Source organism: Balaenoptera borealis (assembly GCF_965194805.1).
Source record: "Balaenoptera borealis genome assembly, chromosome: 15".
Taxonomy (NCBI): domain Eukaryota; kingdom Metazoa; phylum Chordata; class Mammalia; order Artiodactyla; family Balaenopteridae; genus Balaenoptera; species Balaenoptera borealis.
This window is the reverse complement of record NC_138871.1, coordinates 52,575,530-53,085,663: the sequence shown is the minus strand read 5'-3', so window position 1 is coordinate 53,085,663 and position 510,134 is coordinate 52,575,530. Positions and strand designations below refer to the sequence as shown.

Below are 510,134 nucleotides of genomic sequence, written 5' to 3'. Positions count from 1 at the left end.
CACTTTCTCAGCACTGCCTGGTGTAAGCCTTAGTTTTGACACCTCTATTTAGTAGCACACTCTGTCCTTTAGCCTCGTGTGCAGTGCAGAGGACCAGGGTCTGACTGAACTGGATCTGTTTGCAGGAAACTCAAGCAAGGTCAAGCCTTTTCTGAAGGACCTTCCATCAAAGGAGTTGGACTAGAGGATCCCTAAGGTTGTTCTTTTTCTAACATCCCAGGTCCCAAGTTCTGTGTTATGTTGACACATGGGTTATTTTGAGTCCTGAGAAGTAGATTAAACTATGATTTAAAATGTTTATTTTAGGCAAGGCTTTTTATATAAAACAACAACAAGCAAATGTGACACCCCTAAAATTCGTCATGAGAAATAGGTGTTCCTTTTGTGAAGCCCAGGTGGGAGGGCAGCCCTGGGCTGGACCGGAAGCCCAGCAGAGGCATCTTCAGCGTTCTTCCCACGTCTCCTCTCTGTGCCCTGCCTGGTGACTCCGGCCTGCTTCTCACCATCCTGCCCCTCTCACCACAGCTCCTGAATAGCACTTCCACAGTTGCTGTTCCACTGACTCCCCAGGGCCACAGAATGCAATCCAGACCCCACAGGCTGGCACACAGGACCTCTGTGGTCTGACCACTGGCCCCCTTTCTAACTGCGCTTGAGCCTCTCTCCCACCCATGCACTCTGTCTCTAGCTGCTCTGGAATCCTCACAGCCCACGAACACACCACTCACTCTCTCGGCTCTGCCTTGGTGCCCGCTGTTCCTCTGTCCTCACACCGCCCTTCCCTCTGTCCACCCACCCCCATCCGCCTGGCAAAGCCCTGCTTAACCCCCTGCCCCATTACCTCCCTCTGTTTTTTTCCTCTGACTCCTCCCACCTGCTCTGGATTTCCTTTCTACTCTGTTCATAACTCCATTACAACCAGGTATTTTGCATTAGAGACAATTAAGTTTTCACACCAGACACCTCGCTTGAATGTGAATGCCTGAGGAGCAAGAGCAGGATCTGGTTCACCTGTGCATCACCGGCGCTGTCACAGTGCCTGATACACAGCGGGCCTCAGTCACTGCTGCATGTAGAAAACTGAATTAATGGCCTCCTGCTGCCACACCCCCCGCCCACCTCTGCTGAGAGAACTGTTTTTGTCTTGTTTGCTTATTTTAATTCTTTCCTTCTGGCCAAAGCATCTCCAACAAATGGGAGAAGTCTAGAGAGTGACTTTCAGACAAATCGTATGCCAACTCCAATGCCCAGCATCTAATAAGCAAGTACTAAAACTTCACTAAATTAATGACTAGAGCCCCCATCAATAGGCAACGCTATGCCTTTCTTTTCTAACCCAGTGGTAACTCAATTTCAGGCTAGTGGGAAGAGACATGGCGGAGGGAGAAGTAGGCCTCTCAATGCCCTCAAGTCATGGCATATGAGGGTTACTGTAGTCTAAATGTTTTGTGTCCCCCCCTTTCCCCGGCAAATTCCTACGTTGAGATCTAACCCGCAAGTTGATGGTATTAGGAGGTGGGGCCTTTAGGATGTGCTTAAGTGATGAGAGTGGAATCCTCATGAATGGGATTCATGCCCTTATAAAAGAGACTCCAGAGAGAGCCCTGGCACCTTCCACCAGGTGAGGATACAATGATAAGTCTGCAACCCAAAAGAGGGCCCTGGCTGTGCTGGCACCCTGATTTCAGACTTCCAGCCTCCAGAGCAGAGAGCAATGCATTTCTGCTGTTTTAAAGCTACCCAGTCTCAGGCACCTTGTTAGAGCAGCCTGAATGAACTAAGGCAGGGGGCCACCTGCTCATACACCTGGTTAAATATGGTTCCCAGAGGGTGAAAAAGGGATTACTTCAACCCTTTTCCTGGGCTCTGAGGGTATTAGTATTAGTTTAGTAAACTGAAGCAAAAAGGTATAGTAAGCCTTGGGAAACTGGGGTTGAGTACTGGTGTGAAGCTGAAGTTGGTAGTCTCCCTCATCTACAGGTTTCATGGATATGATTGATGTTTGACTCTTGTCAAGTGGGGCTGCAGGGAGGTTCCAAGGCAGGCCTTTCACTAGGACTAGGAAACAGAGAAGGTGTGGGAAAATGTGTCTGAGAAGCTCATCCAGCACAAACATATTTGCTGCCGAACTATGAAATTGTTAAATCCAAGCCACTAGCCTGTTATTTAAAACATCGTGGTAAAATTGCCTGCTGAAGCAGAAAAGAGAGCTTTGTGCACCTCTTGAGGGAGCGTTATGTGCTCAGGTGTGAGTCCTTGCCTCCTCCTCTCCTCAGTACTCAGTATCTGTGTTTCTAAGACCCTGTGCTGCTCTCTGCTCCGTGAGTTTCAACTAGGATGTGAGCTCCTTGAGAACAAGGTCTTTACTATCATCTTCCTCTCTTATGCTGGGCACACAGCAGCTGCTCGATAGATGAGCATCTAATTAGACTGGAAGATGTTAACATTGCCAAGGCTGAATTGCCACCATGTGGCAGCATGGAGAGTCCAAAAATAGCTCCCTTTATTGCTCTGTACCAGATATGCATGTTATCCCTTTTAATCCTCATAAACTACCCTGTATGGTAAGTGCTCTTATTATCCCAGTTTACAGATGTGTACACTGAGGCTTGGAGAAGTTAATCAGCTAGTCTGAGGTCACAAAGCTAGAGATTAGTGAGGGTAAATTTTAACTCAAGAACTTTCACATCTGGTATTGCCTGAGAAAGATCCTACCAGACCAGCCCTCCTGCAGATAATAACTATAAACTCTGAACAGAATGCAGATGATAACTAAAGTAGAACACAGCTACCTGAAGGCACTGGTGAGTGAACAAAAGCAGGCAGATTCTGGTGAGGACTCCATGCTTGAAGGAGGGGAGTTGTATGGAATGAGTTGCCATTTCCACAGCTTTTAGTCTAGAGCCAGACAGTCAGTGTGGCACATGGGACAGTGGGAGTGCTGGTGGAACACCTGCTGTCTTTCTGGGGAACCAGAAGACTAAACATGGGGGAACCACAGCTGCTGGAAGGGACTCCCAGAAGAGAGAGAGCTGGAGAAGGGATCCCCAAATTTTGCCTGCCCTGAATCACACTTATGCAGAACAAACTCAAAGCAGCTCTGTTGAGGACAAAAGATCTGAACTGAGATTGGAGGTAGTGGGCAAAAAAAGGATTTGCTGAAGTTTGAGTCCAACAAAGATAATTGTCTGCTTTAAAAAGAAAAGAAAGAAAGAAATAAAGAAAAAAATTTTAAGAAAGGAAAAGAAAAGAAAGAGTGCTTATCAGGGTAAAATAACATAATCCATAATCCAGAGTCTCCATAAATTGATGTTCATAATGCCTGGGATACAGTCCAAAATTACTCAAAATAAAAAGATACAAAAAATGGAACACATTCTCAAGAGAAAAGAATATCAACTGAGGAAAAAACCTGAGGTGAATAGGATATGGAATTAGCTGACAAATTTTAAAGCAGCTATCATAACTATCCTCAGTGAAGTAAAAGAAAATATGCTCACAATGAAGACAGAAAATTTCAGCAGAAAAATAGAAAAAATGATATTCTTAAAAAATTATATGTAAATATATAATATACATAAAATATATAATGGCTGAATTTTTAGAAAATTACTGGATAAATTTAAAAGCAGAATGGAGATAACAGAGGAATAAGTAAGTGAACTTGAAGATAGAGCAATAGAAACTATCCAATATGAAGAACAGAATTTTTTTTGTGTGTTTTTTTTTTAAAGACTGAAAATAAATAAATAAATAAAAGCCTCAGACATCTCTTAGATAATATTAGTCGAAAATGTTTGTAATTGAAATTCCAGAAGGGGAAAAAAAAGAAAATAGGGCAGAAAAAAAAATACTTGAAGAAATAATGACTGGAAATTTCCTCTATTTGTTGAAAACATAAAGCTATAGATTCAAAGTATTCAAAGAACACCAAGCAGGCTGTGCTAAAGCACATTATAGTCAAAATATTGAAAGTTGAATACAAAGGGCAAACGTTGCTGAGGTAGCAAGAAAAGAATAGCATATTGTGTTCAAGGAAAAACAATTCAATAAATGGCTGACTTCTTATCGGAAATTATGAAGGCCAGGAGAGAGTGGAACAATATTTCCAAAGTGCTGAAAGGAAATCTGTCAGCCCCGAATTCTATATCTAGCAAAAAAAATCCTTTAACAATGAAGGTAAAATAAGGACATTTTCAGATAAAAGAAAACTAAGAGAATTTGACACCAGCAGACCGACCTTCACAAAGAAATGCTAATGGAAGCTTTTCAGGCAAAAGGAAATGATATCAGAGTGAAATTCAAATCATCAGAAAGGAATGAAGCAAAAGGAGTGACTAGGCAGCATTAGAACCTGCTTCCTCTCCTTTGGCCCAAACCCCTCTGCCAGCCCAAAAGTCAGAGACAAGATTGCCAGGTTTCCAAACAATCCGTGTCATTTTGTTAAAACTATTGATAAATACCATTTACGACATTGTACCATTTACAACAGGATAAAAAACATCAAGTACCTAGGAATAAATCTAACAAAAAATGTTCAAGGAAAATTGAAAACTACAAAACATTGCTGGGGGGAATAAAAGAGAAGAGAAGACTATGCTGGTGGAGCACATTTGGTCCACCCCCTCTGCAGGTTCTGCCTTGGTGGTCTAATGCCCCAATTTAGAATGGGGAGCAGATGGAAAACATGGGCCTCTGGCTGCTCTCCAGCTCTTGAGTTTATGTTACACATCCAACTACTTAGAAAGTCTGACTTCCCTCTTGCTAAGTCCATATTCTAAATTTCTAGCCAATTGGCCCACTCCTGGAACAATTAACCATAACCATGCATTATTGCATAAAAGAGCTACCAGTATCAACTGCTTTTACCAAATGAGTTGGTAGGAGGCCGTTTCTACAAAGTGAGCAGGATGGCAGCTCATTTGGTGTCTAGTACAGTAAGAAAAGAAAGAAGAAAACTCTCTTGATGTTCCAGCAGGCAAATGCTAGGGTGAAACTACATCTTAGGAAAGTCTCCTTATTGGGAGGGTGCAGGATGTGCTAGCAAGGGGGAAAAGAGAAGGAACAGGAGGAGCTGGAGACCAGGAAAACATTTGGAATCAGGCATGTAAGGTGTTGGCGGGGATAATCAGCAGGAATATGCAGGTGTAGCCACACCAGTTCTTGTTAATATTGAAACTTCCATAATGGTTGGTCACGAGTGTAATAGTAACTGCATCATGTGGTAAATGAATGATATACATTTTGGCATGTGGCATTTATCTCAAAAACCACACAGCAATGCCATTTCAGAATATTTGTCTGGTTTGGGCAGTGGAGTTTAGAGCTGAGGGGAGGAGTACAGCTTGGAGGGTGGCAGACATCCTGCTGTTTATTTCAGGTGTTGGGGACTTGCTTATTCTCCATGATCATTTATTTTCTAGAGCCCTCTCCAGTATTCTCATCCACTTCCTCCTTCAGGACTCACAACGTTCTTGAGCGGGACTTTGAGTACCTCCATTTCAACTGAAGCGGAGGGCGAGGCTTAGAGGTAGGGGTAGCTGTTCAGGGTTGGCTCTGGGGGCAGAGCCAGCTTTCAAGTCACCAGCGATGACATCAGTGCCTGCTGTGAGAGCCTGCCTGGGGGCCTTGGTCACGGTGGCACTGTGCCCCCGCCTTGGCCCACTGGGAAGTCCTCTGCGGGCTCAGAGGACAGTATGTGCAGATGACTTCCTGCCTCAAGCACCTGAGACTCTGCCCAAGGGCTTTGTCTGGGCCCGAGCACACTTTGCCTGTGGGCAGGTCAGACTGAAGGTTTGGGGGAGTTAATTCTTTCCAGGGGCACCCCTCAAACCACAAAGGACCAGAGTGGGTGGAGATACGCCAGCTTCCTCGCTGTTCCAGCCTCCTCATCCCCAGTGGGGTGACTCCGAGGTGAGTTGTACACTGACCCTCTGTGGGTCCTCGGCAGCACTGCCTCTCAGTTGCCCGGGCTCGGGCCCAGAGCTCAGTGACGTAACCCTGAGTGGCCTCCTCCCTTCCCTCTTTCCCTCAGGTCTTTTCCATGCTTCTGGGAATCATCTCCCAAATAAACGACTTGTACCCAAATCCTTGTCTAGAGCCTGCTTTGTGGGGCACCCACACTGGGACAGATAGCAATCCTGTCCAAAGGCACCCGGTGTCTGAGCCAGTGGACCCCTCTGCCCAGACAAGTTGGGAGACCCTTGGGGTGGGGGGGCTCGAGGAGGGACAGGGTGGGGCTGTGAGGTCAGAGGATGGCATTTCAGGCAGGGGGCCTGGCATGAGCCTAGTCTGGAGGATGTGTGGGATGAAGTGGGAGGGTAGGGGGCAGTGGGAGCCTGCAGGGTGGTGGGGAGGGAATCGGAGGTGAGACACTGCCTCTGCTAGCAAAGGGGACTGTGTTGACAGGCCTCGGAGCAGATGCCAGAGAGGCCACAGTCACCCTCTCAGCTCAGTCAAGGCTTTTAAGGGCTGGAATTGGAAATGCCATTTTCTGGCTTGCTGTTGGCCCAGTATTTCTTGTTATACATTTTTCCTGTGGAATTTCCATTGTCCTTACTCCTTAGAGGAGACTAGACTTTTGTGGGTAGTAAAATATGTCCTCCAGGTTAAATGTCATTTCAACAAATGCCATCATTACATTTTTCAGTTCCTGGCCATTTACGTAGCCTTTCATTTTGTGCTGACAAAATAGCCCTTTGCAGTCAGAAAGGCAGGGGCTAGAATTTCCATTTCTGAGATGCTGGCTAATGTGCCCAAGGTGACCCGGCTATAAGTGGCAACACCAACAAAGGCGAGAGGGGGCTCCCAGAGCCTGGCATGTGGCTTCACTCCTGCAGCAAGACAGAGTGGGGAGTTCAGCAGGACCCCTGGGGGTGCGGCCCCTCCACGGGGCCAGTCAGCACTATGACAATAGTGGGCAGGGCTGGCCTCCGGGGGGCAGAGAACCAGCGCCTGGATGCAGATATCTGAGGCCCAGGAAGTGTTGTTCACCCTGATTCCATGACACCTGTCCTCTCTGGCCCCCACTGCAGCTAGCTGGACTTTCTAAAAGAAAGCTCTCTTTACCAAGAAGATCTCCAAGTCCTAGTTCTTGCAAGTGGTTCTGGAGATGGCAGCATTTGGACAGAACATTAGCACTTGGCCAGTGTCTGGCCTTGCCAAGGGCGGGCAACCTGGTGACTTGGGGCCCAGCTCAGGATCAAGTGTGACCGGTCTCAGGTCCATCTGAACCTCCCAAAGCACAGACAAGTGGCCAACTCTTTGTAGGTTTTGTATTTTTATGGCCTGCTGCAGCTTCCAAATATATGTGTAGGATGTTGAAAATGCTTGTTATTCCTTGTGTTAATATGATGAAAGCAATAATAATAAAGTGTGCTCGGTCTCTCAGAGGCTCTGTGAACAGGACTGGGCTTCCTGCTCTCCTGACCTTGGGTGAGGTGGGCTGCTCTGTGGCCAAGTCAACTTCAGCTCTGGCAGAATACTGTGACCCTTCCAGCAGTTCTGATGCCCCGGCTCAGAGCCCTTAGCCTCTTGCTTCCCAGGGTTGGTCCCAGGCCAGGAAGCATCTCTAAGGCTTCCTGACAGGGCTGGCTGTGGAGCTGGAAGCAGGGGCCCTGCCCCATCCCCACTGACTCCAAATCCTTCCGGGCCTGGCCATGTGGAGTGGGGCCTGCCTCATGGACGGGAGAACTCAGAATCCCAGAGGTGCCCTGAGGACTCCCGCTTTAGGGGGCAAAGGTCAGGGGGTAGGGGTTGACCAATGCCCTTTTTTTTTTTTTTTCATTTTTTGGCCATGCTGCGCGGCATGTGGGAACTTATTTCCCCGACCAGGGATAGAACCTGCGCCCCCTGCAGTGGAAGCGTGGAGTCCTAACCACTGGGCCTCCAGGGAAGTCCCCCAGTGCCCTGTCTGCTCGAACTCCTGTCTCTTTCTCATGCCCACCACCTTCAGGGAATTACAGCCTGTCTTGACGAGCATTTCACTCTAACCTTCTCAGTTTCCTCCCAGGAAAGTGAGGATTTAACGAAGCAGATTATGAAACTCCTCTGCTGGAATCAGACAAAAAGGAAGATCTTTAATAAGAGAACCAATTATGATTGTTACACTGTTAGGCCTAGTTCTCCAAGATGGCAAAGATGACAATGAGAACTAATGTTCTCTTAGCTCCTTTTCAAACCTTCTAGTTCTGAGTCTAGCTGTTGCCTCACGGAAACTTTTTCTCTGTGAATTCTATAACGTTCCAATTGCCATGAAATTAACCTGGATTTTAGAGATGACATTTTTCTTCTCTTTGGAGAGTACTGTAAGAAGCCCATCTCTGGATGCAAAAGAATGGCTTTTGTCTCCTCCTTTCTTCCACTAAGGAAAAAGATGTCAGCTGGCCAATCTCGTTTCGTCCTTCACAGCCTCACCCCCATGAGAAGCTGACGCTCTGCCCATCTCAGGTACAACTGCCTACACCAGGTGGACCTCTGACCTAGGGTACCTCTCCCAAGCCTGTTGAGTTGTGGCCTGGTGAAAAAGATGATCTGAGCCACTAAGATTCCTCCTTCAGGCCATAAGTAGGGGAGACTGAGAGGCTGCTGACATTTTGGAAATGGAAACCAAACCAGAAGGTTGTGGTACAGAAAGGGGAGAGAAGCAGGTGATCGTCATTATGGTCACACACGAGATGAGGGCACGGAGGAGACCCTGACAATAGCAACAACTAGAGGCCACGGGTTCTTGGAAAGATAGGGAATGTGGCCTTAGCTTGGGATGGCTTTCCCATCTCAGTCCCAGCTCCCTTGAGAGCTAGCTGAGTCAAGGCTCCCGTTCTAGGGGTCACCATCCCTTCCTCACAGATCCTTGCAGTAAACCCCTCTTCCCTGGGCCAGTTCAAGGAGTGTGGGGAGGTCTATTTCTGAAACACATCTGCTCATCAAGGGAAGGCGTTCAGATCTTTTACACTTAATGTAATTATTGATAGAGTCAGGTTTATATCTACCATCTTGCTACTTATTTTCTACTTGCCCCTTTTCCCTTTTTATTCTTTTTGTCTTCTTTTACATTAATTGTGCATTTTTTAGTATTCCATTTTATCTCCACTATTGGCTAACTATATCACCTTGTCTTATTTTTTAGTAGTTGCTCTAGGATTTAAAATATGCATAGGGACTTCCCTGGCGGTCCAGACTCTGAGCTTCTACTGCAGGGGGCACCAGTTTGATCCCTGTTTGGGGAACTAAGATCCCACATGCTGCACTGCACAACCAAAAAAAAAGAGTTGCCAATATAATAAATAAATAAAATATGCAGTTAACGTATCACAGTGTACCTTCAAATATAATACTGCTTCACATATAATATAAAAACTTTCCAACAGTATGCTCCCATGTTTCCATTCTGTACTTTGTGCTATTGCTGTCATATATTTTACTCTTGTATATGCTATTAACACCACAATGCATTCTTTTGATTTAAATCATTATTCTTTTTAAATTTTTTTATAAGGGGGAAAAAAAAGGTCTTTTATTTTTACCTACATTATTTACCATTTCCCAATCTCTCCAGGCCTTTGTGTTGATCCAAGTTTCCATCTGGCATCATTTTCCTACTGCCCGAAGAACTTTAATATTTTTTAAGTTCAAGCCTGTAAATGCTCTCATCTTTTGTCTGTCTGAAAAAGTCATCATTTCACCTTCATTTTTAAGTTACTTTTTTGCTAGATTTAAAATTCTGGGCTGACTTCTTTTTCTTTCTTTCAACACTTTAAGATGCATTCCACTGTCTTCTGGGTTGCACTGTTTTTTATAATAAATCTGTGATAAGTTTTATCTTTATTCATCAGTACAAAATGTATCTTTTTCTCTGGACGCTTTAAAAATATTCTCTTTGTCACTTTTTCAGAAACATGATCATACTGTGTCATGGTGTAAGACATTTTGACCTGTAGATTTATAGTGCTCATTAATTTTGGCAAAAAATTTTGGCCATAATTTCTTCAAACATTTTTTGTTTCCTCCTCTCTTCCATCTTTCTGGAAGTCCAATTTCATGGACACTAGACTGCTTGCTATTATTGCATGGGTGATTGGGACAGTGCTGTGCACTTAAAACGCGTACATTTTTATATGTAAATTAAAACTAAATATAGTTGATTTAAATCAATGAGATAATATATAAAAGCCCCCCAGCACCATTCATGGCACACAATAGGTGCTTAATAAATATTATTTTTCATCTCCCCAACCTCACCTCTTTAATTTCCCTCCATGCTCCTGGTCTTTTTACCCTCTTTACACACTCAGCCTCTTTCACTTCTCACACCCCTCTGCCTCTCCAAATTCCTCTCATCCTTCAAGGTGCAGCTTGAATCCCTCCATCCTGAACATTTTCCAGGTTACTCCAGGTCACAGTTCAGATCTAAGCTCTCACTGTTTGTTTCCCCAGAATTAAGCATTGTCATATATTGACACGTGTCCTTCATAATGTGTGGATGCATCTGTGTCTTGCCTCCCCTTTGGTTTTGAATTCCTCAGGGATGAGTACGACTTTATCCCCCTGCAACCTCATCACTACCTGCTCCAACACCGCCAAGAGGCATTTCCCATTGTCCATCACCTGGGATAGAGCCTCCCAGGCATCCTGGAGCCCCAGAGGTCTCCTGCCCCTGGTCAGCCAGCTCCCGGGGGGAAAGAAACTGCACTAGAGTGACAACGTGGTGGTCTGAAGGAAAAGGGACTTTGGAGCCCAACCATCCTGGTCCGAATCTCAGCCCTGTCTGCTTCCTACCTGTATGACTCCGGCCAAGTTACTTAGCTAAACTGAGCCTCAGCTTCCTCCTCAGTTTCATGCTTGGGATTGTTGGAGCAAGAGAATTGTGTCAGCACCTGGTTGCTATCTGCTGTTATGAGAGCTGGGTTAATGAATGCAGCGCAGGGCCCCAGCCTGGCAGGCAGTACATGGAGCTGGTACTCTTATTCAGAGAACACCTAGCCTCGTGGAGTTTTTGCCAGTTATGAACTCATTTCCCCAGGCTGTGTCTAAGGGCTCTGCATCCCTCTCAAAGGCTTATTGTGTTTCTTCAGCCCCATCCACACATCTGGTTGCACTTACTGATCTAAAAATGTATCCATCCTGCTTGCCATTTTCACATTTCAGAACACAGTGCAGCCCCAGGGGGAAAGAAAACTCATAAATACCATGCATTAAAAAAATTAATGCCGTGCATTTACATCCGTCCAAAAAAGGAAGGTCTAGGACAAGGAACATAGCCCTCTGTAAGCAGCAGGCACCTGGACAGCTCTGTACAACAGAGGTTGACACACCAGGGTCCCCAGGACTTGAACCTAGTGGTCCAAGGCTAGGAAAACCCTTCCAAAGCAGTGAGGAAGACTTCCAGGGCAAGGCATCCAGAAAATAAGAGGTTCTTTTGACTGCCTAGTAAAGGTTTACTTCCAAAGATAGGAAGAACAGCAAGGAGAGGTCAAGAGACCGGACACCTGGTTCTGCCTTTAGATTTCTTGAGTGACCAAGAGCATGCCTCTCAGTGTCTATGGGCCTCTCCTACCCATCTGTACGTAGCTGCTTATGTCTCCACTGCAGCTGTGATTCTGTGAATGTCTCTGAAATGAATGTGTGGGTGTGTGTGGCAGGGTGTGTCTGTACGAATGAGTCTGTGTGTTTGTATTTGTCCATGTTCTCAGTGCCTATTACAGTGCCTGGCATGTAGCAGATACTCCACAAATGTTTTTTGAATAGATGAATGTTATAAGGTTGAAATTGTAAGCCTCTATTTAGATATGCACTTTGCCCTCGACTACTATGACATTAAGTAACTTCATCCCTGAGCTCCAGTTTCCTCATTTGTAGAATAGACAATAGGCCTACACGTGATGATTGTGAAAATTAATAAAGGAAAGCCTCATTTTAAATGGAATTGAGAAGCCCTGAAGGGGGGAGCTTTCACGTACACACCACCCGTTGCATTTTATTTTACAATTCTGGGCAGGAAGAAGCTTATCTTACTAACCCAGTAAGAGGAAGGAAGATTTTCTCTTCAACCAGCAAAAGCCCAGCCAATGAGTAAGTACCACAACTTACCACCCAGAACCCTCACTTTACTCCGATGGACTTTCATTCAAAGAAGCCCCTCCCAACTTCCTCCTTTTTCTCTATAAAGTTACATTCCTCTCCTTTGTTCTCCAGACCTGCCCATGATTTGCCACAGCTTGCGTGTCCCGCATTGCAATTCCTCTGCTATTCCCAAATAAACCCATTTTGCTAGTAAAATAAGTGGCTGTTTTATTTTCAAGGTAGAAATGGTCAAATGAAATGTTCGTAAAACCCATAAAGAGTGCCTAGGGACTTCCCTGGTGGTGCAGTGGTTAAGACTCTACACTCCCAATGCAGGGGGCCCGGGTTTGATCCCTGGCCAGGGAACTAGATCACACATGCATGCTGCAACTAAGAGTTCACATACCACAACTAAGGAGCCTGCGAGCCACAACTAAGGAGCCAGCAAGCCGCAACTAAGGAACCCACCTGCCACAACTAAGACCCAGTGCAACCAAATAAATAAATAAATAAATAGTGCCTAATACAGAGAGGGTGCTGACTAAATGATAGCGATCATGGTTATTGTTGCATCTACCACAGTTCTGCTTGTTAGTTTTTTGAAATGGCTGTAGGAATTTCCTCTGTTGTCTCTTTTTCCCCCACCCTCCCACGCCCAGTATAATGGCGCAGAGCCTGAATTTTCTCACTAAATGGTCCGTGTCTGAGGACCTGACCAAAAGAACTGACTTGTGTTATAGTAAGAGATTAGATTCAAGTTAGAGCTGAACAAGGGGTGTCAGATATTGAGAGAAGTCATGAAAAGAGGTGGGGAAACTTTCCCCAGGAAATCTGTTGGAATATATAGATGTTTTCATCAGTGACTGGCTCTCGTGTTGACCCACGAGGAGCCATGTGGGACTGTATGACCTTTCACTTGATGGCCTCTACAAGCCATGAACAGCTCAAGGACACTGTGATGAGACCAGTGGGCTCAGCCAGAGATGCTCTGTGTGTGATCTGCTCCACAGCAACCCACAGGTCTATGAGTTTACAGAGCTGCTGAGATGCATTAGTGCTACCCACGACAGAATGAAAAGAAGTAGAGCCCTGCCTGGCACCCAACCAGCCCTGATGCCTGACTCTGAAAGAGGGAATCGAGAAGGGCCTCACTAGACCTGCTTTCTCATGAAACTCACATGTGCTGGGTCTTTCAAGAACCTCCTCGCAACTTTTAAAGCCAATCTAGGGTACTTTGGAGCCTCGCTGGGATTCTAGCACAACCTCAATGGCCAGGTCAGGCAGGGTCATGGGCCTACAGTGACCCCTTCTCTCCTCCTGCCCATTTCCCTGTGGGCTCGGTTTGTACGGGGAGAAGAGGAGTCACGCTCTAGGCTGAGCTCAGTGTCCTCCAGGGGCTCTTCCATCAGTGCTGGAGACTGCCAACCATCACCCAGGGCCACCTCACTAAAGGAGCTGGGCCCTTGGTCTTGGTAGGAGAGACTGGGATGGGGGCAGCTGAAGTGCAGGGGAAGGGCTTGTTGTGAGTGAGGTTGGGGCAGAGAAGAGACAGAAAACTTCTCTGCTTGTGCGTCTTACCTACTTCACTAGCTCTGTTCGTGGCAGCTGAAGATCGGGAGGGCTGACCTAAGACTGGCAGGTAGTGTGAGGAGCAAGTTAAACTGGGCTGAGCTGAGCTAAGTGGAGTTGGAAAGACAGATCCTGCCCTCCTAGGCTCCCCTGGGCTGAGGCATCCATTCTGTGCAGAGATTGGGTTTGTTTTCCTCAGAACTGCTTCTGGCAAATGAAGAAGAGAAATGCTTTACTTATGGACGAGACACCGGGAAAACCATCTTAAGTCCCCAGAAGCAAGTCTCCGGCAGGTATTCCCACAAACCTCCTGGGCTGCCTCCATTCCCACTGTGCCTTCCCTTCCCTCTGCTCTCACTCCTCTTCTCCCATGGGCCTGGATTCTTCCCCACAGGCCTTTCTGGAATAACCCTGTGCCAGCCAGACTTCTGCACTTACCTGGCTGTATCCTACCTTACACTGACCCCCATTCTCCATTTGTTTTGTCTCTCTGGGTCCTTCCCCTGAATAACTGACTGCTACAGAGGAGAAACTTGTAATTCTTTGGTGTCTCCTAGAATACAGAGCTCAGTATACAGTAGGTGCTCAATAAATGCTTCTTGAATGGATGACTGAAAGGTTGTATTACCTCATAACATAAGATGCAATTCTAAAAAGTTTGGGTCATAACAGGTGTGTACACTCAACTTACACCTTAAGGCTTACTCCTGAGAAACTTGGGGTTTCTCGGGCTCCAGCTCTGAGTTCCCTGAGGCTGGTGAGGCGGACTGGATTAGGGGTAAGGGCATTAGGCCGGTGTGCCAGGCCTGCCACCAATTTGTGTGTGATTGAGAGTAAGTCATATAACCTTTCTCCACATCCCTACCTGTGCAGTGGGTCACCACCACTTGTATAGAGTGTTGTGGGCAGAAAATGGGGCAGAGTTTTGAAAGAGCTTTGCTAAATGCTGTATAAATGAGGGAGATTATTATTCTCAGGGACTCGTGAGGGATTCATTCAACACACCTTAGTGAGAATCTACTCTGCATCAGATACTAGGAATGCAAATATAAAGGTGCTTCAGACCTTGCCCGTGGGAAGCTGGGGAGAGAGACTCAAATACTAACAATAGGATAAGCATTACAGGAAAGGGGGAAGGAAAGCATATGGGGGTGCGGACAGAGTGGCATTTGAAGAGGCCTTGGAGAGTCATCAGATGTCACCAGGAAGAAGGAGGGAGAGGCAGTAGCTCGAGCCTGACCGTGGGCTGAAGGTTGAAGGCGTGGATGGGAGCAGTGAATGGTGCCTTGTGGCTACAGCAGAGAAAAGCAGGGTGAGACAGCTGCAGGGGAGGTGAGCAGAGACGCTGGGAAGGCGGCAGGGCTGGTGAGCTCTGAGACTCTGGCGGAGTGGGGGTAGAGCAGGGTAGTAGTGTCGGGGGAGGAGGTTTCAGAACCCCTCTGCGATTCTGGGCAGGTGCAGGCACAGGTAGGGCCTGGAACTACTGGGTGGGCAGGGAGGCCAGGCCTCCGGGGAGCTCAGAGCGGATGGGCAGAAGCATAGTGTCTGGTCCTTCCTTCTCTTAAGAGCTCCAAGGGCAGGCAGGCCAGATTACTCTCCTGCTCCTCAAATGTGTAAAACTCTTCTCACCTCTGTGCCTCTGCACAGGCTCTCCCTTTGCATGGAGTGTTGTTAATGGCTCTCACCCTCCAAGTCCCAGCTTCCATGTCACTCCCCCAGGGCCCTTCTGTCTCTATCACGGTGCCACCATTGTTCCTTTCATGACACTTAACACAATTGGTCCTTGGCTTTCTCGTAGGTCTCTCCCCACTAAAGTGTCAGCTCTGTGAGGTTGGGGACTTTGTGTCTCATCCAGAGCTGTTGCTGGAACCTGGCACACAGTGTCTGGTGCATAGTAGGTGCTGAATAACTGAATCAATGGCCTGACGGTAAAGCGTGACTTGAAAGGCATTATATTTAAACCTGCAGTATCGTCCATGGGTTACAGTGGGGATCAGTATCCTCCATAGTAGAGATCAAGAAACCAGGGTCGTATTCTTAGTCTTAAATATGTGTCACGTTAAATTTCATAGTAGGTGACAAGGAGAACCGACCACCAAGCCCCAAGGCTGAAATCTGACTTTCCACCCCCAACTCCCCACTCAAGTACTGAGCATCATGTCCTAAATCCTAAATCCTAAATCCAGCCTGGTCAAAGGAACCATGCTGGCACAGGAGGGTCTCCCCTGGGGCCACGGCCAGCTACAGAGAATGGAAAGAACATTGCTTCAATGGGCAAAAGCTGCCATTGCCTTACTTAGCAACATACATGTCTTTTTAAAGAACAGATTTAAATAAGTAACGCAAACTGTGAAAATCTATGGCTAAAAATGAAAGAGGAGGAGTGGGAATAAAGACTCTAACAGATGGTTGCCGGGCCTCCCTTTGTGACAGGTGGGACGGAATCATCTGCACCAACACATCTCGAAAAGTCTTCTAGCGGCACGTTTTTTGGCATCCTGCAGAATGAGCCCTGTATGTTCACACTGCATCGTCAGCCCAGCCTAGAGCAGCTCTGGGAAGGAGGACCTCAGCCTTGGCTGGGCCTCACCTGTGGCCACAGAGTTGCTGGTGGGCAACGAGAGAGATCCAACCACAGGTGGGGAGGAAAGACCCGATGCTAGCCCTTGGGGTTTCTGAGTCAGCATCTCACACACACACACACAAACACAAACACACACATACACACACACACACACACGTGTGCGCGCGCCTCCTGCGGCCCCAGGGCCTTCTTCCCGTCTGTTCCACCCACTCTCTAATGGCCAGGACTGTGGGGTCCTTGGAAAGATGCCACCTGGTCCACTAACTGGTTCACGTCGGAGAGTTGTGAGCCCCCAGCCAGACTGTGCCCCACTGGGAGGTGGAGACCAGCCCAGGTCCTTCAGCAGCCCCGTGGCCAGGCACAGGCCTCTCATGTCCCACGTCCGAGGGGGCTCAGGTGCAGCCATCCTCATTTCCCAGCATGGCCATCAGTTTGGGGCCAGGCTCTTCTCCGTGGTCACCACTGTGTGTCTTGGGCGGGCCTCCTCCCCATGTCCTCCAGCCCCTGCGTGTGTGAGCGCTGAAGGCCGGAGGCTGATGCTGAGTCCACAGGGAGTCCCGCGAGGGGCTGGCAGGGAGCTCTCCTAGGAAGCATACCCTCATCTTGGAGACGCCTGCCACGATCAAGCACTTGTCAGGCCAGCCACTGTGCTGAAATCTTTACGTGCAGAATCGCTTTAAATCTTTACAACACCCTATGAGGTGTGTCAGCATCACCATCATCATCATCTTCATTTCCTATAAGAGGAACCTGAGACACAAAGAGGGCAAGGAACTGGTCCATGGCCACAGAGGCAGTCATGGCGAGCAGGATGCAGACCCCACGGTCACGCCCAACCCCAGTGAGGCTGTAGCAGTGCTGCACCACCACCCCGACCTCGCCTGTCTCGCAGCACAGGCACCTGTGCAGAGGCCACAGAACCCACAGGACCGTGCACGCTCAGGGGCTAGTTCTCCGGGTCAAGTCATCGCCCCTCCCTGAGCCTCCACTTTCTCATCAGTAATACAGGGTTGTGAGAAAAGCTACCTCACAGGGTAACTAGAGGAAAAATGTGCTAATACATGTAACAGACTTAGAACAGACACACTCAGTAAATGTGAGCCTCTGTCACTATCATGAATAATATGAGTGTTCCAATGGAACATTCCAAGTCCCTGCCTGATCTGTAGTCCCTTCTCCAGGGGGTCCATGTACTGACTTCCAATATCTGCTGTCTTTTTGACATCTCCCTCCAGCTCATTCTTCCACCTTCCGCTTTTCTCCTCCTTCTACTCCCGACTTGCCATTGGATCTGTTTAATTCATTTTAATGCTCAGAGCTGCAGATCCCTGACTGTGACAGATTGAGGGGGTGGGGTGGAGGTGGAGAATGGAGGCGCTTGTGTAATAGGACATAAATAAACTTGCATATGCTTCTCTGTTTTACTTGCAGATTTTATCCCATCACGGGGCAATCTTTGCTTTGTCTTCTCTTGAATCGGTGGGAGGATGTTTTATTCATGCCCATCTCCCCAGCACGCAGCACAGGAGGTGCCCAGCGCGTTATGCACTTGGTTCTGTGAGGGCCAATGTTTATGTCAGGTGCTGTTTGTTCTCAGGACCTCACACACTCACTCACGGACGTTCTGATACCATCTTCATGTCCCCACGCCTGGCAGATAATAAGCACTTTGACATCTGGCTAGCAAGGAATGGTGTTCAGTCTCTACCCTCCTAATGGGCACACCATTTTAAACTCCAACTCGGTCTTGGTGACTCATTACTGTCCCCCCTTACTTCTGGCTCACTCCTCTCTAACATTTAGGGAGGGGGTTTCAGTGCAAACTTTCAACTTGATGAATGGCCCAGGTGAGAGTGACAGGTGAGCACACACCTAAAGGGACAGATGCTTCCCTACAGGGTTTGATTTGAGCAGCATCAAGAAAACCCCTTAAATCATCAAAAAACATCTCCCTCAGCAATGGAAAGACATTCCCTTGCATTACTTTTCCAAGTAACTCTCTAGAAACTGCAAATCATGGAGGCTTAACACATCACGCCAAGTCACGGTCAGATAGGCTTGGATTCACATCCTTGTCCTGTCATTTTTTGAGCAAATTCCTGATGCTCTCTGAGCCACAGCTTCCTCAGTGAAGAAACACAACTTGCGGGCTACCCCTTGGGGCTGTGGGGAGATCACCCAGTTCAAAGATCTGCCGTTTAGTGGGTGCCTTCCTCACTCTAAGAGCCCACCTAGTGCAGGCTACTATGGAAAGAATTTCGAGGGAGAGAGAGGAGGGAGAAGAAAGGAAAGAAGGATGCTTTGAGGGTCTGTCAGGCCTGGGGTGGGACAGGGTGGTGGGTGGAGGCTGGGAAAGGAACGAGCTGTTTACCGGCACAGTCAACAAACAAGGATTGAGACTATAAAGCAAGGCATTGTGCTAAGTGCTGAGGAAGTAAAAAGGAATTTTTATTTATAAGTTATACTCCACCTACTTCCCAAAAGAATCTGAAGGTGACTCATAGTGAAAACCACATATGCAACACGATCACTAAAATTGAAAATCAAATCCATGGAAATGAAGAAAGGAAACCAACACTGATGATCACCATGTGCCAAATTCTTGAGTGCCATCAGTCATTTAACCCAACGCCCCCATTTTACAGATGAGAAAGGCAAGAGTAAAGAGGCGGGTCCAGGCCAAGTGCAAGTACAAGCACGATGGGCTCGGGGCCATGATACTTTAGGAGCCTGTGAAAATGTATAAAAGGTTCTTTCAAAATCAGAATAAGAAAAAAAAAGTTTAGGTCGAAGAAAATGTTTTAATATATAATGTTAATATATACCAACATAATCATAAAATATAATTTTTATTATTTTTTAATGGAGGAAGGGGCCTACAAATGTAAAAGTGCCCCAAAAGTCATCATGCAGCCCCAAACTTTGACCTGCCTAGCTCCAAACATGTGAGTGAGAATATTTGTTGTTATTGAGTATCACGTGCAAGTCAGCTCTGAAACTAAAGAGAGAGCATGATGAGATAAATAATTCTCAGTTTCATAAGAAGGATGTGTAGTGGGGCACGTGTCCTTACTTTACAATGTGATTGTGGAAAAAAAAATGTACTTTTCTCATTTTCTTTATAACTAATCAACAATTTCTTATCAGTTCCACCAGGGAGCTGACCCCTACTTGGCTGGGGGGGTTGACTAAATTTTGTCCAATTTGATAAACCTCCAATCTGATTCAGTACTAAAATTGTCTTTCTAAGTAATGGATGACTCCGTTGAATCTCAACCTTTGGGAGACTGTTTTCTCTGCCTCCTGAACCCAGTGTGGCAAACAGTTCTGACAAGATCCTTGTGGCAGCCCAGGTGAAGGTCTTTGGATTCCTGGGTCATGCCCGGATCCCCACTGCTCTCCACTGCCAGAGGCTGGACCAGGCTTCTCCCTGAACTGATGGACCACTGCGGTGGGACAGGCCCCATCTTGCTCTCCAGGGTGCTGTGTTGGGATGCATCAGTGAAGTCTGTGGTCCCCACCAGCTGCCCAAATGACCACTTGGTCCTGTTGCCAGGCCTGTCCTCTGCCATCCTGCTGGCTCTCCCAGCACCTCCTCGGGTGCTGTCTCACGCTTCCCCACCTACCACTCCTGCTGAACATCCATGCCATCCTGTGGGTGCTTCTGGACTTGTCGTCTTCCCCGTGTGCCTGGGGGCAGATAGAATACTAGCCCAGACACTCACTGTCTCCTTCATACTTTTCTGGATGCCTCAAAAACTCCAATAGGTTGTGCCCTGACATACTGGTAGGGAAAGAGGAGGAGGCAGTAAAGAAAGTGGCAGAGAAAAACCCTGGTGCCTGATCTACCTGTTCTCTCTCCATCCTCCTTTTCCTTCCCACTATCTATCAGAGGAGAAGAAACAGGATTTCCTCTCTTCATTTTCTAAGAACTAGTCAGGCAGGCCTAACTCTTGATACGTTCAATGAGAGTCAAAGGAATTCAGAAAACCTTTTCTCTTAACAATGAGAAATTGTTAAGATTCGTACATTCGTACATTCCATCCACGAATCTTGCTACAGACCCAGAAAAAATCTAATCGGATCATACTGATCTAATATTCTATCTGCCTTCCCCTCACCTCCTGCTCCAAACATTGCTTCAGTGGACAAGAAACCCCAGAACGATAAGATTTATAGGATGTGAAAATTCATTTAAAAATAATTTCAAAGAGTGTTAACCCTGTTGCAGAAACATGTTAGTTCAACAGGAGAAACCAACTATGCTGTATTAAATCCCAAAAGAAACGTATTCTCTGGGTCCTTATACAAGGAATATTGAACAACATAGTGAACACCATCTTCAATGCTTTTTTTTTAACCTACTACATCACAGGTTTATTATAAAAGGATATAACTCAAAACAGCCAGATGGAAGAGATGCGTAGGGTAAGGTATGCGTAAAGGACACAGAGCTTCCATGCCCTCTCCAGGCACACCACGCTCCCCACATCGGCCTGTGCTTACCAACCCAGAAGCTCTCTGAACCCTGTCCCAAAAGGGTGTTTATGGAGGCTTCATCACACAGATGCGATCAATTAAATCATTGGTCATAGGCAACTGATTCAACCTCCAGCCCTCTCTCCTCCACAGGGGACAGGGGTGGGACCTTCAATGCTTGTTTTGCAAACCTTCTTCCAATAGATATTTGTTATATCAACTGTAAAAAAAAAAAGTAGACTAGAACCTTAGGCATTTCTCTATAAAAGGGAGCTCATTAGGTGAGTTCAGTTGTGCTATACCTGGTGTTCTTACAGCTGGATGCAGCTTAAACACCCAGAGAAGACGGCACAGCACAGCACGCCTAGGTCTTTCAGGCAGGGTTTAGATGTGGGAGCAAAGTCACTGTCCTTCTCTCCCAACTTGAAGGAGACCAGGGAGAGTTTCAAAAAACCAACCTCTCAGCCATGACAGTATTTTTTTTTTTTTTTTAAAATATAGGCTCCGTAGTTTTTCCGTTTTTGTTTTTTTTTTAAAGGAATTCCTTTATTTTTATTTATTTTTATTTATTTATTTATTTATTTTTGGCTGTGTTGGGTCTTCATTTCTGTGCGAGGGCTTTCTCTAGTTGTGGCAAGTGGGGGCCACTCTTCATCGCCGCGCGCGGGCCTCTCACTATCGCGGCCTCTCCCGTTGCGCAGCACGGGCTCCAGACGCGCAGGCTCAGTAGTTGTGGCTCACGGGCCTAGTTGCTCCGCGGCATGTGGGATCTTCCCAGACCAGGGCTTGAACCCGTGTCCCCTGCATTCGCAGGCAGAGTCTCAACCACTGCGCCACCAGGGAAGCCCCCATGACAGTATTTTTAAGATTAGTCATGATTCAAAATGTGAGCCAGAAGTGGTTTGAGAGTTTTGATAGGAACTGAGTTTGGGGAGGAAATGACCCTACAAGTATGAAATGTTGGAGAATAAGAGATCAGACTCCAGGATCTTTTAGATTCAGGCTAGAGATATGCAACTACTAAAGGTCACCCAATACAAATATGACTCTTATTCTGGATCAGGAGAAAGACTCTAGAACAGTGGTCCCCAACCTTTTCGGACCAGGGACTGGTTTCATGGAAGACAATTTTTCCATGGACCAGGGAGGCGGGGGGATGGTTTTGGAATGATTCAAGCACATTACATTTATTGTGCACTTTATTTCTATTATTATTACTGGGTGGGCCAAAAAGTGCCTGAGGGCTTCCTCTAGTTGTGGCGAGCAGGGGCTACACTTCTTGGCGGTGCACGGGCTTCTCATTGCGGTGGCTTCTCTTGTTGCTGAGGACGAGCTCTAGGCGCGTGGGCTTCAGTAGTTGCAGCACGCGGGCTCATTAGTTGCGGCATGAGGGCCCTAGAGCATGGGGTTCAGTAGTTGTGGCGCGTGGGCTTAGTTGTCCATGGCATGTAGGATCTTCCTGGACCAGGGATCGACCCTGTGCCCCCTGCACTGGCAGGTGGATTCTTGACCACTGCGCCACCAGGGAAGTCCTGGTGTTTTAAGTAAAAATAAAAGACACATTTTTCATTTTCAGCAAGAACTTTATTGAACAACGTATTCACCCTTTTGTTCCTCTACCTTCTGCCATTTTTCAGGCAACTTCATAATTCCATCTTCCCAAAACTTTTTATCTTCTTGAGCAAAGACCTGTACCAGGTGCCTTTTACAGTCTTCCAGGGAATTGAAATTTTTTCCATTAAGAGAATTTTGTAAAGACCGAAATAAATGGAAATCCAAAGGTGCAGTGTCTGGTGAATACAGCGGGTGAATCAGAACTTCCCAGCCAAGCTGTAACAGTTTTTGCCTGGTCATCAAAGAAACATGTGGTCTTGCGTTATCCTGATGGAAGACTATGCATTTTCTGTTGACTAATTCTGAACGCTTTTCGTCGAGTTGGTCTAATTGGGAGCAGTACCTGTTGGAATTAATCATTTGGTTTTCCGGAAGGAGCTCATAATAGAGGACTCCCTTCCAATCCCACCATATACACAACATCACCATCTTTGGATGAAGACCGGCTTGCCCCACAATCTCTTCCATCACGTTGTTGTACAGTACCCACTGTTCATCGCCCGTCACAATTTGTTTTAAAAACGAAATGTTTTCATTATGTTTCAGTAGAGAATCGCATGTGGAAATATGGCCAAGAAGGTTTTTTTCACTTAACTTATGTGGAACCCAAACATCAAAGCGATACACATAACCAAGCTGGTGCAAATGATTTTCAGCACTTGATTTGGATATTTTCAGTATGTCAGCTATCTCCCGCATGGTATAACGTTGATTGTTCTCAATTATTGTTTTGATTTGATTTCTATCAACTTCAACTGGTCTACCCAACTGTGGAGCATCGTCCAGCAAGAAATCTCTAGCACGAAACTTCGCAAACCACTCTTGACACGTTCAACGGCACCTTCTCCATACACTGCACAAATCTTTTTGTGCATTTCAGTTGTGTTTTTACCTTTCTCGAAGTAATAAAGCATAATATGCAGAAAATGTTGCTTTTTTCTTCCATCTTCAATATTAAAATGGCCACACAAAAATTCACCAATTTTGATAAGTCTTGTTTTAAATGCACACGGATATGACAGCTGTCACATGCAATTTAACAAAATTGTTTCAAATGAAGTTAAAGACAACTAAGTGCTACTAGAGCCATCTTACAGAAAACACCAAAAGAACCTTTTGGCCCACCCAATACATAGTAATATATAATGAAATAATTATACAACTCACCATAATGCAGAATCGGTGGGAGCCCTGAACTTGTTTTCCTGCAACTAGATGGTCCCATCTGGGGGGGATGCGAGACAGTGACAGCCAAAGTGTGTGGCTTATGTCCAGTCTACTCTGTAATCTCGTTTTGGTTGCTGTCACTGCAGAAAACCCTGCCTCACAAAGATAGGATGCTGGAAATGGAAGCAGGCTTTACAGTGCTTTTGTGGCAATCTCAGGATATTCCGCCTTGACTTTAATCCAGAACGTATGGAGATTTGAAGTTGTCTCAAACATAGTTTTAAGGCCACCATCATTTGCGATCTCAAGCAGTTGATCCTCTTCTAGCACGGACAAAGTTGATTCACCTGGCTTATTCACAAACAGGTCGCGGATCCATTCCTTCCCCATCTGGGGGTCTTTTGTGGTTGGGAAGTAATGCTCAAACTCTTTTGAAAGCTGAGATAGGTGATCATGCACCAGCTGGGAGAAAGAAGGCCCTGGCTCAGTCTCTTTCAAAATCTCTGCTAATGTTTGAAACATGTCAAAAATCCCAATGTTCACTCATCACCCCCATAATTCGTTTGGCTTTGAATGCAGCCACTTTATTTGCCGACTTAAACACTGTTGTCGTTCTCCCCTGAAGTGACAGATTGAGTTCGCTGAGCAGGTTGAATATATTACAAAAGTAAGGAAGTTTTGCAACCCATTCTGAGTCGCTGAAATGTGCTGCCAGTGGTAACTGTTTTTCTAAAAGTAATCTCTGGAGCAGCTCTCATAACGCAGAAACGCTGGGCAGTGATCTACCTTTAGAAACCATCTCACTTCTGTGTATAAGAGAAGACATGTGTGCTCTGAATCCTCACAGAGCTGCGCAAACAGATGTGAGTTAAGGGCATGTACTTTAATGTGGTTGATAATTTTAATCACATCCTGCAAAACATTGTTAAGTTCAGGTGACACTTTTTGGCTAGCCAGCATTTCTCTATGGATGACACAGTGCGTAGACACACATTCAGAAGCAACCTCTTTGACCAGAGTAGTAAAACCAGAAAGCCATCCAATCATGGCAGCCACTCCATCCGTGCATATACCAACACAAAATGACCAATTCAGTTTTCTTGATATGTAATCATACAAAGACTTGAATAGTTCTGCAGCTGTGGCGTTGACTGGCAACAGAAGTGCACATAACATATCCTCATGCACATCCTCCTGAAAAATACATCACACAAAAACAAGCATTGTTGCCTTGTTGTCAACATCAGTAGACTTGTCAACCTGGATTGCATACCACGGTGCCTCATTAATCCTCTCTAACAATTATGCCTCAATATCCTCTGCTACTTCATCAATTTGTCTAGTTATGGTGCTAGCCAAAAGAGGAACGCGTGCCACTTTTTGAACTGCAGCCTCTCCTAAAAGTTCATGACAAATGTCTTTAGCAGCAGGCAGGATCAACTCTTCACCAACAGTAAAGGGCTTCTTAGCTTTAGCAATGCGGTTAGCCACTAAGAATGATACTCTCAGTGCAGACACATCTGATGAAGTGGTGGCCTTCAATAATTGCTTCTGTTCTTCGTGTTCACGTTTTTTTCTTTTGAAAAACTCCAAAGGCTTGTCTTTTAATGCAGGGTGCTTCATCTCCATGTGATGAAGAAGTTTTGAAGGTTTCATGGCTTCACTGGATAGTTGGTTGCCACATGTTATACAAAGTGGGCTTGAAGAACGTGAATCACCTGTTGCAATGAACCCATAATTTAAGTACGACTCTTGGAAGTTTCTTTTAAATGCAGCTTTCTTTTTGTTGGCAGTCTTAGAGTCTTCTGCTGTCTCATCATTGGGTCTTTCCCTCTTTTCAAAGAAGCTCCAGTCATGTTTGTTTTTTACTCATTTTGGTTAGGGTTAGCTTGTGGGCTTACCAAAACTGTGACTGAGACAAGTGAGCAGTGAGGGAAAGAGGCGCAGACAGAAGTGGTAAATAAAATAATGAGCAGGACACGCACGGACTGAAATAAGTGTCGGATTCTGACTTAAAGCCTGCCACCAGATGCAGCTGTACAACTGAAGTACATCAATTCACTTGCCACTATAAAGCCTGCCACCAGATGCAGTTTAATTGTCACTTGCCACTCACTGATAGGGTTTTGATATGAGTCTGCAAGCAATTGATTTATTATGGTCTCTGTGCAGTCAAACCTCTCTGCTAATGATAATCTGTATTTGCAGCCGCTCCCCAGCGCTAGCATCACCGCCTCAGCTCCACCTCAGATTATCAGGCATTAGATTCTCATAAGAAGCCTGCAGCCTAGATCCCTTGCATGCGCAGTTCACAGTAAGGTTCATGCTCCTATGAGAATCTAATGCCGCTGCTGATCTGACAGGAAGCAGAGCTCAGGCAGTAATGCAAGCAATGGGGAGCGGCTGTAAAAACAGAGGAGGCTTCGCTTGCTCACCCACTGCTCACCTCCTGCTGTGAGGCCTGGTTCCTAACAGGCCACGGACTGGCACAGGTCCATGGCCCAGGGGTTGGGGACCCCTGCTCTAGAAGACTGTGAGTACCTGCCTTAGTCAGAAAGAATATATCATGAGGAAAATCAAGATCTTTGCACTGGAAGGGACTCAAGAGATCAACTTGCCCAATCACTGCCTTCAAGATGGAGAACAAGACAAGGATGGTCACTATCACTACTTCTATCAACATAGTACTGAAGTCCTACTCATTTCAATAAAGAAAGAAAAAAATGTAACAGCTAAAATTGAGAAAAAAAGAGATAAAACTTTAAATATGTACAGATAATATTATTGCGTAAATAGAAAATCCAAGAGTCTACAAATAGTATTAGGCCTAGTAAGAAAGTTTAGCAAGATTGCTGCGTATAAAATTAACACACAAAAAATGATTCTATTTCAATACATAACAATAAACATGAAAAAATGAAAAATTTTAAAAGTGATCACTTACATTTACCACCAAAATGAAGTATTTATGAATGAGTCTAACAAACTTTATGCTGAACTTCTATAAAACATTATTAAACTTTATTAAGAGACATTTTAAAGGATGTGCTACGAAATGCAGAGGTATACTATATTCATGGATGGATGAGTTGGTATTGTAAAGATGTCATTTTTCCCAAATTTATATATAGATTCAATACATCTCAATCAAAATCCCAACATATTATTACATGTGGAATCTGGCAAGCTTACTGTAAAATTCATATGAAAGTGTAATAAGAAGAAAAACAAGGTGAAGGTATTGTCCTATCAGGTATCATGACTTACTACAAAGCCATAGTAATTAAGACAGTGTGGCATTGGCACAGACATAGAGAAATAGATCAATGAAACAGAATAAAGAGCCCATGAACAGATCCAAACATATATGGATACTTGATACATGATAGAGGTAGGATTACAGAGCAGTGGGAAAGAAAAGACTTAAAAAATGATACTGAAAAATGAGTTATGGGGAAATGTGTTGTAAGGGAGGAGTAAGTCCCTGTAGGGTCTTTAAGGATCACTCCAACATAAATTACACTTAGAGAGGCATATGAAATGAAAGGATTTATTATACTCACAGGCCCTAGAAGAGGGAGGCATGGCAGGCTACGCAAGGTCAGTTATATCTCAATTAAAAAAAAAGAATGCAGAGACTTCCCTGGTGGCACGGTGGTTAACAATCCGCCTGCCAATGCCGGGGACATGGATTCGATCCCTGGTCCAGAAAGATCCCACATGCTGTGGAGCAACTAAGCCCGTGCACCACAACTACCAAGCCTGTGCTCTAGAGCCCGCGAGCCACAACTACTGAGCCCACACGCCACAACTACTGAAGCCCAAGCACTCTAGGGCCCACATGTAGCAACTACTGAGCCCGCGTGCTGCAACTACTGAAGCCCACACACCTAGAGCCTGTGCTCCGCAACAAGAGAAGCCACCGCAATGAGAAGCCCGCGCACTGCAATGAAGAGTAGCCCCCACTCACCACAGCTAGAGAAAGCCTGCGCACAGCAACGAAGACCCAATGCAGCCAAAGGAAAAAAAAAAAAAGAATGCATATAGTATATTCCTTATTTACCAAGCCTAAAAATAGACTAAACTACTACCTTAAACTACAGTTGGCCCTCTGTATCCATATGTTCTGCATCCGTGGATTCAACCAATTGGATATCAAAACTATTCAGGGAAAAAAATTCCAGAAAGTTCTAAAAAGCAAAACTTGAATTGGCTGTGCTTCAGCAACTATTTACATGGCATTTACATTGTATTAGGTATTATAAGTAATCTAGAGATGATTTAAAGTATAATAGAAGGATTGCATAAGTTATTTGCAAATATTACACTATTTTATATGAGGAAGTTGAGCATCCTAGGATTTTGGTATCTGTGGGGGTCCTGAAACCAATCAATACTGAGGGATGAGTGTATATGAGATGCTGTTATTCAACCATTTTTGTTAACACAAAATGGCAATTTCCTACAGTTTACCCTAGTATTGTTCAGGGTGCATACACAGATGGTAAAATCATAAGGAAAGCAAGGTAATGATGAACTGAAAGGTCAGGATAGCGTTACCCCTCTGGGGAGGAGGGAGGGGGATTTGACTGAAAGAGGTGGAGGCGGGGGAGGGGGGACTTCACAGGTACTGGAGAAATTCTACTCTATTTCTTGACCTCATGGGTATTTACAAAGATATTTGCTTTATAGTCCTTCCTTAAGCTATAAATAAGTTTTATGCATTTTTTAAAAGGAAAATAAGAAAAATATAGATGCCGATTCTGAACTCAGGGCACACTAGCCAAACAAGTCTTCTACAGTTGAGTGGCAGAGAGAGCAGGGTACCTCCTGCTGGAAGCCAGGGGGCCCACATTGCAGATTACCTGTAACAGTTGCCTGGCACTGTTGATTTGTCTTGTTTTGTTTATCCCAGATAACAATTGGTAATACTTTTATTATCCCACTTACAATGTATATTGATATATACTAAATTAGTTATGTGTGTTTCCCCAATAAAGGGTGAGCCCATTGAGGGCAAGGACTGAGAAGTTTCCATGGATGGCCCAGTGAAGCTGAGTGCCTGGCACACTGTAGATACTCGATGAAAAATTGGCTGAGAGGATAAATTCCAGAGGAATGGATGGATGGACAGATGGATGGATAGAGAGCTTAATGGTTGCAGGTCTTTATTGAATAGGGGATTTTATTTTCAGAACTAGTGAAGAGAGTTTTACAGCCAAACACGATGAATAGAGTGGCTTTATATGTGTAAAAGTATAGTATAAACAGAGTATAGTATAAACTATATTTAATGATTTAGTGACTGGGACAACACACGCTATGTTTTGAATACTCAGCGATGCCCCCGTCTAATTATGCCGCTAAGACTTGCTTCTAGGACTTGCCAGCCACACAGGGCCTGCTATTTCCTTGCACAGCTGCAGGGCACCTACTCACTTCGTGTTTATGTAAATAGCCCTCCCTGAGTTGTGCAATGAGGAGGTTCTCAAAACCTGCCTTTGTTGGGGGGAACTGTAGAGCGAGGGGCACAGGGATGACCCAGGAGGGGGGTTGTCAGAAAGTCACCCCATGTGCAGGCTGGTTCCTTGATGCATCCTCAGTCTTGGCGGCTGCACTCATAAGACACAGTGCAGGGAGACAGCTTCCTTCTTCACTCTCTCCCCTTCCTGTTCCCTTCCTTCTTGCCTGCTTTCCTCCGTCTCTCTCCTCCTCCTGTCCTTCTCGCTTTTCTCTCTTCCTCTCTTTTTCTCTCTTCCCTTTCCCTTCCTTGATTCCCTTTGTCCCCTCTGCCTCTCTCCGTCCTTGCCCTTGTCCCTGTCTCTCTCTCTCACTCCCCCTTTCCTTCCCCACCCCTGCACGCGGCACTCTTTCCAGTCCCCTATTTATCTCTCCTACCGTCAGTCAGCTGGACCCAGTGTAAAGAAACCCAAACATTTTACCTATCCTTCCTTCCCCTCCCCGAGGGACAACACTGCCTGTGGTTTTCAGGAGGCTGAATTCCCTCTGGGCCCTTCACCCCATCTACTCTCCATCCATGCCCACAGTCCATTGACCCCTCTGGGTGGCCTGGAATCTGCTCCACCAGGTGGCCAGGAAGCCCCCTTGGGCTGGCCTGGGACCCCTTCCCAACCACAGCCAGAGAAGGGGCCATTTGTTACTTCTAAATGTATCCATCCTCAGCTCCATGAGCAAATGCCCCCGTTTCTGGACCCTATAATAGAAACAGATTTTGGCTGTCCTTCTCTTCACCCTAAAGAAGAGCTGCTTTTGCAATAAGGGGCATTAGAAAATTGTTGTCTGCCAGGAACACATAGATGTTTTTTCTCCACAATCTCTGCCCTGGGCTGATCTGGCCTGATTGACAGGAGAGAGAGAGATCATGGATGAGGGGGAGAAGGAGGCTGGGAAGGGGGCTGGAGAGAGTACAGAGAAGCAGAGAGAAAGAAAGATCAAATTCCAGAATTTTAGAACTGGAGGAGGAGAAGGATGGTCATCCAGTAGGACTGTCCCAACACACACACCAGCCATTCTGCAGAGGAGGAAACCGAGGCCACAGAGACAAGAAGCAGTCTGCTTCCACCCTTTCCCACATCGATAATTGGCAGAGTCTGGACCAGCCGGCAGGTCTCCTGACTCTAATCCCAGCCCAGCATCGCCTGACTCAGGCAGAGAAAGCTGACTGTCTTGGCAGCAAAATGAAACCTTTTGATTTACAAGGAATTCTGAGATATCTTCCAGTTGACAGTCTGGAGAATTGCATAAGCCCACACTTCTGCGGGGCAGCATTTAATGAAATGAACACATGAGTTATTCATTTTTCATTAAGGATGACATGCAGAGAGTCCATATCTAAGGATGAAAAATAGGTCCCATGGTCCCACGGAGCACTTGTCTCAAAACACAAACATTGACTGTCATATTCATTATCTCTTGTAACTCTCACAGAGACACGGAAAGCTAGGTAATATTGCTCTAGTGTTAGAAGGGAGAAAACTGAGGCTCAGAGAGAGCAGGTAACAAGCCCAAGTCACCCAGCTAGGGAGTGACAGAGTCAGATTTACATCCCAGGAGGCTTTGGCTCAGCTTCAATAGGCTGTCCAGGCAGGAATGGGAGGCTGACCGGGCAGGGCCTGGGGTCTAATTGTGCAGATGCCGCTCAGAGCAGGGCCCAAGTTGCAGACACTCACTCCAGATGGATGCTTCAAAGACAAAGGGGCCCTGGGTCCTGGCGAGGGGATCCTGGGCTTTAGTGTTCAGCCAGGCCCAGCTGGACAGTGGCCAAGCCTATGAAGTCCAGGGGACAGTGGGGCTGTGAAAAGGTTGCCTGATGGGCTCTGATTTCACTGCTTGCCCATTCCCCAGCCTTGGAGCAGCTTGGCATCTGCATCAAGAAACCCAGCCAGGGCCCCATCTCAGATGCAGGTACAAGTGTGGGCCTTAGAGCCAGGCAGACCCGAATCTGAATCCTAAGCCCGCCACTCAGTAACTGTCAGACCCTGAAAAAGTGCTTCAATAGTTACATAACAATACCTGCCTCTGCACACTGTACTGAAAATTATTATTAACAGCAACTATTTAATAGTAATGACAACTGATACGTATTGAGGGCATTTTATGTGCCACGCACTAGACTAAGCATTTTACTATGCTCCCTGAGTTAATCTTCAATACAACCCTCTGAAGTGTACTATTATTAGCTCCATTTTACCTATGAGGAAACAAAAGCGCAGAGAAGTTACTTGCTTGCCCAGACCATAGAGTTAGCAAGTGACAGATCAGCCTTTGAACCAAGGTCTGTGTGCACCCCCCGCCCACTGACATGTCTATAAGCAAAGTACTGAGCACGTAGAAGACACTCAAGAAATGGGAGTTCCAGTCCCTTCTTTTTCCCCTAAAAGCCCAGATTCCCACAGTGCCCTCCGGGACTTGCTTTTGGGCTTGCCTACACAGAGTTCTCTGGAAGTGAGGAGAAAGCTGGAGGTGGGGGGACGAGGGGGGATCTCTCATTCCAGGCTACCCTCCCCTCCCCTCCCACACCCCCCCCCCCCCCGCTTCCTGATAGGGTTTGGCAAAAGCTGCTTCACTCAAGGCCTCTTGTGTTGCTGGAAACAATGCAAGTTTATTTTGGCACCGCAAGGAGAGCCCGATTCTCCCGCTCTGGATGACTGTGTGGGAAGAGGACCCAGAGAATGTGGCCCAGACCCCGTCAGTTCCCGTTATCCTCCCAGCCGTCCATGGCACAGGCACAGCCATCACATGCAGCTTGGAGAAGGAAATGAGATAAGAGCTTTATTTCCACTTCATACAGATAAGATTTGCCCGCCCCTTCCATGTTCCCCCTCCAAAAAGAAGTCAAGCTGAGGGCATGGTGCTGCGGTTAAACGCCCACTCTTCTCCTATCCCGCTCTTATCTCAACCCTGTGGGCACTTCATCTGGCAGCGTCCTCACTGGGGCATCTGGCTACCTGTGCTGATTAAAGTCATCGACACTCAGAGTTGCAGGGGATCGCCTGCTCCAAACCCCTAGCTGGCTTAGATTCACAGTCAGCCAGCACTTATCTGATGCCAATCCTGGGCCAAGCAAGGAGTACTTTTGCATCTGTGCGTTCATATTTCAGAATCCTTATACTGCCCTTTTTCAGAAAAGCCTTCTTTCCCCGTTTTCACAAAAGCGGAGCCTGTGGCTCAGGGAGGTGAAGCAGCTGGCTGAAGGCCATGGAGCGAGTAGGTCAGAGGTCGAACCAGGATGGGGTCTTCCAACTCTGACACCAGCCTCATCTGTCCCAGCCCAGGAGGCGTCCCTTCTGCAACCCCCTCAATGGAAGCTTCACCCAGGCTTTGCCTGAGCTCCTCTGGTGTTCCCTGAGAAAGCCTCATCTAAACGGTCTTTCAGGTGAGCTAAAATCTGCCTCCTTGTCACTTTCTCTCACGGGTCCCCAAAGTCCTAAATCTGACGCCAGGAAAAAAGGGGAAATCCAGATCTCTGCCCATGGCCATACCCATTCTTCAGAGATGGGAAAATGGCTCCAGATGGTCCCTCATCCTGAACCAGGACTGGGCGTGGGTGGGGCTGGGAACACTCCCAAGGAGACTGGCCGTCGGAACACTGGCTCTGTGGGCCTTCTCTGGCTTTCTCTTCTGACTGCCCCACCTGGCTCTGGGTGGGAGTTAGGGGAAGCTTGAAGTGAAAGGTGTAAGCAGGTGAGCCTGCCAGGCAGGTCCCAGGTGAGAGGAATGGATGGGGACTCCTGCCCTGGCCCAGAGAATCGGAAATGTTCAGCAACACCGAGGAAGGCACCGCCGAGTGGGCTGTGACCCATGGTGGGGGGAGAGCCCTCGGGCCCTAGAGGGCACACACTCCACACCCCACACGCCCAGCTTGGCCCAGGGCCAGGGAGGGGAGGTGCTGATCTGCCAGCAGTAATGGCCCGGCTGACAGCTTTCAGAGCTCGTTGAAGGAGGCTGGTAGGGCAAGCTTCATCTTGGTTTACAGATGTGGAAGACGAGCCCCAGAGAACTCAGATGCCTTCCCAAGGCCACACAGCCAGTGAGGGGCAGAGTGAGGCCCGAATGCAGGACCTCGAGGTCCTTTTCTGCTCTGCTGTGCCCCCCTCTTCCTCTGTCGACTCTAGGAAGACGGGTCCAGGCACAGCCGCAAAGACGCAGGTGGGAATAAGTAAGCTCGATCAAAGGACAGTGAGGAAAGGGACAGATGGATTGATTTGGTTGATTGAATCAGTAAGACCTCATCTTCCTGAGCGCCCCCAGCCCAGGCCAGCCCCACTCGGTCCACCCTCTCTACTGCCTCTCCACTCTGAATAGGAGACCAGATCTGTGCTTGCAGTTTCTGCCAGGGCGAGGCTGAAACACTTATGGTTCCTATTTAAAGCCATACCTCATTCCTCATTTCAGCACCAACCAACAATTAAACCTGATTCAATCAATTTAAACCGGGCCTCACAATTGGCCTGTCCCTGGCTATTTAAAACCCTCTCCTGGCCTCTGAGGCCCTGAGGAACCGGGACTGTTTGTCCTGCCAAGAGCAAAGCTCTGCCTGCCTCGTTCCGGATATGTATCCAGATCTGGACGCATGTAGCGTGCATGACCTGCTCTAGTGGCTGGGGCCCCTGTGGCCCTGTGCCCCCTATGGCCTTCTGTTGGGGCTGTCTTTGCCAGCCCAGGCCTGGACTGGCTCTCTGGTGGGGCTCAGGGATGGCTTCTGGGAGGGGTCAGAGATACCGGGGAAGGCAGGAGGGGGAAGCCAAGAAAAGGCAAGAGCCCACTAAAGAGGTCATATGAGCCCCAAGTGCACACACTTTTGGTTCTTTGTTGGTTTTATTCAGGCCCTGAGCAAATGTGGCCACCTGGGGAGTGATGAGAACATCATAACCTGGATTTGAATCCTGACCTGGCAATCTACTACCCAGTCCTGTGACCTTGGCTGGGTCTCTTGGGCATTCTCAGCATCACCATCCTCACCAGTGTAATGGGAATTCCAAAAATCTCTCCCAAACCATCTGCCTGGGTTGCTAAGAGATCCCCCACATCTGACCATCCTGGTAAAAGCACTTGGAAAATGAGAAGTTCTATGGCATGGAAGTTACGAGTAAAGCAAGCTTGAGCTTGTACTGGGTCTGGTGATGTGAGGGCAGCATGGTGGATTCCAGCACATGGTCATAAGAGTGATGCCTGGTGTTCACATTGCGCTCTGGGGCTGTAGGAACACACAACGGATCACCAAGTGCGGATGATGACCCTTCCAGGCTGAGGACTCAGTCCAGAATGGTGTAGTCAAGGAGGTCTTCTGGGAGGCAGTGGGCTGGAGCTGAGTTTTGAAGGCTGAGCAAGACTGGAATAAACTGAGGGTGGGAGGGAAGCTAAACTAGGTAGAGAGCCACTGAGAGCTGGCAAAGAACTTCCCCGGCCATTTCCCATTTAATCTTCATGATCACCCCCATTTTAAATGACTGGCCACTGAGAGATTTGGGCAGCCAGATACTGGCTTGGAACTCCTGACACCAACTGCCTGGTGCACTCTGCCCCACTCTGCCCCATCCGGAGAGCAGAGAACACCAGAGATAAGACAGGGGAAATCCAGGAGAGTGGGAAGGCGGAAGGTCTCCCAGCAGGGCTCTTCCCTCTGGGATTCCTAATGCATATCCTTCTCAAAGGAAGAAAATGCACGGAAGACGCCATTTGGAGGCTGAGAGATCATGGGAGAAATTGAGGAGGTGGAGCTCTGTCAGGGGAGGAGAATGGGGTAGTGACAGCCTGCCGTCCCCGTCAGTGTGGGGAGCCTGAGCTGCCCTGACAGGGGAGAAGGGTCTTTCAGGTCCCCAAGTGCTGGTGTGTGGGAGGAAACAATAGCCTCTTCTCTGAGGCCCCCGGGACAAGGAGGAGTGAGATCACATCTGGGGAGGGAGGGGGCAGGGACACAGGATGTGAACGAGCTCCGGGGGGAGGCGGGCCTTGAGAGCGGCAGCCTCCCTCCCTGAAGTCCTCCACAGCCTCTGTCCCAGTCTTCCTCCCTCCTCCAGGTTCCTGGGCCATAGTCAGGACTATCTGACCCTTCTAGGATTCTTCAAGGGTCTCGCAGACCCAACTAGACTGTCAGTCCCTCAATGGCAGCTCCACAGCCGCACACATGTTAAGAGCTCAGGGCCTGGCACAGGGCAGCGCCTTCGTGGGCGGGTGAGGCTCAGTCCTGCCACTTATCAGCTGTGTGATTTTAAGCCTGTCCCTTAACCTCCTTGAGATTCTCTTGTGCAATGAAGGTAAAAATAGGACCTATCTCACAAGGTCACAGTGAAAATTAAATGAGCTAATCAGAGTACGCGCTTACCAAAAATATCTTCATTTGGTGTACCCCAGGGCAGCTAGCACAGACTCAGTATTTAGTAGTATATAACTTGACAATTAGTTGATTAGCTACAGCACTGAGGACTGGGATCGGATAGGAGGGAAAGCTCTCTGACATGGACCCATGATTCCAAATGCAGGATGGAGGTTATCTGGGGAATTTCCTTCCTTTGAGGCCTCAGGAACATGGCAGGCCCCAAGTCAGTCTGCCCTGAGCGTCTCACACCCCCATATCCTGGGCAAATCAGGAGCCCCTAGACTCTCCCTGGGATCTTCCCGGGGAGTCTTGGCCCCTGCCTCATGATTGGGGTGGGACAGGAGACTCAGGGACAGAGCCGCCCTCCTCTGGTTGAAGCTTAGCAGGCAAGCACGGGGATGCTGGCTTCCTGGGATGGGGGACAAGGGGAAGAGAAAGGAACCCCTAATCCAAGATTGTGCAGAGGCTGTGTGAAGATTAAGTAAGAGGTCATACATCAGTCTCTAAACCAAGGCCTCTGAAATTTTCTGTAAATGACCAATTTTGAAAAACTCCAATCAGTCACAGACCAGTGCTTTTATAAAGTACAACAAACATGAATTACTAGAAAAAAATGATCACACAGTTGAATACTGTGGCAATATCAAATGGCTCTAAAAATGTGTGTTTAATCTCAATTTCCGGACTTAGCAGCAGCTGGTGACAAATGGTTTATACCAGACAACCACCACACTACACTTGGTACAGACACTCCATGAACGGTCATTTCCCTCTTTTCCTTCATGCAGTCTTACCACCTCCTTGACTGGATGGGCAAAGGGGTCTGAGAGCCGCTCACCATGTGTTCAGAAACCACCCTCTCCCCCGGCTTCCCCTGGTCCTCAGCTATGGCCATATAGCCTCTGTTTTTCTGGGACAGTCCTAACTATATATATCCTGTCTCGTGGAAATGTGTTCTGACTTTTTTTGATGTCTGCCATACAATAGACATGTTCCTGAAAGGATGAGCATAAATTCTGTATTTATGCAAAGAAGGATGTGGAGAACTGGGTCCCAAGGTAGAAAGCCCTTCCCAGGGGTGAGTGTAGAAACAGAGTGTCCGTCTGTCAGGATATAGTGCAAAGGCTTCCCCTGGGAACTAGAAGAACAGCAGTTACTATTTTTTGAGCACCTAAAATATGCCAGACCCTGAGCTCCACCAGCAATCTATCTGTCTTTCCCAGAGATTCTACAAGGTAGACATTATTTTGTCTGACTTAACAGGTGACATCTCAACTCTGTGAGTTCCTAGAAGGAGCTATGTAGGTGCTTTACGGCAGCCCAGAGGGTTTCAAAACAGCCCCTCCCAGATGCTGATCCTGAAGGGGCTTCTTAAAAATGCAGATTCTCCAGCCCCACACCCTAGGTTCTGACGCCAGAAGCCTGGGTGGCACCCACGATGTCCAAGTGATTCTGAGGATGGGCCGGCTCTGGCATCACTGTTCTCACTGCTGCTCAGGCCTGGAGGCAACCCGAGAGAGCCCATACGATGCAGTCCTCAAAAGTGAAGACTTTTTGGGCCAAGATGGCAGAGTAGAAAGACCCTGAGCTCACCTCCTCTCACAAGCACACCGAAATCACAACTATCTGCAGAACAACCATCGATGAAAAAGACTGGAACCTACCAGAAAAGATCTTCTACAACTAAAGACATAAAGAAGGAACCACAATGAGACGGGTAGGAGGAGGGGTGGACTCGAAATACAGTCAAATCCCATACTCTCTCCCCCACTCCGATGGGCAAACCACAAGCTGGGGAATATATTGCAGAGATTCTGAGACTGGAGGGAAAGTGGCAGGACACAAACGCTAGATAAATGAAGAGGGGGAGCAGCTGCTGGGATGCAATAAAGACTGGCTGGAACCAGCTGAGACAAAGGTGGCTTCAAGAACAGCCGGGTCATTGACTGTTAGCTCATTATACCTTCATTGTAATACTAAAAATCACTTCCCCTTATGCCATGACAGTTCTGAGACAGACCATAAAAGGCCAAAAAGTGGGCAGTGGCCCAATTCCTGGAAAATCCTCACACTTCAGACCCCTGTCTCATTGTGACATGCAAACCAAAAATGGGGGTGACTACAAGCATCCCAAAGGACTCCCTGTTAGGATGCATGTTAGCTAACTGGGGTAAATTTAGACAGGATGGCTTAAGAAAAAAGAAATTTTCTTTTGCAACACTGCATGGCCCCAACACAAACTAGGGGACCAAGAGATCTGGCCAGAAAATGGGTTATTGAATTAAAATACCATCTTGCAGCTGGACCTATTTTGCAAAAGGGAAGGTAAATGAGGGGAAGTCCCATATGTCCAAACGTTCATGACCCTATTCCAAGATCCAGATCTAAAAAACTCTTGCTGAATGTGCCTGGCTCACACCCCTTCAAAGTGCCTTCTTCCCCCACAGGAGCCCAGTGTTTTAGATGATCCCCTTATGAGTTCACCTCCTTGAGGTCCACAACCAGGAACTCCTACCACCCCCCCAATGCTGAGGAAGGACAGTCTTCTGGAGTCTACCCCTAGCGCCGCATCTGGGCTGCCGGAAACCCCACCACCTTATCCAGCCCTGTCCTATAACCTCTGTTACCAGTGCCATACTACACGAAACAGGGTTACCTACCGGCCTCCTACTATCAAACTCTGTCCCTTAAGGGAAGTGCCAGGAACAATCAGAGTCCACGTCCCTTTTCCTACGGGTGACCTAACTACTTGCAAAGAGAGACCTGGACATTTTTCTGAGGACCCCAGTCGGTTTGTGGAAGAATTCACCAAGCTGACAATGTCTTAAGAACTTACTTGGGGGACCTACAGGTCCTCCTATTTACCTGATGCACCTTTGAAGAGAAAAGCCAGATCGCTGTTGCAGCCCAGGCACATGCTGATGAACTGGCAGCCCCAAATCAAGGACATATAACCTACCTTACAGGAGGGGATGCAATCCCCAACCAGGACCCCCACTGGGACTACCAACAGGAAGGGAGAGGGCTTGAACACAAGAACCACATGATAAATTGCCTCACAGAAGGGATGAAAAGGTGTGTTGTTAAGCCTGTTCATTATGATGAAGTCAGAGAATTAACACAGAGAAAAGCTGAGAATCCAGCCCTCTTCCAGGGCCGTCTGATGGAAGCCTTTGGAGAGTATACCAATATTAATCCTGACCGAAGGGCAAATCCTAGTAAATACCCATTTTATCACTCAATCTGCCCCAGACATAAGGAGAAAATTACAGAAGGCAGCTAGGGGACCCTAAACCCCCATGAATCAGCTCATGAACTTCGCCTTTGGAGTACTTAACAATAGAGATAGGGTTGAGGAAGCAAAAAGGATTCAGGGACAACAACAAAAGCACAATTATTGGTGGCGGGATTGCCCCTGCACCGCCAGGGTTACCCTCCCTTGTAAAAGCCCATGGCAGGGGCAGGATCTGGAAAATCTGGATCAGAGCCACTGCCTCACCAAGAAGGGTCCTGTTTTAAATGCAGCCAGGAGGGCCACTGGAAGGACGAATGCCCTCTGTATGGGAAAAGTCCACCGAGACCCTGCCTGATAGGCAAACGAGAGGACCACTGGAAGCGGGACCACCCCCAGTCCTGAAGAGGAATTGGGGCTCCCAAACCGATGACGGCCAAGAGGACTGAAGAGTTATGGGGCCTGGGACCCTCCTTGGCTCCCAAAGGACACCCGGTCATTTCCCTGAAGGAGCCTCAGGTAACCCTTGATGTGGCAGGTAGGAAAGTTACTTCCTCCCCATCCTGTATAGTAATGGGGATCGATGGACAGCCCAAAGCCAAACAATTCACAACCCACCCTCAGCTGCTTACTAGGAAGTTTTACCTTTGCACATCAGTTCCTGCTCATGCCTGAGTGCCCCATCCCCTTGTTGGGAAGGGATCTGCTCACTAAATTCCATACAATAGTTCAACTCAGAGACCCCTCAGAGAAGACACCCACCAGGAGAAACAATTGCTCTTGGCCATGGAAGCCTGTCTCAGTCACAAGTCAGAGGAGGTCTCCCCTCTACCCCATATTGTTTCTCAAGTAAACCCCTCTGCCTGGGACACTGAAGTTCCTGGCAAAGCTACTAATGTGCCCCCAGTTCAGATTTCATTAAAACCCAATGCTGGGCTTCCCTGGTGGCGCAGTGGTTGAGAATCTGCCTGCTAACGCAGGGGACATGGGTTCGAGCCCTGGTCTGGGAGGATCCCACATGCCGCGGAGCAACTGGGCCCGTGAGCCACAACTACTGAGCCTGCGTGTCTGGAGCATGTGCTCCGTAACAAAAGAGGCCACAATAGTGAGAGGCCCGCGCACCGCGATGAAGAGTGGCCCCCACTTGCCGCAACTAGAGAAAGCCCTCACACAGAAACGAAGACCCAACACAGCCAAAAATAATAAATAAATAAATAATTAAATTAAAAAAAAAAACCTAATGCTGATGACCTGTGGAAAAAACAGTACCCCTTGAGGCCCAAGGCCCAGTGAGGTATCCAGCCTTTAATAACCAAGTTTTTAAAGCATGGGCTGTTACTACCCTGCCAATCTCTGTGTAATACCCCCATTCTGCCCATACAAAGGGAAAGTAGAGAATACAGGTTTGCTCAAGACCTGAGGGCAGTTAATGAGGCAGTGATCTCAGTTCACCCGATGGTCTCTAATCCATACACCATACTGACCTAGGTTCCAGAAAATGCAAACTGGTTCACAGTGCGAAACCTAAAGGACGCCTTCTTTTGCATTCTCCTGCAGCCAGACTCCCAATATCTCATTGCCTTTGAGTGGACAGATCCAGACACTCATAACACTTCCCAGCTAACCCAGACTGTGCTGCCCCAGGGTTTCAGGGGTAGCCGCCACCTGTTTGGAAATGCACTAGCAAAGGAATTAAGAGAATTACAGTTGGTGAACGGGTCTCTCCTACAGTATGTGGATGACCTCCTAATTTCCAGTCCCACTAGGGAAGACAGATAAAAACATCATTCAGGGACTTCTCTGGTGGCACAGTGGTTAAGAATCCGCCTGCCAGTGCAGGGGACACGGGTTCAAGCCCCGGTCCAGGAAGATCCCACATGCCGTGGAGCAACTAAGCCCGTGCACTACAACTACTGAGCCTGTGCTCTAGAGCCTGCAAGCCACAACTACTGAGCTCGTGTGCCACAACTACTGAAGCCTGCATGCCTAGAACCCATGCTCCACAACGAGAAGCCATTGCAATGAGAAGCCCGCGCACTGCAACGAAGAATAGCCCCTGCTCACCGCAACTAGAAAAAGCCCGTGCGCAGCAATGAAGACCCAATGCAGCCAAAAATAAATAAATAAAATATAAATACATTTATTAAAAAAAAACCATCATTCAGATCCTTAGCTTCCTAGGGGAACAAGAATACTGAGTCTCTCCTCACAAGGCCCAGATTCCACCCAACAAGTTAAGTACCTGGGATACATGCTCAACCCTGGGACAAGGACTCTAGCCCAGGACCAAAAGGAAGCCTTATGACCCCTCAACTCTCCCAGACTAAGAGGCACCTGAGGGCCTTTTTGGGGATGGCAGGATTTTGCAGGATCTGGATACCTGGATTTGGGCTCATAGCAAAGCCTCTCTATGAGGCCCTAAAAGGAGGTGAACACAAACCCCTCAACTGGGATGAAAACTGCCAACAGGTGTTCCTAGCTCTAAAATAAAAATTAGGGACTGCCCCTGTGTTAGGTCTCCCAAACTTAGAAAAACCCTTTACCCTCTATATAGCTGAGAGACAAGGGTAGCCCTAGGTGCTCTCACCCAAAAACTCGGGGACCTCCCTAGACCAATAGCTTATTTCTCAAAACAACTTGATCAGGTGGCCACTGGACGGCCAGGATGTCTTAGGGCAGTGGCTACCACTGCTCTGCTAGTAGAAGAAGCCAACAAGTTCACCCTGGGACAATCACTGGAAGTGCTACCTGACCAGGCACAAGGAGTCCTAGAAGCAAAAGGACACCAGTGGCTGGCAGATGGATGACTCCTTAAATACCAAGGCCTCCTGCGAATCAAAACTACAATGAGGTATCACCTCACACCAGTCAGAATGGCCATCATTAAAAAGCCTACAAATAATAAAAGCTGGAGAGAGTGTTGAGAAAAGGGAACCCTCCTACACTGTTGGTAGGAATGTAAATTGGTGCAGCCCCTATAGAGAACAGTATGGAGGTTCCTTAAAAAACTCAAAATAGAGTTGCCATATGATCCAGCAATCCCACTCCTGGGGCATATATCTGGAGAAAACTACAATTCAAAAAGATACATGCACCCCTATGTTCATAGCAGCACTATTTACAATAGCTAAGACTTGGAAGCAACCTACATGTCCATCAACAGATGAACAAATAAAGAAGATGTGGCATACATACACAATGGAATACTACTCAGCCATAAAAAAGAATGAAATAATGCCATTTTCAGCAACATGGATGGACCTAGAGATTATCATATTAAGTCAGACAAAGACAAATATGATATCCCTTATATGTGAAATCTAAAATACAATACATATGAACTTATTTATAAAACAGACTCACAGACATAGAAAACAAACTTATGGTTACCAAAGGGGAAAGGCAGGGGGCATGGGGGGGCATAAATTAGGAGTTTGGGATTAGCAGATACAAACTACTGTATATAAAATAGACAAACAACAAGGTCCTACTGTTGTTAGCACAGGGAACTATATTCAATATCTTATAATAGATCATAATGGAAAAGAATATGAAAAAGAATATACATGTATAAAATGACTATACATATGAATCACTTTGCTGTACACCAGAAACTAACACAACATTGTAAATCAACTATACTTCAATAAAAAATAAATAAACAAATAAACAAACCAAGCCCTCCTACTTGACACCCCATGCCTAACTTTTTTTAAAATTTATTTATTTATCTTTGGCTGCATTGGGTCTTCGTTGCTGCACGCGGGCTTTCTCTAGTTGCAGCGAGTGGGGGCTACTCTTCGTTGCAGTGCGCGGGCTTCTCATTGCAGTGGCTTCTCTTGTTGTGGAGCACAGGCTCTAGGTGCGCGGGCTTCAGTAGTTGCAGCATGCAGGCTTAGTAGCTGTAGCTCGTGGGCCCTAGAGCGCAGGCTCAGTAGTTGTGGCACACGGGCTTAGTTGCCCCGCGGCATATGGGATCTTCCCAGACCAAGGCTCGAACCCGTGTCCCCTGCACTGGATGGCGGATTCTTAACACTCTGCCACCAGGGAAGCCCCCCACGTATAACTCTTAAGGTATGCCAAGTCCTGAACCCAGCTACTCTAATGCCAAACCCCCTACCCCAAGGGTTCTTGTTCACTCCTGTGTGGAGACTACTGAACAAGTTTACTAAGTAGGCCCGACCTCAAGGATGAGCCCCTGACCAATCCCAACGCAGAATGGTTTACCAATGGAAGCAGTTTCATACATGAAAGGGTTAGAAAGGCCAGCAATGTCATAGTCAGCCTGTGGACAACTGTTGAGTCTGGAGATCTACCCTCTCACACTTGCATCCAAAAGATGGAGTTGAATGCCTTGACCAGAGCACTCCAACTAGGAAAGTGATTAAGAATCAATATAGGGGCTTCCCTGGTGGTGCAGTGGTTGAGAATCTGCCTGCCAATGCAGGGGACACGGGTTCGAGTCCTGGTCTGGGAAGATCCCACATGCCGCGGAGCAACTAGGCCCGTGAGCCACAACTACTGAGCCTGCGCGTCTGGAGCCTGTGCTCCACAACAAGAGAGGCTGCGATACTGAAAGGCCCACACACGGCGATGAAGAGCGGTCCCCGCTTGCCGCAACTAGAGAAAGCCCTCACACAGAAAGGAAGACCCAACACAGCCATAAATTAATTAATTAATTAATTAATTAAAAAAAAAGAATCAATATAAATACTGATTCCAAGTGTGGATTCCTAGTGCTATATGCCCATGCTGCCATATGGAAAGAAAGGGGACTACTAATAGCAAAAGGGTCTCCTATAAAACACCAGGCAGAAATTCTAGAACTCCTAAAAGAGGTCCAGCTTCCTAAGGAGGTTGCAGTCATTCACTGCAGGGGTCACCAAAGGAGCCACACCTCCCTGTTAAGGGGAAATGTCCTGGCCGGCAAGGCCACAAAGACTGCAGCCCAAGAACACCCAATCCTACAAGCTGTAGCTCTCAGACCCGACAGTCCACCCTTCCCAATGGTGCCATCTTATACACCTGAAGAAACTGAGTGGGCTAAATATAGGGGACTGAAAAGAGACCTCTCAGGGTGGCTGACAGAAGATAACAAGCTTCTCATTCCTGGGGCCAAGCAATGGAAAATAATTAAGCACTGCCATGAATCCTCCCACTTAGGATGGGACTTCATATTCAAACTAGTACTCAGGTGTTCCTGGGCAAGGGACTGTCCCTAACCGTTTAAAATGTCACCAGGGCTTGTGAGCTTTGTAAAAAGCCACTCCAGAAAGCCACTCCATACCTCGACCCCTAACTCAGCCCGTATAACATCAGGGAACCTATCCAGGGAAAGATTGGCAAGTGGGCTTGACCCATATTCCCTCATGTAGGGGATGGAAATACCTATTGGTATTCATAGACACTTTTACAGGATGGTTAGAAGCTTTCCCTGCTAGAACTGAAAAGACAATAGAAGTATCCAAATTTCTGCTTATAGAGATAATTTCAAGATTCGGGTTACTAAAAAGCCTACAGAGTGATAACGGACCTTCCTTCACTGCCAAAGTGATCCAACAGCTTTCCTCAGCTTTGGGTATTAACTACCGCCTCCACTCTTCCTGGAGGACCCAGTCCTCAGGCAAGGTAAAAAAAAGCAAGTCATGTTCTAAAAAGAACGCTTGCTAAGCTATGCCAAGAGTCTTCAGGAACCTGGATTTCCCTCCTGCCTGTAGCCCATCTATGGACCAGGATGTCCCCAAAGGGAATTTTGAAACTTAGCCCATTTGAAATGACCTATGGGAGGCCCTTTTTGACTTCAGATCTCTTGTTTGATGAGGACATCCCCGAATTGGTTGCCCACATTGTTTAGCTTAAGCCAAGTTCAAAGGGCTCAAGAATATGGAAACGAAGTCCTGTTCACCCCCACGAAAGAAAGGTCGAGGTCTCCATCCAGTCAGGGGACTTTGTCCTACTAAAATCTTGGAAGGAAGAGTCCCCTGAGGACCAGCTACAATCACAATGGAAGGGACCATATCAAGGGTTACTAAGTATTCCAACTGCTGGCAAGCTATGGGGAGTTACTAGCTGGGATACCTCTGTCTAGAATGAAACCTGTATCTTATAAGTCCCAACAGGAACCAGAAGAGACCTACTCCTGCGAGCCAGTGGAAGACCTCAGATATCTGTTCAAGATAACAGATAAGTGACTTCACGTGGCTGTCACGTGGCTTCACGTGGGTTGGCCTAGCCATCCTTGTGTTTCTGAATATCATGCTCTTATTCTGCTGCTTTTCAGAACCCCCTCCCCCTGGTAAACATCTTCTTTGCCCCTGCTGGGTCTGAAAGAAAAAATATAGTAATATAGTGTCAAAAGCCATAATATTCCTATTAGGACTTCTGACGATGGTCTCGGCTCACGGGGAATGGGAAAATAATGCTTTAGTAAACATATCTAAAATAGTCACCTGGGGAGAAAAACTAGTTAATTGTTGGGTCTGCCATAAAAATCCTGGCTTACAACAATTGTTACAGGTACAAACAGGTACATACCACAAGAGCTATACCACAGACTCACAGATTTCAAAAACAAACCTATGGTTACCAAAGGGGAAATGTAGGGGGGAGGGATAAATTAGGAGCTTGGGATGAACATACACACACTACTATATATAAACTAGATAACCAACATGGACCTACGGTATAGCACAGGGAACTCTACTCAATATTCTGTAATAACTTATATGGGTAAAGAATCTGAAAAAGAATGAATATACGTATAACAATCACTTTGCTGTATACCTGAAACTAACACAACATTGTAAATCAACTATACTCCAATAAAATTAAAAAATAAACAAACAAACAAAAACCAAGAGCTTTACCAATTCAAACACACGGAAACAACCCCCTCACACTCACTCACACACACACACACGCCCCAATACGAGCTCGATGGGCAATACCCCCATCAGGCCTGATACCTTGCCTATGTTTAACTCTTTTTAAAAATGTGACTTATAACTTTTCCATTAATCATGGCTACTTTTGTCATCCAGAAAACCAGTCATGCTTCCAATGACACTACACCTCTAATGGTTCTCTTGGCTATGGTGAGCCTCTTGGAATAATCCCTGGCCGCCAGATGGTAAGATCACCACAATGTTTTGGAACCCAGACCCAAACTGCATTCCCATGAATGCCTCCATTCTGTGTGCTTATAATGAAGCCCAGGTCCAAGGTGCCTATGGGATAGGGAGGGAACAGACTAAAAATTGGGCTAAAAATTGATGGGATCTATGGAAGTGTTGGGTAAAACCCTCTTACACCACCATCTCATCCAAGCCGAGGGCATGGAATACTCCCAGACTTAACTATTTTGAATACACTAATGGGCCCTTGACTCGCCATTGTTTTCATAACTTGTCCCTTCCATGGATCCGATGGCTGCTTCCTTGCTAAATTCTTCTGTTCCCAGATCTCTTATTGCACCCTCAGGATATGTCTGGATATGTGGCACTCCCCCAAATGTGGGCCCAAAGACAAGGGCACCCCAGATAAAATTTGGCCCCTGTGTAAATGCTTATGCTTATTTCGATAATGTGTGGCACGAGGGGGCCTATACATTAGGACATTTGGTCCCATTCACAGTCACAGTACAGAATAATACTCAATATCATCCCAGGAGGGTCACTGGATTAATAATGGTAGGAATAGGACTGCCATGGGATTGGCATCTCCATGGGGAGGCTTTGCCTACCATGAGGTAACCCTAGAAAATCTAACCAACACTTTTGAGAGCCTAGCCCTGACCACTGGAAATGCCCTAAATAGACTTTCAACTTCTTTAAAGTCACTGGCCAATGTGGTCATGGACAATAGATTGGCCTTGGATTACTTGCTGGCCGAGCAGGGTGGTGTTTGTGCGGTCATAAACAAAACCTGCTGTACCTATGTCAGTAATTCGGGCCAGATCGAGGTGGATATCAAAAAGATTCATGAACAAGCATCATGGTTACATTGCTACAACCAGGGGTCAGATCCTAATGCCGTCTGGTCCACCATTAAGGGCGCCCTCCCTAGCCTGACTTGGTTCCCGTCCCTCCTGGGCCTAGTAACGATCATATTCCTACTCCTCCTCTTTGGACGCTGCCTCTTTAACCTCTTGGTAAAGTTCATGTCTTCCAGGTTACAACAGTTCCACCTCAAAATGATAGCTGTGCAGGGATTCCAACCCATACCACCTTCTGACTTCAAACAAGAAGCTGTCCTGTCCCTGGGACCCCTAGACCAGGCATCCAGAGATTTTTACTCCCTGCCCAGCCCTGAAGCAGCTACAGAAGACGACCCATCGCCCTTCTGCTTCCCACAAGAATATGGGAGTAAAATCTCTGAGAGGGAAATGAGACAGGAGGGAAAGTGGCAGGACACAAACACTAGATAAATGAAGAGGGGCGCAGCTGTTGGGATTCAATAAAGACCGGTTGGAACCAGCTGAAACCAAGGTGGCTTTGAGAACACTCCGGTCATTGACCTTTAGCTCATTATACCTTTATTGTAATACTAAAATTCACTCCCCCTAATGCCACGACAGTTCTGAGATGAACCATAAAAGGCCAAAAAGTGGGCAGTGGCCCAATTCCTGGGAAATCTCCACCTTTCCCTGAAATAACAAGAATATTCCTCCCACTAGCGTGAAATTAGCCAGCCCATAAAAAAAAAAAACGACGACCCTATGCCCTGGGGCCACTCTCACTTTCTGAGCCAGTCCACATTCTGCCTATGGAATGTGTATCCCTCTAAATAAACTGGCTTTTGCTTTTCTCTGGCTCGCTCTTGACTTCTTTCCTTCGTGAAGCCAAGGACCGTCACTTGGCGGTCCATCCTAAGGACTCCTGCGGGTCCCAGGATGTGCCATTTCCCTCTCCTGCAACAGTTCTTCCACAGGAATGAGAGTTCTGAGCCCCATGTTGGGCTCCCCAGCCCGGGGGTCCAGCACCAGGAAGACAAGTCCCCAGAGCGTTTGGCTTTGAAGGCCAGTGGGGCTTGATCGCAGGAGCCCCACAGGACTGGGGAAAATGGAGACTTCACTTTTAAAAGGCGCACACCAAATGTCACATTCACCGGGACGGGGACAAAAGCAGTCATTTGATAGGAGCCCGAGCGAGACCTACCTGCTGGTGTTGGAGAGTCTCCTGGAGAGGCGGAGGACAGCTGCAGCACATACAGGGAAGCTCCTTCTACCGCAGGAAGCCCGTGCTGGCGGGCGCCATTGTGGAGGCTCCTCCTTCTCGCTCATTAGCGCCCTGACCTGGCCCCGCCCAGCAGCCTGCAGGTGCCCGTGATGGGAGCCTCAGGCCAAACAAGTAACGGGGCGGGGACACAGCCCCACCCATCAGCAGACAGGCTGCCTGAAGACTTAACCATACTAAGTGAAGTAATTCAGACAAAGACACATATCATATGATATCACTTATATGTGGAATCTAAAAAGTGATACAAATGAACTTATTTACGAAACAGGCTCACAGACTTAGAAAACAAACTTATGGTTACCAAACGGGAAAGGTCAGCGGGGGGAATAAATTAAGAGTTTGGGATTAGCAGATACATACTACTATGTATAAAATAGATAAACAACAAGGACCTACTGTACAGCACAGCGAACTCTACTCAATACTCTGTAATAGCCTATATGAAAAGAATCTGAAAAATAATAGACATATGTATATGTATAACTGAATCTCTTTGCTGTACACCTGAAACTAACACATTGTAAATCAACTATACTCCAATATAAAATAAAAACTTAAAAACAAAAGACTCCCTGAGCCCACAGCCACCCCTAGACACATCCCCTAGACATGGCCCTGTCCACCAGTGGGCCAAAACCCAGCTCCACCCACCAGTGGGCAGGCACTGGCCCCTCCCACAAGGAAGCCCACACAGCCCCTAGACCAGGCTCACCCCCCAGGGGGCAAGATACCAGAAGCAAGAGACCTATGATCCAGCAGCCTATGGAATGAGTCCACCAACACAGGCCAGACCCTGTCCTGGGATCAGCTGGGCCCCAACCTTGCCCACTATCAGGCCAACACGACCTTCAGGACACCCCAGATCCCATACCCAGTTGTGTCAGGAACCAGCCCCAGCACCATCAATCATCTGAAACAGGCTCTAGGATCCCTGGGCCCTGCAGCCAGGCTCCAGGAACCAGCTCTGCATGCCAGTAGTCTGGCATTAACCCCAGGATCTGACTTCACCTGCCAGTGGTGGGGCAACAGCCCCAGAATCTTAGGGACCCTGACTCCACCCACCAGTGGGCCAGCACTAGCCTCAGGCCCCCTAGGGTTCTGCGACCAGCTACCTTGTGACCAGGCCCCACTAAACAGCAGCCAGCAGCATCCACACAAGGCAGGGCCTGGCAACTAACCAGACTAGAGGGCAACCAAGCCTACCAGACCACCCACATGGTCAGCCCGCCACAAGAGAAGGACCCACGCAGCCTTCTTAGGGGGAATCCCAAGAGCATATACCTTGGGTGACAAGAGGGGAGTGCATTGCTGAGACGCATAGGATGTCTCCTACAGAGGGCCACTTCTCCAAGGTCGAGAAACATAACAAACCTACCACATACATAAAAATACAAATAGCAACTTAGACAAAATGAGGCAGCAGAGGAATATGTTCCAGATGAAGGAACAAGATGAAACCTCAGAAGATCTAAGTGAAGTGGAGATAGGCAATCTACCCAAGGAAGAGTTCAGAGTAATCATTGTAAAGATGATCAAAGAACTTGGGGGGGAAAGGGAGGCACAGAGCGAGACGTTAGAAGTTTTTACAAAGAGTTAGAAAACATAAAGAACAACCAAACAGGGATGAAGAATACAATAATCGAAATGAAAAACACACTAGAAGGAATCAATAGTAGACTAAATGATACAGAAGAATGGATCAGTGAACTGGAAGACAGAATAGTGGAAATCACTGTCAATGAACAGAAAAAAGAAAAAAGAATGAAAAGAAATGAGGACGGTTTAAGAGACCTTTGGGACAACATCAATCACACTAATATTCACATTATAGGGGTTCCAAAAGGAGAAGAGAGAGAGAGAAAGGGCATGAGAACATATCTGAAGACCTAATAGTTGAAAACTTCCCTAACCTGGGAAAGGAAACAGGAAGCACAGAGTCCCATATAGGATTAACCCAAAGAGGAACACACCAATACACACTGTAATCAAAATGACAAAAATTAAAGATAAACAGAGAATATTAAAGCAACAAAGGAAAAGCAACAAATAACATACAAGGGAACTCCCATAAGGCTATCAGCTGATTTTTCAGCAGAAACTCTGCAGGCCAGAAGGGAAGTGGCATGATATATTTAAAGTGATGAAAGGGAAAAACCTACAACCAAGAATACTCTACCCATCAAGGCTCTCGTTCAGATTTAATCTAAATGAAAACGGAAATCAAAAGCTTTACAGACAAGCAAAAGCTAAAAGAATTCAGCACCACCAAACCAGCTTTAAAACACATGCTTAAGAACTTCTCTAGGCAAAAAAGAAAAGGCCACAACTAGAAACAAGAAAATTACAAAGTAAAAAACTCACCAGTAAAGGCAAACATACAGTAAAGTTAGGAAGTCATTCACACGCAAAGTTAGTAGGGAGGTTAAAAATGAACTTTTAAACAATGTAGGAACATATTTATGTTAAGGGAACAAGGCAGGTAATAAAATTGTATGTATAGTTTTACCTCAACTATGTAACAACTAAAAGGAAGACAGAAGGACAAACACAAAATATTGGTGTCAATGAGCTCCACATGAAGGGATTATATGTGATTTCATTTTCTTCTTTATAGTTTTCTCTATTGAACACATATACCTTTATAAGTAGAAAAGCAATAAGCACTGTTTTTAAAAGAGAAAGTCATCCATCCTCTACACCATCACAACCAGAGGGGTCAACTTTGACATTCTGGGGTGAAGCAGAAACTACTGGGGTTTTGTTTTCTCCTCTCTAAGGGCAGGAAGTAACTATTTCCCACTGGGTTTCCTGCTGGAGTTGGACGCTGAGAAAAATTCTGGCTGAAGACTCAAGATAGGTATAAAAATAGAAGACATGCAGGCTTTTCGCAAGTGGCTTCTGCTTATCTCTGTGTCCCCCTACCTCTCCACCACCTGCTTGGGGAGTCTTTTCTAGAAAGCACCATCATTACTCTTGCCTCAAGGACTTAGGCCCCTGTTGCCTCCACAACCTGGAAGGTTCTTCCCTTAACTCACCCCCCCTCACTTAACTACCACCCTCCAGGCATCATCTTAGGTGTCCTTGTTCTCTGAAGGGCTTCCCTGACCCCAGTACTGAGTGAGGGCCCCCACGAGCACCCCAAACACCCTGTCCTCCCCTACTGACAGATGTGTCACTTTTGACTGTCATCATGGCTTACTTCTACTCTTTCCCAATGACCTTTAACTCCATGAGTGTTGGGACCCTGTATCCCCCAGGCTGCTCTAAGTATCTGCCTCTCCCGGAGCCCCTTGGAACAAAGTGGCCCCAGATAGTTCTTTCTGCATAAAGGTGTTATGTTTCATGCCATGCGCACAGCAAACGTACCTCCTTGACCTGCTCCAGTGGATTAGACCAGGGGGTGGGACCCCAGCCAAAGGCAACCACAGAGGCTGGTGGGAGGGAGGCTGGACTCCCCTCTGATGGTTTGCTCAGAGATTCTGCCCAGTATGTGACTCTACAGGGGATGGTGGCTAGCTGGCCAATCAGATAGCTTCCTGGGAAGAGGGTCGTTGGCACGGGAGCGTTTCCCTCCAAGCCACTGACTTTCATTCATGCTCTCCAGCCCAGTCTGGAACCCCTGGAGGCAGAGCCCGCTTCATCTTCCCACGCCTCAGAACTGAAGGGATCTCCATCTGTCTCTTCCACAAAAACTGGAGCCTGTGTCACAGGAGAGGGCAGCCAGCCATGCTGTCACTCTCTTTCCCTCTGGCTGCTCATGGGCCACCCTGTGGCCACTCCTCTGGGTGCCCCTCCTTCTTGAGCTGGGCAGGGATCCGGAGGTTGCTCCTTGTGCCAGGGGCCTGGCCCAGCTGGCCACGTGCAGGGAATGGCTGGCATGCGTGCTGGACCAAACCCAGACTGGCAGGTTAGCAATTGCTTGATGATTTCGGGGCTCTGCTGTCCTGTCTCCCCAGCCTCCACCCTGCCCAGGGCACTGGGGCCGAGGAAAATGTGACCCCCCCCCTTCCCTCCCACACACTCTCTCTTGACAGAGCGAGGGGAGGCATTTGGCACACAGGCTCACTCTGGTGCGGTGGAATGAGCTGCACCAGGGAGATGGGTAAAAAATAGAAACATGTTGCTGAGGCTGCAGGAAGTGTGCTGGGAGCAGGGGTCCCGAGAGGACAAGAAGGAGAGGCTTCCAGGGTCTAGGAGGGGTTGACCTGCTTGTCTGCAGGCAGCATCCTTCCCAGGCCAGCCTTTAGTAGGTTGGGCGTTGTGCTAGGTTGGTCTTGTCCCTCCACCCCGACCTCCCCATCCTTTCAACACTTTCTCCTCGCTTCCCCTCCCCCTCTTTGGGAAACCAGTGCCCTCCTGGTTCTGGAAACCACATGTTCCCGACTCTGAAGGATAACTCAGATTTAAAATATTCTTGTCCCACATCAGAGCGTGTGTCACTGTGCTGTGGATGCCCCAAAGCCTCATGCCCGGATTAGTGGCTGACACACTCACCCACACTGAGGAACTGGGGTGGCCGGGGCAGAGGGTGAGGAACACGGATGGATTAAAAAGAGAAGCCCCTGGGAAACAAGGCTCCATCAAAGAAATGAACCTCTTAGACTGGGATGGACCCATCTGGTCAGGGATGCAGAGTGTGGGCTTGCCTCCTCCACCAACACAGGACTTCCTTGCTCGAGGCAGGAAGGTGGGGAGGGAAGCCTAGTGGTCAGTGTGACGCAGGCTGCCCCCCACCCCCTGACCTTGGAAGATAAGCTGCCTTCTCACAACAGAGGGGGAAAGAGCACTGAGCTGGGAGTCCAGGGCACTCTCAGTTCTGATCCCTGAATGAGCCTTGGGACTTTGGACAAGCCACCCACCGGGCCTCAGTTTCCCTACTGGTAAAATGGGAATAATCTTACCTACATCTCAGGGCTGTTGTGTGTGCCGCTGAGATAAAAGACCCGAAAGATTCAGGCAAGTTAGACGCAGGACACCGTGAGGAGGTGGAAGAATAGTGAACAGGGCGTGTAAAGATGAGTCTGGCTGTGTGGCCTCGGGCAAGTTGCTGCCCCTCTCTGTGCACTGAGAGGGTTGACCAGCCAATCTCAACTGCAGTTTGGCTCCTCTCATCTTCATTTATGAAGAATAACACCTTTATCTTCACCCTTCTTAAGGGATCCTTTCCCAGGAGATGCTGCCAGCAGTTTCTGTGTTGTCCCTCATGACACCTCAGAGCCACTGTCCAGGGCCTTGTTCTGGACACCAACCTTTCTGAGGACGTTTTGTTGGGGGAGCCCAGGGCAGAGTGAGGGAGACAGGCCCTACCCTTCTCCTGCCTGGGAATGATCTGTTGCTTCCCTTCTCTCCACACCCTCTGGCTCCCTGGGTGGGTTTTCCTGCCTGGTCTCTGTGATCCCCTGACAGCCAGCTCTCCCCACACACACAGGCTGGCCCCTGCCCTGCAGGTCACTTCTGGCCAAGCCTGGTCTTGGGTCCTGAACCAAACTCCTATAGTCTGGGGCTCTCCAGTGGGTTCTGGGAGAAGCTACTAGAAGCTCAGTTCTAGGAAAGCTGCCTCCTCACCCCCAGCCCAGCTCAGACTGAGGCCTGGCCTGCGGGGATGTGTTGTCAGGGAAGGGTCTGGCCGTGGACCTGCTCTGGGGACAAGCATGACTCACAGCCATCCGGTTCAGGAAGACCACACTCTCCGGAAAGGAAGGCGACTCATAGCCGATGATGCAAATGTGTGATTTTCTCTCTCTTCACCTCCCCCGTCAGCGCTGGGTCTTGATTTCTTCTCGCTCCCAACAGCAACACAGTGACTGAGAAAGGAGTAACGTAAAGTGCTGGTGACGGCCCTCCGTTGTCCCGTGGGCCCTGGGGCTAAGAGGGGCTTCCCAGGTCACATCCCTACCCCCAGCCTCTAGGCCTGGCCACACGAGACCCATCAGAATGGCCATCCTGTCAGCTCAGACCCCAGGGTCCTAAAACCTCCCCCTCTAGGCCTGACCTCCTCATTTGGAGGTGAGGGCTTGGACCAGAGGAGAGAGGGCAGCCTGGTGAGACTGAGGGGGCACCCTGATGCCAGATGAGCTACACAGTGCTGGACGGGGGGATGGGGGGGCGCGAGGGCTGAGAAGGACCCCTCTGTCTGCCACCCCCCCCAGGCCCCTTCCTCCTTCAGGCCTTTCTCCCGCCCCAGCTCACCTGCCTTAGGTACTCTCTGTATCTGCTAACTGACCCCATCTCCCACGTGTGTGTCTCTGGACCTTTGTCACTTTGTCCCTGTTTTCTCTCTGTCTCTGGCTCCCCGTTCTCCTCTGTCTTTGCCTGTCCCGATCTCTTCCAATGGCTTCACAGTGTTCTCTACTGTCTCTCCCACAGTGTCTCTCTGTCCTGTTCTGTCTCCCTCTGACCATTTCTCTGACCCTCCTTCCCTTCCGCAGCCCTCCCATCTGCATTCATTGCTATGGGCTTTATAACCCACTTTGCAGCAATCCTATGAAAAAAAAGAAAAAGGAAAGAAGAGGCACCAGTTGGTTTTCTTCAGTGCAATGAAACCCTGATGGCCTTAGAATTTGGCTACAGGGCCTGCCCACCTCCCTGCTACGGCTTTCCCTCACTTCCTCCTGGACAACCTGTGCTGGAGGAACATCCTTGGGCACCAGCCCGAGACACCAGTTTCAGTGCAGCTCCTACCTGACTGCTCTTATCAGGCTGGAGCAGAAGCATGTCAGCCACGATACATACCCTGAAGGCACAGCCAAGTATAGGGACAGATCAGGACTCCACAGGAGCCAGGCCATGTTTCCAAGTTCCGAGTGGAGTTAGGTGTTCATTATAGACCGAATATTTGTGTTCCCTCCAAATTCATATACTGAAACCCTAACCCCATTGCCACAGTATTTGGAGTGGGTGCCTTTGGGAGGTTAGTAGGCCTAGGTGGGGTCATGTGGGTGGGCCCCCATGATGGGACTAGTGCCCTTACAAGAAGAGGAAGAGAGACCAGAACTCTTTCTCTCTGCCACGTGAGGATACAGCAAGAAGACAGCTGTCTGCAAGCCAGGGAGATAGCCCTCACCAGGAACGGAATCAGCCAGCATCTGGATCTTGGACTTCCCAGCCTCCAGAACTGTGAGAAATAAATGTCTGTTGTTTCTACTAGTCTACAGTATTTTGCTATGGCAGCCAGAGCCGACTAAGACACTTCTCTATCCTGTTGAGCCCTCTATCGGGAGGCAGCAGCCTGGTCAGATCTCCAGGACCTACCTGGACCAAGGCCGACCCCACCCTGCGTTCTTCACCCTCACCTCCGTGTTTGTAGCCTCTGGCTTCTGCCACAGGTGCTCCTTTAGGGATGTGAATGAGGCCCCTGACCCCAGGGCTGGCCTCCAACCCAGGAGCCTGGAAATCTCTCTGGCTTGACTACAGTGGGCATGGGAGGCAAGGACTAGCTCCTGGGTCAGCACGGGATATTGACCCACTCTGCTCCTTTTGTGAGGGAGAGAAAAGGGAAAAGGCCCTAGGGCAGGGCAGGGCCACCCCACCCCTGCCATTCACCCATCACTGCCTTGCCTCCTAGGAGCATCTGTGTGCCTTGTCCGTGCCCCACCAAAGGCTCCTGTCCTCCTGTCTGCCCACATGTCCCCACTCACCACCCACATCCCCCATCCACACAAGGGCATCACAAGTGGGGAGCCCCCTGGAGGGTGGAGTGCAGATTCCTCCCCCTCCCTATCCAAGCCTGGGCCCATGTCATGATGACAGCGGCTGTTGTTTTTTGAACATCTAAAGTGTTCAGGAACCTACAGTTTACAAAGGGCTTCCTCCTGCTGCATTTCACTGAGTCCTCACAACAGGATCGACTCTGTGTATGAATTACAGAGGAGGAAACCAGACTCTGGGGGTTAAGTGACCCCCTGCTGATTACACAGTCAACATAGGGTTGACCCCCCAGCTCCCAAGGCTGTGACCCAGCTAACTAGCCAGGCTCCTGACACAAAGCCCCTTCTGGCCAAGACAACTCTATTAACCCACAGGCACACCTAGTACGTTCCTGCCTTTGGGCCTATGTTTGATCATTCCTCTGCCGGAAATGCTCTTGCCCATCCTTTCTGATCATTTAATCATACTCACCTTTCACAGCCCAGCTCCTGCCCAACTCCACCTGAAAATCTTCCATTACCATCACAGAACAAGCCTTCCTGGAACCCTATGTTGCACTTGTAATCAGCACTACGGAGGTTAATAAGTGTGGCAGAGCCTGCTACTTGTCCCTCAACATTCATTTTCCCCTTCTTCCTCAGTAATGGAACCCCTGAACTTTAGTGGGGTACAGGGCTGCCTAGATGAAAGCCTGTATTTCCCAGTCTCCATACGGTTAGATGTAGTCAGATTCTAGCCAATGGATATAAGCAGGGTGTCCTTTACAACCTTGGGGAAGTATTCATAAAAGGAGAGATGCCCTTTTTCTTCCCTCCTTTCCTACCTCCTGCCTGCTGAAATGTGAACATGATGGCTGGAGCTTGAGCAGCCGTTTTGGGCCATAAGGTGGATGCCATGTTTGAGGATGGCAAAGCAACATGACCAAAGGAACCTAAGACCCTGATGATCATGGAGCTGCACTACAATCCTTGAGATATTTACTACCACACTGTTTATCTACAGGGTTAATCAACTTCCATCTTGTTTAAGCCATCATTATTTTAGGTGTTCTATCATTTTAGCCAAACACAGTCCTACTTGTTGGTACAAAACAACCACCAACAAGTTTTCTTATCGAGCACAGGACAAGACAGGATTTTTTTTTTAACTTTTAAATTTATATTGGAATATAGTTGATTAACAATGTTGTGTTAGTTTCAGGTATACAAAGTGATTCAGTTATACATATACATGTATCTATTCTTTTTCAAATTCTTTTCCCATTTAGGTTGTTACATAATATTGAGCAGAGTTCCCTGTGCTATACAGTAGGTCCTTGTTGGTTATCTATTTTAAAAATAGCAGTGTGTACATGTCAATCCCAACCTCCCTAACTATCCCTTCCCCCCACCCTTCCCCTCTGGTAAGCATAAGTTCATTCTCTAAGTCTGTGAGTCTGTTTCTGTTTTGTAAATAAGTTCATCTGTATCATTTTTTTCAGATTCCACATATAAGCGATATCATACGATATTTCTCTTTCTCTAAGACAGGATTTTTTAATGCTGTTTTTCTGTTTAATTTTCACAGCAACCATAAGCTGAGTATAAATACCAATTAATTAGAGTTTCATCTCCCAAATGAGCTTTGTTCATCCTATATCATTTGTTCATTCTTACTACATACCAGACACTGGGCAAGGCATTGAGGATTCAGTAGTAAGTAAGACAAACTCCTTTTCTTCAATACATTGACAGTCTAGTGGAGGAAACATACAAGTAAATGAAAATAACAATGCAATGTGATGATGATAATACTGTATCACCATTTTACGATGCCATCATTTGTAAGACACACTGCTTATACCATCAAGAAAAATAATACTGCCATTAAACTGAGAGAGGACGCCTTAATAATTGTCCCACGTGACACATGAACCAGTCACACCAATCTCCCATTACTTTGAAAATTTTTTATTATCTATGCCAAGGGATTTCATAACATCTTCAGCCTTCAGTTGCCTTGCTTCAAATGTGATAAGCCGTCTTTTTAGACATATCTCATTAACAAAATATAACACAGCTTCATCTATTTGTATCTGCCTTTCCTGTCTCATAAAGCACTTGGTTGTTGCTTTGGAAGAAGCACGGAATGGTGATTCCTCTGATGATGAATATTTGTTTCATTAATATCAAGTTTATGCCCTGCCACTCTGTTTTGTGTCTTTCCTCATACTTAACTTTTTATTCCTTTGCTGAATCATAGCATTCTTGAAGGCAGTTTGAATGGCAATTAAACTCAAGAAATAAAATTTTAAGAATGCACAAAACTCTACTGAAGAATGATGGCCAAGTCTATGCTCACGCAAGCAGTGACAATGATGTGGGGCTGCCACCTGAGAAACAGTGATCATAAGATGCTTTTGATTGTAAGCACAGCTCCAACTTAGAGATGTGAAGATGTAGGGGGGGAAATGTACATCTTCCAGAGGCTGGAAGAGGGAGAAATGAGGAATGCTGCTTACTCTGTATGGGGTTTCCTTTCAGGGTGATGAAAATGTTCTAGAAATAGATAATGATGACGGCTGCATACGTTGTGAATGGACTAAATGCCAGTGGATTGGTGCATTTTTAAATGATTAAAATGATAAGGTTTATGTTATGTGTATTTTACCACAATAAAAAAAAAGTATGTCTCAGATTTGATGAAAATGGTAGTTGCTTTTATTTAAAAATTACCAAGTTCCAAGCACTGTTCTCAGTAAATTACAGCCGTAAGCAACTGCAATCCTGGCAACAACCCTCTACCTTAGCTAATAATAATCACTAACATCGATTGACTATGGACCGGCCAGTGACTCAGGCCCTTACAGGCACCAGTTCACTTTCCCCTCACAACAACCCTATAAAGTTCAGTCACTTCTGCCATAATGTTTGTTTTGAAAATACAAATCTGTTCCCATACGACTGGCATATGAGGGAACAATGTGAGCGTAATGCAAGTTTCACTTTTGCTCATGTGCGATTTTGTCCATGAGAAACACTAGGTCCGGGGTTGGCAACCACAGCCCTCTGGCCAGTGGCTTGTTTTTGTAAATAAAGCTTTATTGGACCCAGGACACTCATCTGTTTACGTCTGGTCTATGGCTGCCTCCACACCGTAACAGTAGAGTTGGATCATTTCAGCAGAGACCATACGGCATTGCAGAGCTGACAGTATTTATCATCTGGATTTTTAAGACAAGTTTGCTGAGCCCTGTGTTCTGTGACCCCAGAAAACTGCCCCCAACTGAACCAAGCCGCAGAGACAAAGCACACCGGCTCTCCAGCAGGAAAGATGGTCAGTAATCAGATAGCCACAGCGCAGGGCCAGAGGGGAGTGTGTTGCACAGAGGAGGGCTGAGAGGATCAGGAAAGGCTTCCCGAGGCGCTCAACCACCCTAAATACCGGGGTTAGATTCCAGAGTCAGGCGAGGGGCAGAGGCCCATTGGCAGGAGAGCCTCCGAGTCCTTTGGGTCCCACCTCTGCCCACCCGGGGCTGCATTTCCCTGTGGCCCTGCCCCTGAATGGGGGGCACCAGTCATCACTCTGGGTCCTGGTTGATCCTCTGAGACCCCATGCCCGGCCTTCCTTGGAGTCAGGCCCGGGTCCCAGCAGAAAGCAGCCCAATGACAGATGAGACTATCTGGATTTGGAAAGCAAGAGTGTTCCAACCTCTCCTGGCTGCTTCCACCCTCGGCCAGGCTCTAATTTCCCCACATGAGGTAAGCCCCTTTTCTCCACCATTTCTCGTTTCATTTTAGACACCAGGAACTGAGACCAAAGAGAAAGACTGCTGTTAAAAGAGACGAGGAACGAGTACTAAGTTCCCTCGTGGTCTTAACTTTCTGTGATTCAACTAAGCTCATCCAGTGAGAAAGAAGGATCTCCTGAGCAGCAGCTGAGGGTCCAGCCCTGTGCTGGGCTCTGTGGGGGCACTTGGGGGACGCCTTGCAGCATCAGCGTGAGGAAACGTGCAGCAGGGGCAGGGCCCGAGCTGCGGAGTCAGGCAGACCTGGGTTCACGTCTTTCCTTTGCCACCTACTTTGTGATCTTGGGCAAGTCATTTGATCTCTCGGAACCTCAGTTCCCTCATCGGTAGAATGGGGATCCAGTGTTCCTCTGAGGATTAGGTGAGATGACCCTTGCCTGCCGGTGAGCCCTGGAAGCCACATCTTCGCCGGTAGCAGCCCCTCCTCTCCACTCCTGCTTCAGATGGAACTGTTACACTGAGCAGACGCAACTCAGGGCTGAAATGACAAAGCACCTGCATTTTTTTTGCCTTTATTCAATGGGAGAAGTTCTTCTTCTGTCCCATGACCTTTCTGTTCATTTCTAGACAACACAGACTCATAAAATGCTGTTTTAATGAAGATACTTACAATATCCTGTTCCCATGAAAGAGCCCATGAATTTAATTCAAAATTACAGTTCCTCTCCCCCAGCTAGCTACCTGCCAGCCATCTGAGGAGGGGATTGACTTCCTCTTTCTTCTTTACTTCCTCTCCAGCTCTTTGGCTATTATTTCTGACTCCACTGGGGATGGGCAGGGGATGAGCAAGGAAGAGAGGAAAGGGACCCGGTGGTCCTCTCCAGTTCTGTAGGCTGTGGCTGCCTTAGTTCTCTGGGCAGCCTTGTTAGACAGAGCATCATAGGACCCCACATGGACCCTGTATTTGTTTCCTGGGGACGCATAACAAATTACCACAAACTGGGTGGCTTAAAACAACAGGAATTTATTCTCTCAGTTCTGGAGGTTAGAAATCTGAAATCAGGTAATAGCAGCTCCCTTCGAAGGCTCTAGGCAAGAATCCTTCCTTGCCTCTTCCCAGCTTCTGCTGGTTGCCGGCATTCCTTGGCTTGTAGCTGCATCCCTCCAATCTCTGCCTCCATGAGGACATGGCCTTCTCCCCTGTCCCCTGTGTCCTTGTAGCTCTGTGTCTCAAAGTCTCACTCTCTTTATAAGGATCATAAGGTCATTGGATTTAGGACCTGCCCTACTCCATCATGACTTTGTCTTAACTTGATTACATCTCCAAAGACCCTGTTTCTAAATAAGGTCATATTCACAGGCACTGGGGTTTAGGTCTGGAATATATCTTTTTTTGGGGGGAAGGGGGGGTGCAATTCAACCCTCTCTGCCCTGTCCCATGGGATATATCCATGCATCCTTTCTTCCAGAAGACTCAGGAACTTTAGGTTAATCTCAACTCAGCCGCCTCTCCTTCAGCTCGTCTATTGACCGGCTGGCTAACCATCTCTAGCCCTTCAGGTTTCTCAGGTGCGAGTCAAGTGTCAGTCCGCTGGCCCCATCATGCAGGGATCCCATCCTCACCTCCCTGAGAAGCTCTGACGAAGCCCTCTTATCGGTTGATATGAGAGGCAGGCACCTTTCACTCCTCTTCCCTGAAAGGGGAGGAACATGGGATTCAATAAACAAATCATTTCCCCCAAATTCTCCTCGTTAATCTCCAAGAACCTGACCCTCAACCACAAGAAGAGCTGTAAGATTTGTAAAGTTTTAAAATATCTCTTTTTAATTTGCATTTTGCTGCAGTGACTCTGGGAACTGATACCTATCATCTTCAGATCTCAGCAGACACTTCCATTACAACATCCCATTTCACCCCCTCCCCAAGCCTGAGGAATTGGAGACCAGACAGCCCTTCACAGAAGACCTCTCCGACTGGCCAGTGAGACCTTCTGCAGGGGAGAGAGGTCTCTAGGCTTGGCCCCCAGCCAGGTCCTGCCTGCTCTGGGGTCACCCCTACTATTAGCAGAACCCTAACAGTGTGTCAGAAAAGAAGCCCGGTGGACCTGTTGTATTACCACTTCCTCCATCTGTGACCTTATACAAACTATTTACTTCACTGACCTGCATTTTCCTCAGCATAAAATGGAGAGAAAAATACTAATAATACAGTCCCAATTTCTCAGAGCCATTGTCGAAATTAAATATGTTGAGTGTGATCCAAGTGGATCCAGCAGATTCATTCAGCTCCTGACAACAAGTCGTAATTGAAGCCTCCTGAGCAGCACAGGACTCCAGGGAGGGAGAGTATGGGGGTCTTGCTTTCAGAGAGCTTACCGTCTAGTTGAGCAGCGAATAGGCACAGGACTGAAGACAGAAATAACAGCCCACATCATGTACCAGCCACAGGGAAGATTCAAGGCTGGCTATGGATCCCTAATCAAATCAGCGGCACAGTATGACGCCATAGGAATTTGGAGGAAATACAGAGTGCTGATTTGGGACAGCCTCTTAGAGGGGTAGGCCTTGGGCAGGACCCTGACAGGAAGTAAGATTGGACTGGGGGTGGCGATGGGGAAGAGGCGTGAAATCTCTCCCCATGGTCTCCCTGTGAAGAAGGCCCCACAAGCGTGCATGGTAAACAGAATTCCACATACGCCTCACGTGCTTATATACTTTAGATTCACAAATCAGCTGGCAAAGTAATTCAGGGGCTGGTGGTTTCCAACCTTGGCAACTCACTAGAATCACCTGGGGGGCTTTAAGAACTACTAATGCCCCGGCCCAACCCCAGAGACTCCCATATAATTGGTTTGGGGGTTGGTCTGGGCACTGGGATTTTAAAAATATCCCAGGAGATTCTAATTTGCAGCCAGGAATGAGAACCATTGCTTGCCTCTCAAATCTCAGTGGGAATGATATGGCTTCTGTTAAAAAAAAAAAATTGCTTCAAGAGAAAGCAACTTTATTTTTAAATGCCAAACTGCCAGTGTGGGGTGGTGGTGTCAGATTTCCGCACCACCTTTGCCTTCCTCCAGCCACTGCCCCCATATTCTTGCAGCTGCTCCAATAAAGCCAAGCTCCTGCTCAAAATGCTTCTTTCCCTTCCTGGAAAATTCTATTCCCAGGAAACTCCCTCCTGACTGTGGCGGCATCTTGTTCTCAGTACTGCACTGTGCGTGTCAAAGTGCTCGGATCCCCCAACATCATGCAGTTTTGTTCGGATGTCATCAGATAATACAGAATTTTCCAGAAGGGTTGGAGGAGCCCTTCCCGAGGAGGCCACTGCTGCAGCAGAGGACAAGTGCAAAGGGTGCTGGATTTGGGAGCCAGGATTCCCCCCAACCAAGTTCTGACACTGCCACTAACTGGCTCCTCCCTCTGAGCCTCAACTTCCACTTCTGTGAAATGGGGGTGGCCCCAGTGACCCTGAGGGTCCTCCTCACCCAGGCCCTCTGAGACCTCAGAAGCTGCTCCAAGCTGAATACAGCTGGGCCTGAGTGCAGCCACCTCCGGGCTCTGCTTCCTGGGGCCTCAGCCAAGCCCTGGGTTTCCTGCCTGGTGAGCCGCGGGCACAAGGGGCCTTCACAGAGTCTCCGCGTGGTTTTCCTGGGGAGCGGGGCGAGGAGGCGGGGAGCCTTGCAGAACTAACACAAGCCTTCGTCTGTGTGCAAGCCGAAGGAGGGTGGACTGAGCGGCCCACGGGGACTCTACCTTGCCTCTGGATTTTTCTGTGGCCTTTTTCAGGACCTTTCATTTCATCATCAAATAACCCTGCAGCAGTAGAAACCAATAAGGACAATTAGCTCCATTTCACACCTGAGCAAGCTGAGGAGCTGAGATGCAGTGAGGCAAAGTGATGCTGGAGGATGCGGTACATCGGAGCAGTCAAGACTATCTGCTACACTACCACTTGATCTTTCTAAGCCTCAATTTTCTCACCCAAGAAAGTAAATACTCTTAACTGCTCTGGTAGGCCTGCCCATGCTTTGTGGTGAGGAAAGCTCCAGGTCACCTTTGGGCAGGAGGTGGGGCCCAAGAGCCAAGTCAATGCAAAGGCAGGACCCAGAGATCTATGATGGGCCAGGTGGTGTTCTAGAACTTTCTCAACTTCATCTCCTATCATCCTCACAGCTGCCCTGTCGGTCAGGCATCCTTTGCCCCGTTTTGCAGAGAGAGGAGAGGCTGAGGGTCCACACACAGCCGGGGTCAAACTCAGGTGGCAAGTCCTGTTTTTCCACCACCCTGTGCTGCTCCCTTGGAGGTGGGTTTAGCTCAAGAGGCAAGGGCTGATTCTGATTTATCCCCTCCCTCCCTCCAGACAGATGGCCCCAGGCAGAGGCAGCCCAGGAAACCAGGAAATGAAACCTTCGGAGTCTGAGAAACTTGTGCTTTGAGATCATCCCTTTCTTCAGGCCAGCGGGAGTTTTTACAGAGAAATTTTACAGGATTAAAGAGTTACATACTTTTTAAAAAACCTAGAAAAACTAGAAGAGAAACAAACATTCAACAAACCTCTGGAGGGTGAGTCTTTTTTATACTTTGAATCATCGATGAAATCGCAAAGGAAAGATAAGCACGTTTGACAACAGAAAAAGTACATTTTCTGCACTTAAAAAAAAGACTGAGAAGGGGCAAGTGGGGAGAAATACAGCAAATAAGGGAGATAAAATGTTGTCTCTTTTTATTTATTTATACTCTGCCTCCTTCCTAAAGAGTTTTGAGGAGGGAATATTTCATAAAAAGCACATACAAACTGATAGTTTAAAAATAAACAAAGGGTCTTATATACAAATAGGCAAGGAGCATGAAGAAGCAATTTACATAAAACAAATTATGACTAGTAAACGGATGTGTAGAAAAATGTCCAACCTAGTTAACAGTCAAGGAAATGCAAAGTTAAATAGAAAAAAATTCCAACTAACATCCAGTGCTCTTGCATGGGTAATAACAATTACACCTTATAATTCTTAAAGAAAATATAGTGATAGATACTGAGAACTATAAAAATATTTGTTCTCTTCAACAGAGTAATCTTACTACTAGGGACTTATGCCAAAGATTCTAAAATGTTGAAAGAGGTACATGAAGATGCTCATTGCAGAATCAAAAAACTAACCCCAAAAAGCTGAAAATTGAAAATGACCTAAATGTCCCACAGGCGAGAAATGCTTAACTAAAGCTTGCCCCATCCACTCAATGAAATACAATGCAGCTTCTTTTTTAAAAAATTATTTATTTATTTATTTATCTATTTTTCGCGTGTCAGGTCTTAGTTGCAACACATGGCATCTTCATTTCAGCATGTGGGATCTTTCTCTGTGGCATGTGGGCTTCTCTCTAGTTGTGGCGCACGGGCTCCAGAGCGTGGGCTCTGTAGTTTGCGGCATGTGGCCTTTGTTGCCCCCACGGCGTGTGGGATCTCAGTTCCCCAACCAGGGATCGAAACTGTGTCCCCTGCATTTGTAGAAGGATTCTTTACCACTGGATCACCAGGGAAGTCCCACAATACAGCTTTTAGAAAAGAAGTTCACAGAGGCTTATGGTAAATAAAAACTCCTACACCAAAATGTTAAGTTTAAAAAGCAGGATATAGAATTGTAGCATTCATAATATATAATTCATAGTATGAATACAGTTATGTATGCGTACAGATATGAGACAGGTGTGCACCCAGCATGTGCGGGGCCTGGGGCAGGGATACAAATGGAGACCACATGCCAAATGCCTAAATATTAAATAATTATTATTTATTAAATATTCAATCAATTTAATAATTAATAACGTAATAATTATGTATTAAATAACTATTAAATTAATAATTAGTCATTTAAATTACTATACATTAAATATTAAAATATTAACTATTTAAATAAAATTACTTATTACATATTAAATAATTCATGCTGACAAATTGTCAAATAAAATGTCAAATATTCTGTTACCTTGTGATAAGCTAAGATGCCTGTGGTAATCCTTAAAGCAACCACTAAGAAAATAATTCAACAGCTCCAAACTAGAAATAACTCAAATGTCCATCAACTAATGAATGGATAAACAATGGAAAACTAGTCAGTAATTAAAAAGAAATGAGCTACTGACACACATTATAACATGAATAAACCTCAAAACCTTTATGCTAAGTGAAAGAAGCCAGACACAAAAGAACACATATTGCATGATTCCATTTATACTGACATATCCAAAACAGGCAAATCTACAGTGGCTAGTTAGGGTTGGCAGTTTAACAGCAATTAACTGCAAATGGCCCAAGAGCTTTTTGGGGGGTGATAGAAGTGTTCTAACACTAAATCATGATGATGGTTATGGAGATGCACAACTCTATAAATTTACTAAAAATCACTGAATTGCGCACTTAAAATGGGTGAAATTTATGGTACATAAACTATACCTCAATAAAGCTATTTTTTAAAATATGCTAAAATTTTAAAAATTGTGCTGCAAATGATACCACCAAGAAAATGAAAAGACCACCCACAGAATGGGATACAATATGTGCAAATCATATATCTGATAAGGGACTTGTATCCAGAATATATAAAGAACTCTTACAATTCAATAATAAAAAAGATAAATAACCCAACATAAAAATGGGCAGGGCTTCCCTGGTGGCGCAGTGGTTGAGAATCTGCCTGGCAATGCAGGGGACACGGGTTCGACCCCTGGTCTGGGAAGATCCCACATGCCGCGGAGCAACTGGGCCCGTGAGCCACAACTACTGAGCCTGCGCGTCTGGAGCCTGTGCTCCGCAACGAGAGAGGCCGCGATAGTGAGAGGCCCGCGCACCGCGATGAAGAGTGGCCCCCGCTCGCCGCAACTAGAGAAAGCGCTCGCACAGAAACGAAGACCCAACACAGCCAAAAATAAATAAATAAATAAATAAATTTATTTAAAAAAAAAAAAAATGGGCAAAGGATCAAAACAGACATTTCTCCAAAGAAGATATGCAAGTGGACAATGGTCACATGAAAAGATGCTCAGTATCATTAGGTATTAGGGAAATGCAAATCAAAACCACAAAACCGCATGAGCTACCACTTCATACCCACTAGGAAGGGTATAATCAAAAAGATGGATAAACAAGTGTTAGCAAAGATGTGGGACCCTCATATACAGCTGGAGGGAATGTAAAATGGTGCAGTCACTTTAGAAAACAGTTTGGCAGTTCCTCAAATTTTTAACATGAAGTTCCCTTATGACCCAGAAATTCCACTTCAGTATAATACTCAAGAGAAATGAAAACATATGTCCACATAAAAAGTTGTACATGAATGTTCATAACTGCAGTATTCATAACATCCCCCAAATGGAAACAACCCAAATGTCTGTCAATGGATAAATGAATAAATTAAATGTGGTACACCCATATAGTGGACTATCATTCATCAATAAAAAGGATTGAAGTAGACTCATGCTACAACATGGATGAACCTTGAATATATTGTGCTAACTGCAAGCAGCCAATCACCAAGGACCAAATATTGATTAGGCAAATCTATAGAGAGGGAAAGTAGCCTAGTAGTTGCCTAGGACTGCGGGGGTTTGGAGGAAAATGGGGAATGAGTACTAAGGGTAATAGTGTTTCTTTTGAGGGTGAGAAAAATGTTCTAAAATTGATTGTGGTGATGGTTGCAGAACTTTGTGGACATAGTGAAAACTGTTGAATTGTACACTTCAAGTGGATTATATGGTATGTGAATTATATCTCAATAGAGGTGTAAAAACAAAACAACACTGGTATGCTACTGTCGCTAATATCACTGCTATGTTCCCAGAATCCTCGTGTCATTGTTTCCTTGATGTCTCCACAGTTCTTCCCAGAACGGCCCTTTGGCCCTTTTTGCAGCCCTCCCCTCACGCAATGGCAAAGAGTCAGTAGACAGGTATGAGTCCCAACCCTAGTAGCCTGGCTTGGGAAACTCCCGTATCCTCTTTGGGGTCCAGTTTCCATGACTCTCTATATTGATTTGTTTTCTCATTCATTCAACAGACATTTCACTCATTCATCAGAGCAAACATTTGCTGAGAGCTCACTGTGTCCCAGGCACTGTTCTAGGTGCTAGGGATACAGCTGTGAACCAAGGTTGCTGCCCTCCTGGAGCAGGTGGGAGGAGGGAGTACAAACAAGTACATTAATTCTGCAAATACATTACAGAAAGCATGTGTGTCTGGCTCCTTGAGGACAGAAACATGCCTGGCTTCTCCTTCTGCTAAGGCTCTCTCAGCCTCATACAGGGAGGCACCTATAGATTGTAACTAGACTTGGTGCTTTAACTGGATAATTCCTTGAATAAATCTGCCCAAATAACATTGTGAGATTCGATTCCCAAAGGAGTATTCCTATAGTAGGAGGGGAGAGACCTTTAGTCACCAACTCATTCACTCATTCATTCATACAAGTGGTTTGAGCATCTTATAGTGGTTAAATCATTTTGTCTGCCACTAATAGAAACCAAATTTAAACTGGCTTAAGCATAAAAGGGAATTTGTTGGCTGAAGTAACTAAAAAAGTACAAGGGTGGCTTGATCCTGGTGTGCACACAGCATCATCAAGAACACCTCTCAGCCCAGTTTTCCTCCGACTGGCTCCATTCCTGAGCGAGTGCTCCCTTGGTGGAGGCAAAATGGCTGCAGATTGTCCCAGAATCTCACCTTCCAGTTCCAGACCCCAAGGATAGTGAGCTCTTCCTCTCCCGTCTTAACTTCCCTTTCTAAGGCTCCCTCTGCCCTTTTCCCCAAAAGTCCTGCCTGGGCCCCTGTTGAATTGAGTTCAGGCTTGAACTAATCACTGTAGTCAGAGAGTGAAATGAGCTAATTCCTAGCTCATCAGGGCCTGGGCATTTGCCAAGGGCAGGGGCAGTCAGCCCTGTCCGAAGCACAAGGGCTGAGAGCAGGGGAGGGGGTGGTTCCCAAAGGAAAACTGGGATGCTGTTACCAGAAACTGGAGAACAGATGCTTCATAAACAAGCAAAAATAACCCGTGACCCCACATACTTTGGTACCAGGCCCATCAATTACTGCCTTACATATGTAATGAATATAGGACATGAGAGAGAGGTGACAGGGGTTTAGATAAGATGCTGTGGAAATTCAGAAATCAAGGATCACCTCATGCAGGAGGTACCATATGAACTTGACTTTGAAGGATGAGTAGAATTTGTCATATGTATCCATGAGAGAGGGCACTCCAGGCTGGGAGAACTGTGTGACCTAAGGTATGGGGGATGCAGACTATAAATGGGGAAATTTAGTGATTCAGTGTGGCCAGAACACAAGCCCAGGAAGAGGTGGTGTAGCCTATGAGGGAGGAGGTGGAAGCAGGGATCAGATCTTAGGGGGCCTCAGGTGCCAGGATAAAGAGCTTAGAAGACAGTCTAGAGAAAGCAGGAAACCACTGAAGGTTGTGATCATGGCAGTGATATCACCTGGGACATTAACCTGCTCGGATAATTTAACTTAAAAAGGGGAAAACATGGAGAGCAACCAGTTAAGAAACTCCAGATATGGTTTAAGCAAAAAGCAAAGAGAATCTGAATGTCGCATTGGCACCTCCAACCCAGCATGTCTGAGACAGAAGCCAGCCAGCTTGGCTTCCCCATGCCACTTCTCTACCTGTGTTTTCTGTCCTGATGAATGGCCTCAGCATCTCCATGAGTCATCCCGGACTCCCACCTCTCCCATGTGCCCCACAATAAACTCATCCGCGAATCCGGTCCATTTTTCCTCCTGTTTCTTGAATGTGCTTGTCTTGTTCCTCTGCACCACCTTACTCCTCAGGCCATCATCATCTGTTGCTTGGATGGCTCCAACAGCCTCTTAACTGGCCTCCCGGCCTCCAGCCTTATCCCCTTTCAATCCTCCATACAGCAGCCAGAGTCATCTATTTAAATTACAGCCAGCTGGGGACTCCCCACTGACCAACCCCTTTCAGGATGTGGTTTCCAGCCTCACATCTTCCTGCAGCCCCAGCCAGTCTGAGCGGCGTTCAACTCACCAAATGTTGCTGATCTCTTTCCCCTCTGGACACCTGTATGTGCTGCTTCCTCTGCTCTCCCCCGCACTCCCCTCCCGCCTCCTTTGTTCCTAGTGTAGGAGCTGGAGAGCTGTTCCTGGTGGGAACGTGTTTAGGAGGCTGGGAAACAAGAGAAAAGAGTAGGGGGAGAGCTGGGAGCTCCCTGTGGTGGACACGTTCCTCGTCTGTCCGGCACTTGCCTTCTCCTGGGAACAGCAGTGCCTCTCCCCACATTTTGTGAGCTGCTCCCCACACTCAGGTGTGTGGTCCAATGGGAGCCGCCACCGTACGTGGTCTTGCCTCCCTGTCATAGGGATTCACTGTGAGGTGGATGACCCAGCCAGGCTGGTCCCCAAAAGTGTTCTAACCAGAGCTATGGAGAAATGGCCTCTTTCCTGTTTGGTTGAGGCTGAAAAGCTAGATTGTGGAGCTCCTTGCTGCCAGGTGCCCCGCCTTGTGGCAAAAGGTGACATTCAGAGAGAAATGAAAATGACAGGCTGAGGGGCGGGTCCTGACAGGGTTCTGGTCACTTCTAAGATCCAGAGCGACTTGTTAACTTGCCATCCTGTAGAGCAGTGCTTCTCAGACTCTCTGTGGGGAAGGGCCAGATTTTTTTTTCCCAATCTACTATAAATCAATACACAATAAAAAAAAACTTAAAAAAAAAATACCCTAAACACATTTTTTTAACACCTCATTTTTTTTACTGTATTCAACAGACCTAACATTAATTTGTCAATTTGTTATAAAAATTTGTCAACACTTGATCCTAATTTCTGTACTTACCTCGTCACGGGCTGTATCAAGCAGCCAGCCAGTGGCACACACTTTGAGTAGCCCTGCCCCAGAGGCCTTCGTCCACCCTTGCTGGCCCCAGCTCTGCATTCCAGCCTGAAGGACGGCGGAGGCAGAGGAAGTGTAGGGCAAGCAAGTTCTTTTTAAAGAAGTAATGCTGCCCAAGGGGGAGGTGGGGAGGGGGAGGGATGGAGTGGGAGTTTGGGATTAGCAGATGCAAACTATTATATATAGAATGGATAAACAACAAGGTCCTACTGTATAGCACAAGGAACTATATTCAATATCCTGTGATAACCCCTAATGAAAAAAATATAAAAAAGAATGCATATATATATATGTGTGTAACTGAATCATTTTGCTGTACAGCAGAAATTAACACAACATTGTAAATCAACTATACTTCAATTTAAAAAAAAGAGGTAACATATAAGTTTCATACATCCCTTTCATTCCATTCCACTGGTGAAAAACATGGTCACATTTAGTTGCAAGGAAGACGGGAGGGCTTCCCTGGTGGCGCAGTGGTTGAGAATCTGCCTGCCAATGCAGGGGACACGGGTTCGACCCCTGGTCTGGGAAGATCCCACATGCCGCGGAGCAACTAGGCCTGTGAGCCACAACTACTGAGCCTGCGCGTCTGGAGCCTGTGCTCCGCAACGAGAGGCCGCGATAGTGAGAGGCCCGTGCATCGCCAGGAAAGAGTGGCCCAAGCTTGCCGCAACTAGAGAAAGCCCTCGCACAGAAACGAAGACCCAACACAGCCAAAAATAAATAATAAATAAATAATAAATAAATAAATAAATAAAAATAAGGAAGACGGGAAAAGATAGCCGGTAGTTGAGTGGACTTGTGCCGTTACTAAAAAGTTCCATTACTAAACAGAAAAAGGGGAGGACGATTATGGGAGACCACAGCTTTTGCCACATGCTGCTGAGAGCGACTAGGGGGCTGCCCCCAGGGTCTGACTCTATGCTTGGGAGTGCGGGAGGCTTGGCTACCTGGGGACTATATTGGTATCTGCTGCTTTGCAGCAAACCACCCCAAATTTAGTGGCTTAAAATAACAACCATTTTCTTGGCTCACGGTTTTGTCGGTCAGCAACGTGGCTGGGTTCAGTTGGTGGTTCTGCCGGTGGTCTTGCCTGGGGTCGCTCATGCAGCTGTTGTCATCTGGTGGTTTGATTAGGGCTGGATGGGCTAAGATGTCCTCACACACGCATCCAGCAGTCAGCAATCTTAAGGCTGGGATGCCTCGGTTCTCCATGTGGCCTCTTCAGCAGGCTAAGCTCAGGCTCATTCACAGCCTGGTCTCTGTTCCAACCACAACCTCACGCACAGGTGTGCTTCAAGCCTCTGCTTGCATCACATTTGCAAACGGCCCGTCGGCCAAAATAAGCCATATTGCCAAGCTTGGATTCAAGGGGAAGAGAGAAAATCTCTTCTTGATGGGAAGAGCAGTAAAGTGACATTGCTGAGGAGCACAGGAGGAATGTTTCATACCATCTTCACAAAGAGCCTTCCACGGTGACCTCAGCTTCCACCTATAAGACAAGGAATGTCTGTCCTTGTTCAGGCGCTTGTGGCCCTAAGAAAAAAAATCCCCCAATGCCCCAAGGAATGAGTTCTCTTTTTCAGGGTACATACGGCCTTGCCCTGCATCTGAAGGGCTGCCAGGAACCAAAGCAGTCCCTGGAAGCAGAAGCTCTTCCTCTATCTCACCGCTGAGCTGCAAGGTCTTCCTCATGGCGCCTCTTCCCCCTCTGGCTGCTCCATTCTCCTCTCTGCTGATTGTTCTATTTCTATTTACTTCCGACACCTGCTCCCTCACAATTTCTGCTTGCCCTGGGCATCAACCTATGGCACCCTTTCACCTTCTGGCCCTGCGGCTAGCTGGCTCAGCCTCTCCAGGCTCAGCCTCCCCATTCCTGTTTCAGAAATCATCACCTTGACTGGCTGGCTCATATCCTCAATCTGGACCACTTGGTGGTGGGCAGGCCAGCCTACGGATAGGCTGTCTGGAGCTCAGGTGTCCACATTTCATCCAAACACCTGGGGAAGTGGAGGAGCACTATTGTAGGTTGAATGGTGGCCCCCAAAAGATATTCAATGTCCTAATCCTCAGAAGCTGTGAACATGGCTTTATTTGGAAAAAGGGTCTTTGTAGACGTGATTGAGATGAAATTATCCTGGATTATTCAAGTAGGCCCTAAATTTAAAAACAAGTGTCCTGGGGCTTCCCTGGTGGCTCAGTGGTTGAGAATCTGCCTGCCAATGCAGGGGACACGGGTTTGAGCCCTGGTCTGGGAAGATCCCACATGCCGCGGAGCAACTAGGCCCGTGAGCCACAACTACTGAGCCTGCGCGTCTGGAGCCTGTGCTCCGCAACAAGAGAGACCGCGACGGTGAGAGGCCCGCGCACCACGATGAAGAGCGGCCCCCGCTTGCCGCAACTAGAGAAAGCCCTCGCACGAAACGAGGCAAAAATGCAATACAGGCAAAAATAAATTAATTAATTAAAAAAATAAATAAATAAAATGAAAAAAATAAAAACAAGTGTCCTTCTAAGGAAAAGACAGACACAGAGGAGGCCGTGCAAAGATGGAGGCAGAGGTTGGCATTATTCAACCACAAGCCAGGAAATACCTGGCACCACCAGAAGCTAGAAGGCTCAAGGAAGTATTCTCCCGTAGAGCATCTGGAGGGAGTGTGGCCCTGACAACGCCTTTTCAGACTTCCAGCCTCCAGAGCTATGAGAAAATGAATTTCTGTTATTTTAAGCCACCAAGTTTGTGGTCATTTATTACAGCAGCTCTAGGAAACTAATATAGGCACACTGCTCAGAATAGAGCCTCCTGAGCAGAAGGACCCATTGGTAAGGCAGTTTCCCTGCACAGACATACAGGCCACATAAGCACATACCTCATTCCCCAACCAGTGAGCGAACACTTCTGCTCCTTCCTTCCAAGGCCTGAGACCTGCAAGTCAAGACAGCTCATACCCCAGTGTCCTACTCCTCAGCCTCCACAAACATGATGCTTTCAAGAGGTCTCAAGAATAAAAGGATGTGAGAGATATATATAGAGAGACATACAAATACATTGGAATATTACTATATACACACACACACACAACACATACATTGGAATGTTACTCAGCCATAAAAAAGAATGAAATCTTGCCATTTGTGACAACATGGGTGGACCTAGAGGGTATTATGCTAAGTGAAATAAGTCAAACAGAGAAAAACAAATACCGTATGACTTCACTTATGTGTGGAATCTAAAAAACAAATGAACAAATACAACAAAACAGAAACAGATTCATAGATACAGAGAAGAAACAGGGAAACAGGTGGTTGCCAGAGGGGAGAGGTACGGGGGAAATGAATGAAATAGGTGAGGGAGATTAAGAGGTACAAACTTCCAGTTACAAAATAAATGAGTCACAGGAATGAAATCTATAGCATGGGGAATATAGTCAATGATATTGTAATATCTTTGTATGTTGACAGATGGTAACTAGATTTATCATCATGATCATTTTGTGATGCATAGAAATATTGAATTACTACATTGTGCACCTGGGACTAACATAGTGTTGTAGGTCAACTTTACTTCAATTAAAAATTTTTTTCCATTCCCTCTGAAAAAAAGAGTGAAAGTAAAGCATAAGATGGAACAGTATTTTAAGAGAGAATTAATTATAAGATCATGGGAAGTGTTTTCTCTGGTTGTCTGTCTCTGAAGGACAGAGTCCTGAGCATCCTTTCAGAGGCGGAGGGAAGAATCCAGGGAAGCAGAAGAGGAGACAGGAAGAGTCACATCCGGATGCCAAGCACATCATATTTCTGTTCACACAAATCAGAGCATCATGGAGGTTAGGACAGAAAGGGACTTTCACATTTAGCCCTTTCACTTTATGGATGAAAAAGCAGAGGTCCGAGAGAAGAGTGACTTACCCAGGGCCCACAGCTGTTTGCTCCCAACATCCAATCCCTTCCTTTTCCTGTGCGGCCAGGACTTCACAGTGTGCCCTTGGCAAAGACGACTATTTTTTTAACTGACTTTATTCATGTCTCTACCCGTTGTAAAACGCCTCTTCTACTTCTCTATTCCTGTGCCCTTTCCCTGCTTCCCTGGACATAGTGGCTCATGAACCCCTTGCTCCTGCCAAGTGCAGCTGAGGAAATAGGAGCGGCCGCTTGGCTGAGCAGACAGGAAAGGATGCACCGAAGGGGTGCTGGTCCTCCAGCCTGGCCGGGACCGCAGCATCTCCACCTAACTCTGCACGTTCCTCTGCCTCCAGCGGAGAGCCCTGGGGTCTTCGGTTCCCGGCATTCCTTGCCAGCAGAGTTCTAAGTAAGATCCTGGCAATAGAGTCACTTGCACAGGATTCAATAAACCAAAGATAGGAGAGCCCACCTTCTCTGAATTGGCATGGACAGGCGTGAGGTTGACCATGGTCTCCAGGTGAGCTCCTGCAAGCTGCCCACATTGGTGCTGGGGCGATCCCGGCATCTTCTCTGCAGTCCTGGCTGGCACTTCCCGATTTTGTGCAGTCTGACGGTAGTTTCCCTGACCTGCCCTCATCCAGCCCTCCCATCAGTTATGTAAGCCTCTAAATCCCCGGTATTAAACCTTGTGTATTTGGGGTATATAGTGTGGCTTCTGTTTCTCTGACCAAACCCAACTGGCACAAGTAACGAAGCTGTGTAAAAGGATGTGTGTGTGGGGGGGGGGGGGATCCCTTTGGAATATAAAAGGTTCCTCCTAGAAAGTGAAATTTTTTATATAAAGTGACAAATCGGCTCCTAGGCTTGTTTTTGTTTGTTTGGTAGGAGCCATCGTGGGTGTGTGACCTTGGAACCACGAGGTTAACATCAAAGCTCTCCTTTGAGATGTGTTCCAGGCAGGAGAGCCCCTCTGTCCCACCCTCGCCCATCACAAGATCCAAGAGAATCGTGGTCAACAGGGCCAGCTCAAGGGCGAGTCTTCCTTCCCTCCAGGACTGATGACACATAGGGAAAAAACCAGAAGCCACAAGGAAGTCCAGAGCAATCTCTTTGAGTATGGCCATTCTATTTTATAAGAGCAAGGAGAAAAACAAGTTTACGTTACCTGATTTCCATGAAGAATGGGAACAAAAGTTAATCAAGTACAACTAATCTTTTAAGACACACTTCCATTGATATTTGGGGTGAATCATAGTATTTGCTGCCTTTTATTGACACTTTTCTGTGTACTGCCTGAAGCTGTTTTATATATTATCCTATTTAATCTTCCCAACAATGCCAAAGTAAGGACAGCATTTTCCCAGGTTCATAGAAGCCTGAGGCTCAACCAGGTCAAAACCGCCTGACTCTTGAGCCATCCTCTTTCCCCTGAGTCAGTCGGCTTCTTTTACTAGAAAGGAGGAAGGAAGAACAAGAGGGAAAGAGAAAGGCAGCAGGAAGAGGAAACGAGAGAGAAGGACAAAGGGAGAAGTGAGGGGAGACACGTGTATAAGAAGAAAGGGGAGAGAGGAGAGAGAAGGCCCAGAGGTTGTGCGAAGGTGGAGAAACTCGTCTCCTCACCACCTCTACTCAGACCGTGTGCTTCAGAATGTTACCTCTGCTCTCGGCTGTACTGATCAGCCAGGTAGCCACTGTTCACAGCCCTTCAACTGCTCCTTATTCTCAGGCTTTCTGAGCCTCCAGGGTGAATGGAAAAAGCCACAACAATCCGCTGGGTAAAGAATTCTTTGGGCTGCCCCATCAGGGCTCAGAATAACGTTACACCAGAGGGTAGATTAAATCAAGCAGAGCGACAGCCCCAGCTTCTGGGCTAATAGGGGATGGGAATCAGTTTTGCCCTTGTGCCATAGGGTGGCTCATGAAGACTGTCTTGGATACTCTTCTGCCTCTCCTTCCAGGCCCTTCTCTAAGCACCCTCAATCGCACCCTGGTATCCTATAGCCCCAGCTACCCCTGGGCTTAGCATCATGAGATAATGACATCCTCAACCCCCAATGACTCAGCGAGCCCGTCCTTGCTCTGTGTCCTGTGAGAAAGCATCTAGGCTGAGGAGGCAGGGCAGTGGCAGGTCTTCCTGGAGCCCTCCAGCCACACCCTGGCCGTGGTCCCTCTCTGTGTACATGTAAGGCCAGGCCAGGGCTGGGAAGACCAAAGAGGGTACTTGAGAGCTGGTCCATATCTCCTGAGATCCTAGAGTCTCAGAGGTCCTGTGAGCCAGTCCTTTCATTTTATCAATGTGCAAACTGAGGGTCAGAGAGGTAAGGGGAGGAGCCCAAGGCCACACGGTCTGCACACTGCTCACAGCCCCGACACCCAGCCCAGCGCCCTTCCCTCTGGCAGCTCCCAGGACCCCAGCGGCCAGTGAGCCAACAAGAGCCTCACATGTGATTACAATTACCGTGGGCTTGGCCTGAGCCCAGCCACACCACAAGCACATCCAGGCCTGGTCGCTGGCCAAGTTTCCATCTCAGTAGAAAAATGAATAGGTTCAAGGGATACATGTTAATCTCAAACACACGAGTGGGAAGGAGTGGGGTGAGAGGGAGAGGCCAGCCAGGATTTCTCGGGCAATGTCAGTCCACCAATAGCTCCTGAGTCCTCCCCAGGAGGCAGAATGCCCCTGGCCAACAGAGAAAAAATAGGCTGTGTGCCTGCTATGGGACCAGGACTGCCCACCTGTTGGGCATTATGGTTCAAGAGCCATCTCGGGATTGTTTGTGGTTATAAACCCTGCCAGCTCCCGGGCCCAAGATGGAACTCAGCTGGTAAGACTTGGCCGGAGGTCCCCATAGCAGTCACCCCTCCTCAATAGGCTCCTTTCTTGCAGTAAGCATTTTCCACGGCCTTTGTGTTTCTCTCTTTCCTTCAGCATCACCATCCCCTGCCACAGATAAAGAAACTGAGGTGCAAGGATGAAGGATGGCCCGAGGCCGGGCCATCCCGGAGTTGGGATGGGCTAGGACACAGGCCAGTCTGGCCCACAGCCTCCCACTGAGGGAGCTCTCAGCTCCCTCCTGAGCTGCCCCGGGGCAGCCTGGGCTGTGCCTAGGACTCTCCTGCTTTCTCCTGCCCAGCGCCATGCCCAGCATCTGAAGACTTACCTCATGAGCTATCGTCTTCATCTGCCCTACCTCAGGGGCATGGCCCTGGTGGGGTCCCGAATTCCACACTAGCTGCCAACTTTTGCCCCCCTAATAATGACGTCTCACATCCTTGAGGCTTCTACACTGTTTCTGCAGCCCTTCCACCCTCGAGACTAAAGTTCCTTCTTTCCCCCCAGACTTGAAGCAATCATGAGCAGCACACTGCTCCCAGTTTACCTCAACTCCCAGAACACCCATCTGCAAGCTGTGCTCGGTTCTGGCCTCAGAGAAGGCAGGACATTTGAATTTTTGACCTATGATATATGTGCATCTACCCTTTGGGGGGGGCTTATAACAGGTTCAATAGATATTAGGAGAACCACCACTCTCTGCCCTGGGGGCAAAGGAGTTAACACTTTGCTGGAACTGTACTAACACCATGTGATGTGCTAAAAACTCTATGGAGGACAGCAGCCATCAGTTCAATATCAACTGTCAGGTGGGGAAGAGCTGTGGCCCCCAAAGGGAACAATGGACTTTTTGATTAGTGAAGCCTCTGAGGGAATACGATTCCTCAGAAAATGAGGTCTGCCTCAGAGAAATGTGCTTATTTACACTGACTTCTAGACTGGCTGAGGACAGCCCAGGGCCTGCAGCCAGGCATCTGAGTGAAGGGGCGAGCAAGCTCGAGTGCGGCTTCTTGCCGACTGGGGGATTTACGGGCTTCCTGGATGGGCCAAGCAGCTTGGTTTTGAGGCCAGCAGCTGGGCCAGGAGGTTGGCCAAGGTTTTCTTAGAGGCTTTGCAAGCAGTTGGGCCCTTGGGGAAAATGTCTTGGACACATGGCGGGGCGGGGGGGGAGGTTACCTGGTCTTCCATCTCCTCCAGAGGCGAGGCCTCAGCCAGGGGCATTTTTTCCTGATGAGGCAGGGGTGGGAGCCATGGGGGTGGGATGGGGAAACGGAGCACAGAAATGAAGCATTATTCTCAAAAGGCCATCTATCTCTTTTTTTCTGCTTTCAAAAAGCCCCCGTGATCACTTTGTGTTTAAGCCAATCTTGCTTTTTCAAAGAAATGAAGAAAGAAAAAGAAGTTTTTCCAGGTCTAATTATAAAAACCGTTAAGTCTGGAAAGATATGGAGGAAACTTCTGTCTCCTGGTTCTGCCTCCACCAGGTACCAGCGAGGCCCACGGGGAGGTGCTGGTCTGTGAACACCTTGCCAGGGGTGGGGAGAGCTCCATCAGCAGCCCCAGGGCCCCCAGTCTCAAGACACCCCACCCCCATTCTAGTCGCATCCCCATTGCTGGAATTAAAGTCCATTTCTTTCCTTTCAGTTGTCGTGAGAGCTGCACAATGACCGAGAGACTAGAAGAGCTGGTGATTTGGGTCCTTCTAGGCTCTGTGGGAAAGCAGGCTGGGGGGTCTCTGTCACCCCAGGGCACCTAGTTCTTAAAATCTGTGCCATCCCATGAAAGGGCAAGCCGCAGATCCAGGGCTGCCCCAGTAGGACAAATGTCTGAAGCGCATGGCCAGGGCGGCATCCTCCTAAGCAGATGGCATCAGTCTCCTGGTCTTGCGCTGACCCAGAAAAACAGAGGGAGTGGCCCTTGATATCCTGTTTGAAAATGTGCTGGTGGGTGGAGGGAAGTTGGGGGAGAGAGAAAGCATCTCATTCTCTCCCTCATCTATCAAATCTACAAATCTCGACTTCCCCAAGGTGAGGTAGAGGTGGGCTGACGGGGCCCGGGGAGCAGGCGTCTGGCAGGAGCGGCCGGTCTCTGGCAGCTCCTCCAACTCTGACAAGCTTTGAGCTCTGAAACCAGGCCCTGGGGGACCCCCATCACCCCGCAGCAAACCTCTCCTTGCTCCCAGAGCCCCTCACAGCCCTGGCCACTCAAGATGACATTTTCTAAACACTGCAGAAAGAAGCAGACGGGAGGGGAGGCCTGGAAGCTGGAGACGGCCCCAGGAGGAAAGCAGGCTCCCTGCTGAGAAAGACCGAGGCACCCAGATCCCACAGGGGACTGGACGAGGCCGGAACACGGCTCTCACCCTGGCTCTGACACCACGCGGAGTGGGAGCCACACAGCGGCTGGAGCCAGAGCCCTTGGCCTGGCCGGTAGTTCTGTGGTCATAACTTGTGCTCCCCTGAGCAGCCCGAGCACAGGCACTGCCCCCCACCAGCACCCCGTGCCCCAAGAGCTCCTGCAGAGCTGCCCAGAGCGGGGATGGGAGAGCTAATCCTATCAGCGGGTTTTAACGAAGCACTGTTCCCTCTGTGCTTCAGTTACAGGACCAGGTCTGGCTCGTGGCCTTGGGGCGCTCAATATATACCTGGGGAAAGAATGACTTGCTGTATTACTCCACCTGGAGGGAGCTGGCGTTTTAGCTGGGACAAATTCCCCAGGGATGGAGTTTCAGAGGCAGAAAGGATAACCGGTGTCCCTTAAAGTAAACACGGAGGGGCTTGGCTAAATGTAGGTGGCCTGCATGGGGGAATCTGGATGACCTGAGCTCTTGACCCATCTGGGGTGTTTTTAGGTGTTTGTAGGAAAGTCATCCAACAATAATAACAATAAGAATAATGATGGGGGGCTTCCCTGGTGGCGCAGTGGTTGGGAGTCTGCCTGCTAATGCAGGGGACACGGGTTCGAGCCCTGGTCTGGGAGGATCCCACATGCCACGGAGCGGCTGGGCCCGTGAGCCACAACTACTGAGCCTGCGCATCTGGAGCCTGTGCCCCGCAACGGGAGGGGCCGCGATAGTGAAAGGCCCGCGCACCGCGATGAAGAGCGGTCCCCGCACCGCGATGAAGAGTGGCCCCCGCTTGCCGCAACTAGAGAAAGCCCTCGCACGAACTGAAGACCCAACACAGCCAAAAATAAATAAATAAATAAAGTAGCTATAAAATTAAAAAAAAAAAAAAGTACTAACCATGTGCCACAAACTCAGGAATGTCAACAGAACCACAGTGGTAGGGAGTTGATTTTCAAAAAAAAAAAAAAAAAAAAAGAATAATGATGGGTGCTACAGCACAGAGGTGGGTGGGGGGATCTTCTGATGGGCTCCAGAGTGTAGTTTCAAGGTCACTTCCGGCCCCCCTTGAAACCTTCAGAATAATTGGAGCAGCCCAGCCTGCTGCCCTGTAACCCGAGAACCCCTGAAAAGTGGGCTGTTTGGGGTTCTGGGCTGGCCACTCATCCCTACCCCCTTAAACTCTCACCTCCAAAGACAGTCATGCAGCCAACGCTTCAAGGGAGATCTGCACACCTCACACATCCCATGGGTGATCTTTGGTTCCCCTCCAGCCTGGACAGGGTGAAATATAGCCTCTCGCCACTACCCATCTCAGCGCGCTGCTGTCTCAGGGCAGAAACCTTGAGAGGAATCTCAGCTCCCGCCAAGGTAAACAGAGGAGTCAGGACTGGCTAAGCCAGGTGGCTTCTTTCTCCCCACCTTCCGTCCCCCTGACTACCAGCCTCTGGAGCCAGTGAGGTGTTTGGGTAACCCCAAGATCCCTCTCCACACTGTCTACAGCCAGCACCGGTGTTGCGGCAGCATTCCAGAACTGTGGACTGGCTTCGCTGCCTTTGAAAGGGTGAGAAGTATGGGGCTCTGGCTTCCAGGAGAGAGACCACCTCAACCGGCCTGCCTCCTGCCTGCTTGGCCTTCCCTGAGCAGGAACCCCTTTTGGGGAGGGGTGATTGTCCTCTGAGGAGGGGTCCACTCCCTGTCCCCTGCCAGGAGCAGCACAGAGTCCCTATTCTACAGGTAAAGGAAGAAATTTCCTGATCTCTCTTGCCATCCCATCCAAGGTCCTCCACGCTCCTCCAGGCCTAACCTCATGCTGAAATGCTGACACGTCCTCATCTTCTGGGCTTTGTGAAAAAACCTTTCCTACCCTTGTGACTTCGGGTTCCAAAGCTTCACCACTTTCTCTTCTCCAGATGAAGAACCCCAGCATCTGACACAGTGTTTCCTTCACTCTGGAACACCACTGTACAATAGAAATAAAATGCAAGCCATAAATGAGAATTGTATCTGTAATTTAATGTTTTCTAATAGCCACATTTTAAAAAAAGAAAGGTGACATTTGTTTGAATGATACGTTTTATTTAACCCAATATATTTATATTAACTCAAATGAAACTTATCATTTCAACCTTTAATTAACATAAAAAATTATCGATGAGATATTTTACATTCTTTTTTTTCATGCTAAGTGTATTCGTTTCCTAGGGCAGCTAGAAAAAAGTGCCACTAACAGGGTGGGTTCAAATAATAAAAATTTATTCTCTCATAATTCTGGAGGTTGGAAGTCTAAAATCAAGGTGTCGGCAGGGCTGTGCTCCCTCTGAAGGCCCTGGGGAAGAATCCTTCCTTGCCTCTTGTTAACTTCTGTTGGCTAGTCCTTGGCGTTCCTTGGTGTTCAGCTGTCTCTCTCCAGTCTCTGCTGCCCTCACCGCACCACCTTTCCTTTCTGTGTCTTGATCTTCACATGCCCTCCTTATAAGGATACCAGTCACTGGATTTAAGGCTCACCTTAATCCACTAAAATGTCATTTTAACTTAAACAATTACAAAGATTCTATTTCCAATTAGGGTCACATTCTGAAGTTCCAGGTGGACGTGAATTTTAGGGGGCGCACCATTCAACCCAGTGCAATGTCAGATTCAACTTTATCTGGTCAGTAAAGTCCATGTCTCCTTCCCCATCTGATATTTGGCTCCTAAGTTTCTGTCGCTGTTGTCTGTTCTGTTGTCTTTGTCCCTTTATTTTCACTCTGGTGGTGCTTGGGGCAGGAGCCCAGGTAAAAAGAAACAAGTGAGATTAATTTTAATAAGATTAATTTTAATTAACTTTAACCCAGTATCTCCAAAATATTATCTCGACATCTAATCAATATGGAAAATGATCAATGAGATATTTTACATCCTTTTTTTCATACTAAGTCTTCAAAATCATGTATGTGACGCTTACAGCACATCTCAATCCAGACGAGCCACGTTTCAAGTGCTCCACAGCCACAGGTGGCTAGTGGTACCTTGTTGGACAGCGCGGCTCAAGAAATTAGAAAAAAAGAGTGAGGCCTATGGTGATGCAGGGGACGCCCCTGGGGAGGTCGGGGTCGGGGGAGGGCCAGGAGTGGCATTTCCCCAATGGCTCCACCACCTCCAGGTTCTGGGTCTCTCCTGATCATCTTTCATCTGTGTCTCCTGGTGGTGGAGACGGGATGAGGAATCTCTGAAGTTAATTCAGAGTTACTGCCAGTCTCTTAAAGCTGCAAATGACATCTCTCTCCTCTCTCTCTCTCTCTTTCACACAAACTCACACACTCACGTATCTTGAGAGCCTTCCAATTTTCTTCTGCTATGCACGGACCTCACAAAAGTGACTCAACCTTACATAAGATCTGAGGGGGCCCAGGAGTGTGACTCACTGCCTTGAAATTTCCAGTGGGTTACACATGTCTTCTTAGACGATTTTTAAAATTTTATCTTTAATGGTTGTCAAAAAGAAACAATTTGGTGTGGGAGTCAGATTGGGAGGAGAATCCTGCCTCAGGGCGGGAAAGGATAGTTGTGATGGTCAGGAGGGGACTGGGCCTGCGGATAGGGCCCTTGAAGTGTCAGGATTCAGAAGGTTCTGGTGAGAAAGGAGGATGCTTCCTCTCAGGACCTCAGGGCATTTCAAGATACTTAGTGTTACAATCACCTCAAATAGCAAGAGTCAGGCCCTGGGGTCTCCAGGAAGTACTTTGATTTAGGGAGGTTTGAACAACTTCAGTGTCACTGCTGCCTAAAAAGCTGCAGAACACTGCAGGGCAGGGGTTCCCAGCTATCGCCACACACTAGAATCCTCTGGGGAGCTTTTTAAAATCCCTACGCCTGGTCACACCCCAGACCAACTCGATCAGTACCTCTGGAGATGGGGCCCAGGCATCAGTATTTTTTGTAGGTTTCCCAGGTGATTGCAACATGCAGCCCATGAGGAGACCCTGCTGGTGGGAGGGCCTGGGGCCCTTTTACACCAGGTGGATAATTCCAGTCCTTGATGCCTAATGAGGCCCTGATGCAGAAGGGGGAATTGTTAGTTTACAGGTGGTGGTAAATTCCCCCAGAGAACTAGAGTCTCTGTTTGGCCAGGACTAGGAGGTGTCTTTGGGTGTGAAATGTGCAGCCCCCAGGGAATGGCCTGCATGGGCTGAAAGTGTGGAGGAGGGTTACCGAATTGCATCATGTGAAAGAAATACCAGGGATTGGAGAGTTGGGGCTGGCAGCTGGAGGAGAGAGGCACTGCCAAGGAGAACATTCAGACATTCAGCTGGTATCTGTGTGAAGGAATAGCCATCGACAGTCTTAGGAAGTGTGTGACAGGGACTTCCCTGGTGGTCCAGTGGTTAAGACAAGGCGCTTCCACTGCAGGGGTTCGATCCCTGGTCAGGGAACTAAGATCCTGCATGTTGTGTGGCCAAAAAATAAATAAATAAATAAAGTGTGACATTCTGTTTTAAGGTCTTTGCTATGTCATGGCATGGGGTCACCTCCCTCTCCACCTTCGTGCCTTTAGTAAGTGACAGGACAGAGTATTCCAATGCCAAGGAGACAGGACAGCGGTTCCAGGCCGGTTCCCACCCCACCGCACAGGTGGCTTCAGAGCTGCCAGGAGTGCTGCTGGGTCTACCACCGTACCTGGTGTATCAGGCAGGGGTCCAGCAGGAAACAGATGACATGCTCAAAACGGATAATGTGAGAGAGTTGAAAGAAGGGACTGTTGACAGAGCTGTGGGAAGCTTTGTGTGTGTGTGGATACCACGGAGCTGGTAACAGCCCAGCACCATTAACTCCACTAGGCCTGCGGGGACGGGGACGGAACAGGCTGTGGGCCACATGACGAGAGTTGTGACCTTCTGTTTGAGGGGCACAGACAGCTCTCAGTGACCCCACAGGGAGGGAGTAGGGGGAATGATGTTATGGGTTGAATTTCGTTCCCCCAAATTCCTGTTGAAGCCATAACCCCCAGTGTCTCAGAATGTGACTGTATTTGGAGACAAGGCCTTCACAGAAGTGCTTAACTTTAGACCAAGTCGTTAGGATGGGCCTTAATCCAATCTGGCTGGGATCCTTATAAGAAGAGGAAGTTTGGTCACACAAAGTGACACCAGGAACAGAAGTACAGAGAGGAAAGACTGAGTGAGAAGACAGTGGAAAAAGTGGCCATCTGCAAGCGAAAGGGAGAGGCCTCAGAAGAAACCCAACCTGCTGAAACCTTGATCTTGGACTTCTAACCTCCAGAACTGGGAGAAATAAATTTCTGTTGTTTAAGCTACCCAGCCTATGGTACTCTGTTATGGCAGCCCTAGCAAAGGAATATAGATGAATACCCCAAATTTACCCTCCTCCCTCTTTACAAGCTCTGGCTGGTGCCTCACCCCCACTGGCCAAACCCCACCAAAAGCCGGGGGGCACGAGAGCAAGTGGGCATGGTCCATACAGGTCAGGCCCCAGGGAGGAGAAGGTGGAGCTTGGACCTGGAACTACAGACAGAGGGTGTCCCTCTACTTGGGAGGGGTGTTGAGCCAACTTAATGTATCAAAGGACGGGCGACCAGGCATCTGACACCAAGTTTACAGGTAGGACACAGGATGGTGTGGTGAAAGTAGGCCACCACTTGGACCAAGATTGGGAGAAAACAGAAAAAAATGACGATGTTTGGCAAGATGGTGGCTGACTTTTTTGTCAAACTTTTCTTTACCAATATGGTTAGGTTTTTTAGCCTAAAAAGAGAAAATCCAGAGGCAGACTTTTCAGAAGCAGCAGCTCAATCTAGCTTGGGGGACAGCTATTAGGGGGCAGGGAGGCTGCAGGGGCAGAGGTATAGTGGATGAGGGCAGGCAACTCCCTTGAAATATTACAAGCACCACTGGAAGAAAGGTGTCCAGGTACCTTGTGCACGAGAGCCCCCTTCTTGCATAGGAGAGGTGATTCCCCAGCCCTGGACTCCATCTCAACATGGGGCACACCCAGGGCACAGTTCAGAGAGGAGCTGCCCTAAATGCCCCTCACCCCTCACTTCTGCCCCCAGAGTCCCTGGGGAGCTGCCATTCTAGACTTGGTCCGGTGTCCCCACCTTAGGTCCCTGAGCACCATGCGTGTCCTCCCTACTGGGTGGGACAGGCCAGGCTGCCAGCTGCCCACCCCAGCCCTTCTCCCTCTCCATGCTGGAGTCCTCGTGTCAGTGTCCCAGGACTGCTTACCGGCCTGCCCTCCCTGCCAGCCCCTTCCCTGGCTCAGCCCCTGGCCCCGCAAGCCTGGGTTTTCCAGATTAGAAGATGCCAATTGTCCTCATGGGTTCTCCTCCTGGGGACCTCAGGCTGGGCCAGGTGGAGGGGTTCTGAGAATATACCTGTCTTTCTTACCCAGAGCTGACATGTACTCAGCTGCTCCCCGAGCCTCCTTAACTTATAGGAATCGATAAGAGGAAACCAATAACACAGGATCACCTACCTCAGCAAGCCAATGTGAGGGCTGCATGAAAATCAGGACTGGGGTTCAGAGTGTGTGGCATACAGATGTGTCCAACAAACGGGGAGATTACAACCAGATTACAGAGGCCTCTGGGAGGGAACACAGCTGGACAACTCCCTTTCTGGATGGCCAGAGTTCATGGTAAGAACTCCCATCTACAGGGCACCACCATGTGCTGATCTGAGAGCTCTCCACGTCCCACCTCTTATAACACTCCTGATCATTCCCTGGGGGTGGGTGAGGGGGAGAGGGAGGCTGTGATTCTCCCTGTTGTGAGCCTGAGGCAAGCGGGACAGGGAGGCTGTGATTCTCCCTGTTGTGAGCCTGAGGCAAGCGGGACAGGGTAGTCGTGTAACCAGCACGCAGTCAGGCATACAGTAATGACACAGCCAGGATTTGAACCCCGGTAGATTCAGGGGCTGCTCTCTGAGTCACTGGCTCAGTTTCCTTGTAGCTGAAGGTAGCCAGAAAGGCACTCACTGCTTCCAAAAGAATAAGAAGAAGCCCACCTGAAGACGACACGAATGGTCCTGTGAAGTCCAAAGGAGCTCCCTGCCTCCTACTGGCTGAGGTCCACCTCTGTCCCCAGGCTATGGAGGTTGTCCCTGGAGAGACCAGCTCTTTCTTACCTCACTGGGGCTCCGCTGGGCTCAGAGTTCCTGCAGCCTTGCCCCTCCCCCATTCCACATCCCCTCCCCCCACTCCCTAGCCCCTCCCCTCCTTAGTATCGAACCACAGATTCAACCAGGGATTTACAGATCTCCACAGGAGGGATGAACTATGGGTAAGAATAGGAACAGCTCCAGTCTTCTGAGTCCAACCTGGGGATTGCTTGACTTGAGCACTTGACCCCCAAGATATTAAGCAGAGGTCTACATGTTTAGGACGCATTAGTCAAATATGAGACACGGGCTGGGAGTCCTCTCGGGGGGAAGTGGACTCCTCCCTAACCACTGCCTGGTCCCCCCATCATCGGAATGGCCCCAGCTGTCTGGCTTAGAGGTGTTGGGGGAGGGGGAGATGTAGGCCTTTAATCTTCCTCTTCTTGACACCAGAAAGAATTGACGGTCCTACATTAATCAGCTTCTCCCTCCAGGCAAAGTGCTGAGCAGGGAGACGCAGGTGGGGCAGTTCTGACATTATCCCTTGTTAGAAAGCCAGAGATCTCCAACAGGCATCTGTGGAGTTTTCAGTCCTCATTTCATATACATTCAGAAAACGCAAGACATTCTGATACTAATACTAGACAGTGGGTGCTTAATAATCACCAAGATCACCCAACGCAAGCTTGCAATGTAAAATATCTCATAATTCTAATTAATAGCACATACTATGTGAGGGACGTTTATGGACAGGCACTTCCTAAGATCATTTTATGTCTGTCTAAGAGAATACACCTGCCGTAATGAGCACTGTCTAGCAAAATGGCTTGAGAGTTGCAGGGGCAAAGTGGTTGTTACTCGAAGCCACCCAACTTGACACCCTAGGGATATGTTTGCACCTGAGGGAGCAACTTGTCACATGAAAAGCTAAAAGAATGACACCACAGGGACCAAACAACACAGCTAGGGACCCTCCAACATGGGGAAGAGAACATACTTCTACCCATTTTTCAGTGAAGCAAGAAGTGGTAGGGACACATAACTACCTTTAGCAGGAAACCCAACTCAAAGTAGCTTAAACCATCTCACATAACAAGAAATCACAAGTTAGGCTGGCTCCAGCAAGGGTTAATTTAGCAGCTCAATGTCATCACAAAGAACCCAGGTTCTTTCCACATATCTGCTCGGCTATCCTTGGTGCTCTTGTCAGCCTCGGGCTGGTAACTACATGCTTACAGTGGTTCCAGGCACAATATCCAGAGGTGTAAGAGAGATCTCCTCCTATGAGAATGAGAAATCTTCTTCTGAAGCACCCCTAATAGACTTCCCCCTTATATCTCATTGGCCAGAATAGGGTCACATGTCCATGCCTAAGCCAATCACAGACAAGAGGAATGGAACCTTCATGATTGGCTTGAACCAATCAGGACCCAACTTGTGAAGCTAAAGATAGGCCCAGCCTGGGCTGAGGCACAAGGCTGGCTGGGGGAGAGTGGGTGCTTGGATTAAGTCGGGTTCTATTACTAAGAAGCTACACGCCAGCTGAGGCCAATTCCAGGAGTTGGCACATAGCAGGCACCAAATACTTATAGTCATTTCCCTTTAAGCATCTTGCCAAAGGGCACAGAGCTATAAGTGGCCTGGCCAGAACTCAAATCCACAGAGAGGAGAACAAGAAGGCTAAAGATAAGCTGGGCTTGTTCACAGTTGTCCCCCAGGACAGCTCCTATGATGAAAGGCCTCGTTCTCTGGGGAACTGGCTATTTTGTCATCCTGCAAGTGAGGGCTGCAGCAATAGCTTTATGGAGCAGGGGTCCCCCCTTCACTCCATGGTGACCCTGTGAGTCCCACCTCTGCCAATATCCAGCCAGCCCAGCTCTCACACCACAGCTGCATTTTTCCACCTCTTCTGTACAAAGTAACTCCCCAAAGTCTGACAGTTTTTCCTCTGTCTGCATTTGATTTATGGCTACAATTACAAGCTTTCCTTCACACAGTCCACACGCCAGCAGATATCTTTTGCAAGTCAGCAGCGTTGCCCTCCCAGCTCCTGGCTCAAATCCCCAGCATGAGTGCTGCAGAGGACCCTTCCCTCCACATTCTGAGATACCAGGCCCTGCTCTCCATCCCCAGTTGGCTGGGCTGCCTGGGATGCATCAGAGTTGGGCAAGAGGTTAGGTGATGTCTTTCAACAGAGACCCGAAAAGACAGGAAAGGCTGCTCTCCCCACCAAACAGCCACCTGGGATGGCTCAGAGACCAGCGTCTGCAGTCAAGGGGGGCTGGCTACCTCCCTAATGAGATCTTTACCATATGTTTCAGAGGGTTCCCATCTTTAAGAACAGAAAAAACCCTGGGCCATGTCTGATCAGTACCCCAGCCTCACTTCTGCCCCTTTTGCCGCCTCTTCCTAAAGTAACCACTCTGGAGTCCAGGTCTCTGGTTTGAATCCTGTCTCTGCTTCTTCAACAAGTTACCTCTCTGTATCCCAAGTTCCTTCTGTAAAATGGGAATAATGATAGTACCTACCCCATAGAGCTATTCTTGGATTAAACAGGATTAGATTTAAGTCCTTGGGATAGTATCTGGCATGTAGTAAGTGTCCTCTCAATGTTCTTTTTTTATCCTAACCATCATGGGTGTTTATTTGCTAATCCAGAGTGACTGTTGGGTACCACTCACTGAGCATCTCATCCCACCAGGCGCGATGCAGGTTGTCTCTGAGTGTGATCCCAGTGGTCCTCACAGCCACCCTGGAAGACAGCACCTCCATCCTGCAGTTGAGCAAACCCAGGTCCGAGGGGCTAGGAACTGGTCCAAGTTCTCACAGCCAGAAAGTGGGAAAACAGAGGTTGCATCCCAGATCTGGCTGGGTCCACTTTTTCACTACAGCAACTGCCTTGCAACTCCATTTTATCCGAGGGATGTTTTTGGAGGATTTGGGTGCAACTGGAGAAATCTGAGATGTGGGAAAGGGACGTCGCCCAATTAGGAAACAATGCCACAATCCCAGAGGTCACCAGGCATCCTGGGGCTCCTGAGAAAAGAAGGCAGGGTCTGCAAAACCCTCACAACCTCCCACGTCTGTGACTTTTGTTGTCTGCCACCCGATGCTCCACAGCGATCCTGGGAAACTTGATAAAAGGAGAATGGCCTCCAGGGTCACTGCACGGAAGCAGGCTGAAAAAAAAAAAAAAAGCCAGGCATGTCAGGGCAGGGAGATGCAGGTGTGGCCCTCAGCCTGGAGAGGAAAAAAGTTCTCTCTGTCCCTTCCCACCGCCCTTCTGGGCCAATTCAAGGACGTCGATGGGGCCCATGGGCTAGTGGGTGGGGTCACTGTGCACTAGGGTGTGGCCCCTTGCAGGCCAAGCCAGAGCTGTGCCCAGCTTGGGGCTGAGTCTAGAGACAAAAGGCCCAGGGGTCGCTTTCCCTTAGAAGAGATGTTTCTCCATGTGTCTCCCTCTCCCCAGTTGTTGCAAGTAGCCCTAGACGGCTCTTCCTGCCCCATCCCAAGCCTGTTCCATTCAGAAAATGTGAGCCTGAGTCTGATCTCAGGAAGGCCACCTGGGCCATGCAGGCCCACATGTCAGGCCCCTGCTGCTTCTGTGCTGGCCTCTGCTTCCCTGAGACCCGGGTGTGGCCTTGTGGGGTTAAGAGGCCCTTTGGTCCAAGGCTCTGGGCCCCGATTCTGAGGAAAAAGGTAGTCCTGTGTTGGTTCCTAGGTTTAGGGTCAAGGCCCCAGCTAGTAACAAAGTATCCTATTACTTTGCTTGACCTTTTTCGGAGAGGGGCTGGGAGGATGGGAAAGATCTGAGTACTTCTGAGTCCTCTGATCTGACATCCATCTTACGGCCACCTCAGTCTCACTGTGACATCGACAGTGGGAGGTGGCAGCTATACTGACAAAAGAAAACAAGAAAGAAAAAGGAAGGTGGGCTATGTCCTTGAGCCTCTGGAGATAAAAAGTTGTGTCTCTGGCTCCTGGGAGTTTGCAGCCTAAAAGCCCATGTACTTCCCTGACATGCGACCCACAACCCCAGTGGCATTTAACTTAGCAAGGGGGACAAGTGCAAGAAAAATGAAGACACTGGGGGTAGGGGAGTAGATTAGGGGGGAGATGGGGAGCAGCGGTGACCGAGAGCTGGGGAGGGAGCCTGTGTCTTGTGCCCTGTGGAGCTAACAAAGCACCTGGACTTAGATCAGACCCCTTCTGGTCCCATAATACAAGCTCTCACGACACCAAGGCAGCTCTGACAAACTGCCCTGTGTCACTCACACCAGAGCAGGTTTCAGGCCTTTGGGGTGAGGATGGGATAGCCAAGGCCAAGGTCCAGCTGGCCAGTGGGAAGGTGGGGGGGGGGGATCCTCAGGAGGGAGGCTGCAGGTTCGGAAGCAGAGGCTGAACCTGCAGTAATGGGCGACTGGGTGGGGTGGGGTGGAGTGGATAGGGCTCTGAAGGGAGCAGAGGGGAGGCCCCTGGGAACACAGTGTTCTCAGGAAACAGCAGTTCCTGTTGTAAACCCTGGCCCGTCGCCTCCGACAGACTTCCTGATTCTGAACTGCCTGGCCTCGGTGCTGGCACCTTCCCCACACGGAGCAGGAGGGGAGACTGGCCCCTGTGAAGGTCTGCCGTGTGGCACGGGCTGCAGGACGCCCACCCTGACTCCCTGGGGGGCAGGGGCCGTTCCCACTGTGCAGAGGCTGAGCCCCATCCCATAGCGAGTCACTCAGGGCTACTCAGAGCGGTCACAGTCGCCAAACTGGGACTGCAGGGACTGCATTCCCATCCCAGTTGATGTGCTACGGAAGGGCATGTCACTTCTTTGCGCCTCCTTTTCCTTGCCTGTAAATAAGAATGCTGGATCTCGGAGCCCCCTTTCAACTTCAAGGTTCTAGATTCCTCTTTTGGAACCAGTGGTGCCACATTAATGGCTTGCCGTGTATTCCTAAATTGGTTTATATTTGGGCATCCTCAAAGCTCCCACGGTAAGAAAGGCAGGCTTTCTCTCTTGGCATGTCTGGACCTTCTAGGGGAGAGGCTTCTGCCTTGCTAACAGGGGCTGAATCTCCCTCTGCCTCTGAATTAAATTCCACTCAACGAACATTGACTGGGCCATGCCATGTGCCTGTCTCAGGGCTGGGCATCACTGAGCTTAAGGAACTTCCCTCCAGGAGTTCTTAGTCTAGTAGGGGAGACAGTCAATAAAACCTCGCTGACATAGGGTAAGAGAGCAGGTCAGGGAAGAAAACAAATAGCTCAGTCAGGGAGGTCAGGGAAAGTTTCACAGAGGAGATGGTTCCTAAACTGGGTTTTAAAGGGTGAATAGGAGTTCAATAAACTAAAGCACAAAAATACTCTAAAAAAAAATACTCTAGGCAGAAGGAATAGAATGTGCAAAGGCACAGAGGTATGAAACAGCGTGGCATAGGGGAGAACTGCAAGGGTCTAAAATGGGATGAATGTGAAGAGGAGGGGAACACCAGGGATGAGGGTGAGGCTGTGAGTGAGGGCAAAGCGAAAGGCCTAGTGGGCAGCCTGAAGAGCTTGAGCTTTATCCTGAGGGCCGTAGGGAGCCATTGAAGGGTTTAGACAGGAGAAGATGATATGAAGATCTGTTTCTCAGAAAAAAACACTATAGTGTGGAGGGCAGATCATGGGCGAGGGTGGATAAGGGGAGAGTGGAGGCAGGGAAAGCTACTGGGAGCTATTGTAATAGCCCAGTAAGAGGCAAGGAGGACCGGACATGGTATGGTGGGCATGGAATCAACAGCCACCCAGCGCAGAGAGGCAGTGGGAGCAGAAACCATCAGAAGTGGCTGGGAGAAAGAAGGTCCAGAAACCAGTTAGGTGTGTTTCATGCTACAGGCAGGCATGATTTCTGCGCACCCAGTGAAGGTGTTCTCAAAGGAAACAAACCTGGGCTCCCAGCCACCTTCCCTGACCACGTGACGTGCCTCTCTCCTCGTGCTCTCCGGGTGGGGGTGGGGTGGAGGCTGTGACCCCAGCCTGGCCAGCCCAACTTAAAACACCTTTCTGGGTCCCAGACAACCTCCCACCTTCCTCTGTCTCAAGGCCCAGAGTTCTGGTTCCCATGACAAGAGGCAGAAATTCGAGGACTGGGGAGAGATGAAGGGACCCACCCAAAGTCCCACGAGGCCAGCAACTGCTGGTCCCAAGGCTCCTCCGGACCTGAGCCCTCCCCTTAGACCTGTGGTTTTCAATGGGGACAATTTGTCAAAGTCCTGAGACATTTTGGGTTGAAGGGACAGGGGGTGCTACTGGCATCTAAGGGGTAGAAGGTGGGTGTGCTACTACACAGCCTGAAATGCATAGGCTGGGCCCTCACAACAAAGAATCATCCAGCTCCCAAAGTCAGTAGTGCCGAGGCTGAGAAACCCCGTTTTAGACAGGGGTGTCAGGGGTGCCCCTGCTCACAGAAGCCAGCAAGAGCCTAGATGCTCAAGCAGGGCTCCCAGGAAGGTGTCCCAGTGGTAAGAATAATCCTGCCAAGAGCAAGAGTCTGTGTTCCCGGGGCACTGATGTGCTCAGAGGGGCTGCGACCAGCCCTATGTCCCCCAGGGGCAGGGGCAGGGGCAGGGCCGGGCCTGGAGCCCACCTCTGCGGCTTCCTCGGCCAAGTCCCAGAAGACCCCCCGTGTCCTCTCTGAAGGGCAGCACCTGCCTGAGTTTGAGGGGCTCCTCCCCTCCCCCTCCCAGCACCCTCACTCCAGCCGGCTAGGGGAAATTTTTCTTCTTTGGAGCTTACAGCGTGTTCAGCCGTCTCTGACACTGTGGGCTACAGGGGCCCGACTGGGCGTCCGTCAGGAGCAGCCCAGAGCCCACCCTCCACCAGCCTGGCTCAGTGTTTTGGCAACTCACTCAAAACACACACACGCCAGACGAAAGCAGGGCTGTCTCCAGGACATGTGTCTGCCCCACTGTGGCTCACTTTTATTTGTTTATAGACCGAACTGGGCTGCATTTGCTGTCGGTTTAACCCAGCGCCCCCCATTCCCCACCCCCCCACCTTGGGCCCATGCCCTGTCCACCCTTTGGACCCCCAAGGTCCCTCCGCCCGGCTGGCCCTCCCCTCCTGAGCCTGGGACACAGCTCCCAGAGGCCCCCACGGCACCCAGCCTGAGTTTGGCAGCATCTGCTGCAAGTCAGGACTCTCTAAGGGGAAGCGTGCCATCAGACCAGTTGGGGTTGAGGTTGGAGAACAGGCCCAAGAGAGTGGGACCGTCAGGCTTGGAGTCCGGCTGCTCCCCTTCGGCCCTGTGGCCTCGGGCAAGTCCCTTCACCTCTCTGTGCCTGCCTTCACATCTGTAAAATGGGGGCGGTAATAGCAGGGCTGTGGTGAGGACTCCCAGCTGCAAAGTATCAATACTTAGAGCAGAGCCAAGCGCTGGATAACGATGAAGAGCTATCATTATTATCATGTGCCTTGGTGCTCCTTTGTGAAGTCTGAGCACTAGAGTCCTGGTCTTTGGCCCACCAGGGGCTCTACACAGGGGGGAAGACCAGCCCCCTTCCTGGCCAGATCCAAGGCCAGGATGCTGATTGGGCGAGATAAGGTAGGGGACATTTTTTTGGGCGGAGGCTGTCATATTCCTTCTCCCTCAGTGGGCACGACTCTGAGGCAGAGTGTACGGTTCATTGGCGGCGGGGAGAGCAAAGCCTGGCCCTTGCGTCTGGTCTACGGAGAGACTGTGGACCTCACTTCCAAAGCCTGGATTCCCCCTCCCTGTTCCTCAGGCCAACCCCTCTCCCCATGCCAGCCCCGCCTTCCCAACTGCCACATCCACAGACCCCCATGACTTTTCTGAGCCTGTCTCTGGGCAGAGGGGCAGGGGTACCCCTGGTCCTGAGGCTGAGGAGGTCAGACTTCTGCCCCAGGCTTTCATGTCCTCCATTTCTTTTCTGTGTGTCCGTGTGTATCTGAAATGCACACATTTCTATACAAGTTCAGTCTCCTGCTACAGTCCTCATGGGTCAATATACAAGATTTCTACCCCCTGATACCATAACTTTGTTCCATCACTTCCCACCCTAGGACACGTACTGGGCCCCCTTCCATCAACTTCACCCCAGGAGGCACTGCACCCTTTTCTCTTTCCCAATTCCCAGGCTTCCTCTGCACCCCCTCCCAACCCTCCCTAACCCCAGCACAAGAGTCCCGCTGCCTTTTTTTTTAATTCCTCACCTCTTTATTCCTCTGCCCTGTGGTCCTGTTTCCTCCCCCAAGCTGGCCCTGCAGGAGACTGCCTGTTCCCGGGGCGACCCCTCTAGGGGGAGGGAAAGTTCCAGTCTTTAGAACACCTTTAGCGCCTTGACTTCCAGCTAACACATCTGTAGGCCCTGGTCTTCAAATGATCTGTAATTAATGTGGTTTTTGTTATTTAGCACTGTCTCATCAAAGGACTCATTTATTCCTTGCAACAATCTGACAGATAAGGCCTCGTTTAAGGCTTCTTGTGAGTAGCCCCAGTGAGATGAATGGAAGTCCCAGACTCCTCTGCCCACCTTGAGTTCCCGTTGCCAATGTTAATTAATTGCTATGAAGGATGGGAAACAGGAAGGGGAGAAATTCCATCTTCCCTTTCAGACCAGGGATGCCCTGAAAGCATTACCTATGGTTATCTCAAAGGTAAAGGTCCCGTCTCCTCCAAACGGGGACATCCCCAAGCTACTGACCTACTGACTTGGGTATCTGGTTGCCCAGAACTGTGGAAGCCTGCTCTAGAATGCAGCAACGTCTCCTCTGAACTGGCCCCCAAATGGCAGTCTTTCTGTACACCTCCACCCCAGGATAAGAATTTAAAGCCCCCCTTCTCTAAGCACACCACATGGGACTCTTGGCTCTTGGCTAAATAGCTGGCCTCTTGCATCTCCCCTCCCCCCCCTCCCCCATTACCCTAGAACGTGGGAGATCCACAGTGAATGCTTGATAAACACTGGTGGCAGGGGAAGGAATCTGATCCTCTGGCACAGTGTTCTCAGGAGCGGCTGAAGAGAATCAAGCTGCCATCAAGGACCAGGACAGCCTCTCCTCTCAGTCTCCAGCCCTGAGTGCAGGGCCAGATGATAGGGAGGGGGGACAGCCGGAGAGGGGTAAAGGTGATGACAGGGGATCAAGGTGGTGGGAGGAAGTGGCCCCAATGGTCCAAGGCCCCCTCTGACTTTTCAACTGGGAATTTCTGCTCCCCACCCCCCCCATATTCCTTGCTCCCAACACTCCAACCTCACTTTGCACAATCAGTGGATTCCTGAAAAGATGCCAGGAAATCGGTTTTTTTGGGAAATCATACCCTGTTCTGAATGCCCAGTGGGGAATGCTGTGTTGAAATACATCTTCCGCAAATCCTTTTGTAAAGTAACACCCCCCTCCCATGACCCCCATGACCCCCATTGCCCAGACCGGGTGAGTTTCTCTAGGATGCTCCCCCACTTCCTATGTTAATGAGCTGTTCCCCCCCTCCAGACTCACTGGGTCTGGAGGTGGAGGCCAGGCTGGGGGGACCCTCCATCTCAGAGGACAGAAAGGACAAATAATGAGATGTTTGCCCTGTGCCGGCGGGACCTTAGCCCCGGCAGCGCTGTGAGTCACAGGCGATGAGTCACCCCTGCATTGTTTGTGTGGATGATCCTTGGAAGGATCAGTCAGACTGCAGGGGAAGTTGACTTTTCTCATCCCCCTTTGGGCTTGTGAGTTTGAGTGTGTGCGTGCCTGTGTGTGCATATGTGTGTGTGTATGCGCACATGGGGCAGCATGTACCTCCTGGAAAATCACTATTTCCTAACACATCTGGGGTAAAAATGACTGCCCTTCAATCACAAGCTTGTGCCTTAAAGATAACAGGGTCAAGGCTGTACAGCATCAGCCTTTGGAAGCATCGCTTAGGGGTGCAGTGGGGAAGTACCACTCCCTGCTCCCCTAAGCAGGGCACCCCTTCCTCCTCTGGCTCACCTCTCCCCTCTCACCAGTCACATCGAGGTTGGTTTTTGTTTCCCCTCCCAGACTGAGCTCCTCAAGGGCAACAGCTGTGGCTCATTCATCTTTGCACACCTGGCACAGTGCGTTACACATAATGTATGCTCCTTAAATAATTTTGGGCCAATGTCCCAAGTGTTGACCTTGACCCCCGCTGTTCCCTACACAGTTAATGAACAGAGCCTCTCTTGCCTCTGTGGAAGCCTGAATTCACCTGGGCAGACAGGGCTGAGAGCAGCTGGTCTCTACACACCTCTCCGACCCCATCCTGGGGAAACCGAAGCAGGAGGTGTATGTTTTCTGATACAGGGAGCATTCTGAAGAACACGAACCCTGCAAAGAGAAGAGCTTGTTTCTGAATTGGTTGGGTTGTGTTTGGCTACCAGGAACTAACACCCCCTGGAGCTGGCCTCAGGGAACTCAGTTTAAGGAGTAGAGGGTGTCTTAAACCAAGGATGAGGGCCTTAGAAATCACCCCAAACATTGTCCATACAAATGTGGATACAAGTATAAGTTTTTACAAATATGAAATCAAACTATACATCCATTATTTTGTTATTTTCATTCAACAACATATCACAAATATTTTTTCATGTTAATAAACCTAGACTTAAAACTTCATTCATTACTGGTAGTATTTCCGTTGTAAGGACATGTCAGGGTTAGATGCATGTGCCTTGTTGTTTGATAGTTAGCTTGTCATTTTAACATGGAAAACACATTATGAAAGAATGCCATTGTACATGCATCTTGAGTGATCATCTCCATCAGATAGTTATTTAAGTAGCACCGCTGGACTACGGGGTAGGCATTGGGGTTTTCAAGTGTTTCGAGGCATATCACCTACCTCTCTCCAAGGAAAGATTGTATCAATGAAACCTCCCTCTCCAGCAGCCTGTGAGACTGTACATCCCCTCATGCCTCACCAGCACTGGGTCCTATGAGCCTGCAAATGATTATCAAAGCATCAATCAGTCATAAATAAATTTTCCCCTCCCTTGCTTAAAATACAGCTTCACAAGGGATGATCCAAACTCGCTGGGGAGGGACTGGCATTACTGAACAGCTTCTACCATGTGCCAGGCATGAGACAGGTTCACTCTCATTTAACCCAATGAGGTAGATACTATTGTTCCCATCTTACAGATGAGCAAGTAAAGGTTCAGAGAAGTTGAGTGACTTGTCCAAGGTCACACAACTAGGAAGTGGACAAAATTAGGCTTTGATCCCAGGTATGAGAACAAGGCCCATGACCTTTCTCCATATAGATCCTGGTGACACAAAATAATCTGGCCTTAATCCACACCTTCCAGCCTCATGCCTTCCAAGCCACACTTTAGCCACACTTCAAAGGGTATACACCCTGTGTTAGCACGGCCACTGCTAGGTGGTGGAATCGGAGATGATTTTTTTTTCTTGCTTATTTGTACTTTCTATCACAGCAATGTTTTACTTATTTAATAAAGAAACAGAAAGGGGTTTTAATTTTTTAAAAAAATCATTGTCAAGATTCTCTTGGAGAAAAGAGTCCCCTCCAGTGTTTCCCAATGTCCCCAGACACACACACACACACACACACACACACACACTATGACAACCTGGCTGTAGGCAGGAGGGAGCAGAGCATCTCAAAAACATCCTGCGACCTTCTAAGGCCATGAAGAAAGGCTGGGGCCAAGCTCACCCACAGTCAATTCTCCCACAACAGGCCACTGGCCTTTGAGGATGTCCTAGAGCTGCTGCTGGCCTCTTTCTCCCCCAGGAACCTGACCTCCCCCGACTCAGGCTGGCTGTCTCTGACATAGACCCTCCACCAGCCAGGCCCTGGGGAAACAGCTGGAACCAAATGACTCCAGCGGCTGTAGTTAAATGGCCAGATCTTCCAAAATAAGTAAAGGGAAGCTGAGGAAGACAGAACTGCCAGCATCAACGAGGGAGTCAGCTGAGGGCAGCGGAAGGGTGGGGTGGGGGTGGAGGGAGGCAGAGCCTGGGAACATATGGCTCAGGGGGAGCCAGGGCAGCAGCAGGGGCTGATCCAGGAAAAGGGTAGAAACTGGGGGACAAGACGGAGGGCAGGGCAGGGACTTCCCCCACTACACCCACATCCACACACATCTACCAGAATGCATGCTCGTTTGGGACTTCTGCAATATATTTAAGGCTTAGAGGACATGCAGTATACATTGGATGGATGGATGGATGGATGGATGGATGGATGGATGGATGGATGGATGGATGGACGGATGGATAGATGGATGGGTGGATAGGTGGATGGATGGATGGACGGATGGATAGATGGATGGGTGGATAGATGGATGGGTGGATGGATAACTGACTAAACAAAACAAAGAATGCATACATTGATGGATAACTAATAAATAGGCTTGGTTCCTTTAGAGGTCAATGATACCAAGGTGAATCAAGAGTCATAAAAATGTTCTTTCCATTAAATACCTTTCCACCTGATTTTTGACATAGCTCTACAGACTCACACATTTTAAATTCTTTTATTACTTAATATTATCTCAGAAATAGTGTTACCTTTTTTTACAGTCTCATTCTGATTATCATTTGAATGGCTGCATAATATAACATTTTACCATAATTTACTCATAATTTACTCAGCCCCAGGTCATCGCTCATTTAGGACATTCTGGTGTTGCTGCATTAGAAGTAATGCTACTACAACCTTTTGGGGCCAGAGCAATTTTCTGTCTCTGAATTATTTCTTTAGAGTGAATTCACAAGAATGGGATTAAGGACTCAATGAGTGTGAACATTTTTACGACTCTTGATTCACCTTGGTATCATTGACCTCTAAAGGAACCAAGCCTATTTATTAGTTATCCATCAATGTATGCATTCTTTGTTTTGTTTAGTCAGCTATCCATCCACCGATCCATCTATCCATCTATCCAATGTTTACTGCATGTCCTATAAGCCTTAAATATATTGCAGAAGTCCCAAACGAGCGTGCATTCTGGTAGGTGTGTGTGGATGTGGGTGTAGTGGGGGAAGTCCCTGCCCTGCCCTCCATCCTGTCCCCTGCTCCCTGGAAAAAGACCAATAAATTCAGATTCGCTGAGCTTGGAGTACCTGCTGTGTGTTGGTGCCTTCAAGGACGTTTTAGGTTGATAGCAGACATGAACATAGTGTTTGCTCTGGGCCGGGAACTTTATGAGAGCTTTCTTTGTGTTAACTCAATTAATCCTCGTAACAGCCCACTGAGATAGATACCATTATCCACACTTTAGAGAGTGGAACACTGAGGCCTGGAGAGTTTAGCTGGGCCCAAGACCACACGCTGGTGACCAGAGAACCAGGATTAGGAACCCTCAGCACCTCTCACACACTCTCCCTGACACGCCTGCTGCAGTCTCCTGAGATCACCATCCTAACAGTTTCAGACCTGGAGTCACAATGTAGGCGTCTCTAGCTCCACTGCAGGGCTCTTTCCCTTGGCCATTTTTTTTCCTGGTGAGCTGGTGCCTTTGCTGCACTGAAGCAGCAGACCCGGCCTGGACCAACCCCAGGTCCTCATGCCCCATCCTTCCTCTTCCCAGCCACTCTGCTTCCCCATCTCCAGTCCTTGGATTCCTCAGTTCAGTACCCTGACCCTGGGGAGGGGGCTCCCAATGCCAGAGTTCTCTCTCTCTGAGACTCCACTCCCAGGAGAACCCAGGGGGCGCCCTCACCCCCAAGTCCAGAGGGCAGGATCATCGCTGGGCACCAAGCCTGGGAAAATGATTGGAACAGAGGAACTAGCTCTGTGACCTGGACATGTAGCTTAGCTTCTCTGAGCCTGTTTCTTCCTCCGTCAGGAGGAAGAATGATAGCTGTTTTGTTCCTGTGTCTACTTACCACACAGCGTCCCAGGTGAGGTGAGAAGGCGGCCTGAGGAGTAACGAGGGCACTTCAGCCTGCCACTAGGGGGCTCCCGTCTCAAGGAGGGGGCGAGTCCTGCGTCTGGACTGTGGGCCCTGGAGAGAGGACGGGGTTTCTTGGCAGGTAAAGGGAACGGGCCTAAAATCCCCTAACAGTATTATCCTAACCTCCAGCTGCTTGGAATTCAGCTCACAAGTATTTCTCAGCTCCTGCTGCAGGTAAAATGGTGTCTGTGTGTTTGGGGCCCTGTGGGGAAACGGAGGATGATACAAATGGAAGCAGCAGTCGGGCGGCTTAAATGAACCGTTACCTGCTACGCACAGATTTTTCACATTCACTGCTTCCTTTAACCCTCACAGTTGCCCCAGGAAGTAAACACAGGCACCTCCTTTTACAGACGAGGAAGTGGAAGCCGTTCCAGATTTTTCCACCCACCTTGGTATAGTCTGAGCGAACTGAGGGACGGGGTCAGGAAGAGATGCTCTCCAGGGACTCGGGTTCCGGCTGAGTCACCTGCCTGCATGTCCATTTCATATGGCCTCTCTGTTACTCACTGACCAAGAATATGACTTAATTCCCCGTGGGCGATACCACCAGGCACATAAAGAAATGGATGATGTCTGTGACCCAGAAGCTAAAAGCCTCAATTACCCTCCATGACGGGAACATGGGACATTTTTATGAAGAGAGAAATTTTTGCCTCGTAAATTGCACTTGTGAGAAATCAGCCCATGCCGCTGGTGACCCTGTCACGTCTTCCACAGCCAGAGGCAGCCTCAAAGATGGCGGGGATCACCTCAGCCTCACCCCTGCTCATTAAGCCCCAGATATGTGTTTTGAGAGAGCGCTTAGGGGTCAGCCAGGGCCAGGATTAGGCCGGGATAGGCAGCCGGAATGCAGGTATATTCCCGACTCTCAACCTGGCTCTGCTGGTTGGTATCAATTGTGGGGGATGGGCATAAGGGAGGGTCTTTAAAAGGTCTTCTTGACGGTCCCACCCCGAGAGATTCTGATGTAATTGGTCTAGGGTGCAGCCTGGGCACTGGGAGCTGTAATAGCCACCCAGGTGATTCTGATATACAGCTAAGCTGAGAGCTAAATAGACCTTACCCCACCCTGCCAATCAATGAATCAAACAGCAAGCTTTTAGCAAGTGTGGGCTGGAAGGGGGACCAGAAATAGGACACCGTTTGTGCCCAGGCTCACTTACGTGAAGCGTACTGCTGACTCCCCACACCCCGTAGGCAACAGAGACCCTGGGAGGATGCCTGGGTGCAGGATGTGGTACCGTGGGGAGCAGCAGCTGCACCTGATCCAAGCCCAGAAGCTGAATCTGTCTGGGGGCTCCCAACAACGCACACAACCATTGCTCCCCGCCCCATACTGTCATGACACGTGCACGCGTCCTCTCGGCCCTGCTTTCTTGCTCCTCTGACCTTCACCAAATGTCCTGAGTGCAGCACCCCTAGCTGCCTGAGGATCCCCTTTCATTCCTCTTACCAACGTTTGCTGACCACCTCGGGCACCAGGACTGCGAGGGGCAGCGGGCTGGTAGAAACAGGGACACGGGCGGCAACAAGGCTCCTTCAAGGACACAGTAGTTCTTATCTCTAACAGGTGGAATCCATTCATTTGATGCGCTGCCTCGGGCGGGGCGGGAGGTGCAAGCGGAGGCTCAGAAGATTCTCTAGCAGCTCACGTTCCTCCAATGAAATCGCAGGTGGGTTCCATAGCTTTCCACTTACTTTTGGGTATAAATAAAGTCCTATTTTCTGTAATCAAAAGCCAGTTCACTTGAATATCAAAGCCCCAAACTCTCACCCAATTTCACCGTCTCCCCTTCCCTCGGCCAGGGGATCAGCCCTGAGGTGGCTAAGGGGTCTCAGGGTCCATGCTGACACTCTGGGGGAGACTATGTGCGCTCTTCAGAGACTTTCCAGGGCTGGGTGGGGGGGTGTCCCCCCGAAGCTGACACGACAGCAGAAGCCCTGTTCAGCAGGGCTGTTTACTTACCCAATATTCAAACTTCTGTGGGTTGTTGATGTTTCGTTGTTTGTTTTTTTTACTTTTTAAAATTATTTTTTAATTGAAGTATAGTTGATTTACAATGTTGTGTTAATTTCTGCTGTACAGCAAAGTGATTCAGTTATACATATATATACATTATTTTTTATATTCTTTTCCATTATGGTTTGTTGATGCTGTTGTTTGTTTTCTTTTTTTTTTTTTTTAAAGATTTATTTATGTATTGATTGATTGATTGATTGCTACGTTGGGTCTTCGTTTCTGTGCTAGGGCTTTCGCTAGTTGTGGCAAGTGGGGGCCACTCTTCATCGCGGTGCATGGGCCTCTCACTATCCACTATCGCGGCCTCTCTTGTTGCGGAGCACAGGCTCCAGACGCGCAGGCTCAGTAGTTGTGGCTCACAGGCCCAGTTGCTCCGCGGCATGTGGGATATTCCCAGACCAGGGCGCGAACCCGTGTCCCCTGCATTAGCAGGCAGATTCTCAACCACTGTGCCACCAGGGAAGCCCTGTTGTTTGTTTTCTAATGAAGATATTTAAGAATATGAAATTTCATCAGAGTACATCTTATTTTTGTTCATTAGCATTTATTGCTCCCCCTACCCTTCAATAATAAATAAAAGTATTTTACGTTCATTGTACTATTTCTATTGATACAACCCAGAAAAGCATTCATTAATTCATTCAACAAATATTCAGCCAGTGGCTCCTGTATCCCTAAAATCGTTCTTGCCACTATGGACACATCAAGAAATACATCAGCATGGACCCTGCATTCAGAGAGCTTACCATTCACCCAGAGCTCAGAAAGTAATAATTATGATATCATCTGCTGCAGAAAGATAAAAAGCACGTCACCCTTCATCTCAAAGCCCAGAGATTTCCAGAGTTCACATTTCAGTACATGATTTTCCAGTACCAGCATTATCATTTATACACAGCATTACATTGTGAATAATTTTTCCATATCAACAAATATTTTTCCACAAAATGATTTTAGTGTTTCAAGATGTGGATGACTCATGAATATCTTAATCATGGAATCTTTAAAGCTGAAAGAGTCCTTACCAGTCTCCTATCCTGTGGGTGTGTGAAGTGGGTATAAAAATCAGGAAAGAGTGAGAAGTATGAATCGTAGCGGCATTTCCCTCCTAATGGCACACACATTTTTGGAAGGGAAGGGAAGAAAAGTTAAAACTCTGCATTGGCCAAACACATCATGTGCAAGATTTAGCCCCAATCCCTAAAAAACCACCCCTTCACTGAGCCACAGATGAGGGCTGAGAGACCCAGAGGGCTGTGTGCCCAGGTGGCCCTGGGGTGATATGATCAGGACAGCTGATGGTCACCATCATGTTACACCATGTCCAGAAGCTAGATGGCCGGGTCCCCCCTGCTCTCTCTGGATTCCTGAATTATTTGAATAGTTGCCTCTATCTTCTCAGCAAAGCCCAAGGCTGAGGCAACCAACGTTGGAAGCAAACTATTTCCCTTTCTAAGGGAAGACATTGTGCCCCTTGCAGCCACAGGGCTGGACCCTTGAACACCTTCTGAACACGAAGGCTGAACTTGACTCAAATTCCCTTTCCTCAACCGCAGCCAAACTGCTGCTGAATTTCAACTTTATTTAAACTTTGGAAAGGTCTGGTGAGTGTCTTTAGTTGGAAGAGGTTTTTTTTCCCTTCCTTTTAATCAGCTCATAAGTCAATAAGGAGCTCGGGCCATAAAGTTCATACTTGGAGAAACCAAAGACTAAATCACCATCTGTATTCACACCCAGGGTGGAAAGCCTCAGCTTTCAAGAATTTAGTGTTTGTCTTGGAGAAAACCAAGAGCCTAACTGCAGCCAAGGGAAAGAGAAAGGCCGCCGCTCAGCCCCGAGCTCGGCTTCCCCCTGCAAACACCGGAGCAAAGGTAGTAGAACCACAACACAGTTGAGAGACACAGTCCAGGGGAGCATCTGTTCAGGTTTGTTCATCTGAAGGTTCTGAGATGGTCTTGCGTCGCCCTCCATGTGTTTGAGTATGTGAATTCACTAAACCATCCGCTGATGGCACCTTTTGCTGCTCTGCTTGGTCATCGTTCCCAAGTGATTCCCTTGTGGGTGTTTTAGGTTTTCCAACTAAACTTTCAGCTTTGGGCAGGAACCTTGTGGGGCTCGGGGGTTTGGTTTGTTTTACTGCCACCCACCTCCCTGTCCAGCCATGGCCCTTCACACAGGCTCTGTTGTAATGCGATGGGGAAGAAAAAAAGTACGTCAAAAGTCGTGGTTCCTGTTTCACTTGCAAGCCACCTGACACAGAATAAGTCACTTCTCGGAGGCTCGGTTTCCTCATCTGAAGAATGGGGAGAGCAGTGTCTGCCCTGGGAGGCTGTGCCACATTAAATACAGTTGGTTAAACTATAAAAAGTCATATAAAGTTGATTGCTATTATCCTTACTGTTAAATGCTAGTTACCCACATGGAGATTTGAATTGTCTCATGAAGAATGTTCGTTTCACTTCATTCTCTCCCTGGTATGTTCCCAAAGAGAAAACATTATAGGAAACTTCTGGAGCAAAAGAATAAACTGCAAATTGATGGAGCCTAGCCCTGGGCGTGATGCTTTCTCATGAACTCGTTTATTCCCCCACAACCCCATGAGGGGAGAAATATAATTATCCCCTTTCAGATGGAAAGACAGGCTCACTCAGAGTGGTTTTCCATGACCTCCTCCCTCAAGGTCACCCAGCTCAGGAGAAGTTACAGAGTGTGCTGGTAAACTGGCTCTCTGAAGGAAAAAAAAATTTAAAAAGCCTCGGCTGGTGGATTTGCCTATTGCTCTGGTGTAAATGCTCCCACCGTGGCTGATTCCACGCTAACCGGCATGCACCAGCGTCAGCACACTCCTGGACGAGCAGCATCTGGAAGCAAACTCAGGGTTCTCGGTAAAGAACCTTTCCTGAGCCCACAACTGAGACGCTCCCCTCCAGCAAAGAATCCCCTGGCACCACGGAGGGACCAGGGATGGCTGAACCACCTGGGGCTCCACTTCCAGATCCCCCAGGGCAGGGCCTAAGGGCCTGCGTTCTAAACACAGACCTGTATGTGCACTGGAGTTTGGGTATGGCCCAGCCCTCAGCTGCCCAGAGGTGATGAGTCCAGTCACCCAAAGGCCCCTCTCACTCCTGTGCTCTAAAGGCAGCAGGGGAGCTGACATATCAGAGGAGAGAGAGGACAGCATCCTGAGTCACCTGTACTGGGATTCTGGTTCTGAGTGTCGTTTAGAGGCTGGATCATGGTGGAGAGCTGATGACTCTGTCTTTATGATTATTACTGGTTTTCACCAACTCTAAGATTTCACTGATTGTAGTCACACCAATAAGTCACACCATTATTCCATTTTCATTTACCACCAAGAAAGAAGGGTTGCCAAATTCAAATATGTGAAAACACGAAGGTGTACATTTTAGAATCGATGTAATATATGTGGATGTATATACATTCATAGGGTCTCACTTATCTTTATTTATGGCCTCAGAGATCCATCAGATTTGGTTGAATGAATCCATGCCAAGGAGCATATTGATACATACAATTTATCCATCAGTTGTCAATAAATGCCGCAGGCACTTGACACTTAATTTCCACAACAATCTTATGAAATAGGCACTAGATTATCCACACTCTACAGAGGAGGTAATTGAGGCTCTGAGAGGCCACCTAACCCCTAGAATCCTGACCCCATTCAATCCTGGCTCCTGAGAGATGTTCAAAAATGCTGTCTGAACTGATCTGTAGAGCCCTGTTCCTCAAGGCCTGACAATAAATAAAGCAGTTTGAGTTCTCTTTGGTGCTTGTGTTGCTAAAGGATGAGTAACATTTCTAAAAGCAAAGTTTTCTCACCTCTGTTGGGGTTTCAGCTTTCTTAGACTTTTTAAAAATATATATATATATATTTATTTATTTATGGCTGCGTTGGGGCTTCGTTGCTGCGCGCGGGCTTTCTCTAGTTGCAGCGAGTGGGGGCTACTCTTCGTTGCGGTGCACGGGCTTCTCATTGCCGTGGCTTCTCTTGTTGCAGAGCAGAGGCTCTAGGCACGTGGGCTTCAGTAGTTGTGGCACGTGGGCTCAGTAGTTGTGGTGCATGGGCTTAGTTGCTCTGTGCCATGTGAGATCTTCCCGGACCAGGGCTCACACCTGTGTCCCCTGCATTGGCAGGCAGATTCTTAACCACTGCACCACCAGGGAAGTCCTTCTTAGACTTTTTGAAGAGAAGTGTGGCAGGAGGATTTTCTCAGCTTTGGTAACATCTGAGGAGCTTGCTGGAATCAAACCTTAAGGATTAAGGTTAGGATGTAAAGACCAGGGTGCCGGGCACTGACAGAGCTCCCCCCATCCCCGTCTCTCCCTCGGGGTTTGGCTCTTTCAATCTACCCCATTTTCCAAATCCAGGTTGCTTCCCATGAATCCCCATGCCTCTCCACCCTCATCCTCACAATTTGGCAACCTCTGGGGTGGCCTGGCTCCCCTGGAGAGCCATCCTGATTGGAGTGGAGGGGAAATTCCTTTTCTCCTTGGCCGAGCTGCCATAGGGTGGAGATTTTTCAGAAGACGTTTGTATTAGGAAAAGAAAGCACAGTGGCACAAAGGTTGATAAAGCCTAGATTTCATACACTGCTTTGGCCTGTTCAGAGTTCACTGGGTCCACAGCACCACCATCTCTTCTTCGCATCCAGGTCATCACTCCCATTGTTTGGGGAAAGGTTAATAATGCCTTTCCCCAAAGTAGTTCAATCTGAGCAGTTTCATTCTCTTCAAGTTCTTATTCATTTTTGAATGGATTTGTTGTTGTTTTTATAGTGTGTGTGTGTGTTGGTGGTGGTGGTGGTGGTGGTGGTGTGTGTGTGTGTGTGGTGGTGGTGGGGGGGTGTGTGTGTGTGTGTGGTGGTGGTGGGTGTGTGTGTGTGTGTGTGGTGGTGGTGGGGTGTGTGTGTGTGTGTGTTGGTGGTGGTGGTGGTGGTGTGTGTGCATGTGTGGTGGTGGTGGTGGTGGTGGTGTGTATGTGGGTGTGTGTGTGGTGGTGGTGGTGGTGGGGTGTGTGTGTGTGTTGGTGGTGGTGGTGTGTGTGTGGTGGTGGTGGTGGTGGTGGGGTGTGTGTGTGTGTTGGTGGTGGTGGTGGTGGTGTGTGTGCATGTGCGGTGGTGGTGGTGGTGGTGGTGTGTATGTAGGCGTGTGTGTGTGGTGGTGGTGGTGGTGGGGTGTGTGTGTGTGGTGGTGGTGGTGGTGTGTGTGTGTGGTGGTGGTGGTGGTGGTGTGTGTGTGTGTGGTGGTGGTGGTGGTGGGGTGTGTGTGTGTGTTGGTGGTGGTGGGGGTGTGTGTGTGTGTGTGTGGTGGTGGTGGGGTGTGTGTGTGTGTGTTGGTGGTGGTGGTGGTGGTGTGTGTGCATGTGTGGTGGTGGTGTGTATGTGGGTGTGTGTGTGGTGGTGGTGGTGGTGGGGTGTGTGTGTGTGTTGGTGGTGGTGGTGTGTGTGTGTGTGGTGGTGGTGGTGGTGTGTGTGTGTGTGGTGGTAGCGGTGGTGTGTGTGTGTGTGGTGGTGGTGGTGGTGGGGTGTGTGTGTGTGTTGGTGGTGGTGGTGGTGGTGTGTGTGCATGTGCGGTGGTGGTGGTGGTGGTGGTGTGTATGTAGGTGTGTGTGTGTGGTGGTGGTGGTGGTGGGGTGTGTGTGTGTGTTGGTGGTGGTGGTGGTGTGTGTGTGTGGTGGTGGTGGTGGTGTGTGTGTGTGTGGTGGTGGTGGTGGTGGGGTGTGTGTGTGTGTTGGTGGTGGTGGTGGGGTGTGTGTGTGTGGTGGTGGTGGTGGTGTGTGTGTGGTGGTGGTGGTGTGTGTGTGTGTGGTGGTGGTGGTGGTGTGTGTGTGTGTGGTGGTGGTGGTGGTGGGGTGTGTGTGTGGTGGTGGTGGTGGTGGTGTGTATGTGGGTGTGTGTGTGTGTGTGCGTGTATGTTTTAGAAGAAGGGTTCTAGTGGCCGTTTGATGTCGGGAGATTTGAAGAGGGGTCAGCTTATCTTTTTGCCCGTGTAAATGATCGTGTGGAAAGGAGGGCAAGTCACCTCCAATTAAAAAGACCCTGCGATTCGGCTCTGCTGCTCAGGAATACACATAAGCATTTGATGTCAGCCAGCCTGCTGCTTGGATTTGAAGATTAAAAGGCTTTTGTTCCACCTTGAAGCAAACAAAGCTGCCGACCCCACAAGGAAACGTTCTGTGTTCTTGTCAAGTTCAGTGACCCAAACACAATCTACTGTAAGGTTTCTCACCAAACCTGATTCATCTAAGAATAGCATGTGTAATAGGTTTGGGGCTAGCTTGAGGTCTACTTCTTACTAGGATCATCAATGATATGTTCTTTAATGTTTTTATTTTTTAAATTATATAATGGCAATGTGACAGAGTTGTTTGTATAGAGAATATTTCATATAGACCATCATCCTTCAACTGCATCCCAGCTACTGACTTCATGTTTGCATGTCACCTTCGAGGCTTCATCCACATACATATTTTAGCTTCGTTGCAATCAGAGTCTCTTGTAACTTACATTTCCCAAATGGAGTGAACAGCCCAGTGAGAGCAGTACCGCTCAGACCAGCACTGGTTCCCACTGCTACTCTAAACCGTTCTCCAACCTCCCCGCCCAAAGACCACAGCTACTCTTTTCCTTCATTCTCAGGACATGGCCACACATCTGTGACAGGGACAGTGTATCCTGTAAATGAAGCATAGCATTAGGTCTGACACATAATAGGTGCCCAGTAAATGCTGGTAGGAATTGAATTCCCCAAGCATACCAGTCAGGTCATTTTGTACTGACCTTAGACAGTCTACCTACCTACCCACACTCTTCCACTTTTCCCCACCGCGTTCCCACTGGAGGAGCAAAATAATGCAGTGACGACTCTGTCTGGGAAATCCACATGGGTCGGGGGAGGTGAGGAGGGTAGTGACCTTGGATTTTCCAGGAGAGAAATAGAACTGACTCAAAAAATAAATAGCCCTTGGATGGGCGTCTAAGGGCTGGGAAAGGAGATTCTGTGAGATGCTGCTGCCATCTAGTGGTGCACCTGCCAATGACAAATTTTGCATCAAGAGACCTGAGGCGATCAACAGGGTAGATAACAAAAATCTCAGAATCTTAAAATATAGACATTCAAAGAGTCATCACAGGCAGAGTCAACAAATGCTGATTGAGTGGTCCTTCTTGGCCCAGCCTCTGCTGTGCTTTCAAGTCGGCGTGGTGGTCCAGCAGACAAGAGAAGACAAACTTAGGTCCATCGAACACAGGACCCTGCCAAGACAATGCCACGTAGAAGAGAAGCAGACCCCAGTGAAGGGCAGGCAGGCAGACGGAGAAGTGATGGGGCCTGGAATCTTACTTTAATACACATCTCTCTGGCATTTTAAAAAATACATTATTTCAATGGCTATAATTAATTTATTACATGTTACTGACCAGGTACTTTCTAGGGCAAGGGTTCTTAACCTCAGGTCCACCAACCGTCCCTAGATATACTTCAGGGGATCCATGAACTTGGGCAGGAAAAAAAGTACATCTTTATTTTCACGAAACTCAAGCTGAAACTTAGCATTTTCTTCAATTATGCATTAGGCAACAAACCGCGCTGGTGTTAGCAGAAACCGTGACTTCGTCATTCAGAGGAAATTATAAAACGTTTTCCTATCACAGTGCAGTTGTTGCAAATGTCTCAAATCACTTACTCATCACAACTTTGAAATTACTTTGATCTTACTAATGTTAATTAAGAAGCGTATATATTAAGTCGCTCACCCTTTAAAATATTTTGATATCTGTATTTCAATATAATTGGCTTCTTTGAAATCCTTTGTCTTTTTTTTTTTAATTTTATTTATTTATTTATTTATGGCTGTGTTGGGTCTTCGTTTCTGTGCGAGGGCTTTTTCCAGTTGTGGCAAGCGGGGGCCACTCTTCATCGCGGTGTGCGGGCCTCTCACTGTCGCGGCCTCTCTTGTTGCGGAGCACAGGCTCCAGATGCGCAGGCTCAGTAATTGTGGCTCACGGGCCTAGTCGCTCCGTGGCATGTGGGATCTTCCCAGACCAGGGCCCAAACCCGTGTCCCCTGCATTAGCAGGCAGATTCTCAACCACTGCGCCACCAGGGAAGCCCCCTTTGTCTTTTATTTTATGCATTTGCAAACATTATTCTGTAAAGGGATCCATGGCACACAAAAGGTCAAGGTCTGCTGTTCTGGAGGCTCGGAGGAGGGACAGGTGACCACGGGCTGGACTAGTCAGCAGAGAAAGGATGAAGGTCTTCTTCAATACAAGCCTTTCCTGGGGAAGCAGAACCAGGCTTTGCCAAAATGTGAACATGGAAAAGTCTCTATGACTTCTCTTGTGTCCAGCCCAGCAAATGATCCCTTTGAAAAGAATCCAAGAAGATAACTTTGTCCTAAAGGATGAATGGCTAAAATCATTTTCATTTGGGGAGGATTTTCACTGAACGTGACTCAAAGCATCTATGAATACAGAGGACTGACTGTCTGTTGATGGAATTCAGTTGGTATGGCAAACTGGGTCAGCCTGTCCTTGAGGTACACTGTCCCCACCGACTTGTCCCTGTGCATTGGCAAGGTTCTCTTGGTCATAAACAATATAGAAACCAAGTTAGCCAGACAGAAAAAGGCAATTCAGTGGAGGCCACTGGAATCCAAGGGAGAGTGGAACCAAACTTCCCAGAGCAGCAGATACAGGGCAGCTCAGGCCTCCTGGCAAAAGGTGTCTGGGGACCTTCTCTCTAGAGCAGCTTCTCCAGTTTAAATGAGCACACGAGTCACGGGATCTGTTAAAGAGCAGACTCCGACTCAGCTGATGTGGGGTGGGCATTCATAGAGCGCCCAGGTGATGCTGCTGGCCCATGCCACACACTGAACAGCGAGGGCCCTACACATGCCTCCACCACTGTGCCTCCCTGCTGCTGTGTCCCTCGGTCCCAAGCATCAAGTCCCTGGGAGGGAGAATGCACTGGCCCAGCTTGAGTGGGTATCCAGGCCTAGCTCTGAAACTATGATCAGTATGGCCATACAACCTGGGTATGTCCGCCTTCTTGGAGGGGGCAAATGTGAGAACATTCCAGAGGGAGGCACACCTGCCCGAACTATTGGCTAGAGGTCCCACCTTGAGGCAGCCCTATGGCTTCATCATCTGCCTCTGCTCCTTGCCTGCTGCATCTACACCATCTTCTTCCCATCCAGTGACCTACTTCCATAACCCAAGGATGGGTTTTGATGAAGTTGCTGTTGATGGGGCCCTGGGCTCCCATAACCCACAGGCTACACGAATGGGTACTTTCAAAACCCTTATCCCTTCAGATATGGTCCCTCCCATTCTATCTCTCACCCCAGAGAGCTCATAGAATTTAGCTATGAATGCCAGACCCTGGCCTGTGGATGACCCCACACATGTGCGCGCGCACACACACACACACACACACACACACACACAACATTTCCCACACTCTGATTCCCTGACATCTGTGAAGCTCAAGGTCTTTCCCCAAGATCTCCTCCATTTGGACACCTGTTGCATCTCTCCTCTCAGGTTCACCCACTACAGCCACACCTCCCCCCACTCCACTCCTCTTTGGCTGTACCCACAGCCAGGGACAAGGGACACTCAGCTTCTTCGGTCCTGTGGGACTCCAGCCACTTAGGTCAGCCCCTCGTACCCCCCTCCACCGAGGTGCAATGACTTCCTCACCCTTCCTCTCCCCTCCCTGGGCCTCTTAGCCTTGGCAGGAGTGACCTGTACATGCAATTCGAAATTCATGGACAGAAAATGCCCAGCGCAATGTTTCTGGCAGAGCAAAGCGAATTCTCTGAAAGCCTCTGGAAAAAGGCTCTAATTGTGAGCACTGCCAGTACAGCCCCTGGGGCACTAACACCAAGTAACAGGCTTATTCTAACACTGTCTCAGAGCGCCCACGTTTAAAATTGCTCTGGTGGGGCTGAAAAGACTATGTCTTTCAACATTTTATTTTTTAATTAAACTTTTTATTTTGAGATAATTGTAGATAACTCACATGCAGTTGTAAGAAATCATAGGGAGATCCTGTGTACCCTTGACCCAGTTCCCCCCAACGGTAGCACCTTCCAAAACTATAAGGCAATATCCCAACCGGGATTTTGACACTGATACAGTCAAGATACAGAGCATTCCCATCACCACGAGGATCCCTCCGGCTGCCCTTTTATAGCCATGACCACTTCTCTCCTGCTCCCACCCCCTCCTTAATTCTTGGCAACCACAAATCTGTTCCCCATTTCTTTAATTTTGTCGTGTCAGGAATCCTATATAAATGGAGTCATGGAGTATATAACCTTTGGGGATTGGCTTTTTTTCACTCAGCGTAATGCTCTGGAGATTCATCCAGTTTGCTGCCCCTATCAATAGTTTGTTCCTTTTGGTTGCTGTGTAGGGTCCCATGTTATGGATGTGTTATAACTTGTCCCTGTTGAGAGACCTCTCAGTTGTTTCCAGTTTTGGGCTATTATAAACAAATCTGCTCTGAACATTCACAGGTGGGTTTTTTTGCAAACATAAATGCCCAAGAATTCCATTGCTGAGTCATGGTTGTTACAGGCTTAGTTTTTTAAGAAACTGCCAGATTATTTTTCAGGGAGGCTGTATCATTTTACTTTTATCATTTTACCCGCCTGAGTGAAGTACAGAAAACTCACCTTTACATTGTTTTGCCCTCCTGCATTTGCAATATAACAGTCTTAAATATTTTCTCTACATACATTTAGAACCACATCAGACTGTATTATAATCTCTGCTTCAACTATTAAACATAATTTAGAAAATTCGAGAACAGAAGGAAAGTCTATTGTATTTACCTATATTTTGCTTACCATGTTATTTCTTCCTGCCTGCTGCTCTAAGTTTCCTTCTTTTATCGTTCCCTTTGTGTTTAAAGAACTTCCTTTAGCTATTCTTTTAGAGTAGATCTGCTGGTGACAAAGTCTCTTTATTTTCCATTGTCTGAGGGTATCTTGGGACTTCTCCCGTGGTTCAGTGGTTAAGACTCTGTGCTCCCAATGCAGGGGGCCTGGGTTCGATCCCTGGTCAAGGAACTAGATCCTGCATGCCACAACTAAGAGCCCGCATGCTGCAACTAAAAGATCCCACGTGCCGCAATGAAGATCCCTCAAACAACAAAGATCCTGTGTGCTACAACTAAGACCAGTGCAGCCAAATAAATTTAAAAAATTTTTTTAATAAAAAATAAAAAAAGAATACCTTGATTTCCCCTACATTCCTAGGGGATATTCTCACTAGATGTAGGATTCTGGATTGAGGGGTGTTTTGTTTGTTTGTTTGTTTTTACGGTACTTGAAAACTGTGTGCCAGTTCCTTCTGGCTTCCATGGTTTCTGATGAGAAATGGGCTGTTATTCAAGCTGTTTTTCCCTTACAGGTAAGGTGTTGTTTCTGTCCCGCTACTTGTGAGATATTTTTTCTTTGCCTTTAGTTCTCACAAGTTTGACTATGATGAGTCTCAGTGTAGATTTCTTTGGGCTTATTATTCTCTTTGGTGTTTGCTCAGCTTCTTGAATCTGTAGAATCGTGTCTTTTGTCAAATCTACAAAGTTTCCAGCCACTATTTCTTTGAGTATTTTTTTAGCTTCAATCTTCTTTTCCTCTTCTTCTGGGACTCTGGTGACAGGAAGAATGTTAGATCTTTCATGACAGTCTCACAGGTCCCTGAGGCTCTGTACACTTTTTTTTTCAGTCTGTTTTCTTTCCATTGGTCAGACTGGGTAACATCAATTGTTCTGTTTTCCAGTTCACTGAGTCTTTCCTCTCTCCCCTCCATTCAGCTGCCAAGCCTAGCTACTGAGGTTTCTATTTCAATTATTATATTTTTCAGTTCTTAAATTTCTATTTGGTTCTTCTTTTTTAATTTTATTATTTTTTTATTTTTTAGAACTCTGGGCAATTTTATCAGCCAGCTAGTAGTTTGACAAGCAATTTTTTAAATTTTTATTTTACATTGGAGTATAGTTGATTAACAATGTTGTGTTAGTTTCAGGTGTACAACAAAGTGATTCAGTTATACATATACATGTGTCTATTCTTTTTCAAATTCTTTTCCCATTTAGGTTATTACAAAATATTGAGCAGAATTCCCTGTGCTATATAGTAGGTCCTGGTTGGTTATCTGTTTTAAATATAGCAGTGTGGACATGTCAGTCCCAAATTTCCAAGCTATCCCTTCCCTGCCTTCCCCTTTTGGTAACTATAAGTTCGTTCTCTAAGTCTGTGAGTCTGTTTCTGTTTTGTAAATAAGTTCATTTGTATCATTTTTTTAGATTCCGCATATAAGCAATATCATATGATATTTGTCTTTCTCTGTCTGACTTACTTCACTTAGTATGATAATCTGCAGGTCCATCCATGTTGCTGCAAATGGCGTTATTTCATTCTTTTTAATGGCTGAGTAATATTCCATTGTATATATGTGCCACATCTTCTTTATCCATTCATCTTTCAATGGACATTTAGGTTGCTTCCACGTCTTGGTGGTTGTAAACAGAGCTGCAATGAACATTGGGGTGCATGTATCCTTTTGACATTTGGTTCTTCTTTATAACTTCTGTTTCTTTGCAGAGACTTGTTTTTTCCATTTGTTTCATGCATGTTTGTGATTGTTTGTTGAAGTACTTTTTTTTTTGTATTAACATCTTTATTGGAGTATAATTGCTTTACAGTGTTGTGTTAGTTTCCGCTGTATAACAAAGTGAATCAGCTATATGCATACATATGAAGCACTTTTTAAAATCACAACTAGTTTAAAATCTTTGTCAGATAGTTCTATCCCATCTAATTACCTAACAGCTAATACAGATACCTAAGAGATAACATCTGTTACCTCAGTGTCAGCATCTTTTTTCCTTCAGTTTGACGTCTTCCTGGTTCTTGGTATGATGAGGGATTTTTTTAATTGACACCTGGATATTTTCCCATTGTAAATGAGACTGGATCTTATTTAAACCTTGTTATCTGGTTTCCTATGATATCACTCCAGCAGGGAGCTGGCAGGGTGCTGCCTCATTACTGACAGGAGGAGGGAGAAGTCCAGGCTCCCCACTTGGCCTCTGTTGATACCCAAGGCCAGGAGCTCCTCATTCCTGCTGGGAGGGGTGGGAATTTGGGCTCCCTGCATGGTCTGCACTGATACTGTGGTGGGGGTGACTTTGTTATCACTGCGCAGTGGTGAAACCCCGGCTCTTTACTAGGCCTCCTCTGATACGCCCAGCAGGAAGGCGGAGGGAACCCAGGTACGGGTGGAACTCCAGATCCTGGTTCCCTGTGTGTTCTCCACAGACCTAACGGGCAGGAGGAGGGCCTTGGTACTGCCTAGGGGGTGGGAGGAATGAAAGTCCCAGCTCCGTACTTGGGCTCCTCTGGCATCACCTCAAATACAGGAAGGAGGAGGGGCACCTCATTACAGCTGGCAAGGGAGGACATCTGGGCCCCACTCAGCCTTTGCTGGCAGGGCCACAGTTTTCCCTGGTGTTTGGCTGGAGTAGAGCAGTTACTTCTAAAAGTTTTCTGCTTTGTTAGGCTGCTCTTTTCTTCATCCTTGGCTAGAGAGAGCAGGTTTTCTTGGGGGCTTTTTTATGTCTGTGCTTTTTGGCATTTCTGGGTTGCCGGCTTCCTTAGCTACAAGTGTGGGATATATGAGGTAAAAAAATGAAAACAGAAAGACAGGGGGGCTTCCCTGGTGGCGCAGTGGTTGAGAATCTGCCTGCCAATGCAGGGGACACGGGTTCGAGCCCTGGTCTGGGAAGATCCCACATGCCACGGAGCAACTAGGCCCGTGAGCCGCAATTACTGAGCCTGCGCGTCTGGAGCCAGTGCTCCGCAACAAGAGAGGCCGCGATAATGAGAGGCCCGCGCACTGTGATGAAGAGTGGCCCCCACTTGCTGCAACTAGAGAGAGCCCTCGCACAGAAATGAAGACCCAACACAGCCATAAATAAATAAAATAAATACATAAATAATTTAAAAAAAAAAAAAGAAAGACAGGGAACTCACCACTACGTCGTTGCTGAGGCCCCAAGTCCCCTGGCCAGCCTGTCTCTTCTCTCCACCTTTCAGAGTCTTCCTATGTTTGTTTTGTGCTTAATGTCCCGATGTTTTGTTGTGCTTAGAAGAACAGGGAGAAATGCGTCTACTCCATCTTCCTGGAAGCAAAAGCCCTGTATTTTTTTTTTAACATCCAAAACGTACAGATATAATGCTCATGGTTTCTGCAACTAATTCCCTGTTGAAATGCTAGATGTTTGATTGGGTCCTTGATATAATGGGTTCCCTCTTGATGTTGAAATGTGATTTAGCTTTTGCTTTTATTGGAGGTGCTGTGCAAGAATATTTCTGTGTCCCCCCTCAGCACCTTTAAGGGAAGCCTGGCCAACGACAAAAAGCCTTTTATCTTTTTCTCTTCAGCAGGAGTTATTGAAATCCAGAAATGAAACCAGAGAGGTTACATGGTAAACACACAATACATATACAATGAGTGAATCAACAAATGAACAAATGGTAGATACATAGCATTGGTGTAGATTGTACTATTTTGAACAAAAATTAAAAAGCACTGATGTTTGGTCACTCTATGTTTAGGGAAACTCGTTGGGATATATTGATACTCTGGGTCTAGCTAAAGGAAATGGGCTCTTTATATACAATGGAGATTAGTATTAATTAACCCAACTCTTCTGGACCGCAATTTAGCAGTGCTTACCAAGGCTTAAAATTATTCAAACCACACTAATTCAATTTCCTCAAGAAATAATAGTAAAGATAGAAATGGCTTTAGGCACAAAGAGAGACATTGCAATGTAATTTTTAACAGCACAAATGAGAACATTCTCACTTGTTATCTAGTTCCTCAGTAGACAAATGGATTGACACCATGGTCTATCTGTTCAACGGAATAACCTGCAGCTGTTAAAAGTGAAGTTTACAAGGACCGTGTCATAAGACATGAACATGCCTTTGATAAAAACATATACAAATTGTATAAATACCATGATTAAAACTATGTAAAAAAAAACAAAAAAAATACTAAGAGGAAATACACCATTGTACTGTGGCTCTATTGAATGAGACCATTTTTTTCCTCCCTCCACTATTCTGGATTTTCACATTATTTTTAATGAAAATGTATTATATTCTTATAATAAAATCCCAGTATTTTATTCCTATAGCACCAAGAGGAAGAGAGTGAACTGTGGTTGGGTACATAGTCAAGCACAGAGTAGGAAAATGAAGCTGACACATTAATACATATTAAAGCACATTAATACATTTTAAAGCACATTATTGTGAAATCAATTACCTTTGACATCCAAACTCCCCACCCTTGAGTTCCCCCTGCTGAAGTCTTGTCCTCACAGACCATCCCTTGGACTCTCCCCACCCCGCATTGGTCCTCAATTTAGTTCCCTGGTCCCCCTGAGTCCTGACCACAGACTGGAGTGTTGCCGACCTTCCTATCGGCCCTCTCTCTAATTTCTCTAGTCTCTCTTTTGTGTCCTTGACATATTTCCATTCTCTCCTCCTGGCTGTGGGACTCGGTTACCTCACTTCTGTAGGCAGATCTGTCTTCTTGTTCAGGAAGCAGCCTCCGAGGCGCTCCGTCGACCTCCTGGCTGCAAGGCAAACACTCATGGTTCCTAGGGAACACCTTGGACAGGCGGAAATAACCCCACTGTAGATCCAGGTGTTGAGAGGTGTAAATTGGTTCAAAGAGCCCTACTGTGTGCCCTGCACAGCTGAAGATTTTTTTCCTAAAATGGTGTCAGACTGGACGATGTCTGAAAACGATTATTTGCTCTTGGGAGGTGAGTGTGAGTGATTCCAGGAAGTCAGGGTCCAAGTTGGATGATGAGGTGCTGACAGAAAGAATACAGAACACAGCTTCCCCTCATGCTGGTAATGGAGGCCCAGATGGGAACAGGCAGGGAGCTGTGCTTTCAAATAGAGAAGTATTTAACTGTCTCAGCAGACCATGAGGCTGGGCCCCTGGCTGGTGAGGAGTGGGGAGATTTCCTTGAAAGAAGGGACAGTTCCACTGCCAACCATCCTAGGGCATGCCGTGTAGAGCTATCCACCTTTCTCTTCTAGAAATTGTATCCTGATTTCCTTCGCAGAAACACTTCCTCCTCACTGTCAGTCGTTCTATGCTAGTAGGGCTCCAGCCCCTCCCCAGAAGTGCAGCTATAACCAAGGCCTGAGCCCAGCAGTCTGTCTGGCATGGGCTTGGCCTCAGTGACGGGTTCAGGGATGGGCTCAGGATAATAGTTCTGGCTGACACAGACAACGTGTGCAGGCTCCGTGCTTAGGGTTTTGCCTACGTTACCTATGTGTTACCTCAATTGCTCCCCACAAGAGCCTCATGAGCTAAAACCATCATCATCCCTGTTGTCAGATGAGGAAACGGAGGCACAGAAGCATTAAGTAACAAGCTCAAGTGACACAGCCATTAAGTGGCAAAACCAAGACTCACGGTTAGGTAGTCGGATGCCAGAGTTCACGCTCCTAACACCATGCCATAGGGTCTTCTAGGTCACCGTCAGGGCACAGGTGTGCTGCAACAGAGACAGGCTTTCTTCTCTGCTGAGCTTGAAGCCGAGGAGGAGGCGGATGCTCTGGGGCTGCCGCGTGGGACCCACAGGTGAAGCACACTCCGCAGGGGGCGGAGCTGAAGATGGGAGGAGAGCAGGTGCTGGTGGCCGGGGGAGCCCTGGGATTGGCCACATCTGAAGCCAGTTTAGTAATGTGACCAACACATCCTCACATTCCCCACATCCCTCGCCCATTTTTTTCCTCCTTATTCTAAATAGCTTGAGTTGGCTTTTGGTTACTTCCTCCCTGTCATATTTTCTGTTTTCTCTTTCTAAGAACTCCTATTAATTGGGTGTTGGATCTCCCCAGTAAATCCTCTTATTTTCTTATCTTTTCTCTGCTATCACCCATCTATTTGTTTTTTTGTTCTACTTCCTGGGAAATTTCCTTGACCTTAACTTTTAACCCTTTTAATGGAAAACATGGTGGGGGTGGGGGGGTGGGGCGTTTTTCACTTCTAGATTCTGTAGTATCATGTTTTTCACTTCTAGATTCCGTAGTATCACGTTTTTCACTTCTAGATTCTGTAGTATCACGTTTTTCACGTCTAGATTCCGTAGTATCACGTTTTTCACTTCTAGATGCTGTAGTATCACATTTTTCATTTCTAGATGCCGTAGTATCACATTTTTCATTTCTAGATTGTTTTTCCAATTTTTCCTTTTTCATGGCATCCTAATTATGTTTCATGGATGTGATCAAGTCTCACATCTCTGAGGACACCGATTATAATTTTTTTAATTGTCTGCTCATCCCTGCGTTAATTCGGTTTCCCCAATGTTCCTTTTCTCAGTTTGTTTTGGTTACTGTCTCTCTCTGGTGTTGAAGGTTTCCCTGAACTGACTTATGATCCTAAGTAAACCATTCATATTTAAGTGTGACACTAACAAGCTGATTGGCAGCCATAGGTGTGTGGACGGGCTCCACTTGGTGGTTGTCTGCTGGGGGAGCAGGTGGCCAGCCTGATTTTTCATTAGGAACCCCAAAATGTTAGTAATTGAAGGTCTTGGTGGGGGACAGCTCAGTTTCTCAAGAGAATGAACTTGTCATTCATAGGGAACGCAAGCCTGGCTCCTGGCTGTCTGGAGCTATGTAATCATGTGCAGAAGTGCATTTCACTTCTGTTTTTAGCGTGGTCCCTCATCCCCACTCTTCTCCACTTGGCATTCCCAAGACGAGAGCATCTCTGGCTCACCTCCTTCAGAGCCAGCCTGCAGTATTCTGGGGAGGCCAAATGGGGGATGCCCAGATGAGACAGACTGGGCCTGGCCGGGTCGATCCCCTCTTCTCACAGGGTTGGAATAATCCCTGCCTGTGGCTCCCCACTTCATGTCCACCTCCCATGGTACCTCGTTCCTCTAGCCCCTGAACCTTTCTAGAATTCTAGGGGACAAAGAAGCTGCCTCCTTCAGTGCCACCCCCATTCCTTTCCTGTCAGCCTACCTACTACTCTCCGCCTGCTTTCCACCCTTACATCTGGCAAACCCAGGTCACTGAAGATGGAATTTGGTTTTTTGTTCTTATTCTTGATTTGGGACAAATTACTTGAGATGGAGATATAGATGCTTTCATTCTATCAGCTTGTAGTTGCCATTTATTTTAAAAATCCTTCTCTAGTGCTTTCTTAAAACTACACACCTCCAAAACTCTCTTGGGGAACCGCAGGTGAAAAAGCAAGTTTGGAAGCAGCTGTCCTCTGGTGGTCTCTATCCCCACAGCCCTGCACACTTGCTGGTGCCTCTCTTCTCTTTTCCAGATCTTTCTAAGGAGGGAGGCATAGCTAATGGCTTGGTGCCTTCCGTGTGCCGACTAAGGAGCTGTGGGAGGTGGTCAGTTCTCCCCTTTCTCAGGGGGATTAACTGAGGCCCAGTGAAATCAACTGTCAGGAGGCCAGGTGAGAAGAAAACTCCTTTGGTCTGATTTCTATTTCAATGCTTTTGTGTCTTTCACCATTGCATTTAATATGACCCTTCATTTCTTCTCTTCTGAGAATTCATTCACTCATTCACTCACTCATTCATTCAGCACTTAGACTGAGGAATATAAGAAGCAGAGAAGAGGGAGTTCCCTGGTGGCCTAGTAGTTAGGATTTGGCGCTTTCACTGCCGTGGCCCGGGTTCAATCGCAGTCAGGGAACTGAGATCCCACAAGCTGCGCAGTGCGGCCAAAAAATAAAAAAAAAATTAAAAATTCAGATTTAAAAAAAGACAAGCAGAGAAGACCCTTTGATGCCAGCCCCTAGGGGTCTTACACTTCTGTCCAGCCCCTCCAGCCCCACTCTTCAGTGAGAAGGGGCCCTGACTCTTCAGCCAGGCTGAGGAACAAGGGACTGACCGTGTTTAGCTCCTACTCTGTGCCAGCCACTTGCTTGATGTTTTACGTATTTTCTCTCACTTTGTTAATACTCTTAACCACTCTGTGGGTTAAGCTTCATTATAGTTTTAGATGAGAAACTGCAGTGGAGAGAACTTCAGAGCATAGCTCTGCCTGAGTCCAAGGCTTGTGCTGTTATGAGGCGGCCTCTCTCAAGTATACTTATCTTCATTTTAGAGAGAAAGAAACTAAGGTGCAGAGATGTTTCTTATAAATTCTGAGAAATCCTTGAGGTGAGCTATGAGAAGGCCAACGCCTCACAAAAGGGAGAGGAGATAAAGGAGGTATGAGACGGAAGGGTAGACCATGCTCTGCCCCTGATGGTGCAGGCCCCTCTCCCACAGGGAAATTTCCTAAAAGGAAAAGTAGGCTAACAGGACCGCAGAGGCCAGCATGCAATAATTTCAAATAGCAGCCAGCTGTGGAGGAGGAAAGAGGTGTCTGGTCTGGGTGACCTTGTAAGAATTGGCTTCTTGCTCCCCAGCTGCCTCACTCCCTAGCTGCCAACAGTGTGAGGTCCTTTCAACTGCGAGCCTGCTCACTAGATCCATCCAGAAGGGCAGCTCTGGATGAAGAAGGGGTTTCAGGCAGGGGGTGGGGCAGGCAATGGTAACTTCTTCCCTTGCTCACTTTTCAACTGGCAGAACAAAGTGTCATTTCCAAAAAGCCAGGGAAGACTGTGCTTTTTGCTTGGGCCAGGGAGGCTTTCAATAACACTATCTAATTAAATTTTCTGGCAAAGAAAAACCAGTCAGTCACCAGACTCAAGGAGAAAAGCTTGTATTTTCCTAAGCTAGAGAATGCGGTCATAATCTGAACTCGGCCAGAGAAGGAAGGTCCAAAAAAGTGATTTCATTCAGAGGAAAAAATGCCTAAAAGGGGAAAGTGACTGTGAATCCTGGGAATCTACCCCTGCAGAAAGGAACAGGGTAGCGCCGGGGAGGGCCCCAGCACCTGGGATGGAGAAGGCACATGTAAACTTCTGCATTAAACCAACCGACCCTTCGTGTGGTAGGAGAAGCAGCCTATGTGGACAAAATCAACTGCTCTTTCTTTTGTTTCATCAGTTTTATTGGTCATATATCCAGAATTCATTATATAAATCTTTCAAAATAACTAGATATTACAAGAATAGTTTACAATTCAGCTCTGATTGCACAAATACTTGACACGAAACCATTTTTACAAATACTTATTTTTCTTATAAGAATACTTTGGTACAGAAAATAAGTCTCTATATATCTTACAGCAAATTTTATGCAGTTTTTTTCCCATTCAACCATCATTTCAGGTTTCCTATCACAGCACATGCGTCACATCCCATAAACCAAATTATAATCTGCTGCCGCTGCTTGTTTTCAATTACTATTGAAATTCATAATGTTAAGAGTTTTTAGGCTTCTTTTTCTAATCTTTCCTGATCCGAAAGAATTCATGTATTCAGGCTAGAAGAGGTAATTTAAACAACATTCCTTCTAAATCTAACTTGCATTGAGTTAATCACTGTGTTTGGTGAAGAATCTTTACACTTCTCACTTACGCTAGACCAGCTAGTAGTTCACCCCTGCTGTATCAAGCAGAAGGGATAAAGTCCTTATATTCCTAAGAGCTTCTAAACTGCAAAACAAAACCCTAGAAACAAGAGTTAAATACACATATTTAGAAAGCTGTAACATTTGCCAATGATGAGAAGTAGAGAATACTTTTAGACTCGAGGTCTCTCCTAGGTTGAAGAAGACATAAAAGAAAGTGTAAGGATGTGGCAGTAGTTTTATAAAATATTGAAAAACTGAAAAAGGTGAATCACTTAGGTCAGTGGTGTGTTGTTTCCAAAGTGCCAGGAGACACAGAATCTTAAGACTCTGTGGCTAGCTGAACTATTTGACATTCTTCGAAACAGATGCTGTGGCTTTGAAATAGCCTAATAAATACTCCCTTGGCCAGAACAAGTAATCGTTTAGGCCAGGGGAACTTTACAGAATACTGACCACGTTTCCTGAAGAGACAGGACCCACCAGGGGAAACATTTGGCATTCATTCCATTCCTTCAGTTGCTGAAAAGTGTGTCCAGTTAGCAAGAGCTTGTCTTACTCTTCAGGTAGCATGAATTAAAACCAAGAGCCTGGCAGCATTCTCCAGTCTAGTTCCTGAGTGCTCAGCTCCAATTATCCAATATTCTTAAAAGGATTCTTTAATCAAGCCCTTGTCCAATAAGAGATTTAATAGTACTTGGGGACTACAGTATGTCCCATTTCTCTGCTTTTTGATTTCTCTTGATTTCTCTTTCTCACCCCAGTGTAACAATTTGCTACAGGTTTGTACCAAAATACCGTAGCAGTATTTTGGAAATGAGTTATTTTGCATTACCAAAAGTGTTTGATCACATTATAATGATTCACATTTGCATCTAACTGGGAGGTGGCCACATCGTGTCTACTGCAGTGATTTTGCGAACTCGGCATAGTCAATGTATCCGTCATTGTTCTTGTCATCGTCTCTCAAAACACCATCTATTAAGTTGATCAGTTCATCTTCGTTCATTGGCGTCTGTTCATTCCCTTCCTACAAGGTACAAATTAGACAAGGATGAGTGGCATCTTTTACTGGAAGCGCTTGGTTAATGTCCAAAATAAAATGTCAGTAAACTCCTTCAGATGTAGTACTTCTACTTCCAGGAATCCACAAACCACATAACAGATCCAGAGTCAATTCATAATAATCCAATTTAGAAATGATTTTTGGCAGTTAAAGGACGATACAATCAAAGCAAGCCCTTACTTATTTGTTTTAAAAATTACTTCTCATTCTTTTCTCATTACAAAAGTCATACGTGTTCATTGTAGAAAGCTGGGTCCACACAGAATTCTGAGCTTCAGAGATTCCAGGACCCGCAGCCCCATGCTAGAGAAAAGCTCACAGCCCAGGCCCTCCTGAGGGTCAGCTCTGCTAAAGTGGAAACAGTCCACGCTAGACAGCATCTCGGGGTCAGAACAAGAGGAAGAAGGCCCTGCCGACCAGTAGACCCCGTCGCCATCTTTGAGGTGAAGGCGTTTCTGCTCCCAGTGCCGAGTGCTGAGTTACTGCTGTTCACGTCCTCGGCTGATTCTTCCCCTGCCTCCTCTCCCACGTCCCCCTTCCCTCTCCTGCCGCCACCAGCATCCTCCCCTGCCAGGGCTGCTGGACCCCAGTCCCTCTGCCCGGCGTCCGCCCGTATGCCTCCCATAGCAGACCCTGCGCTCGTCACGCCAGCCTCCTGTGCGAGCCCTAGCGCTCCCTGCAGCCTTCAACGCAAACCCCGCCCGGCTCAGCCGGCAGCCGTGCGAGCACACGCCCTCCCCAACTTTGCCTCTCCTGCTCTCTAGAGATTACAGTGTGGCACAGTGGGACAGACATTAGATCTGGAGACATAAGATCTGAACTTCAGCTTCCTCACCTCTCAAACTGGGGGCAATAACAAGGCCTGCCCCTTCCTGCTCCCAGGCTACTGCAGGGATCAAACGAGATCTCTAACCTGCCGGAAAGTGCTTTGTAAACTACGAGCACCGTACTGTATCACCCAAACCCTCAATTATCACCAAATCCCTCGAGCCCTTGGTCCCCTGACTCGCCATTCTTCCCAAATGAGATAACTTCTCCCCTGTTCTGCATTTGGAATGTGGTCTGTCTTTTAGCTGGTTCTCAGATGCTGGCATGCAGCAGAAATGCCAGCGGCACTTGCTAAAGATACAAGGAAAGCTCTGGGGCTTCTGCCTCAGCCCGTCACCCTGTGTGAGAAGGACCGCTGAACAGGAAAAGAGGCAGAACAGAGGGTGAGCAGAAAAAGGAGAAGCAGCAATAGTGTTGCACAAGGACGGGGGAGGTCATCAAGTTCGGGGACTGAGTTACCAGAGGGAGGCCTTTCCGAGATGCTGTCTACTGAGCCATTGCCTGACCTACCTCCTTATGGACATGAGTGATGGCTGTGGAGAGTTCTAGGCCGTCAAGCAAATTATTGCCGTCATAATCATGCATTTTGAAATAATGGAGCTGCAGTTCTTGTGGGGACATCTCTGCCTCTGGTTTGTTGACGACACCTTCTAGATGCTCCATGATATGCCTAAAGACCAACAGTGAGACTCAGACCACTTGGTGGTGATGCTGGGATCCTACCAAAATCTTAAGGACTCTGAAATGTTCAAGATCTTAAAGTTCATCCATCCCAGAAAAACAAACATCAACAGTGGCAGACCACACTCAAGGAAGATAGATACAGGCAAGGCCCTGAAAGGAGCAGGGGAAAACAAAAAATCAAATAGTTCATCTATTATGCTGGCAAGATTATGGGTGTTTTTCCTTTTTATTATTAGAATATTGTTATAGCACTTTGGGGAGCCATTAATTTTTTTTTCTTAAACCAATTTAAGGATAACAGAGTATAATGTGTGAGGCTAACTGGCCCAGGGCAAAAGTGGCAACAAATGAGTCAATGTTTGAACATGCCAATACAAAAGAAAAAGGTCTTGTCAGAAGCAAGAAACCTTAGCTCTATTTTGGACTCTGCAAGTACGTGTGTGTGTGTGTGTGTGTGTGTGTGTCTGTAGGTGGTGAAAGAGACAGACAATGAATGTGTGTGTGTGTGTGTGTGTGTGTGTGTGTGTGTGTGTCTGTATGTGGTGAAAGAGACAGACAATGAATTCAGGCAAGTCATTTATCCCTTTTGGGCCTCAAGATCCTCCATCTGTGATATGATGGTGAAAAAAGAATACCTGACTTACAGGTGGCTATAAGGAATAAATATCATCCTTAGAAAATGTTAAGGGGTCGTACAAATAGTAGAAGGAAAGCTGGACTGCGCGTGCCTTTGCAGCTGGCTGCAGCTGCAGATGGGGAGGCCCCTGGACCACAGCCCCGGCTGAATACGTACTCTTGGTCATGCACTGTGCTCTTATCCAGGCCCACGCTGCCAGGATGGGAGAAGCTGGCCCCGGGCTCCTCGGCCCTGGCACCCAGGGCACAAAAGGCCCAGAGCAGGGTGCACAGGAAGGGGGTTCTGAGCAGCTGCAGAGATCTCATGGTCACCGGTACCTGGGAGGTGGGGAACACAGAAGATGAAGGTAAGAACACCAGAACTGAGGTTCTTTCAAGACTTGACACAGCGCACTCCTGGGAACCTGGGTGAAGAAGCAAGGCTGGGAAAGAGGAGGACTGGGCCCAGGCCAGCAGACTGCAGGATGACCTTGCGTTCTCCAGGTCCTCATCACTCAAACGGGAAGGCAGGTCCATGACATTTCCTGAAGCCCCTTTGGAATGCCAAGCAACTTGATGAGAGTTTATAGGGATTTGGAGAGTACTCCTGCCTACAAGCAGCTTACAGTCTGGCGAGAGAAATACTTCTTACTGAGAGCACGAATCAAGGCACAAAGTGAGGTGTACTAAAGAAAGATTAAACCCTCTGAGAGTTCAGAGGAAGAAGTTTCCTTCTTCTCTGAAGCCAGAGAAGGTTAACAGACATGGGGATACTTCAGCAGGGCCCGGATGGATGGGCACGCAGTGGATGTGCAGGGACTGAAGGACGAAGGGAAGGTGGGAGCAGAGGGGCAGGTGCAGACAAGTGGGAGAGAAATTCCGTGTGGTTTAGTTAGGCTGGAGCTTAGAGGGTATGAAGTAGACGGAATGGGGGACAACAGGCTGCAGAGGTTGACCAGGCTGTGCTGGATGTGGCTTTGCCTGCTAGGCCAAGGGGGCTGAAGTTTCCTGGGGATAAATGGGAACCACTGAGGGTTCATGAATGGGAGACGAGATCAGAGCTTGGTTTCACATTGGCTCAGCTGGCAGCACAGTAGGGAAGGTATTAGGTGGAGTGAGTCCAGAGACGGGGGTTGAGGGAAGCAACGGGGCGGGTCAGATCAAGGCCCGCAGTGGTGGACACGGAAAAGAGGACGTTAACCCTTGCCTTGTCCACCTCCCAGGGCTGTGACAGAGGCAAGTAACTGAACCAGGTGAAAGAGCACTGGAGAGGAGGGTTCCATAGGAATTAGGTTCCATCAAGTACTTCTGGGGTTTGGCTAGACTTGGAATCGTGGTCAACAAGAAGACACAATTGGCTACACAGCAAGCTCCCCGAGGGCAGGAGTGCTTTGTTCCCACCCATATCCCCACCAAGGCTCAGGCCTTTACTAACTGCTGTTAAACAGAAAGTCCTGGTCCTTCCAGGGGCTTACAGACTGACCTCAAAAAGGAAGGTGAAGGACAGCCAGGAGACCTCCATACAACACAAAGGAAACACCTGACTCACACATTCACTTCCCTGGATAATAAAGGCCAGTGATTTCTAAGGAGCCAGCTGCAGCCAAAAAACCTAGAGCAGCGAAGAGAAAGCATAAGGTACTAGTCAGACCCTCGCACATGCCACACAGAGCTCAGCTCCGAAGCTGCCGCCATCTCCACTGAGGTGTTACAGCCCCTCTCACCCTCCCTGAAAGGCTCTGTAGGGTAGGACCCTGGGAGAATGCCATCCCCACAATGTTTAAGAAAATTTCCCAAACCCACTTTGCTGGATATCAGCAGTATCCTCTCTAAGGAGACAATGGTCACTGGGATGTATAACTTCTACAGTGTAAAAAGAAGCATCTAGTCTCATAACTGAATAGGGACATCATAATGCAATCATCATAATTCATAACAGAAACAGAAAAAAGATGCTCAATATATACCAAGAGAAAAAGAGCAGGCTACAAAAGTCTGTAAAGAATAATTCATTTTGGGGGAATTCCCTGGCAGTCCAGTGGTTAGGACTCAGTGCTTTCACGGCTGTGGCCCCGATTCAACCCCTGGATGGGGAACTACGATCCCACAAGCCGCGTGGTACAGTCAAAAAAAAAAAAAAAAAAGAAGAATTCATTTTTGTAAAAACCAAAACAATGTACGTATATTTCTCATACACAGAACAATGACTAAAAACTATTAACAAAGATTATTTTCTGAATTATGAGATTAGGAGTGTTTTTTTTTTTTTTTTTTGCCCATGCCATGTGGGATCTTAGTTCCCCGACCAGGGATCTAACCCACGCCCCCTGCAGTGGAAGCTCAGGGTCTTAACCACTGCACCACAGGGGAAGCCCCTAGGAGTGACTTTGATTTTTCTTCTCTTTACTTTTCTATTGCTTTCAAAATTTCTACTATAAACATGTTTTGTCTTTACAAATATGTATTTAATGCAATTCATCCCATAATTTTGTTCCAGACTATATGGATGGAATAAGAAGGGGGATTCCAGTTAAATCTCATCTCTACAAAATAATTCAGGAACAGCCAGAAACTACATCCCAATCTTACCAAATAAAAGTGTCCAGACCCTGATGAGGCCACTGCCACTGTACCTGGTTCCAGAAAACAAGGTCTCAAGTTACTCTCAGCAGACTGCCCCAACTAGAGCAGAACAACTTGTTCTGACCACGCACCACAGAGTTCTGGGACAAGAGGGACCAGAGAGGGAAGCCAGTTCCTCCCAAGCCTTTCAGATTCATATGTATTAGATGTCTCTTTCTCCAGCAAGCCTTCTTCAATTCCAAGTCTGGCTTAGGCGTTCCTCCCATATGCTCCTAAGTGATTCCCTTCAGAAGGGTCCTGTCCATCGCTGACAACAGCTGTGCACACGACCTTGAACATGCCTGATTACCTCTCAGTACCCCCTGTGGAACTGGGCTCTGTGAGGCCGGGGACTGCATCCACATCCCCAGCACTGGGCACAGTGCCTGCACAGAGGCTGGTGATTCTCAGCCTGTGTGCCATGGTCCTCAGGAGCTGGGGGGATTACCACCTTCACAGATAACGCTGCCAAGTTTTGATGTCAATGTAACTGAGGATGAAACTTTTTTTGGAGATATCTATCAGATAGAAGAGCTGAGTGGTCATCGGACCCATGGCACCATTTCCTATAACTATGTGGTTGGATACTTAGTATATCAGATAGGGATGGGGTAGGCGGGGGAGAGGTTCTATTCAAATAACACCAAAAAGCAACCAAGTGCTTGAGTCCAAATTACCCCCTCTTCATAGGAGACAGGATAAAGGTCAAGAACCATACATTTTGGACTTACCCCATTTTGGTCTGCCGTGGCAGGTTTCTAACCATTAGACCACAACAAGAGTCAAATCTACAAACACAGAAGAGAAACTCCCCCCTACAAGTGCTACAAGGAGCACAGGGAATCTGACTGCCACTTAACAAATTAAACTACTCACATTGAAAAGGAAATATTAGCAAGTCCCTTCCACCGAAAGAACAAGTTGCATCATCCACACTCCAACTACTTAGCTCAAGGCCATGAGCAAAGACCTTGGCAGATAAGCCCCAGGAGTTCCTGGGCTCACTGGCCTCTGAGAAATTCAAGGCTAGGCTGGAGAAAAATCCAGAGGAGAGATTTCTGAGAGAGTGGAGCACAACCATTGAGACACCCTTCACAAGGAGAAGCGTCATTCCTGGGAGGAAGCGCTAGACCACTGATGGTAGGGAGCTCCGCAGTGCCCTGACTGTAACAGGGCTTCCCTCACAGCTCCAGCAGCCTCTTCCAGTCCCAGAGCATTTGTTCCCACTGTTTCCACATGTCTGTCCTCCCTGTTCCTTCCAGGCCCAATTCAAATGTCACCTCTGTGTTCTCCCAGCCAAGACCAACTGTTCCCTCCTCTGACCTCAGTCTGCAGTCGCTCACACTCACTTGGCCTTAACATATGGTCACATATTGTGCTCCGTTTGTTTTTCTCTTTTCTCTCCCTCTCTGAGGATAGGGAACCTATTTTCTCTGTCTCTCCTTTACCCTAGTGAATTTATTTCAAAGTGCTGAGCTGACCTGGCATAGCACACCTTCACTCTGAATCAGGGCAGTGGATCCTGGAACTTAGGTGTGTTGTTCCCTATCACAGAGGATCTGACTACGCTAAAAAAAATAACTTCCCTTTGGAGCCATCCCACCAGTGGTTTGGCCTGGCCCACGATCATTGTGTCTTACCAAGACCTAAGAGTTTGCAGCGAGCCTTCCTCCCATAAAAACCACAGCAGCTGTTAGCCACTTTTCTCTCATGCTGGGGCCCTCAGCTGAGAATCAACCTCAAAGCAGCCACACATCCTGTAGCCAGAGGCGATGCCAAAGAAAAACCTGACTGGTATTTCCCCATCTAAAACTACCATGGTCCTGGAAAGCAAGAAAAGAACCAGGTTCCTAGGCAAAGAAACCTCTACATGGGTTGGGGATTGAGAACTGGTTCTGAAAAAGCAGGCATTTAATAACTTGATCTCTTTGTTCATTTGGGGAGCCCAGGGAGCTGCCATGCTTCATTTATACATTTAACTAACACTCTTTACTAACAGCTTGGTGCTGCACAAGGTTCTAAGGATAGGGCTGTGAACCAGACAGGCTCCTGTCACACGGATTACAGCCTGGTGGAAAAGAAAGACCAGTTAATGTGACAGCCCTGGGGTACCACAGAAGCCCCAACCACACCTGGGTTAATGCATGAAGGATGATTTTTTTTCAAGGTGCTAAAGGATAGCACCTCAGGTAGAGGGAACATAATGTAACAAACACCTAAGCCTAGAAGGAACTTGATCCAATCTGGGAATAAAAAGCGTTCAATATGGTTGAAGACACAGTATAGTGGAGATGGATGAGTTAAAGTAAGAAGAGGACAGGTCACGAAGGGCCTTGTAAGCCCTGTTCAAGAGCTTATAAGAGGAATGGGAATCCACGGAAGGGCAATAAGGGAATGGGGAGAAAGGTCTGGTGACGTGATCAGATTTCTGTTTTAAGACCATCACTCTGGCTTTCCACTACATAACAAACTACAGAGGATGGAGAAGGGATACAGGGGACCAGTCAGGAGGCTACTGAGTAGTCCAGGGGATAGATGAAGGTGGCCTGAACTAGCTAGAGCAGAGGAACTGGGCGTGGAGAAGTGGGTGTATCCCAGAGAGATTTGTGATGGATTCGATGTGGGTGGGTAAAGAGTGCAGGAGGTGAGAATGACGCCCAGGTTTCTGCTTGGGCAACTGGGTGGATGGCGGGTGCCATGCCCAGACAGGGAATACTAGACGGGAATACAAGCTTCCCCCACCTCCCCACTACCCTGGCACGGCCTGGCCAAGCTCGCCCGCCCGACAGGACCTGTTTATTGTCTCCCACAGAGGGAGATGGGATACAGGAGCAGATGGAGAGCTACGACTCAGGCCCGCGCGCAGGTCCTCCAAGAGGGCAGAGATCGGCCCTGGTCGAGCCCATCAGGCTTTAAAGCCTCTACGGGCATCTGCCCCGGGGAAGAGGCTCTGCTCCTAGTCGGCTAGCTTCCCGGGCCGACTCGGGGTCCGATACCCTCACCCAGGCCGCTCCTGCCTCCCAACCTGAGCCAGAAGCCCCGAGCCCACCGAAGGGACGCCGGGATCCCGCCCCGCTGCGGACCCCTGAATGCCGCCCCACGGACTTCCTCCTCCAAGGTCGGGTCACAGGCCTCACAGGCCGCAGCCGGATTGCGGCTGCTCCCTGGTTCACTCACCCTCGCAGCCAGCAGCAGCCAAACAGCTTTCACCGGACACGAAGCCCTACGGCGTGAGCCTCGCCAGCACCCGTCCTCAGAACGCTTTTTCTCGGCCCCGCCCCACCCCCCCCGTTCCGCTGTGCGCACGCGCGCCCCTTCCGCCCGCCCATTGGCGCCTCGGGCCCCGCCCCTGCCCGGCGCCTGGAAGTGTGGGCCGCTGGGGTGACTCCGCGTGTAACGGGCTCGGGCCCAGTAAGGGCTGGGCGGAGGCATTTCTTCTGCCTACCTTCCCGAGGGCGACACTCGGTTAGGCCACCTGAACCCCCAGAGTCCCCGAAGGTTGCTAGGCAACCCCGGAAGCCCCCAGGGACGTAGTAGGGCGAGGACCTAAGGTGGCGAAAGCGGATGCAGTGGGTGTCAAAACTGGCTTTCAGCTCCAACTCCACCTCCACCTCCACATTTACAGGTTCCTGGGCTCTTCTGACTGCAAGTTGGGAAGAAAGATAATAGCGTAAAGAAAAAAAATGTTGCGTGCCATTCCAGTTCTACAAGGATCAAGCCATTAGCCACTGCAATTGACCACCAACAGTGTGCCCCGAGGGGAATTCAGGATGGAGGAAAACAGGAAACTTTCTGTACTTCGGATATACCGATCCTTAGATAGGTAAGATGCATCTCTAAGGAAAAATTCCAAATAACCCCAGGAAATATGGAACTGCTGGGGGCTCAGCCAGGGACTGAAGAAGATGCAGGGACTTGGTTGAGAGGACCATGTTGGGTGTCTGGGAACTGGGAGAACAAGGCACCCGGGCTTCCTGTCTTTTTATGTGTTGGCAGAATGAAGAAAGAAACATGGATGGTGAAAACATGGTCTAGAATCAAGAACCACTTAATAGCTTAATAGCCCAGAGAAGGCACTGTTTTTCCATTGAAGTTCAGAAATCTTTATTTCCTCCCTTCCCTGACCATTGTGGCAAGAGAGCAGGGGCTTTGTAGGATAGAAGAAACCCTATTAATTCCAGGCTCCTTCCCCTTTCCTTACCCTGAAGTTTGAGTTAGTTAGATCTAGTTCATTTTTCAGCTCTCCCTCTGCCATCCATCCATTCTTCCATTTGCTCATTTATTCATTAATTCAGTAACATTTTTTGAGTACCTCCTAGGTACTAGGCACTGCGCTAGGAGTTACCAGAGGAACAAATACAAACAAGATATGGTCTCTTCCTTCAACAAGCTCAGTGTCTGATGGATAAAGCATTCTCATTCTATTTAACCAACGCTTACATTTTTCTATGGATCTTAGCCTATGTCCTCTCTCTCTCTCTCTCTCGAATCACCAGTTACTCCCCCTCTAATAGCCCATCCCCACAATCATATAATCTTGCTCTGGTTTCTTCCCCACTACACTGCTGAAACTACAATCTCCATGCAAATTCAGTGGTGCTTCTCCTTCTCTGTTTTTACTTGCCCTCTCAGTACTGTTCCTCACAGTCAGCCATCCCCACTTTGAAACACCTTCTTCTCTTGTTTTCTGATGCCATGTACTCTTGGTCCTCCTCCTACCTCATTGACTATTCTTTCTTGGGTTCTTATCACTGACTTCTCATCTTCTGCTCAACCTGTAAATATCAAAGTGCTTAGTGTTCTATCCTTAGTCTCTTTCTTTGTCTCCCTACCCACTCTCCTTCTGTGATTTCATCTAGTCATATAGTTTTAGCTGCCATTTGTAAGCAGATGACTCCAAAAGGTAGATCTCTAACAATGACCTCTGCCTGTAAGTCCTGACTCCTCTAAACAACTGGCTTACTTGACGTCTCCACACGAGTGTCTAACTGGCATCGCAAACTTAACTTGGCCCACCAAAATATTAATTTTCACCCCCAAACGTGTACCTCTCTGTTTTTCCCATTTTAGTGAATATCACTGCCATCCATTTGGTTGTTCAAGCCAAATTCGAGGAGCTATCCTTTTTGCCCCCTCAACTTTATTGAGGTATAATTGACATCCAGGAAACTATCATCTGCTACCTACCTTCATTCTTGCCCCATTTTAGTCCGTGAGTCAATTGTTTAAGCCATTTATAGGTGAGCGTTCTATAACTTGTAGCTGAACCCATTCCTAACAGGCAAATAACTTGGTACCAGAAGTAGGACACAAAAAAACAGATACTAAAACGTGAAATTGGCTAACAGAAGGTTAAGGTAGCCAGTGGTAAAGACTCTATTCCAAATGGAAAGTTGGTGACCAACATGTTAAACTGTTGAACTGCTGTCACTTGCTGGACCTTGGGAAAAACCCACATGCCAACCAAAGTTGTATTGCAGGAGAAATCTCAGGAACAATACAGAACATTCGTGACTGTTGGCTTTTTTTTTTTTTCCTTTATTAAGTAGCTTTCAGCAAAGTCCTTCAAGAGCGTGGCAAATCCAGATTAGAGATAACTGATTGGAAAGCAGAGATGAAAGAAAATAAGGCCTTGGTGGGAAAGGAACATCTTACCTGCAGTTTACAACCTAAATTAGCTGAGTCCCACAATTTGGAGACTTGCTGGGTTGAAATAAACAATTTTCTTTAAATACCCAAGCTGAAGCCAGCACAAATGGAGACAGGGAAGAGGCAGCTTTATCAGGAGAGAAGATGGAGGCCCAAGGTAGCAAAGATGGACTATAGGTGGCTTCTCTACCTGCTTTGTTTTGAATTGTCTCCACTGCAATTAAGCACACAGATACCAGCCCCTAGAAGACTTAAATATTCTAATAGTTGGTTTTGCTTGTTTTGCAGAAAGAAACATTTGAGGTATACACAAGAAACTAATAAAAGAGAACAGAGGTGAGAAAAAGACCTCATTTTATATCTTTTTGTTTGGCTTTAATTTTTAAAAAATCAAGTAAATATATTAATTATTTGGGGGAGAAATATAATCTTTCATTAGAAAACCATTTAAAGACTCCCTAGATAAGGTTTTTGATTGTGATTACTCATGTATGGAATTGACCAGAAGCCTAACAAATGATTGAGGGAATCATGTGTCCCTAAAATTTCAAGCCTGGTCAACATTGGTCTGTTCCTGTTTAAACAAGGGAAGGGCTGCCAGATTTCCCAACAAGAACTTAATACACTGCCACTGACTGGGGGATACTACGTATTTTCCATTCTTTTTTTCTGAAAGGAAGCATTTATTTATTTTTTCACATTGTGCATTGAATGTGTTTCCCTTATTTTTTGTTTGGTTTTGTTTTTTACATTTTATTGATACACGGTTGTTTAGAAAAAACACACTTCTGTTTCCCTTTACTCACACACACAATACTTCTGACAGCAGATGTGTGGTTTTTCCCCACACCAAGCAATTCCTTGCAACACCAGCTGAGTGTCCTACAATGCAATTCAATTCTGACACTAACTGAAGTTAGTACAGTCCCCACAGGTAAAGGGCTCAGACCCATAAGACTGCCGCTCACTTCAGATGCCAAGCACAATTAGTAGGTCCCCAGGTTACCCATGACTTTTGTCCAACTTTACAAATTGAAGGCTCCCATGACTCCCTCTGGGGATTTGATCACTTGCTAGAACAGCTCACAGAACTCAGGGAAACACTTACTTACATTTACCAGTTTATTATATAATACAGGATATCATAACGGGTACAGATGAACAGTCAGATGAAGAAATACATAGGGTGAGGTCTGGAAGGGTCCCAAGCACAGGAGCTTCTGTCCCTTTGGAGCTGGGGTGCCCCATCCTGCAGACACCTGGATGTGTTCCACCAACCCAGAAGCTCTCCGAACCCTGTACTATTGGGATTTTTATGGAGGCTTCCTCACATAGGCATAATTGATCATTAACTCAATCTCCAGTCCCTCTCCCCTCCTTGGAGGATAGTGGGTGGAGCTAAAAGCTCAAAGTGTCTAATCATGATTTGGTCTTTCTGGTGATCAGACCCATCCTGAAGCCATCCAGGGGCCCACCAAGGGTCGCCACATTAGAACAAAGGACACTCCTATCACCAAGGAAATTCCAAAGGATTTAAAAACTGTCAGGAACCAGGGTCAAAGGCCAAATATTAGAACAAAAGATGCTCCTAGTGTTCTTATCACTTATGAAATTACAAGGGTTTTAGAAGCTCTGTGCCAGGAACCAGGGGCATATATGTAAATATATGGGGTTTTTTCTATTATTTCAGAATAGTATACACAAAAGTACCCATACAGAAAAGCATACAGCTCAATAAATTTTCAGAAATTGAACACCCCCATATAACCAGCTCCCAGATCAAGAAACAGAACATTACCAACACCCTAGGAGACCCGCTTGTGCTCCCTTCCAAGCACCACCCTCTTCCTAAAAGGTAATTGCTATCCTGACTTCTAATACCACAGAGCAGTTTTACTTGTTTCTGTATTTTCTATAAATGGAATCACACAGTACATACTCTTTTATCTATGGCTTCTTTTACTCAACATTATTTTGAGATTCATTCATAGTGTGTAGATTTAGAGCATTCATTCTCATCTCTGTATGGTATTCTCTTTTCCCTTCTACTGTCAGTGGATATCTGGGTGGTTTCCAGTTTTAGGTTGTTATAAATTATGCTACTTCAACATTGTAGAACATGTCTTTTCTTGCACATCTGTTCAGGTCTCTGTCAGGTATTAACCTAGGAGTAGAACTGCTGGCTCCTGGGAACGCAGATGTTCAGCTATATTAGATAGTGCCAAAAGTTTTTCCAAGTGACTGTGTCAGTTTACACTCCAGCAAGAGTTCTATTGGTCCCCATTCTCTCCAACACTTGGTACGTCCCATCTTTCTCATTTTAGCGGAAAACGAACTTGTCTTAGCTTAAATCATCCAACCATGAGAAGCCACATCTGGACCTGAAAGGGGCCTGCACAGTACACAGAGTACCTGGACTCTCAGCTGTATGTAGGAGCTGGCTGGGACTTTAGGATTACCTCCTTTATGGAGTGAGCGCCCCGCATGTCAGATGTGTATGTGAGAAAGAGGGGTGCGCATGGGTTTCAGGTAACCAAAGAGCTACACCGGGCCAACGCTGATGAGTTTGAGTCGGTGGTAGCCCAGTTTCCATTTTCAACACCCTTCTCTCTTGTCTGTCTCCACAATGAAGGCTAAAAAACGTTAAACACTCACTTCCCCATCTTTTCAGCAGCTAGATGGCCAGGTAACATAGTTCTGGGCAATGAGACAGAAGGGGAACTTGGGAAATCTTGCTTTTCTGATAAAAGAGACAAGTGACGGGTGCAGATCTTTCCCCTTCCTCCAGCCCTGAATGGGGACGTACCGTCTCAGCAGTCATCCTCAATCATGGACGGAAGTGGGAGAGAATTTAGAAAGGCTGCCCTAACGCTGTGGGCCACTGAACCAGCACCAGCAGCTGCTTACTTCCAGATATCCTGTTATGTGCAGAGAACTCCTATTTGTTTAAGCCACTCTAAGACAGTTACTTGCAATCCAAAGCATTCTCAAGTGATACAGAGGTCAAGCAAGATGTGGACTCAGATGTGAACTGGATTTATCAGTGTGAGGTCACTGGGGGCTCAGAGAGCAGTTTACGTGGAGTGCTGGGCAGCAGCCAACGTACAGTGGGTCGTGAGTGGCTGGTGGGTAAGACTGGGTACGGCAAGTATGGGCAAGCCTTTCATGCTTGGCTGTGAGGGAAAGGAGAGTAGCTAGAGGGGGACACAGCATCCAGAAGTGTTGTCTTTAAGGTGGAGGGCCTTGTGCATGTTTAAATCCTTTTGGGAAGGAGCCAGCAAAAATGAGACTGAAAAGAGCAGAATGGACAAAACTGAAAGAACAAGGTTATTGAGGAGGCAGGAGAGAATGGATACAAAGCCCAGATGGGTGTTAGCCTGAAATTTGGGAGGCATGGCTATTTTCTGAGAGTGCCGTGATTGGGGGAAGGGCAGGTAGATTGAGTGGGTCAAAGTTTGAAATCATCATTGTGTAACTGGGAAAGCAAGCTGCCTAGAGGAGATAGAAGACTTCCCGGCCTGAGTTGAAGGCTCAGTTGAAATTGGAGATTGTTCATTTAGAGTGGTACGGTCTGCATAATTATTTGATTATATACAATGGTTAATGTACATTTCATGAATTTTAATTAAAAAATTTTTTGCATCTAAGTTACACATGGATGTGGCTAGAAAAAAGTAGAATAGAAAATTGTCTAATAAAAAACCAAGTTCCTCTCTCTCAATCACCAAATCTTCCCCATCTCGCTAGCTGCTGTTTATGACCACACGAGGGTTGAGTGGGGGGATGGACTGGAGAGTGGTAAGGGGGATAAGGATGTTGTTACTTAACTGGTACGGTAGGTAAGTCGGCTCTTCTTTCCCCACTCCATCTGGCTGATGTATAATGCTGAGTGCCTTTGTGTGGCTCCCCTGCTGGACCCCTCACTGCACTCCCCCTGACATGGGCAGCACCTCTCTTTTGGAAGGCTCCTGGTCCTCTCTCAATATCTGGTTTTCCCTAGCAGTCCAACAGATACTCTTTTGGGCAGAATCCCTTTAAAAATGATCCCAAGCTGGTTCAAGGGCTCGTGACTTGGGTTAGGTTTGAGAGGAGACCAGGGTAGAGTCCCCACTTTCCCTTGGGTGTTTTCCAGGAGATGGCAAGCCCCGTGGGGCCCAGTATGGAACCTGAACAATGGAGAAGCAATTCTGAGAGTGATGTCTAGGAAGATGGGCCTGAGAGCATCCTCAAGCCCTCAAACCCCAGCATGGTTCAGCCAAAGGAGGCAAGACTTCCAAAGCCCTCCAAGAGGGCTGGGTGTGAGAGCAAAGCATACCAGATGAGACCTGGGATGAGGAAAATGCAAAGTAGATCCACCTGACAGAGAGAGGCCATGGCAGGACTTTGGACATTAGTGGCACATGCAGAAAGCACAGGGGTGTCCTGTCCTGGGCGTATTTGCCTCCAGAGCCATTCCTCACTCTTCCCCTCTTGTGTTCTGCATCACAAGTGGGCTGACCCCAGTGGGTTGCATTTCCTAGCCTTCCCTGTCAGCTGGCTTCCTGCTGGCTCAGCTAATAGAGAGTACCAGCAAGGGATCAGAGGATGGAAGGAAGAAGCTGCCTCTCCTGGGAAGGGAGACCCAGTGAGTTTTAGGAATGCCAGGTACTCAGATTGAAATCCACCTAGATTCCCCCATTCTCATTCCCAAGGTCCCATATGTTCTTCATCAATGCCATAACTTTCTCAGACAGGATTTGTTTTGTAAACAAAAAGAACAAAGGGTGTCACTCATCATCCCCTTATACAAAGGGTTAAGTCGTAACCCACTATAATTGTCCACCAGTGGTGCGCCCTGAGCAGAATTCCCGACGGGAAAAACAGGATGAGACATTCTGTGCTTTGGATACACGGGACCCTAGATAATTAAGACGCACATATGAGGAAGAATTTCAGTGACCCCAGATTCCTGTATCTTCCCAGACATAGATATCCGTTCTTTGTCATTAGCAGTAATCTTTTACGAAAATGTATGCTTGACTATAGGTATTTCCCGGCTGAAAAATTAATATATATATATATATATATACCGGCTCTTCCCTCCCTCTTCAGGGTAGTCCCCTCAGAACTACTTAGAGGCCATTTCTCAGGGTATAGTCCTCAGTAAGTTCCCTGAATAAAACCTAACTCACAACTTTTTTACGTTGTGCATTTTTTAAGTTGACAGTTTGTAAATTCATCTTACGTTATAATATAGATTACCACAGTATCAGACACTGCATCTGGATTTTAGCTGCTTATGTTCAGCAGCTCTAAGACAAAAGAGATCTTTTAGGACATTTTTAGAGGCTCTGACTCGTTTGAGGCAAGATTTTTAAATTCTGGGTGGGTGATTTTTTAAATTAATTTTTAAAAGATTCTCCATTCATTCATAATGACCCATCACTGTTCATACAGAGCATGAGTACTAGAGGGTACGTGCAGATATTCCAAGGGTGCTCAGGCACAGGTAGTTTTAGAGATTACTTTCCAGCTTGTCCGTTTTTCTATGCTCTCCACTAAAACTGACCTGCCTGATAAGGAGCTGCCTTAGAACATCACGCCGTTTGTCCCTTTCACAGTCATGTTCCCTCCCCCCTTTAAACAATGAAATGCCACCCTGAATCTTACTAAGATGCATTGTCCCAGGGTATAAGAACCTCAGGATAACCACAAAGGGGGCAATTCAAAATACTGATGTCAGTAAAATCTGCTTAATCAAGGCAGTGGGGTAGGGTTTTGTATTTCTCCGTCTCTTATTCATATTTCTGATAAGGGCAAAACATGGTGCTAAAAGTTTGGAATTCTGGCTTCTCTTGGGATGTTCTTTTTCAGATATACTATAAACTGGGGTGGTGGGAATGATACCCATCTGTATTTAATGACCCCACTTCTTCCATCCCTGACTATTATCAAAGAACACATAACTCCTGATGAAAATTCCCACAACTGTTGGTTTCTTAAACTTCTAAGTATATATACCTTTCTCCTAACAAGTCAAATGCATTAGCATTTTTTAACATCCCTTTTGTCTCCCTCTCCTCCCCCATCATGTTGTTCTTGTTTGGAATTTTTTTTTTTTTAATTATTTATTTATTTATTTATTTTTGGCTGTGTTGGGTCTTCGTTTCTGTGCGTGGGCTTTCTCTAGTTGTGGCAAGTGGGGGCCACTCTTCATCGCGGTGCGCGGGCCTCTCACTGTCGTGGCCTCTCTTGTTGCGGAGCACAAGCTCCAGACGCGCAGGCTCAGTAATTGTGGCTCACGGGCCTAGTTGCTCCGCGGCATGTGGGATCTTCCCAGACCAAGCCTCGAACCCGTGTCCCCTGCATTGGCAGGCAGATTCTCAACGACTGCGCCACCAGGGAAGCCCTGGAATTTTTGACATTAGTTATTTTGGATAAACATTCTCTTCTTTAGTCTTAGCTTTTTAATTTTTTTAAACAACAATAAATTTATCAAAATATTTGATCACCCTGACATCTCATATTTCTTGAAGGTTCTCCTGGATTTGTTTCTCTTACATAAACACTTCTTTTAAAGGTATTTTCATTGTGGATTTTTGTGTGTTAAACTTCTGAGGCCTTGTGTGCCTGAGAACGTTCTTATTACTTTCTCTCATTGAAATGAAAATTTGGCTGTATCGTATATAAAACTTCAGGTTCAGAGCTCTTTTCCTTCAGTATCTAAATAAAGAAATAAATACATTATCGTAAGAAAAGCGATCTTACGATCATCTGAAAAGATGGGGAAAAAAGGTGTTTGACAAAAGTCAGTACCTGTTCATAATAAAAATGTTCTGCAAACTAGAAACAGAAAAGTAGTCTCTCAACCTGATAAAGGGCATCTATTAAAAACCCACAGTTGGGACTTCCCTGGTGGTCCAGTGGTTAAGACTCCATGTTCCCAACGCAGGGGGCCCAGGTTCGATCCCTGGTCAAGAAACTAGATTCCGCATGCCACAACTGAAAAGATCCCGCATGCTGCGAGGAAGATCTCACATGTGGCAACAAAGATCCTGAGTGCTGCAACTAAGACCCAGCGCAGCCAAATAAATAAATAAATATTAAAAAACAAAAACCCACAGTTAATGTTCTTGTAGCAGAAGACCGAATACTTTACCCCTAACATCAGGAACAAAGCAAGGATGTCCACCTTCAACACTTCTATCGACCATTATACTAGAGCTTTAAGCCACTGCAAAAAAAGATGTAAAAGCCACACAGATTGGAAAGGAAAAAGGAAAATGGTCTTTCCTCACAAATAACATGATCATGCAGATAGAAAATCCTTCTAAAGAATCTACAAAAGAACTACTAGAACTATTAAGTAAATTTAGCAAGGCCACTGGCTGCAGTTCAGTATACAATAATCAATGTTATTTCTGTATGTTAACAATGAACATGTAGAAAACGAAATTTTTAAAATACCATTTCAACAGCATCCCAAAACATAAAATACTTAGGGATAAGTCTAATTATTTTAAGCACACTTTTTAATAGTCTTGAAACTGAGGGCAGTCATCAATTAGAATCCTTGAACTATAACTTGCTTAATAAATAATAACTTGTAACCTGCCTTCACTAATCAAGCTTGCTTTAATTGTTCTTGCAAATTGCATATGCTCCAAGCTTCACTGTAGCTTGGGCAATATATCATAAGATTCCTTTAACCACCCCCTCCAGATAAAACCTCTGACATATGGGTCGCTATAGTAATGGTTTCTTATTTTATTTTTTTTATTATTAAAAATTTTTAATTTTTAAATTTTTTAAAATTTTGTTTCATTTTTGGTTGCATTGGGTCTTCATTGCTGCATGCGGGGTTTCTCTAGTTGCGGCGAGCGGGGGTTACTTTTGGTTGCAGTGCACAGGCTTCTGATTGCAGTGGCTTCTCTTGTTGCAGAGCATGGGCTCTAGGCGCGTGGGCTTCAGTAGTTGCAGCATGTGGGCTCAGTAGTTGTGGCTTATGGGCTCTAGAGCACAGGCTCAGTAGTTGTGACGCATGGGCTTAGTTGCTCCGCGGCATGTGGCATCTTCCCAGACCAGGGATCGAACCTGTGTCTCCTGCATTGGCAAGCAGATTCTTAACCACTGCGCCACCAGGGAAGTCCCAGTAATGGTTTCTTTTTCTTTTTTTAACATCTTTATTGGAGTATAATTGCTTTACAATGGTGTGTTAGTTTCTGCTTTATAACTAAGTGAATCAGTTATACATATACATATGTTCCCATATCTCTTCCCTCTTGCGTCTCCCTCCCTCCCACCCTCCCTATCCCACCCCTCTAGTTGGTCACAAAGCACCGAGCTGATCTCCCTGTGCTATGCGGCTGCTTCCCACTAGCTATCTATTTTACATTTGGTAGTGTATATATGTCCATGCCACTCTCTCACCCTGTCCCATCTTACCCCTCCCCCTCCCCCATCCTCAAATCCATTCTCTAGTAGGTCTGTGTCTTTATTCCCGTCTTACCACTAGGTTCTTCATGACCTTTTTTTTTTTTCCCCCTTAGATTCCATATATATGTGTTAGCATACTGTATTTGTTTTTCTCTTTCTGACTTACTTCACTCTGTATGACAGACTCTAACTCCATCCACCTCACTACAAATACCTCCATTTCGTTTCTTTTTATGGCTGAGTAATATTCCATTGTATATATGTGCCACATCTTCTTTATCCATTCATCCGATGATGGACACTTAGGTTGCTTCCACGTCCTGGCTATTGTAAATAGAGCTGCAGTGAACATTTTGGTACATGACTCTTTTTGAAGTATGGTTTTCTCAGGTTATATGCCCAGTAGTGGGATTGCTGGGTCGTATGGTAGTTCTATTTTTAGTTTTTTAAGGAACCTCCATACTGTTCTCCATAGTGGCTGTATCAATTTACATTCCCACCAACAGTGCAAGAGTGTTCCCTTTTCTCCACACCGTCTCCAGCATTTATTGTTTCTAGATTTTTTGATGATGGCCATTCTGACCGGTGTGAGATGATATCTCATTGTAGTTTTGATTTGCATTTCTCTAATGATTAATGATGTTGAGCATTCTTTCATGTGTCTGTTGGCCATCTGTATATCTTCTTTGGGGAAATGTCTATTTAGGTCTTCTGCCCATTTTTGGATTGGGTTGTTTGTTTTTTTTGTTATTGAGCTGCATGAGCTGCTTGTAAATCTTGGAGATTAATCCTTTGTCAGTTGCTTCATTTGCAAATATTTTCTCCCATTCTGAGGGTTGTCTTTTCATCTTGTTTATGGTTTCCTTTGCTGTGCAAAAGCTTTTAAGTTTCATTAGGTCCCATTTGTTTATTTGTGTTTTTATTTCCATTTCTCTAGGAGCTGGGTCAAAAAGGATCTTGCTGTGATTTATGTCATAGAGTGTTCTGCCTATGTTTTCCTCTAAGAGTTTGATAGTGTCTGGCCTTACATTTAGGTCTTTAATCCATTTTGAGTTTATTTTTGTGTATGGTGTTAGGGAGTGTTCTAATTTCATACTTTTACATGTACCTGTCCAGTTTTCCCAGCACCACTTATTGAAGAGGCTGTCTTTTCTCCACTGTATATGCTTGCCTCCTTTATCAAAGATAAGGTGACCATATGTGCGTGGGTTTATCTCTGGGCTTTCTATCCTGTTCCATTGATGTATGTTTCTGTTTTTGTGCCAGTACCAAACTGTCTTGATTACTGTAGCTTTGTAATATAGTCTGAAGTCAGGGAGCCTGATTCCTCCAGCTCCATTTTTCGTTCTCAAGATTGCTTTGGCTATTCGGGGTCTTTTGTGTTTCCATACAAATTGTGAAATTTTTTGTTCTAGTTCTGTGAAAAATGCCAGTGGTAGTTTGATAGGGATTGCACTGAATCTGTAGATTGCTTTGGGTAGTAGAGTCATTTTCACAATGTTGATTCTTCCAATCCAAGAACATGGTATATCTCTCCATCTATTTGTATCATCTTTAATTTCTTTCATCAGTGTCTTATAATTTTCTGCATACAGGTCTTTTGTCTCCTTAGGTAGGTTTATTCCTAGATATTTTATTCTTTTTGTTGCAGTGGTAAATGGGAGTATTTTCTTAATTTCACTTTCAGATTTTTCATCATTAGTGTATAGGAATGGAAGAGATTTCTGTGCATTAATTTTGTATCCTGCTACTTTACTAAATTCATTGATTAGCTCTAGGAGTTTTCTGGTAGCAGTTTTAGGATTCTCTATGTAGAGTATCATGTCATCTGCAAACAGTGACAGCTTTACTTCTTCTTTTCCGATTTGGATTCATTTTATTTCTTTTTCTTCTCTGATTGCTGTGGCTAACACTTCCAAAACTATGTTGAATAATAGTGGTGAGAGTGGGCAACCTTGTCTTGTTCCTGATCTTAGTGGAAATGGTTTCAGTTTTTCACCACTGAGGACAATGTTGGCTGTGGGTTTGTCATATATGGCCTTTATTATGTTGAGGAAAGTTCCCTCTATGCCTACTTTCTGCAGGACTTTTATCATAAATGGGTGTTGAATTTTGTCGAAAGCTTTCTCTGCATCGATTGAGATGATCATATGGTTTTTCTCCTTCAATTTGTTAATATGATATATCACGTTGATTGATTTGTGTATATTGAAGAATCCTTGCATTCCTGGAATAAACCCCACTTGATCATGGTGTATGATCCTTTTAATGTGCTGTTGGATTCTGTTTGCTAGTATTTTGTTGAGGATTTTTGCATCTATGTTCATCAGTGATATTGGCCTGTAGTTTTCTTTCTTTGTGACATCTTTGTCTGGTTTTGGTATCAGGGTGATGGTGGCCTCGTAGAATGAGTTGGGGAGTGTTCCTCCCTCTGCAATATTTTGGAAGAGTTTGAGAAGGATAGGTGTTAGCTCTTCTCTAAATGTTTGATAGAATTCGCCTGTGAAGCCATCTGGTCCTGGTCTTTTGTTTGTTGGAAGATTTTTAATCACAGTTTCAATTTCAGTGCTTGTGATTGGTCTGTTCACATTTTCTATTTCTTCCTGGTTCAGTCTCGGCAGGTTGTGCATTTCTAAGAATTTGTCCATTTCTTCCAGGTTGTCCATTTTATTGGCATAGAGTTGCTTGTAGTAATCTCTCATGATCGTTTGTATTTCTGCAGTGTCAGTTGTTACTTCTGCTTTTTCATTTCTAATTCTATTGATTTGAGTCTTCTCCCTTTTTCTCTTGATGAGTCTGGCTAATGGTTTATCAGTTTTGTTTATCTTCTCAAAGAACCAGCTTTTAGTTTTATTGATCTTTGCTATTGTCTCCTTCATTTCTTTTCAATTTATTTCTGATCTCATCTTTATGATTTCTTTCCTTCTGCTAGCTTTGGGGTTTTTTTGTTCTTCTTTCTCTAATTGCTTTAGGTGCAAGGTTAGGTTGTTTATTCGAGATGTTTCCTGTTTCTTGATATAGGCTTGTATTGCTGTAAACTTCCCTCTTAGAACTGCTTTTGCTGCATCCCATAGGTTTTGCGTCGTCGTGTCTCCATTGTCATTTGTTTCTAGGTATTTTTTGATTTTCCCTTTGATTTCTTCAGTGATCACTTCGTTATTAAGTAGTGTATTGTGTAGCCTCCATGTGTTTGTATTTTTTACAGTTTTTTTCCTGTAATTGATATCTAGTCTCATAGCATTGTGGTCAGAAAAGATACTTGATACAATTTCAGTTTTCTTAAATTTACCAAGGCTTGATTTGTGACCCAAGATATGATCTATCCTGGAGAATGTTCCATGAGCACTTGAGAAAAATGTGTTTTCTGTTGTTTTTGGGTGGAATGTCCTATAAATATCAATTAAGTCCATCTTGTTTAATGTATCATTTAAAGCTTGTGTTTCCTTATTTATTTTCATTTTGGATGATCTGTCCATTGGTGAAAGTGGGGTGTTAAAGTACCCTACTATGATTGTGTTACTGTCGATTTCCCCTTTTATGGCTGTTAGTATTTGCCTTATGTATTGAGGTGCTCCTATGTTGGGTGCATAAATATTTACAATTGTTATACCTTCTTCTTGGATCAATCCCTTGATCATTATGTAGTGTCCTTCTTTGTCTCTTGTAATAGTCTTTATTTTAACGTCCATTTTATCTGATATGAGAATTGCTACTCCAGCTTTCTTTTGATTTCCATTTGCATGGAATATCTTTTTCCATCCCCTCACTTTCAGTCTGTATGTGTCCCTAGGTCTGAAGTGGGTCTCTTGTAGACAGCATATATACGGGTCTTGTTTTTGTATCCATTCAGCCAGTCTGTGTCTTTTGGTGGGAGCATTTTTTTTTTTATATAAGAGTAACCACCTCTTTTTTTATATATATAAATTTATTTATTTTATTTATTTATTTTTGGCTGTGTTGGGTCTTCGTTGCTGTGCGTGGGCTTCTCTCCATTGCAGTGCACTGGCTTCTAATTGTGGTGGCTTCTCTTTGCAGAGCACGGGCTCTAGGCGCTCAGGCTTCAGTAGTTGTGGCACACAGGCTCAGTAGCTGTAGCTTGTGGGCTCTAGAGCGCAGGCTCAGTAGTTGTGGTGCACAGGCTTAGTTGCTCTGCGGCATGTGGGATTTTCCCAGACCAGGGATCGAACCTGTGTCCCCTGCATTGGCAGGTGGATTCCCAACCACTGCGCCACCAGGGAAGCCCTGGTGGGAGCATTTAATCCATTTACATTTAAGGTAATTATCGATATGTATGTTCCTATTCCCATTTTCTTATATGTTTTGGGTTTGTTATTGTAGGTGTTTTCCTTCTCTTGTGTTTCTTGCCTAGAGAAGTTCCTTTAGCATTTGTTGTAAAGCTGGTTTGGTGGTGCTGAACTCTCTCAGCTTTTGCTTGTCTGTAAAGGTTTTAATTTCTCCATCAAATCTGAATGAGATCCTTGCTGGGTAGAGTAATCTTGGTTGTAGGTTTTTCTCCTTCATCACTTTAAGTATATCCTGCCACTCCCTTCTGGCTTGCAGAGTTTCTGCTGAAAGATCAGCTGTTAACCTTATGGGGATTCCCTTGTGTGTTATTTGTTCTTTTTCCCTTGCTGCTTTTAATATGTTTTCTTTATATTTAATTTTTGATAGTTTGATTAATATGTGTTGTATCCTGTATGGGACTCTCTGTGCTTCCAGGACTTGATTAACTATTTCCTTTCCCATATTAGGGAAGTTTTCAACTATAATCTCTTCAAATATTTTCTCAGTCCCTTTCTTTTTCTCTTCTTCTTCTGGGACCCCTATAATTCGAATGTTGGTGCGTTTAATGTTGTCCCAGAGGTCTCTGAGACTGCTCAGTTCTTTTCATTCTTTTTTCTTTATTCTGCTCTGCGGTAGTTATTTCCCCAGTAATGGTTTCTTAAGTTGTTTTTCAGGAACATGGAGCTAGTCTTGCCCAGTTCAAATTGGTCAAGCACACTGACCATTCAACTGGGCCTGTGCAAGTGTCGGATGGATAACCTATTGTTGTCTGAGGGGCAAAAACTCCATCATCAGATCATGCTAATGCCACCATTTTCTGAACACGTGTCTCTTGAAGAAGCATGTAACTCAGATACACCTGTGCAGAACACTGATTACTTCACCTTTTTCTTATCTTCAACCCCCTTTCCCCATGCCTCAGACCACCCTGCTTCTTTATCCTGTAAATATCCCAAGCCCCTCACCTTTAGGGAGGCGGATCTGAGACTTGTTCTCCCATCTCCTCGCTTGGCTGTCTCGTGGATAAACCCTTTCTCTGCTGCAGACTTCCACGTCTCAGTGTTTGGCTTGTTGCGGAGTGGGGCAAACAAACCTGGTTTCGTAATAGTCTGGTAATTCTATTCAATATTATCTGAAGTTATTGTGGTCTCGTCCTGCTGTTGTGTTTATTCTTTTGACTCTGTGAAAGCACAACTCAGAGACATTTAGTTATCTGCATGCAAATGATATACTTGCTTATTTTAAGCAGAATAGTCATTAGGCTGTTGTCAACAAAAAGGGCTTTATAAGAGAAAAGAAAAAACTACAGACACTCTAAGCACAGTAAGTTTTTGGATTCTTTCCATTTGATATTTGGGTTGGGGGAGGCTAATTGATTAGCTGTCATCTAGCAGAGTCTAGTCTGTGAAGTGTGCTCCTGAACGGGTTGCTTAGGGTAAACAAAGGAAATAATTTCAGCCACTGACAGATTCTTCTGACAACTGGAAGATTTTAACTGTGGAATATTCATGCCAGGCCGAGGCTACCATGTTAGGTGAGGTCCGTACCACTTCCCTCCGCAGAATTTCTCAGTTCTCACTCATGGTGATTATTTCCTCCTGCATTTTGTAATTTTAGATGATGAGCTCATCTTTAGTGGGGTTTTGTCTATGGGAATCCTGTGTGGTCCGAGTGGAGAGTATATTCCTTTCAAAGAGATTTTATATTTGCTTCTATCTGCTTGGTATCCATTTTTAAGTTAATTTTTCAACTTGTGGGCCCCTGGTTTCTATAGGTAGTATAAGATTGAGCTCTAGACCTGAGTAAGGGCAGACTATAATTTTAAATTCTCAGGGGAATTTTTTTAAACCAAATCAAGAGGCTCCACCAGGAGATTCTGTTTCCTTGTGCATTTCTGCAGTTTTGTTTCTGGTACACACTTTCACCAAAGGTACAGCCCTTGCAGAGTTCTAACTTTATGTGAAAGCATCAAATCTATCTCTTCATTCTTGTTAACCCAAGGTCTCTTCTGTTGCTATATGTCCATTAAAATTCAAAGTCCTTGGATCCTGAGACCAGTAAACCCCAGGGAGGCCTCCGCCTCAGCTTATCTGACACTCTTGCTCTCCCCTACCCCACAATTTAACTCCCTCTTAATTTTGTGACCACTGAGAATGTTCCCTACTTTCTTGTGAGCTTAGCTTTCCAATTAACAGAAAGCTTAATTTATTTTACCAGCATTTTAAGGTGTTTTGAAAGAAACAGAAGTGAATACATTTATGGAATATATTCATATACATGAAGAAAAATATATTCTAGAACATATTGAATACAAATGTTTTAAATTAGAATATGTGACAGTAATATCTTGAAGACTATCCTGAATAACACATATTCCCTGTGATACTCATAAAAAATACCTTAATATTCATTGGATATTTTCAAGAGTAGTCTTAAGTTTTTTGGTAAATCACACATTTGGCAAATTGGGAGTAGCTTGGACATTGAACTAACTGATCCTTCTGTGAACTGGCCTTTAGGGATCTGGGCTGCTTCCAATCAGCTTCCAGTACTTTTTTAAAGTACAGGTCAGTTCAGTACACTGCACTTGTTTTTCAGTAAAATGTTGACACGTGCCTGCTCAGAATAAATTAACTTGACTATATCAACTGACTTACTTGGTGGAAAAAGGCAATTCACAAACCAGTTCCTATGCTGACTTTTCTCCTGTCTTCCCCCCAGATTCCCACCATTATGGTTTAATCTTCTCTAAGTAACATTAATAATTATTTTCTTTTCTCCACCCAATATCTCACACAGTTTTAATAACAATAAATGAAGGGATAGACTAGTGAATGAAGCAGTTAATCAAATTTTTTTCCTATCTACTTAGTATTTTTTTCCTTCCAGTTTTATTGAGATATAATTGACATAGAGCATTGTATAAGTTTAAGGTATACAGCATAATGATTTGGCTTACATATACCATGAAATGATTATCACTATAACTTTAGAGAACATATATCACCTCATATAGATACAAAATTAAAGAAATAAAAAATGTTTCTTCTTGTGATGAGAACTCTTAACAACTTGTCACATATAACATACAGCAGTTGTACATCACGTTGTACATTACATCCCCAGTACTTATTTATCTTATAACTGGAAGTTTGTACCTTTTGATAATCAATTTTAAAAGAATGGTAAACTTTTAAAATTTTATTTATCATAGTGACACCTGTTGACCTATACCTGAAATTCTGATTACTATAAATATAATGAAGGATGCAATGATAGAAATAGAGAAAAGAAGGACGAGGCAAGAGAAGCATTTTAAAATGTATTAAATTGAGTATTGTACCTCGTTAAAAAAAAAAAAAAGACATTGTAGGAATTGAATATTGAAAGCCAAAAGAGCTGAACTGTAGGACACAGACAATATTAAAATTGAGTTCAGAGATGAATGAAAGTGAATTCTAAAACCCAGGTGGGAGGGGAAGGCTTTACAGAGCAGGTGAGTGTTGAGCTGGATCCCCTGGGTATTGATTCAGGAAACTAGGGTCCTTACAAGCCATTGGCTAAACAAACCCAATAAACTATAGATTACAGCCTGACTATTCACATTATAAAAGTCTCTTCATATAGAGGGCATTTTCTATGATGATCATTTCTGCTTTTCTAATAATATTTAATTTTACAAAACTTCAATTGATATGTTACTTTCCAGCATCGCAGCCGCTGCATGAACGGAAGTAGTTACTTGTTCTGGAGTTTTCCCAGCCACAGTGTTTACTCCAAGCATTAGCTCAAACCCTCTGCTTAGTCATCAGTTGGTTCACTATTCTTTGTAAGTAATTAGGATAAGTGTTCTCAGGGTCAACAGTACACTCACACCACCCTTGACATGGATGAAAGGAATGTGTTAAAATTAAAGGGACTTCTTTTGACAGAGCATTCTTTTTCAGAAAAGGGTAAAGGTTTGAATCCTTCTGATCCTTCTGGAAGAATGTTAGATTTTAGGGGCTGCCTTACATCCAAAGAACCATGCAGAGTGTTTACATGAACCTCTCTATACTGATTGATGGCTCATCCTTTACTGTTTGGAGGTAGAGTGGGGGAAGAGGAGGTTAAAGCAGGTCCATTTTAGATGCCATCCTTTGGGTTTATTACCAGAATTGCCAACAGGATTTTAATAAACAACTTTCTCCCATCCAAGTTTAAGGAGAGAGTTCATTGTAAAATGCTATTGTGTACTTTGTCTTATTTTTCTTGGAAGCTCCTTATAAACTTGCTCCATATCTGCTCAAAATGCTTCAAGAAATGCTCACGGGCTTCCCTGGTGGTGCAGTGGTTAAGAATCCGCCTGCCAATGCAGGGGACATGGGTTCGTGCCCTGGTCTGGGAAGATCCCACGTGCCGCGGAGCAGCTAAGCCCGTGTGCCACAACTACTGAGCCTGCGCTCTAGAGCCTGTGAGCCACAACTACTGAGCCCGTGTGCCACAACTACTGAGCCTGCGCTCTAGATCCCATGCTCCGCAACAAGAGAAGCCACCGCAATGAGAAGCCTGTGCATTGCAACGAAGAGTATAGCCCCTGCTCTCCGCAACTAGAGAAAGCCCACGCACAGCAACGAAGACCCAATGCAGCCAAAAATATAAAAATATAAAAAAATAAAGAAATGCTCACATACTTTTTATCCTTTGTGATCAAAACCTTTCCTCTGGTGTTCTGAGTGGCTTGGCGAGGCCGATCCAGAGTCTATCAGAGGTATGTATTATCTACACCTGCAACCTATGATGGACGGAGACCACATCTATGTAAATACTGGGGACGGGGACTTCCCTGGTGGCGCAGTGAATAAGACTCCACGCTCCCAATGCAGGGAGCCTGGATTCGATCCCTGGTCAGTAAACTAGATGCCACGTGCATGCTGCAACTAAAAGTTTGCATGCCACAACTAAGGAGCCCAGGTGCCGCAATTAAGGAGCCCGCCTGCTGCAACTAAGGAGCCAGCAAGCCGTAACTAAGGAGACAGCAAGCTGTAACTAAGGAGCCTGCGAGCTGCAGCAACTTAACACCAGCACAACTAAATAAATAAATAAATACTGGGGACACAAGAAAGTGTGAGCCTGGAGGAGAGCTGAAGGCACTGCAGTCTTCCTGTGGACTGGACAGCAGACGGCTGGGCAGCCCCTGGCTCTCAGAGTCAGGCAGGGTGGCTGCAGCTCCAAGGTTGGAGCCCCAGCTGCAGGAGGGAGAGGTCCCTGTGTCAGGGGGAACAGCTCCTCTACTCTGCCTATCTTCCTCTCCCTGCTGACTCAGCCGGGTTTGGGCTTGCCCAGGGCTCAATTCATTACCTCCTTATCTTTACAACTTTAGTTCCACAGTTTACAAGCAAATTCTTTCTGGGTTTCTTAGCTGAAATCCCTGGGAAGAAGAATCTGGTTGAGGCCATTTTTTGTGTCAAGCCATCCATAACAGCTAATTGGTCCATGAGTGGCCTGGCTTCCCTTGGAGCAGGAGCCCCCTCTTCTGTCTTGTGGTCACTCGTATCTAAACTCACAAGGTTCCCTGGCATGGAATGACCTGCTTAGGCATAGTTTGGGGCTATGAATGAGTGGGGCAGATTCTCCTAGAAGGGAGGAGAGTGACTGATCAGGCCTGAAGCAGCCCTGATGGTGGCCTCTCAAAGTCCCTTGGGGAAGTGTCTCCTTCAGCCTTTACTCCTGTCAGGGCCCACCTATACCCTGGGGCCTGGGGAAGGAACAGGCATCTCACAGTCCGATCTGGAGCCCACTTGTTTTAGCCTGGATTCTTTAAAAACTGAGCCTGGGGCAAAACTTAACTAAGATTTTATTGGGAAATTAAAATGGAAACTTGGGCAAAGAGAGCGTATTGCCTTAATAACTAGCATGTGTCATAACCTAATGCAAAATTTGCTCAACATTGTTACAAATCAAAGAAAGGCTTAATTCTTAATTTTGGCTTATTAGACTGGCAAAAATGTAAATATCCAGTGTTAGGAGGGTATAGGGAAAATGTAAGAGAGGGTGTATTCTCACAATGGAAATGCTTACCAAAAGCCTTAAAAAGGTGCATACTGTCCAACCCAGCGATTTCATTTGTAGTAGGGATTTGAAAATTTACATGATACTCCCTAGTGTGAAACACAAATGCAGCCCTTTGGTTTTCTACAACTGATCTTATTTCCTCTAAAGCAACTATCTTGATGGAAAGTGAGAGAAAACTAAATTTAGTCCACTCCACTAAATCACAGTTTAATTAAATAATGTAAGCTGTCCATTTAGATCCTCAGTCTATCCAGGGAATTGCTCAGTCTCTTAGCTTTTCTCTCTTCTCCTATTCCACTCCAAGATACTTTTAGGTATATAGGTGATGGGAGGGCTTACATATCCTTATAGTGGAAGGGAAAAGTCTCCTTGGAGTTCATGTATGTTACAATCCCATTTTAGTTATTAACAAAGAGTGCAAGTGTGTTAAAGAAAAAAGTGTAAAGCTACATAGCAAAATCCTACCTTTGAGTTATCTCTGGGAGGTGGGATTGCCCTGGGTCACTACATTCTTTTACATTTACGTATTAGTTCAATTTTATAAGAAGCATACATTAATTTTATAATCAGAAAAAAAATGATATTTTTGTTCCAATAAAAAACAAATAAGTACAACGAAGGATGTTAAGTGGGAAATTTTGATTGAAATGCCAAGATATGATAGTTACTGATCATCAAAGGTGTGAGTTGACCACAAAGATGCAGATCGTCAAAGGAAATTTTCAAAATCTGGTTACCTGTCTCTTGGTCCTCTCATCTAGGGAATCCCTCACCCAGAAAGATGATATAGGAGAGTCAGAAGAAGAGAAGGTTGCAGGGGGGCAGATTTTGAGGGGAGGATTTCTTTGGGAAAATCTAAGGAGTCACCTGCTCCCTCCACTCCAGTCTAGCGAGAGAGGCCTCAAGGAGACTGACCACTGCAGGAGCTTGATGTGGCCTCTGCCGCCACTGGCTGGCTCTGGAAAGCTAAGCAGCCTTGGCAGACAGAAGAGGATCTGGGCATGAACTGCTCTACCTTCAGAGTACAGGTCAAAGGAGACAAGAATTCTGGGGACCAGATGAGGAGGGGGCAGAGGCAAGGTCCACCTGGGGTGAAGCCTGACCAAGAGGGTGGCCAGTCTCTCAAAAGAGACTCAGCCGTTAGAGGCCGGGAGGCAACTGCTGCAGCAGAGGCTGTGGGAAGCAGAGGAGCAGGAGGAGAGGGAGCTGGTTCTGAGGAACCCAGAAGGGGAATCTCCCAGGAGTCTCCCATGAAAGCCCCCAGGAGTCAGCTTTAAACATCTGCCAGGAATCTATGGGTCCTCAGGTGTAGAACTTATAAATCCATTCTACCAGGAACTTTCCTATCCTCCTTCCCTCTGCTCCTTTTCCAACTTCAACCTTAAAGGTTAGAAGCAGCAGCAAGATGAGGAGGAAGAGAGTACGAAAGAGAAGAAACTGAACACAGCCTCCTCCAAGGCTGCAGACCACCCACCTGCCATTGACCCTAGCTTTGTGGGAGTGGGAGAGAAATATTATCTTTGAATGAGGATTTAAACATTGATTAATTAAGTCCGCATTTGTGACTTAAAGTGACCCCTGGACTTTTACCTAAGGATGCACAGAAAAATTTATGAGCTTGACAGGATTTTTACACATGGCCAGGAAAAGACCATCCTAACCCCCACTGGAAGTGATTAGAAAGCCATGGAAGGGGACTTCCCTGGTGGCGCAGTGGTTAAGAATCTGCCTGCCAATGCAGGGGACACGCGTTCAATCCCTGGTCCGGGAAGATCCCACATGCCGCAGGGCACCTAAGCCCACGAGCCACAACTACTGAGCCCACGTGCTGCAACTATTGAAGCCCACACACCTAGAGCCCATGCTCCGCAACAAGAGAAGCCACCGCAATGAGAAGCCCGTGGACCACAACGAAGAGTAGCCCCCGCTTGCTGCAATTAGAGAAAAGCCCGCGCACAGCAACAAAGACGCAACGAAGCCAAAATAAATAAATTAATTAATTTTTTAAAATGTAGGCACAGACTTTAAAAAAAAAAAAAGCCATGGAAGGGATGGACTTGGAGGGTATTATTATGTTAAGTGAAATAAGTCAGACAGAGAAAGACAAATACTGAATGATATCACTTATATGTGAAATCTAAAAAATAAAACAAACTAGTGAATATAACAAAGAAGAAGCAGACTCACAGATATAGAGAGCAAACTAGTGGTTACCAGTTGGGAGAGGGAAGGAGGGAGGGACAAGACAGGGTTAGAGGATTAAGAGATACAAACTATTATGTATAAAATAAATAAGCTACAAGGATATATAGTACAACACAGGGAATATAGCCAATATTTTATAATAACTATAAATGGAATATAACCTTTAAAAATTGTGAATCACTATGTTGTACACCTGAAACATATAATATTGTACCTCAACTATACCTCAAATTTTTAAAAAGTCAGTGGAGGACAAGAATAAAGTGGCTTTGACGAATACAACCCACAAGTCCTGTGTGTTCAACATACTGGTTGTACAAGATTCCTTTCTTAGAAACCACTCTGCCTTGAGTTCCTAGATACACTGAAACAGTACCACTTAGATGTCAGCAAGAGTCCCTCATTCTTTGGAGGTCTGGGTGATTCCACAGCCTGGAAAAGTTTGATCTTGTCCAATAATTTCTCTTCATTCCCAGAAATTTACTCACCTAAGATGCCCCTAGCCTCTTATTTCTGTGTTTATTTTGCTTTCCACTCTTTCCTCTCATCAGCCTGGATGCAGAAATAGCAGCTCTTGGCATTCCCTCCATAGAAGAATCTCCTCACACAAAGAGCAGTTGTGAGTAGTGGAGACTTAACTGAAGTTTTTCCATCTCCTCAAAGTGGGGCAGTGTTTGATGGTCAAGGAGGTTTCTTTAGTAAAAGTTCAGTTGAGTTCCACAACATTTATTGAGTGACTGCTATTACCAGGTACTGTGATAAATGCTGGAGACACAGAGTAAATGATATTCTCTATCCTCAAGATACTTATAGTCTAGCTGGAGAGAGAATGCAAGAGAACATGGTAAATGCCTGTTAGAGCCCAGGTTGCCATGGCAGCACACAGTGGCGGTGGGGGGAGCCATGTAAACAAGCCTAAGGTGATTATGGGGGGGAGTCAAGGAAGATGTCCCTCTGTGATAGAATAGAAGAGTGATAAAATAGCAGACTGGAAAGAGAATCAAATAAAAATTTGAGAACAAAAAAATACAATAAGAGATGTTAAAAACTCAAGGGATGGATTCAACAACAGTTTAGACACATGAGAAGAAAGAGTCAATGAATCAGAAAACATGGTAGAGGAAACTATCTAGAATGAAGTAAAGAGAGACAACAAGAGAGAAAATACAAAAGCAAGGGTAAGAGACACAGAATACAGTGAGAAGGTCTTACTTATACCTACTTGGAGTCTACTTGGAGCTGAGAATGAGCAGAGACAGTATTTGAAGATAATAACTAAGAATTTTCCAGAACTGATAAAAGACTTCAAGCTCAGAATCAAGAAGAGCAACAAATTCCAAGATAATTTAATTAAATCTATTCTTGGAACATTAAAATAAATCTGCAAAAAACAAAACAAAAAAATATTAAAGATAAGCAGAAGAGAAAAAATATTATTTTCAAAGGAGCAACAGACAGCTGACTTCTCAACAGCAACAATGCAAGCCAGAGAACAGTGTAATATTGTCTAAGTGATAAAAGAAAATTGCTAGTCCAAAATTCTATATCCAGCTAAACTATCCTTCAAGAATAAACATGAACAAGTTAAAAAAAAAAAAAAGAATAAAGAGGAGAAGACTTTTTTTTTTTTTGGCCACACCGTGCGGCATGCAGGATCTTAGTTCCCTGACCAGGGATTGAACCTGTAGAAGTGCAGAGTCTTAACCACTGGACCACCAGGGAAGTCTGAGAAGACATTTTTAGACAAAAACTGAGTGATTTATTGACTAGCAGAAACACTCTATTAATTTTCTATTTCTGCATAACAAATTACTACAAACTTAGCAGCTTAAAACAACACCCACTTATTATCTCACAGTTCAGGGAGAAGTCCAGGATCAACTAGGTTCTCTGCTCAAACTATCACAAGGCTGAAATCAAAATGTTGGCCAGGGCTAGGGTCTCATCTGAGGCTCAAAGTCCTCTTCCCAAGATCACGTTGTTGAAAGTGAGGTCTAAAAAAAGTCTGAGATTTGAGAGTATACAAATCATATTCTCTGATACAATGCAATTACACTAGAAAAAAAATTTTTTTAACTGCACACTTACTTGAAAATTAAGAAATACTTCTTAATAACACATAGCTCAAGTAAGGTATCACAAAGGAAATTAGAAAATATTTTGAACTGAATGTTAACAAAATTTCTATGTATAAAAATTTGTGGGATACAGCTGATAAGGGGAAATTTATAGCCTTAAATGCATATATTAGAAAATAAGAAAGGTTAAAAATTAATGGGCTAAGATTCTACTTCAAAAAGTTAGAAAATAAGACATGGGATACTATATTATTATTCACAAAGATTCACTCCCTCTCTCTGGGCACTGGCATCAGGTTTAGCTGTATTTCCTGCTCCGGTCAATGGAATGTGTACAGAAGTGTTACATGTCACATCTAGGCAGAATTTTTACATATGGTTCACCATCCTGTCTCTTTCCTCTGCCATAATGATTGTCAATGCTCTAGACAGTGGCTGTTCTGCCAGCTTGAGCCACAAAGTGAAGACAATGTGGAAAAGAACCCAGCTAACCTGGATGGAACAGGCAGCATGAGTGAGAAATAAATGATGTTTTGAAAGCCCTGAGAGTTGGGGGGGATTGTTTGTTACTGCAGCCTAACTTAGCCAATCCCGACTCTTACAAAAGTACAAAAGAAACCCAAATACAGTAAAATAAATGAAATAATAAGGATAACAGCAAAAATCAGTGAAATGGTAAATAACATGCCATAGAGAGGATCAACAAAATCAAAAGTTGGTTCTTTGAAAAGACCAATAAAATTTACAAATCCTTGCAAATTATCAAGAAAAATAAAAAAAGAAACACAAATAATCAATGCCAGGAATGAAAAGCAGATATCACTATAAATTCTATAAACATGAAAAAGATGAGGATTTTTATGAATAACTTTATGTGTAAAATGTGAAAAACTAGATGAAATGAATATATTTCGTAGAAAAACACAACTTATTAAATACTGATCAAAGAAGAAATAGAAATTTGAAGTCCTATAATTTTTAAATAAATTGAATCAGTATTTATAAACCTCCCCATAAATAGCTAAGGGAAAAATAATGCTTACCATATACAGACTCTTCGGGGAATACAAGAAAATGGCATACCTTCCAATTCATTTATAAGGCTAGTATAACTTTGATACCAAAGCCAATGAAGATTGTTCCATAAGAGAAAAATTAGCCAAATCTCACTCAGGAACATGGATACAAAAATCTTAACCAAAATATAGTATTAGAAAATCAAATCAAACTATATATAAAAAGGAGGGGCTTCCCTGGTGGCGCAGTGGTTGAGAATCTGCCTGCCAATGCAGGGGACACGGGTTCGAGCCCTGGTCTGGGAAGATCCCACATGCCGCGGAGCAACTGGGCCCGTGAGCCACAATTGCTGAGCCTGCGCGTCTGGAGCCTGTGTTCCGCAACAAGAGAGGCCACTATAGTGAGAGGCCAGCGCACCGCGATGAAGAGTGGCCCCCACTTGCCACAACTAGAGAAAGCCCTCGCACAGAAACGAAGACCCAACACAGCCAAATAAATAAATAAGTAAATAATAATAATAATAATAATAATAATACTCCCTTACTCAACCTGATGTGGTCTCTCCCCGCTTGGAACCCTTAGCCATTTAAAAAAAAAAAAAAAGGAAAATACAACCAATGTCAGAGACAGAATGGCCCCAAAGATGTTCACATCCTTATCCTCAAAACCTGTGAATATCATCTTACATGGCAAAAGGGACTTTGTAGATGTGATTAAATTAAGGGCCATGAGCTGGGCAGATTATCTTGTAGTATCCCTGTGGGCCCAATGTAATCACAGGAGTCCTTATAAGAGGAAGGCAGGAGGATCAGAGTCTGAGAGAAGATGTGACCATGGGAAGCACAGATTGGAGTGATGAGCTTTGAAGATGGAGGAAGGGGTCACCAGCCATGGAATGCAGCTGGCCTCTAGAAGCTGCTAAAGATAGGGAAACATGTTCTCCCCTTGAACCTCCAGAAGTGCAGCTCTAAGCCAACACCTTGATTTAGCCCCTAAGACCCACTCTGGCCTTCTGATCTCAAGAATTGTAAGATAACAAATGTGCTAGTTTTAAGCCACTATGTGTTTGTTAATTTGTTAAAGAAGCAATAGGAAGCTAATACAACTAGACTGATCTTATTCTAGAAATGCAAGGATGGTTTAACATTTGCAAATCAAAGTATTTCACCATATTAATAAATTTAAAGGAGAAAAATTATGACTATCTCAAAAAATGTAAAAAAAAGTATTTGTAAAAATCAACTTCAATCATAATTTTTTAAAAAATTCTTTTAACTAGGAATAGAAGGAACTTCCTAAATCTAATAAGGGATATCAGAAAGCAATGGAGTAATTACCATAAAAGCTAGCAGTTACCTTTACGAGGTCTGGGGTTGTGTTTGGGAAGGGATATAAAGGGGGACTTCTAGCAAGCTGGTAAAACTCTATTTCTTGACTCTAGTTGGTGGTAAACAAGAGTTTGCTTTAGTCTAGCACAGGGAATATAGTCAATATTTTATTATAACTTTAAATAGAGCATAATTATAAAAATATTGAATCACTATGTAGTATACCTGAAACTAACAATAATATTGTAAATCAACTATACTTCAATTTTTAAAAAAGGTGCTTTATAATAATTATGTTCTAGGTACTTTCCTTTAATTGTGTTATTTTTCACAATAAAAAACGTTTTTAAACAGATAGAAAAGAAAGATTTGAAAAGCAGATAGAGCAAAGCTGTTGTTTAAGGCCTAAAAGTGCTATAATCACTGAAGGGCAGACACTCAGGTTGGCCTTAGGAGTGGTGGGGCTTAAAATCAGACCAGCTAAGGTGAGCTGAAAAGGCTCTGGTTGCTGGTGGGTGAGGCTGGCTTCTCTCCCCAGAATGGCAGTAACTGGGCAGGGAACCAGTACTGACCAAGGCTAGGAGGAAGGATGGGCCCCCATTCTTGGGAGGGTACCACTGCAGCAGTCCTGCAAGATGCCACAAAAGCCACCAAAGAGAAGCAGGTGTCACCTGGGAGCCCAGGGAACAGAACAGACAGGCTGATGGGAGGGAGTTTCGTGCATGGAGGGAGGTGCTAGTATCTCAATCATGAAGTGGGTGGGTGGAGATAGGAGACACTCCAGAGCTCTCATCTCCCAGGCCTAGGAAAACTTTTAATGTTCTAGGATTCTAAAATTAACATAACTGGGGGGAAGGGAATTGGATAAAGGTAGTCAAAAAGTACAAGTTTCCAGTTATAAGATTAATAAGTACTAGGGATGTAATGTATAATATGATAAATATAATTAACACTGCTGTATGCTATATATGAAAGTTAAGAGAGTAAATCCTAAGAGTTCTCATGAGGAAAGAAGTATTTTGTTTTCTTTTTCTTTTATTTTGTATCTCTGTGAGATGATGGATTTCATTAAACTTTGCTGTATGTAAGTCAAATCATTATGCTGTACACTTTAACTTATACAGAGCTGTACGTCACTTATATCTCAATAAAACTGGAAGGAACAAATAAAATAAAAAACATAACAAATAATTACTAATTATGCACAAGCACAAAGAATTCATGGTTTTGAAACTTGCCTTTGTTCGGCCTTTTTCCTTATCTAGTGATCACCCCCAGCTTTTCTGGCAGCTGTCAAAGGGAAAAACTGACCATACAAGCCAGCCCCTGGCAGAATTCATGTCAACATTCTAGGAGGGCTGGTTGGGCTAGCCAGTCCACAGCACTGATGATTAAGACATGAGTTACATCATGGGCCAGAAATGCTATGAGCCAATAATCATGGTAATAAGTAAAAGTTGGTTTCTGTATATAAGGATTTGGGCTATGACTACAGAAGACTGGGAAGGCAGTTGTCATTCGGCTCTACATCACATACCCTGATGACCTGGGTGGATGAAGGGACTGTTGACTGTGAACTAAAGGTTTAATTCATATTCAAAGTTAGTATTTAGGGTTCCTGTTGGGAACCCCAAATGGCAAATACAATAGTGTGAAAGAAGAGGCTGGCGAGAACATCTGAAGAGGTGGGAGAACATCTCTTCATCAGGCTCTCTCTCCCTCTGGATGGCCTAACGACTCATGGCCACTGTGATAACCAGTATAAATAGGAGTGATTTGATGGGGGCAAGGGGATGTTGGAATAATCATATATAATACATCTTTGAGTCAGTGCATAGGAAGAACCAAACATCTTGACAGCTTACTGTTGACACTGACATGACTTCTCTATTGCAGGAAACTCTTGCCCGGGATAATAAAAGTTGTAACTATCATTTTTTGCAGAAATTTCAAGAAGAAAAACATTTAAATGAACTTTGCAACTTTTCAATATTTTGCATCCAACCACTCTCTAAGACTCTGAAATCCTTGCCTCAAAACCCTCCCCTTGCCCTAATAATCCTCAACTATTGTATCATGATTCTTGTCCAGTCCCTAATCAAGCCCCCTCACTGGAAGAGCTGCCTTCAAATAGACCCCAACACTTCCTAAATATCCCGACTTTGCCTCCCCATTTTAGATGCTACTCTGGCTCTGCAGCGTAGTTAGTGTTCTCCCTTCCTGCGATGAGAACTCAGCTTTACATTATCACAAAGTTGTTTTGAGGGTATTTTCAGGGAGCCACCATTCAGTTATTGAGGCCCACCGAGATCCAATGGAGACCTCCTTCACCACTGCAGCTCAAGACCCCTGATTCAGAAACAGTGTCCCCTTCTGAGGCCCTCGATCCCCTCAGGGGTCTTTCAGGCTTCACTAGTGAGGGATGTAAGGCTTGTCCTGGGCCCAAGTTCCAATTTCTTATTTTAAGTCTCCTTTTTATTGAGCTCCCCAAATACTGAATCTATTTTGTCTCCTAGCAATAAGGAACCCTTTTCAGGAATCCTTTGATTACCTGACCATATTTGAAAATCTTTTCTCCTTGGTACATATCCGCCTTATCACTAACCAGGCAACTATTTGTCTATGTCCGTCCTGGTCATTTATTGTTGTGCATATATTAGAATAAAGTTTATGGAGAAGAGGACAGGTGTGGGTCCCAATAAGTCCGTCCCTAAGCCAGCCCAGGGAAAAATTTTGTCTCAGGCCACTGATCAACACCTTATGAGAACTTTCCTCAGACTAGTTTTGTCTGTGACAGTTTGGATCAGCAGAGATCTCTCCACACTCTTCATCTGCTGAGAACTGTAAGTTCAACAGAGTTGCCATTGGGTAAGGTCTAGCTGTGAGGTTGGGGGTCCCCGAGCCAGAGGATACACAAGCAACTCTCCACTGACATTCCCAGTCTTAGTATAAACCTCTGTCCATGCCTTCCTTGGACCCAACTTCTGCATCTTACCTGTATTGATGCTATTGCCCAAATTTGTGTACTTATCTTTCTAAGTAGCATAATTTCACTAAGGATAATTCAGAATTACAGTGGCCACTATAAGAACTTTTGATATGAACAAAGTTATTCACTTGAGAAGTGCCTTTGAAGGAAAAGGGAACATAATTGCAAACATCCAATGGTCTTCGTTTTTTTATTAGCATGAGGAAGCATCCAAAAGAAATTGGATTCCAAAATTGCCTCCTTAACAGATTCCTTGGCCAAAGCAAAAGAAAAATATGAACAATTTAAAACTATCTGTCTTTTAGATCTCCCACAAATCACAACTCAAACACACTATTCCTCTTCCTCTATCCTACATTCTTCCATCTACTGCTGCCCCATCTCTCCCTCTGACCCCCTCTCCTTCCCTCCTAGCCGGCCAGGTACCCCAAACCTCACTTAACCTCTTTAAGGGAAACCTCCTTCAGCATAGAGAAAAACTCTTATGGTGAATTTTAAGCTCTGGTTCCATTCTCAGCTGAAAGCCATTGCCTAAGACTCTCCAAGGCCTAGATAAGATAGAACATTGCAGAGGAATTTAGAATAGTTTGAGGGACATGTAATCCAGAGTGGCCAGGTATACACCAATTAGTGCATATGTTGCAAAAAGTTCGATGAAAAAGTCAGAATGGGAAGACCTCCAATGATGACTTAAAAGACCTTGAATTGTATAGGAAGCTGAAGGGACTTAGAAACACTGCAGATGTCGGTCAAGGACTTTTGGAGGCTATCCTCTGCCTTTCCTGTGAAATTAGTGTTCTGATTCAGTTCTTCAAGCCAAAAAAAGAGAAGCCTGATGGAGACTTTAGGGATAGGTTCTTTAATATGTTGCGACAGCATTCAGTAGTAAATCTTGAAGCAGAGGTGACCCCGGCTCTCCCTCTTATCTTTTTGTGAATGGCCTGAAAGCAGAAATAGGGGATTTAATATGCAAGCAAAAAGTAGGGTGGGAAATAGGCCCATGGCCAGACCTCCAAAACCTTGAAAGAGCTCTATTTTAAAAGAGCTCTAGAACTAAGAAACTAAAGGGAGAAGAAAGAAAGAAGTTATCAATGAAGGTGTTCAATTTCCCATTCTCCCCGCAAACCCACAAGGAAACATTTCTCTAAAAATTAAAAGACAGTCTTAAAATTTTGATTGATATGGTCACAGTAATATCAATCTTAAACCTGAGCACTATTATACAGATCTTCCTCAACTTATAATGGGGTTACATCCCGATAAACCCATCGTAAGTTGAAAATATCCTAAGTCAAAAATGCATTTAGTAAACCTAACCTATCATCATAGCTTAGTCTTGCCACCCTTAAATGTGCTCAGAACTTACATTAATTAGCCTGCGATTGGGCAAAATCATCCAACACAAAGCCTATTTTATAATAAAGTATTGAATATCTCTTTTAATGTATTGACTACTGTACTGAAAGTGAAAAACAGAATGGTTGTGTGGGTACAGAATGGTTATAAGTGTATTGGTTGTTTCCCCTTGTGATCACGTGGCTGACTGGAAGCTGCCACTCGCTGCCCTGCCCTGCCCAGCATCATGAGAGAGGATCTTACCGCACTTTGCTAGCCTGGGGAAAAAGACCGAAATTCAAAATTCGAAGGGTGGTTTCCACCAAACTGGTATCACTTTCCTACCATCTTAAAGTTGGAAGAAATCAAACCATCATAAGTCAGGGACCCTCTGTACAACCCTTTCCTTGGAGTCAACAAACTACGTGGTCAGGCATCTATCTAATAATCCTAATTATCTAAAACCACACTGTCCCTAGGCCCCGGCACTTAACCATCAGCCCTGTACTTTTAACCAAGGAATGTTCTTTTCTCCTTTGTGACACTACACTCATTAACTTAATAGCAAGGGATTTACTGTGTGAATGGAATTGCCACATTAAATGCTCTCCTGACAGCCACTTCCCTCCAGTCCCTGAGGACCTCCCTGTTCATAATGAGGTCCTGGCTAATTTGGATATTGATTTGCCAGTACTTTTGTGGGTAAATCAAACATAGATTGAAGCTCTCTTGTGGGCAAACAATTCCACTGACATTCTACTAGAACTAAACCCATCAAGGTTCAGACTGACGCACCTAAACCTCTACCCAAGCTTGCACAATAGGCTTTAAAACAAGGCACTAAGGAAGGAATAAAACTAAAATCAAAAGCCATAAAGAGAAAGGAGTCTTCATACCTCATCCTAGTCCTTGTAATACTCCTATCGTCCCAGTCAAAAGCCCAGTGGCAGGAATACAGATTCACTTAGGTCCCTGGGGCCATAAATAAGTCACTCTCCACTTCCCTTTAGAACCAAACTCAAATACTGTTTTATCCTCAAGGCCTAAGGAGACTGACCACGTGTTGTACAATTGTAGAACTCTGTTGTGCTTTCTTTGGTGTCTCTTTAAATCAAAAGTTAATACCTGTCTTCTCCAAGGAAAATCAACAACATACTTGGACTGGTATGCCTCAGCTTCTGAGATGCCCTCCTACTTTTCACAAGTCCTCAACCAGGACCTCCAGAGCTTTAAATTGCCCTGTGACCCTATTCTTAGCCAATATGTGGATAATCTTTCTTGTTCCAAAGATGAGGCAAGCTCTAAGGCTGATTCATCTCTCTGCTTCCTCTTTTAGCTCAGGGAGGGCATATGGTTTCCAGAGAGAGGTTAACAATTTGTCAAAGGAAAGTGCACGACCTAAGACAAGATTTATTCCATGGAGGCAAATCTCTTAATCCAGACAACCAGCTGTGCAAAAGGTACCCGGCCAACTAAGAGACAATTATGAGGATTCCTGAGTCTTACTGGCCACTGCAGGCTGCGTGTTCCCAAGTTTTCTGAAACTCCCATACCATTATTTGACTTGCCCAAGTCTCTGGTAACCAAACCTTTTCTCTGAGAACAAACATGAACTTGTTTTTTGTGAGTTCAAATGAGGTGTTCAATACCCTCCTACTTTGGGCCTAACTAAACATCATAAGCCTTTCAACCTATAAGTAAATCAGAGATCTCACTAAGCCCTTAACTTCATGAGAATAAAGACTAATAGCTTAGCCTCTCTTGCGATCCAATGGCAAGAGCTTCCCACTTTGTTGAGGGGCAGCAGCTAAACAAATAGTCTCCTATTGGCTTGGCTTTAGAGTCTCCTTTAAACCAGATGGTCCCTCGTGCTGTACCATCTTTGTTGCTCCCTGAAAATACACACTTCTCATTAAGTCGATTTACCTCCTGCGAACTTCCTTCCTTTCTCTGAGATGCTACAGAGATTGTCAAGGCAGTGCTCTCCCTCACTCTGGTAAGCAATGAACTCAGCTTCACTTATCAGCAAGTTAATTCGGTAGCATTTTTGAGCTGGCAAATGACAGTGGTCTTTATCAGAATGTGTCCTAAACTCTCATCTGAGAAATCCCAGATTATTAAAAAATAAAAACAACCACCACACTTTCTATTTGTCATTGATTTTGGCAAATATTACTGATTGGATCATGGTTGTTCTTTGTTCTTGTTCCTACAGCCCCTTACTCCCCTGAAAGATGTTGGTCACTAATGGGCTGGGGTCCTGTCTCTGCTGGAAAAGAGCCGTGAAGGGGTCCAGCATGTGTTCTGTGGTGCTGAGGGGCAGTTTGTCATAAGCTTTCACCATGATGCTGTGTTCCTCCTTCCCATGCCGCATGCCCACACAAATATTGATGCACCCGCGGAAGAAACAGGCAGCAATACCCCTTCAGTTAGTTCCCTGGAGTCCAGCAAACTGGGGGAGGGGTTGGCTAAGGATTGGAGAGAAAAGAGGGAGGAGAGGAGTTTTCCTTATTTTGTCAGGATTCCTCTTATCAGCTCTGCTTTTCTTTGCCTGCCCTAGGGCTGACTCTGGGGAATGCCAGATTGGGGCAAATCGCAGGGTGTCCTCAGGCCACCCTCACCCAAAGGACACGCACACCTCTCTCCAAGTGAAATCTGGTTCTGGTGACCAGCAAGGGCAGGCAAAGGGTAACAAAAAGCCGGCTAGAGCAGTTGACAGAAGTAGGTGACGAGGAGTTTGCGTAAATTGAGTAAACTGCCAAAGCTGTCCCCATTTTCCTTCATCTATCTCCTGGTCTCTAGGAGCTCAGGACAGACCCCAGAGCAGCAGCCAAGGTGAGGAAGTCTGCCCCCCAAACAAGGAATGGAGCAGCATTTGAAACCTAGAGAAGAGGATATCTACGGGGGGGGGGGCGGGGGGGGGAGTTGGGGGCGACAAGGGGGGGCGGGGGCGGGGTAGGAAGGCTGCCTTCAACAGATAACCCCTTGTGGCTGCAGAGGCAAAGGGCCCAGGAGCCTGAGCTCCACTTGACAAAAACTTCCCACGGTTACAGTTGTCTAGAAGCACGAAGCAGTGAGTCTTCTGATACTTAAAAGCTTGCTCTAACTCTTCCGTATTCTGGAATCTTCGGTCTGTGCCATGCACTATGTCACTTAAATAGTTTTGTCGCTTTGGTCTCGCTGTGATTTCTTTTTTTTTTTTTTTTTTAGAAATTCACGTTCTTTTATTTATTTATTTATTTATTTATGACTGTGTTGAGTCTTCGTTTCTGTGCGAGGGCTTTCTCTAGTTGTGGCAAGTGGGGACCACTCTTCATCGCGGTGCGCGGGCCTCTCACCATCGCGGCCTCTCCCGTTGCGGAGCACAGGCTCCAGACGCGCAGGCTCAGTAATTGTGGCTCACGGGACTAGTTGCTCCGCGGCATGTGGGATCTTCCCAGACCAGGGCTCGAACCCGTGTCCCCTGCATTGACAGGCAGATTCTCAACCACTGCGCCACCAGGGAAGCCCTCGCTGTGATTTCTTGAGTGATGGCCTCCATCCCCACACGGGACTGTACGTTGGGGTCGCCCCAGGCGGGGCCACCATAACCAGTGTCAGGCAGAGGGTGTCGTCCGCCTCTGCCCCCGAGGCCGCGCTGTAATCCTTTGAACTTCTTAGTCCCCACAGCACCGGGCTAAGTCCTAGAGCTCGGTACAGCTTTGATCACAGTCTTCAGACACCAGAATTAAGAAATATGTAAATACCAAGTTGGAGAAACAGCTTAAAAAGTTTAAGAAATCCAGACCAACAGGATTCCGCAGAGGACAGGCCTGCCAGTTGGGGTGGGGGGAGACAGGTTGGAAAGAGGAACTCCGCTCTGAAAAAACAACGTTCAAGTCTCTCGCAGTGGAGGCGTCCCGAGAGTCGCTGGACTCCGAACCGGCGGGTTCTCCCGAGAGCCCCGCGGGTGGCGCGCAAGGCTCGCGCGGCCCAGCAGGGCGGGACCCGGGCGGCAGCCGGCGGCTCTCCGGGGAGGCTCGCTCTAGGAGTTGGGAGTGACCGGCCGGCCGGCCTCTCCCGGGATTTGTGACGTGCCGGACAGCGGTGGTGACGGGGCCACCACATAAAGCCGGGTCGTCGGGGCGGGGGTCTCCCAGGCCAAGAGCCACGATGGGATGGGGAGGGGGTGGGGAGCGAGGCGCCCCCGAGCGCCGGGGCTCCGCGCAGCATTAAAGTGAGCGCCGAGTCGGCGGTGGCGGCGGCGGCGCGGGGTGGCGCCTGTACGGCCGCGAGCACCCAGCACGCGCCTGGCTGCTGCAGCCGCGTTGGCGGCCCGCGCCCCCGAGGCCACGCCACGCCCCCGCGGGGGTGGAGCCGCGGCCGGGGGCGGGTCCGCAGCTGGCGGCGCCCAGGCCTGGGGCGGGGGCTGTGGCAGCAGCTGCGGCGGCGGCGGCGGCGGCGGCGGCGGCGGCGGCGGCGGCGCCAGGAGCTGCTGCAGCAGAGGCGGAGGCTGCTCCTGGACGCGTCCGGGCCGCTCAGCCGGAGCCCCAGCCCGGAGACGCCGGGCGGTGCGCTGGGTGCTGCGGCTGCTGCCCGCCGGCCGCCGCCCGGGCCCCCGCTGCCACCCGGGCCCCGGCCGCCGCTCGCGCCCGGGTCGACCCCGCCCGCGTGTGTGCCCCAGCCGGGACGCCGCCCCCGACCGAGTCTCCACTTCTCGGCCGCACCTCCCATGACAGCGCCCGCTCGAAGATGGCTGCGAAGGGCGCGCACGGCTCCCACCTGAAGATGGAGAGCGAGCTGGAGCGCTGCCGCGCCGAGGGCCACTGGGACCGCATGCTAGAGCTGGTCCGGCATATGCAGACGCTAGTCGTGCCCGGCGGCGGGGGCGGCCGGCGAGCCAGCCCGAACGCCGTGCTCACCTCTGTGGACTCCGGTGAGTGAGGGAAGGGGCCGGTTCACAAGCGCGGAGCGCGCGAAGGGCGCCTCCTCCAGGAAGCGGGCCCCGACTGCGTGGGGCCGGCGGTGGCTGCTTTCGGTATTACCCTTCCTACAGTGCTGGTCTTAGGAGCAACCAGGGTAGTAAGGAAGGTTCTTCTGCCCAAGGAGAAAACTCACATGCAGGGTGCTTTGGGGAAAAGAGAGAAACGGCTTTTGCTCTCTGCCCTTTCGGATCATGTGGGCTGCTCAGACTGCTGTGAAATGGTGGTTTCGGCACGCATCAGATTGGGGCTTAGGGCGGACTCTTGCGCCGCCCCTCCAACCCCCATTCCGGTTCCTAAACTCCGTCAGGTGAAGGCTGTGCCTGTCTCTCCTTGCCCTCCCCCTCTTTCCCCCAAGTCAAATTGACGGCGAAGCTCTGTGCACAGCCAGTATGGTTGGCGGCTTGACGAGCGCCAGGGTGGAGTGGTGGAGAAGTGGGAAAGAGGCCTGGTAAGCCTCAGTTTCTTCTTCTGAGTTCTGGCTCGGGACGCATCTAGCCCTGGCAGTCTGTGGCTTTAGCAGTAGGGCTGGTTTGGCTGGGCTGGGCTCTTGTGCTGGGGCGGGAAGGCACCCTGATGTGGCAGTGGGGGAACACCCCGCCCCAGTCTCCAACCTCAAACCTGTTCCTGGTGCCTTCAGCTCAGCCTGGAGAGCCCTCCCTGAGCCCTCTGTTTGTGCGCAGCCAACTTTAGAGCCTTTGTGGAAGGAGGCAGGGAGTAAATAAATACAGATATAAAGAGTTTTAAAGACTGCCCAGCCTGTGGAAGGCTCTGTGAGGAGACAGAATGATAACGATAATAGTAACGGTAATAGCTAACTCGCTCACTCACTGTGTGCCAGTGTACTAAGCACTGTAATCAACTCAGTTTCTCCCAACAACCCCATGAAGCAGGTACTCTTGTTTGCCACTTACAGATAAAGAAACTGAGGCACAGAGAACTTAAGTAACTTGATCATCCAGCCAATAAGTGGTGGAACCAGGATTTGAACCCAGGTTTCTGAGTACATCCTTTTAACCACTTGCACCATTACCTCCCCAAGAAGTATAACACAAAATCCCAGCTTGAAGAGTTGACAAAATGGATGGGAAGACAGAGGGGCGATCAGAGGGCAATTGTGTTAGATTATGGTGCTTAGAGGAAGAGGAGGTTTCAGGAAGCAGCAGAACTGGTACTGGCCTCTAACTGGTGTTGGGAAGGGCAGAGTATGTTTGCCCAATGAGGAGGAAGGATAGATGGACACTGAGGGGGCTAGGTGGCAGGAATGGACAGTCGGTTTGAGGCTTTGAGGTAGGTCTGAGCGTGGCAGTAAGGGGTAGTGGCCAGAGCTAAAGATTCATGTTTGGGAGAAACTGATGAGACCCCGCCTTCCAGGGAAGGACAGATAAATTTCAGGTTCCCCTCTGTCCCCCTGTGTGGGGTGATGTGGTGGGGTGGGGCTGGTGAGGGTGGAATGGAGGATGACCCATGCAGAGGGCACTGGGGCCTGGTCAAGGTGTGGGAATCTGGGTGAGGTTGGTAGCACCACAGAGAAGCATGCTGGGCCCAAGACAGGAACCGGGGCCGCCTAGAGTCTATCCAGGGCTTTACTTCCTAAGCTGTTCTTTAGAGGTCTCAAGGAGATTGAGTAATTAATTCCTTGGTATTCTAGGATAAAAGGGTTTTGGGAGCCAAAAAAGCTAAGTCATTAGACCCAACAGATTCAATGTTGTTAAACTGATCTTTTTTAACTGCAGGACTTCTCAGAGCCTTTAATATGCTCACCTGCGTATGATGTTCAAGCCAAGGTTAGAGTATAAACACCACATTTCTCAAACTTACTTTGACCGTATTCTATGAAGGATTATTGGGAAGCACTGGTATGGCATAGTTTATAAATGGTATGGTATAGTTATAAAGTGCTTCTTCTATTTGAAAAAAACTTTTTTTGTAAACAGCCTTGTGGGGAGGGCAAGAATTATTGTCCCCATTTTAGACATCAAGGCCCAGAAAGGTCACATAATGAGTATGTGGCAGAGACTGTACCCAAACCGGAGTCCCTGACACCAAGTCTACTAGTGACAGAGGGAGGAGTGTGGAGCCTGGGTTGGCTTCACTGTGGGAACTGACCAGCACAAAGAGGGAGGCTAAGGTCAGTGGGGTCTCTCCTGCCAATTTTGGGGTTTGGTCCTATGAGTGATTTTCTCCCATTGCTGTTTCCAGATACATTTATCCCAAAACGCACACATGCCTGCATGCACGTGCACACACAGACACACACAAGGAAGGAAAACAAATGACTCCCGAAGCCCAGGCTTAGGGCATGTTTTGGATTGTCTGCTATTTTGGTTCTCTCTCCACTGGGTTCCGTGATCACTGGAGGGATTAAGGGCCTGTGTTTTGAGGGGGTGTGGACACTGAGCCCCCTGCAGCCCAGGAGGGAGATTCTTAAAAGTCCCACCTGGTCTGTTAGACTCAATGACCAGAAGCTTCAACATAATTACATAATTTGGGAGAGGTGAGGAAGGTGCTGAGGGAGGAGGATGAACCCCAGCTGAACCCTATTTTACAGACTGAGGCCCTGCTGTATCTGTGGGATTTCCCAAAGAAACGAAGAATAGCCCCCAGAACATGGGTTTCACTCCAGGGAGCAGGAGGGGAAGACCCAGCTGGAGGGGGAGACCTCTTTCTGGTCTGGTGGGAGTGAAGGATCAGGAGATGCTCCCGCAGAAGGGGCCCCTACCCCCTTTTCCTGTCTGGGGAGGCTGCTCCCTACCACGTGCCCAGGGGGAAGGTGGTTACTACTGTTTGTACATTTTCTTTCAAACTCACATCCGGTTTAGATTTGGTCAGGATGGAGCAGGGGAACCCCAGAGGGTGGCTAGCTGTGATGGGTTTTGTTCATGTAAAAACAAAGAGCCCCATCCAAGTGGTTAAAAAAAAAAAACAAAAAAAACTTTATTAAGAAAAATTTCCAAAACGTCAAAAAAGTAGAGAGAAAAATGAATCCCATATACCCAACAACCAGTGTCAGTGATCACAAACTCATGAATAGTTTTGTTTGAGCTACACCCTGGGCCATTTCTCCCCCACGTTGCAATATTTCAGTATGTATTTATTAAACAAGAACTCTTTTGAAAAATAAAACTACCATATTTTTATTACAGCTCCCCCTCATCTAATTATTTAATTTTACAGTTTGTTTGCTAGAATCAGGATCCAGATAAGGCCACACATTGCATTTGGTTAATGGGTTGAATCTTTCTTTTATCCCCAACATTTTATTATGAAAATTTCAAACATACAAAAAGTTGAAAGAATTTTGCAGTAAACACCTGTATTCCCACCACCTAGATTCGAATATTCTTTTACTATACTTGCTTTAATCACATCTGCTACTCTCTCCATCCATCTGGAGTCTCTCCTAGTCTGTAGTCATCCCCTATCTTTTTTTTTTTTAATTAGTGATTTTTTTAAAAAGCTGGAGATTGTTCTGAGCCTTTTTTTCAGTTGAAGTTAGTGGGAGTACGTTTGAGGCAGGTGGCCTCTCACTAGTTTTGCCCTCTTCCTCCTCTTGCCGCGGTTGGAAGGTCCCAGCCCTTTGCAGTCCTGTGAAGTGAGCAGCTGCAGAGACCACCGTGTCCCCATTTGACCCAGTAGGGAAGGGTCTGGTCTGAGCACCTGGCCTGCCAGCTGGAACCACCTTTCCTGACTGAATTGGCAGGTGGAAGAATGGGGAGCACCGCCCTGCAAATATGGGTTCCGGGGAGGAGGCCGGTATCCTTGAAGTGGGTCCCTGTGAACTGGCACGCGGCGAGAGGCCTGGAGAGGGGTGGGAGTGGAGAGGAAGCTAGCCGCCAGAGGCCTCCTAAACAAGGTGGGGAGACTGGGCGGGCCACTAAGTGGGGACTTCCTTTGGGCCTCTGCTAAGAGCAGAGAGCTGGGCTGGGCTGCCAGAATCAGGAGCCAGACTCCCAGAGTCTGTTGCACTGTCTGTGAGGAAGGCCTTCCTAATGCCCCAGCAAGGGAGAAGCTGGAACACTTTAACCCAAACCAGGATAGGGAGTAGGTTTCGGACAATAAGATGATGAAGAGCAATCTGTTTTACCTTTGGAGAAGGATAGGAAAGCCTCAATCCACCTGGATTCTTATTTAACAACTGAAAACCTAGAACTTTTCATTCCAAACTACCCTTCAGTTCCATAGACTGACCAGTTGAGAAGAGTGGGATGGAAAATGTGGAGCAGGGAGGAGAGTTGGACAAGGAAGAAAAGAAAGTAAATTCCCGATATCTACTTGAGTGTCTGCTAAACGGAAAAACAGAGAGACTGAGTGGGGTGTGAAGAGGGGAGGGCAAAAAGGCTCTGGAGAAGGATCCGGAGTGTTAATCTACAAAACAGTCTGAAACTCACAAGTGTGTGACAGTGAGAACTACTCTTATTCCTGCCCTTGGAATTACGATTAGTTTTTAACCTACTGTTTACAGCTCTTAGACTGTTCTTCATTTCCAAACTGTCAGGAGCTCTGCTCTGCGTGGGATGTGGGGAAGAGAGACTGTTCTTTGGCTGTTATGTTATGTGGGTTGTGACCATAACAACATTGCATCTTTATTGTCATCTATAAAATGGGTATAATTTCTACCTTTCAGGGCTGTGCAGATTAAATGATACTATATAATAAAGTACCTGGTACTCAGTGGGCCATCAGCAAATACCAGCCCCCCTTTTTCAGTAAAAGGCACTTTTGAAGTTGAGAGCAGTGCTTCTCAAACGGTCTGTGGTGAAGGCTCAGTTTTATGTTCTGGTTTTTTTTTTTTAGATTCCCAATCTGTTGTGTTCTGATACTTTCTTAAAATACATAAACTGATACCCGCTCCCCCCACCACCAATTTTTTAGTATTTGATTCAACAATTATTCTGTCACATGGTTATCAACGTTTCTGAACATATACTCTAAATTTCTGCACTCACCCCGCGGGACTGGGTCACAAACACGCACAGACCCACCCCAGCCCACGGACCACACTTTGAGCAGCATGTGTTCAGAGGACATTTTGAGGAGAGGTGTGGGCCCTGGGGAGTATTTCAAGATTGAGGTTTGCCTAGAAGGAAGCTGGTTTCTCTTGGCATGAAAGGAAAGGAGCCAAGGAACCCTAGGGAGCTCTGGGCCGGGCAGCTGGGTGGCGGAGGCAGGACCCGGTGGCCGGAAGGCTGGGCTGCAGACTGGCACCCGCAGACCGCGGGGCGGGAGCTGTGCGCACCGCTGCACCTGACGGCAGAGGGGCGGGACCAGCCCGGGAGGCGGAGCCTGGGGAGGGATGAGGTTCCCTGGGAAGGAGCAGATTCATAACTCTACCTCAGGTTTTACAGATGCAAAACAGATAAGAAGGGGACAGCCAATTGCCAAGGGGCCCGCAGCTCAGGAATGCTGCTCAGGCACCCACTTCTAAGCAGCCCACTCCCCCTCCTGGCTGAGCTTTTGGAAACGTAGAAGATTCCTTCTATTCTTGGGTCGATTTAAATTTTATTTTTGACTAGGTAATATATTCACATGGGTCAACCTTCCAAAGGTACCCAAAAGTAACTAGTGAAAAGCCTCCCTCCATCTCTGCCCCCATCCCTGTAAGGCAGAAAAGTTAGCAGATGTTTGTGTTATCCTTTTATATTTTCATGCATAAACGCACAGTGGTCCACTGTGTGTGCTCTACTTTCTAATCAGTTTATCTTGAGATTCATGTCATGACAGCCCATACAGAGCCTCCTCATTCCTTTATATGGTGGCATGGTGTCCCTTTTAATGGATATATCATGCTTTATTTAATCAGCCTCTGTTGATGGACATAAAGTTTTCTCTGGTTTTCTGCTATTATAAACAACGCTGCAGGAATGACCTTATATGTTGGTCGTTTTACACATGTTTGAGAACATCTGTAGGCATGGGATTGCTGAGTCAATGCGGATGTGCAAGAAATAATTTTGATCTATGTCGCCAAGTTGCCCTTTGTAGAGGTTCTACCAACTTCTGTCCCTCTAGTGATGGATGATAGTTTGAACCATCATTTTTGGCCATTTCCTCCTAATGTTACTTTTAGAAATCATGAGGTAGATAGCAAAGGATGGGCTACTAGGCTGTGGCATCCTCAGAGGGAACATCTCCTGTGACTGTTCTCTGGGATCTGGGCTTCCGGGATGCTCTCTGTGGGGAATCTCCCTTATGAAGAGAGACAATTATTCAGGGACATGCAATTTTACACCTGTGGCTTTGAGTTGTGAGCAAACTGCAGTGGTCCTGAGAGTAAGGAGTGAGTGGCATTCTGAGTAGGTCTGAGAATGCCATCATGGCAGCAGGAAGAGCACTAGAGGACGTGGGATCGAGCACATGTTCCTGGAAGCATTTTGTTTTTTTAATAAATTTATGTATTTTATTTTATTTTTGGCTGCATTGGGTCTTTGTTGCTGCACTGGCTTTCTGTAGTTGTGGCGAGCGGGGGCTACTCTTCGTTGTGGTGCGCGGGCTTCCCATCGCGGTGGCTTCTCTTGTTGCGGAGCATGGGCTCTAGGCACGCGGGCTTCAGTAGCTGTGGTGCACGGGCTTGGTAGTTGTGGCTCATGGGTTCTAGAGCACAGGCTCAGTAGTTGTGGTGCACAGGCTTAGTTGCTCCGCGGCATGTGGGATCGTCCCAGACCAGGGCTCGAACCCATGTCCCCTGCATTGGTAGGCAGATTCTTAACCACTGTGCCACCAGGGAAGCCCCCCTGGAGGCATTTTGGATGGGCACAGAACTCCCTGAGCCTCGGGGCTTCCCCATGGGGGAGTGGAAAGGATCCCATTACTCAACAGCTATTTATTGGGTGCCTGTATTAAGTGGTCCTTGCTCTGTTCGAGGGGGACAGGCCAGGAGCCAGTCACCAAGCCCAGCCACCCAAGGCGGTCCTGAAACCACCCTCGACCTCAAACCCTGCACCCTGAGCACCTGGATCCCACCCCACTCAGGTCGCCCCTGCTGTAGGTAGCAGGGATACGGTGGCTCCAGGGCTGCAGTTTTCAGTGCTGTGGGGGAGGCAGCAAATTAAACCAAGCAGTGTGAAATCACTAGCCAAGGGGTGAGGTCTGTGGACGAGCTAACGTGTGCAGGAACTCCAGAAAGTGCCAAGGATTGCCGTGCTACACCAGCAAATCTGCTTCCGACCTTAACTCTCCTTGGTTGCTAGGTTATCCCTGGGTCATGCTAAACTACCTTAATAACAGAGAAAACCAATTCTGCTACATGGAAGATAGGAGCACCTGACAATGTGTTATTAAGCCACCTTGTATATTTTTCCTCTTCAGTTGTTTGGAGGGAATTCCTTCCTTGTGTAAGAACTTATCACCTTGGAGCATGGGTGTGACATTGTCCCTCATTTTTTTTTTTCCTTTTTTTAAATTTTATTTTATTTTATTTTGAATTTTATTTATTTTTTATACAGCAGGTTCTTATTAGTTATCCATTTTATACATATTAGTGTATACATGTCAATCCCAATCTCCCAATTCATCCCACCACAACTCCCCCCCCCCAACCCACCGCTTTCCTCCCTTGGTGTCCATACGTTTGTTTCTCTACATCTGTGTCTCTATTTCTGCCCTGCAAACTGGTTCATCTGTACCATTTTTCTAGATTCCACATATATGCGTTAATATACGATATCTGTTTTTCTCTTTCTGACTTACTTCACTCTGTATGACAGTCTCTAGGTCCATCCACATCTCTACAAATGACCCAGTTTCGTTCCTTTTTATGGCTGAGTAATATTCCATTGTATATACGTACCACATCTTCTTTATCCACTTGTCTGTCGATGGACACTTAGGTTGCTTCCGTGACCTGGCTATTGTAAACAGTGCTGCCATGAACACTGGGGTGCATGTGTCTTTTTGAATTATGGTTTTCTCTGGGTATATGCCCACTAGTGGGATTGCTGGGTCATATGGTAATTCTATTTTTAGTTTTTTAAGGAACCTCCATACTGTTCTCCATAGTGGCTGTATCAATTTACATTCCCAGCAACAGTGCAAGAGGGTTCCCTTTTCTCCACACCCTCTCCAGCATTTGTTGTTTGTAGATTTTCTGATGATGCCCATTCTAACTGGTGTGAGGTGATACCTCATTGTAGTTTTGATTTGCATTTCTCTAATAATTAGTGATGTTGAGCAGCTTTTCATCTGTCTCTTGGCCATCTGTATGTCTTCTTTGGAGAGATGTCTGTTTAGGTCTTCTGCCCATTTTTGGATTGGGTTGTTTGTTTTTTTAATATCGAGCTGCATGAGCTGTTTATATATTTTGGAGATTAACCCTTTGTTGATTTGTTTGCAAATATCTTCTCCCATTCTGAGGGTTGTCTTTTCGTCTTGTTTATAGTTTCCTTTGCTGTGCAAAACCTTTTAAGTTTCATTAGGTCCCATTTGTTTATTTTTGTTTTTATTTCCATTACTGTAGGAGGTGGGTCAAAAAATATCTTGCTGTAATTTATGTCAGAGTGTTCTTCCTATATCTTCCTCTAAGAGTTTTATAGTGTCCAGTCTTACATTTAAGTCTTTAATCCTTTTTGCATTTATTTTTGTGTATGGTGTTAGGGAGTGTTCTAATTTCATTCTTTTACATGTAGCTGTCCAGTTTTCCCAGCACCACTTATTGAAGAGGCTGTCTTTTCTCCATTGTATATCCTTGCCTCCTTTGTCATAGATTAGTTGACCATAATTGTGTGGGTCTGTCTCTGGGCTTTCTATCCTGTTCCATTGATCTATGTTTCTGTTTTTGTGCCAGTACCATATTGTCTTGATTACTGTAGCTCTGTAGTATAGTCTGAAGTCAGGGAGTCTGATTCCTCCAGCTCCGTTTTTTTCCCTCAAGATTGCTTTGGCTATTTGGGGTCTTTTGTGTCTCCATACAAATTTTAAGATTTTTTGTTCTAGTTCTGTAAAAAATGCCACTGGTAATTTGATAGGGATTGCATTGAATCTGTAGATTGCTTTGAGTAGTATAGTCATTTTCACAATATTGATTCTTCCAATCCAAGAACATGATATATCTCTCCATCTGTTGGTGTCATCTTTGATTTCTTTCATCAGTGTCTTATAGTTTTCTGAGTACAGGTCTTTTACCTCACTAGGTAGGTTTATTCCTAGGTATTTTATTCTTTTTGTTGCAGTGGTGAATGGGATTGTTTCCTTAATTTCTCTTTCTGATCTTTTGTTTTTAGGGTATAGGAATGCAAGAGATTTCTGTGCATTAATTTTGTATCCTGCAACTTTACCAAATTCATTGATTAGCTCTAGTAGTTTTCAGGTGGCATCTTTAGGATTCTCTATGTATAGTATCATGTCATCTCCAAACAATGACAGTTTTACTTCTTCTTTTCCAATTTGTATTCCTTTTATTTCTTTTTCGTCTCATTGCTGTGGCTAGGACTTCCAAAACTATGTTGAATAATAGTGGCGAGAGTGGACATCCCGTCTTGTTCCTGATCTTAGAGGAAATGCTTTCAGTTTTTCACCATTGCGAATGATTTTTGCTGTGAGTTTGTTGTATATGGCATTTATTATGTTGAGGTAGGCTCCCTCTATGCCCACTTACTGGAGAGTTTTTGTCATAAATGGGTGTTGAATTTTGTCAAAAGCTTTTTCTGCATCTATTGAGATGATCATATGGTTTTTATTCTTCAGTTTGTTAATATGGTGTATCACATTGATTGATTTGCGTATATTGAAGAATCCTTGCATCCTTGGGATAAATCTCACTTGATCATGGTGTGTGATCCTTTTAATGTGTTGTTGGATTCTGTTTGCTAGTATTTTGTTGAGGATTTTTGCATCTATATTCATCAGTGATATTGGTCTGTAATTTTCTTTTTTTGTAGTATCTTTGTCTGGTTTTGGTATCAGGGTGATGGTGGCCTCATAGAATGTGTTTGGGAGTGTTCCTTCCTCTGCAGTTTTTTGGAAGAGTTTGAGGAGGATGGGTGTTAGCTCTTCTCTAAATGTTTGAGAGAATTCACCTGTGAAGCCATCTGGTCCTGGACTTTAGTTTGTTGAAAGATTTTTAATCACAGTTTCAATTTCATGACTTGTGATTGGTCTGTTCGTATTTTCTATTTCTTCCTGCTTCAGTCTTGGAAGGTTATACCTTTCTAAGAATTTGTCCATTTCTTCCAGGTTGTCCATTTTATTGGCATAGAGTTGCTTGTAGTAGTCTCTTAGGATGCTTTGTATTTCTGCACTGTCTGTTGTAACTTCTCCTTTTTCATTTCTAATTTTATTGATTTGAGTCCTCTCCCTCTTTTTCTTGATGAGTCTGGCTAAAAGTTTATCAATTTTGTTTATCTTCTCCAAGAACCAGCTTTTAGTTTTATTGATCTTTGCTATTGTTTTCTTTGTTTCTATTTCATTTCTTTCTGCTCTGATCTTTTTTTATTTTTTAATTAATTAATTTATTTATTTTTATTTTATGGCTGTGTTGGGTCTTCGTTTCTGTGCGAGGGCTTTCTCTAGTTGCGGCAAGTGGGGACCACTCTTCATCGCGGTGCGCGGACCTCTCACCTTCGTGGCCTCTCTTGTTGCGGAGCACAGGCTCCAGACGCGCAGGCTCAGTAATTGTGGCTCATGGGCCTAGTTGCTCCACGGCATGTGGGATCTTCCCAGACCAGGGCTCGAACCTGTGTCCCCTGCATTGGCAGGCAGATTCTCAACCACTGTGCCACCAGGGAAGCCCTGCTCTGATCTTTATGATTTCTTTCCTTCTACTAACTTTGGGTTTTGTTTGTTCTTCTTTCTCTAGTTTCTTTAGGTGTAAGGTTAGATTGTTTATTTGAGATTTTTCTTGTTTCTTGAGGTAGGATTGTATTGCTATAAACTTCCCACTTAAAACTGCTTTTGCTGCATCCCATAGGTTTTGGATCGTTGTGTTTCCATAGTCATTTGTCTCTAGGTATTTTTTGGTTTCCTCTGATTTCTTCAGTGATCTCTTGGTTATTTAGTAACATATTGTTTAGCCTCCCTGTGTTTGTGTTTTTTACGTTCTTTTCCCCTTAATTGATTTCTAATCTCATAACGTGGTGGTCGGAAAAGATGCTTGATGTGATTTCAATTTTCTTAAATTTACTGAGGCTTGATTTGTGACCCAAGATGTGATCTATCCTGGAGAATGTTCTGTGTGCACTTGAGAAGAAAGTGTAATCTGCTGTTTTCGGATGGACTGTCCTATAAATATCAATTAAATCTATCTGGTCGGTTGTGTCATTTAAAGCTGGTGTTTCCTTATTAATTTTCTATCTGGATGATCTGTCCATTGGTGTAAGGGAGATGTTAAAGTCCCCCACTATTATTGTGTTACTGTTGATTTCCTCTTTTATAGCTGTTAGCATTTGCCTTATGTATTGTGGTGCTCCTGGGTTGGGTGCACATATATTTATAATTGTTATATTTTCTTCTTGGATTGATCCCTTGATCATTATGTAGTGTCCTTCCTTGTCTTTTGTAACGTTCTTTATTTTAAAGTCTATTTTATCTGATATGAGTATTGCTACTCCAACTTTCTTTTGATTTCCATTTGCACGGAATATCTTTTTCCATCCCCTCACTTTCAGTCTGTATGTGTTCCTAGGTCTGAAGTGGGTGTCTTGTAGACAGCATATATATGGGTCTTGTTTTTGTATCCATTCAGCGACCCTGTGTCTTTTGGTTGGAACATTTAATCCATTCACATTTAAGGTAATTATTGATATGTATGTTACTATTAGCGTTTTCTTAATTGTTTTGGGTTTGTTTTTGTAGGTCCTTTTCTTCTCTTGCATTTCCCACTTAGAGAAGTTCCTTTAGCATTTGCTGTAGAGTTTTTTTGGTGATGCTGAATTTTCTTAGCTTTTGCTTGTCTGTAAAGCTTTTGATTTCTCCATCAAATCTGATTGAGATCCTTGCCAGGTAGAGTAATCTTGGTTGTAGGTTCTTCCCTTTCATCACTTTAGATATATCGTGCCACTCCCTTCAGGCTTGTAGAGTTTCTGCTGAAAAATCAACTGTTAACCTTATGGGAGTTCCCTTGTATGTTATTTGTCGCTTTTCCCTTGTTGCTTTTAATAATTTTTCTTTGTCTTTAATTTTTGTCAATTTGATTACTATGTGTCTCGGCATGTTTCTCCTTGGGTTTATCTTGCTGGGACTCTCTGCACTTCCTGGACTTGGCTAGCTATTTCCTTTCCCATGTTAGGGAAGTTTTCTACTATAATCTCTTAAAATATTTTCTCAGGTCCTTTCTCGCTCTCTTCTTCTTCTGGGACCCCTGTAATGAGAATGTTGTTGTGTTTAGTGTTGTCCCAGAGGTCTTCGTTTCTTTTCATTCTTTTTTCTTTTTTCTGTTCCATGGCAGTGAATTCCGCCATTCCATCTTCCAGGTCACTTATCCGTTCTTCTGCCTCAGTTACTCTGCTATTGATTCCTTCCAGTGTATTTTTCGTTTCAGTTATTGTATTGTTCATCTCTGTTCATTTTTTAATTCTTTTAGGTGTTTGTTCTTTAATTCTTCTAGGTCTTTTTTTTTTTTTTAAACATCTTTATTGAAGTATAATTGCTTCACAATGGTGTGTTAGTTTCTGCTTTATAACAAGGTGAATCAGCTACACATACACACACGTTCCCATATCTCCTCCCTCCCGCATCTCCCTCCCTCCCACCCTCCCCATCCCACCCCCCCAGGCGGTCACAAAGCACCGAGCTGATCTCCCTGTGCTATGCGGCTGCTTCCACTAGCTATCTATTTTACATTTGGTAGTGTATATATGTCCATGACACTCTCTCACCCTGTCACATCTCACCCCTCCCCCTCCCCCTATCCTCAAGTCCATTCTTTAGTAGGTCTGTGTCTTTATTCCCATCTTGCCACTAGGTTCTTCATGACCTTTTTTTTTTTTTTTACCTTAGATTCCATATATATGTGTTAGCATACTGTATTTGTTTTTCTCTTTCTGACTTACTTCACGCTGTATGACAGACTCTAACTCCATCCACCTCATTACAAATACCTCCATTTCATTTCTTTTTATGGCTGAGTAATATTCCATTGTATATATGTGCCACATCTTCTTTATCCATTCATCCGATGATGGACACTTAGGTTGCTTCCATGTCCTGGCTATTGTAAATAGAGCTGCAGTGAACATTTTGGTACATGACTCTTTTTGAATTATGGTTTTCTCAGGGTATATGCCCAGTAGTGGGATCGCTGGGTCGTATGGTAGTTCTATTTCTAGTTTTTTAAGGAACCTCCGTACTGTTCTCCATAGTGGCTGTATCAATTTACATTCCCACCAACAGTGCAAGAGTGTTCCCTTTTCTCCACACCCTCTCCAGCATTTATTGTTTCTAGATTTTTTGATGATGGCCATTCTGACCGGTGTGAGATGATACCTCATTGTAGTTTTGATTTGCATTTCTCTAATGATTAATGATGTTGAGCATTCTTTCATGTGTCTGTTGGCCATCTGTATATCTTCTTTGGAGAAATGTCTATTTAGGTCTTCTGCCCATTTTTGGATTGGGTTGTTTGTTTTTTTGTTATTGAGCTGCATGAGCTGCTTGTAAATCTTGGAGATTAATCCTTTGTCAGTTGCTTCATTTGCAAATATTTTCTCCCATTCTGAGGGTTGTCTTTTGGTCTTGTTTATGGTTTCCTTTGCTGTGCAAAAGCTTTTAAGTTTCATTAGGTCCCATTTGTTTATTTGTGTTTTTATTTCCATTTCTCTAGGAGGTGGGTCAAAAAGGATCTTGCTGTGATGTATGTCATAGAGTGTTCTGCCTATGTTTTCCTCTAAGAGTTTGATAGTGTCTGGCTTTACACTTAGGTCTTTAATCCATTTTGAGTTTATTTTTGTGTATGGTGTCAGGGAGTGTTCTAATTTCATACTTTTACATGTACCTGTCCAATTTTCCCAGCACCACTTATTGAAGAGGCTGTCTTTTCTCCACTGTATATGCTTGCCTCCTTTATCGAAGATAAGGTGACCATATGTGCGTGGGTTTATCTCTGGGCTTTCTCTCCTGTTCCATTGATGTATGTTTCTGTTTTTGTGCCAGTACCAAACTGTCTTGATTACTGTAGCTTTGTAATATAGTCTGAAGTCAGGGAGCCTGATTCCTCCAGCTCCATTTTTCGTTCTCAAGATTGCTTTGGCTATTCGGGGTCTTTTGTGTCTCCATACAAATTGTGAAATTTTTTGTTCTAGTTCTGTGAAAAATGCCAGTGGTAGTTTGATAGGGATTGCACTGAATCTGTAGATTGCTTTGGGTAGTATAGTCATTTTCACAATGTTGATTCTTCCAATCCAAGAACATGGTATATCTCTCCATCTATTTGTATCATCTTTGATTTCTTTCATCACTGTCCTATAATTTTCTGCATACAGGTCTTTTGTCTCCTTAGGTAGGTTTATTCCTAGATATTTTATTCTTTTTGTTGCAATGGTAAATGGGAGTGTTTTCTTAATTTCACTTTCAGATTTTTCATCATTAGTATATAGGAATGCAAGAGATTTCTGTGCATTAATTTTGTATCCTGCTACTTTACCAAATTCATTGATTAGCTCTAGTAGTTTTCTGGTAGCAGTTTTAGGATTCTCTATAGTATCATGTCATCTGCAAACAGTGACAGCTTTACTTCTTCTTTTCCGATTTGGATTCCTTTTATTTCTTTTTCTTCTCTGATTGCTGTGGCTAACACTTCCAAAACTATGTTGAATAATAGTGGTGAGAGTGGGCAACCTTGTCTTGTTCCTGATCTTAGTGGAAATGGTTTAAGTTTTTCACCACTGAGGACAATGTTGGCTGTGGGTTTGTCATATATGGCCTTTATTATGTTGAGGAAAGTTCCCTCTATGCCTACTTTCTGCAGGACTTTTATCATAAATGGGTGTTGAATTTTGTCGAAAGCTTTCTCTGCATCTATTGAGATGATCATATGGTTTTTCTCCTTCAATTTGTTAATATGATGTATCACGTTGATTGATTTGCATATATTGAAGAATCCTTGCATTCCTGGGATAAACCCCACTTGATCATGGTGTATGATCCTTGTAATGTGCTGTTGGATTCTGTTTGCTAGCATTTTGTTGAGGATTTTTGCATCTATGTTCATCAGTGATATTGGCCTGTAGTTTTCTTTCTTTGTGACATCTTTGTCTGGTTTTGGAATCAGGGTGATGGTGGCCTTGTAGAATGAGTTGGGGAGTGTTCCTCCCTCTGCAATATTTTGGAAGAGTTTGAGAAGGATAGGTGTTAGCTCGTCTCTAAATGTTTGATAGAATTCGCCTGTGAAGCCATCTGGTCCTGGTCTTTTGTTTGTTGGAAGATTTTTAATCACAGTTTCAATTTCAGTGCTTGTGATTGGTCTGTTCATATTTTCTGTTTCTTCCTGGTTCAGTCTCGGTAGGTTGTGCATTTCTAAGAATCTGTCCATTTCTTCCAGGTTGTCCATTTTATTGGCATAGAGTTGCTTGTAGTAATCTCTCATGATCGTTTGTATTTCTGCAGTGTCAGTGGTTACTTCCCCTTTTTCATTTCTAATTCTATTGATTTGAGTCTTCTCCCTTTTTCTCTTGATGAGTCTGGCTAATGGTTTATCAATTTTGTTTATCTTCTCAAAAGAACCAGCTTTTAGTTTCATTGATTTTTGCTATTGTTTCCTTCATTTCTTTTTCATTTATTTCTGATCTGATCTTTATGATTTCTTTCCTTCTGCTAGCTTTGGGGTTTTTTTGCTCTTCTTTCTCTGATTGCTTTAGGTGCAAGGTTAGGTTGTTTATTCGAGATGTTTCCTGTTTCTTGAGGTAGGCTTGTATTGCTATAAACTTCCCTCTTAGCACTGCTTTTGCTGCATCCCATAGGTTTTGGGTCGTCGTGTCTCCATTGTCATTTGTTTCTAGGTATTTTTTGATTTCCCCTTTGATTTCTTCAGTGATCACTTCGTTATTAAGTAGTGTATTGTGTAGCCTCCATGTGTTTGTATTTTTTACAGATCTTTTCCTGTAATTGATATCTAGTCTCATAGCGTTGTGGTCGGAAAAGATACTTGATACGATTTCAATTTTCTGAAATTTACCAAGGCTTGATTTGTGACCCAAGATATGATCTATCCTGGAGAATGTTCCATGAGCACTTGAGAAAAATGTGTATTCTGTTGTTTTTGGGTGGAATGTCCTATAAATATCAATTAAGTGCATCTTGTTTAATGTATCATTTAAAGCTTGTGTTTCTTTATTTATTTTCATTTTGGATGATCTGTCCATTGGTGAAAGTGGGGTGTTAAAGTCCCCTACTATGATTGTGTTGCTGTCGATTTCCCCTTTTATGGCTGTTAGTATTTGCCTTATGTATTGAGGTGCTCCTATGTTGGGTGCATAAATATTTACAATTGTTATATCTTCCTCTTGGATCGATCCCTTGATCATTATATAGTGTCCTTCTTTGTCTCTGGTAATAGTCTTTATTCTAAAGTCCATTTTGTCTGATATGAGAATTGCTACTCCAGCTTTCTTTTGATTTCCATTTGCATGGAATATCTTTTTCCATCCCCTCACTTTCAGTCTGTAAGTGTCTCTAGGTCTGAAGTGGGTCTCTTGTAGACAGCATATACATGGGTCTTGTTTTTGTATCCATTCAGCCAGTCTGTGTCTTTTGGTGGGAGCATTTAATTCATTTACATTTAAGGTAATTATCGATATGTATGTTCCTATTCCCATTTTCTTAAATATTTTGGGTTTGTTATTGTAGGTGTTTTCCTTCTCTTGTGTTTCTTGCCTAGAGAAGTTCCTTTAGCATTTGTTGTAAAGCTGGTTTGGTGGTGCTGAACTCTCTCAGCTTTTGCTTGTCTGTAAAGGTTTTAATTTCTCCATCAAATCTGAATGAGATCCTTGCTGGGTAGAGTAACCTTGGTTGTAGGTTTTTCTCCTTCATGACTTTAAGTATATCCTGCCACTCCCTTCTGGCTTGCAGAGTTTCTGCTGAAAGGTCAGCTGTTAACCTTATGGGGATTCCCTTGTGTGTTATTTGTTGTTTTTCCCTTGCTGCTTTTAATATGTTTTCTTTATATTTAATTTTTGATAGTTTGATTAATATGTGACTCGGCGTGTTTCTCCTTGGATTTATCCTGTATGGGACTCTCTGTGCTTCCAGGACTTGATTAACTATTTCCTTTCCCATATTAGGGAAGTTTTCAACTATAATCTCTTCAAATATTTTCTCAGTCCCTTTCTTTTTCTCTTCTTCTTCTGGGACCCCTATAATTCGAATGTTGGTGCATTTAATGTTGTCCCAGAGGTCTCTGAGACTGTCCTCAATTCTTTTCATTCTTTTTTCTTTATTCTGTTCCGCAGCAGTGAATTCCACCATTCTGTCTTCCAGGTCACTTATCCGTTCTTCTGCCTCAGTTATTCTGCTATTGATCCCGTCTAGAATATTTTTAATTTCATTTATTGTGTTTTTCATCATTGCTTGGTTCCTCTTTAGTTCTTCTACATCCTTGTTAAATGTTTCTTGCATTTTGTCTATTCTATTTCCAAGATTTTGGATCATCTTTACTATCATTATTCTGAATTCTTTTTCAGGTAGACTGCCTATTTCCTCTTCATTTGTTAGGTCTGGTGTGTTTTGACCCTGCTCCTTCACCTGCTCTGTGGTTTTTTGTCTTCTCATTTTGCTTATCTTACTGTGTTTGGGGTCTCCTTTTCACAGGCTGCAGGTTCGTAGTTCCCGTTGTTTTTGGTATCTGTCCCCAGTGGGTAAGGTTGGTTCAGTGGGTTGTGTAGGCTTCCTGGTAGAGGGGACTAGTGCCTGTGTTCTGTTGGATGAGGTTGGATCTTGTCTTTCTGGTGGGCACGTGCACGTCTGGTGGTGTGTTTTGGGGTGTCTGTGGCCTTATTATGTTTTTAGGCAGACTCTCTGCTAATGGATGGGGCTGTGTTCCTGTCTTGCTAGTTGTTTGGCATAGGGTGTCCAGCTTTGTAGCTTGCTGGTCGTTGAGTGAAGTTGGGTCTTGATGTTGAGGTGGAGATCTCTGAGAGATTTATCGCCGTTTGGAATTACGTGGAGCTGGGAGGTCTCTTGTGGACCAGTGTCCTGAAGTTGGCTCTCCCACCTCAGAGGCACAGCCCTGATGTCTGGCTGGAGCACCAAGAGCCTTTCATCCACACGGCTCAGAATAAAAGGGAGAAAAAAATAGAAAGAAAGAAAGAAAGAGGATAAAATAAAATAAAATAAAGCTATTATAATAAAAAATAAGGAAAAAAATTTTTCAGAATAAATGTATTCAGAAAAAAAAAATTTTTTTAATTTTTAAAAATAGATTTATTAATTTTTTATAGTAAAAAAGAAGAAAAAATATTAAGAAAAAATTTATTAAGAAAAAAATTTTTTTAATTTTTTAAAATAAAAAATATGAAAAAACTTATTAAAATTTTTTTTTAATTTCTAAAAATAGAAAATAAGGAAAAAATTATTAAGAAAACATTTATTAGGAAAAAAAAATTTTTTAAGAAAAAAAAAAAAAAAAAAACACGGACGGACCTAACCCTAGGACTAATGGTGAAAGCAAAGCTATACAGACAAAATCTCACCCAGAAGCATACACATATACACTCACAAAAAAAGGAAAAGGGGAAAAATTAATATATCCTGCTCCCAAAGTCCACCTCTTGAATTTGGGATGATTCGTTGTCTATTCAGGTATTCAGCAGATGCAGGCACATCAAGTTGTTTGTGGAGCTTTAATCCGCTGCTTCTGAGGCTGCTGGGAGAGATTTCCCTTTCTCTTCTTAGTTCGTACAGCTCCTGGCGTTCAGCTTTGGATTTGGACCCGCCTCTGCATGTAGGTCGCCTGAGGGCGTCTGTTCCCCGCCCAGACAGAACGGGGTTAAAGGAGCAGCTGCTTCAGGGGCTCTGGCTCACTCAGGCCGGGGGGAGGGAGGGGTACAGAGGAGGCCGGGCGAGTCTGCGGCGGCAGAGGCCGGCGTGGCCGGTGTGACGTTGCAGCAGCCCGAGGCACGCCGTGCATTCTCCCGGGGAAGTTGTCCCTGGATCACGGGACCCTGGCAGTGGCGAGCTGCACAGGCTCCCGGGAGGGGCGGTGTGGAGAGTGACCTGTGCTCGCACACAGGCTTCTTGGTGGCGGCAGCAGCAGCCTTAGCATCTCCTGCCTGTCTCTGGGGTCCGCGCTGATAACCGCGGCTCGTGCCCGTCTCTGGGGTCCGCGCTGATAGCCGCGGCTCGCGCCCGTCTCTGGAGTTCATTTAGGCGGCGCTCTGAATCCCCTCTCCTTGCGCGCCGCGAAACAAAGAGGCAAGAAATAGTCTCTTGCCTCTTCGGCAGCTGCAGACTTTTTCCCGGACTCCCTCCTGGCTAGCACCGAAGCCCGAGCCTCAGCTCCCAGTCCCCGCCCGCCCCGGCAGATGAGCAGACAAGCCTCTCGGGCTGGTGAGCGCTGCTCGGCGCCGAGCCTCTGTGCGGGAATCTCTCCGTTTTTCCCTCTGCGCCCCTGTTGCTGTGGGATCTGTGCTGATAGCCGCGGCTCACACCCGTCTCTGGAGTTCGTTTAGGCAGCGCTCTGAATCCCCTCTCTTTTCGCGCCACGTAACGGAGAGGCAAGAAAAAGTCTCTTGCCTCTTCGGCAGCTGCAGACTTTTTCCCGGACTCCTTCCCGGCTAGCACCGAATCCCAAGCCTCAGCTCCCAGCCCCCGCCTGCCCCGGCGGCTGAGCAGACAAGCCTCTCGGGCTGGTGAGTGCTACTCAGCACCGATCCTCCGTGCGGGAATCTCTCCACTTTGCCCTCCGCACCCCTGTGGCTGCGCTCTCCTCCGTGGCTCCGAAGCTTCCCCCCTCTGCCACCCGCAGTCTCTGCCCGCGAAGGGGCTTCCTAGTGTGTGGAAACCTTTCCTCCTTCACAGCTCCCTCCCACTGGTGCAGGTCCCATCCCTATTCTTTTGTCTCTGTTATTTCTTTTTTCTTTTGCCCTACCCAAGTACGTGGGGAGTTTCTTGCCTTTTGGGAGGTCTGACGTCTTCTGCCAGCGTTCAGTGGGTGTTCTGTAGGAGCAGTTCTACGTGTAGATGTATTTCTACTGTATCTGTGGGAAAGAAGGTGATCTCCGCGTCTTACTCTTGCGCCATCTTGCCCCTCCTCCTCTTCTAGGTCTTTGTTAAATATTTCTTGCATCTTCTCAATCTTTGCCTCCATTCTTTTTCCAAGGTCCTGGATAATCTTCTCTGTCATTATTTTGAACTCTCTTTCTGGAAGGTTGCCTATTTCAACTTCATTCAGTTGTTTTTCTGGGGTTTTATCTTGTCCCTTCATCTGGTACATAGTCCTCTGCCTTTTCATTTTGTTTGTCTTTCTGTGAATGTGGTTTTCGTTCCACAGGCTGCAGGATTGTAGTTCTTCTTGCTTCTGTTGTCTGCCCTCTGGTGGATGAGGCTATCTAAGAGCCTTGTGCAAGCTTCCTGATGGGAGGGACTGGTGGTGGGTAGAGCTGGGTGTTGCTCTGGTGGGCAGAGCTCAGTAAAACTTTAATCCGCTCGTCTGGTGATGGGTGGGCTGAGTTCCCTCTCTGTTGGTTTTTTTTTTTTTTAAATGGCAAGTTTTATTATTTATTTATTTATTTAAAGTATTTGTTTATTTATTTATTTATGGCTGTGTTGGGTCTTCGTTTCTGTGCGAGGGCTTTCTCTAGTTGTGGCAAGCAGGGGCCACTCTTCATCTCGGTGTGCGGGCCTCTCATTATCGCGGCCTCTCTTGTTTTGGAGCACAGGCTCCAGATGTGCAGGCTCAGTAATTGTGGCTCACGGGCCCAACTGCTTCGTGGCACGTGGGATCTTCCCAGACCAGGGCTCGAACCCGTGTCCCCTGCATTGGCGGGGAGATTCTCAACCACTGCGCCAGCAGGGAAGCCCTCTCTTGGTTTTTTGGCATGAGGTGACCCAGCACTGCAGCCTACCTGCTTTTTTGTGGGGCTAATGGTGGACTCTGGGAGGGCTCACGCCAAGGAGTACTTCCCAGAACTTCTGCTGCCAGTGTCCTTGTCCCCATGGTGAGCCACAGCCACTCCCTGCATCTGCAGGAGACCCTCCAACACTAGCAGGTAGGTCTTGTTCAGTCGCCAATAGGGTCACTGCTCCTTCCCCTGGGCCCCGATGCGCACACTACTTTGTGTGTGCCCTCCAAAAGTGGAGTCTCCCCTTCCCCCAGTCCTGTCGAAGTCCCGCAATCAAATCCTGCCAGCCTTCAAAGTCTGATTTTCTGGGAATTCCTCCTCCCGTTGCTGGACCCCCAGGTTGGGAAGCCTGACGTGGGGCTCAGAACCTTCACTCCAATGGGTGGACTTCTGTGGTATAAGTGTTTTCCAGTTTGTGGGTCACCCACCCAGCAGCCGTGGGATTTGATTTTATTGTGATTGTGCCCCTCCTACCATCTCATTGTGGCTTCTCTGCTGTTCTTTGATGTGGGGCATCTTTTTTGGTGGGTTCCAGCATCCTCCTGTCAATGATTATTCAGCAGTTAGCTGTGATTCTGGTGCTCTCGCAAGAAGGAGTGAGAGCACATCCTTCCACTCCGCTATCTTGAACCAATCTCTGTCCCGCATTTTAAATTCTGAAATTCTGGGCTTTTTCCAAGTCCTGGGAACTTCACCTCCTCAAACACTGAACTCCAGAAAATAAACCCAAGGGGGCAGTTTGTGCTGTGACCGTGGTAGAATGTGTGTTTTTTCTTTAAAGGCTGTTTAAGTGCATAGAAACTATGTCTTTATTTTCTCAGATCCAAGCCATTCAAATGCTAAGTTGGGGGTGGTTGGGTGGGTACAGGGGCGTGTACCAGTCTTCACATTTGCCATGTTCAGGGGAACTACTGTCCTCACGTAGCCACTCTGATCCCTGCCCTGTTTTCCAGATGGCTTTGGGAAATTGCTCCTGGCCGAGGCCCTCCTGGAGCAGTGTTTGAAAGAGAACCACGCCAAGATAAAAGACTCTATCCCTCTGCTGGAGAAGAGTGAGCCGAAGATGAACGAAGCCAGAAACTATCTGAGCAGTATCCTTAATCACGGGAGGCTGCCGGTAAGTTGTAGACCCCCCACCCACCCAGCCCGGAGCTGTCTCTCCTCTCTCCTGCCTCGTCTCTGCTGTGAGGACCTCCTGGGGTCATTTGGTCACCTGAGCAACAAGTGTCCCTTAAGGGTTGGCCTGCCCTGTTCAGTACAGTAGCCACTAGCCACATGGCTTGTCCAAACTGTGCTGTGCTGTGAGTGTGAAACACACACTGGATTTCGAAGACTTATTACAAAACACGGAATATAAAAAAGCATCAATTCTTTATATTGATTACATATTCAAATGATAATATTTAGAATATATTAAATAAAATGTATTATTAAAATTAATTTTACCTATTTTTACCTTTTTTAACGTGACTAGAAATGTTTACTAGAAAAATCTAAATTACACTTGTGGCTTGCACTTGTGGCCGAAGTTATATATTTCTATTACACAGCGTTTGGTTGATCTAGTTTGTGCCTGGTCCTTTGGCTTCTTTGAGGATCTCAGGGAAATAAAACCTCAGTGAATGTATGATCTAGTTGGAAACAGGCAAACATTCTGAGTTGGCTAGCAACGGAAGCACTCCATAACATGGCAAGCCAGTTCGAGTCCACGTGCATTTATTGAGCAACTACTATATGCAAGGCACTGAGGGGCAGTATAGAGGGAAATATAGTCACAGCTCTCTTTAGACCTTTACTGCTCAAAGCATGGTCCACCCACCCGCAGTATGGGCATCATCTGGGAGCTGGTTAAGAATGCAAAACCTGATTCAGAACCTGCATTTTAACAAGCTCTCTTGGTGATTCTCAGGCACTTTCAAGTTTGAAACTGTTCTCGATTACCATGTATCCTGAACTATAACAGAAGTATGGGTGTGTCATTAGAGACCCAAAGGGGAAATGATTTTTCAAGAGATGTTCCAAAGTAATATATTTCCTGACTTAAATATTTTATTGCAACCTACTATGTGCAAGGCATTGTGTTATGTACTTCGAGGGCAATAAAGATGAGTCCAGCATGGACCCTGCCCTCAGGGAGGTTGCAAGGCTACTGGGAAGATAGTCCTATTAAAAAATTATTCAAGGTGTACTGTGACACATGCTACAGGAGTAGCATACATGGGGAGGCAAGTCTGAGGGGGACACTCCCTGGGGTGAGGTGGGGAGTCAACTCAGGATTATGGTAGTGCTGGAATTGGACCCATCTGGGGGCTGGACCTTGAAGGAGGTCAGGATAGGGACATACACAGATAAGACAAGGCATTCCAAGCTACGGAAGCAGTGTATAATCAAAGAGCTCCTCTTAGAAGAATTTCCTTAAAGTATGTCAGTTAGCAAGAGTGTAAGGGACTGGTGTGTAATTGGTGTAAAGGGACATTAGGGTGAGAGAGCGGGACTGGAACAGCAGGCCAAGAAGTGGGGGGCGTTTTCTGTAAGCAGTGTGGGGAGACTATACTGGAAGTTTAAGGTAACTGCGTTTAGACTCCTTGACAGGGATTATTGTAGCTCTGGGAGGTTTTGTCTCGGATTAAAATAACTGCTTGACCCTGAGCCTGTCCCCTGATATCCTGGGCCCTCCAGTTCCTCATCTGCCAATCAAAATGGTTAGACTTGATTGATGGGTCTCAAGCTTTTCCCACCAAGACCCTTTTAATTTTTTTCTTTCCAGTAGACTCTATTATATATTTTAAAATTCTTTTTAAAATAAAAATGACTTGGGCTTATTGTAAAAAAAATTCGCTAAATAAATAAAGTGTTTGAATAATAAATACATCCTTGTTTCCACCCCTACCCCCATGCCCACTTCCGTCCCCAGAGTTGAGCGCTGGTCACCATTTGGTGTGAATCCCATATGCTTTCTTTGTGCATTAACAAACACACATACACATGCGTGGAGCTTTCTTTTCTTATTAGTCATAGGATTCATATTTGTCAAGTTGCTCTTTTTCACTGAAAACTTTCACTTGAAGCCTTCTGCATGCCAGTACCTCATTCTTTGTATTGGCTGAATGGTTTCCACGTGTATTATTGTGAAAACTATTTTGTCTACCATATCACATTTATTAAGTACAAATTTTACCATGCTTGGGAGTTTCCTGGTGGCCTAGCGGTTAGGATTCTGGGCTTTCACTGCTGTGGCCCGGGTTCAGTCCCTGGTCAGGGAACTGAGATCCCGCAAGCTGCGCGGTGTGACCAAAAAAATTAAATTAAAAATTTTAAAATGGCTAGCAGTTAATTAAAAAAAATTTACCATGCTTTATTTATCAAAGACATATATAGGCACCAATGAAATCGAGAAATTCACTGTTTTCCGAGCCAAGGCCAAAAACTTGCTGTTGATCAGGCAAAATAAAATATTAAAAATAGTTTGTGGGATTCTCTATCTTACCGCAAAGGCCAGGCTGGGGGGATTCTCTTTCCTGGAAGCAGATGAAATCTCAGGTGGATTCCCCTGCATCCCGAGTAGCTCTGATGGGATGAGGAGGAGACGTGGGTCCTGGGGCGCCTCCTCAGGGTAGTTTGGAACTTTCTACTCTTAGTCACCTCTGAGATCCTATACAGCTCAGTGCTTTGGAGGCTGGTGAAAATGAGCCGTTTGTCCTAACTTCTGTTATCCAGTGAGTGCCAGGCTTTGCACCCTCTCACTGGTGCCTCTCTGTAACCTTCTGCAATGGTATTTACTATTATCCCCATTTTCCAGATGAAGAAACTGAGACCAAGAGAGGTTAGTCACTTAGCCAAGGACCACAGTGCAGGTCTTGAACGCAGGCCTATTTGCCTCTGCTCCCAAGTTCTCATGCTGTTTGCCATTTCCTGATGCTGTCTCCGTAGTGCTGGAGTAGAAATGAAATAATGACTGAGAAACCTGAGCTAACGGTGGTGGTGATGTTGCCACTCCTGCTTTTGCAGGTTTCATTTTGCATCTGTGAAGTATTTCCTCATCTCTTCTTCCTCTTACCTGGGTATCCACATGAGGTCATTCTTCCCTATTTACTGACAGAGACAATGAGGCACAAAAAGACTAGATGACACGCCTGACCCACCCAGCAGAGGGACTATTCCCCAGACCCAGTGACTTCCTGCATAGCATCCTTCCACGGGGCCCGGGCTCTGTGGTTCCCTGACTGTTGGATTGACAGGCCAGGTTCAAATTCAGAGGCATGGGTCCTGCTGAGTGTAGCCAACTTTTCATTGTGCCAAGTAAGGACATTAAAAAAGCCCCAAAACACAACAACAAAACCATACCATCTTCTATAACCATCACTCCATAAAAGAAAAAACAACACTGAAACACAAGACAGATGTGCTTAAGAATTAAGGGTAACGTTTTAAATAGTATAACTTTAGCTTTAGAAACATTCACCACATTGTCCTTAATTTTCTGCCAGCTTGGTGGAAGCTCTGTTGTCAACTGTCTTTGATCCACCAGGAACCACTCTGAGCTACACCCTGTCATCTTGCCCTGAAACGTGTCCTGAGCTTAGCTGCCCTTTTCCCCCTTTATAGTAGGACAGGATAATAATAATAATTACTCATGGCCTGTGTTTATCTAGCTCCTTTCTAAAGAAAAGTTCAAAGCTGTTTTCTGGACTTTGCCCTATTAATGCTCTTGGCATTGCTGTGCTGGGAGTTGAGGGGTGGCTGTTATTTTCTCACCCTCAGCAATGGGGAAAACCAGGCCAGAGCAGAGAGGAAATGTGCCTATGGCTTGAGACCAGGGGAGCAGGGATGGCAGAGCTGTTGCTCAGCTTGAGGGACTGTGGGCCACATGCCTCTGGGGGTGTGTGATCTGTGGCCCTGGCCCAGGGTGTAGGCAACCTATTTGGGGAGACTAGCAAATCCCCTTGAAAAATTCAGTCTTTGAGAGTTAATCACTAGTCAACAGGTCAGGCATGCAGGGGCCCAGTGGGTCCACTTGGTAGAGACGTTGTAGGAGGTCAGCAGAAGGGAGCTCTCTGGTAGTCAGGGAGGCTTCTAGGAGGAGGTGGGCCTGTGCAAGGCTTCGAAGGATGGAGGAGGATCTGGATAGACCGAGGGGAAGGGAAGACTGTTCTAGATGGAGGCTTGTGTGAGCAAAGGAAGAACGTGTATTTCCAAAAACCGAAGACCAGTGAGGAAGGAGAATTTGGCTTTGCCGTGTTCCATTTCTCTTCGTTGGCTTCTGAGAGGGCAGTAGATGACGAGGAGTGGTGGACGCCTCCCCTGGGGTCACAGGTTCCCCAGACTCTGCTCTCCCTGCAGGGAATCAGGGGCAACACCTTCCTGTTGGTGACAGAGGCCAGGGTGCTGACCAGCACTGCACCTCCTGGGAGCTCCGTGGACAGAATTGATGCTGTGTGGCAGGGGTGGTGCCCAGAGCCTGGACAAGAGGGTGGTGGGTCGTCTGAGCACAGACATGGAGGTGGAGTGGCCTCAGAAGGTGGGAGCTCTGGGCCCGTGTCCAGGGCCAGGACTCTCAGGCAGGGCTGACCACACGTCCTTGGGCTCTGAGGGAGGCCCTAAGAGTCCTTGTATGGGGTGGAGATTTGGGCGTAAGCAGCACTTGATCAAGTAGGGGAAAGAAAACCGGTTTGAATGCAGGCACTTGATTCTGATAAGATGAGGGCAGTGGCCTCATGGGCCTTCACTCTCCCCCTGTCTTCTGTCCACGCTGCTGCTGTGGCCGTCTCCCCGCAGGGGTTCTGCTGCTTTGAGTGTGGGCTTCAGCTGCCTCACCTGCAGGACTCTTTCCAAGGCCTTTTACCTAGTTATATATTTGTACATATATGCATATATAGAGGAGCCCCCCAGTTATATAAGCTTTAGGCCCCGCAAAACTTGGCTGGGCCCCTGACTGCCCACTTGTGTTAAGAACAAGTGCCTGAACTGAGTGCCAGCCTTGGGCCGAAGCTTCTGGGAGCTTCAGGAGAGAGGAGTCAGGGCCAGTCTGCAAGCTGCCCGCAGTCTAGTTGGGGGCATAAGGTACACGCACATGAAACAATTAGGGACTCGTGTAAGAATGTCACTAAGAGCCACAGCATAGGCCACGGACTGCAGGTGTGCAGAGAGGGGAGCTACCCACATGTGTTTGAGGGTCGGGAACGCTTCCTGGAAGAGGAGGGGAGTTCTGAGCAGGATCGTAGGCAAACCCTCATGGCTCGGTGAGGAGAGCGTTCATTCTCAGGTCCCCGGTGGGGGTGGGGCCGGGGTCTCTGGGGCAGGACCCTGCTGACGTGGTCCTTGGCCTTTCAGCCACAGTACATGTGTGAGGCCATGCTGATCCTGGGCAAGCTGCATTACGTGGAGGGCTCGTACCGAGATGCCATCAGCATGTACGCGCGGGCCGGGATTGATGACATGTCCATGGAGAATAAGCCCCTGTATCAGATGCGGCTGCTGGCGGAGGCCTTTGTCATCAAAGGTAGGTGTGAGCACCGGCCGGGTCTCCCCAGCATTGTGCGCAGCTCGTTACACTCTGGCCCCCGTGTGCCGGGAGCGGGTGGCAGCTGCAGGGCAGCAGTGCTGTGTTGAGGGTGGGCCTGCAGGGCAGCGTTTAAGACACTTCATCCCCGGGAGTGCCCAGGCACTGACCAGCCAGGTGGATGCCAGGGTAACCAGCCACATCAGCACATGCCGGCTGACGGCAGGCGCCGGGCCGGATGTCAGGTCGGAAGACTCAGGTTCCTGCCCTGGCTCTGTCGACAGATAGTCACCTGACTGTGTGCCCTTGGGCATATAGCTCTTCACCTTTCTTGGCCTCAGTGGATTTACCTGAAAGACAGGGTCGTAATACCTGCCCTCACAGGGTTACCATGAACAAGAGGAATCAGTTGTGTAACCAGGGTGAGAAGGGCTTTAAAAGCGTGCCACCCGTCGTTAGAGTGGCACTAGTGACTGGCGTTGGCTACAGGTCAGGTGCTCGATGGCACAGAGCAGCCTGGCTCTCCTCAGGTATTTGCTGGGCACCTGCAGGGAGCGGCCCAGGGAGGCAATGCTGGGATCCTGTGATGGGCAGGTCAGAGCCAGTCCCCAGGGCGAGTGATGCTGTGGTGGGGAGCCAGGCACACAGGGTCAGTGATGTAGGAAGTTCATCATGGGCGCTGTGGATGCCCACCTGGGGAAAGAGTGCCCTTGAACTGACCCTGAAGGTGTTACATGGCAGTAAAAGCCCTCCCCCAGACTTTGTGCTTCAGGCTCCTTCTTCCCTGGGTCCTTGAATCCTGGGATCACAGAGCCTGAGTGGTGGCTCTTGGTGGCAGTGAGGTCCCAGGAGCCCCTCTGTCCACACTGTTGCCAGGAATCTTGGATGTTTGATCATCTCTTTATTCCAGCACAAACCAACCCCCAGAGAAAAGTCTAGAAACACTTGTGACCCTGTGGGGATTTGGTGTCTGGCATTGGTAAAGTATTTGTCACCTTCTTTTCTCTCATAGATGGGGACATTCTCCCATCTTATATACAGGGAAACTGAGGCCCAGAGAGGGGATGTACCTTACCTGGAGTTACCCAGAGATTTATGGTGGATCCAGGATTGGAACCTCCACTCTCTGACGTTGGCCTTGGACTATGAGTCCCCACTCCCACGCCTCTGTGTCCTTTGGGTCCTGGGAGATTGACTATGACATCTGTGCAGGGCACAGCCTCCTTTAACCATGGCCGATGGGGCTTCTTGAGAGCTGTTTGTCCACCTGTGGGTCCCTGGGTCCCTTTCCCCATTGAGAGACTGTTCACACAATCCCAGGAAATCTGCTGAGATCTTCCCCCAGACAGACCTGGTGCCAGCCTGTGGGAGGCAGGTGCCCATCTGGGACAGTCCAGTGTGTGGGGTCTTCTCCCTTTGCTCTCTCATCCCCTGCTCTGTGCCCCCGGTACAGGCTGGTCTTGGGGGTGATCTTCATTTGGCATTTGGGTCTTTCTGGCCTCTTGGAAACCACTTATGCCATGGACTCCTGAACCTAACACCCTTTCTTAGGGCTCCTTTCCGGCACTTTTTCCTGTAGACCTGGCTCGGTACCTACTGCTTCCTGTCTCCTGCTCTCTACTCTTTCCAGCACGCCTCCAGCTTCTTGGGGGAACACAGGCCCGGTGGTCACAGGTGCTGCAGGGGAGGTAAGGAGCTGGGTGTCCCTGGCGTGGGCTGCTTCCCTGCCCCCCACTGACTGCGCTAGGCTTCCCACTTGCTTGCCTCCTCTCTGCCCGTCCTCCCTGTCCTGTCGCAATGCCTGCGCCCTGCTGCTCAGCATGCTGAGGTTCATCTGACCCTGTGTGTGCTGGAGACTGTGCACGTGGCCTCCAGGGTGTGCATGGTGTTGATTTTCCTGGGTTTGGCGGTACCTGGTGCGGCTCCCAATGCAGAGAGTAGGGGATGGGGATGGCTGGTCATTGGTCCTGACTTCATTTATGAGCATGGGGCTTGTCTTAGTCTGCTAGGTTGCCATAACAAAATATCATAGACTGGGTGGCTTAAACAATAGGAATTTATTTCTCACAGTTCTAGAGGCTGGGAAATCCAAGATCCATGTACCAGCAGTGTTGGTGTCTGGTGAGGGCTCTCTCCTTGGGTTGCACATGGCCGCCTTCTTGCTATGTCCTCACGTGACCTTTCCTCCATGGGTGCTCATGGAGAGATCCCTCTCTCTTTGCCTTCTTATAAAGCCACTAATCCCATCATGAAGTCCCCACCCTCATGACCTCATCTAACCCTAATTACCTCCCAAAGGCACCACCTCCAAATACCATCACATTTCGGGTTAAAGCTACAACATATGAATTTGAGGGGACACAGACATTCAGGCCATAAGAAGAATGGTGGCAGCAGCATGCCACAGAGTTCACAGAATAATAATATATATTTATTAAACATTCCATGCCAGGTATGCCCTCATTCAATCCACACAGTAACCCCCCCTCCCTGAGTAGATGTTCTCTTCATTCCCATGTTATAGCCCAGGAGTTACGAGTAGAGAGGTGAAGGGACTCTTGTGGATTTCACTGGAATTGGCAGAGCCAGGATTTGAACCCAGGCAGCCAGAGCTTGTAAACACCCCTTGATGGTGCTGCTCAGAATTCTAGACTGAAAGGAAACATAGAAATTATCTAGGTCAATTCTCAGGTTACAGATGAGAAAACTGAGGCTGGTGAAAGTGAAGTGTCAGTTAGTTTGTGTGTGAACCAGAATGCCCTGCCACCAGGCTGCCTCTTTTCAGGCTCTGTCAGATGCCAGGCGGCCTCCTGTGGGAGCCTGATATGCCCTCTCCCCAGCACTCGGCCTGGCTAGGCCATTACATCTCAGCTCATTTATCATCTTGCATTGTATTCTGCTCCATGGTTCCACTTGGTACCTTCCAGTGGGGCAGGGAGTTGAGCTCTCAGGCACACCTGGTTGGCGGGAGGAGGGCGGGGCAGTGTGTCATGGTGGGAGGGGCCTGAGCAGGCAGGCCTGGAGGCTCAGTGGGGGCGTGTGTATGGGGGTCTCAAGAGCAGGCTCTGGGTCTCTTCACCCACAAAAGACATACTCAGTGCACCTGCTTTCCCCTTCAGAGCAGAGGGACTTGGCAGGATGTCCTCTGGCGGGTCACTCACAAGGACGTGGCCTTGCTCTGAAGTCGGGCGGACATGGATTAGACCAGAAGATGCTTTCTGATTCCCGGGGAAGGCTTCAGACACTGTCCCAGGAGCTTGAGAGAAGGGGGCAGTTGAAGCAGTCGTGGGTTTCTCTTGCTTGAAGTGCAGAAACATGACGTGCACATATGTATATATTGCTTGGTGGGAGGTGGGTGATATGTGACCCTCCAACGTCTCCAAGGGGAAAAAGGTTATTGTCCTTGTCAAGTTTGTTTAGAAACAATATGAACACCACAGATTTTTCACTAAGATAGAAAGAAAAATAAAATAGCTTCACTTCCCTGTCTGAGCGAACTGTCCCCCAACATCACAGCTGGGCTCAGACTGACCTGGTCCTGCCAGGAGCGGAGGCCTGGATTTTAGGGCCTCATGTTGGCCCCCGGGAGGTGGGCTGGGCGCTGTTGGGGCCTCTGGCTTTGGAGGAAGAACTCCCTCTCCGCAGGTCCTGCTTCTAGCCCCTCCTGGCTGCCAGGTTAATGGGTCTGGCCTGCCCTGTGGCCAGCTGCTCCCAAGTCACCTGCCGGCCCTGGCAGGGCTGAGGGCCCTTCCCCTGCCTAGCACAATCCCCCATTTGGTCCCTCCTCCCCCAGTGTTCCAAGCTCCTCTGGTATACCTGACTTCGACGGTATACCCAGAAACTTGAGGCGTGGACCCTTCCCCTCTGGAACCTGAGCGTATGATTGTCGGGGGCGGGGACATGGTAAGGGTGCAGGATTATCACATGTGCACCACCCAGGAGTCTAGAAATGTAGACTCTCAGGCCCCTCACCAGATGTATTGAATCAGAATTTACATTTTAACAGCATTCCCAGGTGACGTGTATGCACCTTACAGCTTGAGAAACACTGCCCTGGAACTCCTGTTTAATAAATATTGATATTTGTTGGCTGGTGGGTTAACTTTCAGTTGATCTCTGTAGAATGGGAGGGAGTTGTTATATGCCCACTGTATAGATGGGGAAACTGAGACTTGCCCACGATCGTGCAGCCTGTGAATAGCAGAGCTTGGTCTGGTGGCCAGTGGTTGTCTCCCAAGCCTGAGTCCTGCCTATGACAGAGGACCCCTCCAGAGGGGTTACCTCCAAGATGCATTCGCACAGACAGAGGAGGGTATGGGACGTCCAGGAGCCCTGAGAAAGGAGAGGTAGGTTCCGGGCACTTACTGCAGAGCCTGGGGGCTGGCCAGGATGGATGATGCCTTTGGGCACTGTCATTCTGCCCCTGAGGGTAGCCCAGAGGGGGCCCTAAGTGGGCCTTGGGGACATGGGGGACTCTAGCAAGGTTAGACCCACAGCAGGGTTCTTTGGGGGGTCCTGGAGGAATCAGGCCTTTCCCAGGCCGCAGCCTTAGCTCCCGATGGGGTCCGGTTTTCCTGCCCCTTCCAGCACTACCTTCAGCAGGAGCAGAGAACTCCCAACTCCGATTGTCTGATTTGATTCTCAGCCGTCTCTGTTTTTGTCCACAGGCAAAAAGGGCCTGTTTGCAAAGCTGTGTCATTCCGAACGGCTGCCGGGAGTGCAGCTTGCCCCTTTCTGTAGGCCTTACTGTGGGCCCCAACACAGGCTAATTACCCTGAAATGTTCTACCAGATATCCTAAAGCTCCAGCCTTCATGGCCCAAGGTCTCGCCTCAAGACAAAATAGGCTGCATTTCAACTGGCATTGCTGCCGCCTTGTATCTGGAATTCCAGTTTCTTAGCTGAGAAATGGCAAAATCCTCACTCCCATACCTGACCTCAGCTCAGCCAGTCCTGCACTTCAGGAATTGTTCCTCTGACATCATGCTTCTAGGGATTGGTTTCTGTATAATCAGACCTACGGTTGTAATGACAAAAACGCAACCCCAACCAGCTGGAAAAGCAACAACCAAAAGGGGGAGGGACTGAAGATGTATGGGCCTATGTAACTAGTAGGTCGTTGGGGGCAGATAGCATCAAACATAGCTGGATCCAGGGACTCCACGTGTTGTGGTCCTTCTCAACAGCTCCAGGTTTACGTGGTCCTGCAGCCTAAACTCACAACCTCAGGAGGAGAGAATGCCTTGGGGAAGGTTCTCATTGACCTGGTTTGGTCTCATGCCCACCCTGGAACCAATTTCAGTGACCAGCATTTAGGTGGCTGGTTTGGTGCCCGTAGTGGGATTTCCCCACTTAAATCTTGTGGACTGAGTTGGAAGAATGGTTCCTCAAAGGAAAATCAGGGTGCTGTTACCAAAGTAGGTGAAAGGTATGGAGGGCAGAACCCCAGAGCTCAGGCAGAATTGACTCTGCTCGGGTTACACCAGTAGTGACCAGGTGAGGATTTGAACTTGGCTCTCTCTGATTCTGGCTTTGGGGCTCGTCCCTAATGCCCAGGGAGTACTTGTTTGACTGACACACTCTGTTCCAGAGAGGGAAGTGAGTGAGACCCAGCTAGCTGTGGGGCCTTCCCATGTGAGCTGGGAGGTGAGGCTGAACCTTAGGAGGAATCAGCTGCAGATGAGTGGAAGAGGTGCCTTCCAGGTAAAGGAAAAATCCAGAGAGAGGCCCCTGGGAAATGGAGGTGGCTTGTTTGGAGTGGGGTGTTGTCATACCTTTTTGGAGCTAAGAGAGGTTGTGCATGGGAGGACTGGGAAATGAGGGGGCATTGAGAGCCCAGCAGGAAGGCTCAGGGTCCCCCTTTTGCTGGTGTTCCAGAACTTTGGCCTTAGGTAGCCATACCATGAAGTGTGGCCCAGCCTGTTTCCCGTAAAGTCAGCTCACCTGTTGGTCAACACGCTGTCTGGGTCCATCTGGAGCGGAGCGCTCTGGGCCCTAGACTAGGCAAAGCCGTTGTAGATCCAGGTGACAAACTGTCCTCTTTTCTGTTGGTTTGAGTCCTAAGGGGTAGCCCCAGCTATGATGGATGTGCAGGATGCTTCAGGGACTGTTCTTTCAACATGTCAAGCCTCACCCAGTTCAGCCCCCAAAAGCGCCAGTGTCATTGTTCACCTCTCAGAGGGCCGTTCTGTGGCAAACGGCTTCTTTCCTCCGGCCTGTGTTGCTTCCCTTTCTCTGGCGCTCGCTCAATGTGGTGATGATGTGGAGAATGACCTCCCCATTTCTCCAGCCATGAGTCCTGCCCTGAGCCCTAAAGACCTAGTCGTTGCTGCCTAATTTGGGGCTTGTTGTGTCTGTGGGCCTGTTTGCTGGAGCTTTAGGATATCTGGTAGAACATTTCAGGGTAATTAGCCTGTGTTGGGGCCCACAGTAAGGCCTGCAGAAAGGGGCAAGCTGCACTCCCGGCAGCCGTTCGGAATGACACAGCTTTGCAAACAGGCCCTTTTGTGTCTGTCTTGTTGTGTTGTGTCTTGAAAACCAGCGCTGCCCTGTGTTTCAGCCTAGCAAACCCCTTTGCCCCTTGTTCACAGCCCAGCACCAGTGAGGCCACTCTGGGCAGGCTTGCCTGCTGGCTGACCGATAGAAGACCTGCCTGGCTATGAAGGAAAATGCCCCTGGTTCACCCAAAATACTGCACTGAGATGCTAAATTGTGAAGGTGCTGTGAAAAGTAAAAATGTAAAAAACATTAGGCAGCTGTGAGAATTATGATCTGCAAATTCTCTTCTCCTCACCCCTCAAGATTTTTTTTTTTTCTTTTTTTCTGTTCTTTCAGCCTCTGAAACCCCCAGCTCCTCTGCTCTCACCTGGGATTTTATGGCTTTAGTAAAACTTTCAAAACTAAAAGAACACCAGGCTGCTCCTAGGGCAGGACATGGTGGGATATTGGTTTGGGTTTTTTTTTTAGTCCTGGTATGGCAGGAATTAACTGTTTATTTTGGCTTCCTTCTCAAAGGGGCGTGGGCCGTCTGCCTTGTGGGGAAGCAGGTCAGCACTTTTGCTGCTGCTCCCCTGGCCCCAGACTGTGGTCCACGGAGTGAGAGGCTGGCCTCCAGATGGAGAGGAATGAGCAGATGAGGGTGTCTTGGAAGGAGGCTGGGTGTGTTAATTGTGTGCTTACCAAGCCTTCATTGAGGTTCTGCCTGGGCTGCGAGATACGAAACAGGGCAGGAGGGTAAGTGGACTCATGGAGGGAGACCATGGGGAGTTGGAGTGCTTTCCCTGCATCTTCTCCTGGCAGGCCTTTCCTCCATCGTCGAAGGTCACCCCAGAGAGTAGTCGGTGGAGGTGTGGAGTATGGACAGGGTTTTGAGGGGTGTATTTGAGAAACCAGCACCGACACTAGGGCCCATCCCTGCCAGGTTAGACAGCTATAATTCAGCCATTGGATACACATGTGAAAGGCAGGCCCCCGTGCGCTGGCCAGAAGCCTGAGATGTGGGAACCCCTGGTGGGTTACCGAGGGTAAGGAAAGACGCATGGAGTCTGGGCCGAGAGAACGGACGGTGTTGAAGCCAGAAGACCTGGATCTAGTTGGCACTTTGAGCTGAGGGGTGTTGGAAGGAATATCTTCTCCCTGAATTAGATTTCTCATTTGTCATTCTAGGGAAAGGCTAAACCCTTACAGAAGAGGTCATTTTGAGCATCACTTGAAACGTTTTCTGAGAGCGTACTTTCTGTTCTTTAGAAGATCCATCTAATTTAATTTTCACAGCTACCCTATGAGGTGGGCATTGTTAGTGATCTTATTTTGTCTTTGGGGAAACTGAGACTAAGATCTCTCTAAACATTTTTAGGTATATCCTTCCAGTCTTTTTTCCTATAAGTTTTTATGTTTTAAATGAAAATAAGTTCATACTTATATGAATATATTTTCATATATTTTATCCGCTTGTTTTTTAAAGTTAATAAGTGTAGATCAGGGCCCGAGGAGAGAATGGTTGGTTTTAAAGTTAATATTTTAAAGTTAAATTTTAACTTTTTTTTTAAAGTTAATAAAGTTAATAAAGTTAATATTTTACGAAATAGTTTCTAGTATACATCTACATCACTACATAAAGTAGCTTTATAGCATTTCATTGTAAGAATCTATTGTAGTTTAGCAAACTTGTCTCCTGTTATTGAACCTGTAGGTTAAATCTCTTTTTTTTTTTTTTTGCCATTATAAACAATACTGCACTGGATATCCTTGAAGCTCAAATTTTGCATTTTTTGCGTACATTATTTTTTTAAGGATAAATTTCTAGAAGTAGAGTTACTGGATTGAAATGTGTACACTTTTCAGAAACTTGGATACAAGGAATCAAATTGGCTGCTTTTTTTTTTTTTTTCAATTGGTAAAATGTAACGTAAAATTTAACATCTTAACCATTAAGAATTTTTTTAGCTGCAGTGAAATGCACATAACAAAAGTTATTACCCTAAACATTTTTAAGTGTACAGTTCAGTAGTGTTAAGTACATCCATGTTGTTGTGCAACCAATCTCCAGAACACTTTATCTTGCAAAATTGAAACTCTGCACCCAGTAACCAGTTTTCCATTCTCCTCCCCCCAGCCCCTGGCAGTCACCATTCTATTTTCTGTCTCTATGAGTTTGACTACTCTAGGTACCTCACAGAAGTGGAATATCATACAGCCTTTGTCTTTTGTGACTGGTTTATTTCACTTAGCATAATGTCCTTAAGGTTCATCCATGTTGTTGCATATGGCAGGATTTCCTTCTTTTTTAAGGCTGAATAATATTCCATTGTGTGTATATACTACAATTTTTTCTTTTAAATAATGGTTTCTTCATTTTTTTTTGGTTGCATTGGGTCTTCGTTGCTGCGCGCGGGCTTTCTCTAGTTGCGGCGAGCTGGGGCTACTCTTCGTTGTGGTGAGCAGGCTTCTCATTGTGGTGGCTTCTCTTGTTGTGGAGCACAGGCTCTAGGCATGTGGGCTCAGTAGTTGCAGCTCGCGGGCTCTAGAGCACAGGCTCAGTAGTTGTGGCGCACAGGCTTAGTTGCTCCGCAGCATGTGGGATCTTCCCAGACCAGGGAATTGAACCCATGTCCCTTGCATTGGCAGGCGGATTCTTAACCACTGTGCCACGAGGGAAGTCCTATCCTACATTTTCTTTATCTATTCATCCATCAATGGACACTTGGGTTGCTTCTACCTTTTTGCTGCTCTGAATAATGCTGCTATGATCATGGGTGTAGTACACATATCTCTTCTAGACCCTCTTTTCAATTCTTTTGCATATATACCCAGAAGTAGAGTTGTTGGATCATATGGTAATTCTGTTTTTAATCTTCTGAGGAATGGCCAGAATGTTTTCCACAGCAGCTGTACCATTCTATATTCCCATAGTTGCCCACTTTTGAGTGTGATTTATAAGGGTTCTTCCCAACCTGGCCTTGAGGCTTCCTCCCTGAAGGCTGAAGCAATGACTTGCATTTCTTCCTCACCCCCATCCTCCACCCCCACAGGGCCTACACCTCTCGGTTGCCCTGTGCTTTTGGACCAGCTGGGTAGGCAGGAGGGAGGGGGTCCACCCATCTGGAAAATTCCATTACAGGGAAGGCATCGTGCTCTCCATCTCCGCATCCAGGGCCCAGGGCTCCAAGGGCGGGGCTTCTTGGAAGGGCTGCTGTTTGGGATGTGATGAGTCACTGAGACCGATGAGGCCCGGACCAGCCTGGGTGTTGAGCTGTGCCAGGGTCAGTTTGCCTCCAAACCGGAAGTTCAAAGTCAATGAAAAAGCAAGCGCTCCTCTTGAAAGGGGACCTCCCCTGGCTCGCAGGACTGGGTGTTTTCACATAAAGGCCCCGCTGCCAGTGGGAATCAGGAGGCAGTGCCCGTGCTTCCTGGCAGCCTCTGGCTTCCTGCCCGCTCAACAGGGCTGGGATCCACTGGGATCCTTTGGGGGCGGGCTCAGAAGCAGCCCGTCTCCATCTTGGACCTAGTGTTGTGGTCTGGCCACTTGTGCAGAAACACACAGGGCAGAAGATGAAGGAACCCGAGGGTTGGAATCCCCGGTAGGTTTCCCATCAGATGTTTGTGACAGGAAAATGGCTCGTCATATGACTCAAAGAGCAAATATAAGGCGAAGAAGCCTCTTTTTTTTTTTTTATAAATTTATTTATTTTTGGCTGCTACTCTTCGTTGTGGTGCACGGGCTTCTCATTGCAGTGGCTTCTCTTGTTGCAGAGCACAGGCTCTAGGCGCACAGGCTTCAGTAGTTGTGGCATGTGGGCTTCAGTAGTTGTGGCTCATGGACTCTAGAGCACAGGCTCAGTAGTTGTGGCGCACGGGCCTAGTTGCTCCACGGCATGTGGGATCTTCCCGGACCAGGGCTTGAACCCGTGTCCCCTGCATTGGCAGGCGGACAGAGAAGCCTCTTTCTATGGGCAGAGCTGGGTGACTGGACCGTGACCCTCACTAGGAAGAGCCGTCGCCGGCTCCAGGAAGCTTTTTGGTCCGCTGTATGTTAGAAGTTTTTTCACAGACCACTACCTCAGTGACTGGAGCCCCTTTACTTTGATCTTCATTAGTTCTCTGGAATCATAATTGCTTCCTTTCAAAAAGGAATATATTTATTATTTTTAGATATATTTTTACACAGTACATAGATCTTAAGTGTGTAATTTGATGAGTTTATCAAGTATAGATACCCGTGTAACCAACACCGCAATAAAGACAAAGAACATTTCCATCACCCCAGAAAATGCCCTCAGGTCCTTTGCCAACTGATCCCCTCCCCAAACCCACCCCAGGCAATGACTGGTTGGTTTCTGTTAATATAGGTTATAATTTTGCCCTTGTTTTGAATGTCATATAACGGAAATCATATGGCCTGTACTTTTTGATATCTAGCTTCTTCTGCACAATATAAGTTCTGAGAGATTCACCCGTGTTGTATGTATCAAGAGTGTGTCCTTTTCTTTATTTCTGAGTAGTATTCCATTGTATAAATATGCCACGGTTTGTTTATGAATTCCGCAAGAACCGTTCTTTAGATGGAGAGGGAGAAACCCCACCGGCCTCTACACTCGGCATGAGTGAATGTGTGTGTTCCCCTGTGTGTCCATCCACTCACTAAGCACCAGGCCTTGCTCTCGCTGGGTGCAAAGATCAACCAGAAATGGGCAGAGAGGATGGTCACAATGTAGGGGAAAGGCATACGCAGAGGAGGCGCAGCTAAAACGTCCTGCTGGCTCTGAAGTCGGGAGACTTAAGAAGCCTTCGGAGAAGAGGTGGTTTGCTGTGAGCTTTCAAGGAGGATGGGATTTAGAATTCTCAGAGAAGCCTGGTGGAGAGGCCCCTGCTGGGCGCAGAAGGAACAAACGGAGCGCGGGGAATGTGGCGGCCCCACAGACAGACACTGCTGAATTCACCGCTTTGCCGTGGTCAGCCCACCGGAGGCTTGGGACTGGCAGCCTGAACCTGGTCCATCCCAGTCCTGGGCCCACAGGTGGGGCAGGAGGGAACCCAGCCAGCAGCACGTCTCTGGGGGGGTGGGGAGGAGCCCAAGGATGTGTTAAAACAGACCCTCTCTGTGTCTTCTGGAGTTGGCTGTGCCCTCCTGCCATTTCCACTTGGCTTCCAGACCAGGCCCTGAACAGTTTCTGTGTCCCACTGTCCTGTAGGGTACACGGGGCCCATGGGTCTGGAGAGGAGTGGCTGGGCCAGCGCCGGCAGTGAGCAGGGGGGACCAGCCTTCTCCTGCCTTCTTGCCACGTCTTCTCCAGTGCGCCCCTGTTCCTCCTCCCCCTTAGTCCCTTCCTGGTCATGAGTCATTTGGCAGGAGGCATGTTGACACTTGGTGACCCGGGTAACTGAGTCTTTGTGTTGAGCAAGGGCCTTCACGGTCTGTGCCCACCTTTCCCCAGGCCGAGGCATCCCGACCTTTGGACCCATTCACACCCCAGTCTGGCAGAGGGCAAGGTCACTGAAACCATATGAGTCGGGAATCTAGCCAAGAACAGCAGTATTTCTTTACCTTGTGTTTGTAGAGTACTTTGTACTTTGTCAGACACCATCAGGCTTGTCGTTTCTTCAGCCAGCCAGTGCTTGCTGAGTGCCTCCTGTGTGCCAGGTTATAGAAAGGTGAACGTGTTAAGGTTGATGCCTTTAAGGAGCCTATAGTCTGGCTGAGCAAACACGTGAACAAATAAGTATAACAAAATGGTGGGGCAGGAATACGTAAAGTGTAGATCAGGGCCCGAGGAGAGAATGGTTGGTTATACCAAGGTGTATCAGGGGGGCTCCATAGAGGAGGGGGCACTCAGTGGCAGAAGGTGAGCTGTAATTTTGGGTGGCCTCTGGGGGGTGGGGTGGAGGGCACATTCCAGGCAAGAGGAGCGACCTGAGCACAGTCAGCATTCGGGAGCAGGAGGCCGGGTGTGGATGCAGTAAGTATGGTGTCGTAGTCAGCTCAGGCTGCTAGAACAGAGCACCACAGATTGGGTGGCTTATACCCAACAGACACTTATTTCTCACAGTCCTGGAGGCTGGAAGTCTGAGATCAAGGCACCAGCATGGTCAGGTTCTGGTGAGAGCCCTCTTTCAGGTTGCAGGCTGCCAACTTCTTGCTGTGTGCTCACATGATGGAAGGGGCTCTCTGGGGTCTCTTTTATAAGGACACTAATCCCTATCATGAGGGCTCCACCCTCAGGACATAATCACCTCCCCAAGGCCCCGCCTCCTAATACCATCACCTTGGGCATTAGGTTTTCAACATAAGACTTTATGACTTTCAAGGGGACACAAACATTTGATCTATAACATGATGAGAGACAAGGCTAGGGAGGTGACAGGGATGGATCTTGGAGGGCATGGTATGTAATGTCAGGAGTTTGGACCTCACCCTGTAGCAGTGGGGACCCCAGTGGAGGGTTTTAAGCAGTGGAGTTTTAGAAGGATCACCCTGGGATCCTTGAGCAGGGTGGATGAGAGTGAGACTGGAGGCAGGGAGGCTAGCTAGGAGGCCAAGGTGGTCATCCACTCAAGAGATAAAGCCTAAAATAAGGAGATGAGAGAAGGGAAGGGGAGGGGAGGCTTGAAATGTTAAGGGCTTGGTCATCGGTTGGATATTGGGGCCAAAGGGCAGGAGAGAGTTGAGGATTCTTTTCTTGGACCTTCCTTCAGTCACTTCATCTTGAGTACCTACGACATATAAAGTACTGTGTGGGCACAAAGATGAGAAAGATCTGGGTTCTGCCCACCGAGAACCGCCGTCTAGGACAGTGCTCTCTAGTCAGGACTGTGAGTTGCATGTGACAGCAACACAATTTAAGGGGACTTTGACCCCACCCCTTCCTGAGAAAATGGGGGAAAGGGTTTATTGGTGCATATACTGGAAAGTTTCAGGGGGTAGTGCTTCAGGCAAGGTGTTAAAACAGTGTCTTTAGGAATCTGCCCTTTTCCATCAAGTCTCATCTCTGTTCTGTGTAGACTTCGTTTGTTTTTTTTTCATGACTAAGAGTTTATTCAATCTTTTTCCTGTCTCAAAAAAAAAAAGCAAAAGACAAAAAACCCAGACATAAATATAGTTGTTTCCCTTTACAGCTTTCCCTTCTTGGTTTCTTATAGTTTCGGGTTTTTTTCTTTTTTTGCTTTAGAGCTATGCTTTTATATTTAAAATTTTTTCAATTTTGGTAAAAAACACAAAGCATAAAATATACCACTTTAACCATTTTCAAGTGTACAATCATGTTAATGACATTCACGTTATGCAGCTTCATTTTAAGGCAGCCTTTCCCTAACATTTCCAGGCTGGCCTCTTAACAGCTTAACAAGCCCAGTGGAAGGGGTAAGAATTCTGGGATTGGGTCTTCTCGGCCCAGACCAGGCCACGTGCACACCCTTAGCCAATCACTGTGGCCCTGATGATGGGTCAGCCTGGATCACGTGCCTGCCTTTGAGGTGGGGCGGGGTCTTGGCCCTGTAAACCACAGGGGCTGAGCGAGGCTGCACGATGGGTGCTCAAAGGGAAGGAGAGGTGCTGCTGTGGAAAGAATGGGAGATGGATGCCAGGGACGCAAAAACAGCAAATTCCACTGCAGGCACATAGGACCCAAGCGCCTGACTTAGGTGAGGTAGAAGCTCTTTGGTTCCACGGGAGGGGTGCATATAAATGCTGTGTAATCAAGTCATCTACCACATGCTAGGGGCTGTGGCAGTCCAAACAGGCTCATTTTGCCCCCATTGAACTAGTGGGGGAGAGAAGAGCTAGATGTAAATAACTACTCCATGATGTAAACATGGTGAGTGCCTGGGGAGGGGTCTCTTCTAGCAACTGGGAGGAGGGGTCAGGATTGCTTGCAGCAGGCACTGCCTGAAAGGCCAGGCAGGAGTTGGGCATGGGGGTGCCACCAGTGTGGTTCCCCACGTGGGCATGGGTGCCTGCTGTCCACTGCTTGATCCCAGCCGCTGCTAATACCATCCTTGCTTTAGCCCCCTCCTTCCCCTCCCAGGACCTCCGCCTCCCACTGGCTGCTCCAGAGTCTCCTCGGATGAGCCCACCCTGGGCCCCTGGGAGGGGCCTGGAATTGGGCCCCCCTCCCCACTGCCGAGAAGGGCAGGTCCGAGGTGCTCCCCTCCTCCCGCAGGCCTCTCCCTGGAACGCCTACCCAACTCCATCGCTTCCCGCCACCGCCTGACCGAGAGGGAGGAGGAAGTGATCACCTGTTTCGAGAGGGCCTCCTGGATCGCTCAGGTGTTCCTGCAGGAATTGGAGAAGGTGAGCTGGAAATAATAGCCCCATGGTCATCACTGCCCTCTATTGAGCACCTGTATCTATTGCAACCCCCCCTCACCCCACTAAACCCGTAGGTCCCGCTTGTGCAAATTAGAAAAGAGGACCCTCCACCTGCCCTGAAGATGCTCTGCTTTATCCATTGGAAAACTCACTGTAGTATCCTGATTCTATAAGCATGAGACTCTCTACTGCCAGAAAAGAGTTTTAATAAACAGAAGAGTCCACGCCACCTGCGAGCGGCTGGGAACCTCCTTGGTGAGCTCAGCTTGTACGACCAAAAATGTGACAGCCCTGTTGTGTTCATTAACTTGTTTACCCCTCACAGCAGCTCTCTGAAGTGGGTATTACATTCATCCCTGTTTAACACATGAGGTTTAGAGAGATTAAGTCATTTGCCCACTACTCTTCCCTTGGAAGGGTACAGTCAGGCCGGTCCTTGTAGACACTCTTCCCAGCTCTCAGGTGCTCCGGAAGCTCCCTACTGGACCCTTTAGGGAGGAGGAGGCCCATTCTTAAAGCCTTGCAGAGGCTGGCAGAGCTGGCCACAGGGGTCTGGAAATTCTCAGGCCTACTTATCTCGCAGCTTCTGCTTCGGGGGGCCTGAACGAACTGTCAACAGGACAGCAGTTCCAGGTGTTAGCAGCATACTGTGATGTTACCCCAGTTCTTCCCTTCTGGGGACTCCTGGTTTAATGGGGGGGGTACAAGCAGCCATATTCAACAAAGATACTTACAGTTACTGCATCCCTGTTTTCATGTCAGGCACTACTTTGAGTACTTTACAGTTGTTCTCTAATTTAACCTTCAAATAGTAACCAACTGCAACAGGTTAGGATTGTTATTCCCATTTTGTAGGTGAGGAAACTCAGGTGTGGAGAGTTAAATAGCTTCCCGGAGCTCAGACAGTCCATAAGTGGCGTTGGCAGGGTTTGGACCCTGTATGACTTGTGACTTTGGGGTGGTGCTTAAGCCTTCTGTTTAGTAGATGTTTAGTAGATGCTAGATGGCAGGCTCTATGGCAGAGGAGATTTAGGATTGGCATCCAGACAGAGGAGGTGGGCACGAGCTGAGAGACTCAGCACCTAGGAGATATTTGAACCTCACCTACTTTGGCAAATGCCAAAATATCAACCCAGCACCTGTTTTTGTGATGGGCCATTTTGGAGGCGTCCTCCTCAGGCCAGGTCAGCTCCCATGGAGCAGGATTCTCAGCCTCAGGACTTCTGACGTTTGGGGCCAGATAATTCTTCATTATGGGGCTGCCCTGTGCAGAATGTCCAGAAGCCCTCCCGGCCTCTACCTGTGGGCTGCCAGCAGCCAACCCCCCTCCAATTGTGACAACCAAAAGTGTCTCCAGATATTGCCAAATGTCTCAGGGGCAAAATTGCCCCCCTGTCGAGAGTCACCGTCCTAAAGTCCCTCTGCTTGGCCGGACTTCAGCGGGAAAGAAGTGATTGGGCAGCTCAGCAGAAACAGGACTCGAGTGTACTCCCTGGCAGAGGTCCACGTGGAGACTTGAGTTGACCTCTGCCAAGGTCACATGCAATGTTTCAGGAGCTCTTCATGTTTGAATTACATATAGTTTGGAGGAAGCTTTCATGAAAAAGTGAAAGTCACCCATTCAGTCAGAAGCCTGGGTTTTGGACTCTTAAAAGGGGATTAAGGTGACGAGCTGGAATGGTGTCCAGGGCTGGAACCAGCGCCCCAGGGACACAGGGTGGACAAATGGGCCCCGATAGCTGGTTATCTCGGGTCGAGGGAGGGCAGGCCATAGAACCCTGTGCACCCGGTGCGCTGCAAAGCTGGACGTCCCTCCTAAGACCCAGCGCCAACCTCTGAGGAACTAAGAGTCTCTCTAAAACGTATTTCAGTTTCTGAAACATAAGATGGATGGCTCGTTGATTTTTTTTTTTCCCCTCATATCAGAGAGGGAGGTGGCATAGTGAAGGCAGGCCCATCTCGGTGGGGCTGGGTGACCCTCTCTGAGCTGAGGCTTAAGCGACAGCTCAGTTAATAACAATTGTTCCTCAGCTTTCCCACGAACCGGGGGTCAGCTGTTGGGCTGTTCTGAGGTTACATGGTTATGTGACAGGGACAGTGCAGTGTCTGGCGTCTGGTAGGCACTCGAGTGTTGAAAGAATGCACCAATAAGTAGTAGAAAGAGCTTGGAATGTGTAGCTGGCCAGACTTGAGTTTGCAGTCCAGGCCCAGGCCAGCTTTGTGTCCTCGGGCACTTTCTGAGCCTCAATTTCCTCATCTATAAGGTGCGGATAAAACCAGCCTTGTGGGCCTGTTATGGGCATCCAGCATTTGCACGGGGAGAGTGCTTTAGACCTATTTTTAATTAAAGCACGTTAGGTTGAGTTTGGTCTGAGTATTGCCCTACGTGCCCCTGTGGTGGCTGGGGGCTTGGGTGGCGATGGGGCCGCCACCTCTGCCTGGGCTGACCCTGGCCTCTCGGCCTCGGAACTTGCAGACAGCGGCTCTCTCTGTGTTCCCCTTCCCAGATCACAAGTAACACCACATCCCGGCACCTGAAAGTATCTCACCCGGTCGACTACGAGCTCACCTACTTCCTGGAAGCTGCACTCCAGAGCGCTTACGTGACAAACCTGAAGAAGGGGTAGGTCGCTGGCAGCTGAGCAGGACCCGGACATTTCTTTCAGGCCTGGGAGCTGCTGACATTGGTCAGGCCTCCCTCTTCTCTGGGCTGTGTGTGTGCGGACTCCCTGGAGAGGACGATGGGGGCTGGCTTGTTCCCGTCTTGTCAGACTGAGCTTGCCCAGGCCCTCGGGGGAAGGGCCGAGCTTCAGGAAGCTGCTGAAGCAATAAAGCCTGCACATGTTGGGGGTGGTCATCTTTAGAAGGGGGAGTTCTGGGAGCCCGATGATGGTGTGGGAAGAGTGAAGGACAGTGAGCTGGGCGGTCTGGAGGTGGTCACTGTCGCCTGAAGTGTCAGCTAAAGTCATTTTGCTTCTCTGAGCCTCATTCTTCCCAAAATTTAATGGACAAGGTGATTCCTGATTATTCCAACTTTCAAGGGGCTGTGAGATCCGAGGGGAAGTGTGGTGGAAGTAAAGGCCTGGCATCATTTTGGGGGTGCGACTGCCCTGCTGGTGAGGTGGCAGGAAGCTCGTTCTCCTGTGCATTGACTGGAGGGTCCTGGGACCCAAGAACATGGTGCCCAGAACCCCTTTCTTAGTCTTTTCCTTGTTGGGGTTAAGCAAGGCACCCTCCCTCTGTGAAGAGTCTGGTGGATGCTTCCATCTGGGTGGGAGGGGCTGGTGGTGTTTCGTGGGTGCGTTGGGTGGTGGTGGAGATGGAGGGAGAAGCAACAGGACCAGGAGGGTGTGTTGCTGGCAACCGTAGCTCTCCGGTGGTTCTGCAGGGCTGAATGCCTCCACCAGGCTGGAGACTAGCAGGTGGGGGCCTGGGTTTCCCGTGCCTCATCGGCTCCCTCCTCAGCATCATTACTACCCTCTGCAGACACCATGGGCTGGGGCCGTGAGGCCATCCGGGCGAGCGGAGGGACTCACGTGTGCCGAGTGCAGCCAGTCACCGTGGAGGCTGGGCACACGTCTCGCCCCTCTTGAGCCTCCCAGGTGGAGGTGGGCCAGCCACACAGGTGTTCCCTCCTCCCCACAGGTGAGGAAATGGAGGGTCAGGATCACAGAGCTTTCTTTGCTCTGACTGGCTAGAGTCCTTTGAAGCCCCTATTTTGTTTTTGGTATGATTTATTTTGTTAAATTTCCCTTTATTCATCCTTTTCATTTAACATTTTTTGGAATAGATGATTCTTGCACAGGATACCAAATTAAAAAGGTACAGAAGACTAGACAATAAAAAGTTTCCCTTCCATCTGCATCCCCTGCCTCCTGGTTCCTCTGTAGGCAGTGTTCTAGGCTCCTGTATCATTCCATGATAGTTAGCAGCATACACAAGCGATTATACGCACATATTATTTTCTTCCTTTTTTAAATGCATATTCTCCCCTTTGCCTTTTTTCATTCAAAATATATCTCTTGGAGATGGTTCCACATCAGAGCTGCCTTTTCTTTGCACTGCTGCATAGTGTTTGTAGTATCGTATAGTACAGATCTCCTACAATTTGTTTACTCAGTTCCCAGCCGAGGAACAGATAGGTCACTTCCAGACTTGGGCTCTTTTCAGCGTATGCCAGAGTCCAGAACAGAACCATACCTATGCATTGTTTCAGTGGGAATCCGTCTGTAGGGTGGATTCCGAGACAGGAAAGTTCTGGGTCAGAAGGTACGAACGCTGGTCATTTGGGTAGAGGTTGCCAACTTGGGCCTCAGAGAGGTTGTTTCAGTTTCTGTGCCATCAAGATGTGGGAGAGAGGCTGCTTTGTAAGCCCTCACAACATAGTGCAAGCTTTTTTTTTTAAGTTTTTATTGAAATATAGCTGATCTACAGTGTTGTGTTAGTTTCAGGTATACAGCAAAGTGATTCAGTCATACATGTATGTGTATGTGTGTGTGTATATATATATGTCCTTTTTTAGATTCTTTTCTATTATAGGTTATTACGAGATATTGAGTGTAGTTCCCTGTGTTATACAGTAGGTCCTTGTTGTTTAGCTATTTTATATATAGTAGCGTGTATCTGCTAATCCCAAACTCCTAGTTTATCCCTGCCCCACCTTCCCCCTTTGGTAACCATAGGTTTGTTTTCTGTGTCTGTGAGTCTATTTCTGTTTTATAAATAATTCCTTTGTATCATTTTTTTAGATTCCACATATAAATGATATCATATGATATTTGTCTTTGACTTCACTTAATATGATAATTTCTAGGTCCATCCATGTTGCTGCAAATGGCATTATTTCATTCTTTTTTATGGCTGAATAGTATTCCATTGTGTATATATGCCACATCTTCTTTATCCATTCATCTGTCGATGGACATTTAGGTTGTTTCCACATCTTGGCTATTGTAAATAACGCTTCAATGACCATTGGGGTGCGTGTATCTGTCTGAATTATAGTTTTCTCCAGACACATGCCCAGGAGTGGAATCACTGGATCATATGGTAACTCTATTTTTAGTTTTTTAAAGAGCTTTCATACTGTTCTCCATAGTGGCTGTACCAGTTTACATTCCTTCCAACAGTGTAGGAGGATTAGTGCAAGCTTTTTGATGTTTTATTAAGCTTGATTGGTGAAATATGCTATCTCAGCATCATTATTGTTGGCAGGGGAGATGATATTTATCTATTCACTTTTCCAGTGTTGGTACTTGGAAGGTAATTACTTCTTTTGTTTTTTAAAATAATTTCTGTTGAAGTATATTTGATTTATAATGTTGGCAGTTTCAGGTGTACAGGAAAGTGATTCGGTTATATATATACATATATGTATATATGTATACATACATATATATATATCCTTTTTCAGATCCTTTTCCGTTATAGGTTATTACAAGTGATTGGGTATATAGGTCCCTGTGCTATACAGTAGGTCCTTATTGGTTCAGCGTCATTTTAAATTTGCACTTTTCTTAGGAGTGAGGTTCATTAGATTTTTATGTTTTAATTGTTTGCACCTTTAAAAATGCATAATTTATTTTAAAAAAATTTTAATTGAAGTATAGTTGATTTACAATGTTTTAGTTTCAGGGGTACAGCAAAGTGATTCAGATATATATATATGTGTATTCTTTTTCAGGTTCTTTTCCCCTTATAGGTTAATACAGAATATTGAGTATAGTTTCCTGTGCTATACGGTAGGTCCTTGTTGGTTATCTATTTTATATATAGTAGTGTGTATATTTTAGTCCCAAACTCCTAATTTATCCCTCCCTCCCCAAAATGCATAATTCATTGATCCCTCCCTCCCTCCTAGTTTATGTAAGTAATATAATTATAATGTTTATGGTGGAAAACTTGGAAAATACATAAAAATATAAAACAGGCAAATTTAAAAATCACATATTCAATCTTTAGATCAGGGACTGGCAGATTATGACCTTCTGGCCAGTCACCTGCTTTTGTGAAGTTTTTTGGAACACAGCTTGCTGTTGGTTTAGGTATCTTCTATATCTATGGCTGCTTTAGAGCAACAACTGCAGAGTTATATGACTCCAAGCCTAAAATGTTTACTGTCTGGCTCTTTACAGAAAAAAATTTGCTGGCCCCGTATTCTAGGTAATCACTATTAACATTTTTTTAAAAATAAATTTATTTATTTTTTATTTTTGGCTGCGTTGGGTCTTTGTTCCTGCACGCAGGCTTTCTCTAGTTGTGCTGAGCGGGGGCTACTCTTCGTTGTGGTGCGCGGGCTTCTCATAGCAGTGGCTTCTCTTGTTGCTGAGCACAGGCTCTAGGCGTGCAGGCTTCAGTAGTTGTGGCACGTGGGCTCAGTAGTTGTGGCTCGCGGGCTCTAGAGCGCAGGCTCGGTAGTTGTGGCGCACGGGCTTAGTTGCTCCGCGGCATGTGGGATTCTCCCAGACCAGGGCTCGAGCCCGTGTCTCCTGCGTTGGCAGGCGGATTCTTAACCACTGCTCCACCAGGGAAGCCCCCCACTATTAACATTTTGATGTATGTCTTTTCACATTTTTCTATGTACAGATATTCAGGTATATTTTTTTCTTTTCTTTTTTAAACAACAACAAAATAGTATCTTATAGTACTGCTGCTTTGTAGCCTGCTTTTTCCACTCAGGGCTTGGTTGGGAGCCTCTTTTGTGTTCCTGCTAATCTCTCTTCTGCATGAAGTCGCTCCCTGTGGCATCAGGGGAAGGTGCCAAGCCCACGCCTGCAGGTGGGCTTAGGGCTTGGTGGGCTGTGTGGATGGGACAGTCATCCTTGAGCTGGGCCCCGAGGGAGGGGAGATTCCCAGAGACAGGAGGAGTCTGGGTGGGGCAGAAGAGGTAGGATGAGGCTGAGGATTCCAGGATGGGAAACTTGGGAGGGTCCAAGGCCAAATACACTTGGGAAACATTGGGTTAAAGACTTCTCAGACCCTTTAGGAATTCCAAGGAGCATGGTTGCAGATAGTCAATTTTCAGGAGGAGGCAAAGACATGTAAAGTTTTCAGTTTCGTTTGACATGGAGCCCTTGTTTGGGGTGGGTCTCTGGGGACCGCTCTTTAGGAACCAGCGCTCTGGGACTCCAAGGGGAACAGCTGGACTGAAACGCAGTTTCTGGCCCAGGCAGCTTTTCCATCCAGCAGGCATCCCTGTCCCATCAGAGCTACATCCCGTTCGGGGTGTTGGAAGCCCCCCGAGCTTCAGCCCTCAATGCCTGGAAGAGAAGGAAGTGGAGTCTTTGCCCAGGATGCCGAGCAGGCCGTGGTGAGGCCACTCCCAGGAAGCAGAGGTGGCTGAGATGGCTGGGGGGGGCGTGGGCCTGGGGGGAGGCAGTCCTGCCTCAGCTGGAACCCGGCCTGGAGGAGGCCTGTGTCCTCCTCGCTCACCACCCTGCCCTCGTGCTAGAGGAGGCGGGGTGCCGCACGAATCCTGTCCTCCAGATGGTAAGAGCAGGGAGAAGGTCCCGGCCAGGAAACAGGCTCTCTCCCTGCTCTCTCCTCATACGTGAACAGCCACCAGAGCACCTGATTTGTCACAGCTGCTTAGAAAATCTAAGGCAGTATTATCATTTATTTGTATTATTATTTTTTTGAGGCAGTCCACAGCTGGATGGGCTGCTGCCTCAAGCTTAAAGTTTACACTTTAAAAAAAAAAAAATTTCTCTAGTGCCAGGCCAGGGAGGCAGTGGTGTCCCGTTTGGGACATGAGGATCGGGAGGCCCAGAGAGCCAAGGTGGTTTACCTCCCAAGGGTGGGACTGGCCTGGGAGCCCTGGGTGCCTCCGACCAACCACTCTGTGGCCAGGGAGGTGGGACGGGGGGGAGTCACCGGGACGCGCACGCTGCCTCTGCTCTAGCTCCACCATGGCTTGTTTGTTCCTATTCAGTTACTGAATTTCAGTTTCAGTGACATGGTGGCCTAGCAGGCTGGTTCCTGTTTTTACTTCCCAGGCAGCTGCCACCCAGCTGCTTCTCTTTAGCTGGAGACTGTCGTCGCCCTGTTTTTGCAAATAAAGTTTTTTTGGCACATAGCCACACCCATTCATTTACATACTGTCTCACCCTCAGAGCGGAGAAGTTGGGATTGAGATCAGATGGCTAATCCTGAAATATTTACTCCCTGATCCTTTAAAGAAAAGAGTTTGCTGACGCCTGCTCTCTGTTTAAGAGGTTCTCCCTCCCAAGGCCTCTTGCAGAAGAGGTGCTCTTCTTCCATATGGGAGTCCCATGGAGTAGATTTTGTGGGGAGGGGACAGTTCTAATTTTAGTGTTCTGTGTCCTTCATTCATTCATTTAACAAATATTTGTTATACTAATATGTGCCACCTATTAAGAGCTGAATTTGTGCCAGGCACTTAAGTGCTTTGCTGGCATGTGTCTTTAGTCTTTCCAGGAGCCCTCTGAGGTAGGTGCTGTTGTTAGCACCCCCATTTTACAGATGGGAAAACTGAGGCACAGAGAACATAAGTGACTTGTCCTGGACAGAGCCAGGGTTGTGTGTGCCGGTACTGTCTGACACCATTAACCACCAGTCTACACTGCCCACAGCAGAAACCCAGCAGTTAAGACCCTGCTGCCGCCCCCGAGGTGCTCACAGCCTAGCGTTTGTTCCCCCGAGTCTGCCTCTACTTGGTATGCGTGGTCCCAGCTTCTGGTTTGAAGAGTTGGTGGGCGTCAGGGCAGGGCTGGGGAGTAGAGGCCACTCAGTGATCCTGAGCAAGTTCCTCCTCTACTCCCCACCCCCACCTCTAATGGGGGGTATCTGTTTGTCCTGCATCCCAGGGTGTGAGGGTCCAAGAGGAGGGAGGGAACGAAAAGACACTGGAGTACGGAATTCAGAGCCCTGTTAACTCCCTCTCTGCTGAGGTCCCCCCACCTCCACCCCTCAGGGCTGCCTGCTCCCTTCCCCACACCAGCTTCTTTGCAGATATGAATGAGGTCAAGGTGAGCGTCCAGGACAGCCGCTCCCTTCCCCACACCAGCTTCTCTGCAGATATGATGAGGTCAAGGTGAACGTCCAGGACAGCCAGGAGGGAAAGAGGGAGAGAGCCAGCAGTTATCAAGCACATGCTGTGTGCTAGGCTGGACCACATGCTCTGTGTACAACACTCTGTGAAGGAGGTCATGTGACCCCAGCCCACTAGTGAGGGGCTGGGGCTCAGAGAAGGTTGAGTCACTTGCCCAACCTCACCCACTGGGATTCCAGCTTTAGATCTGAGCGGCCTGGAAACCCATGCCGTTTCCAGTTTTGGGGGTGTCAAAGGGCAGCCTGGGCACCTGTGGGGTGTGTGGAAGGACAGGGCCCCAGTGATGGGGCTGATCCTTGATGTGCTGAGTTACGGCTCTCCTTCCTTCTCTGGGACCCTGAGTCACATTCTCAGAGGGTGGGCCTGCTTCCTGCCCTGTCTTTGTTCTGCACACTCAGGGTGTGTGTGTGTGTGCGTGTGCGCGCACGCGCACGCGTGCCGGTTGTGGGCAGAGGCATTAACCAACCGTCATCCCTCCAGGAAAGCCCAAGTAATTTTAGTTAGTTTTCTCTTGCTCTCACTTTGTTCCCCTGTCTTTGTCCTCTTCTTCCTGAAGCACAAATTTCAGTCCTTAAAGCTGATGCTGACTCCCTCCCCACCCCCGCCCTTTATTCCCAAATAAAGAGGAATGGAAACTGGATCATCATTTCTTTCCAAGCAAACAGTCCAAATATTTGAAAGCCTGAGTGTGAGGAGTAGTTCCCAGGACACGTGGGAACAACTCAGCCCCTCTCTCAGTTTCCTGTGAACACATCCAGCCCAGCGGTGGCCCTGGAATGTGACATATATAAAGTAGCCCTGGGTGCCTGGGCAGGCTTTAAGTAATTTCTTTACACCTTTCCTCTTGATAGTAGCTAATGTTGAATACTTACTGCATGTCAGGCAGAATGCTAATGCCTTTACGTGTAATCCTGTGAAGTTGGAACTAGTAATATCCCCATTTTCCTGAAGGAGAGGTTAAGTAACTTGCCCAAGGTCACAAGGCTAACAGGTGGTATTGCCAGGAGCCTGGTGCTGAACTGTGTCTGCCCAACCCCACAGCCTGAGGCCATGCTCATTACATAGTCCCGGGCCCAGGATACCACCCACCCACAGTAGGTCTGCATCCGTGAGCTCCTGTAATTATGTATCATGGTCTTCAGGTCAAAGTTACATCTTCCTGGGTGAGTCACCGGTTCCAGTATTTTTCTTATACATTTGTCATTATTAGGAAGTTAAAAAAAAAAGTCACCTTAGCCCAGGGTTTCTCAGCCTCAGCACTGCTGACGTTTTGAGCCAGATCTCCTTTGTTGTGGGAGCCTGTCCTGTACACTGTAGGTTTTAGCAGCAACCCTGGCCTCCACCCAGTAGATGCCAGTAGAACACCCCACCCCGCAAGTGTGACAACCAAAAATGTCTCCAGACACTGAAAAGTGGCCTGGGCTGGGGGTAGGGGGCAAAATCGCCCCCACTTGAGAACCACTGTCTTAGCCCAAGGCGTGAGAGGCAGGAGGTCAGGGGGAGATTGGGACGCAGACACCTGATATTGGGTCACCTTCTCCAGGGCAGCTCTGGAGAGTCTTTTAAAGGGCTCCAGAGCCACTTCCTGCAGGTTAAACTCACCCGCACTTGCCTGGGCTCTTGCGGTGTTTGGGAAGGGTTGGGGAGAAACCCTTCCCTGTGTTCAGAGAGGTCACAGCCCAGTAGGGGGGACGGTGCCAAGGTGGAGAAGCCCAGCAGCTCATTTCCCAGCTGGCCTCCGAGAGCCCATGGAGTGATGAGGACCCTCTTCACGGAACTCACGTCCCAGTGGGGAAATGACGGTGTGGGATCCAGATGTTGACGATGGACAGCGCTCTGTACGAAAGGAAAGGAAGGCAGAGAGGTGCGAGTGCTGCCTGGGACGGGGTGGGCTCTAGAGAGACGTTTCATCCTGAGGGGCCAGGTGGAATGGAGCCCCCGGGGCTCAGGCGCTGCTGGGTGTTAGAAGAGATTCCTTAGGGCCTGACGAACAGGAAAAGGTGGTGGGATCTGCTTCACAGATCCTGGGCTCTAACCTGAGAGCCTGAGCTCATTCCCATGTGGGCATGGGGTGGACCCAGGTTCCAGAGGGCCCAGCGGAGCCCTTGCTGAGAATGGGGTGCTCAGCCCCAGGGGCCAGGTGGCCACAAGCAGTGCTCTTCCCAGGGTCCAACTTGTCCCTCCAGTTGAGGGTTTGACATAATTTACAGGGTGTGGTGTTCTCCACTGTGTAATGTGGGTGACATCTTCTCGGCCTCCAGACAGTGCTTCTCCTTTAATTCTGAGCTTCGGTGAGGCCTGGGCCTCCCTTATGCTGCCCACTTACTCATTCAGTGTCTGAGGGACATTCATTTTTCCCAAGGGCCTTGCAGTTAATTCCCCCAGCTGACTCCTGCCCCTTGCTCTGCCTAACTGACCTGGGATTGAAAGTGCTGGCCTGAAAGTCAGGAGTTGGGAGGCCCCTACCTGGGGTCCGCTTCCCCTCACTGCCACCAGAGGGCAGCCGTGGACTCTGGTTGGAGCCTCGCCCTGGGCAGTTCTGCGGATGCCCCTGCCAGGAGGCAGCTTTCTGTTGGGCTGGGGCGTTGATGGCTGCTGGGCCCAGGGTCTTGGCTGTGGGGGAGGCTTGGTTCTCCTTTGCACAAAGCAGCCCAGGGGTTGAGGCAGCAGGGGACACCTGGGGGTGGTGCAATGCCAGGGAATCTGTTGATGACCCTGACCTCACTAGGACCGGGTCTCTGAGTATCTCTCAAGAAAAGAATGTGAGCCGGGACTTACCCAGTGGCGCAGTGGTTAAGAATCCGCCTGCCAATGCAGGGGACACGGGTTCGAGCCCTGGTCCGGGAAGATCCCACATGCCGCGGAGCAACTAAGCCCGTGGGCCACGACTACTGAGCCTGCGCTCTAGAGCCCGCAAGCCACAACTACTGAGCCCACGTGCTGCAACTACTGAAGCCCGCACGCCTAGAGCCCGTGCTCAGCAACAAGAGAAGCCACCGCAATGAGAAGCCCGCGCGCCCCAACTAGAGAAAGCCCGCGCACAGCAACGAAGACCCAACACAGCCAAAAATAAATTAAAAAAAAAAAAAAAAAAAAAAAAGGACGTGAGCCAACTTGGCTCCTTCCCCCACAGCAAGCAAGAGGCCATTTCTCTTTGGGGTGGTTTTTTCTCTTCTCCCTTGACCTACAGAGCCCATTCTTGGTTCAGGGCTGAGAGTGAGCTTGGGCCATGTGTGTTGAACCAGGTGGGCTGCATGTTTTGTGCATGCTCTTAAAAAAATTGTTTTTAATCACTAAAGCAATATATGCTCATTGTACCAAAACCAAACAGTAGAGAAGAGTGTTTTCTGAGGGAGTTGCCCAGGGCTTGGCAGGTTGTGCGGCCTTATGAAGACACTCTCCCTTTCTGGTTGTGTGTGTGTGTGTGTGTGTGTGTGTGTGTGTAGGCACCTTAGAAAACCTGGTTGTGTGTGTGTGTGTGTGTGTGTGTGTGTGTGTGTGTAGGCACCTTAGAAAACCTGGTTGTGTGTGTGTGTGTGTGTGTGTGTGTGTGTGTGTGTGTGTGTGTGTGTGTGTGTAGGCACCTTAGAAAACCTGCTGTTGGGTATGACCCCGTAAGGGGTGTGTTCAGTCAGTAGTAATTTTGTATTCTTAGCAACCACCCAGTATCTGCAGCGCTGGGGGAGGGCACAAGACAGAAGGCTCTCAGGGGCATTCAGGGGCCAGAATCACCCAACAGTGAAGCCCAGGAGAGCCTCCTGGTGGTCACAGAAGAGACCTCTGGGCACAGGAAGACCTCTGAGGCCCATCGGAGAGAGCACATCCTTCCAGCGTCTCTTAATGCACAGCCTTTATTTATTGTCAGCACCCACCGCCCATACCCCACCTCACTAGAAAGCTCCCCTCTCCTGGATGTCTTCAGTGTCCTGCAAAGGAAGTGTCACAGCCTTTTTCTGGGGCTGGGAGTGAAGAGGGAGCTATCAGTTTCACATTTGAAACTGATAATGTGAGTGTGTGGCAAGAAGGAATAGCTTCATAACCATTTGAACTTCACCTGACCTTGTCTCCTGATTCAACCCTCTAGCTGTTGGGATCTGCCAACTGGCTGAGCATTTCTGGGTCTTTGACCGGAAACCTCTCATACACAATTAGCAATGCCAGCCCTGAAACGGGGACTTCTGGCCAGTGTCGTATGTACCAGAGCCTGTTTAGGTTCCATTCAGTGAAAAATTCCTTGCATTTTCTCATTCTCTGTTTCAAATCCAACAAAATCCCCACCCCCCCAAAGTTTGTTGAGCACGTACTGTATGCAAAATATTTTGCTAAGCTCTTGAATAAACCATGAGCGTGTCTAACTTTACAGACCGTGAGCTCCTTATGTGCAGGGCTGTGAATAAGCTATTCATTCACTCATTCGGTCTCTTAATTCTTTCTCTCTGCATTAGTTGGATCCCTGTTGAGAACAGGACACTTGGTGTACAGTATCCAGGCACTTAGTATACAGTAGGCACTTTGTAAAGACTTAGTTGAGGGAGTCCTGGAGTTCAAATAGCCAGGAAAGGAAAGTAACTGCAGCGCTGGGGGAGGACTGTGCCATTGTCTTTGTCAAGGGTTTTGTTAGTTAAAAGGGAGTGAAATCTGAACCCCTTGATACCTTCAGTGAACCCACCTCTCCCCTTGGGTGAGTGATGGCCTGAAAAGGCAGGTATCTTCCAGGTTTTAATTTTGTGATTGGAAAATGAGGATTTATTTATTCCACAATGATTTCTTTTCTTTTTTTTTAATAAATTTATTTATTTATTTATTTTTGGCTGTGTTGGGTCTTCGTTGCTGTGCGTGAGGTTTCTCTAGTTGTGCTGAGCGGGGGGCTACTCTTTGTTGCGGTGTGCAGGCTTCTCATTGCGGTGGCTTCTCTTGTTGCGGAGCACGGGCTCTAGGCGCGCAGGCTTCAGTGGTTGTGGCACGTGGGCTCAGTAGTTGTGGCTCGCGGGCTCTAGAGCACAGGCTCAGTAGTTGTGGCGCATGGGCTTAGTTGCTCTGCGGCATGTGGGATCTTCCCGGACCAGGGCTTGAACCCGTGTCCCCTGCATTGGCAGGTGGATTCTTAACCACTGTGCCACCAGGGAAGTTCCCACAATGATTTCTTGAGTGCCTTCTATATTCCAAGCATTGTGCTGGTACCCAGGAATGTGAAGCTCCCCTCACCAACCTCATTAGAAGTTGCAACGACTGGATAAGATGAAGTGCTTTAGAAAAATCTGCCCCACTGCCTACTGCTGACCAGGGGCCTGGGGGAGCTTGCCGCCTCCTTGCGTGGCTCCCCTGGAGGCCCCCCTAAGATGAGCTGTTTCCCTTGACCCATCCCTGCATGCACATATCCTCTTTCTCTGCTCCTGGCCAGCCAGAGTTTACTTGAGTTGGAATCCATGACCTCCTGGCTTCTCCACATGCAGCCTGATTCTGGGCCAGGGTTTGTTTGAGGCCCTGTTTGGATATTATTAAAAGTGGCAGCTTTGCTCAGAAAGGTCAGTGTGAGAGACCAGAACAAAAAGATCTTTCAAGCTGGCCTGTCACAGGGCTCAGAAAAGCCCCAGCTCTACTTGGCACTGGCAGTTTAGACCCGGGACAGGATTACTCAAGCTGGTGGGAGAAACCCCATTTAGTTTCCCATTTCCCAGAGGGCTGAGCTGAGGTGGACGGGCATTCCCGACATTTCAGAACAGGTCGGCACCAGCCAGGAGCCCAGATCTCTCCCTGTCTAGCCCTGGCCACTGGAACCTATGTTGGTTTTTCTCTTTACCTGCATTCAGTAAAAACTGGGATTTACCCAAAAGATGCCTAAAGGTGATTATTTGCTTTGCTAAAGAATTCCTGGGAGCTTATTTAGATGCCAGAGTCCCTTATAGATTTGAAAATAATAAAAATATACAACTTTGGAGGCACAAGATCTTGTTAAAATTGCAGTTCTCATTCCTAAATTGAGTGTGTATTGGGGGAGGAACCTGAAACAAAACAACTAGTATACCAAGTCCATGATTTCAGGTATGCTTGATTAAGGTAAGATATCTACTGAAGTAAAAAGAAAGAAGATATAAAGAAAAGTATTACACAAAATAATAACACTGATGGTGTACAGCTAATAGCAAAAATTGTAGATGTGGTATGCAGATGACAGAAGTCTGGGAGATGCTGATTGCAACTGAAGACCTGATTTTATAGAGGAGAGGGCCGTGCATAGCCCACAGGGGTGAGCTCTGCCCTCAGTAGCACTGCCCAGGCATGAACCATCTCTAAGGACCCTGTGGAGCCCTGTGCTGCTTGCCCCTCCTGGTTCTTCAGAAGCTCTAGGCAGACTAGGGAAGATCGTTGTGACTCTGACTCTATCCCCCAGATCTTTGTCTCCATTCTCAGCCTTACAAACAGGAATCTGAGTTCATAGTGTTGGTTGTTTGCACATTTGGGGCTTGCTTGTATGAAACCAGAGGTTCCCAGAAGGCAAGGAATTCATCTCCTGTCCTTTTATGCCTCCAAGCTTCAGAGCCCCCAGGAATCTATTTCATGCATGAAAACTGCAGGAGGGGCTCACCTGACTTTCCCAGCTGCCACCTTTGGCGTTTCACCCTCTGTGATCTTTCATTTCTAAATTTGCTGGCCTGGGAGCCTCTGCTTTCCCTTGTGAGCTATTGATCTAGGGAACCCCCCGGAACAAGTGAGGACGGCAGTCCTCAGACATTTGCTGAGCACACATGCCCGGGCTGAGCTTCAGGAACAAGACTGCCCTCAGGGGGTGCACAGTGGGAAAGGGGTCAGCCTGTAAATGGAAAATGACTGCAATGCCATGCTTGCTTCAAAAGAGGAGTTAACACGGGGCAAAAGCTATGCAGTCAGGAGAGGTGGGTGTGGGGAGGGGCCCAGGGAAGGCTGCAAGGAGGAAGTGATGTTGGAAAGTGATGTGTAAAAACACAGGTTTTTTTAAGGATGAGTAGGGAAAGGGCTCTTTAAGGCAGTAGGGGAAGCCTGTTCCAAGACTTGACATAGCGAACTGTGGACGGTTGTTCAGAAAGGACTTGAGTGGTGGGAGATGAGATGGGAGAGAGGCAAGGGGCAGACAGCCCTGGGACACCGTACTGAGGGCCTAGACTGAATTCTGTAAGCCTGGGGGCACCGACAAAAGGCCAACATGGGAAGGAACAAGATGACTTTTGCATGTCAGTAGAGCCCTCAAGGGGCAGTGGGAGTGGTTTTTCAAACTCAGGCCACACCCATCAGTGGGTTGCAAGATCTGTTTGGTGGGCTGCCGCCAGCATTTTTAAAATGGGGAAGTAGTGGGAGACGTAAAATAGAAAATATCAGAGTGGATTGCATTGCACATAGTAGAGATAGGTAATATATCAGGAAACTTAACTTCAGTTTTATGTAAGCAGTGTGTGCATATATACAGGGTTGCAATGTCAGGTGTATTTCTTGCTATGGATCACACTTTAAAAAGCTTGCAAATGACTTTAAGGCACAGAGGGCTGACTGGAGGGGGTGAGGCCAGCTGTCACTGTCATCTAGGCCCCAGGTGATGCAGGCCAGGCTACGGCCCTGGTGCTAGGGATTGAGAGGTGAGGATGGATTCCAGTGTAGACCGGATGTGACAGATGAAGATGGAGAATTTGAGGTTGACTGAAGTCAGAAAGTCTGGCACCAGCCCAAAGCACTTGGGCCAAGATAACATCTTGTTTGAAATACTCGATCTTGGTCTCTTTCTGGTGGTAAACTGGAGGCCTGGGTTTCTAGAGGGCTACGGTGGAGAGGGATCCTTTCTATTCTTTGATCATTGATGTCCTGAGCCTCTAGGATCCTGGTGTTAACAATTCTGACCTTTCATACCAATTATTGGATGTTTTCAAATAACACTCAAATGGGCAGGCTCCTCCTAGTGTCTGCAGGTTTGATGAGGATGTCTTTGTGGGAACTAGGCTGGTAATGACCCTGCTTCTACTGTCTTCCCACTAGGAACATCGTGAAAGGCATGAGAGAACTCCGGGAGGTCCTACGCACTGTGGAGACCAAAGCAACTCAGAACTTCAAAGTGGTAATGGAGGAGGCCCCAGGGCTGGGTGCTGGCTGTGGCTGGTTTATTCAGGGGTTGATTTCAGTGGGAGGCAGCAGAAATCCTAGCAGGCAGCCTCTGAATCAGGGATAACAATATGTCGAGTGTGTGCTTCTCCTCTCCCTATCGTGCTCATGGCAGGCATTGCTAGTCAATCTCAGCATTCTTTTCCTCCAAGCCTGGGACACACCCTCAGCATCCTTCTCATCGCAGCACTGCACATAGCCCTTCATGTTAGATCAATGCTGAAACCTCCTGTCATCCCTTCCTAGCAAGGTGGTGTGCTAATTCTTAAGGACTTGTTTATGATCTTAATAAATAACCTTGGCTTGCTTTCCTGCCCCAATTCAGGCCTACCTTCTTAGGCTTCTACCCCTAATCAGAGCCACAGCTGCTTCTCACTCTAGACTTTTCGGTCAAATATCAGAAAGGTATCTGGTGGGGAGAGCTGCTTGCACTGAGGACTTTATGCTCTGCAAGGGCTGTGAATACTCAGAGCCGTGCTGGGCTCCATGGGGCCAGGAGGAGGAGGAAATGTACCTCTTGTTTAGGAGAAGAGAGAGGACAAAAGATGAAGTCGGAGCCATCACAGGCCAACAGAAGGGGTGGGGCAGCTCAGTGCTGGAGACACAGAGAAGCAAGGGGGCTCCTTGGGGCACAGTGGTGGACCTCCTGGAGGGGCAGCAATTTGCAAGCAGGCAGATTTGGCTGGATGGTGAGTGGAGGGCACGGCAGGCCGCGGCCGGGCAGAGCCAGCACGTGCCTGCATCTGAGTTCCTCCCTCTCTGCCAGATGGCAGCCAAGCACCTGGCGGGGGTCCTGCTGCACTCCCTGAGCGAGGAATGCTACTGGAGCCCCCTGTCCCACCCGCTGCCCGAGTTCATGAGCAAGGAGGAGAATTCCTTCATCACGCAGGCCCTGCGGAAACCTCAACTCTACGAAGGAGACAAGTAAGCCTATCTGCTCTGGGGACCACGCCAGGCTCAGGCCACCGTCCCCAGGGTTCGGTCCCCACTGGCGGTCCCTCTCTCTGCCCCATGCTCTCCTGCAGCCGCCACCCAGCTCCCTGCCAGGCAGGCTCTTCAGAAGCAGCAGGAGCCAAATAGACTAGAGAAGGCAGCTCTCGGGGTGGGGGGTTGAGGGGGCGTCCTCTAAGGCACCCAAAGGCCAAACAAATTATTTGGCGGGCGGGGGAAGGGGGGTACCTGCCTTCCTAATGGTCTCAATGCACCGTCTGTCGTGTTTGTGCCAGTAATCGAAGGTGGGGTCTGTGAGCTGCTTTCTCGCTCTTGTCGGCTGCTGGCCCCAGCCGCTTCATGCAGTGCTGGGGGCTGGAAGGGGCAACCCCCTCAAGAGCATCGCAGTATTTCCAGCCCTCGCCCACCGTAGGCTTTCAGATCCATGACTCTGGGGCATGATAAAGAGCTGCAGGTGGGATCCTGTGCCTGTGAATTATGCAGGAGAAGGTCACCTTACCAGGGCTGGTGCTGACTCCGGGGCAGAAGGGCCGGCGTGGCAGGCCAGCCGTGCGGCTTCGGGGGGCCGTGCTGGAGCCAGGCTGCCATTTGTGTCTTGCAGCCTCTACTGCCCGAAGGATAACATTGAGGAGGCCCTGCTGCTGCTACTCATCAGCGAATCCATGGTGAGCTCAAGGCCTCTGGCCCGTGGAATAAAGCCGTGGGGCTTGGGCGCAGGCCACCAGGTCCTGGCCGAGCTCAGCCCCCGGGGATGTCCCTGAAGCAGGCTTCTTGGATCTGTTCCCCCCTCAGAGGGTACGGGTCCCTCATGAGATTTAGGTGTGGAGTACAAGGCTGCATTCGGGGGCCTGGGTCCTACCCCTAAATGAGTAGGGACTGGGCGAGCTAACAAATTCCCACCTCCTGCTTCTGGAATTACAAAAGCAAGTCAACAGAAGGTTGCATGAACACTTCTGTGCTGGGTCGGTGATGATGGAAGGGAGTGGAAGGAACGTGTACTTTCACGGCAGGAGGCCTGGATTCAGGTTCCGGCCCTGCCACTCAGTAGCTGAGGGCCCTGGGCAGATCACCTAAGCTCTGTGAGCCTCAGCTCCCACCTCTAGGTGATAGTAACTCACAGAGGTGAGGTGCCTGTACAAGGGATCCACTCATTCATGCCACTCTTAATACAGAGTGTCATCCACTTTGTGCCAGGCCCTGTTCTAGACGCCAGAGAAGCAGCAGCAAACAAAATGGAGAAAACTCCCTGCCCTCATGGAGCTTACATTCTAGTGAGGGAGGTGGGCAATAAATGAATTAACTACTCAACTACCCAGGGTTGTGATGTCTAAGTGCTGTGGAGAAATAAGGCGGAGGGGGTAAGGTGTGCCAGATAGAGCACACGTGAAATGCTCTCTAGTTTTTTTTCCACAAGACCCGCTTCTCCTGCCCCGGGCGCACGCACGCACACACACACACACACACACACACACACACACACGTGCCGTGGAGGCTCAGCGTTGGGGAGAGGTGTGTTGGGTGGTCTGGGAGGTGGTGAGATGAAGGATGGGGTGGTCCAAGGGGGCTGAAGGAAGGGTGGGCAAGAGCAGCAAAGCCAGGTGTCCTCTGACTGAGGGGCCACTCAGAGCTTATGAGCTGGGGACCCCCGGGTTGAGAGCTAGGTTTTTTAAAATGATGCACCTGAGAGCAGTGTGTGAAAGTGGAGTTTAAGGAACTGGGTCCCCAAATAGCCAGAAACAAATGTCCCTTTGGAAACCTGGGACTGTGTGATGCCAGGGTTTGTTTAGAGACCTCTGGTCAGTGGGTTGCCTCTGGCTGAGCAGGTCCCCCAGCAAGTAGACAGGAAGAGGGACACTGGACTTGGGGGTGAGAGAGTGTATCCTTCCCCAGCCAGGCGGGGTCCATTCGGATCCAAGAGTGCCGGGGAAGGGGCATGGATATTTGGATCCCGAGGACAAACTGGCCGGGACATGGTCCTGAAAGGTTTGCACGGTGCGTGCTTGTGTGGAGGTTAGGTTGTTGCTGCTGGGTGGGGACATCTAGCTGGTTAGCCCAATGTGGAGGTAGAGGTACCAAGTGCCAGATCTGATTTTCATGGGAGAACAGTGTACTTCTCACAGACTGAACCCCAGTTTTTAATTATGGAACCTCAGCCATACACCGGTATCCTCTCCCTGCCCCCTTCACACACCTCAGCCATCTCAGCACCTACACCATCAGGCGTGACTGCACAGAACTCACCTGTCTCGGGAAACACAGGTCATTATTGTCACTTTCCTATGCTGAGGGTTACAGTGTTGTCTGCAGGTGGGAAGTAAAAAGGTGAAAATGGGAACGTTCCTTAGGTCCTTTCTCTGCCAGATTCCAAGCTGATTATCTCATCTAGGTAGGCATTGTGTTGAGCGGTTTGAAAAATAACAGTTTCATATGATTCAGTCTAATACTAATATGTTCCCATCTTACAGATGAGAAAAGTAAGGTCCAAGACAGGTACATGTCTTGGTCAAGGTCTCATACTAATAATCCTTGCAGCCATGATTCAAATCACGTCTGTGATTCACCGACTGCTCTAAGTCTTGGTTTTCTCATCTGTCAAAGGGTCAAGGGGGTAACTTTGAGGATCAAGTGCGACAGAGCTTGGTGAGGGCTTTGTAAACAAGGAAGGCCTTGGCTGTCTGTGTGAGAATGGTGAGCATTTTTCTCCCTGGCAGGGATAGAGGCTGGGCTCTGTCTCCCTAAGTATTTTTTGTGGCCATTGCTTGATCCGGGTGCCCAGAACCAGAGCTGAGATGCCTTTCCATTAAAGTTATTCCCCCCAAACCCTCAAGCTGCCCGTATATCTCAAAGTAGAGAATGGCCTTTTACTAAAAGGTGACCCATACTTGGAGCCAAGGTGGTTTCCCTCTAAGCAGCTCTTTCAAGAGGATATGTGGCCGGCTGGCCTCCACCGGCGACTCGGGGGATCCAGGCCGGCTGGCCAGGCAGGTGTCGTGGGAATTCCCTGTGGCCTGCACAGCAGCAGAAGTGCTCAGATGCCAAGTGTGCTGTAGCTGGGAGGAGGCACTCTTCCAGGGCTGGCTGGCTGGTTTCCTCCTGCTCACACCCAGCCTGTCACACATCTAGAAGCTTCAGATATTTGGGGGAGGATGTTGGCGATGGACATAGCTTTGGTGTCTCATCTATTGAGGGTTTTCCACCTGGGATCTGGATCTGGCCACTGTGGCTCTGCGCGGTTTTTCAGAGTGACCAGACCGCCTCTGACTTCTCACTTGCCCTTATTTTACCCCCTCCTTTCCTGCAGGTCACATTCTCCATCAGATGTGGGCGCCAGGCTCCTGCTCTGACCCTTCACCTGACCCCTGAGGCTCAGCCTGGCCTCCATGTACCAGCAGGGTTTTCCTCATCTCCCTTTAATGCTGGCTGGGTTTGGCTACAGATGATAGGGAGAAACTTATAGAAGCAGCAGCTGCCTTGGCTGCTCCTTGGGTTCTCCTAATCCCTGCAGAATTCTTTATGCGGCAGTAACAGCTATTGCAGCACAACCAGCCCAGGAGGCATAATCATCACAGCTCTCCACTTCCAGGGCCGCCAGAGCTAGTTGCTCCAGGAAAGGGTGTTTGCAGGTTTCCTGAGCACGTCCACCCCTATTTTGCGGTTTGGAACTCAGAGAAGTAGGCTGCATGGGGTCTGGGTGTGGGGTTGGTACCTGAAGTATGGTTTTTGTTTCGGGCTGAGTGTGATCAGAATGAATAGGGCAGCCCTTGTCTTTCAAGAGGTAAATAGAAACCTTACTAATGCTTTCAGAGAAACGCAAGGGACATGAGTTATAACTGGCTAAAGGAGATTTGTGTTTTGGACTCAGTTTTGAGTTTTCAGGACCAAAAGGACACTTAAAAATGCCCATCCACCTACCCATCCACCCACCCACCTGCTCATCTCTCCACCATCCAGTCTTGTTTGAGCAGCGACAGTGTGCTGGGCTGTGCTCAGCACTGGGGGTAGAATGAGGAATAGTTAAATCACAGCGCTTGTCCCAGGCGTCCTCCTACCCAGTGGAACATGTGTCTGGAGACACAGAGGAAATCCTCGTCCCCAAACCAGAAGGAATTATCTCAGTCTGCTGAACCTCAAATGCATATTCTAGTTTTTTTTTTTAAACATCTTTATTGGAATATAATTGCTCTACAATGGTGTGTTAGTTTCTGCTGTATAACAAAGTGAATCAGCTATACGTATACATACATCCCCATATGCCCTCCCTCTTGCGTCTCCCTCCCACACTCCCTATCCCACCCCTCTAGGTGGTCACAAAGCACCGAGCTGATCTCCCTGTGCTATGCGGCTGCTTCCCACTAGCTATCTGTTTTACATTTGGTAGTGTATATATGTCCATGCCCCTCTCTGACTTCGTCCCAGCTTACCCTTCCCCCTCCCCGTGTCCTCAAGTCCATTCTCTACGTCTGCGTCTTTAGTCCTGTCCTGCCCCTAGGTTCTTCAGAAGCTTTTTTTTTTTTTTTAGATTCTATATATATGTGTTAGCATATGGTATTTGTTTTTCTCTTTCTGACTAGTTTTTGAAAGAACCATGTGTCAAAATCAGCCTGATTTTCTCAGTTGGGGAACCAGGAGGTACAGGACTCTGCCATTTCTCAAATCTTGATCTAAGGCATAAAAATATGTGTTAGAGCAAACTGAATCCGTGAGCCCCTGTTTCGTTCAGCTGGGGGAGAAGCTGCTGCTGGTGTCAGGCTTTCGGGAGCTGAAAGGACACAGAGGCTTGGGCTGAGAGAGGGTGGGGGGATGGGTAAGCCCGTGGGGCCTGGGATCCTGCAGGTTAACAAAATAACTGCCATCCGTGCCCAACATCAGGCATCCAGCGATTTGAATCTTGAATTGGCCATTCACAACCTGTGTAGCCTGGGCAAGTCTCTTACCTCCCTGATCCTCAGTTTTCTGTAAAATGGGGCTAATAAGGTCTCTCTTGCAGGAATTGGGTGGATGAAGTAAGAAAATGAGCACGATGGTGGCTGGTACATTGTGGGTGTTGAACATGTATTCGTTTTATCCTGATGACTACCTGGTTCTGAGTCATTAATTTTAGAAAACATTTAGATTCAGGTCTGGTTGGTAGAAAAATTGGTTTGAGGACACTGTTTAGTTAAAAAAAAAAAAAAAAAAAAACGCTTCTTGGGCTTGATTCCATTTGGGACTCAGCAGATGAGCACAGATTGTTCCAGCTTCTGGCGCCTGGTTTGCTCTGACACGAGGCCCTGCTGTGCTGCAGGCTGCAAGCGGAAAGGGTCTGTTAATGCTGCCAGCTCAGAACCCTTGGAGCAGTGGAGGTGGGAGAGCCTCGCGCCCTCGTTGGCAGGAAGATTTCTGCTGTAGGAGCCCGATGCGCAGGAGCGTGGGCTGGCGGGGGCCTGGCCGGGGTCTCTGTGTAGATGGGACACGGCACAGAGCATGTTATTTCTTGGCTCTGTGGACTGGCGGCTCGAGAGCCGGTGGTGATGGTGTCTGCCGGTGGGGGTGACAGCACGAGCAGAACGTGACAGCGTCCTCCAGGGAGGACGGGGCAGGGGCCAGGCACTGATACCACCAGGAGACTCTTTTCTGGGGTGATTGTTGAGGGAGGTGAGCAGCGGGCCCTGAGGCTGGGTCCTTGGCCAGCAGAGAGGTTGTCCCTGAGAACAGGGGTGACGTGGTCCAAGGAGCTTGTTCTCTGCAGAGAAGCAGCACCTGAGGCCTGACTGAGAAAGTCCAGCCTGTGTTTCGCTTTGGTGCTTCCCTAAGCAGAGACATCTGAGGGCCTCTGATGGCATGGGCGGGGCTAGTGGACACTTCCTTGGAAGCACCTGGAGGCAGGGGAAGAGCCAGGAGTGAAGTCAGAATGTCTAGGTTCTAATCTGGGTCCTAAACCCCCTATCTGTATGCCTTGAGGAGCCTCCCTGGTCTCTCTGGGCCTCAGTTTTCTCATCTGTAAAATAGGACAATAGAACGGGAGATGGTTGTTGTCAGCATTATGAGATACCACTTACAAAGTGCTCTACAAGTTAGTTCCCTTTCCTTCTCCTACCCTGCTTGTGTCCAGGATCAGAGGAGAAACGGGGCTGGGCAAAGTGAAGGTCAGTGCTGTCTGTGGCCCTGCAGCCAGCAGAGGGTGGGGACCAGGGCTGGCAGAGGAGCCCACGAGGCAGCAGGTGCTCAGGGCAGCAGAAGCCATCCTGGACTGGCTATCGGAGGTTCAGCCTTAATTCCTGGAGACCCCGCACACGTTAGTACACCCTCTGGGGCTCAGTTTCCCTGCCTGCAAAGGGGACAGCAGCCGTTTCATCCTGCCCCTCCGTGGGGTTACTGTGAGATCATGGCAGTGATAATTAAGTTCCTAAAATGCATGGCACACACATGAGGGATGGCTATTTGAGCAAGAACCATCTTGCCTGAGGTGTCACGTGGGCTGCCCCACCTCGGGGAATGGCGTTGCCCTTGTGGGCGTTTTCTTAAGGCCCCATATTTGCTTCATGGATACGTGTCCAAAGACCACAAGTGGGTCACACTGGATGATGGGGGAGTGGGGAGGACCACGTTTCTTTGGCTTTTCCTCTTCTGACCTGCTGGAGGCCTGGAGTGAACGTCCCTTAGTCTGGGGAGACTGCCCCTGGGAGGACAGCAGAGGGTCCAAGGCTAGGAGCTTGTCTCAGGGACAGCTGCTGAGCCCTGCCTGGGATTAAATTCATGGATTAAATAAGAGTAGGGCACCCCCAGAGGTGGGGGGCCTGGGGGTTCTGCAGGGGAAAACAGGAGAATAGCCTGCCATTATCCCCAAACCAGTAAGGAGTATGGTGGTGAGAAGACCATTTAGTTTCTGCATAATTCATGTCTCTCACTGCATCTGATCTGGAGGATTTCCATGTGAGGACATTTAAATGGTGGAAGGGAAAGAGTGTGACTGGGACTAGTTCAAGGCAGGCTGCTGATGGAGCTGGGAGCATTGTGTGGCCTGAGGGAGGTGAGTGCAGCAGAGGAGGGAATGGGGCACCTGGGGTGCCCTGGGCGGGGACTTGAAGCCCCCAGAGGGTCTGAGGCCCTGTGCACTGAGGCCTGCTCTGGCCCCTGAGCTGCACGTGAATTCCTACCCTGTTGCCAGCCCCCCGAGGCTTCCTTTTTTTCTGCCCCAGTTCTCCGCAGCCCACCCTGTTGCATGGTTACGTGCACACGCTGCCCAGCTGCCCTGCAAGCACTGGAGCGGTTCACTGCAGCCCCGCCCCAAAGCCATAGCCACCACTCGGCAAACTTCTGCTTCTGGCTTTCCTTTGGGGAGCCACGCTTCCCTCTTGGCACAAGTGCCAAGTCCTGAGGACCCCCGAGAAGATGCCTGCCCCGCTGTCTGTGTGTTGAGGGGCGGTGCCCAGGCAGAGGAGATGCTGCTGTGAGCCCCTCTTCTGTTCCTGTCCTTCTGACCTAATGCTTGCTCAGAGCTGGAAATCCATGCCTCCCTCCCACCAGGCACACACATTCAGAGACACTGTGCTCTTAAAGGTCAAGGTCTAGGGCAACAGGAGGAAGTTTCCACACCAGGCCCAGAAATCCTTCTCTTTCTAATGTCACTTGAGAGTGCTGTGTGCGGGCCTGTGCTGGGGCTGGGAGGCTCGAGATGAGCGAGACGCATCCCTGCCCCGAGAACCCATGAGCCAGTGGGCTGTGGGGGGGCCCGGGTGTGTTCCCAGGGTTGGGAGAGGACGAGGTGGGGGGCCAGCCTCGCCTGCTGAGGTAAGTCGGGGACAGTGGCAGAAGGAAGGGATCCTTGAATTGAGTTTGAGGAGCCAGAAGGCATCCACATTGACAGACGGAACAAAGATGGGCCTTGGTGAGGAGAGGGAGCTGCAGGGAAGGACTTGGGAGCTAGCGGAGAGAAGCTGGCCAGGTGGGCAGGGTCTCATGGCAGCCACAGAAAGGAGGGGAGTTGGGAGTTGGGGTCTGGCAGGGGCTGCACCTGGAGGATAGGCCGACCAGAGCTCACTGCTCACCATCCCCTGCATGAGACTAGTCTGCATGGGTGCCTCCCCGATCCTGGATGTGTCCTGCAGGAAGGCCACCCCTGCAGGCAGCCTTCCATCAGGACCTCTCTCTCCCACCAGAGTTCTAGGTCAGATCCACTCACTGTGTTTGTTGTGTACTGCTGCTGTGTCCCGTTTCCATAGCCCCTCCCTGAGTGCAGGAACTGTGTCTCCCATCCTCTCATTCCCTGACCTCCTGCCCCCGATCGCACCCCCATTGCTGCCTGGTGGGGGCTGCCTCTGCGGGGCCCACCCAGGGCGGCGAGAGCTGGGGTGCTGCTGGAGGTGGAGGAGTGGGGAGGTCCACAGCCAGGTGCAGAGCGAGTTTTGTGCTCCTCAGTGAAACAGTTCCTGCCATGGCTCTCCTTAGAATCTCTTCTCTCTTCCTGTTGGTGCCTGTGTGGGTGGATATCGCCAGGAAGGAGGGGGATTTCTCTGGCACTTTCCGTCTCCATTCCTCTCCCTTAACCCTTTGGCACCTGACCGTCAGCTCTTGTTTACCAGGCTGGCACTGGTGCTCAGCCTTTCTGGGGCTATCCTGGCATCCCCGGCACCCTCTCCTGGGGCAGATCCATGCCCATCGGGGTGGTGGGCAGCCCTTGCCTATTGTGCCTGGAGGGGCAGTCATCAGGACCCCTGGCCACCGGCCTCCCTTACTGAAATGCCCCCCTGGGTGAGTCACGTCCTTGGGTCTTATAGGCATTTTGGCTTCTAGAAGCCTCTATGGGAATGCGCTTCAGGCCTGCACAGTAGGACACGTCCAGAGCCTACAGTCCAAAGGCTGTTGAGCTTCTGCCTCTGCAGTCATCACCCTTGGGAGCCTCAGCCCCTGACCTGGAGGAGGGGATAGTAGTCCTGCCCGGAAGAAGGTTGTGAGGACCACCTCTGGACGCATTGTTTGAACCTGACCAGTGGGGATCTGGGTTTTAAGAGTCAGCAGGTCCCTTTTATTCTGTCAAAAAGGCCAAGTTCTTGGATCTGCAGTCCTTTGTGGGGAAGTAGAGGAGGGCGAGTCCCAACTCATGGAAGGAGGTTCAGCCTCTTCTATAGACGGAGGGGGACGCTGGGAAGAGACCCCTTTGGCAGAGGGGAGAAGAGGCAGGAGAGGGGAGGATGCTGGGAGCAGCCAGTGGGGGCATCTGGCCAGAACCCAGCTTTGCTTCAGCTCAGGCACAGCCCTCAGTGTGTGTGTGTGTGTGTGTGTGTGTGTGTGTGTGTGTGTGTGTGTGTGTAGGAGACATGGGGGGCCCAGAGCATCCCCAGCCTGGTCCCCGCCCTGCGGGGGGTCGCCATGACTCCTATTTATCTACTCCCGAGCCTGAGTGCTGTCCCCAGGGTGTGAGTGTACAAGGGAGGGTGGGACCACAGGCCACAGAACAAGAGGGTCCCCAGTTCCTGATGGGGAGATTTCACCCTGATGGGGTGATACAGAGTTCCCCCCTTCAGATCGTACAGAATTGCCCACTCCTAAAGCACATTTTCCCTCGCCCCTCCCCTCCCTGAGCAGCAAACCCCGCCCCACCCAGGCAGCTCTGAGCTACTGGACTCCTGAGTGCCAGATGCCAAGCACAGAGACCCCGGGTTTTGAGGAGGGACAGAGAGGAGAGTTCCGTAGTCAGAAGGAGTCAGGGATAGGTCTGGGCTGGACGCAGGGGTGATGGGAAGGAAGTATGGGGTTCCTTATCAGAGGGACTTGGGGGGCCTGCAGAGGAAGAGAAGAGGGCACGGAGGGGCCACAGCCCAAACTCCTGTCCTGTGAGTCAAGCTGCAGAGCTGCCCACCTGATCTAGTCAGTTCCAGATACTATCTGAAGCTCTTTCTGTGAGTGGACGGTTATAAACACACAAGGAGCTGTCCCCCAGAACAGCTGGCCTGTATCCTCAATAATGCCAGTATCCTGGAGCCAGGCAAGGGCTGCAGGACTCTTCCCATGAAAGGAGGCACGAGAGACATGGCACCAATCCTGGATTGGATCCTGGCACGATGACTGTACCAGAAAGGCCATCCATGGGACAGGCGGCGAAATCTGGATATGAGCTGGTATTAGAGAATAGAAATAACGGTGTTCCACTTCCTGAATTTGGCATTTCTGTTGTGGTTATAGAAAGAATGTCCTCTTTTCTTTAGGGGTGAAGGGCCAAGTTGCCTTAACTGACTACTATTACTACTACTATTATCATTATTAGAGAGACAAAGCCAGTGTGGTCAATGTTAACAATTGGGTTTACTGCTGTGGTACTATTCTTTTGGCTTTTCTGTAGATTTGACTGTTTGCAGAATAAAACACTGAAGATCAGGAGCATGGGCCCTCAGGACTGCTGTCTCACCCCAGCCTGGCCTGTGGGTGGAGGGTTTGCTCTCTGTCTTGGGGGTGGGGAAAGGCTCTGGCTGGTTCTAGGAGTGTGGCCTGGGTCAGCGCTGAAAGGGCGACGGTCACTGGGCCTCAGAGGCAGGGGCCCTGTGGGGACAGGCACCTGCTCGTTTTCTGTCCTTGCTCTTTCCTAAACCGTGTCTCCCCACAGGCTACTCGGGATGTGGTGCTGAGCCGGGCACCGGAGCAGCAGGAGGACCGGGCAGTGAGCCTGCGGAGCGCTGCGGCCATCTACGACCTCCTGAGCATCACGCTGGGCAGGAGGGGCCAGTACGTCATGCTCTCCGAGGTACCGCCTCCTCCGCTGCCCCTCCCCTGCCTCCACCAAGGGGTACAGCTCTGTTCTTGGGAGACCCAGCTGGGGACTGTCTTATTTCCAGTGCCGAGAGGGCTGCCCTTCACTGGCAGGGTGGTTTTTGTTTGTTTGTTTTACAGATATTTTCATGTGTTTTTTCTTGTGAAAGAACGCATGGTGTTGTATAGAGAAGCACAAGAGGAAACTTATCCACCCCTCAGGTTCCCCCAGAGGTGATGCTGGTGTTTTGTGACTACCTGTCCTGACAGGGTTCTGAGCTGGGTGTGGTCGGGAGCCTGGATCCCCCTCCCACCCTGGCTAGACAGAGCATGCCCACTGTATTGGGCAAACACTGCCGGGGCAGCGCTCCATGGGCTGGGCCCAGAGGGTGGTCCCTCTCCAGGATTTGGGGACCAGGAGCACAGAGCTGCCGCTCTCTCCTGCCCCCTCCCCACAGTGCGAATGGCTTGTGCACATTTTTTTTTTTTTTTTAATTTTTGGCTGTGTTGGGTCTTCGTTTCTGTGCGAGGACTTTCTCTAGTTGCGGCAAGCGGGGGCCACTCTTCATCGCGGTGCGCGGGCCTCTCACTATCGCGGCCTCTCTTGTTGCGGAGCACAGGCTCCAGACGCGCAGGCTCAGTAGTTGTGGCTCACGGGCCCAGTTGCTCCGCGGCATGTGGGATCTTCCCAGACCAGGGCTCGAACCCGTGTCCCCTGCATTGGCAGGCAGATTCTCAACCACTGCGCCACCAGGGAAGCCCCTGTGCACATTTTTGAGCTTTCAGATCCAGGCTGGGATGAGGGGTGGCTCGGGGGCCCTCGGCTCCTTGTACAGGTGGCCCTCTTGGTGGCAGATTCTCTTTGCATATGTTTGGGAGGGCTCCCGAGAGGAGGGGCGGTCACTCCTGCTGAGCCCTTGCTCACGCCGAGGCACCGTGCAAGGTGCTTCCAGAAGATACCTTCTTTAACGTGGGGGGATAAGTGGTCTCTCAAGTTCACCAGTGAGGAAGGCGAGGCCCAGAGAGGTGGGTTTCTGCCCAGGATGGTGCAGGGGGTGCAGTTGAGCCAGCACGGGGGGACCCAGGCCACCAAGCTCTGAAAGTACCTGCTGTGTGGTCCTGTACCCCTCACTTCTGTCCCCCACCCGCCTGACCATGGCCACACAGTGAATCCTGGCCTCGAATGCTGGCTTCTGCCTCTGTCACCTGGAACCACTTCTGATGGTGACTGTCAGATCTCACAGGCAGCGCCTGACTTGGAGTGGCCCAGGATCAGAGTGGCCAGGGAGCAGACGGTTTTTCTCGGTGGTCGTAGAGAAGAGCAGAAGGAAGCCTGTATACTTGGGCAGCGTTTTATGCATGGGCTTTGGAGTCAGTACGTCTGCCACTGACTGGCCCTATGACTGTGGCAAGTCATTTACTAAGCTTCAGCTTCTTCATCCGTGAAGTGGGGGTAGTTAGAGAACCCGCTTCACTGGGTTGTTGGGAAGAGTAAATGAGTTAATACATGTAGAAAGCTGAGTATGGTGCCAGGCACAATAGTGAGAAGAATTGTCAGCTGTTATTGTTTTTATTGGATGTTTACATTTTGAAAGCCCTTTAACAAATCTCATTTGCTTTTCACCATCGCCCTTGTGAGGTGTTCACATGATATGGAGGTGGGAACCGAGGGCCAGAGAGGGTGAGAGACTCGCACAAGGTCACACAGCATGCGAGTGGCAGAGACAGGTTACCCCTGGAGTTTTCTGACAGGAACCAAGTATGAGCTCTGGCGACCTCCTGCGGGAAGCGACTTGGGCAGAGATTCCCCTGGAAGGGTATGGGGTGGGCCGGTGTGGGGAGGACCCCTGGAGGGGAAGTACTGACCATCTCCCTCTCCCCAGTGCCTGGAGCGAGCCATGAAGTTTGCATTTGGAGAATTTCACCTTTGGTACCAAGTGGCCCTCTCCATGGTGGCTTGTGGGAAGGTAAGACCCAGGGTGCGCTGGGGGTTGTACACTCACCCTTGGCGGGGGAAGGTGGTCTGCTCTCCTCTAGTCCCTCCCAGAGGTGAGTGGAGGGCAGGGCAGTGATTCAGAAATATTGTCCAGCAGCTGATTTTAATCTCCAGGGAATGAGGGGCATGAAGGGTCACACACAGACCCCTGTGTGAATCTGGTGCCTACCTGTGAGTTACGACTGTGCCAGGTAGGCAGGTGTGTATGTGGATGCTTTTCTCTGAGTATATGTGCACGCCTGGGGCATTGTAGCATTTCCGCCTGTGAGTTGGTTGATGTGACTGCCTGAGGCAGGCATGGACATGGGTTCCAGGCGAGGGGAACGTTGTTCCATTTGGGCCGCAGCTCTCTTCCTGCCCAGGAGGGAGCGTGGCATCAGGAAGGGACATCCGGAACTCACCTAGGAGGGAGTAGGGGCCCCCCCCTCCCCTGAGGGAGTGTGGAGGGAGTGCTACGAGGAGAGGAGGACGTGGCAGGGGGTGGTCAGGAGGAGCCCTGCTCAGCACGGGGCTGACCTTATTCCAGTTTCCAGAGCTGCGTTTGCTCTCCACCCGCCAAGCCCTGCCCCAGCACCCACTGGTTTTCCCTCCCATGAGAATCACACTTACATAAGCCGCTATTCTCAGCAGTGACATGAAAGGAAAACCTTTCCGGAGCTGGGCGCTGAGGGTGTTGGGGCCGAGGATGCTACGAAGGCAGGAAGTAAGGAAGCATGAGCTCGCAGATGGTTCCAAGAGCTGCAACACCCGGAGCCCATTTGTGGGGCTGAGGGGATTCCTCCCTGCCCCCCCGCCCCGCCCCGTCTGCGCCACCTGCCATTTTTAGCCCCGCAGCCATCTCTGAGGAGGGCCCTCCCGGCCTTGCCAGCAGCTCCTCCGTGAATGGAGGGTGGCCAGGTCCTGGCAGGAAAGGGCAAGAAGGGCAGGTGCTGCAGCCTGACAGGTGGGAAGGGCCCGGAGAGGTGAAGCCGAGAATCAAGTGGGAGCCTTCTCTGCACCCGCCTTACTTTGCCAGGCATTTGTCTTCCCAAACCTCTTCCCCTTCCCCCATCACATTGGCCACCTCCCCGAGCATCCTGAAGTCATACGACATGACGTACCCTGGCTCTGCACTCTGCAGGGTCTTGTCGAGGCTCAGAGTTCAGAACACAGATAGGGCGAGGCCGTCGGGGTGGCGAGGTGCTGGAGCTCATGTGGAGCCTGGGCAGACGGCTCGCAGTGGCTTGCGACAGCTTCTTCCCACCTCCAGGGAACAGAGAAAGAGCCTCTAGTCTTGTAATAGTGAGTATGGTCCAAGAGGCCCAGGGCCAGGTTCTCACCCTTTTGTGGGTCATGGACCCCTTTGAGATGCTGAGGAAAGTGGTGACCCCTCCTCAGAAGAGTGCACTGCGCTCAGAAGTTAGCTTTAATTTCTGGGGGTGCTCCTGGAAGCCCCCCCCCCCAGTCTCAGGAAAAGGTGTCACATTACAGGGTCTTCAGCCTCCTTACTGAGAAGAGCCAGGCTCAGAGAGGTCCAGACGCAGCCTGGCATACCCCAAGATCCAGGGAGCTGGTGTCCTGGCCCGGCTCCTTCCCAGACCAGCAAGGTGCATACAAGAATGGCCTTACAGGCAGGAAGTTGGGGTGATCAGTGAGTTCCTCATGCGTGAGGCCCCACAGGCTGGGTTACACCCACCTCTGCATTCAGTGCAGCAGGAGATTGTTCTGGAAGCGTACTCTCCGCCCCCCGCCCCTCAGGAACCCCGCGCACCAGATCAGTCTGCCAGGTTGGCTCAGGCAGCCCTCGGAAGCGTGGCCAGACCTCGCCTGTGCCAAGAGCCTAAGGTGGGAATCAAGGTTCTGTACCTGCGATTGTGTGCAGAAGGTGAGGCGGAGCGGATATCAATATATCTGGCACCTCCACCAGCAGGAAGAGAGGAGGAGTTCCGTGGCATGATTTAGGTCACTCCTCTTGGTCTCCTCGGCAATCACAGTGGCTGCGTTGCTAGGTAACCAGAATGACAAAAAAAGAAAAAAAGAGCCGGCAGCTCCGACTGCGGAGTCCTCAGATGGCTCCTTAAATAGCAGTGTTTTGTGGTCTGGGTAGGGGTGGGACGTGGAGGGTCAGGGTTAGAGAAGCCCGTGCTTCAGGGATGCAGAGGTCAGCAGCCAGGGAGGGGGCAGGCCTGCTGGAGTGTGTGGGCAGAGGGGGCCGTGCTGAGGGAGCTGGGAGTGACCTTCAAAGGAGAGGGTCTCCGGAGAGGGGGATGGCCTGGCAGCTCTTGCAGAGCCCCTCACCGGCCTCCCTCGCCCCAGCCCAGGCCGAGTCCCTCCCTCCCCCGCAGCCTCCCAGCCTCCCAGCCTCCCAGCTGGTCATATGCTAACACCCTCTTGGTCTCATACCCTCTTCTTTCATGAGACAGCAGTGTGGTGGGGACTTTGTCCTCTCTCCCCAAGCCTTCCTGTGGGCACCTGACAGGCAAGAGCCGTGGCCTCTTCCCCCTCCGTGCAGTGACCCCGCATGCCCCAGCCCCATGCTTGGGGCTGAGAAAAGCTCTCCTTTCTCAGGGGGGAAAGGAAAGGGAGCTAGAGAAAGGCAGGGGTCCAGAGTGGACACAGGCCAGTGGGGCCCCAGGTCTGCATCAGCCAGTCTCCGCACTGTGCTGTGGACAGGAGAGTCCTCTAGATCCCCCATTTCCCCAGCGGGGCCTGGAGTGGCCGGGGAGGATGAGAGCTAACTAACAGTGGGGAGCTTGGCCCACTGAAGGGCCCAGCTTATGGGAATTGTACTAACACACACTCGCCCCGTGTGTGTGTGTGTGTGTGTGTGTGTGTGTGTGTGTGTGTGTGTGTGTAGAGCAGGGAGAGAGAGGCCTCCTCTCTGGCCAAGGTAGCCACCACAGAGGCAGCATAGGGCAGTGGTTACAAGCTTAGAGCCAGAATGCTCAAACCCCAGCTCAGCCACTTAGGGGCAGTGTGGCTTCAAACACACTGTTTAACTTCTCTGCATTTCAGTTTCCTCATCTGTAAATAGGGACATAGCAACCTACCTCATAGGAGAGCTGTGAAGAGCAAATGACTTCATATTTATAAAGCAGTTAGAACAGGGGTCAGCAAACTTTCTGTAAAGCATCAGAGAGTAAACATTTTTGACTTTGGGGGCCAAACAATCTCTGTGGGAACTACTCCACTCTGCCTTTGCGTCACGAAAGCAGCCATAGGCAATATCCACATGAATGGACGTGGCCAAGTTCCAATAAAACTTTATTTACAAAAGCAGGCAGAGGGCCAGATTTGGCCTGTGGGCTGGGTTTTGCAGACCTTCCACACTTGGCCATCCTCAGCACGTCTAGTGTGGCCCCATCTCCATGGCTTCTCTCCTGCTTCTTCTCTGCCAACCCTTATGCTCACCCCACTCCCCACCACCGGTCCTGCCTCCAGTCCCCATGTGGGTTTATCCTCATCTTGCCACCTATAAACTGAGGGTGTTGAACTCAGGGGTCTGAGAGAATTCCTTCTACCTCTAACATTTCTGTGGTTCACATTTGAATTCCTTTTGAAGAGCTTCCCTCTGTTGTCACCTTAGCTCTTATCACATCACTTCTGGGCAAGGGTCACAGCCTTCATTTTCCAGATGAGGAAAGTGAGACCCGGGAGGGACTTGCCTGCCACCACCGCCTGGGCTCCTCCCGCTGGGCCTCTTCCTGGCTTGGGAGGAACGGGGCGCAGAGTCGGGGCTGGCTGTTTGGGAGCTGCCCCCACTGTGGGCATGAGGCACCCTGTCTGCCGCAGCCCAGGGCTGCGACTGACTGTGTTGCCCACCCTTTCTCCCACAGTCATCCTATGCCGTGTCGCTGCTGCGGGAGTGCGTGAAGCTGCGGCCCTCGGACCCCACGGTGCCCCTGATGGCCGCCAAGCTCTGCATAGGGTCCCTGCACTGGGTGAGTGAGCTACGGGGTCAGGGCCCAGGTCCTGGCGGCTTCCTGTGGGAGGATGGTGGCAGGTGGGCTCCAGGTGATCGTGTGCGCATCTCACTGTGTGTATAAGGGGTGGGGGAGCATGGGGAGCTTCGAGGCGGACAGGCCTGGAGGGGAGAGGGGGGTGGAGAATGGCTTCTGAGAAAACTCCAGCCTCCATCCCCAACTCAGGATGGTGTCAGGTTTGTGGTTCAGCCTTGAATGTCTCCAGGGAGCCAAATGTGGAGTCAAAAGTTGGGGTGCCCCCCACCTGCCCAGCAGCAGGGGCAGTTGGCAGGACCTTGGAGTTACCTGGGCCAGCGCACCATTTGGAGTCAGAACCAGCTCTGGGCCAATGGGAAGGTGGCCTCTCTGTCAGCCCCCTCCTTCCTCTGGGCTCCAGCCCCCTGGTCCATGCCTTGTGCTCAGCTGCCTGCGTACCACTCTGCTGAGGCAGCTGAACTAAAGGTGAGCTCAACGTGTGCTCTCTGCCCAGCAGCACTTTAGCTCGAGGAGGTCAGCAGGGGGAGTGAGCAAAGAGCCCTGGGCCAGGAACCCAGAGCCCCAGGCCTCGCCTTGGTGCTCCCCTCCGCCAGGCTCCCTGGGCTGCTGCTTCCAGCCTGGGGGGTCTAGCGGCGGGACTCTGCACGGGTGTCTCCTCTCACTGGGAGCTCCCTTGCCTACATTCCTGGCTTCCTCAGGTCCACATCAGCCTCCTGATGTCAGGGGAGGTCCTATTTCCACCCTCTTGAGTGACATAGACCAGTGCAGCATCTCTCCCATGTGTTGGCTATCAGCCCCACCCACACCTCCTCTCTTCAGGCTAAATAAGCCCAGTTCCTTCATTGGCCCAGCGTCTCCCAAAGGGGGAGCTTCTCCCATACATGGTCCTCCCCTTCCTGATGTCGTGACACCCCAGCCTCCCCTCGCTGTCGGGTACCCAGCTTGTTCCAAGGCAAAGGGGTGGCCAGGCTCCAGGCGCCTACAGCAGGCACTTCAGAATTAGCAGCCTCTCCAACTCCTCCAGTCCTGGGAAGGGAGACTCTGCCAGGTATCCTGAGGACCCTCTCCGAGGGGTCCCTGCCTCACCGCCCAGCGGGCCTCATCCCCCCTCTGCTGCAGGGACTGACTCCCTCACACGATTGGTGGAGGGGGGAGGAAGCAGCACCTTTCCCTCTGTTCCCTGGTCCTCAGGTTCCCATGTATGATATGCACACATGGCCCTGCCTTGGCCCCAAACGACTGTGGATACTGGGGGAGGGAAAAGCATGGCTTTTGGCCCCAGGCTTTATGATGTTTTTCTGTAAGACTGATCTATAATAGGCTCTAGGCATTTGGAAGAGTCATCGTGATGAGGTGGGTAAGAGTTTCACTGTTGCTCATATGTGGCGTAAATGACATAAAGTATGGAGAGGCTGGACAGGTCAGGGAGGCTTCCAGGAGGAGGAGGCCATGGACTGGGGTCCGAGGTGGGCCAGTGGCGGGCCCTTCCATCACAGCTTGCTTTCCTCAGCCGCATGATTAGTGGGGAAACTCATCCCCCAAGTGTTTTTAGGGAGACTGTTAGCATCTTACACCCTAGAGGGTAGGGTGCCGTTGAGATGTGGGTGCCGGCAGAGTGGGGACCCAGTCTGAGTGCATTGCGGCAGTGGGTGGTGGCGTGAGCCGGAGGATGCAGAGGGTGGGCTCGCTGACCCGTGGCTCACACCCCTGTGTGTTCCCAGGGCTCCTGAGAGGGGCCTCAAGTGCATCCCTGGGATGAAGCCCAAATACCCGCCTCGCCAAGGGTGGGGCGGGGAGGGCATCTGTGCTCCCAAGGGCTGCCAGCTCTGAGTTGGCTGTGGGTCCACACAGCCAATGGCCGCCCTTGCTGGGAAACCCTAAATGTAGGTCTTCCCGCAGCAGAGGAGCTGTTTCCCTCAGCAGCGTAATTACAGTGATTATGTGCATTCAGATTACATGGTAATAAAATTAGGATCCAATCAGTCCAAATTGAAAACAGATGAGTTAGGAGCAAAGTAATCAATGACAACATAAATAGAAAAGCCCAAAAGGAAACTTAAACATGCAGACTCGACATCAGAATTGGGGAGGAGGGTGAGTCGTTTAACCTCAGCGGAGAAGTTTATTTGGGTTTGGGGGCTGGTTTGAGCCAGGGTTTAAATCGGGTACAGGCTAGAGCGTGGTCCTGCTGGAGGGCTGGGGGTGGGCCCCAAGCAGCCTTCCCTGCCCTGGAACAAAACCTTCTGTACCTCCCTACCTGCCTTGGACACTTAGCACAAGGCATTGCATTTTTTGTTGCATGTGTGTTTCTTGAAGGCAGGAACTCACTCTCTTCTTTCTTGAAACCCTGACCCAGAGTTAATGCCTAGTGCTTACTGGATGGGTCCTACTTGCCAATGAGCGCAGTCACTTGTCGGGGAATTCTGCCTTGTTTGGTACTTGCCTTTCTATCTAAACGGGGAGCTTCTTCACTTACTGTTTCTCACACCCTCAGCCCTTCTCTCCCACAAAGAACCCTGCACATAGTAGGTGTTCAGAAATACAGAATGACACCTGCTTCAGCAGTCCACGAGGGACAGGTGCGGGAAGTGTACATCTGGCTCACGGTTCTCCCTGGCTCCCTGGGTTGGCGCTGGGCTGAGAGCAGGCTGTAGGTGGCCCGGGGCAGCGTGTTCTCCTAGGAGGCCAGGAGAGGGGCAGCCCAGCACTTTCTGCCCTCCAGGCCGCGAGCAGGAAGAATGGGTCTGACAGGCGGGCAGAGGGGTGCTGGTGCTTATAACGGGGCACAGATCCTGAAAGGCTACTGATGCCACCTCCGCCTCCTGCCTTCGCAGCTGTCCTGGCTCACCTCAGCCCCCAGCAGGCCCAGCCATTGCCCAGCCAAGCCCCATGAGCAGGGGCCCGAGATCTGGGGATAAACAGTTTGGCCCGGGTTGCAGGAAGGGAGGCTGAAACTGGGGCACTGAAAAAACGAGTTGTGCTGGGTGAAAGCGGACCAGGTGGCCGTGTGCCCAGAGGTGGAGCACCTGCTGTCCCCGTGTCCTGTGCTTATGCCCAGAGCCAGTGTAGGATGCGCCAGACTGGGTCTGGGTCTGAGATCAAGGTTGCCCCTGGGTGCGGGTGGGTGAGGAGGGGCCTGGGCAGAGGTGCCTGCATGGGCCCATGCTGGCTGCCCTGGGGTTGAGAGCACTGGCCCCGCTGCTTAGCCTGAGGCTCGCCTCGGTGGGGGAGGGCGTCCCAGCCTCTGACCCAGTGACAGCAGTGGGGCAGCCTCCTGCCTCAGCATGGCCAGCGTCTTGCTGGGGTCCCCAGCCAGTTATTTGGGGCAGGAGAAAAGGGAGCTGTAAATATTTTTTCATATCCCTCCAAACACAGTTAGTTCACATTCATTTAATTAAAAAAGTTAAAACCTTTCTAGGAGGATAGGAGATGGGGGTGTGCATGTGTGTCACACACAGAAGGAGAGGAGGTTGTGGAATGGAAAAGCAGGCCATGCTCATCTTTGGAAAGGTCTGTGGTGCTGTCCCTCGGCCTCTTCCCCTAAGGGGGTGGGATGGGATCGTGGAAAGAGTGCAGGCTTTGGAGGCTGAGAGGATAGGGTTCAGGTTCCTAGCTGTGTGACTTTGGGTGAGTAATTTACCCTCTCTGTGCCTCATCAGTAACCTGGAAACAGTCACATCCACCGTTACAGGGTGGCTCTGACGGCCAGAGCTGAGCAGTGTCCCTGCTTATTTAGCATGTGGGAGGTACCTGGTAAATGGCAGCCATCCCTGTGACAGCCCCTTCAAAATAGCAGACTCTCAGAAAGGATGCGCCTCTGTGTTTTTGCCTTCATTTTTGAGATTCAGGGATGGGGAGGGCCAGGAAGATGGATTAAGTGTTCAGGAGGCCAGAAAGAATGCCAGCTCTCCTGCCACGAGCATGTGGAAATTAGGAAGAGTACCTGTTCCTTCCAAGAAGAAAAAAGTGCATTTTCAGTAGAGCAGATGACAACAGGTCCTGGATCCTATGGGAAGCAACTAAGGAGAAACTGGAGGTGTTGTTTAAGCAGAGCTCTGGGGGCTCAGAAATGACCTTTCTCTGGTTCCCAGGGAGGGAAGAAGAGGTGAAGATCCCAGGGGTACGAGCTCTTTGGCCGAGATGAACCAGGCAGCCTGAGCAGGAGCAGAGCGTACGAGCCAGGAGCCTATCTGTGTGGGGACCGAACGAGGAGAACTGGAGAGGTGCAGGAACTTGGAAAGGCATGGGAACGCTTTCCGTACTTACAGAAAGCAAAAGCAAAGGGTCAAAACGTTACATCCTTCGATGCATCCTTTTCCCAAAGGGACAGAGAGGAGAAAAATGAAGACCCACAGAAGGCAGCCATGAATCAGGCAGCTCAGAAAGATCCAGATGTAGACTCAGAAGACCTGGGTTGGAAATTCAGTTCTCTCACTTACCAGCCAGGTGACCTTGGATAGGTTCCCTAAGCACCCTGTGTCTCAGAACCTCAGGTATAAGACACCCATTCCATCAAGTGGCTGCCGTGCTATGACATGCCAGGTGGGCACCCAACCGCTCTAGAATTGCAAGGGAGGAAGAGGGAGAGGATCTCCACCTGGGTTTTGTGACAAAGTTACATGGCCTCCACAGGAAAGGAGGTATTAAAAAGCAGTGTAGGAGGAGAATGGTTGAAAGCTTTGGAAACCCCTCACCCTAGAAGTATCTTGATGAGCAAGGAGGTCCCAGTGCTGTAACCCGAGCAAATCTTGCAGAAGTAGCGGCACAACTCCAGAGCCATTAGCTGTTAACTTTGGAGGCCACAGGAGGAAGTATGTGGAGATTGGAAGGGGCAGGTGAGGTACTAGACGGCTGGGTGGTTGTAGATGGGCAGGCGCTGGGTGGATCAATCAGCAATTTACTTTTCACATTGTAGGTTGAGACTCATTAGTGGATTGTGAAATAGAACTTTTTCAAAAAAGAAATAGATAATCAGAGAATAGCATAGAAAATATCCGAAAAAAAAAAAAAAAAAAAAGAAAATATCCGAGTGTATTACCCCCAGTAGAGGTGAGTATTGTGACAGGGTAGGTGGGTGGTTACACGTATGTGTGTCCCAGACCACGGGACAGAGAGGTTGACCGACCTGGCACAGCTGACTGCACAGGGAGACCCCGCTGTCCTTGTGTAGAGTTGCTCCTTATCTGAGACGAAGGGTCAGGACAGAGACAAAAGGCAGACAGTGGTGCCCCCTCTCTGGATTCCAGGAGGGTCTTTGATGCCACTTCCTAATTTGTCAGTGAGCTCATGTAGCCTTAGGGGACAGGGACTCTATTCAGATGGCACTCGCCACGTGTACTAGGCTGAGACTTTAAAAAATTCTGGAAGATTAACTGTAGATCTAAAATCACAACCAATAGTAATAATAGTAGTTTATGTTTATTCAAGCACTGTTCTGAGCATTCATTGTGTCTTTATCTCATTCAGTCCTCCCCGCAACCCTGTGAGACACACGCCCGTTATCCTCATTTTACAGAAGAGGGAACTGAGGCACAGCAAAGTGAAGTGACTTGCCCAAGGTCACACAGTAAATAGCCACGCCAGGATTTGAGCCCAGGAAGCCTGGCCCCAGAGCTTGTGTTCTAAGCTGCTAGGCCGTCCTGCTCTCTGCATGGAAAATTTACCCATGGGCATGGTGCTGACTCTGGATTTAGGTGGGATTATCATACTTCAGAACAAAGGTGGCAAAGCCATATTTTCAAGGGCTTTAGGATTCCCACTCCTGTCTTAGATGAACGGGAATTGTGCGTTATGTACATATTTTTTAATATATATTTTATATTTGACCCCCAAACATATTGGGGTTTTTTGTTGATTTTTAATGCGACATTTTTCCATTTTGCTAGCTAGTTAGAGCACCCATGTATAAATATATTAATACTGTATGTTATCATATTGTATATTATCATATTTAATAGAATTGATAATACTTCTTTTCGTTCATAATCACATGACTCCACATGCAAAAAACTCTTGTGGTAGGTAAGAGAAATCAAAACGGTGTCGGCCATGTAAGAAAATGGTACATTGAAGCCTTGTGGGTTTGATTTGAGACAGATGCTGACACCACACTTAAAGACCATTTTAAACTATGTGGGCAAGCCTGGCAAGTACTGGCCAAGGACAGCTACTAACCTGGGGTCAGAGTGGACCACAAGTTGGACAAGCTAAGGATGTACATTGTCACTTTGTAAAGCTAAAGGATGGTGAGCTTTATTAATCCAGAATATGATATATATAAATCGGAGAGTAACTTTTCCCTGTTTGCCAATAATTGCCGAGCTTTGTTCCTGGCACCCTCTCTACATGGGTTGCAGGAGATAGAAGCTGGCATTTGCTGAGGAGAAGGACATGGCCGTGAGAAGAGTGTATACACATGGAGTGCAAGAGGTTTCTGAATTCTATTTATAATTCGTACTTGGTGGTTTATCAAAAAGCTCGCTCCTGTTTGAATGGGGCATAATGATGCCTAAAGACAGTGTGGGAGACCAGCCGCACCAGCAGTAGGGATATTAACAGGGAGGCAAGATGCTGTGCTCACTTACCCTTCCCTTGGTGCCTCCTGCCCGCCCTCTGCCACGAGGCCTCCTTGGACAACCCCCGCCAGGAGGTTGCCTGCTCTTGGAGCTCCCATGGCCCCAGGCCAGCACCATACAGTGGAGCCTTAATTAAGAGCCACCTTGTCCTGTGGGGTCTCCCCCTCCTTAGGGATTCCGTGCACGCTCATCCGGGCATCCTGCCCCCGTGTCCTTGGGCCTCCCCAGCCAGGCCCAGCATAGAGCCGGGTGCTGCAGAAGCCTCAGTGGAGGTTTGTAGGGAGGAGTAGTTACACTGGGGGAGGGGGTCCAGCTCCCCATTTTGTAGATGAGGCCCTTTGGGACACAGAAATGAAGCGACTTGCTCAAGGCCCCATGTCTGTCGGGCCGAGCCTGTGTCGCGGGGCTTGTCCTGTGCTTTTCGCTCAGCCTGGCTCTGACTTCAGGGCCCCGCAGCTCTCCTGAGTCCTGCTGGGCCACGTGCTCCGGGGAACAGATCTCCGCATCTACAGACTTGGGTCCACCCGGCCAGCCGACACTGGGCAGCAGGCAGCTGTGGGGTTTACTGAGCTGCTGCCTCCCCCGAAGCCCAAGACCTCAGGCCTGATGGTGTTACAGGCCCAGCTCCCCAGACGCCCATGTCCTTTCGGTGACCAGCCCACCAACCTGGAGGTGGCCCACTACCCAGGCCGGCAGCTTGAGCTCTACCACAGTGGGGCTAGAGAGCTGCCATTGTCGGCATTTGTCAGGGATGGTGGCCAGGCTGCTGGGATTCAGCCCCCCTCCCACCATCTCTCTCTGGGCTGTCACCTCACCTGCTCTGCCTCTCTTGTAGTTTGAGGTTTTTTATCCCCTCTGTTCAGTGGGTTCTCTGCTCCATCAGCCTTTTTCCTGCACATAGCTCACCATGGCTGTGCCCAAATGGTGAACTCAGCCCAACTCGCCTCCCCACGGCTAATGGCCTCTATCTCAGGGTCCCCTCATACTCCAAGGAGGGAGAGTCCACCAGTGCCCCCAGCTGTGGCCAGTGGTGAGGCCACAAGATGCACAGAGCTGTCCCTCTCCTGCTGGGTGGGGTGGCCTGAGCAGGGACGGGAGCAGAGTGCGGGCTCACTGGCTGGGGTGCCAGAACCCAGCTTCACTTTGTGGGCCCCTCCGGATGGGGGAGGGGAGATGTTCCACACAAGGGGGCCCTGACACCTGGGCGGCAGTGGGGCTGTGGGTATGAATCATTCAGCCCCTTGGTTGGGGGCGGTACCAGTTGTTCTTGGTGACACTGCCACAGCAGGCACACGGGCAGATGACATTCCTGGGTGGGTAGGAGGGAGGGGACCTCTGGGAGGCCTGTGGGCCCTGAGTGGGCACAGCTGAGGGCCCCAGCTGTTCCCTGCCTCCCAACAGGCCTGCCTGCCGTGGGTGCCCCAGAGGGCTGCCTGCGTGCCCCTCTCTCCGTGTCACATGTTGTGTGTGATATGTGCACAGGTGACCTGCGCCAGTTGGTCCCTTTCCAACTGGAACAGTCCCTCCTGCTCTCAGGACAAAAACAACCCCAGGCCTTTTTCCCCTGAAAAGTTAGAGCTCCCGGTGTCAGGGAGCAAGGCCACAGCCAGAGCCAGCGTGGTGGCCTGCCCGCTCTGCAGGGTTTGCGGTGTCCCAGAGGCCCAGTCCCCGAGCCCTGCCTTCCCCCACTCCCGGCTTCCCTCTCTCTGCCGAGCGGGGCAGGGACAGACACGGGCAGAGTGAGGAAAGGAGCTGGCACAGACTGGCCTACTCCTGGGTCCAGGCTCTCAGCAGAGCAGCTGTCGGGGAGCTGGATCCTTGGAGCAAGGGAAGCTTTCCCTGTGAGAGGTGGCGTCCCGTGATCTTGAGCACAAGGCCTCTGGGTGGGGGAAAAGGTCCAGGTTGTTGCTTGTGGAAGAAACAGCTCTCCTTCCATTCAGTGACTGTGTGGCCTCAGGAAGGCGCCTGGCCTTTGTGGTCAGGCACGAGGAATTGCAGTTCTGAGGGTCCTGGGCTGGCGACTATGAATGGCGGTCCTCCTCGGTGACCTGCGCCTCTCCTCTTTGCAGCTGAAGGAGGCGCAGTGCTTCGCCATGATGGTGATCCAGCTCGGAGAGGAAGCCGGGGAGTTCCTCTCCAAGGGCTACCTGGCACTGGGTCTCACCTACAGCCTGCAGGCCACCGACGGTGAGTGCTGGGGCCTAGGAGCCTCTGCTCGGGGTGACTCAGGCCTCCTAATGGCCCCCCGGCAAAGCCCACGCTGACCTCTGCCCCTGGAACTCCTGTGGCGCTTGCCGTCTGTGATGCACCACCAGCCCTTGACCGCACAGTGTCTTCTTTCTGGTTCACCTTAACCGTCAGCACCACTGTCATCTTCTGGGGTCTTTTAAATCCCCCCAGTGCATGGCATAGAGCTGGGTACACAGCAGGCGTTTACTGAATACTTGTGCTTGGTGCGTGGGTTTGCCGCCTGGAGTCTGGCGTTCTGTCCCGAACCCCGCCGGCTCAGCCGTATGTTCCCCCAGGGATCGGCAGCCACCTACTTCTGTATCCTTGCAGCCTGAGGGAAAGGGAGTGATAGGCCCCCACCCAGACCAAACCCGGAATACTAATCAGCCCCAACCCACACCGCCTGAATGCCAGCCCCTGGGAGCAGGCTTCAGAGGCCCCACACAACGAGAGGTAAGAACAGCTGGCACTTGCACCACGAGGGGAGGAAGAGGGGTGAGATCCTGGTGCCGTGCCGTGCCGGCTCCTTGTTCTTGAGTGACGGTAGTCACTGTCTCTTCAAGGTATCGGTGAGGCTCTGATAAGGAACCCGGGTGTCCCTACACACTGGTCAAGTGAGGGAGTCATCAGTCCCTCAGTCAGAGTCCAGAGACCCTCCACGTGCCTTTAATCCTCTAGAAGCAGGGCTGCTTTATAAGCTGGGGACCCCTGACATCCATCCATGCCAGCAGCATCTTGACCTGGTCTGGTTGGAGCCTGACAACAGTCATTTTAAAGCTTCCCAGGGGTTCAGTGTGCTGCTAAGGCTTCGAATGCCTGTGCTACCGCATTTAAAGATGATTTAATTTACCAGAAAGGTGCCCGGTTTGGGTTAAATCGAGAAGCCTCATGGGGAAAGTATAATAGAGGTTTCTGGTGGCCTCGTGGGAGGGGAGTTAGTGTTCAGTGGGTACAGACAGTCTGTTAGGGACGATAAGAAAGATCTGGAGACGGATGGTGGTGATGGTGGCACGACATGGCGAATGTACTTAATGCCACGGAATCGTCCACTTGAAATTGGTTGAAATGGTTAGAAAAGAAGAAGCCTCATCAGTGAGGAAGCCCAGGGAGGCATGTGGCCAGGACAGAGGTGGTAACTTTTCCCTAGAGGCTTGGGCCTTTGGAAGGGTCAGTGTGGCCCAGGTGGCAAGGAAGGCAAAGGAGTACAAGGATCTATTGTGTCAAGAATCATGCCAGGAGGCTAGGACCAGGGCGACACCTGCACCCCTTCCCCCAGTAACCAGAGCAGAGGGTGGCAGCATTCCGGAGCTGCTTGAGTGCGAGCATTTGCCAGACGGGGTCCCGGTGGGGGCTCTCCCTGCAGAGCTCTGTGCCCTGGGTGGGACAGAGCTGGGTCGGCCCCCCTCCAGCAGCCCCTCATGGCTTCGTCTCCATCCTGTCTCCTGCAGCGACTCTGAAATCCAAGCAAGATGAATTGCACCGGAAAGCACTGGAGACGCTGGAGAGGTGAGGGAGGCCCGAATGGCTGCGTTGGCTCGAGGTGGCTCGGTCTCATGTTCTCTCAGGAGACCCTCTGGTGTAGACAGAGCAAAGGTTTCTGTCCCCATGTTGTTGACCAGCAAACCGAGGCTCTGAGAGCTCACACAGGAAGCAGGGACAGGCCTTTGGGGTTGGGTGGGCGGGTTGAGCCCTTCCACACGAGTAGAGCTCCCCCCAGGCTCCGTTCCCGTCCTGCTGAGCTCAGGGGACGTGAGCTATAGCAGGAAAGCACCTTGCACAGTGACCTACAAGTATAGCAGGGACTCAGAGTGTTTGCCTCCTGCCAGCCCCTCTGCAACCTGAGGGCTGTGAGGACGCCTACCCCAAGTCCTCACAGATTTCCTGGGAGCCCAGAGTCCAGGAGGGAGGGAGGAAGGGGAGGGAGGGGGAGGCAGAGAAGCCCCTCCCCCAGCAGCAGCCCTTCCTCCCTCCCCAGGCCCATCCTGGCTGAGCCCTCTCTCCACCACAGCCTGGGGACCCACCTGATCATCCCTCCCCTCCCTTCCTCTGGCCCATCACAGGGCACTTCCCCATGAGCCCCGCGTGTCTTGCTCCCTCAGAGCACGGATGGCGGCTGCTGGGTAGGGGCCTGCCCTGGACTCCTTATGCCAGCTTCCTGGGTGCTCCCCTCTGGGGCAGGCTGTTCTCAAGCCCAGGGAGGAAGGAGAGGCCCATCCTGGCAAACCCCCTCTGAACTCCCAGGATCAGGGGACATCTCCTTCCCTCCCCCGCTGGCTCTTCATTCCCAGCGCTTCTTGCGCAGAGAGGCCATCCTAGCCCCACGTCCTCCGGGAACTGTTCCCTTCTGTCCCGCGGCGGAGAGGGCAGACTACAGCCTCTGTACCAGGCCACAGCCGGGTCAACAGCTGCCCGGAGGAGAGGGGCTTCCCCCACCCACCAGTCCTGTCCTCCCAGACGGCCCCCACCTCAGCCAGAGCCAGCCCTCTCGGCACCCACTGCCCCTGCCTTGGGCTGCCCGTGGGCTTTCTGCCCCAGCCATCGTCTCCCGCGGGGCACCCTCCAAAGCGGGCCCAGGCAGAATCTCCAACATTTGGCCCTGCAGCACCCAGCACAGGGCAGGCATGCTGGAGACCCACGTCACACACTGGTTGTCGACCTTGATGGCTGACTTGCTGCTCCCTTGCCCCATACAGAGCCCAGCAGCTGGCGCCCGGTGACCCCCAGGTCATCCTCTATGTCTCCCTGCAGCTGGCCCTCGTCCGCCAGGTGAGTCCTCACAATTCTAACACCCAGGTCTCTGGGGGCTGCTGATCTTCTCCTGGCCCCACTGCCTTTATCAGCTGTGTGACCCTTTGCAAGTGACTTGACCTCTCTGAGCCTCTATTTCCTTGTCTGCTATGTCAGCACCTTCATACTCCACCTCAGAGGGGCCTAGTAAGGATTAAGTCAGCTAATGTGGTAAAGCCCCTGGCCCATGGTGGGCCCACAGGAAGGGGTTATTCTCTGCCCTCACTCCTTCTACAATATGTCCGTCTCCTGAGAAGTTGACAGGTGACCACAATAAACATTTGCTTGTGTCCTCACCTTCTGTTGAGCTTTCCCCAGGGGTCTGGAGGAGTAGAGTGATTGGCGTGTGGAGCTGTTTCTGTGTGACCCAAAGCTTTCCTCCAACCCTGTGGACGCCACCGGCAGGCTCGGCCTCCGGGGGCTGACGGGGGCCTGCTGTCCGCCAACCACCTTCGACCTACATGGCTCTCCGGGCCGACCCACCTTCCTTCTCCAAGCTGAGCTGTTGGTGCTGAGAGGACACTGGTCTGTCCAGGGAGTGAGGCCGGGCAACCCACCCAGCCAGTTGCCTTTCAGAAACGAGCAAGAGCTCCCGTCGCCCAGGCCCCTCAGAGTCTCTGCTTTCACGTGTGCCCCTCAGGCTGGTGCTCTGTGTGAAGCAGGACCTCTCGGTGGCTTTGATCGGGTGAGCGTGGACGCTGGGCCACTCGGGAACTGCAGACAAGCCAGCAGGGACCCGGGCTGGGCTCCAGACTGTTGGAGAGGAGTCCGCAGAGCCCCCATCTGCTCGCGGTCAGGTGACAGGCAGCCTGGCTGACGAGGGTGCTGCCGTACCCCCACTGGCCTGGGCGAGCCCTGCATCTGATGAGGAGGGCGCCGGTGGCCCCATTTGACACCTGAGGCGCTGAAGCTCTCCTGAGCTCAGGAACTGGGAACTGGCCAGGCCAGCACAGTGGCTGCTCCGGAGCCCACTCTGACCCAGTGAAGCAACCCCATGGGGCTCTAAGTATCCTGTTCCCCTGTCCCATTTGGAGACTGGGCACTTGGAGCCTTGTCCACCGGCCTGGTGGTTGGTTTTACTGGTCGATGTCAACTTCTAGCCCTTGGTCTCATCTTCAGGGAGCTGTGTTTCCAGCCCCTCTCCCCCTGTGCCCCTGGCTCCTGACTTCCAGGTCCTGGAGGAGGCACTTCGTACCTCTCTGCTGCTCTCTCCAGAAACATCAGTCTGCTCTGGTGCTCCCAGGAGCATGGACGCAAAGATACCCGAGACCAGTTTATTTTTAGCCCTCTGTAAAAGAACCGGTGCTTTCCTTGCCAATCAAGTTCCTGATAAACCTTTGGTGATGCATGTTTTAATATCTTTAAGTATTCAGCCGCCTCTGATGAATGGTGTCTGTCCTCCCAGAGAGATGACTGGGCCAGGCCAGTGGAGTCTGTCACCCATTGTCCTTGGGGACCCAGATCTTGGTAACCTCAGGGGGTTGAAGGTCCCTGAACGAACTCTAAGTCCTGTCTGCCTGCCTGGGTCTCTGAGCTCCTCTGGCCCATCCTGCCCAGAGCATGCATGGCTGCTCAAGTCGTGAGGGCCGAGGATTTGGACACCCAGCCCAGAATAACGGGGCGGGAGCAGCCTTGGGGAGGCAGGGGCAAGCCAGGCCAGGAGCCACGCTGACCTTAGCTTCCTCCTTTACTTTCCATGACCTTTCCACAAGGGGAGGTCCCCGTGGGAGGACTCTGGGCCTGGCAGTAGTGCCCACAGCCTGTGCAGAGGCCGGGTGGAGACCAGGCACGTGCCAGGCACGCCAGGGACCAGAGGCCCCAGCTGACCTGTGTCCTGTAGGCCCCTCAAGGAGCATTGGAGACCGGGGTCTGAGGTTTGGTGAAGAACAAGACTTTCTGAAAAGGGCTCCTGAGGTTCCTGGGAGGACGGGGTCCTGGTGTGGATAGAGTCACAGGAGCTGACACAACTGCCAGGCCTGAGCGCCTGAGAGAACACGTCCCTCAGGACTGGAAGAAAGGATCTTACCTGTTCAGTAGCTGCCTGGGCTTTGGGGGCTTGAAGAGGGAAACTCACGTTTTCAAACGTGTTCGATACTCAGCAGGACATTTTTCCTACGTCGTCTCACCCTCTCAGCCACTGTTATAGGTATGACCGTTACCCTCATTTTGCAGCGTAAGGACTGCAGCTCAGACAGGCCAAGTCCCCTGCCCTGGGCGCCAGCTAGGAAGTGGCAGAGCTGGGGTCCATGCCCCCATCTGACCCCAGAGCCTAAGCTCTTGCCACTGTGAGCCTCTGAGTAGGAGGCAGCATTTGTCTGTCAGCCCCCATCACTGCGTGAACAGGTTCGGAGAAGAGTTCCGTAGCTAGTGGTCCAGGTGGCCTCTCCTCACAGCCCCACTCCTCCGGTTTAGTTGGTGCTTCCCGGCCGATCCTTCGTGGTATGCTGTGAACCTGCCCCTCTTTTCCCTCTTGCGTGGGGACAGCACTAGCTTCCAGGGCCTGACTTTGGAGGATGTTTTCTCATCAGAGCCCCTGCCTGCCCCACAGTGCCTGGGGTCTCACTTGAGTCTGCTGCACCCTTGTTGGCTGGCACCTGGCCCCAGAGTCCGGGGAGAGGTGTGGGCCTTGGGGAAGGTCGCTCAGCTGGCAGTTTTCTCCGGCAGATCTCCAGCGCCATGGAGCAGCTGCAGGAGGCCCTGAAAGTGTGCAAGGATGACGCCAATGCCCTCCACCTGCTGGCGCTCCTTTTCTCCGCCCAGAAACACTATCAGCATGCCCTGGACGTCATCAACATGGCCATCACGGAGTATCCCGAGAACTTCAAGTGAGTTCCCCATGGACACTGCTGGGCTGGCGGGCTGGTCGTGCACACGCTGAGCGTCAGGGCGGGGCGGGGACCTGTGGGGGCGGAGCCTGGCTCTGGCATTCTGTTCTGGCCAGGTGTGAGCAGAAGGCACACACCTGGTGTGGGGTGCGAGGGCAGCTCCACGTAGCCTGTTGTTTGCATTTGGGAGACAGCCCTGGCTCTTGGTCTCCACCCTGCATTTGAGAGATTACTAAAACTGAAATCAGTTCACTTTAAAATACAGGTCGCTTAGGGAATACTACAAGTAGATAAAACAGCCTGTGCGGACAAGGGATTAGTTACCTAATCCCAAATATAATACAGCAAGACCTACTGTGTAGAAGTTTATTTTTTACTTTTATACAAATACACGAAGGACAAAGGTCCTCCTCTTCCAGTACCAGTTACCTGGCTTTTTTTCCAAGCTCCATCCTCATGCCTATCTTGTAGGGTCTGACGCACGGTCTGCTGCCAGCCATGTGTGTGCACATATGTGTGTATGAGTGTGCCTCTGTGTGTGTGCGTTTATTGTCAGTTACGCTTCGGTGGAAACAGAAACTGTCACAATGAGAGGGTTAGAATCCTAGAGTGGGGAGGGGTCGCCTCACCGGGCCCCTGGGTCAGAGTGCATGTCACAGAAGAAACAAGAGGCTGGGCCAGGCATCAGACACTGTCCTTTTTCTGAGTGAAATCTTGCATGCAGGTGGAAACCGTGAACAGATGGGAGCAGAGCTGTCCTGTGGAAGCCAGGGAAGGGGGCCCACATGCTGGCCCCTCGGTGCCCCCAGCCCAGTGCAGGATCCTCCCGTGCCAGCGTCTCCCATCTGACTGCACGAGTTGAGTGGGGGGTGGAAAATCCACCTGCCACCCAGCCCTGTGGAGTGACCCTAGGGTGTGACCATGGCTCTTTGCAAATAAGTCCATACTTTTCCCCATGGATGAGACCCCTGGATTAGCAGGAAATGTCACTGAGTCCATTACTGGTCAGGGATCACTGAAGAATGTCATTGCTCTTCAACTGAAAGTGCATCCTGCTTCTGCAGCTGCGCCCTGCATTGGGAACAAGCTGTGTGTGGCTCCAGTTAATTAAACCCCTGATCCAGTAAATATCACTGCAGCCAAACAAAAAACTCAGCCCCCTTCGCCCTGACCTCAGCGTCCTCAACAAAGTCTGTATTGCAGGCACTTAAAGGCCCCTGGTCTGGGTCTGTCTGCCACCCAGTGCCTCGCTGGTCCCAGGTGGCTGAGACCTTGTAGAGGCTCCTCCTTTCTGCAGAGACTGCCTTAGTGTAGGAGAGGCTGGCAGGCTGGTGTCAGGGGTCTGGGAGGCCTGGCCCAGGGGGATGCTGGTGGGTGGAATAGACCCCTTTCCTCTTGCGCTTGTGCCCTTATGGGAGCCACAGCAGGTCCCTGGCTGTCACCTGTGGTGCCTCTAGCAGCTTGCCCCTGCATCTTCTCAGCTGCTGAAAGACTGACATCTGTCCTGCCTCCAAGGACTATTGTGAGACTCAGACAAGAAAAGATCTCACAGTCAATTTACAACTGGCTTCAAGGACAGCAGTGGGGGTGGGTCTGGAAGATGGTCCACAGTGTAAGGCTGGGACCTGGGACCCTAGGGAGGCAAGTGCCCGCAGTGGGCCAGGAGGTGGGGGAGGGCGTCCTGCACATGAGGGCAGGGGAAGCTGTGAAAAGGTGTTCAAGCTCCTTAGCTGCACAGGAGGTTGCCATTCCCGGGGGGCCGACTCAAGACTCCAGGAGGAAAACCCAGCTTTTGTGGAGTTGACTTTTGAAAATCTTCCTGAATTCAGGGATTAGAAAGCAAAGCAAAGAGGATCTTGATTTCCAAGCCGTGGGGTGACCTTTAGTTAATGGAGCTTGAGTTTAAAAAGGCAGAAACGTGGTGAGGCAGAGACTGATGGGCCTGCGGGGACAGTGGGAACTTGCCATGGTGGGAACCAGACACCCGAGCAGCTTCCTGAAATCCTGAGGGCTTCCGACGGAGCCCTGGACACATGTGCTGGCCTGGCCATTGCTGGCCACTTTGCCGGGGGCCTCAAGGGGGCAGCAGGCTCCCTATTTGCACCTGGGTTCCAAGCCAGGCCAGGCCTCGGAATGCAAGAGATCCCCACAGCAAATTTGGAGATGCCTTTGCTGGTCCCTTCTCCAGTCCTGGGATTGGGAGGCTCAGCCGGGAGGGTCATGGGGAACAGGCCACTGCTAAGCTTGGTCCCTGAAGCCATGGGCTCCGTGGGGTGCTGGTTTTAGGTAGCAGATTCCTTGTGCTTTAGTCAGGCCGCTTGTAGGGGAGGTCGCCATAGTAACCAAACAACATTCCTGGGCTAATGATGGGAGCTTTCCAATAACCAGCCTGTCAGTCACTGCTCCCGCCCCAGACCTGGCAGCCTGCCAGACCGGTTTTGAAAGCCCAGGCTATCAGGCTGACAGAAGAGGAGCAAACTGGTTTGCCCTTCCCTTCCCCTCCCCTCCCCTCGGTGGCAGGGCCGCCTCCTCCCACCCCTCTTGGGTTTCTGGCCAGCCCAGCCCAGGTCCTGGGGGCCTTGGAAGGTCCTGGGGGAAGGGGTGTCGGAGCCCTAGGGAGCTCTCCCCAGAGCAGGAGCTATATGGCCCTCTTGACAAGCCAGAGCTCACCACTTGTAAGCAAATGGAACCGGTCACAGCATCTCCCCCAGGAAACCTGGGCTGTTTTGGAAAATGTTTGAGCTGATAAACTAGGCATTAGCTGGGGCCAGACCGTGACTGAATCCGGCTAAGGCCAAGTTGGCCTCGAGGGTACCCCTCTGATCTCTCCCTGGCCTGCCTCACCTTTTTCTCAGGTTGCGTGTGATAAATTTCTAGTGGTGCATTCCACCAATCAGAAGGGATCAGAGTCCTGGGGCTTCTGTTAATGTCTCTGACTTAAACCCAGCGTGTTTATTGGATGGTTCTTATTAGGGACTTGGAGTAGATCAAAGGGACGCTTAAAATACCAGCACTCCAGTGAGGGGGTTGGAATCAAAGGTATTAGCACAAACATAGTTTATCACTTTGCCAGGTTCATAAAACATTTTTGGCTGCCACATCCCCTGATGAGGACAGGAGCCATGGGGTAAACTTGCAGGCCATGTGGTGGAGGGAAGTGTTAAACCAGGCATAATCACTGGCACCGGCACACTCTTCCCCAAAGGTCAGTTCCTCATCGGTGAAGCTAGCCTGACATTCAGCGTTTCCCTTCGCTGGTGGTTCTTTGCAGCCCTCCTGAGACCTCGCTCCACGTGACACTGCGGTCAGAGGGTCTTCAGTCTCCCTGTAGCCTTCTGTTCACACTCCAACTAGCAGGGTAGATGGTCTAGGTTATTTTGTTTGGGGAAGAGGAAGGAAAGGAAGGAAGACAGATATTTGCAGGTTTTTCCAAAAGGAATTCTTTGTTTTAAAGCCGTTTTAGCTCTTCGCTCCCTGATCCTCACGCCTATCAACATTTTCTGGTGGCAGGCACTGTGGCCTGGGGCCCTTGGCTTTCAAGCAAGAGTGGCCCAGCCTTTCTGCCCCCAGGAGAGGGCTCAGGAGGCGAATTCATGCCCATGAAGTAGGGCTGGCCTCCCCTCTGCAGTGGGTGGTCTTCAGGTCCCCAGGTCTGCTCACTGGGCAGAGATTATAGACCAAGACCAAGGTGTTTGCTTCTTGGTGTCTTATACCTGGCTGGGAGCCAACTTTTGTTCCATCTAAGGACCTGCTTTCTGGAAGTTCTTCCACCCCAAAATGGTTATGGAATGGCTCTGTGTGGTTTGTGTTCATATCTTTCAAGGTCAAGAATTTGTGTTTGGAGAGTCACCTGGGGGTAACTGGAGGTGACCTGCAGCTGAGGGAAGCTGGGCCAGCCATTGGTCAGCACGGATAAGGCCGGGGGTGCCATGGGCGCAGGCAGCTGTTCTGTGGGTGGGCCAGAGCTTTTGAAGCAACGAGGTGCTAACTCCTGGATGTGGAAGCTTATGGGCTGTCGATTTTAAACGTTGGATCACATTGAATGAATTCATTGAGAGGTAGAGGATCAGTGTGAACCTTAAAAGACTGGGGGACATGAGTCAGTGTAATCCTCCAGAACCAAGGAAAAATTACTGGTTTTTTAGTGCTAAGAAAAGCTGCCGTAAGTGTCCCTTGCAAGTTAGGGATTAGTCTATGGGAAGATAATAAAGATGGGCCTAACTGTGGCCCTCTCCCTTTTAGGGAGGTCCCTCCTGTTAGAGCTTTAAAATAATATCCTCAAAGAGCGAGTGTGTGAGCTTAGTCAGTTAATTGCCCTGGTGGAGTCTCTCCCAGAGGCGTGGCATTTAGAGGAGCCTGAGACCTGTGACCTGGCCAGGGTGAGAGCCAGGTGATTACAGCCCTTGCAGGCGAGGGAGTGGCTGGTTCCTACTCACATACGGGCTGCTCCTCCCCTTCTCCCTGCCGCCCACCCTGGGCTGCGTATGGGGCCTCTGAGCCCCACCTCCAGGCCTTCAGGCCTGTCCCTGACAGTCCAGCCCCAAGAAGTACCCTCCTTACCTCGCCTTGCTTGCAAATCCTGCCCATCCTCAGAGACTCCCCTTGGGCTCCACTTTAGGCCTTGAAGCTCCTGTACTCAGAGCTGAACCACTCAACTGAGTATCTGATTCTCTTCTTCTGTTTCGTTTCCTAATTGCCTTGGATGTGTTTCTTGAGCTTCCCCGAGAGTGTGGAAGCACCTTTGGGGCAGAGATTATGGCCTGTCCTCTGCCTCCCCTTCCTCCCTGTAGGGAACCCACAGCTGGACACCCAGCACACCACTAGACCCCCCCGATGGGTAGACCGTAGGAGTTGTTTTGTTCGTTGTTCTGGAAGGAGGGAAGGGAACACATGGGGATGTTGGCTCTTACAGCCCTCAGAGCGCTCTCATACCCCTTCACCCTGTTTTGTCGTTGCTTTGGTTTGATTTGTTTACTTTTTGGGCTTTACAGCCCTCCTACTCTAAAGGTAAAGAAACTAACGGGAGAGTTAGATGGTCTCTCAAGGTCAGAAAGCTGATGAGTGGCAAAGCAGGAACTAGAACCCAATGCAGCTGATTGACTGAACAACCCTGGTACGCTTGAACCCCAAGTGCTTCAATAATAACAAAATAACAATACACCCAGTGCTTGCTCTGTGCCAGGCACTGCTCTAAGCACTTTTCGTGCATTAACTCATTTAATCCCCTCAGCAACTGTGGGAGGTGTAGGAACTATTGTTACTCCCACTTTCCAGATGAGGAAACAGAGGCACAGAGGGCTTAAGTAAGCAACTGTACATAATAGGGGCTAGGTAAGTAGTAATGACAGGTCATAGTGGACTGAACCATTTATGAAGTGCTAGGCCTTTTATGTGCATTGTTTCCTCATAACAGCCCCCAGGGTGTAGTGATACTGTCATTCCCATTTTACAGATAAGAAACTGAAGCTCTGAGAAGTTGAAATGACTGGCCAGAGGGTGCATGGCTACAAGAAGGGAAGCTGGGATTTGAACTTGGGTCATCAGACTTGGGCCCCGTTTTCCGGGACAAGACCCACTTCCTGTAGAAGCCCACGCTGCATGCAGGCTCTGGCCTCCTGGCTGAGGAGTTAGACTTTCCAGAGGCGTGGCCGCCTGACTCAGAGAACAGCCTGCTTTTTCCACTCAATTATGTGTTTTCTATAAAAATAGAACTCTTCATTAAAACAATGCAGCACAGCCATCAGCTGGAATTACTAATTACTGTCCTTTAAAGAGATAATACCCCCTTTTGTGCATTCACCATACCTGCCGCCACCCTCTCCCCCACTACAGAGGGCCAGGAGCCAGAAGCCAGGGCCCCGGAACGCACACATGGGGCAGTGGGACCAGAGGAGAGATTTTCTGCAGGATGCTCTGCAGCTTTGTTTCCTTGGTTCCTGGTCATGGGGACCCTACAGCTTTCCAGGCCTCGGTGAGTCCTCGTGACTCAACTTTCTTCTTCTGTTGTCCAACAAAGATGTGTTGAGTGACATTAGGTGAGGCACTGGGGAGACAGAGATAAGAAAGACGTGGTTCTGCCCCGAGCGTAGGGTCTGGTAGGAAAGACCGGTAATGATGGAGCGGTCTCAGGATGAGGGCTGACCTTTCTTGAGGGGTGGCTGTGCACCGGGGCCGGCTGCCTTGACAGTTTCTGTTGCCCTTAGTCCTCCCAAACAGCCCTCCTTGGTGGTGCCGTTACTGTCCCTGCTTTACCAACATCCGGTAGAGCTCAGAGAGGTGAAGGCACCTGCTAGGAAGCAGCAGGACCTGGAGGCGTACCTGCATTGCCTGATGCCAAAGGCCGTGTTTCAGCACGACATCCTCCTGTTTGCTGGGGAGTGAGTCAGGGGCCAGAGGTGGTTCCCTCAGGTACACAGCAGGTACCGTGTTCCAGTGTTTATTGCACATGCTGAGTAAATTTTATAGGGAACTTCTTTCAAGGAACATGAAAGTAAAAACGTGGGCCCGTTGTGCGTGCCTCCCACACAGCCCATGTCCTTCCCTGCAGCCAGCTCTGCTCCGCCAGCATCCCCCTGCCACCGAGAGTGGGGTGCTGGGGTGAGCAGCAGGGAGGGAACACCGGGGAAGATGGTTGGAGGCCCTGGGGGTGGGGGATGGACGAGATGACCTCTGACCCCAGGACAGTGCTTGCTTAGCCAGAACTGCTGTCACAAAAATATCCCCCGTTTACAAAATAATTCTTTTTTAAAAAAAAAAGGTTTTGGAAAGGCTCATGCTCACCCAGTTCTGAGGAGGCGCACCCTGAGATGGTTCCTCTTCACAGCAGTGGAAAGAAATGATTTGTCTTAGCCTCAAATGGGAATAGCTCCAAGTCTTAATCCTTTTGACAAATAATTAGCAGGCTGATCCTGGCCCAGGAGTTCAAGCCAGGCAGGGCCTGGGAGGAGAGAGAGGAGGCGGGCGCTAGGCCCACCCGAGCTTTCCCCTGGGAACCTCCATCATCAGCCCTTGGCCAGAGCGATCACGAAGATTGGCAAAGCCAGTGACCTGTGGCGACACCCAGAGACGCTGACCTCGCTGGTGTCTCTCTTCCCCCACTGGAGGAGGGCTGGCCCAGATGCAGACAGACAGACTGACGGACTGCAGGGCTGAGATCGTTCACGGTTCAGCAGGGGCTGGCTCTGTTCAGGTCCGATGGGCACCTGTCTTTGGCCCCAGGTGCTGACCCATATAGGTGACTCGGAAGGTGGCCGGCGTGGGCTGCCAAGGCTCCAGTGGCCGTGAGGGAGGGCGTGCGCTCTTAGAGGGTGGGCCCGCGGCTACACTGAGCCTCCTTGCTAGGAACAGGGTGCACATGCCTCAGCCTTTGGAGTGCGCAGAGTGCCAGGACCCAGGACTCTCCTCCCCGCAGCCCAGCAGCCTCACCCCTGCAGCGGGGACAGAGGGCATGGCGTTTACACTGACGCTTGCTCCTTCGCCTTCCCCAGAGAGAACTCTCACTTTCACATCTGCCTTCAGATGCAATGGCGGCGCGCGTTTGGCCTTAAAAGACCTCAGTGTTTATTCTACATCTTAAAAAACAGGAAGGTGCTTGCAAGACAAGGTCACGGCCGAGGTTCATTCACCCTGACCTGCTTGGCTGTGGCTCTGTCCCTCCCCTCTGATCCTCTTCCTTTCTCATGCCCATCTTTGGTCCCAGGAGCCACCTGGAGCCAAAGGTGCCACCTGCCTTGCTGAACAGGCCATGAAGCTCTGGGGTTTTCTGAGAGCCTTCAGAGACACCTGGCCTGGACACTGCTTTTGGGGGTCTGCTAAGCCTGCATTTTTAAAGGAATTCCTTCCCTGAGCCTTGGGCAGGCCTGTGCTTAAGGACTTAGTAGAGCTGTGGGTTTCTCAGCTGCTGCTTCTGGGTCATCACAGTTCATCCTGCAGGAGTCCCTGGGGCAGACAGGGCAAAGAGACTCCACTCCTATTTCACAGGTTTGGAACCTGTGACATGCCCAGCTGGGTAGCAGCAAAGCTGGGACTTTGGCTCGGGTTTCTCACTCCTGGGCCAGTGTCTGTCTACCGAGTGACGTTACAGTGCAGGGTCAGGACAGCAATGTGGCCATTCCTCTTCCGGAATGGCTTTTGTCAGGTCGTTGGAGGGCCGCAAGATTCCAATACCCCAGCCTTCCTGTCTCAGAGACTCTCCTCAGTTGTGCTTTTGGCCCTGCCTGGGTGACCGTCCTCTGGGATGAAGACCCCCAGTCACATGGAGCCAGATGCTTTCATGTCACGTCCAGAACTCCCTGTTCCTCCCCAGGCCCTGGGAAACTTTGCTTCTGGACAGCTTAAAGTGGAATCAGCCAGCACTTTGCTTGTGGGCTGCGTGAGTCCAGCCCTCTCTGCAGTTCTGAGGCATCAGTGAGCAGATTGCTCGCCTGCCTCCTAGCCAGGAGCCAGCAGCGGGACGTGGGGCTGCCACAAGCCGGCTCTGATTCACCATGGATTGCGAGGCGCAGAGCGTGGCTGGAGGGTTGTAACAACACGCATTTTCATAGTGTTAAGCTAAGCGGACACCATGTGCTCAGCTCTGTGCCAGGCACTGGGGAGGCGAGGAGGGCACTGACATGGAGGGAGGCAGGGTCCTGTCCTGCAGGCAGTCGTCATCCAGGTGGGGACTCGCGGCAGGACACAGGACAAGATAAATGGTAGTTTTACCATCTATAGGCAGGACTGGCTGCAGATTGTTTCTAGAGTGTTTGAATATTTCAGTGCTTGATATGAGTTTTATCTTCATTGTTAAAAGCATAAGCCTATGTGGCAAAAAAGAAAAAAGTGTGTATACACACACACACATACATACATATATGAGAGAGAGTAATTAAGTGCTAACTGAAGATTGTCCTGAGCGTTCAGAGAAGGGCAGAGGTGGCCACGCTTCTTGGAGGAGGACTGGAACCGTTGGATTAAAATTGTGGGGTTTTTTTTAAGTCTCAGAATCCTTTCTTCCGATGACATTTTAGACTCATTCAGCATATAAAACAGGTATGCCAGGGGCTGGGCTGTTTGAAGGGAGGGGGGAGCCCGGACTCGCCCCCTCTGTTCCCCAGCCCTCACTGCAGCGGCCTCCGCACGGCCCCATCCACGAAGCACGGTGCTCTGATGAGGCTTTGGCCTGTTGGTGTGGACCCCACCAGCCACAGTGGCACCCTAGGGCACTGCCAGCCTCCTCGTACCATTGTGTGAAGAACTGGGCCACCCATCCTGGCAGATGGGATGGAGAGGGAGCCCTGTGCTCCAGCAGGACCAGTGGTTTGGTTGTCTCAGAAGAGTGGCAAGGAGCGGGGTTGTTTGCTGATCCCCGTTGCCAGGCGGAAAGAGTTCAGTGGTGAGTTAGAGGCGTGGCCGCTGTGTGTGGATGACTACGTCCCCACGATGTAGTAAAGGCCATGGCGGGTGGGGCGGGGTGCAGCCCCCATGGGGACGCACAGAAGGTCAGAGGGTGACATCTGGTTAGGAGTTGGCCGGATGTCAGAGAGGAAGGGTGAGCCCCAGCAGGGATGACAGTGTGGAACAAAGGCTGTCCTGCACTGCAGTGAGCCGCTTATGCCCTGTGAGCAGCCCACAGGTACCCAAGGTCATGGGGAGAGGTGGCAGGGATGGAAGGTGGCACGGACAGTCAGGGCAGGGCCCCTTGTTGAGGAAGACGGTTCTGGCAGCGCTGAACTGCGAAACCAAGGAAATCTCAGGAGCTAATCTGGAGCCTCCCAGGATCTGGGAGTGAGGGATCCAACCGGAGGGTGACTGTTGGAGTGCTTGCCCCAGCCCGGAAAGGATGTGGTTGGGTTGAGAAATTCCGCTCTGGGTCACTCACGCTAATGGAATGTCAGAGTCTGCGTTGGTAGAAGTCACTGTAATGCCAGCTCAGCTTTCAGCCACTTCTGTTCCGGGCATACGATGTGGTCAGGTCTCCCACGGACCCCTGCAGTAGGGGGAAGGGCTGGGGCGGAGAGGGGCGAGCTGCAGAGGAGGCCTGTCTGGGGAGATTTGGGAGCAGGGGAATGCTGCAGGGTTGGTCTGCCCAGGGACGGCTCCCAGTGGCCCTGCCCCGAGGAGGTGCAGCCTTGGAGTGGACTAAGCCTGGGTGTCCCGACCGTCCAGGGAGAGGAGCTTTCACTCGCACCAACACCTGTTCCAGCCGCAGGCCCTCCCCCTCCCCCATGCTTCTCTTCCCTCCCCCAGCTCCCAACCATATCCCACCCCACCCTCCTCTTCATCAAACACCAGCCCCGGCAAGACCCCTCATCTGTTCTTTCCTTGCACTGAGTCTGATCCAAAAATACAGCCCTGGATTCTCTGGGCAATTTGTCATTTTTAGCACTGATTGTCACCTTGAAGGCAGAAATTGTGTCTTCTATTTCATGTTCCTGAAGCAGAGGCTCCTAATACCTGTGGAGTGTTGGACCTTTTGAGAGTCCGGGAAAGGGGAGTGGGGATGGCAGGACCAGGGTCCCCAGCAGCTCCCACCGGGGTACTGAGACCACGTTCCTGACCAGGCCCGTGCAGTCTGCAGTGTGGGGACCACGCTTTCTGCCCTCTGGACCTCGTAGGCCTGCCGGGCGATTCGTTAGTAAATGTTCTAAGGAGGGCGCAGGGCATCCTGAGAGTCTGGGAAGGCTTCCTGGGGGAGGTGGGATTTACAGTTGAGCATGGGGGAAGGGATGAAAAAGGAGAGGAGAGGCCATGTGGTGGTAGTGGGGACGACCCTGTGAGCAGGGGCGGAGGAGGGACATGGATTTTTGAGGGAAAGTGAGGAAGAAAAATAATCCTTGCCCAGAACCCAAACCCTCTCCACTGAAAAGAGGCAAATTCCACCCTTTTTATTCTCTACCAAGTCACAATCCGAGAAAAACAAGGTGTGAGAAGAAAGGAATGGAGTGAAGCCATCGAAGTCTTTTGTGAGGCTGGAGGCCCAGGACTCAGTGCAAGCAGGGGAGGCCAGGGCCCTGACTGAGGGGGAAGGTCAGAGGGAGAAGCCCCCAGATGGAGGCCTGGCCTCCCAGTGTGGGGCCTGCCCTCTGCTGCAGTCTTGGTCATGGGGGTGCACCCTATCTCCACGCAGGACTCAGCTTCCGTGATCCACGGGGGCCTGTGTGCCACCCTCAGGAGGGCCGGCAGCACCACCAGGCAGCAATCAAATTCAGGGCCTGATACTCGGGTTTGCCCAAAAGCAGTGCCATGAACGGAAGGACGTCACTGCTCACCACCCAGTGAGAACCAGGAGTCACAGCCTCGTTTGGGCCTCAGTGGCTCGGCCAGGTTCTCCGCAGGCTGCCAGGCAGCTGGTGCGCGTCAGTGTGGCTGGCAGTACCCGTGGTAAAAAGATGGCAGTACTTCCATATGTGTGGGTAAACAGCCACTGCCTTGACCCTCCCCAGGACCCCAGACTTCCCAGCAGTTAAAGATCTATCACTTGGCACCACAGGGCATCCAGACCCCGTCCTGGTCATGCTGAGCCAGTGTTCTGCCCGTCTGTCTGTGTCCTGGGCAGAGGGAGGCAGCCAGCCAGCCCTGTGTCCTGCCTCCCGGAGGGCCAGCACTGTCCCTCTCTTCCCAGCCCCTCTCAGGGCCACATCCCCACTGTTCTTACCCCAGAGGACTTCAGGGTTGGGGGTTGAGAGAGATTCTGAGGTTGTTCCTAAACGGTGACGGAATAAGACTTCATGTCACTTTCATCCTATTGAATGTATAAGGAGGGCTGGCAATTTTTGGCTATCCAGGGAAGAATCCTTTGACAGAGTAAAACTTGACCCTCATCAGGTATACAGGGTCAGGATACAATTTGCATTCAATTAGGAGATATTAACTGAGCACCTGTTGCCTGCTGGTGAGGCGGAAAGCAGAACCCTGACCTTCTGTGACCTTTTCACCAGTTCTTTGCTTAGCCTCATTCCTTGAGTCAAAGTTTGCTTCTGGGTCTGTCTCTTATATAAGGCCCCATCGTGGGCCTGGCGGGCCATATAAGTAAAAAGATAGGCACGTGTTCAGTGAGGATGCTGCAGAGCCGAGGGTGTGGAGGGAGAGGAGGGGCAAAGAAAGCAAGACCGTAACCACCCTGGACAGTGCTTCAGAGGGTGGGCGGGATAGTACACCATCAGGGGACAAGCGTGAGCGACAGGGACACTGGTGAATGCAGAAGAGTGCTCTGCGCTTTGGCAGAGAGGATGGAGAAGCTGAGGCACAGAGAGAACACGTGGTCCAGGGGTACAGCTGAGGCCACTGTGCTTGTGGGCACTCTGCCTTCTGAGGGCTGGGGAGGTGGGCATAATCCCTTGGGGTTCCACCCTGGGAGGAAAGCCAGGGGAAGGGGTCCCCTTCAGGCATTCTAACTGCCGTGCTCTCTCCCCACAGCCTGATGTTCACCAAGGTGAAGCTGGAGCAGATACTGAAAGGCCCAGAGGAAGCCCTTGTGACCTGTAGACAGATGCTGCGGCTGTGGCAGACCCTGTACAGCTTCTCCCAGCTGGAGTGAGTGGCGGGTCCCTCCAGATGGAGTTGGGAGGCGGTGGTTGCCAAGGCAACAGCACACAGCTGAGTGGCCATGATGCCTGGTGGGTGGAGGTGCTGAGGATGTTTGAATGAGGGAATGGGACTTACTGCTTCTGGGACCTTTTACATCCCTGCTCTAATTTTAACCTTTTGACAATCCTCTCTAAAGTACAGAAAGAGGCTGTTTAGGAAACTAAAGTTCAGAGGGGTAAGAAGGAAGAGAAATCATTATTAAGCATCTCCCCCATCAGCTGCTTTTATCTTATCCACTGTCAGATTTTACCTCACCCCAGGGGGTAAACTGGGACTCAGAGACCTTATATAACATGCCAGAGCCACTCTCCTGTAAATGGTAGTGGTGGAGCTTGAACCTGGATCTCCTGAGCCCCAGCCTGTGGAGCCTGTCACTTCTTTCCTGGTTCCATTTGGAAGCTGGGAGAGGAGGGGAGGAGGAAGCCAAGTTCTAAAAGGGCCCCCACTCCTCCCCACTCACCCACTGTCCCCACACATCCCATCTCCTTCTCCAGTTCCCAGCCCAAGCTCTGGGATTCTCCTGGGCCAGAGCAGGGCACTCTTGTCCAGGCTGAATCTGCAGAAAGTCTTTGCTCAGACCTACTGAGACACCTGGGCTCAGCCTATACAGCCCAAAGCAGAAATGGGCCTCATTTCCGAGTGGGGCGGTGCACTGCCCCTTCCCGGTCCCCTGGTACCACCTCCTCCCCTTGTCTGGCTGTGTCATCTCCTCAAGGGACCCCACTCTGGTAGGTATATGTATTTTCACAGGGACTCTGGCAGCCCAGCAGCCTCTTACAATCCCCAGAGGAATATCTCTACAGGTGCAATTTACAGAGGAGGCCCCAGGATAATCTGATGGAGTAAAATCCTTGGGCAGGGTAGGGTCGGCCCTCTCTTTGCAGGCCTTTGGGCTTGGGAGATTCCAGGGCCCAGCAGGACCGGTGGGTGGAAGCTGCCAGCAGGCGGCTCTGGGGTGAGGGACTTTTCAGAAGGGAAATGGGGAACCACCTGGCAGCTGGGTGCTGTGAGGGTGAGGGCCAGACTCTGGTGTGAGGGGGGCCCGCATTTGGATGCCCCTCGCTCTGCCACTCACTGGCTGTGACAGGTTCCGCTGGCAGAGAGCGCCTCTTAGCCGGGTGGCCGGTTGCCTGCTCATCCAGGCGATCATGATGGGGTCCCTCTGAGCTGCAGCCTCATCTCCAGCGTGTAGGGCTTAGCCTGTGCCACCCCTGCGGGAGCAGCAGAGCTGTGGAGCTGTCAGGTGCTCTCCAGGGTGGGGCGGTCTGGTTTGCCTTGGGGTCTTTTCAAGTCACCACCCGCAGCCTCATCTCTGGGGAACCCCCCGGCAAACACCCCCCGGCCCCACCAACCCAGGGCGGAGCAGAGCTCAGCCTGGCCAGCTACCTGTAGGCAACTTGTGGGGACCGAAGGGTTGGATCCAATCCCCTCCTGGCTTGCCCAAGAAGAGGGAGCATTCCTTCTGAACCTGGAGCCACAGAGCAGAAACTAGGTCTTGTAAAATCTGGGTTGGGGCAATCAAGGATCAAGGCCAGAATCCACAGCCTGAAGGTCTGGCCTGCCCCGCCCCACCCTGCCGGCTCCACCTCCCGCTCTGCTCCCTGGCCTCCTTCCTCTGCTCTGCCTGGGGCCAGCCCACACGGCCCCTCCAGGAGCCTCCAGTGCCCGGCCTCTGATGCCCCAGCGCAGCCCTCTCTCCATCTGGGTCTTTGTTAAACGCTCAACTTGGACTGTCTCCTTCCATCTGGCTGTCAGGTTCTTCAGGGTAGGGGCCTAGGACCAGGAGGCAAGAGGTCCCCAAGATGAGCTCTTTCTGGAGCCCTAAGAGAGCCCGCTTCAGGACGAGAAGCTGTGTCTGTGCATCTGCTCCAGGCCAGCACAGGCTGGGCACCTGCCCACGTTCTCATTTAGTCCTCACAACGACCTTGTGAGGTGGACATTCTCATGCTCATTAACTCCACAAAATAACTGTGATCATCTCAAGAAGAGAGGACTAAGATCTAGAAAGGTTAAGTAGCTTTGCCGAGGGTCACATTGCTAAGGAGGGCAGCCCCGTGGCTCTCCCCCAGTGTCCTTGGCTCTTTTGCACTGCACTCAGGTGCCTCCCGGGAATGAGAAGGGGGTGTGAGAGGTGGGAACCAGCCCGACCAACTGTGTTTTTGTGGATGGTTTCCTCTAATGCCCACAAAGATGGCTGTGCACCCAAAGAGCCAAGTTCAACGTGAACCGGAGTTAGGATGGCAAGGATACCCCAGCCCTGGCGTTATTTGTGGGACCATCGTCTTGGTGCCCCTCTGAAGGGAGGAGGCCTCTGGCCCCCAGCTGGGCCTGCCTTCTCCTCTCCTGCCCTTTCTGCCTCAGTCCTCTAAGCTTCCCCAGCCAGCAGGTTCAAGGCCACAGACCGCCCCCCCCAGCAGTGGGCAGGGGCTGCCTGGGGGCTGTGTGTGCCCCAGGATGGGCACAACCAGTTGTGCTGCCTTTCTGAGCTGGTGGTCCCCCCGCATCCCACTCTTGAGAAAAGAGGAGCCTCCCTAGCCCTGTGGGAGCTGCAGGGACCTGGGGAACTCGGGGGGGGGGCTTGTTTATCTCCCACCCTCGGGCCCCCTCTGGCTCTTCCGGGGCCACCCTGGCAGCCCCGGGGAGGGGGAACCTGAGGCAGGGAGTGGCATCTGGGCCTTCCTTCCCTGGAAGGTGGGGGGCTGCAAAACCAGGCTTCCCTTGGAAGCCAGTCCACAGTGCCCGCTCTGTGCCTGGCTCTCTGCTAGACGTTGAGAGGGCAACGAAAAGTAGAAGAGGGAATAGATGGATGGGAGAGGTTCTCATCCTCGGCGTACGTGGTGCTGGGATCCACGCTGATGGAGAGCAGGGAGGGAAGGCAGCGTGAGGGCAGGGGAGCCACAGGAGGCCTCTAGGTGGATGTGGGCCCTCGGGCTGGGTTCTAAACAATGCGGGGTTTGGGTGGACCGAGAAGAACGGCGAGAACCTGCTTGGTGGCAGCAGCATGAGTAAGCATGTAGCTTTGGAAACAAAATGTGGCAGCGTTAGGGACTAGTGAGGAGGCTGATGGCCCCACAGGCACACAGCGGGCACCCTGTGTGTGTGTGTGATCAGGACTAATATGTCAGTTTAGCATCTGGGGTGAGCCAGATTCTAGAATCCCAAGCCTGAGCTCCAGTCTGGCCTGCTGCTCTGGTTGTCTCCATCCTTCCTAGTGGTCTTTGGCTCTGTTCACGGGCCTGAACTCTCAGCCCCAGAGCCTGCCTGGCATAAGGCTCCCCTCATTCTCCATGCCAGCCCCCTCCGCCTCACTGGGGCCTGGCCCTCCCTTACCTTCCAGAGGCCTGGAAAAGGATGGCAGCCTCGGCGAGGGCCTCACACTGAAGAAGCAGAGTGGCATGCACTTGACTCTGCCCGATGCCCACGATGCAGACTCTGGTAAGAATGTGCCCTGTGGGCAGCCGTCCACATGAGCCCACAGCTCCCTCTCCCAGCCTGAGCATCTGCCTGCCTGGTCAAACCCACCCCACCTCCTGCCGGCCGCTGTGCTGAGGGGCCTGTGCTAAGGAGCCGACCTTGGGCCTCTTTAGGGCCCATCTTGGCCGGATGGCTGTTGACCCTGGGGCAGGAAGTGGGCAGCCGGCGTAGGCGAGGGAAGGACCCCACCCCCTGTGTGGGGAGTGAAGAGAGTCAGGGAGACTGGGGTGGAGAGGTGGCTGTGGAGCACGGAAACTGTTTCCCCTTAGGCTAAAGCTCAAGGCCAAGGTCTGCTGTGATAATGTCCACAGTAGATCCATCAAGTAGAAAGGAAGGGCTGAGCTTCTGTTTACAACTGCAAACCCAAAGCTGACTGTTGTTTCCTGGAAAAACTCATCCTGACATCCACGACTTGTGAAATTCAAACAAGTTCAGGATCTGCAAACTGACATGTTTTAACCCAGGACCTGATTAAAGCAAACACCTTCCTCAAAAACACAGGCAGAATTAGTCACGGGAATGGAAGCATGAGGGAGTTGTATTTGGTGGCATTGCTCATCTTTTCCACTTCTGTGGCCGTGAACCAAGTTGCGCCTTCATTGTCAAGTGATGGAGCTGATTTCCGAAGCCACGCCCAGCACCTGACTTGAGAGGCAGGTCTGAGGATTGCTGGGCTGGACGTGGAGCTGCAGACTCCGAGGAGGCAATGGTGACGGAGAGTGTAGCTCCCTTGCAATTAGAGAGGAAAGAACCCTGGACAAGGTTATTAGGACTCTATATACACCCGCCTTATAAACTGAAATCATCTGTGGTTTGCCCTGAGGTCTCCTGAGTTTATTGGAGGAGCCTTTACTGCCTCTGAGAGAGAGGGAAAAAAGTGCTCGCATTTCACCTGCATGTGAATTGTAAATGTCAACGCCTTATATATCCTGAACGGGGAGCCATGTCACTCTGAACTGCCACATGGAGAAGTTCTCCAGAGGGCACAGGGTCTGGCCTGAGCTGCTACCCAAGGATCCTTCACAGCCCCACCACCAATGGGACCTTTCTATAAAGAAATAATAGGCACTTGTGAAAACAGAAAGTAAAAATGTAAAAGGAAGAAAGGAAAAGTCATCCGTCAGTTCATCACTCAGACCTTAATAAATGGCCTTTCAGACTTTCAGAAACATGTCCATATTTTCTTGTTTGTGAAAATGTGATCATACTCTTTTGCAATCTGCTTCTTTTTACCAAACTGTATAATGTCAGCCTCTTTCTGCATCGATACCCATATTTATGCATCGTTATTTTAATGACTGCATAGTCTTGTATGATTATACTCTCACTTATTTTTAATCAATCCCAGTTGGCGGACAGTCAGGCCATTTCTGTCTTCGGTATCCCAGGCAGTGGTAGAATGCCCGCAGTTGCCGACATTCATGGTGTTCTTCCCTAGTGATTAACTCCTAGAAGTGGGCTCACCGCCTGATTGCCCCTCAGAAAGCTCCTCTCTCCGGCCTGGGTGAGGGTAGGAGGTGGGCCCCTCCTAGTGGGTCTGTGCGCTGTTTTGCGGCTGCTGGGCCAGGCTGCCCTGCCCTGACTTGGCGTGCCCTGTCGGTCCTGAGGGGCTGCGCAGCCTCTGTCCTGGGGCCTGCAGTGGGGCACTCGGACTCTGTGGCTCAGCCCCTCCCACCTTGCTCTGCAGGTTCTCGGCGGGCATCGTCCATCGCGGCCTCCCGGTTGGAGGAGGCCATGTCGGAGCTGACCGTGCCCAGCTCGGCTCTGAAGCAGGGCCCCATGCAGCTGTGGACCACGCTGGAACAGATCTGGCTCCAGGCTGGTGAGTGTCCCCAGCCCCAGTGGCACCCACCCCCCTGCCTGCGGGCCACCAGGGCCTCCTCTGGCTCGTCCGGGTCCGCCCTGGCAGCCGAAGGTCGGGGAGCTGTGTCCTGAGGAAAGCTAGTTAGGACTCAAACCCCCGAGAACTCACGGGAGAGCTAGAGCAGAGGTGAGGTGTGCTGGCCCCAAGAAAGCGTGGCCTGGTGGTCAAGTCCGTTGAAGGCAGAGGGCTGGTAACCCTAGGGTTGCCATTCGGGTGACAATCTCTCTTGACAGCTAGTGGGCACCGTTGCCACCATGGAGTTTGAGGGTCTGTTAGTACTGGGGAGGCCGGCGGCTTCAGAGTTGTACGGCTTACTTACTGCCTGTCCTGATCTAAAATGAGCTAGTGTGTGTCAAGCAGTTAGCACATAGTAGGTGCTCGGTAAATGGTTCTGGGCTTCTGTCCTGTCCACTATAATGACGGTAGAGGCGGAGGCAGCGTGGTACCCCCAGTGGTGAGGTTCCTTGATGTTTGGCTAAGGGATGCTGAGGAGTGACTCGCTGAAGTGATAGAAAATTTAATCCCACAGTGGTGTGAGAGGTGCATTAGAGTGAAAAAAGAGAGAATCAAGGCCGGAGATGTACCTGAATGAGATAAAATGGCAGCAGCAAAAGAAAGAAGAAGGCGGTAGGATAAGTGGAATCCTAAAAATGCACCAGGCCAACATGCTCCCTTGACCCAGGAGTGAAGCTCCTCACCTTTTACTGATTACCCTCCTATCTGCCCCCTCTCCAGCAAGGGGGTAGTGCCGATAGCCCCGAGGGGAGATGGAGAAGAGGCAAAGTAGATATTCCGTTCCTGGGACCTGCGGATTTTGCAAGTCAGAGTTAGAATGTGCTTGTTGATTGAGGATCTAAGGTTCCCCGCTGCATGGATTTCACATATGGACACATTAGTATGCAGGACGCCCCCGCTCTCCCCTCCACAGGCTCTAAATATGGGGGGAAAAGTTGGACCAGGATTCACAGAAAGACTAGACCGGAAAGCATGTTAATAATGCAAATATTGCCCCAGTTAGCACATCAGGCTCCCTTAAGATGCTAGGGGTATGGGGCTGTGCTCCACTGTCAGCTTGTTACATCTGAAGTAGGAAGAGGAACTTCGAAAAATCCAGAGGGATAACAAACAAGGCCCTAGTCTGGTTCAAGATAAATTGCATCCCAGTCTGTTTTGGCAGTAAGTTCCATCATTAACCCAGTCTTAGGCTGGGAAATGTTATATCCTTCATCTCCCAACTGTCCTCCTCCTCCCCTCCCTCTTCAAGCCTCTTTCCCATTCCAGTCTGATGTGAGAAGCCTCACGGAGGGTTTCCGCCTGAGAGATGAGTTTCAAAACTGTTGCCTCTTTGGCAGTGGGTTTGTGTGAAAATGGGAGAGGCACCCGGCCCCATAGATGCTCCAGGATCCTGAGTGTCAAGAGATGCCTTCCAGAAGGGCAGGATGGCCCACCTTTCTCTCTCACTGCAGCTCATGTCTCTGGGAGCTAACAGCGTGCCAGAGAGAGGGAAATAGGTGTAGGGAGAGTTCCCCTGCCCTGGAGGTCCAGGGGCTCACAGGTGGCCGTGGGCTTTCCCTGGGTCAGGGGAAGTTAGCTCGAGTCCCAGCTCCCAGATGACAGATCCACCCTGTCTGGGCTGCCCTGGCTCTTTAGGTGGCCCCGAAGGTGGAAGCTATGCCTGCTGTCGGCTGGGCAGACTGGGGACCTGCGGTAGGGCAGTCAGGGCTGTGTCTAAAGAGCGTATTTATTATAAAGATATAGTTGAGACAGAAGCTACGTCTGAGCCTTGGTCCGACAGGCTCCTCTCATTCTTATGTTTCCTTCTTTCCTCCTCCTTTCTTCCCTTATCTTCCTCCACTCTCCATTCTTTCCCAGCCCCCTGCCCTTCTCCCTCCGGCCTTCTGTGCCTGCTTCCCGTGTCCTCTTTTCCTTTGCTCCTGGTTGTCCTTCTTCCCTCCCCTCTGCCCGTCAACCCCTCCTCCTGAGTCCGTGAGGAGAGCTCTCCCGGGACAGGAAGTCGGGAGCCCAGGCCCGTACAGCCCTGACACCCGTGTGGCCTGAGGAAAACGGTGCCCCTGTCTGCATCCCAGGGATGGAGGGTCTCAGACCAGCCCGAAAAATCCCTTCAGACCTTTGGATACTCTGTGTTACTCTCCGGGCTGGTCTCCCTTCCGGCCCCCTGCTGTTCTCTCTCATTCTTCCTCCCCCACCCTTCCTTCTCCTTTTTCCTGGGCATCCATATGTCCTGAGGGTTTGCTCCATGGGGGACTGCTTATTTCCTTTAGGGGACAGTTTTGGGGACCCCCCTGGGGCTCAAGGTGTATTCTTTTTAGGGTCTAACCTTCTCTCCTGCCCTGGGGGCCCCTGCCCTTTTAGCTCGGGTGGTCCCCCCTCCTTTCTGGGGCCTCACGGAGGGCCTCTAGGAAGCGCGTCTCACCTGGCGAGGCCCCTACAAGGCCTTAAGCATGGCCCTGGGCCCTCCCTCACCCTGCTCCTCAGCTCAGCGGCAGCCGAGCAAGGCCTTCCTTCCTGCAAAGAGGGCTCGGCACTGGCAAGACGGGCAGGAAGACTGGAGCCAGCTCTGGGTGCAGGGTTAGATCAGGATGCCTCAGAAAAAAATAATAAAAGGGACTGTTGCAAAGCTCCAGGGAACAGATGTTTTCCATTTGGAGCCTGCTGAGAGAAAGCACAGAGGAGGGTGGGTGGAGAGAGGTGGAAGGAAGAAGAAAAGCCGAGACAGACAGACAGACAGGAGAGGAGGTCAGGAGCAGGCAGAGAGGGAGATGAGAGAAGTGAAAATCAGAAGGGAGGGGGAGAGAGAAGGGACCAAGGGGATCAGAGAGGGGCCTCTGACATGGAGGGGGCAGCAAGGCCCCTGTTTGCTGGAGTGGTGACCTTGACTATGAGAATTCAAGGAAAATCCAGTAACACTGGTTGCTCATCCAGCCCTGGCCAGGGGAGGCCGGGATGGGTGTGGGCACCTCGGGGCCCTGGCAGCCAGGACTGGGAGGTAGAGGATCGGGCAGTGGGTGGGCACCGTGCCACGCGGCTCCTGCTGCAGCCGAGGCCGGCTGTCTGGGGAGCACCATGTTGGGTAAAACAACTGCCCAGGGACGCTGAGGCTAGGAAAAAGGGGTGCATTGCAGCCCCCAGACCTATGGGTCTGTGTGTAGGTCAGGGACCCCGCCCTGGAGGCTGGGCCTGCCAGGGGCTATCTGTAAGGCGGCCAGGAGCCCTCAGGAGACCTCACTTCTCTGGCTCTGTTCTGTGTCTGTTCCTGCCTAACTGGTAATGAAGTCCATCGGAGCAAAGCAGTCCTACCTATTTTTCAGGGCATGTTCTCTGGGGTTGGCCCCGGACAAGGCCCAGGGCCCTGAGGAAGAAAGAAGGTGGAGATCCCTGTAATTGAAATCTGTTGATGTGAAGGCACTGTGAGGAGTTCCCAAGGGAGGGACCAGGGCCAGCCTCCAGAGATGGGACTCAGGAGACAGGGCAGCAAGTTGTAAACAGCTTAATGAGGCGGGCCAGGACCAGGTGGGCAGGTGGGCCAGGTCTGGGGAGTGTCTGCTGGGACAAGGTCCAGGGGAGTGGAGAGCCGGCCTCTGAGCTCAGCTCCTGGCAATGGAGGAAGCAGCCCCAGGGGCTGGTGCAGGACAGGCCTCCCCACGCCCAGCACTCACACCACACACTTCCTTCTGCTTCTCCCTTCTCCTCTGTGACCCTGAAAAGTCCTGCCACAGTGGGGCCCAGCCCTCCAGGTCAGCACAGCCTCCCTTCTCCTCTCTGCCAGTCCAAGTGTCCCTGTGCCCTCAGGCCCCAGCTCAGATGCCGCCTCCCCCAGGAAGACTTCCCTGACCACACCAGCACAGCTAGCCTGACCCCATCTGAGCACCCAGAACACTCAGCGATGTCACTTGTCACTCCACTGCCCTCGGTCACTCCAGTGGTTTGGTGGCTCAGCTGCTCTGCTTTCCCCCCCTCTCCTCTTTCTCCTTCTCATGGGAGGGCCAGGCACGATCAGTCCTCAGCAGCTGGACATTGGACATACTTATGAAGGCAGCCGGCGGAGAGCCCCAGGCGGCAGCTCCGGAAGGAAACACAACAGCAGAGCAGAGGAGAGCGAGGCTGAGATAGCCAGCCCTCCCTGCCAGGCCCCGGGTTCGAAGCCCACCCCTCCTGGCCTGGCCTTCCAAGTTTTCCAACGTGGGAATCTCCAATTCAGGCCGTCTGAGGACAAGAACCTGTGCTTCTCTCTCACCTTATCATGGGAACCTGGCTCCTCTGAGTTTAATTAATTCTCTGATTCTCCCAAATTCTCAACTCCAGAGGAGAAAAAGAGTACCCTGCTCAGAATGCCTTCTGCAGCATTCAAGCTACTTTGATTACAGTGGACCTTAGGCCACATTCATGCTGAGTGCCCACTGTGCTTGTGCTACAGTCAAGGCCTTAGGCCTCTTTCCTGCTTCTTGTTGGAACCAGAAGATGGGCTGCCTGGGCCCAGGTCTTCCACCTTTTCTGGGAGCTTTCTTTGGGGAGTCTGTTATCCGCCCCCAGCCCCCAGACCTAATGTGAACTCGTGTAACCTCAGCTCTCGGCCTGTGCTGGGAACAGCTCTTGGCAAAGCCCCCAGCCCGGCTCTGCTTGCCCTTCTGTGCTCCCTCCCATCTGTATGGGGCAGCTGAGCCCGCGCTGCCACAAGACGAAGGCTGAGTGGGCTGCGAGGCACCTCCGATGATCCGCGCTTCTGAGGGTGCCTCCGGTGGGTGTGTACCTGTGCAGCATGGGTTTGAAATGCGCGTCTGTGTGGGTGGGCCTGCAGTTGGAGAAACTGCCCTATTTTCTACTGATCTGGGGGAAGAAGGCAAACTGGTTGTGGGGCGGATCTTCCCTACCTGTTGGTTGAAAGGCGTGTGCGTCCCTGATTCCTCTCCATGCGACAAAAAGTCCCGAGTTTGGAGGGAGGCCAGGAGCTGCCCCTTCCAACCGAGGGACTGGGGTGAGGCCCTCCCTCTCTCAGCCTGGTGTGTCAGCCTGGGGCACGGGAGAGTCTCCCTCCCAGACTCCTGAGGATTAAATGAGAGGAGATGCTTGCTTGGCCCACGGTCAGCTCTCAGTAAGTGCAGGCGGGTTTGTAGCTCCCCAGTGTGAGCCCCAGCCCTGCCCTCCGCGGGCGCTCCCTGGGCCTCCTTCCTCCCACCCCTCCTTGGTAGCATCACTTGGCTGTCCTCATCCTGATCACGCAGGTGGATTAGCTCTTTAGTCAGCCGCCCTCCCTGGAAAGCGACCTCATCTGCTTCCCGCCCCCGTTCCCAGATACGTGATGAATAGGTGAAGTGACGGGACAGAAGAGTCACCCGAGCAAACGCTTAGCTGCAGGGGACCCCACTCATGTCCCCACTGCCAGGCTCTGAAGTCAGACAGCCCAGCGCAAACCCTGGCTCCATCGCTTACTCTCCCTGTGGCCTTAACGCGAGTTCCTTACCCTCTCTGTGCCCGTTTCCTCCTCCCTGAAGTGGGTAATAGAAGTGCATTGTTCACATAGGGTTTTTGAGTGTTGGTGGAGTCGGTCTGCGTGCAGCACAGAGCATGAACTTGACACAGAGTGAGCACCCAGAAACCGCGGCCTGGTGCTACCGCCGCACCCCAGAGCAAGCCAGTCCCGTGCTGTGTCTCGGTGGGATGGTTTCCATCACCCAAGACCAGTTCCTAAACTCTGGGGACCGGCGGTCGGATGCGGGAGGGGGCCACTGCCTCTGACTTTTCCCACCGCCTCACCTGCCCTTCTGGTTTCACAGCCGAGCTGTTCATGGAGCAGCGGCACCTCAAGGAAGCAGGCTTCTGCATCCAGGAGGCAGCGGGCCTCTTCCCCACGTCACACTCAGTGCTCTACATGCGGGGCCGGCTGGCCGAGATGAAGGGCAGCTTGGAGGAGGCCAAGCAGCTGTACAAGGAGGCGCTCACAGTGAACCCCGACGGCGTGCGCATCATGCATAGCCTGGTGAGTCAGCCCCGCACCCGCTCCGAAGGCCTCAGGGCCCCCCTCCCCACCCCGCAGCCTCCACTGCCTACAGTGCCCTGCTGCCACTGTCACCTGCTGTCCAGGGGGAGGTGGCTTCCTTCCTGCTCTGTTGGGAGAACAGAGACCATTCTCTGTTCTTGTAGAGACAGGCCATCCCCCTTCAATCAGAGCCTGCCTAAGGGGATGAGGAGGATTGGTTGATTCTTTGTGACTCCCTTTTGCTGTGTTTCTGTAAGGCGATGGAGCCTCAAAGGTTTTCACTGGTACTCATCAGGTCCCTGCCCTGGAGACTCTAGGCAGATACCAAAATGCTTTTTTTCGGTGGTCCCCAGGCCCTCCCTGATCACGGGGCTGCCTTGCCCATTTGAGAGGAGCTCCATGCCTCCTTGTGGGATTCAGGCGATGTTTTGGGGTGGGCTGTCATGTCAGGCCTGACTCAAGCACACATTGAGAATGGCCTCGGGGTGCTAAGAGGGGCCGGCAGCCCCTAATCCTAGGACATGGAGCCCAGGACTTGGGTGCCCAGGGCTCAGTGACTCTCCTGTGAGAAGGTTCAGAGGCTGGGAGCAGGATGCTGGTGCTTTTGTTCTGGTCCTGCTATTCTCTTCCTGGGTGATCGTGGGCAAGTCAGCCCCTTCTTGGAACCTCAGTTTTACTTACCTGTGCAATGGGGATTCTCTGGTCCAGGAAACATCTCTCTAACAGGTGGTATAGCATACCCTAGGGACGACTGTTTTTCCTTGCCTTCCTTATCTGCTTTCAGAGAGCAGGTATCAGGATAAATGTAGTGATTGAAAGTGTACAGGCCTGCATATGCACAGTGATTTCTGAAGTATAATTTAGGAGCCCACAGCAACACAGTCTTTCCCAGTCTCAGGGTCTGGGTTCCACCTCAGATGTCTCACTTTGAGAGCTCTCTGAGGAGAATGGCCGTGAGAGTATCACTGATGTCTGCCCCATGGAGAACACAGAAGCATCAGGAGCGTGGCTCCAGGTGGCTGAAGGATTATCATTGACAAAAGGGGTCTGATTTGTTCGTGAGTAGAAGCTACGAGGAGTTAGATGTCAGCTCAGTGTCAGGAAAAACGATTTAACTCTTGGCATAGTCCAAGCACAGACTCATGAATCAACTGGTGAGGATGTTGCCCAGAGAATATAAATATCACGTGCGGGAGGAGCTGGACCAGGTCATCTTTATAAGGTCCTTGCTAACCCTGAGAGTCCTTGAAAACAGACTAGAACAGAGATTCCCATCTTAGCCTGATCTCTTAAAGGATTTCTAGCTCAGGCCCATGTAGCAACATCTTGGCCTGGTCCAGGTTCCCTCCACATGGCGCCATGTTGCCTTCCTGTCGGCTCAGCAAATGTTTGTTTTTTGCAAGGCACATCCTCCTTCCTCCTGCAATTGAGACATTAGCTCCTCTGATAAATGCCTCCCCGGAGGTCACATCCAGAAACTTGATTAGGGATCTGGGAGGGGGGATGTGGGCTCTGTCGTTAGGCCTGCAGCCAGGCAGACGGCTGCCTTTCCCTGTGCTCGTGGATATGAGCCTGCCGTCTCGGTCTCGAAAACCTGACCAAATCCAATAACAAGTACAATTTTTTTTTTTCTTTTTTTTTTTTAAAAACCATGGAGGTGCCACAGGAGCCCTTCCTTGGCTGCTTGTCTCAGGACTTTTTTTTTTTTTTTTTTTTTTTTAATTTATTTATTTATGGCTGTGTTGGGTCTTCGTTTCTGTGCGAGGGCTTTCTCTAGTTGTGGCAAGCGGGGGCCACTCCTCATCGCGATGCGCGGGCCTCTCACTGTCGCGGCCTCTCTTGTTGCGGAGCACAGGCTCCAGGCGCGCAGGCTCAGTAGTTGTGGCTCACGGGCCCAGTTGCTCCGCGGCATGTGGGATCTTCCCAGACCAGGGCTCGAACCCGTGTCCCCTGCATTGGCAGCAGACTCTCAACTACTGCGCCACCAGGGAAGCCCACAAGTACAATTTTGAAGCAACATGTACCATTTTTCATTTATGCTTATTATTGTTTGTAGCTATTTTCCTGAAACTGAAGCAGTTTGCAAGGGTGGGTTTCCATGGTAACTGAATAAGTTGTCCGGAGTGGCTCCCTACAGATGTTTCTGAAAAGGTCCCTTTTCTCTTCCTGGGGTGCCGTGCTGATTTGATATAATTGGAGAAAGGACTGCCCACTGTTAAATTTCAAGCAACCAGAGGGGCAGTCGGCTCCAGCGTGGGCAGCCCATCCCCTTTCCACACTCTGTGTTCCTGCCAGCATCCCACACATATGCATAAAGAATAGCAAATTTCAAGCCTGGGGAAGATTTACTAAGCACTGTTTTCCCAAAGACATGCGAACACTTTGGCTTGTTGGACTCCAGTGCTCCCTGAGCTAAGTGTCTTCCCTGTACAGTCCTCAGACTCAGGACATGTGGAATCTAATCCCGGCTCTGGCCCTAATTCACTTGGGTGATTTAGGAAAAGACACACTTAACTTCCATGCTCCTGACGTCTCCTTTTATAAATGAATAATGAGCTTCATCATTACTAGACCAGTGTTGTTCTAATCAAATGAGGTGACGCATGTGAGAGTGCTTCTGAAAGTCTGCAGTGCAATATCAGAAAAGACAGAACACAACACATGCCACACTCTCCAGTCCCTCGCCCGTGACAGACGTCGCTTATCCATCACAGCATTTTTTCCCACTGAGCACAGATGGGATCTTGGGATCTTTTTCACCATGGTACTGCATGATGGGAGTCACTCCCCATCGGTCTAAGTCAGCTTGGCACTTATGTAAGGGATTCACAAATCCCTTAGATTTGATGTGAATCCCTTAGATTCACAAATCTAAAAATAGTCAGTAGCGAATAAGAGAGACACAGCAGTTGTCTCAGCGTGAGGTTGGTGCATGCTTGGAGAATTATCCAGAAAAAGGACTATGGAGGGGAACTGGTACACACACCCCCCCATTGGAGTCATTGCCAAGGCAGGTTCCCAGGGAGGACATCCTGGCCTTGCCATGCCACTGTGGCTCTTTGAGGACATCGGCCTCTGCTAGGTACAAGGGGAAGGAGACACAGCCCTCCCCTGAGAGCATGGCCACCCATAGCCTGGTCTGGAAGAGCTCTGGGTTCCTCAGTGAGCCCCCTGATTTAGTGGCTGAGTCCCACGCTCCGAGTTCCGGAGAGAGGAGGGCAGAGATGCACTCAGTGAGCTGTGTTGCGTGCCCGGTTCTGCCCTGCAGTTCCTGGGCAGGATGGTCCAACACCAGGAGGCCGGCCTTGTGGCCTCTCCCGGGCTTTGTACATGGACAGGAGATTTGGAGACAGGCTGGAGAAAGCCTCTGGGAGGGGAGGGCTGTTGTTTTCAGGAGCTGGGGTTCAGGCTTCCAAGAACTTGAACTTTGGCCCAGAAGCATATTCTCCGCTCTTCCTGTCCTGCTGCCCTCCCGGCCCTGGATGTGATGGGGACGTTTCCATGGTTCCAGCTCCACCCTGGGCTCAGCTCAGGCTTTTCCACCCAGATCAGGCAGGAAAGAGACACCTCTTCGGCAGTGCTGTGCCGGCAGAGAGTTCCCGCCGCGCGCACAGCAGCGTCCCTGAGGAGTCTGTGCCCTCAAGCCCCGATCCCGCAGGCTGCCGCCTCCACCAGGCTCAGGGATGGCCAGGTGGCTTTGGGAGACTGCCAGGTGCGGAAGGAGAAAGACGTGCTCTCTGCCAATGGAAATTCCCAGTGAAATCCCAGGAGCAGGCCCTGACGGTCTCTGCCAGCTCCGTCTCAGCCTCCCCTCCAGGTAGCCGGAAACCCCACTCACTCAGCCTGGCTGCTCAGAACTTAATTTACTGGCAGAGAAGAATCTAGTTAGGAAGGGGAAACCTGAACTTTACCTGCCTGTCCCTGAGGCAACCTGAGAAAGGAAGCACGGTCCTTCCCAAGATCAGCAGAGGAGTTGTCCCTAGGGTGACACTGTTTTTCAGAGAAGGCTCCGTGGGCTTGGCCGAGAGGGGACCTCCAAGGGAGCAGGGATGCTCAGGGAAGGCAAGGAGCCCAGGAGTGACTGATGGAGTCATCAAGTCCCTGAGAACACTCCCAAGAGGGGGGCTCCTTGGAGGTCACCTGACCTTAATGGCAGGAGGGTCACTAGCCCTGGCCACAGACTGCCTCACTCTCCCTGCCCTCCACTTGGCTGAGCCGGGACTGTGGATGCTTTGGTGCAGCCTGTCTCACTGCAAGGGATAGCTTGAAAGCCTCAGCCAGGAGTGGGCAGGCGTCGCTGCGTCCCCGCCATCTGTGTTTGTGGTGGTTGGCGCCCCGCCCTCCTCTCCCAGGGACAGATCCTGGGAGGTAGTGGTTTCCTGGCCCCTCTCTGGGCAGGCTTCCCTGCTCTTCACTGGCCTCTGCCCCTGGCCATGCTGTCTTCTTGGGACAGAGCCCTAGCGCCTGCTGCCCCCTCTCCCCAGAACCCTTTCCACCTCGGACACCCCAGCAGTAGGGGGAGACAGCCCTGCGTAAGCTTTGGCTCCTGTCGTGTTAATTCCCAGAGATGTGATTTCTGAAGCAGTCCTGGCTGCGTGACCCGGCCTATCCTCTCTCCAGATGCCCCTGGAAAGACAGGAAGACAGTGTTTCTGTCATCTCTTGCCCTCTGATGAGAGCTGGTGATGAATTATTCTCCTGCATTCGTTCCCTCTGGCTCCCAGCATTGTTGTCTTTAAGTGGACTTGGGGCACGGCCATGGCGTGCGGCCACCCCCAGTTGGCCCCAGAGCTTCTTGCCTCCCTCTCTCCAGGCTGGGGTGTGCCACTTCAAGACTTAAGTCCCAGAAGCTCGCTCCCACCATCCCTCTCCCTCCCCAAGGTGGGGCCTGAGTCAGCAAGGACCAGGGCTCTGCCCCACCCAAACCTGAGGTTCTGGGTTGGGCCTTTTGCAGGTGCTCCAGGAATCTAACCTGGAAGGCTGTGTTCTCTAAGGTCAAAGAGGTGAACTCTGGCAGCACAGAGCTCCACCCACCCTCCCCTGACTGGTCCTATCCCCAATCCCGGAGGGTAGGACCAGACAGGAGAGGTCTGAGACACGCAATCAGCCCTGCCAGCCTTCAAGTTATGGGGGGCACTTGGAGATTACTTCCCCTCGCCGGTTCAGTTTCTCTTCTATCAGATGGGGATAATAATTCAGGTCCTTGTGACCTGAAGGGGTAGTTTTAGGGGACGAGCCGAGAGCTGTGAAAAGATAAGTCAACACTGGGTATTTTTGCTACCATTCACGTGGAAGACCAGGTGGCCTGAGCTTGAGCCCCACCTTTGACTGGGCTGCTTGACCTCACTGCCATGGGACAAAGGTCATTGGCCCAAATTTCCTTGTGCTGTTGGGTGGCCCGTGGTGCCAGCAGAGCTGCCTTCGAGGTTGCCTCTGGGGCTGGTTAGCTGGGATGGTTTTTAAGCCCCCAGTATCATGTCTGGAGGTTGGAGCACAGCATTCGAGTATGACTGACCTGGACTTGAGTTCCACTTTGCCTATACTCACCACTTAACCTTGGCCAAGTTCTTCAACCTCCCAGAACCTCAGTGTCCCCCTCTGTAACATGGGACTCGTGACGCCAAGCACCTAGGGCTCTTGTTAGGATTAGGTTAAAGAATTCTGTAAGTTAATGGCCCAGTAGACAGGGTTACTTTTACCTTTTTCTTTTTTGATTATTTTTTAATTTATTTTTTATATTGGAGTATGTTTGATTTACAGTGTTCTGTTACTTTCAGGTGTACAGCAAAGTGATTCAGTTATACATATACATATATCCACTCTTTTTCAGATTCTTTTCCCATTTAGGTTATTACAGTGTATTGAGTAGATTTCCCTGTGCTATACAGTAGGTCCTTGTTGAATATCTGTTTTATATATAATAGTATGTATATGTTAATCCAAACTCTAATTTATCCCTCCCCCCCACCTTTCCCCATTGGTAACCATAAGTTTGTTTTTTTGTTTTTTAAAATTTATTTGTTTATTTATTTATTTATTTATTTTGGGCTGTGTTGGATCTTCGTTTCTGTGCGAGGGCTTTCTCTAGTTGCGGCGAGCGGGGGCCACTCTTCATCGCGGTGCGCGGGCCTCTCACTGTCGTGGCCTCTCTCGTTGCGGAGCACAAGCTCCAGACTCTCAGGCTCAGTAGTTATGGCACACGGGCCTAGTCGCTCCGCGGCATGTGGGATCTTCCCAGACCAGGGCTCGAACCCGTGTCCCCTGCATTAGCAGGCAGATTCTCAACCACTGCGCCACCAGGGAAGCCCCATAAGTTTGTTTTTTAAGTCTGTGTTTTGTAAATAAATTCATTTGTATCATTTTTTCAGATTGCACACATAAGTGGTATCATATGATATTTGTCTTTCTCTGCCTGACTTAGTTCGCTTAGTATGATCATCTCCAGGTCCATCCATGTTGCTGCAAATGGCATTATTTCATTCTTTTTTATGGCTGAGTAATATTCCATTGTATATATGTACCACATGTTCTTTATCCATTCCTCTGTTGATGGACATTTAGGTTGCTTACATGTCTTGGCTATTGTAAATCGTGCTGCAGTGAACATTGGCGTGCATGTATCTTTTCAAATTATGGTTTTCTCAAGATATATGCCCAGGAGTGGGATTGCTGGATCATATGGTAATTCTATTTTTAGTTTCTTAAGGAACCTCCATACTGTTCTCCATAGTGGCTGCACCAATTTACATTCCCACCAACAGTGCAGGAGGGTTCCCTTTTCTCCACACCCTCTCCAGCATTTATTGTTTGTAGATTTTTTTGATGATGGCCATTCTGACCGGTGTGAGGTGATACTTCAAATTGTAGTTTTGATTTGCATTCCTCTAATAATTAGCGATGTTGAGCATCTTTTCTTGTGCTTTTTGGCTATCTGTATGTCTTCTTTGGAGAAATGTCTTTTTAGATCTTTTACCCATTTCTTGATTGGGTTGTTTTTTTGCTGTTGAGCTGCATGAGCTATTTGTATATTTTGGAGATTAATCCCTGTCGGTCGCATCATTTGCAAATATTTTCTCCCATTCTGTGGGTTGTCTTTTCATTGTGCTTATGGTTTCCTTTGCTGTGCGAAAGCTTTTACTTTTACCTTTTTCATTTCAAAGTGTGGCTCCCAGGCCAGGTTCAGATGCTCTTGGCTTGCAGAGGGAAGGAGATGCCCAGAGTCGAGCCCCAGACGCTCATCGTAGCCAAGCCTCTCCGTCCTCTGAGTCCACCAAGCGACTCTGACCAAGGCACAGAGGTCTGGGACATCAGCCCCAGCTGCCCTGCGGATGGGACAAGACTGTGCACAGTGTGAGGCCAGGCTGACCTTGGCTGAGAGCGAGGGCAGCCGGCCCAGTGAGCTAGGGTCTGCGTTGAGGGACGAGGGGGATTTGAGACCCCCTCTTGCCGTCGCATATGTCGGGTGAGACTCTGCAGCTAAAGGGGCATGCTGGGCCCTGAGGCTGCTGGAGAGGAAGAGCAGGGAAGGCCAGGCTCGGGGAGGCCCTACGCTCGAGCCCGTAGTCTTGTTAGGCTGGTTCAGCCGCTGCCTCCTGACTTGAAGGAGGAAAGGTGTCCTGAGCAGCTGAGAAGTGAAACTCGGCACCCGGCCTTCTGGAGGTTCCCTGACGCTGGATGAGGCGGGCAGTACATAGAACAGCAAGGTCTCTGGTTCCAGGGCCCCATGCCTCCGCATCCAGGACAGCCCACCTGCCCTAGACTTCTCCTTCCTTGTTGGCTTCCTGAGCCGTGGCAGAGGGCTGAGAGGGTCCAGGCAGCCTGAGGCAATGGGAGGACCTGGAAGTCTTGCGCGCGCACGTGTGTGTGTGTGTGTGTGTGTGTGTGTGTGTGTGTGTGTGTGTGTGTGTGTGTGTGTGTGTGTGTGTGTGTGTGTGTAGAAGCTGAGTTCTTGCACACACACACAGCCCCTCGTCAGCAGAGTCTCCCCAGCTCCGGTGGGGCAGGAATATTGCTTCTGTGTGGCAGGAAAATAGGAATGTCTTCTTGGCCCTGTGACCTCCTAATGCAGTGGTTTTATTGTGAGCTCTCTTCCTGGTCCCTCCGCAGTGCTGCCTGAGGTCTGCATTCCCTGATGGGGAAGTGGAGAAGGGAGGAGGGATGGGAGGTGCCAGGGCGTGTCCCCTCAGCCTGGGCCTCCTGTGTCCAGCGGCCGCCCCCAGCCCGCCTCATGCCCGTGCTGGCACAGCCCCAGCACTCACCCTGAGCCCACGCCCTGGACTCGTGGAGGCGGGTCCCCCTGCCTCTGACCCAGGACTTTAGGCGAACCTTAGGCTGGTGTGTGGACTCCAAGTCCACACCAACCCTGATGAGGAAGTGGACAGGAAGCTTTCTGGCAGTGTCACAGACTCAGCTCAGAGCCAGGGTTAAGCACTGCTGGCTTAATTTAACCCCAGAATCAGTGGTCGGAAAGACAGACATGTCTGGAGGGTGTAGCAGGGTTCAGGCCTTTCCCCTTGTGCAGAAGGCCAGCACACCCCACAAATAGGCCATCACCACCCCCTTCGGCTCTGGTTCCTGCTTAGAGAGGAGCATCTGCCATGGAGTCCCCTTCTCGCTGCCCATCACAGGGTGTTCACTTCTAGAATCCAAAGTCCAGAGGCCTCGCTGCAGCTTCCTGACCTGGCCCTGTGGGCCTGGCCATGCTCCAGGGTGGGCAGAGCCCCCAGCCAGCCCAGAGCCTGAAACCAACCCGAAAAGGCCCAGCCCCCCGCCTAGAAGTGGGACTGGCAAGGCCCCCTCCCCCGCAGGCTGTGCCCGCCCTCTGACCAAGCTGGTGCTTGTCCTTGAGCCTGGCTGTGGCCCTCTGAAGACAGACACCACCCCCAGCCGAGGGGCCCGCTGGTGTTCACGACATCTCACCTGCGGAGGCCCCAGGAGGAGGAAGGGACAGGCGTGAGTTCTGGCATGTGAAGAGCACAGCCACCTCTGCTGCCCCAGAAGCCCCCTAGCTAGGCTGGGCTCTCAGTGAGTCTGGGGGCTCTCTCAGCCGAGGCCTCGTCCTGTGAGAGCCCAGGGGAGCTCTGGGTGGGAGCTCATCAGCCAGGCGTCGGGTGCATCTAGAAGGAGTCATACCCTTCCCCCCAGCAAGGAGGTAGGACCAGCCTGTGGGCCTGGAGCTGCCGCAGCTCCAGGCGGGATGTGGTGATGTGTGGGCTAGGTTGTCAGCCGGGATGGATTCCTCATTCCCAGTGCGGTTGGACAGGTAGGGGCTGACACACCTGGGAGGATCCGGGAGCGCATGGAGAGAGCCTGAGCTCGGCTGGAACGTGGGCCTCCCTGAAGGGTGTGTCAGCCCCCCCTCCTCCCATCCCCGCCCTGGGGTGGGTGAAGGGAGGGAGCCTTGGAGCAGCCTCAGAGGTTGTCCCGCCATGGACTCCTTCCTGCAGCCCCATGGTCCCCAAGCAGGGGGCTCCAGGGACCGGGAGGCTCCAGCAGCCTCCAGCTGATTCCCGGCTTCCCAGCTGGAAAGGCTGTTATAGAATCCCAGGAATGTGCCTTGAGCTCAGAAAGAAAATTCCCAAAATAACTTCTATAAATACTTGAGGGTAGGGGTGGGGAGGGAGCCCTCAGCCTGGCCTGCAGCTGGCCTAGCACTCGGGGCTGCTTCCCAGGGCCGCCCTCCCCCCAAAGAAGAAAAGGGCTCACATAGCCGGGACCTTCCTGCCGCCCCTCCCCTCTGGGGGACAGCGTCAGGCACTGAATTAACCGGTTGAGATGGTGTGCAGTGGTAATTCTCCAAAAGGCAGGCAGGACCCCTGCTCCCCTTCATCCCCATCCCGGGCTGCGGCTCCTGACCCCAACCTGTACTTCCGCAGAGAACCTGGGTTCCTAACAGGGAGAGTCCCTTCGGAGTCTCCATACAAACTGGAGACCAGACCCTAGCCAAGGAGGCGGCCCTCAGGCTGCCTGCCTTTGTGGCCCTAAGCAGGTCACTAAGTATGCATAAAGGCCTCTGGTGTGCCTGGCTTTGCATCCGGGACCACCCCCATCCCCCCAAACTCTTTTGAGCTGCTGTCCTGTGGGAAATCACGGAGCAGGCAGGAGCTGGGGACCCTGTCTCTCTCAGCCTAAGGGGGTGGGGTCAGGGATGGCATTCAAGAGCTACAGTGAGGAGCATAGTCTCAAGGCGGTGGTGTGGCAGCAGGTGCTGTCCTTAGGCAAGAAAGACTTCCTAGAGGAGCAGGGTCACCGGTGGATGAGATGAGGCCAGCTGCTCCCTCCTTCCTGGATCTCAGGAAGAGGGAATGGATGACCTCGGGAATTTCTGGGGACTTGCCCCACAGCCCTGCCCCTCCCTGAGCTCCACCACCATCAGCGACTCGCACTTCGTTCTAATCCCTGTGTGGGCAGCACGGCGATGGCATCTCCCAGGTCAAGCGTCAGAAGCTGAGAGTCACTTAGCAGGTCTGGTCTCCTCTCTCAGCGCAGGGAGGGAAGGAGTCAGCCGGGATGGAATTGAGACACCAGTTCTGTGTTCCCACCATCTCCCTGGAGACCTGTTCTCTGGGCAGCTGGGGGTGGGGTGACTGATGGCGGGCCCTCGGCTCAGCGCCGGGCTGTGGGAGAGCAGGTGAGACCTCACATCCTCCTGGGGCAGGGCCCCGCCCAGTTGTCAGGCAGCAAACAGCTCCGAGTTGCTACCAAACATGAACCCAACGGGCTGGTGTCTCGGGCAGGTGGCAGCAGATCCTGTTACAGGCCCTGGGCCTCCAGACCCCACCCTGACCCCGGTGTCTCCTTTCAGGCTCTCAGGTCAGCACCCCAGGGTTGGGGGGATGTGATCCAACCCCACGCCAGCCCACAGTCTTCCCTCACAGGGAGCCTTGCCCTCCAGAGAAATCGCTCTTCTGTGCCCTCCCTGCCCCTCTACCCAGGACCCTCTGTTCATCCTGGGGACACTTCCATTTGCTGTCAGCCCACCATGCACCCTGCTATATAATTTCAAATTCATCCTTGCAGAATCCTCACAATAGCCTACGAGGTAGGACTGTTCTATCCCCTGGTTTACAGATGAGGACACAGCAGCTCAAAGAAAATGGGCCACTTGCCCATGGTCATGGCACTTGTCAGTGGCACAGCTGGGATTCCAACCCGGCCAGGTCTTCCGGCTGTGCAGCCCTGGGCTTTTCCCCTCTACATAGAACATACAGAGGAGCCTGCCACAAACCTCCTAAACCACGAGTAAAACCAACATACACACACACACACACACACACACGCATATACACACCCTGTTCAGCCTGCAGACACATCTGGCCCCTTCCCAAACACCTACACACTTCTTCAGATCAGGGGTTTTCAAACTTGTTTTTAGCTATAAAGCCCTCTTTTCCAACAAAAATCTCACATGGAAGCTCAATATAGAAAGCTTGGTGTGTAAAAGCCACTGTGGCCCCGCCCCCGCCCTGGGTGGCCCCGCTGGCCTTCCCCATCTGTCCTCTGTTGCTCCCCCATGGGCAGCACTCACAGGGCTCAAACCTTCCATTTTTGGTGCTTAATTTTGGTGTCTGGCGGCCTGTCGTCTCGCCTTCCTGCCCTCCTCCTTGTGGGCCCTGTTCCATCATGAGCTGCTCAGGGTCCAGCTCCCAGGCCATGTGGACAGAGCAGCTTGGCCTGGAGCCCTGCTGGCCAGACTGGACACTGCCCACTGGTCCTGGGCAGCCCTGAGTCAGCACTGCACCCATCTGGCCAGATCCAGGAGCCCTGCCTGAGGCTCTACCCTGCCCCTGGTTCCCCTGTCCTCCCCCCATCCCTGTGGTCCCCTGGGGACAGCTTCGCCCTCGGTTGAAGAGCTCCCCTTCCTTTCCCTCCCCCTGGCCACCAGACCGCCAGCCAGCGCCTTCAGAGGGGGAGGCTTTTCCTAGGGCTTCCTGAGCACCATCTTTCACTCTTGCCTAATTGGTCGTATTCCAAGCCCTCGGAAGACTTTATGAAATCAGCCATGTGCATCTTCCCCAGTGGGTCTCCATAGCAACGGAGGGCCTAACTCTGGGGAGTGCGGTGAGGAGGAAAATGTTCCAGCTAAAAATGTACATGGCCGTCAGTGGGCGGGCACCCGAGAGGGGGCTCCAGGCACACAGAAGGCAGCTCCCCACCCCCATCTCGGCCCCCGCCTGTCCAGGAAGTCGCTGTTGTTTGGGCTTTACCTCATGTCTGAATGAGAGGATGGCCCCCTGTGCTGCTATCCTATGGCACCTTTGAGGGCTGGGACACAGATTGGTGGGATGGTGCAAAGCAGTCTTTCTGGGACTGGAGGTCGAAAGAGGACCCTGGCCCTGCCCCCTGCTCACCACCCTGGCCTCCCCGCCTCCCCACACCCCTCCCAGTGTGGGTGGACGTAGAGGGGGACAAGGTGCCAGTTTTACTTCTCAACTCTGTGACAGTTCCTGTCACTTCCTCTCTCTCTCTCCAAACAACAGGGCCAAGCTTCCCAGGCAGCCCTGATTCCCCGCCCAGAGGCCCTCCTTTCACCCAGCATCTGTCCCCGGTTCCCCGGCCATCTGACTCTCCTCCTGTGACCCTCACCTGCCTGGCCAGGCTGGGGTGGGCTTTAGGTCCCAGGAAGACAGGCTACTGTTGCAGGCACAGGAGCTGTGCATTCACCCACAGGCTTGAGGTCCTCCCCAGGCCTGTAGCGCACACTCCCTGGTCTCACAGGTCCCTGGGGAGAAGGGCAGCGCCACAGTACAGCACGGGGCCTGGGGGTAACAGATCCGTTGACTGAGAGCTCACGCACGTCAGGCACTGTTCAAGTGCTTTGCCTATACTGTCGTGTAAACTTCACAACAACCCTAGAGGTGGGCACAGTGGTCTTTCCCATTTACAGATGAGGAAACTGAGGGCCAGAGGGGGGTGACTTGCCCGGGATCCCTCAGCTGTAATGGGGAGACTCGAAGCCAGGTCTGCTGCCCTTAAAGCCCATCCCCTGGGGCAAGGAGGATCAGAGCTGCCACGGTGGGTGACCCGGGAGGCCGGGCCGGAAGCAAGGCTGGGACGGACACAGGGAGGGTTTGCATGGGTCAAGGGCACGGTCGCTTGACAGTACCCGAGCCCGAGATGCAGAGCCCTCTCTGGCTCGTGGCCGCGCCGCTTCCACTCCTTACCCCGATGGCCAGGATGCCCCTGCCCCGGGACAGCCTCGCTCACCCCGCCCTGTGCTTGCTCCCCAGGGTGCGACGCTGAATCAGCTGGGCCATAAGAGCCTGGCCCAGAAGGTGCTACGGGACGCCGTGGAGAGGCAGAGCACCTGCCATGAGGCATGGCAGGGCCTGGGCGAGGTGCTGCAGGCCCAGGGCCAGAGCGAGGCCGCCGTCGACTGCTTTCTCACCGCCCTCGAACTGGAGGCCAGCAGCCCAGTGCTGCCCTTCTCCATCATCCCCAGAGAGCTCTGACATGGCCTCGCAGCTTCTGGGAGGGAGGGAGCTGCCCAGCGGGCAGGTGGGCAGCAGGGAGCGTGGGTCAGGGGAGGTACAGGGCCTCAGGGAAATCCATCTCTAGGGAACATGTCTGCAGGCTGCAGCCCTAGTTCTCCTCGCCTCCCCCCACCCCCCCACCCCTGCTTTCCCTCCAGGGCCAGCTGGGACTGAGAGCTGCTCATCTGGAGCAGGGTGGACTAGATCTGCATCAAAAACAAATCCCTTGTTCCTTGGACTCAGACTTCATGGAGTTTATGAGCAAGGAAGTACCTGGGAGGCCACATCAACACGGGGGACGCTCCCCAGTGTATCTGTGCATCATCTAAATGTGCAGGAAGGGTCTGTGAGGCTTGGGTACCTCCCCCCACCTGTCTAAAAGCCCCTGTACTGTACCTGCCACCCTCCTTCAAAATCTCTGACCCTGGATTTCCCGGCTTTGCACAAGCTTTAGTCTCGAACCTCAGCTCTCTGCTCCCCACGCCAAAGATGAACCCCATGAGCTGCCCTTTGGCTGGGCCGAGAGGGTTCTCCTGGGTTCCTTCCTTGGCCCCTCAGGAGGCAGTCTGCTTGAACCCTAAGTGACTTAGAGTCATGGTGACTGGACTTGTTCCCCAAGAGCGCTAGTGGGGGAGCCTCATACCTGTACTTCACCACCTGCCCTCACCAGGCCTCTGTGCCTGGGGGAGCCCCATGGCCCTGGCCTCACACCCCACTCTCAGGTCGTGCCCAGGGCAGTCATGGCTTGAAGAATCTGCTGGCAAGCGGGAAGAGGATGGACCTCTCCCAGGTTCAAGTTAGTGGACAGTGCCTGGCCTTGCCCCTCTTTGCTTGGGCCCGCCTGTACTCTTCCCCTCTGTTGCCAAGTGCCTTTGGGGCCTCTGGTGTCTGGCCAGGGGCACTGAGTTCTGGCCCTAACTAAACTTCCATTTCTGCCCACCTCCACCTCTCTAGAAACAGGCCTCAGCCACCTCCTCAGGCCCCGGGCTGTAGCCCCTAGGATACAAACATGGCTGCTGGACCCAGCCCTTCCTTGCATCAACACCTCATTGCTTCACGCCTTACCTTTCTGGGCAATGGGTACAGTATAGATCCCTGTAGGGGTTATAATGTGGAGATTGGCAATCTCTAGGACTGCCCTTAACACCGCTCACCATCCACAGCCCATTTTCACCTCAGGCCCTCTTGGGTGACCCAAGCCCCGCCCTGGCCATTTGGTTCCCCCTGCCTGGGGCCAAACAGGGACTGTAATTAGAGACCCAAGGAAGGGCCGGGGCCTAGCCCCTCCCTGGTTGTGCAGGCCTCTGTGTATGTGACACCCGTCTCTACCGGGGTCCTGGGGGTGCTGGTGGGTGGGTGTCTTCCCTGCTGGCTCCCCTAGCCCTGCTGCGTGATGCTCTTGGAAGTATCCCCAGGAAGGCAGCCCCCACGGGCCTATCAGGGAACTCCTTTCCTATCTGCACTTTGGGTTTCAGTTTTAAAGCCCCGTGTGGTACATCTCTCACTTGAAGGTGTGTGGAAAGGTCGGGTGAGGCTGCCCTGCTTTGTCAGAGCCTGGTCTGTTCCTCGGAGGCGAGGCGAGAGGCTGTTGGAGACCCACCCTCCTCCCAGCCCTGGCTCAGCACTACACACCCCCAGGTGCTACCAGGGAGAGCCTGTGCCTCTAGCCTTCCCATGCCAGGCCAAGGGACACTGTAAGGACACCAGATCCTTCATCCCGCCTGGTTGAAGGATCTCTATATGTGTATGTATGTGTATAAATATATATATGCTAGAGATCTATTTTTATTCTGGAATTCTGTTAGAAAAAAAAAAAAAAAGAAAAAGCAAATGCTGTTGGTTTACATTGGGATGCCCAAAGATGTTGGTAGTGAGTCCTTGGTAAGGAAAGGCAAAGGCAACAAATGCATTTTGACTTGAAGCATTCCTTATAGGAAGCCTCAGCGGGGCTGGGCAAGTTGCTTGACAATTCAAAACAAAGGTCTTGAATAAAGAGGCCCATGAAGGGAAAGCAGGTTTGTGTGAAGCAGTGTGTTCATTTATCTACCAGGTACCCATGGGACAGGCCTTGAGGGAGCCCTGGAGAAGAGGCAGAGGCCTGAGAGGTCATGAAGGCCGGGTGGGGGACACATAGGTGGGGAGGGCAGTGGGAGGGAGGGGCCCACTGAGGAGATTGTGATGAGGGCTTGGGGAGGGTGCTAAAGCCTTGCGGAGGCATGGCCAAAGCCTGGAGGGGGGTGGGAGGCAGCAGAGGGGTCCAGGCAGGGCCAGAGACCCCTGCTGCCTCCAGAGCCTGGCTGGGAGAAGCCAGGGCCAGACTTGCCACCTGAACAGGAGAGACTGCCCCAAGGGCACTGCCAATGGAGCATCTTCAGCACCTGGGGGAAAGCGCCAGGGGAGGGGTGTGTGGTGAGAATACAGGCCACATCCAGATCCGCCACCTGCTCTGAAAAGTCCATACCGATATTCTCCTTATAGAAGTTATACCACATACAAATACACTATATACGTTATAAAATGTGTATCAAAGGATGACATCAGTTTACACAGAAGCCCTGTTTTCTTCGTGCACCCCAAGGGATTATCGGATGGACCCCCAAGGCTGCACCCACACAGTCTGAAGACAGCTGCCCTTAAGGCTTCCCCTCGAACTCGGGGGCTGGCTTAGAGCTGCCCGCTCAGCACCCTGGCCACCTCCACCCTGATCCTCAGCCCTATTACCGGGGTTACGGTTTTGCTGTTCTAGCGAGGAAGAGCCCTTCTTGGAGCTCCTGGGTGCCCAGCTTTGATTTCCCTGTGATACTTTTTGGAAAACACGTTTAGTCTTTAGTGGTTTAACAATTAGTATCAGATTACTTGTCACACACCCTCACCCGCCAGCTCACGGCCCCCTGGGGTGAGAATTAAAGGCTGCTTTAGGCTATAGATGGTGCCACTTGTCTGCCAGCCTGGGAGAAAGGCCTAGAAAAGCTCATCCTACAAGGATGAGACTGGAGGGAATCTGGAGGGAGAGAGGGGCAGGGAGGGGCGGCCTTCCTGTCCCTGAGGAGGGCTTTGCTGAGCTGACCTCAGGTTGGTCAGATGTTGGAAAGTCAGGCAGTGGTGGAGACCCAGGCACTTCCTGACCTCCAGTTCCCCATCTGCAGACCCCTCATTCACAATCGAGCCCTCCCTGTAGAGGGAGGGAGCCAGCCCCGTGTCCAACCCATTGTACCAAAACAAGGGCTGGAGTTTGGGGCTAAGACTCGGTTGCACTGTCACCCCCATGGACCTCCAGCCCACAGCCCTGCAGTATTAATAGTGTTTATCTGCAGGCACAGGTATGAATGGAATTTCAGCCACCACCCCCAGACTCCTACCAAAGTACTCACTGTTGCATTCACACCCCCCGACCCGAGCGCTCAGATGTCACTGTGCAAATATTTCTTGGCCTGGTTTTCGGGAAACATCCAGCTAAACAAATATCCCCCAGCCCGTGCTGCCAGCTCTTGATGACAAGCCACAGTCAACAAGCCTCACACATAAGTGACCTGTGGGACCAACCCACGTGGTGCAGAGTTGGATTCTGGAAGCTAGGGAGGTCCTACTGGGAAAGTATTCCATGCCAGAAACTCCTTCGAATTTTCATCAAGCTCTCTCAGTTGCAAAAAGCAGAGACCCACTGAAGGTAGCCCCAGGAAAGAGACAAGGGGTGGGGGGGTTCCCTGGAGCCCTAGGGCAGGGACTGCAGTGCACAGATACGGGGCCGAGGCAGCCATGCATCCGTCTTTGGTGACGGAGTCAGCACCCAGACTGAGCTCGAAGGCCGCTCTACCACTGGCTGGCCCTGTGCGCTTGAGCAAGTCACCTACCCTCTCTGTGCCTGTCTCCTCATCTGTAAAGTAAGAATAATCCTGGAATAGTGCCTGCTTTGTGGACTGTCATGATGGTTAAGTGAGAAAAAACATGGAAAGAGCCTAGAACAGTGCCTGGCCCATAATAACCACTGGATACCTGTGTGATGATTTTCTCTGCCCCGCCTCCTCCCTGTTCCTCTCCCTGCTGGCTGACCTCGCTCACTCAGAGATGCTCCCATGGGACTACATTCAATCTACATACCCTGGCTGGCCTTCCACCTCCAGTGCTGCAGCAACCCCCCTCTGTGCATCTGAGCTTAGATTCTTGGATGAGAGGATCCCACTGGTCCCACTCATTTTTCCGTGGGTCCCTAAGAACAACCAGCTGTGACCAGGGGATGGGCCTCAGGACACAAAATATGGCTGCTTGAGCAGCTGGAGTTCCGGGTGAGCAGTAACGGGCCCCTTCTGAGACCCTGCATCAGCCCATCATTCCCTCAAGCCCTGCCCGCCTGGGCACTCGGTACGATGCAGGTCCCCCTGGAGGGGGAAGACAACAGAACTCACACCCCCTTGAACACCCACCCCACCCCTTCCCTATCATTGTCACTTTATGGTACCTCATGGGGGCTCCTGTCCTGACTCTTGATGACAGTGACAATCCTAACATTCTCCCTGCACTATACTAGGCATAAGGCACTTTGCTTATCTGTGGACTCTCTCTCCGACATTGCTCCTTTGGTAGTCAACAACCTAGGGAAGTGGGTTTTGTCCCCATGAAAGGTGACATGGAGATCATGGCACCTCCACTCACAGCTAGGAATATGGCAAAGCTGAGAGTAAGGTCCTCGCCCACAGAGCCAGCACCAACTCACCAGACGATGGAAGAGGCAGGCAGTGCCCATCACTGAGGCAGCCGAATGACCCCTCTGGGATCCATGGAAACGTGCATCACCAGGAATCCTCCAGCAGGGGAGAACGGCCGATGCTCAGGGCTGCCTGCCACCCTTGCCCCTTGTGCAGCCGGAGAGGAGGTTCCTTAAACAGAGACCACTCAACAAGCTGCAAAGTCCCCCAAAGAGCAAGCGGGTTCTCGAGATGCCAGGCAACCCAGAAACAAGAAAAGGTCACCATGGGAGCTGTGCGCTGGGCCATGTGACCCCACTGTCCTGCCCACCAGCTGACTGGGCCATGGGTGGTTTCTAGAACCAAAGTTCCTCCTCTGTGCACTGGCCCACAGCCTATGAGGTGGCCTGGGCACCCCACACAGAGACCCCCAGACTGGTGGTGACCGTCCCTGCTCTCTCACACTCTCACTCATTCTCTTCCCCCCTTAACTGTCTCTTTGGAATTTGGCAAGAAGTCAGTCATTGTGGGCCTCTTTTAAAAACATATTTTTTTTCCGAACCATTTGAGAATAGGTTGCATAAATCATGCCCCTTTACCCCTTAATAATTCAGTGTGGGGGCTTCCCTGGTGGCGCAGTGGTTGAGAGTCTGCCTGCCAATGCAGGGCACAAGGGTTCGATCCCTGATCTGGGAAGATCCCACATGCCGCGGAGCAACTAGGCCCGTGAGCCACAATTGCTGAGCCTGCGCGTCTGGAGCCTGTGCTCTGCAACAAGAGATGCCGCGACGGTGAGAGGCCCGCGCACCGCGATGAAGAGTGGCCCCCACTTGCTGCAGCTGGAGGAAGCCTTCGCACAGAGGCGAGGACCCAACACAGCCAAAAATAAATAAATTTATAAAAAAAAAAAAAAAAAAAAAATAATTCAGTGTGTTTTCGCTAAGAACAAAGGTCCTTGTCTTACATAACCACAGCACAGTTCACAAATGAGGGAATTTAACCCCGACACAGTATTTTTCTCTCCTCTCCCGTCCATATGCCAGTTTGTCACCACTGTTCCTTGTAGCACTGTCTTCCCCTGGCCGGGGGTCACATATTCCACTTAGTTGTCACATCTCTTTAGTCTCCTTTAATGTGGAACGGTCCCTCCACCTCTCTTTGCCTTGCATGACATTGACAGTGCTGAAGGCTGCAGAGGGTCTGGCCTCTGCGGTGTGAGTTGGGACAGAGAAAGAAGCAGTTGGTGGTGGGAGCAGAGGCTGAAAAGCGCCAGAAGCCAAGGGCCAGAGGCAAGAAGGAAGAACGGCTGGGCAAGAAGAGAAAAATGCAGAGCAGGTGAATCTCCATAAAGATGGAGCTCTCCAACCAAAAGAAACGGATGCCCATTTTCAAGGGGGCAAAAGATGATGGACTCAAGAGAGCTCCATTCTATCCCAGACGACCTTTCCAGCTCCTGCAACCTGAAGTCAAGACTCCCATCTGAATCCTTTCCTCGGTCCTTGCAATGACCCCCTGATGACTTAGGGACCTCGAGTGTGTTTGTTCCTGGTGGCCCTGCCCATCCCCAGAGAGGCACACTCTCCTTCCCCAGGTCTCCTCTCAGTGTGCACCTGGAGACCAGCCTTTGGGGGCAGAGGGGTGCATGCCAGGGCACCCGCCTATGGGGGGAGGGGCTCCGACCCGAAGCAAAGGGGCACCGGTGGGCATGGCGAAAGCCCATCTCACAGGGGAGGGAAGGCAGTGCAGGAAGGTGAGGTGACCTGCCCGAGGCCCCCAGCCACCAGGGCAGTGAGTGATCAACACTCGGGCGGTCTGCGTGCGAGAACCTCTGTCTACGGCATTCTTCCTGGGACACCCGCCAACCAGAGGAGGCACGTGTACGCTGAAACGGGGATCAGAGCAGGCATAGGGACACTGTCACAAAGACTAACAGGCCTCAGGTGTCAGCTCTGACACCTGAGATGGGTGCCTTCTCTGTGCGGAGGTCAGAGCATAGGTGGCTTCCCCAGCTCCCCGTCCCCGGGTTTCAGCAGCTGGGGCAGTCTCTGTAACTGACTGCGAGCTCCATGGCCTCAGCTTGGGCCCAGAAGGAGGCCGCTGCAAGCTCCCTCTCACCTGTCTCGTGCCCAGGAGCCCACAGCTCACTCCCCGACCCCCAACAAGGCCCCCGGCTCACTGGCTGTGAGTGGGGCCCCCTACATCGCTCATACCCGCACCCCTGAGAGCACCCCGCCAAGGGTGCAGGGGTTGTGACGGCCTGGCCCAGTGCAGGCTGGCGTGAGCGCACAGAGGGCCCCGGCAGTTGCTAGCCTGGGGCCAGGCACTCTCGTCCATTCAGACAGCATCTCCTCTGAGCTGGGAACACCCCATCCTGGGCCCTCGCCCTACCTGTGAGGGTGTCTCCTGTGCCCACAATGACCCACGCTCTCCCACATCCACTCCACTCCTACTGGGCCTCTTCCCAGAATTCACCTTGTGCCCCTTCTTCTTCAAGACCCAGTTCCCACACCTTCCAGAAGTTTCTCTCCCTCCCTCCCTCCCCCCCTGCACCTCTCACCACTCACCTCATGGGACCCTTATGCTTTGTCAGAACACCCAGGCCGGCACACAGGCCCTGGGGGTTCTGCTTCCCGGGTGTGGCCCCCACATCCCACACACCTGGGCTCAGCCACACCTACACGTGCCCTCAGGAGCGGGACACCGGCTGGCCTTTAGGGGGGCTCTCCTGCCAGTGGGAGGCTTGGGGTACAAATGTGGAGTGAGGCCACCTTGGCCCCACCCACCGGCTGACCTTAGCCTTCCCTTGCCCAGCACACACACCATCCCAGCGCTTCACCCTGGGGGTGCCTGGGACAGGGCTCCAAAGAGAAACCTTAGCCCTCCTGAGTCTGTTATGGCTGTTCAAGGACCTACAGTTGGTCTCAATCCATTATATTTTCTTAATAGAGTTACATGTATGTTTAATCCCATTCTAGAAATTATTTTAGAAATACTCATGCATCTTTGCCATTAGGATCTTCATCTGCACTATAGATATGTGGGTCATTAAACACAACTTTCCAGAAGCTTCATTTTCATTTCCATATAAGATAGGGCACATTTAAATTTTTGGAATAATGTGGCTACTGGAGATTTTAACTGGAGCCATAAGTACCATATGTAAAACATTAGGAGCATTCTCCCCCTACCCAACCCCATTCCCCAGAATGTAACTTTTAATGCAACTGCTTTTTTACTTTTTTTATTTTTTATTTTTTTTAACTTTTGGCTGCTCCTCACAGCTTGCGGGATCTTAGTTCCCCGACCAGGGAATGAACCTGGACCCACGGCAGTGAAAGTGCTGAGTCCTAACCACTGGACCACCAGGGAACTCCCAACGTTACTGCTTTTTAAGTGATCTTAGAGAGCTTGTTTATAACATCTAACACCTACAATCTTAAGGTCAAACCTCCAGGAATGATTTCTAAAATCAGTGCTAAGGGACTTTCCTGGTGGCACAGTGGTTAAGAATCCGCCTGCCAATGCAGGGGACACAGGTTCAATCCCTGGTCCGGGAAGATCCCACATGCCGCGGAGCAACTAAGCCCGTGTGCCGCCAACTACTGAAGGCTTCGTGCCCTAGAGCCCACGCTCTGCAACAAGAGAAGCCACCACAATGAGAAGCCCGTGCACCTCAACGAAGAGTAGCCCCCGCTCGCCACAACTAGAGAAAGCCCTCGCGCAGCAACGAAGACCCAGTGCAGCCAAAAAATTAAATTAAATTAAATTAAAAATTTTAAAAAAAATCAGTACTAAGTTTCTTTACCTCCTCTTTTTAAAAACTTATTTCATCAGGTGACTTTTGTCAGCATCAAACACCAGAAATGACTGATGATATTCAGGCTAACAGCTCTTCCCTAGACAATTCTTTGTGGTTCAAAATAATCAAAGGAACTTCCATAATATAAAAGACTTTATGAAACACAAAAGACTCCAAATAGCCAAAACAATCTTGAGAAAGAAGAACAAAACTGGAGGTATCACTCCCTGACTTTCAGACTATACTACAAAGCTACAGTAATCGAAACAGTATGGTACTGGCACAGAAACAGACACATAGATCAATGGAACAAAACAGACAGCCCATTAATAAATCCACGAACTTGGGCTTCCCTGGTGGCGCAGCGGTTGAGAATCTGCCTGCTAATGCAGGGGACACGGGTTCGAGCCCTGGTCTGGGAAGATCCCACATGCCGCGGAGCAACTAGGCCCGTGAGCCACAACTACTGAGCCTCTGCGTCTGGAGCCTGTGCTCTGCAATAAGAGAGGCCACGACAGTGAGAGGCCCGTGCACCGCAATGAAGAGTGGCCCCCGCTTGCCGCAACTAGAGAAAGCCCTCACACAGAAACAAAGACCCAACACAGCCAAAAATAAATAAATCAGTTAATTTAAAAAAATAAAAATAAAAAAAATAAATCCACGAACTTATGGTCAATTAATCTATGACAAAGGAGGCAAGAATATACAATGGGGAAAAGACCATCTCTTCAGTAAGTGGTGCAGGGAAAACTAGACAGCTACATGTAAAAGAATGAAATTAGAACACTTTTCCCACATCATATACAAAAATAAACTCCAAATGGATTAAAGACCTAAAGGTAACACCAGAAACCATAAAACTCCCAGAAGAAAACATAAGCAGAACACTCTTTGACATAAATCATACCAATATTTTTTTGGATCTGTCTCCTAAGCCGAAAGAAATAAAAGCAAAAATAAACAAATGGGACCTGATTAAACGTAAAAGCTTTTGCACAGCAAAGGAAACCTATGACAAAACAAAAAGACAACCTACTGAATGGGAGAAAATATTTGCAAATGATATGACCAATAAGGGGTTAATATCCAAACTATATAAACAGCACATACAACTCAACATCAAAAAAACAAACAACTTGATTAAGAAATGGGGAGAAAACCTTAATAGACATTTCTCCAAAGAAGACACACAAATGGCCAACAGGCACATGAAAAGATGCTCAACATTGTTAATCATCAGAGAAATGCAAATTAAAACCACAATGAAATATCACATCTGTCAGAATGGCTACCATCAAAAAGAACAAAAATAACAAATGTTGGCAAGGATGTAGAGAAATGGGAATGCTCCTACACTGTTGGTGGGAATGTAAACTGGTGCAGCCACTGTGGAAAACAGTATGGAGGCTTCTCAAAAAGCTAAAAATAGAACTACCACATGACTCAGCAATTCTCCTTCTGCATATATATCCAAAAAGAAAAAAAAACAAAACAAAAACCAAAAACACTAATTCAAAAAGATACATGCACCCCAATGTTCATAGCAGCATTATTTACAAGTGCCAAGATAGGGAAGCAACCTAAGTGTCCATCAACAGATGAAAGGATAAAGAAGATGTGGCACATACACATATAGAATACTACTCGGCCATAAAAAAGTGAAATTTTGCCATTTGCAACAACATGGATGGACCTGGAGGGTATTATGCTCAGTGAAATATGTCAGACAGAGAAAGACAAATACTGTATGATATCACTTATATGTGGAATCCAAAAACTAATACAAACTAGTGCATATAACAAAAAAATAAACAGATTTACAGATATAGAGAATGAACTAGTGGTTACCAGTGAGGAGAGGAAAGGGGCAAGATAGGCATAGAGGATTAAGAGGTACAAACTACCATGTATAAAATAAATAAGCTACAAGCATATATAGTACAACACAGGGAATATAGCCGATATTTTATAATAACTATAAATGGAGTATAATCTTTAAAATTGTAAATCATTATGTTTTACACCTGAAACTTACATAATGTTGTATCAACTATACCTCAGTAAAATATAGTATTCAGTGAGCATCTACTGTGTGCTAACACTGTACTAGGCACTGGGAAATTCACCGATGCCCCAGTAGATCCCAACTCTATGATCTCAGAGCCCACAATCCAACACTGGCCTCAGGCAAGGATCTGGGGACTACTGGAGCCCTTAGGAGAAGCACCAACCAGCTTGGGGAAGACTGGGGAAGGTGAAGATAGCACATGAAGGGCCAGGGGAGAGTAGCATTTCAGGCAAAAGGATGCCTCACATCCTATCCCAGCTACAAGTTAGATAGATGGTGTGGAATACTGAATAACGCCCTCCCGAAGGTGTCCATGTCTAATCCCCAGAACCTGTGAGTATGTTCTTTCACATGGTAAAGGGACTTTGCAAACGTGATTAAGTTAAGGGTCTTGAGATGGGGAGAGTATCCAGGTGGGCCCAATATAATCACAAGGATCCTTACAAGAGGAGAGGAAAACAGGGGGGTCAGAGTAAGGAGTGGATGTGACTGTGGGAGCAGGAGTTTGGAGTGATTTGAGGAAGCGGCCATGAGCAACAGAATGCAGGTGGTCTCCAGAAGCTAAAAAAGAGAAGAAAATATTCTCCTCTCAGAGCTTCCAGAAAGAGACTCCTTCTGGAACCAGCCTGCCAACACCTTGACTTTAGCCCAGTGAGACTGATTTGGGGACCCCTGACCTCCTGAACTGTAAGAGAATAAATTTGTGTTGTTTTAAGCACCAGAGTCTATGGAAATTTGTTACAGCAGCCATGGGAAACTAACACAGATGGTCTGTTTCCACAGCGAGCTACTCCCGGCACACAGGTTCTCTGCAGTCCAGCTCCCATGCCCAGCCCAGGACGGGTTGGGGATTAGAAGCCTCAACAGCTGTGACCCTGCCTGGCGTGTTTCCAAGCGTCCCCTCTGGTCCTGATGAATAAGAGAAGCTCCAGCAACTTCCTTTCTCCATGATGGCCCTCAGTTACCATGCAGGACCTCTGAGCTCTGGGACTTCAGAAAGGGGGTGAGGGGACAAAGGCCGGCCCTCATCAAGCCCAGAGCTCTGCTTGTGACCTGCACGCCTCCAGTGCACTGCCTTGCCATCCAACCCTGCCCCCTCCCAGGTTGCTCAGTTCCCTGGCTCCTCCCCCCCCGCCCCCCGAGCCCACTCTGGTGACCAGAGATGCAGTGTCACTAGGCCTGAGCTCCCTTCCTGCCTACACTTCTCAGGGACTAAGCCACACTCAGACCCAAAGCAGCCACATTGCCACCTCCCTCCGCTGATGGATGGGCCTCTCTGAGCCCCCATCTCTCTTCAAAAGGGTGACACACTTTTCTGGGCTCCGATAGAGCTAAGGGTGTTGTCAACAAGGCAACGCGAAGCACCTGCTGAGACATCCTCCACGCGTCCACCCCCTGGGCCTCCCCTTCCTCTGGCTCCTCCTCCTTCTATCCCCCACCCTCTCGCCTACTCGCCACCCCCAACATGCAGGCCTCCGTCAGCCTTGGCCCCTCCTGCCATCCACAGTTGCCCCTTCTCTGGGGAGACGGTAGGGCGAGCTGGGCCAGGGTCTGGGTCTCTGGCACTGGCCCCCACAGGCCTACCCGGTCCCTGCGGCCTTGAATCTGGTACCCAAACCCCTCCCTTTGGGCCTGGCAGGCTCTGTATGCCTGCAACCCCGCCCTTGGCCAAAACCAAAGATCTGTGAGAAGCCCAGCCAAGAGTCAGGCCGGCGAGAGGTGCCTGAGTTCAGGGCCCTGCTGACCTCTCTACGCAGGATGACCTCCACCGGTAACGTTCCAGGAACTTACTTCACTCAGACCATCCGGCCCGGCGCCATCTCTTTCCTTAGGACTCAGCCAGATGCTAACGCGGACCAACCTCTTCTTAACTGGAGCATGACTTCCTAGGGCAACGGCCAAGTCTTCTTAAACCTTCAGGGGTGGGGGGAACTACCTGTGGCCCCGCCCAGAGTTATTGGTGATTGGTGCCTTCACACCATCTCAGCAGCGGTTCTCAACCTTGGCTGATCATTGCAATCACCTGGGGGGGGGGGGGGCGGGGATGGGGAGGCACATTAGAAAAATACTGGGCCTGAGTCCTACCCAAGAGAGTTTGATGTGATCTGTTTGGGAGCTGCCAGGCACTGAGCTTTGTGAAGTCTCCCCCGGGGATTCTAAAATGCAGCTTAGAACAACTGATTCTCAACTTGTAGAATGTGTTTTCAAGATAATAGGACTTTCAAAGTAATCCTAGCCGCAGGGACGGGAGTTCAGGCAGCTGTGTGCTGCTTCGAGGCGGGTGGTACCGAGCAGGTGAGAGGTGATGCTGGAGGCCGGGCTGGTCACCTGAGCAACCTATGGCCCTAGGTCTCCAGGTCTGCAAGGTGTCCCCTGTGGGTCCAGAAAGCAATGGGGGTGGGGGTGCCAGTGGGGGTGAGGAAGGAGGGAAAGAGATGCGGGGGGGAGGACAAGCTGTCCCCACGAGTGCTGCGACTTGTGACATGCTCTGACTTAACGCGGAGGGAATTTCACATGGCAACAGCAGAAGATATTTGCAGCCAAGAAAACCATTCGCTTTGGTTGAAGCCCAATTCAGAGGGCAGCTGGAGTGTAGGTGGGGGAGGGGAGAGGAACAGCAGGATACTCAGGGAAGCCAGGGCCGGGACCTCGAGAAGTCAGTGTCACAGTGGTCCACGGGGGATGGAGGAGGGACCCTGCAAGGAAGGCCCCTCGGGACGTAGGATAAACACCACATTCCCTTCCATCTGCCAGCTCTTGGCTTTTCTAAGTCAGTTTGGACCTGTCACTGGATGCATACAACAGCCGTAGCTGCTAGGTGTTTATATCCCAATCTCAAAGCTCAAGCTCAAAGTCAACCCCAGTCTGTCCAGTCTCTCCATGTTGGAAAGGACAGAAGGAGGCCCTGCTCTTCCAGCATTGTCCCAGTTTTTAGGCTTGTGGCAGGAAAAAGCCATCCAGAATCCCTCTGGTCTGTTTGGGAAAGCCTCTCCCTACCTGTATGAGATTCTATAAAAAATGCTGGAATATGTCAAAGAAGAGAAGCAAATCACTGCTCTCCTGGCCGCCTGGTGCCTGCCAACCCCTCTGCTAGCACCTAGGGAAACGCCTCTGTCACATCACCACGGAGGAGACACAGAGCAGGGGGAGGCTGCATTATGGGCAGGTGGCAAGGCTGGACAGGAGGACAGGGCTGGGGTACCCCCAGCTCCAGAGAGAAGAGAGAAGTCACAGGAGCCAAGGGCAAAGTTAGTGCCTGGACTGGAAACTCAAGGGTGGCCCTGCGGAGTGTTCTCCAGTGGTTCCACCTCCAGGGGATGTCTCTGCAGGCCTCCCAAGCCCCCTTCTTGCAGGCCAGGCAGGAGACGCCCTCTCCTTCTTATTCTGAAAGGGTCTTCATTCTCTTCTAGAACACAGGGGAGCTGCCCTCCACCCCAACACAGCTGGCCCCTGCAGCTACGTCTGCACCAAGGGTCTAGGCCCTCCTGGCCACAGCTGGAGGCCCCAAGGGTGGACCCCTGACCCAAGCTGGCCAACTGGATTCTCTCTCCTGGGAACCTGATACTGGAACCAGGAGGGGCTGCTTACGTTCTTTAGGGCGTGGGCTCAGGAAGTGATGCGAGGAGAAGGCTGCATTAGACCCTAAGCCTGGGAAGAGGCTGGCCTGAGGGAGAAGCAGAGGGGAGACAGAGGGAGAGAGAGGCGGTTCCTGCCCGCCCCTGGTTCACACTGCTGTCGGGGAGATACCCCACATACCTGCAACACAAGCTCCCTCCTGCCCTTGCCAGTGTGAGGGGTTCCCCTATCCTTCCACCCACGAGCCCCAAAACAGACGTGACCGACTCTCGCCTCCCTCTCTCTAGAACTGCTGCCCTGAGCGCCAGGCACAACCTGACACACTGCTTCCTAGAGAAACACGCTCTGTCAGAACTGCCAGCGTTACCTTCTCATCCTGCAGGGGCCTTTGACCCACTTGGAGAATAAAATTGGGAACTATCTGCCCTGCTGCCATCTGCTGATCAGAGTGGGACAGGAGCTGCCACCCCTGAGGCATCTGCCTCATCTTCCAAGGGGCCGTTTTCTGCTCTGAAGGAACACAGTGCAGGGAGTTTCTTCCACAAATGTGAGACGCGGATAAACCCAGGGAGATGATGACCTCCCCTTCCTTGCGCCCAACGCCCACTTTATAATGGTGTTTATGTGACTAGAGAAGAGAGCTGGGTTTTTTTTTAATATAATAAAATATAGGGATTTATATTAGGTTTTCTTCTTCTTTCTTTTAGTTAAAAAGAAAAAGATTCCTTCTTATTATTGATTAATGACTCTAGTCTGCCCATGCTTCACGAGACCCTGGCTGTCCAGCATAGGGTCCGTCTGGCTGGAGCTCCCAGAGCAGGACTGACTGCTTGGCCTGTGGTCTGGGGGTTGCCCAAGCCCCCTCCCGCCCCCATCTGCACCCTCCACTCTAGTTGGGCCAGGCTCCCTCTGTTCCCCTCCAGCAAATGTTTCTTCCTGTTTTTCACCCAAACGGGGTTACTTGCCCTCCAACTTCCTCCCTCTCCTCTCTGCCTATCTCGGCCTCCTGGTCCCTTGGGTACCAGCCAAGCTGCCTCCTGCACCCGCCCGTCCTTCCCCGCTTGGGCCGTGCTGCCCTGTCCCTGCTCTGAGTGCCTGTTGTGGCCTTTGTTGTCAGAATTTGCTCCTCCACACACCGGGCGTGGTGATCTCGCAGTTTCCCGAGACTAGGGCATGTCTTGCTGGTGGAACTGCCATCCACATGACGGCCACCCCTGAGCTGCACACACAAGGTGACCGGAAAGAGGCTCTTGGCATGGTTTTCAAAGCCTTCCTCAAGCCGGGAACTCTTCCAAACTACCTTTCTGGCCTTGTCTCCCCTCCAACCCTCCCTAAACTCGGTCACATGCCTTGTTCATCTTTGTTTCAACCTCCACTCCCTAACCCCAGCACAGCACCTGGCATGGAGCAGATCCTCAAAATATTTCTGTTGACTTGAAACCACAAATGCTCGTCGGGTTGAATCAATATTGTTCTCTTCAGGGAGTTGAGAAAGAGAAAGAACCATCTGTTGGGATCCCGTCAAGCTCGGGTTGGCCTTGGCTGAATGCCGACCCCCCAAGAAAGTCTCCATGAGTCTGTGAGGCATGATAACCCCAGTGCACTGGAGACCCAGCTAGAGAGCCCAAGGTCGCACAGAGCCCACCTGACATATCAGGGCCTGTCCAGGTGCTGTGAGAGCAGCTCAGGGGCACAGCCTCTGGGGATACACCCTCTGACAATACACAGAGGGAACATATAACTGATTGTTCAAACCAGGAAACTTCTGCATGTGAACTGGACATTTTGCTGGGACTATTCCAGATAAGCGGGCTGGGTGGTCCCCCCAGGCCATCGATTATGGTCTGTGGTCAAACCCTCCTAAAGAAGAGACAAAATAGAGTTTTCTAAACATAAGAACTTACTAAAACTCGAAGTCACTTAGGGCCAAGATGGGTTTATTTTAAAAGCCAATTGCGTTATTGAAGAAAAGGCTATGTTCTCGGCCCATTTTGGCTATGGTCCGGGGCTGCTTGGGGAATTGGGCTGAAGATGTGTATGCTCCTGGGCCTGGCGTTTTCTGAAAACACAACAGCAAACAGGGAGTGATGAGATAGTGACACCAGAACCTGAAGTCTCCTGAGCCTGGCTGTGGGCTCAGACGTGGCTGGCAAATCCCCACGGAGGGAGACGAGGGCCACAGTGGCCTGGGCTGGGGCCTATGCAGCCTGGAATTGGAGCCTGTCCTTGGGGCTGAGACCTGATCTTGTCCACAGCTCTCCCCAAGGCTGCAGAGGTGCTGAGAGAAGAGAGGCCAAGCAAGTGACAGCCCAGGGGAGGCGGGCTCACATCCCACCCGCACCTCAGGGCACGCTTTCTCCAGGGCACCCCCAGTCCCTGGGGATGCCAGCGTCTCCCCCCACCCCTCCGCCCTCAATGACCTCAGTCTAGTGGTAATGGGTTGGAGAGGATGGATTCTGAACCTGGGTGGTTGACCTCAAAAGCCCAGACTCGTGTGTTTCCATCGTTTTCCCCAGTATAATAGAGTAAGGTGCTTCACTACCAGGGGCTGTGGACCTCGGGCTCAGAGGGATGTATTCTCAAGGGACTGACGAGCTCTAATTTTGAAAAGCCATGTTTTCATTTTGATGAAATTCTTGAAAAATTATTTAGCCAATTGTTTAAACAAAGCTTCTCTTCTGTAGTGATAAGATATAAATGAATGTCATTGTCATAGACGAAGACTTTGATTTCTGAGGTCAGTGCAGCCCAGGCTGAGGTGCACCCACATATTCCTGAAGGCCGCAATATTTTATCTTAGAGACACACTGGTGTCTCTGGGTATCGTTAAGGGAAGGGTTTTAATGTCAGACGGGGCTGGGTTTGAGTCCTAGTCCCACCACCGATGGCTCAATATGACCCTGGGCCACGTGCTTCCCACGCCTCACCCAGCAAATGAGGTTCTGAGGTTCACTGGGGGCCCCCAGGGACAGACAGCACCACCAGGCTGGCAGCAAGTACTGCTCCACACGCTGGCTACCACCGCTATTATTATCCCCTATCATCACCTACTTGTCATTGCCATCCTTCCTTGCAGTTTGCTATCTCTTCAGGAAACAGTGAGAGTGGAAACAGGATTACTAGAGCGTCAGCCCAGAGTGGATGAGATCAGCTGCCTGCAGAAGCTGCTTTAAACGACAGGATGTTTCCCTTGCCAAAAGCAGAGGAGCAGCCTGGAAATCTAATCAACTCCTGGCCAGACGTCAAAGGAAGCTGAAGCCTTTATTAGTGCTCTTAATGAGGAAGCAGCATGCGTGTGGAGTCCTGGAAGGCCAGTCCCCAAACAGGAGGTTCATGGGCCCAGGCCTCGCAAGGCCACTCCTCAGGAGGCTACTGCTTGCGGTTCTCAGACCTTGAGAACATCCGGCTCCGTCCCCCAGCCCCGATTCCACTGTCACCAAGCAAATTTCTGATTGTCGTCGGCTTCCTTCCGAGTTTCCTACAAGGGGAGACGCTCCACAGAGCAGCGGCCCCAGACACCAGCCCCCTTGCTGGACACTTGTAAATGAATACCACACCTTCCGGCTTCTCTGTCAGTCTCCTTGGAGTTTGGTTAGCATGACTCCAACTTCCTGAGGAAGCTCAGCCCTGTGACCTCTGACAAAAATCTGTGTTTGGATAATGATAATGCCACTAGGGTGTGAGGATCCGCTGAAGGGATCCACTAGCCTCCTGCCGTCAGTCTGTTTTTAATATTATTGGTGGGGCCTCCCCAGTATTCCTCCAGAGAAAGACCACACTGCTGCCATACTGTAGCACCGCAGCTGGCAGCTCTGCAGCGAGATAGCCTGGGACAACCCAGGGGGTGCTGGGGGAGGCGACCTGCAGGCAGCTGTCTCCTGCCCACCGCCCCAGCTCCTCCCACCCTCCTTGTTCTCCCCCCACCCCGGGGTGGTGCCGTTTGCTTATGAGCAGAATTCGTGTTTCTGTCTTCCTAACCATCTCCAATAAGGCTACAAACCACTGAGTTTGGGGGACTTTCAGACTGAGGTGCTGGCTGGGAACAACAAGGCCAAGGGAATTCACACTTTTAGCGTTAAACAAACAACAGCCCTAGCCACTTTCATAAGCTCCATGTTATGCTTTTGCCATCTTTCTTGGTCTTCTCTAGGCCTCCAGAGGCTCTCGCACACTCCCAGAATCCACCTTCTTTGTGTATCCCCATGAACTTGAGCCTCTTCCCTGTCTGTCCCACGTCCTTGGGGGCAGGATGATGGCTCAGGCCTTAATGGTCCCCTTTGGTTCAATCATAATGTTTCTGCTGTGATTTTTTGCTCCCAGAAGACACATACACGAAGAATGGCGTTTCTGGATGGGCGGGGGCAGCCTGTGCCCACTGCTGGCTTCAGTTCATTAAAGGAGTTTCCCCTCAGAGCATCCAGGACATAACACCGATGGCTAATTACTGTGCTGGTTGTTCTCATCTGGACCCATAATTCAGCCACGGGCTTCAGGTCTGGAGTCACTCTGAGCCTAAAGCTGGCCGAGGGCTTGCCGAGTGAGCTCTATGCCCTTTGCTGCCTTGATAAGCAATTTTAGTGTATATATACTAGAATTGTATATAACTCTGCTACCCCCATCCGACCCCCAATGCCCACTCCCCACCCACCCACCAGCCACAAAACCTACAACCACATCTGTCTTTTAGGATACTTACTGAACAGGCAGGCAAGAATCGAGGTACTCTGGATTGAAAACAGGAAGTAACAGAACTTACTGAAGGTATTTTCAAGTTATAATGACCTGGTCCTGGGCCTTCACGCTGTAGAAAAAAAAATTTTTTTAAGTGTTTCATAAATAGTGATATCAGATATATTTTGATGCTATATTTGCCTTTTATGAATAAGCATATGAATCAGTGTGCTAGGGTAGAAAAATCCCTGGATTGGGGCTCGGAAGATCTTATTAAGGTGTGTCCTGGCACAAGCCACTGTGAATGGGAATAATATCTGCTTTACCTGCCTCATGGATGACTGTGAAGACTGGAGTTAGGTGACCTGTGAAAGTCTCCCCTGCCCCTGCCTGGATGCCCTCCCCTCTCCCAGGCCCCCTGCCCACCCCTGCAGGCCCCGCTCCATTCTTGTCCCTCTGTTGATGGTGACTTGCTGCTCTGAGCTGTTAGCTTTATAAAACATACTTATTCTTTCATATAAATGCAGTATATGTTCTCTTAGTCCAAAAAAAAAAAAGTATTCGCAGCAATTCACTGACCTAAGTATTGATGCAATGCTATGAGGTTAACAGAAATGCATGAACACAATTTTAAAAAGACAAACACCTCAAAAGAAAAGTTAGCAAAAGGCAGTTCACAAAGAGGAAATGCAGTGAGGAAATTGGGGGCTGGGGTGGGCTTTAAGGTCATTAATAACCAAATAAGGTGTAATCAAAACAAAGAGATACTTTTGTGGGGGTCAGGAAAGAAAGAGAGGGAGGGAAGGAGGAAGAAAGGGAGGGAGGGAGGGAGGAAGGGAGGGAGGGAGGGAGAGAAGGAGGGAGGAAAACTTTATCCACAGCGTGGACACTCCTATATGACTCTGGTGGAAGTATTATTAATTTGATTAGCCTTTCTAAAGCACAATTTGGCAAGCTATGAAACAGCTTAAAAACAGATATACCTATCCAAAGGGAGAGAAAGAAGAAAGGAGTCTGGTTACAAGATTGTTGCAGGAACCCAGAAGACAAATGATGAGTCCTGAGCCCAGGTATGGCAGGAAAATGAACACAGCCCAAACAGCACAGTAGATAACATAGACAAAATGTTAACCTTTTTTTCTTTTCTAGCAATTCACTTTTTTTCCTCTCCCATTTTCAAATATCTGTGCTATTTGACAGAAAAGAGTCTTTCTGGCATGATGTCTTGGATCTGTTTCTAAACAACACAGGAACTAGGGGAAGTGGGTGGGGTATGGACTGGCCAGGAGCTGGTCATTTTCGAATGGGTACATGGGGGTTCTGTCTATGTGGTATATATCTTTAAACTTTCTACAGTATAAAGTTAAAGACAATATATATTTATCATTTTGACCCAGCAATTCCATTTTTAGGAATTCTTCCTAAGAAAACAATTGAGAATGTATGCAAATATTTGGCCACAGAGACATTCACTATAACATTGTTTCTAAAAGTTGAAAATTGGAAATAAATGGAATGACCAATGACGTATGCCTGGTTAAATAAATTGTGATTCTTCCATCCAGCCATCCAGGTTGATGAATTTTTAGGGACATAAACACTATTCCCAAATATTGTTAAGTGAACAATGCAAGCTTTAAAAAATGTGCATTAAAAAAACTGGGAATGGAATGTTCACTGACAGTAGTTTTCTCCAGGTGGTGGCATGTTGAGTAAAAATAAACTTTTTTTTTTTTGCTTACTGTCAGTTTCTAATTTTTCTATGATGGACTTATATGAAAAAAAATTATACCTAATGTATAGATAAATGAATATGGAAATTGGGTAAGTGAAAAAGGGGGTAGGGAAAAAAATAAAATGAGCAGTAAGGTTAGAACAGAAATGTTCCTGTAAGATCCTGTAACACATGAAGCTGAGCCACAAGGTAGCTCAATGGCTTTGGCTGAACAAGCACCAACTGCAGCCCCTCCTCAGGATTTAAGAACAAGGCTTTCAAAACCCTGTTCTCCTTTGGGTGGCACAGCAGCATAATTAGAGCTGCCATTCTCAATTATCCACCACGAATGAAGTCTGTTATTATCAGCCAAGCACAAATCTGATAATCAAGGGATGCGCCTCATCATTTTACAATTCATGGCAGAGAGATGAAAATAGCAATGTTTTCAACCTGATGCATCCATGGGACAAAGATCGCGGTCAGGGCAAGGCTCTCCATACGACGTGACCAACCTCTGCACTCCCACTGGAGAAGTCCAAGCCACCATAAGAACACAGGCATAGAAAGTCGGGGAAATCTGGACAGGAACGGTTTGCACAAAGTCCCTTTGGTTTGGCCATAAGAAATGCAAGCTCTCAAGCCAAAGTGGTAGCTGGGGCAAAAGACGCTGCTGAGGGTGCCACCACTGACTCTATGCTTACGACAGCCTAGCTGTCTGCGGGATGGCTAAGAAACGCTGTGACCTGCACCCTTTCCTCCCAAGCCTCATGTGGCTTTCACTTCTAAGCTTCCAAGTCATGAGCTGCTTGGGAGGCCAGGTGCCAGGCCTGGCGAAGCCCTGATGTGTGCCTATGCCATCCAGCAGCCTCCCTGTGTGTGCCTGGTCATCTGAATCAAAGGGCCTGAGACTTAGGGAAGAAAGAAATTACTAAATGCTATTTGCCCTCCATGTGTTACATGGGATCTTTTAAGTGGGGAACATTAAGGAAGTGGATATGGGCCCAAGTTCATATTCCAGAAGCCACAGGAATCCTGCTCTAAGTGAGAAGTAATGGTCAGGCCAGGGACCTGCAATGGGAGGGAAGCAGCTCCAGCAGAGTCCCTGATTCTGCCCTAACCGAGGATGGCAAGTGGGCAGAGCTGAAAGGAGGGAAGGGGACTTGGTCCAGGATGCCTCTGAATGTGTGTTGAGAAATGGACCCGGTTCAACGAGAGGCGGGTTTAAAACAAGGAGGACAGGGAGGGGTAATATAGGGATAGGAGATTAAAAGGTACAAACTATTATGTATAAAATAAGCTACAAGGATATATTGTACCACACAGGGAATATGACCAATATTTTATAACAACTACCCTTTAAAAATTGTAAATCACTATATTGTACATCTGTAACTTATATAATATTGTACATCAACTATATATCGATTTAAAAAAAGAAAGAGAAGGACATTTAACTGTGTCCTACTCCTCCCTGAAGTTGGGGATTCTGCTCTCTGGTTTGCTGGCGATCTCTGAGCATGGTCCAGAACTTTGGACCATGTTACGTACGATGTGTGGGTGAAGGGTGGCACCCAGGTTCATCAGGCAGTACTAAGCACCTCTTGCACAAATTGGATGGACCATTTCTTAAACCTTCCTATCATCAGGGCCATGCTTTGGCAACTCTGGGTTTCCCAAACTAAACTTTTCAAAGACCGTTGACATCTGGTGCCAAGGGAGAACAGAATTATCACCTTCCTAGAATCCCAGAACCTGCTGCCAAAAGAAACGACAGGAACCTTTTATAGTTTCCCATTCCTCGATTCGGGGCATGATTACATCTGAACCCTCCTGGTAAAATGATCATATCTTTCTCTTGCCTTTGAAAAAGTCTTATCTAATTGACTTTCTACTTAAGGACAATCTTAACCTTAAGGGATTACACAGTATTTTATGTATGATAGTATTTTATGATGAATAAAATACTATCATCAACCTAGAGGAGTTTATGGTCCAGTGAGGGACACAGGCAAACAGAAACACCAAAAAAGAATAAATGAAGATGTGAGAAACTAGGATGGTGCTGAGTGAGGGCAGAGCTAGCTGCATGGCTTCAAGATTGTAAACCAGGCCCTTGGTGCACCTGGTCTGTGCTAGGTAAGTTTGATCTCAGTGGAATGTTACAAAGAGCAGGGGCTTTCCACTTACTGCAAAGGACTTGGAATGCATGGGTCTCACTCATTTTTCTGGAGTGCTCCTGGGACCGTGTCGTACCATGAAGACATACCATAGCCTCCACCTTGGCCTTCTTGACCTATTTGGTTCCAACCCCTAATGTGCAATACTGCTCAGTACCGTTGTAGGCCTTGGGTAAAAGCCTTGCCACCCCCTCACCTGCCACTGATCACACCCCTCCTCCAGGGCTGAGAGGATGGGACTGGCTTATCTACACAACACCGCTCAGGAATTGAAAGGCGCCAGGTGCCTCTGAAAGACTGCGTCAGAGTAGATGAAATTATCCCACGATTTGTGTGTTGAATTATGTTCTCCCAAATCCATAAATCCTATGAGTTTTTGGTGTGTTGAATTACGTTGAATGTTGAATGGTGTTCCCCCCAAATTCTTAAGACCTGTGGATTTGGAATTCCCAGTACCTCACAATGTGACCTTACTTGGTAATAAGGTCACTCCAGATGTAGTTAAGTTAAGATGAGGTCATTAGGATAGGCCCTAATCCAATATGAATGGTATCCTTTAAAAGGGGGGAATTTTGGGCACAGAGACACACAGACGGGGAAAACATCACGTGAAGATGAAGGCAGAGATCTACAAACCAAGGAATGCCAAAGATGGCCAGGAGACCACAGGAAGCTATGAGAGCGGCATGGAACTGACTTTCCCTCACTCGAAAGGAACCAAAACTGCTGGCACCTTGATCTTGGACTTCTAGCCTCTAGAACAGAGACAATAAATTTCTGTTGTTTAAGCCACCTCAGTCCTTTATTATGGCAGCCCTAGCAAATGAATACGTAAGTGTTCAGTTCATTTCTTCATTCAAACAATATACAATGTGCCAGACACTGTGCTGGGAGTTGGGAATACAGTGGTATATGATTGTCTCCCAATCTCTGTTCTCCTAATTCCTTAGTATTAGGACAATTTTAAACTGGGCACATGTCCACCCAGAATAAAGACTGAATTTCCCAGCCTCCCTTGCAGCTAGGTGTGGCCACATAGCTGATTTCTGGCCAATAGGATGGAGGTAGAAGAGGTGTATGCAAATTCTAAGGAGCATCCTAAAGGAGGGGGCAGCTCATCCATCTTCCCTGCCTTCCTGCCTGCTAGCTGGTCCCATGTTCTCAGCTCTCTGGGACCATGGGTGTGGAAGCAATGCTTAGCAGAGCAGCACACAGAAATCTGATGCTGCAGAATTACCACACCAGCCCTAAACTGCCTACTGCAGGCACTTTATATAAGAGAGAAATAAGTTCCTATCTTGTTTCTAATATCGTTACCTGTGGGCTCTGTTAGTGGCAGCAGAACTCAGTCTTAATTGACAAGGTAGGCATGTTTCCTACTCTCATGGGGTTTACATTCCAGTAGGGAATGTCTACCTTACAAAAATATGATGAATGTGTGGAGTATCACACAGAGGACATAAATGGTGCCATGAGAGCATGTAAGAGGGTAAACTGATCTGGCCTGAGGGGCCTGAGAAGCTCTTTAAAGAAGTGCATTTGAGCTAAGACCAAAAGAACAGGGAGGAGGAGGAGTTTGCAGGGCAAAAAGGCTGGAGGAAGGGTCTGTGTAAGAAGAAGTAATGGGAAGGATTAGGGAACATCAAAAGGGGCAGGGCCTCAGGGCAAGCCTGAAAGGAGGATATTGTTTATTCTAACCCTGTTGGGACAAATTCACGGCATCACAGGAATAAAATAAAAAGTGCATAGGCTCCTGTCAAAAAATAGGGTTAGGGACCTGAAATTCACCTGGCTTGTGACAGTTACCACTCTGTTGTTTTTTCACATGTGTATTAACACTAAGAATGGTTTTACGATTTAATTGCAGATGTAAACTGTCAAATGTCACCTATGTATGTCCAATCTACGAGTCCTCAGTTTCCTGAAGGCTTCTCGTTTGCAGGCAGGTGGGCCGGTCATCCAGGGCACCTCTACAGCCTGGTCTGAAGCAGGCTCAGCAGGCAGTCTCCACCACTGCCCACCGCAAGCTCCCAAGGACCTTCTGCACGGCCAGAGGGCTACCCCATCCCTGCCACCATCTCTAGCTCCCAGCCTTCATTCACATACCCTCTCATTTGATGCTCACAACAGCCCCATGGAGGAAGTGCTATTACCTCCATTGAACAGACAAATAAGTGAGGCTCAGTGGGGTTAGAAACAAATGACTTAGCACCTCAGCTGCAGAAGCCAGAACCAGTGACTGACCTTGCTTCTCAGCGCTGGGAGGTATCAGTACTTAGTTCTAAGCTATTTTCCTTTAAAATCATAAAGCTAAAGGGAACCTAGAAAGAGCACACAGTCCGTCCCTACTGATCCTAGGCGCAAACAACTTACAACGAATCATACTTGAAAAGAGAAAAGGTCAGAGATAAAATGTATGGCCCCAAGTGTCTATATATACACATGTAAAACATAAGAAATATGCAACATAAACTGAAATGACTAGACGTGGTTGTAAAAATGATCTCCCCCAAATTTGGTGTGGTGGATGGGTGTGATAGCTGGACCACGCTGCCCAAAATAAAACAGATGCCCCAGCAAGGAGGGTGGAACCCTGTGTGGTGGTGGGCAAAGAGAGGAGCTAGGGCTGCCTCTGTGGGAATTCAGGAGGAGGCATGTGGCAGGGTGTATCCAACTTGGGAAATTCTAGAATTCTGTAACTATCGGTCTACAGGTTCAGAGAAAGGAGACATGCCTGCCGGTGGGTGGGGTAGCAACAAACCTGGCAGGGGCCAAAGGTTATTCACATTTGAAATTAAGAATTGGGCTTCCTTGGTGGCGCAGTGGTTAAGAATCCGCCTGCCAATGCAGGGGACACGGGTTCGAGCCCTGGTCCAGGAAGATCCCACATGCCGCGGAGCAACTGAGCCCGTGCGCCACAACTACTGAGCCTGTGCTCTAGAGCCCGCGAGCCACAACTAGTGAAGCCCGCATGCCACAACTACCGAAGCCCACGCGCCTAGAGCCCGTGCTCTGCAGCAAGAGAAGCCACTGCAATGAGAAGCCTGTGCACTGCAACGGAGAGTAGCCCCCACTCGCTGCAACTAGAGAAAGCCCGCGCGCAGCAACGAAGACCCAACGCAGCCAAAAATAAATAAATAAAATAAATAAATTAAAAAAAAAAAAAGAATTGATGATACCTCTGAAGCTCCGTACTTCTTAAAAACCCTAGTACATCTGTAGTTATATTTGAAAGGTTATATCTTTCCAAAAACGTTACCTACAAGTGAACTCATCTTTGAGGAGACTGACCCTGGGACCTGTTTTACTCATCTAAACTTTCAGATTCCATTCAGTCAGACGTCCATTTGGCTTTTTTTCAATGTGACCATGTTTACTAATTAGTGCCCTAAATTTGGCTTTTTTTCAATGTGACCATGTTTACTAATTCCGTACTCCTCACGGAATTTTAAACTAGCAGCTTAGTTTTTAATTGAAGTAATTCCTTAAATGCAGAAATACCTGAAATGATTCAGCGTTCTTTCATAACGCTAGTTTTAATGCACCGAGTATGCCATGGGTCTGCTATCCCCTTTTCAAACTTCTATCAAATGTGACTAAAACAGATAAATCACATAACGCTCATTTGTGTCTGTACAGACTCTTCCCTGTTTATCTGATCCTTTCCTTATTTTTTATAGGATTGTCCGGTTTTAAGAAATACAGAAATATCTTGAAACACTTCTGATATCAAATAAAAGAAAACCATTTTTTCATTTGACATTGTAAGGTTTTATTCCTACTGTCAGGAAAGATGCGTGTGTCTCATTTTTTCACTTTATGTACAACTGCGAGAAGTAATCACTGAAAAGAACCTGCTCAGTGAATCACTGTTGGAAGCCCCAAATCACATGAATGACTGAGTCCTAATTAAGTAGCAGTAATGGCACTATTTTTATTAAAGTAACAAAATATTTTTATGTTGACCATTTCCATGGCTCTTTTCTTCAAACTATCATTTTTCTGACTTTTAAAAATTATATTTTGAAAAATTATAAAAGTAATGCAAAAGAGAGAAAGGAAGCAAACAACCACCCTTAATTACAACACCTCAGCATAGAAACTAAAAGCATTTTGGTGCATTTCCTGTTTTTTCATACACATAATTTTTTTACATTATTTTAATCATGATAGACATACCAATTTGTATCCTGCATTTTTTCACTATGCATTAGATCACAAATATTTTTGGTACTATTTTATAAATTTTAACAATAATTGTTTTAATAGCTGTAAAATATTCCTTTGTGTAGGTATGTAATATTCTTTTTAAACTACATCTTTCTCCTGAACACAAGATTGTTGCTATTGTTATCTTGCTATTATAAATAATCCCTTGATGATATTCTTTGTATAGATTAATATTACTGTATATAAATTATTACTTTATGAGGGTTTTCACACAATGGAACTAGTGGGCTAACAGAAACAGTTTTAATAGCTCAATACATACTCCCACCAGCAAGAGACACGAAAAGCACTGATGTTATGGTCCACATGCCAAGTAGATATTGGAGAAAAAAGATTTAGAAAAACAAAAATCTTCCTTACTCCTCCTTACCTTAATGGGAGTATTAAATAAAGTCATCAGTGTCCCCTATATGTTCAAAGAAGTTGTGCAGAATATCTGCTATCCTTAATGCCCGAATTTTGAAATGCATTCAGGGGGGAAAAAAATTCATGCAGTTTTTTTGTAGGTCAAGAGATTGAGTCATTTATAAAAGCTAAAATTAAAGGGAGGAATGAGGGGAGGAGAAACCACAAATGACAAGTTTTACTTTGTCCACTTTGCTTGGATAAGAATGACTGGGGTTTGTTGCAGTTTGTTTTCTACTCTTTAAAAAAAATCCTGCTATGAGGGAACTGTGCCTTTGGGTCTGGGGATTTGAGGGGCTTGGTCATTATTATCAAAGTGCTAAAAGGGAATGGTGGCTGGTGGAATTTTCCAATACAATTTTTTTCTGTGGGTACAAAAGGGCCCTTTTTACTTTTGGTAGAACATATCTTCTGGTGTCTATCCCAAACTGCTCACATAAACACTCCTCACTGTCTTTCCTATGGACAAAACAATTATGCTGATCCATAATCAATTATTATTATTATTTCAACAATAACTGAAATAGCCAATAAGTATACAACCTTACACTGGTAATCTGAAGATTAGAAACCATCTTCCAACCAGACAAATCCCTTCCCAACTGCTTCTCCTGAGAGCCACCTACACCTTGGGACAAAGTGTAATTCATCAATGGAATCCTTGACATAAACAAGAAGGCTGCATTTTTTTAACAAGTGATAATGGCTCATCCACATGGAGGGGCCTTCAGGCACATAAGACCCTAGAGGATTTTCAAATTCAAAGTTACTGTACTTTTTACAACTAAAAAATGGTGTAGTAATCTGCCATGCCTTCACATGGTCATCCACTCATTTTTTGATAGGCTGCTCCTGGAGATTCTAGGCATAAATGATTAACACACTTCAATGAGCTAGTTTTCACAGATGATGGAAAGAAAGAAGGAAGAGATACACACCTGTACGTATCCATCTTTTATAACCTGCCTCGTTCCCTAAAGGGTTTAAAGTGACTTGGTGAATGTCTATAGGTTGTCGTACTCTATTGCACCTGATCTACAGGTCAGATTTCTGGTGATCGTAGGTTTCATGTATACCAACAGTGAGGCAACCTGTCCTAAATCAACAGGGCTCAAGTGACACTGTGACCTTACACAAAATGCATTTCAGAAGAATAAGAGTGACAAGTTGGTTAGAAAAAACCAAAATGCCAAAAAAAAAACAAAGAAAATTAAAGTGACGTCATGTCTCTGGAGGGAATTTTTTAAGTGGTGGAAAGGATACAAAGAAAAGGAATGGAAAATTGGAAATTTGGAAAAGGAAAGGATACATAGGTTTCATTCATTCATTCAACACATTTTTGGCACTGTCCTAGGTGCTGGGGGCATTGATGAATAAGACAGCCCCTTCTTTCATGGATCTTACATTCCAGAAGGTGATTACAAACTCTCTAATTTGATGACATAAACATTTTACATTTCAGGGACTTCCCTGGTGGTCCAGTGGTTAAGACTTCGCCTTCCAATGCAGGAGGTGTGGGTTCCATCCCTGGTCAGGGAGCTAAGATCCCACGTGCCTCGCAGCCAAAAAACCAAAACATAAAACAGAAGAAATGTTGTAACAAATTCAATGAAGACTTTAAAAATGGTCCACGTCAAAAAAACTTAAAAAAAAAAATTTTACATTTTAAACTTCTGTATATAAAAAAACACAAAGTAAAAGGCAAAAATCCCTGAAAAACTTCCACAAATAGAAGTGTTAATATCTCTTCACTATAGAGTTTTTACGAATCAACAAAAACGAATGTTAAAGCTCCACCCAATAGATAACTGGGTAAAGAATGTGGCCAGAAATTATGCAAGAAGGGCCACAAGGAACTGGCTAACAAATAACTAGAATGTGTAGCCTCCGATCCTACAGATTAAAATAATGAGATATCATTCTTTTACCATCAAATTAACAATGATAAACAAGATTTATAAAAATTTTGTGAAATAGGCACTGTTTTTTTTTTTTTTGGCCGAGTTCTGTGGCACAAGGGATCTTAGTTCCCCTGCATTGGGAACACAGCGTCTCAACCACTGGACCGCCAGGGAAGTCCCGGTACTCTCCTTTTTTTAATCTATCTATCTGTCTACCTATCTATCTATCTATCTATTTATTTTTGGCTGCATTGGGTCTTCATTTCTGCGCACGGGCTTTTCCCTAGTTGTGGAGAGCAGGGGCTACTCTTTGTTGCAGTGTGGTGGCTTCTCTTGTTGAGGAGCATGGGCTCTAGGCACGTGGGCTTCAGTAGTTGTGGCATGCAGGCTCAGTAGTTGTGGCTCGCGGACTCTAGAGTACAGACTCAGTAGTTGTGGCACACGGGCTTAGCTGCTCCGCAGCATGTGGAATCTTCCCAGACCAGGGTCTGAATCCATGTCCCCTGCACTGGCAGGCGGATTCTTAACCACTGCGCCACCTGGGAAGTCCCCTGGTACTCTCTTGATTGTCGGTGGAGATATAAATTAATGTAATACTTCTTTAAACAGATCAAGAACCTGTATATAATCTCTACTCTAGTAAATCTTATTTGTGATGATCTATAAAAAATGATTCCTAAGTTTAGAAAAGACTTTATGCGTTGTCTTATCATAGCATTAGTCTTTCGATCTATGTATTCAGCACCATTGTCCTTGCATAACAAAGCTGTGAATGTAGACAGAATTTGTCAAAGCACAAAAGAATTCTCCAAAGAGCTGCCCACTAATAAAATTATATCCTATTCAAATATCCCTCCCTGCTTAACACTAGCATCCACCACTGCAGACAGGTGAGGTTCTTTGTGAGTCAGTTTCTCTCCCTCATTAAATGATATTCAACGACACACTGCAAATAAAACGCAAATCCACTTCACATGAAAATGCAAATTTTACCAAACAATGCAAAATTTCATGAAGTTGATGTAAGTAATGAAGTGCCTAAATCACAGGAACAGTCTTTGATTGACCAATGAGGATCCAGCAAAGTTAGATCAGTTAAAAAGAAAGAAGAGAAGCTGGACAAGGATTGTGACATTATTGGCACTTCAGTAAAGAATGATTTACAATATCAAAGAAGACACCCTTGGGAAAACTGATGAACCTTCAAATATTTTTTTCTAAAATTTGTTCTTTATGATTTCATTAGAATGTCAAATATGAAATGAAGGATGTCACTATACTATCATAAAATATTGTCAGAAAAAATAAACTAAAATCAACACAATTTCCCTTTTTAATATGATTTAGTACATAGTTGCAGTTATATTTTCATAATTTTTAGTTTAACTCCTTTTTTAATTGAAGTATGATTTATTTACAATGTTGTGTTAATTTCTGCTGTACAGCAAAGTGATTCAGTTATATATACATACATACATTCTTTTTAAAATTCTTTTCCATTATGGTTTATCACAGGATATTGAATATAGTTCCCTGTGCTCTACAACACAAGGTAGGACCTTGTTGTTTATCCATTTTATATATATAATACTTTGCATCTGCTAACCCCAAACTCTCAATCCATCCTGCCCCCACTGCCCGCCCCCCTTGACAACCAACAGCCTGTTCTCTATGTCTGTGAGTCTGTTTCTGTTTCATAGATAGGTTCATTTAGTTTAACTCTTTTTCAGTAAAATTCAGTAACTTTATTGATTACTCTGAAATTTTGATTCCATTTAAAGTAGGTTCACCTTAATAGGTCTTTTTTGTGGGTTAAGTTATACTTAGATAATGAAGACTCCTGTGTCAGGAATAATTGAAAACGAGGTTAATCATCAACAGGAGAATGGGTGAATAAACTGAGATGTGATAACTTGATTATTTACCCAGTAAAAAGAAAGTTTAACAGGATTTCTAATAACATGAAAGTGGAACATACGCTAATTGAAAAAAAGGATATAAAATTGTAGTGTACCATAATCACAAGTATGTTTTTAAAACTTCACAGAAAAAAAAGGGAGAAAATTACTTAACATTATTGGTTGCTTACGAGTAATAGGAAATTTTAAAAATATAATTTTCTATATTTTCCAAATTTTATTCATTCATTTTTATTCTAACTTAAATTTTTAAATATATTTTTACTTAAATTTTAAGATATTTTATTAAATTTATAGATAAAAATCGTTTTAAAAATCAACTGGAACCAAAAGCCTTATAATGAAAAACAGAAGTCTTTGGTCTCATCCCTCTCCAATTTCATTCCCTAACGGGTTTTGTTTTTAAGAGTGTATAACATGCAGCACAGGATGGTGAACACAGTTCTTTCACTGAAATGATACTATTCTGATTCTTTTAGGCAGCTAGCACTCTTAGAAACATCTTTTCCACATACGTCTTAGGCACACGTGTCTGAGCAGGCTCTAGAGAGCCTAAGATAGCTATTTTTAACTCTTAGTTGTTCTTCTGGAAGTTATTTCCTTATCACTAAATAATATGTTCATACTGTTATTCCTTAATTTATATTTTAGAAATCATCTCTTGGTGACGTCCTGGAATAAATGAAGATATGGCTCTCTTGCTCTATCCACTATTCCTCTCTCCCTATCCACTCAAAGTAGCATTTTAAATCACTAACCAATGTTTACTAAATAAATATTATTCCTTGCAGAGTCAAGTTATATAATATGATTTCTTGTCTTGCACCATCTTTTGTTTTACCTGGAGTTAATTAGTGCCTTGTTTTTTCACTTGCACACTTTGCTATACATACTTTCTTAAATTTTCCCATCACATCAGCTGTTCTTAAGTCCCTTTTTCCTTAGAAACATTCCTTCTGGAGTTCTTTAGTTTCTTTCTCAAATGTGGATTGGTTTCTCTCTCAGCCTGCTATACAGTCGTCCACCTGGGACATCTTTTAACTACTTTCCCGAGTTGGATCCACTTTCTCCTGGATCCCATCCCTTCCTCTTTCTGGATTACTCCTTTGTTTTGCTGTATTTTATCACCAATGGCATCTTTAAAAAGGGTACCTTGGAGGTAATTCTTATGAATTTTTGCATGTTTGAAAATGTCCTTTAGGAATTTAGGATTAACATATATACACTATAAAATAGATATATAAAATAGATAACCAACAAGAACCTACTGTATAGCACAGAAAACTATACTCAATATCTTGTAATAACCTAAAATGGAAAAGAATCTGAAAAAGAATATATATATGTATATATATGTGTGTAGGTATAACTGAATCACTTTGCTGTACACCTGAAAGTAATACAACATGGTAAATAAACTATACTTCAATAAAAAATTTTTTAGGACTTCCCTGGTGGCACAGTGGTTAAGAATCCGCCTGCCAATGCAGGGAACACGGGTTTGAGCCCTGGTCTGGGAAGATCCCACGTGCTGCGAAGCAACTAAGCCCATGCGCCACAACTACTGAACCTGCGCTCTAGAGCCCGCGAGCTACAACTACTGAAGCCCGCGTGCCTAGAGCCTGTGCTCCGCAACAAGAGAAGCCACCACATTGAGAAGCCCGCGCACCGCAACGAAGAGTAGCCCCCGCTCCCCGCAACTAGAGAAAGCCCACTCACAGCAACGGAGACCCAACGCAGCCAAAAAATTAGATAAATAAATTTATTAAAATAAAAAGTTAAAAAAAGAAAAGAAAAGCCAGTGTAGCAAGGCTCTCAGCAGGAGCCTAAGCTGCGGCCCTCCATCGTAAGGATCTTCGATGATCAAGGCCCAGTAGGCAGGCTGGCAGGTGGGCCTCGCAGGAGAGAGAACTCATCCCACTGCACACGGGGTCAAGCAGGCCAACCCGGCCCCATGAATAAGCCTCAGTCATCAGTGGGGAGTTGTGACTCCAGAGACGGTACAATGTCTGCCACTTGGATTTGACCACAGATCAGCTCTACACATCTAAAGACATTAAGCAAGTCACTTGGTCAAGCTCACTCACGGGGCAGCTCAGGTTCTGAGTCACCATAGACTGGGTCTAAGTCCTGGCTCTATCTTGGGCCACTGACTTCCATTTCCTAACCTATCAAAGAGAGATGATAAATAGCACCCTCCCCACATTGCAGTGAGGATGAAATGATATGGGGTATGTCAGTCACTGACCACTGTGCCTGGCACCAGAAAACCAATGAATGATGGCCATCACCATCATCAAAACTGACCCCAACAGAGTAGTTAAGTTTCTTCTAGTTCTAAGAGTCCTTGACAGTTCTATGACTATGATGTTAATATCTAGAACAAGGAAACTGAATGATAAAAGTGATCAAATCGGTTTCCAGATAAAGGCCTAAGGATTAATGCATTTATCTCCGGAAGGTCTGGGATGATGTTCTCCTAGCAAGCATCATTTCTTCACCACACTCACACTGCGTGCCACTATCTCCCACCGTTGGGATCAAAGCCATTTGCTCTCTGCAGTTTACAAGTTTATGGATCTAACAAACCCGCAAGTCTGCTCTGGGAGTGTGTGTTTAGGACTGAAATGAATCACAGCCCTGAGCTATTTCTTTGTCTTGGAACATTTTCCATGAAAGTATTCTTTTCACTTTGTTGAAGGACAGGATGTTCCAAATTGTGAATCACTTTTATTTATAAAATGGGATGAATGAGGTGACATCAATGAAAACGGCAGAATAAGGATTTCCGAAAAACTCCTCCTCCATAAAGCAATGAGAACAAAGGCAAAAGCTGTCAGAATCAACTGCTTTGTGCTATTTCACATACCAGGCTGCTTATCCTTCAGGATGCCTAACCTGAACTAAAACCAAATTAATTTTAACTGAGTCTGTTTACTAATAGTAAATAAATCATTATTAACTCATGGCATTCATTTAAAGCACGCATTTCAAAGGAAATACAGTATCAGCCAGTGGGGGAAAAAAAAAACTGATGTCTTGACTGCTTGCTGCCAAAGCCAGCAGAACACATGCATTTATCTCCATTCCTCCCCGATCAAACAAAAAAGGCACAACTATCTCCCCCCAGACATATACACCTGTACACACACAACTGTACACACACACACAGAACCAAGAGAAGAGACAACAGCCAACAGAGATCATGTGTTTGGGGAAGATGTGAAACGGCGTGGAGGAATGGTCCCTGAGGTGGCAGGGTGGAGAAAGCTAAAGCCCAGTGTGTGGAGGGGGCCTGCTGATGAGAAGCGGGCTGATTTGCTCCCCAGAATCCAAGAAAAGCTCAGGAATTTCAGGCTTTAGACACCTGTGAGGTGGAGGTGAGGGTAAGGCTGCAAGCAGGAAGATTGACTGAGTGTCTTTTCCCCAGGTCCCTACCTACCTACTCCCAGCAGTCAGGTAGCTACCCTTCCCTCATCCCTGTAGGAGACAGAGGTTTTCGTTTCCAGGGAGACTGAGCCAGAGATCTGGACCCAGGAGCCCCAGGCACTGTTAGGACAGGGGCTTTTACTGAAAACAGGAATTAAGAGAACTTCTAGACATACAGATGGCCAACAAGCACATGAAAAGATGTTCAGCATCGCTGCAAATCAAAACTACAATGAGGTATCACCTCACACTGGTCGGAATAACCATGATCAAAAAGTCTACAAATAATAAATGCTGGAGAGGATGTGGAGAAAAGGGAATCCTCCTACACCGTTGGTAGGAATGTAAGTTGGTGCAGCCACTATGGAGAACAGTATGGAGGTTCCTTAAAAAACTAAAAATAGAGTTACCATACCATCCAGCAACCTCATCCCTGAGCACATACCTGGAAAACATGAAAACTCTAATTTGAAAGATATATGCACCCCAATTTTCATAGCAGCACTAGTTACAACAACCAAACATGGAGACAACTCAAATGCCCATCAACAGATGAATGGACAAAGTAGATGTGGTATGTATATATACAATGGAATATTACTCAGCCATAAAAAAGAATGAAATATTCCCATCTGCAGCAAAATGGATGGACCTAGAGATTATCATACTAAGTGAAGTCAGAAGGAGAAAGACAAATACCATACGATATCGCTCACATGTAGAATCTAAAAAATAATGTAAGGGAATCTATATACAAAACAGGAATAGACATAGAAAACAAACTTATGGTTACCAAAGGTGGAGGGGAGGATAAAGTAGGAGTATGGGATTAATAGATATAAACTACTACACATAAAACAGATAAGCAACAAGGATTTACTGTATAGCACAGGGACTATATTCAATATCTTGTAATAGCCTGTAACTGAAAATAATCTGAAAAAAATATATATATAAAACAGAATCACTTTGCTGTACACCTGAAACTAACAAAATATTGTAAATCAACTATACTTCAATTAAAAAAGAGAGAGAGAACTTCTGCATAACGAATGGTGAGACACCACCACCCCAGCCCAGCCCGTTCCCCCACTCAGTAACCAGAACACTGGCAACTAGCTTATAGCCTAGGCAGGAGGCTGAGGAGTCATTCTGAAGCAACTGACAAGTTCAAAAGAGAAAGCCTAACAGATACAAACATTTATGAGCTACAGAGGGGAAAAGCCAGTCCTCATCTTATCAGTCTACTGTGAAATCCACCTGGAAATAATCCCCACCTGTATTAGTTTCCTGTGGCTGCTATAACAAATTACCAGAAATTTGGTGGCTTAAAACAACAGAATTGGGCTTCCCTGGTGGCGCAGTGGTTGAGAATCTGCCTGCCAATGCAGGGACACAGGTTCGAGCCCTGGTCTGGGAAGATCCCACATGCCGTGGAGCAACTAGGCCCGTGAGCCACAATTACTGAGCCTGCGCGTCTGGAGCCTGTGCTCCGCAACAAGAGAAGCCGCGATAGTGAGAGGCCCGCGCGCTGCGGTGAAGAGTGGCCCCCACTTGCCGCAACTAGAGAAAGCCCTCGCACAGAAACGAAGACCCAACACAGTCATAAAAAAAACAAAAAAAAAAAAACCCAGAGTTTTACTCTCTCATAGTCCTAGAGGCCAGAAGTCCCAGATCAATTTCACTGAGCTGAAATCAAGGTGTCGGGAGGCCTGTGGTCCCTCTGGAGACTGTTGGAATCCATTCCCTGCCTCTTCCAGCTTCTGGTGGTGCCGCCTTCCTTGGCTTTTGGCCGCATCACTCAAATCTCCACCTCCCTGGTCACATTGCTTTCTCCTCCTTTCTTAAATTTCCCTCTGCCTCTGTTTTATAAGGACATTTGTGATTGCATTTAGGGCCCACTGGATAATCCAGGATAATTTTTCCACTTCAAGATCCCTAACATACTCACATCTGCAAAGTTTTTGCCATCTGGTAACATTTATAGGTCCTGGGCATTAGGACGTGGGCAAATCTTCGTGGTCTATTATTTAGCCCACCACACCACCCACATACAGAAGGCTTTCAATTAGCTTTTTAGTTTCTCACACTTAAGTGTTAGTGAATAAAAATTTTTTCACCTTTATTGGATATCTGAATTTCTTATTTTATGAATTGTCTATTCACTGCCTTCATCCGTTTTACTTTTCTATTGGTGTTTTTCCTATAAATCATTAAGAGAATTTTAGATAAGGCCATTAACCGTTTATCTGCCATGTATGTTGAAAATACTTTTCCTAATTCACATTTGCCTATTAACTTTGTTTACAGTTTATTCCCTGATGTACAAAAAATTCAAAATGCTATGTAATCAAATCTAAGACTTCTTTTCCTTTGCAATTCATCCACTGCTGTTATCTCAGAAAATCAGCCTTATCCTAAAATTAGATATATGCTAATATATTTTCTCCTGGTTTTATAGTCTCAAAAGTATTTAATTCTTTAATCAATATGGAATTTATTATAATATGTGGTATGAAGAGTCCAATATTTACAAGTTAATTAATCAATTGTCTAGCACAAAATAGCTCTTCCTTTCCCTACTGATTTGTCATACCATCTCTATCAAATATAAAAATTTTACATATTCTAGAGTCTGTTTTTGAGCTCTGTTCAGTTGTCTCAACTCCTCTTTCATATGCTCGCTGTATCTTTTCCCCCTCAAGTTTCTAGTTACAAATAAATAATCATAGTCCATCAAAACACCCCAAAATAACTTCATATTTTCTCATTCTTTCTTTTTTTATATTTTGGCATCCTACTGATTAGTTACTTATCTAAAAGAGTTCATTTTTATCAAATACATGTACATGTATTTGAAAATTTTTAGAAACAGGAAAGCATTTTCACCTTTTTTAAAGGAAAGAAACTAGGACTACTTTTCTTTCTTGCTGTTCATACAGTGATATATTGAATATCTTTGATGATTTAAATAATTAATTAATTCAACAAACACTATGTGCAAGCCATTTTCCTAGGCACTAGGTATACAGGACAAAAACAGACAAAAATCCCCACCTTCATGAAGCTTACATTCTGGTGGGGGAGACAGATAAAAACAGGATACGTAAATTTTTAAATGTAATGTATCAGACAGTGATGAGTGCTATGGAGAAAAATAAACCAAGAAAGAGGGACAGGAAATTCTGAACAGGTGACTAGAGATGACCTCAATAAGAAGGTCATATGAGTCAAGACCTAAAGAAAGTAAAGGAGCCTTTACTTTTCTTCTATAACTTGACACAAATGGGTTACTTATTGAAATCCCCAGTGTATCTTTAGATATATTTTAAGTATATCTTTTTTTAAAATTTATTTATTTTTGGCTGTGTTGGGTCTTCGTTGCTGCACACAGGCTTCTCATTTCAGTGGCTTCTCTTGTTGCGGAGCAAGGGCTCTAGGTGCATGGGCTTCGGTAGTTGTGGCTCACGGGCTCTACAGCGCAGGCTCAGTAGTTGTGGCACATGGGCTTAGTTGTTCCACGGCATGTGGGATCTTCCCGGACCAGGGCTTGAACCCGTGTCCCCCTGCATTGGCAGGCGGATTCTTAACCACTGCACCACCAGGGAAGCTCTTAAGTATATCTTAAATCAACTACATTAATCACTCATTGCTTTTCTACTACGATGAGTGAAATGTTAATCTTGATATATCAAAAAGGAATCATGGCATATTTTAAACATCAAATTCATCATGAGTTAATTGTCTACCAACGTACTTACAGGAGTGAAGCAGCCTGTTGGAAACCTTTGAACTGTAGAACGAAATACAAAGCTCCTATATTAAAAAAACAAAAAAAGATATGATCTTCTAAATCTTTTTTTTTTTTTAATGTAAGGATCTTTAACATATTCCCTGTCTCTCATTAAATATTTAAAAATGTTAATCTGGGGACTTCCCTGGTGGCGAAGTGGATAGGACTCTGTCCTCCCAGTGCAGGGGGCCCGGGTTCAATCCCTGGTCAGGGAACTAGATCCCACATGCATGCCACAACTAAGAGTTCCCATGCCACAACAAGGAGCCCACGTGTTACAACTAAGGAGCCCACCAGTCACAACTAAGGAGCCCACCTGCCTCAACTAAGGAGCCCATGTGCTGCAACTGAGGAGCCGGTGAGCCGCAACTAAGACCCAGTGCAACCAAATAGATAAATAATAAATATTTTTAAAAAATGTTAATCTAATATGATGGGCATAAATGAGGTTTAAAAGTCATTAGTGTTGGGACTTCCCTGGTGGTGCAGTGGTTAAGAATCCATCTGCCAGTGCAGGGGACACAGGTTAGATCCCTGGTCCTCGAATATCACACATGCCGCGGAGCAACTAAGCCTGAGCGCCACAACTATTGAAGCCCGCGTGCCCTAGAGCCCACGCACCACAACTACTGAGCCCACGTGCTGCCACTACTGAAGCCCATGCGCCTAGAGCCCGGGCTCCACAAGAGAAGCCACCACAATGAGAAGCCCGTGCACAGCAACAGAGACCCAATGCAGCCAAAAAAAAAAAGTCATTAGTGTTGGTGGTTAAGTATGTAAATAGAAAGGCATGAGTGAAATTAGTAAAAGCAATTTAATAAGTATATAATTACCTGGAAGCATGCTTGGGAACTGGTGCAGGAAGTAGCTCGTATTGTCCTGGCGAAAGCTGAACTGACTACACAGAATGGACAAGGACACCAATAATAGATTAATACAGGTCTCAAACTCACTTTATTATCTATCATTCATAATCCTTTACTTTATTACCATACAACATTAAATAATTTATTTTCTATTTTAAGAGTGGAAAAGGTACACTTTCAAAGGTAGAGCTTCAAAACACTCAACAGATATTCACTTTTCATGGTGAATATTATGACAGTATGCCTACAGTGGTATGGAGAAAAATGCTGTACAATTAATCATATTTTAAATGTACTAGATTCAACAAATCCAATTGACCACCAGTTAGTGAGCCTGCTCTGTTGGTAAAGAACTGTGCTAGGTATGGTGGGGAATACAGGAGTGTTCTCATAATACATAAACAATGCTTATATAAAACACTATAATCAACACTAAAAGAAAGATTGGAGATGTCGGGGATAGGGAGAGATTAACCCAACTGGGTGACCAAGAGCTAACATCACATACTCAATGGTGAAAAGCTAAAAGCATTTCCTCTAAGGTCAGGAACAGGACAAGGGTGCCTATGTCTCCATTCCTATTCAACATAGTACTGGAAGTCCTAGCCAGAGTAATTAGGCAAGAAAAAGAAATAAAAGGCAACCAAATTGGAAAGGAAGAAGTAAAACTGTCCCTGTTTGCAGATGACATAATCTTATATATAAAAAACTCTAAAGGCTCCACCAAAAAACTGTTTGAACTAATAAGCAAATTCAGTAAAGTTGCAGGATACAAAAACAACATACAAAAATCAGTTGAAAAAAAAATCAGTTGAGTTTCTATACACTAACAATGAAGTATCTGAAAAAGAAATTAAGAAAACAATCTCATTTACAATAGCACCAAAACATAAAATACTTAGGAATAAATTTAACTAAGGAGATGGAAGATCTGTACACTGAAAACTATAAGACACTGATGAAAGAAACTGAAGAAGACACAAATAAATGGAAAGATATCCCATGTTTATGGATTAGAAGAATTAATATTGTTAAAATATCCATATTATCCAAAGCAATCTACAGGTTCAGTGCAATTTCTATCAAAATCCCAGTAGCATTTTTTCAAAGATATAGAAGAAACGATCCTAAATTCAGTATGGAACCACAAACGGCCCCACCAGATAGTCAAAGCAATCTTGAGAAAGAAGAACAAAGCTGGAGGGATCACACTTCCTGATTTCAAACTATATTACAGAGCTACAGTAATCAAAACAGTATGATACCAGAATAAAAACAGACACATAGACTAATGGAAGAAAATAGAGAGCCCAGAAATAAATCCACACAGAAACAGTCAACTAATCTTTGACAAGGGCACCAAGAATACACAATAGGGAAAGGATAGTCCCTTCAATAAATGGTATTGGGGAGACTGGATATCCACATGCAAAAGAACAAAACTAAACCCTATCTTATGCACAAATACTAACTCAAAATGATTGAATACTTAAACATAACATATGAAATGATAAAACACCTAAAAGAAAACATACAGAAAAATCTCCTTGACATTGGTCTCGGCAATGATTTTTTTAGATATGACACCAAAAGTACAGGCAACAAAAGCAAAAATAAACAAGTGGGACTACATCAAAGTATAGCCAAGGAAACAATCAATAAAATGCAAAGGCAACCTAAGGAATGGGAGAAAATATTTGCAAACCATATATCTGATAAGGTGTTCATATCTAAAATATATAAGGAACTCATACAACTCAATAGCAAAAAGACAAGTAAACAAATTTAAAAACGGGCAAAAGACCTGAATAGACACTTTGCCATAGAAGACAGACAAATGACCAACAAGTACATGGAAAGGTGCTCAACATCACTAATCATCAGGGAAATGAAAATCAAAACCACAATGAGATATCACCTCACACCAGTTAGAATGGCTATTATCAAAAAGACAAGAAATAACTAGTGTTGGTGAGGACGTGGAGAAAAGGGAACCCTTGTGCACTTTGGTGGGAATATAAAGTTGTATAGCCATTATGGAAAACAGTATGGAGGCTCCTCAAAAAATAAAAACAGAACTACCACATGATCTAGCAATCCCACTTCTGGGTATATATCTGAAGGAAACAAAATCAATATTTGGAAGAGGTACCTGCAGTCCCATGTTCACTGCAGCATTATTCACAATAACCGAGCTATGGAAATAACCTAGGTGCCCATCCATGGGTGAATGGATAATGAAAATGTGATATATATTCCCTTAATGCATATACTATATTGGAATGTTGTTCAGCCATAAAAAAGAAGGCGAGCCTACCATTTGCAACAACATGGATGAACCTGGAGAATATTATGCCAAGTTGAATAAGCCAGAGAAAGACAAATACCGTTTTGTAACACTTATATGTGCAATCTAAAAGGGCTGTACTCATAGAAACAGAGAGTAAAATGGTGGTTCCCAGATTGGCAGGTGGGGGAAATGGGGAGATGTTGGTCAAAAGGTACAAACTTTATTATAAGATGAATAAGTTCTGGAGATAAAATGTAGAGCATGGTGACTATAGTTAATAATATTGTATTGTATACTTGAAAACTGCTAAGAGAGAAGATCTTATGTGCTTTGTGGTTTTGTTTTTTTGTTTTTCTTTTAATTATTTGGCTGTGTCTCATGGCATGTGGGATCTTAGTTCTGCAACCAGTGATCGAAGCTGCACAGTAGAAGTTTGGAGTCTTAACCACTGGACTGCCAGGGAAGTCCCCATTCTTATGTGCTCTTATCACACACACACACACACACACACACACAATGGTAACCGTGTGAGGTGATGGATGTGCTAATTAACTTGATTGTGGTAATCATTTCACAATATGTATGTGTGTGTGTTTGTGTGTGTGTGTATATATATATAAAACAAATCATCATGTTGTACACCTTAAATATATTCGATTTTATTTGTCAATTACACCTCAATAAAGCTGGGGGGAAATAAATAAATAAATCCAACTGGGGGATCTAAAGATGGTAAAGACAGTGAGATTTGAGTGGGGTTTTAAGGAAGGTAAGACTTCCTTGAGGGAGGCAAGAGAGGGATTCTAAGAAGGAGGAACACCATAGAATCTTTCCATTTTGGGAAGGATTCTCCCCAGGATTCGGTAATATAACTCCTCCCTGCCAGCTCCTTGAACACAGGAAGTTCTGGAGGTCCAGTCAGTCTTCCCCTGGCTTCTCATTCTCTTTCCTTCCCTCCCTCCCTTCCTTCACACATCCCACTCTCTGTGCTTACCAGTTCCTGACACTCCCTTATTTCCCTTACCTCAGGGCTAATATCCACAGACCCAAGGATAGTGGAGCCACCCAGGTAGTTTGCAATGTTTCACAACGGGCAGAGAGACAGTCTCTTCTACGGTGGATTTTTCAGTCCGTTAGAAATCCTAACAGGATACACATAAGATGAATGTAGCCAAAAGACTGTCAGGTACAATATTTTTAGGTACTACTGGTGGAAATTTCATCCAGTGTGTCTTCTTCTCTGAGAAATGGTCTCTTGCTTCACATGGAAGTATCAGTGACTCACCACCCAGACATCTTTATGGTCTGAGAAATAGATAACATTGGACTTTCTCCAAAATATGCCTGCCTAATGGTACCAATGATGTTGTTCTTACCAGCACCCTGTAATTTTCATCAGCTCCAGAAACTATGTGAGTCCCAGTCCCTGAGATGTCTTCTGTATCCGTCTTTCAGATTCACTTTCATTTACCATTCTCTTCACAAATTTACTTGTGACAATCATTGCTCTGCCTTGCAGTTGCTCTATGAGAGTTCATCCTCAAATAATATCTGCTAAATGAGCCAACTTTGAGCACCATTTTATTTTCATTTAATTGCATGATGAATTGTTCCATCTTATGTATGCTTTGCTCTTCATTATTCTAAAACTTAAGTCTTCGGATCCCTGAAGTATTACCTGCCAGCCCCCTCCTAGGCACAAAGTTTCTCTCTGTTGATACCTTGCTCAATGAAAAACCATCCTGTTGAAAATTCATTCCTTCAGCCATTATTTTACCATGGAGCACTTTGCAAATAAACATGTCTTCAGAGATACTTGATCACAGCTATGAACACAGCTAACAAAAACCAATGAAATGGTTAGATTTTCTCAACCATCATCTCCCAATCAGCTGTTCAAGGATGTCTTTTGAACACATTGAAATGGATCCTTGGATTCATTCTCTGAGTTAATAGGGGTGCCTTTCCATCCTGCCTACCTCCTTTTAACCTAAAACAGATATAGGGAGGTGGAGGGGGCAGAATCACCACATTTGTTTCTTTTCACATAAGTTTCATCTTCTAAGACAATGCTAAAGCTAACCTAGACAGAAGTTTGAAGAAATTTTAAATTTTGTTTAATTGTGCTTTTCATTGAAATGTCTCCAGCCTAGGAAGTGAATAAGTTTTAAAATGGAAAATGAAAATAAATAAGAGCAAAAATATTAGTTGGAAAAATTTTTGATTTCTACAAATGAACATAATTGAAAAGACTATTACTTGCACACTGAAAACAAGTCAAATCTATAGAAAGAAAAAAAAATTAAAGGTAAGTCTCTTTGCCCCCTGCCTAACCTCTGCTTCCTAAATGGAAACCACTGTTAATGATTGCTTAAGTATCACCCAAGAAAACAATATGCATTTAACATCGTATATAGAATTGTTTTTATTTTTACAAATGGGATTATGCTATAAATATTGGTCTGTTCCTTGAGTTTTTTCATTTAATAATATATCTTGGAGATGCTTCCATATCAACACAGATAGATATACCTTATTATTTTTAATGGTAGCACAGCATTGTATGGATGTACCATTATATAACTAGCCCTCTAGTTAGATAAATTTATGAACAATGCTGCAGTATTTTATATAAATACCTCAGTGTACTTTAATAAGACTATTTGTAGGAACTACTGAGCTCGTGTGCCTCAACGAGAGAGCCTGTGTGCCGCAAACTATAGAGCCCAGGTATGCCTGGAGCCCGTGCGCCACAACTAGAGAGAGAAAAAAAAAAAATCCACACCACAACTAGAGAGAAGACCGCACACCACAACTAGAGAAGCTCGCACGCAGCAGCGAAGGATCCCGCATGCTGCAACTAAGACCTGACACACCCAAAAAAATAAAGAAATTAAATAAATAAAATAAATATATTTTTTAAAAAGACCATTTTTAGGGTAAATTCCTGACAGTGGAATGGTCCCTATGTGCATTTAAAATATGAACAAGAATTGACAAACCATCCTCCAAAATACTTGCAAAAATTTGTATGCATACAGAATATCTCTTTCTGTACTCCCTTTGCCAATATAATGGGTATCATCCAACTTAAATTGTTGATCATTTGACAGGCAAAAAATTGTGTCTACCTGCTTTTGTTCTTTTGTAATTATTTAATAATTAGTGGAAGCCAAGCATCACTTTATGTTTTTTAGCAACTGGTATATCTCTTTGTGAATTGCTAGCTCGTATCATCTGTTCATTTTTATTTGCATTTCTCTGATCATTAGCAATGTTGAGCACCTTTTCATGTGCCTGCTGGCCATCTGTATGTCTTCTTTGGAAAAATGTGTATTCAGGTCTTCTACCATTTTTAATTGTCTTGGTTTTGGGTTTTTTTTTTTTTAATTGAGTTGTGTGAACTGTTTATTTTGTATATTAACACCTTCCTTATTGGTCATATCATTTGTAAATATTTTCTCCCATTTAGTAGGTTGTCTTTTCATTTTGTTGATGGTTTCCTTTGCTGTGCAAAAGCTTTTAAATTTAATTAGGTCCCATTTGTTTATTTTTGCTTTAGTTTCCTTTGCCTGAAGAGACACATCCAAAAAAATATTGCAGCAATTTATGTCAGAGAGTGTTCTGCCTATGTTTTGTTCTAGAAGCTTTATGGTTTCTGGTCTTACATTTAGGTCTTTAATCCATTGAGTTTATTTTTGTATATGATGTGGGAAAATGTTCTAATTTCATTCTTTCACATGTAGCTGCCCAGTTTTCCCAGCAGCACTTACTGACAAGACAGTCTTTTCCCCATTGTATATTCTTCCCTCCTTTGTTGTAGCTTAACTGACTGTAAGTGCGTGGGTTTGCTTCTGGGCTCTCTATTCTGTTCCATTAATCTGTGTGTCTGTTTTTGTGCCAGTACCATGCTGTTTTGATCACTATAGCTTTGTAATATAGTCTGAAGTCAGGGAGAGTCATAATTCCGGCTTTGTTCTTTTATCTCAAGATTGCTTTGGCTATTCAGGGTCTTCTGTGCTTCCATATAAATTGTAGGATTATTTGTTCTAGTTATATGAAAAATGTCATGGGTATTTTCATAGGGGTTACATTAAATCTGTACATTTCTTTGGGAAGTATGGACGTTTTAACCATACTAACTCTTCCAAGCCATGAACGTGAAATATCTTTCCATCTCTTTGTATCACTTTCAATTTCCTTCATCAGTATTTTATAGTTTTCAGAGTATGGGCCTTTCACCTCCTTGGTTAAGTTTATTCCTGGGTATTTTATGCTTTTTGCTATGATTTTAACTGAGATTGTCTTCTTGCTTTCTCTTTCTGACAGTTCATTATTAGAGTATAGAAAAGCAACAGATTTCTGTATATTAATCTTGTACCCTGCAACTTCACCAAATTCATTTATTAGTTCTAATAGTTTTTTTTTGGTGTCTTTGCTCATTTTTAAACCAGAATGTCCATTTCAATTGCATTATAAGAGAGCATGACTCATTTTTACCCTTTGATGCAAGAGTGTTGAAGCCATGCAGTTAGTGGTCAGTGTTTCTTGAAACTCCCTTGCAGCTTCACTCCCTGATAGCACTCTACTCTTCTGCATTGGCTGACCTTGGCCAGTACTGACTCATTGCCTACAGACTGGGGCAGAGTCACCATCTTCTCCTCGCCCCCTTCATTGTAGGGAAACTCTGGCACAGACTTATTTGACTTTGGGTTGCTCTGAAACTCCCCTACCATGTTGATTTCAAGCTTAGGCTTTAAACTTTCCCATTTAAATCACTGGATCCAGGTTTCCAGTTGAAAACATAAACAGTGCATTTTAAATGGTCCTGGACTGATACTCTGCAAGGTGGAGTGGCACTGGGGCACAATTTTTCTGTGGGGCATTTTGGCAATGCATCTCAAAAGACTTAGACATCTACATGCCCTTTCCTCAACAACTCCACTCTCTGACTAAAAGCAGGAAATGACTGAATATGCAGTATTAGTATTAGGTTATGTCCTTACAGTAGAATACTATGCAGCTATTTAAAATGATGTAGAGAATACATGATGGTGTGGAAAAGATTCACAATATACTTCCAAGGGAAAAAAAGAGTTCTGCTTTCTGCTAATGGCAGCCTAGGTTATTTGGATGATGAAACTTCCTACTGCAGACAACTACTAGAAATGAGAGTTGAAATATTAAAAGTAGACAAGAGCTTTTAAAAAGATATGAAATTGATGACAATAAGGAATATAAACCCCCCCAAACCAAGAGATAGCAAGAAACCAGACAGGCAAATGGCCCAGTTTTGCTCAGAGGATGTATGCTGGTCCAGACTAAACTCAGCAGAGGAACAGAGCTGGGTTTGAGTGAACTTCAGAGCCCTAGAAGGATCCAGAGGCCAAAGCCTGGACCATCAATGTTGCTGATTTAATGGAAGTCCTACCAACAGGAATTGGAGGCCCTAAAAGGGGACTTCCTGAAAGCAAACCTACCACCTCACCCCAATGCTAGGGACTGCAAAAAGAGTTGTCCTGGTGCTAAGGAGAATTGGGAGAGGGGGAAGAAACACATCACATCCTTGAGAGACTGTAACCGTGGGCTGGTTCCTTTCATGGATTCAGTCCAAATGCCCATCACTAGAGTGATCCAAGATTACATAAGCAGTGTATTTCAAGTGGCACCAAACTGGTAGCTCCCCTAAGTATTAGCAGAACCAAAAGCAAACCTTCTCTGAAGGAAAAAGGCTTTCATCTTAGGGAATTCATGAAAACAACCTTTCAGTGGGAACGAGCAACACACAGTCAAAGATAATCACACATCCAAGGAACCAAAATGAGTAAGGCCGAGTCAGATTTCAGAAATGTAAGCAATCATTAATTCATTCATGCATTCAACAAATATTAACCATCAGACACTGTTCTAGAGGCAAAGATGTAACAGTGAACAAAGCGGATAAGTATTCATGTCCTCATGAAGCTTCACTCTCACGGAAGGAGGCGGACAACAAATAATAAATGCAAAGTGCAAATAAATTATATAGTATACTGAGGGCTCTAGGTGCTATGGAAACAATGAAAGAGCAGGGTAGGAAGGTCAGGAGTGTCAGGTGGCCAATTTAAATGAGGCTCATTGAGAAGGTGACCCTTGAACAAAGACTTGAAGGAGAGGGGGTAAGCCATGCAGATATCTGGGATAAGAGCATATGAAGGAAGATCCAGTGCAAAGACCCTGAGGTCAGAGTGGGAGTAGCAAATTCAAGAAGCAGCCAGGATGAGGTCAGTGGGGCAGGATGAGAGTGAGGGGAGACACAAGAGGTGAGGTCACAAATGAAGCCTATCCACCATCAACCTGTTGGCCCTGAAAACAGCCACTCAGAGATCACACCAACTATCACAAAGCCTGAACCCAGAGGTTCTCAATCAGGAGTGTTTTTTTGGGTTTTGTTTCCCCACTTCCTCAGGGGACATTTGGGCAATGTCTGGAGACAGTTTCAGTTGTTACAACTTGGAGGGGGGATTGCTAATTGGCATCTAATTATCCTGAAATGCTGCTAAACATCCTACAAAGCACAGAACCGCCCCCTACCACAAAGAATTATCCTGACCCAAGAGTCAATAGTGCCAAGGGTGAGAAACCCTAAATTTGACATAAAATGGAGAAGTCAAAAAGGCAGTTGGATATACAAGTCTGGAGTTCAACAGAGAAGGCTGGGCAGGAGATATACATTCAGAAATCACAAACAAATAACTGGTGTTCAAAGCCTTGAGACTGAATCAGATCAGCGGGGAGTGAGTGTAGATGGGGAAGAGGTGTTGTGTGCCTGGTGCTCCAACAGGAAGAGGGCAGGGAAGAGGGGCTGAACCGGCCAAAAGGCTGAGAAGAGGAAAACAGGAATGAGGATTGAGGAGGAGGTGTCAGGGGTTTGGAAAGAGGGGAGATGTGAGAGAGAGCTACCCAGGAGAATGGGAGAGTAAACAGACTAGGGAAGTCCATTCTGGGCCCACAGGAGGTGAAGAATTTAAAATGAGACTAGTCATTTGGCTACACAGATGCAGGTTCAAAGTTCAAAGAGAGATTTGACCAGGGTTGTGGCTTTGCCAAACAAGTAAGATGAGCCATCAGGGGCCAGGGAATTGAGGGCGTGTGCAGGGAGTAACTCTAATGATTAACTTAAGCTTTGAAAGGAAGGAAAGCACTGAAAGTTGAGCGGCAATGAAAGGTGGTAGTATAAGCAGATAGGGTAGGGAGTCCCCAGAGAAAGAGAACCAGGCATGGCTTTCCTGACATAAGAGAAGCCATTTTTGGCCTAAGCCATTTTGTGATCTAAGCCTGGCCTCGGTAATTAATGATCTTAAGGGAAGTGAGGAAATGCAGGAACAGAGGAAAAGCAGTCAAGGAACAATAGGTCAGCGATAAAACAGAGTCCCAGTTCCTCCTCAAGGGATCTACGTAACAATTTGATACACGTCTTTGAGTTCTGCAGGAACTAAGGCCTCCACCCAGGTGGGGGATAGAAGGATGATGCTGATCCTCCTGACTTCAATCAACTAAAGCTTGGACTCTGTCGACCTTTGCCCTGATCCTACGCTGAATCCTCCTCTGCTCAAGCACCCTCATGAATATGCATGTACCTTTAGCTTTAGACTTGCCCAGTTTTGCTGTTGGGGAGACACTGCTTTGGGAAAGATACCTGTTTTCGCCTAACTGGCTGCAAGTAATAAATCCTTCCTCCTCCCGCTCTTTGGCTTAGTCGTATCTTTTGGTTCGACACCCACAAGGAGGCAAACTCATTTTTCAGGCAACAGTGGGATCAATGGATTGTAGACTGGGTGGGAAAAGAAGAATTGTTGAGATTGGGATACTAGAGTGGGTAAGGCAGAAGACCACAGGAGAGTGATCAGAGTGGGATGCATGCAACTGAAATTAAGGAGGGTTGAAATGAATGGTGTTGAAAAAAATTTAAGGAGTGAGGGCGGAAGTGCAGGAGAGTTCAAGAAACTGAGAAGCCAGATTGTTGGAAAATCATCATCTATGCGTGTACTGAAATTATGACAGGAGTAGTGGAAAGAGTGACAGGGTGCAAAGGGAGCTAAAATCATCCAGAAATAAGGTGCAGTAACACAGGGGTTACTGGGATGACTGCAACAGTGGGAAAAAGCAGGTCATAAAACTATATAATGGAGAGAAAAGGTCCCACTTCTGTACATATATTCTAAAATAAAAACATTATTTCTCTAATAAGAAAAAAAGTACTGTAAAATTTGTAGGTCTATATCAAATACTCTTTGGAAAGAGCCAGATATAGATGAGTACACACACATACACGTTCAAATGTGAATATAAATATATCTATGCACATATGATTCTTTGATATAGATTCTCCTCTTGAGTTACATGCTTCAGAACAAAGGTGTTAAAAATAGTAAAAACTTTCTTACAAATGAAGAACAGCACTAACAAAGTATAATGTGAATATTCTATTAAAAATTATGACACTTGAGAATGCTGTTCTATCTTAATAAATAACAATAATGTATACTGCATCTACCTCGAATTCCAATTATTATTTTACTGAGTTCTGCTATTAAAAAAACAGAATTATGAATTTTTTTCTCCTACTTCACTTCATACAAACACTTTAATGCAAGCAGGATCATATGCCTAGATTCAAAAGACAGAACTATAAAGTTTCTAGAAGAAAGCATAGGAGAATATGTGTACAGCCTTAGAGTAGGCAGGGATTTCTTTTTTTTTTAATTAATTTTTATTGGAGTATAGTTGCTTTACCATAATTATGAATTTTATTGGTGACTAAACAGGGTTACATCTGAATAGCTCTCCTCTCGTGAATATATTATTATATGCCTTTGAAACAGAAAATTAGGAAAACATTTAATTCTTCCAGTTTCTGGAGCTCAAGCCTTTGTGGGAGGTAGGGAGAGAGAGGAGAAAGAAAGGAAAGAAACAGGAAAAGTGTGTTTTCAGAAGGTTTTTATCCATCCCTCTGGGTAAGCCACACTCTTTTGGTCTTTTAAAGCTTTAAATTTTGCCTAATACCAACCATCTATGTTTTCTCCTTTCAGCAGTGGGCCTGGGCCTACCCTTAGAAACCTCTAAAAGCCAGAAGAGAGGAAGCAGAAGAGAAGTAAATGGTGAGGGAGGCTAACGAAGAATGATTTTGTATTGGAGGTGGCCAGAACGATTTCACACGTTGCCTGGTTACCTGATACCAAGTCATAAAAGTCTAATTTAGTGTTTGTATTCATCCACTGAACCAAACGGGATAAGATTTATCCCATGAACATTTATCATCCTGTCCTGTTTCAAAGCTATAATTTGCAAAGCTGCAGGAAGGGTTCACAGTTGGATACGACATGTGCTCGTCCTGCTGAAGATTTCTTGTCCACCCTACTAACCACACCCCTTCCATTTAATTCAACCTCCTGTGGCAATGCATCTTCTCAGGTTATCACCATATTATTATGATAAGGTGGTGAAGATTGATACTATTATTAGCTCCTTTATAAATGGGAGATATTAAGGCCCAAAGTCCCAAATAACAAAGTCCAAGTCCCAACTCTGGCCCTTGGGCAGGCCCCAGACAGTGCTCTGCCCCTCCCGTGAAACGCCTCCCTCAGATTCCACCCCCTGAAACACTGCCCCTCATTCAAGGCCAGAGGCGCAAGGTAGACTGGAAAAAGCATCAAACTGGGGCTCAGAAGCCCTCCGTTAAAAGTACTGCCTCCCCTCTTTATTAGCTATGTGCCTCAGAACCAGTTACTTTGTCTCTATTCACCTCAGTTTTCTCATCTGCAAAATGGGGATTAACATCCGTTTTGCCTATCTCAGAATGCCTGTGACGAACTACTAGGAGAATATATGTGGAAACTCACAGCAAACTGTTAAGAACCACACGAATGTCATATGTTATCCAAGGTCCAGTTTGAGTCCTACTCAATCCAGGGAGCTTTCCAGACTTTCAATCCCACCCCCTGGCATTTCCTCTTACACTATTTATCTCAGCACTTGATCTATGGGCTCTTGTGTTGTTATTTAAATATTTCCAAGTCAGGAACATCTTCCCTCAGAAGAGCCTAGCCCAGGGCTATAAGCAAGCAGTTCTCTGAATTCTCAATGTGATGCATGAACTGGTGGAGCTGAGAGTTCACCCTGACCCTCCTGGTACCAGGGTGCTCATTTCTACAAGAAATTCTTGCAAAAGCTTCCCTATGGTGTATAGTTATACTCACGCTCTAGTAAGAGGACTACTGACTGAAAGGCAAAGTTTTCTCTTTAAAAGAAGAGGGCACACCATATCAACTGCTTGGAGAGACCAGAAGCATGGCCCCATCACAGATAAGACGCCAAGTCAGGGGAATCCTGCCAACAGTTCCCAGCGAGGGAAAAAAAATTTCCCCATGTACTCACTTTAGGTTGAGGAGGTCTCACAGGGATACACCTTGCTGGATATATTGGCAAATGAGAAAGCCCTTTGTTTGATTTCTGGACGAAATAAGGCATTCTACAGGTTTTCAGTTTCTCCTGGGGAAGATACACTCTAAGTATAGAGAATATTTTCCTCGGGGCCTCTTGGTAGCTTTCCCATACAAAGGCAGCTGCTATTAGTGCTTTACCTGATCTCTGTAAACCAGCGTGCTGGGGTTTGACCGTGGTTTGTCCTTAAACGAGTAGGTGGCCACTTGCTTCTTTAACAAGTCCAAGAAGTCAGGAGGCATGTACTGGGGAAGGTCACTTAGTACCAGATCGTTTCTTTGCAGAAGAGGTGGTTTTTTCCTTCCTTCATTTTTAAAACTGTATGTTGCTATCACTGGATTTAATAGAGATTCTTCAATAAAAGTTTTCAAGTGGTAAGTGCCAGGATTAGGAGTGTTCTGTGGAGAATTGACATCATTTTTAAAGACAGTGTGTAAACTGGTTAACATCTCTTGAAGCATCATTCTTGCAAAGGTCACTCCTAAGTAGCATTTCTCTTTGTTTTACAGTTTAATAAGATTCTATCAAATAGAGTAAACACTCCCCCCAGAACAATATTTCAAGACAATCATGATGATTTCCTTTCTGAGACAATTGCTAAATTATAGCAAATGGGTTATGGCCATAGTTGAAGTTTTAACTTTTTAAAAAGTAGCTTCAGAGATACTTAAACTTGAGATTCAATTTGACTGTAAATGTCAGGCCCCTCATGAGACCCCCTCAGGATAAGCTTTGCGACTAAACAGAAGTTATCCTACTTCTGCTTAGTAGATACCACGTGTTTCTTTCTAGTCCTCAAGTGGGAAGCTAAAGGATAATAACACGAGACTGAGGATGAACTGGCAGAATACATGGCCTAATTAGTCCCATAAGAAGTTTGGTACTTTCAAATCACAACCACAGTATGGCTGAATGGCCAGACCTGACAGTTTAGTTGCTGCTGCTTTTGTGGCCATCTTCCCACTGAGCTAAGTTCTACCATTAAAATTAGTTCAATTCCAAGGAGGTTTTGGCTCCTGAGGCCCCTCTGTTATAGAAAGGTGTGAACAGAAAATATTTCTGCCATATAGAAACAATGTATCTTGAGAGGCGGATCTTCCAGTCATCTTTCTTTCGTATATTATGGTCTTGTTTTCATACATTGACCATGTTAACAAAAGTTATCATAGACTCTTACTTTTTATCTAAGTAAGATAAAAACCAAAATCAAACACATTTCCAGAATGCATGCTTTTTCTTCCTTGTGTAATCTCACCAAGGTCATAAACTAGGTTGACTTTATTAAGAGATCCTGTAAAACACCTGGATTCCTAGAGTTGTTTTACTTACAAGCTTTTACAGCATTCAAAATTTAAAGTTAGTTTCTCAGTCATATGCTGATACTAAAATTATAAATATGAAATAGGCCCATGTAGATTTGAACAACCATTGTTTTCTTAAAATTAAGTATTAGTGACTTAATCAGGTTAGATTGATTATAATACCAATAAGAATGAGAATACTTTGAATAGGAAAGGATGAAAATATACATACTGTTAATGCTATTCTCCACCATCCTTCTCTTTCAAAAGATGCCTTCCGGCTTGGTTTCTATTAATAAACATAAAATGTGCATATTCATTTTAGAAGTGATCCCTGGAAGTTAAATATCACTTATAAAACATGTACTTGAAGAAATGGATACCAGTACCAAACTGGTCAGCCTGAATTAAAATAAAAGCTACATAATGATAAATTTTGCCTGTAATATTTCCTTAAATTACTATTTTATGACCTTAAGTGCTTTTTAAACATCTAAATTCCCTTTGGGTAAATTAGAGTAATAAACATCCCCATCTCACAGAGATGTCATGAGAATAATTAGAGGTGACAAAATTTGGTGCTCTTAGGAAAAGATTTGTATAAACCCAAAATTGTGTTAGTATAATTGTTATTAAGATTTATGGCTCAGGGAGCTCAAGGTAAAAATGTATAGTCAACAAATTAATGGGATATTGGGATACAAATTCCTGGCGATATGGCAAATGTTGAACACTGCCATTTCCTGGATTTACATATGCTATGACTTGGGCTTGAACTCCAGCTCAGCCATTGGCTAGGAGCACTAGGCAAGTTAACCCTCATGAACCTCAGCTTCCTCTTAGGAATACAAAAAAAGGCACCAGGCCTGGCATGAAAATAAGGCATTGTAAAACCTGTACCCACAACCAGGGCTCAGTAAGTGGCAGCTTTTATTTTTAACATCTCATCTGTCAAGTTACCAAGCAGATTATTTTGATAGTCTTCAGTTTCCACGCCCGCTCTTGTCTTCCATAGTAAGTACTTTACACCCACTTATTATCCCATATTTGTTTCAGCTTCACTGTCAACAGAACACGGTTGTTTAGTTTTTTCCTTTTGTGCTATTTCCAGTAGGTAAAATCATTAAAATATTGAGTTCTACTTTCATTTAGAATACTTTTGTTATTACTATGAAATATAGGTTATCTCAAGCAACAAGGCATTAAAAATAATAAACAATCTAATCAGTCAACGGAGATAATTAATTATTCCTGTCTAGCAACTTATATCCACTTACAAGTACCCTTGGGCTTTAGTTTTACTATGAAATATAGGCATTTCTCTAAAAAAGCATTGTTTCATACGCACTAAGTCTGACTTTCTTCCTATACATTCCCTTTATTAGATTTATGTTGAATCTTCTCTGTTGCACATTTATAGTCACAGAAATCAAACTTCAGGCAGGTCGAGACAGGCCTCCACCTCTACCTAGGACCACGGAAATGAGGTGGGAAGAAGGGAGAAGTAAACATGATACATCTAAAGGAAGGTAATTGGCGGCTGCTGTTCTGTTTTGCCCAAGACAGGTGATCTCAACTTCACCTATCTCCCACTTCCAATTCACTTCAGGGGTGAATCACTTTACACAAGACGGGCTAGACATCCCTTGCCCAAATTTATTTAAAAACTAAACAAAGATACTTTCAAATATTTTATAAATACTAAAGTAGGAAGCAGGGCAAAAACGTGTCCAATAGACTAAGGAAGGAAAAACGCATTCTCTCGGCAGACAGAGGGGAAAGTGAAAGAAATCTAATTACCCTATTAAAACAGTTGTCCAGTGCAATTAGCAGTAGGTAAGAGGGGGAAAAAACAACACAGAAAACAAAGGGCGAATGGGAAGGATAGGGGAGAGCGAGGGAAGAGGAGAGCAAACGAAGTGGCATTCAAATACCGATCGGGAAGAAAGGACGGCAGGTGCAGACGTGAAGGTAGGGAGAAGCGGAGGGGCGCCAGAGCCCGGGATTAGAGAGAGGTGGGACTTGGGGCGGAGCTCGGCGAGGGGGACGTTGTTGTGGAGGTGGGAGGGCAGGGAAGGAAGGCGGTACCGAGGCCGCCCCGCCTCGCTTCTTCCCTTACTGCGGCGGAGGCGATGGCCATGATTGGCTGGTCCATTGCTGCCGCCTCGCTCCCTAGGCCGAGGCTGGCGTCCGGTTGCCAGGAGGCGCCTCAGTCCGCCGGCTCCTGAGCGTGCGCAGGGCACCCGCCAGGTTCGTCTCCCGATGTGGGGGAAGGGAGGCGGGCACACGCTTGGAGGGCCCGCAGCAAGCCTCACGCAGAGGAAATGGGTCGAGACTGTCAGGCACATGCGTGGTAAGGAAACCTAGAGAGCGCGGGAGTCGCTAAGAGAGCCCTCGGGAAGTATCTGCGCCAAGGGAGACCTGCAAAGGCTAAAGCGCCCCAGGATCTCCATCAGCCCTTTTCCAAATCACCTCATGCTTGATACGCATACTTAAGATTTAAGGCAAAAATCAACCTCAGCACCCACTTTATTCATTTTTTGAATTTTATTTTTTTATACAGCAGGTTATTATCTATTTTATACATATTAGTGTATACATGTCAATCCCAATCTCCCAATTCATCCCACCACCACCTCCACCCCTCCACCACTTTCCCCCCTTGGATAGCACCCACTTCCTAAGATTGTTTCTAAACTCCTCCAGATGGAAGTTCTGGGGGTGTCACTTTTGAGAAGTGGAGTGAGTACTAAACACAACAGGCTGTAAAACCACGGATTACCCTTTACCATCCGTATAGACCCTCTTCATTTTCAACCTCTTGGCTGTAGCTTCTCAACCTATAAACATTACCATCTTTAAAAACAAACGTACCCTTAAGCTTAACAGTTCCATTTTATGGAGTATCTGCTGTGTTCCAGATATTTCACATATATTTAATCCTCAAAACGACCCTGTGAAGTAGGTATTAATTCCATTTATGAACAAGGAAACAAGCTTCCTTGGACAGTTTAGCACAGCTTACTCTGCATCACACAGAAGTGGCAGAGCCAGAGTTCAAATCCAGGGGTCTGACTCCAGTGCCCCATTGTCCACTACACCACGGAGTTTCTACTTCCGTTCACAAACTTTCAAGAGTAATGTGGATTCAATTCTTACCTCAACCCCACCCCCATACTTTCCTAAAACCATCTTAATCTGACATGTGCAGGCAACTTTCAGTTAAACTTGCATTTAGTAACTAAATCAGCCAGTTATCTAGTTGCCAAATCCAATGGGGATTTTTCAGGCTCTTAGCAAACTTGACCTCTATTTGTCATCATTGCATTGATTATTCCTCTCCCTGGCTGCATTTGCTGATTTATTGTGCCTCTTTGTCTATAAGGAGGTGATAATATATTGGTACCTACATGGGGTGATTAGCTTGAGTGAAATGTCTGGAACCACATCTGGCACAATGCATTCAAAACATATAATCACTGCCTTTAGGACAAAAGCAAAATTTACAAATTTACAATCCAGTCTCACCTCATTAGAACCTCATGATCTGATGTATACTTGCAAATCCCAAACATGCCATCTTCACACTTCTATTGTCTCTTCTACTGTCTCATATGCTAGCCCTTCTGCTTGAAATGCTATTCTCTTCTTCGATGGCCTGGCAAACCTCAAGGGTCAGCTCCTCTAAGTCCTCCTAGGCCTAATCCCTCATACCCCAAAGGACCCTGTTCCTCTCTTTATTGCAGGACTCATTGTGACAAATCATGTCTCCCCTAATTTTAAACATATCCAGAACACAGGTTTTTGTCTTAATTCTCAGCCCTTTGAACACAGGAAGAATTGAATATTTGTTAAGTTTTCCTTTTATAAATAAAACCAGAGGATGGACTACAGAAGTGGTTTTCAAAAACTAATGTGCATACAGATACCAGGAAATAATGTTAAAATAAAGATTCTGATTGAGATTCTAGGGCAGGGCCTAACCTTCCGCATCTCTAACAAGCTCTCACAGGTGACTCTGGGGGTGACTTTTTGAGTAGCAAGACACAGGAGGACGCCATTAAATTTCTCTTGAAATACTGGGATTCTGAATTCATTTAACACAGCCTTAAAAATAGCAGGAAAAACAGGGAGGGGAGGAGCCAGGCACCAGGTTTGAAATCAAAAACTGAAATAGTAAGACCAAGAGACAAGTAAAAAACAAAACTTTCACAAAACTGATACAGCCAGTCCGTCACTGTGCCTCATTTCATTTTCTTATTTTGGCTCAGCCTGTAAAACTGGCTCAGCAGACTAGGGACTGGTACCCTAGAGACTGAATATGATGAAAGGTACAGAGAAGTCCAGAAACCCATGCAAGGTGTGAAATATAAGGAAACACCTAGATGAGAAAATAGTTTTGGGTATCGCAAAAATAGAAACAGCATGGGTAAATGATTTCAAGGACTTTACCAATAAAACAGACTAAATATGTAGAATAAACAAAGTGTCCCCTTAAGAAAACACTGTCTTGCATAATATCATTGAGAAAAGTTTAAGATTTATTTTCAGGTTATCATTACAGCAGTTTTAAAGGGAGGAACCATTTCTCTTTGCAAATACGAGACTACGCTTCTTAGAGATCAACAGTGCCTCTGCTACACATCAGATTTTTAATAAAAATTCTAGGTAAAATACTTCATATTCTACATATTCCAGGATCACTTTTAACTGCAACAGTGATAGTTTAGGTTAGAGTCATCTGAAAGCAAACATGCTACAGACAGTATTTGGAAAAAGAATCATCAATTACCATGATGCTGCTAATATAAAACAGGTAATATGTGAAGATAAGGTTTTAAAATTATAGTCCTGATTTGAGTAAGATTATGTAATGCTTACTGTGTGATTTTCATGAAGATTACAAGAATATAAAATCAGTAACATGACACACGAAAGTACCCCAAAAACGTGTTTTTCCCTTCCACCTTGTTATCAACTTTACTTCAAACTATTGGAACTGGAAAAGCACCAATATTAACTTTGCCCAATTCCCTCATTTTACAAGGATCATAACTGATTTAACAGCATAGATTGAACACTTAATGCAAATACCAGGAACTATGCTAAGTGCTTTACCTAACATTATTATAAAAACAAAGTTAGAAACCAGCTGGGTAAATTACACCCATTCTACAGGTAAGATAACCGAGGCTCAGGTAATACTGACCTCTTCAAAATTATACAGAGCAATGATCTGAATACTGTTGCAATAAAACTCCGAAGCCCATGTTTAATATTCAAGATTATTGTGCCTCAACAGCTAGACACATGAATCTTCTCCCACCTTTGACTAAACTCTTACATCTAATGAAGCTCTTCCTAATTAGTACTGCCTGCCTAACATGTAATAATACCGTTAGGATGATCAATTACTGTTAACTTCCTTCATCCTACCTAAAACATACTTAATTCTTTTCCTTCACTGACCATCAAGTTCTCCGTTTTCCTGTAGAACTAATAATAGTGATATTAAAATAGTCAAAGATGCACAGTAAACAAATTGCGCCCCTGGGAAATTAAAAACCTTGTGGCTGTAATAATCAAGTAACTATTATACTTAAATGTTTTAATCTTGGCTCTGCTTTGCTATGCAATCTTTCCTTAAGTATTTAAAAGGTAGTTAGAAAAACAGAAACCCTGATAACCACCTTTTGAGTAGTTTATAGAGAAAGCAATAGTTTAGAAGCAAGCAAATACTAAAACAAGGTTTAGTTACTGTCAATCCACTACTAAAGATACCTTATTTGTAAAGTATGTTGCAGATAGGCAGGCACAACTGAAAATTCTCTGTTTTCTGGTAGGAGAATTAAAAAGCACTGAGTAAAACATTAAAAAATAGAGGCAAAACATAATGACCCACCCCCCATTTGGATTTTTTGTGTTTTTAAACACATTTAAAAAAATCACTGCATGGCTGAAGTCTATATGGATAAACAAATGCCAAAGTTGAAAAATATATTAAAAAGGTAGGCAGCAACACTGAACACCTACCTTATGCCAGTCCCCATGCTAGGTACACTTACAAAATGTTTCTTAATCTTTCACTTAAACCTTTTGAAGGAAGTATTATAATTTAAAAACCAAACAGTCTAAAGTAGTCAAAAAAATTACTTATCTAAACTTAAATTATACCAAGTAGAAACCACCTCCCCACTTGATTCTCAAAATTATTTAACTTCAAGTTAATTAAATGACTCAGATTCAGAGCAACAGTTGGGTAAATTGTAATTTTTTTTATTGGAAAACAAATATACAACTTGGAATGGATTTGAGGCAAATTGTGCCATAAGCAGATTTTCTTTAAGTGGCTAAAACAAAGTTTAAAAAGCAAGTAACAATAAAAGAAAATGTTTCTGGTACAGGACCAGCAGTACAAAAAAATAGTGTACGAGTACCTGGATAAAACACCCGTTTTGCAATAGTGCAACTTTTAAGTACATATTGTTGACTGTCCATAGTCCACGCAGAGTTACAACTCCACACTTCAACAACAACATGCTGACAGTTCCTAAAGAAAACTACTTAAAAAAAAAGGCATAACCCAGATGTTCCCTCATTTGACCAACTCCATCTAAGTTTAGATGTGCAGAAGGGCTTATTAGATATATCCAGAGTAAGCCACATGCAACATGTTATTTGATCAATTTTTCTAAAATAAGGTTTCAGGACAATGACAGTAAGATAAGGGAAGAAAACATGGAGGAATGAAGTCCTAATTACTATACATGCATATTTTTTTTGACAATAGGGGGAAACCTTTTACAGATAAGTTACAAACAAAGAAAAGGCAAATAAACAATTTTGTACAAGAAATTTAACACATTCTGTACAATGTCTTCACTTTGCTGTCATCATTTGTACAAACTCTGAAAAAGAAGTACACAAAAATGTTAAGTCAACGGCAAAAGTCTGACAAAACCAATCACATTTACTCAATCACTGAGCAGTCTCCATTCCCCTTTCTTTCCTCAAAATTATCATAAAGTACAGAGGAAAGCTAGTTTACTGCCAAGGCTGGACCTTCATAAACCAAAATTATTTATGATTATTAATGTATAAACCAAATTAATGCTTTAGATAAGCTATTACAAATAAAAAGCATTCTTGCTTAGTTCAATATCATATATCATACTTCTGAACTGAAGCATGTACAATTTTAGACTTAAAGCTAATTAGAGGGAAGGAGAATCCAATGAAAGAAAGTCACCTTAATTTTGAGGATCTTGAAATAAGTTTGAAGAAGCTTTTCACACTGTTCCCACAATTGTTAACAAAAATTGTTTTATCATAGTTTGGAGTGCAGTGCTTCTCAAACTTTAATGTGCATTATGAAATCACCCAGGAATCTTATTAAAATGTAGATTCTAAGTAAAGGGGTAGGATCTGATAATAAATAGTTCTAAAAAGTTCTCAGGTGACAATGATGTTGCCTAATCTGTACACAACACTCTGAATAGCAAAAGGTTGGTAAATATCAGTAACTGTTTTAGCATCTCCATTTCGGGGGGGGGGGGGGGGAGTCACTAATTTTGACCTATCAGATACCTAACAAGAACCTCTACCTTTAAGTCAAAGCACAGAATAAGGCAGTGACAGTGAAAGACTTACCTTCATAGTTTACTTGACCATCACCATCAATATCTGCTTCCCTGATCATTTCATCAACCTCTTCATCTGTTAACTTCTCTCCAAGGTTTGTCATCACATGGCGGAGCTCTGCTGCACTAATATAGCCATTGCCATCCTACAAAAAAATTTAGTAAAATGTCTAAGCAAAATTATAGACGTAACGAGTTAGAATAGAAGTTTATTAAACTTCACATTAGGGAGCAAAATATACTTTAGTAATCTATACAAACTAAAGAGAGTTTACAAATAGCTGACCTATATATTAAATGTCACTGAGAGTCAAGCAGGATATCCTATATTGAAATCACAATTTCTTGGTTCCAAAGTCAAGTGATGCCTCTTTCGCCACAAAACGAATGCAATATATATGTTATTAGGAAACCTCCATCTACACTGAATTCTTAAAAAGCTTTTGCTTGATATTAAAGTATGTTGGTAAATCATCAGAAAAACAAGTCTTCACAGATTAAGAGGTCCTGGTATCTTTTTATCCTCAAATTAAAATTGAACAAATCCAGTCTTTGGATACTTACCTTATCAAACACACGGAATGCTTCTCTAATTTCTTCTTCACTGTCTGTGTCTTTCATTTTTCTTGCCATCATTGTCAGAAATTCCGGGAAGTCAATTGTGCCATTACCTGAAATGGTTTGTTTAGTTGAAACATTACAACAGAACTTAAATGCCACTTCTTCAACTCTCCCTTCCCAAACCCTAAAACTAAAAAGACTTACCATCAGCATCCACCTCATTAATCATGTCCTGTAACTCTGCTTCTGTGGGATTCTGCCCAAGAGACCTCATTACAGTTCCCAACTCCTTTGTTGTTATAGTTCCATCACCATCCTTGTCAAATAGTGAAAAAGCTTCTTTGAATTCTGTTTGAAAGAGAGACCACAATCCAAATGTACAGGTTAACAATAAAAAAGTAACCTCCTAAATGAAATGTTATTAATCAACTGTCAAAGCAAACATATATATAGAGACAGGACCTGAAATGGGATTTTGATTCCTGAAGGATTAGGGGGGGGAAACCTTGTGGTATTTCAAACATTTTTAGCTAATCATATGCTCACATATTGATCTACCTGAGCGTTTTTTCATCTAAAATCTTACAGGGAACTCCAAAATCTAGTCCAGATAAAAGTCAAATTATTGTTGAAAGAGGAAAACACTCAAAGCCCCAGATGACTGCCTTCTCTATTTTTTGTTGAAGCTGCTCTGTGGAACACAATTCAAAATTACAGATCTAACCTACACTCAGAATAGAAAAGGAAAACTACTGTTACCAAATACATACTTCTATATAGCAACTGTACTACTTACAGTAATACCCAAAGTTAAAATTAAGTCTATTTAATCACCTACTAAATTAAAAACAAAAAACTTTAAACTTCAGAACAACCTGCAATAGGCTAGCTTCCTTTTCTGGAAGACAGAAGGGACTATCACCAAATAATCTATAATGATGTTAACAATGGGATGATCAAGATATGAATGGCCAGTTTTAACCAAGTGCTGTATCACTGAAAACAAAATTTAGACCTTTCTTCAGAATATAAAATCCCAAGCTTATAACAGAGATATATTATTGCCTAAAATCTTTTAGATCTTCTTGTGAAATTATGTTGCTTTCAATTCACCACTAGATTACATGGAAAGCTACTGGAGCCAACAGTCCAGAATACCTGAATACAGAGAAACTAAATCAGAGATTTAATTTGGTAGTGCAAGGGCATATAAATGAGCTAGTTAACAAAGCTAGCAAAGATATTAGGCCCAGTCAGCAAGCAAACACAGAAGCATACAGCACAGAAACTAAAAGCGGACTTTGGAACTCAACTGCCTGGGCTAAAAAATTCCAGCTCTGCTACTTACTAGTAATGTAAATAACCTTGGGCAGATTTTCTGCCTCAGCTTTCTCATGTGTGTTGAGTGGGGATAACTGTACCTACTTCCTAAATTTAAGAATTAGTATAGGTAAAGCACTTAGAACTATGCCTGGCAAATAACTACTTAATAAATGTCAAGAAAAAGATGGTCTCATTTTCCTGCAGCATCCACAACTACACTGGAAAACTCTCAAACTTCTCTTGGCTTTCACAACAGTAATTTACCTTCTACCTCCTACTGCCTTGCTCTATTTGGGTCTTACAAGGGTCTTGCTCCTATTTGTCTCTTACATATAGATGTGACCAATTTTCTTATCCTTTTTTCTCTCCTTGGCCATTTCATCTATGCCCACCAATAATGAAGACTTCACATCTTTAGTCCACTCATCTCTCTCAACATAATATTTTTATTTCTCACTCCTACAGGACATCTTCCCTGGCTGACCTCAAGGAAGACAATGAAAATCAATTCTATACTCCTCAGCAACCCTAAGAATGCAAACAAAAACCACCTTAATTCTTTTTCCCTGAAACCTGTCAAGGCCTGCTGAATTCTGCTATTTAAATACTGCCTGATTCTTTGCTCATCTCTACATCCAACATTTTGGCTAATGACCCTATCATCTTTTATCTGGACTATCACAATAGCCTCCAAATGGATTCTTTATTTAAAATTATCCACACAACTACCCGAGTCCTATTACCTTTTTGGATTATCACATTATTTTCTTCTGCTTTGATTCTTTTAATTGCTTAGCTTTAGACCAGGTATCACTGACTAGTTATAGTTTGCTACACTCAGTAAGTAGTAAGTGCCACTTACTACTACTGAGTGCTAAACATTCCACTCCATTTAAATATTACTTGTCTTCAGAGGAACTCACCTGATATCAGAAGCTTAGTACCAAACTACTGACTGATCTTATGAAAATATGCAGTACTAACCTAGACCAACCCAATGACAAAAATAAATCAGAGTCCTACAAACAGCAGAATTTGATGAAAACATTTCCATTTTACACTCAGGTTTTTTAAAAAAACAGGATGTACAAATACTGTCTAGAAATATTTAAACTATTAGGTTTGGAACACAGTAGCATCTATCACCTAATAACTTAGGCTCCAAGAAAATTAAAGTACTTAGAGATTTGTATTTATTTACATTACATTCTCTGCTATAATACAGTTATCGTGTGACACCACCATTATGTACAAAAATTCCCAGTATAACTAGCCATAATCATTTTACTAAACGATTTAACTTAAACGACAAATTCTGAAAGATGCATGCTATAAGTTTATGTATGTGTGTTCTAAATTTCAAGAAGTTTAAACATCTAATAACTCTTAAAATATTTGCTGGAATAAGTGAAAAGCAGAAAATAAAACCATTTCTATGCTGTAACTAGTGTTTACTTCATGCATACAAAAAGGAATAAAAATACTTTGAAGGTCAAGGTTTATTCCAAATCTCTATTTGTATTTTTACACTAAAGAGGCAGAAACACCTGCAAAAACTTAAAATAAGAATAAACTGAAAAGTACAATTTTATTCCACCTGCTTCTATAGCTCACCACCTGTGCTTCAGAACAGTTTAATCTTAATATATAGAAGCATATCATTCTAAACAGTATTTCCCAGGAATGAGTTGAATATAAACCTAGGAGTTAAAACCTCAATATACGATAAGAAAACAACAGGTCCTGAATGTCACAGAACAGCTATCTTCAACATAATTGATGGAACCTCCCAAAATTCATTCTAGTTATACCCAAGTTGAAACTTTCAGAAATCATAATATTACTTGTTTTATTTGTTCATTAGCAACCCCAGGATACCTTTCTAAATATTTTTACATAAATTTATAATTCTATTAAAACAGGTCATCATGAAACAATCACAAGAAAAATCAAATGCCTGTTTATCAATTTCTATTTATTTATAAAATTCTGAACTTATTAATCCTTTAAAGGCCATGTACCAAACCTTTATTGTTGAGTAAGATTAGTACCTTTTTATCAAATAAGTTTTATCCCTACACTGAACTTTAAAAGTTTAATGGTTTAGGCATAAATTTCTTTAAAGAAAAAAAATTATTTTACATTTTTTCTTTAAATATTAAATACCAACAACTAATGACATCATGGCAGAGTCATCAACAAAACTAACTTGTTAGTGATGTCACACTAGACTGTTCTGGATTGCTCTTTAAGACCAGGGTAACGTAAACAACTCTAGAAACTTCACCTAAACAATAAGCATACTTTTTTCTAGACTAAGTTATTTGTTAGAGGAATTTCAAACCTGAAGTAGTAATGATTATCAGATGAAGATAAAAAGTACCTTAGTATACTCAACCTTGCATTATATGTATGAAGCTTGTTAGCCCAAGTAGAACTAAGACTCTAAGATATTACTGGTTACCAGCAATTACAATTTACCAGATTAAAAAAATTTTTTGCCTTCACCTCAAAGGTAGACATTGAGAGGGACTTTGGGAGGAGACAGAATAATTCTTAGGAATAGGGTAGGTACTGTTCTAGAACATACATGTGTGGCACACCTCTTTGAAAATTTATCTATTCAAGAAATATTTATTCAAAGTTTAAGGGAATTTAATAAAACTGTAAATGGCAAAAAAAAAAAAAAAAAAAAAAAAGAAATATTTATTCAGTCCTTACTGTGTGGGAGGTACTGGGGATACAGAGGAAATAAAAAGGTCCGTGATTTCACAGGATTTTTATTTTAATAGCATAAAAGCTTTGGCTCCTCTACCTAAAAGGTTCACTAAAACCTAGGGTCCAAGAACAGCTTTATTAAAAGCCTAGGAAAAGGCAGAGTATGGAAAGAACCTAAAATAGATTTTCCTACCACTCTCACTAGAAATTTAATTGTATGATAGGAACCAATGAAAAGACAGAATTTACCTTAAAGACAATGTTCCATGAACTACAAGTATTCTTTACAAAAATGCAATCAGCTAGAGGACTGAGCCTCTTATATTTAACAGACACAAACTACTTTTTAAAAGAGTTGCATGTGTGTTTGGGAGAGGAGTAATGAGCATCAACTATGTGACTGGCACCTTGAGTAATACATTTTCTATCCTGAAGTGAACACGCTGCGCCATGCAGAACTACCTGACTGGGACTACGGAGAAATGAAAGGCAAAGACAGGTGTATTAGAGAAGGTAAGAACTTAAGAGTGGAAATAATACCCCAAGTCATTTCCTCAAGACATTATATAGAAAACTACTCCAGAATAATTTACATTTCATCAATACACTTATAAATGAAGAAAGAAATTATTTCCAAAGCTGTGCTTGACTACTTCAACACACCCTATACATGCAAATTTACCAACCCTAAAAAGCAAATTCCCAGTTTAAGTCAAATGCACAGTAAGAAATAAAAATAAAACCTGCTTAAATTGGTCCTTAATGCTAATAGGTTTCTACTTTACACAGTCCTAGCAAATACTATTTTGTGATGAGTATTTGAGGAGACTAATGATTTCTGGCTCCACCAAATTTGGGTATGAGGGGTGGAGCTTACTTTAAATGGGCTACATAGCTCAGTTCCAACTGGGTTTCTTAGTTTACTCTAGCATTTAAAAAAATAAATAAAAAAGCTTTAGCGATTTTGAGCTCTTGAAATTCCTTGCCTACCAGGAAAACTATGGCAATCAAAACTGCTTGATGCTTTTGTTAATAAGTCTATAAATCAAAGTCAAGGAATAGAGTTTGAAAAGCATTTCAACACTGCAACCAAAAAGCAAAACACCATTTATTAAGTTTCCCCAACATTTTGATGTTAACTAGCCATCTCAAAGTAGTAGAATAAAATCAAAAGTACTAATGGTTCGGCGTATTGACAACATCTCATCAAGTTTTATGTAGCAATTTCACATACTTCCATAGCAAATCAAAGGATACAAAACTTACAACTGATTTCAACAGCTATCACTGCTTTTTAAGATAAAATTCAAATTACTACATCTGTAAAGTAGAATGCTAACTTTTGGATCTAAGTTTTTCACTAGAGAAATGGGTTATTCCCTGAATGACCATATATGCAATTCTAAGGTTAAAATATTAGCTACTTTAAACCAGGGTAAATTCAACATTCATTTTCTGATTTTACATTTCTAGTTACCTATTAACTACTATTTGGCCTCTTTTCCTATGGAGACTGATATGACGCTGAAGTGTTAAAACCTGCCCAGAATTCATGTTTTACAGCAAGATAATCTTTAAGAAAAACAAAGACCACCCCTACCAGGCTCAAAAGTATATCCACATAACCTAAAAACATGTCTTTAATTACATTTAGCCCCACACATCTTTCATAGTCAAGTTTACTTTCTCACTTGCCAGAGTAGGTTCAATTACTGTATTACACAGATCAAAGTTAATTCTGTCATACAAGTACCTTATTTTGAGAACAGCGAATCAATTTATAATAAAATCCAATGGGTATAATCTAGCAAAGTTATTTCTCACCTGCAATCTGCTCTTCAGTCAGCTGGTCAGCCTACAAAGAGATCAAAGAAATAGTTAAGTGGCTTGAGAGTATGTAGTTTAACACTTACAGAAACAAGTTTAAAAACATTCAAGGTGGGACTTCCCTGGCGGTGCAGTGGTTAAGAATCCACCTGCCAATGCAGGGGACAAGGGTTCGACCCCTGGTCCAGGAAGATCCCACATGCTGCGGAGCAACTAAGCCCGTGTGCCACAACTATTGAGCCCACGTGCTGCAACTACTAAAGCCCGCGTGCCTATAGCCCGTGCTCCACAACAAGCTGCCCCAATGAGAAGCACGCGCAGCGCAACGAAGAGTAGCCTGTGCTCGCCACAACCAGAGAATGCCCGCATGCAGCGACGAAGACCCAACCCAGCCATAAATAAATAAATAAAAATTTAAAAAAAAAACATTCAAGGTTCACCCTGTTCCATAAACTTTACTTAGTTCAACATTCCTTAGTACCAAACACAGGTGGGCAGAAAATGCACACATCTTATCTTCAAAGCTAAGCTAACTCGCCCCCAAGTTTAAGATACGAAAATATTTCAGAATACATTTGAAAGTCTAATTTTACACAAAATTTTAAAAAGCAAATCTAGCATACTAGAAAGTTTAATTGGAATTGGTATTCTTCTAAAGCAAGGATAGATCCAATAGAAATGTTTCCTTTTTCAAAATTAAGATATCTAAACTTAAGCTCACCTCCTCAGGTAAATACAAACCATTAATACCAGAAATCTCCATTGAATCAAAAATAATGAACAAGGACTACATTTAAAATTCCCCTGTAAGTGGCTAAATATTTCACTTGGACATATATGTGATTTTCAAAACTTCAACAACAACAAAAAAATTACTAAGCAAAACTATCAAAAAGACAAAAATCCAAGCTGTCCTGGTTGGAGCAACATGAAAGGTACCAGTTTTTACTCCTCCTCACCTGCCATGCAACTGCAGAGAATCCAGGATTCTGAATATTTGAAGTACATTACTTACAAAATGTTAAGTCCAGCTACTTATTTTCTCTTTATGTTTGAAATTCCAAAGTGAGCATAAGATTTGTGATGTTTTTAGCAAATGGAGTCAAGTTACTTGTTTTTACTTAAAAAAACACACATTCAGGCACCTGCTATATGTTGTTTTTATTCAATCTTCACAACAACCCTTAATGGTATTAATAATATCATTAATACCCTATCTCACAGATGGGGAGAGAGGCTCAGGTTAAATTTCAGCGAGCGCGAGTACAAAACTACTAACTAGTAGAGTCAGAATTAAACACTAAGGTGTCAGACATATCCAATACCTTCAATTTTAAATTCAGAGCACACCATAATATTATAAAGACATTTGCAAAATAACAAGCCTCCTTGTTCTTCATGTGGCCTTCATCCTTGGACATTTCATTGCTTATTGGTACATATATCCAGAGGCACTGACAAGAAATAGCCTCCTATCTGATATTCCTACCTACAGAAGTCAAGTGTACTATGATTAATCCATTCACTTATTGGTATGAGAAGAAGAATAAACCCTGCCTGGTTTCCTTCATTTTAAATGAACACACCCCTGGAAAGGATAAAACCTTAATATAGGATAGCATCACATTTTTTTCTCTAGGAGACAGCATGAGAACATTTGAGAAGAAACCAGAAGAGGAGAAGTTTCTTTCCCTGATAAACAGTTTTGATTGGACCTTGATGCAAACTCAACTCGTTGCTTTAGAAAAAAGAAAAGAAAAAAAGCCAATAGTCTAGTAACTTAAAATTGAAGAGCCAATAATTAAGCTCAAATGCAGAAGTTTATAAAATAAAAATTATCTACTTTTATCCTTACAAATCCCAATCCTCCAAGTATTTGGTATAAAATCAGTCGACTGTTTTCTCTAGGGATAAGATTTAAAACCCAGTAAATCCACTGAGTTAATTTTTACTTTGTTAGAGACTATAGATGATTTACTTGTCTCATTCCATTCTGCTAGACGTCTATCATTTTTGAAAGAAGGGCAACATGGCATGGTGGAAGAAAAAAGCATGGTGCTTTGAGTCATCGCTGGGCTAGTATCCCAGCTCTGCCACTCAATAGCTGTGACCTTGGACATGTTACTCAACCTCTCATTGTCAACTTCACCTGTGACACAGAATATTAATACCTACCTTGCAGTGTTATTGTGCACAGTAAGTGAGAAGCTATGTAAAGGGCTAGCCCAAAGAGTTCAGTGATAACTATTTTATATAAATTAATTAACCAAAGAACCTACAATGTAATGTTAAACACCAACCTGACTAGTTCAACTTCCACACAGAAGGGAGACAGGTGGGGCATTATCAAGCCCTTTACAGCGAACTCACCACATTCCATGTTAACTTTAAGATGAGAAAATCTACTTCCACAAACTGAAACCACAAGTTGCAAGCCCAGGGACAGATGTGGCAGGACACATCAGTTTAGGACTAGTTAAGCCAAATGTGTGGAAGACACTGCAGCATGTGCGAAAGCTGAAGGAATGACTGCTATGTGCAGAAACAACAGGGATTTTTCTCTCGACAAGTTGTGCAGGAAGAGATTTTGAGAAGACTCATTTGTACGAAAGCTGAGAAGGCCTCAGGAAGAAAACTTTAAAATTAACCAATTTTGCTCGAAAAGTCAAAATTTAAATGGCCCCACACCATCCTGTCTGCGATCTCAGTAAAGATCACAAATGAGCTTCAAGGAATAAACAGGACACTAAGTCACATAGCCTGAAAGTGCTAGATATTGCTCGCAATGTTTCAGGAAACTTAAAGACAATTTTTTTGTATTTACTACTAACCCAGAGTTCAAGGTTTTAAAATAACCTTTATCAGCAACATTCAGATTAAAGCCTACTAAAAGCAAAAACACAAAGCTCCCTAGCACTGTAATTTGTAAGCCTTTTCCAATGAAATACAAATAAATTTGGTTCTTATTTCTGTCTATGGAGAGAGTCATTTTCTTGGTAGAAGAACTAAAAGAATTATACTTTTGGGAAAACTCAAGCTCATCAAAATGTGTGTTTGTCTCAGTAAATAACTCACTAGAGAGATGACTAGTTCTTACTCCTTTGTTTCTACAAATATTGATGTAATTCTTCCTATTGCTCTTGTCAACTCTAGAGAAAGCTCCCAGGCACCAGTACACTCTCAGGTTCCACCTCAGACCTACTGGACTAGAATCTGCATTTTGGAGAAATGCAGGTGATTTGTCAACACTGATAAAAACACTACTAATCTAGACTACATGTGTGACCTTAAGGAAATTACATACCTATTAAACATTTCCAAAATGGCATTCAAAAGTAGGTATGGATACCCTTGGAGCATATCTAGTGAAAGGTGGTATAAAAATAATCCAAAATTCATCTGAGTAAGTGTATCAGTCCATAGGCTTGAAATGAAACAAACTTCCACCCTTCATTGATTCCTGTTTACTCCAAGTGCTACTTAGATACAACAAAGGCTTCATAAGTAAAAATTTTTCTACCATTTCAGAAATCAGGGTATTTGTTTTATCTATATCAAAAGCAATCTCTAAATTATTTCAGTAGAGTTTAAGATACCTTTCCTTCTGATAGAACAGCACTTATACGGCATCTTGGTCCAAAAGAGAAAACGCTAGAAGATATTACTTCTTAAAAATTACCTTTACTAAAGGCCTAATTTGACCACTCTAGCTGAATCTAGAACTTTCTATATTTTAATAGAGCCTTGGTGAATTTCTTCAGTCTAGTAGAAACAGATCTTTTTGCTGTTCGATGGGATATTTATTTAGACTGAAGTGACCAAATTTTCTACCTCTTCACATCTTTTACTTATCACCCCAGCCTCAAGTCTTCTTAATGCAATCAATCTCCCTTCAATGAGCATGCATCGACTATATGTAAACCCAAGAGCCATGTGAGCAAACTTATTCCACTTCCACATCAAATACATGTTCATTCTCTGACTTTACAGAGTGCTAATTTTAAATCATCAGGTCTTATAATTATAAAATTACCTGAGGACAATTCCCAAATTAGTTAACAATGACTGTCAATTTAACTAACTGAAACCCCCCCAAACATCAATGATGTGAACAGTAGCTACAAAAGCCTACCCTTGGCAAAGGACCCCGAAGGGTAGATACAAACTCTATGCCTCACCAAGAAACTCCATTTGAGCTCTTGATTCAATTATCAGACTGATCAGGAAGAAACCTTACCTTTCATATGAGAAATTAAAAAAAAAAAAATTTACCCCCCAATTTTGAATCTTAATTACATGCCTATAGTGTACACCCTGTTTCACCTAAAAGTAAACTCAACCAGCACATTCAAATTTAGAATTTAGAATATCAAGATGGAAGAGTACATCAAACAAATGCGAACTCCTCTCCCCACGCCCATACATGCTGGAGGTTTCAGTTGGCAAGGATTCCCAACTCCAGTTTAAGATGTCACCTTGCCTCCCGGACACACCCATCTCCCGTAATCACTTGGCAGAAGAAACGACAAAATAAGTATTGCAAATTACCGCCCTCATTAGTTTTTTTTTTTATTATTAAACAGGAAAGAACTGGAGTTCCGGTCTCTAGTGACAGGAACATGCTTTTAAAAATTCCCTGTCCCCCTTCTTTCACGACGGTCTTTGACAGCCATTACTGTACAAATGAACTAAACTGCACGTTAAGATATCTGGCACTTTCTCTACGGAAATACCAGTTATTTTCAAGGGGGTTGGAGCGGGGCAACACTGTGTGTGGTAGTGGTTCTTTAACATTACGGCGTGCACGTGAGCACTCAAGAGGAGGACTGTGGCCCTTCTCAAAGGCATCCTTCCATTTGTTACAGGAGAGTAAGACCGACTTTCACAACAGAACGACAGTCACCCCGGAGCTGGCTTTCGGTAGGTGAACAGGAAATGCCTTTCAGACCCCCCAGCTGGAGCCTCTGGCTTTCTCTAACGAGATGAATAGTGGGAGGCTGCGACTGACTTCAGATATACAGCCATCTCCTTCAACGACAAAACCACTTCAAAAATTTTTTTTTATTTTAAATGTCCAGCCTGGGAGGTGGAATTAGGTCTCAAGGCGCAGAGGGAGCAAAAAGATCAGGAATCACCGAGCTTCCTTCGCGCCGCCAGAGGGGGATGGGAACCGGCCGAGGCTGCCCTCCCCAACCTATGCCGGAACGGCCGGCCTCGCAGTGCCGCGGGCCGCCCAGACCTCCGCAGTCCTGCAGGTGCCAGCGCAGCAGCTGAGGCGCGAGCCTAGCCGGGCGGGCGGCGGCCCCAGCCCCGCGCCCGCCCCGCCCCGCCCCCGGCCGCTCCCAGCGCCGCGCGGGCTCGGCCCACACAGCGCGCCCGCCCCTCGCCCCCTCCCGGCCCGACCCGCGGGGCTGCGGGCTGACGGCCTCGCGCGCTCCCGCCCGCCCCCTCGGCGCAAGGCGGCCGCGCGCGGACAAAAGCGCTTCCTGGCGTCCGCACCAACCGTCCGTTGGGCTTTTGAATCCGGCCCCGGGCTGACCTTTCGAGATGCCCGACCCAAAGCTTCTGCGCTCCTGCTCCCCCCCGCCCTTCCACTCTCGCCTCCCCCGGGGGCCGACCTGCCCCCCGCCCGGGCTCCATCCTCATCCAGCCCCTGAGGAGGTCCGCAGCGCCGGGGGCGGTGCGCCCGGCCCCCAGTACACTAGGGGACACCTCCCTGAGGAGACTGGGGGGGGTGGGGAAGCACCTGCGACACAACGGCCGCGGGCGCCCCCAGCCTCATGTGCGCCATCCCCCTGGCGAAAACCACTCCTGGAGAGTGTGAGGGTGGCAAGTTCCCTTTCTTTCGTCAATTCGCTTCAGCCTCTTCCCCCCACAGGCCGAGCGCCGGCAGCTTAGCGACGCACTCACCATGCTGCAAGCGCTACCGGTCTCCGGGACTCGACTACACAACCACTCAGCTCGCTCGCTCCACTCGGACTAATTCTCCTCCTCCGCCCCCAGCGCCTCATAAACACCTCCCTCCGCCAGATCCCTCCGCCGCACGCCAGATAACGGAACATCACAAACGAGTCCCGGCCAACCCCCTCAACTCCAACTCCTCTCGAGACCCCTTTATCCACAGTTGTGTGGTCGACGATACAAGAGCTAAAGGGAGGGGGGCGAACGGATGGCGTAAATGGGTTTCGCTTCCCAGCGAGCCGTTGAAGGGCCGGTGGAGTCGCGCCTGAGAGGCTCTACTTTGCGGCGCGGAAGAGCATCGTGGTAGCGACGCGTAACGCGACGATCGTTGAACCGGCCTCTGATTGGCTGGTTCGTACCTGCAATGCGTCACTGGGGCTCGCTGCCACCGCCGCCGGGACGCGGTGTGGTTTCTGCCGTTGGTGCCGTTGTTGCCCTGGCCGCACTGTCTTGGCAACTGCGCCAGGCGGCGGAGTCGCTTGCTTTGCGCTTGGCTGGAGAGTCTTCCTCCTCCACCCATCCTTTCTCTCCACAGTCGTACGCACATTTTCCCGCCCCTGGTATAGGGGTCTACGAAAACGCCGATTAAGAATGAAGCTGAAAGACCCAGTGAAACCCCTACCCCGCGCTCTTTTTCTCAGCTTCGGTTATTGGCCTCGTGGTGGCCACACGCTTACCATTTTACTCCCTCACAAAATCCGAATATCTGAGTAAGGGCGAACGCACCTGCTCAGCTGACTAATCTGAAAGGGTCTTCCGTTTATACTTCCCCTTCGCCGCGTTTGTCTGGGGTAATTTACCGGGGGAAAAAAAAATCACTGAAAAAGCGCAGTATCCCGGATTCTGTGGGATTAGTCACTCCCAATAGCCCCTTGATGTTGTGGAATAATAGGGTTCTGGCTTGGAGTGAGACCTGGGTATGAGTATCGCTTGGGCCACTTTCTTAGATGTACGACCTTGGATGAGCTATTTAATCTTTAGCCTCATTTGTGAAATGGAGGTTATAATACCTATATTGAAAGATTATTGTAAGAATTAGAATCATATAGAGACTGGCGTTCGGGTAAAATGTTAAAGTACCTGGCACAGGGTAGGCACCCAACAAGTGGTTACTATAATAAAACCATAATACATATGGTCACAATGAATTTCATAATGAATTTGCCCCTTTGGGTCGCTAACCTCTCAGATTTAAATGAACATTTCTAAAGCCACATAAAAGTTAGCTCTTTGGAACTGGCACCCTTGTGCACTGTTGGTGAGAATGTAAAATGGTACAGCCACTGTGGGAAATAGTATGGTAGTTCCTTAAAAAATTAAAAATAGAATTACCATATGATCCAGCAAGTCTGCTTCTTGGTATATACCCGAAAGAACTGAAAGCAGGATCTTGAAGAGATATTGGTACACCCATGTTCATGGCACTCTTCACGATAGCTAAAATGTGGAAGCAACCCAAGTGTCCATCAGTGGATGAATGGATAAGCAAAATGTGGTATACGTTTGTTGTTACATACAATGGAATATTACTCAGCCTTAAAAATTCTGTAATATGCCACAACATGGATGAATCTTGAGGACATTATGCTAAGTGAAATAAGTCACACAAAAAAACGAATACGGTATGATTCCATTTATATGAGGTATTTAGAATAGTCAAAATCACAGAAACAGAAAGTAGAATGTTGGTTGTCAGGGAAAGGGGGAATGGGGAGTTATTGTTTAGCGGGTATAGATAAGAGTTTCAGTTTGACAAGATGAAAAGAGTTGTGGGGATGAATGCTGGTGATGGTTGCACAACATTAGGTATTCAGTACCACTGAACCCTGCACTTTAAAATGGTTAAGATGGTAAATTTTATGTGCATTTTATCACACATGAAATTTTTTTTTAATTTTTGAACTTTTTTATTTGGAAAACTTTAGACATAAGCTATATACAAGTGGAGAGAAAAATATAACCATCACTTAACCAAGTAGCCATCACTCAGCTTTACCAGTTAACAGCATTCTGTCATTCTTGTTTCATATATTTCCCCCCATTAAAAAAAAAAAATTAACTCCTTGGTCCCACCCAAAATAAGCAAGGGTGTGCATAACCTGGAATATTTAACAAATGAATAGCAATAGTTTACCTACTGTGTAAACTCATTCGAATATAATGTAATTGTTACCTTAGAGGGGGCTTAGAAGGCACAGAGGAGAGGACCTTTGCTCACCACAGAGGTTCCAAAGAGGGTTCCCAAAGAACATGGCTCCTAAATTGAGTCTGATGTGATAATGAGCTAGGAAAAAGTGGAAAGCCAGGGAGGAAGAGAGAAGCAAGTTTAGATGAAAGAAAGAACAGAGCAAAAGGTCCAGAGGCATGCAATTGCATGGCACAATGGAGGAGTGTCAGTGGTTACCAGGGCCAGCCGATCTCAGGAGAGGGTGCTGGGATGTTAGAAAGGAACTAAGGGTCATGCTCAAACTGCAGTTCCTCAAGAAGGTTGGTAGAACCACTGTCCAGAAAGAATCCTCTTAGGCCACATCAAGGCTTTAGAATTTTCCAGTAAAAAGCACAGCCATGTGGACCCTTGAAACCTAGTGAACAGCATTTTCAGCAAGCCAAGGTAAAATCTGCCTACTGAGAAGGATCCTTCCAGAACACCTTCCTGCCCAGCAAGACCAAGATATTCTCTAACAGCTTATCTGCACCCACTTGGAAAGACTCAGTGGAATTTAACCTGCTTTAAACAATTTAGGCATTTTCTCCAGCCATCTAAAATATTTCTTTTACTAGGCCGGAGATGGATTCTCTTTCTTTCAGTCATACAAATCAGACACAAAGTAAGTGCTCTTTCAGTTAGTACGGGCCACCCTGTGACCTTCCTTTCAGATGAATGACTGTTCAGTAAAAACTCAGGACCCCCATGCTTCTATTGTCCTTGCTAATGTGATATAATGATTCCACAGGGTGAGAGGGTGGGCTTAATTAAGTTACCCCACAAATGAAATACACTGTACCATTGAGAATGTTACTTAACAGTGGGTACCTGTGCTTCAGAATTGAGCTGAAAACAGAGCCCTAAGGCCACCATTCCATTACTCTCCATTGTGGTAGCGCCCAAATCTTTCCAAGATTTTCCTCAGAAATTTGTCCCTGATTCTTCCTCAGATGGAAGGGCTATCAACAATTTTTTACCCCATCAGTATGCAGTGCTTTTACATATAAAATTTTTAATGATGGGAAATTGAATGACAAAACGAATAATCACTTCTTCTAGAAAATGAATTTTTAAAAAGATTGATGCATAACGTATAACAAGCTTGAGTATAATATACAGGTGCATGCTTAGAGACGTATGTATTGAATCAAGGAGCTTTTAAACAAATATTTGGTAATGAAATATGTCTGTTAAAGAGAACACAAAAAAGTTCTTTCTGGTTTCTTAGGTTGAATTTCAGTAAGGCCTCTCTTGCAGAAACTTCCTTGCTGACCTCTCCAATAAGAGAAAGAAAATGAGAAAAAAAGTCAAAACGTACATTTAAAGCCATTGTGGTTTTTGTGTATTTGAGCCTGTTCCAAATCAATTTATTTGTAGAGAATTTGTCTTCCACAAGATGACATACAGTACAGCCTGACTTTGGCAACTTCCAGCTGAGAAGCAAAGTTGGTGACCACCATTACATCAAGGCCTAAGAGATGGTTGGTTGTTTATTTTCCTCTCCTGTCTGGTGAGATATTACAGCTTTCTACCTTTGTCTGTCCTGGGAAAATGAGAATGCACTTCCTCTCCAGGCCTCAGTTCCTCAATTTGCAGAATAGAGATAACACAAGCCCCATCCTTTGACACTTCCTTCCCATAGTTTCTCTCCTCCAGCCAGCTGTGCTATGAACAAGGGCAGAGGACAGTCACAGTTGCATTCTTATTTATTTATTTATTTATTTATGGCTGTGTTGGGTCTTCGTTTCTGTGCGAGGCCTTTCTCTAGTTGTGGCAAGCGGCGGCCACTCTTCATCGCGGTGCGCGGGCCTCTCACTATCGCGGCCTCTCTTGTTGCGGAGCACAGGCTCCAGACGCGCAGGCTCAGTAATTGTGGCTCACGGGCCTAGCTGCTCCGCGGCATGTGGGATCCTCCCAGACCAGGGCTCGAACCCGTGTCCCCTGCATTGGCAGGCAGATTCTCAACCACTGCGTCACCAGGGAGGCCCCACAGTTGCATTCTTGATTGTAGGCCCTATGTGATTCTCAACAGGTGAAAGAATTAAGCCCTAAATGCCCTAAGGCACCAACAGTATGCATCAACTTCTCTCCTATGCATGTAGAATGGAACTTGTTACGTGCCAACCTGGAGAGAATTCAGAAAATAGTACTCAAATGATCTTCTTGTTCTGTGGTTCAGATAAGGAGCCCTGGTTGAGAAAGTTAAGCTAACCCCTTCCAGGACTATGGGGAAAAACAGAGCTGGGACAGGAATCCAACCAGATCATGAGAATGTCTCGCCCACAGCATCCTCAGTATGATGAGGAGTGAAGAGTATAGGGAAAGCACTGAATCCTCCAGACTTACTGAATGGGCTTATGCTCATATACGTGTGGGAAAAGTTGAGGGTCATTAACTTTGATATTGACACTCTGCCATTCATTCATTTATTCATTCAAAAAAATTGAGATGTCAATTTAGGGTGACTGACCATATAGGTTTGCCTAGGATTAAGGGGTGTCCTGGGACACAGGACTTACAGTGCTAAAACCACACAGTCCCAAGCAAACCAGGATGGTTGGTCACCCTAGAAACCACGACCACTCATTCAATAAATACCAGCAGCCTATTATGTGCTGTAAATGTGCAATGAGAAGAATGAGCTATGATAAGAATGACTCTGGGAGCACATAGAAGGACAACCTCATGGACGAGAGGAAGACTTCCTAGAGAATGTGATCCATAGGAATTTGGGTTAAGGGGGAGAAAGAGGAAAAGGTGTTTGAAGCAGAGAGAAGAAGCACAAACGAACAGAGACATCGTCACTACCATCATCACCTCTGTCATCATCATGACATTCACAGCCACTGGTGATTTGATGCTCCCCATGGGCCAGGCCCTGTGCTGATCACTTTATGTACACTGTCCACATTATTGACCATTCCATTCCTCTTGAAACACTCTTCTTGCTTGGCTTCTGGAATATTACCCTAGTATTTCTCCTACCTCTGTGGTAGTTTCTCTGCAGCCTCCTTGGCTGGCTCGTTCACCTATTGCTTAAAAGATGGCATGCCTCCAGGTTTAGGCCGTGGCTCTCTTCTCTTGTGAATTTTGACACCCGCTCTGGCCCCCTCCCCACTCCCACAGCAGTGGCTCTGTGCTGATCACCCCCGAATGTGGATGGCCCAAGGTAAAATCTCTTCTCAAATCCTGGTCAGTATTTTCAGCTGCTCAGGCCCACCCTAACATTTGTGGACTCAGCCAAGAGTACAAACGGAGGCTTATACAGCATATGTTAAATGTGTTAAAGTTATAAATCAAGCTAACAAATAAAATATGTTCTATCCTCCTACCCTGACAAATAAACTTTCATAATAACCCAAAGGCTGTGGTTAATTGTAGAACTTCAGATTTCCACACCAGATCATGAAGTGTGAGGAAGCCATCTTCTAACCCACAGCCCACCGTTTCTCCTCTCACTGTCAGCCCCAACATACAGTACAAGGGGGCTGGCATCCATATGTGCACTCGCTCTGGTCCTTGTAACCAAGTCCATCAACAGCCCCCAAAATAGCTGCTTTTCGACCATCCCTCAGGGACTAGGGGCGTGCCCCCTATAGACACAGTCTGCTCCCTGGCGAGTAGACCTGAGAAAGAAGCCAGAACAGGCCCTGGAAGCAGGCTCTGTGCTACCTGAGCAAGGAATTCTGTGATCCTGGGGACCTAGAGGAGTCTTGAGTAGGAGGGAGTATGGGCTCTGGGTAGGGAGGTCCCCTTGGCCCTGTATGGAGGTGTGCATCTGGAAGAGGGCCAGAGCAGGGCCCTGTAAAGTGAGGCTGGACACGGTCCTCTCTTGCAGTCCTGAAAATGTCTACTGGCAGCTCCTCCTGGAGGCCCTCAGGCCCTAAAACATCACATCAAACACTGAACCCATCATCCTTTCACCCAGATCTGCTTTCCTTTATTCTGGCCTCATTGAAAAGTGCCTCCCTCCACCCTGTCACCTAAGTCACACTACTTGCAGATACCTGTGTCTTTGCTCCTGCTGTTCCCTCTGCCTGGAACGTCCTTCTTCCCTTTCCCACTGCTTGTTGCACATTCACTTATACTTGGCCCAAGCATCATATCCCCTGTAATGTCTTCCTAACCCCACCAGCCCTCTCTTCTTGGTCCAAAGAGAAAGAATCACTCTCTCTCAAAAATATCCTTATAACACTTTATGGTACTATTTCCTTACAGGTTAGTTGCCCCAACTGGACTGAGTTCCTTCAGGGACTTTAACTATCTTAGTACCCTCACCACCTTGCGTGGTACTGGGACATAGTTGATGCTTAGTAAATTTGTTGAATGACTAAGTGGATGACAGACAAAGATATTATTGTTTTGTATATGCTTTTTTCACGTGGCTTTAATAACACTCAGAAGATTTTTACAAAGTATGAGTTGTCTTATGAATACTGAAATCTCTTTTATAAAAGAAAGTAGCCAGAGGATAATTCTGATCTTCTTATGTAAGTTAAATCAAATTGAAAATGCTAAATATGTTCTTAGTCAAATGTAATTTTCATCTTCCTTGGAATTTTTTGGATTCATTATACAATAGTTGTTTATACAATTTTCGGATTGTATTTTTTTCTCATCTTATTTAGAGAATTTATGGTTTAGACTATATTAGCTTGATGAAATTAAGAATTAAAGCAATTAATCACCACATAATTAAGCTAAAAAAAATTGTGCTTTCAACTTCGAATGATTTCACAGAAAAGAAGTAATTGATGTTGTGGTTCACATCGTGTTGGCAGTGTGGGAGCCTCCATGGATGTTTGAATTCTCTACAATGGTACCTCAAATTTTAATTTCATTTTCTTCATGCTAGCTTGGTTTTTTATTATCCTTTGTCTGGTTTACCAGGTAAAAATCAGGATTCCCATTCTCAAGACTGGGAAGTTGGCATTGTTGGGGGTCCTCTCTTCCTTTCTCATTGTTTTCCATTCCCCATCTGACTAGCCAATATTTCTAGGTTCTGCTCACGGAACTTGGAGTAAACCTTTGTCTGCTTTGAAAAAAGATTTTTCAATATTCTAAACTAAACTTGGTGAGATGTTTTCCCTAAGTGACTCCCTTCTGCCTGAGAAAAAGGGAGTCACTCAGGGAAAACATCTCCTTTATCTTACTGCCACATTCTCATGTTCACTGGGTCCAAAGTGAAGTAAGTCACAGCCCCTGCCATTCATGTGGAGGCTGGGGAAGATATAGATGTATCCCTATTACAACAACAGGATTGATCAGAAATAAAAGAGCTTCTGTTTTTCCAGATGTAAGCTTTTTTTCTAACTGCCAAATATTGCCTCAGAAATTTGGTTCTCAATTTATTTTTTAAACTTTGGACAGAAAAGTTGAAAGAATAATACAATAAACCATTCATATACTATCCACTTAGATTCAACAATGGCTAACATTTGCCATATTTGCTTTCTCCTTCTCAGTCTCTGTCTCTCTACGCACGCATGCATACACACGTAAGCGCGTGCATACACACACACACACACAAACGTGCAATTTTTTTGGATGAACCATTTGAAAGTAAGTTATGGACATTATACTTCAGCCCTAAATTTCAGCATATTTCTCCTAAGGATATTCTCCTACAAAACCACAACACCATTACCACATTTTTTTAAAATACCTTAATTTTATCTTTGATCGTCTATGCTTGAATTTCCCTAATTGTCCCTAAAATGTTTTTTATAGCTGTTTTATTTTTCCTGACTAGATCTGACAAGGATTGCACTTTGCAAGCTCATGTCTCTTTAGACTCTTTTAATTCTTTTAATCTAGATCAGTTTCCCCACCTTTGTTTGTTTGTTCATGACACTGATATTTTGAAGAATCCCTTACAGTTTTCTTTCACAATGTCCACACTCTAGATTAGTCTGATTGTTTCCTTCTAGTGTCATTTAACTTGTTCCTCTAAAGGCTTCACAGTTTCAGGATGAAGACTTCTGGCAAAAATACTTCACAGGTAATATTGTGTATTTCATACTGCATCATCTCAAGAGCACATAAGAGCCATTGTTCCACTCTTAGTGATTATAAATTTGATCACTTAGTTAATATGTCATCTAAAGAAGATGTGGTACATATATACAATAGAATATTACTCAGCCATATAGAGGAACGAAATTGGGTCATTTGTTGAGACGTGGATGGATCTAGAGACTGTCATACAGAGTGAAGTAAGTCAGAAAGAGAAAAACAAATATCGTATGTTAACACATATATGTGGAACCTAGAAAAATGGTTCAGATGAACCAGTTTGCAGGGCAGAAATTGAGACACAGATGTAGAGAACAAACGTATGGACACCAAGGGGTGAAGCAGCGGGGTGTTGGGGATGGTGGTGTGATGAATTGGGCGATTGAGATTGACATGTATACTCTGATGTGTATAGAATTGATGACTAATAAGAACCTGCTGTATAAAAAAATAAATAAAATAAAATTCAAAAATTAAAAAAAAAAAAGATGTCATCTACCAGACCTCATCGTTGTAAGGGGACATTTTCCATTTTTAATCAATAAGTAATCTGTGGGACAATACTCTGCCACCATGTAAATATCCTATTTCCCAACAGCTCTTCACCTAGTGATTTTATCATCCATTGATGGTCCTTGCTTAATAATATAAATACATTGCAGGTTGTAAAATGATTTTTCTAATTCTTTGACCCCTTTGATATGTATTAGCTGGCATTGTTTTTGTAAGGAAGTACTTTCCTCTCCCCTTCTTTCCTTTTCTGAATATTCCTATTAACTGTGTATTTTTTTAAAATTGAGTGTAAATGTTATCAATTACATGCATTTTACTTTTTTGTGCTCAAGGTGTCCCAAATTTGGCCAGCATGCACTGTTCATGCCAGCTCCTGTGTCCTTTTGACACATCTCCATCAGTTTTTGAGTAGTTTCTTGCTTTCTGGCACAAAATGTTCCAGGTTTACCTTGTACTTTCTCTGCTCAGAACGGGAATCAGCTATTTTATTCAAGGATCCTCAGAGATTCTAAATGCATCCTTTTTTGTTTTTCATTCCAAACTTTTAAAAAGTCATCATTCTGTATTTGTTGCACTCAGCCAATCAATAAACACTTCAATGGCTCTCCCTAGGTCCTCAGAAGTTTTCCTTCTCATTTCAGCCCTTATCCTGGACCCTTGCTCTCAGTGCTGTCTCTGTTCAGCTTTTAGAGTCTCCTTCAGTCCTCTCCCAAGGTGTCTTATCGGTGGGTGTAAAAAGTGAGCATTGAGTCAAACTGGAAAATGGATAATCTCCAAATGCCATCAGGAAGCTGCAGGTGAAAGCTTAAACAAGCAGGGCCTGGGCAAGAGAAAAGCACAGACCCTCAACCAACAGGATGCAGCAGCAACTTCCCTTGACAGAGAGGCCACGTCTTCCAGAAGCCCCTGCTCTCATCCTCACACCTGTTTGCTTCCAAGAAGACAGCGAGGACTGGGGGAGGGCAGAAGCTCTGCTTTAATCTCAGAGTTCAATGCTTGGGGTAGGGTGACCTCAAGATCAGGAGAGAAAAAGGAAGGCAGCTACTGCCCTAGGTCCCCAAAGGTCGCTCCAATATTCATATGAACCCATAAGACTATCATTTTGGCTATTTGTATAGAAAACTCCTTTGTTAATTTTTCTCTTGTGTTCATGTTTAAGTTTCTGTATTTGAAAATATTCTATCTGGACTTCCTATAGTTTTAGTATCAATAGTAAATAAAACTAGAATACTAGTATGTACCAGTGATTCCTAGTTATCTTCATCTTATTAAAACTCTTAGCTGTGGATCAAAGGTCTCCTTCAGCTGTGCCTTTCTGTGGCATTATCTTCCAGCAATCCCTGCATTATGCTTTCCTTGCCCCAGCAAGTGCCTCCTTGCTATTCCCTCTTCTGCCTCTGAATCATTTGACATCATATAGAGGGCCCATCACTGCACAGGGACTCTGGAGGTAGGGATTTGTATCGAAGTCACCACAAACCAGCTCTGTAATCTTGGGGTAAGTTCATAACCTCTCTGGGCCTCAGATTGCAAACAGTCATGTAATCTTTTGATTCTAAGGTTCCTTTTAGTAAGGGCGGGGGGTGGGGGCAAAGGAGAGGGAGAGAGACATCCTAGAAATCTTTTTTCTCAAATTATACATTGTTTGAGTGAGAAGTGATTTCAGAGGTCATTTAATGTAACTTTCTAATGAGGAAATTAAGGCCCTAAAAATGAGGTGATTTGCCCAAGGTCCTGCTTCTAGTTGAAGGAAGAGCCAGGTCTAAAACCCAGTTTCCCTGATTCCCAATCTAGTCCCTTATATACTATACACGGCTGGCTCCCATCTCCATCCTCTTTAAAATTCTGCTAACCCTCTAATCCAGCCATTGTAACTCCTATCTCCCACCCTCCTCACCTTTCTGTCTGTGTTTTTGTCCCTTCTGATTATAATAGTAGCTAATATTTTTCAAACACTATATTCTAGGTTCTGTGCTAAGCATTTTACAGTGTATCACCTTTAATCCTCATGGCAAACTTTCAGGGTCAGTTCTACAACCATCCAAGTTTATAGATGGAATAGCTGAAGCTTAAAGGATTTACATAATTTTCCCAGTCACACAAGCTGGTAGATCTCAGAATTAGATTTCTAACGCATCTCTATCTGGCCTCCAGATCTATTCACAGCACTTTTCTGTCTGTGAATACAGTGTTCAGTCATTCATCCATTCATTATCCGGGTTCTTACTAAGTACCTACTAGTGCTCAGCACTGTTCTGGGCACTATGTGAAATAAGAAATGGAAGACCCTGTTCTAACTGGAGATACAAAATCTATAAACATAAACAACTAGAATACAATTCAAGGCAACGCACATTTTATAGGAATTCCAAATAGTTCTTTTTTATGTCAATATCCTAAAAACTTTCTGAAGGCAGGGTTTCAGTCTATGGTTTCTAGAATACAGTGGGCTCCAGATGGATAAAGGGAATAATCTCTTGTCAGACAGAAAATAGAGGCTGGGGCTGAAAAAGCAGGTTTACTGCTAAGAGTCAAACCTAAGTCCTGTGTTCATATAGAATTTGCAGATCCTCTAAAATTGTGTCAACAAACTATCAGCAACAAGAAAAGTTGAGTATCTACTATATGCTAGGTATAATCATGGGCACCTGTAAGATAAAAAGACAAGGAAGACAACGGGAACACTCAGACCAATCAGAGTAAAGCCAGACTGGGGTGCGTGTAGTGCCTTATCGCTGATGTGACCAGAAGAGGCTTTAGGATTATCTAAAGCATCTTGGGGAAAGAGAATTATCTTCCAGGGAGAAGTGGAAAATGACAAACTTAGTAATCGGGGGGTTTAAGGAGAGGAGAGGAAGTTTGGGGTTTGAAGTGAGGACTTAGTAAGCCAGGCAGTCCTCCAGGCTTCTCACCGCCCTCTGCATCCAGGGGCAGGCTCCCTTAAGATGGGAATTTGATTTGCTTTCATGGCACTAATCTGTACTGACTCACTCCTAGGTCGCCACACACTTATGAATGAATAGTTTAACTATGTGTATTCCTTTGCTAGACTTTGGAATTATTGAGTCAACTTAAAATCTTAAAGCCAATACATTTAAAAATCAGTTTGGCCTGTGGCCCGATTTAGTTTGATCTGAGACACCCAAGTCTCTTCACCAGAGAGTGCATTAAAGTTGTTGAATTATGGAATGAACATGCTACTGTCACTAACAGTGGAATCATTTCTTCCAAAACTGATGTTGGGTGATGACTTCCTCTCCACTGGAACTTTGTATCCTTCAATCTGGAGTTTTATGATGTAGTAAAATAGCAACAACAGCAACAAAGGGAGTTTCCTGGAGAGAGGTAGAATCTTCCCTCTTTGGGCAATTAGCTTTTTTAGCCCTATAGACAATAGCTTTAATACATTAAAATATGCCAACTGGCCTCCAGAAAATGAAAATGAATGGCCTCCCAAGGTCCTCCCCAGTCTCAGCATTCTGAGATACTGTACTTCATGTAGATACTAATTCCCCTTTCAGTGTTTTCATTAGTCTAGTAGGGCTGTGAAAGTTACAATCCCTTTGTGAAAAGATTGAAATTGAACAGGTTTTTACAATATGGCTCGCTTCTGGAGGGCCATCTTCCCAGAGGCTCCAGCTCTCCTGACAGGCTGCCTCTCTCTACAAGGGTCCACTCTATGTAACTTTCTGAATTGCACATGCAAACATTTCCCCTGACTTTGAGGGCAGTGTGTTGGTAATTCTGTGGTATGCAATGATCTAATACCCAGGGCGTCTGTTACCATGCGACCAAAGCTGAGGTCAATTATGATTCCCCATCAGTGACCCAGAGCAGCTCTCATGCCTTTCACTGCAGTCTATTTCGAAGAGCAGACACTTTAACATTTTTAAAGGGAACCAGAATTATCATTCAGATGATTAACTGCCACACAGACAGGCATTCTCTTATGATTCATTGAAGTGCAGGTCTTAAGAGGTTATGCATTCCGTCCCAGTGTATTAAAGAGAGTGAAGACAAATAGATCAGAGCAAATCAAACGTTGCACATCAGAGATGCCAAGCTCAACAGAATAATCTTCTAATGTTAATATATGGGCTGTATAACGCCACTGGGCAAAAACATGTTTTATTCAGGAAAACAACAAATCAAGTAATCTCTCTATAGAAAGCCATTTACAGGTCATTTGGAAATTGAATCCATAATCTTTCATAAAGCCTGTTATACCAACGATGATGGAGTCTCAAATAAATAAAACTGAAAGCAATGATAAATTAGCTTCCTAGCGTTTATATGTTTATTACATTGTAATCATTCAAACCCGCTGAAGTCAAATTTGTTTTGCCAATTTCCTAAATTCAATCCAGTGAGCTCCTTGTCCTTACACAAAACCAATTCATATTGTCAAGTGACAGCAAGAAAAATTAATATTATGCTGGTTTTTACCATCCAAAGGGATTTTACTAAATGTAAGTAATAATACAAGCTTTTACCATCCAGAAATCTATTATTTAGATGTAAATTCTAGCCACATGTTCTGATACCCTTAAAATGGCAATGAAATAAAAGCTGACCCGGGGGAATATGTCATACCCAACATGTGAAAAAGATCCCTAGGGCCTTACTCAGGAAATAAAGAGCTGTGCTAGAATTTTATTGAAAAATCGTGATGACAAAGGCCTTTCCATTTAAAAATCACAGTTCATCAACATCATTGAATCAATGGCTGGAAATGAATGGAGAGGGTCTCATTTTGCTCTCTGCTTGGTGCCCAGCTTTGGGTAATGCATTCGTATCACCAGCTACAAATCAGGTCAGGAGACTTCTCAGAAAATTCCCTAGGATGACAGGGTTCCTGCTCGGCAGAGGCCCAAGCCGGGCTGAAGCTTCCCTCCTGCTGCTGGCTGTAGACCTACTTCTCACTGATCCACTGTCAGTCTCTGGAATGCCGGCTTCCCCCAGAAAATCCAAAATGCCTTCCTTCCTAGGAGCTCAAACACAAGCAGTCTTCCATGGCACTGGGGCTGCGAAGGCCTCAAAACATTTATTCCTCCTAAGTCGGCCTTATTAAGGTATTTCTCTTAACTAGGATTTTCGGATAGAGGTTGCTATCTGAAATGAGACAAAGGAGACCTGGGGCTGCATAAGGCAGGTCTGAGACAGGCTCTCTAGAAGCCAGGCACCTCAGTCCACTCCGCCTGGTTTGCAGTTGAGGGAAGGGAGGGATGCTGATTCCTTGCGGGGGGTGGGGGGATGTGGGAAGAAAGGTAATCAGTGCACGTGAACTGCAGAGCTGCCTAGAGCCAAGAAAGGAGCATTCTCCCCTTCCCAATCACAAGGCAAATATTTACCGAGCCGGACTCCGCGCGTGCGTAGCACTGCAGGCAGCTGAGGAAGGGCCTCGCAGGCCTCAGGTTAGGGCTTCGGAGGTCTCCAGTTTCACTTAGCTAGTCCGGCTGGGGAAGGGGAACGGAAGAAAGGATCTCAGAGGCAGGAAGACCTGGTTTGAATGCTCTGGCACCACATAACTGTGGTTGCCTTTGCTTGAGTCACTGACTCTGAGCTTCCGTTTCCTCATTGCACAGCGAAGGCTACGAGCATCTATGCTGCGGGGTGACTGTGAGACTGAGTCAGTGCCTGTCAGTTGCCTGGCACCGCAGAAACCTGTTTTCCATCATCCTGCCCTCACTGTCCCCACCCTTCCCGGACTCTGTATTGGACAGGACGTTCTGCATCCAGCAATGTAGCCCTTTGTCACTTTCCTTCCTGGGGCTTATCTTATTTCCATGGCAAAGTTGCAAGGTGTTTGAGAGCAGGAGTTGCATCATGCCCAGCTCTGCATGTCCTGCAGGACCAGCCCCAGCTTCACTGTGGGTTTCTGAATCACACGCGGACTGTCTGCTCAGAAACAGAGGAGAAGGAAGCCATCCATCTCTCCCCCTCTTCTCTCTCTCTCTCTCTCCTCTGCTGCAGTCAGGCCTGCAGCCAGAAAAAGCCCAGTATCTCCCTTCATCGTTTCCCACAGCCTCCACAAGCTTGAACAGTGGCAGAAGGGTTGAAACAAGGAGCCGCTTCAGACCATGGCTGCTACTCGAGATCCCCCTCCAGCCTCCTGAGCTGCACCCCTCCTAGGTTCCTTCGTGGAGTTCTATGGGAGATGAGGGAAGGGAGAGGCGCCACATATGGAGGGGTTCAGAGAGAGAGAGAGTTTCCTGCCCCTCCTCAGTCTGTGCCCTCCCCCACCATCAAATCAAGACGGTGTCCCCAAATTCACAGCATCCTTCTTCCTTATGGGTAAAATCAGGGGAACGAACTCCCTTTCCTGAGTGCTAGTGGCTCAGGCCCTATGCATGATGATTTACAGAGGTTGGTTTAGTGCACCCTCAGAACATGAGGAAACAGGGTAAATCTGACTGGCCCCATTTTACACATGAGGAAACTGAGGCTAAGAGAGGCTAAGTGCCTCCCCCAAGTCACAGCCAGAAAGTGACTGAGCTGGGATTGGAGGGCCCCAGGCTGTCTGACCCCCTCAGCTTCAGCAGACTGCCTGCTAGCAGGTGGCAGGAGGGAGCTGACTCATGGCTTTGGATTCGTCCAGTTCTCTTGTCTGCTTTAGCGTTGTTACTTCAGCCTGATGAACAGATATTGCAGTATGCACCTCTCACTTTGCAAAACAGCCACATGAGGCTGCTTGCCTGCAAGCCCAAAGAGTCACGGCATTCCAGCTAACAGCCTGACAGAGTGCTTGTGGGTAAGTTAAAAGAGAATGTTTGAGTGCTTAGAGATCATCTAAATCAGGGATCTTAAGCTGGAGTTCAAGGGCGGACCTCAGGGGAACCTGTAAAGCCCTGAATTTGAAACATTCTTCTAGGGCAAGGGTGCAGAACTTTCATCAGTTTCTCAAAGAGGTTTTAAGCCCCAAAGGGTTAAGAACTGTGCACGGTCTGGCCAACCAGACCTCACATTCCCAGGCCCCTGTCATTGATCCATGAGGCAGCACAACTTGTGATGGAGAAAACCCAGAGCTAAACACCAGAAGCAGAATCTGAGCTCTGAATCTTCTGGCAAACATTTTAAAGACTCATGAATTATTAAAATGGCTAATTAAGTCAACCTTCACCAGAGAATATTTGCTTTTTCCTCTCATCATTGAACTCCCTGTGAAGTTCGAGTTCGCTGCATCTTAAGCACAAGGTCAGTTCCCTTTGTTCTTTCCTAGATGCTCTAGGAAGAACTTGGAGTGGCCTGCTGTGCTGAATAGTAGCAGCCTGCTGTAAGCACCTCAGTGCACACAGCTGGGAGGCTCTGAACCCATTTTCCCTCCTTTGCCTGACACGATTCAGGGTTGGTGCAGACAACCTCCCACCTTAACCCCACACCTTCCGTTCTGTCAGGCCTCTCACTCAGTGATCCGCATCAGCCATGACTGTTCCCATATCTTCCCCTCTTACCAAGATAGTCCTGCCCTTGGAATGCTGTGAGTGAGTGCCCTTGAACCAAAATATGCAACAGTCATTGAGTCAGCATAAGTTCTGAGGTTGTGCTGGCTTCCCTACATTTTGTTTTGTTTTGTTTTTTATAAATTTATTTATTTATTTATTTTTGGCTCCGTTGGATCTTCGTTGCTGCACGCGGGCTTTCTCTAGTTGTGGCGAGCGTGGGCTACTCTTCGTTGTGGTGCACGGGCTTCTCATTGCAGTGCCTTCTCTTCTTGTGGAGCACGGGCTCTAGGCGCGTGGGCTTCAGTAGTTGTGGTTTGTGGGCTCTAGAGCACAGGCTCAGTAGTTGTGGCGCACGGCTTAGCTGCTCCGTGGCATGTGAGATCTTCCCGGTGGCTTCCCTACATTTTGGAACACATTGACCAGGTATCTTCCTTCCTCTCCTCCATACCTAAATCCTACTTTCAGGACCACTCTCTAATTCCACATCCTTGATGAAACCTTCTTGCTATTTCATCTATGTCAATTTCATCTATTTCCAACTAGATTAAAAATCCCTTGAGAGCAGGAACGTATTTTCTTCTACTAATGTTTTTACTAACAGGTGTTATACCAAGCTAGATGCCATATAAAAACTCTATTTATCAAGAAGTTGGCTTCTTCCCATCTCCACAGTCTTTGAAGTTGACCACTTGCCAGCCAGGTCCATTGAAAAATGAAAATACAGGGCCCTGGCCAGGGGTGAGGAAATCAATCTCCCCCTTCCCATAGGCCCACTGCCCCAACCCACAGTCGACAGGTGACTCCCTGAGAGATTGCAGCCTCCATGCTGGCTGCACTCAGTACATAGATCAGAGGCTGCCCACTGTGGCATTGCCAGCCCAGGGCAGAGATTGCTGCCACCTCGCCCTGCCATGAGATGCCATGAGCACACACCCCACCTGGACCCTCCCCACACCTGTACCCAGACCCCTGCCAGGAACAGAAGGCAATAGTGGCACGCAGGCCTCCCCCCACCGATGCAACCTGGTCATCACTCCAGGTGGAGGGTGGCAGTGATCACAAGGCAGGGATGGGGAAGGGGAGGCCAGGTGAGGCTCAGGTTGCCAGGGGATAGGGAGCAGATGGTCAAAAATCCATCCCAGGGAGGCAGGAAGGCTAGGAAGACAGGACTGCAGGAGGGTAAAGGCTACCAATCCCTGGGCACATGCTCCATTGTCCCATTCACTTACAGAAACAAAATCAAAGATAAAATTACTAACAATTTCAAGACGGTGAATGGTGAGCATTAACTGCCAAGTGTGGGTCCCTTTTGAGTGTGCAGCCCTGTGTAACTGCACTGGAGGCACACCTATGAAGCCAGCCTGTGGTTTCCTGAAACCTCTGCCATAACTTTACCTGTAAAAATACAGAGGAACAACGGGTAATTCACTTAGGGATACAAAAAGTTACCCTAACAGCTATGGATACCCCCAGTTACTACCTCTCCTGTCGTGTATGTATAGGAGGATTCGTGACTTGGAAATATATCTGTAGGGGGATGAGTAAAATTGGCCAATAAGGCACTCATTTAATATTTAGCAAACAGATACACAGCTTTGGTGGAAAATTCTGGGGGTTTTTTAATTAAAAAAAAAAGAAGTTGATTTAGCCATGACTTGCCTCCCCTTTCCCCACTGAAGTCATTCCCCTTCTTACCTTCCACAAAATTCAATAATTTTTAATGCTTATCAATCAGAACAGAAATGGTTAAAACAAATTTTACTCAATTCCTATTAGGCCTCAACAAGATTAATGCAGTGTCACTGGTTTTAAACCCAGTGTTAACCACTGTAAGCTGTGCACTATTTTTCTCTCCCTCACATCTTTAATTCATGACTGTAGCTGAATCTTTACCCTAAGAAGATTTTTAAATGGTTGATTGATCCAACTGGCACTGGCCTGGATTGGATCCCCTGATGGATAATGCATTTTTTTTAACACAAGCAAATAGTCCCTTTTCTCAATAACTGAAGACTTTTTTTTTTAAATTTGTTTCTTTATTATTTATTTATTTATTTGGCTGCGTTGGGTCTTTGTTGCGTGGGCTTTCTCTAGCTGTGGCGAGCAGGGGCTACTCTTCGTTGCAGTGTGCAGGCTTCTCGTTGCAGCATGCAGGCTTCTCATCACGATGGCATCTCTTGTTGCAGAGCACGGGTTCTAGGGTGCACGGGCTTCAGTAGTTGTGGCGCAGAGGCTCAGTAGTTGTGGCTCGCGGGCTCTAGAGCGCAGGCTCAGTAGTTGTGGTACATGGGCTTAGTTGCTCTGCGGCATGTGGGATCTTCCCGGACCAGGGCTCGAACTCCTGTCCTCTGCATTGGCAGGCGGATTCTTAACCACTGCACCACCAGGGAAGTCCCAATAACTGAAGTCTTGATAGAGTGAGGCTGCCAGCAAGAACTGAATTTCTGAGCTGGGCTGGGACAGGTCCTGCTGCCTGTTTGCACCAATGACATCTGGATGCATCAGTTGACTCTGAATTTCTCTTTTTCCTTTCAAGCATCCTGAGATTTTGGCTGGCTGTGTGTGCCTCATCCAGCACCCAGCTGCTGGGTTAACATCTGTGAGCTGCTAAGTAGCTGGGGAGTTTTGTAGCCCACAGAGTGAACTGTGCTGCCCAATAATTGTAACAGAACAAGGTCTCAGAATGGAAATGAGCTGCTGGGATGCCGGACAGTTTTGCATATTGGTCTGAATCCTGGGAGAAATTTCCTCTGTAGTTGCTAGTTCCTACTCATCTGCCAAGTGTTTCCAGGGACAGAGAGGTTTTACTTATCTCTTGGTGTCTGCTACATAGTTAGCATCCAGTAAGCGCTTATTGAATTGACACAGCCCAGCCCTCTTTCTTTTCTCCATTTCGCCTCCAAATTCTTCCCCTGGGAACTAATATTAGTACCACTGGCCACAACCTTGCTAGAGATTTTCTCACTAAGGAAATCTTATCAATTGCTTCAAGGGTCAGGTGAAGAAGCACTGGCACTTTTAACACACTTTCCAGGCCAGTAAGAGTCCACTGGATTTCTTCCTTTCTAGGTTTCCATACCACAGAGGTGATTTCTGATCCTAGGGGTCCCTGGAGAAATGGCAGGTGATCCCTTGCCTCACTGGCTCAGGAGATCACTACTAGGATCCATTGACCTTTTGTCTGTGGGTTGTTTCTCTAAGCTGAGGCAAAGAATCAAATTATAGACCCAAATCCCCATTAAGCTAATATTCATTTTCCCTGTGCTTTTACGCAAAGCAGTAATAAATCTTGCTTTGTAAGGCCTTTGCCTCCATATTCAGTCCTTCAGCTAATAAGATCAAGACTATTCCTGAAATTAGATTAAATAATTTGACTCTCCTCTTTCTAGAAGTTTCGGAGCTCTCACTGACCTTTCTTGCAGAAGCAGAAGCTGTCTTGTTTTTTTTCTTCCCGGTGGCCTATGAATACCCTGTCATTTTAAGAGCAAAAGTAAAAAGGAGTAAGATAAAGGCAGGAAAACTGGGAGTCAGCTTCCACTAACTAGTTATATGGTCCCAAACTCTCTCAGAGCCTCAGTTTCCTTTCTGTAAAATTCAGGACTCAGATGAAAAAGCTATCTTTAAAGGTTCCTTTTGACACTCAAACTCTAGATATCTCAGAGGGTTGAAGCCTTCAAAAATAGACTATAATTCTCTAGGCCTAAGGAAATTGTTTTCTTTGTGATGAGAACAATTTTTTTCTCTTCTTTTCTTTCTTTATTTAAGTTCAGATGATTTCTTTCTAAACCACAGGGTTCATTTTCTGAAATTGCTGTTTCTTCGTTCAAAAGCGTCAGCAGTCCTCAGACTTGTCAGCCAGCTCCATCGCTTTTATGTGAGGTCTGTGAAATAAGGGAGCGTTTTAGAGCAGAATGTGAATGAGCAGTGACGGCACAGGTGTGGCTGAAGAACCCCCAAGGAGGCCAAGTCAGCCCCCCTTCCATCATCTCCTAACATCCAGAACCCTGTCCAGAATCTGAGTGAATAAAATGCTGTTTGTCAATGAACCCATCAATAATGATTCTTCCAGTGACTAATATGTGCATTAAAATACTGATCCCTCACATTTAGAACCCCAACAATCATGCTGGCCTTAGTATTTATTTTTATTTTTTTTTAACATCTTTATTGAAGTATAATTTCTTTACAATGGTGTGTTAGTTCCTGCTGTATAACAAAGTGAATCAGCTATACGTATACATTCATCCCCATATCTCCTCCCTCCTGCGTCTCCCTCCTACCCTCCCTATCCCACCCCTCTAGGTGGCCACAAAGCACCGAGCTGATCTCCCTGTGCTATGTTGGCCTTAGTTTTTACAATCAGAGCAAGCTGTGTTACTGGGATTTAAGGACAACATTTCCATGGAAGGAGATCATGTCAGAAGACTCTAGAGATTAAGAACATGGACTCTGCAGTGGTCAGGATAAGTTCAAGTTCTGATCCCACCACTTACTAGCTGTGTAAGCTTTAAATTCCCTAAGTTTCTACATCCTCATACGTAAAATGGAGATAATAAATAATACCTACTTCATAGGGTAGGACAAGAAGTAATTGAAATAAATTGTGGAAAGAGCCTAGGAAAGTGGCTGGCACATAGTAAATGCTCAATAGATTCGGTTATTATTAATAGTGATACTGTATTAATAATACATAAGTACAATGTCCCTTGTTTGCCCTAATCTAGAGAAGCAACTGTGGCCTTGGGCATCACATACATTTCTGGACTTCTCTTGGGTCCCTGAAGCAAAGATAAAGTGGGAGAAAATGGCTTTATATTTCAATCATTGAAAGTAATGGTAAGTTTCTTTAAAATACCTAAGATTATGGTTTAATGTAAAAATAGCTTTCTTCAAAGAGACTAAAAAAGACTATAAAAGAATTTAAGCAACTAAAAAAATTAAGAAGTTCTTAAAAGAGAAAGAATGATTTGGGCCCTCCATTGATGACATGGGTGAGTTTCAACTCTCACCCTTGTTTGGGGTTGATGCTCTGGTTCTAGCCAATTAGAGACGTAGTGAACCAGAGAAGAAGGGAGAGAATAAGGACTTTCATGGGCTGTGGCACCATATGGCCTAAAATAGTCCAGAACTCAGTAATGCTTGTTTGACTGAAAGCATCTATTCTTCTGTCATCCCCACTCCCTGGAAATCAGATGGTGTTATAAACCTGGAGGGCCAAGGCCGATGAAACACAGTGACTCATGCTAAATGGGGTTGATGCCCTGACGAAACAGCAGTCTTAGCTTTTACTTTAGAATACAGATTCACATTTGAGATGATGTTCACATATTCCCTTGGGTCAGGAGGTGGCCCAAAAAGTCCCAAAGAATTTGTGTTCAGGTTTTTATCTGCCCTAGCTCCTAATGAAAGCCAATATAGTATTGGCTATAACCACCAGAGGGTCCCTAATGGGATTTGCTTATATTACAGAATCAACAGTACATTCAGTCTGCCCCCAGTCAGGGAGGAATAGACAAACACAGAAGTGTAGAATTGCTTCACCAAGTCTGGCTCCAAATTGTGAAATGTCTCAGTCTGAGGTGTAGCTCAAGCAACTCTTGGAACAAGCTTGCCGAGCTGTATGGCTAGATCCAGAAGATGGAGATAACATAAGTGGAGAGGGAAATTGTGTCCACTCAGAAGTGAAGACAGTAGGTAGACAGACTCAGCCAGCCACTCAGGTATAGTGAGAGGCCATTTGAATTGGAAAAAAAAAAAAAAAGTATCATGCAAATCATAACTAACTTATTGCAGGGAAGACATAGCAGAACAGGAAATGTGTTTGCAGATAAGTTTAGCCTCCATTAATGCTTTCCCTGCACTTATCAGAAGGGGTTTCAATTAACCTGATGAAGACCAAGGCAATCACAGTAGGGAGAAGGTATGGATTTAGGATTAATCTCCTGTTGTTTCCTACACTAATTTACAAGGGAAATGCTTCTGATGAGAGCCTAGTTGGGAATTAACCCCAAGATGATTAGATTTTTTTAAAAAAGAAGAACCTTAAAGACAGTGATTCCCAAACCTGGCTACACACTGGAATCATTTAGAGATCTTTATAAATTTCCGAAGCCCAGAACACACTGCGGTTCAGTGACATCATAATTTCTAGGGGTGGGACACAGGCATTAGTATTTTTTGAAGCTCCCTTTGAGTCTAAGGTGCAGACAAGTCTGGGAACCACTGTCTAATGGACCATATACGTACACTGTGGAGATTTGTTAGGAAATGGCGTGTTAGGTTAAAGGAAAATTAAATACAGTCGTTAAGAAATAGCAAGAAGTTAGCCTGCCTTAAAACCGAACAGGATGCATGTCTCCCATTTCCTTTATCTGTAATTTTAAAAGTGTGTGTCAGTGTCCAAGAGAAATGGATGAAGAGACAGAGCCACATTCAAAAAAGAAAAAAAGGGGTCCAAGACGGCAGTGTAAGAGAATCCTGAACTCACCTCCTCCCACAAACACACCGAATGTACAGCTACACGTGGAACAACTTCCTCTGACTAAAAAAGCCTCAGAACTGGCTGAGTGACTCCTACGCAGCTGGCAAAGGAGAGGAGACCCACATTGAAGCTGGTGTCACTGCAGCAGGAAAATGCCTGGAGTGTTTCACCTCTAAAGATGAGCGGGAATTTCCCTGGTTACGACAACACTGTGGACCAAGAAAGGGAGCTGTCTGGATCCAACACAGTCACTGTCTTGTCTAGATGTAATCTCTCCCAGTTCAACATCAGCCAACTCTTAGAAAGGGGAAATGAACCTGTTTGCTCCATTTTAATCTTGTCAGTGGCATCACGTGGTTAAGAGCACAAACTCTGGAGCTAGACTGATGGATGTGATCTTGGGTAAGGAACATTCCATGTATTACAGACATTCTCTCCATCCCCAAACCACAAGTGATGATAAGATGTCACAGAATCAACCTAAGTATAATGATCCCTGCAGAAGAAGCAGGGTAAGATTTTCGAATTGATAAACTCTATCTCTTTCTGAGGTTCAAGCTGTAAAAACCATACAATCTTGGCACTTCTAAAAAACATGTTTTCTACTATGTGTAGAGGGCATGGCAGCAAATCAAGTCAAAGAAAGGCATGGAGATTACATACTTAATTTCACTGTCTTCCCCATAACACATGATCCATGAGGCATTGAATTTCAGCAAAAAATTATACCTAGAGGCAGAAACTGTTAACCTGGTCAAACAAATTAAGATAAACATGTCTTTTTTAGTGTGGATTCATCTTATCTTTGCTCCTTTTTACATATACTAGCATCCCTCAGTGTATCACTCTTCTTCAAGATAAAGTAAAAAAATCTATGCCTGGGCTTCCCTGGTGGCACAATGGTTGAGAATCTGCCTGCCAATGCAGGGGACACGGGTTCGAGCCCTGGTCTGGAAAGATCCCACATGCCGCGGAGCAACCAGGCCCGTGAGCCACAACTACTGAGCCTGCGCGTCTGGAGACTGTGCTCCGCAACAAGAGAGGCCGTGATAATGAGAGGCCCGCGCACCGTGATGAAGAGTGGACCCCACTTGCCGCAACTAGAGAAAGCCCTCGCACAGAAACGAAGACCCAACACAGCCATAAATAAATAAATAAATAAATAAATAAATAAATAAATAAACCCAAAGTTAAAAAAAAAAAAAAATCTATGCCTAACACACAGAAGAAGTGGCTAACAATCTTAAGCCAAGTTGGGAAGTGGACGGTGCAGTTTCTTTTTTGTTGTTTTTGGGGTTTTTTTGTTTGTTTGGGTTTTTTTTTTTTTTTTTTAGTTGGTTGCGCTGGGTCTTAGTTGTGGCAGACAGGCTACTTAGTTGCGGCTCATGGGCTCCTTAGTTGCGTCAGGTGGCTCCTTAGTTGCAGCTCCCCAGATCCTTAGTTGTGGCATGTGAACTCTTAGTTGCGGCATGCATGTGGAATCTAGTTCCCTGACCAGGGATCGAACCCCGGCCCCCTGCACTGGGAGCGCGGAGTCTTACCCACTGCACCACCAGGGAAGTCCTGACAGCGCAGTGTTTCAGAGTGCTAGCCTCACCTCCTGCACTCGGCCAGTCGTGAGGACCACAACATTTCCCTTCTTGTCAACGCTGGATATACTGAGAGTAGGTGATGAATCGGTGGATGTTAAATGTGGAAATCTGGGAAGTGTTCAACCCCTCGGGACAGTATGTAAGGTGGGAGGTTCATGTCATCTTGAAGGCTTTTTTACCTAGTATTCCACCATTGCTCACAGGGAGGATGGCAGTGGATTCTGAGGAAGCTTCCCTCATGGAGCTGGTGTGGGGAAAGGTAATGCAGCTGCTGTGGTTGGGACACAGAGCACTCCTGGGCCTTTCTCCCCATCTCCTAGATGGGAACAAAGTCTTAATCTGAGAGGGTAGGGTAATAGAGACTATCACCCTTAAGGTCCCGAGGAAGGGGAGGTGAAACACACACACACAAACACACACACGCTTCTATTCCCAGGGAAGAGGCAGAAGCATGTATAGGAGGAACTACGACAGGCAAGTCTGGAGCACTGGACAGGCCACACCACGATACCAGCAATGCAGGGCCTTCCCAGGACTGAAGATTAACCAGGTCCTCAGGAAACACTACCCCCTGCTCCCCACCGCTAGGCCACGGAGCGTCAGTAACAAGCAGCAGTGGGATGCTGCTAGCAGAGTTGGAAGAAAGACTCTTAAACTGAAGCACAGCATGAGACCAAGAGCAAAAATTGAAATTCAAAAACACACGAATTAAAACCCTCTGGAAAACCAGCCTCTACCCTAAACATAAGACATCTCTCCATGATCTGAGGTCTGTGGTACGCTGAGGGTAACAATAGCAATAACAATCCTCCAAGGCAGCCTAACTCCTGATGAAGAATTAATGAAAACCCAACACTAAAGGCCTAGCAGAAGAAAAGGCATAACGCTTTCCAATCATGAAAATGACTTTCCTCAGTCTCCACTTACTGACACCACCTGTCTAACCTATGACCAAAAAACTACAAGGCAGAGAGCCCCAGGCTTGCCATCCCTGTCATGCACCCATGGGGGGCCCGCTGCTCACCATGCCCAGAAGAGCCCAGCCCAACCCCTTTTCCTGCATTTTCATCCAGGATTTCACATTACATTTAGTTGTCATGTCTCCCTACACAGTTGGAACTATGGTGAATTTTCAAAGGCATCAGTCCCATCCCAGCATGCCTTCGGAGACACCCCAGGCCAAAGGGGAGTCTGCAGAGTGCCCCTACCTCTCAGGGGCTCTCTAGGTTTTTAATATAGTCATTATGTACCTTAAAAGAAAAGAAAAGGGGCTTCCCTGGTGGCGCAGTGGTTAAGAATCCACCTGCCAAAGCAGGAGACACGGGTTCGAGCCCTGATCCAGGAAGATTCCACATGTCACGGAGCAACTAAGCCCGTGTGCCACACAACTACTGAAGCCCGTGTGCCTAGAGCCCGTGCTCCACAACAAGAGAAGCCACCGCGATGAGAAGCCCGCGCATCGCAACGAAGAGTAGACCCCACTCTCCACAATTAGAGAAAAGCCCATGGGCAGCAACGAAGACCCAACGCAGCCAAAAATAAATAAACAAAATAAAATAAAATAAATTTATTAAAAAGAAAAGAAAAATCAACTAGAGTTAAATCCAAGTAATTATTAAACAAGGACCTCAAACTTGGTGTCTGAGAGTGGGTTAGAAATCAAGGGAGTTCATTGCCATTTTAGATACAGCAGTTTATATATCTTTGCCTCATAGCATGTTCACATCCATGACCTAATTTTAGCTTGCATCTCTGTGAAGTAGGCAGAGAAAGTATTATTTTTCTCTCCCACTTCCACAGATGGGAAAAAACAGATCAAGAGCATTTCATGATTTACTCAGCATTACAGAGCAAAGCGAGTGCAGGATAGGACTGGAATCTGGTTTTGCAAAACTTCCTGCTGAGTGTCCTTTCCTCCATGCTGTGTTACCTTGCTGCCCTTGAAAAGCTCTATAAGAGTGGGAAAAGTTACAGTGACCACCAAATCAAGAAAACATGACATTTGGAGAGCTGAACGAAAGAGTTCTGCTATTAGGGGAAAAAAATCTAGAACAGATGCTAAAAGACACATCAAGGTGGTAGCAAAGTGCTGGACACCCTGCCCTTGAGGATGCTTCATGAATATTAGGTGAGGTTAATACACTGGATTGCCTCCAAATTTACATTGGGTTGGTGGGCAAAGGTAATGTCAGTGAGAGCACAAGGAATGACAAAAAAGATGGAAGTAACCTTACAGATATTTTCTTTTGGCCTACAGTTTGAAGGCCCCTCTTCAGTCAAGTAGGTTGTGAGAGTGCCAATGAGTTGTTGCTGCCCTGGATTCTATTACTTGCAAGAAATAGAAATTCACCGGAGTTGGCTTAACCACAACAGGATGGAAAGGTGATTTATTGGCCCTAAGGGCAAGAATGTGTCAGGCCCAAGGAAAATCCAGAACTGGGAACTTGTAGGCTGTCAGAAACTCAGGGGATATGTGCTCTCCCCAGCTTTCATTTCTGTTTCTCTCTGAGTATTTGTGTCCTTTTTTTTTTTCTGGGGAGTTCCCCCTGTTGTTCTATCTACATGTGCGATCAAAGACAGACTGCCACAGCTCCTAAAGTTCATATTTCAGCCATATGAACCCAGGCTCTCTCCTCTCATCCCTCTCTCTCAAACAAAGCCCCCATGGAAGGAACTCTTTTGGCCCAAATTGGCTCAGGAATCCCTGATCCAATCAACCATGACCAGGAGTCAGGGTCCCATTAGGAATAAACAGCTGTTGGGAGCCACTCTCTACAGATGACAATAAAGCATTTATAGATAGGAATCATTTAAGCTGAGCATGTACTTTGAAAGATATCTACCATACATGCCCACTAGCATGGCTACGCTAAAAAAAAAAAAAAAAAAAAGGAAAATATAAAATGTTAGCAAGAATGTGGAGAAATTGGAACCCTCATGTAATGTAAATGGTATATGAATATACATGTAAAATGGTGCAGTTGCTATGGAAAACAGTTTGGTGGTTCCTGAATAGATTAAACATAGAATTACCAAATGACTCAACAATTCAACTCCTGGGTATACATCCCAAAGAACTGAAAACAGGTGTTGAAACAAAAACTCATTCACAGATCTTTGTAGCAGCACAATTCACAGCAGCCAAAAGGTAGAAACAACCCAAATGTCCATTAGCTGATGAGTGGCTAAACAATGTGGTATAGCTATTTGGCCATACAATGGGATACTATTTGCCCATAAAAAAAGAAATGAAGTAATACATGTTACACCAGGGATGAACCTGAAAGACATTATGCTAAGTGAAAAAAAAACAGATATAAAAGACCACATATCATGATTCCATTTATATGAAATATCCAGACCAGGCAAATCCACAGAGACAAAGCAGATCCTTGATTGCCAGGAGCTGGGGGAGATAGGAATGAAGAATGACTGCCTAACTGGTATAGGGTCTCCTTTTTGGGGTGATAAAAATGTTCTGAAACTAGAAAGTGGGAATGGTTGCACAACATTGTGAAGGTACTAAATGTCACTGAGTTGTACACTTTAAACTTTCATGTTATATGTATTTTACTGCAATTAAAGTACATTAGATATATAGGGACTTCCCTGGTGGTCCAGTGATAAAGAATCCGCCTTACAATGCAGGGGACTCGGGTTCGATCCCTGGTCAGGGAACTAAGATCCCACATGCCACGGGGCAACTAAGCCTGAGTGCCACAATTACTGAGCTCATGCGTCTCAACTAGAGAGCCCACGTGCTGCAAACTACAGACAGCCCACACACCGTGGAGCCTGCGTGCCACAACTAGAGAAGAGAAAACCCACCCGCCCCAACTAGAGAGAAGCCCACGTGCCACAACGAAAGATCCCGCATGCCTCAATGAAGATCCCGAGTGCCACAACTAAGACCTGACACAGCCAAAAATAAATAAATAAACAAATCTTTAAAAAAAAAGTATATTAGATATATAAAATCACCTAAAAATGCTCTGAGAAGACTGATCACATCTACTACCCTGGAGTAGCCTAGTTGAGAATAATAACTAATACATTAACTCATTCACTCATTCAGCAAACATGAATGAATTGAGCATGTATTATGTGTATCAAGCTGTGCCAGGCATATGGGAGCTAAGAGGCTCAGTCCCCAGCATCAAGGGGCTGACAGATTAGTGGAGCAGACACAGATAGATAGATAATTTCAATATAATGTGATAAGTGCTAAGACTAAGACATGCTCACGGTGTTTTGGGAATTCAGATGAGGCATGATCATGAAAGACTGACTTAGGGATGAGGCAACACCTGAGCTGATCCCTAAGAGATGAATAGGACCTGTCCTGGTGAGGTGGCAAGGAGGGAGAAGGGCATTCCGGACAGAGGAAAGAAATGCACTAAGGCCCACGACGAGACAGAAGGTGGCCAGCAGAAGAGGGGGTGAGCCAGGAGCAAGAGAGCAGCAGGGGGAGAAGCAGAGTGTAAGAAGGTTGGAATGTGAGGGGGTGGGAAGCAGGAGAACCAAGTGTTCACAGAGGCTGACAGTGGAGAGAAGGGAGAGAAGCCAGAAGAGAAAGGGATCAGTGGTGTCATGACTTCAGCAAAGTCAAGTCGACAGGCTGAAAGTGACCATGGACCTGACAACGTGTCCTTTGCACACTTTCGGTCATGGCAGGCTATGGTCTCACCAGGTATACCTTGAAGTTTGGCTGGGAAGGAGGTCTCAGTGTGATGGAGAGGGAACGTGTTTATGTGCTCAGGAGAAAGACAAGATGGGCCAGAGAAAAAGAAGGTAGAGAAGAGAGAGAACCGATGACGCCAAGGAGGGGCCACAGCTGTGGAGCTCTCAGGAGGGGTTAACTTTGGCCAAGTAAGGGAGTCCCACAGCCTCTCAGAGGAGGAGAGGCAGGAAGGATGAAAGAGGGCAGGAGGGGGGATACATCAGGGTGAGGGAATTCCTACCTGATGGCTTCTATTTTCTCAGCAAAACTCAAGGAGTGAGAAATGCTTAGAAGAATCACTGTGGGGAAGGACGAGTTTGCTGACAGGGACTCTGAAAGGGTTTCCAGGCTGCTCAGCGCCACTGAGGCTGGCAGATGACGGCTCTGTAGTAGCGCCAATCTGCGTGGGCTGTGATTTCTCCAGCAGAGCTCAGGAGCCCAGATGTCAGAGAGAAGGAAGAGCCGACCTGAGCAGGCTGGAGTACGGCCAGACAGAAGCAGCGGCAGCAGGACCTGCAGAGGGCAGGGAGGGTTTAGGCCAAGGAGGGTGACGACGTGTCTCCTGAAGCTTAGGCTAAATAGGGACGGAAATGAAGAAGAGGAGGGTAGGGTTCTGATGCAAGGACAGAACATGGCAAGGGAAAGAGACTGTAGGTTTTGAGGAAGTTGAAACCCCAGCATCCTGGGAGGTAGGAGTGGGCGGGCTGTAAGGTGGGAGGCTCTGATGGGAGTGGGCTGGGGAACAATTCGAGGCAATATGTAATCAAGTGCTAAATAGGATGATATGAAATGTAAGTGGGCATAAGTGCTGGGGAGGAGGAGGTGTGTTCCAAACCGAGGGCTCCGTGCGGATGGGGGAGAAATCCAGTGCAATTTGCTGCGTGAACATTTACAGCTGGCGTGGCACCCCCAGTGGGGAATTCAAGGTGACAATGTAGCAAATGGAATCTTGAAGCCTAGAAAGCACTGGGTGGATGAAACCTTTCTGAGGACACAGTTTCTTTAGTCTCAATAGAGGTGGAAAATGAACAGTAGGAGAGACTATTAAAATACTCTTAATCCTGCCTATGAAATGCTGCTGTAAAATTTCAGTAAATCCTGAAATTTACTTTGCCTGTTTCATTCACTCCCTGCTTCAAGCCCCCTTTAATACAATGTCCACACTCCCCCTCCTCAGCTAGTCTGGAAATTTCAAGAAGCCTAATGCATGTTGTACATTTCTATAAGATAAGCCCATGAATGTGTAGCGGGGGCGGTTTGGGAGGGGGGATGAGAAAAATCATCAAGGTGGTCTTTGATGAAGACAAGGTTTACAGCATTCGCTCTAGTCCATAGGAGCCTGGAGCCAGAGAGGTTAAGCCGTGGCCTGAAGTAGCACAGCCAGTGAGCAGCAGAGCCCAGACCAGGCCAGCACTCTTTCCTCAAATCAACTCACAGGGAGCCAGCTGATTTCCTTCCCTGCCCACTTCCTGGTCAGTCAAAACCAGAGCCTCTATTTCATTCACCTCTTAAACTCTATGCTGGAATTGAGTGTAAGTAACGGTGGTTTTTTTGCCCAGTACCTATTTTCCCCTTCTTTCTTTTGATCTCAGCCCCTAATTTGACTCGTGTGAAGTATCTTTCCCTACCCACTCCCCACCCATCCATACATCTGGTGGCTCCATCCAGTGACAACCATGTGGCCCAGGGTAGCCTTACTAGCTCTCCCGCTGAAATTTGAATCCTGAATTGAGACTGCTAGAGCTATTCGTCCCATGAATGGGGCCTTACCCGAAGGATAACTCCCGGGACTAAGATCCCAGACTCATCCTTTCAGAACCCATTTCTAAAGCTTTTCCTTCTGGTCTGCATATTCTTCCAGAAAAATCCTCGTTTGTAACTTCACGTAAGTGGGATTTGATGTTTGCTGAAGACCCCGCAGATCCAATATTTGTCATTAAATGAAAACACAGTTTAGACCAAGTTAGGACCAGGTAATGCCACACAATCCATCTGTCAGCAAACCCTACCAGCACTACCTTCAAAGCACATCTGGGGCCTTCCCTGGTGGTCCAGTGGTTAAGACTCCATGCTCCCGGGGGCTTCCCTGGTGGCGCAGTGGTTGAGAGTCTGCCTGCCAATGCAGGGGACACGGGTTCGAGCCCTGGTCTGGGAAGATCCCACATGCCGCGGAGCAACTAGGCCCGTGAGCCACAACTACTGAGCCTGCGCGTCTGGAGCCTGTGCTCCGCAACGAGAGGCCACGATAGTGAGAGGCCCGCGCACCGCGATGAAGAGTGGCTCCCGCTTGCCACAACTAGAGAAAGCCCTCGCACAGAAACGAGGACCCAACACAGCCAAAAATAAATTAATTAATTAAAAAAAAAAAGAAAGTAAAGAGGATACGAGTTTCTTGCAAAAATTATAAAAAAAAAAAAAAAAAAAGACTCCGTGCTCCCAATGCAGGGGGCCTGGGTTCAATCCCTGGTCGGGGAACTACATCCTGCATGCCGCAACGAAGATCCCGCACGTGGCAACAAAGATCCCGCGTGCCGCAACTAAGACCTGGCACAGCCAAATGAATAAATAAATATTTAAAAAACATTTTTAAAGCACGTCCATAACTGGAACAATGCTTTTCACCAACCCGATGCCACCACTCTGGTCCAGCCATCAAGGTCTTTGGCCCAGACTATTGCAGCAGCCTCCTCGCTGGAGGCGCCGCTTCCACTTGTGCCCCTGAAGTCTATTCTCCACACAGCAGCCAGGGGGATGCTGTGATAGTGTAGGTTGGACCATGTCACTCCACTGCTCATGTCCTCCCAGTGGCTCCCATACCACCACTCAGAGTAAATCCAAAGCCCTAACTACGACCTTCACAGCACACATGGTCTGGCCCCATCCCTCTCCCACCTCCCCTGCTCCTCCCCCTGTCTGACACCTCTGCCCCAGCCACACAGACATCTTCACTGTTGCTCCAACACCCACGGCACGCTCCCACTTCAGGGCCTCTGCCCGTGCCATCTTCCCCACTAGAAAGTAAGCACCGGGACTTTCCTGGTGGCACAGTGGTTAAGAATCCACCTGCCAATGCAGGGGACATGGGTTCAATCCCTGCTCCGGGAAGATCCCACATGCCGCAGAGCAACTAAGCCCACATGCCACAACTACTGAAGCCCGTGTGCCTAGAGCCCAAGCACCACAACAAGAGAAGCCACCGCAATGAGAAGCACGCGCACCACAACGAAGAGTAGCCCCCGCTCACTGCAACTAAAGAAAGCCCGCGCACACCAACGAAGACCCAACGCAGCCAAAAAAATAAATAAAAGAAAGAAAGAAAGGAAGAAGGAAGGGGGGAAGGGAAGAAAAAGAAAGAAAGAGAGGAAGGAAGGAAGGAAGGAAGGGAGGAAGGAAGAAAGAAAAAGAAAGAAAGCTCCAATGAGGGCAGGGATTTTTGTCAGTTTTATTCATTGCTGTATCCTCAGCACCTGGCAGAGTGTATGACACAAAATAGGTGCTCCGTTAGGATTTGATGAATGAATGAATGAATGATCAAATATGAACTGGGCAGCCCGGTGCTTCATCCTTCTTTCTCTTCACGGCTACCCCCAACCTGCAGATCTTCTGGCGAACAGTGAAACTTTGGGTGGATGATTTTAACACTGGAGGAGTCTGCCTTGTGTTACTTTTTGACTGCAGCTATAAGAGCCAGAATCACTTTAAAAAAAAAAAAAAAAGACTATTTTTTAGAGCAGTTTTAGTTTCACAGCAAAATTGAGAGGCTATGTCTAGACTAGGAGGATATATCTCATATACTCCCTACCCCAACACATGCATAGCCTCCCCCATCATCAGCACCCTCCACCACAGTGGTGCATTTGTCACAGTTGATGGATGTACACTGATACATCATTATCACCCAAAGTCCATAGCTTTAGAGTTCATTCTTGGTGTTGTACATTCTACGTGTTTGGACAAATGTACAATGACATGTATCTACCATGTATCACACAGAGTTAGTTTCATTGCCCTAAAAATTCACTGTGTTCCACCTGTTCATCCCTCCCTCCCTAATCCCTGGCAACTATTGATCTTTTTACTGTCTCCATAGTTTTGCCTTTTCCAGAATGCCATATAGTTGTAATCATACAGTATGTGGCCTTTTCAGATGGGCTTCTTTCACTTAGTAATATGCATTTAAGGCTCCTCTATATCTCTTCATGGCCTGGTAGCCCATTTCTTTTTAGCATCGTACATTGTATGATGTACTAGTTTATCCGTTCACCCACTGAAGGACATCTTGATTGCTTCCAAGTTTTGGCAATTATGAATAAAGTTGATGTGAACATCATGTACAGGTTTTTGTGTAAACATAAGCTTTCAACTCCTTTGAGTAAATACCAAGGAGTGCAATTGCTGGATCATATCGTAACAGTATGTTTAGTTTTGTAAGAAATTGCCAAACTGTCTTCCGAAGTGGCTGTACCATTTTGCATTCCCACCAGCAATGAATGAGAGTTCCCGTTGCCTCATATCCTCACCAGCATTTGGTGTTAGCAGTGTTTTGGATTTTGGCCGTTTAATAGATATGTAAATAATCACTTTTTATATTTGTTTCTAGAGGTGAAACTCAAAGGCTACTGAAATATATACAAAAAATAATTTTAAAATCAAAGAGAAGAAAACAAACCTAAATAAAAGTGCATAAACATATAAATATGTCTTTCTAAACCGAAAAAGCCCAAAGGTATGGACTTTCTGGGACCTGGGTTCTTAGGAGAGCAGAGCTGGTAGGGAGAAGTTTATATATACATGTAAAATATATAAATATGATCTTTGGAGATTACATTACATAAATTCCCCAGAACTCTTTCTTGGAAATGTTTCACTTTGCTTCAATACTGCCTTGCACTGGAGAAATCTACAAGTTTTCTAATTGCCCTTGAAGATGTCTGCTTCCTGGAAGCACATTATAAGTTATAAAAACAGACAACTAGGATATTTTCATCCTATCCCGTGGCAAGCACCTGAGAGACAGCTGCCCCAGCTGCAAACCCACTCTAAGACCTTCAGGTCTCTACTATTGGATAATTCTGACAGTTTTCAGGGTCCCTTAGCTTTAAAAAGTGACAGTGTACATCCTTAGCTTATCCAACTTGTGGTCCACTCTGACCCCAGGTTAGTAGCCGTCCTTGGCCAGTACTTGCCAGCCTTGCCCACATAGTTTAACATGGTCTCCAAGCGTGGTGTCAACATTCGTCTCAAATCAAACCCACAAGGCTTAAATGTACCATTTTCTTACATGGCCAACACTATTTTGATTTCTATTACTTACCACAAAACAGGTTTTTGCATGTAGAGTCAAAGCAGTAATTATGAACGAAAAGAAGTATTATCAATTCTATTAAATATGACCGTATACAATATGATAACATACAGTTTTAATATATTTATACACTGGAGTCCCCAAGGTGGATGGATGTGAGTCTGGACTGAAATGGCCAGAGACCTCTCTGAGATAGGTTTTGCTCTGGCCCAAGCAAGCCCCCCAGAGGTTCCCCTAGACTCAGGGACTGCCTTCTCCCTCGTCCTAGGTGCTTCTCAAAAACAAAGATGCAAAAACAGAATTCTCCGGAGCTCTTTATGACATTCCCTTTCATTTCCACTCAACCAGGCTTTTTTTAAAAAAGTACAGGAAGTTCCCTATTGGCCCATGAAAACTCGCTTTGAAAATCCTTAACTCTGTTGCGGGTGGGTGATTTAGGCAGGACCCGCAACACTTTACCTTCAGTGTGCATCGTATTTACCCATGCCCTCCTCTTCATCCTTCCCCCATCAAAACCTACTCTCAGGAAAGGTTCTGCGATGTATCATTCATTTACACTTTGGGATTAATTTCAATGCCAGTGTTTTCTCTTTTCCAGAGATGATTATGTTTTCAGCCACATTTCTCAGATTAAGCATCAACAGTCTGGGGAGGAGGAAAGCGAGAGGAGCAAGAGGCCTTCCTTGTACCTCTGAAATAATACAATAGCAGCAAATACTGTAGAGTTTATACATACCAGGCACTTTGTAAATATTATACCATTTAAGTAATGGGCTCTGATTACATGATTTAATATATGTAAAGTGTTTAGCACAGTACCTGGTGCACATAATAAATAATCAATTAGGGGCTTCCCTGGTGGTGCAGCCGTTGAGAGTCATTGCCAATGCGGGGGACATGGGTTCGAGCTCTGGTCCAGGAGGATCCCACATGCCGTGGAGTGGCTAAGCCCGTGCACCACAACTACTGAGCCTGCGCTCTAGAGCCCGCGAGCCACAACTACTGAGCCTGCGTGCCACAACTACTGAAGCCCGCGCACCTAGAGCCTGTGCTCCACAACGAGAGAAGCCACCGCAATGAGAAGCCCGCACACTGCAACGAAGAGTAGTCCCCGCTCGCCGCAACTAGAGAAAGCCTGCACACAGCAACGAAGACCCAATGCAGCCAAAAATAAATAAAATAAATAAATAAATTAATTAATTAATTTTAAAAAAATCAATTAAAAGTGGCTATTATTAAAAAAAAATCCTCATAACAACTCAATGAGTTGTGTATTACTCCATTGAACAGATGAAGAAACAAAGGTAAATGACTTTCCAAACACACTCAGATGATAGATGTGGGGCTAGGATTTAAATCCAGATTTATCTGACTCCAAAGATGTGCTCTTCTTATAACATCATTTGGATTTCAAATCACAAAAGCCTCAGATGAATCTGCCTAGTGGTGAGTCTGGTCGGAAATTTGGGCACACAGGCAAGTGTCGTAAAATGCTTTTTTTTCAAGTTCCCTGGTGGCGGTGGTTAAGAATCCGCCTGCCAATGCAGGGGGCACAGGTTCGATCCCTGGTCCGGGAAGATCCCACATGCTGCGGAGCAACTAAGCCCATGCGCCACAACTACTGAGCCTGCACTCTAGAGCCCGCAAGCCACAATCACTGAGCCCATGTGCCACAACTACTGAAGCCCGTGCACCCTAGAGCCCATGCTCCTCAACAAGAAAAGCCACTGCAATGAGAAGCCCACACACCGCAACAAAGAGTAGTCCCCGCTTGCCACAACTAGAAAAAGCCGGCGCAGCAACAAAGACCCAAGGCAACCAAAAATAAAAAAATATATTTTTTTAAATGTTTAATGTTTGTTTCAAATTTTTATTTTATTTGTTTATTTTTATTGCAGTATAGTTGATTTACAATATTATATAAGTTTCAGGTGTACAACACAGTATTCACAATTTTTAAAGATTATAATTCATTTATAGTTATTATAAAATATTGGATATATTCCCTGTGCTGTGCAATATATTCTTGTAGCTTATTTATTTTATACATAGTAGTTTGTACCTCTTAATCCCCTACCCCTATCTTTCCCCTCTCTTTTTCCCTCTCCCCACTGGTAACCACTAGTTTGTTCTCTATATCTGTGAGTATGTTTCTTTTTTGTTGTCACTAGTTTTATTTTTTAGATTCCACATGTAAGTGATATTATATAGTATTTGTCTTTCTCTGTCTGACTAAGCATAATACCCTCCAAGTCTATCCATGTTGTCGCAAATGGCAAATTTTCATTCTTTTTAATGGCTGAGTAGTATTGTGTATATACACCACATCTTCCTTATCCATTCATCTGTTGATGGACACTTAGTTTGCTTCCATATCCTGGCACTTGTAAATAATGCTGCTATGAGCATTGGGATGCATATATTTTTTGAATTAATGTTTGCATTTTCTTTGGACCTATACCTAGGATTGGAATTTCTGGATCATACAGTAGTTCTATTTTTCGTTTTTTGAGGAACCACCATACTGTCTTCCACTGTGGCTGTACCAATTTACATTCCCACCAGCTGTGTACAAGAGCTCCCTTTAATCTGTATCTTCCCCAGCATTTGTTATTTGTGGTCTTTTTGATGATAGTCATTCTGATAGGTGTGAAGTGATATCTCATTGTGGTTTTGATTTGCATTTTTCTGGTGATTACTGATGTTGAGCATCTTTTCATGTGCCTGTTAGCCATCGGTATGTCTTCTTTGGGGAAATGTCTATTCAGGTCTTCTACCCATTTTTTAATCAGACTGTTTTTTTTTGATGGTGAGTTGTATGAGCTGTTTATATATTTTGGATATTAACCCTTTAGTGGTCATATCATTTGTAAAATGCTTCATTTTTTATAAGACTTTACTTACCATGAAAAACTTTTCTATCAGTTTTCTCACCCTCACCACTTCCCAGAACAGGGGAGGTTATTTCTCCCCTCTGGTACTCACAGCACTTATTGTTGGGGAAGTGACAGCCTGAGAAAAGATGAAAGTCCCTAACATCCTGGCATGTCAGACTCAAGCGCCAGCATAAGCCTCTTTGATTTACTTCTGTTCCCAAGCAAGCCGGGAAAGAGACGAACATTGTTCTAATTTCTCTGAGACGAGACCCAGGGCCAAGTGGCAAATGAGCATATGATGATGTTAATCCATGCCTCCTTCCTTCCTTCTGTTTCCCCAGTCACATCCACGTACTCTGTCCATTTGACAAGGCCCACAAGCGAAGCAGGCTGTGTGCATCTCCACTTCCTGCCAGGGGTGGTGGGGACTTGAGTTAGGACTTGGTGTTAATGGGATCATCCCTGAATGAACCAGGTAGGACAACACTAACATAAAACTCTGTTTCACGTCTGACCACCTCCCAGACTAGAGCTACTGGCTCACAAAGGCAAGAGCCTAAGGGCGGCTAGTGGCTGAAGAAACAACTCAGAGCCCAGGGCCCACGCAAGGCATGTTCATTCATGGTGTCTGCCCTTCCAGCCTCTTGGATATGGAGGGATATTTGTACTAGGATATGGCCTCCCTCAAATGTTCCCCTGAACATATGCTACTACAGGGATTCTTTATTCCTCGTGGAAAATGTTTTTGCCACATGATAAAGCCTTACCGTTGATTTGGATGTTCTGTGCAGTGTCCTCTTTTAACTGAATTCAGAACAAAACCCTTCCAGAAGTCCTTCTTGCAGACTGCTTTGAGGGTCTAACATGAACAGTCTGGGAGGTAAGCTGCACAGCCCCTGCTGAGATCAACATCCCCTGGGTCCACCCTGATGGATACAGAGTGATGGCTCTCAACAAACTTGAGCCACTCTCCCAGTCTCCCAGATTGTCAGAGAAGTCTAAACAATGTAAAGAAGTCACCCCAAGGCTTCTTCCAGGTTTTGTTAATCAGACATGATGGCTGATTAGGCAGAAATCACCACTGTGGTTCTTCTGCCTCTAAATCATATAAGGATACATGGGCTCCATAGTGCTTGATAAGGTTTTCTTTCCTTATGGGAGAACACTGATCTGCAAGGCTCTGCATTTCCCTTATTCAGGTTATCCATCAATATTTTGTCTGCAATATCTTATTTCTGGATTTAATGGGGCCTCAATGACCAGGGAGGTCTTGAGAAGGTCATTTGCTATGAGGGCTGGTTCTCTGGGCTCCCGTATCAGGGTTTCCTGAGTAACTGGCTGGGAAAGTCCGCTGTGCTAGAGTTCCCTGGGCCCTGAGCTGGGCCCATCTGCAGCCCTTGCCCTCCAGGACTCTGACGGCACCAAGACTGTGGGCAGCAGTGGGACCCAGGTGCTGGGCACAGAGCCCAGGCAAGGGAGGCTGCAGCAAGGCTGGCTGCAGTTTAGGGGACAGGCAAGAATTAGGTCATATCTGGAAAATACCACTAAAAATCTATCAACCCGTGAGGAGGGAAGGTCAGAGCCAGATCAGTGCAGAGTGACAAGTGGGGGAGTCTATACAGGAAGACAGTATGTGAAGTCAGAAGGTAACCTGTCAAGAGTTAGAGCGAAAAACAAACCAGAAAAATAGTGGGAAAAAAATTGATTTTTGACAAAAGTGTCAGTGTAACTCAATGAATAAAGGAGAATTTTTTCAACAAATGGTACAGGAACAAGTGTTTAACCCTATACAAAAATGAACCTTGACCATTTCATATGCAAAATTTAACTTCAAATTGATCTATAAGGTCTAAAGTTGTGAAACCTTTAACAGAAAACACAGGAGAAAGTCTCAGTGACCATTAGCTTGCCAAAAATTCTTTAAAAGGATTGAAAAAATACAAACTATAACAGTGTGACGTACTTAATGCCACTGAACTGTACACTTAAAAATAGTTAAAATGGTAATAATTCAGCAGAAACTGCACCAAATGAACAGTTAGTTAAATCTCTTTAAGGTCTCAAGTATAGTAAACCATTAATGGGAACTATGTTGCTTTTATGTTATGTATATTTCACCACAATAATCATAATAATAAAAGAGAGAATACCTTCTCTTCAGACAATTGCCAGGGGAAAAAACTCACAAACTGTCAAAGAAAATTCAAAATTCAAAACTTTTGTTCTTTAAAAGGGAACCTTCCTACACTGTTGGTGGGAATGTAAATTGCTACAGCCACTATGAAGAACAGTACGGAGTTCCTTAAAAAACTAAAAATAGAGCTACCATATGATCCAGCAATCTCACTCCTGGGCAGACACCCGGAGGAAACCATAATTCAAAGAGCTACATGCACCCCAATGTTCATTGCAGCACTATTTACAATAACCAAGACATGGAAGCAACCTAAATGTCCATCCACAGATGAATGGATAAAGAAGATGTGGTATATATATACAATGGAATATTACTCAGCCATAAAAAAGAATGAAATAATGCCATTTGCAGCGACAGAGATGGACCTAGAGATTATCATACTAAATGAAGTAAGCCAGACAAAGATAAATATCATTTATATGTAGAATCTAAAATATGATATAAATGAACCTATTTACAAAGCAGAAACAGACTCACAGACATAGAAAACAAATTTATGGTTACCAAGGGGAAAGGGGGTGGGAGAGGGATAAATTAGGAGTTTGGGATTAGCAGATACAAACTACCATATATCAAATAGATAAACAGCAAGGTCCTACTGTATAGCACAGGGAACTGTATTCAATATCTTGTAATAAACTATAATGGAAAAGAATATATATATGCGTATATATATATATATATATATAAATATAACTGAATCACTTTGCTATATACCAGAAACTAACACAACATTGTAAATCAACTATACTTCAATTAAAAAATAAAATAAAATAAAACTTCTGGTCTTTAAAAGAGGCTGTCATAAAAATGAAAAGGTTGCATATGAAAAGTTGAAAAACCTTATCTGACAAAGGACATGTTCCAGAATATATAAAGAACACTTATAACTCAAAAATAAGACAAACAATCCAATTATTTTTAAAATGAGCAAAAAATTTGAACAGACATTTCACCAAAGTAGATAGATAGATGGCAAATAAGACCTGAAAAGATGTCTAATATAATTAGTCATCAGGGAGATGCAAATTAAAATCACAATGAGAAACTGTTATATATCTACTAGAATGGCTAAAATTAAAACGACTAACTATACCAAATGTTGGCAAGGAAATAGAGCAACCAGAACTCCTCATAAACTGCTGAGAGGGAAGTAAAATGGTACAACCACTTTGGAAAATAGTTTGGACATTTCTTATCATATTAAATATATACCTTCTATATGATCCAGCCGTTCAGCACCTAGGTATTTACCCTGGGGAAATGAAAGCATATGTCCACAAAAGGCTTGTACTTGAGTTTTCTTAGTAGTTTTATTTGTAATCGTCAAAAACTGGAAACAATTCAAATATCCATCAAGAGGAGAATGGATAAACAAAGTTAGTATATATGTACAAGGGAACACTACTCAGCAATAAAAAGGAATGAACTATTGACACATGCAATAACATGGATGAACCTCAAAATAATTATGCTGAAAGAAGCCAGACCAAAAAAAAGGACATGCTGTCTGCTTCCATATATAAAATTCTAGAAAATGCAAATTAATCTATAGAGATGGAAAGCAGACAAATGGTTGCCTAGGAACGGAGGAGGGGAGAGTGAGGGATGGATTACCAAGGAGCACAAGGAAGCTTTGGGGAGTGATAGACATATTCATTATCTTGATTATAGCAATGGTTTCATGGCTGTATACATATGTCAGAATTCATCAATTTGTATTGTTAAATATGTGCAGTTAATTGTATACCAATTATCATTCAATAAAGCCTTCAAAAAAAAAAGAAAGAAGGAAACCCCCCCCCCCCGCCATCAGTAGGCAATACAGAGTCATGGCTAGAATGTGGGCTCTGGAGGCTTCTCTAGGTTTGGATTCAGGATCTGTGTATGACTTACTAGCTGTGTGACCTGGGCCAAATCATGTGATCTCTTTAAGCCTGGCTATCTTCACCTGTGAAATGGGATAATAATAGTGTTGTGAAGACAAAATTATCTAGAGTTTATAAAGTACTTGGAATAGCAGCTAAAGTATGGAAAATGTTGGCTATCGTCGTCATCATCATCATCATCATTTGTAAAGCTGATGACTGAAATGCAAGGCAGACAGATACTAGAGATCAGTGTCCAGATGGGTGGGTGGAAGGGAGTAGGTGAGAAGTCAAGAATTCAGGTTTGACAGGAATATTCAGAAGTCCCACCGCCCCAAGGAATGGTGTTGTGGTGCAACCTTCCGAGCAGCCACGTTTAGCAGGTCTAGAAGCTGCAGGGGAAAGAGAGACACGTGGACGCACCTGGATGAAAGCGTGCAGATAGAAAATACAGTTTCACAGACTTCGTGGGGGCCCTTTCAAATGTTCCTGAGTTTCTAGCCAACACTTTGTTGGTGCTACATTAGACACGGTGGAAGATAAACTCTTCTCCATCCCTCTTGCCCTGAAAGTGGTTTCCTGACATATCAGAGGGACCACCTTTCAGTGTTCCAATGTTTTCCAGTCAACCACCCCTTGTGGCTCACACCAGATCTGGGGTGCCACCCAAGAGAGTCAGCACTGCCTCAGCTTCTGTCTGGCCTGGACGATCAGAACACTCACCTAGTCCCTGCCCAGAAGAACAGCGGTAATGCCACCAGCAGCTGACCGCTCATGGTAAGGGCAGCAAAATCCGTAGAGAAATGCAAGGCTTAGGGGGAAATACTGAGCTGGTATTGGTGGAAGGTGAGGAGGGGAAATGGCTGGTTAGAAACTGGAGGAGATTTCTCCAGGATCCATCAGCGAGCCAAGTAAGCACAAAACCCCAAAACAAACAAAAAAACCATGAAATCAGCAGTCAGGGCCGTGGTGGGATCCAGCTGGCCAGAAGCCTGGGTCCAGGCAATTTCATTCTCTGGGAGAGGTTCCTACAGGAGGAAGGAGGAAGGGAAAAGTGGGAGAAGGATCATCCTAATTAATAAATAGGTGAGCCAGGCCAGTGCGTCCATCTGATGCTGCATGGTAAAAGGGCGTCTCAGCTTGAAAGAACTGCAGCAAAGGACAAGGACTCTTAAGAGCTCACAGCTCAAAATCCGGCTGCACTGCTATGCTGGTTGCACTCTGTTCACGTACACACACACACACACACACACACACACGTCCCCTCCTCCACCCTCCTGCTCTGTGCCCCGATGACTGACCCCTTTAGGCTGCATCACCTGGATTCTGGATGGGTTTGGCCAATGGGAGCCACGGGAGGGATGGGAGAGCAGGAGAAATGAGAGTTGGGGTATTTCTTCCCTGTTCCCTCCTTGCTTTGGATCCTGGTACTAGCAGTGGCTGGGTCCCTCTGTGACTCTAGGCCGACCCCCATGGGTCCAGGTCTCACCCACCTCTGGCCCCACTCTTCCACTCCTTGATCCTTTAGGCTTGTGGGTGTTCAGAACATCTTGCGGTTGCTTGTCTCTGGGTAACTCAACAGTCTTGTTTGTCCCTTAACCCTGCCCTCACCTCTCGAATTGAAATCTCTTGGAACCATCTTTAGTGGATCCAGTTGTTAGCTGTGTAATAACTGGGGACAGTCGATCTCTGGGCTCCGCTTTCTCATCTGTGGGTGGGGATACTAGAGGCTGTGAGGACTTGGAGGTTAATGTACACGGTTAGCCACTGCTGTTATCCCAGGAGATGCGCCACTGGAGGACCCTCAGGACGTGGCTCTTGGATTCTGTAGGTCTCCTGGTCCCTTCTCCCGCTCCCCTCCCCACCAACAAGCCTTTTATCCCTTGGATAAACCCTGCTCACTCAGACTGAAGGAGAGAGGAACAACATCCCTCTGGCTCCTCATCACACAGACCCAGAAAGGCAGGAGGGGCAGTCTGCCAGCCCAGCACATCAACCTCCCCCTGACAAAGGTCAGCCTGTCTGGAATAAAGAAGTACTCACAGCCAGGAAAGGTAAATCCGAACCCGAAAATACAGGAACTGAGCATTTCAGTCAACATGGGCCTGCAGCGTCCTTGCGGAGTGCTGTTTATGAGGCGATAAACCATTTAAATACTCTATTTTGGAACCCACAAGGTCTCCTTGAATGGCTTTTGAGAAGGTACTGCTAATAAGAGCTCCAGGAGGACTGAAGGGTGAGATGGGGACACCGTTGCCTTGAAGCTGCAGGTTTCCTCTGGGGGTGGAGGGAGGCTCCGTGGGAAGCACCAGAGCCTGGAGAGGATTCCATGAGGGGGGTACCCTTGGGGAAGACTCCAGGGTTCAGGCAGGCAGCTGGAATCACAGGTACTAAAGGCTAATTTTGTGTCCTCTGCAGAGTTGTGAGGAAGAGAAATATTACTTTTTGTAGCAGGCAGGGAGACAGAGGGCTATACTGTGGTGGTCAAATGATGGCACGGGTCCTGAGCTTAAATTCTGGCCCTGCCATTTGTTTGCTGTCTGACCTTGGCAAATGTACTTACCCTCTCTATGACTCAGTTTGGTTACCTGTAAGATGGGGATGATAATAGTAATAATATGCCTGTCCTATTGAGTTTTTGATGATTAAATGAGATAACATGTATTATGTTCTTAGCATGGGGCCAGCACAGGGTAAGTGCTCAAAAAATTAGTATTATCAAGAATGTTGGGCTTCCCTGGTGGCGCAGTGGTTGAGAGTCTGCCTGCCAATGCAGGGGACACGGGTTCGAGCCCTGGTCTGGGAAGATCCCACATGCCACGGAGCAGCTGGGCCCGTGAGCCACAACTACTGAGCCTGCGCGTCTGGAGCCTGTGCTCCGCAACAAGAGAGGCCGCGATAGTGAGAGGCCCACGCACCGCGATGAAGAGTGGCCCCCGCTTGCCACAACTAGAGAAAGCCCTCGCACAGAAATGAAGACCTAACACAGCCATAAATAAATAAATAAATAAATAAATAAATAAATAAATAAATAAATAAATAAATAAAAGAATGTTACCACCACTCCCATCTCTTCCCATCTACCCTTTTCCCAACTCCAGAGACAGCAGGGGTCCCTAGGGGATTAACACATAATAACTTGACACCTATTTTGGGGAAGGTGATACAGCAAAACAAATTCCAGGTCCAGGTCAACTCTCACAGCCCAGCAGAGTCTAGAGGCTGCAGGAGGGAAAGGGCAGAAACTGGGGAGAGTAAAGCAGCCAATGCCAAGTGAACTACATGCAAACGGCCCACAACAGTGCCAATGGCTAGTGGTCCCTTTGGGGCAGTGCCTTAGGAACTCTTTGACACAGGACTGGCAAAACTGGACATGACTACACACTCCTTTGTAGAAGGCGATATAGTCAGGAGAGGGTCTCCGTTTTGAAGACCCATAATCACCCATAAGAAATACAATCTGCTGATGTTAGAAAGAAAATGTGTAGCAAGAGAGAGGGTGGTGCCAAGGGAAGAGGCCAGCTGGTTCCCAAGAGGGTTCCCAAGGCCATAGCATCCCTTGATGACTTTTCCAGAGTCTGAGGCTATCCCTCATCAGGCTCCAAAACTTGATGTTGTCAACAGGCTGAGGGTGGATTGTCTTTTAGGGATAGACTAACATCAACCAGAGTAATAAAACACTGATATATAGACCAGAATGCTAATTCTTTCCTCCTTTCTTTCTTTTCTTCCTTTCTTCCTTTTTTCTTTCTTTCTTTCTCTCTTTCTTTTTCTTTCTTTCTTTCTTTCTTTCTTTCTTTCTTTCTTTCTTTCTTTCTTTCTCTCCTCTCTTTCTCTCTTTCTTACCTTCTTCCTAATATTTAATGAATACCTACTATGTGCTAGGCAGCTATAAATAAAAGCCTCTAATCTCATAGAACATACATTTTATTTGGGGAGAAAAAAATAAACATCTATCAAGAGAATCAGAAAATAAGCCACAGACTGGGAGAAAATATTTACAAAAGATATATCTGAAAAGGAATGTTAACCAAAATGTTCACAAAGAACTCTTAAAATTCAACAATAAGAAAACAAACAACTTGATTAAAAACTGGGGGAAAGATCTGAACAAATAGACACCTCACCACAGAAAATACAGTTGGCACATAAGCATGTGAAAAGATGCCCAACATCGTGTGTCATTGTGAGTTAAAACAGCAGTGAGATACCTCTACGTAGACACCTATTAAGAATGGCCAAAATCTAAAACAATGACAACACTACACACTGGTGAGGCTGCGGAGCAACAGACACTCACATTCATTGCTGGTGGGATTATATAATGGTACAGACACTCTGGAAGACAGTTTGACAGTTTGTTACAAATCTAAACATGCTCTTACTGCACGATCCAGCAGTCAAGCTTCTTGATATTTACCCAGAGGAGCTGAAAACTTATGTCCACACAAAAACCTGCACACAAATGTTTATAGAAGCTTTATTCATAATTGCCCAAATTTGGAAGCAACCAAGATGTTCTTCAGAAGGTGAATGAATAAATAAACTGTGGTACATCCAGACAATGGAATATTATTCAGCCATAAAAAAGAAGTGAGCTAATAAGTCATGCAAAGACGTGGAGGAACCTTAAATGCATATTACTAAGTGAAAGAGGCCCATCTGAAAAGGCCACACACCGTAAGATTCTAACCACATGACATTCTGGAAAAGGTAAAACTATAGCTATGTTAAAAAGATCAAAGGTTGCCAGGAGTTTGGGGGAAGCAGGGATAAATAGGCAGAGCACAGAGGATTTTTAGGGCAATAAAACTACTCTGTATGATACTATAATGTCGGATATAGGCCATTACAAATTTGTCAAAACCCATAAAATGTACAACAAAAAGAGTGAAGCCTCATGTAAACTATGACCTTTGGTCAATAATGAGGAAACAAAGGTGTCACACTGGGGCATGGGGGAGGTGCGGAGGGGAGGGCTTATGTGGGAACGTTCCATACCTTCAGCTCCATTTTGCTATGAACCCAAAACTGCTGTAAAAAATAGTCTGTTGATATTTTTAATCTATAAATGATTAATAGAGCATGTTAAGCACCAGGGTTAGGTGTGGGGAATATGAGGAAGGGGGCCCACTTAGCTAAGGTAAGGCCACCTCCTCAGAGCCACGATCAGAGGTATTCCAGGCAAAGCGAACAGCAAGGGCGGGAGTCCTGAGTAAACTGCCCAGCAGACTGGGACCCCTGCCTCTACGGGCCTGCGTCCCTTTTCTCACCAGGCACCCGGTGCAGGGAGGTGAGTTACAGGCAGAAGGCCGTGTGGTGAGCAAGGAGCCACAGCAAGGGAGGAAGGGACTCCAGGTAGTGACTGGCAGAAGGTTGCGACGGCCCCTTGCCAGCCCGGGCCTCTCCGTGCCCGGGGCCAGGATGTCTGTGGATTGAGGCTGCGCCCCACAGGCAGTGCTGAGGAGTCTGCCCCCTTGCCCCTGCTATCCACACATGTCCCCAGGTTGGTTAATGCAACTTAGTTGGCTACTGTTAAATCGTGCTTGGGCAAATTATCCAAATGATTTCACCTCTCTGTGTCTGTTTCCTCATCTACAAAATAAGGAGAATAAGAGCTAGCTTGCAGGGCTCTGGCATGGAAATGAGGATTCAGTGAGGTAACCAAGCTATGTAAAGCCCCTTGTGCTTGATATTAGCCATTCAAGAGATGGTTAGTTTAACTGCTGTTATTCATATTATTTTGACTATTCTGGTGCAGCCTGTGAACCTTGTTAGCTCTTTAAGGAACAGCAGTAGAGCACAGGAATGGCCCATAGGGCATGGGCTCTGGGCATACGATCTGTAGCAGGCAAGTTATTGAAACTCTCTGCCTCAGTTTACCCATCTGCATAATGGGGCTACTGACGGACCCTACTTAATGGAGTTGTTGTGAAGATGGAATGAGTTAATGCACATGAAGCTGTTAAAACAGCACCTGGCCCATGGTGGGCGTCCAGATGTCCACTGTTGTTATATGTTGTGTAGATCATTTCCAAAGATGGCTGCAACAATCCCACCCATCCCACATGGAGTCTGTTTCCCTTCCCCTTGAATCTGGGCTGGTCCTAGGGTAGAAAGGACATTCTGGGACTTCCGGGCCTTAACAGTCCTTGCAGCTTCCATTTTTGACTTCTAGGAAACTAGTTTTCATGGAAAGAAATCTGGGCTAACCTGTTGGAGAGGTCACATGGAGAGAGTGTGGAAGATAAGAAGCCACACAGGAAAGAACCAAGACGCCTCAGTAGATAGCCAGAACCCAGATATGTGAGTAAGGCCGTCTTGATTCTTAAGACTCCACGGCTGACCCTAGGGGAAGCAAAGATGAGTGTTCCAGCTGAGCCGTGCCTAAATTCCTGCCTCAGAATCCTGAACAATCAAATGACCATTCTTCTATGCCATTGGGTTTGGGGTGGTTTGCTACACAGCAATATGTTACAGCAATATGTATATACTTATATATATATATAAAATAACTAAATACATAAAACAGACACACACACATGACTGCATCCATTATGTGTTGATTTTCTAGTTTCATTCTCACAGGCCAATCTTATTCCCCACTTCTTAACATCTCCTTTATATCTCACCTATACAATCAATGAGGGAGCTGATATTTTCTGGTAATGAATCGAAAGAGTGAAATAATCCAGAAAAGGTGAGAAGGTGTGGTCTCTGCTCTTGAGAAACTTAAAGTTAAAATGGCTTAAAAAAAAAAAAAAGTACCATGGAATACAGAATAAAAAACCCAATCCCTCACATTTGCACAATGTTTTGGCCTTTCTAGGAATCATCAGAAATCACATGATTTTCCTTCAAAGCATCTAAGAGCAAACAGTTAACACTGGCTGACCATTTCCTATTTGCCTGGCACTCATCCAAGCATTCACATGTTATCGTAATGAAACAAGTTGTACTTTCCAGAAATGGCTGCCATGGGACTTCCCTGGCAGTCCAGTGGTTAAGACTTCATACTTTCACTGCAGGGGGCACGGGTTCAATCCCTCGTCAGGGAACTAAGATCCCGCAGGCCACGCAGCGCGGCCAAAAAAACCCAACAAAAATGGTTGCCACAATACATCCCATCCTACATGCTCTTCTTATGACATGATGTTGCCATTCCTCTCATTGAGGTGGGATCTGTGTCCCTTCCCTTGAACCTAGACGAGCCTTTGTGACTGCCTTGACCAGGAGACCATGTCACAAGTGAAGCCAAATGACTTTCAAGTTTGTCATAAAAATGCCATGCCCTTCTGCCTTGCTCTCTTGTTTGGGAACCAGTTGCCATGCTGTGAGGAAGCCCAGGCCACATGAAAAGATGACATGTAGGTGTTTCAGCCAACAGGTCCATCTGGGATCCCAGCCAACAGGGCAGGTATGAATGGCCACACATGTGAGCGAGGGAACCTTTGAGATGATTCTAGCTCTAGCTCCAGCCAACATCTGGCTGACACTGCATGAGAAACCCTGAGCAAGAACCACCTAGCTGAGACAGGGAATAATAAAATGATTGTTGTTTTAAGCCACAGAATTTTGAGGTGATTTGTTACACAGCAATAGATAACAAAGACACGTGGTTGTTTCAATGATGATTTGATTCCCTATGTCCCCTACTGAAGCGTAAGCTAAAAGAAAATGGGAACTGAGCTCCTCTTATCCACGGCTGTATCCCTAGGATCTAGCAGAGAACACTCGCTCATTAAGAATTTGTTAAATGAAGGAACATGTCATTGCTCTTGATTCTTACAAACCACTGGAAGAGGTCAGTAAGGTAGGCACTCTTATATTTGTAGATAAGGAAAACAGCCCAGAGACATCAAGTGACTTGCCTAAAGCTACACATCCAGCAACTGTAAGAGTAAGACTAGATCCCTAGGACTTCCCTGGTGGCACAGTGGTTAAGAATCTGCCTGCCAATGCAGGGGACACGGGTTTGAGCCCTGGTCCAGGAAGATCCCACATGCTGCAGAGCAACTAAGCCCGTGCACCACAACTACTGAGCCTGCACTCTAGAGCCCGCGAACCAAAACTACTGAGCCTGCATGCCACAACTACTGAAGCCTGCATGCCTAGAGTCTGTGCTCTGCAATAAGAGAAGCCACAACAATGAGAAGCCTGTGCACCGCAACAAAGAGTAGCCCCCGTTCGCCGCAACTAGAGAAAGCCCGTTCTCAGCAACGAAGACCCGATGCAGGCAAAAATAAATAAATTAATTAATTAATTAATTAATTTAAAAAAAAGACTAGATCCCTAGTCTCCTGACTCCTCCGACTGGTGTGCTTTCCCCTGTGCCATGCTGATGTCAAGCAGATCCCATGGACGTAGCTCTGTGTAACTGTCCTAAAGTGGGGTGGTACCCTGGAATGATGGCATCCAGATGAATCCAAGCCTGGCATCCTTCCTGGAACAGGTAGTCTTCACATTAGATGTTGAAGCAAGCATGGAATATGGCATGACTCTGAGAACTGAAGAGCGAATTCCAGGGGGAGAAGAAGCATTTTGAATGGCTTAGAGTCTAAGTGAACTGGGCACTTGTGGAGTTGGCAGTGGCTTTGCTAGTTAAAGAGAATGGGCATGAGAAGTCTGGGATGAGCAAAGATAGGGAATCAAGGGTTCTAGATTGGGGGGAGGGGGCTCCTCTACTGAGCTTGACATCTGCAGAAGCCCCGAGTTGTCCACCTTCTGGCCCAAAGTAACTGGCTATCCAAAGGGGGATGCTGGCCCCAGGAAGGGATCTCTGTTCCTAGAGCACCACAACCCAGATGAGGAAGATGGCATGACTCCATCCGTCCTGAATACAGAGGTGACAGACCAGGGGAGGGGAGAAATGCTCTGCGTTTTCTCCGCTATTCCTTTTCTTCTAGGCTTCCTGAATTTGACAGTCTCCATTTTATTACCGATGGAGGGAAAAATGACAACTAGGATTTCTTTTGAATCTTGGCAACAGAGCTCAGGCTTTTATTAGCATGCAATAAAAATGGCATTGACCTCAGGAACAAATAAATTAAATCTTGGTTGGCTTGGAGTTTAACATCTTAGCCTTTCGAAGTTCACTTACCAAGTGATTTACTTCCTTAGCTCCTTTAACCCAATATACTCAGCAGCTGACCTTCCAGTGGATGCCATTTATCTTACCTCAGTGATACAGATCACAGACAGACCTGAACATGGGTCTCAGAAATGATTCATAAAGATTAAACATGTTTTAGACATGCACACCATGGAGCAGTGAGAGGCAGCTTGGGGGATAAGAGTGCTGGGGTGGTCTCAGGAGTCTGGGAGGCCAGTCCTGATTGTGACCGTGCCCTAAACTTCTTGAAGTCTCAGTTTTTCCATCTGTCAAAATGGGAATTGTGTCACATTAGCATGGAGGACTACTCCCTAAAAATAAAATTCCATACTAAAGTATTTAACTTGTCTCCATAAGATTGTACTGAGTACTTTCCACGAAGAGATTGAGATCCCCAGTGGATTATACAATGGAGTCTCTGTTCTCAAGACTCCCTGTCTACTAAGGGAAATAAGACACATATAGAACAGCAGCCAATAAAGGCTGGCAAGAGTAGCAGAATGAATTGTAGAGGCAATAACTGCTGTGATCAGTAAAGAAGGCTGCATGGAGGAGGTGAGACTTGATGTGGGCATTGAAGGTTAGGCAAAATGTAGGTGGACAGACAAGAGTCATATGGATTTAATGTACAGCAAAATCTGTAATACTTAGTTTATTATTACATAAACATGAGTATATTTACAGCCATAGTATATTCAAAATATGAAAATGCTATGTGGGTAGATTACTGTTTGTTTAAAACTATTTGCTACCCCCTCCTACACTGCCCCGTCCTGGTGCTCTTCCTTATAGGAAGAGTATACCTCCTGCCCCACTGATGTCAGCGTTGAATGTGACTTCATTTCCCAATGGAAGTGATGTACATCATAAAGCTTTGAGAGCCATTGAGTGGTTCCTCATTGTTCTTTTCCTCTCCCAGAAGATAAACATGCCCCAGACAGGTTCTGCCTCTATAGCCCGAGTCTAAGAATGAAGACATGGAACAGAGTTGAATAATGAACAAGTAATATGAGCGAGAAATAACCCTTTGTGATTGAGACTGCTTGTTACACAGAATAATTTAGTCTAAGCTGACCAATGCAAGCTTCATGCAGAAAAAGCTGACATCGTCAGTGTAAAATAAAACACGCACTCCTCCTGCATGTCTCTTATACTCTCAATACTCCACTACAACACTGTTACACTTCTGACACCAGGTGTGTGGGTTTTCCGCCCATCAAACTATCCGGGTTTGCAGGGGAGGGATAAATTAGGAGTTTGGGATTAACATATACACACTACTAGATATTAAATAGATAACCAACAATGACCTACTGCATAGCACAATTAACTATACTCCTATAAGGGAAAAGAATCTGAAAAAGAATATTTTATATATATATTATATATATGTAATATATATATACACACACAGACATATGTATAAAACTGAATCACTGTGCTGTATACCTGAAACTAACACAACATTGTAAATCAACTATGCTTCAAAAAATGTATACATATATATATACATATACATATTTATATAAAAGATTTTAAAAAGCCAATTCTGTGACACCAGCAGGGTATCCTTCAATTTAATTGAATTCTGACACTATTTACCTGGAGATAGTATCAGATCCCACAGGTTAAAGGCTCAGTCCCACAGGATTGTCCCCCATCCCTTTTTCAGATACCAGTTGCAAGTCCAGGTTGTCACTGTGCTTCTGAATGACCAGCTATATAGATCAGAGATTCCCACAACCCCTTCCTCAAGCTTGATTCATTTGCTAGAGAGGTTCACAGAACTCAGGAAAACATTTTACTTACTAGATCACTGGTTTATTATAAAAGGATATAACTCAGGAACAGACAGATGGAAGAGGTACACAGGGCAAGATACATGGGAAAGGGTACGGAGCCTCCCTGCTCTCTGGGGGGGCCACTCTCTCGAATCTCCACATGTTCACCAACCTGAATGGTCTCTGGACCCTGTCCTTTTGGGTCTTAAGGAGTTTTCATTACAGAGGCACGATTGATTAAATTATTGATCATTGGTGATTGAATTCAGTCTCCCCCAGAGGTGGAGGGAGAGCTAAGAGTTGCAACCCTCTAATCACATTGGTTCCCCTGGCAAACAGCCCCCATCATTAGGTTACCTATGGGCTTTCTAAAAGTCACCACATTAACATAAACTCAAAAGTGGTTGAAAGAGGCTTGTTATGAATAACAAAATGCACCTTTATCATTCTAATCACTTAGGAAATTTCAAGGTTTTTAAGGAGATCTTAGACCAGAAAAGGAAGAAGAAGAAATATATATTTCTTATTATAAATCACAGTATCACGATTAGTTACTTATTGAGCACCTACACTGTATGAAGACCCTCAAGAGGAGCTGGAAATGATAATGATGATTTTTTTTTAAATCAGTAAAAGTATTCATAACTACCCTTAGTATTGAACTTCACGGTTCACAGAACACTACTGTACATTATCTCAGCCAGACCCAGGAGGTAGGTATTTTCCCCATTTTACAAATGAGGACAGCTGAAGTTCAAAGAGGTTAAAGGCTCACCCCAGTTCACACAGCCCAAATGTAGACCAGCCCCAGGCCAAGCTGGATCTTTGGACTCCCAATCCTGTGCTTTAAAAGCACCTATGATGGGACTTCCCTGGTGGCACCATGGTTAAGGCTCTGCGCTCCCAATGCAGGGGCCCCAGAGTCCATCCCTGGTCAGGGAACTAGATCCCACATGCATGCCACAACTAAGAGTTCTCATGCCACAACTAATGAGCCCGCATGCCGCAACTAAGACCCAGTGAAACCAAATAAATAAATATATATATATATATATAAAAGTAACAAACCTAGTTTAAAATGAAGAAAATATTTGATTCTAAAAACAAAACATAAAAAAAAGCACCTATGATGTACACACTGCTACATTTAAAACAGATAACCAACAAGGACCTACTGTATAGCACAGGGAACTCTGCTCAATATTCTGTAATAACTTAAATGGGAAAAGAGTCTGAAAAAGAATAGATACATGTATATGTATAACCAAATCACTCTGCTGTACACCTGAAACTAACACAACGTTGTTAATCAACTATACTCCAAAATAAAATAAAAATGAAAATGAAAGAAAAGAAAAGCACCTACGACCCAGTCCCTGGCCTGAGGGAGCTTAGAGCAAAGGTCAGAGTTGAGACCCGCCTCACAGGTGCTCCAGCACCACCAGGCAGCTTGGGCTAAAAGCCAGCCTAGCTCTCAGGACAGAGTTGGATCTGTCTCCAGGGGCCCTAGAGCTCAGCCAACAGCCCTGGGGCTACAGGCTTCCCTGGAAGATCTCCTTCCTCTCCAGTCCACTTTACAAGCTAATTCTGAAGGATTTACTTACCTTGGTGAGGGGGTCAAACCACTTCCTTGAAATGGTCCCCGCAACTGCCCCCTCCCTTCAGCCTGATTTATCTTCTGTGATAAGCTCTGGGGTTGGGATGCAAGGAGTGAGGGACTTGACGTTAGAGGAAGGCAGAAAATGAAGGAAAGGAGAGAAGGGGGAACAAAGAATAAAGGAAAAAATAAACAAAATGAGTTCCCTACATGTAGCCTGGGAGGTTCCTACTGCTCTGAGGAAACGGAGGTCCTCTGCCCTCTTCCACTCCCATACTACACCTTTACCTTTCTGGGGTCCTACACCTTGAGTGAGGCTCCCCAGTTATGAAACGCAGGACAGAAGTTGCAGAACTAAACCTGGTAAGTGAGGCCAGCACCCAAGGAGGCTTGATATGAAAGTGTAAGTGCATCACCCACTGCTCTCACTCTCCCCTCCTGCACCCCACAGCCTCAGGGCTGGGCTTCACACTGTGGTTTGGTTTGACCAGAGCAGGTGACTGGGAACTATTAGCGTACTGCTGTTCCTTTCCTAGCTTCTGGGACCACCGACTGACGGATGAATGCTGGGGATCAGAGTGCCTTCCCCACTCAAATTTGACTCTTATTGGATTGCAGCCTCCTTTGGGCACAGCCTTTCATACATAATGAAAATGAGTTGAGTTCACATACACCCTGTTTTGAGCACTTATTATGTGCCGCACACTGTTCTGAGTTCTTTACATGGAATTAACTCAATTAATAATCACCTCTCCTACTATTATCTCCATATTACAGATGAGAAAACTGAAAAATTCTGGTACTATCTGTAGTGAAATGATCAAAGGAGGTGTCCTTAAGACTCCTGAAGGAGCGTAGGAGATTGGAAGGACAAGACCTGAGCAAGTGTTTGGCGATCTGGTAAATAAAGGGCAAGCTGGCTGGATGTCCTGAGCCAGCCCCTTTTTCTCCAGCGAAAAAGAAATTCAGCTGAGGGGCACTTCCCTGATGGTCCAGCAGTTAAGACTCCACCTTTCAATGCACGGGGTGCAGGTTCGATCCCTGGTCGGGGAGCTAAGATCCCACATGCCTTGCGGCCAAAAAAACAAAACAGAAAACAGAAGCAATATTGTAACAAATTCAATAAAGACTTAAAAAAAAAAATGGTCCACATCAAAAAACTCTTAAAAAAAAAAAAAAAAAAGAAATCCACCTGAGTGATGGGCTATCCAGAAAGAGTGTTGAATTAGGAGTTGGAGGACCTAGGACCCAAGTCAAAAACCTGTCGCTGATCAATAGAGTGACCTTGAACAAGTCATGTTACCTCACTGAGCCCAGGTTCCCTACCAGTGAAGTGGGAGCTGGAGTTGGGGGGCCAGCTCACCTCCTTTGATCATTTCACTGCAGATAGTAATGGCCCCAGAATTGGTCAGTGTCCTCATCTGCAGTAGGGGTGGGAGTTATGACCTAAGGTTCAATGGTGCCTCTAATTGCTGGCTCTGAGCTCCGCAGAGCAGCTGGCGGTGGCGTTCCTGGGAAATGAGCTAGAGGCTGCTACAGTTTGGCAATTTCCCTGAACAGCTGGTGTGGAGAGCAGGGAGGGCAGGACAACCTCTGAGACTCTGGCCAACTGCAGTGTATATTAAGGGCAACCCAGATGGCCGCTAGCCAACAACCCGTGCTGTGTAATTTGCAAGCCGTACTTTCTCCTTCTGAAGGTCTCTCTCTCCAGCATATGGGGAAGGAAGTCTGTCTCTTTCCACTTCTGCACCTGCCCACCTGAGCAAGGCCTCAGCCCGAGCCTCTATCGTCCCCTGGATCCCATGAGTCTCCTCCTTCCCTGAGGCCAATCTGTGGCCCCTCATGTGGGCTCCAGGACCACCATGCCTCCTTGAACAGGCTTTAGAGTAGGGGGTCAAAAGGAAAATCACGTTCTCCTGCCCCACCTTTGTTCCAAATGTGGATACGGGCTCTTCTCTTGTTTTTTTTTTTAAGGCTGTAAGGTTAAGAAAACCGCTGAAGGCTTGGGGTTGACAAAAGAGAGTTAAAATTACAGAAGGAAAACAATTAAGTCGGAGCTTGCCTATAGGCTCTCCTAGAGTCCACTGACCCATGGCCTGGGGTGCCCTGCATGCCTCCCCCAGCCCCACACTGCCTTCAGGCCACCATCAGACTGCAGAGCTAACTCAACTCTCACAGGCAGGAGGGTCATTGGGCAGATCTCCCCTGCCTGGAGTTCAGGCCCCAACTCTGTTTTCCCCAAGAGAGAAGAGGAAAGCCTCTCCTCCACCATGTGAAATTCTGCCATGAGTGGTGGCTCTGTCTGCCCACTAGAAAGAGAGCCTTCTGTATTGGTATGCATAACCATTGCTTTCCTCTTGTCTCAACCTGTCCATGCCGGAATAATGCCAACCTTCCCTCTGCATAATCAAAAAGCCCAGTGTTTTTCCCAAAATAAAAAGCAGTCTATTCCCTTAGGTGGATTTCCTTCTGTCCTCTTGTTAAACAGAAAACAGCTGAGGCTTTGAAATTACTGTGTCCCCTGCTTCAAGCCTTCTAGATTGCAGAGTCGGATATGAGAGCACCCCATCACACAAGTCATAATCAGACATGAACAACCACGTTTGGACCAGTCGTGGTTGAAGGCAGAAGGTGACCCGCAGCCTTCAGAAGCAGGTCCTTCTAAGAGTCAAGTTTTTCAACTAAGCATAGAATTAGAACGGCCTGCAAGCCTGTAGCACATGGCTTCATCAGCCAGCAGGACCAAATTACCCCTGTGTTTATTTTTTTTTTAAAAAGGCATTGACCTATGAATAAACAGCACTTGACATTGAAAATTGCCACTTAAATACCCAGCTCCTCTGCCAGATTACAGCAGCCTTAGGAGCTCTTCCAAATTGTCACCTAGCATGAATATGACAGCAAACAATGCTTTAAAAGTAAGTAATCTGCTCTATAATTATTTTAGCTGCTGCAACTGCCAACCAGCAGGATCACTTATGAGAAAGGATGCAGTCGTCCCTTATTAAAAATGCATGAATATACAGTCTCTTGATTGTGGAAATAATCAGCAGACTATCTAATGCAACAAGACTTAGCCACAGAAGAATTAATTAGGGTGAAATTGATTAAGGAGAAGAGAAGAGGGTAAAAATCTATCTGTGATGATTCAGGCTCCGATTAAACTCAAGCATTAATTCTCACATTCTTTTCAAATTAAGAGCCTCATCTAAATACTCTGCATTAATATTCCAACATACTCCGCTCTCCCTTAACCAAAGAGAAACACAGACGTTTCTAATGAAAGCTGAAGATCCTGCTCTTGTTACCCATCAAGCCACTGTCATCAAGATTTCAGGGGCTTGGAGCTTTTATTACTTAAATAAAAGACAGCTGGGGATGGGTAGTGAACTCCCCAAATTCATTGTGGTCTTGAGCGCTTAGGACTTTCGTTGGGAGATTTTCTTAAAAGCTAAAGGAAGCATACAACACAACTAATTATATGATAGCTGCCAGAATTCTCTTTGTCTTGCGGTAACCTGCTTTGGTACAGATAAGGGGGCCTTGAAGGGGTCATATATTCCATCCCGCTCCCTGAGACGGAGCTGTGTCAAACCAGAGATCCATCCGTAATTATCTGCCATCTCCTGAGAGGCCGCCGGGCACCGGGGTTCCACAACTCCCTTGGTAACGCGATCAGACAGCTAATACATTCCGAGATCCTGCTCGCCCTCCTCTTCCCCCAGCAGCCGTTTGAAGGATGTGAGGAGAAGCTTCCCGCATCATTGATTTTTCTCTTTTCACCTTTCTTCCATTAGGAGCCCGCTCAGTGCTTCCGCTCTCCCTGTCCAAACCTCCAAACAGTGCTTCGGTTTCACAGGGTCACTGACCTTTCCGTGCTCCTCCAACGACTGCTATCTTTGCAGCTCTGCTTCCACCTGCCGCCTTGCCTTTGGTCCCATGGGCGTTATGGTTGAGTACATCCTTTGTCCGAGGCGGAACTCGAGGCTGAGAAGCATCCCAGACGGCCCGGAGCAGTCCCTCTGCCTGGGATGCATGCCCTCAGCACCATCCGGGGGACCCGCTGGCCCAGGTGCTCCGAGATGGAGGGCTCCGGGTTGCCAGCCTTATCGGAGACATGTGGGGAGACAGAAGTAACGCAATTTCAAGCCCTTTGTTTGGCCTGAATAAGATCTGGCTTTCCTCTTTCGCAGCCCTGGGAGATAGTCATGGTTCCCATTTCACTCAGGAGACGGAGCTGCTTACAGAGGCCTTCAAGCAGAGTCTTCCCCCACCGTGGGGAATCCAGCCAGGTCCCCCTGGGGAGTTTACCAAGCATCACCCAGGGGAGAGGGCGGTCCAGACAGGGAGCAGCCTAAGGGGATCTGGGAACAGCGTGAATATGGCAGGTTTCCCCTTCCTGGGCCTACAAGGGAGATCCCATTTACATTTACGATAAAATATCCACGGTGACCCTCTCCCCACACAGCCCTACTTGCTGGTCTCAACTGCTTCTAGCATAGCTGGGCAGCTGTCGGTGGAGAAATCTGGGGTAGGTCACCAAGGAGCTACAGGACTACTATTACTGAGAGCCTCAGGGAGAAGTCCAGTTACTCAGGGCTGCAGCCATACTATTCTGCAACCTGGCTCCACTGCCCACACCTCCAGGTCCAGGTTCACCACAGGTGACTTTGAACAACAAAGGAGGAAAATGGCAAGGTGGCCAGGCCCTGCCTCCTCTCAGAAAGCTCCTTCATGTCTATGTAAATTCCTGGATGCAAATTGTTATGGGGGGCGGGAGGGGCAGAGACCCCCCAAAGCAGCCCAGCCCCAAATGCAAATAGTTATGGGGGAGGGGAGGGATGGTCACCCTAACAAAATCCATCCACAGAGCCTGGAATCCCAGACTCAACGGAAGTGGCCATGCCCTGCATGAAAACTGCTACGGCCGGAGCCCATCTTCTCCCTCCTCTTTCTCCCCTACAGCCTCTCTTTCACACCGTTCTTCTCCCAAATTTCCTTCAATTCGATTATTAGCAACCTGGTTCTGAGGACCTACCTGGGACTTGAACCTTGTCCTAGGAACTGAGGAGGATGCAAGAGATAAAGATGGGATCCCTGCCCTCGAGAATCTCACAGGTTGGCAGGAGAATGACGTTAACTCAACCAAAGCAAGTGAAAACCGTAGTAGATAGTGTATCATAAAGTATTAAATCAGGTGCCACCAATTTCACATTGAATGAAATCAGAGAAAGAGAGCAACCCTTGAGACGTGGGCTGGGGTGATCAGGAAGGCTCCTGGGAATAGGCGGGACTTGAAGCTGAATTGGCATCACATGGATTGAGGGGAGAGAGGAAGGATTCCAGGGAAGCGTGGGTCTGCGCAAAGGCCCAGGCTGGAGGGCAGGTTAGGGAACCCTTCGGCCTGGCTGGAGGGGAAGGTAATGCTGGGGAATAAGAGCAGCCAAGCTTTGCAGGCCTTGAATGCCAGCTCTAGAGGTTTGGGTTTTAGCCTAGACTGTCAGATCTCAAACTTTGGTGCACTGTAGTGTTGCCTGCGGTGCTGGTTAAAATAAGGTTCCCAGGCCCTGGCCCTTTATGTATGGGGCATTTTAAACAAGCATCCTAGGTGACTCTGATAGTGGCCCACAGGCGAGGTGGCTGCAGGTCCTCTTCTCGGCATTTTGTCCCTCCTGTGGGTAAAGATGGGCTTTGTTAGCACCATGGAAACCATGGGGCTACAGAGGATTCCCAGCTTCTGTGAGGGTGTTGATCCTTGTCTCCTAGGAACCCGGAGGCTGGGGCAGTGGATTATTTTGACTACACAGTAGCCAGAGGAAAAGCAGTCCTGATGAACAACAAAATAGAAGAGTTACACCTGTAGAACAGTGGAGAAGCTACCTTAGATCCTGGGACCCTGTGGGCCCCTTCTTAAGCTATTCCACTGAGTAAAAAGTGGAGCCAACAAAGAAATGTTTGGTGGAGATATTTGTTATATGATAAAGTTGTTCAGCTCTAGGTTTCTTTCAATAGCTATCGCACCTCCTCATTGTAACATGCATTGTGTCCCAGATCTACCCTTTAATTCATGGATTTTATGGCAAGTTACTGGCCCTCCCTATTAAACCTATTTGCTCAACTTCTCAATTTTTACTGGGATATTTTCAAACCTAGAGAAAACTTGAAAAGATAATGCAGGAAAACCTATAAATCTTTCATCTAGACTTACTAAGTGTTAACATTGTCATTTGGGGTTTTTTTTCTATCTTTATACAAGTATATAAATATGTATATAAATATATACATATTTATATACTGTATATATATACACTTTCTTTTTGCAAAAGCATTTAAAATTCACAGATATCCTGACACTTCATCCCAAACACTTAAGAACCATTCCTCCAATAATTCCTCCTATAAGCACAATATCCTTACCACACCTAAGAAATTTAACATTGATACAGTAATATTAGCTTATAGAACATATTTAAATTTCTTTGATTCTCCCAAAATATCCTTTATGGCTTTTTAAAAAAAAATCCAGGATACAATCAAGATTCACACAGTATATTTAATTGTCATGTCTCTTTAGTTTCCTTTAATCTAGAACAGTCTCCCTGCCTTTGTTGTTGTTGTTTATGACATTGGCATCTTTAAAGAGTCTTAAAAAATGTCCCACAAACTAGATTTGTCTGATTTGATCCAGGCTAAATATTCCGAGGCAAGAATATACTACGAAGGTGAGGCGGTGTCCTTCCCGTGGCATGCCATGGTGTCAGGAGTCACGCCATGTCTGTTTGTCCCATTGGTGATGATGAGAAGTTGGATCACTTAGCAAAGGTGTGCACTGGACATTTTGACACCTGGTTTCATCTAAGTAAGCACCGCGCAGATCTTATTGATCAGTTCAGCTGGATTATAAAGTGCTCGAGGTCAAGAACTGAGTCTTCTCCTTTGGAAAATAATACTTTACAGTTTACCAGACTCTTTCATATAGATTATCCTGTTTCCTCTTCAGACACACTGATGGAGAGATTTTTACTCCCATTTACAGGAGCCCAAAATTTCACAGTGCTTGGGAACCCTGACGTGGAATCCCAGACCTACCCTTTAGTTAATGGGTTTTATGGCAAGTTACTTAACCTCTCTTTTAATTCTCTGTTTGCTCAACTCTAAGATGGGGATAATAATATCTTCCTCCCAGAGTTGTTGTGGGGACTAAATGAGGGTACCAAAAAGAAAATGTTCAACATGGGTCTTAGCACATAAAGAATGCTCAAAAAAATGAAAGTGTTGTATGGATAGAGCTAAACACATCACACACACACTCAACATGCGTGTCTACACCAATACTCGGGGAGGTAAAGGTCTGCCTTGTGGTCACTCGGCTGAGCAAAGAGCAGAGCCCGGATTCAAGCCCCATCGCCCTGACTCCAAATCCAAATTGTATCCCCATTCTCCACACGCCATCCTGCGGCAATGCACTAGCCAGCACCGCCACCTAGGAACCATAAGATCAAAATCATACGAGTAGTGTGTGAAAACTAGACTTGATTTCAAACATCTTATTCACACCTAATTTCAAGATGCATGCAGCCAGGCACTATTGCTCTGATCATACAGGGTTGGCCAAGGGCCCCTCACTGATGCCCCTTCTTCTGCCATGTATGGCCTTCAGCTCATCGCTGTGCCACTTGGCAATCTCACAACATCCCCAAACTCACCACATTGAACAGCAGTCACCGTACTCCCGGATGCAGCACACTGTGGCTGGAGATCACTGTGCGTTTAACCAAAAAGTTTCGCCTGCCCTGCCCCTGCAGAGTAATTGGTCTAGAGTAGGGGCAAGACTGGAGAATTGTCCTTGGTTAAAGTGGGGAGGCTTTAGGGTTCCAAGCCAGGCAGAGGTCCCTGAAAGTCCCCTATTGTTTTCACTGGAAATTCCCATTCCTTCTTTCTACCCCAGCCCCAATCCCAGTCTACAGAGGGGAAAGCCACAGCAGCAGCAAACCATCATTTTGAGCCAAAGGTCTTTATCCCATATGAACAAGGATGCGTCCAGTTAAGAACAAATCCCACCTGGCTGGGATGGTGAAGTGTGTGTTTGCTGTTCAGATGTGTGTTTGGGGTCCAGGGGAGGGAAAGATCACTTCTAATGAAGATTTCATGGAGATGGTGGGCCTTGGGGAAGAGTGGGTTGGAGCTGGATAGGAAGGAGGAGGAGGAGGAAGGGTAGTCCTTATTTGTGGGGGGTGACGCTTGGGGCACAGAGCATCAGTAAAGGCACAGAGGTAGGATAACAAAGGACCTGGTCTGGGGATGGAGGGCAGGTGTGTGCCGGGGAAGAGTGGGAGACAGGCACTGAGCAGGCGCGAGCCCCTCCCTTTCAGGCGCAGAGCAGACCGTGGCTGTGGAGCGGCTGAATATTTCATTGATGGAAAATTGGATGTGGCTGTAGTGCCTGGGATGCAGATTCTGATTTCATGGTCAGTGTACCCAGATGGCTGATTAGGCCATCTCCTAATGGAGGGGGAGACACCGGCCCCCACCTCCCCCAAATTTCCCAGCCCAGGAGGGCACAGATACTGACCTTCCTTCCCAACACCTCCAGACCCACCTTGGTTCCAATTACTCAACAGACATTATTTAGCACCTACTGTGTGCCAAGCATCATGTTAAGCACAAAGGAGACACAGATGCCTCTGCCCTGGGTGGCAGCTTGGGGACACAGACCCTCTAACAGGTCTCTAACTGTGGGAAGAACAAAGCACTGTGGAGTCCTGGGGGTGATTCAATTCCCTGGGCCTGAGACTTCACAGAGGACTGGCCCCCTGTGCTGATAGGTTCCCTAGACAGAGAGGAAGGGAAAGAATGCTAACCAGCATTTAGCGAGGACTTCATTTTGGCAAAGCACCGTGCTAGGAGTTTGTTCTATACTACAGCCTTCAATCCTCACAGTCATTGTAAAAATAGATATGATAATTCCTAATTGTGTACACAAAAGGCATTTCTGGTGGGAACATGCACAGGAACACACGCGAAAGAACTTGGGAATATGGGGACCATTTAGCAATTTGGAGAGGCTGAAGCATTGGAGGCTTAAGGGGAGGCTGGCAAGAAATGAGCCTAGGAAGTCGGACTGGGGCTTTTCACGTCAGGATAACAAATCTGGACTTTATCCACTTGGCCATGGAAAGTCTCTGAAGAGTAATGAAGAGGACAGTGCCAAATGTCCCACTAACTCTTTCTGCACTGATGGCCTCCCTGGTCCTGGTCTCCTCTCCAAATCCTAAACACTGCTCCTCATATCAACAGATACTGACTGTACACCTCGACTGTGGGCCAGGCGCTGTGCTGGGTGCTGGGCATGTGGCAGTGAACAAGACAAGGCCTAACGGAAGAGGGGGTAGTAAAGGGAGAGAGACAATAAGACAATACCTAGTAAACAAATACACAAATAAATAAAAGATCATGATAGGTGCTATGACAAAAATAAAACACATAAAGGGGACAGAGAGAGCTGGGGGCGGGGAGGGGAGGCTGCTTCTAGTAGTTTTCTCTCCTGTCCATGGAGCTCCGGTTGTTATGGGGAACAGGGGTCTTAGAACTGGAAACTGGTGGTGGGGGGGTCAATTTCCCCCATTGCAAATTCTCTTCTGAAAGGAAGTTAAGTTCTTAGAGAACCATGGTCCATGCTTCCAACATTCCTGGGCCACTGATGCTGCCTCTCCCCAAGACCCAGGCAAAGAGCACCTAACTTTATAAACCAGCGAGAGGCGTGGGCTGGGGCAGCCAGAGGGAGCAGTCCCTGAATCCCCGAGCTAGAAAGGAGGACCGCAGAGACCACGTAGAACAGATGGTAGATGTTTGGAACCCACTTCCAGAGATGGGTTTCTTTCCCTTCACCCATGAGCCGCTACAGAATTTCATCTTCTTGGCAGCCAACAGGGTTCTTCTTTCTCTGAACTGACCCCTCTGCTTCAGGGCCCAGTCTTGGCCATTCCTCACAGGCAGGGAGAAGACAGACTTAAACCCAGGCCAGTGGTCCTCAGAGAAACCAGGTCAGCCTGAGTCATCTCTTCACAAGCTCACAAAATCCTGAGCCCTTTCAACATCTCTGATTACCCGCCCTTGGTGGCCAGATCGATGTTTGTCCTGAGCGTGAGGGAGGAGTACATGGGATACTGGCGGGGGGGTGGGAGGGGGAGCTTGTCATGCCCCAGTTTCTGGAACATGGAGCTGGAAAAGCCGGGAGGCCTATGGTGTGGACCTAGAAAGCCCAAAGAGGGGCCCTCAAAAATGAGCCGAGTGTCAGAACTGGAACAGACATGATGGGATGGGGACTACATACCTGAAGGGGATGGCAAGCAGGTCAGACTGGTGGGGCTGGGTCCCAAGCAGGGCCATCCCGGAAGGAGATTGGGAAACCAGCAGATGCTAGGCTAGGCTTGGAACAAGAGCCTAGCTCATGACTGCATCAACCTGGAGGGAGGAGGGAACAAGAGGGAAGGGTGAGGATGGGCCCTGGATAGCCTGCGGCCCCAAGGCTGTGTCGGGGTCTGGGCTAGAGTTAAGACATGCTCCTAAATACAGAGAAGGAGGCAATCCATGTTGGCCATCAGTGTCTTTCATCTCTCAAAATAATCCCGCTGGGTCTGGTCTTATCACAGCACTTTTGCCCTCCTGCTTCCCTCAGGAAGTCATGGAAACAATCTGGGGCCCTGGAAAATAATTTGGTAGCTCCCTCACATGCTTAGAGGACCTCTTTCCACCTTTCCACTCTCCCTGGGGGATTTCCTAAAGCCCAGCCTTCTGAGAGCTGACAAGAAAGGAGAGCGTTTTCTTGATTTCACAGAGCAGAGCATTACGCCTACCTACCAAAGCTCAAGATGATGCAGAATTTGAGGCCGTGTGTGTGAAAGAGTGCAAATCCATCCTCACAATTTTTCTGAGACTCCATCTCAAGCATCCTTAGGCTGAATAATGAGGAATTCAGCACTCTTCCCTACCCCCTTCTCTATCTCTCTCTACACACACACACACACACACACATGCCCTCCCCCGCACCCATCTCAGAATCTTCTCTTTTTTCTGCCGCAGTCTCTGCTTCCTTCTCCTCCTTCCCACCTCCCATCTCAGCAGGAACACACCAGGACCAGCAGCCTCCCAACCACAGGAACAGGTTTCTCAGAAGGAGTAGTTAATGCAGACCTGACCACAAAGTCAGTGCTGCCCTAAGCCCACGTCTCAGTCTCACCACGTTTAATGTAACCCAAGGAATGATGCAATTGCATCTTTCAGCTTTTACCCAAACAGGGCCTAGGGTTGCCCCGGGGAGCTGGCTCTGCTGCTGTTTTAGGAGCCGACCTCACTTCTTATGGGAGGAGCTGCTTGGTCCCTTCCCAGGGATCAGCTGCTCCCATGGGCTTGGGAAGGGCACTTATAAAATGGGGATTCATAAACAGGCTGCAGAGGGTCCCCAAACTGAATGCACATGTGTGTGTATGTGCATTTTTCCTGGGGACAAAGATCTGTTAGTTCTGTCTGATTCTCAAAGGAATCAGAGACCCTCCGAATGCTTTTACTAGTCTGGGGCAATAGGTAAAACAAAGAATTGAAATTTGCCTCCTCTCATTTCGCTCCCCAATGCATGTGAGTTTTATGCAATTCCTCATCTAAAAGGGAAACCTGAGCCCATGGAAGTCGGGGGCTGAACATCCTGAATATACAGTTCTTTGGATAGTCACCAAAAGAAGATCTGAGCAGGAGACATGAGCAGGTCACCTTCAGGGGGGAGACTCTTGAGCTGTCTGGAGTGAGGGGACCAGGAATGAGGAGGATTGGCGGCCTTGAACCCCACAAGGAGAGGCCAGAGAAACTTTCTGGGATGCAGTCCAGGCTCTGCCTCGAAAATGCAGCTCCAAAAGAGATGCTGTGCAGATTCCAAGCTGCCAAATCCCGGAGGCCCTATTGGACAACCCAACCTCCATCAACCCAGATGGTACTGGGCATCCTGGGCCCTACCCCCCAAGATCAGGAGCCCAAAGTGCAGGGCCACTGCAGAGTCAGACCTGAGAAGCTGAACACCAAGCCCCAGGTTCCCTGACCTCCCACGGGAGGGGTAAGAGAGAATGGGGGCCTCCACCCATCCACTCACCAGCCTCTGAATCTCTTTAGTCCTTGGCATTGGTAATTAACAGCCGGGAAGTTATGCATCAACCTCAGCAAGCTAATGTGGTGGGAGCTCCCTCCTGACAGCAGAGCTAATAAGAAATTTGCTAATGCAACTGATCACTTTAAAAAGCCATATGTCAGCGGGGATGAGTGCTTCTTTGCAGCAGCTAGTCTAATTGTCAGAACAGAGCAGCGAGCTGCTCTCCGAAGGGGGTGAGGATGATGTCTTCACTGAATCAATGGTGCAATGCAGCAGGCAGGGACTGGGAGGAGGGGGTGTGGTGCTGAGCACGAGGCCCCCAGCTCTTGCGGCTCCCAGGAAGCCAGTCTCTGCAGGCCTGTTCTAAGGACCTGTTAAGAGCCCTGAGCTGCAGCCCCTGCTGGAAGCTGCACTTGCAGTCTCTCAGTTTATGCCGCAGTATTAAAATAAGAAACAGCTCTGTCTGCAGTGACAGCTGATCTCAGCCTCAGCCAGTGAGTGTCTACACTCCAGACCCCACTCAGGCTTCTGCTGGGGGCAGGGCTGATACCTCCGGCTAATTTGCTTTTTCTCTCCCAGACCCTGCAATGACTCCATCCACCAGTCCTGAGTCAGATGCAGACAAAGATTGAAAATCCAGCTCAGGGGACTTCCCTGGTGGCGCAGTGGTTGAGAATCCGCCTGCCAATGCAGGGGACACAGGTTCGAGCCCTGGTCTGGGAAGATCCCACATGCCACAGAGCAACTAAGCCCGTGCACCACAACTATTGAGCCCGTGTGCCGCAACTACCAAAGCCCGCACACCTAGAGCCCATGCCCCGCAACAAGAGAAGCCACCACAATGAGAAGCCCGCGCACCGCAACGAGGAGCAGCCCCCTATCGCCGCAGCTAGAGAAAGCCCATGTGCAGCAGCAAAGACCCAACGCAGGCAAAAATAAAAATAAATAAATAAATAAATTTATTTAAAAAAAAAGAAATCCACCTCAGGCCCACCAAAGTCTGCTCCCAGTTGAGACAAAAGGCAACTTGCTCTGAATGCCTGGTGTTTGACAAAAACAAAGAATGTTTTCCAGAAGGGGGAGAAACCTCTGCCGTGGGATTTTGCTTCCAACACTCACTCCAAACCATTTGCCCTCAAGCAAATCCATAGAGAAGCAAGAGAATCAAGTGACCTCTGTGGGAATGGAGCTCAGGGCTACCAGGAACGCTGTTGGAGGGATTAAGGATGTCCCCATGTCTGGATCCCCACTGCTTTCTGGAATAGTCCTCACTCTCAGTTATCCGTGGGAATGAGGGGAGGGTGGGGAGAGGGATGAGGGAGGACAGGCCACCAACATGCAGAGAAACATCACACCCAGTCTCGATCAGTTCAGCTTTCCTCTGAACCACATGTTGATCCTGATTGTTCCCCATCCTTTACATTAATGCTTTGAATTTTGGGTGGAGACAAAGAAGACAAAGCACAAGGACCCAGGTCATAACCAGTGTGTGTACCACACCCAGTAACCCAGAGGAGCCTAGTTCCATGTGTCGGCAGTGCCTGACGCAGCAGGCTGCCTTCCTACTCAAGACCTTCCTGGGCCTGATGACTCCCCTAGCCTCTGGGGTGAGGGCGAGGCCAGGTACCAGGAACTGGTGCAAATTTCTTTATGAGTCTCATCTGTAGGAGAGGAGGTTTTGCAACAAGGCCTCCCAATGAGTTGAAGCCACCTGTGTGTCTGTGAGCAAACTGAAGGCAGTGGGCAGTGGGCAACTCCTCTGGCTTCCCAGAATGCCCTGTCCAGCACCGGGGCAGAGCAGCCAGAGTGGCTTGGGGTCTGAGCATCACAGCCTCCAAGCCCTGGTCCAAGGGCTCAGCGGCCAAGGATACAGGAACAAAGAGGACCATCCTCTGGACCTGCTCGAGCTGAGGGTCCCAGGGGCCCCTTTATGTGCCCGTGAAAAGGTACTTTAATATCTAAAGTCCTATCCTCTTATTAAAACAAATTTTTAAAAATTTCTCCTGGTTCTCCTCCCAACTTTATTTTTCCCAAATCAATTTTAATACTATTTTGGCCAAATTTAAAACATTGATTAGAAGGACACTGAATTAGATTTATTTAGGGAAAAATTTTCACTTTTACAAAACTGTCTTTCTATTCAAGAGTATGAGCACGTTTTGCCATTTGAATAAAGCCTTGCTATCCAAGGACTTTTACAAACTCCACATTGGCTCTGTATTACCTCCCTTGAAGGATCATTGCCAAAGGTCCTATAGACTGTTTCTCACCAAGGCGGTAATGTGTTACTTCATCCTTGGCACTGAGGTGAATTACACTCTAAAGAGGGCTTCCTGGGTGCCTTAACTTAAACCAAAGGCAATGGGACAAATGGCCACCTCAAGGTGTCTTGGCTCTGTGACCTCTAACAGAGACCCTCTCATTTTGGATCCACTCCACACACAATCTCTACTCCAAGGCCGACAAAACTAAAACACCCTTCACTTTCACCTGGTCAATGGTGAGCACCTCTGGGTCCCAGGAAGGAGACCTAAGGGAAAAAAAGCCCCTTCTTTTAAACCCAGGGTTGGTGGTTAACTTGTGAACAGGTGTTAGTACAGACTCGCCCCCCACTCACACTTTTTTCCAGTAACCCCTCTGTAGGGCCAGCTTCACGAGGGCGACCTTGTTGTTGCCCAGGGGCTGGTGCTTAGATGGACCCTGCGCTTGGCTTAAGGCTATCCTGTCACAATCTTGGAATTCTTAATCATTTTGAATAAGGGACCCCACATTTCCATGTTGCACTGGCCCCAGAAGTTACATAACTTGTCCTGCTCCTCTGCAACACTTGCAGGCTCAGAGACGGTCAGGACCAGCCCAGGTCACACTTGGAGGTAGCTGGCATTCGAGCACAGGCCAGTCCAGGTGCTAAGCTGGGCCCCCGGGGCAGGCTCTGTGTCCAGCCGCAGGCAAGTCCTCACTCCTGCCTGCAAATAGGCCTGCCTGATGGATTTTTAAGGGACACGCCACAGGGGACTCGATGCTTCCTTCCTGGGCTCCTCCTCCCTGCCCGCCTCCCAGGGTCCGGGCTCTAACAGCCCACTTAGATAATCCTCAGCGAAACTTGCTGGCTGTTATCTGGACTGCTTCAGGCACGGGCCTGCTCAGTATTTCCAGAGTTTAGACCCCAGGAGTGAGTGATCAGTCTGCGTTATCTCTCCAGACTTCTGCCTCTCTCAAGACCTCCTGGGAGTCTGGGTCAGCAGGAGAGAGCACTTCCAGACCATTAGCAGGAGCACATCCGGTCTCCTGGGCCAGAGGAAGCCACCGCAGTGGGAAAGAGAAGGGCCAGAGCTCCTGGGACATAATCCACGAGGGTTACTCAGCCACCAATCAGTGCAGTTGGGGAGGAGGATGAGGTGGGGCTCCAGCCTGGAAAGCTCGGGGTCACATGTGCCTGGGAACCCTAGGATCTCCCCTCCTTCAGATCCCTCAGCCAGGAGGATGAAGCCAGCTTGGGCAATAAAGGAGTCAGGGTACCACCGGCAGGGAAGAGGCTCAGGGAACTCCCCAAGGACATTCACTTTTGAAGGAAGCCTTTCTTCCTGAGGCCCAACCACGAGGATTCTGGCAGCAAGAGAAGGATTCGTTTGTAACCTCCCAACTGGAGAGGTGGAAGGAAAATGTTTAACTGTTTATTTAACTCCATCTATCCATTTACACATTCATCCCTTCATTAATTTAGCACTTATGTGAATGCTTATTTAGGGATCAGTCGTGTCAAGTGCTAGGAGGACAATTGACTCACACGGTGGAAAGAAGGCAAGAGTACTCCCTGGGGTCCCTTTTATAAGAGCACAAATTCCATTCATGAGGGCTCTACACTCATGACCTGCTTAATACCTCCCAAAGACCCCACCTCCTAATACCATCACATTGGGGGTCAGGATTTCAACATACAAATTTGGGGGAGACACAAACATTTCATAACAGATTATAAGCTCTGTAGGGGTGGGGACCATGTCTGTCTTGCTCACTGCTGTATCCTCAGCCCTTGCCCAGAGTATGGCACATAACTGGGGCTCAATAAATACTTCTGGAATGAATGGATGAGAGATTTGACTGCTACTTCAAAGCTCTATAAGAATTCAGAGAACATCTATGTGGGCTGGAAGAGCTGGTGTAGACTTCATAGACGAGACATAAACACAGAAAAAGTTAAATAACGACACAAGGCAACAATACAATAAAGACGACAAGGCAGTATGTGATACGTGTCAGGCAAACAGTGCAAATACTGTGTGTTAAAGCAGGGAGAGTGTATCAGCTATGACGTTTTTGTCAGCAAGTAACAAAAAACCTCAACTCAAACTGTCCTCAACTGCAAGAGAATTTATTATCTTTCATAGCACAGGTTCAGAGGAAGGGCAGGCTCAGAGTGTTTGACACCGCAGCTCAAGGAGTCCTTTCCCTCCTGCTCTGCCATCCTCGAGTGGGCTTCATCCTCATGTTGGGTGGCAGGATGTCCACAGCAATTCTAGACATGGAAACATCCTACTGAAGAAGCACAAATTGTCTCTTCCCATGTCTCTTTCCCAGAAGCTTTCCAGCAATTTCTCCCTTCATCTCACTGGCCAGAGCGGGGCCACATGCCCAATCCCAGGCTGACTACTGATGAGGGGAGTAGGATTCTGTGACTAGCATAGACCAGCCACAATCCACTCTTGGAGCTGGGATGGGATCACTATCCACTGAGTTTAAATGGAGGAGTAAATATCCCATAGAAATTAGAATCTGTTAGACATGAATAAATGGGAAGATGAATGTTAGCTAAAAAGCAACAGTGTCCACTGCAACCCACCCCTTTGTATATCTAACGTCTACTCACACCATACAAAGAGGTCCCCCTGTGCCGAAATTGTCTAAAAAAGGCTTGATGGAGGAAATAAGATTAAGTTAGGTCTTTTAAAAAAAGGTAGGACTTGTATGGGTGGAGAACAGGCAACGAGAAATGCGAACCTGGAGGTGGGAATTAGCCAAGACTGCACCCAGAAAATGCCCCCACAAGAGACCAAGAGCTCAAGAGCTATTTAAACCCAGGCAATTCTGTGTAATGGAAAGAGCTGGACTTTGGTGGCAGAAAGGCTTAGGTTCACATTTTGGCTCTGCTACTTGAGTTTCTGAACGTCTTGGAATCTCCGTTTCCTCCCCAGTGAGGTAGGACTGGAGGGTCTGCCTCCCTGGAATGCGATCGGGATCACACCAGACTGTTCAGGACAGAACCTTGCACACAGAAAGTGCCCACCACATGTTTTTCTCCTACCTTCTCCTTCCTTGGAAAGGAGGGCTGTTCTAGAGAACACTTTGAGTTGCCAACACAAACTTCAGTCCTACTGTGAAACAGAGGCACCAGCCTGTGCTCTGATGCCAAGAATTGAAGCACGAGTTTTCACTTCTCACTTTAGTCTTAGATGAATGTTGGGCCTCTTCTCGCCTTCTTTATTTCTAACCCTTCACCCCTTGTGGTATAAACTTTGACTGCAGAAATTCAGATGAGAAGCAGAGGACCTTATCTAGAGCCACGGAGGCAGAGATGGAAAGAAGGGTCCATCTAAGTGCCTCGGTTAACGAAGGATCTAGCTAAGGGCCTGACTGCCCAAGGAGGTTAGAGTTGTGCTTCAGGACCATTGGGGCCATCACACACCCACGAGAGAATCAGAGAATGTTGTAGATGCTCTTATCAGAGAAATGTACATATGTAAAAAGATTATTGTACATATATTATTACATATTACTGCATGTAATTTCCACAGGTTCTGGGACACTCTAAAGTATCTCTTTAAACCCCAGAATGAGAAGTCCTGCATTAGTGAGTTTGTTTGGGACGGTCCAGGCCTGGTTTCTGCAAGCAAATGGGAGAAGAACTGGCTTTGCACCAGTATAACCCCGCATAGTGACCTGCAGCTTCAGGATGGGGACGCCGCTGCCGGCTCCTTTGCTCCTGGCTCCACACTCACACTGGCCTGAGCACAGTCTGGGGGGTGGACTGTGCACCCGCCGGCCCTTAGGGAGGGTTTGGGTGATGCTGACGCTCTTGCTGACTTAAGAGAAACCAGCTCAATGTGTTTTGGACGACGGGTTCTTTCTCCTGAGAGTGACGATTACCTCCCTAAGAGCTCTTCAAGAATACAGGGACAAAGAGGCAACGCCGAAAAGACAAAGATGCAGATAGAAAGATCAAAAATGGCACGGAGATTTCAGAACAAAAGCAAAAAACCATCGGGAGAGCTGCCTCGGAACTTCAGTCATTGTGGCGGCGGGGGAGGGGTGGCTAATCAGAGCCGGGGTCCGGGAAGGGGCAGGTGCGGGGTTCAGGGCTGCGGATCTGGACACCGTGAGCAGCACTTACGTAAGACTGAGAAAACATCGGTTGTCCGGATCAGAGAATGGGGGAGGGGTGCCTTCCGGAGTTTAAGAGGAGGCTGAAGCCGTCCCCGGCCTCCCACCATTGGCGCCGCCGCTGCGGCTCCAGCTCTGCAGCCCCGCGGTCTACAGAGGCCCAAGGACGCCGGTCGCCCTGGCCGAGGGTTAGCTGCTGCGAAGATGGCAGCCGGGCTCCTTAATGGAGCTCCCCAGGAGCCCAACTCGATCGGCTGCCTGCATTATTAATGCATTATGTCATCCTTCCTTGCACTCGCTCTCAGCTGCGGAAATTTTATAGAGCAGTATTATTAATTGAAGCAATTAGTGCGGGGGATATCAGCACAGCTACGTCAGAAGGCTGGGGACGTGCAAGGCCAGGATCTCTCCCTCCCTCTCTTTGTGCCCCGCTCTCCCTCTCTCCCACCTCCTCCCTGTGCCTCCCCAGCCCCTCCTCCCTTGTTTCTACCCGCCCCGGCTTTCTTTTCTCCTGCTCTTCCAGTTCTCTCTCAATATCCCTCTGGGGAGGCTCAGGGTACCCACCACCCTTCCCAGGCTGCAATCATTCCATCTCCAACCAGCACAGGCAGGCAGACAGAATGACAGCATCACCGTGGCTGACTCCTGGCCTAGTTGAATTAGGATGGAAGACCATCCCTCACGGTTCTTATCTTGGCTCAGAGCCCCTAGTGGGGGTGGTGGGTGGCAGGTAGAAAAAGGAGGGGCTCACTGCCTGTCAGACCCATTCATTCATCATTCATTCATTCATTTTTCCTCTGTGGGTACCCAGCCTTATAGTAGGTGCTGTGGGAAATAAAGAGGAGATAACAGAGCTTAGGCCCCGGAACTGAGGTTATAACCAGAGAGACCAGACTGGCCACTGAAACAGAGCAAAATAGGGTGCAGCACAGGGTCTCAACGGAGTGATCCCCGAGGGGTTGATTGCCCAGCCCCGTGAAACACCCCCTGTGGCCCAGGAAGTGAGAAGTAAGGCTTAGGGAAGCAAAGGAGCCCTGAGAGGTGAGGAAAGCGAGCTACCGGCAGGCTGCAGGAGGGTGGGAACAGGAGCAACTGCAGCGGAAGAAAGGAAGGAAGGAAGGAAGGTGCAGGCTGAGCAGGTTCAGGACAGAGCCTGGGAGGGACTCCAAGCTGCGCTCCCCGCCACCCCCCCCCCCCCCATGAGACAGAAGCTCTCACCGGCGGAGGCTGAGACCTAGAAGCAACTGGAAAACCTGGCCAGGGGCCAGGACACCAGGATACCAGGGCCCACACCCCAGATCCTTTCATCAGGAATCAGAGACACCTGAGAGACCACAGGCTCAGGTTCCCTGTAAAATAAACAGATACCAGGATGGAAACATCCAGGATGAACATTCACCCTCTGCCCGTCCCCACTCTCCCTGCTCCCCTCCAGGCTCATGGGAACAGGTGTACCTTGTGTTACAGAGAGAGACCTCCTTGGAAATCTGGGGGCAAGTGGTCTGCTTGGATATATTAAGTTTTAGTGGGATAACGCTCTTAGCTTTTCAACTTGTTTTCTTATGAAAATTTTCAAGCATACACAGTGAGAGAATAGACTAATGAACCTTCATATTAATATAGCTCAGCTTCAAAAATGATCACCTCATGGTCAGTCTTCTTCTATCCACCTTCCCCCAACTTTTGGGGGGCAGGAGCATGCGCTTTAAGGTAACATGCTCTTGTAAAAAATGGTCTGCTCATTTTTCTTCTTTTTTCTTTCTTTATTAAAAACAAATGCACGCACACCCCCTCTGACAGACAGATTTTCATATATAGTGCTTATTTAAATGTGAGAAAAGGATCTATCATGGGTTAAACTCTCCCAATGTGCCTGGGCAGGGGTAGGGTGTTAATTGTTTACTCCTCCCAACAGCTGGAGAAGTAGAGATAATTAAACAGTGAGAGGAAGTTCACACACAGTAAATTACAGAGGCCCACAAGGTCCAAGACCCCTGCTGCTACCCTCTACTGCCCCCTATCTCCTTACTCTCCAAGGGCACCCCTGGAGAGGCTAAGGCCAAAATGGAGGGAAAAAAAGAAAGATGTTGGGGAGTGAGGATATTGATGGCTACCCCTGTGATCTGACCTCGGTTCCCTGAGCTCTGTTTACTCCTTTTCCTGGCCTGGTAGTGCCCACTCCCCACCTTCCGGGACCCTCGTGCTGACCATTTTTACCCCATACCTCTATTGAAACCTATTCCAAGGAAAGGGGCTCAGGTTAGTGAGTGAACTATAGTATCACCTACAGCAGGGCTGCCCAACAGACTTTCTACAACGATGGAAATATTCTATTCTGTGCTGTCCAATATGGCAGCCACAAGCTACATGTGGTTGTTAAGCACTTGACATGTGGCCCTACATGGAAGGTCTTGAGTGCCAGATGAAGAAGGCAGGATTTTGTCCTAGGGGTGGTAGGGAATTATAGGAGGTATCTGAGCAAAGGAATGTTTTATGGGAGCAGGAAGGCTTTATGGTTTTATTTGCTTATTGGTTTGATTGCTACCGTTGACTGATCACGGCCTTCCAGGTGATGGACCCTGTTCTAAGCTCATGCACAATCTCATTTAATTCTCAAATACAGCCCTCTGAGGTTGATGTTTTACAGATGGAGAAACTGAAGCTCAGTTACGGTAAGTATCATGCATTACTGAGTGGCAGAAGAATTGAACCCAAGTCTGTCTTATTCTGAAGCCTCAGAGCACTATGCAGCGCTGACTTTAAGAAAATTCAGCTGCTATCAGGATGTGAAAATGGACTGGAATAGGAGGAGGGAGATGAAGGGCTCAGAAACAGCACCGGCACTCAGAGAGGCTAAGTAAATCCTTGCTCATTTAAATTGAATTGAGTGAAGGTTCTGGAAAGTCTTTAATCCCAACCAGGCTGCCAGGAACTAAATCTGGCCCAGGCCTCTAAGAAACCAGTTTTCACCTGGCAAGCTGGGGATCCACAGCCCTTATAGGCTGTCACACAATTACTGTCCATTAGAGAGGCTAACAAGAGGGGCCACTTGGCAGGCCTGTTCCTGGGGGCTGTGGCCAAGCCTAGGACCGCCTGAAGGGGACAGGTGTGAAGACTTGCTGTGTGACGGTGGCATTTCCGCTGGCCCTATCCTAGGGCCCTGCCAGTCCCCAGGTCCTCTCTGAGGATATCTGAGCTAACCTCCCCAGCTGGGAAGAGGGGCCTGGACCAGGGGCCTGTAGGGCCCAAAGACGAGGTCAAACGCAGAGATTCAGAGTTCAGGGAAGCAGGATCAAGAGGCTCTGATCTCCAGAAAATCACTTTAAGTGAAATTTGTCTTCACATCCTGGTTCAGCCCTGAGTCCTCTCCCAACCTACCCCCAACCAGAACTTCAGTTTCTCATACCCCCGAGGTCCTCTTGTCAGAAAACTTTCTGAAAAATACATTTATCCTAAGATGTTAGGACATTATAATCATCTATTCCCCTTACAGGAAAGTTGTTCCATGGTGGAATTCCAGGCCCTCAGTTTGGGAGGATGGGACTTGAGTTAAGATCTAACCTGTTTGTAGACAAGACCAGTCTGGCTGATATGGAAGCAACTGGGAGAGAGTTTCTGAGAAAACAAATAGGCATATCAAATTAGATGAGGTAACTCCTTCAGTCTGCAAGTATTTCCTGAACGCCCCATCATATACCAGGAGCTGAGAGGCAAACAGAACAGTGAAAGAGCTTTGGACTTGGTGACAGAAGACTTACCTGAGTTTTGAATTCGAGCTCTACCACTGATGAGCTGTGTGATCTTAAACAAATTATTGGCTTCTCTCAGTCTCATTTCCAGTTTTCTTTGATTTGGTAGACAGAGCCGAGCGGTTAAGAGCTTAAGCTTTGGCAATAGACAGACCTAGGTTTGAATCCTAGCGTTGTCACTCACTGGTGGTGGGCCTTGGGAAAATTCCTTGATCTCTCTATGCCTCAGTTTCCTCATCTGGAAAATGGGGACAGCAGTTCTACATATCCTGGTTGTTGTAAGAATTAAATATAATAATAAATGTACAGTGCTTCATATACTATCTCAGATAGAATCTCAATATGTTGATTATTATTATACTCATCTCTTGTTGCCCCAGGATTAGGTGTCAGACGAGGAGGAAAAGGAAATGCCGGGAAACTGGGGGATGGGTATCAGAAATGAAGCTGGGTCAATGGGAGGATGAAGCCAAACAGAGATGGCCCAGGCTCAGGACCCAGGCGAACTTACTCAGAGTTGTGCGATCGTGCACAAAGGTGATGGCTGAAGGGGGGTGTGTGGGCTGAAATCCCACCTAAACCCCACTCTCTAAACAAGCTTTGCCTGTGCTGGCAGCATCCTGCACAGGGCCAGGCAGGCAACAGGACAAGGCCTGCTCTAAGGGGTGGGAGCAGGCCAGCCTCTGGGATAGGCAGAGGCGGAAGGAAGGCAGTCTCACAGCTGAAGGAGTCTGGTGGCAGCAGCTGGTGTTCCACGGACAGGACTCAGCTGCAAAGACCTCGCATGAGAGGGCAGGGCACAACTCAGTTCCCAGAGCCTTTCGGGGCTGGTAGGAAACCAAGGCAGGTATTCACGCAAGGGGCTACCCAAACACGATGGTCAGCAGGCACAAAGCAAAGGGCCCTGATGATGGAACAGACTGCAAGGTCAGGCCGGGCCCGGGCACAAGGTTGACTCTCTCCTGGGTCACAGAGGACGAGCCACTGGGGCCTGAATTTGCTGCTACTGATGATGCAATGGGCAGCTGTTGAAGCTGGAGGGGGCAGGCTGTGGGGACAGGGAGCTGGGCAGATCTATACAAATTTTTTTCCAAACCCTTTGGCAATCGAATGTTCTTCACGATCTGTGAGGCTGTGTGGTAGGATTTACCTCTTTCAGGAAGGGTGGCCTCCCTAATGAAATGGTGTTAGGAGCAGGGGGATATTCCTCTGCCCAGGAATATTGCCCTTATGGTTCTCTGTGCCAGTGTAATCTCTTTGGATAAAGTCAAAGGTCACAAGCTCAGATGCTACAGGAGCCAGGCAGTGGCATAAATGGGAGAAGGAGACCAGACATAACGATAGGGAGCAGTAGGGAGTGGTAGGGACTGTGGCAAACCAGCAAGCGGATGTTTTAGTGAAGGTTTAAGGAAAGTAGCAGATGCTCAGTGCAACCAACTCTTACCCAGTGGGAATATATGATCAGCACTTTCAGTTCTTCCAATTTTCCAAAAGAAGCCAGAAACCTAAATTTTTATGTAAAAAACTTCTTTTAAATACCTGTTTTTTAATACCAGCAATAAATTATTATTTATTTTTTTAGCAAAACTCTTGATGTTATCATGATCTGACCAAACCCGCAAGCACTTGTGGGTCACACGTGGCCTCTGGTTTGGGAATTCCTCTCTCCAGGATCCCCTGAAGATGCAGCCCCCTCTGAGAGAGGTCTCACATTGGGTCCCTAATCTCTCCAGGAGGGAGTGCTACTCCAATGCACTCTTTCTTTCTTGCCCCTAGGTTGCTCCTTCTTCCTTTCCCCCTGTCAGAGATCACGGGGTAGTAAAGGAGGTGGGACTCGCCCCCTGGGCTTTGGCATTTGTTTTATTATACATTATGGTCAGGGTTACAGGCTCTGTCTCCCAGAGGTCCTTCCCCCAACTTCTACCCCCTCCCACATCTTCCAATTAGGAAGAGGGTTTGACACCAGACTGCAGGCCTGTGCTGGGAGCTCTCTGGAGAATGCAAGAGAAATGCAAGATGAAGTCTTTCAGTCTGGCTGCTAAGAGGAGACACACGTGGAACACCACAGAAAGTCTCCATTGTTCCTTCCTTCCTTCCTTCCACAGGCATTGACTGGGCCCCAGTTGTGTGGCCTGTAACCCACTGGGGAGAAAAGACTTTGACTCCACCATGCTAAAGCTGTAAGCATCTTTTTGGATCACCTACTTATGGTTAATCTGGAGTTTTCGATCTCTCTCCCTCTCTCTTTCTCTTTCAGCAGCATTTTAGAAGCCTGGTCCATTAATCAGATTAAGGTGGGTTCTCTGATCAAAGCAGGTGGGAAAATCCTGAAGTTCCCGTCCACTTGGTTTTCCTCTCCACCACCCAACCTCCCACCCCCAACCCCCAACTTCCAGCCGTCTGTGAATTCTCTGAGGAACCCTCCTGGGAAAAACAGTTTGAAAAATCATTAATCCAGTCCAACCCCTGAAAATCCCAGTTTTGGAAACGGAGACTCTGAGAGGTTAAATTACTTGCCCAAGGTCATACAACTGCACCTCCTGATTGCAGGCAGGTCTCTTTCTTTGGCCACCGTCCCATAGTAGTGTAAACTCAAAGTCTCCAGAAAGGGAAGGTGAATGGTGGGGAAGCTGGAGGGCAGACAGCTCAACATGGGCCCGTTCCCCTGTCAAGGAGGCACGAAACTTGAGTGGAGGCCCTGCTGGGTGGTTGAGGGGGCAGAGGGTCAAGCAGGTGTTAAATTCCAGAAGCCTAGAGATAAGCAGTGTGAGGCCAGTGGAAAACTGGGATGGGGCTAGGATCAGGTTTGATGTGGAGAAAAGGCCTAGGGGGCAGGCTTTGGGTGGAGGTAGAGTTGGAAGATTGGGGTTTTTTCCCTCTCAGTTCACCCAGTTGAATCTGCTGATGGACCCCAAGTGTATTCAACTTTGAAAGCACAACAGAAGGCTGGAAAGCCCAGGCAGACAGGCAGGCACACAGTCCGGTGAAAGTGGTGTATTAAGTAAGCCTTAGGACGGCAGCTGGGTTGCATTAAAAATGAATCAAGATGATGTTTGAATGGAAACAAGAGTGGAGTGCTGGGGAAAAGGTGCTCTGAGGGCTGCCTATGGCCAGGGCAGGGCAAGGTTCCACAGCAGGGCCAGGTCAGCCCCAGAAGCCAGCCGGTGGCTCCCAGTGTCTATGCAAATGAGACAGGAAAGGTGGAGGTAGGCTTGGAGAATGCCCCTTCCTGGGAGCTTCTGGGGACTTTCATTCTCTTACCCACAAAATGGACACAACCATCTCAACACTGCCTCCATCTTGGGGCTGTTGTGAGAAGCAAATGACATCAAGTTGAGACCCATTGAAGGCTTTTACCAAGGCTAGGGTCGCAACTATACATGACATCAGAGGTGGCGAAATGTGTGCACTGGCCCTGGAGTAAAATTAGGGGGAGCAGAGACTGGGGAGTGCTTGCCTTGCCCGCAGGCTTTCAGATTAAAGATTCTAAAGCCGGGCTTCCCTGGTGGCGCAGTGGTTGAGAATCTGCCTGCCAATGCAGGGGACACGGGTTCGAGTCCTGGTCTGGGAAGATCCCACATGCCGCGGAGCAACTAGGCCTGTGAGCCACAATCACTGAGCCTGCGCGTCTGGAGCCTGTGCTCCGCAACAAGAGAGGCCGTGATAGGGAGAGGCCCACGCACGGCGATGAAGAGTGGCCCCCACTTGCCGCAACAAGAGAAAGCCCTCGCACAGAAACGGAGACCCAACACAGCCAAAAATAAATAAATAAATAAATAAATAAATAAATAAATAAAAATTAAAAAAAAAGAAAGATGTCTCTGCTTAGGCTGACTAAATACACTGAAAGGAAACACAAAATTAATGTTAGCTGGAAAAAAAAAAAAAAAAAAGATTCTAAAGCCACATTCTGACCAAATGAAATGCATCTGCCCCGCACCCGGTCCCTGGCCTGCACTCCCTGAACTAAGGTTTTAACAGATGATTGCTTAAGGTCTGAGTCTCCCAGTGGGACATATATTCTAGAGAGTCCTCAAGAACTGCCCTGTCCATGATAATAGCCACTAGCCCCATGTGGCAATTTACATTTAGATTCCAATTAATTAAAATAAAAAATTTAGTCAGTCACACTAGCCAAATTTCAAGTGCTCCATAGCTACATGGGGCTAGTGGCTACCGAACTGGACAGCGCAGATATAGAACATTTTCATCAGCACAGCAAGCTCTGTGGGTCAGGGCTGCTCTAGGACTATAATTGGTGGAATGATAGGTATTGGAGAGGGAGGTTTCTTCCCTGAGGCTTCTCAATATAATACATCACATACTGGCTTCTTACTCAGCCTAAATTCAAGGTTAATCCTGGAGCCCTTCACTGCTTTCCCACTACCTTTAAGCCCCAGGCTTTGTTAACTCACTAACTCCTAAGAGTGAAATCTTCATGCTCATTTTGCATCTGCTTAGGACTCAAGGTCTAGTGGGAGAGGGCAAGGGTGACAACTGCTGTTTTCCTCTTCTAGCCAGAGATCTTCTGAGGTTACCGTGTCTTCCACTACATTAATGATTGAGAGCAGGAATTTCTAAACCCTAAGGGAGATGGCAAGCATGATAGAACTGAGGGAGAAATTCTGGGGCAGTTAGGACTGAATGGTACCCAAACAGCCTGGTGGAGGTGGCCACCTGCTCTCCTACCAGGGAGGCAGGATAGCAAAGTCGTGAAGAGCACATCCCAGCTCCTCCACTTACTAGCTGTGTGACTTGGCTTTTATATACACTCTGAGTCTGTTTTTTCATGGATAAAATAGAAATGGTACTTACCTCAGAGGATATTTTAAGGATTAAATGAGTTAATGGAAGGAAGGCACTTAGAACAGTATCTGGCCTAGAGTAAGCATTAGTAGTAGTAGTATTTGATTATTTGTATCATGGCCTTGATTGAGGTTGTGAATAAGGCAAGTTCACACACTCAGTGCACTGGTATCCTCCCAACCCTCCCCACACACCCGCTAGATTTTTCCATCATGGCACCTGTTGAATGCTTAATTATTTGTTTCTTCAATTTTAAGGGCCACTGCTGGGCCCCATCACCAAGGTCTTACCCTGCCTTTGCCCCACCGTAGAGCTCCCTTGGTTTTTCCAAAACTGCCTCTCCAGCACTCTGACTACTGCCCAGGCCAAGCAGTAGGCTGCCTCCCAGGCCCCAGTGCTCTTTCGGGAAAGCAACACAGGCTTGTCCTTATGCATGGCAGTCGAGGGTTGGTCCTGAAGGTCCACGTGATCCAAAACCAGTGCATCCAGACACTGGTACCTCAAAAGGAGAGCAACTGAAGCCAAAGACAGGTTGAGTCAATCAGATTCCTTCTCTCCAGAATTTGAATAAAGGAAGACCCAAATACTGCGCAGCTTGTTAGCAAGAAAGGCTGATGTTGGGGACTTCTCTGGTGGCACAGTGGTTAGAACCTGCCTGCCAATGCAGCGGACACCGGTTCAAGTCCTGGTCCGGGAAGATCCCACATGCCACGGAGCAACTAAGCCCTTGCGCCACAACTACTGAGCCTGTGCTCTAGAGCCCATGAGCCACAACTACTGAGCCAGTGTGCCACAACTACTGAAGCCTGTGCGCCTAGAGCCCGTGCTCCGCAACAAGAGAAGGCATCGCGATGAGAAGCGTGTGCCGCAATGAGAAGCCTGCACACCACAACGAAGAGTAGTCCCCCACTCAACGCAACTAGAGAAAGCCCGTGCGCAGCACAGAAGACCCAATGTAACAAAAAATTAATTAATTAATTAATTTTTTTAAAAAAAGGCTGAAGTTGAAAAGTGAGGGGACCACAGATGTCCACGATGGTCAAGTGAGGGCTGAGGGGAAGGGGCAACAAAAATTACATATGCAGGAAGAGAACCACATGGGACTCTGGGCTGGGAAATAAAGATCTCTGGCTAGAAGAGGAAAACAGCAGTTGTCACCCTGTGCTCCACATGTGCTTCCTTGGCACTTGTCCAGAAATGTTGCTTCTTTTTCCTTCTTCTTCACTAGAAGCCTGGAAGGGATGTGGAGTAACTATTAGCATAAAGGCTCCGTAAGCACCTTTAGGATGTGCTAGAACCACTAATAGAAAAAGCAGCCACCATCAAAATAAACAATTTCTGGGTCAAAAATTTCAGTGCAAACACAGCACAGAGTGCCCTCAACTGCCCAGCAGCTCCTTTCTGGTGGGAAGATGAGTGTCTGGACCCAGGGCCCATCAGAGTGATAACTGCTTTCTCCTCCTGGCTCCAGGGTGTCCCTCCATCCAAGAGAATTGGCCTCCTAGGTAAAGAGGCCACGCTTCAGTCAAGGGTCTGCCAATGTGATTTTTTTTTTGTAATATCCTCTGTATCTTTATTTTTTTATTGTTTTTTTTGCCAATGTGATTTGATGAACTCATAGTAGAGCAGTTCTCACCAAAAGAGACTCTTTGGCTGAAAAGAGATGAGTCAACCCAGGTGGCACTGTTAACTCCCTGAGCAAGTCCATTTACCTTTCCGGGACGCAGGGAACTTGTCTGCAGAAGAGGAGGAGAGAATATGGAGTAGATGCATCTCTGGGGCTCCTTGCATTTTATTCATTGATCCCAGGGACCCTCAAAAGACACATCTCCTTCTTTAGCCTATCAGCTCTTGGCCTTCCTAGCAAGCTAATCTCCTATTAAATAAACCACAGAAATCCTGCCCTTTCTTGTTTGTCTCCCCCTTTCCTTCCTCTGACATAACAAAGGTCTGTGTTGGGGATCCTCAGCTGGGCTGTTGGGTAGAAGCGGTGCCAGGGCCCCACTGAGCAGGGAGGGCTGGCGTCAGCCTTAGTTGTTATGTTGACACCCCGCTTACATGGAAAACTGGGTGAGGCGGCCTGGCGTGTTGTAGGTACCTCTGGGAAAACTGCAAAAGGAAAATTTTAAACACACACACATAACAACCACCACTTCCCAGGCAGTCAGCGCCTCCTCTGCTTGTGAAAAGGAGCCTGGCCCTGTTTTGGGGGTGGAGGGGTGTGGGGAGAGTGTTAGGCCCTACCTACCTGGGCCCCGAGGCTCTGGGAACGCAGAGGCCATTTTCATCCAGCCTTCAGAAGTTTCCTTTTGTGGCATCGCGGGGATAAAAATATTCCTCCCTGAAGGTGCAACCGCGGCACAGCAGATGTCCCTGACTGAGCACTTGGGAAGGAGCTATTAAAAGGAACGTAATTAGGTTGTCATCCTGGGGCCTCCGAGCCAGGCTTCCGAACGCCATCTTTGTTGAAAGTTTTCCAGACGTCAAATATTTGCGGAACCCGATTTACCAAGAAGGCTGTCCTACCCACTAGGACTGAGTGCAGCGAAAGCAAAATGACACGTCCGGTCAACGTTGGCCTCAGGCCCTAAGACCCCTTTGTCTGTGTCTTTGGCCCATTTTGGGTCCTGGCCTCTCTCCCTAATTTCCTCTCCCTTCCTCCACACACATAGCCTCCCATCACAGTTTGCTCTTAGGAAAGGCTCTCTCAGTCATTTACCCCCTAGCATGAATGAGGGTAACCCTCTGAGCACTTCTTCCCTCTCCAGGAACATGGGATTCATGCCTGAGCTCTGTACACTTCAGGGAACAGAAGGCTTTGCCTCCTTTTGTAAAAGGGATGTGAGGCACTGGAGCCACGGTGGGGGGGGGGGGGGGCCTTCCTAGTGACCCTGCAATTGTGTTACAGGCAGCTACCTACTAGTCTGTGTCTGGAGCCAGTCCTGATTCCAAGCTCCTTTCTGCCTTGGAGTCTGTTGTAATCACTCCCCTCCCTCCTGCTTATTTATCCTGCAGGTTCATCTGCCCATCCATCTTCCCGGCCATTCATCTATCTACGCATCCGACAGTTATTGAGAGGAGCTGTGCTGGGTGGGAGAGAGAGGGGTGAGGACCAGCACCCACGGGCCTTGTCATCACGGAGGGAGACAGCATAGATGGAGAAAGACATTCATCAGATAATTCCAGAAATAAGTGGAAACAAAGGAGAAGGAAGTCCATGGTGCTGTGAGGATGTGTTAGAGAGGTAACTGACCTGTCAGGGACAGCATGTGTGTGTGTGTGTGTGTGTGTTTTGAGGGGGATATGTGTTATGTGCTCGGTGATTGGTTCCTTCAACTGGAACAGCTTGTGCAAAGGCCCTGGCTGAGCCTGAGAGGAAATAACACGATTTTCACGAGATCTTTCTCCTACTGGGCTTCAGGAAACATCAAGGATAGTGGTTATAAAATTTTAAAAGTAGGGAAAAGGAAGGAGAATCTGAAACCGGTTTCTGAAATCCACTGTCGTAAACAAATTTCTTATAGGCAGTTGAGAGATGGCTCTACAAACAAACAGATTTTCTTTGGTGGCAAAGAGAGCTGGCCCTGGCCTCCTCCTCCTCCCAGAGGCCTTCCCTGATATTTCAGCCAGCTTTTTACCCTTTAGCAATATATCACGGTATTTCCCCAGGTCAAGAAATATTATTTTACAATAGAATTGTTAATGGCCACCTAATATTCCAGAGTAGGGAAAGCCACAGTTTGACTCGATGAAGCCCCTGTTGTTGGACATTTAGCTTGTTTCTAATGTTTTGCAACCCTAAGTAACTCTTCCATGAATGAACATGCTTGTATATCAACTTTGCCCATTCCTTGGACTTTTGCTCAGGATAAATTTTGCTACATAGTAACAAATAAGGGCCAGTTTTACTAAACACAAGTTTTCTTAACTGCTGAGCCTGTATACCTGATATACAGGTGTACATATACGTACTGCTCTTCCCACTCTGCAGGGATCCTGCTGGGTCCTCATCCATCCACTGAATTTGCAAGAAGGGATGGGAGGAGTCTCAGCAGGAAAGAACCTAAGCGGACAGTGGCTAAGGGCTGTGTGTGGGTGGGGATGATCAGGGGCTCAATCACCATTTAACTCTTTCTCCACCTGTTCTTCCCCATCGTAATGGACCCAGTCTGTCTATGCTGGTGGAGGGTTCTGCCCTGATGCTCAGCACTCCACCTGCGTAGACCGAGCCTGAGAGTGGGAGGGGCTAGGACCTCTAGCAGGGAGCTCTCTGCAGGAACTTTCTCCAGAAAGCTCACAGCCCTGAGAAGAATTGTGGGGCTACCTGGAACATATGCCAAAAGAGAGAGTCCCTGGCGGAGACAAGGCTGAGAAACAGGATACCAATCTGTGGTTTAGAGTTTGTTACAGATGTGCTGTGTAAATCACCTAATCTCTCTAGGTCTCTGTTTCTCCATCCATCACATGGAAGTAATCCTCTTTTATCCCTACTTGACCAGGATGATGCAAAGATGAAGTAAATGAATATATATCTAGTTAAAATGAGCTACTGAACATGAAAGTATATGGGAATACACAGGCAGAAAAGAAACCAAGATTGAATAAAGCCATAGAGTATAAGTGGGCTTTGTGTTTTATCCCCAGGGCCTAGAACTGTGCCTGGCATATAATAGGCACTCAGTACATATTTGTAAAATGAACAAAGAAACACATAAACATCTACTCCATCCTAGACACATGCTAAGTGCCTCATAGGCATTATCCCACTTAGTCCTCACAAACAGCTCTTTACCATGGGGGTATAAAATACTCCCATTTTGCAGATATGAAAGCTGAGGCTCAGACTGTTTAAATAACTGCCAAGCATCATACAGCTAGTGTTTGACAGGATTTAAATTTAAATGTAAGTCCTTCTGATGCCATTCTCCCAGCTCTTCCCACCTCTGTTATATGTTGCAGGAGAAAAGTTGCTGTGATGTGTGCTCATGTTACTGTGCATTAAATGAGATAGTACTTGTTGAAAGCTGCAGCACCCGGCATGCAGTTCGTGCTCTACGAATCTATTATAATACTCTACTCATTAATTTCTATTTTTTATCACTGCATTGTAAGCACCTCAAAGGCAGGGGTTATTCTTCTCCACAAGCAGGACAGAGTAGTTGCCTAACATACCAATTAACTAAAGCATTATTTTTGAATATCATAACGTGGAAGCAGGATTGCTTCCTTTAAGGCAGGGCTTTGTGCTTTGTGGACAAAGCTAATCTGACCGTGACTTTAATGGGAAGCCAGAGCAGGCCATGACTGTCCAGTGGCTTAGAACCCTGGTGGTCAATAAGGAAATGGGTAGAATCGGACACCAAGGAAAAGAACGGTAACCATCAAATGGAACTCCCCCTCTGCCCCTCCATTGACACCAGGCGACCATTCTAACAGCCTCTGGCCCCGCCCCCAGGGCCTGCAATCTGATAGGCTCAGCAAAGCAGAGGTGGGTGGGGCCTTGGAGAGACTCTGGCCCAATCATCTGGCTCCACACTTGCTGCCTGGGACTAGGTGGTACAGGAGGTGACTTGACCCCGCAAGAGAAGTCAGGGTTCCTGGAAAACTTCCCTCCCCCACCCCACCCAGAGACAATGCAGGAAAAGAGACTTAGTCTTTCAGTCTTTGGCTTTGCACTTTACTAGCACTGAGCCTCAGTGTCTTCATCTACAAAATGGAATAGTAATTCCTTTTCTATAGGGTTGTAACAATTAAATAAAATATAACATGCAAAATTGCTTAACATAGGTACCTAATTCATTTCAAGTGCTCAAAAAAATCAGTTGCCTCTGGATAGCAATGTGCCTGAGGGCAGGAACTATATCTGAATCACGGCTTGCCTGGGTGCCCTAGTACTTTTAACTGTTCATACAATGTTGAAGAATGAATGCCTGAATGGCTGGAATCCTCCATTCATGCTTCGTCCCTTCTGGTTAGCTTTGCCTGTTTTTAGTCTCTCAAAAAAATCTCTAGAAGATTTAACACCCTAATCTTTTCCCCCACTCCCAGGAGGGCCTGGGGACAACATGAAGCCTGGGACCTAGGGAGGAAAAGGGGCACTTTCATAACAAAGACAGCTTCATGGTGTGACCAGCCCCTCCCTGGCTGCTTGCACCTTCATTTTGGACCTTCTTGCTCCAGGATGCTAGGACAGTGGCTTTGACCCACCGCGGGCTATATGAAGGATATTAAAGATACATCAGGCTGCCAGTGAGGATTTGAGAGGGGCTGAGTTGCCCTTAGGGTGGAGTGCTGTGTTCCAGTTAGAATTAAGGAATGAACAATTTATATGAGTGGTTAGAATTTGGGCATTAAGATTAGAGTTTGGGGCTTCCCTGGTGGCTCAGTGGTTGAGAGTCCGCCTGCCAATGCAGGGAACACGGGTTTGGGCCCTGGCCTGGGAAGATCCCACGTGCTGCGGAGCAACTAGGCCCGTGAGCCACAGCTACTGAGCCTGCGCGTCTGGAGCCTGTGCTCCGCAACAAGAGAGGCCGCGACAGTGAGAGGCCCGCGCACCACGATGAAGAGTGGCCCCCGCTCGCCACAACTAGAGAAAGCCCTCGCACAGAAACGAAGACCCAACACAGCCATAAATAAATAAATAAATAAATAAATAAATAAATAAATAAATAAAATAATTAAAAAAAAAAAAAAGAGTTTGGAAGTCACCTGGAGTTAGGGCTTGGTTATTAGTTACCATTGAATTTCTAAATGAGAAATGGAGAGTTGCTAGTAGCCAGATATGGTGGGGGCCATCTCTTTGATCTAAAATTTAAAATGTTCTATACCAAGGACCTGCCTCCTTCATTATGGGGAGCCAGAAATTTCCCTCTTCTGACTGGCTCCTCAACAGGCCTGAGTGTACCTGCAGACTGAGCAGGTTAAGCATCTACTACATCTCAGGTGTGACATCTAGCATATATGGTCCCCAAAGTGTCCAGGACACAGCACCCTACAGTGAAGCTGAGGAGACCAGGATGTGAACGATCTGGTCTAGACCCACCCCTGCCATAGCCCAGTGACTTTGGAGGAAACGTAAATCTCCTAGCCTCAGTTTTTCCATCTGGCAAATGGATGTAACCTCAGAGGGCTGTTTGGAAAACCTCAAGTGATCGTGGAGGAAAAACTTTGAAGTAAACATGCTCTCTGGCAGAGTAAGCTGTTCCAAAATGAACTATAAAGCAAAGTCTGGGTACCTTACCCTCAGGAAAGGCTGAAGATCCTCCTTTCCTCCATGAAATCCCAGGTTTTCCAGCTCTTGCCACACTCAACCGTCTTTCCCAAGACCATTTCCAGCAGGAACTTATGCCTCTGAACAGGAACTGACAAAGAAGCAACTCACACCAAAAACTTTCCAGGCTCCTAGTCCTCCCCAACACACACACGCACGCACACATGCACACCAGCCAGCTCTGGGGCTGCAGTATGTATGACTAATCCTATGAGACACATGGATAAAGTGAGGACTCAACAAATATTTATCACATGAATGAATGAATGAATGAATGAGGGTGTGGGTAAGTGGCTGCATGAATGAGCAGACACACCCTTAGAGAATGAGACGGCTTCCTAATCCAGGATGCTGAGTGCTCCCAAAGAACGTCATTTGGGACTTTCCTAGTGAGTGCTCCATGACGGAGCCATACCCTCTTCTTTTCCTCAAGCCCCATATGTCTTCTTTTCTCCCCAACTTCATTGTGGGGGACTGTGTCCTAGACTCCTTTGGGACCAAATATGCTAGACTCAATACGTGGTATATAGTAGATGCCCAATAAATGTGTGATGAACTGAAGTGGAAGATAAATAAGACTTGGACCTTGTCTTCCAAAACTTTACAATTTAGTGAGAGAAAAAACATAGGCATATAAGTACTATATGACAAAGTACCACAGGTAACTGGTACCAAAAAAGAGCCAAGGAGTATATGCTATAGGTCAGAGCTGAGAAAACTTACTATGGGCTGAAAAAGCAAGGGATCACTTCATGAAGGAAGGGAATGAGGTTTAAAGGCTAGACCCTGAAGGAAGAGAAAGATTCGGAGGCAAGGGAGAAGGTGCTGCTGATAGGGGCAAAGGGCTGCGCCCAGGAGGAAGGCCAGTTCAAGCTATGTTCAGAAAACCTGAGTAGATTTAGTGTAGCTGGACAGCAGATTCAAGCAGAGGAGTGCAGCATGTGCCACAAGTAGGTTGTGGCGACTGTAGGAGCTTTGAATTCGAGGAGAAGGGATTTGGATCCGGAAGCTAGGGAGGGCGTTTGAGCAGTGGAAGTAAGTGCAAGGAATGCTGTGAGGCGTGGAAAGATGATCTGCAGGAGACAGACAGGTAAGGAGCCAGGTGAGCGGCAAACCCTGCTGGGAGGTAATGTGCCGGCACAGGGCTGGCCAGAGCCAAGTCTTGGGCAGAGAGACCCTTTCCATTTCTTTCTTTCTCTCTCTTTCTTTCATTCATTCAGATATTGATTGCCCCCTAGCAGGCCCCGCACAGGTAAACAGAGCAGATGCCTTCCCGCCTTTCTCGGGCCTGGGTCTCTACTCTCGGCCCCCACTCGTGTGCCCAGCCCCAACGCTTGGGGCCATACGGGCCAAGGGCGAGGGCTGGGTGTGGAGGTGCAATTGGCTCTGACCTCTCACCTGCAGCTTCTTTCCACGAAACCTCTAATCCCCACGGTCCGGGGTCCCACGTCCTCCTGATCATGCCCCACCCTGACCACCGCCCTCCCCCACCGGCCACACCTGGAAGGGAAGGAGTTGCGGGAACTGGGGTTGGCCTGTGGACGGGGCGGCGCCACCAGAATACCGGCTGAGGCCGCGGGCCGGGGCAGGGGGCTGAGGGATGGCCTAGGAAGACGCTTCCCGAAGACGGCCACACACGCCCAGAGGCTGGGTGGGGCCGTGGGGCGGTGGGGCGCGCAGCCGGCCGGGAGGGAGGAGGGGCGGGGGACGAGGAGCGGGGCTCCGGACGCGCCGAGCGGGTCCTCTGCGCCCCCTGCCGAGCGCCGGCCTCCACTGCACGCTCCACCGCCGCCGCAAACGCCCCTGCGCGCCAGGAGCTGGACCCGGCGGCGGGCACGCCACGGGAACCCCGCCGCCGACTCCTGACCCCTCCCTGCCGGTCCGCGGTCTCCGCGTTCCTCCCTGGGAGAAGGGAGGTGGGAATTGGAGGCATTTTTTGTAATGGAAATAGAGGCGCTCGCGGAAGTCCCCTGGCCTAAAGCACTTCAGGAGCCGGCCTTACCAGGTGCTTGAAATTCCACCATTAGAGATACCATTCTTTGGAGGGGTGGAGTGGTGACGTCTTCAAGTTTTATTGGATATTGTAACAGTGAGGACTTACCAGATATGCCTGGGAAGGGGCTTGGAAGGAGTAGGTAGGCAAAGTCGTTCGTTCCTTCTCTCAGCCAAGCTTTTATTAGAGGTGATTTGCCAGGGCCATCCTGAAGGTGACTCAGAGCCAACAGTCATACTGTGGCAGTGCTGGGTTGTGAAAGGCTAGTTTCTCCTGTCATGTTTTGCCTTTTATTAATCACTGGATAATTGAGCCCCCCTACTCCAGGAAGTCTGCCTTGACTTTTTGGGTGTATGGTTACAGGCAAAGTCAGTATCTGTCAGTTTAGCAGGCCAGGTTCTCTGTTTATTTCCCATGAGTTCTGTCTGGTCTCTCCAGGCTCATTCGATGACCAGGGACAGAAAATCCTCGTCAGCTGGGGCACTTCTCTAAGGGACAAGAATCAGAATATAGAGTAAAAGGAGCCAACGCTCCTATTTCCTGTCCAATCAAGGATAAGCCCATGCTCTCCTCAAGAGCCATTTGCATCTGGTCCCACATTCCATATGACCTTCGTGAGCACCCAGCCTGGACAGTCTGTTCTCCAAAGAGAGCCAGGAAGTCCCATAAGATCATGAATGCTCCTAAATTTAAGTTAGGTCGTCTCTCTTCTCAAATCCCTGCCATGGCTACCCGGCTCACTTGGAGTAAAAACTGAATCTTCTACCTTGGCCTGAAGGGTCAAAGTGCTCTGGCCCCTGCTGCTTACTAATTTCTTGAAGCCCCTCTCCTACTGCTCTCCCATCACTCACTCCTGTGACCATATCAGTCCCCTAACTGCTGTCCCTTGATTTCAACAGATAACACTTCCACCTCGGACTCTGGCACTTGCTGTTCCTTCTACCTGGAATGCTGTTTCCCCAGGTGCCCACGTGACCCACTCCCTCCCCTCCTTCAGGTCTCTATTTATTTATTTATTTTTTTTTTATTTATTTATTTATTTATTTTTGGCTGCATTGGGTCTTCGTTGTTGCGCGCGGGTTTTCTCTGGTTGCGTCGAGCGGGGGCTACTCTTTGTTGTGGTGCGGGGGCTTCTCATTGCGGTGGCTTCTCTCGTTGCGGAGCACGGGCTCTAGGTGTGCGGGCTTCAGTAGTTGCAGCACGTGGGCTCAGTAGTTGTGGCTCGTGGGCTCTAGAGCACAGGCTCAGTCGTTGTGGCGCACGGGTTTAGTTGCTCTGCAGCACGTGGGATCTTCCCGGACCAGGGCTTGAACCCGTGTCCCCCTGCATTGGCAGGCGGATTCTTAACCACTGCCTTCAGGTCTCTATTTAAATGCCACCTTATGGAGAGGGGCTTTCCCTGACCGTCCTGTCTAAAATAACACCCTCCGTCATCCTCTGTGCCCTTAGCCCCCTCGATTTTTCTTCTAGCACTTATACAGCCTGACATGTTACTTATTTCTGCTTATTTGTACGTTGTCTGTCTCCCCAACAAGAATGTAAGCTCCACGAGAACAGAGAACTTTATCCGTTTGTTCCTCGTCCAGCACCTAGAAAACAGCCTGGCACATAGTCAGTGCTCAATAAATTTGTGAAATGACTGAATGAATGTGCCAGGCACTAAGCCAAGTATGGGTACAGGCCATGAATAAGCCTGGGCTCTTGCACTTGAAGAACAGATGGGCAGACAGGCAAATAATTACAAACCAGAGTGATGAGTGTTCTATCCAAGTGCAGATGTATGTAAAGTACACTCGAAGGCTCAAGGAAGGAAATAATTCACTCTGCCTGGAAATCAGAGGAAAGCACAAGGATGACATCATCGGGTGGAGGAGAAAGGGAAGAGGCATTCCAAGCCGAGAGAAGAGGGAGAGCAAAGGCAGAGGTGGGAAAATATGAGCGAGAGCAAAGGCAGAGGTGTGAAAATATTTGACTAGTTCGGGGGGAGTAGCAAGTACTGGCTGGAATGCAGGATGCAAGGCAGGTGTGGCAGGGGATAAGTTTGGAAAGATAGATTGAGGATGTATTATTAAGGGCTTGTTAGAATGATGATGATTGACTCTCTAAATTTCAGATCCGTGCCAGGCCTGTGGGGACATTTCAGGGCAAAGAGCTTACTTCTAACCTCAGACAGGGCACCACAGGAACAGCCATGTCCTGCTGCTGGGAAAGGCCTGGGAACACAGTGGGGGTCTCCCCAGGGCCTCAGGCTAGGGTCTGAGGACCCATGGGAGCAACCTGGCAGCACTGCTTGCCTTCCTGTTTCTGATCTAAACAGGACCCTCAATAAGGACCGTGCCCAGCTCCATGGAGCCCAAGAGTCCTGGGCCACATCACCAAGAGTCCAAGTTTCAAAATGTCCTTATTTTCCAATCTGACTCAAAAGGGTGGGGAGTGGAAAAATTATAGACAGCAGCCATCAAGGGACCTTGGTTTAATATAACTGGTGACCTGGGAAACGAGAGAGGCAGAAAATAATTTCCCTCTCAGACTGAGGAACAGAGAGGGCCTCTTATAGCTGACTCAAAATAAAGACTTTTCCATCAAGCAGAGGGAGAGCATTTGTGTGTTTCAGGACAAGAAGATTCTTTTCTTTGGCTTCTTCCTTGGCTATGTTGTTCCTCCCCCCCACCCATCCCCTTCTCCTGCCATCTCCGCCCTCAATCCTTCTCTCCTGACTTTTCCTTTCTTTTTCTCTTTTCCCGTGTCCTTCCACCCTGCCCACTTCCCTGCTCTCCTCTCCTCCCCTCCCTCTCTATTCCTTTAACTTAAGCACGAGACAGATATTTAAAACTGTTAAGGGATAATTATTTTAAATGGAAAACCATGACTCTTATGCAAATATAAAGTGAACACGTGACTTCCACTTCATTTCACTAATTAATTAATGAGGGAACCAGTAAGATGTTACAGTCAGTTCACAGGAGAATCCAAAACACAGACCCATTTATATAGGCAATCAAGGATGGGGGAGGGAATTTGCTAATTGATGCAGAGCTGGCATCTTTGTTTGCATTCCTATGAACAGGATCTTGTGCCTCTGCTGCAGCCCTCCATAAGTTAACATCTATCTCTACAAGGATGCAATATCATCAATGACAATAGAAGGCACAGATCCCCATAGAATCAGACAACTCAGGAAGGGTCCTCTAGTCTAGACAACAGTCTAGACAACCCCTGACATTCCATTGAAAGGATGCCCAAGGACCTTTGCCCATTTCAAAGTCTTTCACAATTTTTCTTAACAAGACCTCAGAAGAGTACAGGAAAGAGAGGTGGGAGCTAGTTAATTTTCACAAGACTCCAAACTGGTCTCTGTTTAAGGGTGGAAATTGCTTCTGGCCCTGAGGCTCAGTCCCAGGGCAGAGGGGGGACGAGAAGAATGGTTGCCTGGCCCTGAGAAAAGCTGTGGGTGATGGCGCAGGTGACTGTTGGCCAACACTCCATAAACCTTCATTCCCTTCCTCCTGCCGTCAACCTTAAGACTTGGAGACACAGGGAAGGTCAGGGCAAGGGTGGGGCAAATCCACCTCACATGAGACCAGACCGGTGGAAGTAGTACTGGGCATGAAGGTGGCCATGGGCCTCCTCAGAGTCAGTCCCACTAATGTCCCTGCCATTTGGCTCTTCCCCTAGATGACAGCTTTCAGGACCACCTCACCAGGCTTTCGGGTGCATCTCCTGGGGTCTGTAGCAGTCGCTACACTGCTCAGACCTTACACTGATCCTGTTGCCCACTCCCAGGCCTCACCCAAGTTCCCCCTGACTGTCTCTTCCCAGATGTGGCCTTCCTGGACCTCTCTGTCATTAAGCAGAGAACAACCAGGGGCATGTCCAAGATGCACCTTCTAATGAGATATGTGAGCTTGGGAGCACGAAGCCGCCAGCGAAAGTTCCCTGGAGGCCACTGGGTGAGATGATTGGCAGATGCTGGGGTGACGGTTGAGGGGATGAGGGAGGGTGGCATTTGCAAAGAAGATGTGATCCCTGCTCTCAGAGAATTTCTAATCTAGCTTGGGAGGCCAAGTACCAAAGAAGCCCCAGCAGCTGGTGGCCAGGGGCAGTGTGTGAGGAGAGAGGGATGTTGGGGGCAGGGAGGGAGGCTAGGGAAGCTCTGACCACAGAACCAGCCCTAGAGCAGGACAAGGAGACCATCCATCACCAGCAAAGTTCCTACAGAATCCCTCATCCCCATGAAAGAAAGGCAGCTACCTTGCTAACCTGTACCCAGAACGGGTGTCTTCACAGCCCTATACATAGGGCCTCATCCCCATCCCCCATTTCTTCTTTCCTACCCTTCCAGAAGAGAGAACTGTTTGGCCTCAAGGTAGAAACACCAGGTGGGTAATCAAATGATTAAAAGCGTTTCTAGGATGCAGAGGTAGGGCAGGTGATGAAACCTGTTCCACCAAACTCAGGGCCTTGAGGCAGGGCTTTGAACCAGGTGGAAGATACCCAGGTTTAGTTCTTCTGGCTACTCAGGTAGCTGTGTGATTCAGAGCCAATAATTTCTCAGCACATCTATCACCAAGGGGGTTGGACCCCCTAATTGATTGATAATTAAATATTTTTATTGTGGCAAAATATTCATACTATAAAAATTTCCATTTTAACCATTTTTAAATGTACAGTTCAGTAGCATTAAGTACTTCTACATTGCTGTGCAACCATCACCACAATCCATCTCCAGAATTTTTTCATCATCCCAAACTGAAATTCCATAACCCTTTAAACAGTAACTCCCTGTTACTCCCTTCCCCCGACTCCCTGATAACCACTTCTCTACTCTGTCACTACAAATTTGACTACTCTGGGTACTTCATCTAAGTGAAATCATACAATATTTGTCCTTTTGTGTTTGGCTTATTTCACACAGCATAATGTTTTCAAGGTTCACCCATGTTATAGCATGTGTCAGCATTTCATTCCTTTATAAGGCTGAATACAATTCCATTGTATGTATATGCCACATCTTCTTTATCCATTCATCCATAAGTGGACACTTGGGTTGCTTCCAACTTCTGGCTATTGTGAATAATGCTACTATGAACATGGGTGTACAAATATCTCTTCCAGTTCCTGCTTTCGATTTATATATATATATACCCAAAAGTGGAATTGCTGGTTGATAATTCTATGTTTGATTTTTTTGAGGACCCACCGTAGTGTTTTCCATAGTGGCTGCTCCATTGCTACATTCCCAAAGGTTCCAATTTTTCCACGTCTGCACCAAAACTTGTTTTCTGTTTTTTCTGATAATAGCCATCCTAAAGGGTGTGAAGTAGTATCTCATTGTAGTTTTGATTTGCATTTCCCTAATGATTAGTGATGTTAAACATCTTTTCATGTGCTTATTGGCCATTTGTATACCTTCTTTGGAGAAATGTCTATTCTGGTCCTTTGCCCATTTTTGCATTGGGTTGTTTTGGTTTTGGTTATTACGTTTTAGGAGTCCTTTCTATATTCTGGATATTAATGCCTTATCAAATATATAACGTGCAAATATTTTCTTCCATTCTGTGGGTTGCTTTTTAGTACTCTGTTGATGGTTTCCTTTGGTCCACAAAAGTTTTTAATTTTGATTAAGTCCGAATTGTCTATTTTTTATTTTGTTGCCTATGCCTTTTCTGTCCTATTCAAGAAATCATTGCCAAATCCACTATCTTAAAGCTTTTCACTTATGTTTTCTTCTAAGAGTTTTATAGTTCTAGCTCTTATGTTTACATTTAATCCATTTTGAGTTAATTTTGTTTATGGTCTTAGATAAAGGCCCAACTTCATTCTTTTGCATGTGGAATCCAGTTTCCCCAGCACCATTTGCTCAATCCCGATATCTAAGATCCTGTATCAGTTAGGAATTTTGTTTAGCTTCAAGAAATAGAAACTGCAGTAGCTTAAACACAGACATTTTTATTATTTCACATAGAAGAAGTCCATGGGTAGGCTGTGCTCAGCTACTAAGAAGGTTCTATGGGGATCTAGGCTTCTTCTATCTTTCTATTCCACCATGCGTGACTTCCATTCTAGGTCCACTATGGCTGCTGGAACTCCAGCCAATATCTGTGAATTCCAGGCAGCAGGAAGGAGGAAGAGGGAGGGATAAAAGAGTACCACTTCCTTTAAGGAGCCTAAGTCCTGAACAATTCCTTAAAATGCCATTGGCCAGGTCTTTTTTTTTTTCCCCAAAAGAGCAAAGTTTATTTCTCTGGTCACATTCCTTATAATGATGTACACTGCTACAAACTTCATTTCTTTGTTTTTTCTGTCTGTGTTCATTATAACATTGTGCCTATATTGCTTATTATGTGTCAGGCATTCATCTTGACATTTATAAATATTCTCACTTAATCGTCATAATAACTCTATTAGGGTAGGTACTATTATTTTTCTCAGTGTCATCGGCCAGATCTTAATCACGCAGCTGCAAAGGAGTCTGGGAAATACAGACTTTTCTCTGGGTACAGTGTCATCTCAAATAAAATCAGGACACTCTTACCAAGGAAAAAAGGGAGAAGGAGTGCTGGCTTAAATATTTAGAAGCCTCTGCCTTGGGCACCTCATCCATCTGTAATTCTGTGGCAATTTGTCTCTCGGAGAAGAAAATGAGAAAATGGTTGCAAAGTGCTCAACAAAATGCTTTGCTCGGGCTATGTACTCAAAAAATGCTAGCTGGGGCTTCCCTGGTGGTGCAGTGGTTAAGAATCCACCTGCCAATGCAGGAGACACAGGTTCGATCCCTGGTCGGGGGAGATCCCACATGCTGCAGAGCAACTAAGCCCATGCTCCACAACTACTGAGCCTGTGCTCTAGAGCCCGCAAGCCACAACTACTGAGCCCGCGAGCCACAACTACTGAAGCCCGCGTGCCTAGAGCCCATGCTCTGCAACAAGAGAAGCCACCGCAATGAGAAGCCCGCGCACCGCAACGAAGAGTAGCCCCCTATCGCTGCAACTAGAGAAAGCCCGCGTGCAGCAACAAAGACCCAACGCAGACAAAAATAAATAAATAACGACATTTATTTTTTTAAAAAAATGCTCACTATTATTTTCTTTTATTATTCTCTGATCTCAGGCCTTTCCAATATCTGTGCAGAACAGACAGTTCTCTGCTTTGGAGGTGAAAACTGCCCCCCAAGGTATCTTCCACACCAATGCCTTGAATATACCATTAGTGCTCTAAGTCTCTGTTTCTCTATTTAGGCCTTATTTTCAATCGAAAGGGGGTGAAGTAGGAGGGGCACAGGTAGCCTAAGGAATGACACACTCAGCCACTCTCAGCCTCAGTCTGTCTGATGCTTTTTTGCCAGGCTGCTGGCTGGGATCTGGGCTCCAGAGGAATTTGGGTCAGGAGAGGAGGGTCATACACAGCCCAGAGGATACCAGATGAGTGTGACACTGTGGTGAGGATGAAAAGTGCAGGAAAGGGGCTGGATGGCTGCCTTTATGTATGTGCAGAGGTGAGGGCATCTAAAGGTGGTGGAGGACGTGCTTTGCCCCTCTCTGCTCCTCCTGGCCTTATGTGGACACACTGTCAGGCACAGCCCGGTTAATCCCAGTGAAACAGGGCAGGATGGGAAGGCCTGGAATCTGAACCAAAACCACCCTTCAGGTGTGTGGAGGAGCTGCAGAACCCAGAGAGAGGGCCAGAAGATGTAGCCAAGCCCAGACAGGGGTCGGCAGTATGGTTACAGAGACCTGAGGTCATTCAGGCCGTCTCCAGAGTGATTGGTCAGAGAGAGGAGGTCACAGACAGCACCATGCTGGGCTGCAAAAGTCCTTCCTGGGAAGACTGTTCGGACCCCTATCCTTGGAGCAAGGTGTCAGCAGGTACACACTGCCAGGGAGAGGAGTGGAGATGGAGCTGGCCATGTCAGAAACCGGCCACAGGGGGCCCATTTAGTAGCAGAAGAGGGGACCAAAGTCAACGCCAGGAGCTGTGCTATTCAGAACATTGAATCACAGTATGGCCAGACTCCCACCACTCAGGGCAGACACAGGCCTCAGAACTGGGGCAGGGTCCTGGAAGCCTCCTACTGGGCCAAGGGCCAACCCTTTATCTTGTGGATCATGGTAAGGTCCTGGGGGCTGTGGCACAGGGGCTGGGGGGCTGGGTTGGCAGAGGGCACTCAGGGGATGTCTCTCGGAGAAGAAAATGAGAAAATGGTTGCAAAGTGCTCAACAAAATGCTTTGCTGCATTGGCTGCAGTTCGTTACTCATTGATATTAACATATTTCAGTAGTTTAACCACTGGTACAACTGAAACCATTCATTAATCAGCCTTGACCCCAAGGGGACAATAAGTCTTGACTTTCCTACAGTCTAAGGGCAGCGGGATGGACTTGTTCAGAGCTGAAAGGACAATGGGCTCCTTACACACACTCAGGCACGCACTCACCCTGTTTTATTGGACCCCTCAGTGTAGGGGTCCTGGGTGGACATTTGGATTTCTGTCTTGGCTGAATCAGCGCTCTAACTGGGGCCCAGGGACAGGTGTGCAGGTACCTGGGGCTGGTATTTGCTGGAGATACGTGAGCCAGAGGCAAGCAAAGGTCAGATTCTGAGGTAAGGTCAGCCTGAAGGGTCAGCTTCCAGGGAGAAGACAGAGAGCACGAACAGGAACTGGGACAGAGCCAACAGCAGGGGACAGGCACCAGGGCCCAGGGACCTCCTGGTGGTGTGCAGGGGGTGATGCCTATGGCCACGTCTGGGGTGAGGGAGCTGTTTAGGCCTGACCTCTTGTTGGTGATGCCAGACCCCAGGGGAGAGCTAGGAAGAGGCCACAAGAGTCCATGCTGGCCAAGTCAAAGGCAACCCGTTCCGCTCAATGGTGAGCAAACACGGCACTCCCCAGTTGGAAGCATAAATAACTGCCAAACAGGGTCAATGGCAGCAGATTCTTGATGGATGATTGGGTGACAGTCAGGAATAACTTCAGGAAGACTTAGATTCAAGGGGACATGGTGGAAAGAGAATCTACATGGGACACAGGGGCTCCAGTTTCCTCTCTAAGCTCTGCCATTAACAGGCTGTGTGACTTCAGGTGAGTCACTGCCCATCTCTGGGCCACATTTCCTCTACCCGCAAAATGAGGGCTTTGGCTTTGACCTCGCAAGGATCTCAGGGGGAGAGATCATGATCAGAGGAAGAGCCGACCCTGAGTGAGTTGAGGACCAGCCAGGGACTGCTCAGAGTATATCACAGTGGGATTTAGCTTCGACATCTGGGAAGACTCCTGAAATTCCCAATCCAGAAAATGCAGTGGGGCAAATGTTGTTCGAAACTTGGCCTGCTTCCAGTGATGCTCAGGTCTCAGACACACATCAAGTCCAGAAGCAAGAGGCAGAATTATCTTGAAACTAAGGAAGCTTCAGCCTCCTCCACTTGCAAGGGCCCCTTTCAAGATCTTGGAGAGGCCCAGGCCATATGTTCACATTTTTTTCCTTACAGAGCGTATCCCCAAATTGTATAAGGTTTAAGCCCCACAAAACCTGGCCCTAGCCCTGTCAGTTGCCCTGGGATTTGGAGCCATTATTATGGCAAGTGGAGCACGTTGACAAGCACCCATCAGATGGGCAAGGCTCAGCGGCAGACAGCAGGCGGCCACACCCGCCGTGGCTTGACATGACTTATTCACCTGTGTCTGACAAAAAAAAAATACCATACATACCTATCCCACTGTCACCTTCATTATCCCATTCAATCTTCCCCACAAGCCTGACCAGTCTTATCGCCTCAGATTTAGATAAAACTGAGGCTCAGAGAAGCTAAGTTTGCAAGGCTGACTGGAGACAGAAGCAGGATGCAAACCCAGGACTTTCTTAGGACCAGTCCAGGGCTCTTCAGTTTTCCGATTCAGGACCAGACACAGTCATCCTAAAGCATAGCATAAAGACATTCACCCCAAATCTGCCTGGAGAGGCTGCCAGTGTCACAAACATCTCCGCCTTGGTTCTGGGGACAAAGGAGGCACATGTGGGGATAAAGCACATAACATGACTTAGAATCATAGGACCATAACAGTTCAAGAACTTTGGGAAGGAGAGGGTTTTTCGATTTTCCCCTTATTTTCTTCCTGAACTTTGCATTCCTACTCAAAACACAAGTCATTTGGATCAGCTATATTTATACTAAATATAAACACAAATGTTCAACCATGGTATAGTTCAGTTGGCAGTAATTTCTCTACAATATCCAACCTGCAAACAACAACTAGAGTTTTAGGGGCCCAACATAAACACACACACACACACACACACACACACACACAAGCACACACATGCCTCCCTGCAACAACTCCAGTCTCTCAAAGCCACACACCACATCAATAAAAGACAAAAACCACATGATCATCTCAATAGATACAGAAAAAGCATTTGATAAAATTCAACATCCATCATGATAAAAACCCTTACAAAAGTGGATATAGAGGGAACATATCTCAACATAATGAAAGCTATTTATGACAAACCCACAGCCAATATAATACTCAATAGTGAAAAGCTGAAAGCCTTCCCGCTCAAGTCTGGAACAAGATAAGGATGCCCACTCTCACCCCTTATATTCAACATAGTATTGGAAGACATAGCCACAGCCATCAGAGAAGAAAAAGAAATAAAAGATATTCAAATTGGTGTGGAAGAGGTAAAATTGTCATTATATGCAGATAACATGATACTATATATAGAAAACCCTAAAGACTCCGTACCAAAACTACTAGAACTGATAGATGAATTCAGCAAGGAAGCAGGACAAGATTAACATACAGAACTCAGTTGCATTTCTTTACACTAACAATAAAATATCAGAAAGGGAATGTCAACAAACAATCCCTTTTAAAATCACATTAAAAAAAAGGAAAATACTTATGAATAAACCTCACCAAGAAGGTGAAAGACTTTTATCCCGAGAACTGCAAAACGTTAGTAAAGGAAACTGAAGATGATTCAAAGAAATGGAAAGATATCTCCTGCTCAGACCACAACTTTGTGGGAGAGGGAGGTCCAGCCTCCACCCCACATGTAAGCCAGATCTTTAGACTTGGTTTGGTCTAATGCAACATCCCCACCCAGGAAACCTCACGACCAAACCCACCAACCAAAACAGCTGGCAAGGAAAACAGCTGCAGAGTGAGCTGCCCAGATCCCTGCAGTTGCTTTATTCTAATGAGGCCGCCTGGGACCCCAGCCTAAATAGGGCCCAGTCTCAGGGGCACTTGAGAAACTATGCATGTGGCACCTCTAGGGCAGGATTCCAAACCTAGGGAGCTTGCCGAGGAGCAGTTTGGAGGAACTGTGCTGACCTTTTTGACCTCACCTCAGAAGGTGGTGTCTACATTCTCAACCCAGAGCACCCCAGCAGACTGGGATTCGTTGGAAGGCAGATTTGAATGTTCCTACAACTTTCTGGCTTTAAAAAGGGAACCCCTCTCCATTCTCCTGTAATTTGGCAAAATGGGATCTCTTCCAGCCCCTTTATATATTCCAATCTAGTTCTCTCCTTTTTTCTGATGCGTGAGTCTAAACCCTTCCTACACTATCCTCAGTGGATTTTCCTCCCTCTGTCTAATCCCTGCTCATTCCTCTGGCTCTTCTGCCAACAGGTGCAATCTGCTCTTTTGAGGTGTCACAGCCAGGATTTAGGGTTTGTGTTGAGAGACATAGAGGGAAATTCCCAGCTAATTCCATTGAAATGGCCCTTTATCTTATGGCTTATGTAGTAGTCAGCCTCCAAGGTGGCCATACAATGGTTCCGCCCCTGACATTCACACCCTTGTATAGTCCCTTCCCACCATGGGCTGACCTGTGTGATCAATAGGGTATTGTGGACATGATGGAATGTAACTTCGGAAGCTAGGTCATAAAAGACGTTGCAGCCTCCACCTAGAATAACTACTAGAATAATTTGGCAGAGTTCCAAACAGTTCTCTGTCCTCTGTCCTCTGGGATCGCTTGCTCTGGCAGAAGCCAGCTGCTGTGTTGTGAAGACACTCAAGCTGCCCTATGGAGAAGTCCATGCGGTAATGAATTGAGGCTTTCTGCTAACAGCCAGCATGAACTTGCCACCCATGTGAGAGAGCCAACATGGAAGTGGATCCTCCAGCCCCCATCATGGCTTCAGATGACTGCAGCGCTGACATCTTGATCCTGCAACCTTATGAGAGACCCAGAGCCAGAACTACCCAGCTACACTACTCCCAAATTCCTGGCCAACAGAAAATGTGAGATAATAAGTGTATACCGTTTTATTATTATTATTATTTTTAGTGTTTACTGTGTTAAATCAGTAAGTTTGGGGGTAATCTGTTACACAACATTAGATAACTAATACAGTTAATAATATTATACATCAAAGCAAAAGGGGACAGAGTACAGAGGACTGTTTGGAACTCTGCCAAATTGTGCTCGTTCTGGTGGGATGCCCAGGCCTCCGTGGTCCCAGTGATGGGCACGTGACCCCTGCTTGGCACATCGTACTCTGTCTCCTTGGCTCCTTTCTAACTGAAGCTTCTGGAAGTCTGAGTTGAACTTCTTCTTTCTCTTGCAAATGAAAGAGTCCTGAGATAAGAGGATCTCACATAGAGAAAAGCGGCACAAAGTAGAAAGACCAGGAGAACGTTCAAGGGCTCTGTACTTCAGCTCAATCAAAGAGTATACAAGGGAAAAGTTCCTAGTAACTGGAATGTGCATTTCCTTAACTATTTTTGGTATGAATTCCTATGCCCTACTCTTTTGAAGGGAGAGGGTGACACTATTTGCTTCCACCTATTTAATTAAATGGATCAAACTCAGTACTGGATTTTATGGAGCTGCATTTTTTTCTCCTACAATTAAGGAAAAGAGGAAAAAGTTTGTCTCCATGTTCTGTGTATGGAAATAGATAGCTAAGGGGGGTGGGGCACAAGAGCTGGAGAAAGTATGGTCCCTCTCTTTCAATAACTTACATCTAAATAGACAATCACCTCTACTGGGAAGAAATGCTACAATCGCTAGGGCACAAGGCACATGCTGTCACAGCTTCTCAAGTCATCTGGCCAGACCTTCCAATCTGAGTCTGAAATAAACTCTGGCTGTAAACTTCTATGGGAGGAACGCTGTAAAACCCACATTTGCCAGCAACTTCTTAAATCAGTTGCCATTGCCATGTTATTGAATGCTGAAAACCATGGTAGCATTCGAACATTTAGAAAACTGCAGCAGGAAACTCATGGTGCTAGTGAATGGTTTTGATTTTTTCTTTTTTTACAGTATTTCTTTTTCCTTTTTGAAAAAATTGAGATATAATTTACATACTATAAAACTCACCATTTAAAGTATACAATTCAGTGGTTTTTAGTACAAGGTTGTGCAACCATCACCACTATCTAATTCCAGAACATTTTCATCACCCCCCAAAAAGCCCAGTAGCTCAAACTATTAGGTATAAAATAAGCTACAAGGATATATTGTACAACACAGGGAATATAGCCAATATTTTATAATAACTATAAATGAAGTATAACCTTTAAAACTTGTGTATCACTATATTGTACACCTGTAACTTATATAATATCGTAATCAACTATACTTCAATTAAAAAAGAAGACAAATATAGTTATCTTACCTTTAACATCCCATTTGTCCTAAATATTGGACTAAACCCAAAGAAGAGGTAGAAAACATCAAACGGCATTACTGATGCGATATCCAACTGTTGGAAGAACACATTCACAATTATGTTGTGTTTCCATGCTTTTTTGGATGTGAATTAATTTATACCAATGTATGTAAAAGCTGACCAGTCACCATAAATTATTTGTTGTTTAATACAAAATTACCTTCAGTTAAATATGCACGGTGTCACTGAAAGTTGTATTAGCACCATGAAAACAAGTATACTATTTCGTAGCCTACTTCCAATTAATTTCATTTCCAATTCATGCATCTGATCTCTCCTTAGGCACTGCATTTTCTGGGATTTTTGTTGAGCTGTCACATATATTTCAGAGATGGCATGGTTGCTAATGTTAAAATACATTTTAATAGTGTTTTAAACGTGGGGCTCTTGGACTGAACATCAAATCCATTTTTTATTTTATTTGAAACCATTGGACATTCAGTGCAGTGATATATTTTTATGTTTCAGCCAATTCTCCAGTGTTCAGGGCTGATTTTATTGTTGGAGGTTCATCCAAGACTCCTCAGTTCTTTCTACTGCTGTCTACTTTGGACCCTATTGCTAACGATAAACTGCTGTGAACATGTCTGTCAGAGACTGTGCAGGCTAAGAGAGAGAAGAGGAAAGAAATCAGTCCCATTTACAGTTAATCAGCAGCTCCAATGGGAGAAGGTATTAAAAGTACTATTATAGCTAAAGATACATATTTTTAATTTGTCATGTATTTAAATTATTCTGGCCTTCTATTACCCTGGTAATTGTGAAATGATGACACACTTGCATACTTTCCCAACTGCAAAGATAACAATAAAAAATTCCTTTATGTAAAGAAAACAAAACCAAAAACCTGTGCCTGCTAGAAGTCACTTCCATCCCTCCCTTCCTCCCTCCCCTCAGTCCCTGGCAACTGTTAATCTACCTTCTGTCTCTACAGATTTTTCTATTCTGGACATTTCATATAAATGGAATCATACAATATGTGGTGTTTTCTGACTGGCTCCTTTCACATAACATGTTTTCAAGGTCCATCCATGTTGTAGGAGGGATTAGTACTTTGTTTCTTTTTGTTGCTGAACAAGATTTCCATTACATGGATATACTACATTGTGTTATCCATTCATCAGCTGATGGACACTTGTGTTGTTTCCAGTGAACAGTTTTGAGGGAAGCCTGATCTACGTTGAGTTCAAAATGATTATAAATGCTATTTCCTGTCCCCTCTCTCCTTGCCATAGAACTCCCCCAGGAAGTGGTATACTCTGTTGCTGCAGTGCAATGAAGTAGTATATATTGTGTTCTGTAAGCATGAAATCATCTACATAGCTCTGTATTGATCACAGGAAGTCCCACATCATGAAATACCCCGCTGGGCGTTTTTCTTGGTGTTCAGCCAGTGTAGCAATTATTGCAAGCCTACCCCAGTGAGCTTGTGAGAATTCCCTCCCAGCCCTGGGTCCTGCAGAGAAAGCCCTTGGCAACCTCCTGTTTCCAAGCTTATTGATAGCAGATGTTTTGAACCCAGTCATTGAAAGCAAATGATTGCCCTGCCCCAGCCTAGAGATGAAGTAGATGACCATCCTTGATTGGCTACATGTGGAGAGGAAGCAGAGTCGTGCTTGAGAAGTAGAACAAAGATGATGACCAGGAAGGAGTTCTTTTAAGAAGCCGCATTTTCATTCAGTCTGTAAGTATTCAACCTTTCTGTGGTCCTGTCCCTGCAGCAGGCACTGTTGGGGAGAGCACATATCACTTCCTTTGAAAGACTTTATGGCCTGGATAGGGAGGCTGTGAAATATCGCAGTAAAAGATGACCAAAAAGCCCCAGCTTCTACAATATAGACAGGAAAACTGCTTTGCACACACACAGAAAAGAAGTGAATATTATGCCAGGGAACCAAAAGTCTGAACCCTTGAAAGGGAAGATAACTGCTAATAAGAGAAGTATAAAGAAACTACACCTCTGGGCTTCCCTGGTGGCGCAGTGGTTGAGAATCTGCCTGCTAATGCAGGGGACACGGGTTCGAGCCCTGGTCTGGGAAGATCCCACATGCCGCGGAGCAACTAGGCCCGTGAGCCACAACTACTGAGCCTGCGCGTCTGGAGCCTGTGCTCCGCAACAAGAGAGGCCACGATAGTGAGAGGCCCGCGCACCGCGATGAAGAGTGGCCCCCGCTTGCCTCAGCTAGAGAAAGCCCTCGCACAGAAACGAAGACCCAACACAGCCAAATAAATAAATAAATAATAATTAAAGGTGCTAATAATTTAAAAAAAAAAGAAACTACACCTCTGCTTCATTTACTAGGTGATTATTAAGAAACTAGAAAAAGCTGGGTATGCCATTTATTAAGCTATTACCTCTCAGCTCCCAGCCCAGCCTTTATACTCCACCTGCGATGCTGGCTGGGCTGTACACAAGCACTTTTCTTCTTCGCCAGCTGCTCCTGATAGCCTCTACTAGTAGCGGGTAATTGCAGGCACCTGCAAGGCTGGAGCAGGGACACGGGATTTGCTCCTTCCTGTTTGCTACCTGTTCCTGACAGCGTCACCCCAGCAACGCATCTTCACCTGGCAGTGGCAGTTCCTTCCAGGGAGCAGCAGAGTCACCTTCATTGCCCTCCCCTCAGAGGCACTGGCAGGGTTCGGACTGCAGCCCCTCCTCAGAGGCTACGTTCCAGCTCCATAGAACCCCTCATCCATGTTCTGCGTTTTAGCAATCCCAACCTCTTTGCTCTGTCCCCTCAGCGCAGGGGTGGCAGGAGCTCCCCACAGTTCTTACATCTCTGATTAGTTGGTATTTTCTTTTTGCCTTGTCAGTTACCTTTTTACAACTAGTCAACAATGATTTATTCTGAACTCTGTTGAGATAAATGGGATGGTTTCCATCTCCCGATGACCTCTGAACCCTGACTGACAGAGTGGAACCAGAGAAGCTGAGACAGATGCTTTTGACCAGGGATGATAATTTGTCTAATCCATATAACCAGTATCAAAAAATTAGAAAGTCCAAATTAATTCGGCTTTCCAAAGAAAACAAAAAAATAACCCCAAATCTTACCTAAAATGAGATGTACGTTTACATTACACTCCGCATTGTGATAAAATCAGGATGAAGCATACAGCTGTTTATAAACCAGAATTATCAAATCAGTCTTATCTGTTCAAGGATTCACCTCTATTAAGAGTATTGGTGAATGTGGATCCAGATATAATTCTGCATTCATGTATCAAATATTTAAAATACTTCATAGAAGTTTTCCTTAGTACTTTTTAAATGACTGTGTATTGACTATATTTTCTAATTTTCTGTACTAATGTTCAAAACGCTTTGGCACTTGAGGCCTTGATCCTAGACAGACTGCCACTCCCAGGGCTAGCTAATTCCTAGAGAGCAAACACCCCCTCCTGCATTCACACCTTTGATATACAAATCAACCAGTCCAGAGCCCACACCCCCAACCATCTCTTTTATTCAATTGTCACACACCTAGTCAATATTCCCCTGGCAAAGTCACCTCAGGGTTAGATACCAGGCAACTAGGGACCACCTCTACAGCCCAGAGCCCACCGAAGTTGTTTATCTAATACTAAGCTTACTCAACATACCTACCCTGTTTCGCCCATTCCTTCCTGTGACAACCCCAATGAAGGCTCTGGGTCATGCTTCCCCGCTTCTGTCTCCTAATGGAGCCTGGGGCTTCCCCACATGGCCTTGCATGTCATGCCCTGCCTCTAGCTTCTGTGAGTATAAACTTCTACCCATGACAGTCATTGCCATGTTTGCCTGTCTTACCATACTTGATTGAAACAAATCCTCAGTGCCTTTTTAGAACAGACTGCTAATTGTTAGCTCGATACCTATTTGCATTTCTTTTCCTTCTCTTAAGATCCCTATAATGAGTACAAATGACAGATTCCTATCATCTGTTATCCCAGCTTCGCCTAATGAAACCAACTACAGATATACAGGGCTACAATTACAAACAGATGGTCATAAATGGTCAATTCCTTTTCCTCTGTGGGGAGGGGCAAAGGTTTTTCTCATTTACAAACAAGAACAAGATGCACAAACAAGAACCACAAGTGTCAGTACTACAACTTCAGCCCTGGGTCAAACACAAATACCGACACTGACACATATGCATTCAGGAAAAAAACAAACAAAAATAAACTGCAGGTAAACAACCCTGAAAGTGCAGAGCTGGACAAAAAGAAAGCTGTAGGCTTCTTCTACCTTCTCCCCATCCACTCTGGGGATCTTTCATGGTTCCATCCCACAAAATTCCTTAAACAAAGAAATGTTGACAGAAGCCTGAAAGCCCAGGTCTCTACTTCACCTTTGGAAGCTTCCACAGACTTTCCAGCACAAGCCATGGTACCACAGACCCGTACCCAGGCCTCTGTTAAGGAACCATTGACTGAAATCGCCTGCCTTGGCCAGGCACAATGATAACCCCTTGCCTGAGTTGTCTCACACAGGAGGTCCTGATAAAGACCACGATGCTGCCACAGAAAACTAACCAGGAGAATTCGGGAGGGGCCGAAAGGAGGGAAGACACGCCAGTCCATAGTATGTCTTGTAAAACTAACCTGGAAGCACTGGGGAGAGGCCAAAAGGAGGAGGGAGAAGACCGTATGTCCTGCCAACCTCCCAGAAACCCTCAGGAATCCATCTTGGCTGAGAGATGAACGCCACCAGGAAGAACCCTGAGTCAGATGGCCAGAGACAACCCAGAAACTTACCCCATTACCATAAAATCTGAGACTGCAAGCCACGTGGCAGAGCAGTTCTCCTGGGTTCCCTTACCCTGCTGCTCTCCGCCAGGTACCCCTTCCCAATAAAGTCTTTTGCTTTGTCAGTACGTGTGTCTCCTTGGACAATACATTTCTGAGTGTTAGACAAGACCCCATTTTGGGGCCCTGGAAAGGGTCCCCCTTCCTGCAACACTTCCAGCCTCTAAGCTGGAAGATAGGCACTCAACCTCCAACCTCGTCTACCAGGCCTTTTCTCTGGTCAGCACTTCTGGGGCCCAGGCCTTTCAAATTCTCCTCTGGAAGCCAATAACTAGGTCCTACAAGTTTCCAATGGGCAGATACACACGACTTTGAAAACCACATTTTCTGTTTCTAATTTTTGAAAGACAGACATCTTAACCACAACAGACAGATAGGTATGATCATCAGACTTGGATGCACAAGAGCTATGAAAATGAGTCAAATATGCCATATCCTGGCAAAAATTCGCTGGTTGGTTAAAGCAACTCTGACACAAGAATGCTGGGGCGGAACAAAGGATCTCAAAATTATATTTTCTGTGGGTTCTTCATCTAGGGGCTGCTCTCTACTTTAGGAAGTTCTTGGGAGGCAATAGGACCTCCCAAAACTGTGAAATTGTTACAATAACAATAACAATCAATTGTTCGTCAAATGCAGTTATATTTCTTCAGAGAATCTGCTGACCCTCAGCTGGGCCTATTAGGGCATATTCTCATATGATATTAAAGGTCACACAAATATCTCTCTGCTTTATTTCCAAGTTTTGTATTATTTTTTCCTGAACAAAACTTCCTTTCTGGAGAGTAGAAGCAGCAACCACAAGGAAAAGCAAGTTCAAGTGCTGGATTTTCTGGTTCCTCAGAAATGAGAAAATATTAGCAGAAACATTAATAACATAGTTGCTAAAAGTGTTCACAGGCTTTGAGTTCAAAATTCCACCTCTGAGAGCTTATTCTATGGAAGTATTCGGAGCTACTTGTGCCTGAAGCTTCATGCCCGAAGATGTTTATCTCAGTGCCTTTGACCATAAAGAAAAACTGGGGACAGCCTAAAGGGTTCACTGATGATGTGTAGTAGAAGGTTTCAACTCCTTCAACAGGTTCAATTTTATCCTGACCCCACTCCTTACCGACTGACTACGTGCCCTCAACTCCTAGCATTTACTTCCTGGTCTATAAAATCAGGACTAACAATGGTCAGGCCTGGATTACCCAATATACAGATATGTTCAGGCACTGGTAAAGCAGGAGCACCAGAGACAATGATTTCGAAAAAATTTCATGTTAGATAGAAAGGGAAAAAAAGCACTCAAACACTCAGAATAGGAAATGTACACTTTCTTACACTGATTTTGTGTTTTGTTTTTTAGTTTATGAATAATCTTTATTTAGGTTATCTTAGGCTCAAATTTTGGGGGTCTGCGAATTAAACTGACAAAAGACAGATTAGCAAGAGAAAAGATGGATTTTAATCACGTTTGTATGGGAGTTCACAAAGAAGTGTGGTTCAAAGAAGCAATTAGAATTTGGGGCTTATATACCATCTGTCAACAAAAAAATTAATCAGTCGATCTAAGAAAGAAATGGAAAATTTTATTTGAGCCAAACTGAGAATTACAACCCAGGTACAGCCTCTCAGAAAGCTCTGAGAACTGCTCCACCCATTAGAGGTCAAAGCACAGTTACATACTTTTTTGAGACAGAAGACCGTGCATTAAATGACATATTATTGACAGTTTACACAATCCAGATCTACACGTCCAAGAGTAGTGGGTCATGGGTCATGTGGCCCCTTACAAGATTAAGAAGGTTATCTCCTAAAAAATTGTGACTCTTGATGAGATTAGGAAGGAATGTTATCTATACACTACCAAATGTAAAATAGATAGCTAGCGGGAAGCAGCCGCATAGCACAGAGAGATCAGCTCAGTGTTTTGTGACCACCTAGAGGGGTGGGATAGGGAGGGTGGGAGGGAGACGCAAGAGGGAGGGGATATGGGGATATAGTGGGAGGGAGACGCAAGAGGGAGGGGATATGGGGATATATGTATATGTATAGCTGATTCACTTTGTTATACAGCAGAAACTAACACAACAATGTAAAGCAATTATACTCCAATAAAGATGTTAAAAAAAAAAGAACACTTTTATACAGTAAAAAAATGAAAAATTTTAAAAATAAGAAGGAATGTTATCTCCTAAGGAGGTCTGGTTAATGCCGATGCACAGTATATACTACAGGGGAGGGAGGCAGCCGAAATGGGCAAAGAAAAATTGTATGTTTAAATTTTTCTCGTCTTTATGAATTTTATTTCATCACATCTTAAGAGATGAAGGGGAGAGGAAGAAGGGCACCATATAAGAAAGATAAGTGGGCCCTTAAGGGTGGATGGGAGATATGATAGTTTTGTGACCATGTCTGTTTGGGCGTGGTGCTGACTTCTCTCAGATTAGAATTGCTCCTAGAAAGGGGATTTATGACAATTGAGTTCTTTACAGTTCTTTTGGGAGGCTCTGCTTTTAGGCAGATAAGGGATTTCAAGAACTCAAAATATTCCCCTTCTAACCCCCCAAAAAGTTTTATAACTTAGTTACAGAGGCTTAAAAGAGGACCCCATCCATCTTCTCATAGGCAGGCCTCCAGAGTCAGTGATTGGGTGTTACAGGGAAAAGCTACTTCAGAATTTGGGAATGAGGAAACAAAAAGATTGTTCTAGATGTCGAACTGAAAACGCTGTGACTAATGGATCAGAGAACAGATGTCACCAAAAAGAGGCTCAGCTGGCCGGCAGGACTTGACTGCAACCTGATTAAGTATATTAACATATGGAAAGAAAGCGTCACTTGGAAGGAGGGCTGAGTTTTCCCCTCCCAAGTAATTACCTGCTCCCCTGCTGCTTGCCTTTAAAGCAGACTGCCCACAAATGTTTATGAATTTGAATTGGAACGGAAATACAATTTACCTCCATGTATTGACCACCAGATGCCAGACATCGTGCTAAAAGTCTTTAGTACATTATTTTATTTGAGTCTCATGATAGCTGAAGCCAAGATTATTAACCCATTTAACAACTGTAGAGAGATGCGAGTGTTGCCAACTGATACCCCCAAGCTGTCAGGTGGCAGAGCTAAGACCAGACCTCAGAATCCAAGCTCCTGTCTTTCACGCTGCCCTCGTCCAGTCTCCATCCCAGGTATCCTTCGCCTGGACCTCGAGCGGTTTGCTTGGATCCCCCCTACCCAAACTTCTGCTCATTTTGACAGTGAACCAAAGAAGTGGGAAGTAAATTCAGCTTTCCTGTCTCCCATTTGGGTGACCCACAAGCACATAAATCTTGTAGGGTCTTTAACATCCAAGTTGCCTAAAACCTCAGACATGTCAAACCCAAGCATCGCTGTGGAAGAGAACGAGAAGGTCCCTGTCTGAGCCCTGATTCTGCAAGCGATTACCTGGGTGATATGAGACAAGTTGCTAAGCTTCTCTGGTCCTAATTTTCTCATTTTAAAATGAGAGCAGTAGACGAGCTCACGTCTGACCAGATCAGTATTATCTTCCTGGGATTCTGTAGTTTGATAAAAGGGGTAAAAGTCTCCATAGAGGTAGAGGTTGCCAGGTGAGAGGCAGAATCCTCACTAAAGTGTTTCCAGTTCCAGTGATGGAGCTATTTTTAGATTTGATCTGGTTCTCTCATGCATGATGCATGTTGTAGGATGGTTTTCTGGGTCAACCTTTCTCAAATAAACTGTCATGTAATCCATGACCGGGACAGTTGCCACGATACAGTAACAACTTTTCCCCACATTAGCACTGGCTGTTTTAAAATTGCTTTACCCCACTTACAGACCAGACTTCAAAGAACTGTGTTGTAGGGGATCCAGTGTCTTGGTTTTGAAAGGGGTATCCTGGAGGGAGTGGTTCTAGTCTGTCATATGTGGAGTTTCTCCTCCAACCTTTATTCATGCATTCATTCAATAGCTTGTTTTTCTTGTGTGCCTACGTTGTGCTAGGAACTTAGAATACAATAGTGAGCAAAAATAGAACCCCTACCACCAAGAAGCTTACACTGGGGGAGAAGACATTAATCAGATAATCATACAAATTTTAATTGTGACTGTAACATGTGCTACAAAGGTAAAGCACAGGATGCCCCGAGGGCCTAAAACTGGGAGGTCAGAGAAGGCTTCCTTTGGGAGGTGCTGTTTGAACTGAGTTCTAAGGATGAGCAGTAGTTAATAGGTGCCAAGAGAAGGGAAAAGCATTCCTGTAAAAGGAAAGAGGTCTTTAGAAGGAGGGCTTATGAGACTAAAAGGAAGCCTGTATAGTGGAGTACAGAAAGCAAGAGTGTCAGGGAAGAAAGACTCTTTGTCTACCCTCTTAGGATCTGTCATGGGGGGCTTGTGAATTAAACTAACAAACAGACAAAAAACAAGTTAGCAGGAGAAAAGAAACCACTCATATGCATGATGGAGATTACAAAAGAAATAGGTCAATAAATGGTTAAAGTTAGAGGCTTATGTTCCTAACTTAGTAGGGAAAAGGGAAGGGGAGAAAAGACCTCTATGGGAAGAACAAATGGGTTTCTTTAGAAAAGACAAATGGGTTTCTAGAAGAACAAATGGGATATAAAAAAGGTTGTGATAATGGTTGTTCATTCAGGTACAAGTGGTCTAACTTCATGGTCATAAAACTCCCCCAGAGAGGGGATTATGGTAGGTTTACTCTTGGTGTCCTTCTTGGGAGTAAAGCCACCCTGAAGAAGGAATATGTGGCAGACTTATTTCCCAGAAGTTTCTGCTTTTAGTCAGATAAGGGAAGCTCCGAGAAAGCTTCTTTCTACATCTGTTGAATCCCCAATGTCTTCACCTTAAAATAATCTTCATACCAACTCTGGGGTCCAAGGTGGGTCCCCACAGGAGACTGCTGCAAGGTTATGCCAGAGAGGTAGCAGGGGCTAGATAACACACAACACGGTAGGCTATGTTAATTTCATCCTTTTCCTTAGAGCAGTGGGAAGAATTGAAGGATTATAAGCAGAGAAAACTACAGGATTAGATTTGCATTTGTTGAACTTGGGGTGCATTTAAGAACTCCAAGAATTGATGATGAATAGGCAGCTAGCTGTATGTACCAATTTGGAACTCAGAGGAGACCTCTAAAGACCTTTGTATGAGTCATCTACGTATAGATGGTAATTACAGACCAGTGTGTGGAGGAGATCACCTAAGGAGAGAATGTATAGGAACATAATGTTCCTTCCCACCCACCTGTAAATGAAAGAAAGAAAAAAGGTTGGGGGCGGGGGAAGGAGAGTGAGAGGAAGGAAGGAAGGAAGGAAGGAAGGAAGGAAGGAAGGAAGGAAGGAAGGAAGGAAAGAAAAGAAAAGGAAAGGAAAGGGAAGAAAAGAAAAAGGAAATGTTGTAGGGAAAGAAGGCTAGGGAGCAGGAAAGCAACGCATTTCTAGGTTTGCAGATAAGACCTCTGTGAAATTATAACTAAATTATTTCTATTACTTCATTGCAACTTGGACCTTGGAGTTGTCTTTTTATCTGACAAATGGAACTAAAAATCTTTACTTCAGCTACTTTTAAAGGGACTGTTGGAACTCAAATGAATATGAAAATTGTTCAAAGATACAAAGTATTATAATATTGCTATTGTTGCTATTTTCCCTAATATTATTATCATATCATTGTTGGCTGAGAAGGGAAAGAAAGTGAAGCAGAGAAAAACAATTTATTGTAAGCTTACTTATGTACTACACTGGGCCAGCCAAGTTGCATTATTTTTTTTTAATTTATTTATTTTATTTATTTATTATTTTTGGCTGCACATGGGCTTTCTCTAGTTGCAGCGAGCGGGGGCTACTCTTCCTTGCGGTGTGTGGAATTCTCATTGTAGTGGGTTCTCTTGTTGCGGAGCACCGGCTCTAGGTGTGTGGGCTTCAGTAGTTGTGGCTTGCGGGCTCTAGAGTGCAGGCTCAGTAGTTGTGGTGCACGGGCTTAGTTGCTCCGCGGCATGTGGGATCTTCCTGGACCAGGGCTCGAACCCATGTCCCCTGCATTGGCAGACAGATTCTTAACCACTGCGCCACCAGGGAAGCCCTCAATCTGCATTATTAATCCTCACTACAACCATAGCAAGGTAAGTACAATACCCCATTTTACGGATGAGAAACTGAGGCTCAGCAAGGTAAAGAGATTGCCTAAAATTTCATAGCTAGGACATAATAGAACTAAGATTCACACTCATATCTGACACCATTACCCATGCTTTTCCTTTTTAAAACTTTTTTCTCCCCTACTTTGCAAACCATCCCCTCACTCCCAACCACCCCCCCGCCACACACACACAGATTTTTCATCTCAAACAGTGTAATACAATCAAAGTAAATATCGAATGTCATAGGGTCATAAGGTCTGGCCTGGGCCACTCCCCCAGCCTCCTCCAGAGGGCTAAAGCTGTTATTCTGACACTGAGGAAATGAAGAACAAGGTCAACCTGGGTCCCAGCTGCCTGCCATACAGTTTGACAAACAGTGTTACATTGTTTATCAACATATATATCATCACAGACTTTTTATATGAAGGACTGGCAGTTGTTTATCTAATCTAAAAGAGCTAGAAATTTATAAAATTCCCATGTCAGGGCCATGCTGATCAAATCCTATTACATCAAAGGTATTCCCAAGCCTCAGCCAACTGTTTTTCCTTTAGTATAAGGACAACTGTCAATGGAACAGCAAGGAAAAATTTTGGACCGTATAGGTGGATAGTTATTCAACAAATATGTACTGAAAACCTTAAACACTATGGAGGATATATATATATCTTGCCCTCAAAGCGCTTACACTCTATATATCCTATAGCAGCCATCCTACTGGTCATTGCAAGTGAGAAATAGCTGCTCTCGCTTTGGTGACTAGGGAGGCTGAGGACAAATTCACAGGAGCAGAGCTGCTTGAGTTTTGAAGAAAAGGCAGGGTCCAGATGGGTGCATAGGGGAGCATTCCAGGCGGGGGGAACCACACCAACAAGGCACAAGGTTGGAACTAAGAAAGGGAGGGTTAGGGGGACTTCCCTTATGGTCCAGTGGTTAAGAATCTACCTTCCAATGCAGGGGACGCAGGTTTGATCCCTGGTCGGGGAACTAAGATCCCACATGCCGCAGGGCAACTAAGCCCGCGAGCAGCAACTACTGAGCCCTCACACTCTGAGCCCGCGGTCCACAACTAGAGAGAAGCCAGTGTGCAGTGTGCTGCAATGAAGATCCCACGTGCCACAACTAAGAGCCGACACAGCCACGTAAATAAATAAATAAATAAATAAATAAATAAATAAATAAATATTTTTTAAAAAAGAAAGGCAGGGTTAGGAATGGGGACAGGACCACCTGAGGGGAGCAGGAGTGCGTGGTGGGAGCCAAGTCTGGACGTGGGGGTGAGGGGCACATCACCACGGGTGCATTGACTACTGAGTCAACTTAACCCAGGGTTCCTCAGCCTTGGCACTGTTGATATTTTGGACCAGATTTTTCTTTCTGTGTAGGAGGTGAAGTTGGGGAGGATGGGAGCCTCCTGTGCATTGATGGTTAGCAGCACCCCTGGTTTCTACCCATTAGATGCCAGTAGTACCCTCACCCCTAGTTGTCCCCTCCACTCACTTGTGACACACAAAAAATGTCTTCAGACATTGCCATATGTCCCTGGGGAACAAATCATTCACTAGGTTGAGAACTACTGAGTTAAGGCATTGCGATGGTGTATGTGAGCTGTGTGCGGTATTTCTCAGGGTCAACGCATTCTTCCATTCACCATCAGGGCTCCTGTCCTCAAGGCCATGTGATGGCAACCTGCAGCCCATAGAGAATCTATCCTCCTGTTGGACTCTGGGATCCAGCTGTGGGTGGTATCCTTATTCACCAGCCCCTACTTCAACATGCCTAGAGAATGCCTCTAGGGGAGAAAGGGTGGGTAAAAGGCAGAAAGTCAAGGTTAATGAGGGTGGCCTGGTATCCCAATGGAAATGAAACACCTAAAACAAGGATACTAGACAAAAACACATGAAAAGCTCTGAAGCAATTTAATATTAATATCAAACCTCACACTCATCAGGGTGACTACTATCAAAAAAAAAAAAAGAAAGAAAAGAAAAAAGTAAACAAGTGTTGGCAAGGATGTGGAGAAATTGGAACCCTTGTGCTGTTGGTAGGAATGCATAATGGTACAACCACTGTGGAAAACAGTATGCAGGCTCCTCAGAAAATTTAAACTAGAGCTACCATATAATCCAGCAATTCCACTAATGGGTATACACCCAAAAGAATTGAAAGCAGGGTCTTGAAGAGATATTTGTACACACATGTTCATAACAGCATTATTCACATTAGCTAAAACATGGAAGCAACCCAAGTGTTGATTGACCAATGAATGGATACGTAGAATATGGTATATACCTACAATGGAATATTATTCAGCCTTAAAAAGAAGGAAATTCTGCAGTATGCTACAACCTGGATGAACCTTGAGGACATTGTGCTAAGTGAAATAAGCCAGCCACAAAAAGATAGATACTGTATGATTCCACTTACATGAGGTATTTAGCGTAGTCAAAATCATAGAGACAGAAGGTAGAATGGTGGCTGCCAGGGGCTGGGGGGAGGGGGAAATGGGAAGTTATTTTTCAATGAGTATAGAGTTTCAGTTCTGTAAGATGGAAGAGTTATGGTGATGGATGGTGGTGATGGTTGCAAAACAATGTGAATAAATTTAATACCACTTAACTGTACACTTAAACATGGTAAAGGTGGTACATAAAATAGATAAGCAACAAGGATTTACTGTATAGCGCAAGGAACTATATTCAATATCAATTTCCTATAATGGAAAATAATCTGAAATATATATACACTGTACACCTGAAACTAACGCAATATTGTAAATCAACTATACTTCAATTTCTAAAAGATGGTGGAGATGATCAATTTTATGCTATGTGTATTTTACCACAATAAAAAAAAGTGGAAAAAACTAACATCAAGAATGATGGGAAAATGTTCAATTTCCTTCTGAATACTGAGCCCTTTAGCAATAAAAGGACACATTGTGATTGTCCCAGAGTTGGGCAGTGAAATGCCGTCCAGTTAGACCTGGCATCAAGCCAGCTAGAGCCCCTGATTAATGCCAGCTGGATGCTTAGAGGTGGGTGTATTGTTTTCTTGCCCTCTGTGACAGGCAGGTCGTTGATAGGAGAACTCTGTGAAAATGTTTACCATTATTCTGGCTTTTCCAAATCAGAGTTTCTAGAACTCAAACTTTCCTCAGGGACTCTGACACAGGGAATGGAATGTCAAGGGCAGTGTAGGAACAGAGCTCGAGTGCAGCTGAGTGACCTCAGGGAGCTGAGCGCTCCATCTCCCACAGCCTTTCTGCAACCTGTTCCCTTCTGGTTTTGTCGGGAAAGAAAAGCTTGTAAAACAACTGTGGTGGAGCCCAGGAAAAATTTAACAATTTCATTCTAGTACTGTTAGAATGAATCTTTGAGAAACTACATCTCCATTAAAATGATAGCTAGTATTTACTGAGTACAGGCACACCTCGCTTTTTGGAGCTTCGCAGATAATGCATTTTTTACAAATTGAAGGTTTGTGGCAACCCTGAGTCGAGCAAGTCTATCAGTGCCATTTTTCCTACAGCATTTGCTCACCTCATGTCTATGTGTCACATTTTGGTAGTTCTCACAACATTTCAAACTTTCTCGTTATTCTTATGTTTGTCATGGTGATCTGTGATCCGTGATCTTTGATGTTACTAGTGCAAAACGATTATGACTCACTGAAGTCTCAAATGATGGTTAGTATTTTTTTCCCCTTGGGCATGAAATTTTTTAAGAATTTATTTTATTGAAGTATAGTTGATTTACAATGTTGTGTTAATTTCTGCCATATGGCAAAATGACTCACTTAGACATATATACATTCTTTTTCATATGCTTTTCTATTATGGTTTATCACAGGATATTGAATATAGTTCCCTGTGCTATACAGTAGTACCTTGTTGTTTATCCATTCTATATACAATAGTTTGCATCTACTAATCCCAAACTCCCAATCCATCCCTCCCCACCCCACCCCCATTGGCAAGATGGTTAGCATTTTTTACCAATTAGGTATCTTTTTAATTGACGTACAGTTGATATACAATATTATATTAGTTTCAGGTGTACAGCATAGGGATTCGATATTTTTATCGATTATACTACACTTAAAGTTATCACAAAATAATGGCTATATTTTCCTGTGCTGTACAATATATCCTTATTGCTTATCTATTTTATATATAGTAGTTTGTACCTCTTAATCCCATACCCCTAAGTATTTTTAAATTAAGGTATGTATGTTGCCTTTTTAGACATAATACTATTACACACTTAATGTACTACAGTATAGTGTACACATAATTTTTATATGCACTGAGAAACCAAAAAAAAAAAAAAAAATTCAGGTGACTCACTTTATTGTAACATTCGCTTTATTGTGGTGGTCTGGAACCAAACCCACAGTATCTCCGAGGTACGCCTGTATTTACCAACCGTAAAGGTGGTACCAGCCCAGCATGAGGAAGTTGAGGCTTGTAGATGATAAATGACCTACAAGGACACACAGATGGTAACTTGTACAGTGAGAATCTCAACCCAGTTCAAGTTCTGTGTCTCCTGGAACCCCCTGAAATTTCAAAAGACATTGATATTCAGCAGTCAGGCCTGTCTACGTAAGAAGCTGACGTGTGTCTCCGACTGTCACAGAAAAACCTGTCTCCACTGATGGGCTTTACATTAAGCCTGGGAACTGGCAACATCTTGTCTGAGTCCCCTACCTGACCGCTTTCACCTCGTAGCAGCTGAGAACCCGCCAGTGTTCCCTTCCTGCTCTTAAAAAAAAAAAAGTTTCTTTTGGTTGTTTATTCACTGCAGAAAATTAGAAAAATCCTGAAAAGCACAGGAGGCAATCTTTTTAAAAAATCATCCATAATGACAAAACCTCGAGAAAATCCTCTTAAACAGCTTGACGTATTTCCTACATACAATGCATCTTTCAGAGGCCTGTTGATCCAGCCTCTGCATGGACTCTTGACTGCTGAGCGTTGGTAGTGTTCACAGGCAGGCCCACCCAAGGAGCTGCCAACAGAAGGTCCAAGAAACAATAACCTAGCACCCCCTACCTCATAGAAGTTTCTCCCTTTACTCTCAGGGGTGAGGAGTTTTCCAAAGTGGCCCCCACAAAACTGAGTCCTGCTGACCTCAACTGACGGTCAGAATTCTGGAGCCAACTTTTGGAGAAACTTGGAGAACTGATACTCAGAAATGGATACACCCTTTTTTCCCTGAACTTCTTATTCTGAGTGTAACGCTAATTTGGTTCAAATCTGAGCCTGGCACCTTTAGAAGGCAGGCACCCCACCCAGGCTAATATGGGATATATAGTCACAGCCCTAGTAATTATCCAGGTCATAAATCACCCAGTCCTTATCCCTCTATACTGTCCAATAGAAATATAATGCAACCTGCACACACAATTTAAAATTTTATAATGGTCACATAAAAAAGTAAAAAGGGGGACCTCCTTGGTCGTCCAATGGTTAAGACCCCACACTCCCAATGCAGGGGGCCTGGGTTCAATCCCTGGTCGGGGAACTAGATCCTGCACGCACGCTGCAAATAAGAGCCTGCATGCCGCAACTAAGAGCCCGCATGCCACAACAAAGATCCCACGTGCCACCACTAAGACCTGGTGCAGCCATATAAATAAATAAATATTTTTTAAAAAAAGGAAAAAGGAACAAATGAAATGAACTTGAATAACATTTTATTTAACCCAGTATATCCAAAATATTATTGCATCAGCATGGAACAATATTAAAAATATTATTAATAAGCTATTTTATATTCTTTTTTTGTGCTCAGCCTTCGACATCTGGTGTTGTATTTTACCCTTAAATCACTTCTCATTTTGCAGCAGTCACATTTCAAGTGCTCAGGAGTCTCAAGGGGCCAGTGGCTGCCATATTGGACAGCGTAGTTCCAGACCAACTTTAGCTCCATTCAGTGACCTGCAGCGGCCTCCCCGCCCATATCCTCATTCTTGGGTCATTTCCCAGCTAGTCTTGAATGCTCCAAGGGTGGGAGAAATGAAGAAAGGGCCTTTTTGCACCCTGGAGAGGCCCTGCCCTCCATAGTAGGGGGCAGGAGACAAACTGATGAGAGTTTCTGCAGATCCGGTGACGGTGGGTTCAGCATCATCTTAATATGAGAGCCCATGTTGCCCTCAGGGAAGAAAGGAGAAGCAGAACCCACTCCCTTCTCAAAGCCCTCCCCAAGGCTTCCTACTGCAAACACAATAAAGTTTAAACTCTGTAGTCTCCCACCTGGCACTGATTTACCTACTCTCCAACTTTATTTCTCATGACTGCCCTATGGGACCTTAGCTCAAGCCAAGTCAAAGCAACCTGGCACCCCACCAACATGCCCAGCATTTTCGTACCTCCACACCCTTGTGTATGACGTATTTTCCCAGCTAGAATGTCCTCATCCGCTGAATTCTCACCCAATTCTGAAGGCCCTATTCTCCATCTCTTCCCTGAAGCCTTCTTTAATGATTCCTGCTTGAAAGGTCTTTGTCCTCCTCTGATATCTACAGCACACTTATCAGCAATAACCAGGTGGGTGGTTCTATTTTAGGACATGCCTTACTTTTCACTTAAGGCTGTAAATACTTGAAGAGTTAGGGAGTCTTGGGTAATAATAATAATAAATGATGGTTAATGTCTACTGAGCATTTACTTTGTTTCAGTCATTGTACTAAGCATTTTACATTGAATCCTCACAACAATCCTGGAAAATTAGTCCCATTTTATAGGTGAGAAAACGGAGTCAAAGAGAGAGACCTTACCCAGTCACACAGCCAAGTGTGGCTTCAAAGCCAGGCAGTTTGAATGCAGAGCCTAATCACTTCCCAGCCAACCAACGCACTCGCCCACCTCTCCTGCTGTGGTCGTTCCTTTCCTAACACGATGCTGTGAACTTGGTAGATAGTAAACACTCATTTAATTGTACATCAACTACTTGGGGTTTTTCCAGAGCATCTAACAAAGTATTAGGCACATAATAGCGATTTAATAGAGATTTAAAAATTAATGCCCTGAACCTGCTCGGCCACCATGGGACTGGACATTCCTTGCACAGCCAGAGGGGCCCATTCCTGCGTCTCCTACCCCCTCCTCAGCGCCTACGGCCTCAGGCTGTGCCCTCAGAGGCTGCTCTATAACTAGAAGTCAGCTTTCTTCTCAGTCTGGGCGGCCTTGTGCAGCAGAAGATGCAGATCCGGAGAGTGGGGAGCAAAGACCATCTCCACGGGACACAAGGAAATCCTCCCCATTTTTATCAACCTTATCTGCTTACTTGGGGCTCTCATCTCTAAGAGATTTAATCCCCCCTCCTGGAATCCAAAAGTCACATACCCATTCCCCAGGGAGCTGAGGTAATAAGAAAGCCCAACGTTTAGGATTACTCTTCGATAAGAGTCTTGTTTAAACAAGATCGCATATAAAAGCTGGGCTGATCCGCACACCCCTCTCTCCTTTCTCGCTCTCTTGCTTGGAAGATTGCAAGATTGTGCAATCCTCTCCCCAGACCGACTGGGGCTCTGACAGACCTACTGCAAATTGCTTTCAAACACAACCTGTTTCCCAGCCCTGGGTGTCGTCCTCTGCTCCCCACCGCGCACCGGGCCGCGCTGCGCCTCCCCCCTCCCTCCCTGAGAGTACCCTCTTGGGGCTCCCCTGGGGGCTGATTGCTTAGACCTTCTTTCTGGGCACTTACTACTGGCACTTGCTGATTTACATTTTGAAACTAGAGCAAAGTTCATGGGTGCTTGTCTTGCGCACCCTAGGAGTTACCTAATCCCGTTTAGAAAAACACAGACAATAGCAACCTCGGGAAACTGCCCTCCGAAAATGGCACAGCCCCACAGTATTTTGGCAACACGTTTCACACGTTTCTTTGTAGTGAGTCTCTGGCTTTGCCACGGTGGAAACACCCAGGGATTTAAATAGCAATGAGAAAAGGCCACTTGCGCCACTATTCGGTTTTGTGGTGGCAGGTTCTTTTTATCCCCCCGCCAAAGGGCCGGTGGTGGTCTTTTTACTTTGTTCTGTTTAAACTGGAGGTGAAAGCGTCCACATCACGGGTTGAGGCCCTGGGGCCCTGCGCTTGAGCTGTGAGAGTCCTTTCCTTCCCCCTCCTTTCAGTGCCCTAGCTCCTCTGTCTCAGCACGGTCCTCCCCCCAGGTCCCCTTCTGAAGACCGGTCACACCAGCTGCAAAGTGGGGCTAACGCCACTGCAGCCTCAGGAGCTGGGAGGGTTGAACGAGGCGGCAAAGCTCCCGGCCTGGCGCCAGGCCTGCCTTGAGAGGTCCACAGCATCTCGGCCACGCCGAGGCTAGGGTTGTGGCAGGAGCGCGTGGCGGCGCGGTGGCAGGACCGGGGGACCCTCTTGGCCCTCCCCTCCACGCAGATACACGGCAGGCTGGCCCAGCAGCTGGGCGGGGCCCTGGGGGCCTCAGGGGGAAGCAGACCCCCTCTGATCCCCGTTTTCAGGATTCCAGGCCAGGCCTGGCAGCCCTTCGGCACAGAACTTTTTGTACATTCCACAGCAACTGAAAGGGCTTTTGTTCCCACACGGGAAGAACAACAACAAAGGCAATTGTGTGTCTCCTCAAAGGCCCGCACAGCTTGGAAAGAGAAACTTCCTTCTCCAAGAAGCCCGCTCTACCTAAACGGCTGCAGCCCGCAGATGTGGTCACACAGCCTCGCAACTGGGGAGCTGGGTGGTCTGAGTTGCCACGTGTGTGGCAGGGGGTACATCACACGCACAGCACACACACTCACACACACACACAAACCCAGAAACCGCTCCTGGCCAGACTAGCAGGGCCGTGAGTCACAGATGCCCCGGCTGCAAGGGGCCTCGGGAGGGCATGCGTAAACCAGGGGGTCCTGTGACTTGTCACAGGTCACACTGTTCTTTCAGGCCTCACAGCCCATTCTCAGGAAGAACATTAGGCAGCATCAGAGAAAGATCTGTAAAGTCTACCCTGGGGTCCCTTCAAATACATAGTTATTTATGGCCTATTGAGAGGGTTGAAACTCCAGATAGCCCATGTGAGATCCATTACATGGAAGAACTAATTCTGACTGAGGTGGGGTGGATCTCTCCTTTTGCCATTTTCTCCCTTTTCATTTTCCCCTTTCTCCTGTAACAGCCATAATAGGGGAGTGAAGGTTTGGGGAGTTTTCAATTTTGTTTGTTAAAGGAAAAAGCTTTTCTTATCAGATAAAATTATTATGCATCATTTTATTGCCCCCTTGAATGGAATCACCCGACCTGTTTTCCCTGCAGACATGGCTGCCAGAATGTTCAGTGCTGAGTCTGGGGATCAGTTATGATAATTAATTCATCCCAGGTGCATGTGGTACTCCTAACAGGTGTCTGCCCTGGTGTTGCTTCTATGTTTTGTGTCTTGTTGTATCCCGAGTTTAAGTATCATAAGCAATCTTTGTACTGTGCAAAAAACTTTCATCAACCTAGAGGGGTTGGGAAATTTCGGTGTTGTTTCTGGCTCTACCTGAGTGACCGACCAGTTCCACCTTGAGCAGGATGTCCCCTCTCTCTAGGCCTGATTTCCTCATCTCTGAAACACGAGGACTGACCTGTCTGTGTCTCTCAAGCTTGCCTGTTACAGAATCACCTGGGACTCTCATGCAGATTCCCAGACCCCTTCCCTGGATTAGACATGGGGGGAGGCTGGAATCTGTATCTTTAAATCAAGAACCCTCATGGAGGGACTTCCCTGGAGGTCCAGTGGTTAAGACTCTGCGCTTCCAACGCAGGGGTCATGGGTTCCATCCCCGGCTGGGGAGATCCCGCATGCCAAAAATTAAAAAAAAAAAAAAAAAGGCACCCCAGTGGATTCTTATCTTCTGGCAAGTTTGGAAAACACTGACACCAGATGATTGCTAAGGTTCAGCTCTAAGCTATGATCTATAAATTTAGATAAATAAGTCTTTAGAAAGGTGAGGTATGATAATGATTTTGAAATATATCATATTTACTGAATGTCATATATTATGATCCTCAATTTTCATGTATATACACATGAGGGGCACACCTTGTATTTCCCTTTGCAAATAAAAACCCCACCCAGAGGCTGTTCCTCATGCAGCTTTCCTTTCCCTTGGTTTTTTACAGGGGTCAGACCTCCCCATTCTTGCCCGAGGGGGCTGCACTTCTTTTTTAAATAATGAGCAGACTAATGTAGATGTGGTAGCTATATTATTTTTCTAGTTGCTGTAGCAAATTATGTAGCAAAGACTCTTGCAGTCTTTGCAAGTACATTTTTTCTTTTCTTTTCTAAAGCTTGTATCTGTTTTCCTTTGATAAACTATGATGTAGGTTTGCCCCATTATTACCTGTGTCCTAGAGATGAGAAAACTGAGGCACAGAGATGTTGAATGACACGTGACTGACATGAATTCACACAGGCCGTCTGCTCCAAACACACCCTCCCCCATAACTTAGCCACTCAAGAGATAACCAACATTAACCCTTCATCGCTTAAACTTCTGGTCTTTTTCCCTTACATGTGTATTTATTTTTACAGAATACGAATCAGCCTGCTTTCATTTCACTACATCTTCTTCAGCCCCATTTTTAGTGGCTGTGATCATCCATCACCTGGAGGTCCATCGCTCAGTGTTATCAGTCGTACATCTTTCAATTCTGCACACCTGTGTGCAGCCTTTCTCTGCAAAGCGCTGCTGTGTGAAGGACGAGAGATGAAAAAGCCTGGGTGTCTCTCCTCCAGGAGCTCACCGGCTAGGGTGTGATGTTCAACCCAGGGTGCATACTAGAATCATCCGAAGAGCTTTGAAAATACACCCAGCCACTCCGCCCCCTCTGACCAGCTATCTGACTCCCTGGAACAGAAGCCTGGGCATCAACATTTTTAAAGCTCCCAGGTGATTGCAGCGTCCAGTCAGGGTTGAGATCTCAGGGCCTGGGGACAGGGCCGCTCCCACCAGATATGCTAACAGCTGCTCTCTCCGAAGCCCCCTTCCTGCCTCCTGGGCCTAGACTCCAGCTGCTTCCCTGGGTCTGCAGAATTAACCCTTTAGTTTCTGCACTTAGGCCTGGCTGACTTCAGCAGCAATAGCCACAGCCTCGGGGGCCTCCTGCCCACCGGTATCACCCTCTTCTTCCAGCTCTTCTATCTGTGCCTTTAGGTGGAGAAAAGGGGCAGGATATTAGTAAGTGGCTCAGGAGAGACATCATAGGTCTGGGAATCAGAAGGCCTGGGCTTTAGTCCTCTCTTGGAGCCCATATGACTCTGGCCCAGTCACTTGACCTCTCTAGAAGATGGCAAAGCTGTGAACTTGCTTCATTCAATACCTATAATCAGATGGGTCAGTTCTGCGTTTCAGGGAAATCCATAAACTTGTGACGTGACCACGGATGCTGCTGGTCCATAGTGTGCCTTTGTACAAATCCAGGTGAATTCTGGATGTCAGCAGTCCCTCAGCTGCACACTCTTAGGCAAAGAACAACTTGAACAATTAAACCTGACCTGAAAGGAACTTACTTTAAATGAAATTTATCTGACAAAGAAAACACTGGACCTGGACCTTCTCTTGAGCTGAAATGAAGGGACTGCACGTGGGAAAGGGTTGGGGAGACAGAGGAGGTTCCAGGAGCCTCTGCAGAAGCTCATGCAGCTTCAAATGACTTGTGAGCAAGGATGGGCCGGTCATGGGTCACGGGGCAGACCGCCAAGCATGCCCACTCCCAGCGATCCAGCATGGCTGAGAGCTGGTTTGTAAACCAAGCAACACAGGCTTCCTTGCCCACATTCACAGCTTTGCAAAGAGAGGGTGTGAAATAAAAAAAGAAAATTAAACAGAATCATTGCAGCTACAGATATTGACCTTCCTGAAATGGGGCAGAGCCCATCTGAACATTTGTGAAATTGGGTAACTTTGCTCTGAGATACTTCCATCACTGCTCTGCTTTTTTCCCCCATCTTTTGTGCTCACTGAACTTTTTTCCATGTCCAGTGCCCCTGGCTCCCTGCTTGCCATGCTCCCTCCCTCAATTACCCCACCCTCATCCCATTCCCAGTCTACCCTTCCCGTTAACTTGAAAAGTTATTGGACGGACTTCCCTGGTGGCTCAGTGGTTAAGAATCTGCCTTCCAGTGCAGGGGACGCAGGTTCCATCCCTGGTCGGGGAACTAAGATCCCACATGCCGCAGGGCAACTGAGCCCGCTCACCTCAACTAGAGAGCCTGTATGCCGCAAACTACAGAGCCCACGCACTCTGGAGCCTGCGTGCCACAGCTAGAGAGAAGCCCACGGGCCGCAACCAAGACCCAACGCAGCCAAAAATAAATAAATTAAATATATTTTTTAAAAGGTATTGGAAAGACGACAGACTTTGCAATCATACAGATCTGGATTCAGTCCCGGTGAACTGTGTGCACTTGGGTCAGATACAAAATCCACGCAAGCCTCAGCTTTCTCATCTATAAGATGGGGATAATGACAGTTAGCTGATATAATAACACTTGGCTGATTAGGGTTGCTGTGATCATTATTTAAATTAAGCAAAAATATACACAGAGTATCAGGAATGTAGTAGGTGCTCAATAAATGCAGATTCTACCATTTTTCTCTCTGGAAAGGCTCTGCCGTCATTTATTTAAGTCCTAGTATAAATTTGAATCATATCTTCCTTTTCCTATGTGTCTGGATATTTACACTTTTTATTATTAAAAAACATCTTCTTTACTACAACAGCAGTGCATGTTAATTTGCTAAAAACCCAGAGAAGCAAAAAGAAAACATAAAAAACACCACAACCCCACCATCTGCACATTTACAATAACAGCCACTTGAGCAATATAAGCAACGCAGCTGCTAAGCCCATTTGAAAACTTAATCCTCACGACCCTATAAAATAGGTGTTCTCTAAATCTCCATTTAACAGATGATTAAACAAAGTCTCAGAGAGACCAGATGTGCTGTCCAAGTTCACACAGCCAATAAAGAGCAGAGCTGGGATTTGCAAGGCTTTATTCCTTATTAAGAAACTTTCAGGTGGCAGAGAAGATATTTGGGATCTGGGGAGCTTTTCAGGGGCTCAGAAATCTCAGTCCTTCAGCAGCCTCCCACTCCGGAGTTCCTTGCCTGGTTCGGCTGTCCCTGGCCACACCCACCTGCCCACATGTGCCAGTTCCCATGGTTGCTTCATCTTTGCCAGCTGCAGCAGCCATGTATTTGCATGTAACCCTGTGAGGGGTACTACAGAGCGTGGACAGAACTCTCGCTGAGAGGGCTGCTGACACAGAGCCAGAGGTCCTGCCCATCACTACCTTTCAGGGTAACCTTGGACAAGTCTCTTGAGAGTCCCCATCTCTTACAGGAATAATAGCTGTCAGTTTTTCCTGTGGCTCTAATGGAGGTAAAATAGATAAGACCACCCAGATAGTTTAAATGCCATATAAAAGACAGTTTCTGAGATAACTGAAAGCAAAAATAATCTACATATAACATCTTTACAATGTTCAAAGGGCATTTGATGAATTGAGATTGGCAGAAGCAGACCAACCAATATCCAAGTTGCCTTAGTCATGGTATAGGAGTAGGCAAATGCATATTGATCAGAAAATTTACCTGACATGCAAACCCAGAACAGATAGGTTCAATGTGGCAGTGGATGGGGGGAGGCTGGAACCCTGAGGATGAGACTGAGATTGGACGGAATCAGGCGAGTCTGGGCTGAGGAATCCCCACTTCTCATCTGATCTGGTGGGACCCTTCCTGGAAGAGGCTGAGTTCCATGATCCTGGTCAGCCTGGTTTAGAGAGTTTCTGGAACCTAGGCTTTGTCTAAGGGTCATTTACATCTCTTTGAACCTCAGAATAAGAAGAGTAAACTGAGAAATAGGAGGAGAGGGTGGGCTGAGGCTGCTCTCGGATGCTCAGAACCCCAGGAGTGGGTCCTGCCGATGTCCGCGTCTGAGCATGGGCAGCCCAGCCAGTCCAATGTGCTCAAATCCAGCGACTCATTGGTCAGGCTCATGGCTTTCTTGGTCTAAAGCCCTGTGGCTTTAGATGGCCAAAAAACACATGAAAAGATGCTCAACATCACTAATTATTAGAGAAATGCAAATCAAAACTACAATGAGGTATCACCTTACACCGGTCAGAATGGCCATCATCAAAAAATGTACAAATGATAAATGCTGGAGAGGGTGTGGAGAAAAGGGAACCCTCCTACGCTGGTGGGAATGTAAGTTGGTGCAGCTACTATGGAGGTTCGTTTAAAAACTAAATATAGAGCTACCATATAATCCAGCAATCCCATTCCTGGGCATATATATGGAGAAAACCATGATCTGAAAAGACACATGCACCTCAGTGTTCATTGCAGCACTATTTACAATAGCCAGGACATGGAAGCAACCCAAATGTCCATCGATTGATGAATGGATAAAGAAGATGTGGTACATCTATACAGTGGAATATTACTCGGCCACAAAAAAGAATGAAATAATGCCATTTACAGCAATATGGATGGACCTAGAGATTGTCATACTGAGTGAATTAAGTCAAAGAAAGACAAATATAATATGATATCACTTATGTATGAAATCTAAAAAAATGGTACAGGGAATTCCTTTGTGGTCCAGCGGTTAGGACTCCTTGCTCTCACTGCTGAGGGCCAGGGTTCAGTCCCTGGTCAGGGAACTAAGATCCCTCAAGCCATGTGGCGTGACCAAAAAAAAAGAAAAAAGGTACAAATGAACATATTTACAAAACAGAAATAGAGTCACAGATGTAGAAAACAAATTTATGGTTACCAAGGGGGAAAGGTGGGGGGGAGGGATAAATTGGGAGATTGGAATTGACATATACACACTACTGTACATAAAATAGATAACTAATAAGGACGTACTGTATAGCACAGGGAACACTACTCAGTACTCTGTATTGACCTATATGGGGAAAGAATCTAAAAAAGAGTGGATATATGTATATACATAACTGATTCACTTTGCTGTACAGTAGAAACTAACACAACATTGTCAATCAGCTATACTCCAATAAAAATTAATTTAAAAGAAATAAAGCCCTGTGGTTTTAAACCGTCAGCTTCTGCAACAGGAAGAAGAAAGTAGTGTATTTCTTCTGGGCTTCAACAGGCTCTTAAAACAATGGTGTTTCTGTTTCAGACAATGATGCCCCGAAATAACCTGCCTGACCCTCCAACTTTGCACATACCCAGTCAAAAATTAATCGGCCAACTAGCATTCTTGGAGACGCCAATAAAGACCTGGTGCTGTGTTGGGCCTGAGAAGATACTCAGAGGTTCACAACCCTACTCCTGCCCTCAAGGAGTTTAGCATCCAGATGGTGTTTGAATCACCTAGGAGCTCACCTTGGGCACAGGAGAAAAAACTGTACAGGAAGTGCCTTCCTTAGCATCGGCTTGAGCAAAATACCACCCCTGATGACATTTGCCTGGGTCTGGAAATGTTTATCCAGGGATGGCACTGTATGGGGCATTCATTATACATCTAAATTTGTCTTTGCAGGCTGCATTGTCCTTGCACGTTTCCCAGGGCTGAGAAAGGGAAGGCAAGGAATATTAATGAGTTGCTAGGCGAGTCAGCACTGTGGCAGCAGGTTTACAGGTGTCATTTCATCCCCACAACCACCTGGTGGGAAGTCTCATTGTTCCTGCTTGCATTGGGGAGACTGCAGCTCTGAGAGGCACGGAGGTGCTTGGGCTCAGGGGCTGGAGCTGAGGGCCCATGCTTGTGAGCGAGTCGGGGTGAGGGGGATTAAGGAAGGTTCCAGCTCATGAAGGAAAAACCTTGGGTGCTGGCTAAGGAATGGGACTTTCTCCTGGAAGCTACAGGGGCCACTGAAGGACAGTAGTGAGAGGCATCTGATCAAATCTGCAGGAAAGTTCTCTGGAAGCTGTGTGAGTGCTGGTGGGGCTAGAGGAAGAGGGATTGCAGAATGAGACCAGAAGAGAGGGCTCTGGAAGGGCAAGTCTGTTGTCTCCCCCTCCCCAAAACACACACAGAATAATGGTCTCTGTATTCAAATAAATCATTTTAATAACCCAATTTAAATTTTACACCCCAGTCAGTGGTCCCTACGTTAATCTGGATAACCAAAATTGGCGAAATGGAGTCAGCTGAGTGAGAGAAGTTTGTGCTGTGGGCAGCAGCCCTGGTAGATGGCTGCTATGAGGACAAGTTTGACTGAGATTTGGCATCATGACCGAGGGAGTTCAGGTGGGTGTGAGGGGAGGGACGGGAAGGCCCTGGATTTTCCATTTAGGCAGACTTGAGTTTGAATGCTGGCTCGGCCATTGAAAAAGTCATTCAGTCTCTCTGATCCTGTTCACCTCTTTACCTCGTCTGTAAAATAGATTTCGTCATTCCTCTCTTTCATGACTATGGAGTTAGAGCATTCATAGCGTCTAGCACATCAGTGGTGCTCAGGAAACGCCAGCTAATGTCATCACTTGCACCTGGTTACTCCACTGGGGTCAGCTCCCGCCAACTTGGCTCTTCCCTGTGGAGCAACAGTGCCCCTTAGTGGCTAAATGGGGGAATGACAGGTCTGCCCAGTGCCAGGGCCCTGATCCTACCCCGCCCCATGTCCCACAGGTTAGAAGTCTCCTTAGTCCTACACTATCAGAGCTGACAACTCATGCCCACCCAGCACATACCTCTCACGAGAGCCACCTCCTCATCCTGGCCAGCAAGTGACAGGCTCAGTTGTCCCCAGTACTGGAGGACCTCAAACCCAGTGGGAACCGTGGGCTAGGAAGAAAACACAACATTGAGTAGCCTGGGAACAGTTTTCTAGACATGACCATGACCTCCAAGCCCTCCCACCCCACCCCCAAGAATTATGTGAGTTTTAAAGCAAAATGCCAGTTGCACAGACAGGCAGCCCTCAGCAAAACAAGGAAGGAAGGAATTCATTCAACATGTAGCGTAGAGGGCACCATCCAGGCCCCTGGCTCCAGACTGGGCTGTACATACAACGGTCAGCAAAAAGCAAAAAAAAAGCCCTGCCGTCAAGTAGCTGACTATTAAGTGAAGAAAGGACATTAACCAGACAATCACCCGGATACGTAATTATAGACTGTAACAAAGATATGAAGGAAAGGTTCAGGGTGCTGACTCCACCCAGGACAAGACATGTGTGTTCCTTGTTGCTGCCATGGGCCTCACAAGCACCCCGCTGGCTGAGGTGCTGCCCCTAGGCTCTGTGCACATAGCACACATTTAAATGTTCACTGCTTTTGAAGGTGGGCCCGTGTGGCTCTGGGCTGTCTACCCCTCCACCTGGTAGACAAGAGTCAGGGAAGTCAGCAAAGAATGAATAGGCATTAATAAGTACTGTTGTTTGTTTGTTTGTTTTTTAAAAAAAGGGCATTCCCAGAAGCAGGAACAGCATGTTCAAAGTCCTGAGCTGGGATCTCATGGAGCATCTTTGGTGCACAGAAATCAAGAGTGATGGTGGTAACACTATAGCAGTAAGCAGGAGCCAGGCCATTAGGCACTGGGAGCCATAACCATTAGTGTGGCCTTGATCAGAAGAACAGTGGAAAACCACATTCATTGCTCCTGCCTCCCTGCCACCCACCCACATACCTTGCCTGTCCCCGGAGACAAGCCCCCTCTTGCTGCCTCCCTCCCCCCATCACTGCCCAAGGTACCTCCATCAAGTCTTTTCTGGACCCCATCCCTTTTCGCCTTCTCCCAGTAGCATCCTATCAAGCTGTGTCTGAGATTTGTTTCCCTTTCCTCCCCTCCTCCCTACTTTCCACAGTAAAATCCTATTAAGTAAAAACTGACATTCAAAACCATACTCCCACTTCTAACTAAGCTGCAAGGATTTCTTGCCAGCCCGGTGTGCCCAGCCCTATGGCAGCCTGGGCCTGAGGATGAAAGAGAAAATATCCTCCTTCTTTACCCCAAAGGGACTTCTCATCTTGTCCTGAAGCCAGAGACTGCCTCTCAGCTAGAGGCACTCATATTCTGAGCCCTGTCAATGGAAACAGCACTTATCAATCCTCTCTCTCTTTCTGAGTGTTCAGGTCCTCACACAGGAGTCACTCTGCTGGTCAGTCAGTTCATCTGGTTAATGGTTTGAGGTACACAAGCAAAGACCACTGGACCTGGAGTATAAAAACCTGGGTTTGGGGACTGCCCTCGTGGTGCAGTGGTTAAGAATCCACCTGCCAATGCAGGCGACATGGGTTCGAGCCCTGGTCCGGGAAGATCCCACGTGCCACGGAGCAACTAAGCCCGTGCACACAACGACTGAGCCTGTGCTCCACAACAAGAGAAGCCACTGCCATGAGAAGCCCGTGCACAGTGACAAAGACCCAACACAGCCAAAAATAAATAAATAAATAAATTTATTTTTTTTTAAATAAATAAAACCTGGGTTTGTAACCTGGACCTGCCATTTTTTAACTGTGTGTCCTTAGACAAATTTCTTAACTTCTCTGGGCTTTGGTTTCTTCATTAATAAAGTAGGGGTTAATAAGACTTTCTCTGCCTACTTTGCCTACTTTATAAGGATCAAACGAGGCCCCACAGTGGTCCCAGATGAGGGTCCTGAGACACGTATCACCCATGGGGACGTTTTCACCAGACCACAGTGAGATGAGAAAAATAAGGAAAATGGGGGGAGGCTTTTACAAAGGGAGATTTATTCAACTTACAGGGTGGCCTGTATTCTGAGACTGTGTCCTTTACACTGAAATTACATTTATTTTATTTTACTATTTTATGAAATGATTTTAGAAGATTTTTTTAATGTTTTTACATGACAAAATAAAAAGATAACTAACTACTCAATGTGAGGGGAGCTTACTGGTCTGTGAAACCCCAGGTCCTCCTGAGTAAGGGAACCAGAAGGCCCTCTGCAACCCCAGGGGCTACCTGTCTTCCTTCACAACCCCACCACCTGGACTCCTGGCCACAGCCTGGATCCTTGGCTTCTCATCTTGGCATTAAAAGCACAGATTCTGGAATCAGACTCTTAAAGTTTAACCACTGGCTATGCTGTCATTAAGCTGTGTAGATCTTGGACATGTTGCTCGTGGTCTCTGTGCTATAATGTGTGTCTTAACAGTGAAGATTAAACCTGACTCATGCAGAATGGCATGTGGCACCAAGGGTACTCAGTGAATGCCAGCTGTGGTTATTATATCATTTTCCTCCCAGCCCAGCTCACCAGCTCCCAGCTGCCTGTGTCATCTGAAGCTCTTATGCCCCCTGCTTCTCTTTCTCCATCTTCAAGGCCTTTTCAGATCTGCCTTTCAGGGCTAAGAAGTCATTGGCTTCTCTTGGAAAGTTCTTGGAAGGGAAACATACAGAAATGATCCTAATAAGCAGAAAGAAGAAGAGGCGCTTTAACTGCGTTTTTCTTTTTCACTTAAAAAAATCTGCCCACTGACTAGCAAATGAGGAATTGCTTTCAGGTTCTCAGCAATTATTGGCCACAGCTAAGCCAGGGAGCCAACTTGGAAGCCAAGAACCTGGGAGAATCACCTATTGGTGGAGGCCAGGTTTTTTGGTTTGCTTGTTGTTTTTTTCTTTATTTTCTTTATTTTTTATTTTTGGCTGAGTTGGGTCTTCGCTGCTGCACACAGGCTTTCTCTAGTTGCAGCGAGTGGTGGCTACTCTTCCTTGTGGTGTGCGGGCTTCTCATTGCAGTGGCTTCTCTTGTTGCGGAGCACGGGCTCTAGGCGCGTAGGCTTAAATTGTTGTGGCTCGCGGGTTCTAGAGCGCAGGCTCAGTAGTTGTGGCTCATGGGCTTAGTTGCTCCGTGGCACATGGGATCTTCCCGGACCAGAGCTGGAACCCATGTCCCTTGCATTGGCAGGCGGATTCTTAACCACCGCGCCACCAGGGAAGCCCTGCTTGCTTTTTTTTTTAAAGGGGAACTTTTTCTACTTTAATATTCCTTCTTTGGGATCCATACTCACAATCCCTTCCACTTGTGTCAGGTACATGCGCTCTCTGGTGTTTGCTAAGAAGACAGTGCTGCGCTGGTCTCTCTCGTGATTACAGAGCACAGGGAGCTGGACCGTGCACGTGTCCCGAAGGCTCTCCTTCCAGCTCGCACTCGCCCCTGGGTTAGCACAAGAAGACAATATGCTTAGCCCTGGGCTTCTAGAACAAGCTGAGAATGCCAGCTAGTTCCCACCTCCGCTCTCCTGGGAGTCAGTGACTGACACCATCTGTAGAGATGGGCAGAGGTAACGTGCTTTTGCTCTTTCTTTTCAATTTTTAAAAATTGAGGTAAAGTTGATTTACAGTATTGTGTTTGTTTCAGGTGTACACCATAGTGATTCAGTATTTTTGCAGATTATATTCCATTATAGGTTACTATAGGATAATGGGTATACTTCCCTGTGCTATACAGTAAGATACTTGTTGCTTATCTATTTTACGTATAGTAGTTTGTATCTGTTAATACCATACCGCTAATTTGTCTCTCCCCACCTCCCACTCCCCTTTGTTAACCACAAGTCTGTTTTCTATGTCTTTGAGTCTATTTCTGTTTTGTATATACATTCATTTGTATTATTTTTTTAGATCCCACACATAAGTGATATCATATAGTATTTGTCTTTCTCTGACTTCTTTTACTAAGCATACTATTCTCTAGGTCATCCATGTTGCTGCATATGGCAGTATTTTATTCTTTCTTTATGGCTGAGTAATATTCCATTTTGTGTGTGTGTGTGTTTGAGTGTGTGTGTATATATATATATGACATCTTTTTAATCCAATTGTCTGTCGATGGGCACTTGGGTTACTTCCATGTCTTGGCTACTGCAGTAAATAGTGCTGCTGTGAATATTGGGGCACATGTATCTTTTTGAATTAGTGTTTTCGTTTTTTTCCGGATATATGCCCAGGAGTGGGATTGCAGGATCATATGGTAACTCTATTTCTAGTTTTTAAGGAACCTCCATACTGTTTTCCATAGTGGCTGTACTAATTTACATTCTCACCAGTAGTGCAGGAGGGTTGCCTTTTCTCATGTGCTTTTGCTCTTGCTTATAGCTTGTGGTATCTGCATGATTGGAAGGTGGAAGTTTCTAAGCAAAGGAGTTTCCATATTTCTTTTATACTTTGAATGAAACAAATAATGGACTCCTAAGTGTTTCTGTTAGACTCCACTGTTTTCGCCCCTAAGCATCCTGAAAAGCAGACAGAAGGTTTTGTCTTTCAGTGTTGCTTTAATCCAGGTCTGGCTCTCTTCATCTGTGGTTCCCTAGGTTCTACCCTCTTCCCTGTGCAGCCTGCACCCCCAGCCTGGTGGTCAGGTGCCTCAGTCAAGCTGTCAGTGTCCCCAGGAGAAAGAGGAATCAGGTCTCGCCCAGCATTATAAGCAAGAGTCCCAAAAGTCATCCTGATTGGACAGCTCTTCCCACCTGGAATGTTCTTCCTACCATGTCCTCATAATCAAACACCGCCCTTAAAGCTGAGCCCACCTGAAGGCCCCACCTCCTCTGTAGCACCTACTTCTCCACTCAGGGCTCCTGTGGGATGCTGTGCTCTGGTGTGGAGGAAACAAATGAGCAAAAGTCCGCATCTGCACAACTCTATCCTCTCTCAGTGTGTCCACATTTTCTCAGTCTGTTTCCCCTGTGCCCTGACTGTACTGTGGAACAGAGACAAGTGTCACGACCCATACCGGGAGGGGATGTGTGACTCTGGCCTCCCCAGAACAGGCCCTAAATAGCGGAGCTGACAAGGCCTGGAGCACAAAGGTGCACTGATTATACTAACTGGGAGTATTTACTAGTAACCAGGAATTCAGGTAAGTAAGTAGCAAATTGCATTAATTATTAGATAGAAATGAGTTACTCCCTTATTCTCTCAGACCCTGACAGAAACAGCCTTCAAGAGCCAAAGACTGTGCGGGGGGACCTCAGCTGAAATAAATAAGAACTTGTTGAACGTGTTCTTTGTTTAATTCAACCCATATTGTTTGAGCATCTACTACGTGCCGGGAAATGTTTTAGATAGTCAGGATATTTCAGTGAACAGATGAAATCACCATTCTTGTGGAATGCCCTTTCTAGAGGAGAATGGCAAATAATAAAGAAGTAAATATATTATTTAGAATGCCTGATGGTAATAGTACATTGGAGGAAAATAAATTTGGGAAATTGGCTAGGGGATGAAGGGAGGAAGAGAAGGTTTGGAATGTTCAATAGGGCCATCGAGGAAAGGTTCATTGATGAAGTGACATTCGAGCAAAGGCCTGAAAGAGAGGAGGGATCAAGGCCTGCAGATTGCTGGGGAAGGGCTTTCTAGGCAGGAGGAGAGCAAGTGCAAAGGCCCTGTGGTGGGGGTGGGTCCAGGGAGATGGAGGAACAGCAGTCAGGGAAGAGTAGCTGGAGCAGAGTCAGAGTACTTGGTGCCCAGGCCTGGGCTTGGCCTTCAGAGCAATATGAGAGAAGGGAACAAACAGGATAGTCCTTGGTCTCAAAGAGGCCACAAGCCACTAAAGCCCACACAGCAAATGGTAAAATAATAGCATACCTAGGAAAGATGGAGTCCCAGTCCATTCTGTGCACGTTCAGAAAACTCAAGGCCCGGGACTTCCCTGGTGGTGCAGTGGTTAAGAATCTACCTGCCAATGCAGGGGACACAGGTTCGAGCCCTGGTCCAGGAAGATCCCACATGCCACAGAGCAACTAGGCCTGTGCACCACAACTACTGAGCCCACGAGCTACAACTACTGAGCCCGCGAGCCACAACTACTGAAGCCTGCATGCTTAGAACCCGTGCTGCACAGCAAGAGAAGCCACCGCAATGAGAAGCCCGCGCACCGCAACGAAGAGTAGCCTCTGCTCGCCACAGCTAGAGGAAACCCGCGCATAGCAACAAAGACCCAATGCAGCCTAAATAAATAAATAAACTTAAAAAAGAAAAGAAAAAAGAAAACTCAAGGCCCTGGAGCAGGCAGAGAGGGCTTCAAGGAGCAGGTGGAGACCGACTGAGAGGCCCTGACAAGCAGGGAGGAAGGGGGTGTGGACTCCGCACCTGCCGTGGGGCATTCTGACTGAATGTCAGCCACATTCTCTGTGCCCTGAGCAACTTGGAATTATTACAGCTTGAGATTTTTGGAGACAAAGCAACAGAGACTCATAATGTGCAGGTATTTCCTCCCAGGAAGAGAAATTCCATATCAAGGCTCCCCTCATCACAGGGTCTTAACTGCTGTACGGTATGAACGTCTTCTAGACATCAGCATGAAAGCAGTGCGTAGGGAATTGTAGCAGACTGACCAGTCAAGGATCTGGACTGCCCAGAGCAGCCTCTTCAGTGAGGTTCAGGAGCCGCCCTCCCCCCAGAGCCCTCAAGAGCTCTCTATGCCACAGATTTTTCCTGCTTAGCCTTTGCTTTCTGTTCTAAGGCCAACAACCCTAAGGGGATCATAATTGGAGCCCATCACACATTTACGCCTTGTCGTTTTCCTTTGCTTGTTGTTTTATTCGTTCCTTTGTTTATCCAGCAATTTATTCAGCAAATATTTCTGCTCATTCATTATTCTCAGGTTGTCAGTGGCTACCTGTGTGACCCCCACCCCTAGAGAAGCTGATAAATCAGCTTTAATAAGGACACAAGAACTTCAGATGCCATATAGACAGAACCAGAAAGATGGTCCCTACCCTCTGCCACAGCCAGGGCCAGCTCCCTAACTGATGAGTCCCACTGCAAAGTGAAAATACAGGGTCCCTTGTTCAAAAAGCAGAGGAAAAGTGCCATTAAAGTCACTAAATATGAAACTTTTTTCTTTCTTCCATGGTCTCTCTCACCTTCTCATGGTGTTTCTTATTTGCTCTATAATGTTCTGCTTCTTCCTCGGACACAGGGATATTTGTAAAATGAGTGTAGACCCTCACAGGCACTGGGGTGGGGTGGGAGTGGGCTGCCCCCTGATTGCTCCAGCTCTGGGATTCCTCCTCCAGCCACCAGACTGACATGCCATGCTGTGGATGGGAAAGCCCCAGAGGATTAAATCTCTGTGCCAGGACATGCTTGGTACCTGGATCGGGGGTGGGTGAGAGGCTCACCTCTGCTGCTACCTGTCAAATGCACTGTGGCACTGACAGCCCAGGGTAGGGACGGCTGCCACTAAGCCTCTCCCAGAGGTACTGCAGGGCACACGTGCTCAACCGCAATTCTCCCTGTGCCTGTACCCAGGTGGAGGGGGCAGAGAGGAGGAAGCCAGGCAGGGCCCAGGGAGGGAGAGAGCAGGGAACAGACAGCCAAGGACCCATCGCAGGGAGGCAGAGAGGCAGAGAGGCAGCAAGAAGCAGACCTTGCATGCATGAGGCTCCAAGCCTGAGTATACACTTCAT

At 47.2% G+C, this 510,134-nt stretch overlaps 4 protein-coding genes and 4 long non-coding RNA genes across 19 annotated transcripts; 2 read left to right on the top strand and 6 right to left on the bottom strand.

The window, feature by feature from the left end:
- The first annotated feature begins 31,554 nt into the window (after window positions 1–31,554).
- LOC309612033 lies at window positions 31,555–36,044 on the top strand. Its single transcript, XR_014234897.1, has 2 exons — window positions 31,555–32,369; window positions 33,820–36,044. It is a non-coding gene; the product is annotated as an uncharacterized lncRNA (long non-coding RNA).
- Window positions 36,045–122,275: 86,231 nt separating this feature from the next.
- Window positions 122,276–131,874, bottom strand: MCFD2 (multiple coagulation factor deficiency 2, ER cargo receptor complex subunit). Its single transcript, XM_082358336.1, has 4 exons — window positions 131,751–131,874; window positions 126,130–126,290; window positions 125,163–125,322; window positions 122,276–123,788 (listed from the first exon to the last, which is right to left on the bottom strand). The coding sequence occupies exons 2-4, from the start codon at window positions 126,276–126,278 to the stop codon at window positions 123,660–123,662; spliced, it is 438 nt and encodes a 145-aa protein (XP_082214462.1). The 5' UTR covers window positions 126,279–126,290; window positions 131,751–131,874; the 3' UTR covers window positions 122,276–123,659.
- Window positions 131,875–132,011: 137 nt separating this feature from the next.
- On the top strand, window positions 132,012–316,538 carry TTC7A (tetratricopeptide repeat domain 7A). 8 transcript variants are annotated; one of them, XM_082358069.1, is made up of 21 exons: window positions 132,012–132,396; window positions 134,511–134,558; window positions 190,826–190,989; window positions 196,203–196,371; window positions 211,025–211,155; window positions 213,681–213,796; window positions 228,245–228,323; window positions 229,134–229,291; window positions 229,920–229,983; window positions 239,898–240,035; window positions 241,924–242,007; window positions 245,852–245,956; window positions 254,619–254,736; window positions 256,227–256,284; window positions 257,472–257,544; window positions 260,230–260,390; window positions 272,787–272,903; window positions 276,295–276,392; window positions 278,119–278,253; window positions 284,088–284,290; window positions 297,519–299,776. In XM_082358069.1, the coding sequence occupies exons 3-21, from the start codon at window positions 190,936–190,938 to the stop codon at window positions 297,738–297,740; spliced, it is 2,283 nt and encodes a 760-aa protein (XP_082214195.1). In that variant the 5' UTR covers window positions 132,012–132,396; window positions 134,511–134,558; window positions 190,826–190,935; the 3' UTR covers window positions 297,741–299,776. The 8 variants fall into 8 exon arrangements, with proteins under 8 accessions (XP_082214195.1, XP_082214196.1, XP_082214192.1 ...); XM_082358070.1 differs by lacking the exons at window positions 132,012–132,396; window positions 134,511–134,558 and adding exons at window positions 168,517–168,842; window positions 197,951–198,059 and having other exon boundaries at window positions 196,203–196,406; XM_082358066.1 differs by lacking the exons at window positions 132,012–132,396; window positions 134,511–134,558; window positions 297,519–299,776 and adding exons at window positions 168,517–168,842; window positions 314,963–316,538.
- LOC309612488 lies at window positions 146,560–168,821 on the bottom strand. Its single transcript, XR_014235188.1, has 2 exons — window positions 168,689–168,821; window positions 146,560–163,533 (listed from the first exon to the last, which is right to left on the bottom strand). It is a non-coding gene; the product is annotated as an uncharacterized lncRNA (long non-coding RNA).
- LOC309612500 lies at window positions 241,592–244,130 on the bottom strand. Of its 3 annotated transcripts, none has more exons than XR_014235219.1 (5): window positions 243,882–244,130; window positions 243,137–243,279; window positions 242,646–242,724; window positions 242,206–242,390; window positions 241,592–241,849 (listed from the first exon to the last, which is right to left on the bottom strand). It is a non-coding gene; the product is annotated as an uncharacterized lncRNA (long non-coding RNA). The 3 variants fall into 3 exon arrangements; XR_014235220.1 differs by having other exon boundaries at window positions 241,592–241,819; XR_014235221.1 differs by having other exon boundaries at window positions 242,206–242,386.
- Window positions 313,824–357,194, bottom strand: STPG4 (sperm-tail PG-rich repeat containing 4; the record flags this gene model as incomplete). Its single annotated transcript, XM_082358337.1, is given in 8 exon segments — window positions 313,824–313,843; window positions 313,846–313,945; window positions 316,583–316,687; window positions 336,097–336,151; window positions 336,962–337,026; window positions 349,907–350,164; window positions 351,300–351,356; window positions 353,187–357,194. Coding segments are annotated over 8 exon segments (696 nt in total). The 5' UTR covers window positions 353,223–357,194.
- A 128-nt stretch (window positions 357,195–357,322) lies between these two features.
- CALM2 (calmodulin 2) lies at window positions 357,323–371,170 on the bottom strand. Its single transcript, XM_082358366.1, has 6 exons — window positions 371,047–371,170; window positions 365,134–365,164; window positions 359,473–359,616; window positions 359,272–359,378; window positions 358,718–358,853; window positions 357,323–357,975 (listed from the first exon to the last, which is right to left on the bottom strand). The coding sequence occupies exons 1-6, from the start codon at window positions 371,047–371,049 to the stop codon at window positions 357,947–357,949; spliced, it is 450 nt and encodes a 149-aa protein (XP_082214492.1). The 5' UTR covers window positions 371,050–371,170; the 3' UTR covers window positions 357,323–357,946.
- Window positions 371,171–387,978: 16,808 nt separating this feature from the next.
- On the bottom strand, window positions 387,979–460,523 carry LOC309612490. Of its 3 annotated transcripts, none has more exons than XR_014235191.1 (5): window positions 443,327–444,362; window positions 436,942–441,711; window positions 435,136–435,266; window positions 428,672–428,907; window positions 387,979–391,154 (listed from the first exon to the last, which is right to left on the bottom strand). It is a non-coding gene; the product is annotated as an uncharacterized lncRNA (long non-coding RNA). The 3 variants fall into 3 exon arrangements; XR_014235190.1 differs by lacking the exons at window positions 387,979–391,154; window positions 443,327–444,362 and adding exons at window positions 416,082–422,387; window positions 459,112–460,523; XR_014235192.1 differs by lacking the exon at window positions 387,979–391,154 and adding an exon at window positions 416,082–422,387.
- Window positions 460,524–510,134: the final 49,611 nt, after the last annotated feature.

Excerpts from the sequence above, each read along its gene's own strand:
- MCFD2 (XM_082358336.1), bottom strand. The coding sequence starts at position 126,278 with ATGAGATCTCTGCAGCTGCTCAGAACCCCCTTCCTGTGCACCCTGCTC. Across the intron at positions 125,323-126,129 it reads AGCACAGTGCATGACCAAGA|GCATATCATGGAGCATCTAG; the intron begins GTACGTATTCAG and ends GTTGGTCTTTAG. Across the intron at positions 123,789-125,162 it reads TCACTCATGTCCATAAGGAG|GAAGGGAATGAACAGACGCC; the intron begins GTAGGTCAGGCA and ends TGTACCTTGTAG.
- TTC7A (XM_082358070.1), top strand. The coding sequence starts at position 168,659 with ATGGCTGCGAAGGGCGCGCACGGCTCCCACCTGAAGATGGAGAGCGAG. Across the intron at positions 229,984-239,897 it reads TACTCATCAGCGAATCCATG|GCTACTCGGGATGTGGTGCT; the intron begins GTGAGCTCAAGG and ends GTCTCCCCACAG. Across the intron at positions 260,391-272,786 it reads GAGTATCCCGAGAACTTCAA|CCTGATGTTCACCAAGGTGA; the intron begins GTGAGTTCCCCA and ends CTCTCCCCACAG.
- CALM2 (XM_082358366.1), bottom strand. Across the intron at positions 359,379-359,472 it reads TAATGAGGTGGATGCTGATG|GTAATGGCACAATTGACTTC; the intron begins GTAAGTCTTTTT and ends AAACCATTTCAG. Across the intron at positions 358,854-359,271 it reads CATTCCGTGTGTTTGATAAG|GATGGCAATGGCTATATTAG; the intron begins GTAAGTATCCAA and ends ATTTTTTTGTAG.